The sequence below is a fragment of the Eptesicus fuscus genome, chromosome 8, assembly GCF_027574615.1.
Source record: "Eptesicus fuscus isolate TK198812 chromosome 8, DD_ASM_mEF_20220401, whole genome shotgun sequence".
Taxonomy (NCBI): Eukaryota; Metazoa; Chordata; class Mammalia; order Chiroptera; family Vespertilionidae; genus Eptesicus; species Eptesicus fuscus.
In genome coordinates, this window is record NC_072480.1 from 86,861,185 (window position 1) to 87,437,900 (window position 576,716).

The window sequence follows — 576,716 nt, forward strand, 5'->3', positions numbered from 1 at the left end:
AATGGTTCACGGATGGGTCAACTCATTAGAGTGAGCCTCAGATGAAATGGGCTGCACGACAGCCCCATGCAGGAGTGTTCTTGAAAAACAGTGGTGAGGGGAAAATCCTCTTAGTGGGCTGAAGTTTCAGAGGGAGCACCTGGTCATCCATTTGTGTAAAGAGAGAAATAATCTGGAGTAAGGATATCATGGACTGTTGGGCCCATACTGTTGGGAGATACCAAGTTGAGGATAGAGGTAGTGGGAGCAGTCCACCCCAGCATGAATAGTTTAATACCAACATTGTTTAGAATTACCACTGAATAGGGATAAGAAAAAAAAAGAACTGACTTGTAGGCATTTTTATTGTTCTTTGTAAATTCTCTTCAGACAACACACACCACACCACTTTGCCTATACACAAGTGGACCACTTCTCTCACTGTGCCCCTAATTCACCATTGCTTATGGTACTTTCCCCCAAGGGGGCCAATTAGCTCCACAGTGGCAAGTTGATTACATGGAATCTCACCCTGTAAGGGACAGTGATGGATCTGGACTAGGATCAACATATTTTCTGAGTCTGAGTTCTTGCCCACAATATCCTGGGATCCTGCATAGCAAAGCCTCACTTTGCATAAAAAATGAACCAATTAAGAGCAAAGGAGTCACAGCTTGGGCCCCTCGCCACAAGATCTTGTGGATATATTACAGTTGACCTCACCCAGCTTGCCTGACAGAGTGTTCGAGTCATCTCAAAAACGCTCTTAAAGATGCAGCTATGGCACCAGCTTAGAGATGAATCCCTGCAAGTTCAGGCCATTGACCTTCAGGATGTTTTACCTTCAATTGGCAACCTTTATGGGGTGCTGTACCCTCCATAAGTAGAGCACAGAGGCCCAGAAAACAAGGAGTAGAAATAGAAGTGGCACTGCTCACTGTCACTAATAGTGACTCACTTGGAGAATTTATCCTTCTTGTCCCCAGAAGTATAGGTTCTGTTGAGTCTACATATCCTGGTTGCCAGAGGGGAAATGCTTCAAACATGAGACATTATAAGAATCTTTACAAACTTACAGCTAGGGCGGCCACATGGTCATTTAGACCAAAAAAAAAGTCAATACTGGTAAGGGCAATTGACCCTATTCATCAAAAGAAGATAGACAGGATGGGATAGGAGGAATGTCCTTGGAGTTCAGAGGATCCACCGGATCAAGTCCTGGTGCTCCTATGCCCAGTTTTAACTCTAAATGGACAACCACAACAAAAATGGGGTGTGGTAAGGGCATGGTAACCAGGGCTCAGCATGAATAGTTTAATGCCAACATTGTTTAGCATTACCACTAGGATGAGAGTCTGGGTCACCTCATGAGGTAAGCAATCTGGACCAGAAGAAACACTTGCTTAGGATGAGATAAACTGAATGAATAGAGGAGGGAGATGGTAAGTATCAGTTATGACCTCAAGATTAACCCAGCAATGGGAACTTCAGCTATCTCACCAATGTTCCTTTCGTAAATGTCCCCCGAGAAATGTGACCAACACCATTTTGAAGGAAACTGGCAGAATGGAGTAAGACTTGGGCAAATCTGAGTGTTAGAATGTGTTAAGTGGTAGTGACTATACTAGAATCCCTTATAATTCCTTAATTCTGTATGCCCGCCCTCATTTTCCATGCTCTTTTGTTTTTAATGGCTTGCACATGCAACTTTATTCATACAACTCTACTGGAGGCTCTGCCCATAGTTGCTGAGAGACCAAAATACCTGGGAGTTTACATCCCCTGGAGAGGCCCTTAACCAGGGACCAACTGGTAAGAGAATATAAAAGTTAAGCTTCCACAAACTCTGATGTATTACACTTCAGAGCTCCCCACGGGATCATGCCTGAGGCTAGTAATATACCCACAGTAGGCAGAATTCTAAGATGGCTGCCAATGGCCCACACCTACATATAATTACCTGTCCTTGAGTATATGCAGGACTGTGAATATGTTGGAATATTCCTCCTGTGATTATGTTACATTATATGACAAGCAAGCAGGGATTCTGCAATTGTAATCAAGTTGTAATTCTAATCAGTTGACTTTGAATTAATAAAAAAAGATTACCCGAGGTGGGCCTGACCTAATCAGGTGAGCCTTTCAAAGAGAGCTTAGACCTTTCTGAGAATTGGATCCCATTGAGGAAGTGACTTCAGGAGTCTGGGAAGGAAATGATTGTGACTAGATCCTGGAAAAGGGGCTGGGGGAAGTGATCAGATTGCAGATAGACTTTGGAGGCAGAGCTGACCTGGCTTGCTGATGGCTTAGAGAATTCCCTCAATAGTATCCCTCATAGATCTTCAGATAACCCAGTTTGGCAATTAAGTGATAGGAAATTCATTTTTGGACAGCTTGAATTGACAGGATCTTCTTTGCTGTGGTGAGCTAGGTCTACCTCATATGACTCTGCCATTTGGTCCCAGCCCCAGTGTAGCCTAGGCCCTGATAGTTGGCCTTTTACTCATAAAGTAAGCTCCTGACATTAAGTTTCTGATTACTGAGGCAACTACTTCAAAGCATCTCCTTCAAAACTGCTGTTTCAAATAAACGCATCACCAGCTACCTGACTAGATAAAGAGTCAGGCCACCCCATCCCGAAGATTTTGCTGGTTGACTTAGATAACTGAGCACTTATTTTTCCCTTATCACTGTTATGTTTTAAGAGTGAACCCAGGAAACCTTAGGCACCCTACCCTCAACTCCAATAAAAGAAACCCAGGCCCATGTTCTCTCTGTCTACCAAGACCTCACTGTGGGGCAGTAGGGGTGTATGCCATGTACTCTCCAAGATCTTTGAGTAATAAACCTCCCAAAGTTCCTTGATTGTTGTTGCTGAGGTCCATCTTTCAATCATAATAACCACAAAGGCTGGTCCAGCTACAACATTGGCTTCAAAGGGGAAATGTCGCCCTACCCAGTTTGGCTCAGTGGATAGAGTGTTGGCCTGCGGACCAAAGGGTCCCAGGTTTGATTCAATTGTAGTCTCCTCCCCGGCCCGGGCCCTGGTCAGGGCTTGTGCAGAAGGCAACTAATTGATGTGTTTCTCTCACATCAATGTTTCTCTCTGTCTTCCCCTCTCTTTTCTACTCTCCCTAAAAATCAATGGAAAAAATATCCTGGGGTGAGGATTAACAACAACAACAACAACAAACACAAGACAAAGGGGAAATGTCTGTGGAGGCTCACCTTGACCCAGGAGAGTGCCCTGGGCATTTCTAGCCAATAGCATCACTATCAATAGGCTGAGACTGGCACAGAACATTCAGTCTCTGAAATGGCTCCCTCTTCCACCTGCCAAATGTCAGCCGCTGCTTGCTCATGTCCTATTCTTTGCAGGCTCAGCCCTATCCATTTCTCAAACCCATGAAAACCTAATCTGGCAAGAAATAAACTCTCCCCAACAGTGAATGGAAGGTCCCAACTAACAATGGTGGGGAAGCAATATGCGTTCAGTAGAAACTATACTACGAATTTTGAATTTTGATCTTTTCCTGGGCTAGCAATGTGCAGTAGATACTCTCTCATGATGCTGGACAGTGGCAGTGAGCCTCAGCCCCCCGAGTCATCCACTTGATCTCGAGGGAAACTGCGGATACTCTACAGTGTAATGTCAAATGCATTTTTGACTTAACAATATTTTCCATTTACAATGGGTTTTTTGGGTCATAACCCCATCATAAGTTGGGTAGTATCTGTAATTGATATATCAAAGGTGAAGAGAGTCCTGGATATGTGTGTGAGCACTGAGCAGCAGCCTGCCTGTGATCTTCACGCCAGTAAACAAACAGATACACTCATACATATTCACCACTTCCAGGTGCAGCCAGTCTGTCTGATTTGTCTACTTCGGTTCTCTGTCCCCACGCAGCCTCCCCACTGGAAACAAAACTTAGCCCTGAATCCCAGTTTGGTAAACTATAACCCAAATGCCCTTCACCAAGTTTGTTTCACCCACCTCCTCTGAGACTGTTGGTATTCCTTGCAATAACTACTCTGAGTCCTCCCTGGCTTATGATCCTGGAAACCCACCTGATACTGAGAATCACTGCTGTCCAGAAATCCTGCACGTGGTACTGTGCCCATTTCCCTCAGAATCAAGATTCTCTTCCTGGAGAGTACTGCTGACCTAAAATCACCTGAGGATTGCCACATGCCCATGGACTTGTTATGATTGCACAATGTGTTTCCAGGGGGAGTTAATGCCTCTGCTGGTTTCTCCTCAACACTGCCACTTTCAGGCCCTGGCTCCCTGGTCCTGCTGGTTAGAATGTCCCAGCATGCCATGCGGCTCAGATTGTGAATTATGACAGATGACTGAAAGAATGTTAGAACTCAAAGGAATCCACAAACCACACCTCTGAGGGAAAAACACATAACAGTGGATACCTTCTTTAACAGACAAGAAAACAAGCTCAGAGTCTTAAGTGTCTTATTTATTACTAAAGGCCTGGTGCACAAAATTTGTGCATGAGCAGGGTCCCTAGGCCTGGCCAGCAATCAGGGCCAATCTGTGGAGTGACCGGTGGGGTGATGGGGGGGGGGGGGAGGGTGCCGCTGGCACCCACCTTGACTGGCCTGGTGCTGCCCACTCACTGGCCCTGCTCCCTGCCCCCTGCCACAGCCACTGGTTGCTTCCCTCCATGGGGCAACTGGCAGGGCAATCGGGGGGGCCCCCACTGGCACCTGCCTTGGCTGGCCTGGCATGCTTGCTTGCTGGCCCCAACCCCCGCCACCACTGCCAGTTGGGGCCTGCGGGCTGGGGACAGCTCCTGCATTGAGCATCTGCCCCCTGGTGGTCAGTGTGCATCATAGTGACCAGTTGTTTCTCCGGTCGTTCTGTCATTCAGTCAATTTGCATATTAGGCTTTTATTATATAGGATGATTAAGAAATGATTACCTGACAGCCCTGGCCAGTGTGGCTCAGTTGGTTGGACATCCAAAAGGTTGCTAGTTTGTCAAGTCAGGGCACATGCCCAGGTTGTGGGCTCAATCCCTGGTAGGGGGCATGCAGGAGGCAGCTGATCAATGTTTGGCTCTCACATCAATGTTTCTCTCTCTCCCTCTCCTTTCCTCTCTCTCTAAAAATCAACTTTAGAAAAGCTTTTAAAAAAGAAGTAATTACCTGACATATATTGCATTTTATATATAACATTAGACTCCCATTCATTTGGATCTTTTGTTCTGTAAACTTGGATTTATTGCCAACCTATGATAATTTTGGGGATTAGTGTGTACACAAATAAAATTAATTTTAAAAACATCTATTAATCTATACCTATCAGGGATCATTCTAGGTTTTAAAACAATGATATTTAAGACAATTTAAAAATGTTTTCAGCTTTACTGAGCATTGTGTAAGTTTAAGGTATACAATATGATGACTTGATACACATATATTCTATGAGATGTTTACCACAATAAGGGTAACACATTTTTTACCTCCTATAATTACCATTCTGCTGTTGTTATGGTGATAAAAAGAATTCTTATGAGGTTTACAAAAAATAAGTTAACAACTCTGCTTGAATAGAAATGGTAACCTTGATAGGCTGATAAGGAGAGTCACTGTTTCTCAAATGGATTCAGATGAATAAAGTTGATATAGAGAGTATAAAGAAGATAATAAAAATGTGTATGGAAACTAAAATAGTTTGACAATTTGGTTCTAAGCCAGGGTGTATTTTTTTAAACTGGTCTTTTCAAAAAAACAAAATCATGTTGTACTATATTTTTCTCAGTTTCTTATCTAAAGAGTAGAATACTATATTTTAATAAAGATTAGTAATACAAAAATGATAATAAATGGCTGAGAGAGAACAGATTGAGAAGAAAAGATAGAGATGAGACTGGAAGGTTGAATAGCATTTCTTTAAAAAAAAGACAACAGGAGATCTGATTAAATATAAATAATCTTAAAGAAAGATGCTAGGACATTGTATTAGGCTGTCTGGCTGTTGTAACAGAATACCACAGACTGGATAGCTTAAACAACAGAAATTTATCTTTTCACAGTTCTGAAGATTAAAAGTCTAAGATCAAGGTGCTGGCAAGATGGTTTTGTTTTTTTAAGGTCTCTCTTCCTGGCTTGTACATTTACACAATGGAATATTACTCAGCTGTACAAAAGAAGGAAATCTTACCTTTTGTGACAGCATGGGTGACCCTGGAGAGCATTATGCTAAGTGAAATAAGCCAGTCAGATAAAGAATCTAATGAACAAAATAAACTAACAAGCAAAATAGAAACACTCAGACATAGAGACCAGACTGACAACTGTCAGAGAGGAGGAGGGTTGGGGGGTTGGATGAAAAAGGTGAAGGTATTAAGGGAAAAAAAAAAACAAAATTCATAGACACAGACATTAGTATGGTGATTACCAGAGGGAAAAGGGGGTTTAAGAAGTAGAAGAGGGTATAAGGGGGATAGATGGTGATAGAAGGAAACTTGACTTGGGATGATGAATACACACACAAAATAGAAGAAAGGAAATGAAATGAGAACTGAAGAATGTTTATAATTATTGAATCTGGATAATGGATACATGCAAGTTTATTATTCTCTTTATTTGTGGTAAAAAAAATGTTACAAACATCCTTCAGTATGCGTATAAAAAGATCTGATTATTTTTTCCCTCATGATCATATGGTATTATACAATATGAATCTATAATAATAAAAGCATAATATGCTAATTAGACTGGACAGTCAAACGACCTTCCAGACGTCCTTCCGGATGACCTTTCAGATGAAGCCGCAGCAGTGGGGGCCAAGGCAGAGGCAGTTAGGAGCAATCAGGCAGGCAGGTGAGTGGTTAGGGGTGATCAGGCAGGCAGGAGAGCAGTTAGGGGAGATCAGGCAGGCAGGCAGGAGAGCAATTAGGAGCCAGCAGTCCCGGATTGCGAGAGGGATGTCCGACTGACATCCCTGCGGGATCAGGCCTAAATTGTCAGTTGGAATACCCCGAGGGGTTCCGGATTGTGGAAGGGTGCAGGCCAGGCTGAGGAGCCCCCCCACCCCCCCCGTGCACAAATTTCATGCACTGGGCCTCTAGTGTAGTATATTTTTCTATATCTTTACTAATGATGTTTAGTTTTTATCCCCTTTTTCTCTTACAAATTACACTGTGATTTATTTATTCATTTATTAATTGATTAATTCAAAAATATTTATTGAGGTTTACAATGTGAGGCTCTGGAATTTTCATGTATTTTTTCCATGTGGCAAGAGAGAAAGAAAGAGAGAGAGAGAGAGAGAGAGAGAGAGAGAGAGAGAGAGAGAGAGAGAGAAACACCAATGTGATAGAGACACATCCAACCTAACTGAGGCTGGGGATGAACCTGCAACCCAGGTGCATGACCCTGACCAGGAATCAAACCCATGACCCTTCGGTTCACATCAGCTCTCTAACCACTTAGCACCACCGGCCTGGGCCAGGGGCACCTTTAAAATAACTTAGAGTTACCCTCTGCCTCAACCACCTCATAAGTAATGCTTGCTTGCTACCCTGCTATCTCCTGTTCTGATCCTGAGCTGAAACAGAGGGCTGCCCTTCCTTCATTGTGCAACCTCCTGTCCCCTCCCCCTGTTGGGAATCTTGGAATAAGTCTTATGTAGTGTGGGTATACTGAAACTGCGCCTTCAATCAAAGCCACTCCGTGAGCTTCACTTCCCCAAAGTGGATCTGAGAGAGGCAGGAGCTATTGCTGCCCCATGTGGGTGGCTTGTGGCCCCTCATTCTCTGGCTTCTCAACACACAGGTCTGATTTGAACCCTGCATGCCCTATGACTTGAGGTAAGTTGATAAACTCTCTAAACTTCCATTTTACTTCTCTATTATTATGATAACAATTTCTATTTCCAGAATCATTATTTCCTGGATTTGAGGTCCTGAATCTTGTACTGTTTTGAGAGCCCATGTTTAAGGAAAAGAAAAAAAATTAATTCAAAAGTAGATATGAATAAGAAAAGGTATAACAAAGTACAGATTAAACAAATGCAACGACATCACAATATCCAAGAAAATAGCATTTTATCAACTATCTTACACACTTCTAATATATCTTTTCCTCTGTGTTTAGGCTTCATTCCCTCTGAATGTCTCTTTGTATGATGTAAATGTTGTACTACCATTTTCTGTAGTAAGAATAGGAAAATAATTTAGTCTTCTAGCTTGGCTGGCTAATTTTTTATATTATTACTGATAGTTGGGATATAAAAACATGTGAATTCATACATATATATTTGCTGTTTGAAGCTTTGTTACAGGTCTTGGCCTACAAACATAGGATTTTTGATAAACATTGGTGCTGGGCACGATAGGACACACTTAAATCACAACATAACTTTTTGCTATATACGTATATTATACACAGAAAGGACCACAAAAATATATCACATAAACTCAAACTGAAGTATCCTCAGTTCAAGATCCTCACAATCGCATCCTTAAATTGCCCACAGCCCTTTCAACACCAACCTGAAGGTAAAGGTACGAGAAATTAAATTGAATCAGTCTTTTAAACCACTTGCCATTAAAATATCTTGCTTTTGCAAATTAAAAAACACACACACATACAACCATACAATGACACACTGCAGCCCCTTTCAGGATTGTGGTGGGGAGCCCCCAAGTGAAGATCCTGAAACTTAAGTTTCACTGGCATCCTGGTAAATCTGCCCCTGCCTATTTTTATAGAATAGATGTGGGGATTAATAAGATAACAGGTTAACCATTCACTTTTGTTTTGTGCAGTACTTTGTAGCGTTCCAATCACCCCAAAATACTCCCTTTTTATTGCCATAGGAATTTTTGCATCTCAGTGGGTATGTCTTGTTCCTCAAGGAAAAACAAGAGTAATCATACTTCTGTTCCTGCATACCATGTAAAACTATAATAGAAATACAACACCATTTTTTAGCACAATTACTTCTATTTTTTTCTCTGATAGGCAGCTTGGTATGTTATATGATCCAAAAAGCCAAATGAAAATAATTTTTTAAATGATTACATTAAATGTAATACGTTAAAGGGTGATGGCAACATCTAGGATATTTAGAATTCTGTATAAATGTATCAAACTACTCATGTTTTTAAAAAGGAGATTGCCTTTTTTAAAAAATAGATTTTTTTTTCAAATGTTTTCAAGTAAGGGAGTTCTGCATTTCTAAAGACAAGAGCACAGCTTGTGAGTATAATTGAGCTTGTCAATAGAACAATAAGAATTGTGCAGTATACATGAGCCTTTCCCACAGGCTGACTGACCTTGATTCTACATGCAATGGCACAGGCCTGGGGCAGGTTGGGAGTGGCCCGCACTACTGCAATTAGAGAGCTGGAGGTATAGAATTTTTCAAGTTCAGAAGGCTGGCTTGCTCCACCCTGTCGAACGGATTGCTCTGTTTAGTACTGTGTGCACAGCTTCCCTCTGCTGGATAGAATGACAATTTGCCCAAGTTCATTGAAACTGGAATTAATTTACTGAAGTATTCACTTAGCATTTTACAAATACGACTATAGGGTATTGTGTTGAGCTTCAGGAATACGGACTTGGGGAAAACACAGTGCCCTCCCTCAAATAACTCACAGAAAATTGGGGGGGACATAAGAAAATTAGTGATTGCAATACAGTGTTAAGTGCTACAATAGTGGTAGGCACAGATACCATTAGATTACAGAGAAAATACTATTTATAGTCTACCGTGGCTTATTAACAGGTATGGCCCCTGTTTGAGACTTCATCTGATAAAATTACCCAGAAATTCCGTCATCTTTACCTTGGAGATAGAGTTGACAGATAAAAATATATAAAAATATAATGTACCCAGTTAAATTTGAATCTCAGATAAATATTACATAGAACATACTTACACTAAAAAACTATTTGTTATTTATCTGAAATTCAAATTTAACGGGGCATCCTGTATCTTTTCATTTGTTTTTTGCTAAATCTGACCACCTCCCCAATTGTGATTTGTCCAAGAATTCCAGGGATTTAGTAAGTGCAAAGGGGCCACTTTTGCTTTGAAAAGGCTATGTGGTGAAAGAACCGAGTGATCAGTCCACTATTGGACTGTTCTTTTCTGTAGCCCATGTATCCGCCATTGCCATTGCTACTCCTCCCACTCCATTTTACCTCTGAAACAGCATTACCTCTGCACCCTTGCTTATGTCTGTGACAGACATAATCTGGCTTCTTACAGAGGCCTTACATTCTTCAAGAGAAAAGAGTCTTTGTCTCCGGTTTTGTGTTTTAAGCTTGTGCTCCTAAGATTACACGGCACCATGGATTACCCATACTGTAGTGCTGATGTTGGCCGTTGTCAGCACACTTTCCCTTCCTCTATAAGTGCTGATCCTTGTGGGTCCTTCAGGGAGCTCTCCTGCCAGCATATCCCAGTGGGGACCATCTCCCTTGGCAGAGAAGTTTTATATCAGTCCAGAGTTGGTTAAGGCCTCCCTAGTTCTACAGTAAATGTGCACATTTTCTCCCCACTGTCAAAATGTTCACACCAAGAGGGTATTGGGAGATGCAGCCATTGTTAAGTCATAGAAACGCCACCACTCTATTCTTTCCCTGGGGATTTGGGTGCATATTTGCCTTTCAATTACATAACTACTCAAGAGATTTTTTTCTAGGTCATTTACTATATGAAGAAAATGCTAGAAACTTTTTATTTTTGTTTTATTTTATTGAGGTAAAATTATTATATATAATGCATATGACAAATACAATGTCTATGACATTATATTAGTTTCAGCTGTAAAACATAATAATTTAACCTTTGTATACACTGCAAAGTGATCACCACAATTAAGTCTAGTTACCATCTGTCACCATACAATTGACCCCCTTCACCCATTTTTCTCATTCCTAACCCCCTTCCCCTCTGATAACCACCAATCTGTTATCTGTATTTATGAGTTTTGTTTGCTTGTTTTGCTTCCTAGATTCCACATATAAATGAAATCATACAGTATTTGCCTTTCTCTGTCTGATTTATTTCACTTGACATACTACCCACTAAAAGTTGTATAGTTTCAGGCCTTTTAAGTCTTTAATCCATTTTGAATTAATCTTTGTGTATAATGTAAGATAGTGATCTAGTTTCATGTTTCTTTGCATGTAGCTATCCAGTTTTCCCAATCACAATTTATTGAATAGACTATCCCTTCCCCATTGTATTGTCTTGGCTCCTTTGTCTGAAATTAATTGACCATATATGGGTGGTGATGCTGGAAACTTTCTTGCCAGTAAATTAATAATTAACTAATCATTCCATAGAAGTCGTCATTTATTGGATTTGTGTCAAAAGCGTTTGTTCAGCAGCCATTCCATGTGCCCAGCACTGTCTTGGAGCTACAGTAATTAGCTCAAAATATGTCAAAGATTAGAATTTATGAAGGTTAGAATATCATTAGGAGCTTAAAACTTTGACAAAACTATCTCTACTTTTGGAATTTGGCAAGAAAATTATTTGTTCTTTTCAAATTTTCAGTTAGTGTAGTACAATAAAAAGGAAGTGGGTTTTAGAGCCAACGCTCTTAGATTTGAATTCTCCCTCTAACGCTTATTAGCTGTATGTGCTTAGGAAATGACTTTATCTGAGCCTCAGATTCTCCAGCTGTAAAATAAAAGTATGCTGCTTTTCAGGATTGTTGTGAGGATTAAGTGAGAATATATGTAAAGGGCAGAGTGTCTGGTAACATATACAAGATGGTAGTGTCCCTCCAAAAAAAAAATCTAAGATTTAAAGGGCTAGAAAATATTCAACTGAATATCAACTTGATTCAACCTTTTCTAAAGTATCATTAGTTTTATCTTGTCTTTATGGTGGATAGAGATAGAGGTAGACATAGAAATAGGGAAAGAGAGAGACAGAGAGAAGAGAGGACAGACCAGTATGTCTTGATGCAAGGATGTTCTGTATTAAAACACTTAGACAAACTAACCATGAAATATATCCAGAAAGTGACAGTGTCTTTCTGTATAGAAAGATGTTAGTTTTGTTCTAACCCATTCCTCTTCAATCTCATTTCAATGGAGTAAGTGTGTGGGGAGTAAGGGATTTCTTAATAGAAAGAAGGGAATATGATTTATTTATAAATATTTCATCAACTTTGGGCAAGTTACTTCACATCTGTGGATCTCAGTGTTCAAAATCTCTAAAGTTCTTACCAACTCTAAAACATGAGACTTTGAATGCTTAGGTTGTAGATTACACTTGAAGTTCACCATTACCTTAGTAAAACCCTGTTATTGTTAACCCTACAACCTTTTGCTAAAAAATGCATTCACATTGGTGACACCTACGGGCTAGTCACATCTAGGAAAAGAAATCATAGTTAACTTAAGAAATTATTTTTAAAGGGCTTTGTATAAAATTACAATAGAATTTCAGTATAGACAAGATTTCTACCTTTAATATTAAAGACTAGGGGCCTGGTGCACGAAATTCGTGCACTGGGGGGGGGGATCCCCTCAGCCCAGCCTGCCCCCTCTCACATACTGGGAGCCCTCAGGGGATGTCCTACTGACGGCTTAGGCCTGCTCCCCATGGGAGCAGTATGGCCTCCCTTTGTGGGAGACGACCGGGCTGATCAGGGAAAGGCACCAGCCCCATCACCCCGCTGCTGCAGCCACTGCCAGTCACCGCAGCCACCAAGGTGTTTTCATCAACATGGACTCCAGTCCCTTCACCAAGAAAAAATGACAACTTTCTTTAGGCATTTTCAAGATGTGTCTTTCATAGGATATGACATTTCTTTCTTTCTTTCTTTCTTTCTTTTTTATCCTCACTTGAGGATATGTTTCCATTGGTTTTTAGAGAATGTGGAAGAGAAAGGGAAAGACAGAGAGAAACATCAAAGTGAGAGGAACACTTTGATGGGTTGCCTCCTGCATGAGCCCTGACCTGGTCCCCAGCCAGGGAGGAGCCTGCAACTGAGGTACATGCCCTTGATCAGAATCTAACCCGTACCCTGTGGTTGGCAAGCCTAGGCATTATCCACTGAGCCAAATCGTCTAGGGCAGGATATGACATTTCTTAGCCCTCCAGCAGCGGACCTTCGTTTTTTTCTCCAGGAGTGTGGTGGAAAAGCCCTAGATCACCTTTCTGGATTCTTATTACCCAAGTTACTAAGAATATTACCAGTGGCATACAGGGAGCTTAGCCAATGAGCAGTCAGAAAAGGTGTTTCCTCTGTAGTTCACACCTATCTCCTCGATATCCGGCTCTGCCCCTGCCAAGGCCTAAAGCCTAGGGGACTGGGCAGGGCCCCTCCCCTCCCTCCAGTTCCCTACAATCGCCAGGTCTTCCCCTGTCAAGGTATAAAGCCTCTGGCCGAGGCTCGGGCCCTGGGCAGGGGACGCCCAGCTGGCTCTGATCACCCGGCTCCACCCCTGGCCAAGGCCAGCAAGGGCAGGCGGAAAGCTTGGCTTCCTCCATTGCCGGGGAAACCCAAGCCTCCTTCTTGCTCTCCGTGGCTGCAGCCATCTTGGTTGGGTTTATTTGCATATTCGCTCCTGATTGGCTTGTGGGCGTGGCTTGTGGGTGTAGCAGAGGTACGGTTGATTTGCATATTACTCTTTTATTAGATAGGACTAGAGGCCTGGTGCACGAAATTCATGCATGGGGGGGTGTCCCTCAGCTCAGCCTGCACCCTCTCCAATCTGGGATCCCTCTCACAATCCAGGACTGCTGGCTCCCAACCGCTTGCCTGCCTGCCTTTCTGATTGTCCCTAACCGCTTTTGCCTGCCAGCCTGATCACCCCCTAACCACTCCCCTGCCAGCCTGATTGACGCCTAACTGCTCTCCTGCCAGCCTGTTTGCCCCTAGCTGCCCTCCCCTACAGGCCTGGTCACCCCTAACTGCCCTCCCCTGCAGGCTTGGTCGCCCCCAACTGCCCTCCCTTGCAGGCCTGGTCCCTCCCAACTGCCTTCCCCTGCTGGCCTGATTGCCCACAACTTCCCTCCCTTGCAGGCCTGGTCCCTACCAACTGCCAACTGCCCTCCCCTGCTGGCCATCTTGTGGTGGCCATCTTGTGTCCACATGGGGGTAGCCATCTTTGACCACATGGGGGCAGCCATCTTGTGTGTTGGAGTGATGGTCAATTTGTATATTACTCTTTTATTAGATAGGATATTAAATAAAGGAAAATTGGCATTACAATAAAATGGGAGGAAAAATGAGTTGACAACATTTGAAAAACTCTGAGCCAGAGCAAATGTCAAATCAGCATACCAACTCAGGAAATAAGAAGGCTGTAATTCCAGAGAGGACAAGTCAGACTAGGAGAAAACATGAAATGGAACAACAAATCGATCTCTCTCTCTCTCTCTCAAATCCATGAATAAGAAGAAATTAAAGGAAATCACAAAATATAAATTAGTGAAAAACATCAAATATCCATGGAAAACAAAAACTCCACAAGCATCTAACATGTAACATAAGATGTATTGACTTTATATTAGTGTGCAGTATTAAAGTATTGGTAATCTTACATTATAGTATTTAAGTTATGGGCTATCAAAGAGAAGAGTAAACATTCAAGGACTTTACCTCCTTTTCTTTGGAAGGGTTTAGTGCATTTTTAAAATGTGCACATGACAGTTGTAACATGTTAAGTAGAATTATGCTATAATTACTGTTATTTTCTTTATTTAGAAACTAGAGGCCTGGTGCACGAAATTGCGTGCGGATACAGTCCCTAGGCCTAACCTGTGATCAGGGCCATCTTCCCCCACCCGCCACCGCCACCCACTCCAGTTCCCCGTTCGCCATCTAGCTTGCCGGCACCAAACCCCCCGCCCCCCGCCGGTCACCTCTGTGTGTGGGGCGACCGGCAGGGTGGGGGCCTTGGCCTGGTGCCACCTGCATTCCCCACCACCCACCCCAGGTCCCCGTTCGCCATCGGCAATCAGAGCCTGCCTGCTAGGGAAAGGAACTGAGAGGTGGTCAGTGCACCTCATAGTGACTAGTCAAGCGGTCGTTCCAGTCGTTCTGCCATCACAGTCGCTGGGCTTTTATTACATAGGATTTAATATGGTTTAAGGCATGGGTAGGGAACTTTTTTCTGCCAAGGGCCATTTGGATATTTATAACATCATTTGCTTACTATAATTCACTTAATATAAATGTATTTGCTATGAAGAAAGCTCCTAGATTTATTGAATTTCACGTCTTGCCTGTGGTTGCCTTGTCAGGGTCAAACCAAATGATTTCAAGGGCCTTATATGGCCTGCAGGCTGGACATTCCCCACCTCTGGTTTAAGGAGATGTGTATGGATGCTAAGTTGACAAAGAGTGGAGTTAAGATTATTAAAATAAAATCAACTTGACTGGGCCTTGGATGCCCAGACATCTGGTCAAACATTATTCAGGGTATGTCTGTGGAGATGTTTCCAGATGAGATTAACATTTGAATGAGTGGACTAAGAAAAGCAAGTTGGCCTCCCTAACATGGGTGGGCCTCATCCACATAAATGTAGACCTAAACAGAACAAAAAAGCTGAATAAGAGGGAATATCTTCTATCTGACTACCTTGAGCTAGAACATTAGTCTTCCTGTCTTTGGACTTGAACTGAAACATTGGTTCTTCTTGGTTCTTGAGCCTGCCAGCTTTGGAACTACACCTACGTCATTGGCTCTCCTGGGTGTCCCACTTACTGACTGCGGTTCTGGAGACTTTTCAGCCTCTATTAATCTGTGAGCCAATTCCTTATAATAAATCAATCTCTCTCATACACACACACACACACACACACACACACACACACTGAGTGGCCAGATTATTATGATCTCTAATATATATATATTAGAGGCCCGGTGCATGAATTCGTGCATGGGTGGGGTCCGGCCAGCCTGGCCAGGGGGAGGGGACATGGGCGGTTGGCTGGCCTGCCTGGTGGTCGAACTCCTGGTCGAGGGGACAATTTGCATATTAGCCTTTTATTAAATAGGATATACACTGAGTGGCCAGATTATTATGCGTTCAGAGATCATAATAACCTGGCCACTCAGTATATATTTCTCTGGATAATTCTCACTAATATGACACCATTTACTTCTTTTGAGTAAAAGAATAAAATACAGAGATGTAGAAAAATGAAAAGAAGTAGGATTTATTAATAACATCTTATTTTATTCTGGCCAAAATATTCTACTTTAATGTAGGAATTCTCTTCTTTTAAGAAAATTGTTTAAGTCCAAGCCTATCTTAGAATTGTATATTCAGAACATTATAGTATGTTTGCCAAGATTCAGATCCAATTAATTCTACCCAGCTCTATCAATATTCTTAGAAAGTAGTGATAACAGCAATAGCAATGTGAAAAGCATTTCCAACGACTTGAATATCTTGGATGTGACATGCAAGAATCTGGGAGGACAAGAAATAGATGTCTCTTCATCCCCTTGAAGATAATGATTTTAGAAAGGAAAGGAGGCTAAAAGAAGTGAGTACCTACATACATCAGTGATGTTGAAAAATATTTTTGCATTTCTGGACCAGTTCTTTTGAAGGGGTCATTCTGGTACATTTTTTCAATGATTTTTATAATTTAATTCAAAGAGTTTTGCAAGGACTTTATATGTTCCACGGCTAATGGCCAAATTCCTTAGCTAAGGCTTGAGCTTAGAGGTAGCAAACTCCAAGAAGTAGCAAATTCCAAAAATCAAGATTTTTAAGACTTCTTGCATTCAGAAAATTAATTATTTATAGCATGCTCTGTTACAGTCTGATTCAAGGACTATATAGATCACAGAATCCAGGTATTAGTGACCAGTTCTTTAGATTTAATTTCACAATTGCAGGCCTGAAACAATTTGCCTTATAATAAGTGATTATCGGTAAATGGAATGAGGCATCACTTGAGTTCCCTATCCCAACATCTTTACCCATAAAAATAGGTAAAGTGAAGGATGTTTCAGAATGTACCAGAATGTACCAGAATGGCCACTTTAGAAGAACTACGGATGCCTGGAGGCTTAAGCAAGACCCACTCTTCAATTTAGGGAAGAGAGCCCAGGCCTCTGTCTGCGTGGAAAGGATGCCGGTAGCAGGTATAGTCCATTCACTTGGTCATTCATCAAATGCTTGTCGGGGACCTACTATGTGCAAATAGTTTGCACCGAATACACATCTCACGTTAGCACACTGAACCGTAATACGGAGTCCATTTTTACCCAGACCTCACCCCCCACTTTCAGGGCTCCCCCTGCAGGGCCTCCAGGTCTTCCCATTGCGCAGGCGCAGATGCAACCCACTCATACAGAAGCCTCCGCTGTGCAAAGCGCACGTGCCTGAGAAGCTCCGCTCTGTTCCTGAAGTTTCCTCCCCGTCCCCCTACCCCCACCCCATCCCCGTGAAGATTTAGATGCTGAGAAACTTGGGCAAAGAAGGCAGCTCAAGGTTTGTGGGGACTAGGGGGGATGAGTCGCAGCGGTTTAGAAGCTAGCAAGGTTTTCGGTGAATTTGAGAGGGAAAGAATGTTAATATCACGAAGTCCAGGGATTCCTGTCACGAGCCCAAAGGTGGGCGTCCGAGGGGCCTGGGACCTCCAGCACTGAATGTGCAATACTAGCTTTTCCCAGGTTCCCACGCTCGCGCCCGCCCTGCGTCCCCTTTCTCCCCACCCCACCCCCCTCGTGTTAGGAGCCACGAGCTAGCACGACGCCTGTTAGCAGCTGGGGGCGCTGAGGCACCGGGAGGGGGAAGCCCTACGTGTTCGAGTGGCTTCGCCTCGACCCCCCAGTTCTCAGTTGCCCCGAAGGCAGGAAAAGGAGCGCCCCGAATTCTCCGTGCGCGGTGCACGGTGAGCACGGAACGTTCGACTTGGGTTGGTTCGGGGCGGGCGCCGGGGTGCTGTTTCCCTAGGGGGCGGGGGGCGCGAGAAGGGGGCGAGGCCGCGCCCCGCCTGCAGGGGGCGAAGACGGGGCGTGGCTTCGTGGGGCCGCACCTGGGCTCACGCACGCACCGCCGGAGACTCCGGAGCGCGGAGGCGGGAACGCCGCCCCGGTGACGGCCGCTCTCGCCTCGCTGCGGAGCCCCCCGGGCCGTGCGCGCGCCGTGTCGCCCCCTGGCAGAACCCGCGCTCGGACGATGCCCGCCGGCGCCGGCCGCCCGCGGTCTCGCTGCAGAAGCCGGTGGACGTGGGGGCGCTCGGGTAGGCGAGGGCGGCTCGGGAGGGGGGCCCCGAGGTGAGCATCCCCGGGCGGCGGGGCGGGCGGGCGGGCGGACTTGTGCGCCCGGGGATGCGGGGATGCGGCTGCCGCGTGTCCGTGGCGCTTCGGCCGTTGTAAAGGCAGCGTGGAAAGTGTGCGGGGCTGCTTCGCCTTGGTAGCTCTTGGCGTACTCGGAACACAGCGCCGCTCTTCGGGTCCCGCGGTGCTGTGGGTGCAGAGAGAGCCTGGCCGACAGGTAGTTGAATGGGAGCCACTGCTTAAGCCCATCCACACTCCCGCTGTGGGGCAGCTTCCGTCCTGGCCGCGCTTGGGGTGGGGTTCATTCTATTGGGTCGGAATGCTCGGTTGGAGGTGCGCGGTGGCTGTGCGGGAAACCTGTTCAGAAAGCGGGAAGGCGGAGGGTTATTGGTGTGAGTTCCCCTAAGTTTTAAAACTTGTGGGCTCCGAGTGCCATGTAACGCGCTCCGACACCGCAAGTGCACTGCTTGCTTTTGGGGATTGGAGGTGGAGGTGGAACTATGTCCAGTTAGGAAGTCAAAGTAACACGCAATCATAATTTAGTTATTTACGTTTTGAATGTCCCTTTTCACGGTTATGTGTTAGGTATAGAGGGAATAGAAGTGATGCAAGTTTTAAGGGAAGTGGGATTGAGTTCACATCTAGAAATCGGTTATTTTTATTGATTAGGCATTCTTGAAAGATTTTAGGCTTCTCTCAAAATATATCATTGCTGATTGGAAAGGAGGGTATTTGAGACCAAGGGCCTGAAGGAGTAAAATCAGTGTTGAGGGGTATTTTCAATGCTCTGCCGTGACTCACTTTCTTCAAAGCTTCTAATTTTTCAAGAATGTCTTTACCTTATTGCCCTGATATTTAAAGTTTCTAAACTTCCATATTCAGAAAGATGTCAACATTTTTGAGAGAATGCCTAAACATTTTGAATACCCATGCACATTTTTCTTTTAAAAATTTTATTTAAAAATTCATATGACTTAATAATTTGTAGAGCTTATTTGTAGAGTTTAGTTGTGAACTAATAGGGAAAATAGCATAACTCTTAGTTACATTCTCTGAAATTATAACTCTGGTGGCTAGTGATAATTTCAATTTTAGTATATATATGTCAGCCATATTTTATTTTTATAGTTTTAACACCTTAAAATTTCATCATTTAACAGTATTACATATAGAATCATTATGTTGTACATCTAAAACGAATATGTTATGTTAAACATATCTACATTAAAAGTGTTTGTTACAACCAGTAAAATATAATTATAGTACTTTTATTAATAAGATCTATAATAATAAAAGCATAATATGCTAATTAGACAAGACAGCCTAACGCCCTTCCAACCTTCCAGATCAGGTGTCCTCAAACTATGGCCCACGGGCCACATTCGGGTGTTTTTGCCGTTTTGTTTTTTTACTTCAAAATAAGATATGTGCAGGGTGCATAGGAATTTGTTCATAGTTTTTTTTTTAAACTATAGTCCAGCCCTCCAACGGTCTGAGGGACAGTGAACTGGCCCCCTGTTTAAAAAGTTTGAGGACCCCTGTTCCAGATGAAGCTGGGGCTGCGAGGGCTGAGTCCCTTGCATGAATTTCATGCATTGGGCCTCTAGTATCATTATAGTATTTAACTTAATCACAGATGACCTGAGATCACTTTTTCTGTCAGTACATTAACTAGTGTACTTGGACACTTTTAAGTTATAAATACGTTTTACTATTCTAAGGGTGGCATACAATATCTGGATTGCAAACTTTTTAAATTAGGGAAAACAATCACTGTTTTTACAATACCTGAAGATTAATTTTAGAAAAATGGGCAGTTTTGATTTTTGGTAAGTATATTACTTTGGTCTGCTTTTCCTGTATTCCAATTCCTCTCTCATTTCAAAATATCTTTGCTTTCATGAAGGATGATTTAGGGGATTTGAAGCACCTACATGTTATCCCATTAGATGTTATGGAATCTGATTAACACTGCCAATCCTAAATGTTCTGCACAGTGGGATTAGTTTTCATCTAAGTCTTCCTTTTTATTCACACTTTTTTACTTATCTTTATGTTCAAAAAGGGAGATTTTTTTCAGTTCAATTTAACAAACATTTCAAGATCACCAGTATTTTATTGATTTGATGTGTTTATCACACTAGAGTGATTTGTTAGTACTTTGTAATAATTTCAGTTTTGTGAAGTTAGTCCAGTAGTAGGGTTAGATTGACAGAAGATAACTTTTTAGAAATAGCTGTATTTTACTAGGTGAGGTGCAGTTGTGTAATAAGGTGAGCACAGTTCAGAAAATTGTAAACTCAGAGTAAATTTGATGATTGCTTTAATGAGCAACTTTGCCTATTAGGATAGTCCCTAAAGTCTTGTAGGAATTCTATATCCTTCAAATGTATAATCCACATAATACAAAGCCTTTGTAATTACTGCTCTTTAAAAGCTGCTCCTGAGTCTGTCTTTAATTACAACAGCTGAGACTCTGGCAAAACTGCATCTACTGCTTGCACCAGTGTGGCTGTGAATATGTGGACAATCAAATCCTAATCAGAACCTAATTTTGGTTTTGGATAGCTTTGGTAGTGCTTATTGGATCCTAGATATACAGAAAAAAAGTATTTTGATTTTAGGTTTCTAAAAGGTTTAATCCACTGTAACGCAATTTGAGGGTTTTAAGGACAATAATGCAATAAGAGAACATCACTGATTTTATCTAAAACCTGTGTGAGCACACATGCATCAAGGGTGGGAAATACTTTCCTTTTGCCAGTGAAGGTAAAACTTCATTTTTTCACACTTTTTAAAAAATAAATATAAAAGTTAGTACTGGTATAGTTACAGATTGAACAGCAAGACTGTAAAGTAAGAGAGAGAGAGAGAAAGAGAGAGAGAGAGAGAGAGAGAGAGAAAGAGAGAGAGAGAAAGCTTGAGAGAGGGGGAATAAGGAATAATGAGTAAATAACATTATTTGTATTAAATCAGGATGAACCACTGTGATACTTTTTTCTAGAGGTTCTTGGGATACATGGACTTTAATGATTACTTGAAGCCGCTAATTGTTTGCAAAAAGAAAAGAAAATGTGGATTTTGATGAGGAAAAGATATATGGCTTCATCTCTAAATGGTGTGAGACACCCCTTCCCCAGAAGCAAATTTAGCATTAAGGAACTTTAGAGGTTGCTTTTAGAGGAGCACATTTCAATTTTATAAACAGAAATAGCTAGATAGGGGCAGAGTTACGACTCAAACCTAGGTTTTGACTGCCAGTCCTTTATGTCTTCCCTTAGTCCACATTTATTGCACCTTGTTGTGACCCCTCCCCCTTTCTTGGCATTTAAAAAAATCAATTTAATGCTATCAAAAGGTAACGGTGACTCTAATCCTGTTTGCCTTCACCCACTGTCCTGAGCCTTCATTCCAAGCCACATAGACAAGAGGACCAGCACCATGTGGATGGCAACCACTACAACAGCAGCATAAAAATAGCTGTCCTGCCCTAGCCAGTTTAGCTCGGTGGATAGAGCGTTGGCCTTCAGACCAAAGGGTCCTGGGTTCTATTCCTGTCAAGGGCACATACCTCGGTTGCAGGCTTCTCCCCTGTCAAGGCCCTGGTCGGGCTTGTGCAGGAGGCAACCAATCGATGTGTTTCTCTCACATCGAAATTTCTGTCTGTCTTTCCCTCTCTCTTCCACTCTCTCTAAAAATCAATGGAAAAATATCCTCAGGTGAGGATTAAAAAAAAAAAATAGCTGTTCCTATTGGACATCCCAAAGATGCCTTCAAAAATTTAAGATTTAGTAGTGAAATATAACTCAATAGAGGTACAGTGATCATTAAAGCTGTGAAGAAAAGGCGAGTCTTCAGGGTAGATGTCAATGAACTTTTAATTTCTGAAGTCTGGTGGCTGCAATGAGTTCGTCCAGGTTTTACCAAATCACCCCACAGCAGATCCTCCTAGACTGGGCTCAGTGGCCACACTCAATTGGCTTAGGGAGCTACTAGTTGAGGTAAGCCACCATGACCTCTTTTTTTGCTAAGTAAGTGTTCTGTGTTGTGACTTACAAGTAAAGCCTTATTTTAAGCTCACATAAGCTTTTTTATTTTTTTTTTAATTGCTGACAATATTACAGATCGCCCCTCATTTCCTCCCCCACTTTGCCTCCCTCCACTCAACGCCTGCCCCACCCTAGGCCTTGGATCTTAGCAGAGACTATGAGCATAAAACCAATTATCATCTGTAAAGGGAGATATAAATAAATGAATAAATGAAAATATTGCCATAAATGTGCCATTAATATAATAGAACAAATAAAAACATGACAAAACTTGTATAAAATCAACAATTATTTGCTAGTAGAATTGCTTATTGTAGTGGTGGTCAGGGAAGTCTATAAGCCCTTTGAACTTGGAATGATAGTCTTAAGTTTTATACATCCTTGACATTCTGTGTGGTGTGTTTTGTGAAATCATATTTAGCCAAGTAATAGGAAGCAGCTTCAGTGAAAAAAGAAATTTTAAAGAAAAGTTCCACAGCCTGGCCAGTGTGGCTTAGTTGGTTGATCGTCATCCCATGCACCAAGAGGGCTCAGGTTCCATTCTCAGTCAGAGCACTTGCCTAGGTTGTGGGCTCAATCCTCAGTGGGGGATGTGCAGGAGGCAGCTGATTAATGTTTCTCTCTCATCGATATTTCTATCTCTCTCTCCCTGTCCCTTCCTCTCCCTAAAATCAACTAAAAAACCATATCTAAAAAAAAGAAAGAAAATTTCCACAAGTCCATCTTTCTCTCTAGAAAACCCAAAATTTTTATGTGTTTGCCTTTGTCTGTCAAGCGCATTTTAATCAGTTAAACCTAGGATTTTAGTTTTTGCAAACTTATACCTTCCTATCTGGGGTACTTTGCCCATACAAATACAAACACTTTTATGTATGTTTGTTTTCTCTGAAAGCTAAAAAGAAAATAGGCCTTCACAGGTTTGTTTTTAAAGAATGGAGGAATGTTAAATTATTAATAACATTAAACTATGAGATTTAAAAAGTTATACCTCCTCATTTGATTAAACATGCACTAATAATAGCCAACACTTACATAGCACTTTACTGTAAGTCAATCATTGTTCTATGTGTTGAGTATATTAATTCAGTTAATCAGTACAGCAGGAGAGTGTCGATTAACTGAATTGAATAAGTAGATATTTATTTTCCCACTTTTACATATGAAGAAAATGAAGCACAGAGAGATAAGATAACTGGTCCAAAGTTGCACAGTTAGTAAGGGACAGAACAAGATTTGGAACCAGGTGATCTAACTTTACCAAACTCTCTAAAATTATTTATCTTTAACCTATGACATCAATAAGTCAACTAATTTCTTATAAAAACAATCTATTTGAACTACTTATGCTAAATTTTTTAAGGAAAATTACTTGCTACAAATTTGTTACCTGAAAAAATCTAATGGCAAAGTATTCTGTTTTGGTCACCTTATATTTAATGTGACTGTCCAAAAGAAAGGGCTAAAATTTTAGTCTAACAGAAGAATAGTCTCACAAAAGAAAAATGATGCAAGTTTATTTCTCTGCTTAGAGTGATATGACAAGTATTGTAGCTATTTTTATCTTTTGGGACTCTATATTCAAATTTTGCCTGCATGTTTCTTTGAAGTCCTTTAAGTATCCAGTCCATCTATGAGGTGTAATCCCCACCAGGTTTGTTTCAGTATTTTAGACATTGCATGATTAAACTGCTTCTACAGAATTTTTGAGAGAACGGTTTGTTATTTAAGTCAAGTAGAATCTTAAAATAAATTTGATGTTAGATATAGACAAATTATATTAAAATCAATCCTTTATAGGAACATTAGTAAGGATGCACATTATTAACTTGTTGCTGATATGAAAGAAAATTGGATAATTGCCAGTTGTTAACCTCAAATTTAAATATGCAAAACTTCAATTTTTAAATGAATATTTTTCCTCTTTCATGAAAAGGATGTATAGATAAATTTATTTAGGAATTATAATTGTGTATTCGTGTTTTTTGGACATGACTCCACTACCAATATAAATGATCCAGTATTAACTAGTTATCTTAAAAAAAATTTTTTTTATCTTTCTGGCCTCAGCCATACATTTTCTACTTTTAGGTTTAGCAGGCCATAATAGGTGAAGTGTTTGGTAGCTATATTTTCCATACCAAGATGTGTAGAAAATGAAACTACTGTTGAATTCTTTGGACCAACACAAAAAGATAGCTTAATATTTTTAAATGAGAGGAATATCTTTAAAAGCAAGAATGAATCACAATTTAGATTAGAGGGAAATCGGAGGACTACTGTTGGTTTTTTTTAATTAATTTATTTTTTTAATTTTTTTATTGATTAAGGTATTACATATGTGTCCTTACTGTTGGTTTTTAACTGGAAAACAATCCAATGTAGGAGGAAAGGTTGATTCAGTATTGGTTCAGTCCCAGTTAGAAAGTTACCAAGCAATGCCTCATGTATTACCTGTATAGTTATTTGTCCTACATTGATAAAAATTAGTTGTATGGATTTTTAGATGTTACCAGTTTTAGAGATTATTTTGTTTGTTGGGGAAGCTAATTGATAAGTTTTCTACAAGGATTAAAGAAGGTGCTCTTATTATTTTTACGATTCCAAGAGTTTTATGTTTTTAAGTCCCTTGAAAATTGTATGTCATTATCTTTAATCATCTGATTATTTCTTTGTATTTCCCTAATGTCTTTTAAAAACGTCTCATAGCTGTAATAGTTTAGCTACTAATCTTATCCCTGTGCTTTCATAACAATTCCCTAACTCCTTTTACATATAATTTCCATCTGCTGAGCTGAGAATGCACTCAGTTTGGGATTATATTGATTGACTGACCTATTCTTCATCTTCATAGCCCCTAGCACAATTAACTTCCATGTATCACACCCTTCTAATAACAGATCTAATTTCTAGGACTTTCTCTAGGCAATCATCTCTCTTTATATCACTGTAGGGAGGACAAGAAATGGCTTTAAACTGGCAAAGGGTTTACTTTCTTGCTGTTTTCATTGGCTTTTCCCCTCTGCTTTCAATGCAGTTACTTAGAGGAAGGTATTTTTTATATTTAATAGTTGGGCTCACTGGTAGTAGCAATTACCCTCTTATTGTGTTAATCTGTAAGTATTATAAAACAAGATTTATATGTAGAGGATTTAGGTTTATGTGTAACCCAAGTTATTTTCCTTGTTGTGAAATAGGTTGCAAGTTATCCTTTGATTGTTTCTCCTTTGTGGTTCTATTTTGGTCAAGCCCGTCAGAACTTGAGCATTTAAGGCTGAAGGAAGGACTAGGACTAGAGGATTGAGTTAGTGAAGAGTTGAGCTATATTATTTCTCCTTCCTCTGTAGCCAGGATGACCTTGGCCTCTTTGTGGAACCTGATCTATTTTTACCAAAGCTCCTAGACTCCAAAGGTAAGCCATGGGATTCCTAACCTTTGGGGGGACCTTCACTTTAATTATTCCCCTGATGAAAAGCAGTTGGACTGGAAATACCCTTTCCCATAGCTTAGGCTCTTGGGATAGTCTTTAAAGCATGTAAATTACTTTTAACTTGACTCTCATTTGACTGTGTATATTATTAGATACAAGATCCTCCTTGGGCCTCAAAGGAGACTGCCCAAAAGTTTTAGAGAAATTCACCCATACAAAACAGGACATTAAACACAAAATTAGGACTTCAGAGTCACCACAAAATCATGGAAATCTTTGAATACTAGTTTTTGCTTCTAGTTTATGAAACTCCTCATATTGGAAGTTGGTTGATCCAACACAGACAACTGAACATTGGTTACTGTGATAAAATAGTTAAACCATGTTGTTTAAAGGATAATCCCTCTCTTGCCTATTTTCTTTGCCCTAAGAGCAGCAGACTAAATCTCAGCAATAAATCGGAGTGAATAAGCCTTAAGAAATGTGCTGGTAGCCCTGCCTGGGTAGCTTGGCTGGTTAAAGCATCATCCCAATACACCAAGGTTGCAGGTTCGATCCCTGGTCAGAGCACATACAAGAATCAACCAATGAATGCATAAATAAGTGGAACAACAAATCAGTGCCATTCCCCCCACTCCCCCACCCCCTTATTCCTTGCCTCTCTCTCTCTCTAAAACAAATAAATACTTTTTTAAAATGTGCTGGTAATCCTTAGACTTTTTCCTTTCTGAAGTGCCCAAATTTTATTCTGCCTGATGATCTAGATTGATGGTTCTCAAAATGTGGTCCCTGGACCATCAGTGTCACCTGGGAATTTATAGAAATAAAAATTTTGGCCTCAGTTCAGTCATACTGAATTGGAAACTAGAAGTGGAACCCAGTAATCTGTGTTTTAATAAGCCCTCTCAGTGATTTTGACATATGTTAAAGTTTGTGAAACACTAACCCTAGATCACCAGGGATGAACCGTGGTTTTTTACTTTGCTAGTCCATTGCTTTAATATAAATATCTTATCACTCAACTGGATATTGCTGCCTATATGAATACTAGGAATAGGCAACCTGTGTTATTAGTATTACATTAAATACTGTTATTAGTATTACATTAAATACTAATAACAGTATAAAAATTGGTACCCAGTATAAAAATTATTGGTATCCTCACAGTACTTTTCTACTTCCTTGTCTTTCCTTCTTGCTGAGTGCCTGGAACAAGGTAGCTGCTTGGTAAATACTTGTTAAATGAATTCAATGCCTGCCTCCATTCCTCCCCAAAAGGCAAAAACTACATGTTGTTGTTTTTTTAATTCTTTCTCAGCAGGAGTGTTAAGCCAGAAAGTAAAGTTCCCAGTGAAGACTATTTCTTTCTCCTAATAGTGACACTAGTTGAAAGAGATCACTGGTATTAAAAATAAAAAAGAAGAGGTGGAAAAAATAAATGGTTCTTATGTAGCTGATTGGATGCTTTCCTCAGAATTATCTACCTGTAGATCTCAAACTTAGCTTACATCAGAATCACCTGGAGAACTTGTCAGGTCATGGATTGTTGGGCCCTATTTCTAGAGTTTCTGCTTCAATAGGTCTAGGATGAGGCCAGAAGATTTGCATGCCACGCATACTGGTGCTTCTGGTCTAGAGACCACAGTTTGAGAATCACTGCCCTCAGTTCACTAAGACCAGAAATATAGGTAATTTCATGAATGTGAATGTTAGTTCCTGATGCTTGCATAGCCAGTGTTCCATAACTGGAAAGTATAGTATATACTTGGATGACAAACTTACTGAATACTTTTTTTTTCTAGAGGTGTTGGTTAAGATCTTTTTCAATACAAGACCTTTTTTTTTTTAAGGCTTCTTTAAAAACTGACTAAAAGCTCGCTATCTAAATAACTGAATTTAATTTAGTGGTATAGAGTCTTTACCCAGATCTTGCCACTCTGATCACTTCATTTCTGTTTCTCTGCTTTTTTTGAACCTCAAGTTTTGTTGAGAGTTTAGCTAAGCTACTCCATTGTATTGCTACATCAGCATTCACTTTGTTTGGCCAAGCAGCCTGCAGTGACAAACTGACACTGATCCTCTTCTTTAAGTGCATGCCCTCAGTAGTAGCCCTCAGAGTCACAAGCAAATGGAAGTTTCTGGTGTGACTTCTCCAACACCCCTTGTGATCAACAGTCTCCTTTGTCTCCCATTGCCTTCCCCTTATTCTCCACTTAGAAAAGGCCCCACGTAACTTACCAAAACCCTGCTCTTTTGATTTGAGTTAACCAATTCAGCCTTAGCCCAGGAATCCAAAGCACTCCACCCATTAACCCTCATAAAGGCAATGCTCTGGGTCCTGCCTCTCTGTCTGCACTCTGCCTTGAGCTCCCACGTGGTCCCTTGAGGCATGTTAGGAACCCATGAGTAACTACTCTATTTCAATTCCTCTTGGTGGTCTGTTGTTGAACCTTGACTCACCATCTGGCACCCTGTGCTCCACTTAATGGGTGTTAATTGGACAAATTCATAACAAGCTTAATTTTCTAAAATAATTTTATACCCTAACATATATTACTTGTGTATCTTATAAGTTGATATTTGCCTCTCTATTTTCTGTCCTTAAATACAACAGGTTCCTAAAGAATGGAAAGATGACATTTTTGTTTTGGATTTTTTTTCTCACAACTAAACACAAGATTGTCACTTCTTTTTTTTAAATATATTTCATTGATTTTTTTTACAGAGAAGAAGGGAAAGGGATAGAGAGTTAGAAACATCGATCAGCTGCCACCTGCACACATCATACGGGGGATGTGCCCACAACCAAGGTATATACCCTTAACTGGAATTGAACCTGAGACCCTTCAGTCTGCAGGCCGATGCTCTATCTACTGAGCCAAACCAGCTAGGGCAAGATTGTCACTTCTGTTCTTGTATAACACATTCTAAGCATCTCCTGAAACAGGTTAAAATGAGGTGAAACTGAGGCTTCCCCCAACCCAACTCTTTTATAAGCCTTTTTTTCTTGCTAAATGGATAGTTTTTAAAGAAGAAAATCTGAAATATATCAATGAAAGAATTCTTATATTTAATTGTAACATTAGTTGAATTTTTCAACCATGCCTAGACAAATACATACATCCCTCTGCAGATTAAATTTAGAGTTACTATCCTGGATAGTTCTAGAAAAGAAAAAAAGGCATTGACAGTTTAGTTTTTCTTTTTATGGAATATCTCCCACAAATTTGTGGAAAGGCTTACCAAATCAGTACCTTTTCTGTTAAAACCTCTGGTTGGTGTTGCTCTGTAATTTAATTATCCCCATACTCATATAATTTTCTCCCATTCCAGGGGTTTTGTTTGCCACAGTTTTCCTATTCCAGAAAGCCTGGAACACCCTGTGAAAGTGTCTTTGTGTTAACATCCTCCTGTGAATAATTTTAATTATCAAATTAAAAGATAGTTTGTCACTTTTATGTCCTCATACATGTTTTTCTTATACATGCCATTTTTATTAATTTACAAGTTTGCTTCAGGTCCTCATTTTAATGTACTCACTTAACAATTATCCTTTAACTTACTATAATTATAAAAGACATGCAAATGCCACTAATCAATTTCCAGATGTACATGTTACCCATATAATTATTACTAAATATTTTACACCAGTTTTGATTTCCTTAGTGAATGGGCAGCTCACATAATGGGAATTTGTGAGAGATATAGACCATCACTGTCAAATTGCTCAGAATTTCTAGTTCCCAAATTATTTGACATTTTATTATATGCCAGTCTTTCATCCTTATTATCCTTAAATTTCATGAGTATAATTACCCTGATTTTTAAAAATATTCTCTTACTTTTATTTCTTTGGGTCTCTTGGGCAATGACAACTCATTAAAGCACTTCAGTAAAAATAGGCAAATAATATATTAGTAAAGCATGAGATGTTCTTTTGTTTATATAGTGAGTTTTAAAATGTGTAGTAATTTTCTTTTTTTAAATGGATCTATAATGTCTATTTTAAATTACTTTTTTTTTAAATGCTTAACTTAGAGAAAATAATTTAGAATTTGGAGGCAGTCTCAAATTTTGCTGAATTTTCACTAGTAAAAAGTACCTTTTCTTAAAGAATGTGTAGCATTTAAAGGATGGATTAGTACCATATAGCTGTTACCATGAAATCAGTATTATTGTGATGTTTCCGTATTATCTGAAATCAAGGAACAAGTAGTATTACCCTGAAATCAAGACATAAACATGAAGCTCGTTACAGCCAGTCATTAAGATTTGGACTAATTATATATTGTTATTGTTTCCATGGTACATACAAACAGAGTTAGGATTTAAATGCCTCTAAAAAGAAACTTAAGGACTGGTTGAGATGGTATAGTGGTTTAGAATCCAGACATCAAGTTTGGATGGGTAAACAAGTTAGCAGTTGGGTAACCTTAGGCGAGTTTCTTAAGCTTTCTGAGTCTCAATGTTTTCTCATCTGAAAAATAGGAATAATACTACCAGTCAGTGAAGATTAAATGAGATACTGTATGTAAATTACCTACACAGTACATAGCATGTATCATAAATGTATACAGTACAGTGACTATTAATTAAAATTCTGGTATAAAACTAATAGTTACTAAGTGTTTAGTGTGTTGGGGTTTTTTGTTTTTTGGTTTTTTACAACATATAAAAATCCAAGAGTAAGTTCATCTGTGTCACAATGTCATTTTCTCTATTAGATGGCTGCATAAAATGGTGAGATGATTTGAATATCAGATGAGAATGTGCTAAAGAGAGGAGAAAGAGAAGGACTTAATGACAAAGGAGTGAGAGAGCCCGGCCAACCTATGAACCAGGAGGTCATGGTTCGATTCCTGGTCAAGGCACATGACCATGTTGTGGACTCGATCCCCAGTAGGGGGCGTGCAGGAGGCAGCCAATCAATGATTGTCTCTCATCATTGATGTTTCTATATCTCCCTCTCTCTTCCTCTTTGAAATCAATAAAATGTGTTTTAAAAAGAGTGAGAGAGTAGAATAGAATGTAAGGGTACGAGAGAGAAGACAGTGGGACATGCAGAAAACAGACCCCTCGCTCCTAAAAATGAAAAAGGAGTAAAAGGGAAGCAGAAATCAGGAGAAAAGATGAACAGAGAGGACAGTAAAGAGATTTTTCTGAGCTCTGGCTGGTGTGGCTCAGTTGGTTGGAGCGTCATTCAGTGCGCTGGAAGGTCATGGGTTTGATTTCTAGTCAGGGCACATGCCTGGGTTGGGGATTCGATCACCAGTCAGGGTGTATTTGGAAGCAACTAATTGGTGTATCTCTCTCACATTGGTGTTTTTCTCTCACCCCATTTCTCCCTCCCTAAAATCAGTTTTAAACATTTTAAGAGATTTTTCTGACCATAATTCTCTACAAATCCTTGCCTTTTTCTTTTTCTTTTCTTTTTTTCTTTTTTTTGATAGATATTCTTTTGTCACTTTCCATGTATGGACTGAGTCCTGATCGTAATCATATGATGGTAGATTTCATTGAAGAGTGGTAAGTATTTCAAATAATGGCTTTGTTTCTATTATTTACGTTACTGTGTTGATTTATTTCAACCCACTTTAGGTGAACACTTCTATTTTACAATTGATGTATAAATAATGGCATTTTAAAAAGATGCATAAAGAATGTATATATATTTTTTATACATTGGAATACTTTTCAAGTATGTACATATTCTTAGCAGTAAATATTTATTGGGTTCTTATAAGGAGCTATGGTTGGTATAGAAGATAGAAAAATTGGCCGAAACTGGTTTGGCTCAGTGGATAGAGTGTCGACCTGCGAACTCAAGGGTCCCAGGTTCGATTCCAGTCAAGGGCATGTACCTTGGTTGCGGGCACATCCCCAGTAGGGGGTGTGCAAGAGGCAGCTGATCGATGTTTCTCTCTCATCGATGTTTCTAACTCTCTATCCCTCTCTCTTCCTCTCTGTAAAAAATCAATAAAATATATATTTTTAAAAAAAGAAGATAGAAAAATTGTGTAAATTATAGTCCAGTGGAGAACATTGGCCCATATAAATTCACCTTAATTTAGCATAAGTATTGAATCTTTGAATACCCTATTTGGAAAGTCAGGCCAATATGTAAATATTGCTTGAAACATTGGTAGTATTCAAAATTTAGAATTACTTTTTGAACCAGTATATAAGCAGGAAAAGAAACAGCATGGGGATGTAAAGTACGGCATAGGGAATATAATAAAATATATTGTAATAACTATGTATTGTGTCAAGGGGGTACTAGACTTATCAGGGGGATCTCTTTGTAAGTTATGTAAATGTCTAACCACATTTTTGTACATCTGAAAATAATACAATATTGAACTTCAACTGTAATTGAAAATTTTTTAATTAAAAAATGCAGAGTGGGGGGAAAGATGGCAGCTGGCAGGACAGAGGTGAGGGAGAGGATGTGAGTGAGTGAGGGGGTGAAAGGAAAGTGTGTAGATGTGTGTGAGTGGGTGAGGGACAGTTAGATCCAGCAGGAGCAGCAGGGGCTGGCAGACCAGGCTCTCGTGGACAGGGAGAGACTACCACTACTGCAGGCACTCCCAGGACTATGGGACTCAGGCGCAGAGCCCACACCATCTTGAAGGGGAGAGCGACCTCTTCTAGGAACTCATCAGCACCACCACCCAGACAGGCCTTGGACACTGCCTGCCACCCGGCAGCCACTCCAGCCAAAATCCTGCTGCCCCACCTGCGACCTGCAGTCCCTGGGACCTCTACCTCCAAAGGTGTACCGCGCCCGCAGCAGTAAGTGTGACTCCCCCCTCCCCAGCAGCAGACCTCCGGACACCACAGTCACACGCACGTTTCCAGCGTGCAGGCTTCCGGGGCACTCCACAGGCCACTCTTGGGAGCCACTGTGAGCCCCCGCTGAGTATGATTTTGTACAGACAAGGGCACGCTGCCCCGCAGTAGAAATTCTGAATTCCCTCTTCCTAAATAACTGCCCACAGACACCCGAGCTGAGCAACTTCAGTGCCAGGGCCCCTCAGAGTGCGTCAGAGCTCTGTGCCAGCAAACGCACTGCCACAGTCGCACATTTCCAGCAAGCAGGCCTGCTGAGCCCATTGATCCACAGGGTGCTCTTAGGAACCGCTGTGAGCCCCCACTGGGTGCGATCTTGAATAAACAGGGACACACTCCCCTGAAAGTATAAATTCTGAATTCACTCATCCTGGATAACTACCCATAGACACCTCGATTGCGTGGCTTCAGTGCCAGGGCCCTTCAGAGTGCTTCAGTGCGCCGCGCTGGCAAACGCACCACGGTTGCCCCTGTGAATCACCACTGGGAGTGCATGCGTATCCAACCACAGGCGCAGCAGCAAAAACTGAGTCTTCCCACCCCATAGCTGCAGAACTCTGGACATTGCAGTTGCACGCTTTTCCAGCGTGCAGGCCTCCCAAGCCCACCGCTCCACAAGCAGCCCTTGGGCGCCACTGTGAGCCCCCACTGGGCACGCACTTATACAAACAGGGGTGCACTGCTGGGCTGTAGAAACTCTGAATTCCCTCTTCTGGGATACCTGCCCACAGACACCGCGATCGTGTGGCGTCAGTGCCAGGGCCCTTCAGAGTGTTTCAGTACACCCTGCTGGCAAATGCACCATGGGTGCCCCTGTGAGCCACCACTGGAGGCTCATGTATCCAACCATGGGAGCAGCAGCAAAAGCTGAGTCTGCCCACCCCACAACTACAGAACTCTGGACACCACAGTAATGCCTTTCCAGAGCACAGGCCTCCTGAGCCCGACCACCCCAACAGACAGCTCCTGGGTGCCACTGTGAGTCCCCACTGGGCACGCACGATTTCAACCAAGGGCGCAAGACAGCAAAAATTGGAACACCTTCCTCCACGGCTGCTGACTTCTAGACACCATAGTTTCGCCTTTCCAGCTCACAGGCCTACATCAAGAGAACCCAAATAGCTCCAGTAGGGAGCTACACTAGATTACCAAGTCCAGGAGACCTGAGAGATCGCACCAGTAGCACCATCCCCAAAAGAACCTGTGTACCAAAGCAATCAGATCTACAATTAAAACGTTATAGCAAAACATGGGAAGACAAAAAAGTAATCCCCAAAGGAAAGAAAAAGGAATCACCAGAAAGGGAGTTAAATGAAATTGAGGCAAATAACTCATCAGAGAAGTCAGAGTAATGGTTATAAGGATGCTCAAATGGCTGGATGACAAAATACACATAACTCAATGACAAATACAACTCAATGAGAATTATAAGGAGCTGAATGAGAATGTCACCAACATGAAAAGGAACCAACAGAAATGAAGAACAACGTAGCTGCAATAAAGAACACAGTGGGAGGCTAGAAGAGGCTGAGGACCTCATCAGCGAATTAGAAGACAACGTAGAAAATAAACACACAAACACAGCAGCAACTGGAAAGAAAATTTAAAAAGCAAGAGGAGAGCCTGAGGGAGCTTTGGGACAACACAAAACGAAACAACATTCGCATAATAGGGGTACCAGAAGGAGAGGAAGAGAAGCAAGGAATAGAAAACCTGTTTGAAGAAATAATGAGAGAAAACTTCCCTGATATTGCCAAGAAAAAAAAAAAAAACTACACAAGCCCAAGAAGTACCGTATTTTCTGGCGTATAAGACAACTGGGCGTATAAGACGACCCCCAACTTTTCCAGTTAAAATATAGAGTTTGGGATATACTCGCTGTATAAGACTACCCCTCTTCCCACGCACACCAAATAAAAATTTAAAAAACATCAGATTTGATTTCAATATGGTAATTTTAATTCAAATGCTTATGACATGTAGGTACTTAGCAGGAAAACTGTGACTTATAAACATAAGGCTGTTTGTCATCAAACATGTAAACATAAAACAGTGCAAGTGGATTAAACTTTTCCTAATTCACTCTAAAGCTGAAAGGAAGGATAAGACAATAAACCCATGGGAGCTGCCATGCTTTGTTTTCTAAGCTGTCAACCAAACTGGAACTGATGATGATAGGAGGAAGATAACAATAGAGAGAGAGCAAGTGCCGGGCAAGTCCCTGGTAAGTTAGCAACGCCCATCATAACTGCAAGCTACGGTATTTTTACAGGTTTTTCTGGCGTGACAGTTTCCCTTTAAAAGCCTTCAAAATCCTCCTTTTCGTCATCTGATATCATAAGTACATCAATGACATCTTGTGATACATTTGCAAGGCAGTCATCGTATGGATCGAATTCTGTATCAGATGGTGTGGTCTCAGCTTCAGCTTCCTCTTCATCTTGCCACAAGTAGTCGTCCCCCATACCATCTAATGAATTTGATATGCCACACTTCTTGAAAGACTTGATTACTGTTTCTGTATCAATATCATTCCAGGCTTTTATGACAAACTTGCACAAAACATCCAACTGTGGAGCACACATGTTTCCCCCTTTTGTGAATGACTTTTCGCCACTAACCATCCATTCATTCCACTGTTCTCGAATGCGATCTTTAAATGTGTTTTTCTGGGCACAGCACCACTCTATCTCTTTTTTCCATACCCCGGGCGTCCCAGACGCCTGCAGCTTGCTCCATCCTTCACTTACACCTTCCTGGTGAGGCGCTCCCTCACCTTGTCATCGGGACCGCGTTAAGTCACTTCTTTCCACGAATCCTGGTGAGTGGATTTTCTTCTACCGTACTTGTACAGCGCTGCCCTTGCTGCTTTCATATGGTCGGGGGGAGCTCAAAAACGGCTGCGGTCGCATCCCCGCCATATGCGGCGAGCACCCAGCCGCACTCCATTCATTTCAGTGGAGCCGGACGGAGACTGTATGTGGCACAAAAAGGAGCCGACTGGAGACACTTGCGGTCTCCGTCCAGCTCCATTGAAATGAATGGAGTACGGCCGTTTTTGAGCTCCCCCCACCGTATGCAGCAACCGCAGATTCTCCAGTCCGGCTCAGAAGTTTCAGCACCTGCCCTATAAGACGACACCGGCATATAAGACGACACCCGACTTTTGAGAAGATTTTCCTGGGTTAAAAAGTCGTCTTATATGCTGGAAAATACGGTACATAGAGTCCCAAACAAGATGAACCCCAAAAGACCGACACCAAGGCACATCATAATTAAACTGGCAAACACCAACGACAAAGTGAGAATATTAAAAGCTGCCATAGAGAGACAGAAAGTTACCTACAAGGGATCCCCTATTAGAATATCAACTTATTTCTTAACAGAAACACACCAGAACAGAAGGGAATGGAATGAAATATACAAAGTGATGCAAAGCAAGGGACTGAATCCAAGAATACTATACCCAGCAAGACTATCATTCAAAATTAAAAGTGGAATCAGGAACTTCACAGACAAAAAAGGGCTAAGAGAGTTTATTAACACCACGCCAGCAATGCAAGAAATGCTAAAGGGACTGCTGTAAAAAGACAAAACAGAAAGGCAAGAAGAAACACAAACATTAAAAATAAAAATGATGACAAACAAGTACTTATTAATAATAACATTAAATGTAAGTGGATTCAATGCTCCAATCAAAAGACATAGGGTAGCTGAATGGATAAGAAAACATAACCCATATATTTGCTGTCTGCAAGAGATCCACCTCAGAACAAAGGATTCACACAGACTGAGAGTGAAGGAATGGAAAAATATTTTTCAGGCAAATGGAATGAGAAAAAAGCTGGGGTTGCGATACTTATATCTGACAAAATAGACCTCAAAGTAAAGGTCATAATAAGAGATAAGGAAGGCCACTACATAATACTAAAGGGAGAAATTCAACAAGAAGATTTAACTCTGGTAAACATATATGCACTCAATATAGGAGCACCCAAATACATAAAACAACTTCTGGAAGATATAAAGGGAGAGATTGATAGCAATACAGTCATAGTAGGGGACTTTAATACCCCATTGAAACCACTGGATAAATCCTCTAAACAAAAAATCAGCAAAGAAACAGCAATCCTAAATGACTCACTAGATCAGATGGACTTAATTGACATCTGCAGAATATTTCACCCCAGAGCTACAGAATATACATTCTTCTCCAGTGCACATGGGACATTTTCAAAGATAGACCACGTATTAGGACACAGGCAAAGTCTCTTCAAGTCTTTCTGTCAAGAGGACAGAAATCATAACAAGCATCTTCTCAGATCACATTGGCATAAAACTAGAAATGAACTACAATAAAAACAATGAAAAAAATCAAATACTTGGAGGCTAAATAGCATGCTATTAAACAATAATTGAGTTACCAAAGAAATCAAAGAAGAAATAGCATCCTGGAAACAAATGACAATGAAAACACAACAATCCAAAATCTATGGGACACAATGAAAGCAGTCCTGAGAGGGAAGTTCAGAGCTCCACAGGCCTACCTCAAACAACAAGAAAAACTGTAATAAATTATCTAACCTTGCAACTTAAAGAATTAGAAAGAGAGCAACAAGAAAAGCCCACAGTATCCAGAAGGAAGGAAATAATAAAGATCAGAGCAGAAATAAACGACATAAGAGACCAAAAAAAAAAAAAAAACAGTACAAAAGATCAATAAAACCAAGAGCTGGTTCTTTGAAAGGATAAAAAGATTGATGAACTTCTAGCCAGGCTCACCAAGAAACAGAGAAGACCCAAATAAACAAAATCAGAAATGAAAGAGGTGAAGTAACAACCGACCCCACAGAAATACAAACAATTATGAAAAAATACTATGAACAACTCCAACAAACTGGACAACCTCTATGAAATGGACACATTCCTAGAAAAATACAAGCTTCCAAAACTCAATCAGGAAGAATAAAAAAAACTGAATAGGCCGATAACTACTGATGAAATTGAAACAGTAATCAAAAAGCTTCCAGCAAACAAAAGCCCTGGACCAGATGGCTTCACAGGGGAGTTTTACTGAACATTTAAAGAAGAACTAAAACAATCCTTCTCAGACTATTCCAAAAAATTCAAGAGGAAGGCACACTTCCAAGCTCTTTCTATGAAGCCAGTATTACCCTAATCCCAAAACCAGATAAAGACACACAAAGAGAATTACAGGTCAATATCCCTCGTGAACATAGATGCTAAAATCCTCAACAAAATTCTAGCAAACTAGATACAGCATTACATTAGAAAGATCATACACCACAACCACGTGGGATTTATTCCAGGGATGCAAGGCCGGTTCAATATCTGCAAATCAATAAATGTGATACATCTCATAAACAAATTGAGAGACAAAAATCACATAATTATATCAATTGATGCAGAAAAAGCATTTGACAAAGTCTCAACACTCTTTTCTGATAAAAACGCTCAGCAAAGTGGGAATAGAAGGATCATACCTCAACATAATAAAAGCCTTATATGACAAACCTACAACCAACATCATACTCAATGGGCAAAAACTAAAACCATTTCCCTTAAGAACAAGAAAAAGACAGGGATGCCCTCTTTCACCACTCCTGTTCGATATAATGCTGGAAGTGCTAGCCAAAGTGAGCAGACAAGAAGAAGAAATAAAAGGTATCCAAATTGGAAAACAAGTAAAACTGTCCTTATTCACAGATGGCATGATACTGTACATAGAAAACCCTAAAGACTCCATCAAAAAATTATTAGACTTAATAAATGAATTTGGCAATGTAGCAGGATAGAAAATTAATGCCAAGAAATCTATGGCATTTTTATACACCAATAGTGAACTTACAAAGAGATTTTAAAAAACAGTCCCATTTACCATTGCACACAAAAAAATAAGATACCTAGGAATAAACTTCACTTAGGAGGTAAAAGACCTCTACTCAGAAAACTACAGGACATTGAAAAAAAGAGAGGAAGACATAAACAGATGGAAGAACATACCGTGTTCATGGATTGGTAGAATCAACATCATTAAAATGTCCATACTACCCAAAGCAATCTATAGATTAAATGCACTCCCCATTAAAATACCAACAGCATATTTCACAGATCTAGAAAGAACTCTCAAAAATTCATCTGGAATTTAAAAAAACAAACAAATAGCTGCAGCGATCCTGAGAAAGAAGAACAAAGTAGGAGGGATCTCAATACTAGATTTCAAGCTATATTACAAAGCCACTGTTCTCAAAATTGCCTGGTACTGGCACAAGAACAGACATATAGACCAATGGAACAGAACAGAGAACCCAGAAATCGACCCAAACCACTATGCTCAATTAAAATTTGACAAAGGAGGCAAGAACATACAATGGAGTCAAGACAGTCTCTTCAATAAATGGTGCTGGGAAATTTGGTCAGACATATGCAAAAAAATGAAACTAGACCACCAACTTACACCATACACAAAAATAAACTCAAAATGGATAAAGGACTTAAACGTAAGATGGGAAACCATAAAAATATTAGAGGAATCCACAGGCAGCAAAATCTCAGATACATACTGAAGCAATATCTTCACCCACACAGCTCCTAGGGCAATCGAAACTAAAGAGAAAATAAACAAATGGGACTACATCAAAATAAAAAGCTTCTGCACAGCAAAAGAAACCATCAACAAAACAACAAGAAAACCCACTGCATGGGAGAACATATTTGCCAACAATATCTTCGATAAGGGTTTATCTCCAACATTTACAGGGAACTTAATAAAAGGAAGACAACCCAATCAAAAAATGGGCAATGGTCCTAAATAGATACTTTTCGAAAGAAGACATAAGGAAGCCAAGAGACATATGAAAACATGCTCAAAGTCACTAATCATCCAAGAGATGCAAATCAAAATGACAATGAGGTACCATCTCATACCTGTCAGAATGGCTATCATCAACAAATGACAAATGCTGGCGAGGATGCGGAGAAAATTGAATCAATTTTGGAAACTTTTTTTTTTTCAATTTTGGAAACTAAATGTCAGAAGGTTTTACAGTCATAATAATAAGTACTTCTCAAAAATAAATTATGCGTATTCTGTTTTTAGACAAATATTCTATGATCCTGAAGAGTTTTTCAGATGTCTACCTACCAACCCTAGCTATTTCTTAAGTTTATTCTTAGGTATTTTATATTTTCTGTTTCTATAGTAAATGGAGTCTTTTCATTTTTTAAGAGGTTTTAAATTTACAAAGCCAAAAAATGGAAAGGTAATAAAGATATAAACTAATAAATTGCTCTCCTTCTCATTCCTAAATCACCAAGTGTTCCTTTCTCTATAGGCAACTAAAGCTATTGATTTCTTTCCAAGATAATTTATACACATTTAATAAAAATCTCTTATACTTATATTTTTATAATTCATACATAATAAAAAATTCAAGCACATATGAAAATAGAATGTTATAATGAGCCCTGATCAAGCTTCATTTATAAACTGGATAATTTTTAAGCAAAACCAGATGCCACATTAGCCCCCTCCCCATGCACAGGTGTGTGTTCGGTGTGTGTGTATAAAATAAACTGTATTGATTTTAAATCAACTTCATTGAGAATGAAGCCTAGGGAAGAAATGAAAGATATGAATTAGGGGTTAACATATTTGAAGAATAAAGGTAGAAGTTCTAACATACATAACTAAAAGTTTTATTCTAAGGAAATAGAACCATATTCAAAGGTAAAGTTGCTGAGAATTGCATATAACTGTCCAAGATAATCAAACCTTAGATATAAGAAATCCATCAGATAATTAGAATACAACATCATGATGAAAATGCAAAACATCAGAGACAAAAATATTTTAAAAGCTGCTAGAGAAAAAGATTGCCTATAAATTAATGCCAATATGTAGGTGATTTTTTAGTAGGAGAAGTGGATGGCAGTAAATAGTGGGATAATATCTTCAAAGTGCTGAGAGAGAAAACAGCCAGTATAGGATTTATTCCCAGGAAAATTTAACCTGATACATTATGTTCACACACAAAATAATAGAATTTATCATTCAATTGTAAAAGAATTAAAATATTCTCTTTAAAATTAAGGAAAAGACCAAGATGACTGTCATTATCACTTATAAAGGCAGCCCTCCATATCTGTGAGTTCCACATTCCCATATTTAATCATCAGTGCATCAAAAGTATTAGAAAAAGCCCAGCCAGTGTGGCTCATGGATTGAGCATCAACCCAAAAAACAAGAGGTCATTGGTTCCATTTCCCCATCAGGACACATACCTGGGTTGTAGGCGTCGATCAGGCTGGCAGGGGAGTGGTTAGGGGGTGATCAGGCTGGTAGGCAGAAGCAGTTAGGGGCAATCAGGAAGGCAGGCAGGCAAACAGTTGGGAGCCAGCAGTCCTGGATTGTGAGAGGGATATCCCACTGCCCGTTTAGTCCTGATCCCACCAGAATTGGCCCAGATTGGAGAGGGTGCAGGCTGGGCTGAGGGACCCTCCCCCCACCTCTGTGCCTGAATTTTGTGCACCGGACCTCTAGTTTAAAATAAGGGTGTCTCATAGGGATATTATGAGCATTAAATTGATCAATATATATCTAATTCACTTAGATAAAGGGTACCTAGTAAGTGTTAGCGATAAATGTTAGCCCTTATTATTATCATTATCCTAACACCATTTTAAACATAATAGCAGTGAATAAAAATGTAACTTTTAAAGATATCATGTAATTGAAAAATTATAAAGTACCTTAGAATAAATACTTTAAAATGTGTAGGAAGGCCGCGGGGAGGTCAGTGGGGAAGAAAAAAAAGAGACCTATGTACTACTATTTGTAATACCTTAAACAATAATTTTTTTAAAAGGCTTCAGGAAAAAAAAAATGTGTAAAACCCTCATGGGGAAAAATTATAAACCTTTACTGAAAGATACTAATGACATGAATAACTGTAGAGATATACTATATTCACAGGTGGAAGACTAATATAGCAATGTCATTTCTTCCAAAATTGATCAGTAGAGTCAATGATATTCCAATTAAAACCTAAATAAGATTTCTTATTAGGCAAGCTTATTTTAAAACTAGAGGCCCAGTGCACTAAATTTGTGCACTGATGGGGTCCCTAGCGACTGCCGGCTGGGTACTCCCTCCCTTCCCCTGGCCGCCTGCTGCCACAGGGGCCTCCCTTCCTTCCCCCGGCTGGCCCCTGCCCCCTGGCCAAACTCCTTGGACCAACTCTCAGTCGAAGAGACAATTTGCATACTACACTTTTATTATATAGGATGTGTGTGTAACAGCAAAGATGCTTTGGAAGAACAAGATTTGTCTTTTCTTTTGATTATGCCCAGACATATATCAAGATTTATTTATAGTATGATAATAATACAGGGTTGCAGAAAAACACCACAACCAATAAAACAGAGCAGAGAGCCTAGAATTCATGCCTCTATGGAAAATTGATTTATGTCATAGATGGTACTCTAGATAAACGGGGCAAGGAAAGCTTGATATGCACGTGGAAAAATTGAATCCTTACTTACCTTAGACAAAAATGAATTTCAGGCAGACTAAAGACTTAAAGGTGAATGGCTATACTATAAAACTTTTAGAAAATAATATGGGGATTGTCTTTATGACCTTTGGGAAAATTATTTCTTGAAGTTGAACAAAAGCAAAAAAGAAAGCACAAAATGTAAAGGAAAACTTCATAATTCTGACTAAATTAAAATTAAATATTTCTGTTCAAAAAAGTGAAAAGACAAGTTTAAAACGTGGGGGGAATTATTTGCATCATGTGTAATAGGTGAAGAGTTAGTATCTCAAAAAGCTTTCTTGCAAATACATAGAATAAACAGCCTCATAGAAAAGTGAGTAAATACTTAAACAGGCATTTCACAGATGTGAAAACACAAATGGCCAAAATATACTCAGTAGATGACCAATGGCATTAAAATCAGAAAAATGCAGAATAACCACAATATTATTTGCACCTAACAGATTGGCAAAAATTAAAGTCTGCCAATATCAAGTGTCAATCAGGATGTGGAGCAAATGGAACTCTCATACACTATTGATGATAGTATAAAGATTCATTATAATACGTAAAAGATTGAGAAATTAGACTACACAAAAAGTAAAGTTCTGCTATGAAAGGAAAATGCCATAAAACTAAAAGATTAAACTATTGGAACACTTACGACAAATTAAAAACTACTTTCTATATAGAGTCTTTACAAATCATTAACTAAAAAACCATCTTGTAAGCAAAAAATGGGAGAAAAAGAAACAATAGATTCACAGAAAAAAGTAAATGAGATGACTCAGTCTCGACTACGTGATAGTAAAAGAAATGCAAATTAAAAGCACCAGGTTCTATTTTTATTGCTTGCAGAGACAAAATAATAAATTTTAATTATTATTTTCTTATATAAGTGAAAAAAGTAATTATAATAATAAAGGCAAGTTAAAGAAAGATGAGTTATAAAAAGACTTAAAGTACTACTTGAGAAGTGGCTGTAAAGTCAGGATTATGAAGTCACAAAACTCAGGAAGAGCTGATTGGTCGAGTATCAAATGTAGAGAGGCCAAGTAAGTTCCGAACCAGAAGTGTGCTAATGTGAGTGAGAGAGAGACTGTTGTGGACATGGATGTCTGAAGATTGCTGTTTAGGTAGAGTAATGATGGTGGAAATTAAATATGACCCTGGCAGGTTTTGTTTACTTTGTTTTTTTAAATGATCAGGTTTGAGCCTATTTAAAATATGCTGTTGAGCAGGATAGAGAGAAGCAAAGTGGGTAGGGATGAAATTCATAATATAGTGTAGAGATCATTGCAGCAGTGAGAGTGTAGGAGGAGAAATCCCTGAAATGGATATCATGAGACCTATATTTATTGTTTCAACTCTGACACTTAGTTGCTTCATCTATAGCAGGAGTTAGCAAACTTTCGGTAAAAGGCTAGATAGAAAATATTTTAGTCCTTGTGGGCTATACTGTCTGTGTCACATTTATTCAGTTTTACTCTTTATAATAGGAAAGCATCCATAGACAGTAGATGACTAGGTCTGTCTGTGTTTCATTAACTATGGACCCTTGAATATTAGATCATTTTAAGTGACATTAAATATTATTACTGATTTTTTCCAATCACTTAATCTTGTGGCCCCTACAAAAATAGGTAGTGGGTTGGATTTGGTCCACAAGCTATACTTTGCCAACCCCTGATGTGTCCAATAAAAATTTGGACTAAATATATATATACATAAAATAAATATACACTTAGTGGGCTTAATCTCACTAAGTGTATATTTAGTTTATCATATGTATGATCTGATTTACCCTTTTGTTTATTAGAAGTAATCTTAGTCTCAAGTATTTAGAACTCTCAAGAACTCAGAATTTATGTGATTGTGACTAAAATTCCAAGGACATTATTTATTCATCATTTATTCTTCAGGAACTCTTTCCTGAGATTACTAGAAGGGGAATGATTTTTTGTCATATCTGCATACCATAATTACAAAAATACTTTAGTAATTTAACAATAGATTTATTTTTTACTTAAGTATATTTGGGGATGGAAAATAAGTGGAAAGTCAGTATTATATGGCACAAATAAAAGGTATTAGTAAATACAAATTAAAACATAACAGTATTATTTGCCAAAAAATCCTGAAACTGAGGCATTGTTTCTTTTTGTTAAAGAGAGAGCACATTTTTAGAGATGTTAAAGGTAAGTTAAAAAGCTGATTAATGTAAAAGTTTGAAAGAGGACTGAAAAAAACTTTCTCAATAATGCTTCATGTATCTAAAGTCATCCTACGTTGCCTTATATTAGAAAACCTTTTCATAACTGATAGTTAATTCTTATTATTAGGACTCTCTTAAGTTCAGTTGAAATACCAAGTACTGTTTTGTTTTTATTTCTATTTACAGTGTACTCTTATTAAAGATTCTTATAGTAACTAGGTAAAAGATTTTGCAGATTAATTTAGTAATCTCTAATCTATTACCAGAAGTCTCAAGCATTCAGGTCTTTAATTTTTAACGATAGACTTAGGAATCTCAGTACAAATATTCTTTTAAAATGGACTTTGAGAGTATAAAGTTTTTTGACTTGGCTATTGACATAAAAGGTATTTATTCCTTTGCCACTAATTAGTCTCTCAATAATGCACACAGAGTAATGCACTGTACAGGAAGTTAGTGGCTTCTCCAAGTTTAATTTGGTTTGCAGAGCTAGAATTAGAACCAACATCACTTGCCTTCTCACCTAGTTAACTTTACAATACTGTGCTTCTTGACAAACTATAACTTGATTCCATAGTATAGGCTTCAGAGTTACACTAATGGTTAATTGTGTGTAGTTAACTGTGACCAGGATCTGTATCCATGTGAGACACTTGATACTATTATTAGCCTTAAAGAAGTTCGGTATTTCACCTAATATTATAACCTGATTTTTCTTGCCTTTCTAAATAAAATTTATTCTTAATCTCTCTATAGTATTTAGGTCTAAAATTTCTTTTATAAGCTGAAACTCATCTCACTCCTAGAAAAGCCATTTTCCTTTTCCCGTTAGCTTTTTAGTTCCTTTATACTTTTTATTCTACCATTGTGAGCACCTCTCACATATTGTTAAAAGCAGTGATAATGTGTGTCCTTGTTTTATTCTTAATTTGAGGTAGTATTTCTGAACAAATTAAGTGAATTCCTCAGGTCTTTATTACTATTGGAGAAACATTTTAGAAAAAAAACATACATCTGAAATATTCACCTTTAGTGAAAATATAATTTAACTGTATTTAAAAGCAATATTAAGTATTGTTACAGCATGTAGCTCTTCAAGTAAAGTATTTTCAACTGATGATCATATACCTTTGTGGGGGGTAGGCATAGATCATGATTAATTGAAGAGTTTTTTTGTCATATAAGTCATTTTAATAAATTATTCTCCCTTTTCCCCCTTATAAAACTACCAGGTGACTATGACAGTCTTGGTAGCTCTCTCTGGAGCTGGTAGATTTTTAAGTATATTCTTCTTAAAGGTCAACACCACTAGTGTCTATCAGTGTGGCTTGATGAAAGACTGAGTTCCTTCTCTTCCTGGAGATGTCTGTTTCTATTCTAATCCACAATTGATTGGGATAGTGCAAGCTGACCTTTCATAAATGGAGGAGAAGGGTGGATTAGGGGGAAAATCCTTCATGAACCTTCAGTAGAATCTTATCCTTTGTGATCCTTCTGTGGAATTTTGACAGCTCTTAATTTGAATTGTGATGTAATGTTTGAGCTAAGCAGTTGATAGATATCAGGAGGCCCATGAACTAACTAGATTATGAAATGGTATGAAAAATACATGTTCACACATATGTGGTGGGCTCCATAGCTTTCTTTTGATATCCAATATGAATTCTACTTGAAAGGTTAAGAATCAAATTATGTGAATTCCTTAAGTGAATTCATTGTGGGGAAGGGGAAAGAGGGTTTGGGAAAAGAAGCGAGGAGGAAAGCAAAGGAATTTGTTACTACTAGAATGACAATATATGATGTCTTAAACCATTTGTAGAGTGATATTTAGGAACAACAGTCAATGAATAACTGTTTTAGGCCATCACTTGTTGGGTTAGCCATGCAATAATTGGTTTACAACTTTCATAAGTTCTTCCAAAGCCAGAGATTCTGATTTATAAAGTATTGTCTATTCACAGAGGTAAAAAAAATGAAAATGAAAATGTAAGAAGTAGAGGATTTGGCAAGAATTTTACCAAATGTTAGTAAAAAAAAAAAGTGTTTTGTAGTTATTAAGCTTTTCAGTAACACAGAGGCTTTTTTATTACCCAATTACATGAGTTAAAAAAGTCTATTAGAAACTACAAAATAAATATTTAACCTGGCAAATTGAGATTGAAACCTATTGTCATTGTGGCCAAGAATATAGCATTATTTAATTCCATGTAAGAACTTTTAAATGATTTTACTGCCATTGCCTCATATCTTTATTGACTTTTTGCTTAATAACTTTGGGTTGATTTTAGGCCACCAAAAAAATGGAAATGAAAGAGATTGCTAAACACAAGCCACTGTGGAAAATGAACTCAGCCAGTGAATCTTTATCGATTTCTGGTGTAGAAGACAATCCTTTGAAGAAATTTACCATTCCCAAGATTAGGAGGGCAGCTGGGAAAGGTAATAATATTTCTATGAAAGACGGGGTTATTTCATAACTATTACTTCATTTCTATGCTTCTTAGTCTATGTTTACCTTCTATTTTGACTATAAAATTAGCTTAAGTCGGGCCTTTAATGCCTTAAACACACATGTACACAAAATGGAATAGACATTCCTCCTGTCCCTCCTAAGTACACCTAAAAAACACTGGACATCATAAATAAAACAAACATAAGAAGACTTCCAAAGGTGGAGCGAAGATGACAGACTGGCTAGGGACCCAGAGACTCAAGGAATGACATAGTAGTAAGTTCTCTGGATTTTCTTTTTATTTCCTCCATATCTCAGATGGTATGCGCACAACTCAGGAATGCCAATTGTCACAGACCCAAAAAGTCCCAAGAAAATCTGTTCTCTGTTGCCAAGTACTGGGAAAGGGACATCCTAGGAAGGTAGAAGCATATTTGATAATAAACACCCTACTCCTTCAAAATAATAGGTTGGTGGGGGCAGCTTAGCTCCTATACCTTTGTCAGCAAAGGTAAGTAGAGGCATAAACTTCCACCTATGTCTGTCCCCTTCGTGGCAGTAACAAGTTCTCCTCCCTGCCATCCTCTGCCCTTGCAGTGTCAGTGGATTTCTACCCCTGCCCTGTGGTGATGAATCGCTCCTCATTGGGACTAGATAGAGTCAGTGAAGACCAAGTAGGGAACATAGAAATTTATTACACCCACCAGTAACAAGGCACCTGTCTGCCTCCCACAGTGTCAGTGGAGGCTGAGTAAGAAAGTGGACTTCCACCACTTTGTAATGGTTAACAGGGCATCCCCCCAGGGCATCAGTGGAGACCCTTTGGAAAGCCAGGACTTCAACACTGCCTGATCGTGAAGATTCAGTACCCCCCACTTTCCCTATTGGCACACTTTATTCTACCAGTTCAGTTTTAGTAGAGGCTTGTTAAAACAAGATTAAATGTAATCCAGAGTCTCTTGACAATACTAAAATGACCAAAATGTAATTTTTTTAATCCTCATCCCGGGATATGTTTATTGATTATTTAGAGAGAAGAAGGGAGAGAGAAATTGATTTGAGAAACATCATTGGTTGCCCCTTGTATGTGCCCCAACTGGGAACCAAACCCGCAACCTAGGTATGTGTCCTAATCAGGAATCGAACCCGTGACCTTTTGGTGTATGGGATGATGCTCCAACTGAGCCACACTGGCCAGGGCCAAAATGTAACATAAAAATTACTTATCTTACCACCACCCAGGAAAATCTCAACTTGAATGAGAAAAGATCATCAACAGAAGCCACCAATGATAAAACAAATATTTAAATTATCTGACACAACTTTTAAAGCAGCCATCATAATGATGTTTCAACAAGCAAGTATAAACACTCTTGAAACAAATTTAAAAAATAAAAAATAAGCGAATAAATGGAAAATGTAATATGGAACCAAGTATAAGTTTTGGAACTGAAAAATACAATAATTTATATAAAAACTTATTTGGAATGGGGTCCAGAGAAGAACTGCAAAGACATTGGAAAGAATCAGCAAATTTGAAGATATATCAATAGGAATTATCCATCCTGAACAATATAGAGAAAACAGAAAAATTTAACAGAGCAATAGGGAGCTGTGGAATAATAATAAAAGATACAATATCTTTATCCTGGAGTCCCAGAAGTAGAAGAGAAAAAGTGTGGAGCTGAAAAAATATTTGAAGAAATATTGGCTGAAAATATCTCAAATTTGGCAAAAGGCATAAAACTATACATTCAGAAAGATGTATAAACCCTAAACAGGATAAACCCAAAGAAGTCCATGTCACGGTGCATCATAATCAAACTTCTGAAAACTAAGTACAGAAAAAATTTTTGAAACTTGAATCTACATGTTATCTATAGGAGAAAAATTATTTAACTGACAGTAGATTTCTCATTAGAAATCATGGAGCCCAGAGGAAATGGCCAACATTTTTCAAGTGCAGGAATAAAAGAACTGTCAATCCAGCATTTTATACCCAGCAAAAAATATCCTTCAGGAGAAGTGAAATAGACATTCGCCAAAAAAGTAAAACTGAGAATTTTTCATCAGCAGATACATCCTAAAAGAATGGCTAAACAAAGTTATCCAAACAGAAAATGACAAAAGAAAGAAACTGTGAATATTAAGAACAAAAGAGAGAATAAAAATACAGAGAAATATAGTAGACTAGAGGCCTGATGCACGAAATTTGTGCAGGGGGCTTGGCCTTCGCAGCTGTGGTGGCTGCCTTGACCCTCGCAGCCCTGGCTTCATCTAGAAGGACATCTGGAAGGTCGTTTGGCTGTCCGGTCTAATTAGCCTATTACTCTTTTATTATTATAGATCATTCTCCTCTGGAGATTTTTTAATATATTTTTATTGATTTCAGAGAGTAAGGGAGAAGGAGAGAGAGATAGAAACATTAATGATGAGAGAGAATCATTGATCAGCTGCCTCCTGCACACCCCACAATGGAGATTGAGCCCAAAACCCAGGCTTATGCCTTGACCAGGAATCGAACCATGACCTCCTGGTTCATAAGTCTATGCTCAACCACTGAGCCATGCCAGCTGGACTCCTCTTGAGTTTTTTTTATTATGTTTGACAGTTGGATCAAAAATTATAACATTTTCAGACATTCTCAGTGAATATAGAGGAAGTATTTAAGACAATTATGAAGCAAGATGTTACCATTGAAGGAAACTGGGTAAATGGGCTAATAGGATCTTTCTGCACTATATATTGCAACTTCATGTGAATCAGAATTAAAACTTCCTAATAAAAATGGAATTTTAAAAATGTTCAAGTAACCCACAGGAATGCAGGAAAATGAAATAGAGAATTAAGTAGCTAAGAGAAAAATAAACAGTTAAATGGCAGGTTTAAGCTTTAACATATTAATTATATTAAATGTAAATTATCTAAATACACTAAAGACAGAGGTTGACACTGGATTAAAAAAAATGTGAACCAACTATATACTATCAAATCCATTTCACATTCAGTGCTACAGTTTGGTTGAAAATAAATACATGGAGAAATACAGGCTATGCAACCAATCAAAATAAAGCAGGAGTGGCTATTTAATATCAGATAAAATAAACTTCAGAGGGACAAAAATGATCAGGGAAAGAAGGCGGATATTGCATAATAATGAAAGGGTCACAGCACTAATAATAACAATCCTAAATGTGTATTCACCAAACAACAGAGCTTCAAAATACATGAAGCAAAATTGATAGAACTGAAAGGAGAAAGGGACAAACCCAGAATTATAAAGACTTTAGCTTTCCTCTCCCAACCATTGATAGAACTACTTACACAGAAAATCAACAAAGACATAGAAGAACTAAATAGTGTCAGCCAACAGGATCTAATTGATGTTTTTACATTACCCAACAACAGCAGAGTGGACATTTTTTTTAAGCTGCCATTTGATACTCAAGATAGTACGTTGGGCCATGAAACATATTTTAAGACATTTAAAGGAATTGAAGTCATACAAATATGTTCTCTGACCACATGAAAACTAGAAATTAATGTTTCCAAGCACATGGAAAGTAAACAGCATATTTCTAAATAGTCATGAGATTTCAAGAGAAAATAACATTTAAACTGAATAAAAATGAAAATGCAACATATTAAAATTTGAGGGACAGAGCATTGCTCACAAATTTACAGCACTAAATACTTACATTAGAGAATGGGAAGGTAATCTAAGCTTCTACCTGAAGAAATTAGAAAAAGAATCTATAATAATAAAAACGTAATATGTAAATCAGCCGAACAGCAGAATGACCATCTGGACGACCACGTTATGACACGTACTGGCAATAGGCCAGCCAATGTGGGTGCGATGTGATTGGTCAGGGGGGCCCGCCATTGCCCCATGATCACCCCACAGAGGGAGGCCCAAGCCACCGGCCGGCGGGGTGATCAGTCGAGGGGGAAGGGAGAAGTGGCAGCAGATGCGGGCAACGCCAGGCCAAGGTGGGTGCAGGTGGGGGGTGGGGTCGGCTGCCGGCAGCTGGAGGGAAGCCCAGGTCCCAAGTGCTGACAGCTGGAGGGAAGCCTGGTGCTGGCGGCCAGAGGGGAGCCGGTAATGGCAGTCAGGGGAAGGAAGACCTACCCTTGCACGAATTTCGTGCATCAGGCCTCTAGTAACATGATAAACCCAAAACAAGCAGAAGAAAGGAAAAAGCTCTAGTATTTGATTATTTTGTGTCATATATCAGATATACAATTGTCGTTGTACAAGGATGTAATTTTAAATGCAAACCACTTGCCCTTTTCTTTATCTTTAGTTTACTTGTCATCTTGTTTCACCAATACTAGAGAGTATAGTTTCATACATGACACTCTTAATCAGTGCCGACTTGATGTAAGGTGTGATCTACAGTCATCATGGCAATTTGGGGATACAAAACTAGTTCACAATAAGGATCTGGAAAACAGTTTTACTTCTAAGAGGTAAGTTACTATGACCTAAAGAAGTTTGAGGTTTCGTTTTGTTTGTTTTTACTATAAAGTCTTCTATAAATTTGTTATTTCTACCATTTGAGGTTTTATAAATATTACTAAGAAAATAAGTACAGATTTTGTTTATTCATTATTTTTTGTTGCCTTCTTATAGACTTTTGTGATAGTCAAAAGCTAAATGTGAGATTTGATTAGTGAGTTTTATACATTAACTAGAGACCTGGTGCACGACATTCATGCACTTGGGGTGGGGGTGTCCCTCAGCCTGGCCTGCGCCCTCTCGCAATCTGGGACCCCTCGGGGAATGTCCGCCTGTCAGCTTAGCAGGAGCGGTTCTAAGCCGGCAGACAGACATCCCCTGAGGGGTCCTTAGCGCTGCCACTGCACTCGCCAGCCATAAGCCTGGCTTCTGGCTGAGCGGCGCTTCCCTGTGGGAGCGCTTCCCTGGTGGGAGCGCACTGACCACCAAGGGTCAGCTTCTGTGTTGAGCATCTGCCCCCTGGTGGTCAGTGTATGTCATAGCAACCGATCTTTCTGCCATTCAGTCTATTTGCATATTAGTCTTTTATTATATAAGATTAGCTAGATTTCAGACATTCCTAACTTTTTAATCTTGGTAAAATTTTCTTTGTACCTCCTGCTATATAAAACAGCAGTTAAAATATTTAAAACGTAACTCTTTTCTTGACTTAACACTTCAAAGACTGAGTTGATGTTTTTATTAGGCAAGATAATACCTGGCTATTTCCAGCTATTCCACTAGAAGCACTATTTTTTACACTTAATTTTTTAAAAGTACACCTTTTCCTTTTTGGGAAGGCACATTCCATTATGTTATTTTGATAAGAACCAGAGCATATTCAAAGTTCTCATGGTAAACATTTTATATGTATAGGTATAGATCTTATGTGAACAAAATTCAGTTTAGTTTTTTCATTATCTGAACTTACCTCCTTCACCAATTTGCATTTATCTTAAAAGTTAATGGACCCATCCTTAGAACTCATTTTGAAATGTTTGGGGTTTCTTTTTTTGTTTTAGAATCAATTCTTCTTGACTCACACATATTGTCCCACTCAGTGGTTTTTGGGGAGATCTTATGGGAATGATAGAATTAGTTGATGGTATATTCTTGTTATCTAAAAATCCCAGTTTTGAGCAAAAGTAAAATGGAGTGGATATATCCTACCCCTTGTAGACAGAAATAACAGTTTCATCAAAAATGAATTTGGGGCATTATTCCTTGATTTCGGTTCTTTTAGGCATTTAATAATTTTGTTCTTTTTCATAATGTCCCCACCACCACCATATAACATTTTATTTTCAACCTGTTATTTCTCCATGTGAATGTTACAGAAAAGTTAGAACAACTACCCAACAATGCAAGACATGTTAATCATTTTAAATGACCAATAGGTATAGAATATATTGATTTCTAGTCCAATTAGATAAACTCACTTGTTTCCTGTAGAACTTTATACTGATTTTATAGAAATAACCACAATGCATTGGTTTTGTCTAATTTCCCTACTACATTGTGAGTTTCCTTTTATATGTTTTTGTGTTCATAATAAGAAACTGAGTCTGGCAAAACAGGGGGTACTTAATTATTAAATTAGGTTGAATTTTTATTTAACCTAGCCTAATTTTATATGTGAAAAAGTGAATGATAGGAAGTTCCCTTAAGTAAGTGGTAAGGCACAGGTAGAAAAGAAAAACAAAAGGGTAAGTAAATAAGAATGGTTAGCAGAATAATAGAATGAAAAAATAAAGTATTAATAACATTGATTGCCTCTGGCTTTTCTTTTTATCACTTCCCTTAGAGGAGTTTATAAATCTGTGGTCTCAGCAAAAGAAAGTTGCTACAAAAAGATACCAATCTCCATTTCTTATCTACATGCCATCTACCACTTACTAATTGTGAAAGCAGCAAGAACACATTAATCTAAATATCTATGTAGTCGATCATTCATTAAACAATTGAGTGCCTACCATTTCAGATATTATAGTTTACCCTTGAACAGTATTGGGATTGGGGCACTGACCACCTCTACAGTTGACTCTTCTCATATACAGATCCCCAACTGCAGGTGGAAAAGACTGTCTTTGATATCCTTAGAGAAAAATGTTTTCTCCTCAGCCTTAAAGAATTTACATTCTAATGGAGAAAATGTCCAGCTAAATATAATGTTATAATAAAGATATAGGTGTACAGATGAGGGATTGATTATTCGTCCTAAAAATCTTGAGAGATGTTGTGAAGAATAAGGAAACTTGATCCCATCTTATGGGTAAAAGAGAAACTGAATTCTTAAGTCCATTACCTTATTTATATCAGTTTGATCCTTTTTTTTTTTTTACAATAACTTACCTTAAAACATCATCCTATCTAATAAAAGAGTGATATGCAAATTGACCATCACTCCAACACAAGATGGCTGCCCCCATGTGGACACAAGATGGCTGCCACAAGATGGCCCGCAGGGGAGGGCAGTTTGGGGGGACCAGGCTTGCAGGGGAGGGCAGTTGGAGGGGACCAGGCCTGCAGGGGAAGGCAGTTGAGGGGAATCAGGCCAGCAGGGGAGGGAAGTTGGGGGTAACCAGACCAGCAGGGGAGGGCAGTTGGGGGGAACCAGGCCTGCAGGGGAGAGCAGTTAGGGGCGACCAGGCTGGCAGGTGAGGGCAGTTGGGGGTGACCAGGCCTACAGGGGAGGACAGTTAGGGGAAATCAGGCCTGCGGGGGAGGGTAGTAGGGGGCAACCAGGGAAGCAGTGGAGGACAGTTAGGAATGACCAGGCTGGCAAGGGAGGGCAGTTTGGGGTTACCGGGCCAGCAGGGGAGGGCAGTTGGGATGACCAGGCCTGCAGGGGAGGACAGTTAGGGGCGATCGGGCCGGCAGGGGAGCAGTTAGGCGTCGATCAGGCTGGCAGGGGAGTGGTTAGGGGGTGATCAGGCTGGAAGGCAGAAGCGGTTAGGGACAATCAGGCAGGCAGGCAGGCGAGTGGTTGGGAGCCAGCAGTCCTGGATTGTGAGAGGGAGCCCAGATTGGAGAGGGTGCAGGCTGGACTGAGGGACACACACACCCATGCATGAATTGAGTGCACCAGGCCTCTAGTAAATATATAAAAGGATATCGTTTTAAAGAAAATCAGTACCCAGCTTGATGCTGTGGTTGAATTTCTACTTGACGTCTCAATTCACATTCCATTCCTGGTGAGTAGGCTGAGCATGGTTAGTTTTATTCACTTTATTTATGATTTCCAGAGTGGGCAGAGCCAAATCATTTTGAGCCAGTGACACTCTGAGAACATATTGGCTTGGAGTGTGGGTGGGGAAGAGTCTCTGGAAAGAAAAGCCAGTTTGATGTGAACAAGGAAGCTTGTTGCTCCAGCCACTGATAGCACTCTTAGAATAAGGAGAGACTAATGATGTTTGCATACCCTAAAGCTGAGAATAGCAGAACAAAAAGGTAGGGAAAAAAAACCTTAATTCTTAACATCTGAGCTATGAAATCATCAGCCCTGACAAAGGCTGCCTGATGTCTGAATTTCTTGTTATAAGAAGTTAACTTACGTTTAAGCCAGTTTGAGTGGGTTTCTTCTATACTTGAAGTTGCTACAGGCACCTCTCATAGACACCAGAGAGGTGTTTTCAGCCAGCTCCCTAAGTCAGAGGGAGAGAGCTGTCCCCATCTGGGTTCTTCTCCTATGAATGAATTCAAGGCAAGTGACTCCAGACAACTGTATTGTGTTAAAGCAAATTAATTAAAGAAGTAATTTATTAAGGAAATAAAACATGCAAGTTTATTAAAGGAGCAAAGCAAGCAAATCTATTATCTGACATAAAGTGCCAGTGGGCTCTCTCCGCTAATCTGAGGAGTGAATGGGGTGGGGATTTCTGCCTTATATACTTTTCTGTCTATAGATTTAATTCCTCTACCGAATATCTTGGTACAGATTAATTTTCAAGGTCCCCCTTTTACTTGGTTGTGGCTTTCCCAGAATTCCCAGAGAAGCCCCTGGCAATTTTATCTTGCTAAGCCCTGAGACTGGTGGCTTTTCTTTTTAGGGATGGGGTGAGATAAGACTGCACTCTTTCTTCCCCTTCCTCCCTCCTCTCTCTGATGTCTTTTAATACTTTCAGGGTAATTTAAGCTTTGCATTCTTTAATTGTATTAAGATTCCTCCTTCTCTCTCCCTTCTCTTCCCCCTCCTTTCCTGCATTCGTTGGGGACACATTAACCATTTACTCTCAAGTGTCCTTGCTATTATTTCAAGCTGGCTGCAGGCTGCCAAACTGTTTGGCCTTGTTTAACCTTTTGCACTCAGATGTCGAGTGTGACTCGACACGGTTAGCATCGGTAGCAGCTCTTTTTATACTCTTTGAATGTATCAATAATTTGAAATATAAAAAAATCCAAATAATAAGTTTGTATGAAAAGAAACTCCAGTTTTTTATTCTACTGCCGTGCTTTGTAAAATCTGGGGTATTTAAAAAACTAAATCCCGAATAGAAGAAAGGAATCGAGAAAAAAGCGAGTGCAAAGGGTTAATTTTCTTGTCTCAGTCTTTCTATTCCTCCTGCCTTGGAATTTTTCTAGCTTCTTACTATCCTGTAACAAAGTCAACAGCATTCCAACTGATATTGAAGGGAAAAGCATCTATATATACACTAGAGGCCCGGTGCACGAGATTCGTGCACTTGGGAGGGGTCCCTCAGCCAGGCCTGAGCCCCCTCACAGTCTGGGAGCCCTCGGGGGACATCCTTAGCACTGCAGCAAAGGTGGGAGAGGCTCCCGCCACCACTGCTGCACTCACCAGCTGTGAGCCCGGCTTCTGGCTGAGTGGCGCTCCCCCTGTGGGAGTGCATTGACCACCTGGGGCAGCTCCTGCATTAAGTGTCTGCCCCCTGATAGTCAGTGCACCTCATAGTGATTCTGCCATTCGGTCAATTTGCATATTAGCCTTTTATTATATATACTAGCGTTCCCATTGCAGGAAAAATCCTGCAATAGGATTTCCTGCTGCACTCTACCCCGCCTCCATTCCTCCCTTGTCGCCCGCCCCGCCTTCTCCTCCAGCCCGCCTGCTTTTCCCTTCGCCCCCGGCCCTGCCTCCGCTCCTCCCTTGTCGCCCGCCCTGCCTTCTCCTCCAGCCCGCCTGCTTTTCCCTTCACCCCCGGCCCTGCCTCCGCTCCTCCCTTGTCGCCCGCCCCGCCTTCTCCTCCAGCCCGCCTGCTTTTCCCTTCGCCCCCGGCCCTGCCTCCGCTCCTCCCTTGTCGCCCGCCCTGCCTTCTCCTCCAGCCTGCCTGCTTTTCCCTTCGCCCCCGGCCCTGACTTCGCTCCTCCCTTCTCCTCCCCCCCGGCTTGCTTGCTTCTTCGAAGCTTTACTCCCTTCTGCAGCTCTTGGCTTCTTTCGACGCTGTCTTGATATGCAAATTAGCCGCCATCTTTGTTGGGGTAATTTGCATACTTGTCCTGATTGGTTGGTGGGCGTGGCTTAGGTGTAGCGAAGGTGCGGTCAATTTGCATATTTGTCTATTATTAGATTAGATATATATAAAAAGAGATAATATGCAAATGAGCCAGGACACTGTAGCATCACGACCGCTCAGGAGGAGGCTGCGCACACAGGTGGGTGGGAGGGGACTGCGTGCGCGGTGAGGCAAGCCACGGATGGCACAGGCCCGCAGACAACAGGGCCTGCAAGCCACACACGCCGGCAGTCCCACTCTGCGTGTGAGCTGCAGAGGAAACACCTTTTCTGACAGCTCATTGGCTAAGCTCCCCCTACGCCACTCTCAGTGTTCATGGTAACTTGAATATTAAGAATCCAAGAAGGTGATCTAGGGTTTTTCCATCTCACTCCTGGAGGAAAAAACAAAGGTCTGCTGCTGGAGAGGCTAAGAAATGTCATACCTGCCCTAGCTGGTTTGGCTCAGTGGATAGAGCCTCGGCCTGCCGACCGCAGGGTCCAGGTTTGATTCTGGTCAAGGGCATGTACCTAGATTGCAGGCTCCTCCCTGGCTGGGGCCCAGGTCAGAGCTCATGCAGGAGGCAACCAATCGAAGTGTCCCTCTCACATTGATATTTCTCTCTGTCTTTCCCTCTCTCTTCCACGCTCTCTAAAAATCAATGGAAAAATATCCTCAGGTGAGGATTAAAAAAAAAGAAAGAAAGAAATGTCATATCCTATAAAAGAGACATCTTGAAAATGCTTAAAGAAAGTTGTCATTTTTTCGTGGTGAAGAGACTGAAGTCCATGTTGATGAAAACACCTTGATGGCTGTGGTGGCCGATAGTGGCAGCAGCAGCGGGGTGATGGGGGTGGCTTTTTCCCCTGATCAGCCTGGTCGCCTTCTGCAGAGGACATCCCGTCAGTAGGACATCCCCTGAGGGCTCCCAGATTGGAGAGGGTGCAGGTCAGGCTGAGGGCACCCCCCCCCCAGTGCATGAATTTCATGCACCGGGCCTCTAGTACTAGTATAAGAGATTCTAAAATATGGATTTAATCTGGAAAGAGGTCAAAAAGGAAACCCACACCCTAACCGGTTTGGATCAGTGGGTAGAGCGCCGGCCTGCAGACTCAAAGGTCCCAGGTTCGATTCCAGTCAAGAGCATGTACCTTGGTTGCGGGCACATACCCAGTGGGGAGTGTGCAGGAGTTCAGCTGATCGATGTTTCTCTTTCATCGATGTTTCTAACTCTCTATCCCTCTCTGTAAAAAAATCAATAAAATATATATATTTTTAAAAAGGAAACCCACTGTTCCCAGATGGGAAGTTCGTGATATTCCCTTATACTTTAGGACACAGACCTATATGGCTGTGGTTTGGGGGAAAATTGTACAAAAAAATTCAGGGTATTGAAGTGCTTTGTCCATTTTCTGCTTAGATCCAAGAAGCCTTAAAATTTCACATCTGGTCAGAAAGAGTCTTTCTGCCTATGGCCTAGTTTTGTTACAGAATTTACCAGGCGACCGAAAAATATGCAGGAGTACCCAGGGATATAGGAAAAACCCATTTATTTTCAGATGTTTCGCATGTACTAGTACAGTGACTCAGGGGTCAGTTCTCCAAATCCTGAGCAAACCAATATGGAGGAAGCTCTCCTTTTATACCCTTTGGTTTCTTTGTCCCCCAAATATGGATGGGACTTCCGGACCTTTTGCGGGCTTTGCAAAAAGCCCCGTGTGTTGGGATTGGGGGCTGTGACACACCTAAAGGCTTGGCCTGGGACAAGCTCTGATAATCCCCTCTGGGGGTTGTATATTGTTCATGGTTTGTGGCCTCTATAAAGTGGGAGTTCATAGGTAAACAGGTCTTGCAAGACCAGATTGTGGAGAAAGGGGCAGTGATTGTACATTAGCTTACTGGCACAGATTCAGATTGCTAGCCCCCTCAAAAATGTCTTATTTTCCCCATCAGTTTCACAGATCAGCTTTGCAAAATTAACTTGAGGAAAGGAATTATTTTTTTTCCAGAGTTAATGTCAATGGGAGTTTGAAAGGAAAGATTTAATGGGAGATAAGTATGCCACAAAGCACAAATATATTGCCTTCTACCTTTCCCATATACCTCCTTTTGAGCACTTTCTATCTGGTAAGTGAAATTATTCAAGTTTTTATAGTAAAGATATATTTTAAATGCAATTTGGGAGAAGAAGCTGATTGTATCAAATTGGAAGAGGTAAGGGTCACTCCAAATGCAGGGTCCTGGGGGATGGAAAGGTTTGAAAGGCTTGTTGCCAGGAGACAAATTGCTAATCACAGCCATTGTCTAAAGGGGTTACTAGCCTTTGGAATTTTGAGGGCAAAGAATTCTAGCTACTTCTTTTTAAAAGGATATACTTAGTGCTAAGGGCCAGTTAACCCTGACCATTTTTGTGTTGTTCTTCACTTTTCTGAATTTAAATACAGTTATCCTAATTTTTCCTCCATCAATGTATTTTGGGTGTAGATAATTTTGTAGCCATTTATTGCCTAACGTTGACTAGATGGATCTATATCCACACCTGTTGGAAATGAAAGCATATTACTCCCATTGTGGATCTGAAGTTAACTGCAGTAACTGGATGAGACTTTGGCTTACTCCCTTTTGTGAAGTGGATGAAGGTGTTTGGTGTGAGCATGAGCATTTTGAAGGTAGATGTGTTAGAAGAGTGTGTATGAAGAGTAATCAAATGTGTAGACTGTGATCTCCCTAATAATTCTAAATGATCTTACATACTTAGACTATTCTTTGTTCCATTCCCCTTGTCTTTATTGGTTTACTGATATCCAAATCTATTCACTATTGATATGTTAAAAACTTTAACTATTAAAGTTTTCTTAAAAAGAAAGGTTTTATTGAGCCAGTGCTCTCTAGAAAAGGACCAGATCCTGGGGCCTAAAGTCTAAACCTCCAGGCAGCAGGGCTAGATGGAGAAAACAGCAGTGTCTGCCGTCCTGGAGTTCATGGGCTTTTAAATACATCAGGTAGGCTGAAGAAAAATGATGTAAGTTGTTTTGGAAGTTGTATGAGGGGGATTCAGCCTGCTTTTGGCTGGCTTGAAAGATGGAGGGAAGGTGTTCTGAGCCAGGGAAAGCAGGTAACTTCTAGAATTTGGGAACAGCCTTCAGCTAACAGTCAGCAAGGAAACGGATGTCAGTCCTCCAACTCTAAATAACTGACTGTGCCAGCGTGAGATAGATCCTTTGAGCTTGAGAAAGGAACGCAAACCCAGATGACACCTTGATTTTAGCCTAATGAGACCCATACTGGGCTCATGACCTACATAACTGTAAGATAATGAATTTGGTTTGTTTTAAATCCACTACACTTCTGGTAGGTTGTTGTTTTTTTTTTGGAGGGGGGATTGTTTGTGTTGTTTTTTTTTTACTTCTGGTAGTTTTTTACAGCAACAATGGAAAACTAATACACTACCTTTGTGTGAATTAGAAAATTTCTTTTACAGATTTATTAAAATACTAGAGGACTGCCCTAACCGGTTTGGCTCAGTGGATAGAGCGTCGGCCTGCGGACTGAAGAGTCCCAGGTTCGATTCCAGTCAAGGGCATGTACCTTGGTTTCGGGCACATCCCCAATAGGGAGATGTGCAGGAGGCAGCTGAACAATGTTTCTCTGTCATCGATGTTTCTAACTCTCTATCCCTCTCCCTTCCTCTCTGTTAAAAATCAATAAAATATATTTTAAAAAATACTAGAGGACCAATGCACAAAATTCGTGCAAGAGTAGGCCTTCCTTCCCCTGGCTGCCAGCACCAGCTTGCCTCTGGCACCCGGGACCTGGGCTTCCCTCGCAGCCCCAGCTTTGTCCGGAAGGACGTCTCGTCTAATTAGCATATTATGCTTTTATTATTATAGATAATTGACATAACATTATATAAGTTTATGGTGTACAGTGATGATTTGATGCACTTACATATATACACGAGAGGCCCAGCGCACAAATTGGGGGCTGGTCAGGGAGAGGGTCCACAGGTGGTTGGCTGGCAGGCCCCACCCCCTGGTCGGACTCCTGGTCGAGGGGACAATTTGCATATTAGCCTTTTATTATATAGGGTTGCAAAATGTTTACCACAGTGAGATCAGGTAACACATTCTTTATCTCACCTAATTACCATTTTGTTGATATAATGAATAGTTTCATTATACCAACAAAATGGTAATTAGGTGAGAGAAAGAGGATATGTCTTTATTGATTTTATTGTTTTAGAGAGAGGAAGGGAGGGGGGTGAGAGAAAAACATTGATGTGAGAGGGAAACATTGATTGGTTTCCTCCCGTACGTACCCTGACTGCCAGGGATCAAACCCGAAACTTAGGTATGTGCTCTGACTGGGAATGAAACCCTCGACCTTTCAGTGTATGGGATGATGCTCCAATCAACTGAGCCACACCAGCAAGGACTAAAGCTCTATTCTTACAGCAACTTTCAAGTTTACAATTCAGTATTGTTAACGATAGTTGCCATGATGTAACTTAGATCCTCAGAACTTATAACTGAAAGTCTGTACCTTCATCAACATGTTCCCATTGCCCCCGCTCTTCAGGTTCTGACAACCACCATTCTACTCTGTTTCTGTGAGTTGGATGTTTGTAGATTCCACATATGAGATCATAATGGTATTTGTCTTTCTCTTTCTGACTTATTTCGCTTGAAAGAATGCCCTCAAGATCAATATGTGTTGTCAAAAATGGAAGGATTTCCTTTTTTATGGCTGGATAATATATCATTGTATGTGCAGTATACTACATTTTCTTTATCAGTTCATCTGTGGATGGACATGTGGATTATTTCCATGTGGTGGCTATTGTTAATAATGCCAAAATGAACATGGTAATGCAGATATTTCTTTGAGATAGTGATTTCATCTTTAGATACGTACTCAGAAGTGGGATTGCTGTATCATATGGTGGTTCTACTTTACTTTTTTTTTTTTCTTTTTCTTTTTTTTTTTCAGAATTTCCATGTTGCCCTAGCTTAGTGGTCAGCAAACCGCGGCTCGCGAGCCACATGCGGCTCTTTGGCCCCTTGAGTGTGGCTCTTCCACAAAATAACACAGCCTGGGCGAGTCTATTTTGAAGAAGTGGCGTTAGAAGAAGTTTAAGTTTTAAAAATTTGGCTCTCAAAAGAAATTTCAATCGTACTGTTGATATTTGGCTCTGTTGACTAATGAGTTTGCCGACAACTGCCCTAGCTGGTTTGGCTCAGTGTACAGAGCATCAGCCTGCGGACTGAAGGGTTCCGGGTTTGATTCCAGTCAAGGGCAAATGCCTGGGTTGGGGGCTCAATCCCCAGTAGGGACTGGCAGGAGGCAGCCAATCAATGATTCATCATTGATGTTTCTATCTCTCTCCCCTCTCAGCACCTCTCTGAAATCAATAAAAATATATATTTTTTTAAAAAAGAATTTCCATGTTGTTTTCCATAGTGACTATACCAATTTATATTACCACCAACAATGTGTGATGGTTCCCTTTTCTCTATATCCTCACCAACACTTGTTCTCTTGTCTTTTTGAGAATAGCCATTCTAACAGGTGTGAGATAATATCTGGTGGTTTTGATATGTAATTTACTGATGATTGGTGATATTTATACATTTTCTTGGTAAAAATGTTTTTATTTAAATTCTCTGCCTACCCTGCTGGCGTGGCTCAGTGGTTGAGTGTCGACCTATGAAGCAGGAGGTCACCAGTCAGGGCACATACCTGGGTTGCAGCCTTGATCCCCAGTGGGGGGTGTGCAGGAGGCAGCCAGTCAATGATTCTCATCATTGATGTTTCTCTCTCTCCCTCTCCCTCTCCCTTCCTCTCTGAAATCAATAAAAATCTATTTTAAAAAAATTCTCTGCCTGTTTTTTAATCAGATTGTCTGTGTTTTTGCCATTGAATTGTATGTATCCCTTAGGTATTTTTGATATTAACCTCTTAATCAGATATGGTTTGCAAATATTTTCCCCATTCCAGTTTGTCTTTTCCTTTTATCAGTTGTTTCTATTTGCTGTGCAAAGCATTTTAGTTTGAGGTATTCCCACTTGTGCTTTTGATGTCATATCCAAAAACATTTTTGCCAAGGCCATTGTCAAGGAGCTTTTCTCCTGTTTTCTTCTAGGAGTTTTATGGCTTTGGGTCTTACCTTTAGGTCTTTAATCCATTTAGAGTTAATCTTTGTGAGTGGTATAAGATAGGGATCCAGTCTTATTCTTTTGCATATGGATATCCATTCATTGAAGAGACTACCCTTCTTCATTGAGTGTTTGCGGCTCCCTTATCAAATATTAGTTGACAGTGTTTGCACGGATTTATTTCTAGGCTCTTGATTCTGTTCCATTGGTTTATGTGTGTTTTTTGCCACTCCATACTGTTTTAATTACTGTATCTTTGTAATATAATTTGAAATTAGGAAGTGTGATGCCTTCAGCTTTGTTCCTTCTCAAGATTCTTTGGTTACTCAAAGTCTTTCATAGTTCCATACAAATTTTAAGATTTTCTCTTCTATTTCTATGAAAAATGCCATTGGAAATTTGATAAAGATTGCATTTAATCTTTAAATGGTTTTGGGTAATATTGACATTTTATCAATTGACATTTTAACCCTTCCAACCTATGAATATGGGATATCTTGCCATTTTTTGTGGGGGTTTTTCTATTTCTTTCATAGGTGTCTAATAGTTTTTGGTTTATAGATCTTTCACCTCCTTGGTTAAATTTATTCTGAAGGCTGGTTTGGTTCAGAGGGTAGAGCATTGGCCTGTGGATTGAAGGGTCCCAGGTTTGATTCCGGTCAAGGGCCCATGCCTGGGTTGCAGGCTCGATCCCCACTGGGGAGCATGCAGAAGGCAGCCAATCAATGATTCTCTCCCATCGTTGATGTTTCTGTCTCTCCCTCTCCCTTCCTCTCTCTCTCAAAAAAATCAATAAAACATATTTTTAAAACATTTATTTCTAGCCCTAACTGGTTTGGCTCAGTGGTTAGAGCGTCGGCCTGCGGACTGAAGGGTCCCGGGTTCGATTCCCGTCAAGGGCATGTACCTTGGTTGTGGGCACATCCCCAGTAGGGACTGTGTAGGAGGCAGCTGATCGATGTTTCTAACTCTCTATCCCTCTCCTTTCCTCTCTAAAAAAATCAATAAAATATATTAAATTAAAAGAAAACATTTATTTCTAAGTATTTTATTGGTTTTGGTGTTATTGTAAATGCAATTTGTTTTTCAGATACTTCGTTAGTGTATAAAATTGTTAGTGCAGTGATTTTTTTTATGTTGATTTTGTAACTTGAAACTGAAACATGGGGTTTGGAGTGCAGACTTCTCATGGGTTCTTGTCCAACAAAGTTGAAGAATAAATTTATGGGCTAACAGATTTCTTTAATAAAAATGTAGAAGTTTATTGGAAGCATATACAAACTCCATCTGGGTAGGGGTCTCCCAAATGGGAAAAGCCTGCTCACTTGCTCTCTCTCTCTCTCTCTCTCTAGTGGGAAAAAATCCAAAATCTGTAATCTGAAAATCTGCTGAGTCTCTTTGTCTCCAGGTTTATAAAGTCTTCAGTTCTTTGTCTCTTCATGACCCTTTCTATTTGGACCCTTTCCTTAATTTAGGACCACCATGCTTTCTTCATTGGTCACTGTACTACATAGAATCAGTTTCAAAGTCTAAGCCATGTGATGCCCCCTACTTCTTCTCCCCCTTATTTTGCAACATTATCCAACTTATCTGTTCGGGTTGGAGTTGCTTTTGATCTCCCTATGGCTCTCTCTCAGATGTCCTGGTGGAATATGTTTTATTACCTCTTATGGCTCTCCAGCTGCTCAGGTCAGGGCTGCTTTTTTTGTTAGTTTTGTTTGTTTAAAGTATTACATATGTCTCCTTTTACCCCCATTGCCCCCCCCCCGCCACGCCCACCCCTGAGGGAGGGCTGCTTTTAATTGCTCAGGCCAAAAATGGCTCCATCCTCTCCAGACCTCCCCCCCTCCCCCACCCACCCCACCTTTCCTGTCTGCCTTATTAAGTTAGCTAGCTAACACTTATCAAAACTTTACCGAATTTATTTATTGGGTATAACATTTTTTGGAAGAGTCTTTAGGTCTTCTTTCTATATAGGTCATTTGCAAAAGAAAAAGAAAAAAAGACAGTTTTATTTCTTCCTTTTGGATTTGGACGCATTTCATTTATTTTTCTTGCCTAATTGCTCTGGCTAGGACTTTTAGTACTCTGTTGGACAAAAGTAGTGAGAGTGGGCATCCTTGTCTTTTTCCTGACCTTAGAAGAAAAGCTTTCAGCTTTTCATCATTGAGTAGGATGATAACTGCTGACTTTGTGTTTAGTTCTTCTTTTACTAGTTTCTTGAAGTGAACAGTTAGATTTATTTGAGACTTTTTTTCCTAATGTAGGCATTTATCACTATAAAATTCCCTCTTAACGCTGCTTTTGCTGCATCTAATAAAGTTTGGTATTTCATGTTTCCATTATCCTTTCAATATGTTTTTTAATTTCCCTATTGATTTCATCTTTGAATCATTGTTTGTTCAGGAGTGTATTGTTTAATCTCCTCATATTTATGAATTTCTAAGTCTTCCTCCTGTTACTGATTTCTACTTTCATACCCCTGTGGTCTCTGATTGGAGTACCAAAGGAGGTCCTTCATGTAGTACTCCAGAAGGCTGGGGAAGCTGGTCACTCACCCTGCTCTCACTTTCCCAGCAAGGGGAAATTACCTCGGGAACTCTTTCTCAGCACTGGACAATGCCGACTTGGGGGAATGGGATGATGCAGGCATACCATGAAGCTGTTCATCCTACCCTTTTTGTGTAGTTATTCTCTAGTGTTTTGTGCCACTGTGTTGCTGAAGTGTCTTAAGTGGACTCCAGAGCTCTACTAGAGCTGCTTTTATTCGTGGATAGCTGTCTAATTATTGATCTTTGTTGGGGCCAGAGGCTGGGGTCTTCTACTTCACCATCTTTGTGACATCACTACTCTTTTTATTTTTTTATTCCTCACCCAAGGATACTGACTTGACTTGAGAGAGAGAAATATTTACTGACTTGAGAGAGAGAAATATCAATCTGAGAGAAACATCAATCAGTTGCCTCCCATATGTGCCCCAACTGGGGATTGAACCTACAACCTTTTTGGTGTGATGCTCCAACCAACTGAGGCAGCTGGCAGGGCCACCTCACTAGTCTTGAATCAAACTTTTCTTTCTTATTTAAATTTTGTTAAATCCCAATTTCTCTTAACTGTCTATGCTTCATTTCATATATTACACTTTCTTCCAGTTGCACAATGACCACTCATCATCAGCAATTGATGGATTTGAAAACAAGTGTCCTTTTGAGCTTTCCAAAGCCAAGTGCATTTTCTTTAATTATTTCCTAAAAAAATAATTCTTAATTTGAATTGAATGCTTTCATTCTCTCCTCTCGGCACCACCAGTAGCTGCATAACCAGTAGCTATAGCGAAATAGCATTCTTTTGTTTCCAATTAAACTTGGAGATAATGATACTTCTGGTATTTCATTTACTCATACAAATTATCCATTACCTACTATACAAGTTATCTTTGGAACCTATTATGTAATGTAATTAACTGTGACATAGGCATTCTATTTGAGGAACTTATACCTTGTACTCTGTTGTAGTTGGTTTCAATATATAGACATCATGGTAGCACAGTTATAAGTTCACGGTCTTCCAAAAGACATCCAAGATTCTAATCCTGTCTCTATCACTCATTTGTTGTGTTATGTTAACTTATATGTAACTTCTTTATCAATGTAAGCGCTCTTATATAAATCTTACATACTTATTTACTTAATATTTAATAAAATAGTGGTTTAAAAATAATGACCAAGGGGGGCAGGGACAGGGTGGAAGAGAGCCTGATCAGTGGGAGGTAAAATGGGACATCTGTAATACTTCCAACAATAAAGATAAAATTTTAAAAATTAACACAAGTCATACCCAGAAAAACAGAATCAATAAAAATAAAGTTAAATTCAACATTTAAAAAATAATAAAAATAGCCCTAGCTGATTTTTCTCAGTGGCTAGAGCGTCAGCCTGCAGACTGAGGGGTCCTGGGTTCGATTCTGGTCAAGGGCACATGCATAGGTTGCGGGCTCGATCCCCAGTAGGGGGCGTGCAGGAGGCAGCCGATCAGTGATACTCTCTCGTCATTGATGTTTCTATCTCTCCCTCTCCCTTCTTCTCTGAAATCAATAAAAATATTTTTAAAAATAAACAAAAATAAAAATAATGACCAACCCACAATCAAGAGTATATCTACCTACAAAGTTAACACTTGAGTGCTAGATTGATATGGAAAGTTCAACTCCAGAGCTTAAAGTATGTGTAAGGTTCAGGGGCTGACAAATTGTGACATTTATTTCTCATTAGCATTGATGCATAAAAACATGAGAAAACATTTTTGGAAAATTATTCTTAACTCTTATCTAGTTTTTATACTTAAGATAATATAAATACCCTATTAGCATAGACTCTGATGGGTATTAATGTCTCTTAGTAATAGAGCACTTTGTATGTAGTAGTCACTCATATTCTTATCTGATTACATGTTACTATAAACACAAAAGACTATTTAGATTCATTTTACCTATCATCTCTGAAATGGAGGTCTTGAAACTAGAGCTTCTGTCACTTGACAAACTGACATCGATTGTAGTTTTGAGTCACTGCAAAAAGTCAACCTTTTACAAAACTTTTTTGACCTATAATTCTAAAGGCTAATTCTTTATTGGTCATTTTTATTATCTAAGTCATATTTAGTCCTAATTTTTCCCCAATGTAATTCTGAAAACTACAAAGAACTTCTTATTAGTATTATTACCAATACAAAACTCCAGAGAACATTTTTCTACTTTAGTTATACAGGTTTTTGGACCCCTGAGTCAGATCTTTGTTGATTTTTTTTTTCTTCATTCTATTCAATCCCTTAAAGAGGACATAATGTTTAACCAGTAAGATGACTAGGTAACACAAAGAATTATTCAGCCCAAAATATCAGCGGTACCACTGTTGAGAAACCCTGCTGTGTAAGTAAAAGCCTTACCCATTATATTTCAGTTTCCTCTCTCCCTCCCATCCTTTGTGCTAGTTGTTAGTGTTTCCATGTGGGAAAACATTAATTCTCTGAGCAAATACTGGAACCTTCTAGGCAGTCCTTCCAGGAATTAACTTCTGAAAAAAGTTAATGTTTTTCCAGATCCTAAGAAAAATCAGTTGAGAAATTGGTATTACAAAAATTATTATAATACTTCTGTGAGAATTAAACTTTAACAATTAACATAGAAATATTAGTGTTTCACAGAATCTACTGATGTCATTTTGAAAGCAAGATCAGGAAGTGATGACTGGTGGAATTAAAAGTTAAGGTTGACATTCCCAGGAACTGAGAGAAAAGTGGTCATGATCTAATCAGTTTGTCTTGATTGTAACTGTTGCCATGTGTTTTGTAGCCCTGTTTACTATTAATGATGAGTCATTCTTGCAAATAAAATAAATATTAATATGCTAATGTGCATAGTATACTTTACATAAATTCTGTGAGTGGTATTCGAGGAAATAAATATTGGTAGCATGTGGTTTTCAAGATCAATTTTTCTTTTGTGGTATACACATTATTTTCTAGGTCCTGTAGGTTCTCCATTGTTGATAATCATTTGGCATCACATTTCTGTCCGAGTGATTGAACCGCTGCCACATAAGCAAGCCATCTAGAACTCCCTATCTAATCTGCCAATTGAAGGGGGATGGTATTTTTTTAAGTGATTCTTTATTGTAGTCAGAATTTCAAGAGTACCTGTAGTTTAGATTGTAATCTTTTCTGAGGATGATTTGTCTTACTACTAAGTTAGGGGTGTGTAATCAAATTCTCGCTTTTTTCTGCCAGCTGTTATCTTAGATCCCTGGAGAATTCCCTAATAATTGACCATATATATGTGTATGTGTGTACGTGTCTCTCTCAATATATGTGTTTAAGAAATGCATATTCTTTCCTCCATAACACAAATAAGTAAGAATTTGAGCTCTGGAACTTAATGGACAAAGTTGGCATATGCAATTCCAACTCTGTCAGTTTGCTACTTTGGCAAGTTTCAACTCTTTGAACATCATATTCCTCTTTTTAAAAATGTGTATAACAGCTCTGGCTGGTATTGCTAAGTAGTTAGAGGATCAGCCCGAGCACTAAACAGTTGCAGGTTCAATCCCCAGCCTGATCGGGGCTACTGAGGGAGGCAACCAATCAATGTCTCTCTCACATGGATGTTTTTCTCTCTCCCTCTCCCCCTCCCTCCCTCTTTCCACTCTCTCTGAAAAGCAATGGAGAAAATATCCTCAGGTGACGATTTTTTTAGAAAGGTGTATAACAATAATCCTATCTAATAAAAGAGTAATATGCAAATTGACCATCACTCCAACACACAAGATGGCCACCCCCATGTGGTCAAAAATGACTGCCCCCATGTGGACACAAGATGGCCACCACAAGATGATCAGCAGGGGAGGGCAGTTGTGGGCGATAAGGCCTGCAGGGGAGGGCATTTAGGGGTGACCGAGCTGGCAGAGGAGGGCAGTTAGGGGAAATCGGGCCAGCAGGGGAGGGCAGTTAGTGGCAATCAGGCTGGAAGGGGAGCAGTTAGGGGGTGATCAGGCTGGCAGGCAGAAGCGGTTAGGGGCAATCAGGCAGGCAGGCGAGCAGTTAGGAGCCAGCAGTCCTGGATTGTGAGAGGTATGTCCAGCTGCCCTCGAGGGGTCCCAGATTGGAGAGGGTGCAGGATGGGCTGACGGACACACACACACACACACACACACACACACACCCGGTGCACGAATTTCATGCACCGGGCCTCTAGTAGTATAATAATAATAGTAATTCAGTGTTGGAGGAATTGAGAACAAATGATAAAATGCATGTAAAGTGTAAGTCTTAACAGTGTTGGGCGTATTAGCAGCATTCAGGAAATGTTAGCCCTTATTAACACTGGCCTAAACAAAATATAGTTTATAACTACTACTTGAATTTCTAACTACTTTTTTAATTTCTTCCTTATATAATTTTCAGCCTAACTTGTTTCCATAGGACACAGTCACCTCTGAATGTTATCAATAATTGTCTTGTTTTCTAACTGTAGTAAGCTGGAATGTTTATTTTCTACTTAAAAATTCTATTGTTATTCTCATTTAACTACATGTTGTTTGTTTTGCTTTAGGACAGAGATGCGTGAGAATGGAAGACATGGCAGAGAACTAGAAGAACAGTTCTGCTTTTTAGCACTTCCTCAGAGGGATGTGGCTGAGATCTATAAGAATGGGATAAGTACCAAAGCGTCGACATTGAAGATACTAGGAAATCCTCTTCTTGGAGTTTATATGTTTAGACATGTTGATGTTGCCTTGAATTATGCTCATAGTAGAAGCATTAATGTAGAAAGTATTATAATTTTTAAGGTAGGTAGCCTATAACAAATATTAAATATTATATTCAGTTTCTTTTAAATTGACTGAACATATGAATTATTATTAGTGTTTTTAAGTTACATTATGTAAAACAAATAATAATTATTACTGTCATCATCAGCATCATTCAAAATTTCCACCTATCTGACTCTGGTAGGGTGTGCAGCATAAGCTAAAACTCCAAGTAAGCAAAGGCAGACTTTATCATCTTTGTCTTCCCAGTGTATATTTTTTTCTGTCCTAATTGATCATCGTTCTTTCTTTTGTTCAGACCATAATTAATGTCAGAATATTTTAAATGTCCTTCCTCAAAACATTGATTAGAATTATTCTGGCTTACACTAAAGTTCTAAACTCTTATTGCTTATTTTAGTTAATAGTATTGCAAAATGCTAATTTTTTAGTTTGGATAATTTTGCCATGCTTATGTAAGATGTTGACATTAGGAAAAGCTGGATACAGGTATACAGGAACTCTGAACTGTTTTTCAACTTTTCTGAAAGTCTAAAATTACTCAAAATTGAAAACAGTAAATCTTACAGTCAAATCTTAAGCATCAACAAATTAGTTAATATATACTTTTTGGTTAATTGCAGCATTGCCAAGATTACTAAAATCACAGAAGCTAAGCAGGATGCTCAGTTGTATAACTTAGGATGTGTGTATATTCATGTAAAATCATTGATTCATTTGGTATACTTTCTTACAGTTTTAGACCTCAAATACTATCAAATTCATAAGGCCTAATTTATTTTTATGTTAAAAAGTAATACATGCTAATTTTAGAAAATTTGGAACATACTAAAGAGCTCTTTCATACTTCTTTCTTTAAAACAGAGCTTGCTTCACAACTCTCTGTGTATGAAAGTTTAAAGTGTTTTGGTGTATTTTTACAGACTTTCTTTTTGCCTTTTTTTTTTTAAGGTTCTCTTTGGAAAAGTGAAGAAAATTCAGCCTTCAGTGGATAAAAACAAAGTTTCTTTGGATCCTTGTCCTAACTTTGATTGCCATATGTCAAAAAATACACCTTCTCTGAAAGATACCATTGAGCTACAAGCCTACAATTCAGCAGTATGTTAATGTTTTAGTTCATTTGACTACTTGAAAGTCACATGCTTCACGTTGTATGATACAAGACTTAAAATAACTTCCCAAAATACTAAAGGAAAATCCCTTAATTCATTTAATATAATATGATCTTAAATAAATAAATAATGAAAGATGTTTTAATACTTACCTGAGAATTTTAGTAGAAAGGCTTTCAGATTTATATTTAACTTTGTTCAAAGTATAGTGTCTGCCTTTTTTTTAAATCCTCACCTGAGAATATGCTTCATTGATTTTAGAGAGAAGGGAAGGGGGAAAGAGAGAGAAACATTGATTGCTTGCCTCCTATATGCAACCTGACCTGGTGATTGAACCCGCAGCCTTTCAGTAAAAAGGACGATGCTCCAACCAACTGAGCCATGCAACCAGGGCAAAGTACAGTGTCTGCTTTTATTTAGATGTTCCATAGGTTAATTTCTGTCTTGCAAAGAATGCAAACAAGGCTATTTTGAAATAATGTTACTGATTCTTTGTACTTTACAAAAGGAGAAGTGACTTTTATATTGGTCAGTACATGTGAAATTATTATTTTCTGTCCTGTATTGCTGAGACAGTAGACCTTTAATCTTCTACAGAAGATTAAATTATATAATACATACTATTTATAAACATACTAGAAGCCCGATGCATGAAGATTCATGCTAGAATGGGCTTTCCTTTCTTGGCAGCTGGCACCGCCTTTCCACTCTGGCCCAGCCCCTTTCCACTCAGGCCCCAGAGCCACCTCTTTCTGCTCCAGTAGCCGCCTCTTTCTGCTCCACCCCCGCCTTCCCACACTGCCCAGAAGCCCTGAGAGACTGGGAGTGGGGCAGAACGCCTGCCCCGTCACTCAGTGTATGCAAATTAGCCACCATATTTGTTGGGTTGATTTGCATATCACTCCTGATTGGCTGGTGGTGTAGCGGAGCTACAGTCAATTTACATGTTTGTCTATTATTAGGTAAGATATGATTAAATGAAGTTAAATCTTCTAGAAATCCTATATAATAAAAGTCTAATATGCAAATTGTCCCCTCGGGCAGTCGTTCAACTGGAAGTTTGACCACTTGCTATGACGTGCACTGACCACCACGGGGTGGCGCAGAACATGGCAGGTGTTGGCGATGTGGGATCCAGTGCCCGGGCGGGGGACTGTGACCTCTCGCCGGCTACCTGGGGGTGGGGATGACGGGGACGGAAGTGTGGAGAGAATGAGGGGTGTCTGCCAAGCACGCTGTCACTCCCCTAGGGACACCAGGGCTCATGCACCAGGTAAGCCCCCTGTGCTCAGGTAATGGGCATCCTCAAGGAGCCCACCCCATACCCACATGGCCTCTTCCAGGTGATACAGGAGCCAGTCTGTGAGGCCAACCAGAAGAGAACACACTGCCTGCCTGGCTTCCATGCGGCACAACTGGGAGGCCCAGAGGCCCATGCTGCATCCCGGCCTGCTGTGTCCTGCAGCACTCACCGCATCTGCACATGGGGACTCGGGTGCCATGACTCGGGCGGAGGGGAGTGTATAGGGGCTTGGGGCCCCAGGTGCTGCCCAGGGCCCAGAGGTCATCTGGGACCTGCCCTTCCACACCAGATACTCGTGCTTCAATCATCAGCCAGGCCTAGGGACCACACCCGTGCATGAATTTTATATATTGGGCCTCTAGTACAGCGGTCACCAAACTTTCAGACTTCATAGACCACCAGTGGTCCACGGACCACCTATTGGCAACCGCTGCTCTAGTATATATATATATGCTCCCATATGTAAAATGCATTAAGCTATGCTTATTTTTCTAATTAGCTTTTAATATCCTATCTAATAAAAGAGTAATATGCAAATTGACCATCACCCCAACACACAAGATGGCCGCCCCCATGTGGACACAAGAGGGCCACCACAAGATGGCCAGCAGGGGACCAGGCCTACAGAGAGGGCAGTTGTGGGCAATCAGGCCAGCAGCGGAGGGCAGTTGGGAAGGACCAGGTCTGCAGGGGAGGGCAGTTGGCGGCACCAGACCCAAAAGGGAGGGCAGTTAGGGGCGACCAGGCCTGCAGGGGATGGCAGTTGGGGGCGACCAGGCCTGCAGAGGAGGGCAGTTGGGGGTGACCAGGCCTGCAGAGGAGGGCAGTTGGGAGCGACCAGGCCTGCAGGGGAGGGCAGTTGGGGCGACCAGGCCTGCAGGGGAGGGCAGTTGGGGGCGATCAGGCCCGCAAGTGAAGGCAGTTGGGGGTGTACCAGGCAGTTGGGGGTGTACCAGGCCTGCAGGGAGGGCAGTTGAGAGTGACCAGGTCTGTAGGGGAGGACATTTGGGGGGGACCAGGCCTGCAGGGGAGTGCAATTGGGTGGTACCAAGCCTGCAGGGGTGGGCAGTTGGGAGCAACCAGGTCTGCAGGGGAGGGCAGTTGGGGGCGACCAGGCGGGCAGGGGAGCAGTTATGCGTCAATCAGGCTGGCAGGTGAGTGATTAGGGGGTGATCAGGCTGGCAGGCAGAAGCAGTTAGGGACAATCAAGCAGGCAGGCAGGCAGGCGAGCAGTTGGGAGCCAGCAGTCCTGGATTGTGAGAGGGATGTCTGACCTTCGAGGGGTCCCAGATTGGAGAGGGTGCCAGATTGGAGAGGGTGCAGACTAGGCTGAGGGACATTCCCCCCCCCCCGTGCATGAATTTTGTGCACCGGGCCTCTAGTATATAGACCCCTGCAGGGTCCCTAGTGGCTGCTGGCTGCTGGCTGCCGGCTGCTAGCTGGGGCCTGCCTTCATTCCGTTCTATCCTCTGGTGGTCAGTGCAGGTCATAGCAAGCGATCAAACGCCCAAGGGGACACTTTGCATATTAGGCTTTAATATATGTGTGTGTGTGTGTGTGTGTGTGTGTGTGTGTGTGTGTGTATTTCAGAGAGGAAGGTAAAGGGAGAGAGAAATAGATAGAAAAAACATCAATGATGAGAGAGAATCATTGATTGGCTGCCTCCTGCACACCCCCTACTGGGAATCGTGCCCCTAACCCTGGCATGCACCTTTGACCAGAATTGAACCTGGGACCCTTCAGTCTACAGGCCAACGCTCTATCCACTGAGCCAAACCACCTAGGGCCCTAGTTAACTTTTCCAACCAAATAAAATACGGTATAGTATTCACAGCATATGCAAAAAAACTTTGAGTGGAAAAATACTTTTTAAATCTCAAAACATATTTTGTCTGCTTCTGGTACCATTGGTAGTTTAACAAGGAAAAAAATACGTTGTGGGGGGGAAAATTCATACATCTTCACACAAAAAAAAGGTTGAAGAAAGCATGAAGAGGGAGTAGTATATGGAAACATGAATAAATAATATCATGCAGTTACATAATTTTTTTTTAAATATGAGCTTATTCAAGTCTTAAAATTAATCGGCATAAAAATGTTCTTTATTTTTCAGGTATACTTCTATGAATACAATGAATTTTCAGAACCAGTAGATAAACCTAGGCAGTGTCTTCCATATGCAATAGCGACAGTAAAATTTATTGGTCAAAAAGTAGGTAATGGACACCTTATGACATCTTTGAGATTCCTTTCAACAGGATTTCCTAAGAGGGCTGGTAAGATACATATATTATTCTGCTTCGGTAGTTAGTATTTGTGCTGGTCTTAGATTTTTTGGATATTATTTTTAATACATTATGAATCTCTAAGCAAAATAGTTGTTGTGCTTTATTTTTAATTTCTGTATTGCAGATATTTTTGTGGCTTCTTTTGCTCAATATATTTGTGTGATTCTTCCATATTGATGTATATCTGTAGTATTTTCATTCAGATGTGTACATACACACATTATTCCATTTTCTGACTATACACTATTCCTCTGGGGATATTTAGACACTTTCTAGTTTTATTCATATTCCAGACATTGCTATTTTAAACATTCATGTTAAGTGTCTCAGTGCATATATGTGCAAGAGATTTTCTGTAGAGTATATAACCACAACAGGAATTTGCAAGGTAATTCAAAGACGATGTCAGTTTTCAAAAGTGGTTGCATCAGGTTACACATTTACATCCTTGCCAATACATATACCTAAAAAAAGTTTGTTTCTGCTAGCCTAGTGAGTGTGATATATTATTCCGATTACCTCTAAAAGAAATACTGTACCCTTTAAAAGCTATCATATCCCTTTCCCCTCATTCCCCCTACCCATAAGCAATCACTAATTTGCTTCTGTCTATATATATATTTGTCTTTCTGGCATTTTATGTAAGTGAAGTCAAATATGTAGCCTTTTGTGACTGGAGACTTTCACTTACTAGTGTTTTCAAAGTTCTTGCATATTGTAGTATGTATCAGTACTTCATTCCTTTTTATGCAATAATGTCCCATATACACACACACACACACACACACACACACACACACACACATAGGTATGTGTGTGTGTATGTGTGTGTGTGTGTGTGTGTGTGTGTATCCTACCTAATAATAGACAAATATGCAAATTGACCGTACCTTCGCTATGCCTGCGATTGGCCAGGAGGCGCGGGGGGGTGGGACTCGGGGTGGCCGGGGTGGCCGATTGGGCCGGCGGGATGCTGAGCTCGCGTTGCCAGCGGCGGCTCGAGCTCAGCGTCTGCGCCATGGCTGTGCTGTGGCACAGAAGGGGCCTCTGGGGCAGCGAGCTCACGTCCCACCGTGGACCATCAAAAGCGGGGGAGCAGGGTGCCTGTCCACTCAGGCACCAGCGGACAGGCACCCAGCTCCCCCTCGATCAAAAGCAAAAGCGTGGGAGCTGGGTGCCTGTCCACTCAGGCACCAGGCCTTTCAGAAGCCTTCGCCGCGCTGGAGGCTTCTGAAAGGCCGTGCACCAGCCATCAAAAGCAAAAGCGGGGGAGCTGGGTGCCTATCCACTCAGGCACCAGACCTTTCAGAAGCCTTCGCCGCGCCGGAGGCTTCTGAAAGGCCTGGTGCACCAGCGGACAGGCACCCAGCTCCCCCGTGATCGAAAGTGAAAGCGTGTAGGGGACTCTACACGTGCATGATTCAATCATGCACTGGGCCTCTAGTATATATATAACATTACATTTATCCATTCATCAGCTGATAGACTTGGGTTGTTTCCATTTTTTTGACAATTATGAATAATTCTGCTATGAACGTTCTTGTACAAGTTTTGGTGTAGATGAATGTTTTCATTTATTTTGGGTATATAGCTAAGGAGTGGAATTGCTGGATCATATGGTACTCTGTATTAACCACTTGAGAAATTGCTATACTCTTTTCCAAATTGGCTGCACCATTTATATTCACACCAGCAGTGTATAAGGGTTTAGGTTTTTCTACTTCCTTATTAAAACATGCTATTATCTGACTTTTTAAAAATATATTTTTATTGATTTCAGAGAGGACTGGAAAAGGAGAGATAGATAGAAACATCAATGATGAGAGAGAATCATTGATTGGCTGCCTCTGGCACACCCCCCATTGGGGATTTGAGCCCACAACCAGGCATGTGCCCTTGACCAGAATCAAACCTGGGACCCTCCAGTCTGCAGACAGACACTCTATCCACTGAGCCAAACTGACTAGGGCCATTATCTGATTTTTTTTTAATTACAGCCATTCTAGTGGGTCTGAAGTGAAGTTTTTAGGCTTAAATTTTACACTCTTACTGAATTTATTCTTAAGTATTGTATTATTTTTTTTATCCTGTTGTAAATAGAATTATTTTCTTAGTTACATTTGTGTATTGTTCATTATAGGTATATAGAAATACTGTTGATTTTTGTGTGTCCTTCAACCTTGTTTATTTCAATATTAGTTCTAGGAGTTTTTAGTGCTTTATTTATACAAGGTCAGGCTATCAGCAAATAGAGATAGTTTTACTTCTTTCTTTCCAATTGGATGACTTTTATTTCTTTTTCTTGCCTCATGGATCGCCAGTGTTATGTTTAATAGAAGTTCCTGTCTTGTTCCAGAATTTGGAGGTAAAGCTTCCATCTTCCACTGGTATGATGTTAGCTATGAGGCTTTTTTGATGCCCTTTATCATATTGAGCAAGTTCCCTTCTTATTCCTAGTTGTCAGGTGTCTTTATCATAAAAGGGTGTTGGATTTTTTCAGATGCTTTTGCTGGGTCTTATTGAGATGATCATGTTTTTATTCTTCACCCTGTTGCTATACTGTATCACAGTAACTGATTTTCAGATGTTAAACAGACCTTGCATTCCTGGGATAAATCCATTTACTCTGGGTATAGTCTTCATTTTATATGTTGCTGGAATCAGTTTGCTATTCATTAGTTGACCTTTGTGTCTGTATTCATAAGAAATATTGATCTATAGTTTTCTTGTGATGTCTTTGGTTTTGGTATGAGAGTAATATTTGTCTCATAGAATGATTTAGAAAGTGTTCCTTCCTCTTCCATTTTTGGGGGAAGAGTTTGTGAAGAATTGGCTTTACCCCTTGTTAAAACATTTGTTAGACTTTACTAGTGAGGCCATCTGGGCATGGGCTTTTCCTTATGGATAGTTTTTTTATTATTATTACTAATTCAGTGTCTTCACTTACTGTAGGCCTATTCAGATTTTATGTTTCTTCTTTTATCAGTTTTGGTGGTTTTGTCTTTGTAGGAATTTGTCTGTTTAATCTAATATGTCTTTTTTGTCTAATTTATTGGCATACTGTTGTTCATAGTATTTCTTATAGTACTTTTTATTTCTGTAAGGTCAGTAGTAATAGCCTCTCATTTGTATTCTAATTTGGATCTGTTGTCTGTTTTCTCTTGGTCACTGAAGGTTTGTCAATTTTTTATCTTTTCAAAGAACCAACTTTTGCTTTCATTGATTTTTTTTTTCTTTTTTCTTTTGCTGATTTCCTCTCTAACCTGTATTTCCTTTCTTCCATTTGCTTTAGTTTAGTTTGCTCTTCTTTTTCTGGTGTCTTAAGTAGAAGATTAGAGTATTGATTTGAAATCTTCTTTGACAATGTATCTATTTATAGCTATAAATTTTACTCTTAAGTACTGTTTTAGCTGCATTCCATATGTTTTGGTATGTTGTGTCTTTATTTTCATTCATCTGAAAGTATTTTCTAACATCCCTTTTGATTTCTTATTTAACCCAAATGCTTTTTAGAAGTATGTGGTTTAACTTCAGTGAATACATAAATTTCCCAATTGTTTTTCTGTTGATTTCTAATTTCATTCCATTGTGGTTAGAGAATACAATTTGTATTATTGTATAGTTTTACATTTTTCTGAGGTTTGTTTTGTACCCTAGCAGATGGTCTGTCCTGGAGAATGTTCACTTAAGAAGAATGGATATTTTGCTGTTGTTGGATAGTGTTCTATAGATGTCTGTTAGGTCTGTTTGGTTTATAGTTTGCTCAGTTTTCTAGGTGATGTTCTGCCTAGTCATTTGGTTCACATTGTCCCTCACTTATAAGACTTAAAATTGAGACAATAGATAATTATCTTTCCCCTACGTCTGCTCCAGCTCATCCATAGTCTTACAGCTTATCCTATATAATTAAGAGCTAATATGCTAATTAGACCGAACAGCAGAACGACCATCCAGACAACCTGCTGGATGAAGCCGGGGCTACAAGGGCCAGCCAAGGCTGCGAGGTGTTGCGAGGGCCGAGCCCCTTGCACAAATTTCATGCATTGGGCCTCTAAGTTACTTTAATAAAGAAGATACCTGTCAAGATGATAGACTTTGAGGAATACCTGTACTAAGCCAAAAGTCAAGGCTATGTGTGTTGGTCATCACCAAATTCCTCTCCCTCTAGAGCAGTGGTTGCCAACCTTTCGGACCTCACGGACCACCAGTGGTCCGCGGACCACCGGTTGGCGACTGCTGCTCTAGAGTACTCTAGACCTTTGCCATCCTGTACAGTAGCCATTAGTTACATGTGGCTATTAAAATTAAAGTTAGTTAAAATTAATGAAATTAAGATTTTTGATTTCTCAGTTACACCAGGCATAACTGAGGCATATTTCAAGTGTTCAGTAACCACATGTGTTTATTGGCTAAAATAATCGATAGCACTGATAAAGAACATTTCCATCATCACAGAATATATGGTACTAATAACTATTTGGTAGTTTACTTCATTGATTGTAATTTCATTTTGTTACAGTTTCTTATATTATTGAAGATGTTGAGTTTGTTCATTTTTCATGTGTTAGTGAGAATTCCAAAAATAATACATTTTAAATGACTTTATTAAGTTTAAACAACTAGTAATTAAAGTTCTGCATATGAACTGTGATCTTGGGCAAATCACTTTAAATTTCACTTCCTTACCATTAACATAGAAATGCTGTGAAGATTAAATGAATGAATGTGCATAAAGACTTAGAAAAACCATACTTGGCATTAATCACTTTGTAAGTTACTAACATAATATACATTTAACATACATTAAGAAATTGAGATCATTGTTGAGAAATTGAACCTTGCAATTAGGTTTCTTTTCCCATGTTGGTTTGTATTAATCAATCTTATATTTTTTATTTTACTTTTCTGTTACACTTTACATTCCGTATTATTTTAACACTAGAGGCCCGGTGCACAGATTCGTGCACTGGTGGGGGCATGGCCTGTGGGGATCGGCCTGCTGTGGGAGCGCCACTCATCCTGGTCAGCCAAGTGGCTATGGACCCGCCCTCTGAGCAGCTGCTGAATGAGGAAATTAGTCTGAGCTGCTATTTCAGGGTAATGTCTTGGGTAAAGGTGTGTTCTGTGTCCAGGAAGAACCTGGCAGAGAGCTTTGCACCCCAAAGCCACTCGGTGAATGTCCTTGATGTGTGATGCCAGGTCGGGGATGTTCAGGGCATCCGTGCTCCAGTATCCTCAACCATCAGGACAGCCCCCCCGGGGGGTCCACAGTCATGTTCTCTCTTGCCATCCACTCATGCCAGCTCCCCCCACTCTTTCTAGAACACACCTTAGAGTACCTGTATCAGCTGGTGGGGTCAGGCCAGAGTCTGGATTATCTCAGGTATTTGATAGGTGCAGAGACTTGGCCTCACCCTAGGCAGTGGGAGCAGCCGCTCATCCCGGTCAGCCAAGCAGCGCTCCCACTGTGTGAGCGCACTGACCACCAGGGGGCAGCTCCTGCGTTGAGCATCTGCTCCCTGGTGGTTCGTGCACATCATAGCAACTGGCCGACTGGTCATTCTGGTCATTCTGGTCATTCTGCCATTCAGTCACTAGGCTTTTATATATATAGACTAGAGGCCTGAAATTCGTGCACAGGTAGGGTCCCTAGGCCTGGCTGGCAATCAGGGTCAATCTGTGGGGTGACCGGCAGAGCAATCGGGGGGCCCCCGCTGGCACCTACCTTGGCTGGCCTGGGGCCTGTGGGCTGGGGGCAGCTCCTGCGTTGAGTGTCTGCCCCCTTGTGGTCAGTGCATGTCATAGTGACCAGTTATTCCACCAGTCATTCCGCCGTTCGGTCGATTTGCATATTAGGCTTTTATTATATAGGATAGGATAGTTTCAGGTGTACAGCATAGTGGTTAGACAGTCATATGCTTTGCAAAGTGATCCCCCCGATATTTCCAGTACCCACCTGGCACCATGCATAGTAACTACAATATTATTGACTATATTCCCTATGCCATACTTTGTATCCCCGTGACAATTTTATAAATACCAATACATACTTCTTAATCCCTTCACCTTTTTCGCTCAGTCCCTCTACCCCCTTCCCCTCTGGCAAACATCTGTCTAATCTCTCTGAGTCTCAGTTCTGTTTGTTCATTTATTTGGTCTGTAGATTCCACATTTACTAGTAAGTGAAATCATATGGTACTTGTCTTTCTCTGACTCATTCACTAAGCATAATACCAACTAAGTCCATCCATGCTATTGCAAATGGTAAAATTTCATTCTTTTTTTTATGTCTGAATAATATTTCATTTTATATACGTACCACAGCTTTTTTATCCACTTATCTATTGATGGGCACTTTGGTTGCTTCCATATCCTGGCTATTGTAAATAACACTGCAATAAACATAGGGGTGCATATATTCTTTTGAATTAGTGTTTTATGTTTCTTCGGATAAATGCCCAGCAGTGGAATCACTGGGTCATAAGGCAGATTCATTTTTAATTTTTTGAGTACCCTTCATAATGTTTTCCATAGTGGCTGCAAAAATCTGTATTCCCACCAACAGTACATGAGAGTTCCATTTTCTCCATATTCTCACTAATACTTATTTATGGATTTATTGGTGATAGCCTTTCCGATAGGTATGAGGTGATACCTTATTGTGCTTTTAATTTGCATTTCTCTGATGATTAGTGACATTGAATATCTTTTCATACGTCTATTGGCCATCTGTATGTCCTCTTTGGAGAAGTGTCTATTCAGGTTCTCTGCTCATTTTCAATTGGATTATTTATTTTATTGGTATTGAGTTGTATGAGTTCTTGATAAATTTTGGATATTAGCCCCTTATCAGATGTATTATTGGTAAATATGTTCTCCTATTCAGTTGGTTTTCTTTTTGTAGTAATCTATCTTAATTTTTGTAATAGCTGCATAACGATACTTTTTCTAGGGCATTTGTTATAGCATATGCACATGGTACTTTTACTGCTATAATTATTGATGTGCCATATGATTTAATTACTCTGATAGGTTTCAGCCATCTTGGATTATTATACTAAACAATTTTTTCCTACTGGGTTCATTCTTTCTTTTTACTTTTTAATTTTTATTGAATTTATTGTAGTGACATTGGTTAATAAAATTGTATAGGTTTCAGGTATATAATTCTATAATATATCATCTGTATATTGTGTTCACCACCCAAATTCAAGTCTCTTTCCATCATCATCTATCCCCCTTTTGCCATCTTCTACCCCTCTCTCCCCCACTTCCCCTCTGATAACCATATTGTTGTCTGTGTCTATGAGTTTGTATTTTGTTTCATTTTTGCTTAATCCCTTCATCTTTTCCACCCAGCAATCTATGTTCATCCCTTTGTTGAAATGTTTCATTGTGCATCCTTATAACAATTTTTTTGAACTCTATACCTCGTTAATTGCTTGCCTCCATTTCATTTAGCTCTTTTTCTGGAGATGTCTCCCGTTCTTTTATTTAGGGCCTGTTTCTTTGTCTCCCCATTTGGCTGCCTCTCTTGTTTCTTCGTATGTATTAAGTAGATCTGCTATGCCTCCCAGTTTTGGTAGGGTGGCCTTATGTAGTACGTGTTATGTGGGACACAGTGGCACAGTCTCCTTGATCCCTTGCTCTGGGTGCTCCAGGAATATCCCTTGTTTGGGTTATGTGGACTTCTGTTGTAATTGAGTCTTGATTGCTATTGGCTCGTTCATGCATAGAGTAGACCCTCAGGCTGACTATGAGGATCGACCCCAACTACAGTGTATGAGCTGCTTTGCAGGTGCTAACCCCAAGAAGCAGAATTTGCTTCAGCAGGGTCTGGTGTCTGCCAACAGCTTCCTTTGGATATGCCCCTGGTGAAGGTAATTGGATCTGTTCTGATATTGTCTGGCCACTTGGGTGTGTTGGTTCTGGGGCCTCTTGGGAGTGACTCTAATGTAGGCCAATGTCAGATGCTTCCTGTGACTGGACCTGGGCAACCTGTTTGGAGTTACAAAGCAATCCACAGTTTGTGGCTACCTCTGCTGCGCCTGTTGCATACATGGGAAGGACCAAACTGTGCACCAAGGTAAGCTTTTACCAACACCAGGGCCCAGGGACAGGTCAGCAAATGTCCCAAGACACTCGAAGATCCGCCTCTGTTTGCCAACTCAGTCACTGAAATAGCCTCTGGTGGTATTCAAGTTGCATGAGGTAGATTCTCAGTGAGTCACCAGGTAGGAGCAAGTGGTGTTCACCAGACTGATACATGTTCAAATTCAGTGCCCGTGTTGGGGTTGAGGCCACTCAGAAAATGTCCCAGGGTGTACTATTTCTAACTGCCACCCTTCCAGGGGAGACGCTGCAAGCCTTTGTGGTGGGGCGGGGTCTCAGAGTTGTCAGGATGAGGCCAGCAGAGTTTATTAGGCCCAAACAGACCAAAATTTGGCCAGTACTAAAAATTCTTGTATTTATATCTTGAGTATTAGAACAAGTATTTCAGAAGAATAAATTGTAAAAATGTATTTGCTGGGTATAGATGATTATACATTACATTTTGATAAATACTGTAGATTTACTTTTCCAGAAATTAGTACCAGTTTTTAAACAGTATAAAAGAGTGCTTACATATGCAGAGTATTTATTATCATTCAGAATCTTTACCAATCTAAAAAGCTTTTAAATAGGAGTCTTGTTTGCTTAGTGGGGTTGGACATCTTTTCATGTCTGTTGAAACTTTAATCCATGATTTTTTTGAAGGGGTTTATGTATTTTACCCACTTTTCTATTGTCTTCTTTTTGTTAATCTTTTGAAGATTTCCATATACTTCATGTATTCTAACATATTTACAATTATGTATTAAGTTTTATCATTCAGAATACATGTTTTACCAGTTTATTCTTCTGAATTTTGTTTATTGTGCATTTTGGCCTTTTAAAATACTTTATTTGTATGTAATTAACTTCATTTTTTAAATTTTTGTTCTTCTGACAAACTTTCTATCCCAAGGCTATAAAACTACCCCTCCAGGTTTTATTGTAATACTTTTATGGTCTTTATTAATTTACACTGAATTTGATTTTATTTTGATATAAGAAGGTATATAGGGAATTTACCCTTTTTTTTCCCCCCTTCCTATAGTTCCATCTTAAGAAGTACATTTTTATTTGTGGTCATATTTCTACTATAGCTTACTAAACTTAAAAAATATAATCACAAATGACTATAGAATTTAGAAATTTTCAACAAACCAATCTTTAATATATTGTGAAAAACAACCTCATGGTACTTCCCAGTGATATGATTATAATTTTATATATGTCATAAATCTAGAAGCAATTTCTCATCATGAACTTTTCTTAATCAAGATATTTTATGGTATTACTTAGCTTTGAATGCTCTCTGAACATTTTACTTGCTAAATATGCACTTTTTAAGTGCCTTTGTTATTATAAAATTGCATGAAGTTCTTTATGAAATTTTAGGAATATATTTTTATAAATTATAAAGAAAATTTGGTTTTATTTTCTAGGTTTTGTTTACATATATTGTTTGCAGGAATACTTATTTCACTATGCAACAGTGGGTAGCAGTTTGCTTTTGGCTCCTGGGAAAGATTTTGTGGAACTTTTTTTTTTTAATCTTCATCTGAGGATTTGTTCCGAGAGAGAGAGAGAGAGAGAGAGAGAGAGAAGAGAGAGAGAGAGAGAATATCAGAGGGAGAATCAGAGGGTGAATGAATGAATATCATCGATTGGTCGCCTCCTGTATGCACTTTGACCAGGGATCGAACCTGAAACCTAGGTATGTACCTGACCGGGAATTGAACCCAGAATCTTTTGGTGTACTGGACAACGCTCCAACCAACTGAGCAACCCAACTAGGGCTGTGGAACCTTTTTGATCTCTTATTCCTTATTTCTCCACCTCATTTCCCTTCCCTTTCTGTTTTTTGTTCTCCAGTGGTAGAGGAAAATAAAACAGGGTAACAGTAGATAGAGGGAGACAATGTTGTCTATTAATAATTAGATACTATTACATCTCTGAATATAGGAAATTAATATGAGAATACCTAGTCAATGAGCAACATGTTTTTATTCCTACTTAATTTCTCTATTTCTTAGTATTTGACAGAATCCAAATTTTTTATGGCAGCTACTTTCTTTAGTAAGGTCTTAAGGACAGTTACATGCTCCATCATTTTACTTTATTGATTTGTTACTCATCCTCTTCTCGCCCTGCTTTTTCTTCTGAGAACATAGTTTAACCATCAGTAGGTTATTTGAAGAACTTTCAATTAAAGTTGTTTATTTTATGTCTTTTTACTATGTATATCGTTATTTCAATACTTATTCTAACATTCCCAGCCCTTTAACAGAAAACCCAGGTGTATTATCTTTTATATTTTGCTGACTTTCAGTTAAATCAAAACCATAGTTTTCCAAGTTCTCTTTTATTTTAGTGTTATTTATTTATTTATTTATTTATATTTATCTTTATTGTTGAAAGTATTACATATGTCCCCTTTTTCCCCCCATTGACCTCTCCCAACCTGCCCCCATCCCCCAACCCAGGCCATCACTACCCTATTATCTGTGTCCATGGGTTATGCATATATGCATACAAGTTAATTGGTTGATTTCTTCCACCCACCCACCCTCCCCTGCCTTCCCTCTGAGGTTTGACAGTCTGTTTGATGCTTTTATGTCTCTGGATATATTTTTGTTCATCAGTTTATGATGCTCATTAGATTCCACATATGAGTGAGATCATGTGATACTTAGCTTTCTCTGACTGGCTTATTTCACTTAGCATAATGCTCTCCAAGTCCATCCATGCTGTTGCAAATAGTAAGAGTTCTTTCTTTTTTACAGCTGCATAATATTCCATTGCATAGATGCACCACAGTTTTTTAATCCATTCATCTGATGGGCACTTAGGCTGTTTCCAAATCTTAGCTATTATAAATTGTGCTGCTATGCACATAGGGGTGCATATAGTCTTTCTTTATTTTAATAAATCTTTATTGTTTAAAGTATTACATATGTCCCTTTTTCCCCTATTGCCCCCTCCACCTCCTTGCCCCCAAAGGCCTTCACCACCCTATTTGTGACTATAGGTTAAGCATATATGCATATGAATTCATTGGTTAATCTCCTCTCCCCCTTCACCCTCCCCTGCCTTCCCTCTTGAAGTTTGATAGTCTGTTCGATGTTTGTATGTCTCTGGATCTGTTTTTGTTCATCAGTTTATGTTGTTCATTAGAATTCCACACATGAGTAAGATCATGTGATACTTATATTTCTCTGGTAGGCTTATTTTGCTTAGCATAATGCTCTCTAGGTCCAACCATGCTATTGCAAATGGTAAGAGGTCTTTCTTTTTTCCAGCTGCATAGTATTCCATTGTACAGATGTACCACAGCTTTTTAATCCATTCATCTGCTGATGAGCACTTAGGCTGTTTCCAAATCTTAACTGTTGTAAATTGTGCTGCTATGAACATAGGGGTGCATATATTCTTTCTGATGGGTGTTTCTGAATTCTTGGGACATATTCTTAGAAGTGGAATCACTGGGTCAAATGGTAGTTCCATTTTTAATTTTTTGAGGAAACTCCATACTGTTTTCCACATGGAGAGGCTGTGCCCATCTGCATTCCCACCAGCAGTGTATGAGGGTTCCCTTTTCTCCATATCCTCACTAACACTACTTGACAGCCATTCTGACAGGTGTGAGGTGGTAACTCATTGTCGTTTTGATTTGCATCTGTCGGATGGTTAGTGACTTTGAGCATTTTTCATATGCCTTTTGGCCTTCTGTGTGTCCACTTTGGAGAAGGGTCTATTTATGTCCTTTGCCCATTTTTTAATTTTGGAGATTAACCCCTTATCGGATGTATCATTGGCAAATATATTCTCCTATACAATGGGCTCTCTTGTTATTTTGTTGATCTCTTTTGCTGTGCAGAAGCTTTTTTTTCTTATGTAGTCCCATTTGTTTATTTTCTCATTAGTTTCCATCGTCCTAGGTCAGTGGTCGGCAAACTGCAGCTCGCAAGCCACATGCGGTTCGCCAGCCGCGGTTTGCCACTCTGTTGACTAGTGAGTTTGCCGACCACTGACCTAGACTCTAGATTCCAATAATTACAGGCTGTTGTTGTTCCTTGTGATTAAGCCCCTGTCCCAGTGGTCGGCAAATTCATTAGTCAACAGAGCGGCAAACCGCGGCTCGTGAGCCGCAGTTTGCCGACCACTGTCCTAGGAGATGTATCGGTAAACATATTGCTACGAGAGATGTCTGAGATTTTGCTGCCTATGGTTTCTTCTAAGATTTTTATGGTTTCACATCTTACATTTAAATCTTTTATCCATTTTGAGTTTCTTTTTGTGTATGGTGTAAGTTGATGGTCTAGTTTCACTTTTTTGCACATATCTGTCCAATTTTCTCAATACCATTTATTGAAGAGACTATCTTAACTCCATTGTATGCTCTTGCCTCCTTTGTCAAATATTAATTGGGTCCATTTCTGGGTTCTCTGTTCTGTTTCATTGCTCTATATGCCTATTTATGTGCTAGTACCAGGCTATTTTGAGTACAGTGGCTTTGTAGTATAACTTGATATCTGATATTGTGTTCCCTCCAACTTTGTTCTTCTTAAGATTGCTACGGCTATTTGGGATCTTTTTTTATTTTATATAAATTTACTTCTATTTAATAGAGTTTACTGTAGAAATACTTTTTCTTCCTATGTTTGCTTGTTTTCTTTTTATTTTCACAGAAAGAACATGCTCTCTGAATAACTGTACTGTGGCCAAAAGAATTGGAAAAGGAAAAGATGCTACAATCATCTATGAGCATTTCAGGAAACCTGTGAATACATTTGCTCAGGAAAACTGTCCGTGCGATGCACTAAATTCAGATATAAACTCTCCCAACTCAAATAATTCTAGTTCCTATGAAAATGTACAAGATGGAAACATTTCTGTACTTGAAACATACAATGGACAGATGAAGCACAAGTTAATAGAATGTAAAGATACCTCTGAAGTACAGGCATATGATTCAGGTCTTTCATTTATTCCCAGTGATACCAGAGAAAGTGTTAATGGTGACCTCTTGTTAAATTTGACATATCTTAAAAATATTTTAAGTGGTCTTCCTCCTGCTTTTCCCCATAACAATATTGGCTCAAGCACAGTTATTACTTCAAAACTCATCAAAGACCCAAGACTTACGAGGAGAGAAGAAAGCATGGAAAAACATAATAGTACAGGTTTAAATGAGAGATTGCCATTGAAGAAGAGTTTAGATTTTGTTAATTCCGAAATAAACCTATCTATGCCAACTAATTCTGCCTCCTCATCTGAAGTCATGCCTGGTGATGATGCTATTCTTACTAATTGTTTGGGTGCTCCTTGCTCCAAACTTCCTTTTGATGATTCACAATCTCAAGCTCATAACATGAGCTCTAAGAATTGTGATTATACAACTCCCAATAAAATTACCATGGCAGGACAATTTCAGGACCAAGGCAATTTTTCCTTCCCAATGTGTTTGTCAGATGTAGTTTCAGAAGTTGAGAACCAAAAACACAGTGAGGAAAATGCCCAGAGATCCCAACAGAGAAGTAACTTCCCACTTTTAATTGAACAAAATAGTGAGGCACATAACTCTTATGAATCAATGAATACTTGTACGAAAGGGTATAACAGAAACCTTTCTCAGGAATCACAGTCTTCTAACTTAAAAACTATATGTCAGACTGGTCACACAACGTCTGCAGATGTTCCATTCCAAAGGAAAGAAAGCATACATGAGTATATACAAAACATCGGAAAGGTGAGAAATTTCACTGGCCATGAAGACAATTCCAAACATGTAGAAAATCAAAATTTGTGGAAAGAGATTGATAATTATTGTACTAATGGGACAAAAATCGGTCCAGTAGATAATTGCATTTTTTTGCACGAAGAATGCAAAGAGGATGGAAATCTTGATTTTTGGGGGGAAAAATGTGATCAAATGTTAATCACTCAAGAGTTAGAAATATCAAAGTCTTCTATACCCAGCACAAAGAACAACTATGAGCTAGGCTGTCTAGCATTGGAATTACAAAATGCTCTTACTCCAAGAGTGGAAAGCCTTTCACAAAAGCATTCTCAACACTGTTTGCAGAATGAAGATAACATTCATACCGGTTTAGCCACTTCTCAAAAACTAATGGAACTGAAATTGAAAAAGACAAATCAAAACTCTATTAGCATTATAACTGATGCTTTCCAGGAAGCAAAAGACATTCCTCAGGCCAAAGAACTGCCAATAGATACAGTTATTTCATCTCATGACATTAAAATAGCTCATGACAATTCACATTACAGCATAACTAAAGAACATACATATGTTCATAGGAAAAATGGAAGTGATCCAGTGTCATTGGAAAACATTCAAAGAGACTGTAAAGAAACTTCTCAATTAGGCTATAAAGGTCAAGATTATACTCTGTTCTATAATGCACAGTTGAATAATGATATACACCTGAATGACTTCAAAGAACAAAGAGATCATGATAAAGAAAGCCAAACTGAGGCTAACGAGGACCACACTGCTTCATCTACAGAAAACAACACAGAATATATATGTGGAGATGAGAAGCTGGGTTTTCATACAAATAAAAATTTTATTAATACAGATGAAAAGTGGAAGAATAAAAATTACAATAATGTAGAAATTCTGAATTCTGAAGAATTTTCTACATTGTATTTGACTTGGGGGGGGAAATATGGACCAACAGAAACTACATTATTGGAAACCGAAGATACTATCACTGCCATAAAACAAAAAGATATGCAAAATACCATAAGGAGTGTGGAACATTTCACTTCCATATACCCCAAAATCTCAGATTCTTCAATGCAAAAAACCTCAAATACTGCAATACAGACAGATAATGCAATGGTGCCCACATTAGACACAAATCATGAAGACCACCAAAGACACAAGTTTAAAGAAATTTGTTCTGAGAGTCCAGATTTGGGATTATTAGTAAAGCATAGGGTTTCTGATTGTGAAATGGGTCTGGATAAAGACAAATTACACAACGCATCTCATCAATCAATAAGTGACAACTTAGTTCTTCAAAATTTCGAATTGGAAAGTGAAATTGAAGTAGAATCAGAACAGTGTGATGATGCTTTTCTATCTCAACAAGATATTCATAGCCATGGAAGTATACTGTATGATGAATTTGGGATCTCATATGAGACTCTGAAGTCTCGTATCGATTGGGAAGGTCTATTAGGAAGCAATAATGGGGAGAATGAAGTTTTGAAAAGCACCACAAGAAGGGAGCATAGTGATCAGCCTCACGCTGATTCTTCCTCTACACAAGAAAATGAAGCAGAGCTCTTCCCAATTTTACTTCCAGATCTACAAGTTACATTTGCTAATATAATTATGACAAGATTTAGTCCCACTGTTGAGTCCCTTGCATTGAAAGATACGTTTTGCAAATATATAACTGAAGCCACGAAATCAGAAATAAGTGAGGAGGAAAAGAAAGTTCCAGGATTAGAAATTTATTCCCAGTGTTCTGGTGAAAATTCAGATTACCCATGTGAAGATGAATTTGGTAATAAAAGGCAAGAATCAGGACTTGTGAGTAAACCTGAAATCTCACTTTCTTTTGACTTGAGTCATAATAAACTCATGAATCACACATCTGAAGAACAAAACAGTGGACCTTTGCTTACTGAACTTTCAAATGTCACAACAATAAATAAAGAAAGCAGATGTTTCTTTACAAAGTCAAAAAATGATTGTAATGATAATAGAAGTAAAAAAGACACAGAATCAAGAATTAGCAAACGAAAGCCACATACAACTTTTAGGGACCAGAATGTACACTATGATGAAATTTGTGAGAAGAAGAGGAAGCTAACTAATCAAAACTCATCTGAATGTTTTTCTTCCTTATCCAGAGGACGAATCAAAACCTTTTCACAGTCAGAAAAACACATTAGGAGTGTCCTGGATATTCTAAATAGTGAAGTATCTTTATGCAAAAGCAAATGCCTTTCCAAAAAACTTGACAGAGCTCTTCTTTACTTAAAAAAAGCTCATAGAAGAGTTAACACGTCTTTGGAGCTTATAGCTAAAGTGGGAGAAACTTCAAGAAAGGGCCCATTACCGAAATCATATTCAATAATATGCAATAATTTTTGGGAAATTTGTGACCTTCAAGGTTATAGTTCTTTTGCTGAAAGAAGGTATTATTCCACTAAGCATTTTTTCTCAAAAAGAAAATATGACAAACCAGGAGAGAAAAGAGCTTTGGGATTTGAAGTTGATAAATCATTAACTCATGTATCAAAATACCAGTCTTATGGAACAAGTGGAAAGAGAATCACAAAGTGTTTTTCTAAGAAAAATGTGGCCAACAGTGTCTCCAGAAGCCACACCACTATTCACGTGCGAGAATTTTGTGATCGAGAATATCCTGAATCACAATTAACTCTGTGCTCCACATCCCAAAGTACAAGTCAGTCAGCTTACGACAATGCCTGTATGAGAAATCCAGGATCATCAGAACTTCAATCCTTTTCTGGGAAAACGGGGTGTCTGTTAACCTCAGACTGCCCAGATGAAAAACTCACTAAAAAAGAAAACCAGATTGGCATAAAGTCTTTATCTAACATTAATAAATATGGAAAGCCTGAGAAGCACTTAGCACATAATACTAAAGATGCAATCAAAGAAAGTGCTGAGGCTAATGAAATAATAAATAAAACTAATTCAGTATCTTTAAGTTGCATAAAAGAAAACAATGTACGTTTTAGCTCAGACAAAAATTATGACGCCACTTGTATAGCTCACACAAAGGTGAAAACTGACATAGTTATTTCGGTCTTAGAATCAAATGTGAAGCACTTTTTGAATGTTGATAACTACAAACCAGATAACCTTATTTTATCTGGTTATAAAAGAAACCGGGCAGTAAATTTTCTAGAAAAATGGGCATCTCCTACTGAAAGCTCCAAACCAAATACTATTACAGGAAATGTCCTTATGGACCCATTAAATCAAAGTCTGACAATAAGCAAAAAGTGTAATAGCATTTCTCAGTTGTTATCAAGTGTTCCAGTGGCACATAATGAGGAAGAATCTTCAAAACCTTATTTGGATAAACAAAGGACTTTTGCTATTGATTCTTTTGCAAGATCCACCAATGTACCACACTGTCAGCAAGAATGTGGTGGAAAGGAGCTTCTAAAGACAGAACAATGCTTTCCAAGTAATTGTATCCCTATAGATGTGAATGAAACAAATGTTACTGAGAATTCTGAGTTGGATCTCATACCAGTAACTGAAGAAAGTAAAAGTTATGGGGCAAATATAATGAAGAGATCTTTTTCCCGTGATAGTTCTCTGCTTTTAAAAGATGATATAAAGGGTTCTTCCAAAATAGGTATTTTAAAGAAAGACATTCCGGACAAACAAACAGAAAAAGCACAAGATTCAGTTCACACAAAAAGTATGACTAAAGGATCAACTGTTAGGAATGAGTATAAGACTAAGATTTTAGAAGAATCCCCCTATTTAAGTGAGAAAACAATTAAAAATAACTTGATTGATCCTCATCTAAGCATTAAAAATACAAGTGAGGCAATTTCTTTGAATAATACAGTTTCTAATCAGCTTAACAAAAGAGAAAAAGAGGTGGTTAAAGTTAATGACTCTCAGTTTGATTATACCACACAACCTGACATTTTAGGAATAAATCACATGCCTGTTTTACATGCTCACTCTGAGACCTCCAAAGTCACCACTCTACAGAAGAAGCCTACATCATACATGAATCAATTAGAAGAAAAACATTGCTCAGTTAATCATTCAGATCTTCCAGCTAGGCTAGCTCAAATTTTAAGGAGGGCAGATGAAGCATCATCTTTGCAGAGTCTACAGGAAGAAACTAAGATTTGTCAAAGTATTCTCCCTTTATTTGTTGAAGCTTTTGAAAAAAAGCAAGAATGTTCATTTGAGCAAATCTTTATTTCAAGAGAATTGTTGGTAGAAAAAAACCTGTGGAATAATTTCAAACAGAAGTTAAAACCATGTGCTGTTGACTCGTTGGTAGAACTCCAAATGATGATGGAAACTATTCAATTCATTGAAAACAAAAAAAGGCTCTTAGGAGGTGAACCAACATTCCGAAGCTTGCTTTGGTATGATGAGACATTGTACAGTGAGCTGCTTGGCAGGCCACGAGGATTTCAACAACAATCCAATTTCTACCCTGCTTTTCAAGGAAGGCTAAAATATAATGCGTTCTGTGAGTTGCAAAACTATCACGATCAATTAATTGACTTATTAGAAGACACCAAAAAGGAAAATTCATACTATGCATTCTTAAAATGCAAACGACAGGTTAATGAGTGTGAAGCAATCTTGAGGCATTGTTCTGATTGCTTTGACTTTTCTCTTTCTGTTCCATTTACCTGTGGCGTTAACTTCGGAGATAGTTTAGGAGACCTAGAAACCTTAAGAAAAAGTACTTTAGAGCTGGTCAGTATGTATGGAGACTCTCCTAAAGTTGATTCTCATCTAGGAAAACGAGACCATTTGTGGATTATCATTGAAATGATCTCCTCAAAAGTTAATTTTATCAAGAGCAATGAGGCAGTAGGTATTAACATATCTCTTTATGGTCTGGAACATATCTTTTTTGATGCTGCGAAAAGCCTTGTTTGGAAAGAGAAGAGACAATCTATCAGCAAAAAATGCTCAGGACAGAAAAATAAAGAAACACTACTCAAGATGAATCAATCTTCTTTTGCTAAATTGCAAAAGATATATGAAACATTGTCTAAAGAATTAAGCAGTGAACAAATTTCCAATATTGGGCTTGAGGAGAATACTATGGTGGCTTCCAGAAAGTCAGATGACCTAATAAACAAAGCAACAGTTAGCATAGAAAACTGTAAGTTTAACAGTACTTTGCTTCCACATCCAGATATCTGTTGTATTAATGAAATATTGGATCAAACTGAATTTGCAGACTTTAAAAAATTACAGGAACTCACTTTGAGATGTACCAATCACTTAGAAACTTTAAAAAAGTATTTTCAGATGCTGCAAGACGATAACAGAGAGAATATTTTTATCACAGAAGAAAACGTTTTGGATGTGGTCGAAAACCACAACAATGAGGCTATAATTTTAAAACCTGCAGCCGCTGAAACCTATATTGAAATAGCCATGCTCTCAGAAACAGTTCACTTTCTTAAAAACTCAATGGCAAAGAAACTAGATAAACAACAGTTTCGAGGTATGCTTTGGTTTGATTTGTCACTTCTTCCTGAGCTGGTTCACTGCCAAGAAAAAATGGCTTGTTTTTCATTTCTTAAAGATAACTCAGCAGATTGCCTTTGGAAAGTTATAGAGACTGCTATTTCTGAACTTAAGGAAGATCTGGATGTTATCGACAAACATGATGAAGCTGTTAATCGCTCATACGCTCTTCGTTTGTTCTCAAGAGAACTTAAAGAACTTTCAGAAGTTAAAAAACTTCTAAAGAAGTCTGAGTATTCTGTTTCCACGTATATTGACTTTGTGCCATGTGTAGCATCCATAAATTATGGAAGCACTGTGACAGAGTTAGAACACAATTACAATCAGTTTTCTACACTGCTCAAAAATATATTGGCTGCCCCACAGAAAGATTTAGGGAAAATGGCCCATATCGTGAAAGTCATGAAAACTATTGAACATATGAAGATGATATGTGCTAAGAATGCTGAATTAACCATTTCCTTTATCCTGTGCCAAATGCTGCATAATAGAGAGAAGACTTCCCAACTGAAGAGAGGAGAAAAAATGAATGTTCATGTAAAACCTAGGAAGAATATCTATAAATCCAGTACTTGTACAAAGGTACCCTCAATTTCAGAGTGCCTAATGAAAAATGGCTCAAATTCTTCTAAAAAACGACCTATCACTGTAGACAAATGTCAAGATTCTCAGGAACAAGAGAAAAATACTACTGTTTCCAGTTGTAAAAAACAAAAGGTAACATGTTTTAAAACAAAACCTATGTAGTAGTATTTTTTTTAGAACAAATCTAATCTTTAAGCAAATAAGTAGTTAGCAGAATTGTAAAAATTGAGAATGATTTAAATATTGCCTTGCAAAATGAATTTATTAAAGCATTGGATTCAACAATTTATATTACCTATAAAATACAAATGATTGTGCATATGAGACATACTTGCAAATGTCTTTTATTTGCAAGTATGTCTAAATATGTTTTTATTTACTTCAGAGAGAGGAAAAGAGAGAGAGAAACATCAGTGTGAAAGAGAAACATTGATTGGTTGACTCCTGCATGCCCCCTACTGGGGATTAAGCACGGGGCATGTGCCATGAAGAGAAATCCAACTAGTGACCTTTTGGTGCATGGGATGACGCTCAACCAACCGAGTCACACTGGCCAGGGCAGGAAAGATATTTTTAAAAAGATGACTATGAAGATATAGAAGTCCTACATAAACATATTTTATTTAACAAATTTTACACAGCACTTTTTGTGTGCTTGGCACTGTTATAATATTGTACAAATATTAACTTTTTATTATTCACAAAAGCCTTATGTAGGCAGTATAACTTTATTATTTAAAGGTAAGGAAACTGAGGCATAGAAAAGTTAAATAACTTTCCCAATGTCACAGTTATTATTAAATGGGAGAGCACAGATGTAAAACCAGGCAGTCTGTACTAACAAGTGGCCCTATTTTGCTCTCAGAAGCTTCTCAATAATTTTCAAGAATTTCTCAATTGAAAAGCAAAGAAAAGCCTATATGTAAAATGAAAAGTAGGATTCTTTCTCAGTTTACTCTAATTGTATTCATTATGACATTAGGCCTAGGGACTAGGCAACTAATCATTATATAGTAGCTGTGTTTATAGGAAAATGAATAATAAGAAACCAGTTTATAAATATACTTCCAAAACACAAGTTGTATATTCCACATGGAGTAAAAAGAGGGGGATACTAAAAAGGTGTGATAAGTAATGAGAAGAAAAGAAAAAAAGAGAGAGAAAAGGTTTATTTGCTGATTTCATAGAATAGTACAGACCAAAGCCTTACTTTAAAGGAAAAAAATGTTATCGCCTGAGTGTAAAAATGAAGAGGGCACATAAGTTATGGAAAATAACATGAGCAAAGACACAATGCTTATTGACCTATCTTGAGAAATGAGATTAAAATTAAGTCTGGAACAAAAAAAAAATTAGTGGGCAGGCTAAGGATGGACATGATTGTTTCCAATTATAAAATGTCTTAAATATAGGCCTACATAGTTTGAACTTAATTCTGTACATATTGAAGGATAGTGTCCCATGGAACTGTTTTGTAAGTCATTTAAAGGTAGAGATTCTCAGTATAGTTAGAAGTAAGTCATCCAGGGCTTAGAAAAGGGTGCTGTTTTGCAGAATAAGAAAGGAAAATCCATGTTTGACGGACATTACTTACAATGGGACTTAGTGACTTGGTTTACTAAAAGGAATAAAAAAGGAAGCAGTGGTAAATGGACTCCCAGGTTTGTTATCAAGTGTGAGGATATAAAGAATTTTGCAAATTTCTTTTTTTAAATGTATCTCCAAACATTAACAAAATATGGGAAGTCCAGCAGATTCACTGCTTTTCAAAGGGAAGGTTCATTAATGAATGTAGTGTTAGTGCATTTTAGATGATGACAGAACAAGCAATTGCAAATATCTGATATTAAAATGATAAATATTTATACCACAAATGCGGCTTTATTTTGTATGTTTTAAACATAGGTTGACAGGAAAGATGTCGCAGAAATCAACAAAGAGAAGGCAACGTTCAAGCATCCAAGGTAGGGATTGCCGTCAACCCTATCTGAAGAAAAATTAAAATTGAGCACATACTAAGGAACAAGACTAAAACATTTATTTACATACCTGTGTTGGATCATACATGTAATTTAGGGAACAGGAGTAAGCTAAGAAGGGAGAGGTGGTGGTTTCAGATTATGCAGTTTATTAAGTAAGGCCTAAAGAGTTTAAACTTGACTCTGTAAGCATTGAAGGATAGTGTTCTGTAAAATGTTTTTTCAGTGATGTAAAGGGTAAGGAGATTCTGAGTACAGTTAGAAGCCATAAGTCAGCCAGGGCTTAGAAGAGTGATGGTTTTACATAATAAAAAAAAGTAAAATTCATATTTGACAAGACATTACTTAAAGAATTGATGGGACTTAGTGACTGGTTTTACTAAAAACAGCATAAAAGAATAGGATATGTGATTACATTGAGTTTTTTAAACGTGTGGACTTTACAGACCAGTCACATTTCAAAATTGGTTAAAAAGATATAAATTGCCAACTTATATTACTAAGTGGGAGCTTAGTCATAGACAAACACATATTATAAATATACCAGTGTTTCATAAAAGGATGTTTTAATACTATACTATTCAAAGAATATGATTTCAAAATAAAGCCTAGCTCTATGAACTGAATTGTATTTATAAAAATCTCACTATATTATTTATATTTTTCTTATTTTGACATGAAGTGGCACCATTGGACTTGTTGACCATCTCTTGTTTGATTCAACGCTGTAAGATTTTCAGTTTATGATAAGCTTCATTTTCTTCCATTTTTTTATTTTATGAAGGAGAATGAATAATATAAAATAAAAAAGATATGCATCCTCAGTTCTGTCTCACTTGGTTTTGCTTTTTTTAAAAAACATTTTGTATAAGGTAGGCCGCTCTTTTATTAAATATATATATTTTTATTGATTTCAGAGAGAGAAAAATAGAAACATCAATGATGAGAGAGAATCATTGATTGGCTGCCTCCTGCACACCTCCTCCTGGGGATCAAGCCCACAACCCAAGCCTGAAACCCAAGCATGTGACCTCCTGGTTCATAGTAGGTGCTCAACCAAAGAGCCACACTAGCCGGGCTAAACATAGTTTTTATTGATCTTTAGAGGGAGAGGGAGAGAGACATCTATCGGCTGCCTCTGTCAAGGATTGAGCCTGAATACCCAGTTTGAGCCCGCAAACCTGGGCATGTGCCTTGACCAGAAATTGAACTGGCAATCTTTCATTGCCTGGGAAGATGCCCAGCCAACTGAGCCACACCGGCCAGGTCAGTTTTGCTTCTTTAAATACAGCATTTTAGCCTGGCTAGAGTGGCTCGGTTGAGCATTGTCCTATGCAAAGAATGGTTGTCAGTTCATTCCTGGTCATCACGCATGCCTGAGTTGCGGGTTCTGTCTGTAGTTGGGGCACATGCAGAAGGCAGCCAATTGATATCTCTCTCTCTCTCTCTCTCTCTCTCTCTCTCTCTCTCTCTCTCTTTCTCTCTCCCCCCCCTCTCTTCCTCTCTCTCTCTCTCTCCCTCTCTCTCTCTCTCTCTTTCCCCCCCTCTCTCTTCCTCTCTCTCTCTCTCTCTCTCTCTCTCTCTCTCTCTTCTCCCTCTCTCTCTTCCCCTCTCTCTCTCTCTCTCTCTCTCTCCCTTCCTCGCTCCCTTCATCTCTCTAAGCATGTACTCGGATGATAATTTTTTTAAAAAGATAAATATGGCATTTTATTTCCTGGCACATATGACTCTGAATAGTTATGTAGTGGTATAAAGATGAAAAGAAATGTTAGAAGGATAACATAAACCAGTTCTATAATTATCTTGCTCTTGATAACTACTTATAGGTGGTATTTGCCACTCAAAGAATCAAACTTTGTTTCATTTAGCAGGAAACTGAATTATAACATAAGGTTAACAAAGGGTGCTATCTTTATGGAAGAATATTCTCTTAAGAGAATACATAAAAGGATAGATGATGCAAGCAACTGTCAGTCTATAAGGTCAAGGCATCTCTGAAACATCATTGGAAATGTGATAAAGTCAAAATTGTACTTTTTGGAAACTGTGTCAAAGTATTGAATGGGGTTGGATAACGATCTAGGTTGTCATTAAAGTGCCTGTAGTAAGTAAAATGTGGAGCTTTTAGTTTCATAAATGGAATAATAAATTCAAGGCCAAAGATTAATTTCTCTTGATTCTGGAGGAATAGTTACTTTTTTTCTTTTCAACATGTTCTTTTCCAGATATGATTTAAAAAAACTTGATGAGCCCTAACCCGTTTGGCTCAGTGGATAGAGCGTCGGCCTGTGGACTCAAGGGTCCCGGGTTCGATTCTGGTCAAGGGCATGTGCCTTGGTTGCGGGCACATCCCCAGTAGGAGGTGTGCAGGAGGCAGCTGGTCGATGTTTCTCATCGATGTTTCTAACTCTTTAAAAAAAAAAAAAACTTGATGAGACACCAAATAATTATATCTATAATAACCTGTGGAACTGTATTAACTGTTTGGCTCTATACATTCCCATAATAGATTCTTCCTTCAGCCTACTTGAAACTATGTAAATGTATGTAGGAATGCAAAGGATATTAAATTGGCAAGGAATTTTGGAGGTCTGCTTTTCCTGTTCTCAATCTTGAACAAACTGTCTTAGCAGCTAATGATAACAGAAGATCTTGGGGGCCAGGGCACATCTGGTAGTTCTCCAGTTATAAATAGCCACATGTAAGTAAAGAGGATTATCAATAGGTTGGAGGTATATGAATTAGAAACTACACTAAAATAAAAGGAATAGTGATGCTTTTCTGCTTCTGAAAGCCTCACTCAGGAAATGTCCAAAGCATAAAATAATTCTTTACAATATTGGAAGCACAGTATATTTTCAAAATATATATTTGAAATGTGGAATATCTAGATTCAAACCAAGGTAGTAAACTGGGGAAATGTGTTACTTGTATACAACCAATAGAAAGAGAAAGTGTTCATCTTAAGAATCTCTTCTCCTGAATAAAAATTTCAAATATATTTACATTAAAATTTTGCAACTGTATATTTAAAATTGTTTTTATGTATATGTTACCCTTAATAGGACCACGAGATCTCATCCCGAAAGTGAAAGTGAAATAGGACCAAGTTCATCTAACAACCAGAGAAAAAACCGTGGATCTCCAAAAAAGGTTGAAATACAAAGATCACTTCCTGTCTCACCTTTATCTTTAAAGAACTTAAAAGACACTGGCATGTTGAAGTCAGAGGGAACAATAGATTTAACTAATATTTCATCTGCTACTTCAGAAGATTTCACTGGACAACAGGGAAATGTAAATAGCATGAAGAAAAGAGATGTGACTTTTAGGGCTGCTGAAACAAAAAGTGATAAGAAAGAATGTTCTTTTGTAATATGTGACCAAAAAAGTGTAGATGGCACCTTTTCAAAAGACCATGAAACACCTTCACAGAAATTACTTAACAATTCCCCAGGTCCCTCAGACATAAAACCAGGGACTGATGCCCTTCTGCCTAATGCGTCAGTACCCTCAAAGCCTGTTTTCTGTTTTACGAGGGATATCCTTGCCAATTTAGAAATGAATGACACTGTTTCTGAACTTCAAGATAACGAAATATTAAAGTCATCTGTTACAAATTCTACAGGCACTAATTCTCCAGAACCTATATTTATCCAGAACAAAATACCTGTCCCACAAATAAATGAAACACAACCTGCAAAAACTGAGTCAAAAGAAAAATATATGAAAGATATATTGAATCCCAGCACTGCACCTGTTGAAACATCTGAGAGCATAAGCCTTAATGTCAATCAAACAGCAGAATACTCTTTTTCTGAACAACAGAATAATGAAAATTCCAAAGTCCTAACTCAGAATGCTGCTAGATACCAGAATGAGCTGCCACAGTCTGCGCGTACCCCAATATATAATTCTTCTGAACACTCATTTGGAACTTTAAATCCTTCCTATGCTTGGTGTGTTTATCATTACAGCAGCAGCAACGGCAGTTCCATTACCCAGACATACCAGGGCATAACATCATTTGAAGTACAGCCACTTCCTCCTGAGATGTTGACTACAGTTCCAAGTACTATCCAAAATACACATTCTAATCTTTTGTATTCTCAATATTTTGGCTACTTTGCTGGGGGGCCACAAGCATGTAGCTTTATGCCAGCAAATACGTATTTCCCATCTCAAATGCCTATTTCTTACACTGTTCAGCAGCCAGCTTTTTCACAGTATGCTTCCTATCAACCATTACCACAAGCTGCATACCCTTACCCTCCTAATTCAGGTGTACTTCCACAAGTTCCTTGGACTTATGGTGAGTTTCACAAGTGTTAATGCTTGCTTCATTGAGTTTTCACTTTTATCTTTGTATATTTACAAAATGGAATTTACAGCAAGTAGTGATACATAGCAGTCATTTTTCTGTGCAGATGTGTAGAATTGTTCAAATACCAGACAGAGTTGAATTATGTTGTCAGTTGAAAATCTAGTTGCCAAAAGATGGAAGAAAGAGAATTGTTAATCTCATCAATATATTCTTCAACAAAACCCAATTTATAGGGTATCATTAAGAAAAATATAGTTGCCGAAACCGGTTTGGCTCAGTGGATAGAGCATTGGTCTGCGGATTGAAGGGTCCCGGGTTCGATTCCGGTCAAGGGCATGTACATTGGTTGCGGGCACATCCCCGGTGGGGGTGTGTGCAGGAGGCAGCTGGTAGATGTTTCTCTCTCATCAATGTTTCTAGCTCTCTATCCCTCTCCCTTCCTCTCTGTAAAAAAATCAATAAAATATATTTTTTTAAAAAAAGAAAAAGAAAAGTATAGTTAACTCATACTATGAAATGTGTTGTAACCATTAAAGGGCTTATTAAAGTTTTTAATGATAGTTTTTAGAACTGTATCATAAATTTACCTATATAACCAAGGTAATGCATATAAAAGAAGTACACCAACATTTCAACTTGTCTGCCACTGAGTGATAAAATTTGAGGTGTGTGGAAAGTGTTTTTCTGTATTTTTCCACTGGGAACATACATTATTTTAATAAGTGGCGAAAAACAGACTAAAAAAACCAAGGTGGAAAAAGAAACTTCAATCAGATAAAGCAGTCTTTCTCTTTCTGTCTGTATTCTAATATACCATCTTGGCAAAAGTGAAAATGGAGTTAATTGAGATGTGTTGACAGAACAGCTTGGTAGTTTGCCACTAGAGCTTGAAAAATGTTTTCTTAAATTCAATTCTATTTGTAAAATATCATGATTATAAGATAGGTTTTTTTTAATTAAATTGAGTTAAAGCAAAAGTTTAAGACAATAATTCTGCAAAAACTAGTTATCCACTAACACCCAAATATTCTACCATTAGAGATAAAATGTATTTTTATTTTTTTAATAAATCTTTATTGTTCAGATTATTACAATTGTTCCTCTTATTTCCCCTCATAGCTCCCCTCCACCCAGTTCCCACCCCACCCTCTGCCCTTACCCCCCCACACACTGTCCTCATCCATAGGTGTACGATTTTTGTCCAGTCTCTTCCCGCACCCCCCACACCCCTTTTACTCCAAGGATTGTCAGTCCACTCCCTTTCTATGCCCCTAATTCTATTATATTCATCAGTTTATTCTGTTCATCAGATTTTTTATTCACTTGATTTTTAGATTCACTTGTTGATAGATATGTATTTGTTGTTCATAATTTTTATCTTTACCTTTTTCTTCTTCTTTCTCTTCTTAAATAATACCTTTCAGCATTTCATAGAATACTGGTTTGGCGGTGATGAACTCCTTTAGCTTTTTCTTGCCTGTGAAGTTCTTTATCTGACCTTCAATTCTGAATGATAGCTTTGCTGGGTAGACTAATCTTGGTTGTAGGTTCTTGCTATTCATCACTTTGAATATTTCTTGCCACTCCCGTCTGGTCTGCATAGTTTCTGTTGAGAAATCAGCTGACAATTGTATGGGTGCTCCCTTGTAGGTAACTGTTTTTCTCTTGCTGCTTTTAATATTCTCTCTTTGTCTTTTGCTCTTGGCATTTTAATTATGATGTGTCTTGATGTGGTCCTCTTTGGATTCCTTTTGTTTGGGGTTCTCTGTGCTTCCTGGACTTGTAAGTCTATTTCTTTAACCAGGTGGAGGAAGTTTTCAGTCATTATTTCTTCAAATAGGTTTTCAGTATCTTGCTCTCTCTTCTTCTGGCACCCTCATAATTCGGATGTTGGTACGTTTGAAGTTGTCCCAGAGGCTCCTTACACTCTCTTCATATTTTTGGATTCTTTTTTCTTTTTGCTTTTCTGGTTGGGTGTTTTTTGCTTCTTTGTATTTCAAATCTTTGACTTGATTCTTGTGATCCTCTAGTCTGCTGTTGGATCTCTGTATATTATTTTTTATTTCAGTCAGTGTATGCTTAATTTCTAGTTGATCCTTTTTCATATTTTCGAGGGTCTTGCTAAATTTATCAGCCTTTTCTAGAAAATTCTTGAAAAACCTTATAACCGTGGTTTTGAACTCTATATCCAGTTGTTTGCTTTCCTCCATTTCTTTCATTTTTGACCTGTTTCTTTGTCTCCTCATTTTGGCTGCTTCCCTGTGTTGATAGAGTGGTTTTGTGTGCTAGGTGTCCTATAGGGCCCAGTGGCTCAGCCTCCCTAGTTACCTGAGGTGGACACTCTTGGTGCACCCCTTTGTGCACTGTGTGCACAGTCTTGTTGTAGTTAAGCCTTGATTGTTGTTGGTATCACTGGGAGAAATTGACCTCCAGTTGGCTGAGAGGATCAGCTGTGTCTACGCTAGGAGAACTTCTGTGCTGGAGACACCCTTATGAGACAAGATTGCAAAAGCCTCTGTGTTCTGCTTGGATGGGGAGATTATCAGGGCGGAGCAGACAGCAATGGCTTCCTGTCAGCCCTGCCCTAAGAGGCCCCCCAGGTCTCAGTGTCCCGTGGTAATCGCTGCAATCAACCCTGAGAGAAAGCCGCCCTTGAGTTCTGCCTGATGCCAGACAGTCCAGTTTCTCCCCTGAATGAGTCTGGGTCCCCAGAGTCTCGCCCAGAACTGGAGTTCAGAGCAGTTGGGAGCTTTTGTCTCCCTCCCGACTGAGAAAGCCAGCCGCGTACTCAGTTGCCAGCCCTCTCCGCGCGCGCCTCCATATCTGCCTTCTGCCGCTCCTCTGAGTCTCAATATGCTTTTCTCTTTCCTTCTAGTTGTAGAATTTCCACTCAGCCAGCCTTCCTGTGGTTCTAGTTGTAGAATTTCCACTCAGCCAGCCTTCCTGTGGTTCTGGATGATGTCCATTTTGTCTTTTAGTTGTAGTTTTGAAATTGTCATGTGAGGCAGCAGTTTAGGTGTTTACCTATGCTGCCATCTTGGTTTCTTTGGTAAAATGTATTTTTAATAAAATTAATCTCTTAGTGTGTTAAACAGAGAAATGTAAGAGAATGCCTTCTAAATTCAAAAGTTGTTTCTCTGTCCTACATTTTCTTATAAGCTAAGTGGGAAAAAACTAATTGAATTAATTCATTTCATTTGTCTGATTTAGACAAGTAGTAGCCTATTAATTCTATTTCTAATTAAGAAATCTGATCAGGACAGCATAGGGGAAATTGTCAATATTGTAATAACTATGTATGGTAACAGATGATTACTAGACTTACCCAGATCACTTCATAAGGTATATAAATGTCTTAGCACTATATTGTAAAGCTGAAATTAATATAATATTGTATGTCAACTATAATTTAAAAGTGAATTTAAAAATAAAGAAAAAAGAAACAACCTCTGACCTAAGGGAGTTTCACAAACAAACAAAAAAAGAAATTTGATCACTGGAGCACCTCTGCATTGGAGTTGGCACTGGCACCCAACAGCTATAGGATAAAATTCAAATTAGCTTGGAGTGCAGGACCCTTCACAGTCCTGGCTCTACAGTATAGCCTCATCTCCTACCACTTCTACCTCTGAATGCAAGCTAGTATTGAACTCCTAACTGTTCTCCCCTGTGACATTTCCTCTTGTCCTCCCATAGTACTTTTTGTGTACACGTCTCACATGATAAGACATGTGAGTGTTGTGTGGTCTTGTAATTATATATGTATCTTTACCTTCCCTCTCTACCCCACCAAATGAATTGAAAAAGTACTGGAAATTTTTGTTTAAATATATTTTATTGATTTTTTACAGAGAGGAAAGGAGAGGGACAGAGAGCTAGAAACGTCGATGAGATAGAAACATCGACCAGCTGCCTCTTGCACACCCCCTACCGGGGATGAGCCCGCAACCAATGTCCATGCCCTTGACCGGAATCGAACCTGGGACCTTTCAGTCCGCAGACCGACCCTCTATTCACTGAGCCAAACCGGTTTCGGCAGTACTGGCAATTTTTCACCAAAAAACAGAACCTGAATAGAACTCTGAAGGAAGGGAGAAAGAAACAGGAGTGGGGCTGGAAGAGTATATATCCCTTTTTGGCTAATTTGACACATTGCATAAAATTGAATTTGATTGTTGCTGCTGTAATGATAAACACACCAACCAGGGATATGGCAAACCTATGAATTAAAGTAGACATCTTGAATGTAATTGTTTCATAAAGTTTCTCATAGTTTGAGCTTTCTTGTGTTCTTCGTTAATTAAGGTCTGTGATGCTAAAAAAGATATCTCTGGAATCAAGTCCAGCTTTTAGTCTCAAAATGTTTAATTGTTACCTCTTTGGTTATATTAGTCAAGTAAAAATAAATGATTATCTACTTATTATAGTATCCAAGAGTAACTCTAAAAGTATTGGGAGGCAATATAAACACATCACTTAGTTTTCTGAGTGCAGATAATCCCACACTGATAGAAACTACATATTTCTAAAGGTATGAAAATCCCTGTGACCCACTTGCTGTTTTGTTTTGTACGTAATACTTGAGTTCAACACCATAAATGGAACTAAAGGGAGGGACTAAGTGAGCCCTGTGTGCCAGACACATTACATCCTTTATTCCATTTAATTCTAAACAAGATACCTGAGACAGATGTAGATGCTGTTCTTTTGCAGACGAAGAAACTTCTCCTTGGGGAGCCTTAAATCATGTTGTCAGATCCCATCCCTAGTAAAGGGCAAATGTGCAGTTTGAACTTCGGCTCTAACCTAACTCATGTCTTTCCACTATACTGTTATGTGCTATTTAGTCTGCATCATTAACTTATCTCAAATCTTTATGGGTTTTTATCTTCCAGTTCCATGGCAACAACAAGAACCCTTTCAGCAAGGACTTTGAAACAGTCTTCTGTCTACTGAAATAAAGGAGATTTACAAGTTTTTCCAAGTGTATTTTACTTATATACTTTTATGTTAACATTTTAAATATATGTAAGGGTGGTAGGAAATATAAATCACGTAGCCTTTATAAAATAGTTAAATGCAACATATGCAGTGGGAAAAAATTTTCTCATATCCAAAATACCAGAATTATTCCTATGCTATTATTTTAGTTAACACCGTACTAGGCTATTTTCACTACCCACCTAGCTATCAAAAACATTAACAGTATTTTTTGAAATTTATTTTTTGAAATGTTGCTATACAGCTGTTACAGTTATATAAATATTTTCTTTGAGATTTTGCTAATGGAATAAGGAGAGTTAAATATAATATTTACTATGATTAAGGTTAAGCAAAAGTAGTAAAATCTTTAAGAATTTTGTTTCTGATATTTTTGGTACATTAAGGTAGTGTTATGCCATTTAACTTAGATTAAAATAGGATTTTTTTTTTACTTGAGTTGGTTGGTTTTCAAAACAATAATTTTATAATTCTTGACATTTTGTGTAATTTATAATTTTACTGTCTAACATAAAAATTCCTTTAATTTCAATATTTTCTCATTTTTACTTATAAAATATAATAGTTTTGCATATTTTCAGTGTTTGTCTTTGAGAAGAGATTTCTAAAATTTGTTTGAAGCAGGTTTATTTTATTATATTGAAACTCAGCACATTTTATACCTTTTTCCATAAGAGCCCTTTCCACAATATTATATATTTTGTATTTGTATTTCATAATTTAAACAGTTTTTAATTTTGTAGCAAATAATAGGAAACATTGTCTTTCTTTAGCTTATGCCATTAGTTTAGTGGTATTTTAATAATTTAAATAATGAAGCACAAGTACAAGTTCTTTTTTTTTTTCTTCAACATTCCACAAAAGTAAAAAATGCCTTAGTAATGATTGTAGAACAACTGGGGTGTAGTGTATAACTATGGTCTTTAGCAATCTTTCTATAAGATCCCAGTCAGAAAGTCAGAAAGATTCCTCACAGCTTGACAGACTTTTCTCAAATGCTAGTGAGCCCTAAAATATGATAATAGATTTGCATTAGCTAAATCTAAACAGGTAGCTAACCTTCCGTTTTCTGTCAAACTTTTTAAGTTAGCAAATTATGTTACCTATATAACAGGTCTCCAAAGAAAGTGTAATTCGGCCATATTTGTTGTAATTTTTCACTTAGAAGAAAACTAAGAACCCCCAGGATAAGCCTTAGTCACATTAACCAAAGAGCATTGAATGTAGAATACTTAGGGTTCTTCTCTAACAAACAGATCTTTAAAAGGGGAAAGCCAAGCAAAGAACTACAATCTAGGGAAAGGAATTTGAAAAAAGACTATAGAATTAAAGCACTGATTATCAAGGTAACATATATTTTGTCCATCTAGTTGTTTTATTTGAAAATAGTTTGTAAAAATCAGAACTCCTGAACAGGTGTTAAAGCAATAATATTAACTGTTATTCAAAAAATGACTTTGCCTCAGCCATTTGATTTATGCTTAGTTATAAAAATATGTTACACATTTATTATTAAAAATATTTCTTTTAGTTAAATATTCTAAATAAGGATGCTTTAAACAACCTTCAGATTCTGTTGATACTGTATTTGTGATATTTTTATTTCATAAGTTTGAATTTCTTCAAAAAAAGAAAATGGAAACAATCTTATCTGACTATTCAGTTATATTTAGAAATCTGTACTTTGAAACAGAACATGAAAACAATGTGTTTTTCTCTCAAGTATGTGTTTTGGCTCTAAATGTAAAAATAGAACAAATTAAAATTTGAGCTAGTATTATAAACGAAAAAACCTCTGGCTGTTTGTAAATATTATTGTTTTAGAACTTAAAAATTATCTGAATAAATTGAATTCAGGAGGGTTTTTTGTTTCAGAGGGTTTTTTTTTTCTTTTTGTGTTTCTTGAAGAATAAGCAAATATGTGGTCCTTGTATACATACCCATTCCATGAACAACAACCCGCAAGAACTGACTTAGAGGCTAAATAAACTACAGGAGCTCTCCTTCCACTCCAGCTGCCTTTGCCTTCATCTCCTCCTTCCTCCCCCCTCCTGTTTACAAACGTCATTCCTGCCTGGAGTTTCATAGGACAAGCCCAAGTCCCTGACTTCAGTGCAGTTCTCATTTCAGCCAAGAGACGGGAGTAAGAAACTAATGTAAGTAATTTATTTCACATCATGAGAAGCGATATATAGCCAACAAAACAAAGTAGTGGGACAAACAACGACTAGATGATACAGAAGCTGAGATGTTCAGGGAAGGCCTTTTTGGAGGAGGCAATCAATCTTAACTTTCATATTTGTACACTTTAATTATATTACTCAGCCTTCTGTTAATATGCATAATATAAAATGCCTCTAGAACTTGAGTTTTGAATCTAGCAAAAACATAAGGCTATGCCCTCATTTTCCTAATAAGATTCCCCAAAGAAAAGTGTTTTGGTAAAAAATATATAAGCTTTTAGGAACACAGATAAATGTTTAAATACCAAGTGTATGTTATATTAAATATCTTTTAAGCTTTAATTCATTTTGTAGAACAATTTCAGTGTCCTCTCATACACCTTTGAGATCAACGTCTGTATATGACAGTGTACCAAAGCATATCATCCTCGCTTCTGAGTCATTTGAAATATATGCTTTTAAGATCTGTATATACATTCAAAATTATTTTTGATTCAGGGCATTTCAGGCTAATTTCTTCCCCAAAGACATTCCCTAAAGTAATGACAAGTTTTCCAAATAGAGTAAGGTTATATACTCTTTTCAATGTGGTTAAGTTTGGGGAGGGGGGGGTATAACTTACATTCAGGCATATTAAATCTTTTTCTACAGGCATAGTTTGATTTTAATTCATATAATAATATTTCTTGAGTCAAATTCATATAATATTAATATTTCAGCCAGTTTAAAGGATAAATCCCCAATGCTACATGCAGCTTGAAAAACAGGATTGTGGAGGAAGAAAGTACTTTTATAAAACATATTTTTTAATTAGTTCTAATGAATACAGTTCTGAGAGCAATGACTGCAGATGCAGTTGCTAATGAAAAGGAACTGAGAAGTTAAGGGGTTGTTGATTAGTAATGCAATGTGGGGGGAAAATAGATTAATACAGGAAAATTTTGTAAGGATATAAATCCTTTTTATTTCTTGGGGTATAAATTCTGCTGTCTGCTTTATTATCTTATTTCTGAATTTCATAACCATTGAAGAATCCCTCTGGGATTTGTTAGAAGTCTCCTTTGAACCATCCTGTAGAACAGTTTGTCTCAAAATACACTGCATTACAATTTGTTGTCACAGGAAACTGCATTTATCATCGGATTTGTAACTCCTCTTATTTTAAAATCTATTTTCCTTTATTGGGTAAGAATAATTTAGGTCTATGACAGAGTCGTTTCTTTTTTTTAATGTTAGAAACTGTTTTGAGAAAGCTGGTCTAGTCAACTTATTGTTTGGTTAAAGATTGTATTTACATTTAGTCAGCAATTGAACATCTGACTTGTTCTGAAAGTATGCTATTTGTGTGTGCATCAACTAATCTTGATATTATCCTCATAAAGGGGAGTATTATTTGCTTATTTTATAAATTCACTCATTCAGAAGGGTCTTTAAGATATTTTTGTACCTCAAATCATCTTTGTGAACTTCATTTAATAGTTTCCCATATTATTTGTTTGGAAAGACTATAAGACCTGTCTTCAATCTCTTTATACATATTACTTGCATTTATTTGTTTTTGTTTTTAATCCTCACCAGAGGATATTTTTTTCCACTGATTTTTAGAAAGAGTGGAAAGGACAGGGAGAGAGAGAGAAACATCAATGTGAGAGTTATTGATTGGTTGCCTCCCACACGCACCCCGACCAGTCCGGGATCAAGTCTGAAATCTGCGACCCTTCAGTCCCCAGGCCAACTAACCACTGAGCAATTGGCTAGGGCCGTGGTCGGCAAACTGCGGCTCGCGAGCCACATGCGGCTCTTTGGCCCCTTGAGTGTGGCTCTTCCACAAAATACCACGGCCTGAGCGAGTCTATTTTGAAGAAGTGGCGTTAAAAGAAGTTTAAGTTTAAAAATTTTGGCTCTCAAAAGAAATTTCAATCGTTGTACTGTTGATATTTGGCTCTGTTGACTAATGAGTTTGCCGACCACTGGGCTAGGGCTTACTTGCACTTTTTTTTTTTTTTTTTTTAATTTCTTTATTGATTAAGGTGTCACATATTTGTCCTCATCCCCCCATTCCCATCCCACCCCTCTCCCCACGCATGCCCCAATCCCCTGTTGAATTTAACCGTTGGATAGGCTTATATGCATGCATACAGGTTCTTTGGTTGAACTCTCCCCCTCCCCCCACCCTCCCCCTACCCTCCCCTATCCTCCCTCTGAGGCCCGATAGTCCGATCGATGCCTCCTTGCTTCTGGTTCTGTTCTTGTTCCTCAGTCTATGTTGTTCATCATTTCCTCTAGATGAACGAGATCAAATGTCACTAGATATATACTAATAAGAACTGAATGTGAGACGAGCAATAATATTTATGCTGACAGGCAAATGAATCAATCTGTAGCGAGCTTCCCCCTGGACCAACAGTTCTTTTGAGACCCAATTTCGATGTCCAGTAGTTCCTTATGTGTACATGTCAGCACTGACCCCTCAGCTCTGGATGGTGGACAAATGGTGGTAATGGAGGTCCGACTCCCTCTGGTTTGGTCTCGGCCGAACCCAGGGGCACAGCGTCACCTGGACTAAGGGGCACGTGGCCTCACCCATACCCAAGGGGCGCGTGGTCTCACCCGGGCCTGGGACCCAGCCTCACCCGGATGGATCCAGGGGCGCACGGCCTCACCCGGACCCAGGATCTGGCTTCACCCGTACCCAGGGACGCTTGGCCTCTCCCAGACCCAGGGGCACGTGGCCTCACCCGGGCTTAGTTGCACAAGGCCTCACCTGGATCCAGGGACACATGGTCTCACCCGGACCCAGGGACTCTTGGCCTCTCCCCGACCCAGGGCCACTTGGGCTCACCCGGGCCTAGGTGCACGAGGCCTCACCCGGATCCAGGGACGCATGGTCTCACCCGGACCCAGGGACGCTTGGCCTCTCCCAGACCCAGGGGCACGTGGCCTCACCCGGGCCTAGGTTCACGAGGCCTCACTCGGATCCAGGGACACATGGTCTCACCCAGACCCAGGAACGTTTGGCCACTCCCAGACCCAGGGCCACTTGGGCTCACCCGGGCCTAGGTGCACGAGGCCTCATCCGGATCCAGGGACTCATGGTCTCACCCGGACCCAGGGATGCTTGGCCTCTCCCAGACCCAGGGCCACTTGGGCTCACCCGGGCCTAGGTGCACGAGGCCTCACCCAGATCCAGGGACGCATGGTCTCACCCGGACCCAGGGACGCTTGGCCTCTCCCAGACCCAGGGCCACTTGGGCTCACCCGGGCCTAGGTGCACGAGGCCTCATCCGGATCCAGGGACGCATGGTCTCACCCGGACCCAGGGACGCTTGGCCACTCCCAGACCCAGGGCCACTTGGGCTCACCCGGGCCTAGGTGCACGAGGCCTCATCCAGATCCAGGGACGCATGGTCTCACCCGGACCCAGGGACGCTTGGCCACTCCCAGACCCAGGGCCACTTGGGCTCACCCGGGCCTAGGTGCACGAGGCCTCACCCGGATCCAGGGACACATGGTCTCACCCGGACCCAGGGACGCTTGGCCTCTCCCCGACCCAGGGCCACTTGGGCTCACCCCGGCCTAGGTGCACGAGGCCTCACCCGGATCCAGGGACACATGGTCTCACCCAGACCCAGGAACGTTTGGCCACTCCCAGACCCAGGGCCACTTGGGCTCACCCGGGCCTAGGTGCACGAGGCCTCACCCGGATCCTGGGACACATGGTCTCACCCGGACCCAGGGATGCTTGGCCTCTCCCAGACCCAGGGCCACTTGGGCTCACCCGGGCCTAGGTGCACGAGGCCTCACCCGGATCCTGGGACACATGGTCTCACCCGGACCCAGGGATGCTTGGCCTCTCCCAGACCCAGGGCCACTTGGGCTCACCCGGGCCTAGGTGCACGCGGCCTCACCCGGATCCAGGGACACATGGTCTCGCCTGGACCCAGGGGTGTGTGGGCTCTCCCAGACCCAGGGGCACTTGGCTTCACCCGGAGCCGGAGTCCGGCCTCACCTGGACCCAGGGGCATGTGGCCTCACCTAGACCCAGGGACGTGAGGCCTCACTTATACCCAGAGGCGTGTGACCACACCCGAGCCCAGAGGCGCGCAACCCCGCCCGCACCCGGGTCTCAGCAGGGCCCCGTCTTCCCGATCCCAATTCCTGCCGGTCAATCCCCTCTCAGCAATTCCCCTGGCCATCCTTCCAGAGCTCCAGTATGGCTGCTGCAGAACTCATCGGGCGGCGGCTCGGCGAAGCTCCGGTGCACCCGGTGCATGGCGGTGGGCCAGTCTGGCGTCGCTGTGTCGGCCCTTGGGTCGGCATCGGTGGCCGGTCGCCGAGCATGCGCACCTGGCCGCTTCTGGGGCATTGAGATTCTTGACGGACTCAGAGGTCAGCAAGCGCGGAGTCTCCCACCCCATGTCTCATAGGGGCTCGTCTATCCGTACTTGGCTGCCAGTGGAGCCGTCCCCTCAGCCGGAGACCGCCGGGGGAACTGCGCCGAGCACGTTCCAGGCCGCTGTTGTATCGCCTGAGCCATAGTTCTTTTGTGTCGCCTGAGCTGTAGTTCTTAAAGTGTGGTCTTTGGGTCACCGGCATCAGCATCATCCCACATACCCCTCTTTTATTCTAGTTGTAGAGCATCTACTCAGCCAGCCCTATGGTGGTCTTGGATGGTGTCTGCTCTGCTCTCTTGTCGTAGTCTCAAAGTTGTTGTGGTAGGCAACAATCAGGCTTCCGCCCTATGCCTCCATCTTGGTCCTCCTTTGTATAGTTAAGTCTTGATTGTTGTTGGTGTCACTGGGGGGGCGCTCTTTGTCTATAAAGGAAGAGTTGCTGTGCAGGAGACACGTTTATGGGCCGGGTCTTGGTGCAGCAAAGCTTTGGCGCTCACTGAATATTCCCGTTGAATGTGTCCCTTATGCACGTGGTTGAAATCTGGTGTCATCACCCACAGACCACTAGATGCCCTCGTTTCTGGGTCTCCAATGGGGTGTAGATCAGCTACTGCCTTAGGCACTCAGCAAGGATTACAGTAAAAACTGTAGTTTCTTCCTCCTGTCTGAGTGGCCCTGGAGCAGTCCGACTAGAACAGCAGATCATCTGGTCCACTGCCAGAGGGCAGGCCACCCACATGCTTAAGCCGTTGCTTGGGGCGCAGGTGTGCCTGCAAGACTTGCGGGGCAGGTCTTCAAAACATGCGGGGCGGGTCCCAGGGCGGGGCGGGGTCTCAGGGCGCCAACAGGCCATGGTGCTGCGAGCCTCGATGGCTGTGAGTCTGGTCCTTCTGCCTTCCATGTATCTAAGTCCCCTCGTTCCGCACTCCAGCGCAGCAAACACTGATTGCTGGGCGCACCTCTGCAAGAGTCCCGCCTCTCCCCGCAGGCATCTGGGTCTCCCGGGGTTCGCCAGAAGATGGGTTTCAGGGTGATGGAGAGCTAATCTCCCTTAGGTTTGGAACAAAAGCCCCTTTCCCCCGCCACCAGCCAGACCCACGCACCTCCACACCTCATCCCCTCCGATTTCGCTGGGTGCGAGGCAACAGAACAGCCTTTAACCTCCGCCGCCATCTTTTTCAAACTTCTCAATTTGTACTTCTTAATCCCTTCATTTCAGTCAACTCTACTGAAGTCTAGCGCTGCCGGGAGGTGCACGGAGAGGGCGCCCGGGCCTCCGTCCGGTGCGCGGTGCGCACGTCCCGCGGCACCAGGCGCGCGGGGGCTGCGTGGCGGGGACGGGTGCTGGGAGGCCGCCGGGCTCCGGGCGCCGCCGCTGTGGCGGCGTCCCCAGCGTCCTGGGCCGGGCGGCCTGCGGGGGGCGGCGGAGTTGCGAAAGTGAGTGAGTTTCCCAGGGTTTCGCCCGGAATGGGGTTCAGTGCAATCGGAGCCGGTGCTCAGCGCACTCCGGAGCCTTTATCTCTTTCCTGCCAGTGAACTCCGGCCAGGTCATCAGCCGCCCCCTCCTCTCTGGTTCCATCCTCCCCGCAGGCGCGTGTGCTCGTGTCTCCGCCCGTTTCTCCATACCTCAGGCTTTTACGGCTTCCCCGACTGTCCCCGTGGCCTTCTCCTTCCCTCCAGCTGTGGGCATTTCAGTCCACCAACTTTCCTGTGGTTCTGGACGATGTCCGTTCTGACCTCTAGTTGTATTTTTGAAATTGTTGTGCCCGGCTGCAGGTTAGGTGTTTAACCTATGCCGCCATCTTGGTTTCTCCCCTTACTTGCACTTTTAATTCCAAACATCAGTTTGTGTACCTGATAACATAATTCCTTCTTCTGAAATGTGAATGTGCAAAGAGCAATGCAGTAATTTGAGATGTTTGCATGTTTGAGTAAGAAACAATTGCTCTATGTGCATACAAATCATTCTAGTTCTTCAGCTAAGATTATTTTAGTTACATTAAGAAGTGCATGCATTCTATTGGGAGTTATGCTAAATCAAGTAACTAATGACTCCTAATCCACTGATTCCCAGCCAAGGCGTTTTGAAACCGTGCCTGAATGTTAATGAATACATCACTTTGCTCAAAATGGACTCTGTCTTCACTTTTTCTCTTCAAATGCTATACTGCTTATTGTGCTCTCTAGTATGAGTCGGGCTCTCTACCTTGCTTCTGTCCTTATTATTTTGAAAATTACCCCAAGACCACTTCTGTGACCATTTCCTAGAGCTACCCCCACCCTCTTAATCTTTTCTCACCCCTTAACCTTGTTCTCAGCTCAGCAATACAAAAGAAAACAATGTTTCAAATATGCCACATTGAAAACGCCCACATAGAACTTGCTGAGTCACCTGTGTTACTTTTGGCTCTTCCAACGATTTTTCAAGGTAAAATATTAGGACAGACTAAAAACTAATTTTCTTACTCTGCTTTCTGGGTTCTTGATCCAGAAACGTACAATAATAAAAAGTTTCTCCATTGTAACCTGATAATACCCATCAAAGGGCAAAATAAAAATAATCTGTGAGTGAATGATATCTCATCAGGAGTGTTTCTTTTGGATGTAACCCTCAGACCCCATATAATTTTCACCATCTGCCCTAACCCCATATAATTTTCACCATCTGCCCTAACCCCATATAATTTTCACCATCTGCCCTAATCATGGGCCTTACAGCCAAAAGGATACAGGTTAAAATCATATGTCACAGTCCACTGCAAGGTCTTTAGTCTGGAATGTTCTCAGTCCTTTCTTTTTATACAGTTAATTTATACAGTGTTCCTTAGGGTTTGTGTGATGTTTTCTCATGATTGTATCTTTGGCTGGACCCCTTTTCACAGTGAACAAATTTATACTAAGAGCTAATAAAACTAAAATGTAGAACCAGAAGTAGGAAATCATTTAAGACGCAAAAACACAGGAAGGAAAATAAAATGGATTTGACCATAAAAGTTTCTATTCAAAAGAACTCCGCAGAGAGATGACAGACTGAGAGAAGTTATTTACCACAAATAAAACTGATGGGGGATTAACACATAGAACATATGCCCTGAAATCAACAACGAAGAGAATAGTAAGCATTCTATGATTTGAGTAGGCAAATCACAGAAAAGGAAGCCCAAATGGTCAACAAATGTATAAGGAGATGTTCAAAATAACTAGTAAAGTGGAAATGCAAATTATAATAAAACTAGAGGTCCAATGCACGAATTCGTGCCGAGGTGGGATCCGGCCGGCCTGACCCCAATCAGCGCAGGTTGGGACTGGGCCTGTGGGGACAGTGGGGGGTTGGCCGGCCGGCCCCACCCCCTGATCGGCCGGTTCGCTAGCCACAGTGGGTGTCATAGCGACTGGTCGTTATGGCATTACAGTTGCTGGCTTTTTATATATATAGATACCACTTTACATGCATCAGAACAACAACAAAAATCAAGTAATATTAGGGAAATGGATGAAATACAGTGTATTCATATAGTGTAATGCAGTATATTAGAGTGTTAAAAAACCTCAGGCCCCCAAATGGCATTACCACTCGTGCTGGAAGCACGTGATACCAAACCTATATTTGCAGTTTCAATTTTGATCTAATTGCAGTTTCAATATCTCCTAGAAATGGAATGTTAACCAGTCTGGAATTATCTGGTCAAACACCAGTAAGGTGATCTGTCACTGTGGGCCTTCTCCATCTCTTGTACAAAGAAGAGGTAATCTCCATTATAAAAACCCTTCCTGTTCTCCTCCCCCAAAGAAAAGGTGTCCTGGCCCCAAAATAATCATTTTTTTTGTTAATGGCTCCTTTACCCCACCCTTCTTCCTATAAAAATCTTCCATTCTGTACAGCCCCTTGCAGTGCCCTTCTAGTTTCTACATGGGATCTGCCCGATTCATGAATTGCTTAATAAAGCCAATTAGATCTTTACATTTATACTTGGTTGAATTTTTGTTTTTATCAGAAGTTAGTTAGAAACTACTTAGAAATTTAGTTAGAAGCCAAATACTAAATACAGTACTGATCACCATTTGGTGAAATAAATTAGAAACAATGAAATATACGTAATAGCACAATACAAATACATTTACATATGTGTACATGAAACATACCGTAAGTTTTACATGGATAATTTAAGGAAACATGCCAAATGCATTAGAGCAGTGGTCGGCAAACTGCAGCTCGCGAGCCACATGCGGCTCTTTGGCCCCTTGAGTGTGGCTCTTCTACAAAATACCACGTGCGGGTGCACACGTACAGTGCGATTGAAACTTCGTGGCCCATGCGCAGAAGTCGGTTTTCGGCTCTCAAAAGAAATTTCAGTCGTTGTACTGTTGATACTTGGCTCTGTTGACTAATGAGTTTGCCGGCGACTGCATTAGAGGATGCTTTTCAAGAGAGCAAAATGAGATTATACATTAAGGAGGAAAGGGGAAACAGGATTTTTGGACAGACGTTGATATTGTGCCTTTAAATAAGAGGACTAATTACATCTGTGCATTTAGATCCAAAAGAAAGTGGGGAGTTAACTGCCATAGCAAACTATGAAAGTTTATCCTATATAATAAAAGCCAAATATGCTATGTGTCCGGTCATCCGTTCAACCAATCAAAGCATAATATGCTAATGGTATGTTAAGGCCGCTCAGGGGTCGGGGAGGCAATTGAGGGCAGGGCTGGCCAGGGGGAGGGTCTGCTCAACTGCTCACTATGATGTGCACTGACCACCAGGGGGCAGACACTCTGACTGATAGGTTAGCTTGCTGCTGGGTTTAGCTGATCAGGACTGAGTGAGACAGGCCGGACATGCCCTGGAGCCCTCCCACAGTCCCTCCCCGGCTGGCCAACCTCCTGAGTTCCTCCCCGGCCCTGATCGTGCACTGGTGGGGTCCCTTGGCCTGGCCTGTGCCCTCACGGAATCCAGGACCCCTCAGGGGATGTCGGAGAGCCCGTTTCGGCCCGATCCCACAGGCCAGGCTGAGGGACCCCACTGGTGCACGAAGCACCAGGCCTCTAGTAAAATACATCCATTCATTAAAACAATTATGTAACTATGGCAACTTAAAATTTAACTTTTTTAAAAACTAGATGCAGTTCTAACCAAGACTGTAAATGTCACAAGTTCAACTGTTAAAAGATACATCCCATGCCCTGGCTAGTGTGGCTCAGTTAGTTGGGTGTCATTCCAGGCACCAAAAGGTTGTTGGTTCGAGTTCCAGTCAGGGCACATGCCCGGGTTTCAAATTCAATCCCTGGTACAGTGTGTATAGGAGGCAGCCAATGGATGTTTCACTCTTCCATCAGTGTTTCTCTCTCCCTCTCCCTTCCCCTCTCTCTAAAAATCAATTTAAAAATCTTTTTAAAAAGATACATCTCTGCTACAGACTTAGGGGATTATTCACAATTAAGCTAGTCATAGAAATCTAATTTTGAGGAAAAATGAAAAAAGCAGAAATGCAAATTTAAAATACACTGAGATATCATTTCTCACCTATCATATTGGCATAATTTTACATTTGGCCATGTACTCTGTTGGAGAAGTTGTGGGGAAACAGACATGCACATACGTTGCTTGTGGGAATGTTAAATTCTGCAATGTCAATAGAGCAGAAGTTGTCAATATCTACTGAAACTACATATATCTTTACTCTCTGACCCAATACCCCTACTTCCAGGAATTTATCCTGATGATAAATCTACAATATAAAAATATAAATATATTATTTATAATTGCAAAATTTTGGAAATTACCTAAGGGCCCAAACATTTAGCTATAAGTGAGTAAATTATATTAGTAGAGAACTATGCAGTTGTAAACAGAATGAGGACAATCTATGAATCAATAAGGAGTGTTTTCTGTGAAATATTTAACTGAAAAAGAGAGTACATATGTTACTTTTTACATATGATAGAAAAGGAAATGTGCATATTTTTGCATAAAAGAACAGGAAAAAAAATGGAAGCTGGTTACAAAGAGTAGAGGATAAGGGGAAGAATAACATTTTTCTGAATTCACATTTTTTGATAAATTTTACTTTTGGAAGCCTGGGTAATGTTCCACATATCAAGAAGAAAATTAAATTCATAAGGATGGGAGTAACTTAAGCTACATGCAAGCAGAAACATAATTAACTATTAAGTTAATACCATCATTAAGTGAATACTATGAACTGAAGGGTGGGGAGAGACCAAACTAAAATAACCTGAACACAGTATTTTGACTATAAACTCTCATTTTAAGGGGACTTGATTGAATCTAAAATGTCATTAATTGTAAGAGGGAACTCAATTTCAGAGATGTCAAGGTATGAAAAAAAATGCTATCTTAGAATTAATGGAATATGATATGGGAAAATGCAAATTAGAATTAAGTCAATAATCCAGATAATTCAAGAGTATTAGAGTATGTACCAAATGCTTCTTTGGGGAGTCAGGCTAAGGTGTATGTCAGGCTGAGGTTTATGATAAACTAGAGGCCTGGTGCATGAAAATTCATGCACTGGAGGGGGGGGTCCCTCAGCCCGGCCTGCCCCCTCACAGTCCAGGAGCCCTCAGGGACAGGAGGCAACCCAGAGATTAGGGGAAGGAGACGCCTCATCACACCTCTGCTGCTGCCACTGCTGGCAGCGCAAGCCTTGGCCGGCCTTGGTCACCTGAGCCTCGGGCAGCCCTGGGCAGCTGGGCAACCACCATCCGAGGCTTGCTTCTGCCTTGGGCATCAGCTGGGCAATCGCCATCCAAGGCTTGCCTGTGCTTTGGGCCGGCCCTGGGCGGCTGGGGGGCTGAGGGGATTGGGGGGCTCCAGTGGCAGGCGTGCGGCAAGGCCGGGCCTGCCTAGGGGCAGACCCAGCCTTGCCACGTGCCTGCCACCCCAGCGGGGTTGAGGGGACTGGGCGCCACCATATTATGGCTGTGGGCACCGCCATCTTTGCGACAGCATGAGGGTCAATTAGCATATTCCCTCTTTATTAGATAGGATAATATATAAAGGCATATGTACATTAGGGGAAATGGCAATTATTGTACATATGCCTTTATATATTACTAGAGGCCCGGAGCACGAAATTCGTGCATGGGGGGGGGGGTGGTGTCCATCAGCCCAGCCTGCACCCTCTCCAATCTGGGACCCCTTGAGGGATGTCCAACTGCCCATTTAGGCCCGACCGGGATCAGGCCTAAACGGGCAATCGGACATCTCTCTCACAATCCAGGACTGCTGGCTCCCAACTGCTCGCCCGCCTGCCTTCCTGATTGCCCCTAACTGCTTCTGCCTGCTAGCCTGATAACCCCCTAACCACTTCGCTGCTAGCCTGATTGATGCCTAACTGCTCCCCTGCCAGCCTGTTTGCCCCTAACTGCCCTCCCCTGCCAGCCTGGTCACCCCTAACTGCCCTCCCCTGCAGGCCTGGTCACACCCAACTGCCCTCCCTTGCAGGCCTGTGTCCCCCCCAACTGCCCTTCCCTGCAGGCCCGGTCGCCCCCAACTTCCCTCCTCTGCAGGCCTGGTCACCCCTAACTGCCCTCCCCTGCAGGCTTGATTGCCCCCAACTGCCCTCCCTTGCAGGCCTGGTCCCTCCCAACTGCCCTCCCCTGCTGGCCATCTTGTGGCAGCCATCTTGTGTCCACATGGGGGCAGCCATCTTGTGTGTTGGAGTGATGGTCAATTTGCATATTACTCTTTTATTATTATTACTCTTTCACGACCCCTCACTCCTTACCGCCCGCCTGCTCGCTGCTTCTCACTGCTCGGCTCACTGCTCCTTAGCACTGCTGCAGAGGTAGGAGAGGCTCCTGCTACCGCAGCTGTGCTTACTAGCCATGAGCCCAGCTTCTGGCTGAGTGGCGCTCCCCCTGTGGGAGCACACTGACCACCAGGGGGAAGCTCCTGGGTTGAGTGTCTGCCCTGTCGTGGTCAGTGTGCATCATAGCGACTGGTTGTTCTGCCGTTCGGTCGATTTGCATATTAAGGTTTTATTATATAGGCTTTATCAGTAACAGCCTTAAAATTATTGACAGGATTGGTGTCAGTAGAACATACAGATTAGAGAGCTACCAGGTTTCATTTCCCAGCTTCAACTGAGTGACCTTCGGCCAGTCACTTATCCTCTCTACCTCAGTATCATATGATTCATTGGAACAATAATAATAGCACCTACTTCCTAAGGTTGTAATGAAGGGAATAAATGAGGTACTCGGAAAATACCATTCTCATTTTCATTCTGAGCTTTCCAGGTTTAGCTGAAATTCAGCCTCCTTTATAGATAGCCTCTTCAGCGACTGCAATATCTATCGCAATTATACAGGCCCCCTTCTCTTCCCTATTGCTTCATCACCTTCTCATGTTTTGTTCTTCAGTTGGTTTGCTACCATTTACAAGTCACTTGAGAGCAGGAGCTCTTCCAGTCTTACGTCCCACCCTATGACCTATTTCTGTTGATAGGAGTATTTATAGCTTTATTTATAGCTTTCCACACAGACCATGGGCTTTCACATATTTGTCCTCTGCCACAAAACAAAACAAATTCCTTGGAACTTTTTTCCTCTACTCCAGGCAATTTCAAGTTTCTGCCTAGGGAGAATGGTCAAAATTCAGTTCAAACCCACCTTTATAAAGCTCTCTATTAGCTGTTGCCTAGGAGGGATAAGGCAGCTAACATCTTGCTCCCAAACCGTACTCTTGCAGCCCCTTGTAAAATTTAATCTTCACAACCTGAAAAAAGTAGGCCTTACTGAGCCCCTTTAGCAGGTAAGAAACCCAAGACTCAGATTTGGTGGTTGCCCAAGGACTCGGCTAGGAAGTTGGCAAAGCCAAGATTGGTACCCTTGCCTCCCCATACAGGATGTTGGTTGCCTCTTGGGTCCAGCGCCATAATACGTACCTCCAATAGAGGCAGCTTGGTTGTTTGGCATCTGTTCTTCAAGGAATCTGACAGTTGGCACTGCCAGATTGATGAATATTTGAATGAACAGCTTATTAGAACACTGCGTAAACACTGCGGTGAACGCAGTGGAGAATGCTGGAGCTGGAAGAGACACGGGTTGATATCATGCCGAGCAATCATCAGGGGGATCTGAGATGTTAGGGCCCCACACAGCTAGTTCGTGGCAGAGGTAAGGCTAGAAAGAATTCATGTATCCACTCAATAAATGTTGAATGCTTGCTCAGAGTGCTAGCCTGAGGAGGCCATGTCTTGGAGGAAAGGCACCAGCTTCCCCAGTCCCTCTCCAGACCGCTGAGGAAGCCTGCAGGAGAGTAAGGTGGGGACAAGGTTCCCAGAAAAAGGGGTGTGAAGAAAGAACCAGGAGAGCTGGGGAAGGATAGAGAAGGGAAGAGGGAGGAAGCGGCGGGCTCCTCGGCCCTTTCGGCCCGTTTGTTTCTCCGCCGAGCCACACGGGGGCGCTGCAGCCCTCCTCGCGCCCTTTGCCCCGGCGGCGCCGCCCGCGCGCCTTTTTCCGGGCGGAAATGCCCGGGCGATGACGGAAAGCCGGTGGGCGGGGAGAGAAAGGGCCAGAGAGAAGGGGGAGGAACCCGGGAGAGGCCCCGGGCGGGAGAAGGCGGGTGGCCAGGTCCGGCGGGAGGTGCGCTGAAGCCCCGCGCCCTTCACCGACTCCGGAGCGCGCGGCCGGCGGGCGAGGACGACTGAGGGTCCCTTGGAGGCCGCGCGCCCGGAGGCGTCCGCTGGGCTTGGCCGGGGCGCGGGGCCCTTGGCTGCGCTCCCCGGCTCCTTCCTCTCCCGCTGGGAGCTGGCGGCGGCGGCGGCCGGGGCGGGGAGCGGCGCCGGGGACGGGGGCGGGCGGGGGTGGGGAGGGGGGCGGGCGGCGGCGGCGGGGCCGGGGCAGCGGATCGGGCCGCCATGGACGACAAGGCGGCCACCAAGGAGCTGGACCAGTGGGTCGAGCAGCTGAATGAGTGTAAACAGCTGAACGAGAATCAAGTGCGGACGCTGTGCGAAAAGGTCAGAGAAAAGCGGGGGCGCTGGGGGGTGGAGGTGGAGGTGGGCCATTCCGGGGCGGGGAGCTGGTCCCCCTACCCCCCGGGCTCTGGTGCCTTCCCGGCCGGACACTCCCCACGGCCCCGGCCGGACGGCTCGCGTCACTGGCCGGAGGGGTCCGTGAAGGCGCGCGGGGCGAGCGTGTCCCCCGGATCCACGCCCCGTGATGGATTAGGGTCGCTGACCCCTCTCCCGGGGGGTCATTGGGGGGGTCATTGCCACTCCAGCGTTTCCGGGGCGGCCTGGCAGTCTCCGCTCCGGAATGCCAGCCGGGCCGTCCCAGGCGGAGGCAGCCTCGTATCAGGAAATGCGCCGACCGTGAACCTGGACGTCGTTCCTGTCCGCGAACTTGACCCTGGACGGCGCGGGTTTTCGCCGGTGAACCGGGCCCTTGGGAAAGTCACCGACTGGGCGCCTGGCGCGCGCGTGTGTGTGTGTGTGTCCAGAGGTGGGCGTGAGGGGAGACCCATTTCCAAACCGAGGCTGCCTTTTCGTTGGAACGGATGGCGACCGGTCTGAATTCACGTCGGGAGGCTCCGGGAAGCCAAATGCTGCTGCTTTTCAGAAAGAAGGCAGAGAAAGTCTTTTAAATTTGGCAACAGTGCGTGCTCGAGATGATCCACGGGGTATGCCTTTTTTCCTGCAGGGTAGCACAGTTCAGAAAGTTCTTCCCGTTTCTGTTACATGTAATTTTTGTTCTTGTCCCAAAGTAGTAAAACGTGCAGGTGGTTAACTGTTTGCAAGCTGGTTGTGATCTTTAGACAACTTTCTTAATTCTGTATCCATTGGTGTGTGTGTGTGGGGGGGGTTAGCAGCTGGAATTATTTTGGACTCTTGATCTTGTTTACAATCTTAGAGTTTTTCCTCATTCATCTTTTATAATCTTGGATTGATTTGTATACATTTTTATGTAAAAATGTCCTATATGAAGGAGTAATGAGGTTTATTCTTTAATACTGTTGGGTGGGTGGGTGTTTTTAAGACATCATTTACAAGATTTGGTCATTCTGTGTCGAAATCAGGATGCCTCATAAATGCACGGGAGAATGAAAGCCTTTGTCAGTTTTATTAATAGGGTACTCTTAAAACTAAGCAAGGGATGGAGGGGTAATGGCTAATGTTAAGTTAGAGTAGCGTTTTTAACCAGTGCCTTTATATTACAAACACAACGTTATTTAAATTGGAGAATTTATTTCTGTAAATAGAACTGCCAAGCAAATGGTATTTTTCACCACACGGACTGTTTACTTTCAGCTTCAAGTACACATTCAGCTTTCTTGTGTGATAACCTGTAATTTCATGAATCTTAAAGCTTACATTTTAAATCTCTCAAGCTGTAGTATCAAGTGGAATACCCAGTTTTGAAATTAGCTGAGTCAGTTAACCTCAGTGTGAATATTACATATAAATTTGAAGTTGGGGACAAAGGTGGGAGTTGAACCTGTTTTCCCTTTGACTCTAATAATTGTAAGGTGTAGTCCTAGAGAAGAATATTGTGCCACTAAATCACACTTGATTCTTACTCATTTAAGGAAGCTTGCTGTATTTGTCAAGAGAGATTGATTATTTTTACTTCAGTTCTTAAATAAATTGGACTACCAATGCCTGCAGCCTTATAGGTATATTTAAGCTTATATACTATCCTTTTTTTTTCTTTGCATATTTGGACTTTTGCACTAAATATGACTTTTTAAGTGAAAATCCCCAGTCATTTATTTTTGTCCTCCATCCCTTTGATGGGCTTGCCAATGGGATGGAGAAATATGATAGGATTCCTTTTCCTCTACCCTTCTGAGCAGTGCTTACTTTTGCAGCCCTTTTCTAGCAACTGTGGCATCCGTTGTGGTACTGTACGTATATTCTGTCTTCTAACCATAGTCTAGTTCTATTTTATATATCTACCCCGTCCTCCTTTTTCCTGACAAGTGTAGTATTTATGGATAACAAACTCTAGTAGTCAGCCCAAGTTCAATCCCTGGCTCCAAGCCTGATAGCGGTCTTGTGTCATCTCTTTGCACTTCTGATTCCTCATCTGTAAGACCAGGGTAATAATATTTGCCAATCTCCTGAAATGGTTGTGAATATTAAGATACTACCCGGGTAAAGTCCTGACAAGAAATAAGCACTCAATGAGTATTCAGTTATGAAAAACTAAAAATAAAAAGCTACTTCATCTTGTTTTAAATTTGTCACCCCATTTTCTTTTAGAAAAAGATGCAAAATAAATAGGTGGTTTAGTATGACTTCTCTGGTGAATGGTACTTCAAAAGAGGTTCTCTATACAGTGGCTAGAGAACCCTGAAAAATACGGTTTCAGTATTTCTTGTCATCACTGCTATCTGAAGCATAAAGTACTGAAATTAGTAGCAATTTTATGAAAGTAACTTTACTCACCACTTGGTCTACTTAATACTTGCTCTACCCTTCCAGGGCAAGAATGGCAGACATATAGAAAGGATATAAGAGAAAAAATTAAAAGTTAAACCAAATTATATGAATCATCTTTTTGATTAATTCTTTGTGACTAGATTTTAGTTTAATTATTTTTTTACTAACTTTTTTTTGGGGGGTCTATTGGAAATATTACTCTGTAAAAAGTTTCTTTATATAATAGTGGGGGTTTTTGTTTTGTGTGTGTGTTTTTTTTTTTCCTAAAAATTAAATATTCTAATTCAAATTATATAAAAACTTAAGGAGTCATCTGAAATTAAGACCAAAGTGTACTGGTAAAAGCCCTATTTTGAGGTACTGGCAAAAATAAAGTCCATCCTAATGCCAATTGGAGAATAACTACAAAAAATATGGGTATGAATAGTTATGGTATGTCTGGTCTTCAAGGTTAATGTCTTGTCTATAGAAAATTGTTTGCATAAAATAGTAAAGCATATCTTCTGAGAAGACTAGCTTTTAAATATTAACTTAAATTAGCAGTCCAGCTTTTGAAGCTAATTGTGAATTTGATTTCCCATATGTGTTTAGAGAACTTGCTTCTGTGATTCATTCCTGCAACAGCACAGTATTGTAAAAGATGGTGTGCCTACAGAGCCAGCCTGGCGCTGTGCAGGACATTCTGTGACTAGAACTATATTTAACTCTTGGTAGAGGCTCTTTGACCCGATAAACTTTCTTTTATTTTGAAGAACTTTGGTGAGGATACTTTACATAAGTAGGGAAACTTAGCCTATTTGTGTGTTAGCAGGTCATTATTCTGATTATAAAGTACCTACTTAGAAAAAATTTGAGGCTTGTATAGGAATATAAATATGAACATTTTATATAGGACTACTGCATCTGTTTCTGGATTCTGGCCTCAGCCTTGTAATAAGCAGAAATATCTTTAGGATATTACTGACTTCATTAATGTGAAATAGCAGGCCTAAATTTCTGAATACCTAAAACCATCTTAATGAAGATTAGATCTTGAAACAAATGAATGATTTTTGTGAGTTAAGAAAAATATCTCCGATTACTTTTCTTTGGTAGATTGTAGATAATTTTTTTTAAAAAATTTAAATGGTGGTTTTAACAGCCAAAAAGTCTAACTGGTACCATTTTAACTTCTCTTGAGCAAAAAGTAGTGTCAGTTTAGTGGTCCATCAGTAAGTCTAAAATAGTGATGTAGGAAGTAGCTCCTTTCTTTCTCACTATAACAGAGAATGACATGATTACAGTACCATCTCTGAGGTAAAAGTCCAAATCTACTGACTGAACAAATTATCATTTTCCATACTTATATAATCCAACTTCAAAGCAGACAGGTAAAGAAGCTAAACCAAACTAGACTGGCATGAGCTGCTAATAAAGAGAAAGCAGACTTTAAAATCAATCATTTCTCGGCTGCATATATGTGTTAAATTATATCCATTGATAGATAAAATGAAGGTATTTACATTATAAACTTCCTTTTCACAAGGAGTAGTTTTATTGAGTAGTTTTATGCCTTTTCTAATGTGAAAATCTTGCAGAAATTTTTTCTCTTTTCTGCAGGATATAAACGCTATAAAGGAATTGATAAAAGAGGTCTCTTGTTGAAAGGAAACCAAAATGTCAGAAATTGAAGATAAACAATCACTGCATTTTAAACTATATAAACTATTTTCTGAACTTAGTTTTTCTAAGAATGACATGAAAATCAGACATAATCTATGTGTATGAGAAATTTGAGCCTACTTGAGATGAAATAGGGCTTTTGTATTGTTTTGAACTGATTTCCTTATAACTTCTCCTTCTTGTAAGTGTAGTGAAATGGTCCTTTAATTTGCATAAGGAAAACTTTTGTTACATACCATCCCTTTATTCATGATCAAATGTTTCCTGTATGTTGCTTTTCAAGTCTAAATTTCCCTAATAATTATTTTAACCAGGGGAATGAGGTCTGTGCATTACAGATACAAATTCCTTTCTAGGGAATGGGGAAGCTCAAGCTGATACTGGTTTGCTGTCTCTTGTAGTCTGGGCCAGGTATTGTCCTTTGCAATCTGGTCTTTGACTGAAATGCATTTGTGATAGAAATAATTAAATTATAATCTTGAGGTACATTTTGATGTTACCAACTTGTACTACAATAGCACTGTGATACAGTCTGATAGAAATTGCAAAATTCCATTAAATAATATTTTATACAAAGACAGTCATTTGTTTTGAGAATGGGATGGCAGTTGAAATTAAGTGTCTTTCACCTATTTGGCCTTAGATGAAAGTTTATTTGAACTGACAGCATAGAATTGGGTGGGTGTTGTTGTTTTTAACGTGCAAGATATACAGTGTGTGTACGTTTAGTTTAATTTTGCTCTTCTTGTTTAATAAAGGAAAATAATTAGAAAGTTGCTTCTACCTTTGAAAGATTTCCATATGATATTTATGTGCTGGTTAAGGAGCACTCAAAACTGGTTCAGTGTAGTCTTGCCCTTCCTTTAGTAGCAAAAGAGACACTTGTTTTGTAGGAAATGAGAAAGGAAAGAGAGGAGTAGGAGTAGTTGAATAAATGTTACCACTGTGAATTTACACCATACATTTAACAAATTTCAGTTGTGTTCTTATGTGCTAAAACCCTATTCAAAATGCTGGAGATTGAGCTGTGAACAGGAGAGGAGACATGATAGATAGATTTAATAGAATGTTGGGCAATTTCCTGCTAGGAAGAAAAAGCAAAGGGTAGGAGAAAGTGATGGGCTTGAGCTTAGGAGGTTCTTTAAATAGAATGGTCAGGGAAAAACTTGCTAATTCTTCATAATAGGATTTAGTTTTGTGGGCTAAAAGAATTAGAGGACACAGTTCCCAAGACTGCCCTTACTTCGGACACCAATTGCAAGTTTAGTGTGTCCCAAAACCACTCTTGGGTTCAGTAATTCACGGGAAGGATTCACAGAACTCACTGAAAGCTGTTAAACTCACGATTAACAGTTTATTACAAAGAAAGAATACAGATTAAAATCAGCCCAGGGAAGAGATGCATGGTACAGAGTTCAGGAGGGGCTGGTGTCATTAATCTGCCCTTTCTCCAGAGGTGGGACTGATACCCGGTCACCCAAATCCCCCATTGTAAGTCATGCTGTTAGACTGTCCAGTGGTCAAGGCCTGCAGGCAAAGACTCATCAAGCAGGACATTCTGGGCCCTAGTGATTACCTCCCAGTAGCCAGGGGTAAAGGCCAGAACTCTTTGGGGTAAGGTTAATTTGTCACTATACAGGTTTTTACCGCATAACAAATTTTAGGTGAAAAGAACTTTAATAATAAATAAATAAATAATAATGCCAAAATACATGAAGAAAACATGGGTAGATTTATCAGAGTATATGATGTATTCCAAGCTTGATGTTGCTTGGCATACATACACTTGACTGTTGTTGAAATAAAAAGAAAGGTTTGTTTCTTTGTATTTAAAAAAAAAAGGTCACCTGTCATTTATAGAAGAACCTTTTAACTAAAGGAGAACAAGCACCCTGCTTACGTTAACCTGGTTCTGTAGAGTTTTTAACTTTAGTCTTGTTTCCAGTCTGTTCTGTGGCTTATTTTAGATTAATTTGCCTAGAGAGTAGGGGATAACCTATAATGTTTTATAGCAGATAGATAGATATGTGCTAAGTAGAGGTGGAAAAGAAAAGAATTTGTATACTGACTCTGCCAAAACCAAATACAGTAGCTTTCTGTTAAAACGACTCTGGCAGTGGGCACCAATGCAAAAATAGAAATAGAATGCTACCTGTTGGGAGGAAGGGGAGTCTTGAGTATATTTACCTGTATATTCTGCATTCCTAAAACATGGATAGAAGGGGAAATTCTTTGTTCATCCTATTATATGTGAATATCATTCCCAAATCTTCATTTTCTCAATTCTCTTCCTAAGAGAGATTTGATTTATAGCAGCAAGAATATGTCTTAAATGAGTGAGAAAGGAAACAAGTTTGAATGAATTGGGTATACAGCAATGCTTGCAGCAATAACAGCTATTTGCCTCAATGTGTCCATGCCAAGTGGCACTTACCATCACCGCAGTTCTTCACCTTACAGGTTTCAACTTGGTCTTATCCATGTCTTAGAGATACCTAAACTTTGGGTGCTAAGTCACATTTGAAAACACTCATGAGAATTACATAGAGAATCACAAGGTGTACAGAAATGATTTAACATAGCAGTCCTGACACCACTATCTGTAGAAAGGCCTCATTTCGAGGTTGCCCTTGGCTGGTGTCTGGAAATTTGGATTTGTGGAGGGAGGGTTTCCACCATTCCCTGTTAAGACTGGTTCACTGTGCCTAAACTGTTTATGCAAGCAATGTGCTTTATACTGAACACATGCTTTCTTTTTTACTGTGAATTTTGTTGGTACATGCTAGGCCGAGGGTACCTGTGTGACCAGCTCCAAATCTTGGGCACTCAGCCTCTAATGAGCTTTCCTGGTAGACAGCATTTCAAGTGTGTTGCTGCACGCATTAAGTGCACTTTGTGACTCCATGGGAGACGACTCATGGAAGTGTGTGCTTAATTTACTCAGGACTTTGACCCATATGCCTTTTCCCTTTGCTGATTTTGCTTTGCATCCTTTTACTGTAGCAAATCACAGCCTTGAGTATGACAATATGCTAAGTTGTGTGGGTCTTTGAGAAATGCCACCAAACCTGGGGATGGCCTTGGGAACCCCAGACACACAAAGGTGTTTACATTGTGAATTCTAAGTATCAGGTGAACTGTACACTTCTACCAGTCCAACACATTCTTTCCGTGCAGGCAAGCAAAAGTGATCTCAATATAAGATCACTTGGTGAGCAAGGACTCAGAAGAAAGGGTATGAGTTATACCTTAAGTGTTTAAAAACAGCAGGGGATTTATAGAGAGGGAATGAAAAATTGGGCTGGCTCACACTGGCCTGACCAAATATTTTCTTCACTACTATGTAGATAAAAGCTCAGGAAGTATTGTAAAACACAGACACACACACACACACTATATATCATATACAGTAGGCTCCCTAAGACCCCCGTCAAACCTGGGATAGTACCAAACCCTATATACACTATGTTTTTCCTATACATACATATGTATGATGAAGTTTTAATTTATAAATTAGGCAGTTCGAGATGAACAGAAATAACTAATAGTAAAATAGAACAGTTATAGTAATATGTACTATAACAAAAGCTATGTGAATGGCTTTGGGGCCATTGGTGAGTAAAATAAGGGTTATTTGAACACCGGCACTGTGATACTGGGATAGTTGATCTGATCACCAAGATGGCTACGTGACTAATGGGAGGGTAGTCTATACATGGTGGGTACACCTGACAAAGGCATGAGTCAGGCTCTGGGGCGAAGTGCACGAGACTTCATCATGCTACTAAGAATGACTCAGAACTTAAAACTTAGGAATTGTTTATTTCTGGAATTTTCCATTTAATATTTTCTGAGCTTGGTTGAGCTCGGGTAACTTAAATTACAGATAAGGGGGGCTACTGTATCTTAACCAGTAGTTTTGTACAGCCTGTGCTGGGTTAAGATAATACATCCTTAAAAGAACAATTGAATTGGGCATTTACATTTTGGCGCTTCTTATTTCTATATTTAAAGTAAGGCAATAATAAGTTATCATGGTTGTATATAAAACGGATTTCCTTTTCAAAGTTGGAACCATCAGCTGAGTTGTGTGTTTTTTATCATAATAAATAGAAGGCGTCAGCTCCACCTGAACTTTCTAATTTGTACTATTCATTTTGATTATTTTCCTAAACAAAATTGAGACGCTGTCTTATGGAATAAATTTGGTTTCATTTCTGATCTTAGACATTTCTGGGCCATTTTTCAGATCCTTTAGGAGATGCTTAATCTTCTGTAAAATTCCCTTCAGTTCTAGTAGGAATTACACCTTTAGTGACTCCACCCTCTTTCCAGTCACATTTGTGATTGATTGTGACAGCAGGGAACATGTGCCTCAGCTGGCCAGTGAGGTGTGGCAAAGTGGCCCAGTGAGACTTCTGGGAAAGCTTTGTAAGATTGGTAGGCAATGTACCCTCTGGTCTTTTGACCATTCTGCTTGCTTTTCTTATCTTTTCTCTCTTTTTTTTCCTCTTCCCCTTCCCCTTCCCCTTCCCTTTTTTCTTTCTTTCCTCAATACTCACTCGAGGATATGCTTTTTATTACTTGATTCTAGAGCAGTGATGGCAAACCTATGACACGCGTGTCAGCACTGACACGCATAGCCATTTCTGATGACACGCGGCCGCATGCCGAGGATGAAACATTTGCTGCTCCTGAGGATGAAACATTTGCGACTAGAGTCTTGGAGTTAGTTTTTGCCTCAAAGTGACACACTACCCGAGTTATGCTCAGTTTTTTGGCGAAGTTTGACACAAAGGTTGCCCATCACTGTTCTAGAGAGAGAGGAAGGGAGAGAGGAGAGAGGAGGAAAAAAAATCGATGTGAGAGACCAACACCAATAGGCTTCTTCCTGAATGTGCCCCAACCAGGAATCAAACCCTTGACCCTTCCATGCACGGGATGATGCTCCAACCAACTGAGCCACTCCATCCAGGGTCTGTTCTGCTTTCTTACGGATAGGAGACCGGATACAGTGCCCAGAGATGCACCACCATTTTGTGTTCATGAGATGGCAATTCTGTTTATTAAGAGTGGCAGAGAAAGTGGATGGAAAGAGTCTGCTGCCCTGATGGCTCTTGCTTGAGCAGCTGTGCCAGTCCTGGGCTGCCTACCTCCAGTCTTCTTATGTGAGAAAAATTAACCCACAGTTTAAGGCTTTTCCCTTCAAAATTTTTTTTCAGTGACATGATGATCTATACTAATAATAGAGGGATATGCAAATTGTCCATGACGCCATCACAGTAACAACCAAACAGCAGGCTGCATGGGGCAACCAGGCCGGCAGGGGGTTAGTGAGGGATGACCAAACAACTGGACAGCAGGCTACGTAGGGCAACCAGGCCAACAGGTGAGGCAGTTGGGGGCGACCACGCCAGCGGACGGGGGCAGTTAGGGGCGACCAGGCTGGCGGCGGGGGGGGGGGGGGCCAGTTAGGGGTAATCAGACAGGCAGACAGGTAAGCAGTTAGTAGCCAGCGTTCCCAGATTGTGAGGGGGATGTCTGACTGCCGGTTTAGGCCCGATCCTTGGGATCAGGCCTAAACCGGCAGTCGGACATCTACCGAGGGATCCTGGATTGGAGAGGGGGCAGGCTGGGCTGAGTGGACACCCTCCCCACCCCCCCCCCCCGCGTGCATGAATTTTGTGCACCGGGCCTCTAGTAATAAAATAATGCATTTTGCCACACAGCTAAGAATCATTTCTTTAAAAATTAGTTTGTAAAAAAATAGCTGTTTCCAGATTATACATGTGAAAGGTAAGACTTCATATTTCAGGGATACATATACATAGATATCTAGTCTAAATGAATATACTAGTATAGGTCTTAAGGTTACACAGTTAGATTTGAACTGGGAGGCAAACCCATATTTTGTGGAAGACTTCTGTACATATTGTCTCATTCTAAATAACTATAGGCAAAGAAAACAATGGCTGCATGGTTCATAATTCTTGGGAAGTCTACCAGGCTGACTTAAGCAGCAACAGCATTTGTTGGAAGAATATTTGGCAGCCTAGAATCAAAGGGAAAGCTAGAGAACCAAGCTTGGGAATTTTGTAGAAATTAAGAGATTTGAACCAATCAAAAGCATATCTTAGAAATGTTTTAGAACACTGGTGAGAACACCTCTTTGGAATATAATTTGCCATTGTCCTGCTTAGGGTCACTTCAAATTAAAAGTATGGGCTCAGTGCATCCAATTGGCATAGATGAATCTGGAAATAGACTTTCTTTGTGAATCCTACAGCTCCTATACAAACTTTGATTGTGATTGTGTTTTACTTATTCTAATATTGGTATTCCAATTAGTTATTGTGATTTCCCAGTTATTATGATTTTTTATAGTGATTAAATCAGTCTGTTATTGACACAGGGGTAGGGGACTAATGAGAATGGAACCCAAGACAAGGATTAAACTGCTGACACTTTATTTGGGGAGTATTTGGGGAGTCTAAGCCCAAGGATGTAAGGTGAAGGAAAAAAATAAGGTGGGAAAAGCTGTGAATGCAATATGGTATACTAGAGGCCGGTGCACAAAATTCGTGCACAGGGCGGGGAGGTGTCCTTCAGCCCAGCCTGCATCCTCTCCAATCTGGGACCCATTAAGGGATGTCCGACTGCCGGGCAGTCGGACATCCCTCTCACAATTCAGGACTGCTGGCTCCCAACTGCCCTTCCCTGCAGGCCTGGTCCCCCCAATTGCCCTCCCCGGCTGGCCCCCCAACTGCCCTCCCCTGCAGGCCTGGTCCCCACCAACTGCCTTCCCCTGCAGGCCTGGTCCCCCCAACTGCCTTCCCCTGCTGGCCTGGTCCCCCACAACTGCCCTCCCCCGCAGGCCTGGTCCCCCCCAACTGCCCTTCCCTGCTGGCCTGGTCCCCCACAACTGCCCTCCCCTACAGGCCTGGTCCCTCCCAACTGCCCTCCCCTGCCGGCCTGGTCCCCCCAAACTGCCCTCCTCTGCCGGCCCGGTCACCCCTAACTGCCCTCCCCTGCAGGCCTAGTCCCCCCAAACTGTCTTCCCCTGCAGGCCTGGTCCGCCCCCCCCCCAACTGCCCTCTCCTGTAGGCCTGGGTCCCCCCAAAACTGCTCTCCCTTGCTGGCCTGGTCTCCCCCAACTGCCCTCCTCTGCCAGCCTGGTCCCCCCCAACTGCCCTACTCTGCTGGCCTGGTCACCCCTAACTTCCCACAACTGCCCTCCCCTGCAGGCCATCTTGTGGTGGTCATCTTGTGTCCACATGGGGGCAGCCATCTTGTGTCTTGGTGTGACAGTCAATTTGCATATTACAATTTTATTAGATAGGATTACCTTGGAAGGCAATTTATTTCCCTGGCTCCCTCTTTTCTTCCTCTTCCCACTAGTTGAGGTTCACTCCATGGAGAGGTGACTAACACATATTTCCAGATTGTGCTATCACTTAGCTCCTTCTCAAGAAGCCAGACCCCACATCCCACCATGTGGCATTCCATCCATGTCTTGAAGTGGAGGAGCAGCTCAACATAGTTAGAACCAAGCCCAGGCAGGTCCATAACTTCAACTTAGACTCCAGCTGGGTGGCTGGGCAAGGATACCATCAATGATGAGAGCAGAGCAGTTCACGAGACAGGCAGCTCCTTCAGAGATAGATAGATAGATAGATAGATAGATAGATAGATAGATAGATAGATAGATAGATAGATAGATAGAAAGGAAGGAAGGAAGGAAGGAAGGAAGGAAGGAAGGAAGGAAGGAAGGAAGGAAGGAAGGAAGGAAGGAAGGAAGCTGAAAGGATATACAAGGTTGTTTCCAGGTCTTGGAAATCAGGAAACAGACATAGGTCTTGACTAAAGAGTGGCAGAGGTGACATTACAAATTAGTGAGGAAAGGATGGCGCTGCATCATAAATAATGCCAGACCAGTTGGCTAACCCTGAGGAGTGATAAAATTAAAATGAATCCCTACATTATACCATACAACAAATTACTGCTCTGGATCGAAGACTTGTTAAATGTGAAAGCAAAAACTTGTGGAATAAAAAGAAATACAGGAGTGCCTTTTTGACTTCTGTGTAGGAGACAGTTTCTAAAACAAGACCCAAATAGCACAGACCATGAAGGGAGAAGAGTGATAAATTTGGCTATCTTAAAGTTTAGAAACAACAACAAAAAAACTTTAGTAACCCTAAGCAAAATGAAAACACCAGCCCCAGACTGTGAGAAGATATTTAAAATGCATAAAACCAGTAAAAGGTAAATATTTATAATGCTAAAAATAAAACTGGTACAAATCAATAGGGAAAATATAAACAACCAAGTTGAAAAATTAATCTAATTTTGTGAATAGATATCTCACACAAAAATAAACGTGAAAAGCTGCATTTTAAATAGTGTTAGAAGTGCAAGTTAAAAGATACTATTGCACACCCACTAATTGACAAGAATGATAAAGTCTGCTGATAAAGATGCAGAAAAATATAGAGAGAAACTCAAAATTCATGTTTTTAAATGCCCCTTAGATTATTAAATCCCTAGAGAGGCAGAGAAATATCTGTCCCTAAAATTTCACTCTCCCACCAATCTTAGCTCTCCTCTACTGGGTTCTACTTTAAGCTTCATCCTGAGCATTTGGCCTTTGTTGCCCAGTGTCACTTTCGCTACCATCACTGTAGATTGTTTCTTACACTTAGTTTGTCCTTCATGTTTTCTGTTAGTAATCTCTCATAGACCTAAAACTGCAGTAAATAGTTTATTGGAATTTATACCTGACTAGAGGCCCGGTGTACGAAATTCGTGCGGGGAGGGGGGGAGAGTCCCCTCAGCCCAGCCTGCACCCTCTCCAATCCAGGACCCCTCGGGGACCCCTAAACCGGCAGTTGGAAATTCCTCTCACAATCCTGGACCGCTGGCTCCTATTCGCTCACCTGCCTGCCTGATCACCCCTAATTGCCCCTGCTGCCAGCCTGATCACCCCTAACTGCCTCTGCCTGCCGGCCTGGTTGCCCCCAACTGCCCCCCCCCCTCCCCCCCTGGTCGCCCCACGCCGCCTGCTGCTTGGTCTTTTGGTCGCCCCTCACTGCCCCACCCACCCCCGCTGGCCTGGTCACCCCACACAGCCTGCTGCTTGGTCGTTTGGTCGCCCCTCACTAACCCCCCTGCCGGCCTGGTCACCCCACACAGCCTGCTGCTCAGTCATTTGGTCTTTCTGCCTTTGTAGATTTGTTTATTATGGACATTTAAATGTAAAATGAGCCATGTAATATATGACAATTAGCGACTGCTTTCTTTCACTTAATACAGTAGTATCCACTGTTTCACTTTCTGCAGTTTCAGTTACCTGAGGTCAACCACAGTCCAAAAATATTAAATGAAAAATTCCAGACGTAAACAATTCATAAGTTTTAAATTGTACGACATTCTGCCCTGGCTGGTTTGGCTCAGTGGATAGAGCGTTGGACTGCGGACTGGAAGGTCCCAGGTTTGATTCTGGTCAAGGGCACATGCTCGGGTTGCAGGCTCGATCCCCAGTAGGGAGCGTGCGGGAGGCAGCCAATCAATGATTCCCTCTCATCATTGATGTTTTTATCTCTTCCTCTTCCTTCCTCTCTGAAATCAATAAAAATATTTTTTAAATAAAAATAAAATGGGAATAATCTTCAAAAAAGAAAATGTGTTCTGAATGATGGCAATGCATTGTGCCAGAAAGCATTGAGCCTATGAGAAGACTCCAGCAAGGAGTCCCCGAAATTCACATAACATGTTATTACAGTATATTGTTATAATTGTTTTATTTTATTTTTAGTTATTGTTAATCTCTTACTGTGTCTATAAATTAAACTTAATCATAGGTATGTAGATATAGGGAAAAAACATAGTATAGGTTTGGTACTCTCGGTTTCCAGCATCCACTGGGGTCTTGGAACTTAATCCCTGTGGATAGTGGGAGATTACTGTGTAATGTTTTTCACATCAGCAGCATGTATCAGTACTTCACTTCTTTTTATTGCTGAATAATACTCCATTGAACAGAAAATACCACATTTTATTTATATATCCACAAATTAATGGATATTTGAGTGTTTTCCACATTTTGGTTATTGTGAATAATGTCGCTGAGAACATGTGTAAACATAAGTTTTCATTTTTCTTAAGTATATATATAAGGGTAGAGTTGCTGGGTCATAGAGTAAGTCTGTTTTAACTTATTGAAGATCTGCCAGACTGTTTTCCACAGCAGCTGCACCATTTTACATTCCCACCAACAGTGTGTGAGAGTTCCAGTTTCTCCGCATTCTCCCTCACAAACACTTGCTAGTATCCATCTTGTTAATTTAGCCATCCTAGTAGGTATAAAGTGGTATCTCATTGTGATTTTAGTTTTATGATTTTATGAGGCACATTTCACGCCCCCCACCCCCAGATTTTCTCTTAATACATAAGAAATGATGCTTTTACGTTTGTGATAGAATGTTTTTTAATTGTTGATTTCCTTTTCCTAACAGGCTAAGGAAATTTTAACAAAGGAGTCAAATGTGCAAGAGGTCCGTTGTCCTGTCACTGTCTGTGGAGATGTGCATGGTCAGTTCCATGATCTTATGGAACTCTTTAGAATTGGAGGGAAATCACCAGATACAAACTATCTGTTCATGGGCGACTATGTAGACAGAGGTTATTATTCAGTGGAGACTGTGACTCTTCTTGTGGCATTAAAGGTATGATTAATGAAGTTTAATTTTTTTTCAAGCTTTAAGCCAGCAAAAGGCAAAAATGTCAATATTGCATATCATCTGTTCTGTTTAATAATTTATTCAGTTTATAACCCCTTAAATAATAGTTGATTTTACATCTTTTAAAAGAGATGAGAATACTTCATTAGACCTTTCCTGCCTCCTTCTGGTGTATCATTCTCTTGGGGAATCCATAGCTGAAGTTTTAGAATCATTTTTTACTTAGTCACTTATCCCTCATGTTTAGTCAATTAACAAGTCTTTTTCTGTTATCTCTGTGTCTTTCTGTTTTTACTGTCTCCATCCAATTTGTATCTTTATCACTTCACTGTAATTATTGCAATAGTAATAATATTAGTAACTAATATTCCTGCCTCCCAAGATCTGACCCCTCCAAATTTTCCTTGCCCTTGCATATGCTGCCAGATTAAGTCTCTTGTATTTAACAGTTTCGTCTTGTCACTTGCAAATTCTTTAGTGATTCCACATTGCCTGTACACTCAAGCTCTAACTCCTTGCCTGGACCTCTATAGTATATCTTGAATTTTCCTGCCAGTTGTTGGTAGCATAAACATTTTGTGTCAAATCAAAGAATTTCAGTGTTCAGTCTGTCTCCATTTATTTCCTTATCCTGTTTCTTCACAAGATTATTCTGATTTCTTACCCCTTCTGTCAAGACTCAAGTTCTTCTTCCATGAAATCTTCAACCATTTTAGCCTTATTCCTTTACTCTAAATTACCATAAAACATATTGTCCCACCCTTTTTATGTTACATAGCAGTTTATTGCCTTGTGTTATTAGTTCACATACCTCTTTAGTGAGATTTTGAGGAGCAGAAGTCATGTATTATACTTGAGGCAACCTCACCTAACTTTAGCGCTGAGTTTAATGCTGGACATATATGATGGATGCTTAGAAAATATGTATGAATGGAAGTATGTATTTGCAGCTTTTGGTTAATTGGTTTACAGAATCCGATGCTTTTCATAACTTATCAGACATATTCCTAACTAGTATGCTATAAGGGATGTCTATATTTTGTTATGGAAAAGACTATTAATACATTTGAAATCTTGCCTAGATTTGGTAAAGGCCTGTTTTTGTTGGCAAATACAATCTTCTCGTGGGAAATGGAAGTTGAAAAGGGGGAGAGAAGTTAGTCTATAGAAGAGTTTGTCTTGGGTCCAAATCTATGCCCTTTATTATCCATTTAGCAGTAAGAAGTCACATTGGTCTGGGAAGATTTAGAAAACTAGTGATAGTTTGAAGATGAAGGTATTTAAGACAGAATCAGATACAAGTTTATAGTAATACTAGAGGCCCAGCACACGATTAACTCATGCGGGTAGGGTCCCTAGGCCTAGCCGCCTGCGATCAGGGCCATCTTCTGCCTGTTCGCCAGTCCCCAGGCCCAATGCTGCCTCCACCGCCGCCACTCAGCTGCCAGGCTGTTGGGATCACGAGCTTATCCCCAGCCACTGCCGCTGCTGCTGGGGCTTGAGGCGCTAACGAAGGGGAGCACGGCAAGGGATCCGGGTGCTTTTGGCCTGGAGCCGGCCCGGACAATTGGCTCCCCGCCTCCGATGGCAGTGGAGCCGGGTGTCCGGGGTGTCCGAGGCAGCCCCTCTCAGCAGCCGCCAATCCAGCTGTTGAGAGGCGTGGGGCACAGGAGTCCCACCCCCCGTGCCTCTCAATGACCGGATATGCCACCCCGAGTCCCGCCCCCCAGCCTCCCACCGTCCAATCGTGGGCGTAGCAGAGTGATGGTTATTTGCATATTACCTTTTTATTAGGTAGGATAGGTATCAGTTAATAAGGATTCCAATGAGGATGGTATAAATAGTAATGAAGAAGAACAGCTATCTGAAATATTTCACCATAATTTAATCAATAGGACCTGGTTATGAATGAGAACATTTTTTACTCTGAAAAGGATTTAACATTTAATTTACTAGCAGACAAAAGAGCCATTTAAAGAAGTAGGTCGATATATTTAACATTACACTAATAAAAATATGATTTGTACCATGGGTTTTTTGTTTTGTTTTGTTTGCTTTTTCTCCAGATGCGGTATCCAGAACGCATTACAATATTGAGAGGAAACCACGAAAGCCGACAAATTACCCAAGTGTATGGCTTTTATGATGAGTGCCTGCGAAAGTATGGAAATGCCAATGTTTGGAAATATTTTACAGATCTGTTTGATTATCTTCCACTTACAGCTTTAGTAGATGGACAGGTGTGTATGTGTGTGTTTACATGGGGGTGGGGGGTGAGGTGTTGGGATGGGATAAAAGTAGGGAAAGATTTTCTCCTAGTTACTTAGAGTCTAGATTTATATGGTGTGTTTTTTCATCTCCTTGGCTCTTTCTGCCTCTTTCTCTTATACTCAAGATTTCAGAACAGGGATTTGGATAAGTTACATGCACATGTTCATGTTGTCAGATATGTGTTTAAATCTTTTGACCAGATAATGTTCATTATTTAAAACTCAGCCCACCCGGCATGGCTAAGTGGTTGAGCATCGACCTATGAGCCAAGAGGTCACAGTTCGATTCCTGGTTAGGGCACATGCCCAGATTGCGGACTCAATCCCCAGTAGGAGGTGTGCGGGAGGTGGCCGATCAGTGATTCTCTCATTGCTGTTTCTCTTTCTCCCTTTCCTTTCCTCTCTGAAATAAAATTACTTAAAAAAAACACACAACTCATTTAGTAAGGAGTAAAATAAAGTAGCATTAATTAGATAAAGAAACTTATGCTGACTATACTTATCAAAACATCAGGAAGCATCTCATCGAAATCAGGAGAAAAATGCCCTCTAACACTTGTATTATTATTATTATCTCTGATTTCAAATCTCTAGAGGATGGACATGGGAATAGGTGTTTTACCCCTCAAAAAAACAAAACAAACAAAAAATTTCCACTAACTTGTATTATTCTATTTGTTTTGGAAATTTTAGCCAATTCACTGAGCAATAAAAGAATTAAAAGGTATAAACATTAAGTAGAAAAGAAAAGCAAATATTTTTGCAAACATGATTATGCACTCAGGAAAATCAAAGAAAACTGAAAACTATTGAAACCAATAACAGGAATTTATAGGGTCTTTATTATAAGAGAAGAAAATTTTATACATTAGCAACCAATAGAAAATGCAGTGATGGGTCATGTAGTGTTGGGATTATAAAGAAAAAAGATAAAAAAATATATTTAAATGTTAACAGCCCTCTCATGTTTTTGTTTCATTTTTCATTATATCTTATAAATTCTCCACAGTGAATATTTTAAAATATTATTTTGGAAAGAGCTATTAGGATTGACATTTGTAATTATTTACTTTCCATTAAATTTTAGCAATTAATAAGTTCATTTTCTTTATAAATTCATAAACAGATTTTCTGCCTCCATGGTGGCCTCTCTCCATCCATTGATACACTGGATCATATAAGGGCCCTGGATCGTTTGCAAGAAGTTCCACATGAGGTAAACTTACTTTAAATTAAAAGGAAAAGAAACATAACCACATTGTAGTTAAGCTTAATTAGTTAAGTATGAGTGCTAATAATTTATAATATGTACCTAATTTTTTTGGCCAGGGCCCGATGTGTGATCTGTTATGGTCAGATCCAGATGATCGTGGTGGATGGGGTATTTCACCACGTGGTGCTGGCTATACGTTTGGACAAGACATTTCTGAAACATTCAATCACGCCAATGGTCTCACACTGGTTTCTCGCGCTCACCAACTTGTAATGGAGGTATGTCCTTTTCCTACAGGATGGCAATCTTTGTTTCTGACAAATACCTATGTCTATAATAAAGCCTTCATGACTTAGAATGGTAGAAGCATTCCTCACCATTATCTAAGTGAGAGGAGGGAAAACTTGGCCTGCTTTATCAAGTAAGGAAAGTACTAGCTTGCTAGAGCAAAATGGTAACTCATTTTGAAGTCAGAGTCCTCAAATATGAGTATTTTAATATTTGCTTTATTATTCAGTTTCTTCTTCCCCCCTTCCCTGCACACGTTACATTCTTTTGACTGTTCTAATGTCAGTTGCAGACATGATGCTCATTTGCCCCCAAATTTCCATGTGTATTTGTAAAAATAAGGACTTTGTCTTATATAACCACAGTATACTTGTCACAGTCAATAAATTTGCATTAACCTAATACTTTTATCTAACCTAAACACTTTATTTAAATTTTAATTATCTCACTAATGGTCTTTAGTTGAGTATGTATATCTAAAATCTAATTCAGGATGATGCTGAATTCAGATTTTCTTTGTTTTATATAATCTTGACATTTTTTAAAAGTACAAGCAATTTTATTTTGTGTAAGTAGTTTTCATTTGTGATTTAACTGATGCTTCCTTATGGTTATAGATTCAGGATATGCATTTTGGTGGGTATGCCACATACTGATGTGTCCTTTTCAGTGTATCATACAGGGGTCATGAAATTTACCCCAGTGCTGGTGGTTTTAACTTGGATCATTTAGTTAAGGTGATGCCTGCCAGATTTCTCTACTATGATGTTACTAATTTGTAAATACTAAAGGAATATAAATAGAATATAATACTTCCAAACCAGTAGGAGTGACTTCAAAATGTAAGAGAAAACTTCACAAACCCAATAAAGCAAGAGGAGAAGTGTGAGCATAATAAAGAACCTCATGCTGAGGATAAAGACTTGTGCTGAGGATAAGTCAAATTATATCAGTAATCATAAACAATGTTAAATGAATGAAAATTTTTATTAGAAGAGGAGACTCAAATTGGATAATCAAAATTCATCTATGCCTTGGGATTTATGTAAAATATAATGATTAGAAGTAGAGGGATGGAAAATGGTATATTGGTATATCAATTAGATAATTGTCCAGTGTACAGCTAATCAGAATAGGCTCTAAGACAAAAAGTATAACTAGAAATGAAAATAGGTTATTAGAGAAAACTGACCCAGTTCTCTAGGAAGAAATAATTCTAAATTTGTAATTACCTAATAATAGAGTCAAAATATATAAAGCAAAAATTGACACAATTTACAAGGAAAATTTTAAGAAATCTTCCATTTGGTGGGAGAAATTGAGTACACATTATAGCCAAGATCACAAGCATAAATTAAGCCAGAACAATGCATTTACTAAGCTCCATGTAATAATAAAACCTTGTACCCAACAGTTGCGTATTCGTGCAGGTGCACAATATTAATGAAGCATACTATATAAAGTAACTTAGAAGACTGCATTTCCATAGAAAATACTTGTAATTTCTAAGTTTAACCTTCTCTGTGTTGAGATTATAATTTTATAGTGAAATACTGATTTTTTTTTTTCTTTAATGCAGGGATACAATTGGTGTCATGATCGGAATGTGGTTACCATTTTCAGTGCACCCAATTACTGTTATCGTTGTGGGAACCAGGCTGCTATCATGGAATTAGATGACACTTTAAAATATTCCTTGTAAGTTACTTTAAATTTTAATTGTATATGATCACTTTCAGGAGGAAAATTTTAAATGTGATACAGGATTTCTGCTTCTGGAATAATGTAGATAGCGAACTATCTCCCCAATAAAAACAGCTAGTTAGCTAGAGAACATTATTTTAAACAAGTATTTCAAATTTTTGGAAACTGTTCTAAGTATATACAGCAGATAGAGAAATACTTATTCTAGAAAATCTAAATCTGGATAATAACAGCCAGAGTTTGTGGAATTTGAGCCACGATTCTTTCCCTAGTCCTGGATCACGTGTATGGAAACTGCGCTCGGCACTCTGCTCTTCGTGGGTATGGACAAAAAAATGGGTCCCAGTTTTAGGGATATGGTTTCACCCCTAGGGGGGCATATGCCAGTATATCACACCTACCCCAGGCCCAGGTTTTAGACACTCTGTTCCAGAAGGGTGCAGTCAAGCAGGCTGAGATTCCCTTCCCCTCTCTAGCTCTTAGCGTGGAAATTCATTACCGGCGTGCATGGCAGGCAGTGTTCTTTCCCAGCTCCTGCTCATAGAATAGGCGTGTCACTAGAAAGTAGGTGAAGGGTGATCACCAGGTACAAACTTCTAGTTATAAAGTAAATAAGTTATGAGGATGTGTAGTGTACATCACAGTGACTAGTTAATACTGTACTATATATTTAAAAGTTGCTAGGAAAATAGATCTTCAAAGTTCTCATCCCAAGGAAAAAACCTTGTAACTGTGTGATGATGGATTTTAACTAGACATATTGTGGTGATCATTTTGTAGTATGTACATTATCGAATCATTATGTGTATAATAATATATGCCAGTTATATTTCAATTTAAAAAATAGGTAAGATGTTGGTATGCACACTAGCTTCAGCAAAAAAAATATATATATATATACACACACACACACACACACACACACACACACACACACACACTAATGGGGGGAGGGGAAAAACAGCTCTAAAGCAGCTGCATAGAAGTTCTGTTCAGGGTGAGAGGCGGCTCAAAAAGTTCCTCAGCTCTGCCCGAGGGAACTCATCTCTCTCATAATACTAGTAGCATCAAGCAAAACGGCAGAGCAAGGAGAAAAATAATAGAAGAAAAATGAATAGAGGCTCAGAAATGTAGGAGACATTTAAGCACACCCATATAAGTGTATGGGAGCTCTAGAAGGAGAGGAGAGAGAAAAGGGGACAGAAAGAATATTTGAAGAAATCATGGCTGAAAGCTTCTCATATTTGATGATAAGCATTAATTTGCATACCCAAGAAGCTCAACCACTAATAAAATAATTTAAGAAAAATAATTGTAGTCCAGCCAGTGTGGTTCAGTTGAGCATCATCCATGCACCAAGAGGTCACTGGTTCGATTCCCAGTCTGGGCACGTGCCCAGGTGGTGAACTCGATCCCAAGTACAGGGCATGCAGGAGACAAGCCAATCAGTGATTCTCTCTTATCGATATTTCTATCTCTCCTCCATTCCTCTCTCTATAAAATCAGTTAAAACAAAAAATGAAAAATAATTGTAAAGTTATTAAAGAAATTTAAGTGTTATACTAAAAAATATTATTTTAATAAAACAGGAACAAAGAACACACATTTTTTTTTTTTTTTTTTTTTTTAGTCTCATTTTAGTCTCATTCATTAATTCATTCATTTATTCAACAGATATTTAATAGATGTAACAAGCATTGTTCTAGGCACCAGAATACAGCAATGGGTGAGCAGGACAAGTTCTTTTTTTTTTTTTTTTTTTTTTTTTTAATATTTTTATTGAGGTATTATATGTGACATTTTTTAAATAGGTATAAATTCAGTCATATCAATAATATTAAATGTGAACAGTTTCAGCAATGCAGTCAAAAGGCAGAGATTATCAGGTCATTGTTGTTTTTTAAGATAGTTTTATGATGTCTACAGGAAACATAATTTACATTCAGAAATACAGTACAATTTACTTCTACAAGTAGGTTAGAAGTAAAATGGTAGGAAAAAAATGTACCATACAAATAGCAACCACAAGAACACTATACTGGATACACTAATGTCAGACAAAATAGATTTCAAAACAAAAATTGTTATTAGACACAAAGAAGGACATTTTATAATGATAAAAGAGTCACACCACCAGGAAGATATATCAACTATAAACATGCACTCAACAGCAGAGCCCTAGAATATATTGAGCAAAACTAACAGAATCGATGGAAGACCTAGACAATTCAACAATCGTTGGAGACTCTGTTATACCACTTTCAATAATAAAACTAGGCAGAAGATAGACAAGGAAATAGAAGACTTGAGAAACACTATAAACTAACCATATCTAACATCTACAGAACACTCCATCAACAGCAGAATACAGTCTCCTCAAATGTACATGGAACATTCTCCAAGATGTACTGTATACTAGTTTATAAATCAAGCCTCAATGTAAGAAGATTAGAATCATACAAAGTACCTTCTCCAAATACAATGGAATGAAATTTGAAATCAATAACAGAAGGAAAACTGGAAAATTTATAAATATGTGAAAATTAACACCTAAATAACCTAGCAGGTCAAAGAAGAAATCACAAGAGAAATTAGAAAAATTTGAGTTCAATGAAAGTGAAAACCTAAACTTGGGGGTTACGGTGAAAACAGTGTTTATAAGAAAATGTATAGCCGTAAATGCCTATATTAAAAATCAAGAAAGATCTCAAATCAAAAACCTAACTTTACACATTAAGGATCTGGAAAAAGAAAAGCAAATTAAGCTCAGTGCAAGGAAAGTTTAGTGTGAAAATAAAATGAAATACTATGAAAACAGAAAATCAACTAAACCAAAAGTTGATTATTTTCAACAAAAATGTTGATTATTTTTAACGAAAAAAAATGGACTGGCTAAGAAAAGAAGAATGAAGATGCATTACCAAAGTTGCCTTACTGAAATAAAAGGCATTATACAGAAATACAGTGAGTAACTGTATAACAATACCATTAGGTAACTTGAATGAAATGTAAAAATTTCTAGAAACTACCAAAACTGACTCAATTAGAAATAGAGTATTTGAATAAACCTGTAACAAGTAAAGAAATTTAAATTCATAATTTTAATACTTCCTACAAATAAAAGCCCAGGCCCCATTGGCTTCTTTGGGGAACTGACCAAACATTTAAAAAGGAATTAACACCAGACCACAAAACCTGCAAAAAACAGAAGAGGCATTACTTCCCAACTCATTCTTTGAGGCGTGTGTAACCCTAATACCAAAGCCAAAGACATTTTAAGGAAACTACAGATGAATACTGTTAATGCATTTAGATATAAATGTATGCAACCAAATATCAGCAAGCTGAATCCAGCAATGTATAAAAAGGATTACACATCATGGCCAAGTGGAATTTATCCCAGGAATGCAAACTTGGTCCAAAATGTGAAAATTAATGTGATAAACTATATGAATAGAATAAAGGGCAAAAAACACATGATCATCTCAGTAAAGCCAAAACCCAGCACCCATCTGTATATATAAAAGCCTAAGCGACCCACCGGTAGCTATGACACGCAATGACCACCACGGGGCAGACGCTCAACGCAGGTGCTGCTGAGCGACAGCAACTTTGTACCCCTCGGGGGGTGTCGGACTGCCAGTTTTGGCCCCATCCCCGCAGGCTAGACCAAGGGACCCCACCGGTGCACATGCACCAGGCCTCTAGTTGATAATAAAAATAATTAATTAGATAAAGGAACTTTCTCATCCTGATAAAGGGCAACTACAAAAAACACGTAATATTTTTTTAAATATGTTTTTTAATTGTTTTCAGAGAGGAAGGGAAAGGGAGAGATAGAAACATCAATGATGAGAGAGAATCATTGATTAGCTGCCTCCTGCACGCCCCCTACTGTGAATTGAGCCTGCAATGCAAGCATGTGCCCTGACCTAAAATTGAACCGTGGCCTTTTGGTTCATGGAGAACACCGGCAGTGACTTGTCCATTCCAGTCATAATATTGATTTGTTTGTTTACAAATTCAAATCCTTTAACTATTGGGTTTTTGTTTTTGCCATTTATAGCCTTCAGTTTGACCCAGCACCTCGTCGTGGAGAGCCTCACGTCACCCGGCGCACCCCAGACTACTTCCTATAAATCCCTCCTGGGAAAACCTGCCTTTGTATGTGGAAGAATCCTGGCTTTTTAAATATATATATATATTTAGAAAAAAACACAAGCAACAGTAATCTAAGTGTATCTGTAACAAATTGGGATCTATCTTGGCATTAAACTATATCATGGACCAAAATGTGCCATACTAATGACGAGCATTTAGCACAATGACGAGCATTGACTGAAATTTAGTACAGTTCTAGATCAGTCGGTCTTAACAGTTTGCCTGCTGTATTTGTAGTAACCATTTTCCTCTGGACTGTTCAAGCAAAAAACGTAACTAACCCCTTTATCTCCTTTTGCACTTATTTGGAAATTTTAGTTATAGTGTTTAACTGGCATGGATTAATAGAGTCGAGGTCTTATTTCTAAGAAAATTCACAAGCTAACTTCCACTTAATCCATTACCCTTTATTTTATTGAAATGTATAATTAACTGAAAAGATTCTTTTGGGAGTATGTTGTCATAACATTGAAAGAGATTTCCCCTTCATTTAAACTGAATTACTGTTTTATGTTGGTCTGCATATTTCTGTATATTTGTCATGACATTGCTTGCATCCTATTTGGTGTACTGAGCAAATAAACTTTTCATTTTAAACAAAATCATGGATTTATTGTGATATACTTGAAAGTTTTATTTTGAAATTTGATATAAAAGTTCATAGTGAACAATTGTGTTGAGGCAATTTAAATTAATGTTCTTTGTATAGGGCTTATTTTCATAAGAAAAAAAATCAAATAGTACTGGATAGCTTTTAGACCATAAAAAACCTTTTTTCTAAACATTTCATTAGGTAATTTGTGTTAATGTCTTCATACGGATTGTATGCTAAAACTGTAGAATATTATATAGCTAGGAAGAATCTACTTATTTTTCTCTTCTTCTTCCATCCTCACCTGAGGATATGCCTCTCCCTGATTTAAGAGAAAGGGGAAGAGAGAGAAACTTCAATGTGTAAGAGACGTCGATTGGTTGCCTCCTGCACACACCCCCATGGGACCGAACCTGCAACTCAGGCACATGCCTCAACTGGGAATTCCCTGAAAGTGGATCATAGACTTAAACATAAAACCTATTACAAGCTTTTACAAGAAAACACAGACCCCTTTGAGACCTTGGGTTAAGCAAAGATTTCTTAAATAACCCACGTAGTGCTCTTTATGTCTTTGTATAGATTCATATTTCCTCCTGGTTTAATTTTCTTCTGCCTTAAAGACTTGTTTAACTAGTTTAAATAGGCCTGTGTAACCCTAATACAAGTCTGCTGGTGATGACTTTCTTCAACTTTTGTATGTTTTAAAAGCGTCTCGTTCATTTTTGAAAGATATTTTTGCAATAGAAGTCTATTGTTACTCAGAGACTCGGAGCCCATAGACCTCAGGCTGTACTAATGATGAACTGGCTGCTGCTACTTTGTGTTCAGGAAAGGGGTGGAGATGCGAGGCTTTCCTGTGTGCCTGCTCTGCCCTCAGCTTTCCGTTGGCCCTGCTTACCTGTATCAGAGAGGGGGCCTTCTTCCTGCTCTCACACTTCCCCTGTTGTCGACGGCCATTGTTACTCCCCAGTAATAGCAGACATCTGTTTGTTATCTGAACCTGCTCCTCCACCAAGACAGAGAATAGTTGCTTCTACCCTTCCCCCAGCAGCACCAAGTGTTTGCCTACGTCCTGGGGGAGGAGGATGGATTTTGCTTTTACTGCTTCTCTAGAAACGTATTTGCCAATGTCCTGTGACCATAGTATTTGGTGTACTGCCCCCTGCGGGTTAAGGTTTTGTAGAGAAGGATCCACCAAGGTAGTGGGGCTTTGAGCTCGTCCCTCCATAGCCACCAATCACCTCCTTGTTTGCATCTCGGTGGTTTTGTCTTCTCCAGTCATCTGCACTGCGCTCACTCCTCCGGAACGCCAGCTGAAGGCCGGTGGAGAAGAGCGTTCAGGTGAGTGGGAACTCTGTTTGTGTCTGAGGCCCGCAGCCAGGACTGGCCTCATGGTATGACCTGTGCAGTCACACACAGCCCCACACTTAGAACGCTGTGCTGTCACTGTCTTGAATTCATTTATTTTTTAAATATATTTTTGTTGATTTCAGAGAGGAAGGGAGAGAGCTAGAAACATCAATATTGAGAGAATCATTGATTGGCTGCCACCTGCATGCCCTCCACTGGGGATCAAGCCCCCAATTTGGGCATGTGTCCTGACCGGGAATTGAACCCTGACCTGGTTCATAGGTCAGTGCTCAACCACTGAGCCACGCATGAATTCTTCTTTTTTGAGTAAGGTGTCCTGCCTGCTTTTTCATTTTGCACTAAGACCCACATATTAAATAGCCAGTCTTGATGCAAAGTGATGCAGTAGCCCGTGCTTGGCCATTAAAAATGTTAAAATCTAATTTCCTCATCTGCGTATAGAGCAGCCACCTTTTCTCCCATTCCCTGCCAAGGCGAGACTTCTGTCTCTCCCTGGAGTGCTTTGTCCTCTGAGTTTCCCTGATTGCTTTGCAGCCTCCACCACCTAAGGGCTCAAAAGTATTATGATTTTGTATATCATTCAGCTGTTTCTTGTTACGGTGGGAGGAACATTCTTTGCAGCTTTCTACCTGGTACATCCTAAGTAAAAGTCCGAAACTGCTGCACATTTAGAACTTGTTATTTTTAGGACCTCAGTTTCAGTGAACTGAACAATTAACTGATTAAGGCTAAGGCTAGGCCCTCCCCCTTTTAAAGGGGAATGTCTTTTTTTTTTTACAGTTTCCTTCAGAAAAAGGTGGCTTTATGCTTTTTATTTTCTCCTCAAAATACCCCTTTTAGTACTGCTGTCATTATATAAGAACTACCTAAAATGACATGTTTTGACAACAGGCAGCTATTGTATTATTAAACTCACTCCCACATCACTCCATGGACAGGGAGTTTACAAAGAGAAGCATGAACAGAGATGAAGAGTAATAAAAGTAAGGGAAATTCTCTAAGGATATGTGGCTTGTGTGTTAGAGGTATATAGGTTATACAGTGCACTCCTGAGCATTTTGACTGTGATTTTAAATACTCAGAATATTCTTTAGTATACTGGAGATGGAGGTCTTTAACATTTTTCAGTTTTGCTTTTCCACTGAAGTATATTATTTTAAAAACAATAAACAAGCTAAGTGGAAATAGGATTCAAGTTTGTTTTCCCTAGGGCTTTTTAAAAAAATCTGAAACTAGTGCTCACTTCGGCAGCACTTATACTAAAACTGGAACGACACAGAGATTAGCATAGCCCCTGTGCAAGGATGACACGCATATTCGTGAAGTGCTCCATATTTTTAAAAAAGAATCTAAAGCTATTTTAAATCAGAATGTTATCACTTGACAGATTTACAAATCCTTTTTTAAAAAACATCTTATTGATTTTTTACAGAGAGGAAGGGAGAGGGATAGAGTTAGAAACATCTATCAAGCTGCCTTCTGCACACCCCCTACTGGGGATGGGCCCGCAACGAAGGTACATGCCCTTGACCGTAATCGAACCCGGGACCCTTCAGTCTGAAGGCCAACACTCTATCCACGTAGCCAAACCAGTTAGGGCTACAAATCTCTTTTATCTTAAGCCTGTTAGCTTTAAACATTTTATCATGAAAAATTATTTTAAAATAGAAGAGTATAAGGTACCCCAATGTACCTTTTACTTGGTTTAATGTTTATTCATCTACTAGAGGCCCGATGCATGAAATTCATGCAAGAGTAGGCCTTCCCCCAGCTGCCAGCACCAGTCCTGGCTTTGTCCGGAAGGATGTCTGGTCTAATTAGCATATTATACTTTTATTATTATAGATTAGCTCCAACTACTGTTCCCCTTCCAATTATTTTGAAGCATTCTAGTAGGTATCTTTTGAGAGGATCCTCTCTCCCCTTCTCCCCACTTCTTCCCTCCCTCTTTCCTAGCCATAATACCATCATCACACTTAGAAAAGATTTTTGATTAGTCTCTAATTTTTCCAACTAATTGCAAGAGGACCACAGTATAAAAGAATAGTATTATTAACCAAGAAGCTAAAGATTTAAAGCACGTGTAGTTACTTTGCCTAAATTCAGAGGAAGAATTAGGTTTTGTAATCAAGGAAACAATTGACCATCTATTTTTAGCCTTTTAGTTGTACTTGCAACTGATAACGTTTTTTCTATGTGGTAATAAAAAACGTATTGCCACACAAAGAAGTAGCCTTAATTACTTTTGTGTGCAAAATTGGAAGGAGGAGAGGGGGAGAACCTTCATTCCACAGATTTTAGGAACTATTTGTTAGCTACTGAAATTTTGGCTTTTTAAAAAGATAATTTGTTAATGATAATTACTTTCTGTAGTCAGTATCCTTACAAGTGGATGTGGATGGACAAATGAAAATAGACCCTGTGAAAGTCTGTGATCAGAACAGATAAGTATGAAAATGTTTCTCCTTTTTCTTTGGCATTTCTATTTGCATGTGAGTCTTTTTATATATATAATGAAGGTTCTTTTTTAAAATATATATATATTTTATTGATTTTTTAGGGAGAGGGATAGTTAGAAACATCGATGAGAGAGAAACATTGATCAGCTGCCTTCTGCATGCCCCCTACTGGGGATGTGCCTGCAACCAAGGTACATGCTCTTGACTGGAATCGAACCTGGGACCCTTCAGTCCGAAGGCCGACGCTTGGCCACTGAGCCAAACCGGTTAGGGCTGCATGTGAGTCTTATTTCAAAGAATAATGGAAGCTTACAGAATCTTTTAAAGGAATCCTGACTAAGCTATTAACAGCCACAGAAAACAAAGAACCTACCCAGAAAAGTAAGTCATTTCTAAGGACATCTTTACATTGTTGGGAAGGAAAATGCCCTATTTCTTGTAATAGTTATTTATTGCCACATAACAAATTTCCCCAAACATTTTAGCTTAAAACAACAGTTATTACTTCCCCGTTTCTGTGGGTCAGGAATCCAGGAACAGCTTAGCTGGTTGTGTGGCTCAAGGTCTCTTATTAAGTTGCAATCAAAGTGTTGGCCAGGCCCGTAGTCTCTGGATATGATTGGGGCAGCTAACAGCATGGTCTCCGTCAGAGTAATTGATGAGACACAGGAGCAATACAAGTGGTAGCCCTTTATAATCTAAGAAAGATGTATCATTCCAGCAGGTTCTTTAATAACATCCTCTCATTCAGAGTTGTTTCATTACAACTTTTTTTTTCAAGATGAGGGGAAAAAAATCTGCTTCCCAGCCAGGGCCACTGTTTTGTGGAGTTGGCATGTTCTCATGTCTGAGTGAGTGTGGATGTCCTGTCCGGGATTGGGTCCACTTGCTCCCTGAGCTGCTGGGATAGCCAGCCAGCCATGACCTTGAGTTGAAATAAGCAGATTGGAAACTAATTCTTATTTGTTTTTACTTATCTTTCTTGATCATATCTATATCTCACATTTATTTCGTTCCTATATAATAAAAGGGTAATATTCAAATCGATTGAACAGCAGAACGACCAATTGCTATGACCCACACTGACCACCAGGGGGCAGACGCTCAACAAAGGAGATGCCCCCTAGTGGTCAGTGTGCTCCTACAGGGGGTGCACCGCTCAGCCAGAAGCCCAGAAGCCTAGATGGTATATGGCCTACTACATATCTAGGCTATAGTATATAGCCTATTGCCTCCAGGCTACAAACCCACACAGCCTGTTACTGTACTGAATACTGTAGGCCATACATAGAGAAGGTACAGTAAAAATGTAGCATAAAGGATAAAAAATGGTACAATCTGGTATATAAAGCACTTAACAATGAATGGAGCTTACAGAACTGGAAGCTGCTCTGGTGAGTCCGAGAGTGAGTGGTGAGAGAATGTGAAGGCTTAGGACATCACTGTATACTGTAGACCAGTGATGACGAACCTATGACACGCGTGTCAGCACTGACACGCGTAGCCATTTCTGATGACATGTGGCCGCTGAGGCGGCCGCATGCCGAGGATGAAACATTTGCGAAATAATGTTTTTTCCTCAAAGTGACACACTACCCGAGTTATGCTCAGTTTTTTGGCGAAGTTTGACACACCACGCTCAAAAGGTTGCCCATCACTGTTGTAGACTTTATAAACACTGTACACTTAGGGCCTAAGTTTTAGGCTATAATAAATTTAAAAACATTCCTTCAATAATAAATATTAGTTTACTATAACATTTTTACTTTATAAGCTTTTTAGTTTTTTAACAACTCTTTTGTAGTAACACTTAGCTTAAAAACAAATACATTGTACAGCTGTACAAAAATATTTTCTTTATATGCTTATACATCTGGTTGCACAGGTTGTTTGTTTATACCAGCATCACCACAAATATATGGGTAACATACTGAGCGAGGACGTTATGATGGCTATTATGTCACTAGGTGATGGGAATTTTTCAGCTCTATTATAATCTTGTAGGACCATGTATATGCAGTTCATACATGCAGTCCATTGTTGACTGAAACATTGTTATGCTACCCATGATTGTACTCCATTTCTCTTAAAGTCCCAGTTCCCAAGAACCTGTTGATTATGTTAAGTGAGGACTTCTGTACTTCTGGGTAATTCTGTTGGTTATACTGATCAGCACTGGTATGTTGTGGGAGGGAACAACACAGAAGTGTGACTACCAGGACATAGGGATGGTTGGGGGCCATCTTGGAGGCCCCCTATGTCCCAACACTCTAGCACCTAGTGACTCCCTCCCTTCCAAAGCACACAGAAGACTACACCCATTAGCTCCAAGTCCAGAATTTTGTCATCTAAATCAGGTCCAGAGGCAGATGAGACTGGGCGTGTGTAGTTCTTAGTACAGCTCTCACGAACATTTCCTCCTGATCTGTAGGCCTATGAACCAGACACGTATTGCCCCTCTGCAAACCCAATACACAGTGGTGGGATAGACAGGATGACTCCGGTTAGAAAGACTGAAAATGAATGGCACACAGAAGTTACTGCCCATGAGCAGTTCTGAAGCCCATGTAGGCAAGTATTAGAAATTCCTTAACTAGAATGCAGTCCTGCTCCCTGCCAGGAAATTACACCCCAGTAGTTCCTTACTCAGCCCTCAAAGGCCTCGGTTTCACTTCTTTTACATGACAGGTAGCACGGGTTTCCAGCATAGCCATTTTCCTCAGCTGGCTTCCTGCCAGTTGAATTTGGGGGGTTCAAAGGCCTCTTTAATTTTTACATCTCTGTCTCTGTTCAAGTTATTGCTGATAGGTGACTGGATAAATAAGATGTGGAACATATATACAGTGGAATTTTACTCAGCTATAAAAAAGAATGAAAACTTACCATTTGTGACAACATGGATGGACCTAGAGGGTATTATGCTAAGTGAAATAAGTCAGACAGAGAAAGACAAATACCATGTGATTTTACTTGTATGTGGAATCTAAAAAAATACACAAACAAACAGAAACAAATTCATGGATAAAAAGAATAAACTGAGGGTTGCCAGATGGGAGAAGGGTTGGGGGTGAGAAAAAGGTGAAGGGATTAAGAAGTACAAATTGGCAATTACAAAAAGTCATGAGGATGTAAAGTTCAGCTTAAGGAATATAGTCAGTAATATTGTAATAACTACATATGGGGTCAGGAGTATTAGACTTACTAGGGAGATTGCTTCTTGAGTTATATGTCTAATCACATGCCTACTCACTATGCTGTACACCTGAAATTAATATAATATTGAATAACTGTAGTTGAAAAAAATTTTTAAATTTAAAAAAAGATCTGCAAATGATCAAAGGTGATACCTAAGAATAAGATTCACTATATGTAGAAAGCACTCCTTTCCTAACCCTTTATGTTCATATATTCCCACTAGAGGCCCGTTACATGAAAATTCATGCACTGGAGTGGGGGGTCCCTCAGCCTGGCCTGCCCCCTCTCACAGTCCGGGAGCCCTCAGGGATGGGAGGCGACCCAGCAATCAGGGGAAGGCAATGCCCCATCAACCTCTGCTGCTGCCACTGCTGGCATTGCAAGCCTCGGCTGGCCCTGGTTACCTGAGCCTCAGACAGCCCTGGGCGGCTGGGCAGCTGACATCTGAGGCTTGCCTGCACCTTGGGCGTCAGCTGGGCAGCCACCATTCAAGGCTTGCCTGTGCTTCAGGCCGGCCCTGGGCGGCTGGGAGGCTGAGGGGACTAGGGGACTCCGGAGGCAGGCCCAGCCTTGCCGCATACCTGCCATCCTGGCGGGGTTGAGGGGACTGGGTGCTGCCATCTTGTGGCTGTGGGCGCTGCCATCTTTGAGGGCGTGGCAGTCAATTAGCATATTTCCTCCTTATTGGCTGTGAACACCACCATCTTTGAGGGCGGGGCAGTCAATTAGCATATTCCCTCCTTATTTGGCTGTAGGTGCCGCCATCTTTGAGGGCAGGGCAGTTAATTATCATATTCCCTCCTTATTGGCTGTGGGCACTGCCATCTTTGCAATGGCGTGAGGGTCAATTAGCATATTCCCTCTTTATTAGATAGGATGGATATTAACACTAAAGTGTTTACTGCCTTGAGCTCAATCAAGGTATGGCATGATTTTAATGTGAATCCTTTGTTGTCCTGTAAGGTCACAACATAACTGGTTTTATGTAGAACAGGTATTCTTCATTTCTAGTTGCATGGCTCTTTTTCCTCCACATTGAGTATAGTATCCACAGTTATTCCTATGTCCTGCAGTGAACAGCCTCCCTCAACTTCCAGAGGTATTCTGGGAAAGGAAGTAGAAAGGCCATATAGGGATGTGTGGTACCCAATTTTCATCATCCAGTCAAGTAAAACCTAAAAGATAAGAAAAGTAGTTGTCAATACTGTACACTCTGGTGTCCCTCAGGGTCGTCATGATATTTTACAATTCGTTCATTGTTAAAACATGCCCCTAGGCATAATGAAACGTTTACACTTTTCAAAGGGACTTTCTGGAGTGTAAAGAAAAATAGCATATCATAAATTCTGAGATATAAATAACCTTTAATACATTTTGTTTAAGGCCCAAGGACTACTGGCACCCACAGTAGGCAGAGGCATTTAACAAATAGCAAGGCCCCAATCATAGTGAAGGGAAAGAGCTTACCTAATAATAGACAAACATGTAAATTGACCGTACCTCCACTACGCCCACCAACCAATCAGGAGTGGTATGCAAATTAACCCAACAAATATGGCGATTAATTTGCACACACAGGCGCTGAGCGACTGGGGGCGGGCGACACAGGTGTTCCACCCCACCCCCGGTCTCTCAGGGTCTCTGGGCAGCGTGGGAAGGCGGGGCTGGAGTGGAAAGAGGCAGCTTCGGGGCTAGGCTGGAGTGGAAAGAGGTGGCTTCGGGGCTGGGCTGGAGTGGAAAGGCGGTGCCGGTAGCCAGGTTAAAGAAGGCCCATTCTAGCACGAATCTTTGTGCATCGGGCTTCTAGTTATTCAGTAAAAAGATTAAGAAAAAGCAAGGGTAAAAAAGAATGAAAAAATAAAAAGATTGAGAACAAAAGTTTAGCATTTGGGGGAAAAAATGATTTGAATCATAATCTTAGCCACATCAAAATCAAGCAGGAACTAATGGATAATGGGAACAAAGTTAGTACCGGTTGCTTTGAAAGCATCTTACCCACCAAGCTGTGAGAATGTAAGTGTAACAACAACAAAAAGACAAAAAATAAACAGGAAAATGGAAAACTGAAAAAAATTTGCAGCAATCACAGTTCAAAAGCAGGCCTAATTACCTAAGTTTCTGCAACGTAGTATACATAGAAATGCCCTTTATCCTCAACATGGACTACATGTAAGTGATGAGAGCACCAGGTAACAGGTAAAACCTCTCCCACTGCATGAGAATAAACTATTGTCAGATTCAATAAAAATATTTCTCAAAATACGAATTTCCTCACCTGTGAACTGCAAGACTTAAGAAACCTTCTCCTCAGGACACTCCCACTTGGACACCGGAGAGCTACAGTAACCACCTGAGGGATAAAAATGTTCAGATAAGAATTCCAATCCACTGCTCTATGCAATTCCAAAATGATAATATCTGTGATTATAAAAACTCACGAGGGATTTTGCAGGAATTAGCTCTGAGAGAGTAGACCAACATAAAGATCCATATAAAATTCACTAAACAGAAATAATTCTGAAACTGAAAAACATCTTCCTATTGACTGAGGAGAGCCTTCCAGAGAGGACACCCGAGACTAAACAATCTGCCTGCCCAGATCACATCCAGTCTGCAATTGGGCTTCAAAAGTGACCTACCCAACCAGGAAGGTCCAGTGCCAAACACTCGATTGAAGGGAACAAAAAGTTCCCCTGTCCACTCTACTGCTGTGGGCTGTGCACCATGCTAGGCCAGCTAAGCAAAGGAGACAAGCTGAGAACGGGTCCTGGTTGCTGAGAGCTTGGAGAACTATCATGGGAGCAGTCCTGCTTTATCTGCATAATGTACTGAATTTTCCTGTAACCTTCCCTTTGATAAAACTGTCAGTAAAACAGCTATAAGGAGCTTACAAACTGCCAGTATACTAAAGGACATTCTAAAAAGAAAAGATGATTAATTAGTCATTTCTTCTGATGTTCATTATTTAACTGTCAGGAAACCCTTTCTTACAGTCTGAAGTTATGTTAGTATCACAGTATATAGAAATGGTGGTGTTTTATATATAAACATATTTTTAATTCATTTTAGAAATGAAGGGAGAGGGAGAGATATAGAAACATCAATGATGAAAGAGAATCAGATTGGCTTCCTCCTGCACACCCTCCACTGGGGGGTCGAACCCACAACCCGGGCATATGCCCTTGACCGGAATCAAACCCAGTCCAAAGGCTGATGCTCTATCCACTGAGCCAAACCAGCTAGGGTGAAATGATGGTTTTATAATAGTACCTACCCCCTTGAGGAAAGCCATATTAGAAAATATTTCCATTCAAGTAGATAAGGTATTTGACTCACATCCAAATCAGTTTAGCTGTTATTATTTCTACATAAAAGTTTTATAATAAAACAAAGAAATACAGAATAACTGAATCACAGACTAAAAGGTCAATTTTGCTTATTTTTAGAAATAAGATTTAACTTTTTAGTGATGGTTTGTTCTGTGATCTGGTCCAGAATTTAAGCCAAATGCTTTTTGAGAAACTGGGGTTAAAATATAGTGAATTAATGTTTTTTCCATTATGATTAAATGAAACTTGAGAGAAATGAACTATTATTGTTTGAAATCGAGCAACTGTTCTGTATCGTGAAAGTTGGTTGTGCATTTTCTCTTAATATTACCAACAGTGTACTGGACTGACTTATGAATGGATAAAATGCCTGGGATACAATTCAAAATTAGAAAGTACATCACTGTCACAAATGCAGATTTTTAAATTACATATAAATTAGAAGTAGCAGCAATCATTAAAATTTGGTTCCCAGGTAATTCTTAAAATGAAGTAATTCTTAAAATGATAGCATACAATAATGAAAGTGGTTACTGTGGTAATATGGTAACAGGTATTACAAAAATCAGAGTGTACTACTTCAGAAAGAACTGCACTAATTATATTTCACATCCCTCCCTCCCTTATCATAAATCAGGACCCCATGAACCCAGGTCACCGTTCGATTCCAGGTCAGGGCACACGCCTGGGTTGTGGGCTCAATTCCCAGTAGGGGGCGTGCAGGAGGCAGCTGATCAATGATTCTCTCATCATTGATTTTTCTATCCCTCTCTCTCTCCCTTCCTGTCTCTGAAATCAATAAAAGTGTATTTATTTAATGTCACCCGGGGAAATAAGACTAACAGCTTATGACTGGTTGGTAGGGAATTAAGAATTTTTGCACTGACTTCTTAGAAGTCTATAAGCAGTAAATGTACAGATGGAAAATGCCTTTCCCAATGATGATTCTGGTAGAATCAAAATATTCCAATATTTAGCTTTTCTTGATCAATGTGGAATAAAATACACCGTAAAAGTATCAAGCAGTATCAACTAACTATACATTAGTGGCATTCTTAATATTCTTAATAAAACTTTATTATAAAAGTTGCTTATACCAATTAAAACAATATATAGTGCATATATTTTACATGTGATTCTCAGGTAACAATTATTTACTATAATTCTGTTGACTTTATTAACCAAAAACAGAACAAAGAGGACCAAACATCAGAGAAGGGAGCAGGAAAGAGGGACAGTATTGCTTATAGAGTGAATAAGCGGGGAGTACTGGCTACAGCCAGAGGCCTCGGTTCTCCCAGCAGGTTCCTCAGAAACTCCTCCTGTCTGTGGCTTCAGCCTCAAGTAGGGAGATGGGATGAGTTATTTAGGTTCATTCCAGCTTGAAAATTCCATTACTCTGACATAAACTTCAAATGAGTGTAACACAAAATAGCCCCTAACAAGTACTGGAAAAGGGTAGAGAAGAAAACAAAATGGAATGACTATAAATAACTCTCTACAAGAGGAAAGCAACATCAACTGCCTCTGTAGTGGAGGTTCCTCAACCTCTTTAGGGACAGAAGATCTGAGATTGGGGGAAAAGCACCGTCCTTTTACATATAACCACAAAAAGGTATAATTTAAAAGGATTCGCTGACAACCTGAGGTCTATAATCCATGCACCTGCTGTTGTGTAAAACAATTTCATGTGTTTTAAAGCCAGAGTAAATTCATCAAAGGAGTTCCCTGTCAAACATGAGCTATATTTAAATACTCCTGTATTATACATTGTTGTCATGGATACCAACCCAGAGCTTGACAAGAAGTGAGAATGTTTGTCAGGACAGACAAATCATAGGCATGAATTTATCACGTATAACGGGGAGGAATTATGTGTGTGTGTTTTAAAAAAACAACATTGTGTTTCTCCTGCATTACACACTTCATTATCTCTATTTCTGTAGGACTTTTGGATTTTCCTCTGACATCCAAAGTTCTAAACTTAAATGTTACAAAATGTGTTGACAAAAATGAGACACTCCCAATGGCTTTCTTGACTGTTGCAAAAATGATTTTTAAGGCGTCTAACAGTCACTGAGCTCTAGTAATGGAAAACCACTAGGGCTCTCCTTTGCCTAAATGACTTAATGGCTTTAAAGATATGTGCTCGAGGGCATTGGAGATGTGTCTAAAACTAAGCTGGGCAATGGCCGAACGGCAGCTTAGATAATAACAAAGCACCTGGGCAGAAAGCAGCTCAATACAGAGTGGGATTCAGTCCGACCCTGCCTCCCAAACAGCAAACCATCCTTCCATTCAAACATCTAAAAAGTAGCTGCATTCTTTGCTTTCTCTTTTTTAAGGGGAAAATTGCAATTTGAAGTCATCTGCCTATTTTCATCTTTTAATTAAGGAACTCATTTGCTGACTTGAAGTTCTGGAAAAGCCCGTAATATATATATGTATATATATATATTTTTCCCCCAACTGAATTTATTGGGGTGACATTGGTTATAAAATTATATAGGTTTCAGGTGTACAATTCTATAGAAAAGCCATGTATTCTAACTCTGCCTAAGCTCTAAAAACACACTCAGTAGACATCAGGGCTGCCAAAACAGGACATGAGGGGCGGGCGGGGGTGTTTGATATTACCATATTCAAAACAAGACTAGTTACAGTGCAATCACAGAAACACGTATGCTATCTTCACTTTCAAAACCCAAATTTAGACAAGATATACTCGATGTTAAAGGAAATAGAAAATATATTTAATTTTTAAAGAAAGAAAATCTTACTTCTTCAGCTGTTTCAGAGGGTTCTTCAGGTAAATCTGGAACCTAAGGAAAAGTAAGTATTAGTAATCCTATATAATAAAAGGCTAATATGCAAATCAGCCAAACAGTGGAACGACCAGTCGCTATGATGTGCACTGACCACCAGAGGGCAGATGCTCAATGCTGGAGCAGCCTCCTGGTGGTCAGTGCGCTCCCACAGGGGGACCACCACTCAGCCAGAATCCGGGCTCATGGCTGGCAAGCACTAAGGATGTCCGACTGATGGCTTAGGCCTGCTCCCTATGGGCTCCTGGACTGCAAGAGGGTGCAGGCCAGGCTGAGGGACTGCCCCCCCCCCACCCCGAGTGCACGAATTTTATGCATCAGGCCTCTAGTAGGAATATAAACATTTTGAAGAAAAAAATTATCGATAAAAAGAGTTACTTTTCAATATAGAGTTTAAATACATCGAAGCTTAATGAAATATTTTCATATTCACTTGTAAGCTTACAATGCGAATGAGAGCTCAATTAAACATTTTTGGGTAAGCAAACTTGTGCTAACAAAAGATCATAAAAATAGGATTTTAAGATGACAGCTACCAATCTGTACATATTTCATTAAGACCCCAAAAATAATTTAGGTTCATACATATATACATTTTAAGATGAGTGCATATTTTTCTTCACTGGCAATTCTACAGGACTGGTTAACAACCATTCACTTTGGTTGCTTTCATGATTTACTTAATGCTTCCCTGTTTTGGTTAATCTCTTTAAAAACCAGGTGTTCAGACCATTTTCTCTCATTAAAATACTTATTACCAACAATTTCACCTCTAGGTACACGTTTTGTTGTTTAATACCATAGAATTCCACGTTTTATAACTTTTCATCTAACTAATATTAATTGCATTTATTAAATAAACCATTTGTTTTCCTTTGATATCAAAAGCATGTGACAGTCAAAGCAAAGAATCTTGAATTTTTAACTAGTCCATCCAGTTCATTAGATCTTTTGAAATATAAGAAATAGTTCCATGAACTGATTCTCACCCTCAAGCTCCATTAAGGCATCAGGAAACCTCAGATTGAAAAGAAATACATTAGAAACCACTTTCAAGGATGGCATAGATAACCTATCAGCTTTCCTTAAGAGGCGGTAAAAACAGACTTCTTATTTCCAATCTTTGCTAGCTTCAAATTTACTTAAGGATGAAAAGTTTGAAAGGAAAGATGGAATAATAAACCTGTGCACTGTTCCAAAGTGAATGGTCACTGACCCATTCCCTAGAAGTGCCACTGAGGAAAATGACACACTCATGTTAATTGCAGCCACCCACTAAATATGGCTTAACCATGTCTTAGCTACCCATAGGGATGTTTCCTTAGTAAACATTATATTTTTTATTTCTACATAACCAAATTACTTCCTCAAAAAGAACTGAGTATTTTCTAAATCTATTATCATTTCTCGTCATAGCTTCCTTCTAAGTTTGGTTCAGAACACTAACATTAAGCAGGGAAAGTGACCCTTAGCCCTAACTGATTTGGCTCAGTGGATAGAGCATCGGCCTTTGGACTCAAGGGTCCCAGGTTCAATTCCGGTCAAGGGCATGTACCTTGGTTGAGGGCACATCCCCCCTGGGGGGTACGCAGGAGGCAGCTGATTGATGTTTCTCTCTCATCGATGTTTCTAACTCTCTATCCCTCTTCCTTCCTCTCTGTAAAAATCAATAAAATATATTTTAAAAAAAGAAAAAAAGAAAGTGACCCTTAATGAAGGCGAACACTTTGTAAATTAGTGGGAAAACATCTGGATTAAAAAGCCAGTCCTTCTTCCCTCAGTGTACCACCTCACCCAAGAACAAGGTTCCTGCCATACCATGAGACAGTGCAATGAGCAGGCATTAAGTAACCAACCTCCTTCTGCGTGGGCTGTTCAGCAGGTGGTGAAACCTTGGTTGAAGGCTTAGGCAAGTTCCGTCTCTTTGCTGCTTTTCTGTTTGCTGTTTCAACAGATGTCTGACTGTCATTTTCAACCGTCAAATCTTCATCACCCTAGTCAAAAACAACGGACAATTTCTAAAGAGTTGCTTCCTATCAACTGTATTCACAATGGTTATTTCTCTTACCCTGATGGCATGCCAGTAGAAAATATAATTAAGTCCCTATAAGATCCAGAAAATTAAAGCATTATCTCCGTAGACAGGAAAACATGGAGCTTAACATCTTGTAGACACTACCCTTATCCAGCGCTGGTGTTCGGTCTGATAGATACAAGGCTGAGACAGGCCTTTCCATTTTAATTGACTCCCAAGGTTTTCAGTAGGATGGAAGAAAGAAGAAAACCTGGAGATATCCTTTCCTCCTTTCAGTAAAGGAAGCAAGGCAGAGCAAGGAATGCTGCCTTAAACGGCTGTGAACATAGTACATATATGTAAAAACATGTCTCTCAAGCATGTCAAACTCACATGCGGCCCGCTGGCCGTGAGTTTGACATGCTTGCGTGATGCAAAACTTCCATAGCTAAATGCAGCCCTAATATCTTGTCATATGTACATATGCTTTAGTTCTCAAACTAAAACTTTGAGCTTCCATTTGAATTAATCACTTTAGGAGGCAAAGGATTTTATTCCAGAATCATAAAGATTATTTTTATTAATATTATGTATTAAAATTTCTTCCTTGGCAAGATAATTCACTTAAGTGTCAAATTCTCGAATGTATACTTATTAGCTCACTAATGTCTTTCTTCCATATCCACTGACCTTCTAAAAGTTCTCTTTATCAGACTAAAATGGCCACCATTTTGATGGGCGGCTTTCCCCATTCCTCTATCCTAAGAGAAGTTGTGGAAGGAGCATAGGGAAAGGAAGTCGAGAAATCCTGATGCTGAACAATTAACTGACCAAACGTAAGCCACTTCACTGCAAATTCTGGGGCTGGATCAGCTGAGAGAGACTTTCTTTCAGCTCTACATTCCAATGCTCATGTTCTTTGATAGTCCTGAGAGCCTTACCTTATAAATAACACTGAAGGTCCACCCAGTCCAACTTCTTGTTGTCCCCACTAGCCATGGTACTACTAGTGCCATGAAGATACAGTGTAAAAGCAAGGGACAGAATGACTAATTCACACTGTGACCATTTCAGAAAGAGACATGGCAGGCTAAAATAAGGCTAACAAAACTGAACAAAAGGCAAATTCAACTCAGAAGTGAAATCCCCATATGGAGCAGGTGCATTTGCATTAATTTTATTACCCACCCTTGATTATTTAATGATATATTTACCATTATGCAATGAATAAAAACTGATTCTGCTTCACTATCGAAATCCTGTTCACCTTTACTAAGTCATTTTCTGTACAACATGGTGACAGGTGCAGTATAAACAAAAAGCAAATAAGTTTTGGGGACAGAAATAAGGTTACACATAAAGTCTACAGCCAGTTATTCTAAAACCTAATTCATTTATAAATATCCTTTTTCCTCTGTAAGAAAACGAAATTATAAACTTCCAGTAGCAAATGACAAAATTCGTATTTGAGGCCAAAGGAAAAAAAGAGTCAAAGGTTAATTTGGCTTTACAAAGGAAGAGCCAAACAAAGTGAATATAATGTGAGCTTATAATACCTTGGAGATCTCCCTTGAGGAAAAATATGAATTCCCTCATATGAAACACAGTGACAGAGTCCATAGTTTTCATAAAGATTACCTTATGTCAGAGCCTTTCAAGGCTCTAAGTTACATGTTCTTAGGCACTTAACTGCTCAACACACAAATATGCTGAATAAAAATTGATATATAACCACTAATAAAAAATCCTAAAAATGGCTGCATTAACAGGTTAGCATCATTTGCAATTTAAAAAATCAATATATGTAAAACAAAACATAAGTAATAGAATTCAAAATATAAAATGGAATATTTCCTAACCCCAAGTTTATGACCATGGCTTAACTTCCAGGTTTCACCCGTCATTCGATAAAAGCGCTCTTCCAGTTTTTTCAATTTCATTTCCTGATGAGGTTTTAGAACATTCTCTACGTATCTGCTGGCCTGTTCAAAAAAGTAAATTAGGTGTTGTTACTATACATTAACATTCCTAAGATTTTACAGTCTATAAAGTTGTCAGTAAGAACCAACTTAGAAGTTGTTTTCACATTAACTCAATTTTGCCAAAAAAGCAACATCTACCACCTTTGCATCACTCTCTAAACATTTGCATTTGTACATAATGCAAATAAAAACAAATGTTCTATACGTTTGTTTGTATGGCAGTTGCCTCTATATCCTTTAATGTACTTTCAATGCAACAAAAACTGAGGGCTGGAGATGCAAAGATTCCTTCTAGGAGCTTAAAGTCAGGACAATCTGTCCAAGACATGAACTCATTTGGGAGAACATTAATTGATAGCTCGATCATGTTAAAGTAGAAACTATTTTTGGACTCCAAATTTCATTACTGATGAAATAAATATTACAATCCCCAAACCACTATATGTGAGGGCAGTTGGAGGAGTGGTAACTGATATAACATCTAATTAAAGAAGAAAGACCTCAAATCAGTAAACTTTACATTTAAAAAAACTAGAAATAAAAAACCTAAACCCAGCCCTAACCGGTTTGGCTCAGTGGATAGAGCGTCGGTCTGCGGACTGAAAGGTCCCAGGTTCGATTCCCTTCAGGGGCATGTGCCTTGGTTGCGGGCACATCCCCAGTGGCAGGTGTGCAGGAGGCAGCTGATCGATGTTTCTCATCGATGTTTCTAACTCTCTTTCCCTCTCCCTTCCTCTCTGTAAAAAGTCAATCAAATATATTTTTTTAAAAAACAAAAAACTAAACCCAAAGCTAGAATAAATAAGGAAGCAAACAATGAAGATTACAAGAGATAAAAACATACAGAATTCTAGAAAACAATATAACCAACAAAACCAAAAATGGATTAGTTGAGAAGATGAGTAAAATTGACAAACCTATAACTTGACTAAGAAAAAATAACATCAGAAATGAATATGGGGATATTACTACCAACCTTATAGAAATAAAAAAGAATATAACAGAATACTTAGATAACCAAAATGAAATGGACAAATTCCTAGAAATATACAAATTATCAAAACTGACTCAAGAAGAAACAGGACAGACCTAAGGAGAGATTGAATCAGTAATTACAAACCACCAAAGAAAAACTCAGGACCAAATGGATTCACTGGTTAATTCTATCATAGTTAACACTGGCAGCACTATTCACAATAGCCAAATGGAGGAGACAACCTAAATGTGCCGAGAACCAATTCCAGCATGTAGTAATGACAAGAGTTCCATCAAAAGGTTGATGGGACTTGGGCGGCTCAACAAGGGTGAGCCACATATGTAACTTACCTGTTGGAAACAGCTAAATGGCACTTCCCCCAAACTTGAATAGGATTGTTAACTGCCAGACAGCTCAGGGCATTTTATTGCCTCCTGTTGGCCAAACACCTGAACAGCTGTAGGCTATTCCCCAAACTGATAATGCTTCTGCATTCTACCCTTTGATACCGTACCCTTTGAAGTGTATATTTCCACCTTGCCTTAGGATAAATCGTGTTGAATAAAAGCATGGGTCCTTGGTCAAGGGAGAGTCTTCAGTTCCTTTTAGCTGAAGCTCCTCTGACCCCCAATGCCTTTCAAAAATATCTTTCCTCCTTGGACTCCTTCTTAATCATCTATGCACAGCCCCTTTCTCCAGAATGCTGAACCCTTTGTAAGGCTGGGAAAAGAACCCCAGCATAAATGTCCATCAGAGAATAAATGAATAATTAAATTTTGATAGTTCCAGGCAATAGAAAATCACTCAGCCATAAAAATTAATGAAGTTCTGATACATGCTTTATGGATGAACACTGGAAAATATGCTAAGTGAAAAAAGCCAGACACAAAAGGCCATGTTGTATGATTTCATTGTATGCAATATCCAGAACAGATAAATACATCCAAACAGAAAGCAGATTGGTGGCTGCCAGAGGATGAAAGGAGGGGAAATGAGGAAGTAACTGCTTAATGGGTATGCGTTTTCTTTTCTTCCTTTCTTTTTTTGTTACATTTATCATGCCATGAATTCATAGGGAATGGGTTCCAGCAGCACAGGCCCCTTCCCATTGGTTCTCACAAAGTGTGCTTCTCTTGAGTGGAGCAGGCTCACACTTCAGATGAACCCAGGTACCTTCCTCTTTGGCTTCCTTCTTTTCTAGTCACTTTCCTTCCCACTTTTCAGGAAGCTATCTCGGCTCTTCGAGTGCTTACCATGCTCAACAGGTACAGACATTCTCTTGGCAAGAACCTTGCCCTTGTTTGTTTACGACAGGGCCCACCACATGGGGGTGACGTTGTACTCTTCCAGTTTGCCAGAGAAACATTTGTGGGGCATTCTGAACAGTGCCCAACCCCTTGATGTCTACAATATCACCTTACTTGTAGATTCACAATGTATTCTGCCAAAGGAGCCACTCCAGGTTTTCTAATAGGCCTTGAGTCTTGAGAACATACAGCGGATGCCTTTCTTCTTTCCTTTGTGTTAGTCATTTTGGTGAATTAAATGGAAGATGGCAGTTCTGGCTGAAAGGTGGGGTTTTCTTTGGAGGTGAAGAAAATGTTTTGGAACTAGATAGAGGTTGTGGTTGCACAACATTGTTACTGTTAATGCCACTGAATTGTACCCTTTAGAATGATTAATTTTAAATCACTGAATTTGACCTCAATAATTTAAAAAATCTGAGCACAGACAGCAATACACCTAAATTTTAAATGCCCCAGATATTTTTGTATTCTTTCTAGGTATATTCGCTAAAAATTATGCTTTACCTTTTCACCCTGTGCCTCTTGTTGTTTTTTTCTCGCCAGTTTTTGCCTTTGCCCATTCTTCTCTTCTTCATCTAAGACATCAAAACATAGAAGTGTTTTTTTAATTCCCAAGTATCAATAAGTTGAATGCTATTTTCTCTGAAAATAGTCTGTAGATCTTAAAATTTTTTTAGACAAGCCTTCAAAAAACAGATATTCTGAAATAATGAGAACAGTTGAAACTAAGAAATCTGTAAGTAAATTCAGTAAGAAGAGGTCTTCTCTGAAACAAGAATTATAATATGTGTTAGTATTATATGTTATAGTTCTGGTGAGGAGGCTTCAAGAAAGCTTATGATGGGCATATGACAGTAGGAAAGATAAAAAGTGTGTGGGTAGACTTATTTTTTTATTCATTTTAAGAAAATTTGACAATAACTAGGCCCTCTACACAGTTTCAGCCTTCAGTGATGATTATGTCTCAAAACTGTCCACTAAAAATGTACCAAAATGACTTACACTCCCGGCAACAAAAAGGTACAACTTAAGGTAAGACACTGTCTTATTTATAAAACGTAGAATAGTTGACCTGATAGTTTAATATATGCAGCAAATATCCTCCTCATATCAAAATGTGTTTCATATAGAGTTGCTTAGAGAATCTACAGGGAGTTATTTCCATTTTCCAATATAGTAATTTGAAATATAAGAGATCAAATCATTTACCAAAACAAGAAAAATTTCCAAAATCTATGTTTAGGAAACATCCACATTGTCTCTTATGTGAGGGTTGAATAGTGTAAACTTTTAGGATTATGGTTTTATTCATAGTTAATCTGAAAGGGCTATACATTAAACACTGATCATTTTCCTTTTGTATTTATTTACATTTACATTTACATAAACAAGAAAGCATAATGCCCCAAATTCATTATTGGCAAACTTCTAATAGGCTATAACAATGTAGGCATAAGTTTTAGGATTAATCTGTTCTGAGGCAAACTACAATATTGTTTTAAAAGGCTTCTAATACTACCCCAGAAGGATTTTGTATCGCCCAGAAGGAACACCTTGAGAAAGACAGACTTGCTGGTGGCACTTGTGTGTTCCACGCTGCAAGCGTGACAGACCCTGCTCATCTTTGACGAACTCTCTCATGCCTTGTGCAGGGTGGCCAACTTAGCAGATTTTGTGAAAATTGCTCACCCTGAGCCAGCATTCAGAGAGGCAGCTAAAGAAGCTTGTAGAAGAATTGGGACAATGGTAGACATGTTTAACATAAATGTGGAATTATATAAAAACTAGAGGCCTGGTGCATGAAAATTCATGCACTGGAGGGGGGTCCCTCAGCCCAGCCTGCCCTCTCATAGTCCAGGAGCCCTCAGAGGCAGGAGGCAACCCAGCGACCAGGGGAAGGCGACGCCCCATCACACCTCTGCTGCTGCCACTGCCAGCAGCTCAAGCCTTGGCCAGCCCTGGTAACCTGAGCCTCGGGCGGCCCTGGGCGGCTGGGCAGCTGCCATCCGAGGCTTGCCTGCACCTCAGGCCGGCCCTGGGCAGCTGGGGGGCTGAGGGGACTGGGGGACTCTGGAGGCAGGCGCAGAACAGCCGGGCCCGTGCTACACACCTGCCACCCCGCAGGGAGCTGCCATCTTGTGGCTGTGGGCGGCGCCATCTTTGTGAGGGCATGATGGTCAATTAGCACATTCCCTCTTTGTTAGACAGGATTTTATTCTGGCATTTTATTTATTCACTTATGTATAGTTAGGTGCTCTTAATTTTAGGAAACTATGCTTGTTCTTAGTTTAGTTTTTTTTTAATAAGTGAGAATTTGTATTAGAAGCCTTTGATAAGCTAGTAATTTTTGGAAATCCTATCTAAGGTGCAGGCAAGCCTCGGATGGCGGCTGCCCAGCCGCTCAGGACCAGCCCGAGGCTCCAGTAACCAGGGCCGGCCGAGGCCTGTGCTGCCAGCAGTGGCAGCAGCAGAGGTGTGATGGGGGCATCACCTTCCCCTGATCGCCGGGCCGCCTCCCACCTCTGAGGGATCCTGTACTGTGAGAGGGGGCAGGCCGGGCTGAGGGGACCCCCCCCCCCCAGTCCCCGCCATGCATGAATTTTCATGCACCAGGCCTCTAGTGAAAAATAACTTAGGATAAAAAGTCTTTAGAGATGAATGATATGTATATTTAACATTTGTATAATAGTTTATAAGGTGTACCTATCAAACAGCAGTTAAGCTGCACAATTTAAAATGAGAATTTTCAATGTACAAACCTAAAAGTTATATAGTTTTGAATATATAAGGAAAATATATGATTTCTCAAAAAATGTTGGGATTTATGGTCCATTAAAAATCACGCCTCAAGTTGTAATGATTACTCTACTTTGAAATTACACTGCAAATTAATGGTAAAATGGTTCTTATTGTGCCAAGTTCTAGAATATATAAAGGAAACATTTCATTAGAAAAGTATATATCCCAAGAAGCCAGAAACACCAATCAGAAAGGATATATGCACCCCTATGTTCATAGCAGCACAATTTACAATAGTTAAGATTTGGAAACAGTCTAAGGGCCCATCAGCAGATGAGTGGATTAAAAAACTATGGTACATCTACACAATGGAATACTACACTGCTGTAAAAAGGAAGGAACTTTTACCATTTGCAACAGCATGGATGGAACTGGAGAGCATTATGCTAAGCGAAATAAGCCAGTTAGAGTAAGATAAATATCACATGATCTCACTCATATGTGGGACATATGAACAATATAAACTGATGAACAAAAACAGATCCAGAGACAAGGTAACACTGAACAGATTGTCCAACCTCAGAGAGAAGGCAGGGGAGAGGAGTTAGAGATCAGCCAAAGGACTTGGTATGCATGCATATCGGTATAACCAATGGACACTGACACTGGGGCAGTGGGGACTTGTTCTGAGAGGTGGGAGTGGCGGGGGGGTGAGGGGGAATCAATCATGGGAAAAAGGAGACATATGTAATACTTTAAACAATAAAAAAAATTTTAAAAGAATAGTATAAAAAGGTAGATAAACAATAAACTTACCTTTCAGATGAACTTGGGAAGGTTTAAATGAGTTAAGCCATGAGGTAGTCACAGAAATAATTAAAGTAAGAAGAGCAAGCAGTAAGAAAATCCGGCCACACAGCAAAATTATATCTTTAATTCCTTATAAAGGAAAAAAATTAAAATTAAAAACACTTTTCTTGATACTACTAATAAGTAATAACAAATTAGAAAATTATTTGTCCTAGAAAAATACAGTAAAATTTAAATTATGCAACTGTCTTATGATTTTTCATATCCTTTAGGCACCAAAATTCATCATGTTCGTCAATACCAAAAAGTTTTCAGAAAACAATTCTAGAGCCTCTTTTGTCTCAGTAATATAAGTTTAATGCAAGTGACTATCTACATTATAAATATTAGTACTATCATTAATGCATAAATTCTGGTTTCCCTTCTGCCCAGAGGAGATAAAATTATCCATATATTTAAAAAGTAAATGATGGTGATGTTATCATCTTTTCAAATTCTAATTCTATTTAAAAAGTCATTCACACACACACACACACACACACACACACACACACACAGTCATTTCCACTGAAACACTAATGTCTTATTTCTCACCGTTATATTTTGAAACTGTACTTTATTTCTCTTTTGCATGTGTGTGTACACTTTATGTCTCAATTTGGTCATTTGTAAATAAAATTACTATATATGTGTTTGCCTAGAAAAAAATCAGGATTTTGGTTGTACATATTGTTTTAAGAACCAAGATTAAAATTAAGTCAGCAAAAAAGTGCCCACTTTATGTAATATAATTTGCTAAATGGTGAAGGAATGGAGCTATAAAGTTGGATTACAAATGGTTTCTACCTGCCAGGAATTTTTAGTTTAATTTTGTAAGTCTCAAAAATTACCAGGCAGAGGTACAGAGGAAACATTTTACCAATGTGATGTGGCTAGTAGTTAGTGAATTAACTAAAAATTAAAGAAGGAATTATATAAGCAGACAGATATATATTTACAATTATATTTTTTGCATTAGAGTCCCTCCAACTTTTGACAGCATTAACTACTGATTCAGGTATTGCTCAATACAACAAGTAAATCTGGGGTAACTGGCCATTACAAAAGTAATTTCATACTAGAGTACTGGTATTTAAAGAAACCACTCAGTTATGGGATTTATGTTCCATAATATTGCTTTCTGTTCTAACAAGCAAGCAATTTGCAAATGTTATATGGGAATAGAAAATAATTAGTTTGTGTGTACACTTTTTAGGTAAAAAAAATTTTTTAAAAATTTTGTAACTACTCTCAAGAGCCCATATGCAGGTCATTTAAAGGATAACAAGTGTGAGGAACCAGCATTAAAATTTACTTGTACTTAGCTTGAGTACAAGTAAAAATGCATTGGCAATGAAGGCTTTTATACAGTAGAAAAAAACAGGGATCATTTTTCAATGTATGTCCAAAAATACAGCCCAGTGGAATGAATGGGTCTCGGAATTCTACTCCCCACCACCCCCTGGAAATTCAATTAACAGCTCCAGCTAAGAATATCAATATCTTTAAGTACAGTTTCACACATAACTAACCCTGTAGCTGCTGCATTGGGATGTATGATTGGTAAAACAGACTTAAATACTGTCAATGGATAATCACAGAACCAATATCAAGGCAGCCGATCAACGTTGATGTTACTCTCCCATCGATGTTTCTCTCTCTCTCCCTCCCTTTCTCTCTAAAAATCACTAAAAATATACTAATTTTTTTTAAAAAGTAAATGACCATAATTTCACAACTTGAGAGAGGATTCTAGGAAAAAGGAGTTAAGTGAAAATTAACGGAACTAGGTGGAGATGTTGTCAGGGACCCAGCTGCATTTTCTATAACTTTTGGCCTACCTTTATTAATTTAGAGATTATGATTAAGTGCTGGGACTACAAAAACAAATTAGATTGGTCTCTGCCCTCAACAGGTGTACAGAAGTGTGGTCAGAGCTGATTGTGTGAACAGATATCCTTCTGCAACCTCAACAACCACCTTCTTATTGACCTGTGACTCAAATATTAGTGCAAAGTAGAAGATTCCAAATGGGCAGAGTAGAGGTGGACGCTGTAGCGGTAAAGGAGCAAAGTGAATTCTGTAATAGGTAAGTGTGAATTTAACATTTCTATAGGGCATTCCCAAAAATGTATACACACACTACGAATAATTATAAAGACAGTGTTTATTAAAATACATTTCATTTTCAAAATTGAGCTATCAGCTGTTAAAGTGTGTATACATGTTTTGGGTACATCTGTATATCTCATTTCGATAAAGGTCTTGTTAGATTTCAATACATCTTGAGTTGAATCAGGCTTCTGGAGGGTCTTTGTAAAATTTTTTTTTAATATATTTTATTGATTTTTTACAGAGAGTAAGAGAGAGGGATAGAGAGTTGGAAACATTGATCAGCTGCCTCCTGCACACCCCCCCACTGGGGATGTGCCCGCAACCAAGGTACATGCCCTTGACTGGAATCGAACCTGGGACCTTTCAGTCCATAGGCCGACGCTCTATCCATTGAGCCAAACCGGTTTCGGCAAATTTTTAAAAAGCATTTTATTTTAATTTCTTTTCTCAACTTTTTAAAATTGATTTTGAAGTGGGAGAGGAAGAGAAAGAGAGAGAAATGTGGATTTGTTGTTCCAGTTATTCATGCATTTCTTGGTTGCTTCTTGTATGTGGTCTGACCAGGAACTGACCTCACAACCTTAGTGTATTATTTTATTTCAAGGAACATTCATGGGTACCTGACTTCTTAGGAGTGGCTGAGGGAGAATGGAAAGACAGGAAATAGTAAAGCTGAGTTTCATCATGGTCTCTAACTTTAGAACCAGGTTTAATGAGGAGATACCCAAACTGACCCCTTATAAGTCCAAAAATGGACTGATGTTCCACAGGGCCACCATTTTCCTTTATTGATGGCACTACCAACTACTTGGCTTTGTTCCACTCACATGTAAGACATCCTTGAATGCCTCCTTTCCCTTTTCCCAGACTACTCATCAATAAACCCAGTTGGTTGTACTTTGTAAATATCCCAAATCTGTGCACATTTCATCAGTTATCATCCTCGTCTGGGCTATCATCACTACTTGCCTACTTCCAAACCTAAGCTGCCCCGCTGCTTCCACTCCAGCTTCCTTCCTGAAAATTCTCCACACTGACTGGAGTGACCTGTTTAAAACCTTAGGGCACCTTACTCCCTACATCTCAGTTTCCTCAACTGTTACTAGGGTTGTAAGAGTACCCAGATTAGCCCTAACTGGTTTGGCTCAGTGGATAGACCATAAGCCTACAGACTGAAGGGTCCCAGGTTTGATTCCGGTCAAGGGCATATACCTTGGTTGCGGGCACATCCCCAATGGGGGATGTGCAGGAGGCAGCTGATCAATGTTTCTATGTCATCGATCCCTCTCCCTTCCTCTATGTAAAAAAAATATATTTTTAAAAAAATATAATAATTTTTTTTTTTTAAAGAGTACCCAGATTGGAGAATGAATGAAAGAGCACTTAGTGTTAGGCTCATAACAGGTGATCTAACAGGTGCTCAATGAATGCATCCTCAGCCACTCTCCTCCCCCATATTCTCCCCGACCAGCCAATGGTCTTCATCCTTTTCCTCCAACACGTCACAATTCTTTGTGTCTGGAGTGTCTTTGCCCCAGGTTTTCAAAGCGGTGGCTCCGGATCATTCAAATCTCTCTAGATTCCTCAGGAGGCCTACGTCACATTGCCCTGGTGATTTCCTTTGGAGCATCCAACACAACTGAAAGTGGTGTCTACGTTTGTCCCTTTGCTTTCTGCGTCTGTCCCCTCCTTCCACGCGAAAATACGCCAGATCTGCAGGGACATTTTTCTCGCCGAGTGTCCCCCGCGAGAGTGGGGAGGGACCCGGCGCCGGAAGCGGGACGTGGGCGCGATGCAGCCTGGGAGTCGTAGTCAACGCGGGTACTTGTACGTCACACTCGTGGGAAAGATACCTGGTGTGGGCGCTCAGCGGGAAACACCAACACTTACCCAGGTCGGGGATCCCACGCCGCAGCTCCAGACACAAGAGGGGAAGCGCAGAGAGGAGGAAAATGCCCACGACCCCGCGGGCTGCCATGGCGGCGAAAGGCCCTCCCCTTCCGGTTCCGCCCCCGGGGAAGGCGGAGTGGAGCCCTCGCCTAAGAGGGCGGGGTCTGGGGCAGCGTGTTAGAGCCTAGGGCCCTGTCGGTGCGCAGACTGAGTGTAGCCCCTGTTTTTGAGCTCATCATCTGTCGCTTTACCTCAGGAGAAACACGAGTCACCTCCCCACGTCACGTGGTGTCCGGGGAGACGGCCCCGCTGGCCGCCGCCCAGCCGCGTGCTGTGGAAGTCACGCGAGAGCTGCAACGTGGCGGCTCCCCTCGCCGTGGGGCTGTGGAGGCCGAGCGAGAGAGAGAGGGAGCCCTCAGAGTAAAATCATCTGGAATGAAAGTGGACATGCAGTGGACGCTGTGGGGAGACCCTAACGGGTGATGGTGGGCTTTTGGGTCGGAGCTACTAAGCACCACTTTGTTCCGAAGCACCTGCCTTTTCTCTCCCGGGGTGGGGAACCTTTTTTCTGCCAAGGGCCATTGGGATATTTATAACATAATTGGCGGGGGGAGCAAGGGGCATACAAAATTATCAACTTTAAAATTAGCCTGCTATCGTTGGTCAAATATTTAATTAACTCGCCCCTAATGCCTTGGCAGGGCCAGACCGGATGATGTCGTAGGCCGGAGGTTCCCCACCCCCTGCCAGGTTCCTGGCGCATCCTGCGGGCTTTGGGGAGCCTGGGAAGAGGCTTCAGAAGTGGAGGCTGGTGTGGTGATGGCGGGGAGGGCGCTGGCGGTGGAAGAGGGCAGAGAGAGGACACACGGTGGTTGAAAAAGCGTAAAATTAAACTCACAAGGGGAGACTAGCACCTGATTCCAGCTCCCGGAGGCTCGCTACCCCCTGCTCTGCCCGCTTGTCCTTTTTGCCCACCGGTGTTACCGTTAATGACCTGACCTCCCGGTGGTATGACCCCATGGCCATCGCCTGGCGCACCTCTGGCCTTTCTGCCGACCTGCAACTCAGTTAAGCTCTGGAGGTCCTCAAAACTTAAGATTTCATGCTTTGAATTTTCGTTTTCTGACCCCATCAATCCTCCCACCTCACCCTTCAATGCAATTCAGCCAACATTTATTGAGCCCCACAATATGCCTGGTACTGTAGAACTAGTAGATATTCAAATATGTAGGTTACTGAATTTGTCCTCACAAACTCAGTTTGGTGGGAGAGATAGACCTGTAAACAGACAAATGCAATACAGTGCGTAAGTGCTGTGATGGGGATAGTCCCAAGGCCTGGGCGAAAGCTCTCCTGAAAGAAATTGTGACAAAATTGTGTTGTAAATGTTAGGAATGAGGACGAGGGGGGGGGGGGGGGGTACTGGAAGAGTGGGAATTCAGGTTTAGAAAACAATGCAAAGGAACTACCAGCAGTTAAAATACTGCAGTTTAAAATTTGAATGGAGGTGTATAGAGGTGAAACCTGACGATGAATGGGTCCGGGCTGCCTGTCACTACTTGAGCCAATCAGGCAGAGACAGGGTTCAATCGGAAATGAGTATTTTTATCTTCCAGTATTGCCGGCAGCATGGGAGAGCAGCAGGTCATCCACAAAAATCTGCTCTACTACCCCTTCACCCTATAAGCCAGGTGCTTATATTGGGTGGAAGGACAATGATTACATGGGGAAGCATGCAAAAGGAATAAGAATGGGCATAATGGTTACAGGCAATTAGGGCTGGGGGTTGCAAAGGGCAGGTGCCTCCTGGACTCCGTTATTTCAGCAACAAGGCTGTTAATCTTTCCATGATGATAGGAGTTCTTGAATAAGGAGAATGGACCGAATTTCTTTTTTTTTTTTTTTCAATATGTTTTTATTGATTTTTAGCGAGATGGGAAGGGGGAGAGAGAGATAGAAACATCAGTCACTGAGAAACATTGATTCGCTGCCCCCACTGGGAATCGAACCAACAACCTTTTTGGTCTATGGAACGATGCTCCAACCAACTGAGCAACCTGGCCAAGGCTCCACAGGTAAGTTTTAGAAGCCGTATTTAGATATCATTGAGGAGAGGAAGGGTGAATTTAGACAAGGAATGGTATTGTTATATGAGGAACCATGATTCAATATTATAGACTTGATTCATTCCATCAACCACAAATAGGAAGCAACTACTGTGCCCCAGGTGTTGTTACAGATGCTGGGAACATAGTCACAAGCATGGCAGACAACAGTTCTCTTGAAGTTCGTACTCTAGTGTGTGATGGTTAATTTTATACATCAACTTGGAGGGTGTTTTGTTCTGTAAATAGTTACAGGGATAATACCACACATTTAGATTCAGAATAGGAATATTAGTGTTATTTCTAAAGCTTTTTATGATCTTCCCCATTTTATATTTTCAAATACATTTGTAAAACAATGAATTTGAGATCAAAGAATGAAAAGCTATTCACCACATGTATCATTTCCTCCTAGAAGTGTCTTCTGAGGTAGTATCCAGTTTCCCAACAAAGCAAACTTCCTATTCTCAGAAAGATTCCTTCTCATCATAAAATTTTCTTTTTGTTAATTTCATAATCAGTTATAGTTCTATCTCTTCAGTGTTTATCCTTTGCCTTAATAAACACTGAAATTGTGCTATTGAGTAATGTTTGTTTTATTTCTTTCCTCATATTATTTTTATCTTCATAAATGACTGCAATTATTTTCATATATGCTTCATGAGAAACATATTTCATTGAGCAACCTGTATGAGCAAGGTTCTTTATAATACCACTATTTCTCATACAGACGTCTCAGATTGTTTACAGAAGTTCAGTAGGCCCTCCCTCTTATCCATGTTTTCACTTTCTGCAGTTTGTTATCCGCAGTCAACTGTGGTTTGAAAGTCTTAATGAAAAAATACAGAAATAAACAATGAGTTTTAAATTGTGCTCCATTCTGAGTCCTGTGGTGCAATCTCATGCTACTCCGTCCGGCCCAGGACATGAATCATCCCTAAGTCCAGTATCTCATGTCTCCATGCTGTAGATGCTCCTGCTCTTTAGTCACCTCAGCTATCAGATCGACTATTGTGGTCTCAAAGTGCTTGTGTCCAAAAATTACCCCTGTAATAGCCTAATGCTACATCAGCACTGCCTACATCATTCACCTCACTTCGTCTCATCACATAAAGCATTGTATCACCTCACATCTTATTCACACAACTTTTTTAAAGGTACATTATTATAATGGTTCTATTTTATTATTTAGTTGTTACTCTCTTTGTGCCTAATTCATAAATTACACTTTATCACAAGTATGTGTGTATAGGAAAAACAGCCTATATAGGGTTTGGTACTCTCTGCAATTCCAGCCATCCGCTGGCTTGTCTTGGAACATATTCCCTGCAGATAAGGGGGGGCTACTGTACTGTCACCACCTTCCAACGTAATAGCTTTGCACCTGTCACCTCAAATAGCACAAAGTTGTAATATAGATTAGTATTGGTCATGAATGTATTTCATACAAATTATAGAAAAATGTAGAGGAAGAGAGAGGCTACATTAAAGAAAATCTGATAGTCAACATTGTCTCCTACAAAAAAATATCATTTAAAAAGAATCTTGGAACATACAAGAATCAACCAATGAATGCATAAATAAATGGAACAACAAATTGATGTTTCTTTCTCCCCTTTCCTCTCTAAAATCAATTAATCAATCAATAAGAAGAATCTCAGATTTTCTTTTTTCTCCATAGAACACCGTCTATCATGGTTTCTCTCCAGTAATGGTTAAGAGAATAGGCTTCAGAGTTAGGCCTCCAGGATTTGAACCCCTGCTCTGCCATTCACCAGCTGGGTAATCTTATACAAGTTACTTACCTTCTTTGAGCCTCAGTCTCCTCATCAATAGAGATGATAGTATTTATTTCTTCGGTTGAGGAGCAGACAACATGTAAAGTTCTTAGAGCCAGGCTTAGCTCAATGCATATTATTTGTTTATTTTTTTAAATATATTTTTATTGATTTCAGAGAGAAAGGGAGAGGAAGAGAGAGATGGAAACCTCAATGACGAGAGAGAATCATTGATCGGCTGCCTCCTGTATGCCCCACACTGGGGATCGAGCCCAAAACCCGGACATATGCCCTGACCGGGAATCCAACTGTGACCTTCTGGTTCGTAGGTCGATGCTCAACCACTGAGCTACGCTGACTAGGCTTATTTCTGAAAAATATTTCACAGTGTTTTTGTGGAAATCACCTAAATTTGTCTAGTATTAAAAATATTTTTAACGATGAAATTATTAAAAGGTGAAATAATTGGGACTCTGCTGTTTCTCACAAATCATGCTAATTTATCATGATGTCTTAAGACTGCTACATTTGAACAGTAACTCAGTTGATTTTTATTCTTAGCATTTACTATCATCTCCAAACTACCTCTCATTAATTGTATTAACTAAAATTTTACTTTAGCTGACATTTCTTTTTTAAAAAAATGATATCTTAGTGTAGTTTTTAAAAATATATATTTATTGATTTCAGAGAGGAAGGGAGAGAGAGAGAGAGAGAGAAACATCAATGATGAAAGAGAATCATTGACTGGCTGCCTCCTTCACAGCCCACCCTGGGGATATGCCCCGACTGGGAATCGAACCTGCCACCTCTTGGTTCCTGGTCAACACTCGCCCACTGAGCCACACCAGCTGGGCTAGCTGACATTTCTTAGAGAAAATTTAGATAAGGTCAGAAGTCTTCAAGTGCTTGGGATATGGCTACCTATTCCTCTTCCCACCTAAATCAGAAGCAAAAAGGAAAAATGCTTACATGAAAATAAAATAATTTAGCCCTAAATAATACCTTATGAACCTTTGGTTTCAACATATTGCATGGATTATGTAAGTAGGTGATTAAAAGTTCCTTTCTCCTTTGAAACTATCGGAATCATAGACATTTACTTCCTTTCATCTTCTTTATGTTTGCTTAATGGAGTCATTCTCCCCACCCACCCCCATATTTCCTGGTTCAAGACTTGTCATCTTGGACTCTTGAACCCTTCCTCAACTTGTCAATTTTACTTCATGTCTGTCCAGTCTGTTCCTTCCCTGTTAGCAATACTGCTACCTATTACTTTTGCCTCCTATACTGCCAGTTTCACCATCTCCAGTTCATTTCATATATTTTCAGGGGAAATACACCTCCGGAAAATCTCCAGTGACTATTGCCGATGGAGTAATGTTTAAACACCTGTGCCAGGTTACAACCAAGGTCTTCCAGGACTTCACCCATCTCCCATTACCCCCTTCAAGCTGCCTATCTGCACTGCTCTGCTTACTATTTCCAGCTCCTGCTGGCTCATTTCCTCCACTCTACATTATTCTCTTTCATGTGCTTATTTCCTTTTTGGTCAGCCTCCCAGTTTCACACATGAAGAAACTGACACCCAGAGAGGTTAAGTTAACTATGACAGTGCCTGTGGTATGATATGAATCCAAGTGCCTCTGACTCAGACTCTTAACTGCCAAATACTTCAATGTGTATCTCTTAAGAACAATGATATTTTCTTATAATCACAGTACAGTGATCAAACTCAGGAAATTTTATACTGATGTAGTACCATTATATATTATACAGGCTATATTCCAGTTTTGTCAATTGTCCCAATTCAAAAGCTCATCCAGGATCAAGCCTTACTTTTTAAAAAATATATTTTTTATTGGTTTCAGAGAGGAAGGGAGAGGGAGAGATAGATAGAAACATCAATGATGAGAGAGAATCATTGATCGTCCGCCTCCTGCATGCCCCCTAATGGGGATCGAGCTGCAACCCGGGCATGTGCCCTTGACTGGAATCGAACCCAGGACCCTTCAGTCCGCAGGCTGATGCTCTATCCACTGGGCCAAACCGGCTAGGGCCTTACTTTTAATTCTCATATTTCTTCAATCTTTTTTTAAAATGTATTTTTATTGATTTTAGAGAGAGAAAGAGAGAGAAACATGAATTGGCAGCTGCCTCCTACACGCCCCACCCTGGTGATCAAACCTGAAACCCAGGCATGTGCCCTGACCTGGAATTGAACCAGCAACCTCTAGACCTCTCAATGCATGGGACAATGCTCAGCCAACTGAGCCACATTGGCCAGGGTTCTTCAGTCTTTAACCTGGAAAATTTCCTCAGCCTTGCATTGTTTTGAAGACATTGACAGTTTTTAAACTACCAGGCTAACTGTAAAATTTCCCTCAATGTGGGTTTTTCAGGTTATGGATTTTTAGCAAGAGTATTACATAAGTGAAGTTGTGCACTACTTTTTTAAAAATTGATTTCAGAGAGGAAAGGAGGAGAGAGAAACACCAATGATGAGAAAATCATTGATTGGCTGCCTCCTGCACGCCCCCCTGGGGATGGAGCCTACAACCCAAGATTGTGCCCTGACACGGAATCGAACTATGACTTCCTGGTTTACAGGTCGATGCTCAACCACTGAGGCACACCAGCCGGGCTAGTTGTGCACTTGTTACTGCATCATCTCATGAGGTACACAATGACAAATGTCTCATCACTGGCGATGTCTAACTTTGAAGTTACCGTTTTTCCCTTTGTGATTAATAAGCAATCTAAACAGTCCAGAGATGGAAGACGCTGACGATGCCTTGCCATACTAGCAGTCAGCAGATATGCGTCACTGCAGATTGCCCAGGACCAAACCAGAGAGGGTCGGACCTGCAATACCACCATTTGTCCACCATCCAGAACTGAAATATCATTGCTGTTATGAACACATTAACAACTGCTGGACATAGAAACCGGGACTCAAAAGAACTGTTGGCCCAGAAGGAAACTCACTACAGACTGATTCATTTGCCTCTCAGCATAACCATTATTGCTTGTCTCATTTTCAGTCCCTATAAGTGTATTCCTAGTATCACATGAGCTCACTCATCTAGGGGAAATGATGAACAACATAGACTGAAGAACAAGAACAGCAATGATCAGACTGTCAGACCTCAGAGGGAAAGTAGGGGAGGGTGGGGACAAGGGAGATAGATCAACCAAAGGACTTGTGTGCTTGCATATGAGCCTAACCAATGTTCACGGACAACAGGGGGTGGGGGGCTTGCGTGTGGGGGGGATTGGGAAGGGAACGGGGGGACGGGGTTGATGACAAATATGTGATACCTTAATAAAGTAATTTAAAAAAAATAAAATATCTTTAAGCAAAAAAAAAAAATAAGCAATCTATGGGGACCTATTCAGAGATTGTGTAGTAACCCTTTTGCCATCATACTTTCACCCAGTGTGATTTTAATATTCACTGATTGTTAATGACACTATTACTATGATAGTTGCAAAATGGTGACCTTTTTAACTCTGTTGTTCCTTTTACATGTATTATGCGGCATTTTACTGGAAGAAAGAACTTTCCCATTTTCCCCTATACAACTTTTTGATCAGGAACAAAACCTCCACAAAGGAACTGGGCACTATTCCAGTTGGAGTGTGGTGGATTCCCAGTCCCCTTCAGTGTGCTGGGCCCAGTGCCTGTGACCTGGACCTTCACTCCTCTGCTTGTAGAGCTCTCAGTCTGTAGATGGGCATGGGCTGTGGCCTATCGTCACACCCACGCAAAGCCCACTTGCTACTTTGTTGCCCAGTTGGTAGTTCCAGATATTGTACAACAATACCCCAGTCTGGACAGGATGGGAGGAAAACGCTTTTGTGTCTCCATCTCTACCCTGTCTTTTGTTAGTTGGTTTAATCCTCACCCAAAGATATTTTCTTGATTGCTTTTCAGAGAGAGTGGAAAGGAGGGAGGGAGAGGGAGAGAGAGACACATGGATTGGTTGCCTCCCACATGTGCCCAACTGGGTTCGGGATTGAACCTGCCACCCAGGTACATGCCCTTGACCTGCAATCAAACCCAAGACCCTTTGGTATGCAGGCTGATGGGCTAACCACTGAGCACGCCGACCAGGACTCTACCCCATATGCTTCATCTGTAGATCAGGTTGGGAGTGGGAGAATTCCCTCACTCTACCGTTCTTTAGTTCTTCTGGTTGGACTACTTATAAAATAATAAAATTGACACAACACTAGCTCAACAGGGAAAAAAAACCAATACGCGTGCACAGGAGAATGACAATATGATGCTCAGAACATAAAATAAGGTTCAAAGACATGATTGAACTGGGCACCCTTTTATACGTTTTCAGTTTTCAACAAATTTATGAGAAATTGACAGGACAAAAAGTGTTCATTAGAAAGGAATCTAAAGCCAAGTGTGGTATTTGCTGGTGAGGAATCTAAACAAAAGTTTGGGCTTTGGCAGTAAATTAGTAAAGGCTTTACAAGGTTTGTTTACACACCCTTTTTAAAATATATGTATTTTAATTGGTCGGGGAGAGAGAGAGAGAGAGAGAGAGAGAGAGAGAGAGAGAGAGAGAGAGAGAGAGAAGAGAGAGAGAGAGAGAGAGAGAGGAAGAAACATCCACAGGGATGGACCTGGGCATGTGCCCTGACTGGGAATCAAACTGGCGAACTTCCCCTACATGGAGGGATGCTCAACCACCTGAGCCACACTGGCCAGGGCTATCCACGCTTTTCAATTCTGGGTTTTATAACGTGTGCCACGGCTGTCTCTCCACCGTTCTGGAGCTGGGAGGGCACCTACCCTGGAGATTTATTTCCTACTTTTACGGGGACAGAGATTCAGACAGCTCTTCCTGCTTCTCAGGTGGTTTTAGTTAGAAATAATCAATTGTGGATTAAATCAGGGCAGTCTACCCTGGTTTCGACAATCACGAAACTCGTTCTTCCGATGTTTCCAAAACTAACATCAGCCTCCACAATAATGGAGGGAACTCTCCAGAGGCTGATGAAAATCAAAGAGGGCGTTCACCCTTTCTCGCCCCACTGGCCTCCAGAAACCTACCTGCGGTTGACGCCACTGGGGTGCGGGGCCTCAGGTGCCGGGGTGAATAAGGAAGCAGAGAGCTCGCTCCCCCGCCCCCAAGCTCCCCGCTTTGGGTAGGGCTGGAGGTTCGCACGCAGGTGAACGGGCTGGGGTGGGGATGGGCGTGGGGCCGGCCCTGCCCGCCCGCCTATCCCGGTCTCACGGAAGCGCGGCCGGGAGACTCAAGCCCCGCCCTGCACCCCCTCCCTCCCCCGCGCACCCCGGTCAGGTGCTTAGTCACCCCGAGGCCACCCTTGCCCGGGGCCCGCGCCCCCCTCCTTCCCGGGGGCCCGCCCCAGGGCCGCCCCTCCGCGCACTTCCGCGCGCATGGCCCTGCTGCCCCGGGCCCTGCACGCCAGCGTGCGGCCGAGCTGGCAGCGGGCGGCGCGCGCCCTCGCCGGCTTCCCGCGTGCCCGCGCCGTTTCCCGCTGCGTGGCCCGCGCCATGGCGTGCAGGCAGGAGCCGCAGCCGCAGGGCCCGCCGCCCGGCACCACGGCCTACGACTACCTGGTGATCGGCGGCGGCTCGGGCGGGCTGGCCAGCGCGCGCCGGGCGGCCGAGCTGGGCGCCAGGGTCGCCGTGGTGGAGAGCCACAAGCTGGGCGGCACTTGCGTGAGTACCGGGTCCCGCACCCCCGTCTCTGCTGCAGCCCCGCTTCCTCTTCGCTTCCCCGGGAACGGTCTGCGCTCTTTCCGACTGCGGTCCGTTCCTCCGGGCCCCACGCCTGGGCTCCCTGCGGCTGTGCTTGCCGCTTGCCCACCCACTGCTGAGGCCAGGATCCCAACAGGTTTACATGGAGAAAAAACAAAAGTGTAAATACAGGGGCATCCTTGCGACCCCCCCAAAACTAAACCTGCGTCTGCCCCGGCCCAGGTGCAAAATCAGCGGTAGCCGAAGTGGTTAAACGTAACCTTCCTACATCCTCATTCCTCAGGGTGGAAGAGTGTCGTGTTCCACGCCTGAGCTCCTCGCCGGATCCATGACACATAAACCTGCATCAGGAAAACCTGCAGCTGGCCTGTGTGTATGGGAGGAGGGGGAGAAGGGGTGTCTGTCCTTGAGCGATGAAGTTCCTGGTCCTGCCCCATTTCAAGGGCAGAGTGATATTTACAGCAGTGGTTCCCACCCGTGGCTGCACATTGGAATCCCCTGAGGAGCGGAAAAAACTTCTTCCTGGGTTCCGCTCCCGCGGCCTCTGGTTTCATTGGTCTGGGGTGCAGCCTGGCCGGTAGGGTCTTTGGAAGCTCCATCCGCAGGTGATTCTGAATTTCAGCCCAGGCAGAGAACCACTGATTACAGGTTACCGGGATGTAGGATTTACTATTAAACGAATCCTCAGACTTTGAGCTTGTTTTCTCTTTTGGGAGGCGTGGGGGTTTTTAAAACTAACCCCCAAAAGAGGGTTGTAAATCCTGCAATTAAGAAACTGTTCATCATTTTTAAAAAGTTTTGTTCCCAAGTTATTGGCGTGGCTCTTTCTATCACAAGACTTGATTGGGTGAGGTACTTGCTGTTAATATTAAAATGTCTCCCAAGATTAACCTGGGGTTGGGGGTGGGTTCTCTAAAGCTCCTTCGGATACTGCCGTTTAAGTTGTACTAAATTGGGAACTCCGTAAGGGCAGGGGGATGGGTTCCTGTGTTTGTGCACCTCCTATCATCTTAACAAAATACCTTAATAACTGTATGTGAAATGAATGAGACTCAGTATTGACAGCTATGAAAGGGCCAACTCCTTTGTCCAGTCCTCATTTTTCAAGTTCAAAATGAAAGGGGGAACGAGAAAAGAAAAAAAAAAAAAGTCCCTGTTAATTATCCACTTGCACCTTGACACTTTAGTCCTGAGAAACGGAATGAGCAGAAGTCTGTCTCTGCAGAAAGCAGATTGAAGGGTGCCAGCACTAAGAGGCCCCTGGACAGCTTGATAAACTGCTCATCGTTGTAGGTCATTACTTTTCTCCTTCCTCATTTAGGGCACAGCCAGCTTGTGGTGTTCCTCGTCATTGTCTGGTTCTATTGGTATTAATCAAAAGGTTCCTGTTAGTAACGTGAACACACTGAGGGATAGACTGCCTCTGAGAGCGAACCCAGGACAGCTCAGGGCAGTCGGCACTGCTGCCTTCACATAGAGCGCCTGGCCTCTTCTCTCCTTCTGCCGCAGCAACTTCTATTTTCCTGTAAGCGCTGATGTTTGGAGGAAATCCCCAATTTAACATTTTCAAACTGGCTTTTGTACAAGGAAGGGTGTTGGTATGTGTTGAATATGAGAGAAGATATAACCGATTGATAAGACAGGAGTTCAGATTCCAGATACCTGGGCTATCCTCAGTTGCAAAAATACGCTTCTTATGTGCAGGCATTTCCAAGCAGGTGTAGGGAAACTTCAGGCTTTCTGAAGCACATTATTTCATTTGTTCATGTCTGCATTGTTTTGAATTCTAAGTGCTAAGTATTTGGAGGGGGCTGGCTGAGAGAAAAGGGTAGGTAGATACAAATATTTGTAGACAAAGGTCCCTGCCATGAAGGAATTTACAATATAGCTGGGGAGCCAAGGGTAGACAGTCAACCCCAAAGTGAGGTGGACGATATTCATGGCTACAGTAATAACAAATTACAGTGGTTGAGAGAAGAGTTACAATTAATCATTTCTGCCTGGGCAACATGGGGTGGTTTTGTGAGGAGATGGTATCTTTCTGAACTTGAACGGATGAATATTTTTTGTGAGGGTAGAGTAAGGGCAACGGCCTAGAGTCAGTGTACGTTGTATAATCGAATTTAACTGGAGCAGAGGGTGTCTCCAGTCGAAAAGATGGGAAGCTAACGGGTAATGGCTGTGGTAAAAAATGTGGGTTTTTGGTGTGCTCTGGCTGGGTAGCTCAGTTGGTTAGAGCATCGTCTGATACCCCCAGGCTCTGGGTTCAATTCCCGGGTCAGGACACATATAAGAATCAACCATACATAAGTGGAACAACGTATCGATGTTTCCTTTCTTCTCTCTCTCTCAAATCAATATATATATATACTAGAGTCCCGGTGCACAAAATTCGTGCACGGGTAGGGTCCCTAGGCCTGGCCAGCAATCAGGGCCAATCGGGGCCCTCTGGTTGCCGGCCAGGGCCTCCCTTCCCCGGCTGCTGGCTGCCAGCCGGGGTCTTCCTTCATTCCACGCCGCTCCCTGGTGGTCAGTGCACGTCATAGCGAGCAATTGAACTCCCTGCCTCCCAGTTGAACTCCCAAGGTAACACTTTGCGTATTAGCCTTTTATATATATAGATTTGGTTTTTTTTTAAGTGAAGTTTCTGGAAGTGTAACTGGAAAAGGACTGGGCCTGGAGCCGGTCTGCCTCGTGCAGGGGCTGGTAGTGTGTGGGCTCTTGACTTCATGCAGGAAAGATTTCACAGAACAAGTCTAGGTGATTTTGAGAGCACATTTGTTCTATTTCATTTTGAGAGTACGTTTATTGAAGCCGGGGACAGTGAAACAAGGAAGGGCTGAGGGAAGAAGAAGCAACAGGAGAGCGCCTAGGCGGTGTTCTGCTGTGGCTCTCCAGAAACCTTACAGGGAAGAAGTGAAGCACAGCAGGGCTGCTGTTAGCTCAGGGAAAGGCCAGAGAAAACGGGGCCTTAGGCGCAGGTTCAGGAGGTAAGCCTGGGACAAGCTGCTCATTGTTCCCCCAGTGGCAAGTATGGTGGGGACTCTTAAGAGTTTAGGAGAGAAGCCTGGCCGGCGTGGCTCAGTGGTTGAGCATTGACCCGTGAACCAGGAGGTCACGTCCTGGTCAGGGCACATGCCGGGGTTGCCTGCTCCATCCCCAGTGTGGGGCATGCAGGAGGCAGCTGATCATTGGTTCTCTCTCCTCTTTGATGTTTCCATCTCTCTCTTCCTCTCCCTTTCTCTCTGAAATTTAACGCATTAAGCACCCAACCTGTTTTGTCTTCTGGACGGGAAGTAGTATAGTGTCAGTCACTGGTGACTGACTGGGCGCTTAGCGTGTTAAAAAAAAAAAAAAAGTTTAGGAGAGGAAAGTAAAGATGTTTGCCTGAGAGGGAAGAAAGGCATGGGCATGCTCCAGAGAGAGCCAGCTCTGGATCTTTGTCTCCTGGGTTCTCATCTGTTCTCTAAAGGGAGGTATTTTAGGGGAGGATTTCAACAGAATATTCACCAGCTTTATGCTGATGCGCCAAGATGAGATTTATTCTCCTGACTTCATCCATCCTAGGTGTTGTTGGTACAGATGGCACTAATTGTATTTCTGTTATCTCCCTGAATAGGGTGATTTAAGCCATTTATGCCCCTGGTTGGGGAGGAGAAGTGTAAACCATTTACTCTCCCCCACCCCACACACACTCTTTTAATTTAGAAACCATTCCCGCTAATCAGGAAATCAAAGGGAAAATGTTAAGCAGTTCCATATTGCACCTACATATAAATGATACTATAAGGCCCTCGCTGGTTTGGCTCAGTGGATAGAGCGTCAGCCTGCGGACTGAAGGGTCCTGGGTTCGATTCCAGTTAAGGGCATATGCCCCGGTTGCAGGCTTGATCCCCAGTAGGGGGCATGCAGGAGGCAGCCGATCAATGATTCTTTCTCATCATTGATGTTTCTATCTCTCTCTTCCTCTCTGAAATCAATAAAAATATATTTAAAGAAAGAAAGAAAAGACCATTTTAAAAAAATGATACTGTAAGTGTGCATGTTGGGGTGCTCCTGAGGTCACTGCCTTTCCTCCTTCTCAAGGTCCCAGTGTGATGAGATGCTGTGATGAGTCAGTCACTTTGCCCAGAACAGGTGGGTGAGGCTTTGAGGATGGTGTGACTTCGTTCCGGAAGTCAGAAGTCCAAATGGCTCTTGCCCAGATAAAATCAAAGGCTTGTTCTTCCTGGTGGTTCTAGGGAAGAGGCCATTCCCCAGCCTTTTCCAGCTTCTAGAGGCTTCCCACATTCCTTGGTTTCTGACCTTGTATTGCTCCTACCTCTGCTGCCATCTTCACATCATCTTCCTTAAACCATTTGCTCCTAAGGGTTCTTGGTTAGGGAAGGAAGGGTTTTGCAATTTACTTGATGCTAAACCACTGGCCGTTGAACTGTCTCTGTTTCCTTACTCCACTTGTCCTGGCTTACTAACCTGTCTCAGAAGCACTGTGAACTGTGGACGGGTGTGAGTAGGAATGTGTCATAGAAGTGGTTTTGTGGTAGGCAAATAGAATTTTTGTTAATATTAACTCCCCAACCAGTTTTTTTTTACTAAATAAAACACACTTTTTACTAAGCATTGTAGTTGTCTGTAGTTTCTAAATTTTCCATGCAGTAGTTTTATAACAAGTTTTTTTAAAATGCAAGGTTTTGTTTTTAGGGGTTTGTTTCATGCTCCCTCCATAAAAACTTAGATTCCTGGAGTGATAGAGCTGGAAGGGACTTTAGAGATTCCCTGATCCAGTCTGACTATAGTTGTTTTAAAAATGGAAGTACTCACATAAGCTTGCTGACTTAAAATGTTTTTTTTTTTACTTACATTTTTTTAGAGTAGTTACTGTTAAAAATTATATCACTGTCATTTTTGTTTTGTTTTTTGTCTTATAAACATAGTTCTGCAGACTTGGAAGTCCAAGATCGAGGTGCCAGCAGAGCCCTGGCCAGGGTGGGTCAGTTAGGTGGGCCTTCGGCCTGTGCACCACAGGATCACGGGTTCGATCCCAGTCAGGGCACCTATGGGAAGCAATCAATTGATGTTTCTCTATCTCTCTCTCTCTCCCTCTCCCTATCCATAAAAACATTAAAAAACAAAACAAAACAAAACAAAAAACAGGCAGTAAAGATTAAAAAAAAAAAGGTGTCAGCTTCCTGACTCATTGATGGCCCTCTCTCCTGTGTTCTCACATGGTGGGAGGGCCTTATCACTATCATTTTTATCAAGAAAGTTTTAAAAAAATAAATAAATACATTTATTTATTTATTTATTTATTTATTTTAGAGAGAGAGAAACATCAATCTTGTTGCCTCCTGCACATCTCCCACCGGGGATCAAGCTTATAATTTCAAGGAAAGGATAGCCCTTTAAATTGAATACTTTTTTAGCTTTATGAAACATTACATGGGCCCTGTTGTTTTCATGTCGTTAAGGATTGGACTCACACAGATTCTTATAGGCATTTAGTTCCGGACCCTCACTTGACCGGCAAGCAAACTGAGCGTCAGTTAAAGTATTGTTGGAAACAAGCCACACAGAGTATCAGCACCTGTGCAGTTGGCAGCCCAGCCACTGGAAACCATGGCTTCGGTGTAATGTGTTGGTGTCATTATGAGTTGATGAACATTTTCAAGCATTGTTCTCAGTTACAGAGGAGGAACCTTCTTACTCTTACTGCTTAGGAACCAGACATCATTTACTCTGAGAACCGCAGAGTTCCTGGTTTAGAAGGTCTGGAGGGAAGCCGCTGGGTGTGCAGGAGGCCGCTGGTCAATATTTCTCCCTCTCATTGATGCTTCTCTCTCTCTCTCTCCCCATCACCCTTTCTTTCTCTCTAAAATAGTAAAAACTTTTTTTTTTTTTTAAGAATGAATCTGGTGAATCCTTTATAATTATGGGAGTCAGATGATAATGAATTTGGTCCTAGAGTCATTCATTGCATAGTTTCCTAATTTCATGCTTCCAGAGTAACCAGCTTAGAATGCTTTCCAGGGTGTCTATGTGATGAGATTTTCTGGCTACTCCTCAGTCTTCCTTTGCCAGGAGGCCTTTTTTTTTTTTTTCTTTCTGTGATATGATGGAGTAGATCCTTTCAGGAAGGAGACCTGTATTTTCTTTTTTTTTTTTTTTTTTTTACCATAAGCTCAACTTTTAAATTTTATTTTATTTTTTGTTTTATGAATTTTAAAAATTTTTTTAATTACAATTCACATTTAATATTATTTTGTGTTAGTTTCAGGTGTGCATCATAGTTGTTAGACAGTCATATACTTTATAAAGTGTCCATCCTCCTTCCCTCCATATATCCAGTAAGACACTTGTATTTTTTTTTTTTTTTTTTTTTTAATATATATATTTCTTTATTGATTTCAGAGAGGAAGGGAGAATGAGAGAGATAGAAACATCCATGATGGGAGACAATCACTGACCGGCTGCCTCCTGCACACCCCCGCACTGGGGGCGGGGGGTGGATCAAGCCCGCAACCCAGGCCATGTGCCCTTGGCCGGAATCGAACCTGGGACCTTTCAGTCCGCAGGCTGACGCTCTATCCACTGAGGCAAACCAGCTAGGGCTATTTTCTTTTTTTTAAATATTTTTATTGATTTTTTACAGAGAGGAAGGGAGAGGGATAGAGAGTGAGAAACATCGATTAGCTGCCTCCTGCACACCCCCAACTGGGGATGTGCCCGTAACCAAGGTACATGCCCTTGACCAGAATTGAACCCGGGACCCTTCAGTCCGCAAGCCAACGCTCTGTCCACTGAGCCAAACCAGTCAGGGCGACACCTGTATTTTCAAGATGAGTGGTGTGTTGGTGTAAGGGAAGAGTTCACTGTTCTTGGATAGAAGTTATTACTTTAAGCTGTTAAGAAGCTCAGATATGAAATGACTGTCCCATATTGCGTTCTGTAGAGGAGGAAAAGTATTTCCTCTACCCTCTAAGGTTCAGTAACTGGGACCTACAAATTAATCTGATAATAGGTGAACAGGAGAAAAGGTTTATTTCACATTGAGCATTATAGAAAAGAAGGGGGGGAAAAAACAAGTAAGTATTTAGGCCTCTGAGCTTAATACCAGTTTAACAAAGGGTAATAAGTTGTGGAGAAGAGACTAGACAAAGGAAAGGGGGATTGGGGCTTCTGAGGGGGGTAAATTATGGGAAGACAAGTATATAGGGGAAACTGATGGAAGGTAAGGCTTCCTTTATTAATGTTTTTTAGTGCAGATTCATCTCAGTGCTATCCTTTCATCCCCACTGCTAAGGTTGTCCTTCTGGTTCAGGAGAGGAGGGGGGCACCACCACACGGGAAATTTATGCCCTGATTTTAAGCAGAAAGGGGGAGGGCAAAGGGTTCCTCCTTCGTTGACTGTTTCTTGTCTTCAGCTCAAAAATAATCCTCATTACAAAGTGGCATATTTTGGGGTGGTGTATTCTGATTCCCTTTAGTTCACACGGGGCCAGAACTGCTGCTAAGCTTCTACTGGATACACTAGGTCCGTGGTCGGCAAACTCATTAGTCAACAGAGCCAAATACCAACAGGACAACGATTGAAATTTCTTTTGAGAGCCGAATTTTTTAAACTTAAACTTCTTCTAACGCCACTTCTTCAAAATAGGCTCACCCAGGCCGTGGTATTTTGTGGAAGAGCCACACTCAAGGGGCCAAAGAGCCGCATGTGGCTCGTGAGCCGCAGTTTGCCGACCACAGCACTAGGTCATCAAGACGTGGGTATTTCTAATAACATGATTTCGCTCTTACATTAGTCTTTATTTTCCTGGATCGGGCAAAAAATAATTGTAGTAGAGTATTAGGTTTCCTACTGAAAGAAATCATCTATTTTTTCCTAGAATTCAATTACAGATAAGTAATCTCTTGTTGCCCACTGTGATTAATTAAATCATTTCTGAAGGCAGAAAAAATATTTGAGATGATATTTGAATTCCGTTTTTGGAGCCTCCAAAAAGCTAAATGTAATGCTTTTCTCATGATCAAATGTGTGCCGTGGAGAAGTGCAAGGCGTGCCCGAAATCAGGGTGAATTAGAGCCTCCGGGAGCTTTGTCTTTGCGGTCAGCTCTCCGCCTGCGCCGACGCGGGAAGAGGCAGCTTGAGGAAGAGCTCTGTGTGATGTGCTGCTCACCCTGTGCCCCAGGGCCTGTGGGAACACGTCCAGGTATTCGTGCTGCGTGTACTGAGTCTGCACTGAAGAGTACCCGGGTTCACAGCGTATAGGTGTGCAGTGCTCCCCAAATAGGGTTAGGTGGTAAGAGTTGATCACCAGGACAAAAACCACTTTAAAAAATATCTTTGGTTTTATTTATTTTTTAACTTTTGAAAATTTATTTATCGATTTTAGAGAAAGGATGAGAGAGAGAGAAACATCGATTTGTTGCTCCACTTATGTATGCATTCACTGGTTGATTCTCCCCCCTCCCCACTCCCCCGACTCCCCATTTGTTGATTCTTGTATGTGTCCTGACCAGGGATCGAACCCTGCAACCTTGGCATATTGGGACAATGCTCTAACCAGCTGTGCTACCCGGTCAGGGCTTTTTTTTTTTTTTTTTTTTTTAATTGAGCTATAATTGTCACATAGCCTTGTATTAGTTTCAGGTGTACAACATAATGATTCGATATACTGAAAAATAATCACAAGTCTAGTTAACATCCATCACCATATGCAGTTACAAAATCTTTTTTTCTTGTGATGAGAACTTCACTGTCTATACTCTTAGCAACTTCCCAATATACAATACTGTGTTGTTTAGTAGGGTCACCATGCTGTACTCTACATCCCCAGGACTGACTGATCCCAGAACTGGAAGCTTATACCTAACCAAGGCCTTCTTGATCGTAATGTCACTGTGAAGTGTGGCTGGCAGGAGTGGTGGGGTTTTGAAGAAGCCTGAGAAACAGGTTTTTTTTGCACCGGAGATTGTTTGTATTCATGTAGGCTGATTTGTTGGGACTTTGCATCAAGTACCCTTGCAAACAACCCTGAAAAACAAAATGGCTTTCAGGGCAGTTTTAATCAATCTTGTTCTTAACCCAGGTTAAAAAAAAAAAAAGTTACTACTTTTAGGATGTGATCAAAAGGAAGTAAACAGACATAAACAAAAGTTGGTGTGTTTGTTTACAAGGACCCTTGGGAGTAATTTCCTTGGGAGTAATTTCTCTCTCGTCTAATGGGCATGAATAGCTATTTTCTTAAACAATTAGTTTTTTGTTTTTGTTTTTTACAAGAAATCTTACAAGTATTTGTGCTTTTCCTTGTGTGTTGGCTGCTAGAATTCTGAGAATCAAATTTTTGATCTGTTTCTAGTAAGTATGTAAGACTTAATAGCATAGATGAACCTTATGGCTTGATTATCATCCTTTGGTCCTGAAAAATAATGTGGATTTCCACTAGAGGTTTTCTCAAAGGAGACATTCTGGGTTTTACCCATGATGCTCCAGGGGCCCAGAAATCCTCTAGGACAGCTGCTGAGATGGTTCAGTTGCTATTATTCAGCTGGTAGATCCCCTCACTTGCGACCTATTTCTCTTCTGCTTCCCTCTGGGTTCTGCCGTCTCCTGACCTGTACTGTCGCCGAGTGCGTGGCGCCTGCAAAATGGAATTGTTCCCCCCGCCTCCCCTCTGCTTTTCTTGAGAAAATGCTGATGAGTAAAATTTTCTCCCTCGTGACATAAGAAAAGTAATGTTCATATGTTTTCCAGCTCTATACTAGAAAAAATGAAATAATTGTAGATTATGACTTAGAACTCAAGTAAGGCTCCTGGGCTGATGCTTGGGGTTCATTTCTTGCAGGTTTGTTTTGTATTGATTTTAATATGATTAAAATATGTCCTTTTAATTTTTTTTTTCCCTAGGTGAATGTCGGATGTGTACCCAAAAAGGTAGAATTTTTTAAAAATTCTTTATTGTTGAAAATATTACATATGTCTCCTTTTCCCCCATTGACCTCTCCCGCCTCCCTCAGCCCCCTCCTGTCTGTGTCCATTGGTTATGCTTATCTGCATGCATACAAGTCCTTTGGTTGATCTCTTACCCCTTCTCCCCACCCTCCCCAAAAAGGTAGAATTTTTATTTCTCATTCCTTCCACACTCCTTTTTACATGTTTGGTAAATCATGATCAGGATAAGGTTATTTCCAAATGTTTCAGTGAAAATCTTTCTGCAAAAAATAACTGAGAAACCAACTTAAAGTGGCTTACACAACAGGCTAATGTTTGTTTGTTTTGTTTTTTAATATCACTTATTAAGAAAGCTGGAGGGAAAAACAAGAAGCCCGGAGACACGTTCTGGCTTCCTACTTAAGGACATCTGAAAGCACCCTGGCTTCTTTCCATCTTTCCATTCTGATATCCTGGGTGTACAATCAACGGTAACCCCCCTGCCTCATGGCCACAGGATGGCTCTCGGAGTATGTCCCCACCCAGCACTGTCTCTGCAGACTGCTTTAGGTCAGTGATGGCGAACCTATGACACGCGTGTCAGCACTGACACGCGTAGCCATTTCTGATGACACGCGGCCGCATGCCGAGGATGAAACATTTGCTGCTCCTGAGGATGAAACATTTGCGAAATAATGTTTTTTCCTCAAAGTGACACACTACCCGAGTTATGCTCAGTTTCTTGGCGAAGTTTGACACACCAAGCTCAAAAGGTTGCCCATCACTGCTTTGGGTTGTCTCGGCCAGGATTGAGCTATCCCTGCAGGGGATCCTGCGGGAGGGAGGTGCTCCTGGGCAGATAGCCACAGAAATAATGAGCTCCTGGACACTAATTGCATCTTGCATGCAAAAGAAATTCATCCTGGACCTTGCCATGTGGTGAGTTTTCACCACGGGGTGACAAAGTAAAAAAAATTCCTGTGGGGGCACAGTGGGGAGGTAACCAGGAATGGAACACAGTGTCCAGTATCAAACTTTATAAGGAGCAGTGACTAACAAAACATCTATAATCATGGCGTAAAAGAAAAGCAGTATTCATCTACACAAGATAACTTTTTCTTCGGGAGATCCCGCCAGGAAATAAAAAGTTTATACCCAACTCTCAGCCCAAGTGCTGATCTGACCAAGACCAAGGGGCTCTAGGTAACTACCTGGAATCGTGGGGTGACGGTGCAGCGGTGGGGTGTTTGCCTCAAGTCATCTGATCTTTCACCTACCCTCGTGCATCTCTGAATTAGTTTTTCCCAGGGAGAATAGAAGTTTTTCTCCTGGAAAGACATGTCAAGATTGTCATGGGTATTTTTGTTTGTTTCATTTTGTTGGTGGGAATTTTTGTTTTTAAGCACCGAAATCGATATCTCTTTACATTGCCTGTATTAAAATCATGAATCACATGACTTTGGGTATCTTATGTCAACGCTGAGATTAATTTCTCAAGTTACTTGAGTGGCACTTCTTTTTATTTTTATTTGTTTTTAATTTTTGTTAATCCTCTCCTGAGGATATTTTTCCCACTGCTTTTCTGAAAGAGAGTGGAAAGGAGGGAGGGAGGGGGAGAGAGAGAGTGAGAGACAAACATCAATGTGCGAGAGACACATCAATTGGTTACCTCCCACATATGCCCCAACCAGGGCCAGTGATCAGACCCGAAACCCTTCTGGAATGTGGGCCAAAGCTCTAACCACTGAGCACACCAGCCAGGGCAGTGGCATTTCTTGAGTATAGTATTTGGATACCTTTATGGTAAGTAGTCTGTTGATGGAGTTACTGTGAACTTGGGTCCTAGCCCCATCTTTGCTATTCCAGAAATTCAAGTATATTGATTTACTCAGGAGTGAATTGGTTATCTGACATCACAAGAAATTGTTTTTATAAAATGATAATATTGATTTAACAGTTTAGTGTGAGTGAGATTCTATCTGGGTTTAGTAATTAGGACAGGTTAGCTTTTTCTCAATATGGAGACCCAAGCTGGCAAACCAAATTCTTGAGTGAAGATTTCTTAAGTTTTCCATTCTGTAGCCTCATGGATTCTCTTTACCACTGTAGTGATTGTTGGTGCTAGTAGCTGTGATGCAGGTTACCTTGAATGTGACAAAGGATGTGACTCATCCTTACCTGTGACAAAGGAAAAAACGACAGTTCTGATTTCCAAAGCTGACTCTTGCTTATTACTTTATTCCACATTTGAATGCAATTTTAAAGCATGTTATAATCCTAAGCTTACAACATTTTGTTACTGAGATTACATTTTATTTATTATTGTTATTTAAAAAATTTTTTTGTTGTTGATTTTTAGGAAGAGAGGAAGGGAGAAGGAGAGAAAAAGAAAAACATACATCAATGGATTGGCTGCCTCCTGCACACCCCCTACTGGGGATCCAGCCCACAACCCGGGCATGTAACCTGATCAGGAATCCAACCTGCGATCTCTTGGTGCATGGGATGATGCCCAACCAATTGAGCCATATCGACCAGGGCTGAGATTACATTTTAAATTGGCAGCTTTTCGGTATACAAGCAAATATCCTAATCTAATCTGTGACACAGGCCTGAGTTTACTTCCAGAGGGTTTTCAGTAATACGTTTTCTAGTTTAGGTAGGGGTTTCTTTCTGTCTTAGGAAAATTTCTTGTTTTCTGTGGGACATTTTTCCTCAAAAATATTCTTTCCTTTTTCCCTAAGATTTTGGAATCTGTTCTACTTGGAATCATGCAATTATGGCTATATGGATTATGTAAATTAGTTATATGTAGTTTAAACCAATTATGGTAGTAAATCTGCTATTGATTGGTGCTACCTCATTATTTTAAAATACTGTCTGGACTGATACTGCATAGTGGACTGAATTTGTAATATTTTATTCCCGTATATTTCACTTACCCTTCTAATATTTTATTCCCGTATATTTCACTTACCCTTCTAGTCTGATCACATGTACCAGACATTGACCTTGTATTTTTGTAGGGGTCTACTGATTACAAAAGGCTTTTGCGTTCTTGAAGATCAGTGGGTACTTACCTCTTGTTCTGTAGAGCAAGCAGACTGGGACCTAGAGTAACTGCCCTTTGCACAGGGCAGAGCGAAGCAGCAGCAGAGAAGGAACTGGATGGACGGGCCTGCTGCTGCCCCGATCAGGTCTCAGCCTAAAAGCAAATGCAGTTCAGACAGAGGCACCCTCTCCAGAGGGTTAGATGCTATAGCACCGTACAGACTATGAACTGGAAGTAAATAAATGTGGTACCTCAGGATAACATGAGGTTTAGTGATGTTTCTTAAAAAAAACATTAATTTATTTGTGGTATTGATAAATTTTTCATATGCATTGTTTAAGATAAAGATTCTAGCAGATAGCCCTGGCCAGTGTGGCTCAGTTGGTTGAGCGTCACCGAAAGGTCTCTGGTTCAATTCCCGGTCAGGGCACATACCTAGGTTATGGATTCGATCCCCGGTTGGGTTGCATATGGGAGGCAACTAATTGATGTTTCTCTCTCTACTCCCTCCGTTTCCTCTCTCTCTAAAAAAAAACAATACAAACATTAAAAAAAGAATCTAGCAGATAAAATGGTTCATTCTATATTACATGAATTTCACCTTAGTAAAGGAAACAGAATCCAGTGGTCATCAATTCATTCATCATTAGGCATAAAGGGAGAAAGGTGCAAACAGGGAATCTTAAGGCTTATCAAAAGTGGAATTAAGACTTGTCTGGCCAAGAAAAATGGTAGTTTGGCTGTCAGCAAGAGTTCCGGATGCCAATTTGAATTCAGTTATCACGAGGATCAGTTGGCATTTAAAAGGCTTTTACAGTTTGTAGGCTACATTCCGCAAGAGATGCATTGAACCTTTGAGTTCCAGGTGTTTGATCACATACGCTCTTACAAGGTCATGTTTATAGTTACTGAATACATAACAGGAATTCATTCTCTTAAAGTTTTCAGTTCTCATCTTTACCTAATAGTTTCCTTCCAGATCACTGTATTGTAAAGTTACAGATGCAATTCCATTTCCTGGAATTAATCACAAAAGGCAGGGCTTAAAGAAATCTGAAGCTTAAAAAGAGATGGTAAGCCTGGCCGGTGTGACTCAATGATTGAGTGTCAACCTATGAACCAGGAGGTCACAGTTCAATTCACAGTCAGGGTACATGCCTGGGTTGCGGGCTTGATCCCCAGTGTGGGGTGTGCAGGAGGCAGCCAAGCAATGATTCTCTGTCACCATTGATGTTTCTGTCTCTCCCTCTCCCTTCCTCTCTGAAATCAGTTAAGAAAAAAAAAAAAGTGATAAATACAAAAAAGTATATATGCAAAAGAGAGAAGTATATATGCAAAAGAGAATGTAAGCAATAATAAATGTTAATGGAAGGACCCTGAGCCTTATAATATCCTGCTTCTCAGAGTTTATAAACTAGGGAATTTAACTCCAGAAGTAATTTCCCCCAATATTTCAGAATAAAATCTATTTGGTCATATTCCTGAACTTTCTCTTTTAAAATATGTAGTTTCATTTTTAATTTAAAGGCCAGTATTATTATCATCGGCTGTTACAAAGTTACCTTTCATTCGCGATTTCTGTCTTCCCTCAGGACTCATGTACTGTTGTTTTGGGTACTTTTCTTGCAGGTAATGTGGAACACGGCTGTGCACTCTGAATTCATGCATGATCATGTTGATTACGGATTTCAGAGCTGCAATGGTAAATTCAATTGGCGGTAAGTGTTCATTCTCAGAGGGTTCTTTTTACAAATATAAATATTTTTCTTTCAGAATTAAATGTTCCACAAACTTTTTCTGGGGGCTATATTGTGGTAAAATATATATTACTAGCTTTTGGAGGTAATGGAGATATTTATGGCTTTAATTGTGGCGAGGGTTTCAAGGGTGTATACTTATCTCTAAACTCATCAAGCTGTACACATTAAATATGTGCATATACAGACACACAACATCAAATGTCTGTTTTAGCCATTTTTAACCAATTAATTGCTACATGTCCAAAATGGAAACCATCCCCACACACCACGATATTTTGAATTTAATGTAAATAATCTATTTGCAATGAATATTGTAAAAATAAATATATTCCTCACAATTCGGGTGTTCTTGAATATTTTCAGCTGAAAATTCTCACCAAAAATGATTTTAAAGTTGGTCAGGGCTGCCACTTAGGAAAAACTTTTTTTTTTTTTTTAATAGACGCTGGTGGCATGTGGGGAAGGTCTGCTGCTTGCGTCTACAGACGCTTATAGCATACAATGGGTTAAGTTGTCAATTCAGTAGCATTAAGCATATTCATAGTGTTGTGCAACCATTATCACTATCCATTCCCAGAACTATTCCACCATCCCAAACAGAAACAGTGTTGTTCAGTGGACCCATTAAACAATACCTCATTTCCCTCCTCCCAGCCCCTGGTGTCTCTATTCTACTTTCTTATTTGCATATCCTATGTACTTTGTAAAATATTTGTCCTTTTATGCTTGGCTTATTTTACTTAGCATAATGTTTTCAAAGTTCATCCTTGTGCCTGTGTCAGAATTTCAATCCTTTTAAAGGCTGAATGATATTAGTTTATATTTATATACCATATTTTGTTTCTCCATTCATTTTTCAATGGGCTTTTGCATTTTCTACCTTTTGTCTATTGTGAATAATCACTCTATGAACATTGGTCTACAAGTTCGTGCCTTCAGTTATTTTGGGTTGATACCTAGAAGTGGAATTGCTGGGTCATGTGGCAATTTTGTGTTTAAAATTTTCTAAGGAGCTGCCATAAACTTTTTGAAGCCATCAAATTTTTTTTTAAATTTTAGCAAATTCATTCATTTAACAGATATTGAGTGTCAAGTGTGATTTGAAGATTATTTATTCCCTTAGATGCAGTCGACCATTTAGTTCCAATAAGCTCTTATTACCACCATGCTAGGTACTGTGCCAAAGTAGCTTTGTCTTCTGTACACAGAAAAATGTTTATCTGCCGGGGGTCTTTATCCAGCATCTAGAAGGGTTCAGGGATCTGGAGAAGGGCTGCGGCATAAATTAATCAAGAGTCCAGAGATGAAACATAATTTTGGAAGGCATTTTGGGGAGCCAGAGAAGACTTAGCTAAAGGAACCAAGTTCTCAGTCTCTCTGGACCCCTTGCCTTTTATTAACACAAATTGTCCTAAAGCAAGGTAGATATACACATCAAAGGCCAAGGTTTAGTATACAGAATCCATTGTCAGATTTGGGGAACTGCCTTCTGCTGTTCAGGTGTTTGGCCAGTAGGAAGCAGTAACATGTAGATTGAAATGCCCTTAGCTGTCTGGTAGCAAGCAATCATTTATGCATCCTTCTCAGGTTTGGGGAAATGCCCTCAGCCATTCCAGATGATTCAGCCCTGCTGACATGCTGGAATTAGCTTCCAGCAGTTATCTACATACCATGGATGCCAACTGAACATTCTCCACGGAGCAGAATAGGGGTTCTCCACATAGGGGAAAGCAGATGGACACAGGGAGGGGTGGCTGTCTTTAGAGACATTGACTCATGGGGTTCGTGCTGACGGTCTGTGATTCTCTGTTCAGGGACAGATGCCCTAGTTACTAACTGAACGAGGAGAATCCTCTTTCTCAGCACTGACTCAGGTTTCACTGCAGGGTTATAAAGGAGAAACGGGATGCCTATGTGAGCCGCCTGAACACTGTCTATCAAAATAATCTAACCAAGGTGAGTGTGCTGGGCTTCGAACCTTGAGAAATTGCTGTTGGTTGCTTGCGTATGCTAACAAGTCTGGCCAGACTGAAGCATAGCCATTGCCCATTTCTCTCATTGTTTCTGTTACTTCTTTTATGATTAATGAGTCTGAAGTTGACCTGTCAGAGAAAGCCTCTCACTTGGTGGGCCAGTCTCTTTTCCACAGAGAGGTGTGTCAAAGTTGGGAGACCAGGTCTCACGTGATGGCTGTATCTTGAGTAGACCTGGCTCTCCTATTTGTTCCAGAAGCCAAGCCCATAAGAGACTGAATATGCCAGTTTATTAATTAAAATCAGGAGCATTGCCCTAACCAGTTTGGCTCAGTGGATAGAGCGTCGGTCTGCGGACTGAAGGGTCCCAGGTTCGATTCCAGGCAAGGGCATGTACATTGGTTGCGGGCACGTCCCCGGTGGGGGGATGTGCAGGAGGCAGCTGGTCGATGTTTCTCTCTCATCGATATTTCTGGCTCTCTGTCCCTCTCCCTTCCTCTCTGTAAAAAATCAATAAAATATATTTTTTAAAAATCAATAAATATGTTTTTTAAAAAAGTTTAAAAAAAATCAGGAGCATTATCTGGATGGAAACCTGCCATTGTTATTTGCTCAGAGCATCCTCATCCTTGGTGGCTAAATCTACTCAGTAATCCAAGTTATGGTTCAGAAGGTTTTTTTTCTGTGAATGAAATCTCATCAAGAAAATTGGGCAAAGATGGGTTTGCCTTTAGCAAATACCTGTTGTCCTTGGCTATCCTGAGGCTTTTTCCGTCTTAGTGCTTAGATATCTTACCTCTCCCACTGGGACTATGCCAGGGACATTGACAAATTTTGCACCATCGACTCTTTCTTGACAGCATATATCTCATCACCCTTCATTTGCCTTTTTGCTCTCACTTTGCAGTTTCTAGGATTTGAATGTAACCGAGGTTATATTTAGATCAGAAGATTATTTTTTAAAAATATGTTTCTTTAATTGGTTTTTAGAGCGAGAGGAAGGGAGAAGGATAGAGAGATAGAAACATCAAAGAGAGGAACATCATTAATCGGCTGCCTCCTGCATGCCCCCTGTTGATGGATCGAGCCCACAACAAGGGCATGTACCCTGACCGGCAACCTGTTGGTTCTTGGGTCAACGCTCAACTGCTGAGCCACACGGGCCAGGCTAGATCAGAAGATTCTTGATGATATTCGGGCTACTATAATCTCATTAGCAGATTGTTGATAAACCAATTTTTAGTTTTGAGTTACTTCTACAGATGGCTAACCTCAGACATTTTTATATTGAGTCTTACCATTCGTTGGGTTTCTTTTTGGATGTTGATGTTTTCTGACCTTAATCCCCAATTCAAGGGGGAAATATTTGGGGCCTTCAGTCCCCTAGGCACTGAGGACAAGACATTTGAAGTCTATTAGACACGAGTATAGAGATAACAGTTGCTATACTAAAACACCCACGTCAGATTTTATTAAAAAGTGGAGCTAGCTAAAGTGCAAAAATGATAGGAAAATCACTCAAGAAACAGAATTTTTTAACACTCACAAATCTTTTGAGTGCTGTATAACTTACCTTGACGTTATGGGGAAGGAATTGTGAATAGGAAAGAAAACTTTCTTTCAAATATCCTAGGAAATGAAATTAGAAATTGCATCAGTTCTTCCTCCAAACTATTATCTATATTAGTGCCCCTTGATGCATACCCCTTGTTGGCTAGTCCCCCCTAAGAAATCATTACCTCCTGTAGGAAGGATTTTGTGGAGGCTTGTGGCTTTTGGCATTGGTCTTGATTCATCCTGATTAAGCAGGGCACGTGCAGAGCAGGCCTGGAGGGGTGATTGCAAAAGAGGCAATAACTTAATTCAGAACCAAGCATGTTCTAAAATGTTCCGACATTCTGTTCTGTGATCCTGTTTGCATGGATGCCATTATCCTTGTAAGCTGCCCACATTTGCATGCCAATACATGCATCATAGCTGGCAGAAGCTTACTGGCAATCTCCAATCCTCAAATGGAGGCTCCCCAAATGGAGGCCCTGGCACAGTAAGAGCAAGTGGGAGTTTGAGTTCTCAGCATCTCTAGCCGGGACCTTCATTGTCATGTCAATTGGTGGTTTTCTTCCCATTTGGTTTAAGAAACCCTGAAGCATCGCCTTTTCCTGCCTTGGCCTGAGTATTTCTCTTTTGCCTCTGCTCCCTTTGCCTTTATCCTTTTTTCTTTCTCAGCCCTCTGTTCCTCCTCCAGACAACATCATTCTTCATGGTGTTACCATTACAAGTGAGACTTTCCCCCTCAAGTCTTGGGGACAAACATATCTTTTTCCTTGTGGGGGTTACTTGCATATTCTTTTTTTTTTTTAATATATTTTATTGATTTTTTACAGAGAGGAAGAGAGAGGGATAGAGAGTTAGAAACATCGCTGAGAGAGAAACATCGATCAGCTGCCTCTTGCACACCCCCTACTGGGGATGTGCCCGCAACCAATGTACATGCCCTTGACCAGAATCGAACCTGGGACCCTTGAGTCCGCAGGCCGAGGCTCTATCCACTGAGCCAAACCGGTTTCGGCTTGCATATTCTTTTTGGTCTCTGGGTTTTGGCCCAAAATAGCACCTTTATTTCTTCTTACTTGTACATTTCCAGCATCAAATGGCAATCCCCTTACGTAAGAATCAGTTAACAGAAGTTCTGAGGAAACTGGAACATTGAGAGTTGTCTTGGCCTCAGCAAACCCAAATTGAAAATCCTCAGTAGAAAGAGGGAAAGCTCTGATAAGTGCAGCAGATGCTTTTGTTATAGCTTACGAACATTTTCATGTCACGGTTCCTTCTCCAGGCCAATATAGAAATCATCCTTGGCTACGCCGCGTTCACAGGGGACCCCAGGCCCACCGTAGAGGTCAATGGGGAAAAGTACACTGCTCCTCACATCCTGATTGCAACAGGCGGCGTGCCCTCGCATCCACAGGAGAGCCAGATCCCTGGTGAGTCTCCCAGAGGCTAATGCTTGTGAATAACAGCCAGGGGGAGTTTATTGGAGGGTGGGAGAGTGAAGCAGAGCCAGCAGCATCTACTCTTAAGAGCTGAGCAAATGTTTGTTTCACAGAGAAAGTTGATAGTTATTTGATCATCACTGCTCTTATTTCTAGAGGGAAAAAAATGTCTACCAGGGGAAGACTTGGTTGGCAGCTTCCCAAGTGAGGACTTGTCAAAACAGAGAGCACGATGGCTAAGAAAGTATCGGTTCTTGTGTAAGATGTTGTGATTATTTTCCCAGAGAAAGCTCAGTCTATGTGATCCATATTGCACTTTTCCTAGGTGCCAGCCTAGGAATCACCAGTGATGGATTTTTTCAGCTGGAAGAATTGCCTGGGTAAGCTGGGTCCTTCCTGACCTCGGTGTTCATGTCTCCTCTGACATTCTCCCCCTCCACCCCCAGCCTGGAACGCAGGCTTTCCTGGTTCTGTTCTCCTATCTTCTCTTTTTATGACATTGGGTATCTCATTCACTCGTACCCCTCTTTAAGTAACTCAGGTCTTTCATGCCTTTGGTCAGAGTCCATTGCAGAATTTTTAGAACCAGAGTCAAACACAGCATGGCTCTGAAGAATAGTAAAGCCCTAACACTATCTTCTGTCTTCAGCTTGGTATAGCATCAACCGATGAGGTGTCCCACACACCTGCTTCTGGTGTTCAGAGCAGCAAGTGCACAAATGAAGGCTCTGTCAGTCTCACGAAAATAGATTTACCGAACTCGTGCTTCCTATGTGTTTGTCCAGATAACCTCAGAAAATGTCTGTCGTGGGTTTAGATACACAGAGAGGAAAACTATAATGAGGAAGGTATTTTCTCTGATTTTCAGAAGCCCCCAATGGCAGACTTTCTAAGTTAGAGGGATCCTCCCTTCACTCATGGGAAGAGGCAACACTCAGGCACCGGAGCAGGGACCCTTTAGCGCAGGGACTTTATCTCCTTCCAGGTAACACTCACTCCGGAGTCAGCGGCTCAGCTCTGCTGCTCCCAGAGCGGGAGCTGCCAATCCAGTTGGAGGTCTTAGCCCCGTGTTTTTACAAAGGCCTTCACGGGAGGGCGGCCAACAAGTCATGCCCACACCTTTACCTTCATTCACCTGGAGCCACAGTTAATGTGGGACCGGAGGGTTCCTTTGCAGTTCCAGGCTGCAGTGAAATTGTCCTGTTGAGATACGCAGACCAGGCAGTCTTTTGACTTTGAGACAAGCCAACAGCCTTTTCAGACTTGCTGTCTGTGGAGCATGGAAACGTGTTACAAAACAGCCTTTTTTCCCTCGTGATCCACCCTGTACTGTTTGGTTTTAGGGTTGAATGATGTGACACGTATGGTCATGACTCGTCTTGTTTATTGGATGATATAATTCAACCTAGACTCGCTCTCAGAGACATTTTATTATATAAATGTACATTAAACATTTTACTTTATTTTTTGTTTTGCATTAAACATTTTAAAAATCATTTCTTAACCTTGCATTGCTAGCAATAAATGAATTTAGATGAATTCATTCAAATTGTACCAATGTCAATTTCTTAGTTTCGACAACTGTACCATGGTTATGTAAGATGTCAGTTTTGAGAAAAACTGGGCAGAAGTGTACAGGCCATCTCTGTACTAGCTTTTCAACTTTTCTGTAAATCTAAAATTACTCAAAAATAAATTTATTTTAAAATCTCAACCCTGTGCTTTCACTTCAGCCGCAGCGTCATTGTCGGTGCAGGATACATCGCCGTGGAGATAGCGGGGATCCTCTCTGCCCTGGGTTCCAAGACATCACTCATGATACGACACGATAAGGTAAATTCCATCCCTTTACCTTCTCCTTCCTTGATGTTCATCTTTTAAAAAACCTACAGTGAGAATTTTCTCTTATGTTGTCATTAAAAACTAGGGTGCAAAGCCTGTGGAGGTTGGCTGCTTTGTTCCATGTGGGGCTGCATAGAAGCCATTTGAATTAGGCCTATGTCCTTCCCAGCTACCAGCTGCTGATTGATAATAATGATTTCGATTTTATCAAACTGGCTGATCTTTTTATTATGAAGTACTAGATAGTATCAGAAGCCTTCAGAAGGAAACACACAGGATCAGTTTAATTTCTTATTCTGGAAACCAATTTTATTCGATCAGGTACTATTGGATTTTTAACAGTCAACTAAGTTCTTTGCATTAAAAGAAAAAATGTCAAAAATATTTACACGCAGATATTCATGGAAGCATTGTTTGCAATAGCCATGAGGTGGAAGCAACCCAAGTGTCCATTGGTGGATGAATGTTTATCCATTCATCCACCAATGAATGTTTATGGAATATTATTCAGCCTTAAAAAGGAATGGCATTCTGACATGTTACAATGTGGATGAGCCTTGGGGGCATGCTAAATGAAATAAACCAAACACAAAAAGACAAATACTATATTGTTTCACTTCCATGAGGGTATCTAGAGTAATCAGACTCACAGAAACAGAAAGTAGAATGGGGATGGTTGCCAGAGCTGCAGGGAGGAGGAAATGGGGAGTATTGTTTAATAGCTACAGAGTTTCAGTTTTTCAAGAGAAGAAAAGCTCTGGAGATCAGCACAGCAATCCTATCTAATAAAAGAGTAATATGCAAATTGACCATCACTCCAACACACAAGATGGCTGCCCCCATGTGGTAAAAAATGGCTGCCCCCATGTGGACACAAGATGGCCAGCCAGCAGGGGAGGGCAGTTGGGAGGGACCAGGTCTGCAAGGGAGGGCAGTTGTGGGCGATCAGGCCAGCAGGGGAGGGCAGTTAGAGGTGACCAGGCTGGCAGAGGAGGGAAGTTGGGGGCGACTGAGCCTGCAGGGAAGGGCAGTTGGGGGGGACCCAGGCCTGCAGGGGAGAGCAGTTGGGGGGACCAGGCCTGCAGGGGAGGGCAGTTAGGGGTGACCAGGCCTTCAGGGAAGGGCAGTTAGGGGTGACTAGGCCTGCAGGGGAGGACAGTTAGGGGCAGTCAGGCTGGCAGGGGAGCAGTTAGGCATCAATCAGGCTGGCAGGGGAATGGTTAGGGGGTGATCAGGCTGGCAGGCAGAAGTGGTTAGGGGCAATCAGGAAGGCAAGCAGGCAAGCAGTTGGGAGCCAGCAGTCCTGGATTGTGAGAGGGTGTCTGACTGCCCGTTTAGGCCCGATCCAGGTAGTCTGACAGTCGACTAAATGGGAAGTCGGACATCCCTTGAGGGGTCCCAGATTGGAGAGGGTGCAGGCTGGGCTGAGGGACACCCCCCCCCCCCCCCCGAATTTCGTGCACCGGGCCCCTAGTAGGAATATACTTAACACTCTGGAATTGTGTGCTTACAAATGGTTATGTTGGTAAATTTAATGTTATGCATTGTTTTACCACACACGACAAATAATAATAAAGGAAGCTCATAGGTCATTTGCTTGAACCTCATTTTAAGGCTAAGAGAGGTTTTGTGAGCACTAATTAATATCAGAACTGACAGTCAACTGAGGTCTCAGAAGCCCAGGCCAGTATTTTTTCTGCTAAAACGCTGCCTCCTGTTTGTCTCTGATGATAAAGGGCTGCTTTGTCTGTTTTTGATTACTTGTGATTTAGCACCATTGGGTTGTGGAGTAGTATTGGAATTTCCAGAGGCATGGTGTGGGGCAGTCATAGGAGGGTTGGCCCAAGAATCTGGCTGCCCCTAACAAGTGTGTGACTTGGGCAAGTCATTTATTGCCTTTGGAATGGGATTTATCAGATTCTTGACCACTTAAATGCTATGATTCAAATTCTTGGTTATTTGAGCAAATGGAGGGAGATGAGGGAAACTGACCATGCTGGTCATTGTGTACTCAAAGGAACTTCCTCAGTGGCTTTGATACTTGTCATACAATTAATCCCCGGGAGATTGACGTCCTGAATGTTTTTCATAGGTCATGTTATATTTTGCATTGCTGGAATATAGCCAGCAAATTGGAAGGACGGAGGAAGGCAGAGGGATGGCTAGCCTGAATTTAACATGTAAATAAGCAAATGAACTGCTGCAGTCTATCCGTGGTTCATTTCCTGCATTTGGAAAAGTGGCTTGTTTGCCAAGAGCCATGTCTACTCCGGCTTCCTGCCCCCTCCCATCTCCACTGCCTCAGGCTCTTTTTCCCTTTCCTCCCTGTCCCAGCGTAACTCTATGCTAGAAGTAGCCTCTAATAACTCATGATCCCCCACCTTTACCCTGCCTAGGGTATGTTGCATATGTGTTATCACAAAGACGTGTCTAGGGAAAGAAAGAGGATCCTATGAGAAAAGAAAGTTGCTAGACAGTAACAACTATTATTTAAAAGAACAGCCTCCCTAGGGCAGTAATGGAAGCCCTCATAAGAACATTGAAATGCAACTGGAAATAATATTGAGAATTTTGAAAAAAGAGCAAAAATCCTGGTAGCAAAAATGTAGATTAATTTTTTTTATTGTTTAAAGTATTACATATAGTAGTACATATGTCTCCTTTTTTTCCCCCATTGACTTTACCCCAGCCTCCCCTACCCCCTGTCGCATGCCCTCATCCCACCCCCCTAGTGTCTTGTGTCCATTGGTGTGCTTATATGCATGCATACAAGTCCTTCAGTTGATCTCTTTCCTCCCCTCCCCAACACTCCCCAGCCTTCCCGCTGTAATTTGACTGTCTGTTTGGTGCTTCTCTGCCTCTGTATCTATCTTTTTGTTCATCAGGTTATAATGTTCTTTATTTTCCATAAATGAGTGAGATCATGTGGTATTTTTCTTTCATTGCCTAGCTTATTTCACTTAACATAATGCTCTCCAGGTCCATCCATGCTGCTGCAAATGGTAAAAGTTCCTTCTTTTTTATAGCAGCGTAGTATTCCATTGTGTAGATGTACCATAGTTTTCTAATCCACTCATCTGCTGATGGGCACTTAGGCTGTTTCCAAATCTTAGCTATGGTGAATTGTGCTGCTATGAACATAGGGGTGCATATGTCCTTTCTGATTGGTGTTTCTAGTTTCTTGGGATATATTCCTAGAAGTGGGATCACTGGGTCAAATGGGAGTTCTATTTTTAGTTTTTTGAGGAGACTCCATACTGTTCTCCACAGTGGCTGCACCAGTCTGCATTCCCACCAGCAGTGCATGAGGGTTCCTTTTTCTCCGCATCCTCGCCAACACTTGTCGTTTGTTGATTTGTTGATGATTGCCATTCTGACAGGTGTGAGATGGTACCTCATTGTCGTTTTGATTTGCGTCTCTCGGATAATTAGTGACTTTGAGCACGTTTTCATATGTCTCTTGGCCTTCCTTCTGTCTTCTTTTGAAAAGATTCTATTTAGGTCTGTTGCCCATTTTTTTATTGGATCATTTGTAGATTAATTATTATGTCAATTCTATTTCTTACTTCAGTGGTGTTATACTATAGAGTTCACGTGGCTCCTAATTAGCTCAAGGCTGTGTGATTCTCATAGTCATGGAACTTCATAAGGGCAAGCAAAGAATAGCTATTTCAGCATCTTAAGTGAAAATTAACAAATGATAATAATGCTTAATTCTGGGGATGTTAGATACTAAAGCTTATTAGTGTAAGTGATAAATGCTTTTAAAATCTTACAGTTCTGCTTTAATTAATACTATCCGTTAATTTATCCAGTGTCACTGGGTTCTACAGGTTAATTACATACCTTAGGTTGTTTCCTTGTTACCAGTCTTACTTGTCTTTCGTTGTGTCTTCTTTTGTTTGAAAGAGGCTTGGTCACATCTCATTAGATTCATTGCCTCCTTTAATTAGTTTAGCTGACTATTAAATCTACTGCATTATCAATTCCATGATCTCCCTTGTGACGAATACCATCTTTGAGGCTGCATACCTTAAGAAGAATTAGGATAGACTTTAACCAATAATGTGTAAGAAAATGTGGGTTTTCCATTTTTTCCCAAAATAATCTGCCTTTCTCACTGAGTATCCTTTTCCTCTTCCATCACTCCTATCATCCTGTCACCAAGGTCATCATCCTCTCTGTCATTATCACCATCACCACCAAGTCCTCCATAAATGTATTTCCTGGCATATTGACCTACTGTTGTGATTAGTCAGATTTGAGCATCTCTCAGTATAGACTGAGCCCTCATAAAAGCAGTCTCATTAGACATACCCCCTGTTTTCCAGAAGGAGTTGAACCCTCTCTAGTCTATTCCCCATTTTGTTCTTCAGATTTTTTTGTTCTTCAGATTCCTGTGTGCTATTCTCCAGCTGTAACCTAGTCCCATCTCCTTATCTTTATACTAGAGGCCTGGTGCATGACATTTGTGCACTGAGGGGGTGGACCCTGCACCCTCTCCCAGTCTGGGACCCCTCGGCAGACATCCTCCGAGGGGTCCTTAGTGCTGCTGTGGTGTCGTGCGCCCGGCTTAGCACTTAGGGGTCCTTAGCGCTTGCCAGCTGTGAGCCTGGCTTCTGGCTGAGCGTTGCTCCCCTTGTGGGAGTGCACTGACCACCAGAGGACAGCTCCCGCATTGAGCGTCTGCTCCCTGGTGGTCAGTGTGTGTCATAGCAACCAGTCGTTGCGCTGTTCAGTCAATTTGCATATTAGCCTTTTATTATATAGGATGGACTCTTCTCCTTAAAGGTCTTTCCCTACCCAAGTCATTGAGACCCGATGCAAATGCCACGTTCTCCATGAAACCTTCCCTGTTTTCTTCTGTATAATTTCTATCTCTTATAAACCACCTTATCTGTACATCCTTTACATTAATTCTTAGTCTGTCTTTTATTCTGATATTTTATGTTTTCCACATAGTAGAGCTTAATAAACATGTGTTGATAGAATGAATGATTTACAGTGTTGACCTCAGGTTAGCTTGCAAGAGTTGCATGTCTTTCTCCTCCACTGGAAAGGGAAGAGGGTGTCCATAGCCATATTTATATCCTCCTAGCACCTTTTAGAGTAAATCCCAAAAATAGACACTTGCTGCATGTTTACTAATTTAAACGAATGATGGCATTTGACAAAGACTAGGTGAATGATTGCTGTGAGAATATTGTTATAATAGCAATGATCAAGAATATGTAAATGCCTCCAAAGATATAACTTACCAGTTGCCCTGGTCTTCCCACCTCAACTTGATATTCTGAATGCAATTAAGGAAAAATAAAGTGCTTCCATAGATATGGGAGGGAGATTAATGAGCTTTGGTTCTGAGAATATAAAGAGGCAAGTAATCGATGTGTCTATCTCACATCGATGTTTCTCTCTCCGCACCCTCCCTCCTTCCTTTCCACTCTCTAAAAATCACTGGAAAAAATATATATCCTTGGGTGAGTATCAACAAAACAAAACAAAACAAACAAACAAACAAGGAGATAAGAGGGGGGGATGATATTGAAATTTCCCTCCAAAATTTGTAGCATAAACTTTAATCAAGTTTTTTTTTCTTTTCCTACCACCATCCCTCTGCTGCCTCTATTTGTATACAGGTACTTAGAAGTTTTGATTCAATAATCAGTTCCAACTGCACGGAAGAGCTGGAGAATGCTGGCATAGAGGTCCTGAAGTACTCGCAGGTATGACCCAGCCAGGGCACGCTTTCAGCCGTTAGTCGTCTGTCATGAATCACACTCTGTGCTTTTGGCTTCACCCCATTCGTTTTATAAATAGAAACTCTTGTGTACTCCAGTCAGTTGATTCCTTCTAGTCAATTTCTAGAGTACTACCAATTCTTTGCTTTATTCTAAGATGCTATATTTCTCATTAATGTATTAATGAAGCCAAGGTATAAAATATTAGAAATCTGGTTGTTGAATTTAGTTCAGTTAGAACTAAAACTAATTATGCTTAGATGCCTTACTGAACATCCTTATTTTTCAGGTTTATATTTATTTTTCAGGAAATGTTATTGTGGAATCTATTTTTAAAGCACACCCTTTTGGATTTTGCAGATGGAAAGAATTACAAAGTGCTTTACTTCTTAGGGGAATCACCTAAATTTCTGAATTTTCCTGGAGTATTAGGCTTGTAAAGTGATTATTTTCCCCGTAGTTTCACCCTTTCACTGTAGGCCACATCAAGTAAAATAATAAATGGGAATATGCTTTGTGAATGTGGAAGTGCTAGATTTGTGGTGGGATCAACATCAGAATCATCTGAAACCTTCACTAAACTGTGCAAGGCCTCTGCTCTCCTGACCTAATTCTTACCCCCTCCGCACTAACCCCTCTCCCCCAATTCTGCTTCTGAATGTCCAGGAAGGAGCAATGATTGTAGAGTGTGAAGTTTCTTAGTGATGCTGCTGTAGTCCATTTCCTCTTCCCCATACTCCAGTTGAAAGTCACTGTGCTTAGATTTGAGTTCGAATCTTGTCACGGTTTTTAAAGGTACAGTTTAGGATACTTTGTTTTTAAGCTGAAGCATTAGGAGGGTGACATGAGCTGACATTTTTGGCTGTTGGCTGGATGATTCGGGGCAACTGAGAAACAATCGTGGGTCCTGGGAGTTCTAGCGTTGGTGGCCTTGGAGCAGAAATAACTGTGTCAGCACGTGACATCCACGTGTAGGATTCAGTGGGGATTTTTTTAATGTTAAGAATTTTCATTTCCTCGTTGCTTTCCTTCCTCCCTCCCTTACAAGTAACACATTTATTTGCCAATAGGTCAAGGAAGTTAAAAAGACTTCCTCGGGCTTGGAAGTCTCCTTGGTTACTTCAGTTCCTGGTAGGAAACCCACCATGACCACGATTCCCGATGTGGACTGCCTCCTCTGGGCCATTGGGCGGGACCCAAATTCCAGGGGCCTGAATTTAAACAAAGTGGTAAGCCGATTTAATCTGCCCCAAACATTCTTGAATCTCTAAGGAGCCCTGTGTTCTCCCAGAACCCCCAAATTTTGGTGGGTTCTATTGGATTTTTTTCTCTTTATTCCTTGCATTCAGTTTGTCCCCAAACCCCATTGCTGCTTCTCTAAAGATTATCCTTTTTAGTGTCATCACCCTAGGTCAGGTCCCGGCCACCTCTCATCTGGATTGTCGAGCAGCTTCCTGACTGGCCTCTTTCTTACAGATTTCCTTTTTACTGTGATACTTGTCCCTTTAAAGCCCTGTAATTATTCCTTATGGTCTGCAACGCTAATCCTGATGGCTGGGTGTATAAATCGTCTGGACGTTGTGGCACTTGGGGATGGAAACAGATGTGAAGCTGATCTACCGGTGTTATAATGAGCATTCTTATTTGCTCTTTTAAATTTTGAAGGAAAGTCTAGTGGAGTAGCGTGGGGCGTGGGTCCCAGAGTTTGACCCAATTTTGAATCTTAGTTCTGTTACTTGCCAGTTGCATGGCCTTATTAAACAAACAACATAATCACTATTAAAAAAATATATATTTTATTGATTTTTTACAGAGAGGAAGGGAGAGGGATAGAGAGTTAGAAACATCGATGAGAGAGAAACATCGATCAGCTGCCTCCTGCACACCCCCCGCTGGGTATGTGCCCCCCAACCAAGGTACATGCCCTTGACCGGAATCGAACCTGGGACCTTTCAGTCCACAGGCCGACGCTCTATCCACTGAGCCAAACCGGTTTTGGCAACATAATTACTCTTAAGTTTGAATTGCTTCATGTAAACATGGGAATAATAACAGTGCTTGCCTCATTGAGTTGAAGAGAAGAGTAAATGAGAAAGTGCCTGCCAAGTAATTAGCTGAGATTCCAGCTTATAGTATAAACTCAATAAATGTTAATCAGCTGCTGTTGATGGTGGTGATGATTTTTTTGAGATACTATACTACTCTTCTAGTAATAATATATATTTTACACGTTTGAGGTTTATGCGTTTGATGGAGCCTCTGGAGAAATATATAATATTTATATTTTATCTTTTAATATTAATATCTAGTATAAGGTAGATTCCTTTTTCATTTCTATAAAAGGTATAAAGTCATTCAGCCTTTTACCCTTCTGGTGATGTTTGCCTTTGTACAGAGATAGGCATTGGCAGGTCCAGTTTTCAACTATATTTGCTGAGTTGAAAAAAAAAAAAGGCAAAGTCTTTAATCCCATTCAGTGTTAAGATCTATATTTGTAATGCAGATGGGATGATTCCTATGTGTAGGTCTTGTCCACATGTTACTAACCTACTTTAATATTGCCACCAGCCCTTTGAGGTGTAAGGATGAGGAAACCAGGATCACAGAGTTAATAAAATAATTCATGGCTGTAGCTCCGTGGAGCCAGGAGAATGTCTGTGTTACCACTGGTTTCACAGTGACTGGGTTAATGCCTCATTTGTACTAGAAGTTCAAATATTTGTTCATAAGTAGATGGTTATACAAGGTCTCATAGCTAGTAAATGGCAGAGCTGAGATTTGAACTCAGCTCTATGTGGCTTCAAAGGCAATACACTCTTCACCACTGAGCTACCTACTCCTACTTCTGTTCTGTTTTTCACACGGGAGTATGTACACCTGGGGTCTAGAAAGCCATAAGACAAGCATGACACATCTTGGAGCAAAACTTTAACTCAATATATGGGGTAGGGGATTGGTTAAAAGGAAGAGCAGTATGTTTTGGAATAGAACACAAAATTTGCTTGGATTTTTAAAGATAAAATGGTAAGCTTCAAACATCAGCTTTTGATGATGTTTCGGGCTGAGCCCCTCTAAGGTGCGAGCTGGTACACCTCAGGGGGAGTGCTGCAGTGGAGAAAGTTGGAAAGCACTGTCCTAAGTGGACTCCCCAGGGATAGCAAGTAGCACGTCTACTAGTTGAATGAGTCCTTTTCATTTTACCTAGCCAGTTGAGTTATTCATTGCTAAGTCAAATCCTGTTAAACTACCTCAAAATTGGATGAAATACTTCCTTTTTAAGTTAAGCAAAAGATACGAAGCACTCTAGTTTGCAAAGATGTTTTTCATCTTGTGGTTGAGCCTTGTGGTTCTCAGAGATTCAGGCTAAAGAGGTGCCTAAAATGAGGTGGATCCAAGATTTGAGCTGCCATTTTTTTGTAAAAAACAAAAAAATGGCAGCTCAAATATTTACATGATGTGCATTCACAATTGTAGGGAATTTGTAAAAAACAAAAAAAAATGGCAGACCACATATTTACATGATGTGCATTCACAATTGTAGGGAATTCAGACTGACGACAAAGGTCACATCATCGTGGATGAATTCCAGAACACGAATGTAAAAGGCATCTACGCAGTTGGGGATGTGTGTGGAAAGGCTCTTCTTACTCCAGGTAACGTTTCTTCTTTTCTTGGGTAAGGGAGGCTCTGTGTCTTGTATAAAACAGTTTAGCAGTTCACGGTCAAATCAGCTTAAGCAAAGCCCAAAGGATGACATGTTATATCATCAAAATGATAAAATATATATATATATAAATATATTATATATATATATATATATATTGAAATAGATGTTGGTTGGGTGCCTGACATTTTATGAATAATACTCATTTTTGGTTTAAAAATGCTTAGTGAAGCCCAGCCAGCATGGCTCAGTGGTTGAGCATCGACCTATGAACCAGGAAGTCATGGTTCGATTCCCGGTCAGAGCATATGCCTGGGTTGCTTGCTTGATCCCCAGTGTGGGGTGTGCAGGAGGCAGCCAATCAATGTCATCATTGACGTTTCTATTTCTATCTCCCTTTCCCTTCCTCTCTAAAATCAATCAAAATATATTTAAAATAAACAAAAATGCGTAGTGAAGACTGACATTTTTATATTGATGATAACAGTCATCCTCTGAAGAACGCTGAAAGTTAGAATCTGGGTTGTGTGTGGTTGACAGTGGAAAGAAGTGGATGTGGGAAGAAGTAATTTAGGGTGGCATTCTCATGTGACTATTTAGTCTTGATACAACCAAGACTGACCCCATCCTTGGAATCTGTACCGAAACCTACTTCCTGAGCTAACTGGCACCTTTTCAAGCTCTTTGTCCCACTTCAATCTGTTAGCACCACTCCATCTGCTTTCACACCATCCCCCTCTGGGACCTCACCAGCCATTCCAAAATGGCCCTGGGTCTTACCTCAGAATGGAAATGACCCCAGGTACACACCCAAAGCCTTTTGGTGTCTTTAGGAAGTTCTCTCAAAAGCAAAATAACAGGCAGAGCTTCAAAAACTTTAAAACATAATCTAACCGTTGAAAATTATGTCAAAGTGAAGAAATTTCTCATCTATCCTACTGATACCTTATTTTGGGGGAGGGAGGGAACTCGTCAATTTGAAGTCAATAAAATTAATAACTGATGCTTTTACTGAACTCTGGCATTTATTCTAAAAGACTATTATGAATAAAAATAGGCTAAGGATGCCGAAACCGGTTTGGCTCAGTGGATAGAGCGTCGGCCTGTGGACTCAAGGGTCCCGGGTTCGATTCCGGTCAAGGGCATATGCCTTGGTTGCGTGCACATCCCCAGTGGGGGGTGTGCAGGAGGCGGCTGATCGATGTTTCTCTCTCGTCGATGTTTCTAGCTCTCTATCCCTCTCTCTTCCTCTCTGTAAAAAATCAATAAAATATATTTTTTAAAAAAATAGGCTAAGGAGAATAAAACTTTTAAATAAATAAATAATACCTTGGCCAGTGTGCTCAGTGGGTTGGTTGGACATTGCCCTGTGCACTGAAAGGTTGTCGGTTCCATGCCCAGGTTGCCGGCTCGATCCCCAGTAGAGCACATATAGGAGGCAGTCGATTGATGTCCCACTCTCTATCCCTCTCCCTTCCTCTCTCTCTAAAGATCAATGAAGAAATAAATAGATTGGTAGATAGAGAAATAATTTTAAAAATCGATGTTAAAATACTAGTGTGAACTGAATATGGTTATAAAGTAGAACTGAAGATGCTCAAAACCAATATAGATTGCTTCATAAATATTGTATCACAAAACTAATAGCCTCATTAAGTAGGTGACTACCAAATGACTGAGAACCTGTAAATGTGTTCTTTTTTTTTTTGTGTCATAATAAGCTGCTAGTTTTGAATTGTTAACTAAAGCATTGATATGTCTTCATTATATTGAACTAGGTAGTATAATGAGCATTGGTATAAAGCTTTGTCAGAACTAGCATGTTAAGCCAGATAAGCAAATAGTTAGAACAGCTCTGCTGTGTTAAAATGAGCAATAAACTAACCACTGATTTTAAAATATCTTTGCAGTTGCCATCGCTGCTGGCCGAAAACTTGCCCATAGACTTTTTGAATGCAAAGAAGATTCCAAATTAGACTATGACAACATCCCCACGGTGGTCTTCAGCCACCCCCCTATTGGCACAGTGGGACTCACGGAAGGTAGATATTTACTGTTTTCTTCCTTCCACCCTTAACTTTAAAAAAGGTGTCTGTCAGCTGACTAAGTCTCTCTCAGCCCCCCAAATTACAGTCCTTTTTGGTTAGCCTCTTGTCACAGTTCCAGTTTCCTCCCTGACTACTGCCACTTTGAGAGTATAATTCCTTTTCCCCACTCCACCCTGTCTACCTCTTTGATTTTTTTTTATTTGAACTAATTACAAATATAAAGAAAAATGATAAAATAATATAGAGGATTCTTTAATACCCTTAACATTTTTACTTTAACAATTTCTTTACACACACACACACACACACACACACACACACACCTTACTTCAGTATCTCTTTCCCAAGACCAGGTTGTCGCCTTACAGAAGTACAGTGCAATTTTCAACAAGAACATTTAAATTGATACAATATTATCTCAATTTTAGACCTTATTCCGATTTAGCCAGTTATCTCAAATCATGTCATTTTTAACATTTTTTTCTCTCAAGTCCAGCGTTCAGTCGAGGATAACGCTCTGCATTTAGTTCTTATAACCTCTTTGGTCTCCTTTAATCGAGAGACAAAATTCCTGTCTTTCATCTTTCACGATATCAAGATTTATTTTGTAGACTACCACTCATTGTGGTTTTGTTTGGCATTTCTTCATGATTGGATGGAGGTTATGTATTTCTTGCTGTCTTTGATAGGTCAGTGGAATTGTTTAGTTTTTGATAATGCTTTTTTCCCTGTACATTATAGATGAGGCCATTTCTAAATATGGAAAAGAAAATGTGAAGACCTATTCAACCACCTTTACCCCAATGTATCATGCGGTTACCAAAAGGAAAACAAAATGTGTGATGAAAATGGTTTGTGCTAACAAAGAGGAGAAGGTATGGGAAACACCCAGTAAGCTAAAGAGTGACTTTAAGGTTGGCAAGGATGGGGGCATTTTGGTGGGATGGGGGCATTTTGATTCAACTGGTGTGGACCCACTTTAACTGTCTGTATACTGAGGTTCTTCATAATGTTTTATTTAGAAAGAAGGTTCTACCACCACCATTAGGGGAAAGTTGAAAACTACAAAAGGCTTGTTGTCGTGGGCCAATAGGCCAGAATAGATAGGAAACTCAGATATATTATTAAGTGTAAGAATTTAATGCAAGGTAAACTTAATATAGCCAATCAGTGAAGAAGAGGAAGTTTAGTAAAATTATCTATTTTTGGTTTAACTTTTTGAGGAACTACCGAACTATTTTCCAAAGTGGCTGCCATTTTACATTGCCCTCAGCCATGTATGAGGGTTCCAATTCCTCCACACCCTGGACAACACTGGTTATTATCATTCTTATTATAGCCATCCTAGTGGATATGAAGTGGTATCTTATTGTGGTTTTGGTCTGAATTCGAACAGGTTGTTTTTATTGATTTCAGAGTTGAAGGGGAGGGGAGGGGAGAAAGAGAGAGAGAGAGAGAGAGAGAGAGAGAGAGACATGAATGATGAAAGAATCATTGATCAGCTGCCTCCTGCGCACTCCCTACTGGGGATGTGCCCGCAACCAAGGTACATGCCCTTGACTGGAATTGAACCTGGGACCCTTCAGTCCGCAGCCAACGCTCTATCCACTGAGCCAAACCGGTTAGGGCTAAATTAAATATTGAAATGCAACTTAGCAATATGCTTTGGGAACATGGCTCCACAAGGGACAGTGGCCACAAAACATGGTCCCTGGCTTACAGAAGTCAAGGTCACTGAGGACTGGCAGATGCAGAGAATCAGACCAAAGAGAAGAAAGGAAGTGGGTGACAGCAAAATGAAGGTCACTGTTTCTTGACCTTGAATGTGCCTCAGTAGCCTAAGCTTTCCAGATGTTGAATCAACAGGGTTCCTCACTTATCTCTTCATATCTGTTATTTCTTCATACTATTTATTATTCATTCATTTGATAAACATTACCAGACAGTCTAATTAAGACTAAGAACTGGGCCCTAGCTAGTTTAGCTCAGTGGATAGAGCATTGGCCTGCAGACTGAAAGGTCCCAGGTTCGATTCCGGTCAAGGGCACATGCTTGCTTGGGTTGCGGGCTCGATCCCTAGTAGGGGGTGTGCAGGAGGCAGCCAATCAGTGATTCTCTCTCATTGACGTAGCTATCTCTCTCCCTCTCCCTTCCACTCTGAACTCAATAAAAATATATTTTTTAAAAAAGACTAAGGCCAAAACCGGTTTGGCTCAGTGGATAGAGCATCGGCCTGCGGACTGAAAGGTCCCGGGTTCGATTCCGGTCGAGGGCATGTGCCTTGGTTGCAGGTACATCCCCAGTGGGGGGTGTGCAGGAGGCAGCTGGTCGGTGATTCTCTCTCATCGATGTTTCTAGCTCTCTATCCCTCTCTCTTCCTCTCTGTAAAAAATCAATAAAATATATTTAAAAAAAAAAAAAAAAGACTAAGAACTGAGATACAGAGAGGAACAATGTGAAGTTCCTGTCATCATTAGAAATTCTGGTGTTATAAATTCAATTTAGATTACAATATTTAAAAATCTAGCTCTATAGTGCATATATAATACATGATTTTGGATTTTTAAGTAAGATATACTTTTTATTAATTGTAAAAAGCACATAACATAAAATTTACCATCTTAACCATTTTTAATTGTACCATTCAGTAATATTAAGTATATTCTTGATTTCTTTTTAAACAAAATATTTTTGTGGCTAACTGTTAGGTTCTCTAACTTTGTTTTTCCATGGACTGGTTACCCTAAAAGTATTTGCTGAAAGTGAACATTAACTCATAGTTTGAAAATACAGTGAGAAACCTCACTGGAAATGGTGAGTTAAACAAATGGCCCTTTACCAGGTGTACCAGTTAATAATGCGGATTTTGTAATAAAAAAAAAACATAATTTCAAGAGAAACATAAAAAGTGCTTTATTCAAAGTAATGTCCATCGCTAGCTACACGTTTCCCCATCTTTCAGATAATTTGTGGATACAAATTGAACCCAATAGAACTTTTCTTGTTTTGAGGCCAACCATTCAGAGACCCAGTTTTCCACTTCTTCATATGTTTTGAAGTGCTGCTCAGAAAGTGTGTGTGCCATCAATTGGAACAGTGGTAATCTGAAGGAGCAAGGTCTGGTGAATATGGTGGGTGGGTTAATACTTCCCAGGCAAGATCTTTTAACGTGTCTTTAACTGGTTTTGAAGTGTGATGGTGCATCATCATGAAGCAAAATTATTTTGCTGTGTCTTCTGGAACATTCTGGTTGTTTCATGATCAAAGCATGGTTCAAATTGATTATTTGTTGTCAGTATCGATCAGTATTAACGGTTTCACCTGGTTTTAGAAGCTCATAATAAACCACACCTTCCTGATCCCACCAAACACAGAGCATTGTCTTCTTTCTGAAGCGATTTTGCCTTGCAGTCAATGTTGATTGTTGACCTGGATCAACCCATGATTTTGTGCCTTTGGGATTCTCAAAATAAATCCACTTTTCATCGCCAATCACAACTCGATGCAAAAAAGACTTTATTTCATGCCATTGAAGCAACATTTTACTGATGACTTTTCGGTTTTCCATTTGTCTTTCGTTCAGTAGATGTGGCACCCATTTTCCTTCCTTTAAAATCTTTCCCATTGCTTGTAAATGATCGGAAATTGTTTGCCGAGCAACATTTAATCTCCTGCAAGTTGTTTTTGAGTTTGACACGCATCTTCATCCAATAATGCTTGTAATTGTTGGTCTTCAAACTTTTTCGGTTGACCTGGATGTTCTTTGTCTTTCACATCGAAATCATCACTTTTAAAGAGTTTAAACCAGAGTTCACAAGTATCTTGAGATGGAGCATGTTCACCATAAGCTTCCCAAAGTATCCAGCAGCACTTTTCTTCAAAATAAAGTAATGAATTATAACTTCCCGCAAATGCTCTTTTTTTTTTTGGCACGAAAATCGACATTTTTAAGTGTAAAAATATCTATGATGTTAACACCTTCAGCAAAGTTGACATATGAAGTTTTGAAGCTTCTTGTCAATACGACAAAATAGCATATCAAATCGCATATATATCAACATATGTGTAACTCCATCTTTTGAAAAACATCCGCATTATTAACTGGTACATCTAGTATACTCCTTTGTTCAGTCATCCAACATATGGACTGGGTGCCTCCTAAGGGCCATGTTTGTGCTTGGCCATAGGGATAGAGCGGGGAGCGCGAGCAGATAGGGGCTCCTTCACCTGGATAAGATGGACTGCAACGTCCGGTCCCCAAATGAAAATAGAACATTGCAGTTGTGATAGAACCATGGTGGAGAATTATTGGTCCTGAGAGATCATGTAATCGTTTAACTTGGTAGGGAAAGAAGTATAGCTGTTTAAAGAATAAATGGGCTTTAACCCTTAAAAGAGGAGAGGGAAGATTGTCCCGATAGTGAACAATTTGTGCAAAGGCGAGAGCATAGTGTTAGTGCTCAGGAGAGAGGGAGGCCGAGAGCCCGAGGGAGGGCTGTGTGAGGTGGGCTGTGGAGGGATGTTGAGGCCTGTGGGCTGTGTAATTAGAGATTTAAGTTACTTAGAGGTTTTTAAATAGTAGGTATCTTTCTCCTTTGTTTCCCAGGTGGTTGGGATCCATATGCAAGGAATTGGGTGTGATGAAATGCTGCAGGGGTTTGCTGTTGCAGTCAAGATGGGAGCCACAAAAGCCGACTTTGACAACACGGTTGCCATTCACCCTACCTCTTCGGAAGAACTGGTCACACTCCGTTGAGAACTCAAGAGACTTGTGTGGCTGGCAGTTGGACCAGTAGACCTTCTGAAATGAACCAAATAATCACATTTACTTAAACTGTTTCTATTCTATGTATTTCTTTATTATATCCAGGATCTCCCCATAGTGGAAAATTTCAGTAAAAAATAAAATGTATTTATGTGATTGGAAATTTTTTGTTATGTAACATTGATTTTCATTTGATTGCTTCTCACAATAATGAATAAGTTTTTTTATTAACAGCTCCGTTAGCTGGTTTTGTTTTTGTTTCTGTTTCAGCCTCTTCCCAAGTGTAAATCTATGTGAACCACAATTAAAAATGTACTTGAATGCATATAGCTTGCCACTTTGTTAAAAATATGTTTTTATTGATGTTAGCGAGAATAAGGCGGGGAGGGTGGGAGGGAAAGATAGAGAAAGAAACATCAGTGTGAAAGAGAAACATTGATTGGTTGCCTTTCATTCGCACCCCAATTGGGACCCAACCTGTGCCCTGACCAGGAATCAAATCGGCAACCTTTTGGTGCACAGGAAGGTGCCCAACCTACTGAGCCACACTGGCCAGGGCTGGCTTGCCACTTTTTATAGAGGAAGATAACAGCTGTTCACATTTAAATAATGCAAGTGCACAGAATGTTGTTTCTGAAGCCAGGCCTGTGCTCTGCACGTTACAAAGCTCCTTCAAGGATGTGACTTTTCTCTAAAAACATAACACAAGAGGCCTGTCTCCCTCATTTTGCTCTTTCTTTTGTTTTAAATGATTAAAAGTTATTTGTCGCTTTTATGAGATTAAGTACATCAAACTTAGGAAAGATTTGAGGAGGCTAGTCACATAATGGAGGAACATTTTAGACGTGATTCCAGGAGGAGATGGACTCAACCATTTCAAAAGTCCCTTTCTCTGCTGAGAGTTCATAGTTCCGTGAAAGATTTCAGTTTTTGTATGTGTTCTTGTCATTTTGGTGTTTTTTTTCTAAAAAAAATTTCCAAAAATTTGAAAATAAAATCAGCCTTATAAAATTTATCGTAATGAATGTGTGGGTCACAGTTCATTTTCTAAGGACATTTCACATTTGGAGGATCAGATGCCTAAACAGCCTACCTTACGAAGGCCTAATGCCTTATGGGGGTGAAAAGAGATTTCACTTTTATAAAGACCAGAGATACAAAAGCATTTAGCAAATGTAATGGTTGAGTTGGAAGAACAGAATAGAAATCACAGGTTTTGAGCATTTTATTGCCATTAGCCTTTTACCAGCTAGGTAAGCTACATTTTCCCACGGCTTTCATTAGTAACAGTGGGACTGACTGCTTTCATTAAGCTTTTACTGAGTGCTCTAGTTGGTGGTGGCCAGGTTGCTGCACTGACTTCAGGTAGGTCCAATGTCAATGAAAGGAGGTTGCCTCCTTAGTAACTAGGTAATGTGATGATTGCAGCAAGAAAATAGGGTCTAAAATCCTGGACACGGACCAGACTGACACAACCACTCCCCCCTCTTATCCACCAGCCTGGATAGTGGGCCAGGGCTCTGGGCTTCGCTGACCTGGTGGGTTTCTCGCAATGCCCAGGCCCCAAACTTTGGATGTGACTCGGTAAAGAAAAGAGGAGGGCCCAGTAGTCACCTCTACTCTAATAATTATTTATTTTGTCTCAGGTATCCTCTGTGCTGTCTGTTTCTACAGTAAACCAACATGAAAGGAACCTTTTCCAAGTCCTAGACTTTTTTCCCATCACTCCTCAAACTATGTCAGCTGTGAGGTGATCTGGCCTAACAGCCTCATGGCACAAAGCGCAGGGGAAAGTCAGGACATTCAGAACAACACACTGTGCAACATCTGCCATGCTGTAGATGCTTCGTAGATAATTACTGAAGGTGATAGCTGGTATTTGCTTGCAAGTAACCATATAGCCTAGGTAGAATAAGAGATAAAATTCTACACAAATAACTGTAATTCAAAGTAAGCACAGGGTGACCATATGATTTGTGGACTAAAATGGGACACTTGGAAGTGAAAGGGGGCATATTAATTAATTAGGACAAAAGGCACAAATTTGTACTGCTGCAGAAAAATGGGTCAGTGCCTCCCTAGTTATTAGAGAGGTGAACGTATACACGTTCAGAAGAGGCAGCAAGCGCTATTTTGCTGGGAAAACAAGAAGGCTGCGAGAAAGGTTATTTAGGAATTTGAGGATGGTGGACGAGGTTAGGGCAGGTGGAAGGTACAGTGAGACAGGGTTGGGAAAAGTGTACGTGGGAAACAATAGAGTTTATCCGGTGTGATTGGAGCATAGCTTGTGTGTTTGTTTTATGTGGAATGTTCTTCCCCACTTGTTTACCTGATGATGCAGTGATGTGTTGCTGCATAGCCAACTATCTGAAAACATGGAGGGCTTTAAACAGAAACCACTTTATTATGCTGTATCTTATGATTTTGTGGATCAGGAATGGAAGCAAAACTCAGCCAGCAAGGATGACTCTTCTGTTGGTGTTGACCACTTGGGAATGTTCAACTGGTCTAGAAAGTCTAAAACAGAGTCATTGATATGACACACTTAGGCGAGGATGACTGGAAGGCTGGCCTCAGCTGAGACTGCCCACCGGAGTTCCTACATGTGGCCTTTCAAGCACTGTGGTCTTGGGTAATGGACATACGAGTAGATGGAAGCTCAGGGCTCCCAGAGATGGTTCCAGGGTTCCCAGGCAGATGCTGCGAGCCTTATGACCTAACCTCAGAAGTTCTAGAATGTGCCGTGCCAGCACAGCCAAGGGTTCGGTGAGCCTTAGGAGGGGCGGTGAAGGATTAAAGAAAAGACAGACAAAGAGAATAAGCTGGGTCTAGGTGGATCTCCTGTGCCTGGCTGAAGACACAGAGAGAGATCCAGATGGCAAGTTGAGCCTTTATTTTATAGCCAGAGGTAAACAAGGTAGTAATCACCATAGTTACAATGTTCTTGTGAGTTTCACTTGTTCTGGCAGCACTTGCTGCACCTCCCACAGCCCATTAGCTGCCCAGATAGGATCTAGGGGGAGTCATAAGGTCAAGCTTAATTATGCTAAGACGGTTGTGCCCTCTAAGCTGGGACTTGTTTGTGGCTTTGCCAACAGGTCAGTCCGAGGCATAACCCTATAGCCGCTCCCTACACTAGAACATCACTTCCGCCACATGTTATTGGTTAAGCAAGTCACGAAGGCCAGCCTAGATTTAAGCAGAAGTTAATGGGAATTTGTCTCTCAGTAGGAGGCTTGGTAAAGAATTTGGGGCTATCTTTAATCACACACACCTGGAAATCTATTTACTTTACAAGACTTGACTAAAACCACCTTTGTGAAGACTTGTTTTATAATTTTAATGTTATGTGTTCCATAACACCTTTATTCACCTTGCATATGTCATTTTATACTTCATGACAATTCCTATGTTCTCTGTTTGTTGAGTTTACTAGTGTCATTCTTGTACACCATGCAGCAACTTTGTCTGCAAGAGAGCAAAGGTGTGTGAATGGTTTTTCACACTAATATCTATAATTCAAAAGAGCCAACATTTTAATCCTTTACGTGTTTGAAAAATGCGTAGGCATGATTTTCAGGTCTTCAAACTTCTCTTTCCATGAATCTGACTTGGATGTAGATGAAAAGCTGTCGGAGGTAAGAAAAGCCCCAAGGGAGGAGAAATCCAGGACAGATGATGAGCAAAGTACATCCTTTAGCTCTTGATTGTGGATGTAGGTTAACTTGCTTTGTCGGCTATTTTGAGAATTTAAGTGTCTAGTTGAGATAGATTGCCAGGTGAGGGGAGTTGAAAGGCAGTAGTTATTTGATGGCAGAATGAAGTAAATTTATTTACTTTACTTCAATTTTCCTCTTCCAAACAATCATATAATGTAAGAAATTAAAACACAAAATTAAGCCACTACATAAAAAATGAAGTTCTGATACATGCAACAGCATGGATGAATCTGGAAAACATTACCTCAAGTGAAATAAGCCAGACAAAAAAGACAAATTTTTAAATGTTTATTCCACTCATATAAAATATCTAGAACAAGGGCAAATTCATAGAGCTAGAAAGTAGATTTAAAGTTATCTGGGGAGGAGGGAATGAAGATTTATTGCTTAATGGATACAGAAATCTATTTGGGGTGATGAAAAATCTTGGAAGTAGTGATGATGGTTGCATAATGTGAATGTAATTAATGCCACCAAGTTGTACACTTTAAAATGGTAAATTTTAGGTTATTTTGTTATATTTTATCACAATAAAATAAAATAGTAAAAAGAAAGCCACTATATTAGAATTAATCCTGTGATTATATTGAGTTGTGCTCTTTGGGTTGGATGTTTTGGATTGATCAGGACAGAAGAATGTTTTATAAAATATACAAATTGTATTTCCCTAAAGAAGCCACCACACTTCCTACCAAAAAGTATGCGGATGTTATAAGCATTCATGAGATAAGACATAATTGCTGTTGCATTAGTAGCTTGAATCATTCTTCATATAAATTGACACTAGCCACACCTTCTGACCTGAAATACCGAGGATGCCAATATGTAGGTGGTTTTAATTATAATAAAGGTTTATGTAAGCATCAGTGGTTGAGACTTTGTGTATATTACACAAATAGCCATGTCCCTATAAAATTTATAGTCATGTCCCACACCTCAGAGTGGGATATTTTTCCTATGACTTCCCTAATCCCTGGTTAGAGGTTGCCTCAGAAGAAACACAGATGGTGTCTCTATTGTGTAACAAGGATGTGAAGGCAGAATGAAAATATGTATTTAACCCCAAATATTGAATTTTCTGAAATCAAGCTAATTAGGGCTGATTAAGGGAGGGTTTCAAGTTGGGCAATGATAATAATAGTTAATATTTGGGTAAATGATGGGCAACTGAGATTTGGGAGTTTGCATTATAAATAACACTCTAATATTGGCATTAGAAGGCTTAACTATCCAAAATCTGTTTCAACTAGCTGAGATGAGACAAGACATTGAAATAAAGGAGTAATTGCCCTGGCCAATGTGGCTCAGTTGGTTGAGAGCCGCCCTGTGAGATTAAAGGTTGCTGGTTCGGTTCCTGATCAGGGCATATGCCAGGGTTTCTGGCTCAATCCCTAATGGGTGGCGTGCAGGAGGCAGCCCATCAATGTTTCTCTCTCTCTCTCCCTCTTCCTCTCTCTCAAATCAATATAAACATTAAAAAAAAGAAAAGAAAAGAAATAAAGGAGCTCAGCCCATGTGGCTCAATGGTTGAGTATTGACCCATGAACCAGAAGGTCTCTGTTCAATTCCTGGTTAGGGCACATGCCTGGGTTACAGGCTCAATCCCCAGTGGGGGGTCGGGAGGTGCAGGAGGCAGTTGATCGATGATTCTCTCTAATCATTGATTTTTTTTTCCCTCTCTTTCTCTGAAATAAGAAGAGAGTATGTTTAAAAAAAGAAGGAATAATTATGAGCATTTGGTTAAAGTACTTAAACAAGGAGGCCATTAGACTGTGGTGGCTCTAATGCCTGGTAGCTTACCTGGTAGCTTACATAAGCAAACTGAAACCTAAGCCAGAGTCAATACACTTGAATTTGAGAAAATGAAATTTAAGAACTACTAATCACAACTACCAAGTAGGCTTCCCTAATAAGGCAATGGCTTGAGCTATAGCCAATCAAATACTTTCTTTGATTTGCTACAGAGTCTTAGCTATAAACACCTTTCCCTGAGCTCCTGTTGGTGGAGTGTTCCTAACCTTTTTTAGTTTGGGCCTGCCTGATTTTAATACAAATAAACTTCAAAATTTTGATGTATCTCAGTCTATTTTTTAATAGTTCATTGAGTGCTTTCCATGTGTAGATCTAGTTAAAAGCATTATTCTCTAATTGCTAGGCTCCATTTTCACATGACTAGACAATGAGCATGTATCAAAGTTTTATTTCACACAAGTGGGCATAAAATGAAGAACACTTAAATGAGAACAGAGACTACAGAGCTTGCTATGTCAGCCACCATCACTTTGGCAGAGACTCAAAGGCAATCAGAAGGAGGGGAAGCTTTACAAGTACTAGTATACCTTTGGAGACATTGTGGGTCCCGTTTCAGACCACTGGCGTAAAGTGAGTTTGGCAATAAAGTGAGTTGTAATCTTTTTGCCTGGTGGTGGGTCTTGGCTTCAATATGTAAAATATGCAACACCTGTGAAGTGCAAAAACACGAAGCGTACTAAGAAAGGGGATGCTCCAGGTATGCTGTGATTAAAGGTTGTTGGCAAGGGGAGCTGGAGGTGAAGTAACTAGAAGTGGAGCATCTCTGTGATTGATTTGGGGAGCATATTTGGTTTTCTCTTATGAGTCTGGTGCGTGTGTTGGAGTGGGTATATGTGTGCCTAAAATAAGGAAGTTGGCAGCCTTTGAGCAAATCCTGACTATTCTGAGCTTATGGCTGCAAAGGTTGTGGCTTGGTTTCTTAGGTGGGTCAGTTTTATGATCATTTATGGTCTACCCATTGTTAATTTGTATATTAAGTCTCTCACTCTTGGTAAGGTAGCCAGCAGAATGATAGAACTGATTCCACAAGGGTATGAGGAACTGGAATTTATATAGTCACTGGAGAATGATCATCTGAAAATTGATACAATGCTGGCTCATGTTTCTTGATTTTAACCTTTGGGACTATTTTCTGTACTTGATGTAGACTCCTTCTCCCCATTACACCTCATCAGGTTTTTACCAGTTAATATCTGGAGTTACTGAGTTGTAAAACCTCGGCCCTACTAAATTGTTATTCAAAGTTAAATTTCCTGAGAGTGTCAGATGAACATCAACTGGGTTTATTACAAAAATCCTCTAGAATGAAACCAATTTTAAAAAGCCTCACAAATCTTTTGGTTTTGTTTCCAAAATTTGAATAAAAAATTATGTATTATCTCATTTAATCTCCACAACAGTCTAATGCAATTGTGGTAGTACAGTTATTCCCTGTGGTAGTACAATTATTCCTGATGAGAAAACCAACACAGGTTGAGGAGTAACCAGTACTAAGTAATTAAACGACAGGTATAGAGTAGTTGAGCACAGGCTCTCTGCGGCTTTGGGTTATAAGTGAGGAAAGGACAGCCACAGAGCTCGTACACACTCTAATACTGTGCATTGCAGGCTGTGGCCAAGGCCAATCTTTCTCGTCCCTTTATTTCTACCCATTTATGTTGCATCTGAATTCGAAATCCTTTTCTGAGAGAGTTCACAGGTGTGGTGGTTGAGAATTCAGAAAGGGCTTCACTCCAGGATTTGCCTTTCTAGTTGGGCTGTCTTGAGCAAGCCATTTAGCTTCCCTAGTCCTCTTGTTTCCTCACTTGCAACAGAAAGAGCTGGAGCAATGTCCTTTGAAGTTTAGATGCTGGTAACAGGCATTTGACGTCAAGTCACAAAAACCTGGTAGACAATAACTAGAAAAATCACGTTGCCACTTGCGTTAAGCAGATTCCAAAGCAGATCTGGTAGCTCGACATTTCTGCAAAGGAAAGATTTCCATCTTGGCGGCGGCCACTTGCCTCGCACCGGAGCCTTTTCTCCTCCCCACCCCAGCCACCCTCCCATTGTCATGGAGACCCGGAACGCTCCGGCTGGCTGATTATCCTCCCGCGGGACCCTTCGCGGAGCCCGTGAGGACGCACGCGCGTTGTAGGCGGCGGAGGCGCCGCGGTGGCTGCCGGGATTGAGGTTTGAGCAACCTGATCCGGAAGTGGTGGGCGGGGCTCCGGGCCGAGTCCCTCCTCCTCCGCCGCCAGTCCGCAGACCCCGGCCTGGCGGGGCAACGCTGGATGAGCGTTCGGGCCGGCGGGGGCGCTGACTGGGAGCTGGACGCGGCAGCCACGCGGGCGCGAGTGGCTGGCCGAGGCGAAGGCGCAGGGAGGCGGCGTAGGTCGCGTGGGGGCGGCCCTCCTCGCTCAGGTAGGGGCTGCCGCCGCCGGGCGGGGGGCGCGGGTTCCGGCCTGTTGTTCCTCCGGACGCCTCCTCCGGCGGGGCGAGCGCGGTTTCCACCCCCCAGGGAGCCTGGGGCTGCCGGGCTGAGCGCGGAACACCTCCACACCCCAACAACTTCTTGGGAGCATTGTCTCTCGGGCCGGCGGTTTACGGAGCAAACTTTTGGGTTGGAAGGGGGGGAATTCGCAGTTGGGTGGCCTCGTCCTCGCCCCCAAGTTTACCTTAGCAGTAGCTGAGCGAACCAAGTGTGTGAAGTTTGGGGAACCACCGTGTCCAACCAGCTAAAGGCGGTGATGTAGATGCTCGTCCACGGACTGTTGTTTTTTTTTTGTGGTTGTTGTTGTACGCTGCCTTTTGGAGACCTAGTTTGTCATGGTTGTCTTCTGCAAAGCCTAAAGATATTTTTCGAAACGAAACGCTGCGGTACGTTTCTCTCCCACCTCGGGGGTGTAAGCAGCCCCTTCTCAGCTTGCCACCCCTTCTTAAACAGGGCTCTTAGGGGCCGGTGGCACCTCTGAGGCGTGGGCAGCGACGGAAGCAAGAGAGGCAGGTGGAGAGGTTGAAGGAAGTCGAACGATGTATTGGAAAGAACGTGGAGTCAGGAGATTGTGACTTAATTTTGGCTTCTCGGTGTCCCTGACACGTGGACACGTGGACACGTGAACTCCCGGAGTTGTGGTGTTTTGTGTTTTTTTTTTTTTTTTTTCGGTGTAATACGGGCAGGGTGATGTATCCTGTCGACCACACCTGTAACACTCGACAGATTTTGAGTGGTCTCCTAAGAGGAGGAGGCAAAGGTAGGTAGGCGGAGCTTTCGTTGGTGATAGCCATGAAGCTTTCCGTTCTGGGCCTTTGAATGGGACCAGCATCACACCTTTTACAGACAGGACTTGACCAGCATTTCAGGGGTGGAGTAAGGAGTAAGAAAAGGCCCCTGGATCCGGATCGGAACCTCCTGACTCCCAAATCCAGTGCCCCTGACTCCACAATGCTGGGACAGGCCTCGAAGCGCCGAGACGTAAATCCTTGCCTTCAAGAAGCGTGCATTTGAGAACAGGAAAGCACTGAGCACCTCGCTTAAAAGCAGTAAATGAATAAAATGTGACCTGGAGTGTCTTAGAGGCTTCACCGGTGTCTCAGGTGTGGGTCGTGGAGCACTGATTTAGGAGTTAGGATATTTGGGTTCTGACCCAAGTACTTCCAGCTGTTGTGACCTTAACCCCAACTCTTCACTTCGGGTTTTACATATTAAAAGAGTAATAAAATGGATACCTTTTATCTCAGAGGGCTCTGAGGATCAAATGCTATAAGCACTTAGGTCTCCTTAAACTGTAAGGCTTATTTACGTTTGTGATAAAATCATGCTTGAAAGCCTGGGTTAATCACCTGTCTTCACAAGGTGAAATAAACAAAAGTTTCTTGTTTTAGGCTTGTCTCCCCTACTTTTATCACTTGTGAATTCTCCTTTCTGTTCTGACACTTTCCCTCCCCCAAGATGGTCTCTTCTTCGCCACAGCATAAGTTAATCAGTTATTTTCAGATCCAACTCAAAATAGTCATACCCAAATAACATATTTGTATATCTTGACTATTTTTAAAACATTGCTTTCTCCGATTTTTCCTTACAACTTGTGGATGTAGACAGCATTCTTGATGTTGTTTCTAGAGCAGTGTTGTTCAGTGGAATTGCAGTGTAAGCTTCAAGTGTGAGTCAGACATGTAATTTACAATTTTCTGGTAGCCATGGCTTCTAAAAAATTTAGGGTAAATTAATTTTAATACTTAATCCAGTACATCTAAAATATCACATCAATGTAGAATCAGTCTAAAATATGTCATTAGCAATATTAAAGTTCTGTTCTTTGTACTAAGTCTTTTCCATCTGGAGTGTATTTTACGTTTAGAGTACGTCTCAACTCTAGCCCCACTCAGGTGCTCAGTAGGCACACGTGGCCAGTGTCTACCAAATTGGAGAGTGCAGTTCTAGAGTTGGAGAGAGCAAGTCTATTTCTCTTTACTAACGCTTAACACAGTGCTTGCCACGTAATAGGCATTAATTAAAGGTTTTTTGAATGAATGAGTAAGTGAGTACGAATGCTAGACAACTAGTAACAAGATAATTTTGTTTGGGAAGTAACTCTTGGTGAGACTTACAAATTTAGCATATAGGTTTGAGTGAGTGGAATCTGTATTAAAGGTGCTTGTTTTTATCTTTGCAGCATTATGGATCCAAGCCTTTTGAGAGAAAGGGAGCTGTTCAGAAAACGAGCTCTTACCACTCCTGTAGTAGAAAAACGTTCAGTATCTTCTGAGTCATCAACATCATCATCGAAGAAGAAGAAAGCAAAACTAGAACATGGAGGGTCATCAGGCTCTAAACAAAATTCAGGTTAGTAAAGTTGACTAGAACTATTTAGTTTTTATTTTTCAGAAAACCATTTAGTAATGGCAAGTTCATTTTTCAGTTCAACATTCATATTGATTGTTGGGCACTTTAAGTAGAAAGGATGTAATGATGAGAGAATTTTTTGTTTTTAAGATGTGAAGTCTTGTGTTGTAGTTAGAATTTAGGTTATTTTTATTTTTATTTTTTTAAAATACATTTTTATTGATTTCAGAGAGAAAGGGAGAGGGAGAGGGAGATAGAAACATCAATGATAAGAGAGAATCATTGATCAGCTGCCTCCTGCACGCCCCACACTGGGGATCATGCCTGCAACCTGGGCATGTGTCTGGACCAGGACTTGAACCATGACCTCCTGATTCATAGGTTCAACCTCCTGATTCAACCACTGAGCCATGCCAGCCAGGCAGCAAAATCCAATTTTAGAACATTTCCATCACCACCAAAAGATCCCTTGTGCCAATTTGCAGTTGTTCCTTATTTCCACCCCAGCCCCAGATAACCAATAATCTACTTTCTGTCTCTATGTATTTGCCTTTTCTGAATATTTCATATATGTGAAATTGGACAATATGTGGTCCTTAGTGTGGGGCTTCTTTTTTACTTAGCATCTCTTAGACTAAAGGACACTAACTTGATTATTTGATAACAATAGTATATTACATTAATTGATTTTTATATGTTAAAACAACCTTGAATTCTTGGAAAAAAATCCTTCTTGGTCATAGTATACGTATAATCCTTTTTATTTGTTGTGGAATTCAGTTTGCTGTATTTTGTCCAGAATTCTATCCATGTTGTAGCATGGAATAGGACTTCATTCCATTTTATTGCTGAAGAGTATTCCATTATAGGGATATACCACAATTTGTTTATCCATGTACCAGTTAATAGACATTTTTGTAAACTTTTTTTTTTTTTAAATATATTTTTACTAGGGGCCCGGTGCACGAAATTCATGCACTGGGGGAGGGGGTGTCCCTTAGCCCAACCTGCCCCCTCTCACATACTGGGAGCCCTCAGGGGATGTCCTACTGATGGCTTAGGCCCGATCCCCACGGGAAGCGGGCCTAAGCCACAGTCTGGCCTCCCTTTGTGGGAGGCAACCGGGCTGGTCAGGGGAAGGCACCAGCCCCATCACCCCACTGCTGCAGCCACTGTCAGTCACCACAGCCACCAAGGTGTTTTCATCCACACAACTCCAGTCCCTTCACCAAGAAAAAAAATGACAACTTTCTTTAGGCATTTTCAAGATGTGTCTTTCATAGGATATGCATTTCTTTCTTTCTTTCTTTTTTATCCTCGTCTAAGGATATGTTTCTATTGACTTTTAGAGAATGTGGAAGAGAGAGGGAAAGACAGAGAGAAACATCAAAGTGAGAGGAACACTTTGATTGGTTGCCTCTTGCATGAGCCCTGACCTGGGCCCCAGCCAGGAAGGAGCCTGCAACCTAGGTACATGCCCTTGATCAGAATCAACCCAGACCCTGCAGTGGGCAGGCCGAGGCTCTATCCACTGAGTCAAACCGGCTAGGGCAGGATATGACATTTATTAGCCCTCCAGCAGCGGACCTTTGTTTTTTTTCTCCAGAAGTGTGGTGGAAAAACCCTAGATCACCTTTTTGGATTCTTATTACCCAAGTTCTGAGAATATTACCAGTGGCATACAGGAAGCTTAGCCAATGTGCAGTCAGAAAAGGTGTTTCCTCTATAGTTCACACCAATCACTGGCTGGGCCCTGCCCAGGCCTAAAGCCTCTGGCCAAAGCTTTAGGCCTGGGAAGGGGATGTCCAGCTCCCTGTGATTGCAAACACCGCCCATTGGGCAGGGGACCCCAGCTCCCTGCAATCCACCACAGGAGCAGATGCCCTCGCAGGAGCGGACCCCCAGTTGCCTGCGATCCATCGCAGGCTCCCCGCTGGTGCCCAAGGCCGTACCTCAGCATCCTGGCGACGGATCACAGGAGCCAACTGCCAGTTGCCTGCCATCCGTCACAGGCTCCCCGCTGGTGCCCAAGGCTGGAAAAGCCTCCGGCAGGATGGTTTCCTGGTGGGCGTGGCTGGTGGGTGTAGCGAAGGTATGGTCAATTTGCATATTACTCTATTATTAGGTAGGATTGGTTTCAGAGAGGAAGGGAGAGGGAGAGAGAGATAGAAACATCAATGATGAGAGAGAATCATTGATCAGCTGCCTCCTGCATGCCCCCTACTGGGGATCGAGCTCACAACCTAGGCATATGCCCTTGACTGGAATCGAACCTGGGACCTTTTTTTTTTTTTTTTTTTTTTTCTAAATATATTCTACCGATTTCTACAGAGAGGAAGGGAAAGGGATAGAGAGCTAGAAACATCAATGAGAGAGAAACATTAATCAGTCGCCTCCTGCACACCCCCCACCAGGGATGTGCCCACAACCAAGGCACGTCCCCTTGACCGGAATCGAACCTGGGACTCCTCAGTCTGCAGGACGACGCTCTATCCACTGAGCCAAACTGGCCAGGGCGAACCTGGGACCTTTCAATCTGCAGGCCGACGCTCTATCCACTGAGCCAAGCCGGCTAGTTAATAGACATTTTATATTCCTTCCACTTTTTGACTACTATGAATAGTGCTGCTATGAACATTTATGGATAAGTCTTTGTATGGACATCTTTTTATTTTATTTTTTCCTTGTAAAGAGACCTAAGAGTAGAATTTCTGGGTCATGTGGTAACTTTATATTTAACTTTTTAAGAAACTACCAAAATGGTCATACCGTTATACATTCTCACCATTAATGTATGAAGGTTCCATTCTTTTCTAATTCTTGCCAAGACTTATTATTCCTGTCTTTCTGATCATATTCTAGTGGATATAAAATGGTATTTTGGTTTTAATATGCAGTTCTCTAATGATTAATGATGTTGGATGTCATCTCATGTGCTTAGTTGACCATTCATGTGTCTTTTTTGGTGAAATGTCTGTTCACATTTTTTGCCCACTAGAAAAATATTGGGTTGTTTTCTTACTATGGATTTGTAAGAGTTCTTTATATATTCTGGGCACAGTTTCTCGATCCAATTTCTTATCACTTGTGCTCTTGGTGTCATATCTAAGAAATCTACCTAATGCAAGGTCATGAAAATTTACTGTTTTCTTCTAAGAGTTTTATAATTGTTTTTTTTTTTTTAAATATATTTTTTATTGATTTCAGAGAGGAAGGGAGTGGGAGAGAGAAATAGAAACATCAGCAATAAGAGAGAATCATTGATTGGCTATCTCCTGCATACCCCCTACTGGGGATCAAGCTTGTAACCCAGGCATATGCCCTGACCCAGAATTGAGCCATGACCTCTTGTTTCATAGGTTGATTTTCAACCACTGAGCCACACTGGCTGGATGAATTGATTACTTGTTTGCTATTGTAATCTAGTCCCTCAGACATAGAAGCATTCAATACTTATTTGTGGAATGACTAAATTACAGGGTAAGGTAGGGAAAAGTTGATAGTGTACATCTATACTTACAAAAGGGTAATAGGCAAATTGGTCAAGACGCCCTCACAGTAACAACCGAACAGCAGGCTGCATGGGGCAACAAGGCTGGCAGGGGGGTTAGTGAGGGACGACCAAACGACTGAACAGCAGGCTGTGTGGGGCAACCAGGCCGGCCGAGGGGGCAGTTGGGGGCGACCAGGCTGGCAGGGGGGCAGTTGGGGGTGATCAGGCCGGCAGGCAGAGGCGGTTAGGAGTGATCAGGCTGGCAGGGGCGGGGGCAGTTAGGGGCAATCAGGCAGGCAGGCAGGCAGGCAGGTGAGCAGTTAGGAGCCAGTGGTCCTGGATTGTGAGAGGGATGTCCAACTGCCGGTTTAGGCACGATCCCCGGGATCGGGCCTAAACCGACAGTCGGACATCCCCTGAGGGGTCCTGGATTGGAGAGGGTGCAGGCTGGGCTGAGGGGACTCCCCACCCCCGTGACGAATTTTGTGCACTGGGCCTCTAGTTATCAAATAATCTAGTTAAAGAACCTATATGCTTTCCATCTATGGCAAGGACCCAAAATGTACTGTTTATGGAAATGTGGTTTTAACAGTGCTCAGAATAGTTCCTGACTACCAAAGTATTTTGAATACCTAGATTTCACGAGTCCTTTGAAAACTGGCTATGTTACTAATGTTAGAAAATAGATAAAAAATATTTTGTGGAAAAGCTATTTCAGATTGGCAGTTAGGCTTCTCTAAATTGAAAATGACAGAGATTTATTTTTCACTTTATAAAGCAAATATTTTCTCTTTTGTCATAATTTTCAGTAACTTCTTAATAATCTGTTAAGTTAATGTGCCACACATTTAAGCTGTTATTTCCAATTTTTTGTTATTTTTAGTAATGCTATTATAAACATCTTTGTATCTTGAGCTTTTTTTTTTCTTTTGAACTAATTTCTCAATAAATTTTCAGGAGTGGCATTTTTGCCCTAAAGGCATGGGCAGTAGCAAAATAGTATTAGGGTTATCCTATATAATAAAAGCCTAATATGTTAAGTGTTTGTTCGACCAGTTGCTATGATGTGCGCTGACCACCAGGGGGCAGACACTCCTACTGGTACGTTAGCTTGCTGCTGGGGTCCGGCTGATGGGGACTGGGTAAGATGGGCTGGACATGCCCTGGAGCCCTCCTGTGGTCCCTCCTAGGCCCTGATTGTGCACCAGTGGGGTCCCTCGGCCTGGCCTGCGAGGATTGGTCTGAAACCGCAGTCCGACATCCCCTGAGGGGTCCTGGATTGCGAGAGGGTGCAGGCCAGGCCGAGGGACCGTGCACCAGGCCTCTAGTAAAATATAATATCTGTATAGTCATTGAAATTCCAAGAAATAAAACTGCCTTATTTCTTAATAGGTGTTGAGTGATCCTATCTTTTGACTTTTATTTTACAATCTTTTCTACATTGGGTATCTTAGCCCTTGAGAGTGGGAATATGAGAAGCAAACTGAAAGCACAAGCTCAAGAAATGCAGTTTAGGGGGTGTAGTAGTAATTCTTAGCTTGAAGATAACGTGACCCTTCTTAGACCTTGCATTTCAACAGTTAGTCCATGTTAAAAAAAAAAAGTTTTTATTTTTAGAAAGAGGAAGGGAGAAGGATAGAAAGATAGAAACATCAATAAGAGAGGAACATCATTGATCGGCTGCCTCCTGCACACCTCCTACTGGGGATTGACCTGCAACCTGGGCATGTGTCCTCACTGGGAATTGAACCAGCAACCTCTTGGTTCCTGGGTTGATGCTCAACCACTAAGCCACACTGGCTGGGCAACAGTTATTCCACTTAATAAATTTTTAAAAAAATATATTTTATTGATCTTTTACAGAGAGGAAGGGAGAGGGATAGAGAGTTGGAAACATTGATGGGAGAGAAACATCAATCAGCTGCCTCCTGCACACCTCCTACTGGGGATGTGCCCGCAACCAAGGTACATGCCCTTGACCGGAATCGAACCTGGGACCTTTCAGTCTGCAGGCCGATGCTCTATCCACTGAGCAAAACAGTTAGGGCCATTTAATAAAATTTTTATGCAAGTATACTTGGGACCTTTCTGAATATTTTGAGATTTTTGTTATAGTAATCCTACATAAAAAATAAAGTCTTTCAAAATGTGTAAGTTGTCTTCAATAAACTAGAAAATACTGCTTTTTAATAAGTAGGGACTTTCAAGTGGAAGTATTTTTATTACCAAAATACATGTAGATGTAGTACTCTTTAAAAAAAAAAAAACTTTATTGTTGAGATTATTACAGACTAGAGGCCCAATGCATGAAATTCTTGCAAGAGTAGGCCTTCCTTTCCCTGGCTGCCAGCACTGGTTTCCCTCTGGCACCTGGGACCTGGGTTTTCCTTTGGCTGCCGACACCCGGGACCCACACCCAGGACCTGGGCTTCCCTCGCAGAGGGAGGCCCTGCCCACCTGCCGCAGCTCGCCAGTCAGTGGCCTGGGCCTCCCTCTGTGGGGTGATCATGGGGCAATGGCCGGGCCCCCAACCAGTTGTATCGCACCACCTTGGCTGGCCTGGTGCCAGTGAGTGTCATAGCGTGGTCCTGGATGGTCGTCCTGATGGTCGTCCTGCTGTTTGACCGTTTGGTTGATTTCCATATTATGCTTTTATTATATAGGATATGATGTCCCCCTTTTTTCCCCATTGCTCCCCTCTATTTTTTTAATTGATTTTTAGAGAGGAGGGAAGGAGAGAGAGAGGGAGGGAGGGACGGAGGGGAGGGAGAGAGAGAGAGAGAGAGAGAGAGAGAGAAAGAAACAGAAACATTGTTCAGTTGCCTCTTGTATGCACCCCCATCTGGGATCAAACCCACAACCTGCTTATGTGCCCTGACCAGGAGTCAAACCCATGTGACCCTTTGGTGCACAGGAAGACACTCCAACCAACTGAGCCACACTGGTCAGGGCATAGTACTCTCTTTGTTAGTCCACATAATTTGTTTAGGGATGAGTTGCTTTGGCATCATTAGCCTTGCTTATATTTTCCAGTTTCCCTTTTGCTGCTTAATATTGAATTCTAGGAATCTTTTATCTAGTTTTCAAAGTGTCATTTTAAAGAGATTGGTAAATTGTTCACATTTATGAAGTTTTACTGTATGTTTAATCAAAGGGATACACACACACAGTACATATTTAACTTGTCTTTCCCTTCTCAAGTCAGTCAATTTTATAATAACAGTTGGTCTCAAAGTTTTTTTCTCTGAAGTTGAAGGCTGTTTTCAGAGATTTTGCTCATCTTATGTAGAGTGAGTGCTAGACCACTTCAGTTTCACGTTTTCTGATGTTGTCCATCATGCTTCTAAGAGGGTTAGGTTCACTTTTCAAGTCTTTCACCGTTTTGTTTTTTACACAGCAGCAGCAGTCAAGCACTTCATAAAGGAAAGCCAGCACAACTAAAGATACCACTGTAAATATAAATAAAAGCAGAATGACAAAGCAGGCAGTGTTCCAGTTATCATGGAAAGGGTAAATTTTTTGAACTTGAAAACCAAGGTACTGATAAACAGATGTAGTGGTTTCATTCCATAGGCTGGAGCTCAGGGAGGCCATTCTTAGGATTCCACTTGTATTCTTTTGAATCTATAAAAAGATAGAAAATGAATATATGTAACCAGACTCTACAGATTTATCAATCCAAATCTCAGTGCTAAGATTTGTTAATAAATGTATATAGGCAATTTGTTCCTTTTCTGCCAGAATTAATGCCTGAATGGTATTAATTTAATAAATAAATTTAAAAACACATTTAATGGTATTAATTTTTTTAAAATGTGCTTTTATTGATTTTAGAGAGGAAGGAAGAAGGAGAGAGGGATAGATACATTAATGATGAGAGAGAATCATTGATAGGTTGCCTCCTGCACATCCCCTAATGGGGATCGAGCCTGAAACCCGGGAATGTGTCTTGATTGGCAATCGAACTGTGACTTCCTGGTTCAACACTCAACCACTGAGCCACAATGGCTGGGCTAATTTTTTCTATATCAATGCCATTGTAGTCTGTAAACCATACTATACAGTATATTTCTGTGTATATTATTTGTTAAACAAGTATGTACGTTTAACCTTTTGCACTCGGATGTCGAGTGTTACTCGACACGGTTAGCATTAGAATAAAGGAATCGAGGAAAAAGCAAGCAAGTGCAAAGGGTTAATATTCACACACAGAAATTAACTGGTAATGGAAGGGAAAAAAGGCAACTGAATTGGTTTAAAGTTTGACTAAAAAAGTGGTCAGGAATTCTTTGCATTTTAAGGTTATGTTCTTCAAAATGCCCTTGTGGATCCTCTCACCTTCTTAGTTCTGTGTATTTTTGGCTCCTATTTCCACTCTTAAACTTCGAGGACAGGGACCTGAATCAGGGAATAGTGGCTGAGTGAAAAATAGTAGAGAAAGAAAAGTCAAATTAAGTTGCCTATGAAGAAATTAAAATCTTCGGGTTTTTTTGTGTCTAAATGTTTCATGTGCCTAAATGACCTATAGATATATTTTTAAAAAACAGGCAAATTAAATGCCCCAAAGTTACCATTTATTGAATTATTCCATTTCATAAAATTAGCTAGTGAGTTCAAGTTTCAGTATTCTTGCATTAACTTTTGCTCTTGTTGACCTGAGACTTGTTGCCCCGATTTGAGAGTGTTTAAGATTAAAAAGTGACTTAAGCCGAAACCGGTTAGGCTCAGTGGATAGAGCGTCGGTCTGTGGACTGAAGGGTCCCAGGTTCGATTCTGGTCAGGGGCATGTACCTTGGTTGCGGGCAGATCCCTGGTGGGGGGTGTGCAGGAGGCAGCTGGTCGATGTTTCTAGCTCTCTATCCCTCTCCCTTCCTCTCTGTAAAAAATCAATGAAATATATTTAAAAAAAATAAAAAGTGACTTAAAACCTAAAACCATCCTATATAATAAAAGGCTAATATGCAAGTTGACCGTAATGACAGAATGACCAGAATGATAGCTCGACCAGTCACTATGAGGCGCACTGACCTCCTCTGGGTCCCTTTCTTTGGCTGGCAGGCTCCTATTGCCTGATGGCGAATGGGGAAATGGGAGTAGGTGGTGGGGAGTGGCGGGGCCAGCTGCCAGCAGTCGGGGAAGATGGCCCTGATCGCAGGCCAGGCCTAGGGACTGTATCCGTGCACGAATTTCGTGCACCAGGCCTCTAGTCTATATATATATAAAAGGCTAAGTGACTGTCCGACCGGTAGCTATGATGTGCAATGACCACCAGGGGCCAGATGTTCAATGCAGGAGGTGCCGAGCTGCAGTTACTTGGCAGCGGCGGTTCTCGGGTGACGCACCCCGGAACCAGAGAGGAGGGAGTCCGATTCTGGGGTGTGTCACCCGAGAACCGCCCTCTAGCAACCCGGGACCCTTCGGGGGATGTTGGAGAGGCGGTTTCGGCCTGATCCCCGCAGGCCAGGCCGAGGGCCCCACCCTCCAGAGGGACCCTGCTCACTCCACAGACGCCCTTCGAGATGCGGTGCCACCTCAGGTGCGGCTAGCTGAGAAGGGGCTGGCCGTGAAGGGACCACAGGAGGTTGGCTCCAGGTGTGTCCGGCCCATCTCACCCAGTCCTGCTCCGCTGGCCACATTCTAATTACTTTCCTTTCAATGTGCATGAATCCGTGCACTGGGGCACTAGTAACAATATAATTCCTTTAGTTTTCTTTGTTTTCTTTATAGATACACTTTTAAAACTTTGGGCTTGATAAATTGCTATCTTCTAAGCTGCTTGTTTTCTTAAGTCAGATTTGCTTGGCAAATCCCTTCACCTCTCTGGATGGACTTGGTTCCTTCCATTCTTCTTTTGTGTGTTTTGAAGGTTAAGTTGATGATCTGAGGCCAAAAGTAAAGGCTTCAATTTATTTTTCTTTTTGGATTTAAGAGTTCTTCAGTATTTTTTTGCTTTTTGTAAAATATATTTGATTGACTTCAGAGAGGAAGGGAGAGTGAGAGTGAGAGAGAAACATCAATGATGAGAGAGAACTTTTGATCCGGCTGCCTCCTGTATGCCCCACACCGGGGGATCAAACCCTCAATCCGGACATGTGCTCTGACCGGGAATCGAACTGTGACCTCCTGGTTCATAGGTTGACTTTCAACCACTGAGCCGCGCTGTCTGGGCAAGAATTCTTCAGTTTTATGATGCTTGGGACCCTTCATCTTGAATTGAAGGATAACAGACTAATGTACAAATTTGAATCAATTGCTTCGATTAGTTCTGGGACATACAAAAATACGTTGTCTATAACCCAGTATGTATTACATTACATTATTTTCAAACTATATCTGGAGATCTAGCCTTTCAAAGTTACCCTCTTCTAGCCTTTGAATTTTTTTTCTTCTGAGCATGTTGTGTTTTTTTTTAAATATGTTTATTGATTTGAGAGAGAAAAAAACATCAAAGTGAGAGAGAAACATCGATTGGTTGCCTTCCACATGCATCCCAACTGAGGATCAAACCCGAAACCTGGGGATGTGCCCTGACCAGGAATCGAACCAGTGACCTTTTGGTGCATGGAAAAACGCTCACCCAACTGAGCCACACCAGCCAGAGCATGTTCTTAGAGAAAGCAGGGTTGCAATGTTGACAGCTCCAAGGAGCACCATTCATATTGTATTGTGGGGTGCCATTCACATAGAGTTATATAATGTAGATTTCCTACCTCTCTAACCTTTGCATTATTGCTGCCTCTGATTCTAATCATCATGCACACAAATAGTCAAGTAACCACAGAAACAGACTCAAATGGAAACAAAAGTTAAGTCCTTTCTGACCCAGTCTTTCATGACACACACACACCCCTAAAAAAAGTTCAGCTTTCTTTAAGATTTTTAGCACTACTAAAATGCAGATATTCCTGGGAGGGGTAACACACATTGTTAGTTATTTTTACTTCAGTATGAATGAGTTTCAGGCCCTTTTTGAAAAGCAGAGCAAATAGAGGAGAGGGAAAGGAAGAATAGTAGGTCCTTGTGCCACTTATATGGGTAGATAGAATAGGAAAAATTACATAAGCGTCTATCTAATAATTTTACTTGTGCTAACCAACCTGGGACCTTTCCAGTATTGATGAAAGTATTTCTTAGATTTTTGGTTAAGGCCTTTCAGGGTGATTCCTTTTTAATCTCTGGGGAAAATAATTTTTTTTGAGGGGTTTCTAAACAATGATAAGGAGGGAGGAGAAAGTAGAGTGAAGCAATTTCCACATTATGCACCTCAAATTAGTTTAATCTACCTTATTAATTGACTTTATGTTAATTTAAAGTGTTAGTATGCTATTGATTTCAGAAATATCATAGCAATTAAAAAAAAATCAAAGTTTTACCCAGAATCCTATCTCCCGAATATATCAAACTTTTAATTTTTTCCTTTTCTCCTAGAAATTGGCTATATAAATCTATAACTCATACCTGGTTGAAATTATTACTTTGTATTTTAATTTATTATGAATAGGCCTTTTTAAAATTTGTTTTGACTTTAAAACTGGGGAGAATTTGTAAAGACTAATATAAGTTACTATTTCAAAATGAGATTTAAAAATGATTAGAAAGTTGGTTTAAGGAGCTTTATACTCTGTTTATTTTTGAGGTATAAATTAATTGCTTAAATTTTTTTCAGGCCCTTTCTCCCGTAAATAAATAGAGGGAGGGAGAGTGGGAAAAGGGGAGGAGAGAAAGTAGGGGCAGGCAGGCAGACAGATACACAACTAAATTTAATTATTTGAAATTAACTTGTACCCATTAATGAACTATTCTTATAGTTAAAATTAATATAGAATATATCCACCCAATTGAATATTATTCATGAATGAGGTAATTGTGTGGAGATAAGGAAAGATTTTTAGGATATGTTGTTAAGTGAAAAGAGCAAGGTACAGTACAGCATGTATAGGAAAGGGGGAAATATATTTTTATTTGCTTGTATCTGCACAAAAATCTTGAATATACAAAGTGATTACTTGTGGGCTTAGATGGACAGTAGTTTTGGGGGACAGGGGTGTGTGTGAGATTTCTCAAGATATAGCTTGTTACATTCTTCTGGTTTTTTAAAAATATATTTTGATTGATTTCAGAGAGGGAGAGAGAGATAGAAACATCAGTGATGAGAGAGAATCATTGATTGACAGCCTCCTGCATGCCCCACACTGGGGATCAATTCTGCAACCTGGGCATGTGCCTTGACTGGGAGTTGAACCGTGCTCTTGGTTCATACTGCTCAACCACTGAGCCACACCAACTGGACACTCTTTTAGTTTTTGAACCATTTGACTATATTACTGATTCAAAACCCAAATAAATATATTTTAAAAGTATTCCTTGCCTTTGACTTTTAAAAATCTACTGTGTTCTATATCTATTTAGTATATTTATTGAGATTTCTGGATTTTAAGAAATTAGGATTATCAAACACTGTCATTTTTTTTTTTTTAATCCTTACCCAAGGATATTTTTCCATTGATTTTAGAGAGAGTGGAAGAAAGATGGAAAGACAGAGAGAAACATCGATGTGAGAGAAACACATCGATTGATTGCCTCCTGCTCGAGTCCTGACCAAGGCCCAGGCTGGGGAGGAGCCCGCAACCGAGGTACGTGCCCTTGACTGGAATCAAATCCAGGACCCTTCGGTCCACAGGCTGACGATCTATCCATTGAGCCAAACCAGCTAGGGCAAACACTGTCATTTTGATTAGACTGCATACCTTATTCATACAGTTATGCTTATCATAATGCTTGTAATAAAACAGTGGAGAGCAGTGTATGCCATCTCCCAGGGCATTGTAAGCTTTGCTAGAAGCATCTAAGCAGTTTTAAGAAATAGTATGTACATGTCAGGATTATGTTACAAATGATGACAGTGAGCCTCCTGTAAGTGCATTGGTAACTGATGAGCAGCTTAAAACACTCACTTTCTAGTTAGCTTCTGGGCATAGCTGAAAATAGTAAACCCTTATAACCCATATAATACGGAATCATTTTTCGCCTTATATTTCATGTGATTTATTCCCCCCCCCCCCCCCCCAAAGTACAGTAGAGCTCTAGTAATTTTTTGTGTTAAATTTAGGGTAAAATGAATTTACTTTGGATTGGACAAAACTAGACATGCAAAAAGATATTGGCCATTAGGATTTTTTTTATATCCTGAGACTATATTTTTGAAACTAAAATGTAAATTTATATCAAGCAAATGCTGTAAACATGCCTTTTGAAAAGTAAGAGAAAATGGCAAAAAAACAAGACAAAGAAAAGTCTACTTTTTTGCATCCCCTCTAGCCCCTTTAAAATTTTATTACAGCCCTAGCTAGTTTGGCTCAGTGGATAGAACATTGGCCTGTGGACTGAAGGGTCCCAGGTTTGATTCTGGTCAAGGGTACCTGCCTGGTTGTGGGCTCAATCCCCAGTACGGGGGCGTGCAGGAGGCAGCCGATCAGTGATTCTCTTTCATCATTGATGTTTGTCTCTCTCTCCCTCTCTCTTCCTCTCAGAAATCAGTAAAAATATATTAAAACAATAAAGTAAAATTTCATTACAGGAATGGGGGGAAGTGTTAAGGTAAATACCATATACTTATTTAGTTTGTTATTTTTGAAACAATTACCTTCACCTATTTTTCCTCTAATTTCAAATGGTTCTAGTGAAATAATTTATGGGGCTAAGACTAGGAACTGTTTTGAAATCTTGAATTGCCAAATCAGAATAAATTTATGCTTTTGCTGTATTTATGGTAAAAGCCCTTGAATTGAATTTTCTAGTGCCTTTTAAGCATGTCACTTTGAAATATGATCAATTAATAATAATGGCCTTTACAAATAGAGCAATGCACTTACCCCTGGAACTCTCTGAGACTGGCCATGTGCCTCCATCTGTGCTAACTAGAAATGTGTTATGTGTTACCAGGGAAATGTAGGCTGATTATGGTTTTAAAACAATGTAGGTGGTAAGGGTTTTGGTTTACAATTTACCTGACATTTGAGTTACAAGTTAACTCTTTTTTTTTTCTTTTTCAAAGTAGTTTTTATTTTATCTGAGACTCTTTTTGGGTACCTATACTTTGTATGGTAAACAGGAATGTTTTCTAGGTAACGAACCCCATTGTGCTAAACCTGGAGAGATCTAATATCTTCTTATAGCAACCTTTGGTCTTTGTAAGGGACACTTATATTAGCTATATGCAGCTAAGAAACAAAACAAATAAAAACTATGAAAAAAAAGTTCTTTAAATAGATTTACCAGCAAAGAAAAGGGCAGAAGTTGGATCTTTAGGTCATCATTTATAGGTAATATCTTTGAACTGTAGCATCTACTAAATAATGATGTTTTCATGCTTGAATATTATAAAATTAGAAATTTGGTCAGCAGTTGCTACTGATTTTTAGTAGACATGAATGGTTAATCTGAGCCATGAAAGTAATTTTAGTACCTTGAAAGGTATTATACTATCCTACCTTAACCAGTTCTTAGGACATATTTTTATTTCTAAATGCAGTGAATTAATAAGACTTACCCCTTATTTATTGTGAGGGTCAATTTGAGAATAACTTTAACATTGAAGTTACTGTGTTATCTTTTTGTGGCATATGCAAAAATGAAAGGCTATTTCAAAAAGGTTTTCATTTAAAAATAGCATGACTTGAACATTGCAGTAATATGGACTTTAAGATTTTACTTATGTAAGGAAATTAAAATGTTAGAAAAGTCTGAAGCTCTAGAAATTATTTCTTTGCTTATAGTATAACGCAGCCTACATAATGGTACCTTTATGGTCTTTTTATTTTTATATAAAGATCACAGTTGTGATATTTTGTAGATTCACAAAATCAAATAAAAAACAAATTTGAACTATTTTCTCATATTTGTTAAAATATATCAAACTTTCTTGTAAGCAACTGCTTTTTACTAGCCAATATGATTTTCACATATATAATCAGAAAGCTTTAGTCCAAGATTCGCTTTTAGTCTAGATTTTTCTTTAAGAAAAATCCTTTGTTTAAGGCAGACCAAACTGCTGAAATGAAATAGTTCAGAGAAAATAAAATTAGCAAATAACCATTTAAAATCAAATGCTTATGGTTTACTCTGAGGTCTGGATATAGATCCGGTTAAAGACAATGTCATGAATTTTCCATTAAGGCACAGATGGTAAGGGTGCTCTCAAATAGCACAGGCAGTCTTTATGTTTCCATAATAAAATCCTGCCAAGCAATGAAATGAATACATTGCTTATTTTGGTTTTTAGTAGGAACAAAGCTTTCTGCTTGATTTTTATGGTAAAATATTTTTATACTGCATCATAAGGACATGTATTACTGAATGAAAAAAATCATATAAACCTACCTCTTGTCTGAAGGGCTGCTGTTGAAGCGATGGTATCGATGGTACGGTCTGTTTGTAATGCAGTCTAGTGCACAGCCAAGATGGAGCTGTGCTTCTATTGGTTGAACCACAGGGCAGCTGACAGTTTCCTCTACATTCATTTGCATTAAGTCCTGCCACCCTTATGAGTAAATCATTCATAAATGTGAATAAAGCTGTCTGGGATATCAGCTGTCACCCCTTTTCTTGCCTTATTTTTTGTCCTTCAGCTAAATTCCTGCGTAGGAATTTGTGAGTTAGCAATAAATTGATGTTTCCTCATTGTTTAACTGTAATATTTCAGATCCTTCAGTGAATATTTCGGTGCTGGGGCTAGAAGATAATGTCGAGAGAGGTAGCAACCTAGGACACAAACAGCCCAGGGTTATAGGCTTTATGTTTTCTCCAGGAAGTGTGCATACAATTTTATAAATTATATACATTTTTTCTTTTGTTACTGTGTTTTATTACTCGCATGTGGTGGTTTGATAGAGGAAAATTCTGAGAAAAAGAGAAATAAGGTTTTTGGCTTTACTAGTTGGGAGAGGATAGGTATACCACCCACATTAAAAAAGCAGTCTGAAATTTATTCAATTTTTTTAATCCTCACCCAACGATATGTCTTTTTAAAAAAATTGATTTTTAGAGGGGGAGGGGGAGAGAAAGAGAGAAACATCGATCTGAGAGAGACACATCAATGGGTTGCCTCCCATATGTGCCCTAATCAGGGATCAAACCTGAAACCTGAGTATGTGCCCTGACCAGGAATTGAACCTGGCACCTTCTGGTGTATGGGACCATGCTCCAAACAACCAAGCCACGGCCAGGGCAGCCTGTGAATTTAAATGGCAAAAGAACTCTCATTTGGATGTTTGAAATAGAATGTTTTTATTTATGGTGTATTATTTAAAGTTGTGGTCTAAGCATAACAGAATCAAGGTTTTTAATTACGGGGGTGGCTATTATAACAATAGTAGGCTGTAAATGGTTGCTATATAGACTTATTTTAATTATAGGTAAATCACTTTCTGAGGCCATAAAATACTAAAAAAAACAACATTTCAGAAGTACAAATTTTGTTTGTTTTACACCTGAGGATGTTTTTCCATTGATTTTTAGAGAGAGTCGGAGAGGGAAAGATGAGAGAAATATCGATGTGAGAGAAACACATCGATTGGTTGTCTCTTGCATGGGCCCCAACCAGGTCCTAGGCCAGGAAGGAGCCTGCAGCTGAGGTACGGGCCCTAGACCAGAATAGAACCTGGAACCCTTTAGTCCGAAGGCCAAGGCTCTGTCCACTGAGCCAAACTGGCTAGGGCAACATTTATTGTTTACTATATGGCTAATAATGAGTTAAATGCTGGAGACCCCTCTGGTAAACAAAACTGTGTGATTCATGATTGACCATTTAGTGCTTAATCTTAACATATCCATCATTTTTTTTGTCCTCTCAGTTAGTTGTTTATACAGATAAACTTTATATTACTTTACTAAAGTTAAGAAAACATTAGATGTACATTTATGAATTTCCATATTCTGACAAAATAGCCAATTTCTGATGGCATAATCTGTATAAAAGGCTAGTTAATGATTAAATCACAGGGTTTATCCCTGGATTTGAATATATATCCTGCCACTTACTATTCTGTTGTTTTTTTTGTTGTTGTTGTTGTTGTTTAAAAGTGGACAATAGTATCTCCTAAATATGACTTTGGGGAGGGATTAAATGAAAAAATCATTTAGCAGGGCTCTTGGCAAATAGTAAATGTTCAATAAAGCTTAGTTACTATATTGTTATAAGGGTCCTGGACATCTGAAAAATGAACCATGTAGGTAGGTAGTATTTCATAATTGGAAAAATGAGTGGGAAAGTACACTTATATGGCATTCTCATTCTTACTGTTGATATTTTGGGAAACATTAGTAAAGTAGTCTTTAATGTGTCAAGTAAACTACCAAAATGTAACAGTTATTTTTAGATGAAAATTGCATATGAAGTCTCATTTTAGAGTCATGAAAGCATATTCAATAAAGCCTTTTCACTAATCTCAAAGGAGTATTGCCATCTAGAAGCTGTTCTTTTGGATCTCTGACAATTGCTACATTTGACTTGTGGTTGTTCTAATGCATTCTTTTGCTTAAATTATTATCAAGCTGGTACCAGACATTGACTCTCTCCCATTTTATTTAACCTCTGCTCTTATGTATCAGCCACATGGGAACTTCATAATTTCTGACCTGATGCCATGCTAATAGAAAGTGTACTTCTGAAATGTGTGTGTGTGTTTTGTGTATGTTTTTTTTAGTATTTATGATGAATTTTTTTACTGTTTCTTGCTTGTGACTAAAGGAATGCATTTGTGCTGCAGGGTGGCATTAGATTTGTGCCTGTAAGAATGCAACAAAATGATAGATGTTCTGAAACGAATAATCCTCTGTACAGATTGCCCCTCGTTTCATGCTATCATTCTTTCTAAGCATCCATGTTTATGAAGTGGCAGTACTTACAGTTCTTATTCCTAACTTATCTCTCAAGTTTACTTTAAAATAATTATGGTATCATTCTTTTTATTCTATTAATGCCCATTTGTTTTAACTTGATAAGCAGAAATTGATGTCATAAGTGATATATTGAACTCTTTATCCCCAGAAGTAACCACTTACTTCTCATGGTTTTAAGTTTGTTAGAAAAGCACTATGGCCAGTGTGGTTAGCGTGTTGGGCCCGCACACTGAAGGGTCTTGGTTATATTCCAGATCGAAGACAACTAACTGGCTGTGGCTGGTTGCTCAGTGGTTAGAATGTCATCCTGAGAACCGAAGGGTCTTGGGTTTGATTTCTGTTCAAGGGCTCATACCTTGGTTTCAGGTTCAATCCCTAGTCCTGGTTGGGGCAGGTTTGGGAGGCAACCAGTTGTCTCTCTCTCACATCACTGTTTTTCTCTCTCTCCCGCCTCCTCCCTCCTTTCTACACTCTCTAAAAGATCAATGAAAAAAATATCCTTGGGTGAAGATTAAAAAAAAGAAGGCGGCGGCACGTACCTGAGTTGCAGGTTCAGATCCCCACCCTGGTTGGGGTGCATGAGGGAGACAACCAATCTATGTGTGTCTCTCACATCGATGTTTCTCTCTCTTCCCTCCCTTCCACTCTCTCTAAAAACTATTGAAAAAAAAAAATCCTCTGCTGGGGATTAAAAAAAATTTAAAAAGAAAAGCACTAGGGATCAGATTGAGATCTGTATTGTGTTTTGTTTAAAAAGTCTATTTATGGGGGAAATCTAATCAGAATTAAGGAAAGAGTGAGATAAAGTTACTTACAAAAGAAATGTATTTTAATGCTTTTGAATTATGTATACTTTGTTCCCATCCTTAGTTGAGACAATGGGTAGTTAATTATACACTCAAGGATTTTAACTTTTCACCAGGTTTTATAGTATAGAATTCACTGATAGAAAATCTCAAGAAAAATCTATATCTGAATTAAAGTGTTCTTAGCTGCTTACAAGTCATAATCATATCTAATATGAAAATCTTATGTTTTTTGAACTTTGTTTTCAGATCATAGCAATGGATCATTTAACTTGAAAGCTCTTTCAGGAAGCTCTGGATATAAGTTTGGTGTTCTTGCTAAGATAGTGAATTATATGAAAGTAAGTACTTCTTTCAGATAACAAAAATCCTATTTAACCTTTGGGCAGAAGGGGATTGGGATTTTTATAAGTAAATATGTGTGTGTGTGTGTGTGTGTGTGTGTGTATCACATTTTAAAAAATTGTATATTTTAATATATGTAGTTTATGCCTATTACATCTCTAAAACTGTAAAAATAATGTTTTAAGCCTTTTATATTTAATTAGAGGCTTGGTGCATGAAATTTGTGCACAGGAGGGGGGATGTCCCTCAGCCTGGCCTGCACCCGCTCACAATCCGGGAGCCCTTGGGGTATGTCCAACTGCCGGTTTAGGCCCGATCCAGTAGGACATCCCTCTCACAATCCAGGACTGCTGGCTCCTAACCGCTCGTCTGCCTGCCTGCCTGATCACCCCTAACCACTCTGCCTGCCTGCCTGATTGCCCCTAACCACTCACCTGCCTACCTCATTGCTCCTAACCACTCTGCCTGCCTCCCTCACCGCTCCTCACCCATCTGCCTCCCTGCCTCATCGCCCCTAACCTCTTGCCTACCTGTCTGATCGCTCCTAACCACTTACCTGCCTGCCTGATTGCCCCAACCACCTGTGCCTCAGCCCCCACCACCGTGGCTTTGTCCGGAAAGACGTCTGGAAGGTCATTTGGCTGTCCGGTCTAATTAGCATATTACACCTTTATTATTATAGAAGATTGACATTGCAGTGAGTCACCTAAGTATATTTAAGTTACATTAATTCAAGGATAAGTCAATACCTGTTTGCAAAACCCCTAAGAAGAGAATATTACTTCCATTGATGTGAGAAGTAGAAACTACATAGTTCATGCAGGTGGTGGTGATGGCTTTTCTACATCTTGGAGGAGAAAATTAGAGAATTACTGAGGGTCTTAGAAAAACATTAATTCATCAAATAATTTGAATTTAATGTTTGATGGAAGATTTAGTATTTTTTTGAAATAAGTTTTAATGATTATAACATTTTGGCTTACTAAAGACTTTGAATCCTAACTTATTAAAGCAAAATTTCATTTATAACTAGGATGGTTACTTGATTTCAAATTTGCACCATTCATTTGGCAAACTCTTATTCCCATTTAGTTAGTAGTTGTGTTTCTTGAAAAGAGTCAAAGTTCTGTATTTATAATTATTTCAAATTTCAGCTATCATTTAAAACATAAAAATCAAGATTTTATGCTGAGACTTTCATAATTTAAGAGTCTTAGTGTCTGCCTATGTCCATTTAATTTCTAGTAGAAATCTGGTTTATAATTTCCCATTATCAAATACTATACTTTGACACTTATGTATTCACCATTAATTTCATCCATCCATTACCCCACCTGATAAACAATTCTTAAAACCCACTATATACTGTTTGCAGCACTAAAGTTGGGAATACCCAGGAAAAAAATGTTTGTCCTTGTGGCTGTCCGTCTTTTGAGGGAGACTGACATTTACATGTCATGTTTTTGCTCTTTTGCTAATAGTCTTCACTTACATAGATGACCCTTACTGTAATTTTGTTTATCTAGGACAGTGTTCAAATTTTTACTCCTGTTCCCTGAAACAGTTTTGAAAAGTTGTGTATCCCTTTGCACATATTTAAATTGATAACTACAGTTTTTCAGCAAAAATGGCAAAGGATAGAATTTCTGGCATATTGTAATATTTTAATGAAATAAAGCACTCTTTTTTATATTTAACAAAATCTAAATGTCATCGTTAATTTAAAAATAAAAAACGAAGCCCTGATGAGTGTGGCTCAGTTGGTTGAGCATTGTCCCAGGCACCAGAGCTCACCAGCTCAATTCCCAGTCAGGGTACATGCCCAGTTTGGGGCTCAATTGCCATTAGGGGGCGTGCAGGAGGCAGCTGGTTGATGCTTCTCTCTCTCTCTCTCTCTCTCTCTCTCTCTCTCAAATCAATAAAAACATTAAAAAAAATTAAAACAAAACTCAGTGGTTGGAAATTTATTTTCCCCTTGAACTTATTTGTCCATCCTGTTACTCCCTTTATACTATATGCTAATGTTATGTATTTTTATGCTTGAAAATCTTCTATTGAATATCTGTCAAACTTCTTTGTCACAATTATTTACATATATGTATACATTTTATATATATATATATATATATATATATATATATATATACACACACACACACACACACACACACACCATATTTTTCGGCATATAAGACGACTGGGCATAAAGATTTTCCTGGGTTAAAAAGTTGTCTTATACACCGGAAAATACGGTGTGTGTGTGTGTGTGTGTGTGTGTGTGTGTGTGTGTATATGTATGTGTATGTGTGTATATGTATGTGTATCTGTATCTATATATCTATATCTATATCTATATCTATATCTATATCTATATATGAACTAGGGGCACAGTGCACGAATTTGTGCACCTTGAACTGTGGGCTGTGTGGCTGTGGTGGGCACAGGGGCAGGTCTTGGCCTATCCTCTGCGCCCCCTCCTGCTGTGGCCCCTGGTCCCCTGTCTGCCAGCAGCCCCACTCCTGCTGCTCCCATGTGCTGACGGCACCGGCCCCGCTCGTACCTGCTGATCATGTTGGAGTGATTGGGGCTGGCGCCAGCAGTGGTGCAAGCGGGGCCAGCGCCATCAGCAGGTGTGAGTGGCAGCTGCTTCCCAGATTGCCCCTCAGGAGCAGGGGGAGGTGGAGAAGCCCTCAGGGGTGATCGGGGCTGGCAGCTGCCACTCACACCTGCTGATGGCGCCGAGCGATCAGAGCCAGCGCCAGGCACCAGCAGCGGGTGCGAGTGGCGGCTCTGGCGCTGGCAGCGGGTGCGAGTGGGGCCGGCACCAGCAGCAGGTGCAAGTGCTGGGCAGGACCGTGGTGTGAGGGAGCAAAGAATTTTCAGTAACCACCAGAGGCTCGCCCCAATGACAGCAACCAGTGCCCCGCCTTGGTCTGGTGCCCCTGCTTACCTGCTCCACCGTCCCATTGTGGCCGATGCTTGCCATGTTCTGTGCTCTGCCGCCTGCTACCAACGCCTGCCATGTTCCATGCACACCCCCTAGTGGTCAGTGCACATCATAGCGACTGGGTGTTCGATTGTTCCGCCATTCGGTCTATTTGCATGTTAGGGTTTTATATATATATATATATAGACTAGTGACCCAGTGCACGAAATTTGTGCACATTAGAAGGGGATTAATTAGAGGAAACATTTTAATATTGCTGTTTGCCCTTTCTCTATAATTAGAAGTGTCAGTGATGAAAGAAAATTAGTAAAATGTATATGAAAATTTTCTTCCTGACAGAGTCTGAGGTGCACCATGGGAACTAGAGTCAAGTCCCCACCCACCCACGTGTGCCTCGAAATCGTGTGAGACCCAGACCTGGCCGGCCCCACCCCCATTGGGCTAGATCCAGACCCAGCCGGCCCCACCCCTGTCAAGCCCTGCCGGGTGGGGGGCGCAGCCTCAGATCCCTCGGCCCGGTGCCGGTGTACACTGCTTGAGGCCCCCATCAAGCCCTGCTGGGCCGGGGGCACTGCCTGAGGTCCCCTGTCAAGCCCCACCAGGCATGGGGCGCAGCCTCAGGTCCCCTGCCCTGGTCCAGCGCCACGCAGCCTCAGGTCTCTGCTGATTGCTCATTAAGGCTCTTTATGGGAACTCGGTCTCCACTGTGTGCGCAGCCATGTTTTGTTACGGGATCCCCACCGCTGCTGTGGGCGCAGCCATCTTGTTACGGTGTGATGGTCAGTTTGCATATTCCCTCCTTATTAAGATAGGATTAGAAATGTTTTCCTTGCGACTGTAATGCTCTAGGTATTAAAAATACCTTGGTTTGAGATATCATCATAATTATTAGCACACAGTTGATTAGAATGCCTTATATGAAAATTTTGATTAAAATTTACTTTGTAATAATTATTCAATAGAAATTCATTTTTTTAAAAAATGAAATGAGCCCTGGTCAGTGTTCTCAGTGGTTAGCGTGTCGCCCCACACACCGAAGGGTTGTGTGTTTGATTCCTGGTCAAGGGCACTTAACCTGGGTTGCAGGTTTGATCCCCAGCCCCAGTCAGGGTGCTTATGGGAGGTAATCAATCACTGTCTATGTCTCTTACTCCATTCCTCCATCCCTCCCTTTCAGTCTCTCTGAAAAGCAATGGAAAAAATATCCTCATGTGAGGATTAACAACAAAAATTTTTGTTTTAATCAAATGCATGGTGCTGTCTTTTTTCTTCCACCAGTGATTCTTGTATCTGGAGAGAGAGAGGGAGAGAGAGATAGATATTAATTATTGATAGAATGAAACAGGATTTGGCAGCAATTTCTGCTCTTATTTTTAGATTTTGTAGGTTTAAGTGCTGAGAAATAAATGGTTATATAAATATATATTCTAATGGGAGTTTTATGATAGCAAAATCTTGCAAGTTATATGCCAAAAATCACTTAGTGATTTATCATCAAGCATCCATCAGTTGACAGTTCTATTAGGCCTCCTTCAGTTTTGTTGAAAGCAAAATGATGTGAACTGCCTAACTTGCCAAGGGATTTGTTACCTGGTCCTTAACCATTGACTTTTTTAGTTTCTAGAAGTATATCAGAAAGACTTTACCAGGACTTAGCAAGTGTCTCTTTATATCATTTCCCCCTGTTCTCCTGTAGACACTCTTTAATCTGTTACAATCAGAAGTGGTTGAGAAAATAAAAATATTAATTTCAGTACACCTTTACCAATGTATTTTTTCATAAAATGCTTTTATGTATATAAATACATTTTTGTCAAAACCCTCAGGCTGAAGGCTTAGCTTATTTGATTTATGGAAAGTATCTCTCGATTAACGAAGCTAGTCTCCATTATCAAACCAACCAGCTATATCATAAAATATCTTCTACTTTTAAGTTCAAATAAATAGGTTAATACACATTTTAAATATGTTTTAATTGATTTCAGAGTGGAAGGGAGAGGGGGAGAGAGAGATAGAAACATCAATGATGAGATAGAATCATTGATCGGCTGCCTCCTGCCTGCTCCCTCCTGGGGACCGAGCCTACAATGCAGGTATGTGCCCAGCCTGGGAATCGAACCATGACCTTCTGGTTCATAGGTTGATGCTCAACCACTGAGACACACTGGCTGGGCAATACACATTTTAAATAATATAAAAGAGAAATAAATTATACAATGCATACTAAAAGATACTACTAAGGTAATTGAGATGAAAATTATATAGATCAAATAGAATTATTATATCAATTTTTATAATTTAAAGAATAGGCTGCTTATCATGTTACATTGAATCATTATCCTATGTAATAAAGAGGGTAATATGCAAATTGACCATCATTCCAACACACAAGATGGCTGCCCCCATGTGGACACAAGATGGCCGCCACAAGATGGCCAGCTGGGGAAGGCAGTTGTGGGCTATCAGGTCAGCAGGGTAGGGCAGTTGGGAGGGACCAGGCCTGCAAGGGAGGGCAGTTAGGGGTGACCATGCCGGCAGGGGAGGGCAGTTAGGGGCAATCGGGCCGGCAGGGGAGGAGTTAGGCGTTGATCAGGTGGCAGGGAGTGGTTAGGGGGTGATCAGGCTGGCAGGCAGAAGTGGTTAGGGGCAATCAGGCAGGCAGGTGAGCAGTTGGGAGCCAGCAGTCCTGGATTGTGAGAAGGGATGTCTGACTGCCCATTTAGGCCCGATCCTGCCGGGCAGACATCCCTCGAGGGGTCCCAGGTTGGAGAGGGTGCAGGCTGGGCTGAAGGACACACCCCCACCCCTGTGCATGGATTTCGTGCACCGGGCCTCTAGCAAATTACATAATAAAATACTTATGAAGTAAGGGATATGGAAAAAGGTGTGTTATTGCTTTTCTAAATGTGTGTGCCTTTATCTTCTGATCTCTGATATTCAGCTTTTAGATATAAATAAAAGGGAATAACTTTTATTCAGAAATAACTCCATTAATAACTTTATTTTGGGATATTTAATGGAAAAGGATACCTATTGTTAAAAATTAATTGGGCCCTGACTGTTGTGTCTTAGTTGATTGGGCATCATCCCATGCACCAGGAGGTCACTGTTTTGATTCCAGTCAGGACACATGCCTGGCTTGTGGGCTCGATCCCCAGTAAGGGGCAGCCAATCCATGTTTCTCTCTCATCAATGTTTCTCTCCCTTTCCTCTCTAAAAAAAAATAAAAAATCAATGAAAATGTTAGAAAAAAAGAATTGGTCTTAGAGCTAGCTATGACTTTTGTAATAGGAGGTAGGAATATTAAACTGGTTAAAAGATGTAATGAGAATTACATCTAATTAGAATAAAAATTTCATGATAGAATTTGACAAAATAGGTTTTAAACTTTCACAATGAATAATTCACACTTAATCTAAAATAATTTGTATGCAGTTTTTGTCTGTGGGTTTTATGGAGATAATTTCAACAGTTTGGTAGTCCTGGAAAATACTTCTGTTATATGTAAAAAAAAATCAGCCTCCTTACTTGATACTGTTTTAGCTCTTTAAATGTGCTTTTTCTTCAAGCTAATAAATATTCAAGGAGTGAATTTTGTGAATTGCTGAGGAAAATGACTTCTGTTTAAGTACCTGAAACAATCGAGTTTTATTAGATGTTTCTTACCAGTGGTCCCTTTGCTCTTATTAGATTCTCCCAAAGAGTGATGCGTTCTTGGATAGTACAGCATGGAGGTGGAATGTGTGGAAATAGAAGAGACAGAGTTCTTTAAATGAAACTGCTCTCAATTGCCCATGAACTATAATGTATCAGAATTTAGATAGCCCTGTTAGGGGCCAGAATATCCCATTTTGAACTGTTGGAAAAATACATAACACTGAAAAGGACAAGAAGCTATATAGTGAGTAGTCTGTGACACCTCAGCTATCTTTATAAAAGCTTCCCCCAAATATTTTTTTGACTTGTGCTTTTCTTGAGGCCCTAGAGTTTATTACACCTCCAGGCAATGCATTATAAATTTGGGTGGAAGTGAAAGTTTTACCCCTTTTTTTGAATGAGGGTAGGACCTCTTTTGAGAGAGGAAAAAATACATGTGAAAGGTGATCTGTTAATTGATTCTTGGAAAGTTTTCAACTGTCTCTTGTGTAGTCTTTTTGAAGATCTTATAAAACCAAGAACTTAAAGATAGCAACAAAAAAGCTCCTTATATGCCATAACCAGTTTGGCGCAGTGGATAGAGCTTCGGCCTGCGGACTGAAGGGTCCCAGGTTTGATTCCGGTCAAGGGCATGTATCTTGGTTGCAGGCACATTCCCAGTGGGAGGTGTGCAGAAGGCAGCTGATCAATGTTTCTAACTCTGTCCCTCTTCCTTCCTCTCTGTAAAAAAATCAATAAAATATATATTTTTAAAAAGCTCCTTATAGTTGATTAATTTACTTATTAACTTACTCTTCAGTTGTCAATGAGAATTACTTTGAAGTTATATGGAGAAAGGTCAAGGGATGCTTTTAGGCAACTATGAGATACAATTTGCCCACCTTTAAATGTTACTAATGTGTGGATCTTTCAGGTGTGTCATAGTGTGTTGAGCAGAGGAAGCTTTGTTGGGTTATGATGTTCAACTAGTTGCAGATTTTTAAAATATATTTTTATTGCTTAGAGAGAGGGAGGGGAAGGAGAGAGCGATAGAAACATTAATGATGAGAGAGAATCATCGATCGGTTGCCTCCTGCACGTCCCCTACTAGAGATCGAGCCCACAACCCCTGGCCTGTGCCCTGACCAGGAATCAAATCACGCCCTTCTGATTCATAGGTCGATGCTCAACCTGTGATTTTATTTTTATTTTTTTAAAATTTCTTTATTGATTAAGGTATTATATATGTGTCCTTATTCCCCCATTAGTGATTTTATTTTTTTAGAGCAGTTTTAGGTTTATAATAACTGGGCAGAAAGCAGAGTTCTCGTGTGTTCACTGCTGCCACCCCAACCTCCCATGCTCTCGACATCCTGCACCATATTCTTCAAAATCTATGAATATACATTGATACATCATTATCATTTTAAGTCCCTAATTTACATTAGGATTCACTCTTGGTGATGTACATTGTATGGGTTTTGACAAATGTATAATGAATGTGTTCATCATGATAGTATCATGCAGAATAGTTTCACTGACCTAAAAATCCTGTGTGCTCTGCTTGTTCATCCCTCCTGCTCTCCCTTTTATTTTTTTAATATATTTTATTGATTTTTTACAGAGAGGAAGAGAGAGGGATAGAGAGTTAGAAACATCAATGAGAGAGAAACATCGATCAGCTGCCTCCTGCACACCCCCCACTGGGGATGTGCCCGCAACCAAGGTACATGCCCTTGACCGGAATCAAACCTGGGACCTCTCAGTCCGCAGGCTGACGCTCTATCCACTGAGCCAAACCGGTTTCGGCCCTCCTGCTCTCTTAACCCTTAGCAGCCTCTGAATTGTTTACTGCCCCCATAGTTATGCCTTTTCCAGAATGTCATATAGTTGGTATGTAGCCTTATCAGATTGGCTTCTTTCACTTATTAATAGGCATTTAAGGTTCCTCCATGTCTTTTCGTGACTTGATAGTTCATTTCTTTTTGTGCTGAATAATATTTCACTGTCTGGATGTACCCAATTTATCAATTCACCTACTGAAGGACATTTTGATTGCTCCCAAGTTTTGACAATTATGAATAAAACTGCTACAAACATTTGTGTGCAGGTCTTTGTGTAAACATAAGTTTTCATCATCTTTGAGTAAATACTAAGGAACATAATTGCTAGATCATATGATAATGAAGAGTACCATATTTTCCGGCGTATAAGACAACATTTTAACACGGGAAAATCTTCTCAAAAGTCAGGTGTTGTCTTATACGTCGGGTGTCATCTTATATAAGTGTCGTCTTATAGGGCGGGTGCTGAAACTTCCGAGCCGGACTGGAGAATCTGCGATTGCTGCATACGGTGGGGGGAGCTCAAAAAACGGCTGCACTCCATTCATTTCAATGGAGCTGGACGGAGAGGACGGAGACCGCAAGTGTCTCCGGTCGGCTCCTTTTTGTGCCGCATACGGTCTCCGTCTGGCTCCACTGAAATGAATGGAGTGCGGCTGGGTGCTCGCTGCATATGGCGGGGATGCGGCCGCGGCCGTTTTTGAGCTCCCCCCCACCGTATGCAGCGACCTATGAAAGCAGCAAGGGCGGCGCTGTACAAGTACGGTAGAAGAAAATCCACTCACCAGGATTCGTGAAAAGAAGTGACTTAACGTGGTCCCGATGACAAGGTGAGGGGGTGCCTCACTGGGAAGGTGTAAGTGAAGGACGGAGCAAGCTGCAGGCGTCCGGGTTGCCCGGGGTATGGAAAAAAGAGATAGAGTGGCACTGTGCCCAGAAAAACACGCCTCTTTCACCCATCTGGCCTGCCCTTGTATCCTATTACTGTACGTTTGTTTGCACTTCAGTGGGCCAGATCTAACCCAGATCACAGCAACAGATTTAAGGCCACTGTATCCTGGTGTACTAGATCATGGGAAGGCATAATATGGTACTGAGGCAAAAGACGAAAATTGCCCAAAAATTACCTGCAGATCTTGATAGCAAAGTAAATAGTTTCCATCGATACGTAATACAACAGCGCACTGAACATGGCTATGCGTTAAGTAGTATTGGAACTATGGATGAAACTTCAATGAATTTTGATATGGTTGGAAATAAAACTGTCCATCAAAAAGGTGAAGAAACAATTTTAATTAAAACAACAGGACATGAGAAGTCCAGTTTTACAGTGGTACTAGGATGCACAGCTGATGGCGCCAAACTGAGACCAATGATTACTTTTAAAAGAAAAACAATGCCGAAACTCAAGTTCCCTGTTGGTTGTTTTGTACATGTGAATGAAAAAGGCTGGATGGATAAAGAAGGGGTAAAGCTATGGCTTGATAATGTATGGAGCAGGCGACCAGGTGGACTTACTAAAAAACGTAGTCTACTGGTGTGGGATATGTTCAGGGCTCATTTAACTCCCAGCACCAAGCAAAGGCTTGCAAGACCAAACACAGATGCGGCAGTTATTCCTGCAGGATTGACATCGTTGGTACAGCCACTGGATGTGTGCCTAAACAAGCCATTTAAAGATCGCATTCGAGAACAGTGGAGTGAATGGATGGTTAGCGGCGAAAAGTCATTCACAAAAGGAGGAAACATGCGTGCTCCACAGTTGGATGTTTTGTGCAAGTTTGTCATAAAAGCCTGGAATGATATTGATTCAGAAACAGTAATCAAGTCTTTCAAGAAGTGTGGCATATCAAATCATTAGATGGTATGGAGGACGACTACTTGTGGCAAGATGAAGAGGAAGCTGAAGCTGAGATCACACCACCTGATAGGAATTCGATCCATACGATGACTGCCTTACAAATGTATCACAAGATGTCAGTGATGTAGTACTTTTGATATCAGATGACGAACAGGAGGATTTTGAAGGCTTTTAAAGGGAAACTGTCATGCCAGCAAAACCTGTAAAAATACCGTAGCTTGCCGTTATGATGGGCGTTGCTAGCTCGCCAGGGACTTGCCCGGCACTTGCTCTCTCTCTATTGTTTGTTATCTTCCTCCTATCATCATCAGTTCCAGTTTGGTTGACAGCTTAGAAAACAAAGCATGGCAGCTCCCATGGGTTTATTGTCTTATCCTTCCTTTCAGCTTTAGAGTGAATTAGGAAAAGTTTAATCCACTTGCACTGTTTTATGTTTACATGTTTGATGACAAACAGCCTTATGTTTATAAGTCACAGTTTTCCTGCTGAGTACCTGCATGTCATAAGCATTTGAATTAAAATTACCATATTGAAATCAAATCTGATGTTTTTTTAATTTTTATTTGGTGTGCGTTGGAAGGGGGTAGTCTTATACGGCGAGTATATCCCAAACTCTATATTTTAACTGGAAAAGTTGGGGGTTGTCTTATACACCCAGTCGTCTTATATGCTGGAAAATACGGTATGTTTAATTTCAAAAGAAACTGCCAAACTGTCTTCCAGAGCAGCTGTACCATTTTGCATTTCCACCAGCAGTGAATAAAAGTCACATTCTCACTGACATTTGGTGTCAGCTTATGTTTTTTAATTTAATAATTTGTCCTGGATGACTTTTGAAATTTGTACATAGAAGACATCTGCATTTTGTTTAACATCTGTATAGTAGCATAGATGTGCTAGTTTATTTAATTGGCCACGTGGGTTGTTTCTAATATTTTCCTTATACAAATGCTGCTGCTGCGTGCGACTTTGTCACTTTTTTATGTAGGGCAAATTCCTAGAAATGGGATTGCTGGGTCATAGGGTTTAAATATATTTATGTTATAAAATTGCCCTCCCTAGGAGTTGTATCAATTAGTATTTTTTGCCCTGGCCAGGTAGCTCAGTTGGTTAGAGCTGCATCCCGATGATACCCAAAGTTGCAGGTTCAATCCCCAGGCAGGGCACATATTAGAATCAACCAAAAATGCATAAATAAGTGAAACAACAAATTGATGTTTTTCTCTCTCTCTAAAAAAACAGAACAGTATTAAAAATGTTTTATGAGTTTATTTGAGTCAAACTGCAGACATATGCTGGGGAGCAAGATTTCAAATGCTCTTCAATTAGTATTCATAATGTAGTGTGTGAGGAGTGTATTTTCTTACAGCCTTTATCATCAGGCATGGATTTTTGCCAACGTAATAGGTAAAAAAATCTCTTGGTATAGGTTGAGTATCGTTTTGTATTTAAGGTCATTGCATTTCTTTTTCTGTGATTTATGTGTTCCTCTCTTTGGGTCATTTTCCAGTTAGATTTTTGGAACCCTTAAAATGTTAGGAAGATTAGTTCCTGGTGATGTTGTTGCAAATATTTTCTCTCAGTTTAACATTTGATTTTATAGAACTCTGAGTTTGAACCTGGTTCTGTCTGATTTTATAGTCCATTCTTTTCATCACTATAATTGTCCTGCTTCAAATAATCCATGCTCTACATCACTGAAACGATTTATTTACTTGTAACTATTATTTAATGCATCTAGCATTGAAGAATTCCAATATTATCTCCCCCCAAATAGACGCGTCATCAGCGAGGAGATACACATCCTCTAACTTTAGAAGAAATTTTGGATGAAACACAACATTTAGATATTGGACTCAAGCAGAAACAATGGCTAATGTCTGAGGTAAGAATAGGCTTAAAATATTATAAAAAAAATAGTTGATTACCATGAAATATATGCTGTAACTAGGGTTTTTAACCCTTTGCACTCGCTTGCCTTTTTCGATTCCTTTCTTCTGCTAACCGTGTCGAGTCACACTCGACATCCAAGTGCAAAGAAACTGATCATTGTTTTTCCTTTTTCATAAAAGAATTGGTATAGAGTCTTTATTTTGTAAACATTTTAAGATTATTTTATTTTCATATAATCTACACTAATAAAAGAAATATGCAAATTGACCATCACTTCATGATACCCACCAGCCAACCAGGAGTGAGCATGCAAACCAACCTGTCAAAGATGGTGGAGGCCCTGCCCCCCAGCCCCTCCGGGCCTCTGGGCTGCATGCATGCAGGCGTGGGATGGCCGGGTGGGGTGGGACGCCTGCTATGAGGAGGAGGATGGGGGTTGGAGGGAGCTACAGGAGCAGTGCTCCTGCCGGAGTAAAGACAGAAGGCGGCGGCCAGAGTGAAGACAGAAGGCGGCGGCCAGAGTGAAGGCCTGGGTCCCGGGTGCCTGAGGAAAACCGGTGCCAGCAGCCAGGGGAAAGAAGGCCTATTGCATGAATCTTCGTGCAACGGGCCTCTAGTCTTATATATCTGTTTAAAAGTGTCAAAGACTTTAGCATAAAAGTTATAAAAATTCAGCCATTGTATTCCATTTATTTTTGTTTTTTAATTAAAAAATATTTTTATTGATTTCAGAGAGAAAGGGAGAGGGAGAGAGATAGAAATATCAATGATGAGAGAGAATCATTGATCAGCTGCCTTCTTCATGCTCCCTACTGGGGACTGATTGTGCAACCTGGGCATGTGCCCTGACTGAGTATCAAAACGTGATCTCCTGTTTCACAGGTTGACAATCACTGAGCCATTCTGGCCCAGCAAGTTTTTTGTGTTGTTTTTTTTTTTTAAAAAATACGTTTTTATTGATATTTTTAGAGAGAGGAAGGGAGAAGAAGAGGGATAGAAACATCCAAGATTAGAGAGAATCATTGATCTTATGCCTACTGAACAACCTTACTAGGGATTGAGCCCGCAACCTGGGCGTGTGCCCTGACTGACCGGGAATGGAACCAGGGAGCTCTTGTTTTATGGACTGATGCCTAACCATTTGGCAACACTGGCCAGGCTCCATTTAGTTTTTACAAAATTATTGTTGCTTATTTTGAATTGCTGAATTTATAATGTATGTGTTGGGAAATTGTATTGTTTTTACAAATGTTTTGGGACATTGAAAGCATGAGGTATTGTAGGGATAGCAAGATATTTTGTTCAGTGAGATATTTGTTATAGTATTACTATTAGTATGATTTGATAGTTTTATGTTACTGCCTGTACTAGGTAACTTGGAAGAATAATTATGAACATTGTGTATGTAAACACAGCATTGAAAGAAAAGGAACCCCAAACCAATCGGTGACCATGCTAATTTGGAAATGTATAGCAGTTTAAAAATTCAGATATTTGTTTCTTTTCTGTTTAAATATGAAGTGACAATTTAGAAGGCTGTTTTCTAGGACCAGTGCTATATTTTAAAGACCAAATGTAAAATTCTTAAAATATAATTCAGTTAATTTATTTTACCAAGTGAAATATTTTTCTTGATTTTCATAATATAAATGAACCAGTTAATCACTATCATTGTAGCTCATTGTATTAATGATATACAAATAGTGGTAATCCACATTTAAATTTTGTTGCTATACCTAATCTTGGAATTGCACAGACTACAGATATTAAAGATTACATTTATTACTATTTTATTCTCCCTCCTTCTTTGTTTCTTTTTGTTCTCCTTTCAGGGTCAGGCTGGCAGCTGCAAAAGAAAACAGGGTTGCTCTTTCTTGAAGAGTTTTCTTCTGATATTTGCTATACAACAGAACTGACTAGGAACATAATCGTATTCAGTAATTCCTATGTTGCTACTCAGTTTCATTCTTATATGCACTAGTTTGATCCTTTTCATTTCCTTCCACAGCTGCTAGTGCCATTTAATACCAAGTGGGGCAGACTGGCTGTTGATATCTTCATCCCAGTGTAGTGTTTATTCCATAATGACAATATGCAATAAACTATATACTTTTGAGAGTGGGATAGGCAATACCCAGTTCACTTTGTCTATTAATGTTAATAGCTATTTTATTGATTCTTACCTCTTTGGTTTTCCAAAAGAATATGGGTATAGCTTTCTTCAAAGTAGTTGTGATAAAATAGTTAATTTCTCATCCAAATAATTTATGTAATTAATTTTCTTTTATAAAATGTGAGCACCATGCTGATCTCTATAGTCTATTATTTTGGATCATGGATGTCCAGTATTTTAGATCTACTAGTTGATATACATAAGATATTTTTAATTTGCCATTAATTGGGTATTGTATTTTTAAAATAATTAGTAGAGTTTAAGAAAGTATATGTGAGCTTTTCTTTTGTTAATATATTCAAATTGTGTCACTGTTACAGGCATTAGTCAATAATCCCAAAATTGAAGTAATAGATGGGAAGTATGCCTTCAAGCCCAAGTACAACTTAAAAGATAAGAAGGCTCTGCTTAGGCTCTTAGATAAGCATGACCAGCGAGGCTTAGGAGGAATTCTTCTAGAAGACATAGAGGAAGGACTGCCCAATTCCCAGAAAGCTGTCAAGGTAACTTTTCTTTCTATGCTTTAATATAATTTGAATTAATAATGTCATTTTGCTTTTTTAAAAAAGCAAGAATTTTTAAATTTTTATGTTTATCTTCACCTGAGGATATTAGAGAGAAGCATTGATGTGAGAAACATTGATCTGTTGCCTCCCATATGAATCCTGACCGGGCATTGGACCACAATCATTTGGTGTATGGGACAACACTCCAACCAACCAAGCCACCTGGCTGGGGCTAAATTTTTATTTTTAAAGCCTCCATCATATATACTTGGGGTTGTGGTGGGGCAGTTGAAAATTTGAAATTTGTGTTTGTGCTACAGAGCACAGCCATTTTTGTGTACCTGTGACAGCTCCCTTTTGTGGTGATGATATGTGTGATTTTTTGACTCTTCAGAATGTTTCTGGAAAGTTTTGCCCTGGCCGGGTGGTTCAGTTGGTTACAACATTGTCCCATACACCAAAAGGTGGTAGGTTCCATTCTAGGTCAGGCGCAATATGGGAGGCAACTGATGTATGTTTCTCTTGCATTGATGTCTCTCTGTCTCTCTTAAAAATCAATAAAAACATATGCTTGAGTGAGAATTTAAAAGAAAGTCATACAGATTACATTTCCCGTTTAAATTTGGAACTCACAGGGAAAGGCTGCTAGTCTCTGTTCTTCAGTTACTGATGATCGATGCTAATCTGTAAGCAGGTTCATTATTTTTGTTACCTGTTGTAAAAAATTACTCCTTTCTCTCCTCTACCTCTTGGTAATTCAGTTACATATATTAGACCTTTTGGTGTTATCCCACAAATTTCTGAGGCTCTGTTTATATATATTTTTCCAACCTGTTTTTTGTTTGTTCTATTGATCTATTGTTAAGTCCACTAACTTTTCTTTACTTCCAATTTGTTAAGCCCAATTGGTGAATTTTTTATTTTAGATAATATATTTTTCATTTCTAGACTCTTTATTCTTTATGGTTTCTTTTTTGAAATTTCATTTCATTCTTTACAAGCAAATTTCCCATTGCCCCCTTGAGTTTAATTTCTTATATAGTTGCTTTAAAATCCTCCTCTTCTAATTTCATCTTGGAGCTGGTCTGCACTGACTCTTTGTCTGTTGAATTTCCTGTTTCTTCATATATCTAATAAATTTCTGTTAGATAATGTTCTGTTTACTGAACATTGTGAGCTATCAGTATGAAGACCCAGGATTCTGTTTTACTCCTCCAAAGAATGTTTTAGTTTGTTGGTTTTGTTTTTAAGTGATCAGGTATCTTGGCTAGAATGCACTCCAGACTTTCTTTTCTACAGTGGGTGGCATATGATCTGTTTTGTTCTTTTAGCTCTTTTACTTTTTTGAAAAATGTCCAGAATTTATAGTAATTTTCTGTGGGAGAGTTGGTCCCTTAGGAGCTACTTGACCATTGCTAGAAGCCTGACCCTTTTAAGATTTTTAACTTAAAAAGTATCTACTGGTAAGCTTAACCTGCAGAAATGCTGCAAATAAAATGTGACCAAAGTATATAAATTATGTACTCTGTAGATGTTAAAAACGTAGAACTACTGAATCCTAGCTTAACGGGTGAGAGTGCTATGTTTCCTAGCTATGTTTCCTTCTGTTTTTTTGTTTTTTTCCTCCCATTTTTTTCTTAGGGACCAGCATTATTACTATGCAGTAGGCTTTTCATTACATTCTTAAGTAGAACAGTGGCATAAACTGGTAATTGTTTATTCTATTTTAGACAATTTTGTGATGTAAAGTTACTCTGACACCTTATCTTTAGTGGCTGTGTTCCCTAAGGATTAGAGCTTAAGGGGTCATGAAAAGCGTAGTCTATTTCATTTTTAGGAGGGATTATTTCTAAATTGTTTGAACCCAGAATGTTTATTCTGTTCTTACTACCTGGGTGCAATGGAGTCTATTTTATTATTTACAAAAATATTTTAAGCCATGTTATGAATAATTTACATAAAAATAAAGGGATGGTGAAAACAGATTTAGTTTACATTTTAATAAGGATTTAGCATAGCAAGCCTTTGTACCAAGTATATATTGGCAAACATCAGAAAGATGAAAGAATATTATTATATGTCCTTTTAGCAAAGTGAGATGGCAAAGATTCTTATCACACAATATTGTATGATGAAGTCCTTCCTGTTGAATAACTAACTGAGTAAAAAATAAGTAACTTTATTTCCTTTATGTCTTTTGAAATAGGTTGTTCACATTGATTTGTAAGCTTGAGATTATTCATCTGTGGTGTTGTCATCTAAGCACTTCTATTTTGAGACCATTTCTGTGATGCATTTTACTGTTAGTAGAGTCTAAAGCAGCGGTCGCCAACCTTTCAGACCTCATGGACCACCCGTTGGCGACCGCTGGTCTAAAGTGCTGCTCTCAGGCTTTTTCATTCTTGTTCTCACTCATTAATAATAGTGAAACATCTTTCAGTTTTCTTGTCATTGCTCTGAGTAGTAGAAAATAAATTCTGAATTGTCAGCTGTGCTCAAGAAAGGTGAAAGACAATAACGTCTCCCTAGTCTTTTATATTTTCTTGGTGGATGATGCAGTTATTTGGGCAATAAGAAAACTGAAATGTGGCTATTTCACTATAGCATTACAATTCTAGGTGATTTGATCATTCTTCCATTTTCTTATTTTAGCTTTTAAAACATATTTGGAAATAATTGAGGTGTAATGATTAGTAAGTAGCAAAATATTTCAAGGTAGAGGGAAAAGTAAAAACACTAAAATCCTACCATTTTTCTTAGATTAATAAAAAAGTCCTGTGGTCCCAAATTGTAATTATCACACATACTGAATTTTATTCTGTTTTAAAATAGGTATTTTTTTCTTACTTTGGAAGACCTCTAAGAATAAACGTCTTGAAATATCAACTCTTAATTATAGTCAGACTGCTCAAGAAACTCAAGAGCTGAAATTGATATACTGAGGGTTAAAAGAAATGGGAGTCCTTTGTTGTAAAAAAAAAAAAAACAGAAATAAAGAAAAATAATTGGGTGTTGATGGTGTTGGTAAAGTAATTTGGAGTTAACTGAAAAATTTTTCTTTATCTTGAAGGCTTTAGGGGACCAGATATTATTTGTAAATCGTCCTGATAAGAAGAAAATTCTTTTCTTCAATGATAAAAGCTGTCAATTTTCTGTGGACGAAGGTAAGACTTTCTGTAATAATAGTTTCTTTAGTTTGCAAGTATGTTACAAATTTAAGGTGACAAAATTTATAATATAATACAATTATAACTCAAATTTTATAATACTGCTTTTCTTTTCTTTTTTTTTTTGCATTGTCATCTCAGAGCTAATAACTCCTAACATTGATTCTCAGAACACAATTTGTAATTTGAAAGAGTTTAGGTTAATTGTAGCACTTGCAGTCATGGTATAGCAGTTTGCCTATACATTAGGTCTTCCGTTTATGTGGGAGATCTGTTCCTACCGCGTGATGTAATGCGATTTTCGCCATAAGTCGGAACCCACGTACAAAAGCACCTACATCACTCACATGGAACACATACACAGCAGTAATGAAGTGAAACAGTAAAAAAAAAATTTAAAAGAAAGATAACAATTCCTGACCTTTACTTGTGGTAAATAAATAATAAAAAACATAAAGCACATATGTACATACGTCTAAATGATAGAACTCTTTTTTTTTTTTTTTTAATAAAGACTGTAAATGGGAGATGGTGATGTAACCACGAAACGATGTATGTCGAGTCCGACGTAACCCGAGGACTGCCTGTATAGCATGATGCCTATATTTTATGATTTCTTAAGCTTGTAGTTCAGTTGTACCAAAAAAAGAGTTTATTTATTTATTTAATATATTTTATTGATTTTTACAGAGAGGAAGGGAGAGGGATAGAGAGCTAGAAACATCGATGAGAGAGAATCATCGACCAGCTGCCTCCTGCACACCCCCTACCAGGGATGTGCCCGTAGCCAATGTACATGCCCTTGACCGGAATCGAACCTGGGACCTTTCAGTCCGCAGACCGACGTTCTATCCATTGAGCCAAACCAGTTTCAGCAAGAGTTTATTTCTTGATTATTTTTAAAAATACTACATCGTATCTTGATATGAAAACTTTATGCAGGTTGGGAACAAGTTGTTGGTGACTGATACTCTCTTAAGTAACTTGCTCTTTTGATTATCATATTGGATAAGGAGGGAGATTACTTTTTTCTTTTCTTTTTGATGGGAACTAGAGGTGTGTCTTTGGGATGAACAAAATAATACAGATAATTCTGTCCATGCTATAGTGCTAAATCACCACACTTAGGATGGGATCAGATCAATGGGATTTTTGCCTTCACTGACAAATACATCAGCACTATTTTTAAAAACCTTGTAAAATCTTAAGCAACTTTTAGAAAACATTTTATTTTATATAAAACTAGAGGCCCGGTGCATGAAATTCATGTACTGGTGGGGGGAGGGTCCCCCAGCCTGGCCTGTGCTCTGTCACAGTGCGAGAGCCCCACAATGGATTGCCCCAAAGAGTTAGGCCCCGCCCACCCATCCAGGGCTCCTCTATGGATTGCCCCAAAGAGGTAGGCCGGAGCCGAGGGTCCTGCCTCCATGCCAGGAGGAGGCGGGACTCCCAGGCAGGCTCTGTGCCACGCACGCAGCCTTAAGCCCAGCCCTGCCTACCTGCACGCGCCTGCTGTTACACAGCCATTTTGTGACGGCGTGAGGGCATCACGGCGTGACAACCACTTAGGCTTTTATTAGTAAGGATTATAGCTTTGTGAAAGTATCACAATATTCAGGACTCTGAAAATTTTTAAGTTTCTTCATTTTATAGCATGTAATTTTTCTTTGTTAAATTATTTAGAATAAATGATAATTTTAACATAAATAAAAAAAGATAAAACAAAAGTTACATGAAATATCACTACCTAGTGTATCATTATTAAGATTTTGCACACTCACTAAGGGGGACTGATCCCGCAACCCGGGCATGTGCCCTTGACCGGAATTGAACCTGGGACCCTTCAGTCCTCAGGCTGTGGCTCTATCCCCTGAGCCAAACCGGCCAGGGCTTAATTTATTCTTAATGATATATACATGTGGTAAAGATAACAAATAAAAACAAGTGATTGAATGAGAAGGTATTCTAGTTTTCCATTGCTGTGTAACAATTCATCCCAAATGTAGGGTGTTAAAACAACAACTTATTAATTAATAATTATCTTCATTCCATGTTTGGGCTCAACTGAGAGCAATTCTTACTTGGCATCTCTAAATATTTGTGTTTGCAGTCAAATGGCAGCTGGTGGTGAAGGCTCAGCTGTACATGATGTCTGATGGCTGGCAGTTGACTGCTGGCTGAGAGCTCGGTTGGGCTTTTCCATTTGACTCAGGCTTCTCACAGAAGGTTAAATCACCACACTTAGGATGGGATCAGATCAGTGGGATTTTTGCCTTCACTGACAAATACATCAGTACTATTTTAAAAAACCTTGTAAAATCTTAAGCAACTTTTAGAAAGAGAGGGAGTGTCCCTAAAGTGAGCATACTTAGAGACTAGATTACTGTTTATTATATAAGGACTAGAGGCCCAGTGCACGAAATTCGTGCACTGGCGGGTGGGGGGTCCTTCAGCCAAGCCTGCCCCCTCTGACAGACTGGGAGCCCTCAGGAGATGTCCTACTGATGGGGAGCGGGCCTAAGCCGCAGTCTGGCCTTCCCCTGCGGGAGGTGACTGGGCTGATCAGGGAAAGGCACCAGCCCCATCACCCCGCTGCTGCTGCCACTGTCACAGCCACCAAGGTGTTTTCACCAACACAGACTCCAGTCCCTTCACCATGAAAAAATGACAGCTTTCTTTAGGCACTTTCAAGATGTGTCTTTCATAGGATATGACATTTCTTTTCTTCCTTTCTTTTTTATCCTCACCTGAGGATATGTTTCCATTGATTTTTACAGAGCTTGGAAGAGAGAGGGAAAGACGAGAGAAACATCAATGTGAGAGGGACATTTCGATTGGTTGCCTCCTGCATGAGCCCTGACCTGGGCCTTGGCTAGGGAGGAGCCTGCAACCTAGGTACATGCCCTTGATCAGAATCGAACCTGGACCCTGCGGTGGGCAGGCCGAGGCTCTATCCACTGAGCCAAACTGGCTAGGGCAGGATATGACATTTCTTAGCCCTCCAGCAGCGGACCTTCGTTTTTCCTCCAGGAGTGTGGTGGAAAAACCTTAGAACACCTTCTTAGGTTCTTATTACTCAAGTTACTAAGAACACTGTGAGAGGCAGCTTACAGGGAGCTTAGCCAGTGAGCCTTCAGAAAAGGTGTTTCTTCTGCAGTTCATGCACAGAGGACCCCCTTCATTGTTTCTGCAGGGCTTTCGTCCACTGGGCTGGGGGCATGCCCCAAGCCGCACTGTGGGGGGCTGCCAGGGGCATGCCCCCAGCCCAGCGGCCCCCCTTTCTGTCAGCTGAACTTCTGTCTACTGGGCCGGAGGCGTGTCCCAAGCTGCGCAGCATCGCTCCCTGGCCCAGTGTCTGTCCGCTTGGCGTGTCCCACGGCTCAGAGCTCACCCCCAGCCCACCGCCTGCTTTCTGTCAGCTGGGCTTCTATCTGCTGGGCCGGGGACGTGTCCCGCTGCGCAGCGGTGGCTCTGAGCAGCCCCGGCTCTGAGCAGCCCCAGCTCTGAGCAGCCCCGGCTCTGAGCAGCCCCCGGCCCAGCATCTGTCCGCTTGGCGTGTCCCAAGTCGCACTGCGGCGGCTCAGAGCTCAACCCCGGCCCACCGCCCACTTTCTGTCAGCTGGGCCAGAGGCGTGTCCCAAGCTGCGCAGTGGCGGCTCTGAGCAGCCCTGACTCTGAGCAGCCCCTGGCCCAGCGTCTGTCTGTTTGGCGTGTCCCAAGTCGTGCTGCTGCGGCTCAGAGCTCACCCCCGGCCCACTGCCCGCTTTCTGTCAGCTGGGCTTCTGTCTGCTGGGCTGGGGGCGTGTCCCAAACTGCGCAGTGGCAGCTCTGAGCAGCCCCCGGCCCAGCAGCCCAGCGTTCTGTCTGCAGCTCTTCCTCCCTCTGCGGCCTGTGAGTGGGACGCTAGTGTCCCACCCTGGTGCTATGTGGGCCACCAAACAGCCCTGGCTCTGAGCAGCCCCTGGCCCAGTGGCCCAGTTCTGTCAGCTGGGCTTCCATCTACTGGGCCGGGGGTGTGTCCCAAGCCGCGCAGTGCCGACTCTGAGCAGCCCCCCGGCCCTGGTTCTGTCAGCTGGGCTTCTGTCTGCTGTGCCGGGGGGGGGGGGGGGGGTGTTCCAAGCCGTGCAGCGCCGGCTCTGAGCAGCCCCCGGCCCAGCATCTGTCCGTTTGGCGTGTCCCAAATCACACTGCGGCGGCTCAGAGCTCACCCCCGGCCCACCGCCCACTTTCTGTCAGCTGGGCTTCTGTCTGCTGGGTCGGGGTTGTGTCCCAAGCTGCGCAGTGGCGGCTCTGAGCAGCCCTGGCTCTGAGCAGCCCCTGGCCCAGCGTCTGTCTGTTTGGCCTGTCCCAAGTCGCGTGGTGGTGGCTCAGAGCTCACCCCCAGCCCACTGCCTGCTTTCTGTCAGCTGGGCTTCTGTCTGCTGGGCCGGGGGCATGTTCCAAGCTGCGCGGGTGGCGGCTCTGAGCGTGCCCCCGGCCCAGCAGCCCAGCGTTCTGTCTGCAGCTCTTCCTCCCTCTGCGGCCTGTGAGTGGGACGCTAGCGTCCCACCCTGGTGCTATGTGGGCCGCCATCTTTGTAGCGGAGGTATGGTCAATTTGCATATTACTCCTTTATTAGATAGGATAAAACTCAGGAACAGCCAGATGGGAGGGATGCATTGGGAATAGTATGTGGGAAGGGGGAAGGATCTTTCATGTTCTCTGGGAGCAGCGGTCGCCAACCTTTCGGACCTCACGGACCACCAGTGGTCCACGGACCACCGGTTGGCGACTGCTGTCTTGGAGCACGCCATTTTCCCCTCATCTTCATTTGTTCACCAGCAGCTCCAATAAGTAGTTAATGATCTCCTGTTATATTCCTCATTTATCTTGCTAAATGTAAAGCTTTTTGGATGTAAGACACATCCAGACCTGTAGAGACTTTTTATAAGAATTTATTTGAGCCAAATAGAAGATAACACCTGGAAGTAAGATCTCAGTAGACTGAGAGAAAGTTCTTCTAAGAAATGACAGTTTGTAGCAGCTTTTATCGTTGGAACTAAGGAAGGTTACATGAAGCGGGGAGAAAGCAAGGCAGGGGGTGGATTATAGGATAGTTAACAAGATGATGTGTTTTCATCATGGTGGTCACACTTTAGAAGGAAGGGTCTGATAAGAGGCCTTTCAAATATAGGTATGTCAGCCTGGATGCACAGAAACATGGACAGGGCTTGCTTAAGACAAAAGATAAAACTTTTACTGAAGAAATTATATGATTGCCCACCATGACCTGCCCAGTTAGGAACTTATGATCAGATTACCCTGTGAAGTTACTTTCCATAAAACTGTTTTTGTGTTTTTTTTTTGTCTACAACGTGGTGGCTACAAATAGACTAATACAATTGTGATGCATTGGCAACTTACATGTCATAATTGGTATTTTCCTTTAAGTGATAAAGAATTCTTTGTAAAGATCTGAGAAATACAAAGTGCAGTTTTGATTTACAAAGGTTAATCATACTATATTCTATATACATTATATACTGTATGTTTCTAGAAAAAGCCTGTGTGTATTAAACCAATATAAAAATAAGTTTCTGATGTAAAACAATTGGGTTCTAGGCTCGGTTTATCATTGTAAACTGGTATTTTTTATTAATCTGTATACTTTCTAGGAAAAATGGTTAGGAGGAAGCAGGCTATTCAACCTTGTCAGTATTGATATTTATAGCTGAGTGTTTTTTGGTGTTGGGGTTGTCACTGTACACTGTAGGATGTTTAGCAGCATCCCTGCCTTTAGATGCCAGTAGCATACTTTCCCTCAAACTGTGACAGTCAGAAAGGTCCCAGACCTTACTAAATGTTCCCTGGGAGCAAATTGCCAGGGTTGAGAATTCTATTAAAGGTACAGCATATATTGCCCTGACCGGTTTGGCTCAGCGGATAGAGCGTCGGCCTGTGGACTCAAGGGTCCCAGGTTCGATTCCGGTCAAGGGCATGTACCTTGGTTGTGGGCACATCCCCAGTGGGGGGTGTGCAGGAGGCAGCTGATTGATGTTTCTCTCTCATCGATGTTTCTAACTCTCCCTCTCCCTTCCTCTCTGTAAAAAATCAATAAAGTATATTAAAAAAATAAAGGTACAGCATATGGCCCTGGCCCGGTTGCTCAATTGGTTGGAGCATCGTCCCGTACATCAAAAGGTTGTGGGTTCGATTCCTGGTCAGGGCATATGCCTAGGTTACGGGTTCAATTCTTGTTTGGGGTATGTAGGGGAGTCAACAGATTGATGTTTCTCACATCGATGTTTCTGTTTCTCTCTTCCCCTTTTTCCACTATCCTTACCTCTCTCTAAAAACCAATAGTAATAAAAAACTATCCTCTGGTGAGGATTTTTAAAAAGGTACAGCTTATGTTTATAAAATAGGCAAAAATTAAGATAGATTGTCTTCTGACTTCTCTTTAAAAAATCCTCAGTTGATATTTTTCCATTGTTTTTAGATAGAGTGTAGGGGAAGGTGGGGGAGGGGGAGAGAGACAGACAGACAGACATAGATGTGAGGGAAACATATAGATTGGTTGCCTCTTGCAGGCTCCCCGACCAGGGCTGCAGAACAAACCTGCACCCAGTTGCATGCCCTTTACTGGGAATCGAACTCGAGACCCTTTGGTCCTGGGCTGATGCTCTAACCACTGACACACCAGCCAGGGCTCTTCAAACTTTTTTCATGCACTTTTGCATTCAAGCCATTTATCGATACAAGGGACATTAAAGTGAATAAGGTTTCTGTCCTTGAACTTATAGGCTGAGGAAGGAATGACACGGGAACACATATAGTACAACATGCTGCATATTGTCATTGTGGTCTTCATACAGTGCTGTAAGGCCCTAGGGAGAACAGTTACCCACAGGAACCTCAGGGGTGAGGCACTGTTCTTTTATTTGAAAGCATCAGTATTTCATAAATCACTAATTAAAAAAAATTGTTAATTATGGAAAATGTGAGTTTCCAGAAAAGTCTCATTGAAAGTTGATACATTCCTATATAATAAAAGCGTAATATGCTAAGTGTCTGACTGCTCGACCAATCACTGTGATGCGCAATGACTACCAGGGGGCAGGCTCTCTGACCGGTAGGTTAGTTTGCTGCTGGGGTCCGGCCGATCGGGACTGGGCGAGAGGGCTGGACACGCTCTGGAGCCCTCCTGCCGTCCCTCCCCGGCCAGCTGGCCCCCATCGGGACTGGGCAAGATGGCCCCCATCGCTGGCTAGGCCGAGGGACCCCACCCGTGCATGAATTCGTGCATCAGGCCTCTAGTATCTTAATATTTGTCTTCCTATGTTTTTGTGTGTTTTGTATTTTATACCTCAAAGTTCTTTGTCTTGATTTTATTGATAAAGATTTTTGCTGTGGCCCACTAGGTGGCAGTCTTAGCTATAAAGTGGAAATCTTATGTGAGCAAGTATTCAGTCTCTGAAGAACCATCTTTTATTCCTTCTGTAATAGAAGCAAATATCCTACAATGAGAGATAGCTTAAGTAAGAAGAGAATTTATTGTATAGTAATTTTAAAAATCAAATTTTATTTTATTTTTAACAAATCAAATAGAATTTGATTGAACACAGAATAGTTGGACCTAGGTATGTATCTAATTTTACAAAGGCATTTTTAGTATTTCCTTAAATCAGGATCTTATTAATTTAGAGGCAGTATAAATGCAGTGGTCAAGAGGATAGTCTGAATAGTCAAACTGTAGGTTTAAATCTTAGCTCTTCCCTTTACTAACTTAGGCAAGTTATTTAACCCCTGTCTGTCTGAGATTCCTTATCTATAAAATAGGAATAATGGTACCTGTATCCTATGGCCCTTAAGGGGATTACATGAGTTAATATAAATAAAAGTGCTTAGAACTTAGAATGGAACCTGGCACATAGTAAGAATAAGAGTAACAGTGGGAGGTGGTTGGTAGAGATCAACCAATGACCTTGTATGCATATATGTATAACGTGTGGACACAGACAATTGTGGGGTGGTGAGGGTCTGGGGGCGGGACAGGAGTGGGCTGGAAGAGGTTAATGTGTGTGGGGGAGGACCTATGTAATATTTTCAAAAATAAAGATTTTAAAAATAAATAAATCCTGAAAAAAAAAAAAAGAATAATAGTGACAGTAACGTTAGCTGTTGTTAGTAGCATTGAAAAGATGAAAAAAAGCACCAAAATACTCGGTGTTTAATCTTATCTGGTTACTTATTTACCTTTACTTAGCTATCTGGTGATTGACTCAGTGGATCTGTAGTTTTGCATTTGATTAGACAGATAGCAAAGAAACAAAGCCAATTTAGCAGTCTGAGGCCTAATTTGCCTCAGATCTAGATTTGCACTGGTCTTTTACAGTTATTTAATGTTTATTGGTATTTCACCAAAGCCGATGACAATCTGACTTTACCCCATGCTGGTATCTTGTTCTTTTCTGTCTAGAAGCTTAAACAGTTTCAATTTGATCCTTAAAATTTAGGACCCCTCCCAATAGCTTCTTCCCTAGAGTCTCTGATGCTGTTTTATTATTTTTAATGGCTATATGCTATTCAGTTTTTATGGATGTACTTGAAACCATTTTTCTGATGTTCCACAGATAGAAATTTAGGTTGTTTTTTTGTTTTGTTTTATTTTTTTCTATATGCTATTATAAATAATGCTCAATCCTTGCACATAAGTATATATGTACACTTGCCTAATCATCTCCTTATTGTAGTTTTTTTTTTTTTCTTAGTAGAATTGCTGGGTCAAAACATAGGCATATTTTAAAAATTTTCAACAGCTTGCCTGATACCCATCATAAAATTTGAACCAATTTATCCCTTCACAGCAGTGTATGAGAAGGTATCTATTTCTTCACCCTCCCTAGTCCTGGATGTTTTTAGTTGACTTTGCCTGCCTTGTAGAAAACAAAGATTGTCCTGATTTTAATTTGTATTTTTGGTGGCATGTTATTATACAGATCAACTCTCCAGACCATTGCTGTCATGGTTCTAGTAGGTATTATTGCCTTTGTGATTGTGTCATAAGAGGCCCAGAGAATAGAAGCTCTGTACATGTCAAGTAGAGAGTCAAAGTAATTTCCATTTTCAAGGAACTGAAATTTTGCAATGCTGGTAACATAGAAGCTTGGTAAAAAGTCTATTGAATTAAATTTAGCATTTAGTAAACGGTGTTTTTATCATATGCACTTTTATTCTCCTTACCTTTTTTGATATACAGAGAGAAGTACACAGTTTAATTGTTATACAGTGACATCATGTAACACTTCTTAATTATTGAATACAGATTTTACATGTTGATAAAATTTAACAAAGTCATGGTTAAAACTCAAGAACTATTTTGTATGTGACGTATTTCCTTCAATAGCTATGGTAAACTTGACATAAAATTCTGGTTATGGTGTACATTTTAAAACAATTTTGTGTGCCTTCTTGGAATTAGAAAAATATGTAAAGTGTGGCTAAAAGGTAGGTAGTTGGGAGTTCTAGTTTTCACTTAGAATGGAGAAAGTATTGTTCCCACCCTTATAACAACGACAGCAACAAACCCTAGATAGCTGCAAATGTACCATTTTCTTGAATCTAGCAGAGAGCTGAGGTTGCAGGGCCACCACCTGACCCCAAATCTAAGTAAAGAAAGGCAAGCATTAAGGAAAGATGGAATAGAAGCTCTTGTTTACCTGGGACAGACAAAATGAACAGTGCCCACAAGAATTCAGTTGAAAAAACATATTTTTTTTGAGAAAGAAGTACAATTTTAACACAAAATATACATGTTAAAATAACAACAGCAGAGCTGCCTGACTTAATCCTGAATTTTTTCATGTTTTTATTTTATTTTGTTAATCCTCACCTGAGGATATTTTTCCATTGATTTTTAGAAAGAGTGGAAAGGAGGGGGAGACACAGAGAGAAATATCTATGTGAGAAAGACACATCAGTTGGTTGCCTCCCACATGCGCCCCAACCAGGTCAGTTGAATTTTTTAATGAACTGCTAAAGGCTTTGTATGGACTAGCAAGACAGTATAGAACCCCTGGGGTCTGCAGACACGTAGGAATTTGCACCCGACTCCACAGACTTTATTTGATGTTTACAAAAAAAGATAGGGGTAGGGTGGGCATACTGCCTTCATTGGGCAGGTCTGGAGGAGGGAACAGTAAGTAGATGCTTCAGGAAAGATAGGAATTCTACCTAAGTTCTTTCCCCTGTCTCTCCTATGAGAAGACAAAGTCTTAAACTGCTGTGGGAGGGGAACAGAAAAAGGGGTAAAAGGGCAAAGCTGTGCTGGGTCCAGAACTTCAGCAGAGGGGGCAGGGCAGGGCAGGACACTGAGGAGGCCACTCCCCAGTCACCAGGGAATACAGTGCTTGCCCAAGACCAGGCTTAATGACAGTAACAGAGAACTCCCATACCAGGCTAACCAAAATGGCTAGCAGTTAACAGTGCAGGGAAGTGCAAAGAGACTGGGGCTAACAGATCTTCTTAGGTGCAGCATAAAGGGAAGACCACAGGTTGAGCAGACACAGAAAAACCCTCTAGCAAACGAGCTTCTATGTCTAGAGGAATTTGAAGCTTGTGGTGCATTATGGGTAACAATGGTAGCAACAAATTCCAAACTCAGCTCAGGTCCTGACAATGGAATGACCTCACCTTCACACACTAAAGGTCTACCAGAAAGGAAGGCGTGCATCTTTCCAGGCACAAAATATGTTTACCTCAGTCTCAGCTGTCTTACAGAGGATATCCTGTTTTCAAAAAAATTGAGGCATAAAGAGAAACAAGAAAAGCAATGCACTTTTGAGGCCAGGAAATTAACTGATCCATATTCTTAGGACACAGATATGGAACTATCAGACATGGAATTTAAAATAACTGATTAATATGTTAAGCTCTCTAATAGAAGAGGCAGACAACATGTATGACCAGGTAGGATATTTCAGCAGAGAGATAAACATAATCAAATGAAAATTCTATAAATGAAAAGCACAATAATGAGATAATGTCTTCAATAAGCTCATCAGTAAACTTGGCATGACCAAGGAAAGAATTTTAACTTTCAGATAGGCCAATACAAATGATCTAAACTGAAATGGCAAAGAGAAAAACATGAAAAATTACAAACAGCATCCATTAGTTTTGAGATAATATAAAGTGGTCTGAATGTGTAATTAAAATCTCAGAAGAAGAGAAAGAGAATGGGATAGAAAAAGTAATGGCCAAGAATTTTCCAAAATTAACAATAGACAACAAAACAAAGATGTGGAAGCTCAGAGAACATAAGAGGCAAGATTACCACCCCCCAAACAAATGCTAGAAAAGCTTATATTCAAACTGCTGAAAAAATGAAGATGAAAAGAAAATATTGAAGGTAGTCAGAGGAAAAAGCTCATTATAGAGGAAAAAAGGATTATAGCAGACTTCTCATTTGAACCCGTGCAAACCAAAAGACATTGCAGTGATATCTTTTAAGGGCCAAAAGGGAAAAACTTTTCAACTCAGAATTCTGTACCCAGCAAAAATAGTCTTTCAAAATGAAAGAGAACTACTTTCAAAGTAATACTCTCTTGACATGACAGAAACTGGGAGAATTCATTATCATCAGACCTGCATTACTAAAAGTACTGAGGATGTTCTTCAGGCAGAAGGGATACTAGACAGTAAGTTGGACCTGTACAAATAAGTGAGAGTGCTCTAAATGGAATAAATGAAGGTAAATATAAAATTCATGTCTTTCTAATTTAAAAATGTTAATTTTTAATTAAAAACCTTTTCTCATGTTTAACTGCTCTGAAAGATAGCTGCTTAAAACAAAAATATTAAGTGTATTTTATTTTTAAAGTATATGTAATGGTAAAATTCATGACAACAATAGCTCAAAGGTCATGACGGAGTTTACTATTTACTATTATAACATCTTTATATGCGAGCTTGTAGAATTTGCTTGGAATTAGAAAAGCTAGAAGTCCCAACTACCCACCTTTTAGCCACACTTTACACATTTTTCTAATTCCAAGCAGGAACTAGAAGCTCCAACCCTCCTCACAGTTGAAAGCCGAGTGTAACCCCTCCCTTTTTCATTTTTTTAATATTTATTTTTGTTGCAAGTATTACAGATGTCCCCCTCTTTCCCCCCCCCCCACTGATCTCCCTTTACACTGCTCCCTCCACCCCCACCCCCCTTTCATCTCACTATTGTTTGTGTCCGTGGGTTATGCATATAAGTTCTTTGGTTAATCTCTTCCCCCACCCCACCCCCAACCCCGCATTGTAACTTTTGACTCCTCAAAAATATAGCTACTAATACCCTACTATTGACTGGGAGCCTTACTGATAAAATAAGCAGTCAGTTAACATATATTTATATGTTATATACTGTATTCTCACAATAAAGTAAGGTAGAGAAAAGAAAATGTTATGAAAAATTTAAGGGGACCCTTTCTAATGCAGGGGGTCTTAATCCAGCATCTAGAAGGGTTCAGGAATCTGGAGAAGGCGCTGCATGTAAATTAATCAAGAATCTAGAAATACAATATAAATTTATAATCCATGGGGGAGCCAGAGGAAGCTTAGCTGTAGTAGCTAAGATCTCCCTATCTCCGGACCCAGGGCTCTTTTTATTTCCACATTTTGCCCTATAGCAAAGGATATATACATATCAAAGGTAAGGTTTAGTATACAGTAGGCATTGTCAGTTTTGGGGGAATTGCCTTCAGCTGTTCAGGTGTTTGGCCAGCAGGAGGCAATAACATGTAGATTGAAATGCCCTCAGCTGTCTGGCAACAAGCAATCATTTATATAAATTCAGCTTTGGGGGAAATGCTTTCAGCCACTCCAGTAGGCTATAATATATATCTTTCAGCCCTTGCTGAAGGCTCAAGGTCCACCAACCTTTTGATGAACTTCTTGCATTTATGACCTGCTGGAATTAGCTTCCAGCACCTTTCCCTCTTCCCCACGTGGGAGTCTGGACTTGTTCTTCAATAAACCTCTACCTTTGCTATACCAAAAAAAAAAAAAAAAGATATTTTTAATAAGGTTTGTCTGTAAGTTTTTTCAAATTGTCACTGATCTCCAAAAAATTTTTCAATGCATTTATTGAAAGAAGTCTGTGTATAGCCCTGGATGGCTTAGCTTAATGGTTAGAGCATCAGCCCATGGACTGAAGGGTCTGAGGTTTGATTGCTGGTCAAGGCTCAATACCCAGTCATACCTTGGTTGCAGGCTCAATCCTTGGCCTCTGTCTGTGTGCATGTGGGAGGCAACCAATCGATGTGTCTCTTGCATCGATGTCTCTCTTTCTCTTTCTATCTTTCCTTTCTCCCACTCCCCCCTCCTGCCCTTCCACTCTCTCTAAAGAAAATCAATGTGAAAAAAATATCCTCGGGTGAGGATTTTTTAAAAAAATCTGCATATAAATGGACCTGTGCAGTTCAAACCCGTGTTGTTCAAGGGTCAGCTGTGATCTGTATAGCTCCTCACTCCATGTAAAACGTTCCCATTGTCCCTATGTGTTTCTTTTTACCAATAGGAGAGGAAATGGAGTACTGAGCTCAGGGGAGATGAGCAGGAATTTGAACTATTTCAGTGCGGAGAACTGATTTGTGTAATAAAAGGAGACTGTGGTCGCCTTTCCTCCCCAGGAAAGCAGGGAGGCCTTTCGCACATGGCCCTTCATTTATAGACTAAAAATAGAACATTACTGATCTGTTCTGTAAGGATGCAGTTCTGTTCTCAGGCCCTTCTGCTGCTCAGTGTCCAGCATTTGAATGTTGTCTCACTTCCTTTGTGTTTATAATGAAATCGCAGATGTGCTAATATAGATCAGGGGAGATAACATTGAAGCTTGGATTTCCATCACTGCGATGTTGTAGCTTGTAAACATCTATTGTAAAATATCTACTGTCTTGTTGGCACAGAGTTTCAGAAACTGTGGAGGAGTGTCACTGTGGATTCAATGGATGAGGAGAAAATTGAAGAATATCTGAAACGACAGGGTATTTCTTCCATGCAGGAATCCGGACCAAAGAAAGTGGTATGTAACCGCTGGAAAAAAATGTAGTCCTCTGTTCTTTGAACTATTAGCCTGCTTTCTCTTCTCTGAAGAGCAGGTAGTCAGTTCTCCCTTTCAGTTTTTTTCTGTGTCCTGATCCATTGATCTTGGTCAGTTGCAAACCAGATCACATGTGGTTTATTGAGGGCCAGCAGATCTCTGCCCTCAAGTGCTGCTCCCCAGGCATGTGCGAGTTTTCCCCATCCGACCGCCCTGTCCTCGTAGTGTCTGCTCTTAAGCTCCAGCCATACCAAACTTTTCTTAGTGCTCACATGTCCTGATCGTGGCCTTTTAAGACTCTAGCCATCTACCCTACCCCCAGGCTCCTGCTCCAGGGAGCCCCGTCGTGTTGGTGCCTGGCTCTCCCTTAGTCCTGATCACGTTGAATTGTCCTTGTTACCTTCCAGATCCCTCTGAACCAGGTAATACTGTCTTTGTAGCCTAAATCCTGCTCTGAGGAAGGATTTGTAATGGGATGAAGACTTGTGAAATGGTCTGTACTGGCTAATAAATAACTGTGCTAGTCTAAGAACAAAGCTTAAATGAGAACTAGTTCACACTTTAGACTCCAGCTGCAGCACCTCTCTCCCTCTTTTTTGTCCACCACCAGGCTGTGTAACTTGCCTTCTTTCTGACTTTCATGTGTGTGTGTTTCAGTGAATTTTTAGGGCTCCTTAAAAAGGAAGATTTATTGCCAGTGATCTATGTGAATTAGTGTACTTCCAGTGCTTTTGGTTTCAGGTATACTGAAAAGAATAGAGAATAATAATAACAAATCTTCATGTGCTCAAAAAAAAAAAAATCTTCATGTGCTCATCTACTTCCTAATTTTGCCAAATGTCTTTTTTGCCCTATTTACGTTGGATCTTTTTTATTTATATGTATATATATATATAATATATATATATATGTGTGTGTGTGTGTGTGTGTGTACACACACACACACACACACACACACACACACGTGACCCGGTGCACAAAATTTGTACACATTAAAAGGGGATTAATTAGAGGAAATAATTTAATATTGCTATTTGCCCTTTTTCTATAATAGAAGTGTCAGAGATGAAAGAAAATTACCGTATTTTCTGGCCTATAAGACGACTGGGCACATAGAAGATTTTCCTGGGTTAAAAAGTCGTCTTAAACCCCAGAAAACACGGTAGTAAAATGTATATGAAAACCTTTCTCCTGTCAGAGTCTGGGGCTCACCACAGGACCCAGAGTCAAGTCCCCGCCCACCCACGTGCACCTCAAAATGTCATGAGACCCAGACCCGGCCAGGCCTCTCCCCCCGTTGGGCTAGATCCAGACTCGGCCAGTCCCACCCTTGTCAAGCCCTGCCGGGCAGGGGGCATAGCCTCAGGTCCCCTGGCCCGGCGCCAGGTCAGGGGGCATGGCCTGACCGGGGCGGGGGCGTGCCTTGAGGTCCTCTGTCAAGCCCTGCCAGGTGGGGGGCATGGCCTGAGGTCCCCCGTCAAGCCCCACCAAGTGTGGGGGTGCAGCCTCAGGTCCCCCGTCATGCCCTGCTGGGCAGGGGTGCGGCCTGAATTCCCCTGACCCAGCACGGGGGGTGCACTGTGAGGTCCCCCCGTCAAGCCCCACTGGGTGGGGGCATCGCCTGAGGTCTCCTGTCAAGCCCAGCCATGCAGGGTGGTGCAGCCTCAGGTCCCCTGGCCCAGTGCTGAGGAGGGGGCGCGGCCTGAGGTCCCCTGTCAAGCCCCACCTGGTGGGGGACGCAGCCTGAGGTCCCCCGGCCTGGCGCTGGGGTGGGGGGAGCAGCCTGAGGTCCCCTAGCCCAGGACCAGGACGGGAAGCGCACCTTGAGGTCCCCTGTCAAGCCCCGTCTGGTGGAGGACACGGTCTGAGGTTTCCTGTCAAGCCCCATGGGGGCTGGGCAGGGCGTAGCCTCAGGTCCCTGCTGATTGCTCGTTAAGGCTCCTTGTGGGAACTTGGCCTCAGCTGTGGGTGCAGCCATTTTGTGATGGAGTGATGGTCAATTAGCATATTCCCTCTTTATTAGATAGGTGTTTTTTTTTTGAGAGAGGAAGTAGGGAGTGAGAGACATCGATGTGAGAGTGCAACATCGATTGGTTTCCTCCTGCTTGCCCCCTAGTGGGGATCAAGCCTGCAATCCAGGCACATGCCCTTGACCAGAAATCGAACCAGCAGCCTCCTGGTTCAATGCCCAGCCTACTGAGCAATACTGGCCAGGGCTGAAGTATATATTTTTCACCAGGTAATAGTGATGAAAAACAAAGCTTTACTGCCTCTCTTTTTATTTACTTAGTGCCTAGAATAGTTCTGAGAAGTTGTGCCAACCCATTTATTCCAGGTAGAGGTATATGCATCATAATAGAAAGCATGTGGTTGGGAGTGTGCTGTGGATTGATATGCATGAAGTTTGGTTACAAAGCAGCAAAACAGGCCAGATACCTCGAATCTCTTGCTGCTGGTTTCTGGGCATCCTGAGTAAATCCTTATGCTTTACCCCTCTGAGAGCTGTTGTTTCTGTTTTTACCTTTTCCTGTAGGCCCCTATCCAGAGAAGGAAAAAGCCTGCTTCACAGAAAAAGCGACGATTTAAGACTCATAACGAACACATGGCTGGAGTGCTGAAGGACTACTCTGACATTGCTCCTGGCAAATAGTGAACAGTTTTGTAGGTGAGCAAAGAGTTACAAATACAAAGTCAAGATCTTTCTTGATGATACTGGGATCTGAAGACTGTCTTCCCATTCATTCTACTTCTTAGGACTGAGGAGAGGAGCAGTTCCGTTTACAGAACAAGTGCAAATTACCAGACTCAAAGCTTATTCTAACTGAAAAGGCTGATGAGAAATGTGATGTTCCCTGTTAACTTCTCTTACTTCTTGGGGGAGAGGCATGCAGGTGTCTCTGCTGTTTTATCTCTTCTTCTAAGTGGTTCCTGGTTCCATTTTCCCTTTTATTCCTTTAGTACAAGTTTGCAGATAGTCTTGAATGCAATATTTGTTTATTCCAAAGTAACATATTTATAATAAAATCATTGCAGAAGGAATTGCAGAAGTTAGTGAATTAAGTTTCTTTTCATTCTTGGCAATGGCAGTTGGCAGCTCCGGTCTTTAACTCCCACAGGGGGCGTGTTGGGGACGTTGTTGGAGACTGGGACCTGTGCTGCGTTGCTGAACATACGGAGTTCATAGTTGGAACTCAAAGTGTGCCTTTTGTTAGCCAGTGAAGCAGTAAAGGTATACTGCATGTGTTTGTAATGTTTTCTTTTAAAAGGATAATCAGAATTTAGCCTCTTGGATTTTGTCTCACGCCATCAAGGATGGATAGAGTCGTCTTGCCAACCTGAATGTCGGCTTTACAGCCCAACTCTCGGGGCTTGACGGTGAGGTTCCTCTGGTCGAGAGTTTGTCTCCTCATCACTGGGCAAGCTCTTGAGAGCTATTATCAAATACATGGGCTCTTAAGAGTCATGATGCCTTATGGGAAATCTCTATAATCATTCTAGCGACCTACCCGTTTTACTTTACTGTACTTGTGATACGGTCTGCCGTTGACCATTACAGTACTCATATCACAAATTAGAATTGTAGTGGATTATAAAAATAAGGTTTGGTGTTCTCAAAAAAGGTGCCATGGTATCCTAAAGCAGTAAGTACTTTGTGCAGATGACAAGGAGTCCTTTTGCGGCTTCAGTTCTTTTTATCCCTTCTGTTTACTTCTTACCTGCATCTACAGAGTCCTTGTTTACCTCTTTTTTTTTTAAAATATATTTTTTATTGATTTCAGAGAGGAAGGGAGAGAGATAGAAACATCAATGATGAGAGAGAATCATCGATCGGATGCCTCCTGCACGCCCCCCACTGGGGGGGGATCGAGCCCACAACCTGGGCATGTGCCCCCAGCCAGAAATGAACCTGGGACCCTTTAGTCCGCAGGCCGACGCTTATCCACTGAGCCAAACCGGCCAGGGCTGTTTACCTCTTTCTTACATCCAAGCCCCAAAACATGGCATGAGAATATGTAAAACTGAGGCTCCCCAGAAAATGGGAAACTTGCTGGTCTAGCTTTATATCAGAGGTGTTTTGGCAAGTAAGGTGGGGCTTTAATGTCTTAAGGTATAAAACTAGTAAAAATTTTTCTGTAAAAATCTGGAGCTAGCTTATCTCCAAGTATGCCTACTTTTCGTGGTCTCTACACACCATCCTTTTGTTTTGTTTTTCCAGTCTTACTGAGATATAATTGACCTACAGCTCTGTACAAGTTTAAGGTGTAAAGCATAATGGTTTTACATATATCATGAAATTGTTACTACAGTAAGTCTAGTTAACATCCATCATCCCATTATAGATACCAAAAATGTTTTTTTTTTGTGATGAGAAATCTTAGGATTTACTCTTTTTTTAAAAAAAATATATTTTTATTGATTTCAGAGAGGAAAGGAGAGGGAGAGATAGAAACATCAATGATGAGAGAGAATCATTGATCAGGTGCCTACTGCACGCCCCCCACTGGGGACCGAGCCCGCAACCGAGATAAGCACCCTTGACTGGAATCAAACCCGGGACCCTCCAGTCCACAGGCCAACAGTCTCCACTGAGCCAAACCAGCCAGGGCAGGATTTACTCTCTGAAAGTTCATATACCAAACAGCAGTGTTAACTGTAGTCATTATGTTGTACATTATTATATCCCTTGTACTTAAAACTGAAAATTTGTACCTTTTAACTATTCCTCTCTAGTTTTCCCTCCCTGATCTCTCACCTCTGGTAACCACATCTGATCTCTTTTTGATGAGTTTGGATTTTATTTTAGATTTCACATGTAAGTGAGATCATACGGTACTTGTCTTTTTCTGCCTGATTTATTTCACTTAGTGTACTGCCTTCAAGGTCCATCCATGTTGTTGCAAATAGCAGGATTTCCTACTTTTTTATGGCTGAATAATATTCCACTGTGTATATATACACATCATCTTTATACATTCATCTGTCGATGGACACTTACGTGTTTTCATATCTTGGCTGTTGTAAATAATGCTGCTCTGTACATGGGGATGCAGATATCTATTTGATATAATGTTTTTATTTCCTTCAGAAATATTCCCAGAAGTGGAATTGTTGGATCATATGAATTTTTTTTTTTCTTTTTGTGTGTGGGTGTTTTTGTTTGTTTTTTATTCTAGAGAGACAGGAAGGGAGAGAGAGAAACATCAATTGGCCACCTCCCACACGTGCCCCAACCCGAAGATAAAACCTGCAACCCTGGTATGTGCCAAGAATTGGGAATCTAACCTGAGACCTTTCTGGTGCATGAGACGACCCTCCAACTGACTGAGCCACTCAGCCAAGGAGTAGGGTGGTTCTACTTTTAATTTTTTGAGGAAACTCATTAGGTTTCCATAGTGGCTGTACCAGTTGACAGTTTCACCAACTGTACGCAGGGGTTCCCTCCTCTCCACATCCTTGCCACCTTTTGTTTTCTCTTGATTTTTTTTATGCCAATCATTCCAACAGGCTTGAGGAGATATCTCATTGTAGTTTTGATTTGCATTTCCCTAATGATTTAGTGATGTTTGAGCATCTTTTCATATACCTGTTGGCCATATTTATATCTTTGGAGATATGTTTATTCAGGTCCTTTGTCCATACAGCAGTGTTATTTTTTTTGCTATTGATTTGTATGAGTTACTTATATATTTTTGGATATAAACCCCTTATCAGATACATGGCTTGAAATATTTCTTCTTGTTCCATAGGTTGTCTTTTCATTTTGTTAATTTTTTTTGCTGGGCAGAAACTTTTTGTTTGATGTAGTTCCACTTGTCTAATTTTTATTTTGTTGCTTGTGCTTTCTTTGGGTGTCATCTAAAATGTGATTGTCAAGACTCATGTCAAGTACCTTTTAAAAAAATGTTTTTTATTGAATTCAGAAATGGGAAGGGAGAGGGAGAGAGAGAAACATCAATGAGAGAGAAACATCGATTGGCTCCTGTGTTTTATTCTAGGAGCTTTAAGATTTCTGTTCTTACATGACTATGGCTTTATAATTTAGCTTGAAATCAGGAAGTGTGATGCCTTCTGCTTTATTCTTCTTAGGATTGCTTTGGCTACTTGGGCACATTTGTGTTTTATATAAATTTTAGGATTGTTTTTATACTTCTGTAGAAAATGCCACTGGAATTTTGATAGGAATTGCATTAAATCTATAAATGGCTTTGGGTAGTCTGGACATTTTAATGTTATTCTTTCAATCCATGAACATGGGATATCTTTCCATTTATTTGTGTCTTCAATTTCTTTTATCAATGTTATGTAATTTTCAGTGTGGAGATCTTTAAACTCCTTGGTTAAATTTATTTCTAAGTATTTCATATTGTTTTCCATGCTATTGTAAATGGGGTTATTTTCTTTATTTCTTTTTAGATAAGTTATTGTTAGTGTATAGGAATGTTATTGATTTTGTATGTTAATTTGGTATGCTGCAACTTTATTGATTTTTTTTTATTAGATTGAATAGTTTTTTTTGGTGGGTTCTTTAGAATTTTCTCTATATAAAATCATATCATCTTCAAGTAGAAACAATTTTACTTCTTCCTTTTATTTGTTCTGGTGCTTTTTATTTCTTTTTTTCTCACCTGATTGTTTTGGCTAGGAATTTCTGTTCTGTGTTGAGTAAGGGGTGAGAGTGGGCACTCTTAGAATAAAAGCTTTCATTGTTTCTTCATTGAGTGTGATGTTAGCACTAGGCTTGTCATGTATGGCCTTTATTATGTTGAGGTATGTTCCTGTTTTATTAAGAGTTTTTGTCATGAAAAGATACTGAGTTCTGTCAAATGCTTTTTCTGTGTCTTTTGAAATAATCATTGGATGTTTTTCTGCCATTGTATTAATGTGATTTATCACATTGATTTGCATACATTAAACCATTCTTGCATCCAGATATAAATTCCACTTGGTCATAATAAATGATCTTCTTAATATGCTGCTGAATTTAGTTTCCTAATACTTTATTGAGAATTTTTGAATCTGTATTCATGAGGGATAGTGATGTGTAATTTTCTTTTCTAAAAATGTTCTTTGTCTTTGGTATTAGAGTAATGCTGGCCTTGTAAAATGAGTTTGGGTGTGTTCCCTTCTCTTTGATTTTTTTGAAGAATATGAGAAAATTGGCATTAATTCTTTAAATGTTTGGTAAAATTCACCTGGGGAGCTACCTGGTCTTGAGCTATACTTTATTGGGAGATTTTTGATTACTGAGTCAATCTCCTTACTAGTGATGGGTCTGTTCAGATTTTCTGTTTCTTCCTGATGTCATTCTTGGTAGTATGTTTCTAAGAATTTTTCCATTTTTTTTCTAGTTTGTTAGAGTATGATTATAGTATAGTAGCCACTCATGATTCTTTGTATTTTTGTGGTATAAGTTGTAATGTCTCCTTTTTCATATATAATTTTGTTGATTTGGGTCCTCTCTTTTTTTCAAAGAAAACCAACTCTTAGTTTTGTTAATCTTTCCTGGTGTTTTCCTATTCCCTATTTCATTAATTCTTTCCTTCTGTTAAGTTTGGGATCTGTTTGTTTTTTTTCTAGTTCCTTAAGGCATAGAGTTAAGTTGTTCATTTGACTCTTAGAACTACTTTCGCTGCCTCCCATAAGCTTTGATATATTGTGTTTCCATTTTCATTTATCTCAAGATACTTCTTTGTTTCTCCTTTAATTTCTTCTTTGATCCATTGGTTATTCAAGCGAGTGTTGTTTAATTTCCACTTATTTGTGAATTTTCCATTTTTCTTCTATTATTGATTTCCATTTTTATACCATTGTGGTCACAGAAGATACTTTGTATGATTTCAGTCTTCTTCTTGATTTTGCTAAGGCTTGTTTTGTGGCCTAACATATGGCTTATTCTAGAAAATGTTCCATGCGTACTTGATAAGGATGTGTATTCTGCTGTTATCTGCTAGAATGTTCTATATATATGCCTGTTAGTCAATTTGCTCTATAGTGTTGTTGATATCCACTGTTTCCTTATTGATTCTCTGTCTGGATGATCTAGCCATTATTGAGAGTGGGGTATTAAAGTTCTCAACTATTATTGTACTGCTTTTTTTAAAAATCTTTTTAGTTCTGTTAATTTTTTATTTACGGTATATATTTGGGTGCTCTGATGTTAGATGCATAAATGTTTATAACTTTCATAATTTCTTGATGGATTGATTGATCCCTTTATCATTATATAATGTTCTTCTTTGTCTCTTTTTACCATTTTTAGTTTAAAGTTTATTTTGTCCGATGTAAGTGTAGCTGTGCCTGCTTTCTTTTGATACCATTTGCTTAAAGTATCTGTTTCCATTCCTTCACTCTCAGTCTGTATGTATTGTTAAGGCTTAATGAGTCTCTTGTAGGCATTTTGGATCTTGTTTGCTTATTTCAGCCATCTTTGTATTTTGGTTGGATAATTTAATCCATTTACATTTATTGATAGGTAAGGACTTACTGGCTTTCGTGGTTTTCTGGCTGTTTGTAGATCCATTGTTCCTGTTTAATATCCTGTGGTCCTTTTTGTGTTTTGATTCCTTTTGGTATCAGTATGCTTTGACTTTATGTTCTTTTGTGTAATTACTACGGGTTTTCCCTAATGTTACCATGAGGCTTACATAAAATATCTTAAATGGGTAATGCTTCCAATTAGTTTCCCTTCCTGGTGCAGTGGGAGAACCAACTCCAAAGCTGATAAGACTCTTTATGATCTTGACTCAAGCTGATGTGCCTCAAGTTCTCTGGCCAAATAGGGACACTAGATTTTCTCTGAAGACTTAACAGCTTTGCCTACCAGACTCTCTAAGCATTGTGGGCTATGCAACTTTATAGGTGTTCTGGCCAGGTTTTCTAGTTACGTGGGGCTGGGAGCTTCACTCAGCGATGATGGCATGGGAAGTTTCCAGGTTGCCTTGATCGGGACTTCTTGTTGGGAGGGGGCAGGAGCAACACTCAGCAGTGGGTGGGTCCATGACTTAACTCCCCGGCCTGCGCAGAGCCGGGAACCCTACATATGTGGCACTAGCTTGGCAGGTGATCAGCTCTGCTTGCCTCTGATCTGCTCCAGCGTTGCTGGACTACGCAGCTTCTAAGTGTTGTTGCCAGTCTTCCTGTTGACTCAGCCCCCCTGCCTGGGCAAGGGCAGAGCAGGCTCAGGGCTAGCAAACCTGTTAGTCTGAGGACCAAATGAGGCAGACCTGCACCTGCTCATTTCCCTGGTTGGACTGTGACATCTACTTGTTCTACAGATGAACAAATATGCTGGTTGGGATTATTACAGTCATGAGCTGCTTAACAACAGGGATACTTTCTGAGAAGTGTATTGTTAGATAGTTTCATTGTTGTGGAAACATAACACAAAGGTAGGTGCCATAGCCTACTACTGTAATTGTCTGTGCTAAACACTAGCCCCACTGGTAATGCATTAGACTTGTTTACACCAGCATTGCCACAAACACGAGTCATGCATTGCACTGCATTATGATGGCTATAATGTCACTAGGCAATAGAAATTTTTCAGCTCCATTATCTTATGAGACCACTATCTATATGTGGTCTGTTGTTGACCAAAATGTCATTATGCTATGCATGATTACTTGGGCACTGCAGGTAGGAATTCAGTCTGCCAAGAACTCAGTGCTGGTTGTTGCAACCCTTCTCCCCTTCTCTGCCACAATCAGATTCCCAGTGGTTAAATTTCCCTGCAGTCCTGAGGGGTGAGGTCGAAGGGGGGCTCCTAAGAAGTGACTCAACGCTGGGGCAGGTGGATGTCCATCCTGGCGCTCTTTCCTCTGGAGGAACTGGAGGCTTAGGGGAGACCTCGGCGTGGTGCTGCTGTGGCCTGGACGATGAGGTCAGTGTGTACCTGCTCCTCGTACCTTCTGATGTAGTCTGCCTTGGTCTCTGTGGTGCAGGGGAGTGCTTCAGCATCACCCTGTGTTCTAAAACTCTCAGTGGTGTCTCCTCCATAAGTAAGTTGTTAGTTATTCTTATGAGGGGGAACAAAGTCAGGAACAACCTGTGTTGTCATATTGGGGGCATCACCTGTCACCATCTGTTTTGTTGATTATGTTTGGAAATGCATTTTGGATATCTCAGACACTTTGTCTTGTTTTGCAAGGAGACAGACATCAAGGCCTCTGTCACAGGTTTTAAGATAAGATGCTTTCCTGCCAGTTGTGTGTTACCAGTGGTTTCTAGCTAGGCCTGTGCTCATCAGTATTTTGTGTGCTTGCCTTAGAGTTAATTTCAGTTATTTGTCCAAAATCATTTCAGAAATGAGGAAATTGAGATTTAGAGAAATAAGACTTCTTACTAAATTGTCACACTTATAAATTCTGTAGCTTTACCTCCTTCACTTGCACTTTCTTGTGGTAAGCTTTGATGTCCTTTGTCTCCTACATGGAGTGGAAATGCCTCCATATGCCCCATGTTGAGGTACTGGGTCATCTGGTGACGTGGGGAGTATAGTCTTTGTAGGAAATTGTGATAGCCCAGATGTGTTTGAAGGTTGTAGTAATAAGAAAGAAGAGTCTTTTACCAGTTCTTGTCTAAAAACATATCCACCAGAAATTTGAGCTAAAGTTGCAGTCATATTCTTGTCTCTGCCCCTTTCTGCTGGATCTGCTGGCCATTTAGAAATAAGTGGAAGCAGGCATGGCTGGTGCATTAACAGGTTAGTCTGTGTGTATTTTGATCTATAATTCATCACAGTCATTTGAGGCTTTTAAAAAGGGATAGCTCTAGTTGAGCCTAGACCAAGTGTAAAAGATGAACCTTTGGCTACTGCTGTTACATCCTGTAAGTGTGGCCACATGATGGTGGGACTTAGGGGACAGGAGCACCCGATACCTGTGGAGTAGAGGATTAGCAAGGAAGCAGTGCAGGGCCACCCGCTGCTTGCATTCCAGGTTCATAGGGAGGCCCTGCTGCTGTGCAGCCCTGGGTTGCTTCTGTGAGCTGTTGAGCACCACTGGCAGAAGAATGCTCTGAGTGTGGCACTGGGGCATTTGGATTTATAAATTCCCCAATTGTTATTAGCTGACTGTTTTCTGAGTCAGAGAAGATGAGACTCCAAGTCCCCTCTTTCCTCTAGCCATTGTTTTTACTTGCAAACAATTCACTTGTGGGAGAGATTTGGGGTTGTCTAAGGTTTCACTGACTGTTCTTAACAAGCCAGGCCCAGCATTGGTGCCCTGTGGCAAGGCTGGAATACTGTGCTGGAGACAGCAGGAGTGACTGCATCAGTGGATTGTGGTCCTCGGGGCTTCGTGTAGGACAGTCATCTTTTTCCCAGTGTGTTTTGTTGGCTTCTCCTGAGAAAGCAGAAATTCCATGGGAGGTGGAGTGATGTAGGAGGACCAAGAACCTCAGGAAACCAGTTCGCAGACAAATTAGACCTTAGAACCCCTGACCCAGCGTGTGTGTGTGTGTGTGTGTGTGTGTGTGTGTGTGTGTGTGTGTGTGTGTGTGTGTAGAGGGAACATACTTTGGAAACAGGTAGACTAGACCCTGGCATTGTGCTTTTGACCTTCCTTCTGGCCATAGTTAAATAAGAAAAGCACATTTCCCTTTATAAAAGGATTTCCATTAGAAATAAATCTGCTGGTGCCCTCCAGCAGAGTGGCAAGGCCGCCGTCATAGGCCCCTTTGGACAGTTAGGCCCGTAGAACTGGTCCAGCTCCCCTGGTTTGGAGGCAAGCCAGCACATTCTTGTGACTTAAACCATGTGGTTTCAAGACCCTGTGAGAACCCAGTGGATTTCAGCCACCCAGAATTTTGCAGGGGTCATGCTTCAAAGGACATTCAATCCAAACTTATCTTAAAATCTTAAAATAAGTGAAAACACAGAAAGGTACTAACAGGAGAGAACTGAGTAACTGTAGCCTGAATTAGGCAGGACCTGCTCCACAAACACCCAGGAGCAGGTTTATCTTGCACTTGACTATTCTAACAATTCGAACTTTCTTGCTGAGCCCCTCCCTCTCACCCAAGCCCTGCTGCATTCTAGTTTTAGGGGGAAAGTGCTCTTTTGAACTGGTAAATTTTATCTTGAGCATCATTTCTCATTCAATTTAGGGAGGTCTTTTTGCTCTGAAGACAAGTTTGGGTTGAATTTAAGCCTCTGGCCTAAGTTTCTGACTTAATTGTGTTAATTGGCATGGTCAGGGTTTCACTTGAATTTTAAGCGAGAGATGTGTGTGAGCAGTGGTGTGTGGAAGGCTTCACTGTTGTCCTACTCATGGGCATAGTGTGTTATGGTTTGTAGGAAAGGGCTTTTCCCCTCACTTATAAAGCAGGAATCAGTGTGGTGGGTACCCTGGAAGTACTGGTGAAATAGAACTTGCTGGTTTACTGGAGAGCTGTGAAGAGGGGGTAAAACGAGAAAGAATGTTCATGACATATTGGCACCTTTGGGTTGTGGGATTGTAGGAGAGCCAGGCCAGTTTAGGAAAGGATTAATACTATTTAGTTCCATCTAGGAGGGCCTGTAACAGGCAGACAAGAGCTTCACTGTGGCAGTTTAAAAATTTCCCAGTTTGGGGCCTTATTCAATTAGCTGATTTCATATGGTTTTCAGTATTCAGTCCTTAGTTTTAGTGTAGGTGTTTTGAATACCAGTATTTCAGGTAATACCTCACTAGTGACAGCTATTCTCTTGCCTTCCAAGAATCCTATCTAATAAAGAGGGAATATACTAATTGACCCTCACGCCATTGCAAAGATGGTGGCACCCACAGCCAATAATGAGGGAATATGTTAATTGACTGCCACGCCCTCAAAGATGGCGGCGCCCAGTCCCCTCAGCCCCCCAGGGCCAGCCCAAGGCACAGGCGAGCCTCGGCTGTCAGCTGCCCAGGGCCAGCCCAAGGCACAGGCGAGCCTCGGCTGTCAGCTGCCCAGGGCCGGCCCGAGGCGCAGGCAAGCCTTGGATGGCGGCTGCCCAGCCGCTCAGGGCCACTCGAGGCTCAGGTAACCAGGGCCGGCTGAGGCTTGCGCTGCTGGCAGTGGCAGCAGCAGAGGTGTGATGGGGCGTCGCCTTCCCCTGATCACCGGGTCGCCTCCCGCCCCTGAGGGCTCCCGTACTGTGAGAGGGGGCAGGCTGGGCTGAAGGACCCCCCCTTCAGTGCATGAATTTCCATGCACTGGGCCTCTAGTGCTATATAATTTGTCATGGGATAGAGTGGATTAAGAGTTGAAGAGTAAGACCAGTCATGTACCAACACTCTTAAAACTGGGTGAGGATGCTCCGTTCACTAACAGCTGGACGTCTTAGTGATGTGGCAGGCCGTAGGGAATGTGCACATATTCCTAGTACTAAGCACGCTTGCTCAAAGCTCCTAGAAATGCTGGGTTGATTCCTCTGTCACCCTGACAGACACCAAGAATCCTTGTGTATTGAGATAAAGAACTCGAGGATATTAGCCAGCCTGCTTCATCCTCAGGAATGTTCCTAATGCCACACAATTCAGGACCCAAAGATACCGTGGGGTGCTGGGGTTCGGGGAACCTCAGAGATGAGAGCAGTGAGACTTACACATTGGTCCCATAGACGGTCCAGCATATGTATAAACATTGGGTCTAGTGAGTTTGAAGCTTAGATATGATTAACTGGAGTTGACTTTCATTTTCTAAGTTCTTTTAATTTGTAATTTTGTTAGAGGCAGAAGACATAGCATAGCATTTAATGTTAGAAGTCACTTTAGTCTTATGTTCACAAGGGCAGGTCTTCACCTCCCAATAGAGGGTTTGCTTGGTAATGAAAGAAAAAAGACTGGCTTAGTTCCCATTTTTGAGGCGCCTATAAACTGGGACAGTGTAATGTAAGCAAGAGGGAACAGACAGACCTGATTTTTCATATCCCAAGTTCCCAATTCTACGCACTCTTCATTCCTGCCTGTAGAGTGACAGAAAAGGCAGTTTTCAGACTGTAATGAAGCTGGTGCCCAGCTGAGTGGTCAGTGGGAACATACCAAGTTCATAAGCACCAGGTAGGCTTGCCCCTTGCACATCACTGATGACCATCAGTGTGGTGATGCCTGGAGCACCCATTCATCCGTCCCAAGTGCCTTGTTCAGGCAGTGGCTGGATGAGGGTGGCCCAAGGTAGACAGGAGAGGCAGTAAATCTTCAGGGGGTGAAGCCCTTAATTCCTAGGCTGACCTGCTAACCTCTGGTGCCTCTGAGTAGGAAGTCACAGATGGGCTGAAGCCAGAGCCGCATGATCAAGTCTGTCCTGGAGCCATTGGCATGGCCTCTGCAGCCTGGGGTGAGCTGAGTTGGTTTTCTGCTGCTACGCCTGGGCTCCAGGGTATTGGAAGGCTGCGATGGGGACCTGCTTTTGGTGATGGTCTCCTCTGCAAAAGGAATGTGAGATCCAGACCACCAGACCAATAACGTCAGTGCCCAACAAGACTTGCAGTTACTAGTTGGAACTGAGCACTGTGGTTTCCCCCTTCTGGGGGAAGAGGCGTTGGTGAGAGTGTATAGAAGAAATGCTTTTATCATCTTGGCTATCAATGCTTGGTTATCAATTGTATTTTAAGTTAGCAGGCACCATAAATGACTACAGATTTCAGATAATCTGAGGCTGTTTCGTAGGCTGAGGTGGATGTGGAGTCAGTAAAAGGCATCAATAAAGAGGTTGTGCACTTACCAGGAGCGCCTCCAGCAGGTCAGGAAGGGCCATGGCCTAGGGCAGTGGTCGGCAAACTCAGTCAACAGAGCCAAATATCAACAGTACAACGATGGAAATTTCTTTTGAGAGCCAAATTTTTTAAACAATTTCTAATGCCACTTCTTCAAAATAGACTCGCCCAGGCCGTGGTATTTTGTGGAAGAGCCACACTCTCAAGGGGCCAAAGAGCCACATGTGGCTCGCGAGCCGCAGTTTGCCGACCACGGGCCTACAGCATCAGTGTCGCTCACCACGTGGCCACAACAGGGCCTCTGTGGTGGTTATTGTCTGGCTCTCCCAGCTGTTTTCTCTCTAGTCTCTGCCCTGGCTCTGTCGAGATCTTAGAAGGCGGTAAAGAAATCTGCCTGCCGGTCCTTGGCTACAGTGTGGTTTGCTCTTGGTTAATCTTGTAAAAAGAAATTTGCCAAACAATGGTGTGACAGCTAGGATAAGCACTTTATTTTTTAAAATGACAATAGAAAAGTACCTTTAAACAGTGTATAAAAGCATAGTAGACTGTGTGAAAGTTGCTGCTTTCCTTAGAAACGAGTGTAGAAGTCTCACCGAGAGCCAGGCGTGCTGAAGGCATCCAGGGTTTGAACACAGCCGCCCATGCTGCTGTCAGTGCCCTTGGCCTCATTTGTGAAGGTAAGAGGCCTCTTTCCTGGCCCTTCTTGTTTTTTGTGTGATGACCTTTAAAAGCTTCTTGACATGTTTATTTCTAATGGAAAACAATGAAACAAACCCTTACCCAACCATAGAATCATTAAAACATCGAAGTCTGTAGCACAACATGAGCAGGTCAGTTAAGATTAAGATCATGTTTTGGCAGATCAGCAGTTGAAATTCTTAGGTCGATATATATTTTTACACCTGGCTCTTCAATAAAAAGACGGGAAACTGAGCTGTCAAGACTCTGGAAATGTGTCAGCTTACGATGCAAGACTGACTTGAAGAAGTCTTAAAGCAGTATTCATCCCAAACGCCCGCTGACTGTGCCATCTCCATGGGCTGGTGTGGTACAAGCACCCCAGTGAGTGCATAGGGTTAAAAATCACGTTGTGAATGGCTCATGGGCATGGTGCTGCCAGCACCAGCTCAGCCAGTATTTTGCAATATCACTTAGGAGACATGAGCTGCCCACTGCAGCTATGCAGGATGGGCAAAGCCAGCTTCCTGAGGCAGCTCTGGCCGCCTAGAGTCAAGGTTTCCCTTCTCAGTGAGACAGACTGTGTTACCTCTGGAGCTGCCAGGGCTCTCTAAGGGACCCCTCTCTTCAGGGAAAGGCTTCTTTGCCCAGCTGTGAGCGTGTCACTGTGGTAGCAGCTCCTGGAGGCTTGCAATGGTCTTGCAGGGTGTCCTAGACCTGCCAGCGCACACCTTGTACTGCAGACAGCACAGCTCTCTCTCATCTAACTCCACGTTTCTCCTTCACCCGGACTCAGGCCCGGCACAGATTTCTATACATTAACAATATGGTTCTGGAAGTTTTCATATTTAAAAGCATGCCTCAAACATGCAGCTTACATTAGAAAAAATAGGTATTTTTAGTTACAGGCATTCAAAACTCAAGCACAAAAATTGTGATCCAACCCAGTGTAAGATCATCCTATCATATTTCAGTGTTTGGTATAAAAATACTCACTCTGGGTTTATGTTAACATCTTTTATGTTTCATTTGAAAATATCTCCAAACTGTACAGAAATGGACGTCAGACCATGCATTCACAAATAACACACTATTTCTTACAATTATACAGTGTAAAAGAGTAAAACATTTTTATTATATTTTTTTCTTCAAGAAAAACAGATGTGTGATAGAGGCTGTGGCAAAGTCTTGAAGGGATCAAAACTGGGCAAGGTTTTTTCAAGCCTGAAAGAGAAAGGAATGTGTGAGGAAAGCAGGTCTCACAAGTGTGTGCAGTAATTCCTCCTGCCTGCTGCGGGGTTGTGCTTGGAGACACCTGTTGATAGACTTGATGAAACTTTCACCTGGGGAAATTCTTGGTGATTCTCTCCAAAAAGGTTTGTCAGCGTGCAATATATTTACTGACTCGCCAAGTAAAGACACGAGAGTATCGATGGTCTAACCTTAGAAACGTAGGGAGTATATTTAATTTCCATTTATCTCTTACTAGAAATTCCCAATACCTCCTTCCCCTACAAGGAAATGCTCATACTTGTCTTGCTTTGTGGGGCCTTGGGACAAGCATTGAGTCCTTGGCTGCCGCTGGCAGAGCCTCCCCTGGTCCAGGATGTTATGAAGTGTATCTCAGCTCCTCGGCGTCTAGATTTAGTTAACTATGTTAAAGGCTGCACTGTGAAACCTCTATGATTATTCTGTCATTTTAATTTTCTTTCTCCAAGTACCTTGTTTTCTTGCCATCATCTTACCAGCATGTCAGACTCATAAATTTGTGGTTGTAGAAAAGATATATGTAGGCGTAAATCAGTATAACTGGAATTTTATACAGGAAATGCTTATTTGTGAGTGGGAGTAGGCTATAACGAAAATAGCATCATTATTGAAAACCCATATAACTGTCCTAAGTTAGACTTATTTGGGAAAATATATATGTAGCAGTAAATCCTGAAATTAGAAACATATTTTGGTCAACACTCAAACATAGCTAATGGCATGATTTTGGTACATACTCTTTCCCAAACCAGGTCTGTCCAGTGCCGGTCAGTCCTGTCACAGCCAGGTTTGTAGATTACAGCACAAATGGGTCAAACTAATACTGAGCCATGAGTCAGAAAACCCAGTATCATTACCTCAGCGGCCCCTAGCTAGCTCCTGCCTGCCCCCTTTACTTTCTCAGCAGAATTCTCTGAAACAGAAGCATGTGTCCAGCAGTTAGAAGCGCACACCTTCAGGAAATCTCCCTTTCTGACTCGTGCTTCCCCTGGTGAAACACAATAGCGGGAGCAGCCCTGCTCACCAGATGGTGGCCAGGCCTGTTCACGCCCCGTCTTCGGTGTAGGTAAACATGTGCTGTGAGCAGGGCCAGCAGAAGGAACCCCTCTTGAAAGCTACATTTCTTCTGCTCTCCTCTGTTTCCCACCATCTGGGTGGGTGGCAGCAGAGGGAGTGCCTGGGCTGGGGCATCTTTCCGTGGGGCAGTGCAGCAGGGGCTTTTCCCTCAAGTGTGAAGAGGCCCCACCCCATCCCCACACACCAACAGAGGAGGCAAACCAGCTTGAGGAACTGGATTCAAGGTCAGCTTCCTCCCCCCACATTCTTGGCTTTTCGGGCCTGGAATGACACCTTTACACGTCATCCCAGAGTGACCATGCGCCAGGAGCCCACGCTGTGTGTGCTGATTCCAGGAAACCATTTCTGAGGAACAACAGTCACTCCACGGCCGTTCGTACTTTGGAACAATTCACAGGGGAAGGCACTTGGCTGCCCTTAGACGCTTGGAACCGAAGGGGCCTGCACGCTGCCAACGGCCGCTTAAAGAGCATGGCTTGGAGAGGGCCATCTTGGGAAAGCAGCCAAAACTGGATGTGGTGACAGAGCACCGAGACCAAGGGTCTGAAGCCAAAGCTGCCACACGGCTTTCAGGGACTGAATGAACAGGCAAAGGAACATCGGGATACGTGTTGTCCCTGCCTCTGCTCCAGCCCTTGGCTGTGTATAGTAAGGGCCTGGCTGGCCTACTTCTGCTTTCTTCTCTGGGGAGCTCACAACCATGTTTGGGCAAATGGATGTTTCTAGTCCTGGATAATTCTCCCACTCCTGACATTTCAGCCATGACCTCAAAAGCAACATGTCTAAACTCAGACTTACCAAACCTTACCTAAACACAGCTCCTGACCCCTCTCCCTGTGTGTCTTTGTCCCTGACACAGCCCTGCTCTCTCGGGTCATTCTTTCACTTCTGACATCACCATCATGAGCTCACCTTTCCTGGTGTGTGTTTCTAACATGATTCTTCATCCACTTTGCTGTGGGCAGCAACAAGATGACAATGATTCCTAAAACACACCCCCTCCTCCCCCAGATCTCGCCAATACCTACCTCCCCCAAGACCCTCAAGGTCCTTAAAAGCTCGTTCCTATTCCTACTTCCTCTCTTCTGTCCAAGTCCCCCTCCAACTCTACTCTTTTTCCAGACTCAGAATAAGCCCCAGGTCCTCCAGCCTCTCTCCTCTGAGCTCCCACGATCCAGGCCACTTGGTTTTCAGAAGGATCAGCCTGGATAGTTTCCTCCCTGAAATTATTTCCTCTTTCCCTCACCCCAGATGTAGTCACTTGCATATAGCCATAATTCAGACACTCGGACTACATGAAAAATGAGACAGGAACGATGGGCCGTGGCCCCCTAGTCTTGATAAATGCCTAGGGACCATGTTGGGCTCTGAGCACCCCTGAGCAGGAAGAAAGAGGGGTTCCTACTTAATTCTGGTTGATCTTTTGAAGTGCAAAATCTAGGAGAGGGATGAGAGTCTATTAATTTCCTTAGCTTTTCTTTCCATAACTATGTTGTGTAAATGTAATGCTCACATGGGAAAAGAATGTGTCCCCGTGGCCATAGATGTTCCCAGACTGAACAGAAGGTCAAAATGTGGCTATTTCAGTCCCTGTAAACAAGGAAGGGGTTTCGCTAGGAATGGAGTTCAAACCTTGGAATGTATTAACAAGGACATTTTAAACAGAATGCAAAGACATCTGAGAACACAGAGCACCATGGGGGAGAGGGTCAGGCTCCTCCTGAAAGGGGAACATCTCCAGCATACGTGTGATGGGATAAACAAGGAAGAAAGCACATGTTTAAAATCCTGAGGTTTGAAGACAATGGAGAACGTCTCCTGGTACCTTAAGCACCAAAACATTTCATTTCTATTGTCCTTGATCAATGTGTGTCAGTCCTTGGAGGCAGCTGACTCAACTTTCTCTTTGGTAAGTTGGAATCTGTTTGTCCAAGTGCCTTGTGAGCCTTTTCTCCCAGCAATAAGAAAATTTTCTCTATTTTCCCCCCAATCCACCTACATATACAGACACTCCTGGACTTATGATAGGGATACGTGCCAATAAACCCATTGAAAACACATTTAATGCCTAACATCATAGCTTTGCCTACCTTAAATGTACTCAAAGCATTACATTAGACTTTAGTTGGACAAAATCATCTAATATAAAGCCTATTTTATAATAAAGTAGATGTAAGACTTCAAACCAAAAAGGCCCAGAAGAAAAAAGGCAGTAAACTATGACATCTCTCAGCAATATTTTTTTTGGTAGATCTTCTTGGACAAGGGAAAAGTAAAGAATGAACAGACGGGACTACTACATCAAACACAAATTTCTGTACCCAGCTAACCATCAACAAAATGAAAACAACCTACTGAATGGGAGAAGACATTCACCAATGAGACATCTGATAAGGTGTTAATACCCAAAATATAAGGAACTCGTACATCTTAGCAATCTTATTAAAAAATAGGCAGAGGACCTGAAGATGGCCAATAGAAATATGAAAAGATGCTCAATGTCAGTAATCATCAGAGAGATGCAAATTAAAACCACAATGAGATATCACCTCACACCTGTCAGAATGGCTACCATTAATAAACCAGCAAGCAACAAGTATTGGCCAGAATGTGGAGAAAAGGGAACTCTTGTGCACTATTGGTGCAGCCATTGTGGAAAACAGTATGGGGGGTCCTCAAAAAATACAAAAACTACCCTACAACCCAGCAATTGCACTTATGGGTATTTATGTTAAATCTAAAAACACCAATTTGAAAATATATGCATCCCTATGTTCATTACAGCGTTAGTTACAACTTATGTGTCCATCAATAGATAAATGGATAAAGAAGATGCATATATACAATGGAATAGTACTCAGCCACACAAAAAGAATGAAATCTTACCATTTGTGACAACATGGATGGACCTAGAGGATATTCTGCTAAGTGAAAAAAGGCAGAGAAAGACAAATGCCGTATGATTTCACTTACATGTGGAATTTAAAGAATAGAATAAATGGACAAACATACTCAAGATACATAGGGATTAAGTACAAATTAGTAGTTATAAAATAGTCGTGGGGATGTAAACTACAGCATAGATAATATAGTCAATATTGTAATTACTATGGTGTCAGATGGGTATTAGAGTTATTGGCGTGATTATTTCATAATGTAGTTTATATCTTAATTACTGCACACCTGAAACTAATAACTTTAGTTGAAAAAAATAATGACGTGTTCAATATCTCATGTAATTTACATCCAAAGAATGCTGGCAGCACACTGCAGAGTATCGGTTTTCCCTCACAATTGTGTAGATCACTGCCAGCATACCGAGAGTCATTGTGCCACATATCGCTAGCGCAGGAAAAGATCATTTAGAGTCTGAAGTAAGATTTCTACTTACCGAGTGCATATCGCTTTCAAACCATGGTAAGGCAGGGACCATCTGTACTTGACTTACTAATGATGCCTCCCCCCCCCCCCCGCCACCACAGAGTTTCTCTAAATTTAGTACTCATTTTTACAAAAAGATAATATTTCCCTCCTTCCAACTCTCAATAAATATGGGATATCATATGACAAAAGTTTTAAATGAGTGCTTTAGTTTTCATTTTATACTTGTCAGGTTGATTTATACAAAATCAAATGCTGCCCTAGCTGGTTTGGCTCAGTGGATAGCGTCGGCCTGCGGACTGAAGGGTCCCGGGTCCGATTCCCGTCAAGGGCACGTGCCTGGGTTTTGGGTTCGGTCCCCAGTTGGGGGCGTGCAGGAGACAGCCAATCAATGATTTTCCCTCATCTTTGATGTTTCTCTCTATCCCTCTCCCTTCCTTTCTGAAATCAATAAAAATATATTTTAAAAAAATCAAATGCTAACATTAATTTGTAATAAAAAGACTAGTTAACATTTAAAAAGGTGCATGCACACTCTATAATCTCCAGGGGAACAGTCCCTGTAGTTAGAGACTCTTCCTTATTCTAAAGACACTCCCCTGCCACAGTAACCAGCAAGCTGCCCAGCCCAGGCCTACCTGCTCTCTAAGGACGGGTCTTACACACTGTCCTCCGACTTTAGATTCGGGAAGAGGAAAGCCTCTGCCAGGCTTGTTCTTGTAACACCTGGATGGAACGGGTGAGCCCAGAGCCCACCCTGAATGTGGCTATTGCCGAAGGTATCCCCCGCTCCACTGTATCAGGCATATTTGCAACTTGACTCCAACCAACCAGGACTTAGCCCCAGTTCTCCCCCACATCCTGTCTTCCTCTCGTCACCAGGCCCTCCCGGTATCTGCATGAAGTCACCACACACTTCAGCTGCTGCTGCCTCCTGACTGGGCTCATCTGCATGGCCCCCAAGTTACTGGTGTTTGGGTTCATTTACCGCACTCATTCACCTGCTTCCAAAAAAGGGTATATGTGGCTTTTAACTGGCCTTTCAGCTTCCCCAGAGGAGGGGGAAAAACAAAATCTTGTCTTTCAAAGAAGCTTTGCTAAGTGATAATATCAAGAATATTGTAGGCATGTTACTCTGACAATCGGAAAACCTAATAAATTGGCTGTGGAATTAGTGGGAGTGATAACACTACTGCCCTGTCACGTGGAAAAACATTGGTAAGTTTGGTTAGTGTAAGAAACAAACGTCAATGGAAAGAGACCCCAAGTGCAGGCTGCTGGACAGGCACTGAATGGTACTATTCTGAACACAGTTACTTAAGCACCAGAAATGTGGTAATGACCTCCGTGGCCAGAACTGCCTGGTTCTCTGTCCTTTGCAGGAATCTTGCCCCTTTTCTGACTCATCTTTAGAGGCCCCTTGCAGGGATGAAATTGCCACCTTATTTGGGCTGAGACATAACCGCTGTCAGCCTGTCCCTGGCATTCCTGCTGTTCTAGGCCAAGCTTGCCAGAGACTGGTGGGCAAGTTGCCTCTTGGGAATGATACGTCATTGTTTTAAGACCACGTACTGCCAGAAATAGATGAACTGAGGAGTGACAACTGGTATTGACTAAAATCACGGGCAAATCCCCAAAATGATCACCCACTAGAAAAGTCTGGAGGATTCAGTGAGAATCCTGGATCATTCAGTTATGCCCAAGGGCATTCACCCTATTTCTGAAGAGGCTCATAAAAATGTCCCTCAGTCATAAAGAAAGGGCTGCATTATATTCCATATAACTGGATTAGTAAGTCAGGAGGAGCAGACATACTACATCTGAAAAAAATTTCCACCACAATGGTTAATTTCCACCCTATCTGGTTTGACTCTGGATAGAGTGTCGGCCTTCAGACTGAAGGGTCCCAGGTTTGATCTGAAGGAGGCAGCCGATCAATGCTTCTCTCATCACTGATGTTTCTTCCTCTCCCTCTCTCTTCCTCTATGAAATCAATTAAAAAAAAAAAGACAAAATGGTTAATTTCCCAAAAAGAGTTAAAGGCTTTAGGGAACGCTTCATCTAGCTGTGATTCACTTCGGTGGAATATCTCATTCAGTGCTGCTGCTGGATGAGCAGGTGCTGAAGTGTCAGCCCCACCCAGGATGGCTGTGGTGAGAACCAAGTACTGGGTGACTCGCTGAGAGTCTGCAAAGCTCTGTTGCTATGCTGGGACAGCCGTCCCTGCGCAGGCCATGGAGGAGATAATGAAGAGCCAACAGCTGACCCTGAGCACTCCACACCAGCACGTCCCAACTTCGAGCTCCCACTGGGACAGGTGTAGCACCCAGATGGCTGAGCCTCACGCCCTGGGACCTGGGCCTCCCAGGTGATGCTGGGTGATGGTCCTGGCCACACGGGTCTACACCATCGGGTGCCCTGCCCCAGGAACATGCTGCTTCTCTCGAGGGCCTGTTCAGCTTTGGCACTCACCAGCATGCTCCAGTTTTGTAGAACAGCTCGAGAACAGTAGCCACCACTGAAGATGCATTAATACCCACAAGACAGATTGCAGCCACCATCACACACCTGGAACCTGGTTTGGAGAAAGAGATCACGTATTAATTAAACCAGTAACAGTGCGGTAGTTTCCACCCACAGTCTGGCCTGCTGCTAGGGTTCCCTGGGCCTTTAAGACCAGCCTATTCTGAGGGTAATGAGCTGAGAGTCTAAGGCAGTGGTCGGCAAACTTATTAGTCAACAGAGCCAAATATCAACAGGACAACGATGGAAATTTCTTTTGAGAGCCAAATTTTTTAAACTTAAACTTCTTCTAACACCACTTCTTCAAAATAGACTCGCCCAGGCCGTGGTATTTTGTGGAAGAGCCACACTCAAGGGGCCAAAGAGCTGCAGTTTGCCGACCACAGGTCTAACGCAAAGAGACTTGCCACTGAGCTGACCACAAGCGCCACTTGAGAATGAACTTGTATCTGTGCATGAAAAGCTCACAGCCAGGACTGCCAGTTTAGGATGTGGAATGAGGGAGGGAAGACCTTCAGGGAGAGAGAGCATCTGGGAAAAGTGCTTTGGGCGATGTTCTCCGTGTTCACTCAAGAACCAGGGTGTAAATCACCTGGGGCAGAGGGACACCAGGGATTGCCTCTCCCATGGCTGGGTCCCCAGGACTGTCCGAAGCCCTGCTAAGGAAAGGCACAGGACCTGAGTTCCCCCAAAAGGAGGCCCGAAACCTCACCAGCGCCAGGGCCTTCAGACCAGTTACAATCTTGGTCAGCCCAAGGCCACACAATCATTTCTCCTGGAGAACCCTCTGGTGATAAACTTTACTCCAAGCGCCTACCGGAAAACAAAACCCAGGAAGCATTTGTGGACACATCCTTCTGTTCCCTAGGGTCTGAGAATTTTGAAATAAGAAGGTGCAGAGAAGCAGCAAACAATAAATTGTTGATCCTCTTCCTGCAGGCATGGCTCTGAGCCAGCTGGTTTCCGGGAGATCCCGGGGCCGAGGAAGGAAGCCCAGGGGCCCCTTCCCCACTAGTTCTATCAGCCGGTGAGCCCTGCGCCCTTCGCAGACAGGCCGTTAGTGGGTGGGCTCTGTGCACAGGAATGCACAGTGTGTGCGCAAACCCTCTGAGTCCCCGACAGGTCTCAGGGCCTCCTGCACAGGAAACTGGCCTTTCAGGAGACCCCGTGGCACTCGAGGTCCAACTGAAACCCCCCTCTGGGATTCTGGGTCAGGTTGAAGAATGTGTCAGAATTAAGAAAAATGTTTCCCCCAGAAATTCACTATAAAAATAAACAATGAGTTGATGTGATTCTAGTTTCCTAGTAAAAGTAGGGTTATTTCAGGACAGGAAAAAGTCATCCCTGCAAACAAAACTTATCAGCTTACCTATCTTTGCTCACCCTTTCCAAACTTGCCAAGAGCACTGGAGGGAGGGGGGCAAGGAGGGAGCACCCCCAAGCAGCAGCGGACCTGGGGGTCCTCCACGGCCGCCTGACGGAGGCTGCATTGGTAGGATGCCTGCCTTTAAGAAAGGCTGAAGGTTCCTCTCAGTATGACTGAGGACTGTTAAGTCACCTAGCTGCTCTGTCCAGTTATCACATCAACACGTGTCCACCCACCTGTGCTCAGCTGGTGGGCAGAGAGAATGCACAGGCAGAGTCTGCTCCACAGAGATCCTGGGAGGTGACCCGGAGGGAAGCCTGAGTGTGTTCATGTATAACTTCAGTGAGCACAGGGGCCTGTGGAGTGTCCACTGCCAGCCCCTGGGACAGACGAAGGAAGTGCGTGTCGGGGCGGAGGCTCCCGTGGGTGGCCCTGACCGTGACTGTTCTCCGGCAGCTGCTCTGGGACTCAATGCCAGGACGTGACACATGGCTGCTCCCTTTGAACTCTCTCCAGGGACCAGGCCGGCAACTCTCTTGGTGCATATCACACATGCTCAGGGGTCTCCCAGATCTCCCAGCCAGACTCACAGGAAATAGATAACGGGCAGAAGTGGGATCCAGCTCTGACTGCATTAGGCTGTCGTAACAGTCTTGGTGTGAGATGAGCTCAATAAGTGCTCATGTGCTTAGCAGGCGTCGTGGAGGACTGGGCAGTGGCTGGGAGGGGCACCCACCACAGGTACTAATGAGGGCAGGTTCTCAGGCCTGCTCGTACTTGATAGCTCACAGACCCCAAGGCTCGGGGATCAGAACCGGGGCTCCTCACCGGGACAACGGAGAAACCTCAGGGAGGGGCTGAGCAGGCAGGGGTGAGCCGCACAGGCCGCCTGGGCGTTCCCAGTTCTCTGCCAGCACTCCCCTCACCTAAGCCTGCTCTATCTCAAGCCGTTTACTCTGATTTAGCTAAGGGGAGGTCAGAAGAAGAGGACTAGTGAAATGAAATCATTCTCTAAACTCGAATAACCTGAGGTCTGTTCTGAACACGGAGCCCGTGTACATCTGGGGAAACTGGGTCTCCGTGCGAAGGGTGTCAGGCTGACCCTGACTCCTCTGCCCCCCGTGAAATGAAGTGCCTGCCAGCCATAACCTCTACCCTCTTACTTGCTGTGCTTTTCCCCTTGGCACCTCTCACCTCCTACCTGTGTTTAGTATGTTACTACCCATCTCCGCCATGAAGGAAAGGGTTTTGTCTGTGTCTCTTCACTATCCCTAGCACCCAGAACAGTCCCTTACACGCTACAGGTGTTCACTGAATATTTACTGTGTTCATGAACTGAAGTGTGCTGTGGAGACCTTGGTTAACAGAAAGGGGAATGGCCAATCAGTGATTAAGTGCCACTTCGGTTTCTGGGCACACTGCATCGTGAGAGCATGGTGCCCGGGTCCCTTCTAGGGAGGAGGCAGGGTGACTGTGGTGCTGCAGCAGCTGTCTGGGTCGCGTGAAGACCTAGGACTGTTCCTGCTCGGCTCAGCTCCAAGCTCTGCCTTGACTTCCAGCACCTGGGACTCCCCTGATGTCGGCTCCATCCCTGGGCATTCACGCTCACAGCCAGAGATTAGGCCATCCTGCCCCAGACTAAAATAAGGAATAAACAGTTTCAAATTCTGGCTTTACTCTTGCCATGTCCCTCTAATTTGATGAGGCTATAGCTACATATGCTTATAATTTCTATGCTGTGGTCTTGGTTCATGTCCAGGGAATTTTCATGAGTTCTTAAAAAACCCCTCCAGAACCACCCCTACTCCTAACACCCCTTTCTCCTCCCCCCTCCCCCCAATTACATTTGGATAACCAACAAGGAAAGCTGTGTAACTCTCATTCCTTGTAAGGAGTGATTAACAACTGCAGCATATCTGGGAAATGGATCATTTTCAATCATTGTGTGTTCTGGATTCTCCGCCCCAAGGCTGGATCATTAGCAAACCTCTAGTGCTGGGCAGACATAGCTTGTACCTGACTAACACCATCCATCAAGGAAGACACTGAACAAATAAAACTACCAGTGACAGCTGCCCTCTGACAGTCTTACGTATGCCACGCGAACACCCACCCCGGACTGTGGAGCACCCTGAACAATGTCTCTCCTTTCTCGCTAAAACGAGTGTCCATGACTCCTGCCTGTTAGAATTTAAGCTCCTTTGGAGGACGGGCCTGGTTTTGCACATTTTAATATCTAGCATGTAGTAGACATGTAATACATGTTTTTTTAAAGAATAAAGAGCTTATTTACTTTTTTAGTCACTGGTTTTCCTTTAGAAATAAAAGTCAAAGAGGGTCAATGAAAAATCCTCGAAGACCTCTGGGCAGAGCAGGCCCAGGACTGCTGAGGTTTGGAAGGACGGCATCCTGACGCGCCGCACGTCAGAAGGGACAGCCAGCCTGCATAGAGGGTCTCATACAGTTGTCACTCCTGCTTGTCATCTGTTCTGGTGCCACCATTCCATGGGGGAGGATAGCCCCTCCGGTGAACAGAAGGCCATGTGGTTTGCACCCACCCTTCATTTGTCTTTTCTGAGACACTTGTTGGCTCTAAAAGGTTTCTATGATTTCATCAGCACCACTGTTTTCAATTCTGATGTACATTTCCCTAGGATTGCATAGCCTGAATAATTAGCTCTCTTAGAAGGAACCTGATCCAAGAGTCTAGAAGGAGCCTGAGTGAAGGATCCACACTGAACTGATCTAACCTCAGGTGGGATGAGAGACTAGTCCATACCCAACTGCGGTGAGAGTGAGTACCATTATCCACCCTCCTTCCTAAGCAGCCCCCCTCCTCCGCTCTCCAGCCCCCCGAACAATCAATTCCCCCCCCCCAGGAGATGCTGCATCTTTACACAGACCCTGCAGTGCTTCATCAGCTGTGCTTCCTAAGGGGGGCAACCGCCAGCCCCTGGTAGCCACTGCCACCTCTAGATTTCTGGCACTGGCAGATCGTCAGTGGGGAAGGACAATTTGGAAAAATGTAGGTGAGCCTGATACAAATGAACAGCAGGATCTCTGAGGCTGGAACCCATGCCACTGCTTAATAATCATGTTTTCCCTTTGGCTACATACATGTTTCCAAAAAAAATCCTTCCTCAGGCCCTTCCCACCGACCTTAGCCAGCCCTAATTCAAAGGTACTCTGTCCTCTTACTCACTGTCCTACTCAGCACTGCCTTGCCGGCTCCATGCCTCATCTGCTCCTCTGGCCACTCTTCCCTCGCTGTTCATCATCTCCTGACCCCGACATCTAGGTGAAACTCCAGGTTTTGTCCCGCAAACCTCTCCTCTAATGTCATTACTTTCTCAGCCATCAGCTTATCCTGAGGGCCAGATCTACATTTCAGCATACATGTATGAACTCTCTGTGAGCTTCAGAAGGTCACATTATCTCATCCTAGACAGCTCCACAAATACTGACCAGCCTCTGAACATTGAGAGAAACACACAGTCACAAAAGAGGGGTGCACGTGAACAGTGCCTTCTGGAACTACACGATGCTACAGTGCTAGACCTATGTCACCTGGCAACGGAGGGACCCACAGGCCAAATGATTAAGGCTTTTCTGAATGAAGAAACAAGGGCTAAGGATCATAACTTAAGTTTAAAAATGATGGGTATATGGCCCTATCCGGCTTGGCTCAGTGAACAGAGCGTCAGCCTGCGGACTGAAGAGTCCCAGGTTCAATTCTGGCCAAGGGCACATGCCTAGGTTGCAGGCTCGATCCCCAGCGGGGGGCGTTCAGGAGGCAGCCCATCAACGATTCTCCCTCATCAGCGATGTTTCTCTCTCTCTCTTGTTCTCCCTTCCTCTCTGAAATCAATAAAGAAATATATATATATATTTTTTTTAAAAAAATGATGGGTGTATGGCTATGGAGCATGAACTTAGAAAATCCTAGACCTAACAGATTTTATATATTAAATTTTATATATTAAATATACCTCAAAACTTAAAAGTGGTACTTTCAGGAGGAAAACATTTCCCCTAAACAGTGAACTTTTAGATTTCACAAAATAGTACAATATTATAAAGAATATTTGGGTATCTACCAGGGACTGCTAACTTTTCTTTCTGAGAAAGGACAGTTAAAATGCAATTGCCATTCACTAACACTGCCATTTTACTTAAAACAGGTACTTGAACATATACCCATAAGAAGCTAATTTCAGAATTAGGAACAAATAACATCAACTTTGTCTCGATTTCCTCTATCGTAATAGAGAAGTGAAAAGTAGGACCACTGGCCCAAGACACACACACACACACACACACACACACGGGTGGGGAAAAGTAGGTTTATGGTTGTGAATCCATGAAACACAGTTTACTCTTATATTATTAATTATTGTTTTTTTTCCATACAAACACCTGTAAACCTACTTTTGCCCACCTGGTATACGGGGGCCCTGGTGTAGGTTCTGGTTAAGAGGTTAGCGCAGTTTCCCAAAGTGTGATCTATGTAAAACATTAGTTTCCTAAGATTCAGTGTAAAAAAAGGGTTCCCTGGTCTCAATTAGTTTTAGAAAGACTGCATCCTAGAGTTCCCTAATCTTTTGGTAAAAATGTCTGTTTAACTTGGTTGGACACTGGGTAAACGTATGTACTCCCCCTACAATGATCCCTAAGGACCAGTTCTTTGGCCACACTGAGAAATATGTTGGGACAGGTACAATTCTAACTTACTGAAGTTGATGTCTTAAGCAGAAATGTCACCCTCCAACTGACTTATTTTCACCACCAGAGAACGAATCCTGACTGCCGGGTAAGGGTCTACTGACTGGCCACTCTGGTCAATCTTTGTGGATTTCTGATGCTCTCATCCCCATCACCAATCCCCTTCCTGGTTGGCGAGGCCCTTCCTTGAGAACAAAGAAGCCTTCTTTCTGACCTAAACGAGCTCTCAGGAAGTGCCCCGGCTTAACATGAAGGTGACATGACCCATCCACCGAGACTTCAGGTCAACAGGGCACCTTTCCTATGGAAAATAAATCCCAGAGCTCTCCCTCCTCCTCACTAAGAGGGCACTGACCCGATAAGGCCAGCTCCAGCATCTACCACTTCTCCAGTATTTTCCCTGTGAGTGAATCCAAGGCAACTAGAGGCCAGTTTCCCCCCATGAACCTCCTAACAGTCCCAGTGGCCTCACGTGATCTAACAAAAACACACCCAGTATTAACGGTGGGAGAAGAGCACCAGTTTAATTGGGAAGTATGTTTGCCTTAGAAGAGAAGCTTTCCAAGAAAAGGACCATGCCTCTAGTGTCAGCCTCAGGGACACAAGGACTGGCATTCCCAAGTCCATCCCTAGTCTCACTGTTCTTCCTGTTTTGTGAAGGAATAATCCAGACCAAGGGAAGGTTGGCCGTAGAACCCTACCATTTAAAAGACTCTACTTTAGGGCAGACTCCCCAAATTCACACACCAAATTAGGGTTCAAAGTAATGGTGCTTTGTACTTAACAAAAATGCAGTCAAGATACTGAATTTAAACAGGCATTTAAAATGTTTATAGAAATTCGACATTTATAGAAAAAAAATCACTTGGCAGTTCTCTGAAGCAAGGTTAGGCCCAAGATAAAACAGCACTAAGATGACAATTGGTACTGTTTCCGTCAGGATCAGAAGCTCTCAGGAAAGCCCGGCGCCTGCCTTCAGTACAAACATCAGGCATTTCGGAGACTAGAGGCTGTTCCAGAACCCAGCCTCTGCTGCCCACCCACACGCTAGATCCAGGCCAGCACAGAGACCACCTCCTGGCACATCCCCTCCCCTCAGACTGTCCAACCGACCCTCCGACCCTCCCTAGGGCCCCACAGACGCTCCTGGGGCAGGCTCCTTTATCTGGGGGTGGTCGCACCAGTCCCCCCAGGATATCCACAGTCTTGCCATCATCCAAGACGTGCCTCATATGTAAGTTCTCTTAATAAATTAGACACGCCCTAGCTGGTTTGGCTCAGTGGATAGCGTCTGCCTATAGACTGAAGGGTATTGGGTTCGATTCCAGTCAAGGGCACATGCCTGGGTTGTGGGTTCGATCCCCAGTGTGGGGTGTACAAGAGGTAGCCGATCAATGATTCTCCCTCTCTGAAATCAATAAAAACACAGTAGAAAAAAATTAGACACAATGCTGAAGTTGTCAGCTTCTTTCTTGGGTCTCAGCCTGGGGAGATTTTACACACATTATCTGAAGCTGTACTATCCATAGGTTCACGAAGAGAAGTTAGTGCTGATAAAGTCTAAGACTCCCATGATGAATCACTGTAAAAAGTATTTTTTTAATCCTACCATTTCCATTTATATTTTTAAAAAGAGAGAGTGGAAGGGGGAGAAAGAAACATTGATTGGTTGTCTCCAGGGCTTGGTATCGAGCCTGCAACTGACTGGAATCAACCCTGGACCCTTCAGTCTGCAGGTCGATGCTCTAACCACTGAGCAACCGGCTAGGGTTCACTGTGAATTTTAGATGACTTACGCCTGTAATGTGAGGAGGGTTTGTTTGGGGCTGGCAACAGGCGAACTACAATGACAGTGAAATCCCCTGACACCTGTCCTTCCGAACCGGCATTGATGGAGCGGGAGGCCAGGCTCAGAGTTTGAGGTCAGACTCAGAGGAGCATCCCTACTTCTCCCTCGATCCCAGGGGGCAGTCTCGTGGAAGGAGCGCTGCCACGGAGTTCTTCCAGTGCGGGAGGTGTGGGAGCCCCAGGAGGGCGAGAGCTGCCCTTTCCGTCTATGAACCGGCACATGTCCCAGTTGTCACGGAAAGCAAGTACTCACGTAGTATTCAGCAGAACTGACGGGACTTCCAGCCCTGAGAAGTAGCCTCGGAGGGAGGGAGCCAGCGCATCTGGAGAGAGATGTGGGAGAAGGCCGTAAACCAGGGCTCCCAGCTGCCGTCACTGCTCAGAGTCAGTGTGTCCTGCTGGGCTCCACCCCTCCTCTGCTCCATGGAGGTGCCCACTCACACCTGCTCACGGCACTTCTCCCCAAAACACTTTCTACATGCCTCTGTGAGTGCAGAGGCCGAGCTTGCAGGAGAACACCCACCTCAAGGAGCCCGATCCTCCTTTCAGAAATAAGAGGGTGCTGAGCTGAAGTCTGGCCCAGTGAGCCCCTCCCCGCACTCAGCAGCGCCGGGGCTGCAGGACAGGCTGCTAATGGTTCCCTCAGAGCACGTGGATCTGCTCTGACGAGGAAGGGACAGGTCAGGACACCATGGAGCCCGTGGTCTGGCCAGGACTGCAGGTTCCGTTCCTGTTCTAGAAAAGGGGTCTGGCTTCTTGGCACTGTGGGGTGTCTGGCACCCTGTGCCCGCTGCTCAGAGGGACCCGTAGTCCCAATTCCGTTAAGTTTCCAAAGAGGAAGGCCAGCCCCAAACAGATGGATCGAGTGAGGCTTTGTCCACGTGGCAGGATGTTCCTGGTCCTGTGCTGAGGAAAGTGTTAAAAAACACACAAAAGGGCAAGTGTGCTCGGGCTGGAACAAACGCCCACCCGTTGGCCATGTCCGCTTTGTTCCTAAGCCTTTGGACAGGGAGAGGGTCTGTTTGCACTGAGGGGGGTGCCTTCCTTTCCCCCATGAGCAATGGCAAGCACTGCTGGGAGCAGTGGTGGCAGGGCCAAGTATAACGTGGGGGGAGGGGAGCAAAGAAGAGGGCTGGGTGCCCCTTGGAGGTGACACCCTCCAATGTTACCTGGGTCAGGCCCACACCGTTTCACCTGAAAACGTTTCCGGAGTATAATGTGATGCCGGGAAGAACGTAACCCTGACAAATCTACTCCAGTGGGTTAATAACACGCATTTTGCACCAGAAGCCCTTCTTCACATGGCATCTGATCGCCACACCATGGGCAGGTGCAGCAGCACTCTGGCTGACACGGGTGCTGGGGGTTGAGGCCTGGGGGGCAACGGCAGAAGCCAGGGGCTCCGCGGGATTGCTGAGACCTCCCGCCTCGTCCTCCCCGCTTCTACAGGCAGGAAAACCAGCTGGCTCCTGGGTATTCTCCACGATGCCCCATGGTCACGGGCCCAGTGGGCTCAGGCTGAAGCTGGCTGGCTAAGAATGGGTCCTAGCAAAGCCCACAGCAGTACCCCCACCTTTTGCCCTGGTCCCCACAAAGTCCTTGGCGTTTCCTCCCACACTCCCCCACGGGCCTCCCCCCAGAGTGGTGATTTCCTGCCTGGCTGTCAGTGCTGCACTTGGGGACACTCTCCCAACCTGGGGCAGAGGCATCTGGTCTCACTCGGGAAGTGGACGGGAAGTGGACTTAAAAGCACTGTGGATGCCTTTTCAGCTCTGCCTACACCTTGGGGAACCCCTCAGGCCAGCTGTGCTTAGAGATCCTCTGAGGGACCACAGCACATGGACTAGAAATCAGATCAGCAGTTCGACTGGGACCCCCGGGGCCCCATATTGTGAGAGGGCAGAGATCCATTCCTCAGGAGCCACCAGCAGGCACTGAAGCTCATGTAAGGCAGGGCCAGAGTCATTTCAACCCACAGAGCAGTTAAGGGAATGAGGGACCAGAAACTTTGCATGTAGGTAGGCCAAAAATCATGTCATTTTGGGAATTTAGGGGTGTATACAGAGCAAAGGAGGAAAACGAAGAGGGGCAATGTGAGGCAGAAGGACCAGAAGGGAGGGGAAGGGTAGACTACAAGGGAAGGGAGAGAGGGCAGAGGGGAGGAGAGGAAGACAGAGACACAAAGAAAAAACGCGTACCTACCCATGGCTTATGGCTTTGTGCATCTGAATCCACTTGCTCACTAAGCAAAGGGCAGAGCTGGAGCTGCCTTCCTGAGACAGGTGGTAAAGGGTGGGACGGGACACAGCCCTGAGGCAGGTGAAGGGCTGGGAACCTAAACACAGTGGAAGGGGGAGGGGTCTGTGTGCACCTGGGTTGGGGGAGCACATGTGATGACTGGTGCTGCCTGGGTGTGGGTGCCGACCCGAGGCCAAGACACGCTGGTGCTTCCGAGGAGCCAGGAGCCGCAGAGTGGATGGCATGACCGGTTCTGTGCGGGTGGCTGCGGGAAGGGAGCCCTCACCTCCACGCACCCACTGCAGCCTCTCTGACAGCCTCGCACTCTGGTCCCTTCCACGCACACAGCACCGCATTCGTTCTCAGACACGGGCCTGCAGTTGTGGGACCAGCGCTGCCAGCCTGGTCTGGAAGCCCCGAGCCTCCAGGGCGACAAGCAGGCTGCTCCGAGCTGTGGGGTCCAGGGAAAGCTGTGCTCAGCAGACTGAGGTGAAGCTGGCCTGCTGGCCGGTTCTCAGGGGCACGTGGAGGCGAAGGAGTCAAGACAGGCCTTGAAATGCATCCCTCTTGTGCCGCAGGCTCTTCTCACCACCCAAGCCTGCCTCCTCTTCCGCCTTCCAGCAGAGGGCAGTGTTCCCAGGGCCGACATCAATGTCAGAGGCAGCAGGGCTCATGGGGAGAAATTGGGTGAACAAGCTGTTCTGTGCTACTCCCTGCTGTCCTCTGGGGGAAGAAAAGGTGTAACCCTTACACCCACTTGGGCTGCTTGTTCTGCTGTGGTTTCGGCCTCAGGATGCTCGTGGCCACTGCTGCCCACTGTCTAGGGGCTGCTTTAGGTGCACCACAAACACTGGGGAGCCCCACACGTCCCTGACTCCTGCTCCGCGGACCGTTCAGCAGGGACTGAGTCTACACGGTTGACCTACCATGCACAGCAATGGTCCGTCTGCAGAAACACTCCCACTCACAATCCTGCATACGCTTCCAGGGGCTTCAGAAGTCCTTGTAAGAACCTCTAACGTAGTATCTACAGCCCAGACTAGCGCTGATTATTCCCTCTGTGCCAGAGACTAAGCGCATCGCAAGGCTGTGACATCCCTAAGTGAATAAGCGGCATGAAGGCCCTGGGACACTTCTCCACCAGAACTCAATGCAGCAGCAGTCATTGCCAGTACAACCCAGGAGCCACGCTGCTTGGGTTCTACCATCACATTCCTCAGAAACGCTCCTCTAGAACGGGCACACTGGGGTCTCCCACGCCTCGGCGTGTACCAGCTCCTGTGACTGGTAAAAGGAGAGCACCCAGCAAAAAAATAAATAACTAGGCAAAAATAAAGTGGAATGCTAGAAAAAGTAGCAAGTACCCATAAAAATAATTTCCATCCTCTTCCATTTATAGATAAGGACACCAAGGCCCAGAGGGCTAAATACATACAGATGTCACTTTCCCAATAGTGCTGCCAAGGACAGGAAGACCCTGGCTGGCCTCCAGGGGGAGCCCCTGCCAGTCCCCCCACCCCCACCCCGCCACAGGGGTCACTGTTTGCACTCTACTGTCCCCTCTCCAGTGACTGACTCCCATTGCCACACTTGCCTTTAGAGGTAATATCAGAAGTGCTTCCCAGGTACTGGGCACAATTACGGTAGCCATCATTAATAAGTACCCCTGGCTTTGCCGTCTTCTCCTCTGTAGCTCTCACAGTGTGGTACGCAGACCATCAGCATCACCCGAGAACATGTCAGAAATGCAGAAACTAGGGATGTGGCCCAAGCCCCCAGGACAACGGTGCCTGTGCTCCAGACTGAGAGACTGTTCTTGAAAGAGGTTGACAAACGTGTGGCCGGAAGCCGACCAGAAGAGATGCTGTGCAGTCCAACAGGTTTGGGAGAAACAGTCTCCCCTCGGCAGGTCCGACACCCACTGCACAGCAAAGGCTGGCAGTTGCACAATAAGGAAACCGGTCTGACGTGCGCGGACCCCGGGTTCTCCCCGTTTATCTGACCACAGCATCTTTTTACTGTGTGACAGCCAGCAGTACCGTGGGCGCCGAGACATGTTGGCCTGGAAGGCCCCTTCTGCTGGTGGCATTTGGCGGGTCCTAACGACACTAATTAGAGCTGGAAGGTCCCCAGCCGGCCGGCCGGCGCCCTGGATGTCTATCTGTAAGGCGCTTCCCTTCCCTTGTGCAGATGCTGTGCCTGCACGCTCACCTCCCCAGCTCCCCCTTCAGAACCAAGCTCGCGGCCCCGAGACTGCTAAGGGTTGGAGCTCACTGCCGCAGCCACTCACACTCAGCCAACTCTGCCCTCCCTCCGCTTAGGGACTGTCGCCGTTGAGCACCACGAATGAAGCCCGTCAGCCCCGTAGCGAACTCTGCTCAAGGTTGTCGGGCTGAGGGAAAGGCCACCAAGCCAGGTATCTACATACTCTGATCCAAGAAGCTCCGCTCACCAAACAGACTGATGATTTGTAATACAATAAAGATGAAATCTTTGTGGGACTAATTATAGGGTTTGTTTCAATAGCAACCCTCCCCATTTTTAATACAGCATTCATCCAACTGGAAGAACACTTTGGGAATTTGTTTCAAGAAATGAGGCCCACGGACGATCACTCTGTGAGGGAACTTCCAACCCAACCCCATTTCCCTCTGCCCCTTTCCTAACAGACACGGAGGGCATGCAATGCAATCGGCATTCTTCACTCCTTGTCTGGCATGTAATAGTCCTTGCCTCGGGCAATTAAACGGTTGCCACTGTCTAGGCATATTGTCACGTCTTACAGGATGAACTGGTTCAAAAGTTATCTGTCATCTTATCCCTGGCTGACTACACACAAGGCCACGCTATAGCCCAGCCCTGTGCTCCTGCCAACCTCCCAGTCTAAATGGTGGGACACTGCTGAGGTCTGGGCCTGGGCAGGAGCGAGATCTAGACCCCAAATGCGAGGCCTAGGCCTGTGAGCACCTGCTGAGACCAGTGAGGCTTGGCTTAATTAAACATAAGCCCTCAGGGATAACTTTCTCTTCTGGGCTTTTAGACTCTAACCCTGTCTTCCTGAGCACAAGCCAGGCTCTTATTTCCAAACAGGCATGTGAAATGTGCTCAGACATCCCAGAAGTTCATGCAAGACGCCGCTTGGGTCGAGGCACCCAAGCATGTAACACCCTGTGTCAGATAAAGTCCATCGTGGCTGCCTGTCATCCATATTTAATTGTGTCGGCCTGTTAATTTTTAACTATGTTTGCGATTGAGGGCCATTAGAGGTCTCCAGGAGCCGAGCTCGGTGAAGCGAGAAGAACTTCGAGCAGAGGGACTGAGGCTTGAAGCCGGGTGCCCCACTTTCCCACCCTTCACCGAGCCTGGGCCTCCCCCCCAGCAGCACCGAGCCTGAATAAAACATGATCCCATTTGGAGCTGATTTTCCTTTTGCCCCTGTCACAACTGGTTATCTTCAAGGAAAAGTTCACTTTCTTTTTATGAAGGATATGTTTTATCATTGCAAAGTTTCTTTGCAGCTTTGGTTTTGTTGCCAAAGCAGTTAGCATGCTATCTGGGTGCCTATTCCTATGAAACGAGGCCTAAAACCCTGGGTGGACGGCCTCCTGCCTGAGCCAGCGCCTCCCCTCCACACACACCGCAGCCACAGGCACCATCAAGTTCTGACAAAAAGAAGAGCGATTTTAATCATTACTAGACTACGCCAAGCACTGTACTCTTTCCCACAAAATAACCCCGAAGTAGGTGTTCATTCTTCCTTACAGATGAGGAAACCGCTCAGAGAAATGTAAAAAAGCCTGCTACAACCCCAAAGTTAGCAGAATGAGTGGAAAACCTCACTAAAACGGGGCTTTTTGAAGTAAAGGGCTGCGACCCTATGAGCTTTGCACTGGGCCTGCTGAGCCATCCTGTGACGGTCAGACCTGCCTCAGTTAATAATCCCCATCTGTCAGGCAGGCTCACCAATGTACTTGCAGGCGTGACTCACTGAGACTCAGAGATGGGCTTTTATGGCCAGTGAGGTCAGGGAACAGACCAAGGATCTAAGGAGCTTAGCCTAACAACGGACAAAGTGGAACCTGCTCAAGAAACCTGGAACACAGTGCACCGATGGAGGCCACCCTGCTGCCCTGTCAGGGGAGGTCCACTTTGAGCTATTCTCGCACCTTGGGATCAGCGACTCTGGACAGGGCATGCCCCAGGGGACTGACTCGTTTTAGAACAGGAACTGCCAAAGGCTGCCCAGCGTGGGCAGTCTGGCCTCAGTAGCTGCAGCTCTGCCAAAGGCACGACTCCAACAACACTGGATGGAGGCAAGGCCAGCGAGGCAGGGCCCATGCCGATGTCTCTCACTTCCTTAGTTCTCCAAATACCAAGCAGAGGGGACGGGACGGACAGGACGAGAAGGTATTTGCTGGGCTAGGAGTGAGATCCTCTGGGGTTCAGCCACAGGACCGTGAGGAGACTTACAAGGCACAAGATGTAACTCTACCCACCTGGAAATGAGGCTGGTGGAGTCCTAGCAAGGGGGGGAGGGGGCGGGAGGAGGAGTAACTGCAGGAAGAACAAGCCAGAAAGCCCAGGGAGGAAGGTGGTGACCTGCGGGCTTTCTCGAATCCGGCCTCTGATAGAAAAGCAAGATAAGGCAGCAGCTGGAAAGTTCAGGGCCAGCGGGTGTGAGTAAAGCAAAATACACCAACTGCTTGGTCTCTGGGATGTCAGCTGTTTCCTGTTCTTGATCCATTTCCTGCCGGAGCATTTTCTTCGGGCAGGCGCATGGGGCCTGGCTGTGGGGAGACTCCCCCGTGGGACAAGTCCTCCTGTAAGTGCCACACAGCAGCAAGCGCGCTGCTGGCTCGGGGGCAGACACCTCCTCGTCTTGCTCCGTCCTGTCCTTCTTCCCACCTCTGGTCTTCCTCTGGGCGAGGCCTCTGGAGCCCTGCTGGTGCTGTCGGGGTGTGCGGAGTGTCCTCAGTGTTGAACCAGCACAGCCTCGTGGTGCTGGTCCTAGGTTCCCTCATCGTTGAAAATCCGTACGCTCCCTAAAGGCTAATGTGACTAAGCCCTTAGATGAGCCAGGCGCTCTGTCAAGAGTCTCGCACGAGGACTCCTCATTCCCCCTGATGGAACTCTGAGGCTAAGGCACCTGCTCGGTCAGGTCACAGAGCTGACCAACTGCAGGGCCTGGGGCCCACAGGCAGCTCCGCAGCCCGCAGCAGGGCGCCGGGAAAGGCCAGGGGCTCTGGGCTCCCACTGACGGGGAGGCGCCCCGCCCTGAGCGCACACTGCCTGGCCGACCTGCCCCGCCTCCTGGGGAGTTAAGGCAGATGCTCCTGGATGACCAGACACTGGACAATATCGGACACTAGACAAAGCTGGCACCTTCAGGAACACCAAAGGGTGCTTTCTCCTCGCAGTCTGACCTTCAGAGCTGCACGTTTAGACAGGCAGTAATGTCAGAGGATTCCTAGCTTCATGTATGTCTGACCCACGGAAAGCCTCGAGTAGAACAGCCCCCAGGCTCCTTCAGAGCTGTGGTCGCCAGACAGTGCCAAGCCCCGGGTGGCAAGAGGACCACACCCCTTTGGGAAAGCCGGGCCTTAAGGACCAGGACACAGGGATTCAGGGCTGATGCCATCTACGATGCTCCTAAGTAAGGCCCAGACCTCAGGACTCCTCCCTCACCTTTGGGAGGCTGTTGGCTGGTAGTGCTCAACTCTCCTGGCTCCCAGGGACGGCTTTATTGACGGGTCCCCCTGCAGGACCAGCCACCCTTACAGCATTGGATACTGCCTCTGAACAGGAGGGGGAGCTGGAAAACCAGAGTCCTTCTGTGAGTCCCAACAAGTGTGGGGCTGCGGTGCATACCAGCAGCTGCCAGGCCGCCGGGCTGTGCTCACCTGAGGCCACTCACACCTGCCCCGCTCCCTGCCGCTCTCAAGACACTCCTTGCTCGTGGTCTCTGTGCTTAACGTACATCCCATCCCAAACCAGACACTCTTGTATCTTCTTTACCTCTGTATTCTCTACAGGGCACAGTTAGTGACAGAGAAGATGCTTAATAACATTTGTTTTTCAAAAACAGTTTTAAAGGGCAGTGCTCAGAAGTCTGCAGTGCTGCCGAGTAAACGCCGGGACACGGTGGCGGCGGCGGGGCACCCCGCGCCAGGCCACCGCATGCCATGCCCGGGCCCTCTCCCCCCACGATCTCACCTCCCTATTTGCTGTGTCTCTTTCCCATGGTCCATTTTTGTCTTTATTTTGGATTTAACCTTTAAATTTTTCCAGTGTGTCACAAGGGAGCTCCCAAGGGGCATGTCTTGCCCCTGGGAAGTCTGTGTTGTGATTTGAAAACCTTTGTTTACGTGCAGGTGACGTGTCGGAGTCAGAGCCATGGAACAGCCTGTGAAATCTGCTGCTGCTCAGGCAGGGGGGCCCCTGGAGCACAAACAGGCTCCAGCGCTGCTTTCTCAGCCCCTCACCCGCCCAAGGTCTGGCCCAAGAGCATGCCCCTGGTCTAGGGTACGTGGCATTGTTTCTGGAATGTGGTGAGGACTGTGCTTTATTGACTTTCTTGCTGCCCCATCAGCAACAAGACTAAGAGTGAAATTGAACCCAGACGACACACCGAGATGTGTGACCACGAGGTGACAGGAGCAGCTGGACGTCCTCTGCAGAGTATCGTGTTCCTGAAAGCCATGGATGAAGCCTCCCTCGCCTGTTCAATGACTCACAAAATGTAGCAAATAAATTTCAAATACCAATGACCTTGAAAGTAAACAGGATGATCACGTCTAAAAATATTAATGATCTTCTCAGAAGTCAAATGTTTGCTGCACTAAGTAATTTTTCATCTCAATAAAAATGAAGCAATACTGAGGCCTACAATCCTACCACCATATCCAATGATTCTTTAGGAACAGGATTTGATGTCAATTTAAGAGATGGAGACACCAGACCATGAACTGAAGGTGCACAGAACTAGATGTGTGATGCGACTCCTTTTCCTTGACAACTCCCGTCTCCTGGGTCCTCCTCCTCCTGGACCAGGTGGATAACTGGAAAACACATTGCTTGCTTCAAATAGGCTTCCGCCAGCTACACGTACCATCCTGCTGAAGCCAGGTCTCCCGGTAGATGCGACCCCTGATGCTCGAATGGGAATCTTCCAATACACAGCTCTTGAGGGTTCGGAGCCCGAGAAGATGGAAGCGGCGGCAGTGAGGCCCCAGCTCTGGCTGCCTCACCCCCAGAGGCTCCGAGTCCTCCTCCCGCAGAATGTACACTTAAAAGAGTCACTGGGCCCACTTCTCCCACAATCTCAGCCGGAGGTAACATCTTAGCTCCAAAATCCCATCATCATGAAAACAAAACGCTGCAGTCTACTTGATATTGTTTTTGCTCTGATTAAAATTTTTATTGAATTTTCTCAAATGTTACCAAGAAATAGTTTGGGGTGGGGTGGTGGGGGGGACTGCTAACAAGCGAATTCAGCCTGGGAGCTCCCTCTGCTGGTCTGCAGTAGGCTGATACGTTACAAACACATTCCCAGAGACAAATCTAATTTGCTGGAGAAGTGGACAAAAGACAGGTGTGCTGGGCTTTGCCTCAGGACAGAAACACTAGAAGAAAAAAAAAAAAATCCATGTCTCAAAACAGAGCACAACATTGCTGAGAAAAGCAAAGTAATTTAAAAGCTTCTCCAAAGACATATCATAAATCTCCAAAACAAAACAGAATTATCAACTAAGGGGATGCTCCGTGTTGGTCTCCCACTGCTCTACCTCCAGGTAATAACAACTCTCTTAGGCCCTTTGGTGAAGCTTAAGTTCTGATTCCCTTGTCTTTGCCTTCGAGTCTCTTCTTATAGGCTTCTTATCTACTTAGAGGAGAAAGATCCAAGGAGTCACCGGAGCGAGGCTTTTTAAAAATTCCATCAGAGAGTAAGTCTGGTGAGCCAGCACTGTGGCATGGAAAGAGCCAGGCCGTGAGGCAGGTGACCTGGCAGAGCCACTCGAGATTTTGGGTAACTCTCCATCTTCTCCGGTCTGTTTCCTCCTCTATAAAATGGTCAGACCAGGTGAGCTGTAAAGCCTCTGCCAGTTTGTTCTATGATGCTCGTATCGGACAAAGACATTTAAATGACCGTATCTGTTCATGAGTCTTTAGGATACAGAGCCCACGCTCGCACTGGGAATGATTCGGAACAAGAAGTGGGACTGAGCGCAGGACCTCTCTGGTACCGGATGAGAGTTCCACCACCCCTAGGGCCGATGTGGCAGAGCCAAAGGGATTCCAGGTTGGGCAGGTCTCCAGACCAAGGAAGAACTCACAGGGAAGATGCCGCCTGGGCAATATATCCTATGAAGTCAAAGGGTTGAGTCCATCTAATTTTGGTGCTTCCTCTCCCATCCTTTCTCACAATGGCCTGGGCTTTCTAATCTCTTATGGCTCTTGAGCGCCTTTTCTCACCATATCTCCAGGTACTATTTTTCATTTCATCTGTTACATGAATGAAGGAAGGGCAAATTACCCAGATGCCATGGCCAAAAGGCACTATTCCCAGTCCTTTCTGGCCACTGTCAATCCCTGCTTGTCCAGAGCAATGGTGAAAAGCTTTGGTGCTGATTAACCAAAGCCATAGATATTCAGACGACCATGCGAACTTGGCACTATTTCATGGTATTTATTAACACTTGCCTTAGTTGTCAACTGATCCATATTCTAGGCAATCTAGCAAGAGGAAGAGGAGAGGAGACACATCCGCAGATGGTAGGGGTGGGGTGCATGGGCACAAACAGAGGGGGCACTTTTCCCGTCATTTACAAGTGATCTCCAAGCCCACTCCGAGCAGGATGATGACTCTGCAGAAGATACCCACAGGTTTATGTTCTACCCCTCCTTCCTCTACCTGCCATCTCCAGGTGACCAAGCACAGACATGGACAAAAGGTGGAAAAAGCAGCAGAAAGCACAGCTAATTTAGAAAAGGGGAATTAGTCTCAGAATAATCCTGTTACTTTATTTTCTGGACCAAGTGCCATCTGCATTTTTCTTCACTACTTTCTGCCTCCTCCTGCCAGCACAGAGGGTAAGGTAACCAATGCCTAGACTCCCAGGCTGTCTCTCAGCTCGCCTGCACGAGGCCCGGGAAGCTGGGCTGTCAGCGCATGCAGGAAGCACTTAGAGCTTAGCTGAAAGAATGGAAGTCAGCCGACAGCACGCCTGGCCCCCCGGCCTGTGGGAACCTTCGCTGGGACTGCTTTAGGGTCTTACACAATACGGTGAGTTCTGTACAACACAGAAGGTTTCAGTCCGAAGGAAGAGTATTGTGGGAAGCTGTTTATTTCATCCAGCCTTAGAAATACACACTAAGCAAAACAGAAAAACAAAAACCCCACCTGTCCAAGCCAACATGTCTTAAAAAGCAGGCCTTCCTGCTTTTAGAGGAGTTACACATGCAGTAGACAAGTGAAACCTTGACTCTCCCATCTTTCTTGCTATTGACCATCACCATGAATCGTAATACTGATTATTACTACTTGCACTAAAAGCTTTTCTTTCCAAGGGGAGAGAAAGGGTTGGTAGGTAGATAGTAATCTTTGTAAAGAAACAAGGCAGTTTATAAATCTCAGGCTATTCTTAACTTGAAAAAAAAAAAAAAAAAGCTGGTCAGAACAAAGGCCTCTACTTTGACCTGCAATTACATTCTAGACACTATTTTGTACTTTCTTTTCTTCAGGATTTCCTGAAAATGGGAGAAAGAAACCCTTAATTTCTTCTGTAACACATTCCTGGAAGCTCCCAACTTCCCCTTTGGTCACTAGCTCTCAGAGAACAGGAGAGAAAAATCTCCCAGAACGCAGAAACACACGCAGACACGTAGCTCCTATGACAAGCGCGCACCTCCCCTGCAGCTCTTCCACACGACAAGGCACACACACATCTATGCTCTGGTGACACCTCTAGCTGGCTGGGAGCTGGGGAGGTCACCTGGGCCAGTCCCTTGTGGGTGACATGAGGGTGAGATCATTAAGGAAGAGAGAGGTGTTGTTTGGGCAAACATCAGGCAGTGGGTGATATCATTGCTGTCAGATGGTCCTCGTAAGTCCTGGAGGAGTGTCAGCTCGATTTAGAGGGGATCAGTAGTCTCTCAAAGGTGGATCTGTTAGCTGGTAGGTGTTAGTTGTATGGTGCGCTCTGGGAACCAGGTTTGAAAGGACTGGTGGAGGAGTGAGTGAAGTCGTGGCCGATGGGTATAAATTACCTGGGCATGCAGTGAAGCGGGATAGGTGAAAGCAGGAGGAGGTAGAGCAGGCGCTAACTCCGCTGGGTACAGAGGGTACGGGGCCCACACTTCAGGGCTACTGGGGTAAAGTGCAGGCACTGTGAGCTCATCTGCAAGAAAAGAATAAGGGGAGAGTTAGTGGTTACCAAACAGCTGGTTTCAAATCAGAACAAAACACCCAATAACCCAGAGCCCCAATCCATGTCCGAAGTCAGATTACTCTCATTCTTTTAATAACCTGCTGGCTTTGGCCTGCGCACTCTAAGCCAGGGAATGGGAAACACACAACGAGAGAAAGCAACACGCATCGGCTGCGGGCGCCTGCTGAGAGGCCGGGCAGGCTCTGCCTGGGGCACTCTGATGTCTTTCCAACCGGAGCTGGGGACCCAGAGCAGTGGGGATTTCCTGCATAAACAGTGAATGTGGTCCTCTCAGGGAAGGAGGAAGAAAAAGAACCGGTAGGAGATATCTCTTGAAAACCGCTGAGAGCCTTTGGGAGAACAACGGCTTCCTGGCACGACCCCAAAAGACTGGAAGAACTGAAGGACTTGTCTGCTTATCAGTATAATTAATAGACAAATAAATTATGTTCATCAAGCATTTCACATTTGGCGCTTAGAAGCGCAGGACCAGATGTTGTACCTACACAGCGTTTAAGTTGTTAAAAATTCAGAGAATGGCAGTGGAAAGCCTCGAGTATCCTGATTAAAAGTTAAGCTCCACAAAGATGCAAATGTGAACATTCACAAATGCCGTTTACACCGACTGTATTTATTTTCTAGGGAAAAAAGTGAATCAAGCTGCAACTGACTGGTCTAAACCATCCTCATGCAGCTCCCATTCCACTCGGGTCAAGCTGCAGTTTCCAGACTGAAGGGAAGTGCCTGGGCCTCAGAGTGCACCAGGCAGCAACCCATTAAAGTAACAGCAAACACCTGAGGGAGCACCGGGCAAAGGCAGAAGGAACATCAGTCAATAGTTATGGATCTGGACCCTGTGAAGCAGCAACCTCAACATGTGCTTTTACCACCTGTCAAAGCTGAACTGAAGTAGGTCAAGGATGCTGCCCAGACCTGCTCAGGGAAAGGTGGCTGATAAAGCCATCAGTGACCCCACCAGTCAGCACTTTCCAGGTCTACAGTGCGTGTGATCCAAGGAGAAGAGTCACTGCCCTCCCTCCCCCCATCTCAGAGGCCACCCAGCCTGCTCATCAGGCCACCCAGCCTGCTCATCCCAGGTCTCCCTCATCCTCGCCGCCCCCAAACTCTGGCTCTGAGCAGGGTTTTCAGTATGGGAAGGGGCTAGAAACAAAACTGCTTGCTGAGTGTGAGCTGGTGACTGCTCTACGGAGCCACCAGAAAGCAGCTGAGCCTGTGGGGGCATGTGCACCTGGTGGGTGGGGGGTGGGCAAGGCTTTCCACAGCCAGCCACATGGCAAGGGCTTCTGCCAGGATGATGGAGCCCAGAGCTGACTGATGACTGTCCATTCAGAGGGCAGCTCGGGGATCCCAACACTCTGTGCTCTATAGGGGGGCTGGCCGGCTGGCTTCCCCACTTCCTCTACCTGACGCCCTCCTCAGGCTTGGTGATGGGAACATGACTGCCCGTGTCCAGGCTGGAGAGCCTAGGCCCAGAGAGTGGAGTGACTGTTGCTACTGAGGGAGGCAAAGAGTAGCGTCACAGCCCCTTTAAAAAGATCAGGTGGACACCACCAGTTCCAGGGCGTAGGTGTGTCTAGTTTCTGTAGGAAATTCCTCAAAGGGGGCGGTGTGAGGGAATGCTACCAGACCTTGTTTCCTGTCTCGAGGGGACCATATGATTCCCATTGGAGCCGCTCCTGTGGGAGCCCCGCTCGTGGAAGCTCAGTGCTGCTAGAACTAATGCCCGAACTGAAACGACCATTCTCAGGAACAACGTGCTGTTATTGTTGGTGCTTTAGCTACCATGCTATTTTAAGACACTTGGAGTCTTTCTGAAAAGTCAAGAGCGTCTCAAGCCCGGCACACTCAGTTTCTCAGCCATGCTCTCAGCCCCGCTGGGACAGCAGGAGTGACCACCACCAGAGGGGCTGTGCTGGGCCGGGAACGGCCGAGCGCGGGCTTTTACCTGATCAATGGTGCTTCCTTCAGAGGGTTTTAAAACAAAGGTCTTTCAACATATCTGATCCTAAAGAGAGAACTAATGAAGATGAGGGGAGTCAGCGTTTCAGGCTCAGCCTGCCTGATGGAGGTAATGATTGCCGGACACTGCCATTTTCATCCTCAAGCATCACCACCCACTGGGTCTCTACTGATGCTCAGAGACGATTCACTGAATAACATTTGCACAAAACCTAGCCCAGCAGAATGGGGATTTGGAGGCAAACTCAAAGCTGCTGAGTAACGGGATAGTCAGGTAGTGAAGCAGAGGCCTAAGAGATTAGGGTGAACTCACATATGGTAAATCTCTTGAAACATCCCATCATGTCTCCCTTCTCTTGTGAAGGAAGCACAAGGAGTTACTGTAAATGTCCAGAGACAAGTAGCACACAGGGGGGTGGTCAGGAGGAGGATGTGCTCAAAATGAGTCAATGGAGATGTGTGAGCTGAGCTGGTGACCACTGGGAGAGGAGAGGAGTGAGGATAATTCCTAACACGTTTTCAAGGATCTGGGTCTTACTCAAGTCTGCACCCCTGGACCAGCTGAGACTGGCATGGAGTGTGTAATGCTGCTTGTTTATTGAATAGTATCCAATGGAAAATCATATAAAGTTTAAAGATATACCACTGCTTTCTTTGTTAAAGGAACTTCAAAAATATCCATAGAAACTAGATCACTATATCTAAAACTTCTCAATCCTTGCAGTATTTCTCTCTCTCTCTCTCTCTCTCTCTCTCTCTCTCTCTCGAACAGAAGAGCAAAAGGAGGCTCAACTCAGAGCAAATGTTAAGAGCAGTAATTTTCAAAGTTAAAAATAAAAGCCATGGAACCCTTTTCTCGAACTAATTTTCCCAGAACCCCTTTTAGATGAAAGTACAGCTATTGTGGTTCACTTGGTGGTGGAGGGAGACTGAAGGACCCCAACCCCTGTGACAGTCCCTGAGGTACCAGGTTCCAGAGAACCCCGTCTGAAAGCTTTCTGACTGCAGCTCTCACCCAGGGACGAGTCTTTAAAGTCAGCTCCTCTTCAAAAACCTTTGAGGTCTGCGCTCATTCCTGCCGCCCCTGGGACTCTGTCTGGGAGGGAGGGCCATGAGCAGCCAGCGCAGGGGAAAGACACAAAGGAGGATGCAACAACTGGGATCGGAACAAACAGGTCTCCTGCCTGACATGGACTCAGAGCCCGAAGTCCCTTGCAGCCCATGGAGACCTCGAGTGAGCTTTTATGGCCTCACGAAGGTCAGAAAAATCTGACCCAGGAAATAAATATAACAGGTAAAATAACATAAAAAGGTAAATAAACCAGCTGGAGCTATTTCCTTCCTCCTCCACACTCCCAAGCCCTAACCATACCTTCCTGTCTGCACTCTGGCACCACAATGCACTTCACAGTGGTTGGGGGACCAGCAGCGGCCCCGGGAACCTGGTAGCAATGACACTCCTGGTTCCACCCAGACCCACTGAATCACAAAGTCTGCTCTCCAAGGGATTCTGAATAACACTTTAGTTTGGGAAGCAGCACTGTAAGTTATTTATCTTACTTTTCTTACTGTATTATTAGCTGGCTCAAACTGTTATACATTTGCTTTCAAAAAGCTTAGTTTAGTACCTGTTGAATGAATGAAGGAGAGAAAATGCAAAGGAAAGCAATAATCCTGGACTTTTTTGTGAGAGAAGCTAGCTGGAGGGTTAGAACAGACCCAGCCGTACACTCCTTGCGTGGCTCAGAGCCACTGTGACAGAGCAACAGAGGACACTGGGGCAGCCCGACAAGGTCTGGACTGCACCTCCAGGAAAGCAGTCCTCATGGACAGCTACATTTCAGTATGAGGCTGAGGACTCTGAAAACCCATTCCTCCTCTTTGATGAAAGAGGGTAGTAAGATGAATGAGCTTTTTGCACTTGTACATTCTTTTTACTAATGTGGTCTTGAGAAAATTCTAATGTTTGGAGACAGGTTTTCCACAGCAGGAGCCCGTCATGTGGGTACCCAACTGAAGGAGTAGCAGCAGCAGGGAGCAACCTGGCTCAGGGGGGCGTTCAACCTTCCTTACTCACTGTCCATCCTGTTCAAACTTAACAAAATGGGGAGGCTGCTCTGGCTGCTGTGGCTCAATTTGGTTGAAGTGTTGTCCCATACACCAAAAGACTGCAGGTTCGATTCCCGGTCCAGGGCGCATACAAGAGGCAATGATGTTTCTCTGTCACATCAATGTCCTGTCCCTCCCCTCCGTTTCCTCCTTCTTAAAAAAAAAAAAAAAAAGAATGGGAAGGCTAAAAAAGAAGAGAAGGTTTGCTTCCCTGGCCCCACTGTGATGAAATGGGGTTCAGGGAGGGGATAAGATTCCTCCTGAGAGGAATGTTGACTACCCTACTACAAGGTGAGCTAGGGCCCAGGGAGCCAAAAGAGGTCAGCAGGCCAGGGCTTTCCCCTTGCACCAGATCCAGCTATAGCCTTTCTCCTTGTGCACCTGAGGATAATGTTACTAAGGGCTCACAACATACAACTGAATAGGCTTTTCTCTTAGCATAAACATATGCAACCAAAAGAGCTCACACTGGATTCGGACAAACAAGAACTAAAACTTCTCCACCCCCCATCCCTTTGAAAGAAAGAGGTGCAGTCTTGAGGAAGGTTTAAACCCAGGAATTCATGAAGGTCATCTAGTCTGCCTTTTACTTTAGATGAGGAAACAAAAGTGCAAAAGGTAAAGCACCAGTTGAAGATCACACTGAAACATAAAGATGAAGGACTCTTAGAAACAGCGGGAAAAGTCCACTCTTAGTGGACTTCATCTGAGTGTAGTCGAACACAAGGTCCAAGAACTTCAAATCAATCCTGTATTTCTTCTGCTCATTGGAAATACTGCACAGCAATCTCATGGTCAACATGTCTGAAACTAAACACACTCCCTCCAGTGTCTGTCCTCCTTGGTTCCCGATTTCACCCAAAGATGCCACTCAGTTACCCACGCCAGAGACCTGGTGGTCACCCGATTCTCCCTCAAATTCAATCCTTCACCAAGGTCCTAGTTAATCTATCTCCTCATCCACTTGATCGTCTCCCCGACTGGACTACTGAAAAGGCCTCCTGATACTACACTGCAGCCAGGACAACTTTTAAAATACACAAGTCAGTAATGTCACTCGCCCACTTAAAACCTTTCTGGGATCTCTTTGCTTGTTGGACAGTGCCTGAACTCCACATATCACAGCCTAGAAAACCCCACAGGACCTGGCCTGCCTGTCTTTCCAGCCCCGCTCTCACCCAGTTCTCTCTCAAGGTCTAGATCATTTCCACTGCTTGACTACACCTGGTCCTCTCCCACTTTTAGGCCTTGAACACACATTTGTTCCCTCTGCCTGGGGTGTTCTTCTCCCCTCCTTTCACCTGGCTTGACTCTTACTCATTCTTCAAAGGACACCCCCGCCCCCACTTGGGTGGTGGAGGGGAAGCACCTTCTCTGTTCTGCTGTACCTTGCACCTCCCACACACAGCAGCAACCTCCAGGATTTAACTTCTTATTCTTTGCTCACCCCAGTGCCTAGCACCGTGTATAGCACAGAAAATAGCAAGAAATCACCCATTTGCTCTTATTGAAAAAATGAATGAGGAAAAAAAATATGCTTCCATATTGCCCTTCAGAGGAGGAAATGATAAAACTGTACGTTAATTCAATTCTGTGCGGGAGAGAAATATGCACAGAAAGAGAAGGAACATGAGAGATGTAGATGCTATTCTTAAATAAGATTACATTCCTACCCTGGTTTAATAACGCCTTATATTTGCATACATTTTTATACACAGCCAAGAACTCACACATCCATTATCATTCGGGAACCTCATTAAAAGCGGGGACTTGGCAGCAATGGGTTCTCATGCTAACAATGAGAAAACAATCTCTCCAAGGTCTCATAGCTAACTTGCAGTGTCTGAACTGGAATCATAACCCAAGCCTCAGGTTCCCCCCTACGCACCATCCCGCCCTCCCTGCAGTGGGGATGGATGCCCCGTCACTGGAGGTGGTCTGCGTCTCTAGCTTTTGTCTACTCAATGTACTAGAATAAACCCAGGGACAGAGTCCTACAGGGCAGCTCGCCTGACAGATGCAGAATATGGCCAGAAAAAACAGCAATCAACATGGAAAGCTCATATAGGATGACAAATTCCAGTTTTTATGGGGAAAAATAAATTTTGAAATAAGAAAAATAAATCAAGGATTCTGTTAAGCAATCAGCTCCCACTCACATACCTTAGCAAGTAGTTGATCCATGTCTGTTAGGAGCCATTCGAGGCCTATTTTGGGATCGTCGTTAGGGCATGCTCTTCTGGTGTTACAACTAAGAATGTACATGGGCCATGCCCAGCTTTGGGGCCCAGCACAGTGCGCTGGCTTCTGCAGTGGGTTAAACAGCATCCTCCCAAAATTCACATTTACCTAGAACCTCAGAATGTAACCTTTTTTGAAAACAGGAATTTTGCAGGTGTAATTATTTAAGTATCTCGAGATGAAATCATTCTGGATTTAGGATAGGCCTAGAGAGAGGCATGGGATAGTTTCTCCCTCTGAGCCTCCAAAAATAAATACTATTTGACAACTTGATTTCAGACTTCTGGCTTCCTAAACTGCGAGAAAATAGATGTATGTTGTTTTCAGTCACCGAGTTGGTGGTAATTTGTTGGAAAACTACAGTTCCCATAGAAGGTCACACATTTCCGCTGGTTCCCCAAGAAGATAAGTATAGAGGAAGATGCAAAAAGCTCAAAGAACATGCTCAGCACCAACTAGCACAAATTGCAACTGGAATTTTTGTGTTCTGCACAGAAAACCAACAGTGCTAAGTGCTGGAGACACCGGCAGAAATTAACCCTCCTCTACTTCTACATGCTCATTATCACATTGTTGGCCACTTCTTATTTTTCAATTATTCTATTTAGGATAACTCATAAATCTACAGCTTTGATTTCTCCTCCAATGTAGACATCCTAAATTCATCAAACTCAACTCACCTAAAAGTAATTCCTGTTACTCATAAACTAATTCCTCTTCTTACCTCCCCAAATTTCCCATACCCAAACAACTGCCAACTCCTAATAACATTAAAGATGGCAAAGATACGGAAACAATGATACTCATAGCAGTAATATGGTAGCTAACGTTTACTGAGCACACTTTATGTGTGTACCATACACTGTGCTAGAGCTCCCTGTGGGAGGTGCTAACATTAGCCCCTTACATTATGATGAAGCAGAGGCACAGAGATTCAGTCATTAACCCAATGACTCACAGCAAGTGATGGAACCAGGTCAGTCAGATTAGTCCAGAACCCGCACACTTCACTTCGCTTCTCTTGATTACGTTTCCTCTGTGCCTTTCTCACTATCTTTTCCTTTCAACCCCTACTTCTACCACCCTAATGCAGGTTCTGACCTGGACTGCTTTAACAGTCTCTTGACTTTTAAACTGGCTTCCTAATAACTTCTATTCTCTTCCCTCCAATTTTTCTCTCATAACACATATTCCTGGAGCAACTCCTTAAGCTTACTGCAGGAAGGCAAGCTCAGACACACAAAACAAGTATGCCAAGGAAATTCCAAAACCACTTTGGTATTGATTCAACTGGCCAGAGTCCCCTCCCCTCCAGTAAATGATTCTCTGCCTTGCCGCTGAGCAGTCACCACAGCTGTTTCATGTTCATCGTTTTAGAAGGACTTGATCTGAGAGCTGAAGGGAACCCAGAGCATAAGCAGGAAGAAAACGGTTCTTTAAGTGACTACTGTTATCTACTCTTATTTGTCACAACAGGACATTTTCATTCCTCTTCCTTCCCGAGACCGGCAACTGCAGGGTTGAGGGTTCACCACAGCTTTCCCAAGCAATTTCCTTCCCTGACACGAGCAACTGAGCTCTGAGGTATTTGCCAGCCTCTCTGAGAGCTTGGAGTTCCTAATGATTGCAGACAATGGTGGATGTTTAACACGAGCTGAAGTTCCAGAAAGCAATGGTTTTGTATCACACACACAACATAAAAACATTTGCCCAGCTCCCCTCTGCTAGAGACCCTGGTAAGCTTCGTGAAGGTAGGACACTGTTCAGTGGCATTCACTAATGTGCCCTTTCACAGTGTCTGGTACAAAATAGGCACTCAATAAATACGTCCTGAGTGAAAATACTGTCCCTTTTGCATAACACACCCTCACCTCCTTTTTTTAGTCCAGAACTGTAGTGCCCATTAAAGTGTTTCTTCTGCCTGTTTTGTGCCTAAACAGCCTTTTCCATCTGTGGTAGATAACTGAAACTATAAAGGGATTTCAGTATTGTACATCAGAGTGGCTGTGTGGCTCGTCTATAGGACTGCTGTCCTGTCAAATGGTAATATAAGGATACTTATACAGTGCATACTCTATGCAAACTACTTCACAACTGTAACCCATTTATTCTCCAAAACACCCTTATGAGGCAGGTACTGTTATTACCTCCTCATCACAAATGGAAGATGCTAAGGTTTGGAGAGAGTAAGTGGCAGGTCCAAGGCCATGCAGCTAGGAGGAGTGAAGCCATGACTTGAATATAAGCAGTGTGGCCCCAGAGTTCATGCTTTCTCTCTCTCTTGATTTGAGAGACAGAGAGAGAGAGAGACTCAGAGAGGGAAACACTGACTTGTTGTTCCACTTATTTATGCATTCACTAGTTGATTCTTGTATGGGCCATGACTGGGAATCTAACCCACAAACTTGGCATATTGTGAAGACTAACCACTAAGCTACCCAGCCAGGGCTTGGAGTTCATGCTCTTAAACCATGGTGTTAAGATGGTACTTTTGTCTAGTCAAAGCTTAACTTCCAAACCAAGTTAGAAAAGATGGGACACTGCCTTCAAATAGGAAAACAAATACTGTTTTAGGGTGGATGAATAACACAAGCTGAAAACATGACAATTCTGATCCGCTTTTCCAGGCCATGATGATATATAATTATTTCTTAAATTTACTTTTAAAATTTGTAATAAAAAGAAGAGCATATCCATAAGGTAAATTTTGACACAAGTTTTACAGAAACTAGTTGGGAGACATACTATCTGCATATGAGCACCGAGTAAGGGAGAGAGAAGCATGAGAAACTGCAGGGTTGGACAAGAGATGAAAGGTGAGAAAGGTCAACAACTTGTGCTTTACTGGAACACTGGACGGAGTAGAAAGGAAGACACAAAATAATGAGGACATCTATCCCTCACGGCACTGTGGTGGCCATCGCTTGAAATAGTATTTTGAAAGTGACCAAGTGCCTGATGACAATCATCATTACCGTAGAAAAGAAATTCGTACGCAGCATCAGCTGTGTTAGTACCATAATGCTGATGGATATAGCGAAGGCTGCCAGACATTTCTCTGAGCTAGCGTGTTTTAATGCCTCTTTTAGGGAGACTAGAAACCAATCCCTTAAATATAAAAAGTCGCATGCTGCCCAATTACTGTGAGCTCTGAGAAACCTGTAAGAACAAAGCCATCAGTAGACCCGGAACTTTCAGTCCACAAGCATATAGAAACTCAGAAACATGCCCTTCTTTCCCATCTCCTCCAAACTCTCCTTCCTTGATTGGGTCAGTTTTATAATCCGGGGCTTCTGATGAAATCTTGAGTACAAAGCAAACTCCACTTCCAGGTACATGTGTTGCTGTCTAGGGCTTTTTCCTTCACCCCCAAGTCACCACTGAAGGACAATCCCACCTGCACACTCTGTGATGGAACTGAATAAAGTGTTTTCTGAGAGTGCTGAACCATGAGGCCACAAGATGGGTGAAGTAACTGGGCAGTCTCCAGGCAAAACTAACAAAAAGAGACTAAGCTAGTTCTTAAAGTTAAATGCAGCTCAGGGCCAGCATGCACGAATAGATCCCACAGTATCAAAAAATGTCAATTTAGTCAGAATTATTTTCTCTCAAATTTATCACAACCCTGTTAAAGTCTAAGTGCCTACTATGGAGCAGATGCTGGATGAATACCATCACTTTTATTTCTCCAGCCCAAACTGGGGGCAGTGAGGCTGAGCCACAGAAGGGCCTCACCATCTACAAACTTGAAAGGTAAATCCTCTTTAATTAAATGTATCTTGATGATCCGGGGTGGGGTAGGAGGGAGAATTTGAAAATGAAAGTCCTTATTCATGTCCTGAAAGTGGGCTATCAGGAAGATGTGATTTGTCATCTGGAAAGGGAGTCAGCAAATGATCACTGAAAAGGAAATGGACAAGAGGAGAACAAATGACCTTGTGTGAGTATTACATATGAGGTAAGTCCAGAAATGTGGTGAAAAGTGACTCAGGAAGTGTCACCTGAAAGTCAAGCCAGTGTTTCTCCTTTTTAAGTCTTTTAGTTGTAAATGTGCTAGCTGTGCAAACTTGGACAATTTACCTAATTTCTCTGAGCCTCAGTTTCCTCAGATACAAATACAGACCATTACATACGTTAATTATAAAAAGTAAATGAGAATTTGAGATGCACATAGTAAGTGCATAGTATCATGGTGTTAGCTAACAGCAATGAACACTGACATAGGAAAGACGCTGAGGACACGATCTGGGGGTGAAAATGATGTTGCCTGTACTATAGAAGATCTCTCTTATTACAAGAAAATTCCTCGGTTCATTAAACTGTCTGGGCTGTACCTGCTTGGAGGCAGCGGCAGGGAGTGGTGCTCTGGAATGTGTGCTGCTTCTCATGCTTAACGGTTTCTTCCTCATTCTTTTGTGCCCCATTCTGCTTGTTCAGCTCTTTTTACTGGGAACAAACTGATGATCGCTCTAAGATAAAGCTTTGGTGACTACATGGTGTGCACTTTTTTATTTTTAAAACAACAACATGCTCTTTTGAGAGAAGGCTTCCTTTAAAAGAAGTCTCACTATCCTTCGGCTTCTCAAAGGGAATCTGATCTGCTCAGAGGTCCATTTAACCTCATGAATAAAACTGGCCCAGGACCTTTGGAGACTCCAATCTCCACTTTCCTGACCACCATTCCACCAGCTACAGACTCCCAAGTTTCAATAGCAGCTCCAGGTGTCGCTGCGTCAAAGCCTCCCGACTGGCCATACTTTATTTCCTTTCTTCCATCTCTGTGCCTCATAAAATCAGAAAGATTTAACCACAGAATTTGATAACAACCATAACAAAGAGCCTAGATGTTCACTGTGCAGGAGGTTAACAGTCATGTTGTTGACTTTCCAGTAAGATAAACAGTGAAAACTTGGCAAGTACTAATGTATACACCACCACCACATCTCATTCCTGATGATGATACACTCACTCTTGGGATGTGAGTGACAGGAAGAGGTCACTTGAGAGAACAGGGCATCCTAACCTGGTCAGAAGCACTGAAATATCAAAAGAAAACCGGACTGGGTTAGGCTGCTTCTTCATTTGGGGAAATAATAAGCAATTCTTGTAACTCATGAGGCTCTGGGGTCTGTACTGAACAGATTACCTGCAAACTCTAAAACGCTGCCTGTTGGTGTAAGTCTTTTTCCAGTTGTAGTCTGACATGCATCACTAGGGAATCTGGGTGAGAGGGTCAGCAGGAAGCTGGCTGGCTCTGGCATGACTTCTGAGCCTTGCTGGGCCATCTATACAGGAACCCAGTACACAGGAACCCAGGAGTTTGTGGGGTTGCTTCACCTCCCAGAGCCAGTTACCAGAACGTTTTAGAGGAGAAAGGGCATGCCCTTGCCATCCCAATGCCATAAGATCCCTCACAAATCTGGAACTGGCATTATGAAGACGGTTATATGAGGCTGCCTTTTTTTTTTTTTTAAACACACGCACGCGCGCGCGCGCGCACACACACACACACAACAGTTGAGGAGGATCTTAATGTTCTTACCTAGAGGCTAGGTAACGATAAGAGGGCATATCGCAGCTACTGAAAATGACTAGGTGTGAGAGCTATATTTACAAATATGGAAAAATGTTAACACTCAATGAAAAAGAAAAGTTTGCAGAACAACATGTATAATCCCACAAATACACACACATGTACATGCTTTGCACGAGGAATCGGCACAATGCTTTGATAGGGAGCCGTGAGTTTGAGCCACTCATGACTTATGTACCTGGGGTAAGTAACTTCACAATTTTAATTTTATCAAATTAAAAAGACCAAATTGCCCTGGCTGGTTTGGCTCAGTGGATAGAGTGTTGGCTTGTGGACTGAAGGGTCCTGAGTTCGATTCCGGTCAAGGGCACATGCCCAGGTTGCAGGCTTGATCCCCAGTATGGGGCATGCAGGAGGCAGCTGATCAATGATGCTCTGTCATCACTGATGTTTCTATCTCTATCTCCCTCTCCCTTCCTCTCTGAAATTAAGAAAAATATATATTTTTTAAAAAGGCCACATTTTCTAATCTGAAAATTATTGAAGAGGAAGAAGGGAAAGAGGAGGAAGAGAGCACCTGTTCTCATAGGGGGTCATGAGAATTAAATGAGATATGTCAAGGATTTAGAAAACTCCCTGTGACATAACATATATTTTAAAATATTATCGTGATTATCTCTGGATAGAGGATTTCACATACTCTTTTTATGCTCTTTATGCTTTATGAATTTCTACCATGGCCATGTATTATTCCTACAGTGTTTTTTTAAGGGGTAAAAACACAAAGGAACATAAGGGCCCTTTGGGGGATAAAAAAGAAAACATTTATTCTTCCAATGTTACAAAAACAAACATAGAACTGAAAATTTTCTTCATTTCATACTTGTGAAATTCCATGTCAGTAAAAATATATAGAAGAAAATATCTAAACCCCAGCAAATGAGCCATTAAAAAAATAACTATTGTGTATTTTTTGTCTTAAAATAACCCTGAAGGGTAGATATTATTCCACCTTAAATACTGAGAAAACCCAGAGTGAGAGAGGCTGAGTAACGTGTCCCACAACTACATGAGAAACACATGTATTTCAAAACCCAGGTATGTCTGATTCCTGCCAATACTACGAAGTGCCAGTATCACGTGGACTCCCCTGCAACATGGTGAGATGCCCAGGACTGAGGTCAGGAGATCCCATCCCAGGGTGGTCCTCAGCTACGTTGTAATGTACTTCTTGGTTAAAACATGGGCTCTGCACAACAGCAAAAGGGTGGAAATGATGCAAGTATCCATCAACAGATGAATGGCTAAACAAAATGTGGCATATCAAAACAATGGAATATTATTTAGCCATAAAAGGAATGAAATTCTAACATGTTACAACACTGATGAACCCTGAAAACAGTATGCTAAGAGAAAGAAGCCAGACATTAAAGAACACAGATGATTCCACTTTTGTTAAATATCTAGAGACAGAATGTAGATTAGAGACTATTGGAAGCTTTTGGGAGGAGGGAATAGGGAATTACTGCACAATGGTTAGCTTCTGTTTGAGGCAATGAAAACGTTTTGGAAATAGTGGTAATTGTTGCAAAACACTGAATATAATTAATGTCAGTGAATTGTACACTTAAAATGGTTACAATGGCAAATTTTATGTCATATATTTTATCACAATTTAAAAAAATAATGTAATGTACAAAAATTTAATTGTATGGTATATGAATTATATCTCAATAAAGTTGTTTAAGAAAAATAAAACCACATTAAATTCCATGGCCAGACAAGTGGCTTTAAACCCAGATAGGCAGCTTACCAATTATGACCCTAGACACACTTTTTAAACAATCTGGGCTTGAGATCTCATTGGAAAATTAGGATAATAATAGTACTTTTGTAATAGGTGGTTGTTAAGAATAAATGAGATAATGAATATAAAGAGCTCAATGGATTATCCTAATGGATAACAGCTGCTATTATCATCATCATTATTTTCAAATGTCTCATACCTGAAGATTCCCACAGGTCAAACATACTCTACCTCCTGACTCCAGGTTTTACCAGCTCTCAGACCTAATGACCCACATGATAGGAGGAAAGATTCAGCAAATGTTCTGGCCCCCCCATCTGGAGTCCATCAGGCAAACATACCTGCAGGAGCTCCACTCTCCCACATCCTACATGTCCATGAATATCAGCTCACCTCTCTCACCATCAGATCTCACAGCAAATCAGAGGAGAGATAGAAAATAGGGCACAAAGTCCTCCAGAAGAGACTGAACACCTCAGCCCATCCGTCCTAGCACTGTAACATCCTACACAAACAGTCCATCCTTAAACAGGGAGAACATTTTTAAATATCTTCATGGATGTTATAACTATGATTAAAATGAAACAAGCAAAGGGACTTCTGATTGTTCTCTCTACCTATATCATGTCTTACCTCTTCTCAGAACTAAACCCACCCAGGTCCTTCACCCTTTTCTTATAGCAGCTCCTCTTTCTGATCTTTCAATCATTTTCTTCATGTTGGATTTCCTCCAAGTTTTTCTTTTCTCACAGTGCTGGGGCCCAGCGCGAGATGCAGGGGCTGGGAACAGTCTGGTAAACAGATCAGAAAGCCCCCTGCACATATACTGTGGGGCTCGGATGGTAAATTATGAAAAGATTAGGCTGAGATATGTATGTAACCAATGGCTGCAGGCCAACTAGTGGGTGACGTGATCTGAGTTCACAAATGTCTCACAAAAGGAAGAAAAACTCTTTGGAGAGCTGTCCTGAGACCTTTCACAAAAATTTAGGAAAAGACGTGAGAATGGGTAGTTCAGGGACCTAGAGAATTGGTGGCTGGGGGCAAGAGAACAAGCATCATCCAGAGCGAGGCTGGGAGCCCCAGAAAAGGCCTCTCGGGGCAGCTGTGAGATCCTGGCTAGGGCCAGGCCTCCACGGTGTGGAGACTCCACACTAGCTCCCAGGGCTGTTCCAGCTGTTAATTCCTGTCCCTGCTGCAAATATAGAATGAGGGTTTACAGTAATTTATCTCAAGGTTTCGTTGGAAAAGTTATTTTTGCCACTCTCGAATATCTTTAGATGAGAATCAGGTCCAAGGGGCAAATGGTGCTGGAAATAAATGGAGGTAGGGATAGTAGTACTGGGAAAGTTTCTTAAGAGTATGTGTCAGAAAAACTGGCTAACATGCCCTTTTTAGGATGGAGCCACATAGGACTATCTGAATCATCACCCTGACAGTTTTGGTGATGCATTCCCAACAATTCGTTTAATTATTATTATTATTATTTTTTTGGTATGACAAAAGGCCTAAAACAAAGTCACATCTCCTTCAAAACTCATTATCAGATCTTCCTGATAATGTAATTCCCTTCTTACAATCTCCAATAGCTCTCAATTTCTTCTGAATCAAAGACAACTCCTAACTGTAATAAGAATTTCCATTTATTCCTTCTTCCCATATCTGGCCCCCCATCTGCAGTCCATACCTCACACTATCAACTCACCTCTTGCTGCATAAAATTAGTTATGATTTCTTAAAGTTATTCTTGTCAGTGAACTTCAAAACCTTGCCTGTAATGTAATTCATCTAAATCAAGGGGCAGCCATCTAGCTTAGAAAGGCTTTCCTGAGGCTGTGTGTTTCCAGAGCTAACTTCAGGGCTTCCCAGCCTTCAAAGTTGTTAACATAAAATCAAGCTAAAAAATTTGATCTCAGTAGTGTCACTTTTAAGAACTTCTTATAACGGTTGTTCTACTTGAATGTTGTCAGTATCTATGCTTTATTTCTTCCTGCTTTTTCTCACACAGTGCTGGGGCCCAGCACAGGATGCAGGGGCTGGGAACAAAAACCATAAGATCTTTGCCTACCATTCTCTAGGAGGAAAGCTAGCCTTTATTCCTCTATCCCTGACAACTGTTCTGTTAGCAAGTAAGGATGCTCTGCTCAGGTATAAGAAATCCTCCCGGCCCTAGCTGGTTTGGCTTAGTAGATAGAGCATTGGCCTATGGACGGAAGGGTCCCAGATTAGATTCTGGTCAAGGGCATGTACTGCAGTTGCAGGCTCCTCCCCGGTCCAGGCCCTGATCAGAGTTCAATCAAGAGGCAACCAGTCAATGTGCTTCTCTCACACTGATGTTTTTCTTTGTCTTCCCTCCCTTTTCTACTTTCTCTAAAAAATCAATGGAAAATTATCCTTGGAGAGGAAGGAAGGAAGGAAGGAAGGAAGGAAGGAAGGAAGGAAGGAAGGAAGGAAGGAAGGAAGGAAGGAAGGAAAAAACATCACTCCTTCTGGAATATCTCATACTTTCTGGGTAGCCATTCCGCAGAAATCCAGATTCTGGGGCTATCATGTAAACGTGGGATTAGATTTATTCTTGAGGCCTGGGAAGTAACAGTAGGTCAGTGAGTGGGAGTTTCAGGGCATACAATTTTTGGTCAGTTAATAGCAGAACTGGAGCAAGAATTAATTTAGCAAGTATTTATTAAACATCTACTATGCATCTAACACTATGCATAGCCCAGTCTTATTACTCAAGAAATTTAGAGATTACAGAGGGATATGGAGAAGTTACTGGCAATTTCAATACAGTATGACATATTCTCTCTAAAGGAATCAACACAGTTCTATAGCAGCAACCAGCCCAGTATGGCAATTAATCCACCTCTGGAGAGTCAGACAAGCTTTCCAGAGGAGACAGTTAAGGTGACTTCTAAAGGACAAGCAGCTAATTTGCAAAAGGATTGAATTTACGGCAAAAAGCTTAGGGGCAAAGAAGGCACGTGATTCGTCAGCAGAGTCTCCAGGGAGCTCAGTATCTACGAAACTGGAGGCTGAGGATGAGGAGAGAGGTGCAGATCATGAGGGGCCTGAATCCGTGCAAGGAGGTGAGATTCTCTCCTGAGGGCAATGGGGCTCTTGGATCCGCATCTATTCGTGCAAGGGGCTCGGCCCTCCCCGCCACAGCAGCTTGCCTCAGCTCTCGTAGCCCCAGCTTAGTCTGGAAGGTCTGGAAGGTCGTCCGGCTGTCTGGTCTAATTAGCATATTATGCTTTTATTATTACTGATACTTTTTCATCAGAAGGAGGTCTGTTATAAACAGCTGTTAATCTGGGATTTAAATGCATCAATATTTCACAATAATTCAGTACATTTCACTGGTGATAAGGAACTCTCACACACTGCCTATGGTATTCAGAGGAGAATTCCAATAGGGAAGTGGCCCGAGGCTGGGAAGCCTGAGTGACTGGGCATGGTTCAGAAGGCCAGCTGGAGGGGATGTCACAAGTGGCAGAGATGGGGGCTCTATGTGGGTTGGTCCTGAGACCAGCAACCTCCCTGGCCTTAGAGTCTGTGGCCCATCAAACACCTTTTTCTATACCAGCATCTACTCACCCACAGTCCCCTCAAAGAGTTTCCATTCTCCTGAACTAAAATCTCATTCTGATTCAGTTAAAGGAATGACACAATTCCTTCTAGAAACTGGGGGGGAAAATGCTTTTGTGGTTCCATTTAATCATTTAAGGCACTTTATATTTCTCAAATATAAAGTATCACTCTTTTATCTGATGGTTTGTATTATGGCTCCAGAATTTTAGATTACTTCAGAGAGGAAGTCAGTGAACTTTGAAAGGACATCATTTACATTTGTTTGCTGTATCAGGTAGCACTTAAAACATATAAATAGGGAGATGGGGGAAGAAAAATAAAGACTTCTAAAATTTCCACAGGATTATTGTAGATTCTTTTGATTTTGGTGGGTGAGGGCCAAGTGGAAAAATGACTATATGATTTAAAAATTTTTTTAAAGGATCACATAGTTTCCTGTTTGCACATCTCTTTTGGCATTTGTTAATATCAGAGTGTGGGTCTTGGGAGAGGCCAATATATTTTAGACTTTTAAAAGTCCACTTGGATTTAAACTAGAAGTGGGATACTGCTAATTGCTAAATTTAGCTTCTAAGTAACATTACTACATTCAAAATTCAGCTCAACCTTTGAGAAGTAACTATTTGCCAGAGTGAAATTAAATTGCTATTTTAGGAAGATAACTTAAATAAAAAAAATTAGAGAAATGTTTGTTATATAATAAAATGGCTTTTGAAATACCTTTTAATGACATGGTTTATCAAACACGTCTAGATTAAATTTCTTCATAAATATACCCACTAATAAATTAAGATAGAAGTGCTAGGAAAAATGGCTTAATGTTTAGGTGAAATGATGGACTAAACTTGGAATGTTCTCACAGGATTCGAGCTCTGGTACTGTTTATAGTATTAATAAATGGTCCTTAAAGGGCGTGGGAGAAGGTGCTACAAAAAAAGTAGTCTTTCTGGCGAAGTTTGAAATTAAGATTCTAAAGCCACTGGTGTTTGGTCGAATATATACATATATTGAAAAATACAGAGGACCAGGCAATGAATTAGTAGACTTAAGTAATGATAATCAGTGGCTGTATCATAAGCACGAGAGCATCGAAATGACAGGAGAAACGGGAATGTTGTGGAAACATTTTGTGTCTAACTTTCCTGCTCACTGCTCAGTTCCTTTCTTTTAATCTCTCACTTTGCCTTCTTTATTTCTTACTTTCTCCTAAATGAAGATGAGCAATGACCTGGGGCTGTGGTAAAAGAAGAGAAGGAAGCTAGTGTGATGTACAAAATTAAGGCAACACTCATATTAAACTCTGGGTATTGTAGTGTATGATTCTGGATAACTCTGATTCTTCTTTAGCCTCAGATACCTCATCTATGAAATACAAAAATTAAAATTTGAGTTCTCGGGTGCATGGCTGTTGGCTATGTAAATTGGTATAATCTATAATAATAAAAGTGTAATATGCTAATTAGACCAGACAGCCGAACGACCTTCTGGACGTCCTTCCGGACAAAGCCGGGGCTGCCAAAGCTGAGAGCTGAGCCCCTTTGCACAAATTTCGTGCATTGGGCCTCTAATCTTTATATAAGGCTATTTGGCAAATACGTAAAATGACTTTTAAATTTAATTAACTACATTAAAATAGCTAAGACAAGTAAACAACTAAATATAAAAAGGAACAGGCAATTAACTAGCAGATCTAGGTAAAGAGAATTGATGGCTGTTGAAATTACCAAAGAAGAGACAACTACGAATCATTACGTGCCTCCAGTACATGCTGCCCCACCCCCAATTCTAACCCAAATTTGAACAAGCTTTTAAACAGGAACACGCTAAACAACGCCACAGAGATGCAATAAAAAACATCTACACTACAGGAAGTTAGAGGACAAACAATCTGGGTCCCTCAACAAATACAATACAAGGGAAAAAAGAGAACAAAAAGGAACACAGATTAATTATTATAAGAGACTCATGAGACCAACCAAATGTAGAGATGGAATAGATGTGAATCTTGATTCAAACAATTAAAAACATTATGCTAGAAACCTCTCTACTTTTGTATATGTTTGAAATTTTCTATAATAAAAAGTTAAAAATAAGAAATTATAAAATCACCATTGGAAATGATAACACTAAAAACAAGGTAACAACCTACTTGTAAATATAAACTCTCTTTTCTTGTCCATCCTCTTGGTTACTGATCATTCTCCTATTTACGAGAAAGCAACGTGCCAAAAGACAGTTACATCACAATTTCTGTCTGTATTAAGTGTAATGCAATTTATGGACTCTGTAAGAGCCCAGGAATCAAGAAAAGCAAATGGTACTTGAGGAACTGCATTCTGAATGACACTCCAAATGAAGCTGTTTTTAAGCCTTGGGCTTCAAGTCCTCCTGGTGTAGCAATACCATTTGCAATGTGCCATTATGTAGTGCTTAATATATTTCAAAACACATCTCATTCCCACTGCAGCTCAGTGAGGTCAATCAGAACAGGGAGTTCATTATCATATTAAAGAGAAACCAGCAGTTGTGAGGAATGCTCATATTATCCATTTTATAGGAGAGGAAAAAAGAAACCTACGGGCTTCTCCTTTAACCAAATGATGAAGAAATCATCCACTGAAAATTACCACTTCAGCCCTAGCTCAGTGGACAGTGTCAACCTGAGGACCAAAGGGTCCCGGGCTCGATTCCGGTCAAGGGCATGTACAGTATTTTCCGGCGTATAAGACGACTGGGCATGTAAGATTTTCCTGGGTTAAAACGTCGTCTTATATGCCAGAAAATACGGTAGTCCAATATATCTAATCCATTATATCTAATCCCATCAATATAGTCCAATATACCATATTTTCCGGTGTATAAAACGACTTTTTAACCCAGGAAAATCTTATACGCCCAGTCATCTTATACGCCGCAAAGTACGGTACTTTGGTTGCAGGCTCCTCCCCGGTCTGGGCCCTGGTAGGGGCTCGTGCAGGAGGCAACCAATTAATGTTTTTCTCTCACAAGGATATTTCTGTCTTTTCCTCTCTCTTCCACTCTCTAAAAATCAATGGAATAATATCCTCAGAGAAAATTAACCACACCAGTCAAGAAAGCACTGTTCTTACATAGATATATCTATAAGGAAGGAAAATAAGAAATAGACAACAGGAAAAATACCACTGTCAAATTAAGTGGCCAATGAGAATATGAAAAGAAATGAGCTTTATTAGAAAACCATTAACGCCATGCCATTTCTGCCTCCCAGACAGAATGATCAGTTCACACAGGATGATATATCTGGTAGAGGGAGAGAGACAGAAACAGACATGCTCATTCCAAAGTGCCTACTAAGTTTCCATCTTTGTGCCGGGCACAGAGTGTTGATGGAATCAATCTCCTCACTACAAACACAAGATGAAAAAGACAAGTTCGGCCTCAGACTCAAGTGTCTAGTCTTTCTGGGGCGAAAAGTTAGTGAGCCCAAACAGTTCATAATGAAATGACAGATCCATACAGTCTTGATTCTAGAAAGCCACCAAATTTTCAATTGTATTAAAGAGAGTGCAAAGAAACAACTAAATGGCTTATACAACAAAGAGAAAATGTCAAACAAACGCACCCATATCGCTGAGTGTCTTCCCGTCTACACATTCCATTCCAGGGACCAAGGTCAGATGTTAAAACAAGCAGAGGAGACGTGTTCCAGGAATACTCCATCAATGGCACACTGCTACAAAGCTAACATTCCACACTAATCTAAATATTTAACTTTCTGCCCCCTGAGCTTATTTTAAAGCATCTAGTCAATATCATTGCACAGTCTGTTTTATGTTTATTTTACGTGCATAATTCAAAGACACTCTTTATGAGATAAATTTAATTTCCTTTTGATGACCATCCTGGTTGTTACATGTCCCACCTTTCCATTTTTAGTTTACTTTCATTGAGGGAAATTACTGGACCCAAACTATTTTTCATTACTCTTCTGCTTAAATATTCTTAAAATTAAGAAGAAAATAACCAATTTTATGTAACCACTAATACTACTGCAGCTCCTAATTAAGGAATCTGAATAATTTTTAAAAAAAACAACTTTTTCTTTCTAAAATCCTTATCCTCAGCAAGGTTGCAGAAGTGGTCATTTCTGTGGATAAAAAAGAAGCTATGACCAGATAAACAGCCGAAGAAATGCATTATACTCCAATGATGACAGGTCCCACTGAGCACTCGGGGACACTACACCAGCCTGCACCTCCAGGCCACAAAACCCCATCATTCCCCCAAGTGAGGGATATTCTAAAGCTTTGCCTACTGAGGCAGCTCAGGAATTTCCTTCCATAAAAAATAAAAAAAATCCACCCCTTCCCTGTCTCTAGGATTCTGAAAGAGCAGTGGCTGCAATACACTGAAATACCTTGAAAATATATATATTTTAAAAAAATCATAGGGAAAGCTAATGGGGTGAGGTGGGGGGGGGGGGGAATAAATAAAAAATCCCACAAAACAGTGGTAACTAATGCAGATAACCAAGTGCCAATCCTTTATGCTCAAAATTGGCAATGAAAAGGAAAGAACTGCACATTAATTTTTTGGGGGTGAACTAACTATACTATCTTAGGTAAACAAACAGAATTAGGAAAATGGCCATTTTTCAACCCCTAAACAAGTAATGAGGTACAGATCAATAGATGAAACCATGAAAATGAAGGTCTATGTCTTAAAATGGAGGCACGTGCCATTACTTCCTGAATCCACTGGTCCATCTTAGCATCGCCTAACTTAAAATAACCCAACCTTGAGTTACTTCATGAAGCACACAGCACCACCTAATATATATTCTTTACAAAAAAGGTGAACCTGACTTTAACCAACCTTTCAAATCAAATCATGCCTTTCACTCTGCAGTAAGTAGAGGGGACATGGGAACAGCAAAAGCATGCCCTAAAGGAAGCAAACAGAAAAACCCAGGAGGGTCTGTTCTCAGGAAGGCTGACACTTTTTCCAACAAATCAATGGTATAAAAAAGGGAGAACTGGGGAAAGGGAGCTACTCTACATTAAAAGACTCTTAAGAGACATAACTAAATATATCGACCTCATAGGGACAATTCAACTGTAAAAAGACTAAAGAGGAGGGAGAGAAAGAAAGAGGGGATTTAACAAACTAGTTGTGCTGAAATCTTGAATATATTCATAACTTAAATATGAATGATGGTTTCTGGGGTTGATTACACTCTTCTCTTTATATTTTGGTATGTTTGAAAACAATAGACAGAGGGAGACACACTCAACCCTAAGCAGAAAAAAAAGCAAAACTTCGAGACACCAATATCTTCTGTATTATGGTCAAAACATGTTTCTTCTGTAAAGTTGCCAAGCAGACACCAGCTTCACAAGGAGATGGGGTCCTAAGCTGTAGGTGATTTAAGTTGTCCAGGGAATGTTTTCATCAGCGTTTTGTTATGCAAACATGCCCCCCTCCTGTCATGGAGGAATGATAATGAGACTTTTAAATGAAGGCTTTCCTCTCCATCTAAATTCAGGCTTCTGGGGGTGTGACAGTAAGCAAGCAAGACCACCAGAGAATCTTTCTCTGCTCATCTCATCAGGAAGAGAAAAAACAAAACAGTATTCCGTGTACTCTCTGTGCCCTTTTCTCCATCTGTCAAAAGAGGACAATATTGCTTTGCACAGCTGTTATTAGGGGTCAACTGATAATGTATGTAAGTTTGTGTCTGTATTTGGCACATGGCAGTGGCTCAATTAAGACAGTTTTAAAAAATCATATTCCTTACCCTACTGCCAACAACCTCAAGATCCTGAAATCTACCACAACCACGTGGGCCGGGGAGATGAGATGCAATTGCAGTCCAGCCAACACACTTATTTCAGCCTGTGAGATCACACGCAGAGGATCCAGTTAACCTGTGCCTGGAATTCTGTCTGACCTGTACAATCTGTGAAATAACAAATGTATGTCATCTTAATACACCCTCTCCAAACCCATGCTCCTTCACCAGTTTGCTTTTTTCATAAGTGTTTATCTGAGATGACTAAGTATGCTGGTGAGAGGTAGTCTGTGATGGGAGTGAAAAATCTGAACCAGTTTCCTCCTATTCACAGAACAAAACCCGTCACCTGGTATCTTTGGGTTTCCTCTCTTTGGCACATTATCCCCGTCAGTGTTGTTGCCTTCTGTTCCTTCTGTGTACTTCTTTGGCCTCACCAGATCATGGGCTCCTTCACAGTTTTGAAATTCATGTTGGCCAGCCCCCTAGGGATTACTGAAATCCTTCTCCAGCTGGTAGGTCAACAGACCTCCAGGAGGTCTTTTCCCATTCTCTCCATAATTACCAGCTTCATCATTATCTATACCTTCAATTTAGCACTTTCTCTGCCTTCTATTGTAGTCATTTACAGGCCAGTTTCCCCTACTAAATACTCAAGAGCAGAACTGTACCCTTATTCAGCTTTTTATCACTCCCCTCCCCTCAAATGTTTGCTAAACTCAAGAGAGACAGGAACAGGAAGTCACCATAATATCCTGACCTGTTAATGTTCGACAAGGTTCATCTCCCTGACCTCTTGAGAGAGATTTAATTAAAAGACACACACACACACACACACACACACACACACACACACACACACTTGACACTCCTCAAGCCTCAGCCACTAATTAGATTACTTTGTTCTTTTGAAATGATGGCATTTCTCTAAAATCCTAGGGGCTGCACAAACTAGGGAATGAAAAGGAGGATGACAGAGGACCTGCATTTGCACTGACTACCTTACACCTCAAGTCTGAGGTTTTTCACTTTTAACTCTCCAATCAACCTCCACTTCTAGTCTTTTCCCCAAGAAAAAGAGCCTTGATTACAGGGTAATCTATCATTGTACATCAGGTATGCATTTACTGACCTGCAAAAGTGAGGCCTAGAGCTGAGAACGAATGCAGGTATCCATCAGAGCAGCATGCAACAGAAAACCCCATTCATACAAACATCAGTGTGTGTGCATATTTGCATGGCTGTTCATCACAAATGTTAAAATGCTTATCTCTGGGTGGGTGAGAATTTTCTAAATATATAGATAATATGTTAAATAAAAATAGTCATATTAGGAAAGCAATGAAAGATGAAAACTACACATGCATAATTTTAAAACTATGTTAAATTACCTTAAACCTTTGTATCTAAAAGTGTTTTATTTGTAAAACTGTATGTTAAAAAATACAAAGAAAATACAATAAAATTTAGTAATGCATGCCTTTAGGTTTAGGAAGGTATAAGCATTAATTTCCCCCTTTTCTATCTTTTCCACGTTTCTTTTTTTAAACTATATTTTATTGATTTTTTACAGAGAGGAAGAGAGAAACATCGATGAGAAAGAAACATCGATCAGCTGCCTCCTGCACACCCCCTACTGGGGATGTGCCCGCAACCAAGGTACATGCCCTTGACCGGAATCGAACCTGGGACCCTTCAGTCTGCAGGCTGACGCCCTATCCACTGAGCCAAACCGGTTTTGGCTCCAAGTTTCCTAAAATGAGCTTGTTACATCTGGTACTGGGGGATAACGGGGGTGTGGTGGAGTGGTAGGGGAGGATTAGGCATTCTTGAAAGGTACTCATCCAAGTACATTCCCCCAAACCACCATATATGCAATCATTCTTGGGCTGGTCTCTAGGAAGTACAAGGGGCATAAGTAGATGCCCCTCATCAAAGGTGAGGTTAGCACAGGAGCCTGCAGGGCCCCGGACACTGTTTTCCTGCAGTCTAGCTCTGAATGGCTTTAGCTGCAGTAGCCAAACTAAATCACTGCCCCAAATCTATGGTAACCCCGATAACTGCAGATCTCTATGCCTACCCTATTCAACCAGGAACAAAATAACTTTAAGAATGTTTAAAAGACCAGTGGATTTTAAACTTTAGTTTCATTACGCCTTTACATTAGTAAAACCTATTGAACACACCAAAGAAATTTTGGTTATGTAGGTTACATCAGTTGGTAATAATTTACCATATTAAAAATTAAAACAAAAAATTAAAAATATATTTAATTCATTAAAAGAAACAAACATACTACATATTAAAATAGCGTATGTTTTTATGAAAAACAACTACATATTCCAAAATAAACAAGGAAAAACTTTAGTTGTACATTTTGGCAAACATCAGTAGTCCCCTCTTATCTGAATTTTCCCTTTCTGCAGTTTCAGCTACCCACGGTCAACTGTGGTCCAGAAATATTAAATGGAAAATTCCAGAAATAAACATTTCTTAAGTTTTAAATTGCATGCCATTCTGAGTACCTCACTTTGTCTCATCATGTAGGCATTGTATCATCTATCTCATATCATCTCTTATTACAATATATTGTTATAATTATTCTATTTTATTATTAGTTGTTAATCTTACAGTGACTAATTTATAGATTAAACTTTATCATAGGTATATGTATAGTACATAAAGGGTTCAGTACTATCTGTGGTTTCAAATATCCACTGGAGGCCTTGAAACATATCCCTGGTGGGTAAGGTAAGGGGGAACACTACTGTACATGGTTTAACAAAAGGCAATTGGATTCTCATATTCACTTCTAATTCAATCTATTGCAATGTATTGTATCGGTTGCAGTATATGGGAAAAAAAAAGGCCTCACAGAGTTATGTAGCTCATGAAGGAAGGAGTATTTTAATATCTTTTATAAGTAATTGTGGCTATTCTTTTATGTTACACCAAAAGATTTGTTGCAGTGTGGAATCTGAAACCTTACCGATGAACTTTTCATATGGTCACATTAAATTCCATTTTATACTTTAGATGGATCTTTTACCCATGCATGATTTTACAACATGATGCACTGATCATTTGGAAAATATGAATTATTCACTGAATCATGCTGATCTTACAAATGTTGACTTTTTTTATTCAATCAAAATTTTTTAATATCAATAGCAATCTTAACAGAAAAGTCCTTGTGTTGGAAAGTTGTGAGATTCATGGTTTTTAAAAAAATCTAATTTTTGCTTTAAAGCTCAAATTTTATTATTGCAACAGTATTCTTGTTTTTCTTTTTTTAAAATATATTTTTATTGATTTCAGAGAGGAAAGGAGAGGGAGAGAGAGACGGAAACATCAGTGATGAGAGAGAATCACTGATCGGCTGCCTGCTGCACACCCACAACCCAGGCATGTGCCCTTGACTGGAATTGAACCTAGGACCCTTCAGTCCGCAGGTCGACGCTCTATCCACTGAGCCAAACCAGCTAGGGCAACATTCTTTTTTTCTTGAAATGCCATGCTCATTTAATCAATTTTCAAGAAAATGTCTTCCAAATATACAAGTGTGAATAACCAGTCTGCCTATCAGTTTTTCTTTAACTAAAATGGCATTCATGAAGAAAGCAGCTAGTTCAACTCACAACTGCAGAGTGCTTTATGTGTACTCCCCATTTTATAAAAAAAGAATAACAACATGACTTGTATTCAAGAATTGAGATGAAATAAAATTAATAATTTTTACTTTTTTTTTGTTAATCCTCACTGGAGTATATTTTTTTTCCATTGATTTTTAAAGACAGTGGAAAGGAGGGAGGGAGAGGAAAAGGGAGTCGGGAAAAACATCAATGTGAGAGAGACACATCAATTGGCTGCCTCCTGCACCCACCTGGACAGGGGTTGGGGGGTGTAACATACAACTCAGGTGTGTGCTCTTGACTAGGAATGGAACCTGAGACAACTTTGGTCTTCAGGCAGATGCTCTAATCACTGAGCCATGCTGGCCAGGGCAATAATTTTCACTTTTTTTTTCTTTTCAATTTTCACTTCTTCATCAACAAAACTCTTAGGTGAATCTGGATTTTGTGAAAACAAGAGTATGAGAATACAGTGATTACTAACATGGTTTGGTGCCACTGTCCTGACATGTATATGGTGCCAGTAGTTGTGCCCACTGTTACACACTGAGAAAAACAAGCTGTTCTCATGAAAATAGGTTAGACCTTGTAGACTCCCTGAAAGGGCCTTGGAGACAAACCAGGGGTTGGCAGACAAATACTCTGAGAACTGCTGTACAGGAAAAAGCACCTCTTTATTTGAGGAAGTAAGAAATGCCTTTCTTTTAATGAGCAGGTGAGGAGAGAACATGGCCTTAAAGAATTAGGTCTATGGTTTCTTCTGAATTTAAAATTTACTGTCCCAGTAAATTAACTCCCTTTATTCTTTCATTTCTCTGCAGAGGTAATGAATAATTGCAGTTTACAAAACACTACAGTTGGGACAGTTATTTGCATTACAAAAGAATTCTGTGCTTTAACTTCCTGAGTTCTTAAGGGATTTATTTATAGCTGGTCAATTATTAGATAAACAAGAAATAAAATCAAAGCAAAATGTTAATAGCCATTGCTAATCAAAGATAGACTAATCAGGAAATCAAAATGTAAATAAAGTGGATCAGATTAGCAGATCTATATGATGCTGCAATAACTTACTTCCCACCTGAAACAAGATGTCTATATAAAAATTATTCTTACCGCACTAACCGATTAGGCTCAGTGGATAGAGCATCGGCCTTCGGACTGAAGGGTCCTGGGTTTGATTCTAGTCAAAGGCATGTACCTTGGTTGCAGGCACATCCCCAGTAGTAGGTGTGCAGGAGGCAGCTTATCGATGTTTCTCTCCCATTGATGTTTCTAACTCTCTATCCCTCTCCCTTCCTCTCTGTAAAAAATCAATAAACTATATTTAAAAAAACCCTATTCTTAACAAATCCATTGTCTAAAATTACTTTAATATTAAATTTAATTATTAAAGATTATCAAAATTATACACATCAAGCAAAAACTAGGAATGTGTGCAGGTTTGAGGATAGAGTGGATGAAGATAGGCCCCTGTAAATATTGGTTGGCTTAGTAAATGCTTAACCCTTCTTTTTAAAAGGAAAACAATATTTTTGCTTTGTCAGAGTGGGACATATACGGAAATAAACATTAGTTTAGGCCTCTGGTTTTTTAAGAGTATTTTGCTGTCTTTATTGACTGCAGTTTTGTTTCATGTTTTTATGTATTTCTCAGAATGTCTGGGGCCAAAGCACATGACAGATATGTTTATACATATCCTGAATGGCAAATGCGGATGTGTCCTAACTCTTGACTGTGGGCTTTTCTTTGTGATGTGACAATGGGGCCCACAAATGCTTAGTTGTGCTGGGTGAGAGGAGGTCAGAGACCGCTCACTGGGTTACTCAATCATCACGAAGTCTGGATACGCAGAATGAAAATCATTGGCATGTTTCTGTGAACATCACTTCTGGTAGCTGCACATTAGTCCACAAGCACAGAATCCCTAGACAGTCCCCACTGTGGAGGTGCCTCAGAGGGAATGCGCATGAGTCAAATGCGTACAATCCTGCAAGCTCAGCCTCCATACTTTGATGTACTCATCTCCTTCACTCTCAGCAGCTGGCTGCCTCTGGCCTCCCCACTGTGTCCATCTCCTGACATCTTTCCTTTACTACTTACTGCCCAAGGTCTATGACTGCCCAGAGTCCCTATAACCATCTTTCTCCAGAACTTCCTTTTCACTTTGGGCTCCCCACCCATCCAGGGTCAGTATTGGATAAATGGGAAATTCCAGTGATGTCGCAGGAAAACTAGGAAGTGGTCTGATGAGTCATAAATGGCTATGTGCTTGTAAGGTTTCAAAGAGTCTCCACTTACACTACAGAACATGACTTTTCTGTACAATCAAATGGATAATCTAGAAGAATTTTATATAATGTAACATTTCTACATCTCTTTTTTTTTAAATATATTTTATTGATTTTCCACAGAGAGGAAGAGAGAGGGATAGAGAGTTAGAAATATCGATGAGAGAGAAACATCGATCAGCTGCCTCTTGCACACCCCCTACTGGAGATGTGCCCGCAACCAAGGTACATGCCCCTGACCGGAATCGAACCCGGAACCCTTGAGTCCACAGGCCAACGCTCTAGCCACTGAGCCAAACCGGTTTCGGCCGTTTCTACATCTCTTACTTTCTGCTTTCTTCTAGTATTTTCCTTACTTTATTACATACATGAGAGTACGAGAAGGGGAAGCTCAAATTAATAAACATTTAGTTAGGGAAATGTTCTACTTTCCTGAGACTGTATGTGAATTTTATTAATCCTTTCTCCTAATTTGCAAAGACAATTGGCTACAGTCACACAGCGATGATATCTCATAAGATCAATACCAACTTTTAACTATTAGGAAAGAAAAACTACTCAGTGCTTTTTTAAAAAATTAAGATTGCCCTGGTTGAGCAGTTCAGTTGGTTGAAGCATTGTCCTACATACCAAAAGGTTGTTGGTTTGATTCCTGGTCAGTGCACATACCTAGATTGCAGGTTCGATTCCCATTTGGGGATCAAACTGATTGATGTTTCTCTCTCATGCTGGTATTTCTCTCTCCCTCTCCTTTCCTTTCTCTCTAAAACCAATATTTTTTTAAAAAGGATTGTACTTTACATTTGCCTAGTACTCTACATACATTACAACCATTTAATCCGCAACATAATCAAATGGCTTTTTATTTAGCTCTATAATCATGAGACGGTATTATTCCCTTTTTATAGCTGAAGGAATAGGAACACAACAAGGTTAATTTTCTTAAGGTCACAAAGCTTGACGATTAACTGGCAAAGCCAGAACTCTCACTGACATCTTCAAGTCTAAGGCCAAGGTTCTCCACTGAGGCCACCATCTCTGCCTTGGCAAGCTGCAATACCTAGTTTTCTTGATCTTCATACTTACCACAGAGTCGGTGCTCAGAAAATATGATGGTTTGATTTGGAACAATCTAGACTAAGTTGCAAGGAATCTTCTACAGCCTTTGTAAAGGCCGAGTTTCCTGACAACTATCACCAACCCCTTGGGCTGACAGCTTTTAAAATATATACTTTTTATTGATTTCAGAGAAGAAGGGAGAGGGAGAGAGAGAGATAGAAACATCAATGATGAGAGATAATCATTGATCGGCTGCCTCTTGTACACACCCTACTGGGGATTGAGGCTGAGACCCGGGCATGGGCCCTGACTGTGAATCACACTGTAATCTGGTTCATAGGTTGACATTCAATCACTGGGCCACAATGGCTGGGCCTGACAGCTCTTTTAAGGCAGCAACCACAGACTCCTCCTTCCCCAGTGTCTAGCATACTGGGTGCTCATTTAAGTTCAACAGATACTTGAGAAATGAATGTTCAAGTAAATTTTGCTATATAATCAAATCATAGAAAATTCTTCCATTAGTGATAGCAATGGGTACTTTACAGCCACCACCATATAAAAACATCAACAAAAAGCATTTATAAAAAACCTCTCCCTAATGGCCTAGAACAGAGACACCTATATGGTTTTTCCAACTCCCAAAGTCTATGATTCCATGGCAAGTCTATTCCTGACAGGCAATTAAACCGTTCACCTAGAGCACCAATTATGTGCAAATATAACTGGACTCACAGTTCAGAACCACCACAGTGTTCTTAGTTTGCAGTATGCTTCTGGAAAAGCGACACTTCTGTGTATATGACAGGGAAGTTACCAATCCCAGAGGGAATGGTAACAGATGATAAGGTCGATCTGAGTCACAGTGGAACTCTGTTTGTCAAGGTCTCTATGTCGTAAAAAGGAGCTATATTAAGAAAAATCATGCTAACTTTTATTTTCTCAAGAATATATGGCTGTTTGGATTTCTTTTTTTAGCTTCAAGTTCATTGTGCCATGAGCAGACAGGCAAGGTTTTTATTTTGTTTTGTTTTTAAGTGTTTTTTATTGATTTTAGAGAAGGGAAGGGAGAGGGATAAGGAGATAGAAACATTGATCAGCCTCCTCCAGCACGCTCCCTACTGGGGATCAAGCCCACAACCTGGGCATGTGCACGAACCAGGAACTGAACCAGTGACTTCCTGCTTCATGAGTCAATGCTCAACCACTGAGCCACCCCAGCTGGGCTGACAGGCAAGTTTTGACCCCACCATAAAAATTATCTGAGCACTTCTGAGTTGTCCTGTACACAGGGAAGGGAGGTAGGCAGAGCAGGCCAAAGCAGTGTCTAAACTCAGCTAAGCTCTTCTGTGACTTCAGGGATTTGTGGATGTTCGCTTTGTTCATCTCCATTGCTTCTGTGTACCCTGCTGTGAACTGGCTATCACCTTGCTGGCTACCTGTTTCAGAGTTAGAAAACATTTTGACCTCTCAGAGAAAGCACTGCATAAAGAACTGAAAGGGTCAAGTTTGACCAGCATTCCACTTCCTGTCTGAGGCAGGCAATTTCTCCAAAAAGTAGAGTTACTCTAGGTTATCTTTTCTAAATTAAAGTATCCTACAAATACTCTTTTCTGATGCCTTAATTAAGAGAAAAAGTTTTTCAGAAAAAAAGTCATACATATGGAATAATTCTGCAAATAGCTAAATTAAAATTTTTTATTTAATATTTATAAATTTATGCAATATACAAGGTACTGAGCTCGATGCTGTAGGGATATAGAATTATGTAAGAAATGTCCATACATACTCCCTCAGCACCCCTGCACCTTAAAATGCAACTTTCATTTAGATTTCCTTCCCAAATAAACAAAGATTTTGTTTCCCTAGGACATGGAAGAACAATTTTTTTTCTCTGTTATTACTTTGTGGCTTCACAAAAAATTCTAGAACACACTGGGGGAGAAACTCTTTTATCTGTTAGTTTCCACCGACACGCAGCAGCTTTCTCAAGAGTGACTGAGCTACAGAATGACTACAACTTCCAAAGTAACCTAATTAAATCTGACAGGCACATGACAGGGGAAGAAAGGAACCCATGTGACCTTCAATTTCAATAAGAAAAGTTGAAACATATTGTCAGAGAGCGCAGGAAGGAGATGAAGATCATGTGGTTTGGGAAGATGAAGAACGATAGTATAGGAATATTCCAAATAACAGCAAGTCATTTGGGATTCCTGAATGCCCTGCCATAGTCAATCACATACAGCAACGCAAAGAAAGGAAAAGTTAAGGCCATCTCACTTCTCACTTCTGCTAGTGATTGAGCTTGAGAAAGAAAATTAAGACAATCTTTTCAGTCAAACACAGAAATTGTAGCCTGGACATTTAAGGAAATAAGCTCATGAGGTGGGGTAAAATACTTGTTCAGCAATTAGTCAAGTGTTCATACCCAATTAACTTAAAACAGAAAGCCCCAGATTTCCTTAAATCTTTACTGGTATTTGTTTGCTGGAACTGATTGTTCCAATATATAAATGCTTTGAATGTGTTTACTTTCCCCCCAAGATTTATGGCCAAACTGTTCTCAAAAATAGAATAAACTTAATATCCGCTTCTTTCATTTTTAACATTGTATTTTCCCAAAACCACAGAACTGACGTTCTTCAACGAAGTGATTGCTGAGAACTAACTCTCATGTCCAAGAATGGAGAAATAAAAAAGGGTTTACACTCCAAGGCAAATCGGGCATACTCACAATAAAGTCAAGACCATTAAGAAAATCTACAACACATCTTTTGAGACAGCCAATCACAAACAAGACAGCCGTATCTGGAGTTCAGACAGCAAGAGTAGGCAGTCTCTCCACGGAACTGGACATGACCCTCAGCCAGCTCCGTCCCGTGGTGTGCTCTCACATGCAGCACATAAGCTAGTCTTAGTGATCCATTTGTTTGTTTTTTTCCCCCTTAAAAATGAAAAGTAGATCCACTTACATGGCTCTCTGGCAATGAACTGAGGTACAGTGTTGGGCAGAGGAGTACTGGGGTTTGGAGTCCCTACTAGTTTGTTCTTGGCCATCTTCGTGTTTGCCTTAGCAAACTCTAGTCGTAGTGTTTGCGGAATTTCAGGATCGAAGCGGATGCCCTTTGGAAATAAAAGAACAAATGGAAGATGTTTTCATTTCCTTAGAGTCAAACCGGAATGGTGACAAAATAAACACACCAGTAAATCCTGGCCTATCTGAAAAAGAAAAGAAGTCAGCAAGAGCTCTCATTCTCGCTACTTGCACAGAATGCATGAAAACTCATAACCCAACAAGTCCAGAAAGCCAGGGAGATTTCGTTTACTTCTTTTTTAGTTACATGGGTTTTCAACTTTTCTTCATGGCTTTTCCTCTCGGACAAAAAACGTTCAAATTCAAGTTTTAAACTTAGACCAGCAAATTATGAGCACAGATAAACACTTCAATTAATGGTTACCAATAAGAGTAAAAAGATTAGTGTAAAGCCCTGTGCAATACTAGAAAGTCTAACTCCTGAAATAATAAAAGGCCCAGGCTTGACCCTCGTTCTGACACTGACACTGACTTAATGCAATTCTTCAAGGCCTCAGTTTATAGAGGGGAATTCCCATCCCTATCTAACTGGAGAGCTTTTATAACAGTGACACATGTACACAGAGTTACTAAGAGAGGAATTAAACTCTTTTAAGATTTCAATATAACAAGTATCATTTAATTCTAGTTGTCTTATAAATTTACATAAAATCCAAATGTCTTGATGTGGTTAAGTCCTGATCTTGATTATAGCTGGCTTATTAGCTACACAGAGAAACAACAGATTATATGGGCCAGAGAGAGGATATTCATTTCAATTACCCTGACCCCATTATTTCAGTTTACCTATAACAAAAACATTCAATGAAATCAATCATAAACACTATAAAATACAAGATTTGGGGCAAGATAAGTATATTTTGAACCTCCCCACCCCCATTCAAGAATGCCTCCATTGCTAAGCATAACAAATCATTTCATGACACCTATGTGCAATAACGGGGATTCTGAACCCAAACCACAGCATCAAAAAGATACCCCAGTATAGTATATAAACGTGCACCCAGATCAGATTTAGGTCCCAGGTTTGTCTGTATATGTTTTGGGAAAGAAGTTCTGAAAATGACTATCCTAAAGAACACAGGTAGGCCTGTGGGCTCCAAAGCCCCCTCTCTTCTCCTTGATTAGCTTGAAGAAAAACAAGAGCAATTTCCACAGGAAATTAGTAAGAATCTCTGAATCTGCTGATCAGGATGAACAACTGAACTTCACAGGCTTAGTTCCAAAGATGGGAGGAAGAGCTTGTGAGTGGATGGAAACAGTAGTAAGAGAAGTAAGGTGGGGGAGAGAGAGGGAAGACAGGTCCTCTGGGAGGTACAACAAGGGCCACAGAGCCTGACCCAGATGTCCTGGTGGGTGGAATTTCTCTATGGGCTTGCTTTAAGATTCTCTTAGAAGAATCCAACTGAAGGAGGCAAACAGGTGTGTGTGGGGGGCGGGAGGGGGGGGGGGAAGAGGGGAGGAAGAAAGGGACTCCAGTTGTGCAGCCCTAACCAACAACAAAAAGTGAAAAGGGGTGCGTTAGATGAGACAGAAACAGAAATTCTTTTAACTGGTCTCAGTTTTTGTTTTAATCTGGGAAACCTTAGTGTTATATTGCTAAAAATGTATACAGTATAAGGAAAAAGAACAAAGCAAAATTCTGAAGCAGTGTTTGCTCCCATCTACTCTACTCAAGAGCATCTTACTCTATGAGCACTAATATCACAACAGAATAAACATTTCTGAACGTGGACCCGAAGGCTGTGGTCTTTCTGGGAGGCAAGTGCAGTCCCTGTGTGTCATTTAAAGGTATGCTGTGATAGGACTGGCATGTTCACATCACACACCCTCAGGCACACATGTGACAGCCTGCCATCAGCTTCAGTATGTCCTCACCAGCATAAACTCCACGAACCTTTTTATGAAGAAGCAACTTTCCTAAACCTGAGCCACTTCCACCTGAGCACTGTGGCCTGGGCCACTGTGCTGCGAGGAGAACATCCTGGGACCTGTCAGTCCTCCGGAGCTTCCAGCCTCAGGTAATGAGGCTGCCTATCTGAATTTGATGCCTCAGCTTTTTCACTGGTGTTTCAGAGTCAACTGAGGCTCCACACATGTGCTTGCCTCCTACATAACCTAAGCTGGTGGCTCAGGTCCTAAAACACACCAAAAAGAGTCTCCCCCACCTCCCACCCCCCCTCTTTACACCCCCACTCCACTGAGAGAAAATAGCACCACCACCATGTTCCAAATCAAAGTTCCAGCTCCTTATTAAAAAAGCTAAGAAGTTAAAATGACCTAATTTGTTTGGCAGCTTTTTCATAGGCTGGAGGCTTAGAATACAAGCCACATTCCTCTGATATCTTTAGCAGCAATACCATATTTGGTAATCAATATCCTGCTCAGCTCAGTTTCTATCCATAGGGATTAGCCAAGCCCAAAACATTTTAAATGTTCAAAGATGATGAAGAGGAGGCAGAGGGGGTGGGGTAGGGAGAATATGTAAGTAAAGAGGAAGAGATTTAAAAGAGGGAGATAGATAAGGAGGAGACGTGAAAAAATACCTTGTGCTTTTAATTAAAGCCTAACAAGATTATTTTCTGGCCACAGTGACTTCACATTAAATGCTGTCAGGATAAGATGACTGCCAAGTCAAATCTGTGCCTCTCAAAATCAACTTTTTTACGCTCTTGCCTTTACTTCACCAAAACCCATCTTATAATGAACTGAAACTTTTCCATGTGTAAATGTTGTCTTTACAAGGTGAGGAAAAAGGACAGTTTCTGGACAGCAGTTATGATACCAATTTGAGAACAGTTACTTAGAAACCACCCAACCTGACAGGCTACAGGGACAACCAACAATCTTCAAGATGGGCCTAAGCATTGTGACCAAAGCAACAGAGGTTCACTATGATCCTCAAGGGCTGAACTCCCTCCCAGGGCCAACTCTGGGAGGTACAGACACTGTTGACAAATACGGTATCTTAGTAGTCTAGTATATTTAAGAGTACACAAGAGCAGTTTCAAATCCATATGCTTATGTATTATGGACTGAATGTTATGTCTTCCCAAAATTCATATGTTAACCCCAATGTGATAGTAATTGAAGGTGGGGCCTTTGGGAAGTAATTAGGTTCAGATGAGGTCATGAGGGTGGGGCCCCCTTGATGGGATCAGTACCCTTAGAAGAAGAAATACCAAGGATCTTTTACCAAAAATACACACTGAGGAAAGGCAATGTGAACACATAGTGAGAAGCCGATGGTCTGTAAGGAAGGGGGCCCTTGCCAGATACTGAATCTGTTGACAGCTTGATCTTGGACTTTCTAGCCACCAGAACTAAGAAAATTAAATCTCTGTTGTTTGAGTCATCCAACATATGGTATTTTGTTACAGCAGCTGGAACTGACAGAGACATCACGTTAACACAGTTTCCTTTCTTGGGGCATAGTTCCTAAAATACCTCATAGTATTCTCCCTGAAACTTCTGTGTTTCCACATAAGCAAACCTCCCCCCTTCTCTACCAATCACATACCCAACCCCACCTTTCACCTTACTGTGGGTGACTCAACCAACAGGAAGAGTTTTATTTAACAACTTTTATAATGCCTGGTACATGTGATCACTAGAAGGCCTCATGATTCAATCTCAAAAGCTACAGAGAACAAATAGAGACATGAAATAAAATTGAAATTCTGCATTTACACACTAAAATGCTCTAAACTCAAAGAAAGTCAGTTATTGCAGCATTCAAGACTATTGAGGGAATTTTTTAAAAATCCCTTTTCACTTACATGTAAATAAAGCTCAAGAACTATTTGTGAATAGAAAGGTTAAAAAGAGAATTGTCTGGACTTAGGAGACTGGAACAGACCAGACATAAAGCAACCAGAGCCTCCCTGGAAAAGAGACGTTGGTTGGGATGGTTATTCTGCTGGTCCTGGGAAGGGCACCAGAGGCCAATGTCTAGCTAGGTTCTGTGCCCTTACTCCCATGACAATAGCTGACTATTTAAGGGGCAGATGCTACCCAAAGTGACCAAAAATGTTTTTCTTTTCTGAAGATTTCAACCGTGAATGCAGAGATATAGAAAATGAAGGTGGTTGGAGCTAAGTCACATTAATAGTCTTCCACTAGAGAAACATCTATAAACTCCTACCACTGACGTCTTCAGAGCTGTCCTGATGTCTGATGGAATCTTGTTGATTTGGTACATCCTTCAATTCTGTGAACTACCAGGTATCCCAGTGTCCTTATGAATGGTTCTACTGTTAAAGTTGGTTTATTAATACTGGACAATTATTTTAGGGACAATGGAAGCATTCATTAGAGAGAGAGGAAAAAAACAAAAACAGTAAAGAATAAAACAAGGCTATATGTATTTACTAAGAAATATGTCCATGGCGATATTATGCTTAAAAAAAGGTACTTAACAATGTTTAGTAGTCTTGGGGGACCCTGTATATGTGTGAACACATTCGTCTATCTGTGTAAGCCCAGGAATGTTTATAATATAATGTGACAACCATCCGTTAACAGTGGAAACTTTGGTGGTGGTGGTGGTGGTGGTGGGAATAGGAGAAAGAGGGAACAAGACCATGACTTATATTCTGTTTAATTTTGTATTGCTTGAACTTACAAGTGTGTATAATTTATAAATTTATGATTTTTTAAAAAGTGTGAGAGAGACAGAATAAGTAATTTCCTATGGAGTACTAGTAGAGCCAGAGCAGATCTAGGAGTAGTAGACATGTAGACAACCAGGCACAGAGTATTCAACCAGCTAGGCTGGTGGTTTTTTTTGTTAAGTTCTTAAAATACTTTATCCTATCTAATAAAAGAATAATATGCAAATTGACCATACTTCCGCTCTAACCACAAGCCACGCCCACCAGCCAATCAGGAGTATGCAAGTTAACCCAACCAAGATGACTGCGGCCACGGAGCCAGCAGGAGGCTTGCGTTTCCCTGGCAATGGAGGAAGCCAAGCTTCCCGAACACCCTGGCCTGCCCTAGCCTCCGCTCAAGGCTACAAAGTTTCAATTATAGAAGATAAATAAATCCCAACAAAAATGGCGGCAGCCATGGAGATAGAGAGAGCAGGAGGCTTGGGTTTCCCCGGCAATGGAGGAAGCCAAGCTTCCTGGCCTGCCTTGGCCTCTGCTCAAGGCTACAAAGTTTCAATTAGAGAAGATAAACAAATCCCAACAAAAATGGCTGCAGCCACTGAGCAAGCAGGAGGCTTGGGTTTCCCCTGGAGATGGAGGAAGCCAAGCTTTCCACCTGCCCTAGCCTCTGATCAAGGCTACAAAGTTTCAATTATAGAAGATAAATAAATCCCAGATACCAGGGCCTCCGCTTGGGTCGCCAGGGAGCTTGGCTGGCCTGCAAACCACCACAGGCTCCTCGCCCAGGCCACCCCACACCCCAAGGGAACCCCCACCCTGATCTGGGACACCCTTTAGGGCAAACCAGCCGGCCCCCACCCGTGCAGCAGGCCTCTAGCCTATCTAATAAAAGAGTAATATGCAAATTGACCATCACCCCAACACACAAGATGGCTGTCCCCATGAGGACACAAGATGGCCACCACAAGATGGCCAGCAGGGGAGGGACCAGGTCTGTAAGGGAGGGCAGTTGTGGGCAATCAGGCCAGCAGGGGAGGGCAGTTGGGAGGGACCAGGCCTGCAAGGGAGGGCGGTTGGGGGCGATCAAGCCTGCAGGGGAGGGCAGTTAGGGGTGACCAGGCCGGCAGAGGAGGGAAGTTGGGGGCGACCGGGCATGCAGGGAAGGGCAGTTGGGGGGGGACCCAGGCCTGCAGGGGAGGGCAGTTGGGGGTGACCAGGCCTGCAAGGGAGGGCAGTTGAGGGGGACCAGGCCTGCAGGGGAGGGCAGTTAGGGGTGATCAGGCCTGCAGGGGAGGGCAGTTAGGGGCAATCGGGCTGGCAGGGGAGCAGTTAGGCATCAATCAGGCTGGCAGGGGAGTGGTTAGGGGGATCAGGGTGGCAGACAGAAGCAGTTAGGGGCAATCAGGAAGGCAGGCAGGTGAGCAGTTGGGAGCCAGCAGTCCTGGATTGTGAGAAGGATCCCAGATTGAAGAGGGCGCAGGCTGGGCTGAGGGACAAACCCCCACCCCCCGTGCACGAATTTTGTGCACCAGGCCTCTAATTTTGGAATAATTTCAGACTTTTAAAAAAGTCACAGATGTAGAGTTCCTATATACCCTTTGCCAAGATTTGCCACACAAACTTTTATTTTCTCCTCCCTGAATAGGTTTAAGAATAAGTTGAAAGTATGATGCCCCTTTACCCTTTATAGTTTGATTTCCTAAAAACATCTTTGTTTTCCTGATCCAAAATATAATCCAGATTTATATATAGCATTCAGTGGTCATCTCTTCAGTCTCCTGAAGTATTTTCCTCAGTCCTTGTCTTTTATGACCTTGACATTTTTGAAGAGTACAGTTGGCTATTTATTTTATACAATGAGCCTCAATTTGGGTTTATCTGACTTCTTAATTAGATTCAGGTTATGCATTTTTGGCAGGAATAAGAGATTTGTATCATTCTCTGCATACCATGATATCATTTTTGTCTCATTCACTAGCAATAATAACTTTGATCACTTGTCAAGTTTCTCACTGTAAGGTCACTAATTTCCCTTTTTAATTAATAAGTATATCATACAGGGAGATATTTTGAGACTATATAAATATCTTATTTCTCAATAAACTTTCACCCAGAAATTTTATCATCTGTTGATGATTCTTACCTAAAGCAATCACTACTACTGGAGTTGCCAAATGATTTGCTAATCATTCCTTCTGTATTTATCAGTTTTCTCCTTTGTTTACTATCTATTCATTAATTTGTTCATTAATTCACTCACACCATCAGTGGTGATTCATAGCTTATTTTATTCTAGGATTTATAATTTATTATTATCACTTGTTTTGGTGCTAAAATTTTCTAAGATTTATATGTACACACACACACACATGCTTTCCCATCTACATCTATTTCAATATATTAAAAACACAAGTGTGTACTGATAGCTCCAATTCAAATCCAACACGATTGGGTTAATTTACTCTTCTCTTTCTGCATTTGTAACTCCTTCTCTGAATGTTTGCTCACATTATCAACTATACATTTATTTATTTATTTGCTCCGTACCTGAATGTATACAAAGTAGTTTCAGAATTGCTAAACAATATCAACAAAAAAAAACCCCAAACTAATAAAACTAATTTTCATTATTCGTTTACAGTTCTTTTTGTCTTTAGCTTAAAAGTAGCAGTCAATATGTATATTTAAGAATTATTTGGGTTAGTTCTCCTGGGCCCTCCTCCTCCCGTTCAGTGTGGCTATATTATTCATTTGAAATAGATTCATCTTTTTCTGTTTGTACTCAGTTTAGGGTCCCTCTCAATTCTTGTCTTCACGTTATTTTCTCTCTACCTATGCATTTACAGCAGGTGAAATTGTTTTACCATTTAAAAAGTTAAAGTTAATTCATCAATTCATTTTGTCTTTGTTTGCTCCCCCTTATGACTAATTTTATGTATTTGACTAAAAAGCGAGGACCCAGAATTCTAACAGCAACCCCGCTCACTTGCTGCGACTTACTGAGATTGAACCTTTTGAAAGAAGATTCTAAATAACCAAAGGTTTTTAATGTCATTTATTCTAGTTAATTTTTAAATTTCTGACTGAAATATATTAAAATGTGTTTTCTTTAAAAAAAAAAAAAGGGGGGGGGGATTTATAGATAATCACTGCTGTAAACGAACAACTCAGTGTGTGGCCTGAACCTGGGAAGAATGGGGCATTCTCAAGGCTGAGCTGTGCTCTATGCATGGCTTCTGGTGAGTCCTGGACCAAAAACCTTTACAAAGTGACAATATGGACAAATGCAAATGTTTAAGAATACTACTCCACCATTTGGATGAACCACATGAAACTACTGGAAAGTATCAGACTACCCTTACCATTCATTCCACTGTCAGCGGACTCTGCTCTCCTTTGATGGATAGTCAAAAGTCTCCCACCTCTTTTAGAACGAAGGGAATTTCCTATCAAAATCTCCTGGCATTGCATACAGACTCTGTCCTGATACCCTAATCCAGGGGCTCTGAGGCATACCTATTGAACCAGATGAAACTTTTTTTTTTTTTGTAGAATAAAGATATAAAGTAGTAGCAATTTCATAAGGTTCAACTTAATATGCTGAAAGAGATTCTTATAAGCTTCTTACTGCTCCCTTCTCCAGGCCCAATTACAAATGAAAACCTACTTCTGCTTTAAGGAATGCGGCACATCCAGAAAACCCTGCCACCTAGGCAGGTGGCTATTCTGACTATAGTAACAAAATTATGCAACCATCACCACTATATAGCTTTAGAACACTTGTATACAAGTTTTTACATGGACTTGTGTTTTCAATTCTCTAGGAGTGGAATTGCTGGATCACCTGGTGACTATGTTAACTTTCTTAATGAACTGTGGAACTGTTTTCTGAGTGTCTATACCATTTCAATCCCATCATCAGTGTGTGAGGATTCCATTTTTTTTTTTTTACATCTTGCCAACACTTACTATTGCCTTTTTTATTTTAGCTATCTTAGGTGTAAAGTGGTATATCTCCTTGTGGTTTTGATTTGCATTTCTCAACGCTGTTTCATTTTAAAACATTTTGTTAAAGAGGGCTAAGAATAAAAGCCTTCTATTTTCAAATAGCATTTGATCACAAAGAAATAACCTGGGAACCACAAATTTTTCAACATAAAGAAATGAAGTTGAAAGAACTTTTACTTTTTAGAAGTTAAAAACATAAATTAGAAATATAAACTGCTTCCTGAAAATTGATAGATATGTCCTATCAGGAACTATGTAGGTAAATATATACTTTAGAGATAGTCTGAAGTCTCAGGGGACCAAATTATATTTACAGTTTTCTGAATACTGTGAGCCTTCTCTCTTCTACAGGCAGCATAAAATATCCAATCAAATTAGAAACAGACTCTAGGCAAGGTACATGCAGAAGTTTCCCTAGGAGTCTGAAAACAATTGTCACATTCAGTTGGAAACTTAAAATGACTCAGTGGCATGCCAAATAGAAACCTGAATCTGGGTAATCTAACTGTTGCAATGAGGTGGATGGGGCTTATTCAGACACCAGTGTGGAGGGAAGTGAAAGGAAGAGCTGCATGTTACACATATAAACAGATAAGGTGACAGAGGAAAAGAAATGAGGGATGGTCAACGCTGTAATTTCAAAAATTCCTCCCAACTCAATATTATTCCTAAAAATGAACAAGTAGAAACCTTCTATCATTTATAAACATATCATTGAATCACATGAAAAAACGTGTGATGCCCAAACATTTTTAAAAAACACACACAAAAAACTATCTGTGAGTGAAGATGACAGAAGCAGGAGGCTGGCAGAGAACTAGATTCTTTGCTGCTAAGTAGTAGAGGATTATCTACATAAAGCATGAAATTCACAGCATTTATTACTGAATTTTTGGGACCTCCTAACCTAGTAGTTTTCATCCATGGGTTACTGTCCTCACTCTCCCCTCCCACCACTCCCACACTTCTTAGGGACATCTGAAAATGTGTGAGGGTGTTTGGGGCTGTTATAAGACTAAGGGCCATACCAGCATTCAGTGGACCGGCTAGGATGTTAAAGTCTTACAACAAGCAAGACATTCCTATACAACATAAGAATGATCTCATTCAAAATGCCAACAGACTCCCCGAAACTGAGGAAGACATTAAGATCCAGAAAAGTCAAGTAACCCAGCTAAATTCAGTTAATTGGGGAAAATCCAGAATTCAATTTTCTGATTCCTGTGATTGTGCGGGTGTGTGTGTACTTGACACTTGTGTGAAGTTCATTATTTTACAAAGACTATATTATTTTCAGATAATAATAGAGGTCGTTGTTCAGTTTCCACTGTGCTGAAATTTAGGTAGACATGGGTTCCAACAAGGAATGAACAAGTGAGGAGAAGAATCCGTCAGATGTAAACCGTATTTCATACTTTTCCTAAATAAGGGCATTGCTTGCAGAAACATCAGGACTGTTAATACAACAGCTCATGCTGCTGGGTCACTGCCCATTGAGAAACTATCAGACCAATTATGCCTTGTTCTTTTTCTTAATTCAACTACCTCCAAGTGCTTGCCCTGGATTTATCTTAGAATAATCTACTTATTCACTGTCCTCCTTGCCTAAGCAGTCTTTTAAAAAGAATGTGTCCTTCCCCATTGGTAATGTATCTAGATTATACTTCAAGAAAGAGACCCCTTGTCTAAGAGCTCTCTGTGGGTCTATGTGGCCGTATAGGCTGAAGCTGGGCTGTAAGTACAGGTACAGTTCCTTGCTCCATTGCCCAATTTAACAGCCTTCCAGGAACCATTAGGTTTCTCGGTGTCTTGTAGCCCCTTGTTTTTAGCCCCTAGAATTAAAGAAGTATGTTTGTTTCTAAACCAGATGTTCTATAAAACAATGAAATCTTATCCTGCTCTGAAAGTTTTACTGACAGAAACGCATGACCACGTCTAGCCTAGAATGTCTCCCGAGGTTTATCCTTGACTTCAAGCCTATGTATTTTCTCCTCTGATAATATTTTATAACAAGCTCACGTCTCTGAGTGTTGCAACAGAATCAGCTTGGCCATAATCGCAAAACGCATTATCATCTCTCACTAGCCATCTTGGGTCTGGAATAAAAGGATTTTAATAATATTTCCTAGTGACTAGGCCACTTCCTAAAATAGTTTAGCCTTGGCTTCACTTTTGTGTGAACAAATGTTAGCACTCAAATTGACACCCTCTCACCACCAAGCCAGACTCCTATGGTAAAGCCTACGAAGTGGTTAAAATATCTGCCCTAACAATGAAATGAGGAAAACCTTGTTTCTTTTCCCCCCTCCTCGCCCCCTAATCTAGAAGGCTTAGAAAAACACCTAGGAGATGGTAGATCCCTTTTACTTATTGGTGAAGGCAGCAAGGAAATGGGTTCCCCAGAAGTACATCCACTATAGTTAATACAGTGACTATTACAAAGGAGACACCCCAACTCAAGTTCACAACAATTTTAAGTGGAAGCGCCCCTGCCCCGCCAAATAAGAGGCTTAAGTTGTGGCAATTACAAGTGTGGGCTTGGGAGTCTGCCTGCCTGCAATCAAACCTACCTCCAGGGTAAATCTTGGACATGTTTTTAACCTTTCTGTGCCTCAGTAGCCTCAGCTGTAAACTAGAAATGATAACAGTCTATACCTCACAAGGTTAATTGTAAGAAAAAAATGAGCTAGCTCTTCTTGCCAGTAGTTAGGTTAAGGTCTACCGTGACAAATACTCCTGTGGTCCAGTGCTCATCAGCTAAGGAGCTGCTTATTAAACATGAACTGAGATGGGGGTTTTCTCCTTTGGACTTTCTGGAAAGGTGCTTCTACCACTTATGAAAGAGATGAGATTTATACTCAGCTCTGAGAATCCCCCAGATCAGTGGTCGGCAAACCGCGGCTCACGAGTCACATGCGGCTCTTTGGCCCCGTGAGTGTGGCTCTTCCACAGAATACCACGTGTGGGCGCGCACGTTCAGTGCGATTGAAACTTTGTGGCCCATGCCCAGAAGTCGTTTTTCGGCCTGGGCGAGTCTATTTTGAAGTGGTGTTAGAACACTCAAGGGGCCAAAGAGCAGCATGTGGCTCACGAGCTGCAGTTTGCCGACCACGGCCCCAGATGGAGTGCTGAAGCAGTAGGCCTCTGGAGCTGCTGTCTGAGCTGGTGCCAGGGAATCCTTTTATTCCACCTGGTTTCATCTCCCCCACAGGGACCTGAAGCATGCCCCGCTTCTCCCACCCACTTCTGTTGATTCGCAGAGCCTGAGTAGCTCTTAGGGGGACTGGCTGGTAACTGCAGAGACTGGATCCACTTTGTAGGAGAATTAGGGAGAAGTAATTCAGAGGTATCTGGGTCTTCATTTGACTTGACCATCCCAGCTAAATTTATTTCTTTTTCACTAAAGTATACTTTTTGCTAGCCAGCCCCCCCCCTGTGTACACAGCCCTGCTGCCCTAGGAGAATCTGCTTTGTATAGGATGACTATAAATTCCTGACAGGGGCTTTGAAGCAGCTATAAACTCAGTCTTTAACATGTCAACAGAATAGGAGTCAAACAGAGTTTATTTTCCAAAAGGTTGCGAGGGCATGGTTATTTAAACTTCTGCCACCATTTTCTCAAAATGTCCTAAGAGAATGACTGAAAGACTGGGTCCTGACAATGTTAGGAAGGGTATGGGATGTCTCCACTTGAAGGATGGTCAGTTACCCATCAAAGCAATATTTCATAGTGATGCTCTGAAATAGATATTATGTGGAAAGAAACAGGTCAGAGTGCAGATGGTATTCTTTCATTCAGGAATCCTGATGTTAACCTTTTTACTCCGAGGACTTGGAAGGTAAACAGGACTCAACAGTTCTGGGAGGGACAAAGGAATCTCTTAGAATCCTTAACACACAAAAACCAAATGTGGCTGGTGCAGCCAGCAGTCCCTTCATTATATAGTCCTCACGCCTCCTCTCATGTCTCATCTTTGGACAATGAATGTACCCATAAGCAGCCCCCTTCTCAGGGATAAAAGGTAGCAGCTGCATGACTGCCTTATACTCCTGCTACCTGCCAAATAAAGGTACTCAAACAAATGACTCTCACAATGAAAGCTTAAAAGGAAGTGGTTCCTAAGCAATAGTTTTTGACCCTGAAAAGATCTTTGGGTAATATGGGATGAACCTACAAAACAACTTTTGATGGTCCTCATCTGCTTAATATTGACTCATGACATTCTAGTATGCTGTCTGTCATTCCAATGGGCACCAGAGAAACGCCAGAATTTAATGGTTAATTTCACTTACTTGGGAAATCAACAAAGAAAGAAGATCTGCCACAACCAAGTACTTCCCTGTACTTGTCCAAAGCCTTATGGCTTCACAGCAGAACTTTCAGACATTAAACTGACAGTCTAAAGAAATGCCAAGTATAAAACACGTTCTGGCCCTTAGTCAGTTTGGCTCTGTGGATAGAGCGTTGGCCTGCAGACCAAAGGTTCCCGGTTTTGATTCCAGTCAAGGGCACATACCTTGGTTGCAGGCCTCTCCCCAGACCGGGCCATGGTTGGGGCACATGCAGGAGGCAACCAATCGATGTGCTTCTCTTACATCAATGATTTTCTCTGTCTTTCCCTCTCTCTAAAAAGATCAATGGAAGAATATCCTCAAGTGAGGATTAACAAAATAAATAAAATTAAATAAAACATGTTCTGTCAATGTGAACATGTGAATAATTTCTAGGGTATGTGGTTTAGCTCTTTTGTAAAGTCCAGATTATGTGTTTAAATCAGCTAGATTGGCACCAAGGAAAACTAACAACATAAGAAATCACAATCCTATTCTTAGCTATAGTCTATATTATTAAATCGAGCCAGTGTAGAAAATATACATCTTTAATCACAGAGTGTATCTGATGAAAAGGCAAGGTTGTTTATTATCAATCACAACAACAAAAATCACTTAAATCTCTTTTCCTAGGGATGGCAAAATTGAGAACATCACTTTGATTCATAAAGGTCACCCATGTGCTCATATAGCTTTGTGTAATGTCCAAAACTCAAGATTAAACTGGGAAGAAATGAGTTTTTAGATACTTACTAATCACATATCCAATAGCTCGTCTGTAGATGACAATACAAGTCCTTTAAAAATAAAAAGCTTACTGATGTTGAAACTTAAAAGTTTCAAGGATGGTGTTGGCACTTTGAGGAAAAGACTTATCCTATCTAATAAAAGAGCAATGTGCAAATTGACCATACCTCCGCTATACCCACAAGCCATGCCCAACAGCCAATCAGGAGCGAGTATACAAATTAACCCAACCAAGATGGCTGCAGCCACTGAGTGAGCAGGAGGCTTGGGTTTCCCCGACAATGGAGGAAGCCAAGCTTCCTACATACCCTGGCTGGCCCAGGCCTCCGCTCAAGGCTACAAAGTTTCAATTATAGAAGATAAATAAATCCCAACAAAAATGGCTGTGGCCACGGAGCAAACAGGAGGCTTGGGTTTCCCCGGCAATGGAGGAAGCCAAGCTTCCTGCACACCCTGGCCAGCCCAGGTCTCCGGCTCAAGGCTACAAAGTTTCAATTATAGAAGATAAATAAATCCCAGATACCAGGGCCTCCGCTTGGGTCGCCGGGGGTGTGGCTGGCCTGCAAACCACCACAGGCCCCTCGCTCAGGCCGCCCCATGCCCCAAGGGAACCCCCACCCTGATCCAGGACACCCTTCAGGGCAAACCAGCTGGCCCCTACCTGTGCAGCAGGCCTCTATCCTACCTAATAAAAGAGTAATATGCAAATTGACCATCACTCCAACACACAAGATGGCTGCCCCCATGTGGTCAAAGATGGCTGCCCCCATTTGGACACAAGATGGCAGCCACAAGATGGCCCACAGGGGAGGGCAGTTGGGAGGGATCAGGCCAGCAGGGGAGGGCAGTTGTGGGTGATCAGGCCAGCAGGGGAGGGCAAGCAGAAAATGGTTTTGGAAAATGGCCTGCAAGGTAGGGCAGTTTGGGGTGATCAAGCCTGCAGGGGAGGGCAGTTAGGGGTGATCAGGCCGGCAGAGGAGGGAAGTTGGGGGTGACTGGGCCTGCAGGGAAGGGCAGTTGGGGGAGGGGGGAACCCAGGCCTGCAGGGGAGAGCAGTGGGGGGGGGGGGGGACCCAGGCCTGCAGGGGAGAACAGTTGAGGGGGACCAGGCCTGCAGGGGAAGGCAGTTAGGGGTGACCAAGCCTGCAGGGAAGGGCAGTTAGGGGCAATCGGGCTGGCAGGGGAGCAGTTAGGCATCAATCAGGCTGGCAGGGGAGTGATTAGGGCAGTGATGGGCAACCTTTTGAGCTTGGTGTGTCAAAACTTCGCCAAAAAACTGAGCATAACTTGGGTAGTGTGTCACTTTGAGGAAAAAACTAGTCGCAAATGTTTCATCCTCAGGAGCAGCAAATGTTTCATCCTTGGCATGCGGCCACCTCAGCGGCCGCGTGTCAGAAATGGCTACGCGTGTCAGTGCTGACACGCGTCATAGGTTCGCCATCACTGGGTTAGGGGGTGATCAGGCTGGCAGGCAGAAGCGGTTAGGGGCAATCAGGAAGGTAGGCAGGCGAGCAGTTGGGAGCCAGCAGTCCTGGATTGTGAAAGGGATGTCCGACTGCCCATTTAGGCCCGATCCTGGTAAATGGGCAGTCGGATATCCCTTGAGGGGTCCCAGATTGGAGAGGGTGCAGGCTGGGCTGAGGGACACACACCCCTGTGCACGAATTTGGTGCACCAGGCCTCTAGTTATACATAATTACACACTAATCTTCTAATTATTAAAAATAAGGCGACTGACCTACTTCTTTATTCAACACATATTAGGTGCATGCCAGGCAAAGTAAGACAATGTATGTATGTATGTATGTATGTATGTATGTGTGAAAATACGAAATGAACTGAGATATGTTGAATGATTAACACTGTGAAATATAAAGTCTCAATTATAAAACCAAGTATTTCTTGTGTCTATGTAGAAAAGCATACAAAGAATAAGTCCTACTTGTGATGTAGACGGGCTAAGAAAGTGCATTTAGCGCACTCTTCTTTTAGCATTCAGTTTTTGTTAGATCATGAGGACCCATCTTAACTTTCTGTATATGCTTTAAGGATCATTTTGCAAAGTTTACTTGGAGTCTTTATTAGTGACTGGTGTAAAAGAGGAAAAAGATATGGGGGGTAGAGAGGAGAGGAAAAACAGTGCTGATATAAACAGACACTGCAAGTGAAAAAAGACAGTTGCCTAAACTTTCCAAAACCATTTTACAAGATTTTCATTTATAGATTAGACACAGGCCACAATAAGCCTCCTAGTATATTTTAACAGCCCTGTTTCTGCTTGCCAGCTCTTCAGTGTTGAACGCCCCACTTCCCAACAGAATCTAGTGGAATCTCCCACATTTGTGCATGCATAATCAAGTTCAGGTCATCTTAATGTCAAATCTTAATATTAAAGTTAGTCTTAAGTTAAATGCCAAGAGGAAATAAAAAGAATGTGTATTCTAATTATTGATTTTTAATCTGCATAACAGGATAATGGCAATTCTTAAAAAAAGTGCTAAATTTAAAATATTTTAGATGTCAACTGCTTTATATCCTCAACTTTACTCAGTATAAAAACAAGTGCCAAATACACCAAGAAATTATTTATTTGGTCCTCAAAGTCAATAATTAACATCACTACAGAGAAATCAACACACAGGCAGGAAATCTGTTCTCTGGTGAATGCATTAAATATATAGAAATAAGGAAAAGGGGTAGCATTTGTTCCTTAAACCTACTTTAAAAGAACTCTAGGACAGACCATCACATGGCTTGCAAGCTCTTTCCAAACAAAAATTTGGGGCTCAGATACAAGTTATTTGAAAAGAATGTAAACAGTGATGTCTAAACTTTGGAAGTTCACTACAAAGTACTTCCTGTGCTTCACAAGGAGCCAAAACTAAGTGAGTCAAAATGGATCTCACCTCTGAGCAATTTCAATCAGCACTCTTCCTCCACTCCAATACATCACCTCTAAGCCACTTACAAAACTGAGGCTGAATTTCTCCCTCTACAAAAAAGCTTGTTTAGACGATAAATTCTAAGGAAACTCACTGGCTGATAAAATAACTTAAACAGAAGGGATGTAGGAATCTTTGGTTTTAAGTCAATTCAAGTGGAACCCGAAAGAGAGAAAGACAGGTGCATGATTAACTGGATAGAATAAATGAGAGATGCAGGTGTGTTTGCTGGGATTTCTATATTTAGAAGGCTTGAGAATATTAAGGATATTTATAACTTTGTTTCCCTGAAAAGCTCCAAGAAAGAACTACTTAGTCAGTTTAGCATTAATTACATTATAATACAAATCAATGTTTAGAAGTACTCAGAACCCAGTGGAATTTGGTATTCTCTATATTTTTACATATAATCAGTCTGTAGGAAAGGGGATTTAGGAATAAAAATCAGCCCTTTGTGAAAGTTATCATCACCATCAATTATCAGATTTTTTACCATTTACTGAGTACTAATCGCTTTAAAAATACTTATCTAATTAATTTGATCCTCTTAACCATTGAAATATTATCAATAGGAGGAAAACTGAGGCTCAGAGAAGAGCCTAAAATCAGTGACACTTACCATCTGCAACAACATGGATGGACCTAGAGAGTATTATGCTAAGTGAAGTAAGTCAGTCAGAGAAAGACAAATACCATATGATTTCACTTACACGTGGAATCTAAAGAACAAAGTAAAAGAACAATAAATTGAAACAGACTCATCAACACAGAGAACAGACTGATGGTTGCCAGAGGGGTTTGGGGATGGGATGAAAGAATGAAAAGATTAATAAGTACAAATTGGTAGTCACAAAATAGTCATGAGAATATAAAGTTCTCATGACTTTAATATAGTCAACAATACTGGAATAATGATGTATGTGGTGTCAGATGGGTACAAGATTTATCGGGATGATCACTTAGTAAATTATATAATGTCTAATCACTGGGTTGTACACCTGAAACTAATACAATATTGTATGTTAACTATAATTGAAAAATAAATAATTATTTTTTTAAAAGTTCAAATTGGTAGTTACAAAAAAGTCACCGAGATATAAAGTATAGCATAGGGGATATAGTCATTAACATTGTAAAAACTATGTATGATGCCAAGTGAGTACTAGAAATACTGGAGGGAATAATCTGTAAGATATATGATTGTCTAACCACTATTCTGTACACTTGAAGCTAATATAAAATAATATTTAATGTAAACTGTAATTGAAAAATAATTTTTTAAAAATCTTCACACAAGGATATGTGTATTGATTTTAGAGAGAGAGGAAAGGAGAGAGGAAGAGAGGGAAGGGAGGGGGAGAGAAAGAGGGAGGTGGGGAGAGATGTGAGAAAGAAACACTGACGAGTTGCTTTCTAGGTTGCTGGTTCAGAGCCCTAATCAGGGACTAAACCAGCAACCTAGATATGCGCCCTGACCAGGAATCAAACCCGCAAACTTTCTGGTGTATAGGATGATGCTCCAATCAACTGAGCCACACAGCTGGAGCAAAAATAAAAGTTTTTTAAAAATTAAAAAGAAGAAAATCTGGAAAAGTCATTAATATTTACAATGCTAATCCTATCTAATAAAAGGCTAATATGCAAATAGATGGAACAGCGGGGACAATTGGAACAATCGAACAACTGATTGCTATGATGTGCGCTGACCACCAGGGGGCATGCACGGACCATGGCAGGCGTCAGCTGCAGCGGGATGGTGGAGGTGAGGGGTGGGGGGGACAGACCAACGCAGGGTGCCAGTCGCTATCATCGGGGTGAGCCTCTGGTGGTTACTGAAAATTCTTTGCTCCCACTCACCACAGTTCCACCCAGTGCTTGCTGCTGCTCGCACCCCCTGATGGCGCTGGCCCCGCTTGCACCTGCTGCTGGTGCCAGCCCCAATTGCTCTGTGCCTTCAGAGGGTGCAGGCAGGGCTGGCACCATCAGTGTGTGGGAGCACCAAGAGGCAGGAGCGGGGCTGCAGGCAGACAGGGGACCAGGGGCTGTGGCAGGAGGGGCCGGGTGGGGGCACAGAAGATTGGCCAAGACCCAACCCTGTGCCTACCACAGCCTCATGGCCCACAGTTCCTTTCAAGGTGCACGAATTCGTGCACTGGGCCCCTGGTGAGAAGATCATTCACAAGAAAGAAAATAAAAATAGTTAATAAACATAAAATGTTCATAATAAAATAAGTGTAAATTAAATAAATGAAAAAAATCAGTAAGTGGCAGAACCTAGATCTGAACTTGAGCAGCTTGACTCTTAACACCATTAATACCTTGCCTTTGACCAGAAAGTCCCCTAGACATAATTTGTTATCAAGAAGACATTTTCCTTGCTCTCCTCTTAGCCTCAACTTAGAGATTTAATACCTTTTCACAGGTACAAACACACTAACACTTAAGTTGTGCACAAATACATAAAACTACCCTAATACATAAAATATACAGTGCATTTTTAGCATCAGTGATCTTTAGGATTGTATTAAGGTGTATTTTCAGTTTGGTGAACACTGCTACAGACAAAACCAACAAGACGCAGTAGTGTTGGAAAAGTCAACATCTTTCTACTATAGTTACCTAGGATGCCCCTAAGCCTAAAAGCCTTCCCTCCATTAGTTTTGTCACTCATTTATTTAGAATTCTAAGATGTGTAAACAGCCTGGTTGTTTTTTTCATTGAGGTGTACCCATGACCTGTAACCTTGAATAGTCACTTCTGCCTTCTACTCAGTGGTCCTTTATTTGTACATTACATTGGCCTTCTAAATGCAAACCAAAATTCTATGAAAAATTATGCTGTAATATTGTGAGAATTCTAAATTTTATTCTGATTTTTGAAAGTATAGAAATGGCTTTATACTTTGTTTTTGCTCATCTGTTATAAAATTTCTGCTTGAGAATGTGATGTAAATGCCTTTCTTTTTAAACTTATTTTCATTTCCCATAATACATTTCCAGATTTACTCTAAAGGACAAAATTAATTAAAATGATTACGAGAGAACCATTAGTTATGAGTTTTCAACAGAAATTTTTGACCCAACTACATTTTCTGGGGACATTATGTTGACCTTTTAATTTTAAAACATTAATCTTTAAAACAATAATACAAAACAAACAAACAAATATTAATAGATAGAGCATCAGCCTGCAAGTTTGATTCCTGTCAAGGGCATGTACCTCAGTTGCAGGCTCGATCCCTGGCCCTGGTCAGGGTGCATGTGGGAGGCAACCAATCGATGTTTCTCTCTCTCTGCCTCTCCCCCTCCCTTCCACTCTCTCTAAAAATCAATGGAAAAATATCCTTGGGTGAGGACTAATAAAAAAAATATTAAATTAACTTGCTCCACAACAGCTAGAAAATAAAACTTACACTCTTTTATGCACTGTCCAGGTTACTCAAGTTACCACTCAATTTTTCAAAATGTTCTCTATTGAAACTTATCACTACATTTTTAGAAGATGAACTTTGTCTTAAAATATATTTCATGGTTTATATTCTATAAGTATTAGCCTTTTATAGCAAATATTATTTTTAAAATCCTAATCAAATTATGTTCACTAGAATTATTTTATTTTTTAACTAGAGGCCCAGTGCACGAAATTCGTGCATGGGAGTGTGTGTCCCTCAGCCCAGCCTGCACCCTCTCCAATCTGGGACCCCTCGAGGGATGTCCGACTACCCATCCCTCTCACAATCCAGGACTGCTGGCTCCCAACTGCTCACCTGCCTTCCTGATTGCCCCTAACCGCTTCTGCCTGCCAGCCTGACCACCCCCTATCCACTCCCCTGCCAGCCTGATTGATGCCTAACTGTTCCCCTGCCAGCCTGATTGCCCCTAACTGCCCACCCCTGCAGGCTTGGTCACCCCTAACTGCCCTCCCCTACCAGCCTCATCGCCCCTAACTGCTCTCCCCTGCTGGTCTGGTCCCCCTCCTCCCCCCCGCCCAATTGCCCTCCTCTGCAGGCCTGGGTCCCCCACAACTGCCCTCCCTTGCAGGCCTGGTCCCTCCTAACTGCCCTCCCCTCCTGGCCTGATTGCCCACAACTGCCCTCCCTTGCAGGCCTGGTCCCTCCCAACTGCCCTCCCCTGCTGACCATCTTGTGGCGGCCATCTTGTGTCCACATGGGGGCAGGTATCTTTGACCACATGGGGGCGGCTATCTTGTGTGTTGGAGTGACGGTCAATTTGCATATTACTCTTTTATTAGATAGGATTCCTCCTTTCCCCATATGTACAATGCATTAGATATATATTTTTTCTATTATAGAAGCATTTATTCTTCCTTTTTTACATATTAAAAAATCCTTAACTATTTGGGATTCATTTTTAAAAATTTTTTATATTTCCATGTAATATTTATTTATTTTAAATATATTTTTATTGATTTCAGAGAGGAAAGGAGAGGGAGAGAGAAATAAGAACATCAATGATGAGAGAGAATCATTGATTGGCTGCCTCCTGCACGCCCCACACTGGGGATTTGAGCCCGCAACCCAGGCATGTGTCCTTGACCCGAATTGAACCAGAGACGCTTCAGTCCGAAGGCCTACGCATTATCCACTGAACCAAACTGGCTAAGGCTCCATGTAATATTTATTAAATGTCTATTAAAACAAGAAAAGTTTACATTTAAGTATAAATTAAGAAAATACCTCATACTGTATATACTTGTAAGGAAATAAGAGTACAATAATTAATGTATGTTCTCTCAATATACCCTATTCCACTTTAAGGGGGATAAGTCCCACTCCCACTCCTCAAGACTTGTTCTAAGACTTGAAAATGTTCTAATTCATTCCAATTTCAGAGTAAGACAAAGAGTTTCAGCTTTGTGGACCACAAGTTCAAATCCAAGTAGATAATCAGAAACATTAGGCCAATGTGGGAGGGAGCTCTCTAGGCCCTAGTCATAATGATGGTTATGATCATTCAGTAATAAGTAAAAGACTGATTTTACAACAAAGATAGTGAGTTTAAGGAGCCACAATGTGCTGCACTGCAGAGCAATCAGTAATGTGGATGACCTAGAGAGTGGAGGTCTTTGGTTTTAAGAACTGGCTTGGCTTCTTAGCAAAAGGAATTCTAGCAAATAAGTCACTTCTTTGCACTTCATGTTCCACAAACACTAACTACACTTTCAACTTTCACTTATAATAGGGACAAACAGATTCTCAGCATTTCTGAAATACCTGAAGAAAAATGGAAAAAGGGCAGGGTCAATATGAGATTCCCTTCAAAAAGGGAATCTAGTTAAGTTTAAACAAGTAGATCCTTCAAAAAAGGCAAAATTGCAAATTCTGAGGGCAGTTTCACATAGCCATGTAATATTTGATGAACTACTTTACCTACAGAAGAGCTGGGCGAACTTGAGATTTCCACATATACTTGCCACTGGAATACACACTGGTTTATGTGTGAGAACCTGTGGTTCTTTCTGTCCATTTCCTGGGGGAAAGGATGATGCTAACATTTCTGGCTACTATTCTTTCTCCAAACTTCCTTAGGATTTCTTTTACCAGCATTGTATCTTATAGTTTCCTATGTGGATACTTAACAGATTTAAATAACCTACTTTCATTAAGGCAAAGACACTAATTAGGAATTTAGCAAATACCTCACATTCACCTTCATTTGTTTCTTCAGAAAAACTTAAAAATTATGAGTTGTACCATTCCTAGGGAGGCTTTATAACAATCCAAAAATGCAAGACCATCACAAAGAGAGCAGAGCACGGGGGGTGGGGAGAGCCTGTTTCAAGCTGGACTGAACTGTTTGTCAAGCCCCAAAAGGCATGCAATCGCTGAGAAAAAGAGGAGTCCAACAACCCTGCATCATGGCGCCACTATGCTAGCACAGGCACAGCCCCCAGCCCGGTGACGTCAAATGGCTGCCTTAAAACTCTGCAAGTCAAGAGTAAGCAGTTATAAACAGATTTAACAGATAAACACTAGATCAGACTCATGATCTCATCTGGCAGCCCTGCATATTTCCCATCCAGAAGTCCCAGCTGGGATCACACTAATTAGGCCTCTTCAACCATTCTGAGCAACAGGCTAAGAGAAATTTAGGGAGAAAATTTTAAAACTGGTAAGAAACATACTGACATGATGCCTGGTGAGGGGAAAGTTGAGGTAAGCCATCTGATGCTTATGTTTGTGAAAAGGTTTTGTTTAGTGGAAATACTTCACCTAACTCACAAGCTGTACAAATATTAAGATCAAAAGTCCTAACTTGCACAACCTGCCAGGAAAACCTGTGATACAGGAAACAGAGACTAGACTGTTGTCCAGACCTCTGTCAAACCAAAGCCAAACGTCTTTGTGTGGCCAGTACCTGTCTCAACTGCCCTGTTGTCCCTCTGTACTGAAGAGTTTGTACCAGCACTTTACGGCTGTATCTTGGGACTAAGAAAGTGTATTCACGGTATATGTTCATATTTACAGCACTTCCAAGTGTTTCTGCTTGGTAGTTTCCCTTTAACCTTTTGCACTCGGATGTCAAGTGTGACTCGACACGGTTAGCATCGGTAGCAGCTCGTATGTCGAGCCACACTCAACACGTAGTTTCACCGCGGGGGGGGGAAGGGGGATTTTTGTCTATTTTTCCAGTATCTTTTCTTGTTTTCATTAGCATGAAAGGACAAGTAAAATGTAAATGCCGTCTCAACTGATGCCACCACCTAAGCTTATCTTTTACATAGGCAGCAATCTTGAGTAGGAGGGTCCAAGGCATGAGTCGGTGCATCATGCCTTTTTGAGCTTGCATCATCTTCCCTTGGTAAAGAACCTTCCTTATCTTTCCGTCTCCTAGGTTTCTTTAGGTTTCTATTAGCATATCACAGATGTTGTCATGACACAGGGTTTAGTTGGATGATTGGTTTGCCCCCTAGCAGTCGCACGATCTGAGTGAATTTCCCCTCCTCAGGATGGATAAGTTTTCCAAAGACATAGAAAGCAGCGATGATGAATTTTACTTCGAAAACGAGGAAAAAAGTGAAAAATGTAAGTGACGAAAGTGAGTTCTCCGAGGATGCGAGTGGAGATGATGAACAAATCGCTGGTCCTAGTGGAACTACAGAAAGGAAAAAGTCCCTTGCTTTGCCCAAAGATCTGGCTGAAAGTACTGACAGTGACAGTGACATTGAATTCATAAAGGCAAAATGAAGACGCACAATTGTTTATTCGAGTGAGAGTGATGGAGATATAGGTGATATCATTGAGAAATCGGGTATAAGACCCAGTGAAAGTTACCTTTCTAGGGGAAAACAGGAAAAAGAAAAGTGGACATCTACATCTGTGAATGACAAAGAGCCTAGCAGAATCCCTTTCTAAACTGGTCAGTTACATGTTGGACCTCAAGATCCTTCTGGATGTGCCACACCAATAGACTTTTTTCAGTTGTTTTTTACTGAGACATTGATAAAAAATATAACGGATGAGACAAATGAGTATGCTAGGCACAAAATTAGCCAGAAAGAACTACCCCAGTGATCCACTTGGAATAATTGGAAAGATGTGACAATAGAGGAAATGAAGGCTTTTCTTGGTGTAATACTAAATATGGGTGTATTTAGTAATCATCCCAACTTGCAGAGTTATTGGTCCATGGATTTTGAGTCTCATATACCATTTTTTTCTATCTGTTTTCAAAAGAGAAAGGTTCTTGCAAATATTTTGGATGTTACACTTGAAAAACGACCAAAAGTCAAGTAAAGATTTGAGAACAAGAACCGAGAAGGTAAACTGCTTCTTGTCATACCTTGAAATGAAATTTAGGGAGAGATTCTGTCCTGGAAGAGAGATTGCTGTTGATGAGGCTGTTGTTGGTTTCAAGGGAAAGATACACTTCATCACATATAATCCTAAAAAGCCAACAAAATGGGGTATTCGTTTATATGTCCTCTCAGATTCAAAATGTGGTTACGTACATTCATTTGTCCCTTATTATGGAGGAATAACATCTGAAACGTTGGTGAGACCTGATCTCCCTTTTACTAGCAGAATAGTTTTAGAGCTTCATGAAAGATTGAAGAACTCAGTACCTGGTTCTCAAGGTTATAATTTCTTCACTGACAGGTATTACACTAGTGTCACTCTTGCAATGGAATTGTTCAAGGAAAAAACACACTTGACAGGAACAATAATGCCCAATAGGAAAGATAATCCACCTGTTATCAAACATCCAAAGCTAATGAAAGAGAGATAGTGGCTTTCAGGGATGAAAATGTAATGCTTCTTGCGTGGAAAGACAAGAGGATAGTCACAATGCTTAGTACATGGGACACTTCAGAGACTGAGTCTGTGGAAAGGAGAGTGCGTGGTGGTGGGAAGGAAATTGTTCTCAAACCCAAGGTCGTGACCAACTATACAAAGTTTATGGGGGGTGTTGATATAGCTGATCACTACACAGGCACATACTGTTTTATGAGGAAGACTCTAAAATGGTGGCGTAAATTGTTTTTCTGGGGGCTTGAGGTCAGTGTTGTAAATTCCTATATGTTGTACAAAGAATGCCAAAAAAGAAAAAATGAAAAACCGATAACGCATGTGAAATTTATTAGGAAACTAGTACATGATCTTGTTGGAGAATTCAGAGATGGTACACTAACTTCCAGGGGTAGATTATTATCCACTAACTTAGAGCAACGTTTAGATGGAAAGCTCCATATAATCACACCTCACCCTAACAAAAAACACAAAGATTGTGTTGTTTGCTCTAACAGAAAAATCAAAGGAGGAAGATATGAGACGATTTATATTTGCGAAACATGTGAATGTAAACCAGGTCTTCATGTGGGTGAATGTTTCAAAAAATATCACACCATGAAAAATTATAGAGATTAAAATTACTCTTTGAATGCATCAATAATTTGAAATATAAAAAAATCCAAATAAATAAGTTTGTATGAAAAGAAACTCCAGTTTTTATTCTACTGCCGTGCTTTGTAAAATCTGGGGTATTTAAAAAATTAAATCCCGAGTAGAATAAAGGAATCGAGAAAAAAGCAAGCGAGTGCAAAGGGTTAACACCTTTGGAAGTGAACAATACCCCTATTTCACAGATGAGGAACCTGGTATAGGAATAATGAGTTAATTATGCCCAACTGTTTAGAAACTTGGTAGTTGGAGAACTCAAACTATTCAACAAAACTAAAATTATATGAAAAGTTGGAATCAGTGAGATGTAAATAACTATAGTGTTTACCTCAATGCCAGGAACTTATGGAAATGAAAAAAGTGAAGTTTTCCTGATTATATAAGTTGTTTTTCAACACGTGACACTATCCAGTACCTTTTCAATGTGCTTTCTTACAAATTATTAAATATTTTTCTAAAAATTTTTTATTATGCACACAGTTGAATCAATAAATTTCTCCAATAATCTACACTAGTAAAAGAGAAAAATGCAAATTGACCGTACCTTCACGACACCCACCAGCCAATCAGGAGTGGGTATGCAAATGAATCCAACAAAGATGGCGGGTCATTTGCATACATGGGCACCAAGAGGCCGGGGGCGGGACACTTGTGTTGTCGCCATGGAGAGGACGCAGGCGTTCCACATTGCCCCAGCGCTCAGGGCCTCTGGGCATCATGGGAAGGCGGAAAGGCGGCTCCGGCTGGAGCAAAGGTGGTGCCAGCAGCCAGGGCAAGGAAGGCCCATTCTTGCATGAATCTTCATGCATCAGGCTTCTAGTCAAGGAATAATTTAATATTATATATCCTCAATTCCTCTTCATTTTCCACTTACTATTAAGGCTGTGTTGCTTTTTCCTCTTCAATTGCTTTCATCTCTTTATTCCAAAGTCTATATAGACCTTGAGAAAATACCTTTCCCTGATGTCTTAAGTTTTGCATTCTTTTACATACAGCATGCAAGTCTTATCTTATTAAAAGAATCATCCAATGGTTGGGTTTTTCCCTCTCTTCTTTTATTAACAGGTAAATATTTAAGGTCAACAGTTACATTAATTAGAACTGCCATCATAGTTCTAAATGCTTCTCTTTGTTAGTAACATTTTAAGTTACATGAGTTACCAGAAGAACTCAAATCCACTACTGAAATCAGTCAGGAGTACTTATCAAGAACCCAATGATCGCTTCACACCTACTAGGTTCATTATAATGAAAACAAAAACAGAAAATAACAAGTATTGGTGAGGATATGGAAAAATTGAAACATTCATAACTTAGCTGGTGAGAATATAAAATGGTGCAGACAATATGGAAAGGTTTGAAGGTTATTAAAAAGCTAAAAATACAATTACCATATGACTCATATTCCCCTAAGTATATAGCCAAAGAAATTGTCCCTAGTCAAACAGCTACTTGTACACTAATGTTCACCAACGCACTACTCACAATGATCAAGAACAGGTGGAAATAACCCCTAATTTCATCAACAGGTGAATGGGTAAACCAAATGTGGTATATGCATACAGTGAAATATTACTGAGCCAAAAAAGAAAATGTCGTTTTCATACATTCTACTGAATCCTGAAAACATCATGCTAAGTGAAAGAAGCCAGATACAGAAGGGCAAATATTTTAATATCTAGAAAAGGCAAATTAAGAGAGACAGAAAACGATGAGAAGTTACCAGGGGCTAGATGGAAGGAAAAATGGGGATGTATTGCTTAATGGTTAGAGTTTCTGTTTGGGGTGATGAAAAAGTATTAGAAATAGATAGTGGCAATGGTTGTACAACATGGCAAATGTAATTAATGCCACTGAATTGTACACTTAAAAATCATTAAAATGGCAAATTTTGTTATATTTTATCACAACTAAAAATAATGTAACATACCAAAAAATTTTAATTATACACTTTAAATAGGCAAACTATATATTGTAATAACTGTGCATTGTGTCAGGTGGGTATTAGACTTACCGGGGGATCACTTCATAAATTATATAAATGTCTAACCACTGTGCTGTACACTTAAATCTAATATAATACTGAATGTCAACTCGAAGTGAAAAAAGAAAAAAAATTTTAAAGGGCAAATTATATAGTATGTGAGTCAATGGACTCAATGGATTTGGGGTGCAATGATAACTAGAGATGACTTAGATCAACGATTTTCCATTGATGTCCTGTAAGAATTTTTAAAACATGTAATACCTGACTATTAAGACAGGGGCACTGACCTCTTTTCCCTTAGATCCTTAGATTGTCAAATATAAAAATGACAACAGCCAATGTGAACGAATTAAAATTATACCTATTTTTTGTCAGATCAGCAAAAAAATATATTTTTTTGGTGTGCTGCAGAATTTTAGTAATTAGTTTAAGTGTGCTATGAGTTGAAAAAGGTTGAAAAATTGCTGACTTAGATCAATGAGTCTAGTTTGAGAGTAAAGCAAAGTACTGCTAGCCTAAGCAATGTTTAGTTAAGACAATTTGCAGTACATAGTTTGATAACATCAGACTTCTCTAGTCCTAATATAATACCTACCCCCCATAACAACTATTTAGAAATAGGGGAGGAGAGATATAAAACAATTGGCACATATACACAAGAATCTACACACAAACTTTTCAAGTACTTCAGATGAGCAATTCCCAAGTACCGGTGTAAGATGATGCTCATTAAGGAACTGTACACAAGCAAGGAGTACGTTGAGCCTGCTGATCGGAAGTGCTAACTACTAATAATTTTTATTTATATTCAGACATGATTTCACCTAGGCAACAATAGCAATACTGGGGTCTTTACAATTGGTAGGAATAGCCAGAGAAGACTTAATCTCACCTCTGCTCAGAGTCTTTATTCTTAGACCTACCCTGCTTCCTGTGTTTCGTCTTAAAATTTTCAAAAATCAAATTTTTACTCACCAGGTTAACTCTGTATTTAATCTACCTTACCAAATTATAAACAAATCATAAAAATAGTTAGATACTTTAGGTTTTCATTTCCCCCTTCTATTAGTATGGAAAATGGAAAACTGCTGGTACAGAAATTACTAACGTGTGTGGAGGATGAAGAATAGGTTAGATATGTTGCTGCCAGTTTAAAAAACGAACAGGGTTTCTAATCATGAGGATTAATGGGAACACTGATAACCTGAGGGGAAGCCTGGGTTTGGGTTATTTTTAGCTTAATTTGGGAATTTTTGCTATAAAAACAAAATATACTGTACTTAATTTAGAAGATAGGAGTTATCCCCTGATACAAGTTCAATGTTGCCACGCAATTCAATCGGAGCTTTTCCATAAAATTATCAAATTGACTGGAGCACAATACAAAAATGGAAGAAAATAAATAGATTCAAAAATCAGTCATTATGGGAAAAAACTAATTACTAATACTAATAATTGAATCAGAGAGTAACCAAGACAGAAATCATAACAAGAAAATAATCTCTCCAACATGGAGAAGTGGTTCATAACACTATGAACTATTCCATATAGAAGGATTTACTGAATTTAGGTTTAAGTTTCTTAATTGGACAAAGAAAACATTACAAAATGAATTTTCCCCAAAGAAATTTGAGGAAAAGCATTTAAGAGAACTGCCTGGACAAAAGACACGAGGAGAAAATATAATAGCTATTAGCATCATGTTTTTAATTCACTAAATAGAAAAGATAACCCTGAAAACAAGCATGATATATTGGGCCATAGAGATGTGTCAGCTTCATGATACAGTATATTATCCTAAACTAGAGGCCCAGTGCACGGATTTGTGCACCTGTGGGGTCCCTCTGCCTGCCCTGTGCCCTCTCGCAATCCAGGACCCCTCGGGGGATGTCAGACTGCCGGTTTCGGCCCAATCCCTGCAGGCCAGGCTGAGGGACCCCACTGGTGCATGTGCACAGGCCTGGTTTTGGCCTGATCCCTGCAGGCCAGGCCGAGGGTCCCCACTAGAGCATTCGTGCAACAGGCCTCTAGTATGCATATAAGATCTTTGGTTAATCTCTTCCCATCCTCCCCCCTCCCCTCTTCCCTCTGAGATTCATCAGTCTGTTCCATGTTTCCATGCCTGTGCATTGAGCGTCTGCCCCCTGGTGGTCAATGCATGTCATAGCTACCGGTCAAACAGTCACTTAGGCTTTTATATATATAGATGGACCCATTCTCTCTCCAAAGAGAAGAAGTCACCTTGCTCCATAGTCACACACCAAACATGATCACGGCCATTTGTCCTAGATAGCGTGAATTAAACAGTCTGTCAATGCCACCAGGACTAAGATACAAGAGGCCTACTTCTATTGGTAGCAGCCATTCTCTCTAGGTCTCAGTTCCCCCAACTATAACAATAAGGTGATTTCTAAGGTACAAAGATCTCTAATACTCTATGCTTAAAAGTTTAAAACACTGAGAAAGAGGTCAACTAGGAGATCAATATACGCCCTATACTCACAAGACAGCCTCTGAGCAGAAGAAAGCTAAGGTTCAATACTCCTCAGGTAAATATTAACAGTTACCCTTAAGTCCACAGAACAGGACAGAATTAGACCTGCTTTGCTTGGAGTTCTTTCCAAGTTATTAATATATGAGCAACAAACAAAATTAATGATTAGCGAGAGGATGCTGCTAAAGGAAGGCTTATTGCCAGTGAAAAAGAAGAAGAGCTGAGCACACGAAGAACCTAAAACTAGACCTCAGGACAAGAAAGCCAATGAGCTGGGGCCATTTGGCATAGGGGTAGGCTTAAATATCTCTATCATTATGTTACAGCATAGCTCAATACCTGATATTTTAAATTATATAACCCTCAGGCACCAAGAAAAATTGAATTTATATTGCTATACTTTGCTTAGAAGGCAAGAAATCACAGCTTATGACTATGACCATTTAATAACCTAGCTCATAAGAGACTGTTGCCTTAAGTCAGACGAGAGAGGTAACTAACTATAAAAGCCTGCTGTTCTTCGACAGAGGGTCAGTGACACCTTCATATACCTAGCAAAGATAAAGGAAGGCAATGTAGATTCCACATTCTGTGAGCAAGTTTCAACGGCTGTTACTTCCTTTTTAAGAACAATGAAAAGAACCTGGTAAAAATGTCATCTAACATAACTTTGAAGAACCTAAAGTATTTCTGACTTTAGAAAGATGTCACTTGGTTAGAATGAAAGAAAACACTGCTTAAATAGAAACTGTGGTTTAATTTTTGAGTTTAAAATTTCTTTTTATGAGAAAATTCTGGTTGCATCTATGTAATAGAAAAATCATGAAATAATTTTTAAGTAAAAATATTCAGCTATACACTTTGCTTTAGTGTGTACCACTGGTACTCAATAAATAATTGGTTTACATTTTGTTCTGTGGGAGAGGACAGGGTAAGTGAGCCGTTGTTTTAACCAGAAGGTCATTTATCCAAATCCAGAAAAATTCTAAGCTCTTTGGAACTCTTGGATTCCGAAGACATTCCTGTATGTTTTCATGAAAATCCAACAACAACAAGCAAATTATTTCTTCTGGGAATGTATTAATTTTTTCCCAAAGCCCAAAACCTCTCAAGATTGTGTCACAATGACACTGTTATGTTGACCCCCACTTTCTCTTGGGCCACCAAGTCAATGAATGGGACATCGGGTCTTTTCTACAGCTCCTCCTCAGCATGGTTTGTCTTAGCGTGCAGGAGCTCAGAAGAGCAACTGGCAGGGTTTTGGTAGGCTCTAAAGCAACACAAAGGCCAGTGATAAGCTCACAGAAGCTTTCACCATGACACCCAGAGTACAACTAGTTAAGTTACCACTTTTCTTTCAAGAAGCACCCTAGACACTTTTGGCCACATTAATCAACCCTCATCCACAGCTGCTTAGGCCAACTGCCTGGAGCAGGATGGAGCCAAGCTTTTCACTGAGACTCCTCACCTGAGGGTCTGCTCTCAGCATCTGGACCAAATTAAATTGGCTTCTTTCCACATTCTCTCAGCTTGGTTCCCTTAAGTTGTTTTGTTTTTCAACATACCAAAGGGGGAAAGTATTTACTAAGGTAAAACTGGTAAATGCTTCATAACATATGGCAGAGAAGATACCTAACAAACCAAATACAGCTATGTCTATTCAATTACAGTTTATTTTCACTTAAATCCCAATGCAGCATGCCTTTCAGGAAAGCCATATATACAAGTTTTTAATCAGTCAGGATAATGACAATGACCTGTTTAAAAACAAAAAGCCACATACCTAAAATAAAACCTCATGAAATAAGAAAAGCCAAGTTTTTTTAAGGTTTTCTTGGCTTAGGCTTACCTTTGAGAGCACAGTGATGGCCAAACTAAGCTGTACACCCCCATGGGATATGACTGGGCTGAACTAAAATAAGACATTATCAGGTATTCTGAGCCTTATAGCAAAAGCTAGAGTAGAGCAAAGTTACTGAATAGTTTGTACATCTGACCACAATTCTAGGGAAAAAAAAATCTCTTTAGAGGGCTCATTAAATTGATGAATCCTTTCCTGTTGGATTGTGAAGTCATATTCCTTCCATTTGAGATTCCGCTATTTCCCACCACCTCATAAGGAAACCCCCCAATGATTACACAAGTACTCACATTCAAAGCATTCTTCGCAGCTTCTGCTTCTGAGCGACTGTCAAAACTCACAAATCCTACAGGCTGAGGAAAGAAAAAGAAATATGAAGGGGAAAAAATCAGGGGATATCTATTTTTCTGGGTCAAAGGTGATGTCAAAGTGAAGAGCTAAGATAAAGAAATGACCACAGGCATTTGTGTAGAAATAAGAAAGCCAGTCCAGAAGAATCATGACTCAGTGGTTTAGCTAAATTTCTAACACGAATCAAAGGGATTGTGAGTGTGGTTCTTCAAGGGCATATAGCTGGGGTGTTAGAGAATCATAAAATAATCTAGAAGGGGTTGGAAGGTGAGCAGCAGTGAACAAGGGAATAGAGGAAAACTTGGGTCAAGAGACTCTACTTTTCTAAATTAATTCAATGCCCCTCAGTTTCTTCATCTTTTTAAGTAGAAAGAGAACCAAATCACCTTCTGGTACACAGTCAGTGCAAGGACTACAATGACACAATGATAAAAGCCTGTACTCTCACTGCATGATCAAAATTACAGATGAACATTTCCATGGCAAATCCCATAATGGTCCAACTGAAGAGAAAGGGGTCATAATCCCTTTGGACTCACTATCTTTTAGTCCAGAAGGATACTTGCAACATAGCTTATTCCTGATGAACCAGAGAAAACCCCACTGAGTGTCAAAAAGTGATTGGGAGGTGAGCATGCTGAGTGCTCAGCATTAGAGGGGAAAAGCATACAGCTGAAAATTTTAAGAAGTTTGCAGAACTACCAGGGTTACTGATTACCACCTCCATTCGGGGTTTGAGAGAGAACATGATTCTTCATCACCAGACACTCATACCGATTGTGAAAGGCTGCCTGTTTAACCTTATTAAAAAAAACACACACAAACAGGAAAGAATTGGGAATAAAAGTGAATTTGGATAATAATTACTTTTGAATATACAAATAAGCCCCAATATAACTATGCTGGATGCATTACATTTGTCTTCCTTGGGGTTAGTCCCAGACATCCTAGCTGGAGACTATGGAATTACAAACCATCTTCCTGTGCTAATTCCTAACCAATCTCACCCTATCTTTTAAAGCTACAACAAAATAAAATCCTAATGGGAATAAAGAATGTTGAGCACTAGTAACATTCCTAAAGAAAGTCAATTCAAACTTATTGTAGAAGTGACCATGAATATCCAAGTTTAAAATTCTTACCTGCTTAGATGTGAGCTTTATAAGAGAACCCTCATAGCCCTGAAAATAAAAAAGAACCACATTTAGACAAAAAAAAAAAAAGGAGGGGGGATTATAATAGCATCTTCTCAAGTAAAAATAAGTTCTTTATCCTTTATGACTATCGACTACCTCTTTCACAAATGCCTTTTAAATTAATCAGGAAAGCAAACTGTACACACAGGCACACATGCACACACCCATGTGTACATATGTCTGTTTGCAGACTTGGGGCCTAAAAGAAACCAAACCCTGAAATTCATGCATTTTTATGTTTCTTTCCCTTTTTTCCCCATGAAATTATGCAATGACAGGGAATTGGTGTCTGTGTACTGCAGAACTCTTTGTTTTATAGAACTAGGAGAGGGAAGGAGGTAAATTTAATAAGATAGGAAGGTAAGAGTATGTGATAACTTGGTCATGTATTTGCTATAAAATAACAATAATTAAACATTAAGAATGCACTATATTTTGGTGATCACTTTGTAAGTTATATAAATGTCTAATCAACATGGTTGTACACTTGAAACTAACATAATATTGTACATGAACTCTAATTGAAAAAATAAAAAATTATTATTTTTTTTAAAAGAATGCATTAGGTAGAACCTACTCATCAAAATTTCAAAACTGCCAGGAAAGGTGAAGCAGGTAGTGATGCTAAATTTTGTTGAGGTTTTTAAAATTTCTTTTTCAGTTCTTTTGCTTATTTATTGAACCAGCCAATTTTCATACTGGTATTCTGTTGGGACATACAAAAATGCCCTACTGGGTTTTTGCTTGAGCTCATCTTCAAGGAAGATAGAAACACTCCCTTTCAAAACCCCCTTTCACCCCTCCCTGGCTTCTCAGGATAAGGACAACAAAGTGTGTTTATTTCTGAAAATAATCAATAGCGGGTGGCTTGCACTGATGGATGACACAGAGGGGGAAAAACACCACTTGACATGATTGACCACCACACATATCAGTATAGAGACAGATTTGCAGACCAGGGTCAACCTTCAGGGACTTTAATTAAAAGAGGGCTGTTAGGAATGTAGCAGGGTCCTGACTTTAGGGAAGCGTTTCTGGGCAGAATGTTGGGATTGATTCATCCTCATATCTTCCCAGCATAGAACTATGTGACCAATTAGCTACTGTAAACATTTTACCTCAAAGGCCTTGAGCTCTTCTGGACAAAGAGGTCATGATTCACAGCCCTGCCTCTTCCTTTTTCAAGGTGCTTTCTCTGAAAAACCCAGAGGTTTAAACACCCTGAAGGCCTCAGCGGCAAAGGACAAATGAATATTTCACTCAAGTACAAACCACTGGCAGGACTATATTGTGCTCTCAAGTCACAAGAAGAGAATTAGTATTACACAGTAGTTCAGAGCAGGGATGGCTGTCAGACTGCTTGGGTTCGAATCTTGGCCCTGTCTTTTACTGTGTGTGTAAACTTGAGCAAAATTTATAAAACTGTTCAAAGTTTCATTTTCCTCATTTGAATAAATGAGGCCAACCCACTTTAAAGGATTATGATGAGAATTAAATGAGATAATTCATATAGGGGGCTTGCTAGTTGAATATCTCTCTCCATATACATAAACACAATAGTATTTTGTCCACTAAGAAGATCAATTAGCTTAAAATGTCCTCATCCTAACAAAAGGGATAGTAAAAATTGTAACCCTGCAGAAGAAAGTCAGGAAATTCTATCAAGTTGGCACTCTCTTCCCATAACATCTTCTCTTTCTTTCCCACTTCCTCTCAGCTAACCTCATGTTTAAGCTTTCTGTTTCTTCTGACCTGTCAACATTATTACTGCATTAAGACAGTGATTTTTAACTGTAAGAATTTTTAAAACATGTAATACCTGCCTATTTAGTCAGGAGCACTAACCTCTTTCCCCTTAGATTGTTAAAAAAAAAAAAAAAAGACAACAGCCAAAACAACAATAGCTTCCCGGTGTTAATAAATCAAAATTATACACTTCTTTGTCAGATCAGCAAAAAACATATTTTGGTGTGCCGCAGAATTTTAGTAATTAGTTTACGTGTACCATGAGATGAAAAAGGTGGAAAAATCGCTGCATTAAGGGAATGTCTGTCAGAATGGAATTATGTCACTGTATGATGCCTTCTTGGCATATAAGCTAGACTATTTTATCTCTGTTGGTTTTAACTGGCTGCCCTCTCGATCTTCTCTCTTCCTTTCCTAACACTGCTGTTTTCAGCTATTACATCCTGTTCCCTCTCCCTAAAAAGCTAGATACTTTTCCTCAACCTGCCTTGGCTGGGCTCCTGCTTCAAGTGGGATGGACTTTGACAAAAAATCAAGATGGCCCATTGCCTAATCCTAAGTATGGCCCCAGCTGGCATCACCGGCTGACATGTCCTCAATAACCAGCTCAGACACAGGCCCTGAGTTTATCATGACTTCCAGGTTCACTCCTTGAGGGCCAAGGCCTCTAGCCCACAATTTGCCCAGTCCAGCCTTTTCCGATCCTCCACAGGCTAACCTTCAAGGTTTTGCCTAGGCAGCATGCATGGTTATTTCAGCTTTAGTCTGACTTCCTGTTAAGTTTTCAATTCCAGATTCATTCAGTATCTCCAAAGTAGTTATATCTCAATAGTCACACTGCATTAAATATTTCGTGAAGCACCAGGAAAGCTTCCCCTTATGCCAAGCAACACTTTACAATATTGTTTTTACTTTATTTGAAATTTACATTATTTTTCTCATGAAACAAATATGGTATTAGGTTCCTAGTCTAATTCATAAAAGCCTAGTGCTGCCTCCAAAGACTAGTACCAATAGAACTATTTCAACTAATAATCTCCTAGGGAAAGGACTTGATTTATATTATTGCATTTGAAATATAAATACATAATGAGCATTGGTAATATTTTTGGTGATCTATACTAGAAAAACACCCCCAATTGCCAGAGGACACTAAGGTTTTTCTACGTGGAAGAGACAGATACATGTCCACATCAGTAAGAGAAGACACTTGTCTAGATTAGCTACTGGAAGGACAAAAGGCCACTTCCATCTTTCGTAAGTGACACTGTAAAGTAGGGCTGAGCTGTTAAATTCCCATTGCTCATTAACCTTTTAAAAATATCACCTTTATAGGGTACTTTCTCAAGCATTTCATTTATTCCTCCAAAGAGACCCCATGAAGCTTTCTTTCTCCTTTTATAAATTCTGAAAGATAGAAAAGGTACCTTAAATGGTCTGAAAAGCAGATAGAGCTCCCGAGGTTTGATGTCCAGGGGCAGTCCACTGACAAATAGGGTCCGGACCTGGAAAAGAAATATGAGAAGTGATCAATGGAGTGGAATCCAGATAATAGGTCTCACTTGAAACTTCAAAAACACATTTTTTCAAATATTCCATGAATCCTACATAATTCTTGTTCTTTCAATGACACAAGAGTATTCTAATGTTAAGTTGCCATTAAGTCAACTCTTCTATGTTGATTATTCAAAGTGAACCACCTATAGCTGATTTAAATTCATAAACTGACTTCCTCCCCAACTAGCAATTGCCTGGTCCTAAAAATGTGAGGGGAAGAGAGGGTCCATATAATTAAAGTGTTAGCTTAAAAAAAAATGTCATAAAGACAGAAAATCTACCACTCCTCTGCTCTAACCAAACGAACATAGAATGTGGCTCAAAAATAAAATCAACACAACTTTTGTTTCCCTCATCTGCATTGATAATTACAGTAATTTTAATAAGTGGGAAAGTTTATCAAACACATCCAAACAGTAGCCAGAATGCCTAACTCTGCATCTTCCCAGTTCCAAGACAGAAGGGCAGACCTCACTGATCTACACCTATAAGGCCTAGGGTACAAACTCTGTACTTAATGTCAGCTAAAATACAGCTCAAAGATGACATACTTCCAGCTGGGAGGATCAGAGAAAACACGTTCGCATCTGAGTGGGAACTTAATGGATCGGTAGGATCTTACCACATAGATATAAAAGGTGAGATGGAATGGTGCAGAGAAAAACACTAACTAAGGCAATAAAGAAGGGATAGCACAGTGCATTCTGGAAGATAGGTGGGAAAAATTGAACAGATAGGATCAAACCACAGAGGACATTAAAAGTCACTGCCTCAGAAATTTGGTCTTCAATCAGTTGGCAATGAGTAACCACTGAATTATCACCACCATACATTTTGTTTCTACTTATTTACTTTCGTGTGTTTTGTGTGCCTTTAGTCCCTCTATCCCAGCTCTACTGAAAGGTAACTGACATATAACATTGCATAAGCCTAAGATGTACATGTCAATTTGCTATACTTATATACTGCAAAATGATTACTATCACAGCATTAACTAAAGCCTCCGTTTACATCATATAATTACTATTTATCTTTTGTGGCAAAAACATTTAATATCTTACTCTCAGCAACTTTTAAGTATATAATACAGCACTGTTAATTATAATCGCAATGCTATGCATTAGATTCCCAAAACTTACTCAACTTCTAACTGAAAGTTTGTGCCCTTTACTGAACATCTCTCCATTTCCCTCATCGCCCCCTCCCCCAGCCCCTGATAACCACCATTCTACTCTCTGTTTCTATGGGTTTGGCTTCACCCCATATTTTCTATTCCTCTTCTCTACTCAGGCTGATACCATATGATTGAGCTCCTCATTAGAAATCATATTGTTACTTAAAAATTCAATGCTCAATTGTTAACATATATAAACTAGAAGCCCGGTGCACGAAATTCGTGCACGGTGGGGGGTTGTCCCCCAGCCCAGCCTGTACCCTCTCCAATCTGGGACCCCTCAAGGGATGTCCGACTGCTCGTTTAGGCCCGATCCCACCAGGCAGCCAGACATCCCTCTCACAATCCAGGACTGCTGGCTCCCAACTGCTTGCCTGCCTGCCTTCCTGATTGCCCCTAACCGCTTCTGCCTGCCAGCCTGATCACCCCCTAACCACTCCACTGCCAGCCTGGTTGATGCTTAACTGCTCCCCTGCCAGCCTGTTTGCCCCCAACTTCCCTCCTCTGCCAGCCTGGTCACCCCTAACTGCCCTCCCCTGCAGGCTTGATCGCTTCCAACTGCCCTCCCTTGCAGGCCGGGTGCCTCCCAACTGCCCTCTCCTGCTGGCCATCTTGTGGTGGCCATCTTGTGTCCACATGGGGACAGGATCTTTGACCACATGGGGGCAGCTATATTGTGTGTTGCAGTGATGATCAATCTGTATATTACTCTTTTATTAGATAGGATGTGAGTCACTCTCCCCTCGTCCCCCTGCCCCCAGTGAGAAATGGGGAGAATATTTTTTAGAATATTAACACTTTCCATTAGCTCTGGTTGTAAAGTGCAAATCAACAAGCAAGAAGATCGTCTCACTGATCCAGCACAGTACATGGTAAAATGGTATGCCACCCCTTATACACGGCTGGTGGGAATGCAGACTGGTGCAGCCACTGTGGAAAACAGTATGGAGTTTCCTCAAAAAATTAAAAATGCCTTTTGACCCCGTAATTCCACTTCTAGGAATATATCCCAAGAAATCAGAAACACCAATCAGAAATCATATACGTACCCCTATGATCATAGCAACACAATTTACAATAGCTAAGATTTGGAAACAGTCTAAGTGCCCATCAGCAGATGAGTGGATTAAAAAACTGTGGTACATCTACATAATGGAATACTACGCTGCTGTAAAAAGGAAGGAACTCATACCATTTGCAACAGCATGGATGGACCCGGAGAGCATTATGCTAAGCGAAATAAGCCAGTCAGAGAAAGATAAATATCACATGATCTCACTCATTTGTGGAAGATAATAAATAACATAAACTGATGAATAAAAATAGATCCAGAGACATAGAAGCATTGAACAGACCATCAAACCTCATAGGGAAGGCAGGGGAGGGTGGGAAGGGGAATTAGAGATCAACCAAAGGACTTGTATGCATGCATATAAGCATAACCAATGGACACAGACATGAGGGGGTGAGGGCCTGTGCTGAGGGATAGGAGCGGTGGGGAGAGGTCAATGGGGGGAAAAAAGGAGGCATATGTAATACTTTCAACAACAAAGAATTAAAAAATATATATTAAGCCGCTTGCATGTAAGGGTTTAAGAACCACTGTGGTGATATAAACAGCCCCACTATCATGAATCCTTTACTTTACTACTAGTGGCCTGGTGCACAAATTTGTGCATGGGTGGGGTCCGGTCAGACTACCCTGATAGGGCTGATCAGGTGGGCCGGCCAGGGGGAGGGGTTACGGATGGTTGACCGGCCCCGCCCCCTGGTTGAACTCCTGGTCGAGGGGACAATTTGCACATTAGCCTTTTATTATATAGAATTTCCTTATTCATTCATATTTTAGACAGCTTTGAGATACAATTGATACATAATAAACTGTACATTTTGTTTAAAATTTGATAAAATTTGATATATGTATAACCTGTAAGACCATCAGACCAAGATAATGAACATATCTATCATCTCCAAAAGTTTCCTCATGCCCTTTAATCTTCCACCTGTCTTACCATCTGCCTTCACAACAGTATGTATGTTCTCAAGTTTTACACAAATTGAGGCATAAAGTATGTATACTTTTTGTCTGACTTCTTTCCCTGTAGCATAATTACTTTGAGATTCATTCACATTGTTACATCATTATCAATACTTTACTTCTTTATATTACTGAGTAGTATTCTGTTGTGTGGATATATCACAGTTCGTTTATCCATTCACTTGTAGATGAGACACTGGTTTGGGGCTTTTACAAATAAAATGCTATGAACATTCAGCTCGGCCGGTGTGGCTCAGTGCATGAGTGTCATGAACCAGGAGGTCATGGTTCCATTCCCAATCAGAGCACATGCCCAGGTTGCAGGCTTGATACCCGGTAGGGAGTGTGAACGGAAGGAGCCACATGCTAACCTGACAAGCTCAGGGGAGGCCTATGTGGCAGTCTTGCAAACTCAGAGACCTGAAATAACCACAAAGGATGGTTTGAAAATTAAATATTTAACTACAAACAGGTTATAGTGGGCAGTCATGTCCTAGGCCGATATCTTCCCTGACAAAGGTCAACTTAGATCTTTACTGAGCCCATTTGCCTTTTTGCCTCTAAGATAACATATCTGTGAGATATCTGTGAGATGTCTGTGAGATGTCTGGGTAACTTGTAACTTCCTTTTTACCCCGGACCCCTCAGGGCACAACAAATGGCACCGGGACATTCCTTCATTGTTATTGTTATCAAGTTAATTGTCAACTGTTAATTACGTTAAAGTATCCTGTATCTATCTCTGTAAGAGAAGCACATGTCCATCATTTCACTTTTCACCCAATCCCAGAGGTTTCCCCGCTTTGCTTTGTCCCACCTCCCTAATCTGTCACCAATGGATTTCATGTAACTCACCTACGTCCCTTTTCTTTGATTTCAAGGTATAAATATAGATGTAACCCTGCATTCTCCGGAGCATTACCTCAATTCATTGAGGTTCTGCTTCCCGGCATATGTCGACATTTTGGCTCAAATAAACTCACTAAAATTCTTTACAGGTTTCAATGGTTTTTTCGTTAACATTTTTGGCGTAGTCATGGCAGGATTCCAAAGAAAACTCACCCGGGATCATCCTTTGGACTTGGACTTGGAGCTAGGATCCAGCAAAGGGCCCGTTGAGCCCACCGGTTCTCCGCCCATTGGGTGAACGTGGGTGAGTGATCTCTCGGATCCAGGACCGTCCCTTGTTGGTAGAGGGTCTCTGACTTTATTTGAGCTGTGTTTTAAAATCCTCGAGGTAGAACCAGGGTTGACAAAACCCCAGGTTAAGGGTTGGCAGAACCCAGGCTTAGGCTTTCTCTGGAGGAAAAATGGGTGGCTGGTTTTGATTTTGGCTTTTCAATTGGAATTGCTGAGAGTCTGAGCAAAAATAACCTTCGCCGTATAAATGAGCTGAACTCATTCAGCTCTGAAGATAAAGGGGCAACACTTTTTATTTTTAAAGAATAGTCTGATTCTGAGGTGTTCTTAGGTGACTAAGAATTTTGTGGAAGTGTCAGAAATGCAGGAGCCCCGTCTGGAAGTTCCGACTGTAATTAACTAAATGGCTTTTCTAGGGGGCCACCATAAAGGCTTGGTCTGCCCGGGCCCCAAAAAACTCTTTTTTTGTGGTTTTAGACAGCCGGGAGAGAAACTGAGGCCACATTTGACCTACTACATAACATATCTAAAGTTTGCTCAGACTACAGATATCCAAAAATAAAAAAAATTTAACATGGGAAATTGTGCCTCCAAGGCTAGAAGCTCCCAAGACCCCAGCCCTCATTTAATACTCCTGATAAGAAGCCTTTACTTGCAAGTACTTACCAGAAATGAGAAAATTTAACTAGAACATATTAACTGAGGAATGGCCAGAAAGAAAAATGCAGTTTGTTTGGGGTACCTTTGTTAATATTTTGCATGCAGAAAAAAAATGCCGGCTCTGAAATTAAAGTGAATGAGTATATGGGAAGCGTATCTTGATTTGGAAACTAGAAGCTTCTAAGAAAAAAAATTTTTTTTTCTTCCTATCGATGGAAATTAATAAAAAAGATTTTCAGGGACTGTCTCAGAACTATTCTGAAGTTAACAAATGTCTACAGCCATTTTTGAATAGTCCTTTGGGAGTGGACTGAAATTCTAGAGAGGGGCAGTTCCCGAACCGGGGACAAAGACACTGCTTTGGTAATTTTAATGCTAGACATTCTCTGGTGTAAATTCTTAGTGTGTTTTCTGCGCGCCTAATAACAGTGTTGATGTTTTTGTGTCGCTTTGTTGTTGTTTAATTTGTTGAAAGAAAAGGCAAGTCCCACTTCGGGGAAGCCTAGTTGTGTGTGGTGGGGTTGAAAGTGTGAGAGAGATTGCAAGAACGTCCCAGCAGCTGCCAAGAATTCTTAATCTTGGGGGCTCTTCTTGCTCTCCCTCTCAGGGTTCAGCTTCCAGAAACAGCTAGTGAGATTTCTGTCTGTTTGTCTGAAATATAATTGTGGCTGTCTATCTCTTAGGGATTTCGGTTTGCTCTTTCCTTTGTTGTGAGAATAAACAAATCATCTTTTCTGTCTAAGAATAGTTTAGACAGCCTCCATTTTGGACTGTGACCTGGCAGCCGCCATGTTGGCCGCATGGCTTGCTGCTCCCCTTGAAAGAGTAAGGGCCAACCCCTCCCTTTGAATTAGCCAATCAGGAAAGACTGTGTGCCTGAGCTCCAATCAAGAGCAAGGACAGGTCACGTGCGTTGTTAAGGCACTCTGCTTCAGAAAGAAACTTGCAGAGATTCTCAGAGCCAAGTTCAAACAGGAAACTTTAGGAGGGTAGCATGTGTCCAGTCAGGGACACCGGCAAGCCAAGAGTCATGATTCCCTGTGGGGGCGTCTGCCAGTGATACTCTGGGAATTTGCGTTTCACATATTGGGAGTTTATGTGTTATTTTCAATGCTCAATACACTGCTTGCAATAAGCCTTGTGCCTCATTTTAAAATCTTGCATATTATTCTTTATATGTTAAAGTTATAATTGAATCTAAAGGTATACAAATTTTATATTATTCTCTATGTCATTTTACAGGGATTATTACTTACCAAGAAGTTGTTGTCTTGGAATGTTATATTTTATAGAAAAGCAAGGTTTTTATCAAATCTATAACCATGCTACTTTTAAATTTTTGTCATTTGTGGACTGCTTTATTCTGATGCATTTGTAGGTATATATGTCTAGAAAAATCCATGAAAAGGACTCGGATTTACTCTTAACTTGCAGGCTTCTAAGCAGGTCATATTTTGAACTGGATGAAGATTTATAGAACTTCAAGGAATAAATAAACAAAAACAACTATGGGACTAAATGAATTGAGGATAATTATTCTTATGATTCTATTTAAAATATTGTTGACACTTAAATCTTTTGTTTCCTGAATATAGGGAAAAGTAAAGAGCAGACATTCTGCATTGTAGGAACTAACAAATTGGTAACAGATTCATTTCACAGTGCGCTCCCGGGAGACGAAGGGTTCAAAGATCATGGCTTACAACCAGGAGATTTGCTGTCTTGGAAAAGACACCAAATAAAAGACTCTCCAACCTCATTGGAGGGGACCTTACCAGGTATTACTAACTAACCCATGTGCAACTAAACTTAAAGGAGGTAGCTCATGGATTCACATTTCTCATTTAAAAAAGGCATTTGACTATGAATGGACGTCTACTCCCATCTCTGACCCCATCTCCGTCTGCAGCGGAGATCAAAGACTTTTCAAGGATAAGGAACAGCTGGGACCTTTCGAGGACGAGAAGTCGCCGACCACGGAGGCAGACAGCTATCCCAAGATGACATCAACAAGGCCTGTATGATCACAAACTGATACTGCTTGAACCTTGTTTTATATCAACTGATGGTTATTGATTGAATGTATATAAAATGATTTTCATATTATTATTATCCTTATGGTTCCCTAGTGGAAACAATATCTGCCTCCCCAGACCTCTTCCTTTATTAGATATAAAAATTTAACCTAAATGCCTGCTAATCTTTCCCACCTAGTATACAATGATGTTCTGATTATCAGGTATGATCGTGAAATTAATGCTTGTTAGCCACACATTGGTCTTCTCCTACTATCAATATAAGCTTTGGTGGTTGTTGTTGTTTTCTGGCTCTATCCATTATAAAGGACCCACCTTAGGCAAATACCTCCAAGAACACCTCCCTGATAATTCCACTGGTAGAATTGTATATGGATGTAATCTGGATGAATATTGTATGGCTATAGAGATGGGTGATGAATAACTAAGAAAAACACCCTGATATAATGGCCAAAAGCTTGCAGCAGCCTGTGCTATCTGTCATAGCATATCATGTCCTCAGACTCACCAGCCATGCTCTTATGGCTGGATGTCTGTGAAATAAGAAAGAAATCAATGGGTCCCCATTTCAGAAATTATTGACATCATTTGGTGGGTAGATATGTTTATAATTACCCCACCGTCCTTGTGTCCTGGATGTTTGAGGAGCCCTATAAATACTCAAACTCTAGCCCATTTGGGAGTCTCCTTCACTCATTTAACTATGGCATGGGAAACTCAACATTTTTGGCTCCACTCAGTATACCCTAACTGCTCCCAAGTCATAGCTACCCAATGGCAACAATATTTCTGGTAGATCCAACAACATTGGTCTCCCTAAAAGAAGCAAAAGGGGAATACTTGGAGGAGTAGGGGCTGGCCTTGGTATCCTGGGACAAGCTGAACTTGCAGCTAATGAAGAACATCATTCATTAGAAAAGGATTTTTATCTCAAATAGGTCATCTAGAGGGAATGCTGTTTCAGGAAGAAGGAAAAACAGTGGGAAGCAGCATGGAAAGACAATAAAGCCTTAGTTTCATGGATAGAACAGACTCTAAAAACTTATGCACAAACCCAATAATGGGAACGTGCCTGTGCCCTAACTCAACAGGGCCTATTGTCTATGTTAATGCAAGGAATCTGAAGTGGCTCTGCAACAATGGCCAACTATAATGGTTGCAGAAGCCCAGGCCAGACACTTATGGGACTCATATGGTTCCCCAGGAATTTGGAAAATTTTAAATGGGAAATGTTATCTACGATATTGTGTTTTTAAAAGCCCAGGTGTGAGTTAAATCCTAAGCTTAAAATTCCCAGTAGTTCAACTGGCTGGCGTAAGGACTATCCTCTATAATACTAGAATACTTCCAATGGGAAGTTTATGGGCCATATTTAAAAATAATAAACAATGTGAACCCATCTCACTGTCAGTGAAAATTGGAAAGGTGAATGGTTATGCCCTCAATCCATAGGGAATACTGAATTCACCCAGTCCTGGCCTATTGTATCTACCCCCATGAATAACAACATATGGTATATGGGAAAGGGGCGTTTTGCTGGGAAGGGTTAAAAAACTCTTCTGTTATAATAACTGATTTTTACTGTAATAACACCACGTTTACTTTAAATAATACTGGAATATGGTGTAATACTGAAATTATAGGCAAAATAACTTTGCCTGAGGTTCATAAAACCTATGATAATATTGATACTGAAAAACCAATGTATTGGGAAATTGAACTCCTCCCCATGAGGCCATTTTTATGGGAACTAATTGGCCAGAAGAAAATTAGAGCTTCTAGATAATGAAATAGTGGAGTCTTAATTCATTTGGCCAAACATATCATAAGGTACGAATGACAGTGGATGAAGGAGGAAAACATATAATTAGCTTAATAAAAATTATGATAATACATGTAAAGGGTTTTTCAGTTGGCTGTGATGCTTGTTCCCCTTAGACTTTTCCTTGTCTAGTATTAGACATTTTCTGTTCCTAATCAGTGTTATTGGTTTACTATTGTTACTTTTGTTCATGATATGTAAATGTTATATTAGATGCAGAAAAGCAGAATGTAAGACAAACAGCAAAAAGACTCGGATCATGGTGGCTCAAAATTAGAAATGATCCAGAATACTTTTTAACAAGGACATATAGGATCTGACTGCCTCCCATTTACCTGCCTTTTTAAAATATATATGTAATTCGACCTTAAATGCCATCTAAGGTTATGGTCTTGCCCCATCCCCAGTGGTCCACCTGTTCAGCGAGACATGCTGACACTGAGACATCCTAGGAATGAGCCTTCCTAGCACCGTGGGATTCCATTATCCAACCAAAAGGTTGGTCATCAATGCATCCTTTGGATTGATTTATGACCAAAAGGGGAATGTGTGAACGGAAGGAGCCACATGCTAACCTGACAAGCTCAGGGGAGGCCTATGTGGCAGTCTTGCAAACTCAGAGACCTGAAATAACCACAAAGGATGGTTTGAAAATTAAATATTTAACTACAAACAGGTTATAGTGGGCAGTCATGTCCTAGGCCGATATCTTCCCTGACAAAGGTCAACTTAGATCTTTACTGAGCCCATTTGCCTTTTTGCCTCTAAGATAACATATCTGTGAGATATCTGTGAGATGTCTGTGAGATGTCTGGGTAACTTGTAACTTCCTTTTTACCCCGGACCCCTCAGGGCACAACAAATGGCACCGGGACATTCCTTCATTGTTATTGTTATCAAGTTAATTGTCAACTGTTAATTACGTTAAAGTATCCTGTATCTATCTCTGTAAGAGAAGCACATGTCCATCATTTCACTTTTCACCCAATCCCGGAGGTTTCCCCGCTTTGCTTTGTCCCACCTCCCTAATCTGTCACCAATGGATTTCATGTAACTCACCTACGTCCCTTTTCTTTGATTTCAAGGTATAAATATAGATGTAACCCTGCATTCTCCGGAGCATTACCTCAATTCATTGAGGTTCTGCTTCCCGGCATATGTCGACATTTTGGCTCAAATAAACTCACTAAAATTCTTTACAGGTTTCAATGGTTTTTTCGTTAACAGGAGCATGCAGGAGGCAGCTGATTTGATGATTCTCTCTAATCATTCTGTTTCTATATATCTCTCCCTCTCTGAAATCAATAAAAACAAACATATTTTTAAAAAATACTATGAACATTCACACATCAACCTGTACAAATCTTGTATGGACATATATTTTTCTTTTTTCTTGGGTAAATACCTGGGAGTGGAATAGCTGGATGATGTGGTAGATATATGCTTAACTTCTTAGAAAATCGCCTTCAATTCCTTGATCAGAACATGATAAATGTTCTGTGTACCTCAAACAAATGTGTTTTCTGTTGCTATTAGGTGGAGTGTTTTATAAATGTCAATTAGGTCAAGTTTGTTTTTCAAAATATCTTTTGCTTCCCTTCTTCTCCCCCAAATTGGCCAGTGATTTACAAAGCACATAATTTTTTTGTAATCATTATTTATGCATTTTTAGAGAAAGGGTTGGGGGAGGGGGGAGAGAGAGAACGATACATTAAGATTAATCTACATCTATAAAATGTAATATGCAAACATTGTTTGGTTTTATTCTATAAATAAAGAGCCAACACATGTATTTGGAGAGGGGGAAAATGCCTTGTAGGATATATATACCAACATGTTTATATTTACAGCTATATGGTTTAGCACTGATAAAGTGATCTTAATGGTTTTATTATTATTGTTTTTTCTATCTTTCTATAGTAAGCATATATTAGATACTTTTTGTTGTTGTTGTTAATACTCACCCAAGGATATTTTTCCATTTATTTTTTTTTAGAGAGAGTGCAAGGGGACGGAGGGTGGGGGGAGAAACATAGATGTGAGAGAGACACATCAATTGGTTGCCTCTCGCACATGCCCCAACCAGGGCTGGGGATCGAGCCTGCAACTAAGGTACGTGCCCTTGACCAGAATGGAACCTGGGACCCTTCAGTCTGTGGGCCAACACTCTATCTTCTGAGCTAAACCAGCCAGGGCGAGAATTGTCTAATTTTAATAAATACGTTGCTTTCTTGAGGAAATTATACTAGTAAATGATGCCAACATTTATAATAAAAGTTGTCAGGTTATGAAAAAACTTTTCTTATGTAAATATTTCAGAAATAGAAGAGATTCTTATTTTAGTGTCTCAACAGGAAACTGTTATGCAGGGGTGGGGGGACTGTTAGGCCTACGTTTGCCACTTACCTATAGATGACAAGAGGCTCAAAGCAAATCTGTTTTGTTCATCAAATTAGAGGCAACTAAGATGTCTGACACTTTATTTACACATGGAAATTCTAAATTTCTTAGAATCTAGTGAAGCCCAACATTTTCTCAGGAACCTGCCAGAGTATGTCACTTCTCACTGAAGGGATATTCTCTCCTTTGATAGAACAGATATACTGACTAGGAGAAATAATTCTTAAACATTTACATTATGAGATATGAGTACAACTAAAGGTCACTTAAATCCAAGTGCTAGGAATCCATGTGCTTTGAATCCTTTCTGGACTTCCTTAGATTTGTAAAGTTCATTAAGCAAGTTTTTTTAAGAAAGTCATGCATAATGTATTGGAAAATAACTCTTTTTGAGCATGTAATTCATGCTTTTCTATAAGTTCTAGGTAATTGGGACCTAGAATCATGGGTATATTTGAAAACATTTCAGTTTCCTTTTCTTTTCACCACCACACTTTTTATCTGAGCCATTAAATAACAAAGCACTCTTTTGTTGTGCTGTGTCTATTGAATCACAAAAGACTCGGTTCCTGACCACAGGGAGCTTACAGTCAGGGAAGGAAGCAGAATATGCAAATGACCTCTGTAATAACAGAAGGCTTAACTCATTCACAAAGTAACCCATTAGAACCCACCAAACAGTGAGGTAAAAACTTAAACATGTATATCCATGATTAAATACTCAGAAAAAAATCCCCCCTCCCCAAAATAGCAAATGAAAGACGGCAAATGAACTTTGTGGCAAGTCAATCATCCTCCAGGGCAGATTTTAATTTACCAGCAGTGTCTAAGGACGTAGATGTGCCTGGCACTATGCCTTTAGCATCACAGATGTTTACTTTAACAGACACATGGGGAAACACATTTCTTAGTCAAGGACACAACATGCCTCAGAGAAGTTCAAGACATGAAGCTGCTGACAGCTCTATCCCAAAGGGACTCTAATGAATTCAGTGGATGTACCTCCAACTTCATTTTTACCCCAACAGGCCTGAAGAACAAATGCTAGAAGTGGTCCTATGCAGAACAGGAAGAGCAAGAGCCTTCTTGGCTCAGCTCTATGTATCATTCCTACAGAGGCCACGGTTACATTTTGTGTTCTTAAATGGCACTGCCAGCTCCCAGTGGGAAAGACAAGCCACATTCCAGTGACTGACTTCTAATTTAATAAACTCTAATTCAGTAAGTAAAGTCATTGTGTGTCAGCCTTAAGCTTTCCTGGATAGAAAGGCCAAAACAGGCCTTGAAATGGAAAGACCTTATCTTTAATAAATAACAGGCATTATCTTGTAAGTAATCTAAACATTAAAGTTAAAACCAACAGACAATGCTTATTAATTTCAGTACATTACAGAGAATAATCATGCACTTTTCAGTAGCAGCCACATCTGGTAAAAACCAGTGTGCAAAGACAACAGGTATTTTCTGTATATGTTTTACTTGTTTAGAAAAAGGTCTTAGGGATCATCCTCTATCTGCTCTGAACTTACCTCTTGAGGTTCCTCTTAAATTCATAGGATGGAAAAAGGCAATGTCTCAGTTTCTAATGACTTGTGAATAACTGCGTACAGCTACTCATTTGAAACATTCTAATGATTAAAACCCATGGGGTGTGCTCCTATGACCTTCTATCCTCTGCAAACTTTCCATCTACCCAACTTTTTAAACATATAATAACTACAGACTCCAAGAGAAGTTTTCAAATGTGCTGTGTGTTTAAAGCATTCTTTTCAAGTAATCATTCTTTATAACACACAAGTGGACTCACAGATAAGAACTTTCAAAGCACATTTTAGAACTTGAAGGCTTTTTTGCAGTGGGTAGCAAAGTCCCAGTCACAGAGTGTATGCTGTATAATCTCTTGCATTTATTTAGAAACCTACAGAACAACGTTGTGTATTCATGGACACAGTAAGTACTTACTTATCGACACCTCTGATGACTGACTATATGGCAAACAAAATGAGGTGATCACATTTCCTATCACAATCATATCAGTGCAGCGTCTACAATATCAAATGATAAGCACTCATATATGACATAAAGGCAAAAGAAATTAACATTATAAGAGATGGACATTTAGGAGATAAAAACAACCAGAATCAAGGGAAAAAATGAAAAAGAAAAATTGACTGAAACCATAAAAGGTCACAAAAAAATTCAGGACTACACCTATTAGCAAGGACAGGGTGATCAGTATCTGGTACTAGTAAAATCGCTCAGAGTTCAACTGATGTTTGAAACATACTTTATACTTATGTATAAATAAGTCCAATTTCAACAAATGTATGTGAATGTATGTAATTCACAAAAAGTTTTAAAAAGGACTCCCAAATTCACTAACATGCAGAGTAAAATGCAAACCCCAGAAATTTTTCATAATCCCAGTTTAATTTTTTCAATGTTTTTAAAACTTAATACATGCTTAGGTAAAAAAAAAAAAAAAAAGGACTGAAAGAATGTATACCTAATTCCTTATATGTTAATAGCGGGGAGGGAGTTCTTTATGTTTATAGTGGAGATGGTAGGTATGATTTACAGAATTCACATTTTACATATTTACACACTTTGGCATTGAAATATTTATAAGCATAAGTTATTTACTTTTTAAAAAGAGAGAACAAGCCCAAGCCCGAATGTATTTCCTTTCTTTGAAGATATAAACCTTGGGTCCTCTCTACTTTTATCCTTAGAAATTCTAATTTTCCTGCCTATCCTTGCTCCATAGAGACAAGCTTGATCTAGTAGAAATATACATTCATGTACTTGAGTCACATTTCAATTCTGACCTCAAATCAGTGTTTCTTCATACTTAATCTAAAAAATAAAATCTAACCTAAAAGGGGCACTAATGCCTCGAAGATAAGGCCATAAGAGTAGGATAGTCCTAGTTGCAGTCAAAGGGTATTTCCAGCTTTGTGACCATCCTACTTTCCACTAAGGCAAGAACAGAGGGATCACTCACTCTCCAACACCTCTTTTCTGAGAGACCCTGTAACGTGAACTTGGTTTCAGAAACTTGGTTTCAAGGAGAAGTTCAAAAAAACCTTCACGTATCTGTGCAGCATAAATCTCATAGGGTTGGGGTGTTTTAACCCAAAAGGCGGGAAGGGGAGGAAAGGGGTGTTTCAGAGCCCTGTGTGTAAGTTTTACACACTGGTTAAATTACTTTACTCTTTTAAATAAAGTATACATTGATTTAATTCTTTGCTTAATTTGTAAGCTCCAGTTGAAACACCATATTGCAAAATTGAGGTCTGTAGGTCATCTTGCTTCCAAAGATGGCTTTGTTGCCCTGCTATGATTTCCCATTCATGTCTTGCCACCATGGAAACAGATTACCACAATCATTAAAATGGACTGTCAAGCATTTAATTCTGGTTGCAACGCAGTAGAATCTGATCAGCCTTTGGTCAAGCTCCAGTTTTTGTTGGCACTGGCTTCAAGTTGGAGCAGGTGGTCAAGTTTCTTCTTCCTGACAATGGCCACATACTGGTCTTGAAGATTCACTCCTTTTCTAGCCCTAGGAAGGTATGTTTTGGTTCAAGAGTCCAGGTTGCTACAGACACCAAGGACTAACTAGATGGTGTCTGTCAGGTTTGGTTTAGTTTTAAAGTGATAATTGCTCTTTTCTTTCTAAAGGAAAAAAAGCCACATAATTACCTGCAATGCACACCTCTCCAGTTTTAGGGTGCTAATTAGGGTTTGTCCTGGGTGCTATTCAGTTGGTTGACCCTATGCTTAGAATAAGCAAATTTATACCTTGATTTAGGGCCCATGGAAACCAGGTCCCTTTGCCAAGTTGATCAGAAAGTTTCCAGTAGTACCAGGAAAAGAAGGGAGACTCGTGGGAGCACATGTGGAAGGAGGAGGAGTGTGGCATCCATAAACTCATATACACAGGGCTCAGAACATGCACAGAGAATTGAGACAGCAAGTGAGTTCTAGGTATATCGTGCCTAATGAACTAGGTCCATTCTTTGAGGAGCAGATCCTAGCCTAACCCAATGTCGATTTATAACCAGATGGTCTCAATCTCTCACTTTGATAGGATTTCTTAAGACTAAAGTCAAATCTAGGCCATCCCTTATCTGTTATATATTAGTCTAAAAGGAAAGAGACAAAGAGAAAAATTCTAAAGTTTGAAAACTGCCCAGGAGATGTGTCTGTAACATGTAGGCACTTAACTTCATTATTAAGAAATGTCTTAAGTGTTGTCAAACACAAAGAGAGGTGGGCACCAGAGGCAAACCAGGATTTAGGGCTTGAATTTGCCTAGATAAGCAACTAGATATATAAGTGTGTGCATCTGAGAACTTAACCTTGTTATTAGTGAATTCACTAAGTGTTGTCAAACACAATATATTGTTGTCAGGTTCTCAGAGTTCAAAAAGAAGTTCCTTATAAAGACAGGAAGCTTTACCCCTTAACCATGGCCCCACTCTTACTCCACCCTGGCTTCCCTTAGTTCCTATATAGTCAACTTTCTGATGACTTACTCCATTTCCCTAGTTAAGCCGTGGAATCCTCCTCTTCATTCAATTACACTGCTTACATTGCTAAAACATTAAGATTTAAAGATGTATGCATTAATCCAGTGTATTATAAACAGAATTTTGCATTCTATCGCTTTAAAGTACACTTGGCCTTAGAATTTTAATCCTGTAGAGTAGCCTGAAGTTGAATGTCTAAAAAACTCACCTGGGCTACCCACAATATAGACTTTTCCATGGCCTAACAAAATGAAATATAAGCAGAATATATGAAAAAGACCTTCTCAAAAGTCCAAGACCTCACTTTCCTTCTCTTTCTACATTGAGTGTTTGTTAGTTAACAAAGCAAATCTGTTCAAACAAAAATGTCATTCCAAACTATGTAGAGAAAACTATGCCAGATAGCACACAGAGTTCTTTATAATCAAAGTACCTGAAAAAAAAAAATTTAGACAGTGGCAGATAATGAACCCACCACTCCTGAGGGCTCTAAAGCAGCGATTTTCAACATGCAATACCTATTCAGTCCCTTAGAATGAATAAAAATAAAAAGACAACAGCCCAACACAATAGCTATCTGGTGTGAACACCCTGTCTTGAACCATAAATATGTAGGTCATATAATAGGAGTTGCATCTTATTGGCCACATTGCATAATAGCGTTGTGTCTGATTGGTTAATTCTTGCTACCAGAAATCCTTATATACAAGTATAGGCACCTGATTTTTAAAAAGTCACTTTGGAGCAACAAGGGTAGGTTGTTGTTATTATTTTTGTAAATCAATCAAAATTGTATCTATTTTTTGTCAGATCAGCAAAAATATATTTTTTGGTGTGCTACAGAATTTTAGTAGTTTATGTGTGCCATGAAATGAAAAAGGTTGAAAATCGCTGACCTAAAGCATTGAAAGGTTTTGATAGTAGCAATGGACAAACTCCATCTGAGGAGCTTGATCCCACTCTCAACTTCAATTTACAATGCATTCTTAATCATCACAATGCACCATAGGTTCTAACAACTAGAGAAGGTGTGAGAATTGCAAAACTAGAAAGATGTGGAGAAAAGGTTTGCTCCCTGATATTTAGTCACGGAAAACAACCCAATATACACCTTAAAATTTTTGGTGCCAGGTCAGTTCACCTTCATAATGAAAGCTCTTCCCCATGTGACAGTGGTGAGCATCCCAGTACTTGGCAGTAGATGATGACTAAGTATCTGTTGAATAAACTATATGGGTGAATGTAAAAATTAAGTCACAGTACTAGGATCAAGGCATAAAAGAGCCATCCTATGTAATCAAACCCTAATATGCAAATCAACCGACCAGCAGAACAACTGGCGGAACAACCAGTGGCTATGATGTGCACTAACCACCAGGGGGCAGACATTCAATGTTCAAACCCCCCTCAACCCCCGCCAAGGAGGTGAACAATGGTGGCGATCAGGGGGCAGGGCCGGCCAGCAGGCAGCGTCCAGGTCAACAGCCAAGGTGTGTGCCAGTGGGGGCTCCCCCGATCGCCCCGTCCACTGGTCGCTCCACAGATTGGCCCTGATCTCCAGCCAAGCCTAGGGACCCTAGCCTATATATTGGGAACAGTCTCTTAGATTTAAAAATTAAAACCTGGCAAGCCTACTCTAACACTGAAAAAACAGGATAATGCATGGACTCTGGCTTGCACATTTTGTAGTCAGCCCTGATTCTGACACTTATAACTGTGTGACAAAGCCAATTACTTAACTTCTCTCTGCTTCAGTTTTTCCACCCATAAGATGGGGAAAATGGTACTACTGCCTCAGAAGGATCATGTTATGTACTACTTTTTATAATCAGGGCAAAAAAAAAAAAAAAAATAAAATAATGTAGCTGCCCATACAATAGCAAGATGCCTTTCACCTGTATGAAAAGTATGGTCACTGGAGCATGCAGTGTCCTGGATTGCGAGAGGGATGTCTGACTGCAGGTTTAGGCCTGACATCCCCTGAGGGGTCCTGGATTGTGAGAGGATGCAGGCTGGGCTGAGGGGCGCGACCTCCCCACATGAATTTCGTGCACCAAGCCTCTACTATGATACATAAATATCTAGATACGGATAAGTGTGAAGAAGAATAGTCATTGTAACATTTTAATATGCATTTAAGAGGTTAAGTACTCAAGGCAGTAAAGCATATATAGGTTTTTTTATTTATAATTTTTAAAAGATTCATGTGGAGTCAAGCTACTGGGATTTAAATCCTGGTTCTGCAACTCACTAGGTATGCACCTTGGACAGATAACTTAACCTCTCCCAAGTGTTCTGCCTGGAAAGTAGAGACAATAATGGTTGTTCTCCCCTGGCAAATAGAGACAATAATGGTACCCACTTTGGGCAGTTTTAAAACATGTCCATGCATATATGTATATAAATAAGTTCTTTGATTAATCTCACATGATAAGGGACTGAGAAGTCTGGGGCCAAAAGCCATGTGAATCATTTTAGAGGCAGATCTTTCAGTCCCAGTCAAGATGACTGCAGCCCCAGCTCAAAACGTCCTGACTGTATGTTCATAAGAGACCCTGAGCTACTAGATCCACTGAGCTAAGCCAACTCCTAAATTCTTGACCATTAGAAACTGTGAAATTATAACTGCTTGTTGTTTAAGTTGTTAAATTTGGGAGTAATTTCTTACACAGAGTTGTCACAGGATTAAATGAATTAATAGATATAAAGTGCCTAGAGTTCATGTAAGAGCTCAGAAACGAGAGGCTGCAACCGATAATATTCATGTAACTGTTGTACACAGGCTTAAAGTGGGCAAGAGAGGAAATAAAAATAAGATTGCATAGTAAAAAGAACTAACATGCATAAGTTAAACTAGAAGTATTTTCCAAATTATGAACCCAATAGTGTGACTCAAAGTCCCTTCAGTAACATCTCTTTCTACCTCTTTACAAGGCCATGAGCCAGTCCCATTATGACCAGCACTCTACCCTCTTGCACCTCCAACGCATTCTCTTAACTCCTTTCTCTCTTTTTCAACTTTTGTCACATCGGGGAAATCTGTTTCTCTTTTCATCCTAGTTCTGAGATTTAAAATAAATCTATCAAGCTAATAGGTTTAAGCATTCCTATAAAGAAAAAGAAAAAGGAAAGGAAAAGAAAGCAATAAATTTTAAAGTGGGGTCAGGCAAATAATCACTCTAAAACATTTAATTAAACTTGGACATAATAATAACATCTGCCCTCTTCCTGCTTACATTAAAGAGAAAATTAAAAGTACGAATTAACTTCCCAATTAACTATTAGCATTCATGGTACATTAAAAGTGTATCTTATGCAATCTTATAATATTCCATATATTTTTATCACTACCTTTTTATTGTATGTTTTAACTATATTATACATCAGTAATACCCATAACTAATTAAAGCATTCATTTGATTAATATCCATACCAGATTGTATCATCTCATATGAAACAAAAATAATGACAATATCAATGCTGGCAAAGATGCAGAAAAACTCAATCTCTCATATACATTACTGGTAAGAATGTAAAAATGTACAAGCCCTTTAGAAAACAGTTGGCAGTTTCTTATCAAACAAAAAATGCAATTACTATATGAAAGCCTGTACACAAATGTTTGTAGATGCTTTATTCAGAATAGCCAAGAACTGGGAATAAGCCAGATGTCCTTCAATGGGTGAATGGTTAAACTGTGGCACACCCACACCATGGAATACCACTCAGCAAAAAAACCGAATAAACCAAACCTGTGATTACAAACAACTTGGATAAATCTCAAGGGAATTTTGCTGAGTAAAAAACCCGAATTCCTAAGGGTCACATACGACAGGATTCCATTTATTAAATAATGAAATTACAGAGATGGAAAGCAGATGCGGAGTGTGTAGCGTCGGGGCCAAAGGAGGAGTGAGGGGTGAGAGAAGGGTGCATGTGACACAAAGGCAATGGCAGGGATCCTTGTAGTGATGGGACTGTTCTGCATGCACAGAACAAAACACACGTGAAACTGGGGAAGTCTAAATAAAATGAGTGAATTCTATCAATATCCATTTCTTAGTTGTGACAGTGCTATCATTTTACAAGATTTAGAAAAATCAAGGCAAAGGGCACAAAGGATCTCTCTATATTACTTAGGATGGTATGTGAATCTATAATTACCTCAAAATAAAAAAGTTTAGTTAAGTAAACTTAAGTGTACATTTAGAAAAATGTTTGACTCAGTTACATACACATGAATCAAGAGCATTTTATCAGTTGGTAAAGCTGGACAGTGAAGCTGCATGGCCATGAATTCACATACATCTCTATTTTAAAGCTCTATTAGAAGTTAGTCTATTCCTAATAATTTATTAATTGATTCAAGATTCAGTATTGTAAATGTATTATTTCATTAAAATTAAATAAATGTGACTTTTTAAAAACAAGCATATTTTATTCAATTTATAATTCTCCTGATTTGTTCAGTCATTACATATGGTGTATTAGGTATGGTCTATTTTAATTAACATCCATACTTCATTCCAGATATGTCTCACATGATATAAAAAAACCACCCAAATAAATATATGAACTTAAGATATTTTAAAATTTTCCAGGCTCCCCAAATTTTCCCTACTACCAGGGAAATGACTTAGGAGCATCAAGCCCAGGAAGTCCACAGAGCACAGACACACATATGAACACTAAGAACTATCTACTTTTCTAAACCTGTTTCTACATGAAAATTCATTCAGTCAATATTTGTTTGCATTTAAAATACCACATGACTGAAATACAAATTTTTGGAATTCAACCTATTTTAGGTTTGATACTTCCTTTTAATTCATAAACTAACTAGTTATTTTAGACACTTCAAAGCCCAGTGCTTATTATGTGTTATTCTAGTAAAAAAGCAAATGTCCATTTCTAACTTTAGATCACTCCCTAGCTTTTCCAGACATATGAGTTTCCAATTCCAGAAAACATCCAATACATTCAGGCTAAAACAATTAATCCCCAGCCTACTACAGGAATCAACTTTCCTCTGAGACATATTTGATTTGACTCCCACCTGTAATTATGTCTATTTACCATTTATGCAGTCATAAATGAAGTGAACATTAAGTTCACATATTACTTAAATGTATATGTATGTGTAATTATGCAAAGAAATACAGATCTCTGAAGACTTGGCATGACTTACAAGTAGGACTGTATGTGTCAGCTGAGAGCAATGAAAGACATAACAAATGTTAGGAAAAAAAATGGTGAGGTTTGAGGTTGAGAAATAACATAGATTAACAAAAGTAAAATATGCTTTGCAAATAGATCTAAAATGTTATATATGTGTGTGTGTGTGTGTGTGTGTATATATACACACACACACACACACACACACACATACTAGTGACCCGGTGCACATTAAAATTCGTGCACATTAAAAGGGGATTAATTAGAGGAAATAATTTAATATTGCTATTTGCCCTTTTTCTATAGTATAAGTGTCACAGATGAAAGAAAATTAGTAAAATGTATATATAAACCTTCCTCCTGTCAGAGTCTGGGGCCCACCACGGGACCCAGAGTCAAGTCCCCGCCCACCAACATGCACCTCAAAATCGCGTGAGACCCAGACCCGCGCGCCCCCCCTCCCCCATTGGGCTAGATCCAGACCCGGCCACTCCCACCCTTGTCAAGCCCTGCCGGGCAGGGGGCATAGCCTCAGGTCCCCTGGCCCGGTGCCAGGGCATGGGTGTGGCCTAAGGTCCCCCGTCAAGCCCTGCCGGGTGGCGGAGGGTGTAGCCTCAGGTCCCTGCTGATTGCTCGTTAAGGCTCCTTATGGGAACTTGGCCTCAGCTGTGGGTGCAGCCATCTTTGTGATGGAGTGATGGTCAATTAGCATATTCCCTCTTTATTAGATAGGATATATATTATTTCAGAGAGATAGGAAGGGAGAGGGAGAAAGAGAGAAACATAGATGTGAGAGAGAAACATGGATCAACTGCCTCCTGCACAATCCCCAATAGGGATTGAGCCAGCAACCCACTAGGGATTGAGCCAGCAACCCAGGCCATGTGCCCTGACTGGGAATTGAACTGGTGACATTCTGGTGCAAAGGATGATGCCCAACCAACTGGCCAGGGCTAGATCTAAAATTTTTTAAAGTTTGTTCAATATTTAATATGGGTTCCCATAGCACTGCAACTTTTCAGTTACTATAATGGAAGGCAAAGACCACTAAATTGAGCCTGATGGTTTCAATTACTCCAACAAACACAAGTTCACAGGACCTGAGTGTTGCTATTTTTATTTGGTTAGGCTCCCCAAATTTTCCAGGCTCTCTACAAAATCATTATAGTTGTGGTCTCCACATCTCTGATATGCATGAAACCTCTTGACCTCAAAGTTTCTTGTTTTAATAGCACTGTGTTTAAACTTATGAAGTGCAAGGGCATTTCTGGGGAGCAGCATTTACAGCCCGCTCAGGACCCTGATACAGTTAAACTTCATTGCAGCTAACATACAAGGGCATACTGAAAACTGAACTAGATAATGGATTGATTCTCATTTTATAACCTATGATTTTTTAGGATAAAACTGAAGCTATTCAATAAAAACTTGAAACTCACAATCTTGGAGTTCAAAACATGTTTTGTGTCTTGTCTGAAAGACAAGATTTGGGATTTAAGAGCTCCATTGGATTAGAGCGCCCAATGTATAAGGATATTGCCTAAAATAAATGTACACTGATACTTATCTAGAGATCCTTTGCCATGCTGCAATAGTACACACAACCATTAAAAGAAAAAAAGAGAAAGAAAGATGATGTCTTTAGCCACAAATGTGAAGAATTCAGCAAACTTGTCAGTGCAAAACAAGGTAAATGTGTTCCAGTTACCAATGTAAAATCAGTTCATCACAGACACTCTGACCTAGTGATCATAATTCAGTCTATTTGCTTGGTTTTTTTCCTTGTGAGAAAGAAAAGCATAGAGCATAAGCACACAGGCTCTAGAACCAGACTGCCTGGATTTGAAAACCAGCTCCAGCACGTGCTAGCTGAGTGATCTTGGACAACCTATTAACTAATTAGAGTCGTACTTCCTTACCTGAAATGAAATATATAGAATCTACCTCTTAGGGTTGCTAAATGGATTAAACAAGTGAATATTTGTAAAGCATTTAGAAAAGTGCCTAGCACATAGCAAGCATTATATAAGGTTTTGTTAAATAAGTTAAATAAATATGACTCCTCAATTGTATCTAGTAACACTTTTTGCTGGCAGGGGGAGAATGAACATTAAATAATAAAATTATTATTCAAATCCTAAAACTTAGAGGACTTCATTTACCCAGTTAAAGATACTTTAAAAAGTTATCCATAATAAAGCAATGTTCCAAAATTAGCTACTAAGAAAAAACCAACCACCACTGGATAGTAAGACTAAAGACAAATATTTCATTACTAGAAGCCTGATGTACAGATTCATGCAAGAATGGGCCTTCCCTCACCTGGCTGCCAGCAGCACCTTTGCTCTGGCTGGAGCCACCTTTCAGCTCCGGCCTGGAGCCACCTTTCTGTCTTCCCACGTTGCCCAGAGGCCCCAAGTGGCTGGGGTGGTGTGGAACGCCTGCGTTGTCACCATGGCGACGACGCAAGCGCCCCGCCCCCAGCAGCTCAGTGCCTGTGTATGCAAATTAACCTGCCATCTTTGTTGGATTAATTTGTTTGCCATCTTTGTTGGGTTAATTTGCATACTCACTCCTGATTGGCTGGTGGGTGTCACAAAGGTATGGTCAATTAGCATGTTACTCTTTTATTAGGTAGATGAATGCTGAATTTCCAGAGTGAAATGCTATTATTCACACTATCTCTGCTCCCTTTTAGGAATTTGGAATTGCTTATCAAGGTTTAACATATAAATGAGAACACGCATTAGTAATGTAACATTTGTAAAGAACACAAACAAAACAATACATTTAAAGAAATCAGCTCAATGCTTTCCATTTGTGAATTCCAAACAGCTCAGGCAGTTTCCAAAACTGTTCTTCAGATGAGGAAGAATTCTCAAAATTGTCAGAACCTGAGGGCATGTGAGGGATCTTTCATAGTGGACATGACTTGGCCTGTCAGTGGTCTCCCTGAGCCTGGTGTGCCAGCCTAGCTCTGGCCAGAACACAAGCTATGACATGCACAGCCAAAAACAATCTCACAGGGCCAGAGTATGTGTTCTAATATGACCAAATAAAGATACAGCCAACATCCCAGATATGCCGTTCTGCTGTGCCAAAACCTCTCAATCACTCTTCCAAACAGCCAAATCTAAGCTGTTTATTAAAGTGTCTTTTACCTGGAGTCTAGTGGGAGAATTTCCAAATGCTCTAAGTACAATGGAATATAAAACCTCATTAGAAATAGAAAAGGGGGGGGGGGGGGGACAATGGTAAGATATGTACACATATAATACCTTAATAATAATTAAAAAAATAGAAAAGAGAGTATATGCATATATTGAACTTATACTAAACCCAAGACTTTAACAAAATCTTTTTAGTATGGTTAGCAGCACATATCCTATATAATAAACATTTTTGCTAACTAAAATTGTGTCACAGATGCTATGAATCCAGGGAAGATGAAAATGGACCCTTAACCTTGCACCTCATCCCTTTAACACCACTGAAGGGTAAGCAGGGCTAGGACAATTTGCTTATAACCCTCAGATGACCCTCTATGGCTAGCACAAGCATCATTTTTTCCTCTCCAAGTGCCTTAATCTAAACTGAAGAGTATACATTCATCAACAATTAAATATTTTATTTGTAATGTCATGTTATGGCTCAAAGATGTTAATAAAAACAGGATACACATACACATATCTACATACAAACAGTCTTAACCCCATGCCTTGCTTATTCCTGGCTAAAAGCCTTTTTTTTGTGGTTACTCTTTTTGCGTAAAAGGCTCACTTCTTGACTTAAAAGTCTAAACCAAATCTCCTCCTCCAAGGAAGCAGCTTCCCATGACTGCTCCAATTCTTTCCTTCCTTCATTGCTAAACTCCTACTACACTGTTTGTACCACAGTCATACATCTTACTTACTCTGTTCTCTAATTGTTTCATAGGCTTTAGTTAAGCCCTTTCCAATTAAATTATAAATTCCTTGAGAGCAGGCACCATATCTTATTCACCTAACACTATATTCTTGAATTAGAGATCTAAAGTTTCTTAGATTAGGGATCTAAGTTTCCTTCTGCATCTGACACTTGAGAATGACACATTTGCTTGAAGAAAGCCAAGGCTGGATAGTATTTAAGTTATTTCACAGAAATGGTCAGGTTTTAATTGTAAGAGGAGAGGCTCCCTTTCTATCTATCCATCAAAAATAATCAAGAAATTAACCCATGAAAAGATTTATAAAGTGCAAGAACTTGAAATCTCATATTAGGTAATACTACCCTAATTTAACCACAGATTTATAGAAACAAATAATAAATTTAGGGCTTTCTAAGACAGTATCCTTAGTTTTTGATAACTTCTCTTTTTGTCTAAAGGTTTAAGATACAAGGATCACTCTAATCATAAACCAGAGATCAACAGAATGTTTCTTCCCCAAACTAGCTTTCTTCTGCAAAGTTTAGAAAGGATGGCACATGAACTATTTAATTACAAGGAAAAGGAAGAATAATTCATTTCTCTAAATAATATCAGTAAAATAAAAGATTATCTCTAAGGTTAAAGCACATTCAAAAGTTAAATGTGAATAAATAGGTCCAGAGACATAGAAGCATGGAACAGACTGTCAATTCTCAGAGGGAAAGATGGGGCGGCGGGGAGAGGGAGGAGGTAAGGGGAGGCGGGAGGGAGATCAACCACCGCACTTGAATGCATGTATGTATAACCCAGACCCGTGGTCGGCAAACTGTGGCTCGTGAGCCACATGTGGCTCTTTGGCCCCTTGAGTGTGGCTCTTCCACAAAATACCACGGCCTGGGCGAGTCTATTTTGAAGAAGTGGCGTTAGAAGAAGTTTAAGTTTAAAAAATTTGGCTCTCAAAAGAAATTTCAATCGTTGTACTGTTTTTTAATTTAATCTTCCCTCAAGCAGATTGAATTTGCCGACCACTGACCCAGACAATAGTGTGGTGAAGACCTGGGGCGGGGGGAGGGGGCCAGGTTAGAAGGAGGACATATGTAATACTTTCAACCATGAAGATTTTTTTAAAAACTTAAATGTGAACAAAGGAGTTCATATATTTAACCCTTATCCCCACCCCCACATACATATGCATGCATACACACACATGCTCGCACACACCCTCAAGTATTTCTTGATGCATCAGTATTTCAGCATCTTAGATCTTGTTTCCTCCACACTTGTCACCTTTGTGACATTTTCAAGGAAATATAAAAAAGAAATAACTTATTTCTTTTTTATCAAGTATTTTCAAGTCCCTGACAAGCAATATTACGCAGTGTTTGTTATCCACATTTCCAATTTTCAATACTAAAATGGCAATCTTGAGCTATCTCTCTACTGTGCTTGGGGCACTATATGTTTAAGAAAACAAAAGGATGATTCTACGAGTTCCAAAAAATATAATAGGAAAAGTAATCTGCTTGAGGGAAGATTAAATAATTCAGGATTTCTCAAATATGCCTGGTGGAAGTCTGGGGTATCTGTTAAAAACTAGATTGCTGGGATTCTCCTCAGAAATTCTAATTCTGTTGATCTGGGGATGAGGCTTAGGAGGCTGAATTTTTTAATAAGCAACACAGACGATTTTCCTGATCAGTCATATTTGGGAAACACTGAAATAACACATTATCAAATACACAGCAAGGCGTTCTAGTTTTAAAAGAACATACAAACAACATTCAATTATACTCACTCCCACAGAGATGAGGTTATGGGCCGCCCTGCAAGCTCCTCACTGCCAAGTGCCATGGGGGCTATTGGGAAGATTTCCTTGACCTTGGAGTAGAGGCTTCTGAGCTAGGCCCAGAGTGGATCTCACACAGGCAGAGAATTAGATCCTTTCATATGAGAAACAGATTTGCAATTTTGTTTTATGAGGTGCTTCTGCGTTTATTTAGGAAGAAATCACTTAAACCTGTGCTTAAACTAGTGACCCAATGAACTTACACTAAGATTCTTTATTGAAAATAATGTAATAAGAGAACAATTCTCCTGAGGCACTCCTTAAATTTCTGAGAAGTTAAAAGTTTGTGGGTGTTTTGTTACTTTAGAAAAGTAGAGTATCTGAGAAGCAGATCAACAAACCAATAGCTATGATTAACTAACAAGAGCTTACTACTTGTAAGAAGTTGCAAAGCAGTGTGCTTGAACTTCAGTGTGCATATCATCACATAGGAATTTATTTAAATGTACATTCTCATTCAGTAGAGAGTGTGGGGCCCGAGATTCTACATTTCTAACTAACTGCTAGGTCTACAGACTATACTAGAACTAGTCTACAGTAATGATAGCCCAAATTTTTTAAAAATATATTTTATTGATTTTTTACAAAGAGGAAGGGAGAGGGATAGAGTTAGAAACATGGATGAGAGAGAAACATCAATCAGCTGCCTCCTGCACACCCACTACTGGGGATGTGCCCGAAACCAAGGTACATGCCCTTGACCGGAATCGAACATGGGACCCTTCAGTCCGCAGGCTGACGCTCTATCCACTGAGCCAAACCAGTTAGTGCGATAGCCCAAATTTTAATGGGCATAAAGATCACAGGGTTATTCAGAATGAAAATTACTATTATCTTCCTCCCATTCATAATATTCTGATTAAGGCAGGGTCCCTGGAATCTGCATTTTTAACAAGGACCCTAAATGATATTGGTTTAGGCAACCCATAGAACATATACCAACTGTTGAGTACTACACTTTGCTGTGAAGTTAGGAGATATTGACATTTTAGGAGGAAAAGGATTTTAAGGTTTTGATTAGCAGACACTAACTATTAAGTTTGAAAAGGACAGTTTTTAGACAACAAATGCTAGGAATCAGTTTCCCACACTCCCTGCTACAATGAGTAGTTTGATGCTAAAGCCAGCTGTCCTGCTATATGTCCCATAGTAAATACGACAAACAGCCCACTTGACTGGCAGGAATTTGAGGCATAAGAACCGTTTGGCACTCTCCCCCGACACAGGCATCATCACAGAGGTCAGAAGTGACAGGACAGGCGCTACACTGAAGGAAATGAGAGAAGGATTATTCTAATGCTCTAATAGAAAAAAAAAATTCCTGGGCAGTGAAGGTGAGTAGAATTAATAAACCTAGCTGCAACAACCATGTTTATCTAGTATCTAGTGTCTAGACAAAATGCCAGTGATGAATACCTAACTCCAAGCACGTGATTCTCCACCTCTCACTCCCCTGGCATCGAGCATGTTGTTTATTATGATTTGGATGCCTTTACTGTAAATGGTAATAATACCCGGTACAATCATCTCTGCACATCAAACATTAATTACTCATTTTTTTATTTTTTGCTTTCCAATAGGCCAGACTTAAAAGAACCTCAGTTTCTTGGCCACTTCTGAATAGAGATAACATGCTATAAAATGTCCGTATGTTTCAGAATAAATATTAGTAAGAGGAAGGCAATGATCAGAATGTATTTTTTACAGTCACCAGTGCAGAGTTAAGTTGAACTTAGTACTTTCTTTTTTTTTAAAGGCAAATGCTGTATGATTCCATTTATTTATTTATTTATTTATTTATTTATATTATTATTATTATTTTAATCATCACCCGAGAATAATTTTCCATTGATTTTTAGAGAGTGGAAGAGAGAGAGACACATCAATTGGTTGCCTAACATATGCCCCCAACCAGGACCAGGAACCTGCAACTGAGGTACATACCCTTGACTGGAATCAAACCCAGGACCCTTCAGTCCACAGGCCAACGCTCTATCCACTGAGCCAAACCAGCTAGGGCAGTACTTTCTTTCTTTTTTTAAAAAAATATATTTTATTGATTTTTCACAGAGAAGAAGGGAGAGGGAGAGAGAGTCAGAAACATCGATCAGCTGCCTCCTGCACACCCCCCCCCACTGGGGATGTGCCCACAATCAAGGCACATGCCCCCGACTGGAATCGAACCCGGGACCCCTGAGTCCGCAGGCCAACGCTCTATCCACTGAGCCAAACCAGTCAGGGCAGGGCAGTACTTTCTTGATAATCTCTTAGAAATAGGAATGCAGCCTTGCTGAGGGGGCTCACAAAGGAAGACAGTGATATGGAGGGAAAAAGCAGTTGACAGGGAATTATGAGTTCTGCATTATAGTACTAATGACCTTTGATCACTGCTTCATTCCTAAAAAAGGTCCATGGATGTGACATCTTTCTGAGAGTGCTTGAAATAATACTGTAACTAGAATAATGATGAGAAAGAAACTTAGAATCAACTACTACATATAGTGGTTCCAAGCTAATGACAATTCCTAAATCAAGACTGCATCTAGCTGCTGACTATTCTTCATTCCCTACAATGGTGATTTCCAACCGGTGTGCTGCAAGAATTTTTAAAACATGCAATACCTGACTATATAGTCAGGGGCACTGACCTCTTTTTCCCTTAGATTGTCAAATTTTAAAATGACAAAAACAACGACGACAACAGCTAACAACAACAGCCATCCAATGTGAATGAATCAAAAATATACCATATTTTTTGTCAGATCAGCAAAAAATATATTTTTTTGGTGTGTTGCAGAATTTTAGTAATTAGTTTATGAGATGAAAATGGTTGAAAATCACTGCCCTAGAAGATGGGAAAGATTTATACAATTAACAATTTGATTTTTAAAAACATATGCGCTAAATGTTTCATAAGTAAAATTTGGCCTCAAAATCTGTGCAAAAATTTCCACTTTCTCACTTGTTCTTCATTTTTATCAGTATACTCATCACCAACAGACTGTTTCCTACTGGGAAACATTAGTAAAATGGCAGTTTTCCCTGAAGAGACACTAGCCCCATTCACATTTCTAGAGAGCCTAAAATAATTAGAGCTATTTCCAAAGAGAAAACTATTTGGGGAAGGGGAGATAATAATCCATATATATATCAAAATCTAGACTTCATTCCTGTGCAAAGCATTGTTCCTTTGCTTGACATACAACCTTCAGATGACCCAATTCAAAACACCCAATAAATAATGAAAGAAATCTCGGTCTTGCCTAATCAACAAAGCCAAATGAGCACAGACCCTACGTCAATGACTGAGGTAACACTTGACAGACATCATTTTACAGAAGTGTATTAAATATTAGGGAGGTATGAAAAGAAATCTTCTGAGGCTTAGGGCCCTGGGATGGCAGGTGTGAATCCAAAGACCTCATGAGCCCAGGCCAGTGAAATGTGTTGTGGTCTGTCTACTTGTGCTTCCGAGCACCTGGTGAAAAAAGAAAAACCTGCTACCCTGTAGCACCAAGGCCTGTTCAAGACCCCAGAACTGGAACGTGTCTTTTGGCATGCACGTGATTAAACAGTCTACCTCCAGGGCTTTTATGCAGTCTACTTTTAAACAAACTCTAAAATGCTGACTAGTCACTGTGAGTATTGATGTTTCTAATCATTTTTATATATGTAGTAGGATTTTACTAAAGAAATACACCTGCCTTTTATCGTCACAAAAGACTAAGAAAAAGTAATTTTACTTCCAAGTTTCCCTATTTTTAAACGAAAGATTTTCCTTCAGTTTAACATAGTTTTATTGCTTTCAGGCAGAGGGTAAGCAAATAAGACCAAAAGTGACAGATAAATTAATAGCTACATTTACCCATGTTGTTATAGAAGACTTAGAGACGACTAGGTCAAAGAACAGTTTATCAAACCCAAACAGGATGTCCTAGTTGACTTGGAGTTTTAAAGCAGTCTTTTAAAGCAGTCTACTTTTAGATCTCCAGTTATTTTTTCATAGTTATCATGTCTATTGCCCATTCAAGAGTCATGAACGCCAAGGCAGGAATTGAAAGCCTGAGCTATTCACTCACCACTTGGAGTTCCCAGCCAATATCACATAGGGACATGGTGTTATGCTCATACCCTCCAGCCCCTACCTAAACCTCCCATGATATCTATCCTACCCTCCTCCTCAAAGTCAAGTTCTGGGTATCCTATCTAATAAAGAATGAATATGCTAATTGACCATCACTCCGTCACAAAGATGGCTGCACCCACAGCTGAGGCCAAGTTCCCATAAGAAGCCTTAACGAGCAATCAGCAGGGACCTGAGGCCCTCCCCCCACCCCTGTGGGGCTTGACAGTGGACCTTGGGCAGTGCCCCCCTGCCGTGGCGTCAGGCTGGGGGACCTCAGGCTGCACCCCAGCCCCAGTGCCAGGCCAGGGGACCTGAGGCTGCGCCCTCCTGCCTGGCTGGGCTAGACAGGGGACCTCAGGCCGTGCCCCCCACCCAGCGGGGTTTGACAGGGGACCTCAAGGTGCACCCCCATGCTGGGTTGGGGGAACTCAGGCCGCGCCCCCGCCCAGCCAGATTTGATGGGGGACCTGAGGCTGCTCCCCCCTCCCAGTGCTGGGCTGGAGGACCTGAGGCTGCGTCCCCCCACCTGGTGGGGCTTGACAGGGGACCTCAGGCCATGCCCCCCACCTGGCAGGGCTTGATGGAGGACCTCAAGTCATGCCCCCTGCCCCGGTCTGGGCTGGAGGACCTCAGGCCACGCCCCCCGTCTTGGCGTTGGGCCAGGGGACCTGAGGCTACGCCCCCTGCCCAGCAAGGCTTGACAAGGGTGGGACTGGCCGGGTCTGGATCTAGCCTAATAGGGGGGACCGGCTGGGTCTGACGTGATTTTGAGGTGCATGTGGATGGGCGGGGACTTGACTCTGGATCCCGTGGTGTGCCTCAGACTCTGACAGGAGGAAGGTTTTCATACACATTTTACTAATTTTCTCTGAAACTTCTATTATAGAGAAAGGGCAAATAGCAATATTCAATTATTTCCTCTAATTAATCCGCTTTTAATGTGCACAGATTTCGTGCACCGGGTCACTAGTAAGGAATAAAAGCAAACATCAAGTTGTAACAATCCAGAGTTCCTACCACACTGAAACTAAGTCTAATTGGTAGAGAATATCAACCCCAAATTAGCCGATTTTTATAGATTCTCAATTCATTTCATGCTGAACTGCTTAATTATTAATTCTTAGGGACTAGCATGCAAGTGATTAAATATTCTACCCTCAGGAATTTTAAAGCAGTCTACTTTTAAACATATTAAAATGCTGGCTAGTTATGGTGCTTCTTGATTGTAAAAGCGACTAGCTATAGCAATCTAAAATTGTGAAATTTTAACCCATTTTCCCACCCTTCATTTTAAGAGGAAAGTTATTTAGAAGAAAACTATGTATTAATTTATTTTATGTGCAATCTACCTTCCATCTGTGTCCCTTGTAATACCTCCATTTGTTTAAAAGAAAGATAAACTGTTCTTTAAAAAGGCCTGGAGTCCTGCTTCTAAACAGGATATCCTAGTTGACCTGGAGTGTAACTAAATGTAAATTGTAATTTTTCATGATTTTCTGTTGAAACCAAATTCTGCCCATAAAACTATAGACTCTGTTTCTGAAGGAGTTCTTTCCAAAACAATGTAAAAGTACTCTGAAAGTCCCAAGAACGCCTAAGAGACTATTAGAGAAGCAGAAACCCCCTGGAATCTGGCCTTCAGTCTTGATGAGAGTTGATGTTCCTTCTTTGGCTCTCCCTAGGGCCCAGTTTCTCCCTGTGTGAGACAGAGGTGACAGCCCTTATCTCTGTCTCCTCCTGAGAGGAGGTGCTATGTGAGGAGGACAGACTTCAAGGCCTACAAAGAACTAAGACTGAGGCCCGGGGGACGGTAATCAAGTTGGTTCAATGTATGAGAATATGGGGCTAAGTCAGAAAAGGAAGATCATGTTAGAGATTTAGTATTTTAACTAAAATACTACGACATTTGTTGTCTTCCACATTTTCCTTTCTCTTACTTTATTCATTTTTTATTTTCAATCTTAACTAAACATTTAAGGAATACATGCCAGAATGGTAAACTGTTCAAAAGCCCAAGAATGTGGAATTAGCATTGCTCTAATCACTGTTTTCTTTTACAAATGTTACCTACCATTGCTCTGCCCTGTGTGGCTCAGTTGGTTGGAACGTTGTCACATACACCAGAAGGTGCTGGGTTCGATCCCCAGTCAAGGCATGTGCAAGAGGCAATGGATTTCTGTCTGTCTATCTATCTGTCTGTCTCTCTCATAGTATACATATTCTTACAGTGACAATTTAGAACTCTGAAAGACCAGACTATAGCTTTCGGAAGCAAGAGGACAAAATGAATTAAGAGGCTTTAGAAATCTCCCGTTTATATGGTGGAGCTATTTAGAATTCATCACCTAGCAAAAGATGTAATCACAAATAAAGCATGTGACATATTAACAGCACTGTTTAAAAATTCCCCAAATAAATACTATATAATATTTTAAAAGATTAGGTAGATCTGTATTGCTGATATAAAAAGATGTCTAAGACACACTGCTAAGTAAAACAGAATGTAACACAATACATTTTATATACTGACATAATAAAGTTCTGCAAGTATTTAACTCCATGAAGTACTGATTTTTAACCTTATGTTTCACTTTGTCAATAACAGTTTCTCCTTACAAAGGCTCTCCTAAATTAAGAATGAGGAGCCCAGCTGGTGTGGCTCAATGGTTGAGCATCAGACCCATGAACCAGGAGGTCACAGTTCGATTCCCAGTCAGGGCATATGCCCAGGTTGTGGGCTCAACCCCCAGTGTGGGGCGTGCAGGAGGCAGCCAATCAATGATTCTCTCTCACCATTGATGGTTCTATCTCTCGCTCTCCCTTCCTCTCTGAAATCAATTTAAAAAAGAAGAAGAAGAATTAGGAGCTCTCGCTCTACAAGTGAAGCATTAGAAAATATTTTTCAAGGCTATCCAAGACTGGCGACTTAGATTCCCAATAGCTATATAACAGAGGCAGGTCTTTTTTTTTGGAAGGGGGTAAATATTGATGATGAGTATCTAGTTAATGAAACACTGCACTTAAAGGGAGTATATCTTTCCTCTTTCCTGTCGACATGGAAACCAAAGCAGTCATCTCAGACCATAAGATGACAGAGCAGCAAAATGAAGAATCCCTGATGAATATGGACCTACCATACCCACCATGGACCACTTTTCAGGCTTTCAGTCAAAGAGAATAAATGTCTACTATGTTTAAGCCACATTTTGTTTTATGTTGCTGCAGTTGATATCATGCATTTGTGTGTGTGTGTGTGCGCACACACACACACACACACACACCCTAGAAGTTATTCTAATGCTATAACTAAATAACTCATTTTAAAGCTAAGTTTATTAAACTGATGACTGAAAAATTAATCTCTCTGTATTAAATCTTAGTATAGAAAGCAGAGAAGCAGACGAACCTAAGATATCCTAGTTTCTTCCTTAACCTCCTTGGTTTTGTGTAGTTTGAAACAGAACAGCCTCACACTTACTGATTGCTGGCTTTGATTCTTACTTGTTAAAGGAGTAAAATATAAGATTTTAAATACTGTGAGACAGCTAAAAATAATGTACTAAATGACCTACTCTACATACAGATTAACTACAATAAAGGGAAAAGTAATTAGAAGGAATCACTATACACAATAAACTATAAAACCATCTTTTAAATTATTAGCCAACATCACTATAATGTGAAACAGGAATAGAGATAACTTTATAAAAAAAAACACAAAAAAACAAGACTAACTTCAAGAAGGTGATCTTTGGCAATTTTGATCTAACTTTCCAAGTTATTTTTAGTGTATCACAACATTGGTATGTCTTAACCGATCCACCGCCTCTTTCTTTAACAAAGTTCCCACACAAATATAACTTTATAGACAGACTAAAGATAAAGGATAAAAAATGATAGGGAGGAAGAAAAAGTATAAAAACTCCAATATCAATTTTCCACTACAGAGAATCAATTATTTTTAGGAACTAATGGACTACTGCTTTATGGGTAGAAGTGGAATTTATAGTACTTCAGAGATTAGCTATAAACCAACAAAGTAATCTAAAAGATATGTTTTTCTCCTGAAGGGTCTGAATAACTATGTATTTAGTTACTTTTGTCAATACATCTATATCTTGCAGACATAAGGATAGTAACATTTCTCTTAAATTTTTAAATTTCCCCCTCATGGAGTATATAGTTTCTGCTTTGCAGTATCTGGTTTATCTTTTCAAAAGCATACATTCTTCTTCCAAACATTCCCACATCCTTCTTTTGGTCAGGCTCCAACTGGGTGTATTAGGTGGAAAGAGGATGAAAATCTAGAGCTCTAATTATTTTCAACTATACGAGCTACAATATATTTTTAATGAATTTTATTAGAATAAACTGTACCGGACTGCCAGACTTTCATACCAGGAATTCATACAAAATATCTAATCCCACAGTCCTAAATTCAGGAGTTTAAACTCTCTTTGGAAAGGAGAACTAAAGTGTTAGGAGCACTTAAGTTACATAAAACTTAAGATTTTTTTTATACTATCATGTCCCAGAAATGACCCACTGGCAGCAAAGCAGATCAAAAGATTAAGTTCACAGGATGGCCTTTCTGTTCTTAATGTGCGCTTACGAGTAAAGGCAAGTCAAGGCAGAAGTCACAACAATAGAAAACATTGCAGAAATTATTTGAAACCTTGGAATAAATGTGCTTCTAATAAAAAAAAATTGTTCTATGAGGAGTCAATTGGTAGATGAGGCAAGATGGGAATTAGGAGAAATAAGGGATGTTTCTACTCCACCTGGTTTTCCATCTTTCTTCTTGCTACACAACTGGATAAATAATACGTGAAAAATATAGATAGTTATGTGTGGCCCTCACCATATCCACTTTAAACCAAATGATTTAACTAATTCTTGTAAATAACAACAAGCCAAAAGTCATAAAATATGGAAAGAATTCATATAAACTAACATTTATATGGTGTTTACAAATGCTTTATATATTCGATCCACAAACCATAATCCAAATTCCAAAATCTAAACACTCCGACGGCCTAAAGTTGTGTGATGGGAGAAGGGAGGTAATATGTGCCAACGCACTGGGTGGCAAAACATAACCTGAAGTGATGTGTAACTATTTGCAGTTTTAATGTATTCCACTTAGTGTTACTATTTATGTTTAGTTGTAGAAGTATTAATGTGCTTAATATTAGGTACTACCTTGGATTTCATGAGGTTATTATTACCTATGGGTTATGTGCTGTGTTACCTTATAAAATCTGAAATGTTTTGAAGCACATCTGGTCCCAAGGATTTCAGCTAAGAAGTGTGGACCTGTATCAATTCATTTACCCTTACCACAACCTTATGAGATAGGAGATATTTTGCAAGGAGGAAACAGGGTTAAGGAACCTGCCCACAGTGAAACTGGTAAAAGTCTTAAAACTGGGATTTGAACTCAAACAGTTCAGAGCCTGGACTCTTAACCTTATGCTAGGAAGCCTTTTCTTTTTACGTAACACAGATGAATTAGGTTTATTATTTTCTACCCATAATTTCTGAATTAATGCAGAAATTAAAAATATATGTATCTTTTCAAAATCATAGTTAGGCTTCAGAGAAAGTATGACAAGTATTGCATTTTAAGGAAAAACAAGCTTTGGGCAAACTCATTCCAATATTTTGCTTATAAATAAGCAATCTCCATGAAGCACATTGCTCCAGATTAGGGTTGTAGATAAACAGCAGAGACTGAAGCAGCTCTGTTACATTTGTTCTTGGTATAGAGGAGCCATAGCCAGTGGGGTGGACGCATGCCTTTTTCATTGCTCTTATCAGAAATAGATGTTTCACGGGACATCTTTATACCACAGTTTAAAAAAAAAAAAAAAAAGAGTGATCGTGAAAAAAGAAGTAATGATTAAGAATCACTGCATCAAATTAAAACCACAGTGAGATACCACCTCACACCTTTCAGATGGCTATCTCTCTATATAATCTATATATATAAAAGGCTAATATGCAAAGTGTCCCCTTGAGAGTTTGACCGGGAGACCAGGAGTTCGATCACTCTCTATGACATGTGCTGACCACCAGGGGCCGGGGCGGAATATGGCAAGCGACTAGTGGCGGCAGGGCACTGAGGGAAGGAGGAGGCGGGGAGGCAGGGAACCTAATCGGCCCTGATCGCTGGCCAGGCTTAGGGACCCATGCATAAATTTAATGCACCGGGCCTCTAGTTATCAATAAGTCAGCAAACAACAAGTGCTGGTGAGGATGTGAAGAAAAGGAAACTCTTGTGCACTGTTAGTGGGAATGCAGACTGGTGCACCACTATGGAAAACAGTATGGAGGTTCCTAAAAAAAATTAAAAATGAAGCTGCCATGTGACCCAGTAAATCGTTTCTGGGTATTTATCCGAAGAAACCCAAAACACTAATTGGAAAGAATACACACATCCCTATGTTCACTGCAGCGTTATTTACAATAGCCAAGATATAGAAACAACCCAGGTGCCCATCAATAAAGGAGTGGATAAAAAAAGCCGTGGTACATACATACAATGGAATATTACTCGGTCATAAAAAAAGAATGAAATCTTACCATTTGTGACAGCATGGACAGGACCTAGAGAGTATTATGCTAATTGAAATAAGTCAGTCAGAGAAAGACAAATACCATATGACGGCACTTATGTGAGGGGATCAAAATAACAGAATGAACAAAATTGAAACAGACTCATGTACACAAAGAACAGAGTGATGGTTGCCAGAGAGGAGGGGTGTTGGGGAACTGGGAGTGTAAGGTGACAGGATTAAGAAGTACAAATTAATAGTCACAAAATAGTCACGGGGAATGTAAAGTACAACATAGAGAATACTGTATAGTCAATAATATTGCAATAACTATATATGGTGTCCGGTGGGTCCTGGAAATATTGGGGGGAGCACTTTGTGACACGTATGACTGACCACTGTACTGTCCACCTGAAACTAATACAAAATAGTATCCAAGGTAAACTGTCATAAAAATAGTAGTATTTTTTAAAAGTCACTGCACCAATAGGGGAGCTAATGGTCAAATCTTTCTATTATAGCCTTTACCTGAAAGCCCCAGTTCAGTCACTAATATCACCAAAATGCCACCCTCTGACCACCTTTCCCTCCTCCCATCAGACCCCATACCTGAGGTGAGGCTCTCTGGCGCCCTCCCGTGATGCTCCACCCCTCCGCCAAGATGGCGGCCAGCGCTGCCATGTGACCGGAAGTACAGCGCTGCACCCGACCCAACTTCCGCCCAAGCAGCAGTGGGCATCAGTCAGCGGAAGAGGAAAGCAGTCAACCGAAATGAAGGCCTAGGAAGGACAGGCCCCCCTGTGAGCCGGGCAGGGAGCACTGGGGTAATGTCAGCAAAAGAGTGAAGGATGTAACTGGCTGCTAAGTTTGCAGAAACAAGATAACAGCGCCACCAAAGCCGTGTTCGGGAGCCGGGAGTGTGTGTGTTGGGGGGGGGGCGGGGGGGGGGGGGGCGCGTGAGCGGAGAAAGCCTTCAAGGGACCTGAGTGCTGCAAAACCAAGAGCAAAGGCGAAAAAAGGCACCGATATCCGGAGAGGCGGGGAATGAGAAAATGGAGTAAAAAGCATCTAAAATGTTTTATTTTACATTAATTTTGTCTACACCACCAGAGGGAACACTTTGCACACAAAAGGTCCAAAAAAGTACTGTTTAAAATTGACACTCAAGTCACTACATGCTCTTAGGTCAGAAACTTCCCATGTTCTTTTATACAAGTTTACTTGACTCTCTAATATATATAAGTATGTAGAGGCAGATTATAAAGTTCCTAATATTAAGAGAATACAAGAATAAATTAAAAAATACTATCGATGACTGATAAATCAGACTTCCAAAACATTATGTCTTTTTTTTCTCTTTAATATTTTTGGAGGGTTCATTTTTCAGACTTAACAGCAAGGAAACATTGTGGTACTACCTAGCCTCTGTAACAGCGGAAGGACGGAAATGAGGCTTTATGAGGAAAATGTGAAAGAGATCCACCACCTTATCCATCTTCCTTGACTGCACAGTCTCTCGAGCATTTCCATTAATGGGCAAGAAACATCCCAGTGCACTGACTGTGTACACCTGTTATTTGTAAACTCTATGACATGAATAATGGTTTCCCCACAATCTGTTCTGCTGAACTTTACTCTTTTTTTCTGTCAGCGTTAGAGTTGTGCCAAGTTGAAATCTGCCATTTTAGCTACCAAAATGTCCCACTATATTTTCTACATAGGTTAAAAATTCCCATACAGGCTTTGCTGAAAATCAAGAAGAAACAGTGATACTCTGCACTGCACCAGACATATTCAAAACAAGTGAAAGAGAACAATTTTAAAACTCAGCTTTTTAGACTGCACATATTTGTGCACCTTCCAGGCACAAAAAAACTGACAATTACTTATCAAATGAGGGAAGGAGGGAGAGAGAGAGGCTGAGGATGTAGAGAAATTAGAACCCTTCTGCACTTTTAGTGGGAATACAAAATGGTGCATCCACTATGGAAAGTAGTATCAAAGTTCCTCAAAAAGTAAACAAAATTACCATATAATCTAGCAATTCCACTTCTGGGTATATATTCAAAAGAACTGAAAGTAGGATCTCAAGAGAGATATTTTCACACCCAAGTTCACAGCAGCATAATTTACAATAGCAGGACATCAAAGCAACCAAAATGACTATCAATAAATTAATGGATAACAAAATATAGTTTATATATATACAATGGATACTAGGAAAGAAAAAAGGTAAGACAAGCAGTTGGCTCAGAAATTTTACAGATTATTATTTAGAGAACCCTGTTGATCAATTTATTTTACTAAAAGCCAACAGACGTTTGATCAGCAGGGGAAGATGGAAATAAATAATAATAAATATCTTAAAATTATGCTCCAATATAAACTTGAATAGGTAAATAATTTCCTAAATAAAAACAAGGTATGTTGTTTTTTAAAGCATTCAAACAAAGAGTTAAATACAAAATGCTTCTGAAGTGAACTTGTTTATCCAAATGGCAGGCTTTGATAAGATCAATTTTAATGTTAGTCCTATAATCCTGACAAGTCTAGGTCAAATTGCAATACATGACAAGGAGTATAAATATTTAAATTTCATTACTTATTCAGTTATATTCAGGAAACATCTATTAAGTGAGCAAGCATCCTATGATTTAAGCACAATGAACACAGTATCTTTTTTAAACTAAACACAAGCAAACTACAACTGCATGAAAGAATACGAGGGCACCAGCAAGCTGTGGCAAACCACGTGCTCCAGCCGTGGAGAAGCAGGAAAACAGGGTGACATGTGCTGAGAAAACTAATGTCCTAAGTGACAGTCACATTAGATAAAGGAAAGTGATAGCGCCAACCTGTTCTGCATAGAAGGGCTGTACTCTGAGCACAAAATCCCATCTGAAGACTGGCAGGAACAAGCTGGAGACCCAGACAAGAGCAATCGGATCAGTGAAAGAACTGGAAACTAGAGCACATAAGAATAGTTGAAGAAAGTAGAGATGCTTAGCCTGAAGGAGAAAAAGCAAGGCTCAGGTTAATTATGTAGTCATCCAACTAGGCAGAAAGAGTACTACGCATGGAAGTCACAGGAAGTCCTAAGAGTATAACCACCGGAACTGTCCACAGTAAAACGGGCTAGCCTGTAGAACAGAAAGCTCCTACACCAGGAAGTATTTAGAGGTTTGGAAAAGGGAAAAGAAGGCCTGGCTTGAGAGGGAGGCAGTTACTGTAAGAGAGGACAATTATTTTCTTCAAAAGGAAAAGGGGATAGTTATTGGAAATAATTAAATTGCAAATAAGGACTGAAGGAAATGTCAGAAAAATTGTTGTTCCCTCTCTCTATTTACCTATATATTTCAATTTTTTTTTATATATCTTGGATCAATGTATTGCTGACTTAAATAATCTAACCAAAAGTTGTTTGTTTTCCCAGTCACCGACATATTTTTGAAGCCTAGCTTCTTCAAGATTATTCCTGATATGGAGTCTTCCCTAATTCATCACCACCACCACCCCCCTCACACACACACACACACACACACACACACACACACACACACACACACATCCCCATTGGTTGCTGGCTCTCTCCGTTAAGCCCCCAAATTATCTGTGCACATCACCAATACAGTACTCATTGCCCCACAAGTATTATTGATATGAATGGAATTCTACATTATAGCAAAAGACTTCAAATTTATCAAGTCAGATAATAAAATACGAGTACCACTGGATTACAAAGGTCTAAGAATTTACTAAAGAGAATTAACCAACTCTAAGAGCAGTGCACCTCAGAGGTCTTCAGAGAGCATGTGTACTAGCTTAGCACAAGGAGTTAGCAACCATTTTGACCAGATAAATTTGCGTCTTCTTTGGATGTTTATCCCTTAGAAACATGTTTCATGACCTTGTTCATTTATAGCCTTTAGATGAGCTTAGGCTATACATTCCTTGAGGGTGGCGATGCCTTCCTTTCCTTGCCACACAAGATCCCTTAGTAGCTGGTTAAACAGTGTTCTATACGCTAGTCCCCAACAGAAAACAATTTTACCTGGAGACGTAAATTGTGTGTGGGCAATGTGTGTGAGGAGGGAGTAATTGTTAAGATCATCTAATGTAGCTCCCTCATTTTACTGCTTTAGAAAGGTAAAGTGACTTGTTGGTCCAGGACTATAAACGGTTTTTCCCCTTTTTCTTTTTAAACTGCAAACAAAATATAGGCTGAATCACTCAGAGAAGTCACTGCCTTGGTTTAGCACCACCTAAGATTAATGATTGCACAGTCATTTTAGTCTTGAAATAACTCATACTTGAAAGTCATCATTTAGATAGTATGTATACAATAGCAAAAATCAGGACATGGGAGATCAAGTCAATAATTATAGTAATGAGTCACAATGATAAGAACAGCTATCATTTCATGAACTCCTACTATTACTAGACAGTTGACCCAACCCCATGCATACACTATCCTATCTAATAAAAGGGCAATATGCAAATTAACCATCACTCTGTCACAAAGATGGCGGCGCCCATAGCCACAACATAGCAGCGCCCAGTCCTCTCAGCCCTGCCGGAGTCCCCCAGTACTGGGGGGGGGGGGGGGGGGCAGCTGCTGAGAGCAGGCAGCATGAGCAGCCTGGCGGAATGCTTTCTTCATCTCCATGGTGAGGCAAGCGTTCTGCCCCCAGCCGCGGATGGGCCTCTGGGTCACAGAGAGCCTCTGGGCAGCGGGCGCAGAGTGGCTAGGCCCTGCTGAGAGCTACTGGTGCACGGATTCGTGTGCATGGCTACTAGTCTCATATAATCATCCCAATGATCCTACCATGGCAGGTATAACTATTCCTGGTTCACAAATGAGGCTCATTTTGCCCAAACACAAAGCCTCAAAGTACAAGTCTGGATTTAAACCCAGGCCTGTCTGACTTCAAAGTCTGTGCACTCTGCTGTGACACTTAAAGTATGTCCTCTGGTTCCTCAAAGCTGTTCCAGTTCTCTAGGACCACATTTCTGGGCGTTGGGAAAGGCATTCACAGTAAGAGGTGACACAGTTCATTCAACAAGCAAGGGCTTAGAAAACCAGGCCCACCAGGGTTAGAGTGGTGGCCCCATCACTCACTGGTTCGGAATCATTAAGGCACACAGAAGAGAGTATTAGGAGAAGCTTAACAGGGTAAATTTTAAGAAATTAAGTCTTATTGAATAAGAGTTATTCATAAATCATCGCCCTTAAAATTCAGAGCAGAGTATAATCTTTGGATGGAACCTGATAAATTATTCCAAACCATGTATGACAACCCTAGAAAGAGAAAACTCACCTCCAGAAAAAAAGAAAAAAAGTTATTTTAAAATGCAAACATAGAGAACTCTATAGTTTACCTCCCTTCTGGGTGTTTATTTTGTATCAAAATTAAGTGGCCATTGGAAGAATAAGTTTTTTCAAAGTTCTGGAAAGTCATCTTAAATTAGTCCCCGGAAAGAAATGGAATCTCTTTTAGTAATGACTCTTGTTTTCTTTGGAAGTTCATGTTTGGGTCAGCCAAGTTTTAAATGGTAAAATTATATTGCTGTGTTGTTAGTCAAGTTTGGGGGTGAGGGGGGGGGGAGGTGAGGCCACTAGCTCTTTGAATCACTGCAGGACAGCTTATCTGGTTTCTATACAGAAAAGAAGGGTCTATTCTTAGGCAAAAAACAATCATTTTAGAGAAGCAGAAGCTTGTGCTGGATTTCTATGAAATGTTCCACATGGGAAGACTCAAGAAAAGTCTAGCTCTCCAAATAAAAGCTGTTCTCAAAGCTTATGTGATTTTTCTTGGGTCAATGGAATGTCTACGCTAAAGGGTTTTTTCTTTTGTTGTTTTCCTATGTTGCAATTTAACCAGATAGAAAACAATTGTGTAATGATATTTTTCCATTTATTTATGTGTTTGTTTATTTATTCTTTGGCTTGTTCTAACAAGAATGAAGTGGTGAATAATAAACTCAAATTACTGCCAAGTTACAAATGAGCCAGAAGCTGTACTTGGTTTTATCATTACAACAGTTATTACCCTGATCTTAAATTACTAGTCGTATAAACCCACACACCACATTCTCACACTCTACTGAAGCTCACCTGACTTTCACATTACCAACTTCTATACTGTAACTACCTTCCTGGAGGTAGTCACTGCACAGTTATAGGAACAAAAAAAGTGGTTTGGTTGATAGAAAGGCAAGACAGATAAATGACACAGGTTAAGGCAATAATTCCCGAGGGTTAACAACATTTCACTCCAGGAAGGATTTTAAGTAGTCTTGGCTCCAACATCCTCAAGGGACACTGAAGCCATGAGCACCTCTGTGATCAATACTGTGTCACTACCAGGTCACCAGAGGACCTGGTGAAGATTTCCTGTTTAAGAGTAAAAAAAAACACAAAAACCAATGCAAATGAGATGCTGGGCTAACTTGCCTGCAGTTTTCTATCTAACCAAAGACTCTAGTGGGACAATGGGATGAAAAATAATTACTTTTTGACTGTAATAGTAGTCACTTTATTTAAATTTAGGATTATTTCAAATTATGTTACAAATAAGAGATTGGTTCAAAGAAAAGTCGTCAAAAGTACAATTTAAAAAATATAAACTCTTACTGGATAGAACAGAGCTGTATAATTAGTAATAAGTATACTGATATGCACGAGTAAGAGTAGGCCTTGGTTCATTTTCACATTAATTTAAATGTTAAAACTAAATTATACCTACAAATAAGGTAATTACTCTTCTGCGCTGTAATCACCTGCTTCATTTTTCATTACTCGTGCCAGGTAAGAAAAGAGCCTTTTGTTTTAAGAGAAGGGCCTTGTTTTGTCTTTACATTTCAGCAGCTTTCACAGTGCCTTGCACATAATAGGCACTTAGTTTATCTTGGAAAAGAATGGACTATAAGAGGCATTTTTAAAATTCATAGAACTTTCATCTGTATCGAAAAAAGTCAGTGAAGACGAGGCAGAGGCTATCATTTTGGCCTTTAGGAGAAACCACTAAATATGGTGTTAGCACGTGTCCCTCAAAGGATATCCACTCAGACATGTATGAAAGCATTGCTGCATGCTTACTCCATATGATCCAATTAATAACTGAGCTCCCACGAACTCAAAGACTACTCTCTTCACTCACAGCATTAAAAAACCAGTAATTTCTAAAATGTCATTACTGCATTCCTGTTCTTTGATAGGATATACTTTGCAATGTATTTTGGGGAAATGAATCAGAAGTTATTAAATAACTCACTATAAGATTGGTTTTCTGGAAAAATGTGTCCAAAAAGTACATTTCAGGCAAACACACAACAAAGCCACCTTCTTTGCTTTCAGCTCTCAACTACACCTTGTTTCACATGACAATACAGAATCAATCAAAACACTCAACTTGTTTCTTCTCTGTATTACATAGTAGCTACAGGTATATAGTGTGCTAGGTATAATTCTCTCCTCCGCTGCCAACAGTGGCAAGCCAAGGGGCTTTTGTGATTTCACACTTTTTTAAATTGCATAGATTCTATAACCACACAGTTATAACCTAAAGTGCTGTTCTATAAATCCAAAGTTAGGGCTTGGGCATTTAACTTACGTTACTATTATTTAATTTCTTCTAAAGCTCTCTCCCCTCTTTCACTTTAAAAATAATTTAAAATCACAAACTGACCTATATTTTGAAAAAGGAGGCAACAGCAAATGTATACCGATTTTTAAAACATGGAAATCTGGAGATAACAGTACCATTTATTGGACTGCTGAACTGAGAAACTATGTAGACACCAAGCAGCCAACACTGAAAGGAAATCGCTGCACCAAGTTGATGAAAGGGATCTTGCTGGGTGACTTGCCGACCCAATTGCTAAGAACACATTTGAGAGCTACTATAATTGGCTAAACTTTGATTACAAAATAAGATTATAGACTGTTTTTATATTTCACTACCAAAATTTGGGGACATGTATAGCAATCACTGGATGCGGTGGTTAAGGCTTCCAACACTGTCATTAGCTTAATTGTTTTGCCTTTTTTTTTTTTTTTAAGGGAAAACTAAATACCCTTCCGGGAGGCCTGGATTTCACTACTTTTAATTTAGGCGAAATTTAGTTATGAAAGAACAAAGGAGATACTGCTTGGGGAGTCTAAGAAGGCTTTCTAGAAGCAAGCTGCGTGCCTGAAGACAGGCGCTTCTGCAGACAGCAGACTGCATGGGCGCTCGGGCCCCACCCCTGCCCCCACCAGCCACAGGGCCGTCCATGCGAAGTTCATGCGAGGACGAATGGCACAGACCTAGTGTTACAGGGCAAATCACCCCACCTTTTTTGACCTCAGTTTCCTCATTGTCTAGGGAGAAAAAGCTAGACTAGTAAGCCTTCCAGTTCTAACGTAGTAGCACTATATATATGTATTTTTTACTTTTGCAGGATGTCTCTAGCCTGCCTACACATAAAATACTCTAAGGAAAGAACTCCTTCCATGAAATTTCTTCTCACCACGTTTGACTTGTCTTAGAAGCAGACGCAAATGCTTTGGTGATTAAGTGTACTATGGATTCTCCCAAGGCTGGCAGTTCTCCTGGGGCCACCCAGGACTGGGACCTCACCCTTTCCAAAGCTCGCAGAGGCTGCCTCTGAAAGCAATTTGAAAAACACAAGGTTTTGAACACATTTAAACTGTAACATCGTTAATAGTGTGCACTGCATTTCTTTTTTAAGAAGTCATATTCTACAGCACCTACTTCGAAGTGACTTGAAGCCCTCAACGTAGATGATTGTTAACATTAATACAAAGAGATGGATAGTAGACTACAGGGAGTGTGTCCTACCAAGACTCTTGGTGCCCTGCAAATGTTAGATTGATTTATGTGATCTATGGGGGGAGTAAAGCTTGGAGAATACAGAATTGACTAAATTTCTGTAACTATAAGTGATGTTATCTCCAATTATGGCTGGATTATTTTTAAGAATTTTTCACTCACTCAATAATAGCCCCGCTTCAACATTATGATTAAACTAGAGGCCCAGTGCATGAAATCTGTGCACTGGTAGGGTCCCTAGCGGCTGCCAGCTGCTGGCCATGTACTCCTTCCCTTACCCCCAGCTGCCTGCCACTGCCGCCACCGCCCAGGGCCTCCCTCCCTTCCCCCAGCCGGCCCCACTGCCTGGTCAAATTCCCGGGTGAACTCCCGGTGGAGGGGACAATTTGCATACTACGCTTTTATTATATAGGATGGCATGATGATAAGCACTGGCTGAATATTTTACCATGTCCCAGGCACAACATGCACTGATCCCCTTGGTTCCCCACAAGGCTACAGATGAGGAAACAGAGGCACAGAAATGTAGTAATTTCATCACAAGGTCACAAGGTCAGAATATGAATCTTGGCATTCGAACCCACCACAGCTTGCTTGTTTAAACTCTGGATGGCAAACATGTCTAGCACCTGACACTGTACAGAGTGATCAAAGATGATTAAGATAAGCACTGGGTTTACAGGCAGTGGAGTCTGCCAAACATATAAAAAATAATTACAACATGATATGTATGCTGTAACTTGGGCCTTTAAAAAGTGCTGTAGCAACAAGGGAGAGGCTGCCAGGGGAATTGAGCAAGGCTTCTATACTCAAGCGGGGTACTGAAAGATGAGCAGGCATTCCTGGGGTGCAGGAAGAATGGAAGGGCAATCCAGGTAGAGAACAGCATGTGCCTAGGTAGACAGAGGTAAGTGAGCTCGGGGAATCCAGTGTGGCTGTCCGCAGGAAGAGTGGAAGGCAGGGCAGAACGGGGAGATTTTAGAGGTGAGCTAACAGGATCCTTCTCTGCCTCCACTCCTCGCTGGCTAATGGTGGCTGGAAAGCAGAACCCACAGGACTGCTGTTGTCTCCTATAGTGATAACATCTGGTGAAGTTTGAGGGAATGTGTTCTCTTCCCTTCCGAGATCCAACCTCCCCAGCTTGGAAGACTTTAAAATGCAAACAGTCCTGGGGTACAAACAAGAATCTCCTATATATATATAAAACCCTAATATGCAAATAGACCGAACGCACAACATCCGAACAACCAGTCGCTATGACGTGTGCTGACCACCAGGGGGCGCGTGAGGAACATGGCGGGTATCAGCAGCAGGTGGCAAAGCATGGAACATGGCAGGTGTCGGCCGTGGTGGGATGGTGGAGGTGAGCGGGGGCACCAGACCAAGGCGGAGCACCAGTTGCTGTCATCAGGGCGAGCCTCTGCTGGTTACTGAAAATTCTTTGTTCCCACACGCCGCGGTCCTGCCTGGCACTTGCACCCGCTGCCAGAGCCGCCACTCACACCTGCTGCTGGCGCCCGGTGCCGGCCGGCCCTGATTGCTTGGCACCATCAGTGGGTGCGAGCAGCAGCTGCCAACCCCCATCACCCCTCAGGGCTTCTCCACCTTCCCCTGCTCCTGAGGGGTGATCAGGGCAGCAGCCCCCGTTACACCCGCTGACAGCGCCAGCCCCAATTGCTCCGCACTCTCAGTGGTTGCGAGCGGCAGTGGCAGGAGTGGGGCTGCCAGCAGAGAGGGGACTGGGGGCCATGGCAGGAGGGGCTGTGTGGGGGTGCAAAGGATGGGCTGAGACCCGCCCTTGTGCCCACCACAGCCTCATGGTCCACAGTTCCTTTCAAGGTGCACGAATTCATGCACTGGGCCCTTAGTGTAAATATAATAAACCAGTTAGCTGAATGTTGAAGCAGGCTATCCAGGCAGAGAGAGGATGGTGGCAAACTGGCTCCCACGATGAACTGCCATATACTCTAAGCCTAGGTTTGTGGCCCTTAAGGTGTTATGAACAAAACTGTGTGTGTGTGTGTGTGTGTGTGTGTGTGTGTGTGTGTGTGTGTGTGTTTTGGGAAGAGTGCCCATAGGTTTCAGCAGATTTTAGGGATCAATAACACCCCCCAAAATAACCAACACTGTTACCGAACATGTTAAGAGCCAGACTGCACTGTCTCTTATAATACCTGGGCCAACCCTAAGACAAAAAATCACTATAAGTGAAATGAGAAAGCCATATGCCTCCCACTCTCCCCCACCTCCCTCATGGGCCTTACTTGAAACTCTGACAAATACTTTAGCTTCAGACTGTGCAAAGGGCCTTTAAGATCTGAGGATAATTATGTTTGCCTAACTTGACTCAGGTCATAATATGCAAGCCTGCCACCTATTTCATGACCCCAAATGGTCAAGGTTTTCCAGTAAGTTATAAGCCCTCCATTTGTAATTAATTCTCCTAAGAGACCTTCCCTCCAAATGGTGAAAACAGTGAGAAAATGCAAGAAGCTGGATCCATAGAGCAGGTACTTAATCTAACTTTTCTGAACTAATATTTAAAAGAAAACTTAAAAATAAACCACACTTCAGTGAAACTCACATTAATTTTCTACCACAAGATTAAAAGGATGACTGCCCCTGAAGAAGAATCGCTGAGGAGTCGGAACACAAGAGACCTTACTCACTGATTGACAATTTGGCCCCCTGGTGGACCATGAATATCGACCCAACATCTGTCTGTGATCATCACATCTGACGTCATCAGCATTTCAACAGATCATAATTCCTCTGATGTCAAATCGGCAAAACTCTACCACTGTTCAAACCCATGGTGCCATCTTAAAAGCAGTGCACAGGTCAAGGGACACAGGCAACTTTTCATGAAAGAGAGAGAGAAAAGCCTTTAGGCCCCAAGAACAGAGTGGTGGTTAGGAATGCTTGCTGGAGTCAGCAGCTGCAGGGGCTCAAATGCCAGCCCGATGCCCTGGAGCTGGGTGAGCTCAGACCAGCTACCCTCTCTGGTTACTCCACCTATAAAATAAGGATCATAGTGGTACCTCCTCATAGGATTGTGATGAGAACTCATTAAGCTGATGTTTATAAAATGTTTAGTACAGTGTCTGGATTGTAGTGTTTGACAGATTCACTAAATCTTACCAAAAGTTCTTGGTTAAGGACATTAGCTATTTCAACGAAACCGAAAAGAAGAAAAGGCATATTCTATAACATGCCAATATCCAGGATTAATCTGTCCAATGTTCAATGTGAAATAAAACACTAAAATAACCGCTACAATACAAATATTTTAACTGTTAATGGAACAAAAAAAATATTTACAAAGCAGGGAATCAAATTAAGTTAAAGAGACATTGATTGAGCCACACTACCATATGTTAATCACTGTGCTAGATGTTGGGGCTAAAGAAATTAAAATTATTCTACATATGCAATGCACCTTTAAATCACAGGTACAGAGAATACTGCCAAAGTAGGACTCATGCTTATATACATTGCAATTCTATACTGAGAAACCTAGTCTTTTTTTTTTTTTAATAGTTTTTATTGATTTCAGAGAGGAAGGGAGATGCCCTGGAGCTGGGTGAGCTCAGACCAGAGAGATAGAAACATCAATGATGAGATAGAATCATTGATCTGCTGCCTCCTGCACACCCCCTACTGGGTATTGAGCCTGCAACCTGGGCATGTGCCCTTGACCGGAATCGAACCCGGGACCCTTCATTCTGCAGTCCGATGCTCTATCCACTGAGCCAAACCAGCTAGGGCGAGAAACCTAGTCTCAACTTACTTGTAATTGAAGATAGAAATTTCAACATAAGTAATAATGGAGTAGAGAGTTACTAATGCTATTGGGTGTGTGTGTGTGTGTGTGTGTGTGTGTGTGTGTGTGTGTTCTCCGGGAAAATAAAATAATGCAAGGAGTGTCAAGTTTTGGAAACACAGCCAAGGACAGAGAGCACAATGATGTTACTGTAGCATTAACTGCTCTCACTGTGCCTTAAAATTTACTATGAAGTAAAAATAAGAGCTTCCTTTCTCAAATTCTGTGCCAGATACGACATCCCATGTTTTATGTATAATAGCACCTTATGATTCCATGAAGTAGGAGTCATCAACATTCTCTTCTTTAAAATAGATGAAGAAACTAAACTAAGGTTTAAGGGGTTAAAGTTCACCCCGCCAGCAAGGAGACAGATGGTGAGCCTAATTATGAATCCAACCCAACCATGTACCTTGGGTAACTGATTTATAAGTAAATTTCCAATGTCACGAATGCTGGGCTTACTGATTGCAACCAAGGTATGTACCCTCGACGGGAATCAAACCTGGGACCCTTCAGTCCACGGGCTAATGCTCTATCCACTGAGCCAAATTGGCTGGGGCTGTAGATGTTGTTATTCCCAATTTACACCAGAAGAACTAGCCTCAGAGAAATCAAGGAACCTGCCCAAGATAACACAGCTAACAAGTGACAGAGCCAGGACAGAAAACCAGGATTCCAAACCTACCCTTCAGACTCCAAAGCTGAAGGCACCTTCCTATTCACCATCATGCCTTTCTTAGCTCACCCATGTGACTTGTCTCTGAAAATCTAAACGGAGATATTCTCTTTCCAGAAGTCCCCTACCACTAACAAATTAACTCTGCAAATGCTTTGGTCCTGATGGGCACCAGTGGGCCTGAGACAAAAGCAGAGATGAAGAACTAAGAGAAAGGAAAGGTAAAGGGGGAAAGAGTGCAAGGAGAAACGGAAGGGAAGTGGCTGGTTCTCCCAGGACAGATTTCCCCTCAGCCCCCTGAAGCCCCACCCACGCTGGAGAATCCTAACTCAGACCTGTCCCAGGCCTCCCCCTTCCAGAAGGGTCTTCACTTGCCCCCCTCAGAGGCAGCTAGGCAACCAGATCTCACATGCGCAAAGGGGAGAGAGGTGCCAAGCCCTGCCACACAGGTCTTCAAACGCAAGCAGAACTGATGACCTATAAATATCAGCAAGGTGACCGGGACACAGGAACAAAGAGATAAGGGACAAATATTGCAGAGCCGGGATCCCCAGGCTGAGAAAGAATAAAACGGCCCCGGTGGGCAGAGGACACCGAAAGGCTGGGCTGGGAAACCAGACAGCAAAGCCTCTGGTGACTCAGTTCCAGCGAAGAACGGCTGTCCTTTTAACACAGCCCAGAGGGCTAAGGCACAGGCTTTTGTATTTCAGTTGCTCCCAGGTCCCCGAGCCAGGTTCTGCCTCCCAACTCTACTTTGGATCGTTGAAATCAACAGGGAAATGACCTCTACAAAAGTAACCGTGAAATTACAGAGGTGCTTACTGCAGTAAATAGGATTTCCTGTTTACTGACTTCCTCCAGCACCAATAGTAGACATAAACAAGTATTTCTTAAAAATGCAACTTTGTTTCAGTAAAACACATCCTCTCAATGCCATTCATTAAAAAAACTGTGATACTTGCATTTTTAAAAGAAGGTGTATTTGTTAAGTACTTATCCTGTGACTTCTTGGGTGACTGAGTTTACGTAAAAAAAAAAAAAAAAAAAATGAGGACAATGAACCCAAAGTGGAAGGATTTCCAAAATCTACCCTCAGATATGTCCACATTTGTTCAGAAGCATATACTTGGGTTTCTCTTGTACATTAACTTCCTTCAAAAGAGGGGCTGCGGCACATTCTCCTGCCTAAACAAAGCCCAGGTTTGTGTATAAAATAACAGGAATTAATCCTACACTTCCCAGCCCAAATGCTACTGCTTCTAAGAACCCATCCTCACTCTCCTACCCAGAGATTGCTTTATTCTTATCTCTGTTATGGCTAGGAGTCTTTTCTGACCTGTTTTAATACTTTCTACCTGTTGCATGAGTCATCCAAGGGTGTTACAATGCCTGGCACATAGTCAGTATCCAGAAAATTTCTAAAAATTAATCTATGTGATGTTGTGCTTTCAAATTTAAGAACACTAAATATAGTATTTAGATATGACATATGTACTTTAAGAAAGTTTTAATGGGAAGGACATATGCACAAACAAAGACTGTACAGGACTCCTGAAAACATCACCAGAAAGAGGAAGCGCAATAATGCCTACATTCTCTTTAAGAAATGTACTTTAAAAATTATGGCTGCAGATGTGCCTGTCCAGAACTAAAGTTAAATGGGCCTGGTAGCTGCTGTCTGTTGATAATTTTCTTAGTGCCAGGAAGTTGGTGAGTGTGTGATTAAACATGTTTCCGCCTTTAGCCCCACCCCAGATGCTATCAGTTTGCTAAACAGAAGGTTCTGCAGCTGACCAGCTCCTGCGACACTCAAAAAACTTAAGAGAAAAAAACAAAACAAACTGCCAAATTTTCATACAAGTAATCACAAATTCTGAATCCCCCTCCCATCCACGCACTTTTTATTCATCTTCTTCATAACACAGCACAAATTTAAAGCATAGGCAGGAAGTAAATTGGCTATTTCGTGACTTCAAAAAAAAATTTAGTATTTAAATATTAATTTGTTATTACATTTAATAAATATATAATTTACACACACATCCCAATACTATCTTTTCAGTTGACAAAATGAGAAATCCCCACGTGGAGTTCTACTAAAAGTTAGAATTATACCCACCTCATCGGTTCAGAAAGGGAGAAATACTTTTATACCTTATGAAAACTGTCCTAGCTAGCTCTATGACCTTAAGCAGTCATTTCCCCTTTCTGGCCTTCAGTCTCCTCAATTAGTGACTTGTCTCTTTTAACTACAACATTATACTATTTTAAAACATCTTTTTAAACATTTTGAAATGGGTTTGGATATCTGGTGAGGAAAGTCCCCCTTTATAGTTCCTCTTTTTAAAAATTTTCTTGGAATTATATATATTTATAAATCCAGTTGAAGTTTAGTACTAGTTTGTTCTTTTAAAATTACTTGGAAATTTTTATTGAAACTATATTTAATTTATAAATTAATTTGAAGGAAATTGATGACTATATAATACCAATCCAAGAAAATAGTATTTATTTATTCAGGTCTTTTATGTCCTTTAGAATATAGTATTATTCAAGTAGTGCTCACAAATTTGTTTTTACTGCTGCCAAGGGTGTTATCTTTTTCATTTTTGGTAGTCTATTCATCATTTCTAATCGATTAGTACTGCTTTCCTATGCTGGTATGTTTTTTAAAAAAGCCTTGTGATTTTGTGTTTATCTTGTTTGTCTACCTTTCTGAAGATTGTTATTAGTTCTAATTTTTTTCCAATTGATAATTTTTTCCCAATGGATAATCCTGGATTTTCTAGGCAGATAGTTACACTAACAGGAAATAATGACAACTTGGTCCTATCCCTTAAAAGATAAGCAACGACTAAGGTAAATATTTCCCAAATACCTATTAGAAAGTATATCCATTAGACAACGTTTACTATGTAAAGCAGAGGTGGGAAAATGCCCGGCCCTTGGGCCATATAAGGCCCAAAAAATCATTTGGTCTGGCCCAGCCAAAGTATTAGGGGTGAGTTAATTAAATGTTTGACCAAATGTAGTAGCCTAATTAAGTTGATAATTTTGTATGGCTGAGAATGATGTTATAAATATCCCAAAGGCCCTTGGCAGAAAAAAGGTTCCCCACCTCTGATGTAAAAAGGGTGCCTAGATATCAATAAAGACAAACAACCTAATAGAAAATAAAGAATATTAAAAAAAAGTTGTTAAAAACTAAAACCAGTGAACACATGAAAATGTTAGACTTCATTAAGAATACAAATTAAAATAATGAAATGCTTTCTTTCAGCCAATGAATACAAAGTAAGCAAGATAGTATCTAATGTTAGAAAGGGTATGATGAAATGAACTCTCTAAATGAGATTATAAATTGATTAGTCTCTTTAGAGGGCAATTCAGCCTTATCTATCAAAAAATTAAATGCACATAACGCTTTCATCCACAAATTCCATTTCTAGGAATACATATATATTTGATTAATTCAAATATGTATGTAATATACATCAATGTAAGTTATATTTATCATATACATATCATAAAGAAGACAGAAAACAAAATAAAACTTTACATTTAACTAGGTAAGTGTATATATAGTTGGAAGTGTAAGTTAAATGAATAAAAATGCAACACTAATACACTATTAGAAAAACCAGCACACCTGTGTCCAAAGATAAATATGCAAAGATACTTCATGCAATAGTATTAGTAACAGCAAAAATACTAAAACTAACTGAAATGCAAGTTAGTGGGAAATGGTAAGTTATATTTCATACATCCGTACAATGGAATACTATGTAGCTATTAAAAAATGTGAGCTACATTCTGACACAGAAGACCTAATTTTTATTGCCAAGTTAAAATAAATAAAAACAGGGAGCACCATACATTATAAGTGTAAAACTAACACAAAGCCAAACTGACAAACCTCTGGCCAGGTGGCTCAGTTGGTTGGAGCATCATCCCATATAACAAAAGGTTGTGGGTTTGATTCCCAGTCAGGGCACATATCTGGGTTGCGAGTTGGATCCCTAGTCAGGGCGCATATGGAGGCAACTGATTGATGTTTCTCTCTCTCTTCCCCTCTCTCTAAAAATTAATAAAAATAAGGAGCAAAACATATTTACTGCATGTAAGAAGACATTTTATTGCATCTAAGTACATAGAAAGGTGTATATTAAACCATTAACTGTGATTATACCTCTGGAATAGGATAGGGGTAAGAGCTTAAGGGGAAATTATTTATGGTTTCTGCAACCTTCTAAAAGTTTATAGAAAAACAGTTTTTCTGAGTATCTCCATGTTGGTTTCAGTCAGGGATGATATATCAGTTACTTGAATTCTGAGTCATGAAGACTCATTGTGAGGTGCAGACAGTGAGAAAGAAAACAGACGGCATAGACAATTCCAAACATTTTGGTAAAGGCTTAAAAAACCCAGTCAATGTCATCTATTGTGTTTTGTTCCTATGTGAAAGTAAAATACCTAAACATTTTAACAAACTTTTTGGTGATCACAAACACAACCAAAAGATTTTATTGTCGTCTTGGATTAGATAAAAAGATGTGTCCCCTTTGAAGAACGAGCTTCCCCCACCAAAAGAAAAACAATAAACGAAGAACATCAGGAGGGCAGAATAAGGGTAAGAGAGTAGATCTGTAAGGCTGAAGAGCAAAGAACATTCCATTTCTAGGGATTAACATTTATGCAAACATTGACTCCACTAATGGAGGGCCTCTTCTACTCTTTATCATTTTGTTTGGTATATCTGGCCAGGATAATGCAGAACAAACCCAGAATGAAGAGGAACAAAGCTACTTTATAATGCAACTCTTCCAACTCCTAAGTCACTAGGCATGTCCAGAAACAACACTCTATATCCTGGCTCAGAGAGATTTCCCAACTCTGAAATTCCCACATTGCAATGTAACATGACTTGGAATGTTACAAAAGGGATTCATTTTATTACATTAAAATTTAGCCCCATACATTATAAGTGTAAAACTAACACAAAGCCAAACTGACAAACCTCAGAAGCACTTACTTTAGATGAAGAAATCAGATGTCCTCCCTTCTGGGCAATGTGCTTCCCACAAAATTCTTCCCAAGAGCCATCCTTCAAAGTCCAGCAGAAAAACAAGCTGAAATACTGCACAATTTCCACACGCCAAGCACCGTGCTAGCACACGCACTGCTATCGAACACACCAAGCAGTTAACTACATGGTCCCAGCCCAGGTTTTCACAAAGACAGAGCCATGACAGCCTCCAGGCCAAGCCCACTCCCAGCTCTGTCTTGACCCCTTCTCTTCTCCTTGAAGTGTGCTCCCAAAACCTAGTGTTTGGCATGGTTAATCAATAAAAATGCTTACTGAATTGATGAATGAGATAGTACATTAGAGAAGTGAATGGCAGAGAGTTTGCAGGAGAAAGTGTCACAGATGAGGCCATCTGGCAGAGGGACATAGTCCAAGGTTTTAACAAACAGGAGAGTGACAGCATATTTCCATTCTTTGAAAGGTTACCCTGGCTGGCCCGAGGAACACGGACTGTGGGGAGGCAAGGCTTGAGACAGAAAGGTGTTTCCCAGCTCCTGCAATGCAGAAAGCTTCGATGGTGGCCTGAACTAGGGCAGCAGCAGGGAAGATGGACCAAAGTCAACAGATTTGAGAGAGATGGGGGAGGATAACTTGTTGGATTTCACGGTGGAGTAAGGGAGGTAGAGGGAAGAGTTGGGTACCTGGAGGAAGGGTGACTCAGAGGTGGGGGATACCGGGGGGGGGGGGGGGGGACAGGCCTGAGGATAATAAAATCACCTGGGTGTGTTACATTTAAGGCGTGTGGGAGACAGCCAACTGAGGTGGTGTGGACACCTGGACATTTGAATCTGGAGCTCAGAACAGAAGTCTGGGACAAAGAAACATCATCCACGGGACTACAGAATAATGAGAAATGAAGGTGCAGGATGAAGGGCTAAGGATTACTATCAATTAAGGACCAAAGGACAACACATGAAAAGGAGAATGCAGGGACAAAGGGCGGGGGTGGAGTGGGGGGGAAAGTCCATGGCCTCATGGAATCCAGGGAACGGAAATGTCAGGAATGGAAAAATCCCAAATGCAAAACCTGTCAGGAGTGGGGTAGCAAAAGGTTTTTGTTTCATTACTTTTCTATATTTTCCTAGGATCCTCAATGGAAAGAAAGAAAAAAGAAAAAAATAATAAAGAAAACTATGCAGAATTTCTTGCTATGATATCCCCATAAATTAAAGAGCCACAAATAGTCTACTATCCATAGGGCATGTGTTTTGAGTTGGTTTTCTGGGTCTGGTGATCCTTCTGCTCCAGCTTGGTGACCAGTGACACACATTGCCCAGCCTCCCCGCCAAGGGCTGGAATCCCAGCAGAGCTGAGCTGGCTGGCCTGCACACAGATGGTCCAGTGACCTTGGGTTCATCTGCATAACTGTTCCAATCAAATGAGCTAACCAGTAACAGACCTGCCCACTTTGTCCCACTTCCCACCACTACTAAGGCCAAAGTTCCCCAACTCTGCACCATTTCCTATAAACAGGAGGTTTCCTATAAACATTCAAGCAGACACAGGAGGTCCAAGGCTCATCAAAAATATTTGTTCATTGCCTCTAAATAGGATTTATGTTTACTTGCAAGGTACTTGCCCTGGCAAGCAGAAATGTACCATTAATGAAAATGACAGTGGCCCACTGAGCCAGCATGGATAGTAACTAACGATTCAATACCCTTTGTTCTGATGACACTAAAAAAGGGGAAATATGACCAAGATACTTCAAGAGTTCAACAAGGATAGAAGACATAATAGTCTAACCTTCTACCCCTCTCTCGACCCAAAAAGCCACTTTGACATATTGTACACCAGCCACCCTCACAGCACCCTTCTCGGAGCAGGCCCAGGAGCTACCATTCTCTCCACTTTTTTAATTAACGAACTCAAAATGCAGGAATGATTTTATTTGACATTCAGGGATCCAGAAAGAGATGACGGCTCTTCTTCCAGACAGACATGGGGTCAATTAGAACCATGCAGCCTACTCTAGACAGGGAACGGCAGACCCCACCCTGGCCTTTAGCTGCCTCACTGCTAAGCGGGAGAGGGGGGAGGTGGTACAAAAGCACTTTGTAGATCACTTCCAGCTCAAGTGAAACCTATGACAGCATAAATCTTTAGGTCATTACCCGGACAACCAGAGCAGTAGAGAAAGTCTTTAAAACTGGTCTTCAAATATGTACGTTTCCATATTTACATACTATGTATTGAAAAGTAGTGCCTATTTTTTTAATGTATTTTTATTGATTTCAGAGAGGAAGGGAGAGGGAGAGAGAGATAGAAACATCAATGATGAGAGAGAATCATTAATTGGCTGCCTCTTGCACGCCCCCTACTGGGGATCGAGCCCACAACCTAGGCATGGTGCCCTTGACCGGAATCGAACCCGGGGCCCTTCAGTCTACAGGCCGACGCTCTAGTCACTGAGCCAAAACAGCTAGGGCAGCAGTTTTGTTGAAGGAAAGTGAGCAAACTTTTGCAGTAATCTATATTAAATATTTGGGCATTTTCATTCATTGATTTAAAAATATGGAGCATGAGCCCTGGTCGGTGTGGCGCAGTGGTTAGAGTGACAGCCCACAGACCAAAGGGTCTCAGGATCAATTCCCGGTCAAGGGCACGTACCTATTTGCAGGTTTGATCCCAGGAAACGGTAGGAGCACATGCAGGAGGCAACCAATAGATGTGAGAGAGACACGTCAATGTTTCTCTCTCTTTCTCTCTCCCTCCCTCCGTCCCTTCCACTCTCTAAAAATCAATGGAAAAAAATATCTCGGGTGAGAACTGACCAAATAATAATAATAATAATAATAATAATAAATAAAAATATGAAGCACCACTGAAACGCTGTTTCTTGTTTTAACACAGCATTTTAAGAAGAATGGATGTACTTCAAAATAATTTTGGGATAAGTAGCCTACCTTTCCAAGAAAAGAAAAGTTAAGAACTTAACCTTGGCTGGAATATTTCGTGCAAATGGATTTTTACCATACTTGGTTTTCAGAGAAAAAGAATCACAGAAATGGGTGCTAAATATAGACGTAATAAAGCTGAGGGCAAAGTACTTGTGAGATGACACTAACAATTAGCAAAAAAAAAGTGGCATCACCAGCATTAAAATAGGAAATCTGAGCCCATTCTGGGAACACTGTCATGGCCTGCCACAGCCATCAGCCTCCCGGCTGGCCCAGCTCCCCAGCAGAAGGCCCTGGACCCCAGTGGACAGCCTTATAAGGCAACTCTGCTCAGAGGGAAGATAAGAGCAACACGAAGCACTTAACATTTCCAGAGGCCTCTACAAACATTAACTCCTTAATCCTCAGAGAGAGGGAGGAAGAAAGGTACCTGACTAATTACAGCTAATTATGGCAAGGTGCTGGCAGCTTCCCTGGGGGGCCGGGTTCAGCGCCAGGCTCACTTAGGTTTTGTCAGGAACTGAGGAAACGCTTTCCTACTAACAAACAGGGAGGAGGAGGAGAATTTCTCAGCTTTGACAGCAAGTGAAGAACAGACCCCACCCAAGATTCCAATCCTTAGAATTATTAGGACGCCAACTTGAACCGCCTAGGAAAGGGGAAGATGCAGGTGAGGGGCTGGGGTAAAGAGCCGGCACTCAGCAGGAGGTGAGACTTGCTCTCCTCAAGTTGGTTTCCATTTCCAAGGAGGCTCTTAGTACCCATCCTTTTACCTTCACGAATTAATTCAGCAAGTGTGATTATAGTGTAAGAAATAAGACAGCAACCCATTCAGTTTGTAGAGGATTAAGTAGCCCCATTAAACTTTCTTAAAAATTAAGAAAATTTCAATGTAATAGTTATCAAATAATGTTTGCTGAGACTCTACACTGCATGACATATGGCCAGATGCTGGAAATATTAAGAGTAGCAGACTCACACTCACACACACACACACACACACACACACACACACACACACTTTAAGTCACTCAGAATGTAAGATCTGCTAGAATCTGAAGTCCCCACAAAGGCAAGGTGCTTATAGTTTGTTCAATGATTTGCCCTAAACTGCCTACTATGTGCCTAGCACATTGTAATATTATAGGTGGTATATGTATATCATGAGCACAGGTGTTGCTGTTTTTTTGGGGGGGCTAACAAAAATGTTCTAATATTTGAGTAATGAAGTGTACACTTTAGAAGTGTGGATTTTAAGATACCTTATAGAAGGGTGAATTATACCTCAATAAAATAAAATTGTTATTAACAAAAGAACAGGGTATCCTCACAGACTAGCTGTTGGGTTGGGGTTGGGGTTGAGGAGAGAGAGTGCCAGGGGCAGACAGTAGACACGAAGCTTGGAAATGCAGGGAAGGGCTGGATCATGTGGAGCTTTACATTCAGCGAATGAAATCTGGATCTTACCCCTAATTGCTCCACAAAAATGTGGTGGACAGTGCTCTGGACTCTTCAGAGCACTTTCTTACACATCAGATCCTTTGATCAAGGAGCCTCCAGGCAACACCTTTGGAAGAGGAATTTGCCATTAGAATTGAATGGACTAAGGGTGAGTGAAAGTCAGTTGAGGCTCTGAAGGTCTAGAGTCCAGACAGGTGAGATGGGAAAGGCTAGACTGTGGCAAGAAGTCAAAGGCCGCCCAGATTTTCTGAAAGTAGACACACTATATATAACTAGGTGACTCACCTCCTTGAAAAGAAATTGCCACATTACTGATCACTGAGGGCTTAGGCAGGTCCCATATCTCAAATTCCTCTCTCTATGAAGGCAGCATCCTAAGAGCTACTAAGCTCAAGAGACCTCTTGATCTCCTTGGAATAAACTTCTCTGTAGAAAGAGCACTCCAGACTGGCAGTAAGGTTTAGCATAAGATGACAGATTTTGAACTAACTGCGCAGGTTCAAATTCAGGGTTTGCCGTTTATTAGCTGTGACCTAGAGCAAGTTATCCAACTCTCTGAGCCTGAGTTCCTCACCTGTACATTAGGAATAATGGCGGTCAGCACTTAAGTGTGATAGTGTAATGAGGACTAAAACTGTTAACATACACCCACTCATGGGAACAGTGCCTGGAACCAAGTAAACAAAGTCCCCTTTGAAACCCATCAATTATAGTCCCACACGACTATGCCCTTCCTTCAGAGCACTTATCAGTTTGTACGTCTATATTTACTTGTGCTTTTATTTATTATACACTTCCTTACTGCACTGTACGTTCCAGGAAGGTCAAGGACAATGTCTATTTGCTGCCCATTGTATCGCCAGAGCCTAAATACAGTAGGAGCTTAATATCCGTGGGATGACTATATCGCCTAGGAATTATATATTTCGTTTCTAAGGCTAAGCGTCACCATGACTGATAACAGCCGTGCTATTCTGAATAGGCAGAATGAAGACACAAAGAAACAAATGCAGTCATGGCTTCGTCAAGGAAGTGAAGGGGAAATCGTCAAAGAGGGAAATGCTTTCTTGACTCCAGCATGCTAATCCAAACAGCTTGTGTGGCCTTGCAAGCCTCGCTTTAAAAAAACAAAACAGGCAAAAGGCTTAACATGTTGACATTGGGTTCTGCAGGTTGTACAACTGTCACCAATGACAACTGACAAATAAAATTCTTTAAAATATCCTCAAACCTTTACCACTGTCATGCATTAAAAGTCAACAGCCAAATAAGGCTCTCCCTGCCACATAAATATGCCACAACCATTCCTACCTCTAAACCTTTATGACGGTGACACTCTCCTACCACAGTGCCCATTCTTTCAACCTATTTAAACCTTAACAGTTAAGGCCCATCTCTTTCTTCCAAAGAGCCTGTTTTACTCTCATCCACAATGATCTCCCTCTTTGGATGTCTAAGCCCTGTCTAGATTACACAACGCCGTCCATTTACATACGAACTCGGATTGTTTCCCCACTGTTTTCTGTGTTGACTGGGTCCTTCCAAGTAGGCAGGAAAACCGCTTCTCTGTACACACTTCCACATCCCCGCTGAATGGCCAAGACAACAGCGGGCTCACAGCTCACCTTCAGTAAGGACCAATGACTGTACCCCAGGGGCATCTACCTCTTCCCCACTAATCAATGTTCTCTTCACCCACTCCTTGGCCATCTCTCAACTGGAATCTAAGACTCAAGAAAAGAAGGCATGTTTTTATTTTATTTGCAAAAGAGCCTCCAGTTCCTTTGAGAAAGGAGCTATCTATATATGTAAAAGGCTAATATGTTAAGTGTCCCACCGTCCGACGAGTAGCTATGATGCGCACTGACCACCAGGGGGCAGACGCTTAATGCAGGAGCTGCCGTGATGTGCACTGGCCATTTACAGAGAAACGGCACCGCAGACCTGGAGCCCACAAAGCAACACACTCGGCTTCCCCCAAGTGGGACACAGGCCCCCACCACCACCCCGGAGCAACACCCCACCAAATCGCAGCCAATGCTGCTGAGACCCCATGGCACAAAATGCGGCCCACAGCCCAGCCCGGCCCAGAAACAGTCGCTGTGGGTGCCGGGTAATGACGGCACGTAGCAATGCCTGGCTTCCTCTCCCTAGCGACTAGCCTCCTTACAGTTTCTTCAGCCCAGGGAAAGGACTTGCTTCATAGCCAGATGGAAACATTTCACACTTTAACCAAATGTCTGTGAAGCGTTTTCCCGCGCCTCATCTCATTTGATCCTCACAGAAGTGGGATAGGAGACTCAGTGGAATCCTATTTTCTTTTCATTAGCCAGAAAATGGAGATTTAGAAAGCTTAGAAACTTGACCCGACTGAAAAGAAGTAAGAAATGGTAGACCTTGAAAATGACTTCAGGTTTTCTCATTGCGCAGAATATAATCAAACACTGCTCCAGTTAAATATTTCACCTTTGTTCTCCCTGCGTGATCTACAATAATAAGGTGCTTTGTGTTGCTGACAATTACCTGAAAGAGAAGTTGGGGTTCTTCACCGGGCTGGAAAAAGTTTAGCTAAATCAGAAAGCAGGTCTAATTAAGCAAGTATGTTCTATATCTATAAAAGGCTAAGTTGACTCAGGCATGTGCGATACATATAAAGCTCTCGCTGATACCAATCGCACACGTATGTTTCGATCGGTCATTGTCGACTGTGAATTTGGTTGACACTTCTATTATAGAGAAAGGGCGAATAGCAATATTAAAATATTTCTTCTAATCAATTTCCTTTCAATGTGCACGGATTTGTGCACCGGGCCACTAGTGTGCCCATAAATTCGATATTATTTCATGACTTCAATGGAAATTTACCTTGTTAAACACTAAATGAGATGCAAATTCCACTCATATGCAACAGTCAGGATGAGTCAAGACTGAGGTTTCTATTACATCTGCTCACTTCCTAGAGTCACACTCTCAGAACATGTGTGTAGGCTTTGTGGAGGGTGTGTGCTCTGCAGGAATGTTCTGTTAACAATTAAGGAGGCCTTGAGGGCTGGGGTTAATGGTGATTGCCCTGCCCACATGGGGAGACCTTAGCTCCACTCCTCAGACAGTCTTTGGCTCTTGGTATGTTGTGGGCATTCACAGTGAAAAGCCCCTTGGGGGAGGATGAGAACGCCCCAATAGTCGGCTGTTCAGACACAAGAACACTTTTGGCAGCTCCTACACTGGAGCTCCAGCCCTCCTCCTCCATTCACTGGGGAGGAGAAGAAACATTTTCACTGGTATTGCACTGCAGGGTCCACACCTTTGTTTTAACTGTATCCATAAAAGTTCCTTCCAGGGACGTAACTGGCTAGCTGTCCACCAAAACTTATGTCCAACTGACCCACGTTTCTAAGAGTGTCTCTACCCTCATCTCAAGAGCAAACCAATCAGTGACCAGAGAAGTGGAGAGGTAAGGATAGATCCAGCAGTTCTGACACGTTCCCACAATGTAACATCTCTGAAATGGGACTGAATCTGACAATACAGATAGTGTTGGTAGCTCCCCTGACAAATGCTGGAACTGCCTCGATGAAATGCTGTACATGCACACAGAACACCCAAGGTACTGGTCATCGCCAGTCGTGACGTTTATAGCCAGCAATGTCTATCAAGGACTTAATGTACAAGATCACAAAATCAACACTCTCATGTTCAATGAACTCAGGAATGACATCTCCAGAAATTACCCACTAAACATCTGGCACCTACAGCAGTACCTGAATCAACTGGACAATGTCTTCAAATGGGATTTTTAAAAAGTCAACATGTAAGATCCAGATGTTGTACAGATCAGAATCAGACTGGGATATTAATTCCGAATCACAGATAGCATACAAAGGGGAACAACTCCACAGTGAAGAGCTACCCTTGAAATGTTTTTTAAACTGCAGTGTCAGGGGATCTAGGAAAATGGGCCTGCTGAAGCTGTTGGTGGGAGTTAAGTTAGTACAGTGCCTCTACAGAAGATTTGGCAATAAACAGCTTCTGCCTTAAGAAAGAATGTATGCCCTTTGACCTAGAAATTCCACTTCTAAAAGTTTAAGCAGAGGAAATCACTATGGTGCACACACGGATTTAGCTAGAAGGACGTACAGACACTGTTTATATCACAAAGCTGGAAACAAGCTACACAATCAATAATATCCACTGTCACGCAAAGATGTTCATAACATTGTCAACCGAAAAAAAAGTCAAATGTAAACATTATCATAGCACGAGCTCATCTTTGTTAAAATAGAGGGGTGGGTGTTTGTGTGTGTATGTACACAGAGAAAAGGGCTTTAAAAAGATACACACCAGTGTTAACACTGGTTGTGAAGAAAGGCATTGTAGAACCGTGTATTTATTTTTTGTTTACCTCTTTTTTCTGGGGGGAGAGGGGAGGAGAGGGAGGAGAATTAATGTAGGTGGATTTATTTGCCAAAAAGGAAAAAAAAAATTTTTTGTTTTGAAAAACAAAACAACACACAAAAAAGTGAAAAACTTGGGCACAATGTGATCCAATTAGGTAAACAAATGGCTTGGGAATTTTTGTAGTCTCAATCCTAAAAAACAAATAAATTAAGAATCCAATGGATTTATTATTTTCTTTTAATCTCTAAAATAGAACACATTACTACCCTTCCTTTGAGAAACTCTGGGAGAAAGGACCCACAGACTTGAGTGCAAAACAGGATGTAAAATATGCAAACATCTCCCAAGAGATCATCTCTGCTGCACAAGGAGTCTGTGCTGCAGCCCCCTGCTATAGGAGTGGGCAATGCCCAGTGACAGCAGCTACCAAAAACTGTGTTAATCTCCCAGAGCTTCCCTTACAATATTTCCCTATCCCATCTCTCTAAGAGAAATTTCCTAATTCATATGACCGCAAACTCATCCATTAGGGGTAGGGAGGAAGGTGAGGTATTTATGGCAGGCTTCCCAAGCAACATGATTGCAAATTCAATTTGAAAAATATAATGCTTATTAGGTTTGTGGAGAGATTTCGGAGAGCACTGGAGTGAGTGGGGGGACCCAGATCAAACAGCTGGACCTCTATGCCTGGGTCTCCCGCACCGAGCGGCACCCAAGTTACGCCTGGACTGACCTCCTCAGTGAATAAGGAAAAACAACCCTTTGTAGGTAACTTTAGGATGAGCTCACACCAGTAGGATTTCTCTGTATAATCATGACCCATGATTTACAACAATAGAAGTAAGAGTCATTTTTAGGTTGAAGAAAGGCCTTAAGGGTGTTTTGAAAGGGAGAGGAAGAGGCAGTTAATAGTTAAAACTTCTCCAAGTATATTTGCCAAAACCAGAAACTCATAATATTCCAAGCCCCACAAGCACTTCTGAGGCTTTGCTCCCTCCCCACTGACTTGTTTTTTGTTTTGAAGATGGAGGAGTCAGTAGGTTGGGTGCACTATGACCAAATGGCAACAGATGCGGGTCTTGCAAAGGGCAAGATGCTTCCCTTTGATCTAAGAACACGAAGAGAATGGACAAACATTTCCGACCAGGACATTTTCCCTGGGATTCAAGGTTTACCCGTAGCTGCACGAATGTGAAGAGCTATAGGCAAAAGCTGCTCTTCCACCCAGTAAAACCAGACACACGCCATTCCTAAACCCATCAAAACTACAAACGAACCTACAGACAACATGACAATTGGGAATGCTTGGAAGGCTGAGGCAGAAACGATCATCAATGCAAAGCATTTTAGTGCCATATATTGCACAGTTCTAAGCAGCTTAATGTGGTGCTTATCACTCGTGTTTTATTTTCTCTATAAAAATTCAAGTGGTGTGTTACATAGATAATAACTGGGAAACAACTGATACCTTAAATAAAAAAAAAGTATGCCAAATGTACACTGTATATACTAGTAAGCCTCCAAACAAATCTTAATCAATGTCTATTTCAACATCTGTAAATTAATAACACGACAACAGTAACCTTTCTCAAAAGTTTATGTGGCATGAAAATGAGAAAATCTACCAACACGTCGGACACTGGAATTTTCAATGAGAATAATTTTTCCCTGGACACCTTGCAATTATCAATGATCACATCTCTTTTAAACAATAAGGCATATTTCAAGTACAGTCTTCCACGATATTTAATGCACATGCTGGGATCTGAGCATCAGCTTTAATCTTCCTCTGTTCAGTAGCTGGTGCTGTGAAGTAAGTAAACCAACTTCTTTACCCCCAACACACAGTATCCAACAGATACATCAGCAGGCCTTTCTAAAACTGTAGTTACAATGTAAAGCCTAAAAATAGTGGTGTAATCATGTGTTTTCTTTGAGAAGATGTTTGTCTTTTCAAGTGTTCTGAAAATGTAGGTAAACCACAAAACCGTTTTCAACAAAATGTGTATTTCTAATTATTAGTGGGAAGATTTATATTCCTGGAGTGGGGGCAAAGTCATTTTGATAAGACAACTACTTCCCTAGCAATATACGTAAATTCAGGATCCTGCTGTACAAAGACGGATACAGAGACCAGTCACTTCCCAGTGAAGACAGGAAGCTATCCCTAAGTTGGGGCGAGGCCTGGCAGTTCCTAGTTCATCTGGGCCAACTATCCCACATGATTATGAACACTTCCTCCCCCTGCCCCCGCCCCCGCCCCCATAGTTAGGAGAGAAGGAGGAGGCAGAAGTCACTCCTACTATCCAGGTTGTCTGTTGAGATTTAGAAAAATAAAGACAGTAGTTAACAGTTTTTCAAATCTTTGATTTATTTATAGGGTATTTATTAGCAAATCACAACGCCCCATTTTTTACTTATGGAGAAACAGATCATACAAAATCTCCTCCTCCCTCCATTCCATATTTCTGCATTTTGCTGGTGATGGGTTTTTTCAAGCGAAGCCTGAAAGCCAAGGTTAAAGCTAAATGTCACAGTGGGTATAATTCTGCCCAACCTGGCTCCTTCTTGCCTTTTTGGGGTTTAACACCCTCCTGAAGAACTTCCCTGGTGCTCACGGCTGGTACCGCCTGGCACCTGGGCCCTTGGGAGAAAAGGCAGGGAAGGAATCTTCTCCTCCGTCTCCTCCCCCACCAGAATGGCTAAAGCAGAGATTAATCTCCTAGCTCTGGTTCTCTGCATAATCCTCCTCAAAACACAAAGATGCAGGATGGGACTTAAAGAATCCCTTTGTTTAGCGACGGCCATTTCCGGCCCTTAGTGCACACCCAGAAACTCCTACCCATTTCTCAAGGAGAGGCACTGACTTAGTAAAAAACAAAACAAAGTTCAGGCTTCACACCATTCTCCTCCAAACAGCCTATCCCTCCGCCCAGGTGGATGCTGGCCGGTGTGCTCAGAATCACCTCGGGGAATGGGAAGTGGAATAAGTGGGCAATGGGAGTGAAGTTACAGTTCTTTTCACGCACAGCAGGCCTTGTCTGTCCAATCCCTACATTTTAGTTTAGGAAACAGAGGCTTCACTGACTTGTCAAAGGTAAAACAGCTGAAATGACTTGTCCTGAGTCTCTGAGAAAAGGAGAGAGAATTGTAAGAAAACAATTTAAAAAACGAATGAAGAGTACTGATGATTTGGTCAAGAACTAACTAGTGTAAGGACTTATGTGCCATTGGTTCTAACCCTCTCAGACAATGGATGACTGTGAGGTTTAAAAAGTTTGCTCAAGGTCATGTACTGTGACATGAATGCCACAAATGAGGCTTATCCAATGGCCTGCGTTTCCATGAGTGCATCAGTGTGCTCAACAGGCAGTCCGATGACCAAAGGAATAGAGACCTACATTTCTTTCATCCTGAAATGTCATCGGTTCTGCTTTACAATGAATACCAAGGGCTCCTGAGTCTGTGGGCCTGCCCAGTGAGTGTGAACTGTGCCGGTGAGGTGCCTCCATAAAGGCTCACAAAACCCAGATTAGACGCTCCCTCCAGGCTACCCATACAGGTGCTTGAGGGCTGGATTTGTCCAGCTAAAGCCTACATTATCCCGGGCTACGTGCCTTTCTACTTTGTAGGCAAACGGAGGGAGAGAAAACACTGTTGAGCTTGAGGCTAGACTAAATCATAGGACACAGTGTGTTAAGTCTATCTCCAAATCAATTCCACCTGGGTTACTAACATTAACCCTTTGCAACCCAGCAGTCACATCTGCAAAACAGGAATCAAAGTCACCCTGCCTACTTTTACTCATCACCCCGTCCCAGGCCCACATTTCACTCCTGGCTCCGTGAAATTATGCGCTAGGTCTCCATTCTAACTGGGCAAAGGGCAGGAAGATTCCTTGATGTGTGAAAAACTGTGCATAACCCCTAAGCAACCCTCTTCCTCCACAAGGGATCTATTACTTACCCTCCCAAATTTCTGGTCTAAAAGCTGCGATAATTATACTTTCCGATGTAATTAAGTGGAGATGGGGATCCAGAAATGATCCCCTTGAAGGCAGTATTAATTAAAATTTAATCTAAAAACTGCTGGAAAAAGGTTTATGATGCTGTGGTGTATTGTACAGGCTTGAGTTTGACAGGTTGGTTTGTATTCTAGTTATTTTAAAAAAAAAAAGATTACCGAGCAGTTTCAGGTATTGGGGGTTAAAGGGCCTTAAGACAGAGGTCCCTTCGGCCATGGAGTCACATTCCAGGAGTGTAAGACAAATGAGTACACAGGTAATGTCAGTGACTAAGAAGCACTATCCGGAAAAAAAGTGGAGGGATGTAATAGTGGTTTGGAAAGTGGGGTTACTTTAAATTTGGAGGTCAAAGGTCTCTCTGGGTGACATCTGAACTGAGATCCGAATGAATGACAAGGAAGAGGCTGCCCTGTAAACATCTGGGTGTAGGGTGGAAGAGCGAGCACAAAGGCCCTGAGGCAGAAACAAGTTTGGCAAGTTGGAGGGACCTAAACAAGGCCCAAGCAGCCGAGGCATAATGAAGGCGTCTGTGATTCCTGGAAGATGAGGTCAGAGACCAGCAGGGCCCGGTCACATGCACCACTGGAGAAATTTTAAGCTTCTACCCACCAGCTGTAAAACCTTATACAAATGACTTAATATCTCAGAGCCTCAGTTTTCTTACCCCTAAACATGGGATGGTAACACTTCATGTGGTTAAAGTACAATGTTTAAAACAGAGTAGACACTCCTCAGTAAATGCTTAATGAATGAATGTGCAAAAAATAAAAAATAAATCCACAAACGCTTTTACAAATCTGATTGTATTTGGATATGTACCTGATCTTCAACTCTCCCTTCAATTCATTTTCTTACACATTAAGTGGGACTGAAAAGGAGATCTGAGCAACAAAAATGGTCTCGGCATCAGTTAGCTCTAACAAGTCTTTTGCTCATTAATGGGAAAATGTTTCAAGATCCTGGAAAAGGAGGAAGTGGGTTTCGGAAAGTAGAGAGGGGAGAAGGCAGAATAGGAACACAAGGATTTGGCCTAGCGGTGGCTGACTGCACTCAGGCCGCTCCGGGTTCTTTCTACTGATTAGCAAGGCCCTGGGGAGAAGCAATTAACCATGTTTTCAGTCCTCTGTCACCCAGCATCCCAGGGCAGGCACAGGACGGAAGAGAGTATGAGAGAGAGAGAGAGAGAGAGAGTATGAGAGAGAGAGAGAGTATGAGAGAGAGAGAGAGAGAGAGAGAGAGAGAGAGAATGAGAGAGAGAGAGAGAGAGAGAGAGAGAGAGAGAGAGAGAGAGAATGAGAGAGAGAGAGAGAGAGAGAGAGAGAGAGAGAGAGAGAGTGTGTGTGTGTGTGTGTGTGTGTGTGTGTGTGTGTGTGTCCCGGTCCGACCGTCCCTCCCCTCAACCCCAAAACACTTCCTGCTGGCTTAGAGGGATACTGTATTGAAAAACAGATGCCTCTTTGGAAACTCACACATTTTAAGTCCTGTAAATCACACATGCTGGGGAAAGTAATTACACTGTTGCAGCACTTCCCCTGCTAGCACAAAGGAAATTCTGGTACTTCTGTAATAAGATAGCACTTTCTATGCAGTACCTTCTCTCTTGAGGCCCCAACTCTCCATCCTCTAGGTGAGCATAGGAGAGATTTTCACAAAACTGGATCCTGGGGGTTCCAGGAAAAAGATTATTTTTTAATCTTTGAGATTTCGCTTAGAATAATGTTGGCCACCTGCCAGCATACCTACCTGGTGACATAATTCAGGAAGAGCAAAAGGAATGTCATTTAAAAATCAACTCATGAGAAATAAAGGTTAATTCAAAGTAGAAACTGGCCTCCCACTTGTTTTCAAGGGTTGGTGAGATACACCCCAATTTTGAGACACCCAGATTTCTCGCACCTTTGTCAAATCCAAGGGGCTGGGAGGATTGAGCAAGGCGGCTACGGTTATGGCCCTTAGCATTTACATTTGTATAACAATGCTGTATTACAGCCCGGAATTTTGAGCTCATCTTCCTGGTGTGATTGGCATTTATTACTGCTATTTCCTTTTTCTCCACTATTCTACATAATATATGCATCATAATGGTTACAGTGGAGTTAAAACCTATGAGAAACACAAATGCAGGCAGGTTGTTGTCTTCCATTCCCAGGCTCTCTTTTTTTCTTTCTCCACCAGCAGACCCTTAGAGAGCAGAAAAGGCAGCATACTGAAAATGGGGCCCACAGAAGAGGCGACTTAGGTCTCTGGCCAAAGGCTCATTTTGCTATTTCACCTTCTCCTCCCCCAAATGAAGTCAAAAAAGAACAAAGCAACTCGGGGAAATTTTTTTCTTAGAAAAACACTCAAGACTCTCCAAGCTGTCCGTCTACCTGTACTTTGTAAGCCCACCCACAAATGTTTAGGTAGCTTGACCTTTCCCTTCTAGGCACAGGGTGTGCTGCGGCGGGTGGGGGGGTGCGGGGGCGGGATAGGGAGGGAGTGTGAAAGCCTGGGAGTTAACTGAAAATTTTAGAGGAGAACAATTTCCAGTGACTATGGATGAAAGCAAAAAAAAAAAAAAAAGTGCATGAGAAATACTATAGAAACCTAGATTTTTCTAAGCTCCTCCCTATCCAAGCTTTCAAATGGATTCAGTATACCAAACACTACTAGGTGATAATTAAGCAGACTATACATAATACATTTTTGTATTTCTACATTACAGAATGCTTTTAACATTTTTGCTTTAATTTTCCCCAAGTCCTCCCCCTCTCCCCAAACACTTTTTTGCATAGATAAAAACTTAAGTAAAATTTATTTCTCTTTTGTTGCCTACCCACACGGGCTTCCTAGAAAACAGAGTCCTGGCATCTCTCTCCAATTTTCTGGGCACTCGCACTCACACTGCCCGCCGGTTCTTGAACCGTTCTGAAAATCGCTTTTCAAAATCAAATCTCTGCATCTCCAAACCAACATCTTCATCGCCTACTTGCCTCCTTTTCTGCCCCTTTCAGCCTCCCTATTTTCTCTTTCTACAAATACAGCCACTATTTTAGCTAGTCGTCCACTGGGGAAACCCGAGAGGCTTCCCAGATGCAGCTCGTCTCTTCCGTGAATCTGACAGTTGTTGAGGCCCCTGAACACCTCTGTGTCTCTGCTTCAGTGGCCACTCCAAAACGTGCTGCCTCCCCTTTCCCACTGGAACGTTCCAGAATGCCAGGTCTCTCCTACATAGCAGCCCAGATCCCATCACAAGATAAAGTCTGACTCCCGGAATGAAAGGCCAGCTCCTCCATCATCTCCCCTCTGAAGCCTCCCAGACTCTCCCTTCCTCTCCTGCTGGGCCTTGCTTGCTGTCTCCAAAAAGGATCCTTTTTAAAAAGCCCCTGTATTTTGATATAGGCCAATCTTTCTCCCACTGTCTCAACCCTTTCCTCATCTGACTAAATCTTTAACTGAGACATAGCTCAACTGTCACCTCTTGTCAAAGCTTTCCTTGACACAGCTCCATCACCCTCTCCTCCTTGTAGTGTGCGCTGTGTCCTGCTTTAACATGGTGCTTTATTACACCTGTCTGTTTACAAGGGCAATCACCCCTAAACTGGGAGGATTACCTCTCAGAGGCCTTGGCACCCCCAGAATCTGCACATCACCCCCGTTACTCAGTCTCTCAGTGGCTCCCTATAAAATGAGGTTCATCATCATGGCAGTACCCACATCAACTTGTTGTGAGGATGAAACAATGTTAATACACATCAATTGCTTGGCCATTACTTGACACAAAGCAAATATTCAAAAGTTAACAACCATTTCGTGGGTGAATGGATTAAAAGAGTTCGGAAAATTTCATAGGATCAAATATTCCAGTATTTTCTTGTTTCTGCTACCAGTAAACATGACAAACTGGGCAACTGTATTCTGATAAACTCAAAGATGTGTACTGGTTTTATATGCAGTCAGGCACTCCCCACCCCAAACACACACAATACACTGAAGGTGTTTAACATAGTCTTCCAATACACATTAAAGAGTCATACCCAAGTTATCCCCAGACATCACATAAACTCATCCCCTTCAGGGATGGTATTCTGATACTGACATGGCATCAATTTAAATATCCGGTCCCGGTCTGTCCTGCATGGCCTCAAGCCCACTGAGCCATGCAGATAACTTTTGCTACAGCTATTATTAAGGTTCATTCCCCTCATTCCTTCCGAAGTTTTTTCTTTGACCAAAGCAAGCACTGTTCAAGAGGAACATTTGCATTCCCTTACCCCTATCCCCAGGCAGACACTAAGGTGCCAAGTGAAACTGAACACAAACATTCCGAAGTGGCTGTCACACAGGGCAGGCTTGTTTGGGAACTCAGGGAGCTCTGTGCTCTTCCAGCAAGGCTTCGGGAAGCCCATGTCCGAAGATCAAAGGGAGTTCCGCAGCAGACACCAAATTCTAATGGTGAAAACCCAAATGCACCTCGGACTGAGCGGGCCCACACTGGCGGTGGCTGTTGGAGGGACCAGGCATGCTCACCTGTGAACTCAAATGGAGGCTATTCATGGCAGGTGGAGGAAGTTAATTTCCCAGCTGATCCATCCATGATTGTGGGCAAGGGGTCTCAATCATCAACAGTGGCTGCTTTTTAACAGCTTTCCTATGCAAGGTCATCATCACCAATCCTACCAATAAGGCTATTTTATAAATTATGCATGTATAAAGAAGGGTGTGTGTGCAACTGTGTGCGGTACTTCACTGGTGCTAGGGTACTATCCATGGGTAGGTAGGTGTTGAGTGTTGGGAATACTGTGATAAGATGTCATTGATCTTTAAAAAAAAAAAAACTACAGGAAAGAAGGTAATGCTTCAGGAGTTAAATGAAGATAACAGAAAGCTAAACAGATAACTGGAATTCTGAGGAAAATCATCTCTTTGGGATTGAGTGATGGGATCCTGCAAAAATGAAGGCTGAAACTTGAAAGCAGTTCAGGCAAAATCAAGAGGGAAACAGTGGGAGAAACCAGTGGTTTGCAGAGTGTGTTCAGGCAGTTTTGTCAAGTTTGGGTCTTACTGTGTGGAGAACAGAGCAGCGCTAAAGGAGTTGAGGCTGAGGGAGTCAGAGGACACTGCAATAGGGTGTAGGGATGGATTGAGAAAACAGATGAGAACAAAGAGAGCTGCTCAAGACCACGAAAATGAGCCAGGATAAAGGAGTGAGAAACATTGTGAAGAAAGGCTAGGAGAACAGAAGAGGTCCGATTCCTGCAGCCACACTTGTGAACAAAACTGAACGTAACCAGCCCAATGGTTTCGTGACACCTACAGATAGTGCCAAGAAATGTAATGACATCAACAAAGCACAAGATGTTTTTTGTTCATGTGTTCATTTTAGAAAACCCAGAAAGCACAGAAAAACATCGGAAAGGAAATAAATAAAAATGATCTATAACCCACCAATCTGATCATTATTAGTATTTGACATATGTATTTTTTAAAGAACTGGCATCATATGGTATAGACATTAAAAATCTTTTCTCTTCATTTAATGTTGTAACATTGAGGATTATCCCCTCATTTAAAATGTAGCCAGAAGCAGGAAGAGACAAAATCAGATTCTCCCAGGTAGCCTTCAGAAGGGAGTGTGGCAATGTGGACACATCGCTTCTAAAATTTCTGACCTCCAGAACTGGGAGGAAATACATTTCTGTTGGTTTAAGTCCCCAAAATATTTTTTTCTTCCCCATCCCAACACTGATCACTTTTGTCCTAGCCAAACTATCTATCCCATAAACAAATGCCATTGGAAACAAAGAAGCCTGCACATGAACATGAGGGTTTATCAGGGAAAAACCACCACTGGGAAAATAACAAAAGTGCATGCCATGTTGGCAGTGGTCTTGCAGCATCATTTTACTATGAAGTCACCACATTTCCATCCAACACACTTGTCACCAAATCTATCCTATGACTGAAGTATACGTTTATTGTATTGGATTTGATTTGGAGTAACAGAAACTCCAGATTGGTTAAATTGTATAAAACCATTCTGTACTTTTCCCAAGTCATAATATAGATGAATCTTAACACTCAATGAAAACCTGAGGTTGCCACACCAAATTGACATGGTACCCTTTCTCTGTGCCAATTATAAGAAACAATTTTCTTTGTGGCCCCGATATTTTGGCAAAATTACTAACCACTTTAAAAGAAGGAATGTGAGGTAAAGATTTGTATTAACTTCTGAAAAACTGACTTGACTACGTTGATTTCTGCCCAACATCTGCCAAACATCTTTTTGATCAACATTCCAACACTGCCAAGTTCTTTGCTTTTTTAGATTTAAGTACAAGAAAACTCAGTCAACGCAATTTAGGGAGAAATTACTCTAACACCAGCACCTCAACATAATAAAACACTTTAAAAAATAATCTGTAATCAGCCTAAAAAGTACCCAATGACACAAATAAAACTAAAACCAAATTATATATTTAAGCTTATTTCCCAAAAAGAAATTCCTATTTTGAAAATTCAGTGACCAAAAAGACATTATTTCTACCTATTACTAGATAAAAGAGCTCATATTTAAAACAACTGATAAATAAGTTTACATCATTATTTATATATTAATAAAGTCTGATCAAGTGTAAATTACCAAAGGTGTTTCAGAAAATACTGCCTAGTCCAAAATTAGAGGCAAATTCTAGAAATTACTTTGTTAATTGCATAATGATGTAAGAAATAATCTAATACCCTATATACATAAGCCTTATAACTCTAAGATCCCAGAAAGATTTTGACAACTGGTTTTCCTTGATAGGAACAACTTGCATAGCAATGCACATGTATAGTATAGCCAGATGTGTTATCTCTTACACAGTTGGCTAGCCAAATCTTAAGATTATTTTTTCTCTCTAAGTTTTAAATATTATCCAAAGCAGAAGTCTATGTCCTGCCCAAGTTCTAAAAAAAAACTTCCAAACTTAAAAAGCTGCAAAAAATTCTCCTAAATCCTAGACTGCTCAATCTATACAGTTGTAACCCAATAAGTGTTTTTGCATCAGTTATTTCAGTGTAAGCTCTAGAAGCTGGGATAAAATGTCCAGGAAGAGAAAAGGAACTTATTTTTAAAATAGGGAAAAAATTACTTGGATTCTATAATGTGGCTCAGAGAGGGTAAATTACCCTGATGATCTATGAAATAAACTATTTTCTCTTGATGATTGGACTCTTTTCCCCATCAATTCAACCACCACCAGAAACTACAACAAGACACATTTTTTCCTCTCTTGCCATTATGTGTATATAACATTTTGTTTGTGTGCTGTTTACTGGCGTCCTCAGCTAAGACTTTTAAATGGGTTTGAGGACAAATTGCTGATCGCTGGGTGGGCGGGAAAAGGATCCAGTGTGGTGGTTTTGTATAATGCTGAGCACATTAATGGGACTCACTAAAAACCCTATTTATTTTACTTGTGGCTTTCAGGGTTAGACAAAAGAGGTTAGGAGTTTTTCCAAATCAAAACATAACCCAAACCAGGGAATTAGGGCAAAATTACCTGGATCATTCAGGCCAACTTAACTCACTTTTCCTGAAATTTTAACATTATAAACCCTCTCCCTTCACCTCTTGTACAACTTGAGTTCTGAAATCTTCCTAACTGTCCTCTTTTAAAAAAAATAACAAATACCTTACTAAGACTACGGACACTTCCTTGAGCCACATGCCATTCCCACCTGAAAAGGAACAGTCAGGGCAACAGGACAGATAAAAGGCAGTGACTGTACTGTGATCGCCTGTGATTCTAATTGGACACAACCTCACAGGTACAACACCAAGTACTGTCAGCGGTTAGATTGAGAAAGGTCAAGCAGAAAAATGTGACTTTTCTCTAATTTTATCAAGTTAAGTAGGTTATGATTGGGAATATGCAAACCTCTTTTGCTATCTACACCAAAAGCAAAAAAAAAAAAAAAAAAATTGGTTTGCCCGATTTAACTATTTCTCATTTACAAGTTTTCTCAATTGGATGAACACACAGAAAGATGGTTTCATACAATATAGCTCCACCCTTATAAATAAACAGACTGCCAACCTAATTGAAATAGAAAGGTTTCTGAAGCAAGTATTACAGTGATGTGTTAGGTGAATTAGAAACATGTAGCAATTCTAAAAAAAAGGCAAACTTGTCACTGTTTCTTAAATTTTACTTCAAAGGTAGGGAAAATAAATAGCAAAGCACCCCAGTAAGGTTCAAGAAAAAGTGGAACTTGAAAATGTGAATCTTCATCTCTTTGAAAATGTCTATACTATTGCTTCCTTCACTTGTAGTTAAAAACAAGAATGGAAACAACACTTTTCAAATTAACAGTCTATAGTCAAATAGGCAATTTCCCTCCAGTGAGAAGGCAAGTTTTGGCTTGCAGCAATTCACTTAGGTCACACTACCATATAAGTTTGCATACGCTTAGGTCTCTCCTCTATCTTCCCCATTTAAATAGGTCCCATTTTACAAGTGGACAATGTGCTGATGGCTTACATGTATTTGCTAAATCCTCCACAAAGTCTGACTTCACTATCAGAATTTTAGATTACACACAACACGGTATCTCAGTAATCTTAACACCCTAAAAACTTGAGAAGTTTAGAATCTGTTTCTGTTAACCTTATCTATTCGGATGAATACCTGCAAGAATGCTTTACAGGTCATATCTAGATACATACTCGCTTGCATCTACACGCACTCTCAAGTTCTTTTTAGAATGTTTTAGAACTCAAGTAGGTGGGCTCTTAAAAAGTAGGCGAAACAGATCGCTTCTTGGACCCCAGATACTGTACCTGCATCAACTAGAATACCACCAATATATGGACACAATTCTGAAAGCTGTGTTCAGGAGTTCCCTCCTACCCTCGCTGAATTTTGTTTCTATCAAAGGAGCGCTGCGCAGCCGCAACCTTTTAGTTGTTAGGAGGGACCCCCCACAAGAAATTTAGGCTCAGAAGGCAAAGTCCTATTAAAATAGCTTCGATGATCACTTGGTGAATTGTAAAGTTTTGAGCTCCCCCCCCCCCTACTCCTCAGCACCGCGTCGCCCTAAATTTACAAAACCTAATCTTAACCCAGGTTCGGGGTCTTTGACTCATCAGAGAAGAATGTGGCTCAGGAGTTATCTATTAATCCAAAATGCCTCCGCTGGAAAGATATTTCACCGAGAACTTTCAACGCTGAAAGGGAGGGGGGCAGGGCACAGAAGGTATCTTTTAGGACGAACTTTCCCCGAGTTCTTCCTTAAACCGCACACACAAACACACCCCACAACTGACACCCCCCCACACACACACAACTTCCCGCGCCAGGCGCAGGGCTTGGTCCTGACCCTCCGGGTCCCAGTGACCTGAGGTCACTCTGGAGTCAGTTTTCGATTCCGCTTTTTAAAACCTCGGGGAAACAAAGCTGAGCATTATGCTTACAAAAAGTCTCCGAAAAGTCCTCAAAGTTACGCAATTTTAGGCACGCACCCACAAAAACACACGCTTCGAGGATACACCCTCGCGGGGCCACAGTCCGGGGCCCTTCCCGGCCCCCGCGCCCCGCCGGCCTCTCCCGCACTTCGGAGAGAGCCCGCGCGCGGCCGGCGTCCCAGGTCGTCCCGCCAGCGCACCGAGCCCCCCCCCCCCCCCCCGTACCTCTTCCTCCTGAAGGCTGGCCTCGCTCGGGGTGTTCTCCTCGGCTTTGACGCCGTTGTTCATCTTCCCGGTCCTCCCTCGCCGGGCAGGGCTGGGCGCGGGGCTGGGCGCGGGCGAGCTCGCCCACTCTTCCCTTCCCCGGGCGCGGCGGGCTGTGCCGGGGCAGCGGCGGCTCGGGCTCCCGGGAGCGGCGCGGCGGCGGCGGCGGCGGCGGGCGACTCAGGAAGTGCGAGGGAGACTCCGGGCAGGGCGAGGCGCCGGCGGACCGAGGAGGGACCGAGACAATCAGGACCCGGGCGGGAGACCTGGAGAGCGAGGGCGGGCGCGAGGGAAGGAAGGAAGAAAGGATGGGGCGAGGACGCGCGTTCCAGGAGTGACCCCAGAGAGTTGGGGAGGTGGCCGAGTAGGGGGGCTGGGGGCGGCCGCAGCCCGAGCCTAGCAGCTACTGAGAGGCGGGGGCGAGGGGCGCCCGGAGAGGAGGAGAGGGAGGAGGAGGAGGGGGAGGAGGAGGAGGAGGAGGCGGTGGAGGTGCGGGCCGCGGCTGGGACGCTAGGACGCTGGGACCCGAGAGCCGCGGAGTGCGCGCTCCAGGCAGGCTCTGGGCAGTCCGGGATCCAAGCAGCTCCCTTTCTCTCGCCTTCCTCCCTCCCCGCCCTCCTCCCCTCCCTCTCCTCCTCCTGCCTCCGCCCTCCCAGGCTGGGCAGTTGGCTGTCGCCGGGAGGGACGGGACGGGACGCGGCCGGCGAAGCCCCCCGCGAGAGGAGGGGCTGCCCCGCGGCCCAAACAAGTGAGCTGGGGAGGGGCTGCGGGCTGCGGGGGACGCGGCCGGTCCCCAGTCCCCGGCTCCGCGGTAGGTCGGAGGGTTCGGGCCGCTGAAGGGGAGGGATGGTCAGGTCCGCAGGGTAACCTCAGGGTTAGCCTGCTTCTGGGCGTCCCGACGGCCGCGCGGGGCCCCGAGTTGGTGAACGGGCGGGGCAGTGCGCGCGAGTTTGGTGCGGGGCTTCGGAGAGCCAGGCCCTGTCCGTGCGAACCCCCTCGAAGGGTGATGCGCTACTCCTGTGTGCTGGCTTCTCACGAGGGATCTGTACCCCTCTCCCAAAGCCTACCCCTCCTTTTCAGGACCGGATTAGACCCATTTATTCCCTTCCTCGTCGGCAGCTGGAAATGACAGGATGCGAGGACGCGAGTGGCATCCGGGGGCGGCCCGCGTGGGCGTTTGGAGGCGCAGCTTCAAGCTGCCTCCCACGCCGGGTCCCGCGCAACCGCTGCCGCCTCCCCGCACCGCCGCCGTGGCCCTCCGCCGGGCTCCCCGGGCCCCTGGGCAGATCCCCCTCGCAGCCCGTACCAGACGGTTCTGGAATTATCTGTTTACCTGGCTGTCTTTCTCACTCTTTGGAGAGCTCCTCCCTGGACAACGAGACCAGAACCTGTTTATCTTTTAGTCTCACCGCCTTTAAAATACGCTACCAGGTATATAGCAGACACTGGGCAAATGTTTGTTGGCTCTGGGAACATGCCTCCCCGCAAGCCGAACTGGAGGCCAGGACAGACCTTCGGAGGGTTCCGGGAGGTGGGAGCACGAGGCTTGTTTACGCACCCACCTCGGGAGGACCGCTTAGTTTCCTCCCTCACCTGCGAGGTGGGTGTAGTTCTGTTTACCTCCCGGCAGTTGGCCGTTCAGAGTAGATTATAGGCTGATTGATAGAGCGATAGCACCTAGCACGCATTCTTACCCAGTTTAAGTTCACAATACATGGAAGTTAGCGTTGTTATTAACATTGTTCCATTTATTCCGGGGCCGTAGAGAGCTTTTCCAATACTGTATCATTTAAGCTTTTCAAACGTGACTGCTGCAAACACACAGTTAAAACTCCATACAGCAAGCAGTAGGTTCTGTTTCACTTCCCACCCCCAGGAATTCTCCCTCCCAGCATGCTGTTCCTTTAGCACAGCAGCAATCACCATTGCTAATTGTTTGCTTACTTCGCTGTTTATCTCCCCACCCCGCCCCCACCCCACCGGACAGTCTTCAGGAACTGGGTTGAGTGCTGCTGGGGAGGGGAGAGGGCGGCGGTGGGAATGGAAGATAGGGCTTCCGAGTTGGGGAGATGAAAGCGGTGTTGTGGCGACAAGATACCCCACACAACTCCACGGCAACGTAATCGCACATCCTGGTGTAAATTGCGGAAAGCAAAGAAAATATCTGCTTTAAGAGCATAATGGAAGAGAAAACCAGTAGTGATACTTGGATTTTTCTTGGTGGTGAGGGGAGTCTGAAGATTTTGATAGGGAGACTTAATGGCTGTCAGGATGTCATTTCTCTCTCTGGCAAAAGAAAGGTGTGTCCTGGATAAAAAGGAACCCAGGGTCTTCAAATTGCAATGGAAGTCCAGAGGAGGCAGTTAATCTGGAAACTTGGACAGCCGTTCCCACTTCCAGTTCCTCGCTCCGGTATGTGAGGAGCCACGAGGGGGCACTGTGTTCCCGAGCAATGGCTGAGTGGTGGTCTTGGGCTCCTGTGCTGACCAGTAATGCCAGGACTTCACCCGCCTTGCCCTCTCTTGCCTTTTACTGAATACCCTTCACAGAAAGGCACTGTGTTGCTGCAGCCTGGCAAAGGCCCAAGAAAAATGACAGTTGATCTAGTCATTGATGGTTCCAGTCAGACTCTTGATGAGTGTGTGGAAGGTGTGTGATTCCAGGATGCTGGGAGCACCCCCCCCCCTACCCCCACTCAGGGAAACGTGGCTTCATTCCAAACAGAGAACCTGATTCTTTTGTCTTTAAGCCAAGCCAGCACTTTGTCCATTGTTAAAAGTCAAAAATCTCTGGGATAAAAAAAATAATAATAAGTTTCATGAGAGGATCCTTGTTTGGCTTGCTCATTGTTGTGTTCCCAAGACCTATACAGCGCCTGACACATAATAGGCTCTCAATATTTTTTAATGCATGAACACATTGTCTTCTCAGTTTTGACTTTCAGGCTTGAATGACATTAGATTCTTCCCTGACGGGGCAGGAGGGTCTGAATTCGTGGAAGCGTCTGAGCATGGAGAGCTACCTTGAGGGCTCTAGGAAAACTCATGGTAGTGATCTTTATTCGTTATTTTGCAGAGGGGAGACCCCAGATAGAGAGCTTGTGCAGAATGAGACAACGGATGAGATTTCAAGAAAGGAAAAAATAAAATCGCACCACTCAGCCAGTCAGCTGACGCTTCAGGCAGTTCACAACAAAGCAGGGAGACCTAGAGTATTTAGTCAACGGTGAGAGTGTTTTCAGAAAAGCGTATGGGGTGGGGGTACTATGCCAGTAAAAGGAGGGCTCCTATATTGTCCTTTCCATTAAGAATGGTTTAGGCTTATCGAAAGAACAATAGAATCGTGTTGCCAACAAAACTCAATAAAAAATCTGTAAATTTGGCTATTTATAAAACCCCGTGAGTGTGGGGAAAGAGTTTGACTGTGTGGGAGGTGGTGGGGTTGGGGGGAGAAGGGGGATGTACATTCCTTCGGGATATAAATGATCTTTATTACCTGTTTACTACTTCAAAGAAAGAGAATTCCAAAAGTGAGATCTCCGCAGTAGCAATAGTTTCCAGACGCACGAAGTCATAAGACAACAAAGGGACTTTATATCCTAGGAAACATAGGGCTAATGACCAAGAAACATCTGCTTTCTGTCCTGCCCACCACCCTACCGCATTGCTTCTGGCCTACCAGGTTCCATGCTGGATTGGTAGGGAAAGATTGTATGCACCTGTAGTTCTTATTACTCATCTCTGCTTCTCTGGCATTGTTCATTTTGAGGCATGCTTTAAGAAATCTAAACCTGTAATTATGTCTTAAATGCTTCTCTCTGGGAATCGCAGGCTTTAAGGTCTATTTTGAGACACGGGCTTTGTATCTTTGTTAGCGCTACAGCAGAAAGCTACAGTATCTACCACATGTATTGTGATGAACTCTTCTGCATCCTCTGCTGGACAAAAATAAAAAAGTTTTTGAGGCCAGAGTCTGTGTTTTAATGGGTTTTGTCACCCTTGATGTTGTTTCTTTCTCCCTCACCACATTCTCACCCACCTCCAGGCTGTCACCATCGTACCCTGATTTATTACTTTTTAATTGTGGCAAAAACACACAACGTAGCATTACCATCTTAACCATTTTTAAGTGTACAGTAGGATGAAGTATATTCACATTGTTGTGCAACATCCTCCTGATCTTTTTACCTCCTAAATAGTTCTGAGATTCAATCACTTCCCTCCAATTATTTGTGGAAGCCCACGCAGCCATGTGGAGAGGCCCATGTGGAAGAGAGTTACAGCCCCAGCTGAGCTCTCGGCGGACAGCCGGTACCAATTGCCAGCTTGTCAGTGAGTTATCTTGGAAGTGGATAATCCAGCCCTAGTTTAGCTGCCCAGCTGACGCCACATGAAGGCGGATGAGCTGTCTTCACCGAGTCTGGCCCAAGTTGTAAAATAGTTAGCAAAAAAGTGAGTGCTGTTGTGTAAAAACACTAAGCTTGAGGGTGTTTTTGTTATACAGCAAGAGATGACTGACACATAATTGCATACCTAAAGTGAGGTCCTGCTGTCACAGAAACCTAACGACAAAGGTCAAATCCAAGGTGATATCAAGGAAATATGGCCTTAAGGAAGTTCAAAGCAAGGGTATAGCTACAAGACCTTGTGGTAGGCAGCCTTTATAATGATCCTTACCTGCTGGTATTCAGGCCGTTGTGTAGTCCCCTCCCCTGAGTATGAGCTGGACCTAATGATTTGCTTTTAATAAATAGAGAATGGCTAAAGTGATGGATATCATGTCCAGGTTAGATCACAAAGAGAACATGGTCCCTATCCTACACACCCTCTCTTGCTCGCTCATTTGCTGCCTATTATGGAAGACAGCTGCTATGAGCTACCCCCTGGAAAGGCCCATGTGGCAAGGAATACTGGAGGCTTCCTTCCAAGAGCAGAAAGGAACTAGGGTTTTCAGTCCAACAACCCACAGGAACTTCATCCTGCGAACAACCTTGTGAGCAAGCTTGGAAGTGGATCTTGGCTAAATGCAGCCTTAGATGAGACCTGTTATTGACTTAATGTTTGAATACCACCAAAAGTCATATTATGAAGCCCTAACTCACAATGTGATGGCATTAGGGTCTTTGAGAAATAATAAGGTTTAGATGAGATCATGAGGGTAGAGCCCCCATGATGATATTAGTGCCCTTATAAGAAGAGAGACACTAAAGCTTGCACTCTCTATGCCATATGAGGCTACTACTATGAGAAGTTGAGCATATGCAAACCAGGAAGACAGCCCTCACCAAGAACTAAATTGGTTGACACCTTGATCTTAGACTTTCCAACGTCCAGAACTGTGATAAATATCTGTTGTTTAAGTTACTTATTATATGATATTTGATTATGGTAGCCTGAGCTGACTAAAATAAGACCATAGACCAACTGACACCTTTGTTTTGGACTTTGAGAGACCTTGAGGCAGAGGGATCCAGCTAAGCAGAGACTTGGATTCCTAACCAACAGAAACAATGAAATAATAACGGATTGTAGTTTTAAACCATTAAGTTTTGGGATAATTTATTATACACCAATAGGTAAGTTGATATCTCAGAAAAATTTAAGACAGTACTTAATAGATCATTTCAACTAGACAGCAGGGCTTCTAAGAATCTAAATGGTGGTGTCCACAACAGTTTCATACTGGTAGAGAAGGGACTGTCTTGGAAAAAAAACATGAGTATGGCTTTTGCCTAAGGGAGATGATTATAACTTGAGGTATAAGAAACCTATGGCTCTTTAAGGATCTCAACTAGCTTGTACTAAAAATGAATAGAGGCATCTGGACCATCAGCTTTACAGGCAGGAAGCAGGCTGAGGAAGCGACTCATCTGCAATTATGGGCTGTTTCCAAAAGGGAAGATGACTTAAGATGGAGCAAAAAGCCACTGAGAATCATTTCCAAAGAGCAGGAATAGGTCAAGTTAAGGAACTAATTTGACTGAATTTCAGAATTGCTATGGATCACGTTCCATGTCCCTTCCATTTTCTCCTCTTTTTGAATGGGAATATGTATCTATTATAGGTTTTCTATTGTAGGTTTATCATTAGATAGTGGGTGTGTGAGAAACAGACACTTTGTCTCTTTATTTCACTGGTCTTCATATCAAAGGGAAACATCTGAGGAGCCACAGTCAAGGAACTACATCCAAGGAACCACATCTGCACTTGGATCTGACTTAAATAGCCTAGACCAGGGGTTGGCAAAATTGTGCAGTGTAGAGTCAGATAGTAAATATTTTAAGCTTTGTAGTCACATGTGTGATCTCTGTTACATCTTCTGGGTGTTTTTTTACTAACCCTGTGAAAATATAGAAACCATTCTTATCTCAGGGGCTGTACAAAAATAGTCCACAGTATATTCACATTGCTGTGCTACATCTTCCTGATCTTTTTACCTCCTAAATAGTTCTGAGATTCAATCACTTCCCTCCAATTATTTGTGGATGCCCACGCAGCCATATGGAGAGGCCCATGTAGAAGAGAATTACAGCCCCAGCTGATTTGGATTTGGCCCTCATGCTATGGTTTGCTCCTCCCTTTTCTAGACTATGAAAAGATATGTAATGGGATGAACTATTTTGATATCCTTAAGGAAGGAAATCGTGTATTTTTCACATGGGAGGGAAATGTATTGTTGTGGCCATATGGTGGGTGGTGGGAGCTAGTTTTCAAACATGGCCTCAAATAACTTCACCTTTTTGTATATGCATACCATTGCTGCCATCGAGAGTTGGAGCTTATCTGCCCTCCCCTTGAGTCTGGACTGGGCCTGTTTCTGCTTTGACCAAAGAGTATGGAGGAAATGACATTCTGGGACTTCTGAGCCCAGGCATTAAAATATTCTGGCAATTTCTGTTTCCTCTCTCTTGGAAGCCAGTTTCCATGTAATGACAAAGCCCGAACAGTCACCTGGAGAGGCCTGCATGGAAGAAATTCAAGCCCCCAGCCCTCCCATCCCCACTCCCCCAGTTTGATGGCCCTGCACAACCAGCCTTGTCAGTGAGCCATCTTGAGGCAGAGCCTCCACATTGAGCCGCCCCAGCTGGCACCACATGGAGCAGAGACAAGCGGTCTTCTCAGAACACTGCCCGAATTGTAAATACACTTGTGAGCAAATAAATGTTTATTGTTGTAAGCCACTAGAATTTGGGGTGATTACTTATGTATATAATAAAAACACTGGGGGAGGGAACAATGTACTGGACATTTTCAAGGGTTCAAAAAGCAATGGACATTTTCAAGGTTTCCCAAGTATAGTCATCTTTGATACAATAGTTATATCTATAAAATAACAAAATCACAAGTGCCGCCCCACCTGGCATGGCTCAGTGGTTGAGTGTCGACCTATATAGGACAGTTGTTGGCAAACTCATGAGTCAACAGAGCCAAATATCAACAGTACAATGATTGAAATTTCTTTTGAGAGACAAATTTTTTAAACTTAAACTTCTAACGCCACTTCTTCAAAGTAGACTCGCCCAGGCCGTGGTATTTTGTGGAAGAGCCACACTCAAGGGGCCAAAGAGCCACATGTGGCTCACAAGCCACAGTTTGCCGACCACGGAACTAGGAGGTCACGGTTCCATTCCCAATCAGGGCACATGCCCACGTTGCAGGCTCGATGCACAGTATGGGGCGTGCAGGAAGCAGCCGATCAATGATTCTCTCTTATCATTGAGGTTTCTATATCTCTCCACTCCCTCTCTGAAATAAATAAAAATGTTAAAAACAACAAGTGCCATTTCTAGCTTATATTTTTCCTTCTAAAAGGCAGTAAAGTAGAATTGAAAAACGTATGTGGTCCCTTCATAACCTTAATAAAATTTGCTGAATGCCTGATGATAAGTAGAAAGCAACAAAGCCAGATTCAGGTGTGGCTGTGTGGTGCAGTTGGCAAGGCATGCTTATGATGAAGTGACTTTTCCTATCTCCAGTTTTACAGTATATGTGATTTGAATTTGTGCTTCAGGAAAAAAATAAATTAGCAAATGCCTCTGGCCTTTTAGAGAGTCACTTATAAACAAAGGTCAAATGCTAAATTTAAGAAGTTTAAATGTCTATTGTACTCTAACTTGTCTAGAATGTAGTGAACTTATAAGTGAGTGTTGGGAGGTAAGGCTAAAGGTTTAGTTCATCTAGTCATTATGAAGAACCGCACTTTAGAAAGAAATCTTCAGTGGCTAGTAAGATAGATTCAAGTGAGGCAAGACGGTAGATGGGAAGCAATGACATTGAATGGCCCAGGGATAGGAAGTGAAAAATGGATGACAAATGATTGAGTGTAGGGGCTAAGGGAAAATAAGGCATTTGACATAACAGCCAGGTTTCAAGGCTTCAAGAATTTGGTGATATGAACTCCAGAAAGAAAAGAAAAAAGAGAGACAGACATATGTTCAGAGAAGACCTGGTTATATGGAGAGATGAGTTCAATATAAGACATGTGAAATTTGCTAGTGTCAGGATCATGCTGATTGTTGGAAAATGAGTCTAGTCCAGAGAGAGGAGATAATACATATATTTGTGTGCCATCTGAATTGAAATCATCGGCAAGCTTAAGCAATAACAAAGTGGGAGAATAGAATCATAAGAAATATCTATGTTTAGACAGGACAAGGAGAAAGACTAGTCAGAAAAGACAGACTAAGCAGTCAGATGTAAGAGGAGAGAGACACTAATAAAAATAATAGCAGCTAACAGCACTGAACAGGGGACCATGCCACAAACTACATGGATTGTCACATTTTATTGTTTGAAGATGGCAGGTTAAATATAAACCATTCTATCCATTCTTTTCCAAAATCCCTAATAAAGACACAGAAAAGATTTGTTGCTTTTGTCATTATTTTAAGACATAAACTAATAAGGATAAAGAGAATGAAAGAAAACAATGGCAATAAAATTTGGGAAGCTGCCAAGCATATAGATAAATACTGAGAAAAATAAATCGTAAGCCTGATGGGAGAAAATTGAGAAACAACCTTACACTGAAGAATCCCCCGAAGACTCAAGCCTTGATAGCAGCTGGCACCTTGGAAGTGAGAGTGAAAATGGGGCTGTAACCTGGAGGATTGATCGAAAGGAAAGTGATGTGTGTGTTTTTCTTCACAATTTATTGTTAAATTAACATTTAAAAATTCTCCCCTCTTTTTAGGAATATCCAACAGGAAAAATAAAAACAGGCACCCCCCCCCCCACCCCGTAACTACTGAATTTACTCATAGGGATTTGAGTAAACTTGCAATGAGTGAAAAAAGAGGAATAAAAAAATTTACAGCTTTCTATTTATGACTATTATATCTAGACATACTAGTATAATAAAAATTAATGTACATTTTATATGTCTGTAATTTTATAAATGCTAGAGGGATCATCTCTATCAGGGAAAGTTACAAAGAAAAAATGTTAATGCACACAACTCCCTTATTTTTTTTGTGTGTTTTTTTACCTTTTGACCCTGCTCACCCATTTCTCCTACCCTCCACCCCCTGCTCACTAAAGGCAACCACCAATCTATTCTCTATTTTACTTTTAAATTCCATATATAAGAGATCATATGGTATTCATCTTTCTCTGACTTATTTCACTCAGTATAATGCCCTCAAGGTCCATGCATGTTTTCACAAGTGTCAAGATTTCATTCTTTTTCGTGGCTGAATAACATTGATATATATATATAGAGAGAGAGTTTCTTTTATCTATTCACTCACTGATGAACACAGGTTATTTCCATGTCTTGGTTATTGTAAATAAAGCTGCAATGAAAAGGGAGGTGCAATATCTTTTCAAGTTAGTGTTTTTATTCCAAATTCACATAAATTGCTGAATCATAGATTCTATTTTTAAGCAGCTTTTAAAAAAATATATTTTTATTGATTTCAGAGAGGAAGGGAGAGATATCAATGATGAAAGGGAATCATTGATCAGCTTCCTCCTGCACGCCCCCGACTGGGGATTGAGCCTCAACCCAGGCATATGCCCTGACTGGGAATCAAACAGTGACCTCCTGGTTCCTAGGTCAATGCTCAGCCACGGAGCCACGCTGTTTTTCATAGCGGCTGCACCAATTTACATTCCCACCAATAGTTCATGAGGGTTCCCTTTTCTCCACATCCTCACCAACATTTGTTATTTCTTATCCTATATAATGAAGAGGTAATATGCAAATTGACCATCACTCCAACACACAAAATGGCCGCCCCCATGTAGTCAAAGATGGCCGCCCCCCTGTGGACACAAGATGGCCGGCAGTGGAGAGCAGTTGGGGGGGACCAGGCCTGCAGGGGAGGGCAGTTAGGGGTGACCAGGCCTGCAAGGGAGGGCAGTTAGGGGTGACCAGGCCTGCAGGAGAGGGTAGTTAGGGGCAATCAGGCTGGCAGGGGAGTGGTTAGGGGGTGATCAGGCTGGCAGGCAGAAGCAGTTAGGGGCAATCAGGAAGGCAGGGAGGCAAGCAGTTGGGAGCCAGCAGTCCTGGATTGTGAGAGGGATGTCCGACTGCCCATTTAGGCCCGATCCTACCTGGGTTAGGCCTAAATGGGCAGTCGGACATCCCTCGAGGGGTCCCAGATTGGAGAGGGTGCAGGCTGGGCTGAGGGACACATTCCCCTGTGCACGAATTTCGTGCACTGGGCCTCTAGTAATAAATAAAAATGTAAGAATAAATTCTATTTTATGTACTCACAACAGTAAACCTACTTTGTCTACCCCTGTATTTGTAGAATAAATAGCTTTTAAGTGAATAATAGTCTTTAATCCATGTCTTTACTTCACTACTTTTAAAAAAATGAGAGCAAGCATATGAATTTTGCTACAATATTCATTGACTTTTAAAGACTCAGTAGTGACATAGCCTCATCTGACACTCCTATTATATCTATTTACGCCATATTTAAAATGTGAAAATCATTACAGGCAGGCTTGGCTAGATGATTCATATTTCAACCATGATGTTAATCTACTGAATTGTCTTTCACGTTTGATACCACATCAGTTAAGCATTCTAGAAAATGTTTGGGTTTTGAAAACCATTATTTGGTATGACACTATCTAGAATTTATTCCACTAGTGCTGATCTTGATTTCTGCTGACCAGACATGATCAAACTTGTTATCAGATTACAGACTATAACCTGGTCTAACTCAACAAATTTTTTCTGCCTCCTGAATGTCAGTTTGAACTGATCGGCAACCAATCAAGAAATACTGAAGAACATATGTGTGGAGGTTATGGAAGAAGGTGTATGCTTCAGCTTCTGTAACATAATCACTAACAAACACTTTAAGCACCTATTACACTTTCATTAGATTAAGGTTATGGATTTTTGTCAGGGATATCACAGAAGTGAAGCTGTGCTTTTCTTACTGCGTTCCCACCTTGTAGCACGTGTCACTTTGTTCCAAAATAATGTTAATAATGTCTGATGGCAAAATTCATCTTTTTCTGCTTATAGCTAATCACTATAGTTGTGGGGAGCAACTTTGAATCTGTGTAAATATCCTGTTCTCACCCAACTTTCATCTTCCAGTTTTAGCATCAATTGATGTTTCTTGCCTGAATTAATTTTGACAAGTGGCAGTCTTCTAACTCCATCACTCCTTTAAAACGTATTAGTTGGCCTTCTACTCTAAGGAAGAACTTTTTCTTCTCCCCTGTATTTATTCATTTACCTATTTATGTCAGCATGGACTTATGGGTCCCTATTCTATTCAGTGGGATATAAGGTTACTATTATTGTTTATTTTAATGCTCAAATTGGCCAAGATTTGGCACAGATTTGGACTCCCATTCAAGCTGACTGCTGTGCCCTTTTGATGTGTCCCATCAGTCTATGAGCACTTTATTACCTTCTGATACAAGAAGATGTTGCAGACCCATCTTGTACTTTCCATGTCCCAGACCTAGAACCAGCCATTTCTACAAGGAGCCCTTTTCTTGGAAAATTGTATTAAATACCAAGGTATGGACATTAGGTAGCTCATTGCTACAGGTCCTCTTAGTGGACAGAGCTAGGGAATCTATAAATGTGTACACACACATTTTTGCATATCTATATCTGTGTGTATACACACACACACACACTATTTGTTTCTATATTCCTATATTCACATCAATCCCTGTAATTTCAATCCAGCACACAAAGCTCATTCTGGTTCTTTTCCTTTTCCACATCTGTAATTCCCTTCTCCAAAAGTGAGAAACCTGGCTCTCATTATCCTCAATATATTTACTTATTGCTCAATTCCCTTGTATGTACCTTCTAATGCCTGCCAGGCTGTCATCCTGCCTGGCTATCTTCCTTGTGTAAACTCCAACTATCTTCCATGCTCAGACCAGCATAATGATTTTTAAATTAAATTATGAAAAAGGAAAGAGAGGGGGAAAAGAATGTTACTCGTAATTATTAAAAATGTTAATTAAATATATTTAACATCACCAGTATTTAAGGTGCCTTTCAATAACCCAACAGAAAAGTAGTCAAAGGCCTGGCCAGTGTGGCTCAGTGGTTGAGCATTGAACTGGGAACCAGGAAGTCACGGTTTGATTCCCGGTCAGGGCACATGCCCGGGTTGCAATCCCCATTGTGAGTCCTGCAGGAGGCAGCCAATCAATGATTCTCTCTCATCATTGATTTTTCTCTCTCTCCCCTTCCTCTCTGACATCAATAAAGATATTTTAAAAATAAATAAAGAAAAGTGGTCAAGGACACAGAAAGGCTATTTATTTTAGAAATGTAATATCCAGATGTTGCATACAAGCTAAATGTTCATAAATAGGGGATTGAATAAATAAATTATATTACACAGTGTATACTGGGCAACCATTAAATATGATTAATATAGATCCTTATTTATGGATTTGAAAAGACTTCCATGATATAATACATGAAAAATTTGTTGAAAATATTACCTATATTACATCCTATTTTGTGTATGTATATGTGTGCATAGAAAAAAACATGGGAGGTTATAAAGGAAAATACCAATACCATTCCTGAGTCTTACAAAAATAGATATTATGAGAGACTCTTAGGAGATACTCTGAAACCACCACTTAATGATTCTTTCCCCTCCTTTTGCCAAGCACGTGGGTTTAGTAACTTGGACTACTTAGCTAGGTCTGTGTTTCCTTTTCAAGAAAATAAAATTATTCACATAAAGTCAAGTGAAGAGAATGTATGACATTTGTAGAATTCTGTAAGAAGTCCTCTGTAAAGGAAGTGCTTGCCCGGTGTTAGTTTTACTAAAGAACAGAGACAGACCCTTACTTGGGTGAGTTAACAAATTTGTAATTGGATCTCACCATTTTACAGCCTTACACAAGGAAAGAAAATTGTCTTTGTCATAGTTTCTACCTGAGAGAAGGTATTAAAAGTGAGTACACCATATCTCACCTTGGGGCAGGAGCTTGGTCATGCTGGTGGGGCTTGGAAATGGGTCTGCATCCACCCCTTTGATCAAATGATCCATGCCTGCTTGGAGGTCATAGCTGTAGGAAAAATCCACCTACAGCAGAGAGCGGGAAGCAGTGTGGGTGACCTGCGAGTGTTGCTTAGCATCATCAGTAAAATGACCTGCCTTTGATGAGTTTCTGCTTTTGGTGTCTTGAACGTTTTTTTTGTGTGTGTTTTTTAATCTTGTTGTGATTAAAAGAATCATGGTAAATTTCTCTAGTTTTTACTCTACACAAAAAACTTGTGCTTCCTGATATTTTTTAACTAAGTATATACTACAATTTCAACCAGAAAAAAAATTCATCTTAAAATTAAGGAAAAGAATATCTTAAGAATGCTCAAAACTCAAGAAGAGATCAACCCAATTTTAAAATCTGCTGGCCCTAGCTGGTTTGGCTCAGTGGATAGAGCGTCAGCCTGCGGACTGAAGTGTCCTGGGTTTGATTCTGATCAAGGGCGCATGCCCGGGTTGTGGGCTCAATCCCCAGTAGGGGGCGTGCAGGAGGCAGCCGATCAATGATGAGAATTACTGATGTCTCTATCTCTCTCTCCCTCTCCCTTCCTCGCTGATCAATAAAAGTATATATATTTTTAAATGTGTTAAAGATTTGAATATATACTTCAGGAAAGAAGATATATAAATAGCGATTAAATACATGAAAAAAATGCTCAACATAATTAGTCATTGGGGAAATGTAAATTAAAATCATCCTACACACCTATCACAATGGCTAAAATTTTTAACCCTTTGCACTCGCTTGCTTTTTTCTCGAGCTGCTACCGATGCTAACCGTGTCGAGTCACACTCGACATCCAAGTGCAAAAGGTGGGGTGGAGTCTCAGGACGGAGCAAAGGTGAGGATGTGGAACAACTGGAAATTTCATGCATTGCTGTCTGGAAAACAATTTAATAGTTTCTTATAAATGTATCATACAATTCACCAACCCCACTTCTAGGTATTTACCAAGTGAAATAAAAACTTACATTCATGGGAAAACCTATAAGTAAATGTTTGTAATGTCTTTATGTATAACCTCCAAAGACTGGAAACAACCCAAATGCTCTCCATCTGGTGAATGGGTAAACACACTGTGATATATTCATACAATAAAATACTATTAAGCAATAAAAAGGAACAAACTACTGACATGTTCAACAACATAAATGAATCTCAAAAGCAATTTGCTAAGTGAAAGGAGCCAAACTAAAAAAAGCTCCATAGTGTGTGATTCCATTGATAGGACCTCCCGGAAAGGGACAGAAAACTGATCAGTGGCTACCAGGGGCTGGAGGTGGAGGAAGGGGTCGACTCCCAAGGGATGCCAGGAATTTCGGGTAAGGGGAGAGTGATAGAAATGTGGTAGTATTTACATAACTGTGTCTTTTTTTCTTCTGCCAGAGAAAGTACTCAGGAAAACGCAGATGCTGCAGGTGATCTCAGGAGAGGATTAACAGGGTATTGGTGGGCATCAAGAGCATCTGCTACAATATTTTAATTAGTTAAAACATTTTAAAGAAAACTCTCTTTTCTGATGAAGCAAGACTTGACAACTATATATCCCTTGCTGTCCTATTGATTAGCCCAGAAGACAGTTTCATTAAGGTCATTAAGCCTACATAATCAGCCTGCTGTTATGTTTCCTCCTGCATGGTTAGGTTTGTGCCTTCAGGGTCCCAAGTCATTTCATTTTCCAGTCAAGTCTCCATGGTTCTGGGGAGCCAAACTCCTCGTGTCTCTTTTTGACATAAAGGTAAAAGGTGTCTGACAATAACATACCTGGTTGTGCTGATAAGGAACATTACCACTTGGGGGCAACCTTAGAGGCAACATTTCTCCAAATTCCTGTTATGCTGATTTGATATTTCTTTAGGAAAAAGAGTAGATAGATGTCAGTTGGATTCACTTGGTTGCAGGTGGGTGACAGTCCAGGGTACCTTACTCAAGTTGGGATTTGTCTTTTGGAATCCAAGAAAGGTTTGATACATCAAGATGAGTGAGCATTAAAAAACATATGAAACTTAGATTTCAGGAACAACTGGAAACAGGGTCTAAAATGTCTCTGCTTCAGAGAAACCAAGATGGCAGCATAGGTAAACACCTGAACTTGCTGCCTCGCAAAAACCACTTCAAAACTACAACTAAAAGACAAAACGGACATCATCCAGAACCACAGGAAGGCTGGCTGAGTGGAAAGTCTACAATTAGAAGGAAAGAGAAAAGCACACTGAGAATCAGAGGAGCTGCGGAAGTAAAGTGCAGAGGTACAGAGGCACGCGTGTGCATGGAGAGGGCTGGCAACTGAGTATGTGGCTGGCTTTTTCAAGTGGGAGGGAGACACAAGCTCCTGACTGCTCTGAACTCCAGTTCCTGGCGAGACTCTGGGGACCCAGACTCATACGGGGAGAAACTGGACTGTCTGGCATCAGGCAGAACTCGAAGGTGGCTTTCTCTCAGAGGTGCTTGCAGCGATTACCACGGGACACTGAGACCCAGGGGCCTCTTAGGGCAGGGCTGACGGGAAGCCATTGCTGTTTGCTCCGCCCTGAGACTCCACCCCACCCAAGCTGTGCGCAGAGGCTTTTGCATATGAATGGCCTGGTCCTTTGAAATCTAAACTTACCTAACAAACTGCAGCTAAGTCAGAGAGACCCAGAACATCCAAATGAAGGGCCAAGGCCCCACAGCAGCTTGCATTGCTCCACAGCTGGGCCTCATCTGGGCACCTCCAAAACCCAAACAAAGAAGAGGAATCTGCAGATCTCTCTGTACCTCCTGCTGGGTGACCTCAGGCAGAGGATAAATTAGCACCTCCTTGGAGATCCAAGAGCCAGTGTACCCAGTGGTCAGAGTGGGACCATCCAGATTACAACTCCTCAGATCCATAAGGGACACACTCAGGGGGCAGACTCAGTGAGCACCAAAGCCCCACTGAAGCAAGTCTTGCCTCATAATGGTGTCTCAGCACAGAAGTACTCCCATCGTAGACACAGCTGCTGATCCTCACAGCCAATTGGCCTGGAGATCAATTCCTCCCAGTGATACCAACAATCAAGGCTTAACTACAACAAGACTGTGCACACAGCCCACAAAGGGGTGCACCAAGAGTGTCCACCTCAGGTAACTGGGGAGGCTGAGCCACAGGGCCCTATAGGACACCTAGCACACGAAGCCACTCTTTCAACACAGGGAAGCAGCCAAACTGCGGAGACAAAGAAACAGGTCACAAATGAAAGAAATGGAGGAAAGCAAACTACTGGATATAGAGTTCAAAACCACGGTTATAAGGTTTTTCAAGAAGTTTCTAGAAACCGCCGATAAATTTAGTGAGACTCTCGAGGATATGAAAAAGGACCAACTAGAAATTAAGCATACACTGACTGAAATAAAGAATAATATACAGAGATCCACCAGCAGACTAGAGGATCGCAAGAATCAAGTCAAAAATTTGAAATACAAAGAAGCAAAAAACACCAAACTGGAAAAGCAAAAGAAGAAAGAATCCAAAAATATGAAGATAGTGTAAGGAGCCTCTGGGACAACTTCAAGCATACCAACATCTGAATTATTGGGGTGCCAGAAGAAGAGAGAGAGCAAGACACTGAAAACCTATTTGAAGAAATAATGACAGAAAACTTCCCCCACCTGGTGAAAGAAATAGACTTACAAGTCCAGGAAGCTCAGAGAACCCCAAACAAAAGGAATCCAAAGAGGACCACACCAAGACACATCATAATTAAAATGCCAAGAGCAAAAGACAAAGAGAGAATATTAAAAGCAGCAGGAGAAAAACAGTTAGTTACCTACAAGGGAGCACCTATACGATTGTCAGCTGATTTCTCAACAGAAACTATGCAGGCCAGACGGGAATGGCAAGAAATATTCAAAGTGATGAATAGGAAGAACCTACAACCAAGATTACTCTACCCAGCAAAGCTATCATTCAGAATTGAAGGTCAGATAAAGAGCTTCACAGACAAGAAAAAGCTAAAGGAGTTCATCACCGCCAAACCAGTATTCTATGAAATGCTGAAAGGTATTCTTTAAGAATAGGAAGAAGAAGAAAAAGGTAAAGATAAAAATTATGAACAACAAATACATATCTATCAACAAGTGAATCTAAAAATCAAGTGAATAAAAAATCTGATGAACAGAATAAACTAGTGAATATAATAGAAACAGTGGCATAGAAAGGAAGTGGACTGACAATCCTTGGGGAGAAAGGGGTGTGGGGTGGGGGGGTGGGAAGAGACTGGACAAAAATCATACACCTATGGATGAGGACAGTGGGTGGTGGTAAGGACATGGGGTGGGGTGGGAACCAGGTGGAGGGGAGCTCTGGGGGGGGGGGGAGAGAGGAACAACTGTAATAATCTGAACAATAAAGATTTATTTAAAAAATAATAAAAAATACACTACATAGGAAGCACAAAAAATAAATAAAATAAAATAAAATAAAATAAAATAAAATGTCTCTGCTTCTCTGTGTCAACTCATTCTTCTTGTTATTGGTAGAAGTAGAGTTCTTGGGGTACCATGAATAAAAGAATTTCCTGAGGCCCCCACAGGAGGATGGGATTTCATGGAAAGCTTTAATTATGATGTAAATTAAGGGGGTTCCCCTCCAAGGTTTCATCTCTGTCTACCCAATCTTTTCTTCAGCTGAGCCAGAATGAAGGAAGAAGTTCAATCTTTTCTTCAGCAGAGCCAGAAGTAAAGCCACTTCCCAGAATTTCTGCTCCATATTAAAGTTCAGTCCAGTCCAGCATCTGGCTAGCTTAGCTTAAGTCCCCAGCTGCAGTCCATTGCATGTGGCTTCTGCATGGCCAAGGGCCATGAGGCTGCTTAAGGCCACATGGCTATGGAGAGAATAGGCAAGTGCTCGGGTGAGTGCAGGTCATGGAGTAAGAGAGAGTAAGAGTGAACAAGAGAAGACAGGAGAGCAAACAAGAGAGAAGGAACTCTTTGGGGATTTTAGCTTTCCAAGATATCGCATGTTTCTGATGGGGTTCACCCCCTAGCCAATCCATTGTTCTCCAGGCTAGACTGACAGGCAAGCACCTTCCCTATACCACCCCAACTTCATGTGCCCAGACCATCTCCCTCTTTGCTCCATCCCTTCCTCCTGATACGCAGGGAGTGAACCGGTGGTTCCCTGGGGAGTGTGAAGTTGTAGCTTCCTGGTGAAGCTGCCCAAATGAGCAATGCTTATAATGTGTGGCCTCCCCTTTGCTATTTTCCTATTATTAATATTAACTAGCTAATTACAATGATAACACTCTTATAGACCAGCATTGTTCACATGTCAGGACATGGCTGCTGACAGTTCCCAGTTTTATTTTATTATTTATTTATTTTAAAATATGTTTTTATTAATTTCTTTTTTTTTAGAGAGAGAGAGAGAGAGAGAGAGAGAGGAAGGTGAGAGAAAGATAAAAACACTGATTGGCTGCTTCCTGCATGCAACCTACTGGGGACTGAGCCTGAAACTCGGGCATGTGCCCTGACTGTGAATTGAACTAGTGACCTCTTGGTGCATAGGAGGACACTCAACCAACTGAGTCACACATATTCCGGGGCTTATTCTGAAATTTTTACAGATGAAGTGATATTGTATCTGGGATTAGCTTTAAAATACTCCAAGATGGCTCATGGAAGATTGGCCATGAGTTGGTAAGTGTTGAAGATAAAGGATGGCTTATTTCTTTTATATATTTGAAATTTTCAATAATATAAGGTTTGGTGTTTTTATTAAGTGCCTGGCAAGATAATGTTACCAAGAATGTGAAACAATGGGAACCCTCATACACTGCTGGTGAGAATGTAAATTATAAATTGAACAACTATTTCATATTGTCTAGTAATATAATAAATAAAACTGAGATGAGTATGTCTTATAACTCAGCACTTTCTCTCCGAGGTTATACCCTAGAGAAACACTAGCCCACATGCTCACACATGTGTATACATGTAAGACCATTCATACAACATTGCTTATGATAAACCAACATGAGAAGGGAAGCAACCCAATTGATGGGAGAATGAATAAAGAAGTTATAATATATTCACACAATGGAATTCTGTACAACAATGACTGAGTTATAGGTACACTAATCATGGATGAATCTCACAACATGAACAAGCAAAACTTTGTAAATTGCAGGAGAATACTATAGTATTACCATTAATTAAAGGTTTAAAATTGGCAAAATATAATTATATATATAAATATATATATATATATATATATATATATATATAATAAAGCAAAACAAGTAAGTGATAAACATGGGGTGATATAATTGAGTAGAGGCCTATAGGGGTTTCAAAGGTTTTGATAATATTCTACTCCTTAAGCTGGGTGATGGGTGTCTATTTTAATATCCTTCTTTTATCCCACATATGTGTTATAAAAACTTACATGTGTAGAAATATTTTCAAAAACAATTTCCTGTTGTTTTTCAGCAGCCTGAGGGCCTGACTCATAGTCAGTGGTGTGGAAAGATTCACAGAACACTGGGTCATCAGTAATTTGGGAAACATGGTTTTATTTATTTTTATTTTTTAAATATACTTTTAGTGATTTCAGAAAGGAAGGGAAAGGGAGAAAGAGATAGAAACATCAATGAGAGAGAATCAATGATTGGCTGCCTCCTGCATGTCCCACACTGGGGATCAAGCCCTCAACCAAGGCATGCACACTGACCGGGAATCGAACCGTGACCTCCTGGTTCATAGGTCGATGCTCAACCACTGAGCCATGCCGGCCTTACTGGGAAATGTGGTTTTTAGACCCAGCTGTACGACTAACTAGTCCTGTGACCTTGCTTACATCTTCACTCCTCTTAACCCAAATCCTCTCATCTAGAAAATGGGCTAATCAGCATTTTTTGTTCTTCAGGATGCTAGTTCTAAGATATGTTATAGATATTTTGTGGCAACAACAAAAAAGTTGTGTCGTCAGATAAGTTTGGGGACCCTAGATTAAACAACAGTAAGAGGGTCTCCCTATAGCAAGACTTCTCAGAGCCTTGAATATACAGTGTGAGCTGTAAATCTGCAAGAGAGGAATACAGAATTTTTAAAAGTTGTTTACTACGGAATCATGCATATCTATATCAGCTCTTAAAAGGAGCATGGTTTGGGAAATCCTGAAATAACTGCTGCTTAAGATCTCCTTCAACCTAACTTTCAATAAATCTATAATTTTCAGATAAACCTTACTGAGGGATGTATGATGAATTGTCGGGAAAGCAATGAGGCCGGGAGACCCAAGAGATTGCGACAGGCCAGGCACGGCAGCTTGGTGACCTTAATAACAGTGTGGTAACTGGGATGGAAAGGGAGCGGCATAGTCAGGAAATGTAGCCACGGAACTGTGAAGCAGGACAGAGCACAAGACCACCCCTACCTGGTTAAACTCTACCTACCAATACTGGCCAAGCACAACTGCCCTGTTTGCCACTGCAGTGATCAGCTAGCTGTGGCTTTGCAACACGTGGAATATTTTTAGAATAGGAAGGACTCTTAGAGCTCATCAGATCCAAGTGTTGCATTTACATGTGAGCACATTGTATTCCAAAGTTTTGGTGACTTCCCCAAAGGTCACATAGTTCATTAGAGTCAAGAGCAGAATAGCTCAGGTGTCCTGATTCCCAGATAAGCCCGATATCCTGACATTTGAATATGTGTGTGGAGTGTGAGCACTCACCATGGACTCAACCTAGTTTTTATTCACTTCCATTTCAATAATGATCTTGAGCCCATACAGCCTCTATAAAGTGAGTGGGTGTTATGAATCCAAGTGTTTCAGAACCAAGAGAGGATAATGGCTGCTTTCGCCCTAGAAAGCCATCTCATTCCTGCCATTAGTAACATTTGAGAATGTGGATGCATTAGGGGAAATCTGCCGCAACTACAGCTCCTACTAAAGAATAAACTTGATGTCACACCTATGACTAATATTTTGTGTTTTCCAAAATGCTTTCATATATTTTAGTTCACTTTATTTTTCTCAACCCTGTGAGGAAATTATTGTTTTCATTTTAAATAAGAACTGTATTTCTCTAAGGGTGAATAATGAATTAGTGACAGAACAAAACCTGAATCCAGGTTTCTTTATTTTATTTTATTATTATTTTTTTAATGAATCTTTATTGTTCAGATTACAATTGTTTCTCCTTTTTCCCCACATATCTCCCCACCACCCAGTTCCTACCCCCCCTCTTCCCTTACCTCCCCCCCCCGCTGTCCTTATCCATAGGTGTATGATTTTTGTCCAGTCTCTTCCCATACTCCCCACACAGACACCCCTTTCCCCCTGAGAATTATCAATCCACTCCCATTCTATGCCTGATTCTATTAAGTTCACCAGTTTATTCTGTTCCTCAGATTTTTAATTCACTTGACTTTTAGATTCACTTGTTGATAGATATGTATTTGTTGTTCATAATTTTTATCTTTCTTCTTCTTTTTCCTCTTTTTAAAGAATACCTTTCAGCATTTCATATAATGCTGGTTTGGTGGTGATGAACTCCTTTAGCTTTTTCTTATCTGTGAAGCTCTTTATCTGCCCTTCAATTCTGAATGATAACTTTGCTGGGTAGAGTAGTCTTGGTTGTAGGTTCCTGCTATTCATCACTTTGAATATTTCTTGCCACTCCCGTCTGGCCTGCATGGTTTCTGTTGAGAAATTAGCTGATAATCGTATGGGAGCTCCCTTGTAGGTAACTAACTGTTTTTCTCTTGCTGCTTGTAAGATTCTCTCTTTGTCTTTTGCTCTTGGCATTTTAATTATGATGTGTCTTGGTGTGGTCCTCTTTGGATTCCTTTTGTTTGGGGTTCTGTGCGCTTCCTGGACTTGTAAGTCTATTTCTTTCATTAGGTGGGGGAAGTTTTCTGTCATTATTTCTTCAAATAGGTTTTCAGCATCTTGCTCTCTCTCTTCTTCTGGTACCCCCATAATTCTGATGTTGGTACGCTTGAAGTTGTCCCAGAGGCTTCTTACATTATCTTCAACTTTCTGAATTCTCTTCTCTTCATGCTTCTCTGGAGGAGTGTCCTTGGCCTCTTTGTATTCCAAATCTTTGAGTTGATTCTTGCAATCCTCTAGTCTGCTTTTGGGTCTCTGTATAATATTTTTTATCTCAGTCAGTGTATGTTTAATTTCTAGTTGGTCCTCATGGAATTTATCGGCCTTTTCCATGAAATTCTTGAAAAACCTTATAACCGTGGTTTTGAACTCTATGTCCAGTCGCTTGTTCTCCTCCATTTCTTTGGTTTGTGATCTGTTTCCTTGCCTTCTCATATTCTCTGCTTCCCTAAGTTGGTAGGGTAGTTTTGTGTACTAGGTGTCCTATTGGTTCAACGGGTCAGCCTCCCAGTTACTTGAGGTGGACACTCTTGGTGTACCCTTGTGTACTGTGTGTCCCCCAGCAGGAGCTACAGCAAGGGCTAGTTTTCTCCTCCTTTGCTTGGGCGGTTTTGGAGCAGTCTGACTGGAGCTGCAGTTGGTTAAGCTGCTCCAGAACAGGCCGTTTATATGCAAAAGCCGCTGTGTGGAGCCGGGGCGGGTTTGTAGAATGTGTGGGGCGGGGCCTCAGGGCGGGGCCTCAGGGCTGGGCGGGGTCTCAGGACGTCACTAGGCTGGGGCGTGGCCAACGGCGATGGCTGCTGTCAGCCGTCTCTGCCTTTCCACGTTTCCAAGTCCCTGCGCCCCGCGCTCCAGCGCAGTAAACAATGATTGCTGGGCGCACCACTGCAAAAAAGTCACTCTCACTTTCCGACCCGATGGCCGAGAGTCCAGCTTCTCCCCGTAGGTGCCTGGGTCCCCCGAGTGTCCCCAGAAACTGGATTTCAGAGTGATCGGGAGCTTGTCTCCCTGCGGGTTGAAGAAAAGCCGCGCACCCAGCCGCCCGCCGCCGGCCCGATTCGAGTGCCTCCGTACCTCAGCTTTTCAGCGATTGTGCTTCTTTCTCTTCTTAGTTGTAAATCTTCCACTCAGCCAGCTTTCCCTTGGTTCTGGGTGGTAGACGTTTTTGTCTTTTAGTTGTATTTTTGAAATTGTTGTGTGAGGCAGCAGATTAGTTGTTTAACTATGCCGCCATCTTGGTTCCTCTCCAGGTTTCTTTATTTTTTATTCCAAGACTGTTTCCATTAAATCACACTTGAATGTCAATGTATTGGTTAGTCTACCATCTTGAATCAAAATAATGACTAAAGAAAAGAATACAAATAGGCATATGTTCTATAAATAGTAATAGGTTTCAAATAGCTGAGACCCATTGGTTTTAGAACCTGATCATCATCAATGGTATCTGGATAAAATTGTGGGGTTTGGAAATACAGAGACATTCAAGAAGGTGCCATCTGGGATACTTATCATGTAGCTGCGTTATTGGGCAATCCTTGAGTTTCATTTTAGTTAACCAGATTAACTGAAGTGCTTAGTATAATTTACCAAGCTGCAATCTTCCTATCTTAGCCCTTTCATCAATAATAGTACCAAGATAACACTAATTTTTTAAAATAAATTTTCTTTTTCTTTTTTTAATTTGTTATTTATTGATTAGAGAGAGAGGAAAGGAGAGAGAAAGAAATATTGACCCGCCATTCCACCTATTCATGTATTCATTCGTTGATTCCTGCATATGCCCTGATGGTGGATCGAACCCACAACTTTGACGCGTCAGGACCACGCTCCAACCAACTGGGCCATAACACTAATTTTTTAAAAGTGCCGTAGATTTTCTCTCTGGACAAGAGAGTATAGATCATTTTTCCCTGCTCCTCCCCATGAAGCATAACTATAAGCCCTGAAAATAGCACAAGAGACAACCAAAAGAGATCTCTAAAAGGTGGTAAGAAGAAAGTGAACTAGTCTGGGACCCTGGAGCTTGAGGAACAGGACAGCAGCAGGGCATCCTGCATCCGTCCACCCTACAGAAGAAGGCAGCCCAGACCAGGCATTCTCTGAGCCCTGGGCTAGGAACAGAAGCAGCCCAGGTAGGCTCCTTCCTCCCCCCGATAGAACTGGAATCCCTCTGACATCAGGTGATCCTGACACCACAGCAAGGGGGCTTGATTTGAAACCTCATCAAAAATAAGTGGCCAGTGAAAGCACCCTTATTCCCAAATGGGCCTGAGACTCTCCTTTCTGCCAAGAGATACCAAGGTGGGCAGATGGGACAGCAAGAAAGATCCAGCTACAGCAGGCAGACTGGTCCGGGAAGCCTTTGTCCCCATGGGCCCCAGACCCACCTCCCGAACCCAGGGTCACCAGTGTTTATGGACTCAATGTTTGTGTTCCCCCCAAATTCACATATGAAGCTCTTACTCCCTGTGTGGCTGTTTTTGGAGATGGGGCCTCTGAGAAAGTAACTAAGGTTAAATGATGTCACAAGGGTGAGGCTTGGATCCAACAGGATTAGTATCCTTATAAGAGACCCCAGAGAGTTCATGCTTATCTCCTCTCCTCTCTCCCTCTCCCCCACCATACACCTTGGTCAGAGGAAAGACCATGCGAAGACATGAGGAGAAGGCAGCTGGTTTCAGGCCAAGAAGAGAGGCCTCACTAGGAATGGAATTTGCCAATATCTTGATCAAGGACTCCTAGCCTCCTGTCTATAATGAAATACCATAGGCTGCTATAATGAAATACCACAGACTGGGTAACTCATAAACAACAGATATTTATTTCTCACAGTTCTGGAGGCTGGAAGTTCAAGATTAATATGCCACATAGTTGCATTCTGGTGAGGACTCTCTTTCTGGTTCATCCCTGGTGCCTTCTTGCTGTGTCCTCAGATGGCAGAAGGGAAAAGGGTCTCTGTGGAGCCTCCTTTATAAGAAAACCAATCCCGTTCACAATGGCTTTACAGTCATAACCTAAGCACCTCCCAAAGGCTCCCCTTCTAATACCATCATTTTGGGGGGTAGGATTTCAACAGGAATTTGGGGGGGGGGATGGACACAAACATTCAGATCATAGCACCTCCAGAACTGAGAAAATAAATTTCTCAGTTTGAGCCACCCAATCTGTGGTATTTTGTTTGGCAGCCCAACTAGACTAACAGACAGAGTCAGGACAGAATGGACAAAAGAACCCAGCTTCAGCAAGTGGTCTGGTCTGGGAAGCCTCCTTTCCCCACAGGCCAAGACTCTCTGCCTCTGTCCAGAGTCTGGGGAAGCTGGGGGGACAAAGTAGTAGGAATCATTCTACTCCATGTTAAGGCTTACTTACTATATGGCTATAGTAATCAAGATGGTGTGGCATTGGCAGAGAGATAGACACATACAGCAATGGAATAGAGTCAAGATTCCAGAAATACACTCAGTTGGCTTTTGGCAAAGATGCAAGAACAATTCAATGGAGGAAAGTTAGCTTTTTCAACAAATGATACTGAAGCAATTGGCCATCCATAGGCAAAAAAGAAACCTTGACCTAAACCTTACACCTATACAAAAATTAACTCAAGATGGGTCACTGATTTAATGTAAAATGGAAAACTATAACATTTTAAAAAATAAAGCATGGGAGAAAATATCCATGATCTACGGCTAGACAATGCATTCTTAGACTTGCCACAAAATACGAGCCATAAAAGGAAATGTTGATAAATTGAGCTTCATCAAAATTGAAAACACTTCCTCCACAAAAGACCCTGTTAGGAGAATGAAAAGATAAGCTGCAAACTGGGAATGAATAGGAATATTAGCAAACCATAGAAAGGATAAAGGACTAGTATCTAGAATACATAAAGAACTAAAATATAATAATAATAATAATAAAAGATCTTGCAAAGTTCAGCAGTAAAGAACCAAACTAGTTAATTAAGAAATAGGCAAAAGACATGAATAGCTATTTCAATGGTGAGGATATACAGATGGCAAATAAATACATGAAAAGAAATTTACTATCATTAAACCTCAGGGAAACGCAAATTGAAACCACAATGAAATATCACTATACATTTATCAGGATAACTAAAATTAAAAAGTCTCCACACAAAATGCTGGTGAGGATACAGAGAAACTGGATCACTCAGATATTGCTAATGGGAATATAAAAGTCGACAGCCCGTCTGGAAAAGAGTTTAGCAGTTTCTTAGAAAACTAAATGTGCAACTATCAAATGACCCATCAATTACACACTTGGGCATTTATCCCCAAAACTTATATTCACAGAAAAAATTATTCCTGAATGCTAAGAGAGACCTTATTTGTAATAGGCAAAAACTGGAATCAGTCTAGATGTCCTCCAACAGGTTAATGGTCAGAAAAATTGTGGACATCCATACTCAGTAATAGAAATAATGAACTACTGATAATAGGATAACTTGGATGAAACTTCAGGGAATTATACTGAGTGAAAAAAGCCACTCCTAAAAGGTTGCGTACTATATGATTCCATTGATGTAACATTTTTTTAAATGACAAAATTTTAGAAATGGACAAAAGATGGATGTCCAGGCCAGGAACTTGGGGCTGGGGTGGGGTGGGCAAGAAGGAGGTAGTTGTGGCTTAATGGGGCAACAGGAGGGGGATCCTTATGGTGTTGGAATATTCAGTCTCTTAACTCTGGTAGTGGACACATAAGTCTACACAAGTGATCAAATTGTAAGAACTCACACATACATGTACACAAATGAGTATTAGTAAAACCAGGGAAATTTGGATGAGATTGGTGGATTGTAGCCATACCAATAACCTGTTTATGATATTATACTATAACTAGAGGCCCGGTGTACGAATTCGTGCACTGGTGGGGTACCTCGGCCTGGCTGGCGATTGGGGCCAATTGGGGCTATCTCCCCGAGTCCTGATTGGGGCCACTGGGGGCTGGCTGGCCAAGGAGGGACTGTGGGAGGGCTCTAGGGTGTGTGCGGCCTCTCTCACCCAGTCCCAACAGGCCGGACCCCAGCAGCAAGCTAATCTACCAGTCGGAGCATCTGCCCCCTGGTGGTCAGTGTGCACCATAATAACTGGTGGAATGGTTGAACGAACAGTTGAATGGTCAGATACTTAGCATATTACACTTTTATTATATAGGATTTTACAAAATGTTACCATAGGGGAACCTGGAGTCTCTGTTATTATTTCTTACAACTATGTAAATCTACAATTATCAATAAAAACTTCCATATAAAATGTGTAAATAGAGATGATTTTACAATTCCTTAGAAGAGTAAATGACAGTATATAATAGAAAGAGAGAGGAATTTTAGGGCAATTAAGAAAAACAAGGAAGACAGAAGCTGTAAGAAATGCCCGGGGGCACCTCTGAATTTTGCAAGTATGAGTAACATACTAAGTTGTTAAAAGAACTGGAATTCCCTCTTCGTGTGTCACCTACATTCAGTTTCTGACTCTTAGAGCTGCTGGTCTATTTGTAGTACACAAGTATAGAGTTCTAAATGCATATGGACCTAATTTGATGCAATTCTCTTCATTTTAAGATGGGTATATCTTATTCCCCTGACTTTCAGTGTACAACTCAAGCAGTTTTAAACATTTCTGGTAATAATCAATTTACTTTTGATTTGTCATGTGCAATCCTGTAGTTTTAACTTCTCCTGCCAATCTTTTGACTTTGTGCTTCTTGACGTAAATGGTTTACCTTGAAAGCTGTCCAGTGTTTCATTAATGTAACCATATAAGGCATGATCAAAAAGCAATGCCTCCTAATTTTCATCTTCCTTGTTCAGTCATTTGCCAAAAATTATTCTTCATGTCCCCGAATCTTCTGTTTCTACTTCTAAAATTGCATTAAAGGACAATGGTTGGAAGCTAATTAGAAATAGCTTTGTAGCAAAGTGATTCCCCAGTCCAGCTGCCTTTTTAAAAAATATATATATATTTTTTACTTCAGAGAGGAAGGAAGAGAGGGAGAGAGAGATAGAAACATCAAAGATGAGAGAGAATCATTGACTGGCTGTCTCCTGCAGGCCCCACACTGGAGATCGAGCCCGAAACCTGAGCATGTGCCCTGACTGGGAATCGAACGTGACCTGCTGGTTCATAGGTCGTCGCTCAACCACTGAGCCACGTGGGATGAGCCTCTTTTAAAAGATCAGATTCTAGGCTCTACCTCATGCTTATTAATAATAACCACTCCATTAATGACTTTGTGAGGTATGGTGCTGTTATTCTAATTTTATAGATGAAGAGGTGGAGGTACAGGGTGGGTAAGTAACATGCCCACAGACACACCTAGTAAGCCCGGGAGCTGGAATTTGAACCTAGGTAAACTGACTCCAGAATCTGTGCTTTTGACCTCTAAGCCTCTTATACTTCCTGAATCAGAGCCTCTGTGGGACTGGTGTCTAGGTATCGCTTATTTTATAAAACAAACAAATCCCCACAGTGCCAGGCTTTGGGACATCTAGGTTAGAATTTCCGCTGGAGATGCACATGGGCTGCGGAAGGTGCTTATGCTCAGTCAGGAGCTGACAGCTCCCTGCTGACCGACCTGGTTGTCCTGAAATAGGTACCGTCTGTCATGATTAAGTGTCTTACATATATTTTCTCCTTACAGCTGCCCTTCAAGGTAAATACTATCATCCTTATTTTATAGATGAAGAAACTGAGGCTCAGAAAAAATAACCTGCCCCTGCCCGCCCCCGCCCGGCCGTCACTCTCAGCCAGTCTCCGGCAGAGACAGGATTTAAACTCTGGCCTGGCTGCAATGGTCAGTGGTTGGATATTGACCTATGAACCAGGAGGTCATGGTTCAATTCCCAGTCAGGGCACATGCCCGGGTTGTGGGCTTGATCCCCGACTGCAGGAGCAGCCAATTAATGATTCTCTCTCATCATTGATGTTTCTCTCTCTCCTTCCCTCCCTCCCTCCCGCCCACTCCCTTCCTCTCTGAAATCAATAAAAATATATTTAAAAACAAAAACAAAAACAAAAAACTCCGAAAACTAAGCTCTAACATGAATGCTGCCTCTTCCACTGAAGGTCCCCCAGTCAATCTCCATCCACTGGTCAGAGCACCTGCTCTGAGGTATTAGCAAATAAGTGTTCCCAGAGGTGCTCTGTAATCTTCAAAGCAGAACCATAAACGTGATTAACTTTCAAGACTCCAGGGGAAGATTGTAATGGGAGAACCTCAGGCACTGATAAATCTACAGGAAAGATAGGTGGGGGCCAGGAGATATGATCTGCTCAGCACCTCCTCAGATTACAGTGCTTTTGTGGAAGAGGTACCCACCCCCGCCCACCCCACTCCACAGCACAAGACTACCTTCTTGTGAAGCAGTAACCATGAGTTAGCCCCATCTTAGTCTCTCTGACTTCCCCAAAGTCAATCCTCATTCCCTCTTTTCCTTCTTCAGAGCTACCATGAAACTTTGTCATGTGCCACAGAGCATGGAGAAGGTTTAAAAGAAAAGTTCTGGGTATGATTGTTAATGCTTGCCCAATTTAAATAAAACACTGTTCATTGTATTATATATAAAGATAAAATTCATTAACTGCATAATGGTTTCGTGCTCCCTGGTCTAAAATATAGAATATGCTCAATATTAAATATTAAAATCAATCCATCAAAATCTAATGGCTAAATAGGGATATTAAAAAGTAAGAGGCATTATTTGGATCCCTGTAAAATTGTCATGGGATTCATACAAATAATTGGCGAATTTTGACGCAGGACAGAGCCCGAGGTAGAACTAAAAAATCTCATGTAGACCAGATCGAAAATTCATGATCTCCATTTACGATAAGGATTTGTCTAATTACACCGGAGTCTCAGCTTGACTGAGTCATCAGCTTTCCCCCACCTCTCAGCCAGCTCTCTCCCAGGGTCCCCTTGGACACATCACCAATCTGCAGAGGGAGTGATTCAGACTCAAATCAGCCTTGAACTTCCTGCACTGACTCTGTCTTCAGCTCACCGTAACATTTTAACCATTTCAAAACCTTTCTGGTTGGGTCATTGCCTAAGTTAGTGAAGCCTCTTGCTGTTTATTATTAAAAATTTTGTCAATTTCACTGCATCAGAGAACTGAGTGTGTCTTTACATAACTAAACAATGAAGCTTTGGTAGATATGCATGACTAATTTAAAAAAGTTTTTTATTGATTTCAGAGAGGAAGGGAGAGGGAGAGAAAGAATTATGATGAGAGAGAATTATTGCTGGGCCATCTCCCTCATGACCTCCCACTGGGAACCTAGCCTAAACTAGGCATGTATCCCTACAGGATATCAAACCATGACCTTGTAGTTCATAGGTCGATGCTCAACTATTGAGCCACACCAGCCGGCCATGACTAATTTTTTATATTAGTTAAAAACTAACTTCAAGGCTTACAATTTTCTCATTCTTCAGGGAATTATATTTGATGACTATGGGGGGTGGGTGGGAGGAACATCTGTAATAATCTGAACAATAAAGATAAAAAAAAGAATACATGATCACTTATCAGTGTTTTAAATCACACTAGTACTTCCAAGACATAATAAAAAGAACATACTATTGTTGAAAGTGGAAAAATAAAGTATTTTATTTTACTCACTAATAAAAAAAGGAATATGGATTTAGTTTTTTAAACTATACTTTTTCTTTTTAAAAAGTTTTAAAAATTTTACAATTATAAAGTTAATATATTCATTTTAGAATATTTTTTGAAATAGGTAAAAGAGGAAAGAATTACCACATAGAATTCTATTGCCTGGTGATAATCTCATTTGAAATTTTTGGTTCATTTATTTAGTGATTTTTTTTCCCCTTCTGCATACTATTACTGAACTATACTCATAATAGACATTGTAAAAAAGTATTTTCACATATTATATAGTATTTTTTTTAGTCTGAGCCTGAGGCTATGCTTATTAATGAGAGAGAGAGAGAGAGAGAGAGAGAGAGAGAGAGAAGAAACATCATTTGGTTGCCTTCCACACACACCCCGACTAGGGATCAAACCTGCAACCTGGGTATGTGCCCTGACCAGAAACCTTTCAGTATATGATATGATGCTCTAACCAACTGAGCCATACTGAGCCAGGGCTATCTATATAAGTAATATTTTAAAGAAATATGATATTTTGTTGGATAACTATACAATAATTCAAAAGTTAAGACAATTAATTTAGACTGCAAATCCTGGAGCCGTCTTGAATTCTTATCTATCACCCATCATATCTGCTCTTCCAGGGAAGACCTGTTAATTTTTCCTTCTCATCTCTCTATTTTTTTTTTTTATCATTCCCACACTAGTTCAGGGCCTTGTAACAACCTCCTAACTGATTTCCATGTTCCATTTACCCTACATACCACAAGTTGTTTAGCTCATGCCACCTACTTGAAAACCTTACAGTCACTTTCCTTTGCTTGTAGGTTAAAATCTAAAATCTTTAGTATGTCCCTTTGGACTTTCCATAATCTTAATGGAACCCATCTTTTGAGCCTGATGTTGGCAACTTTATCATACAGACCTTTAGCTCTAGCCAGACTGGTTCCTTCAGTTTCCCACACTAAGGCTTTGAATAGTTTTCTTCCATTTTGCTTCTTTCTTTCCTTTCCCTCCCTCCCTCCCTCCCTCCCTCCCTCCCTCCCTCCCTCCCTCCCTCCCTTCCTTCCTTCCTTTTTTATTTATACATTTTCATTGATTTCAGAGAGGAAGGGAGAAGGAAAAAGAGATAGAAACATCAATGATGAGAATCATTGATTGGCTGCCTCCTACTTGGAATCAAGCCCGAAACCCGGGCATGTGCCCTTGACCAGAATTGAACCTGGGACCCTTCAGTCCACAAGCCAACACTCTATCCACTGAGCCAAACCAGCTAGGGCTGCTCCTTTCTTTTTGCTGTCCTCACACCTGTCGTGCATTTCCTTCCATTTCTATCAAAAATCTTATTCATCCATCAAGGAATCCCCACATCCAGTGTGTTAGGAGTCTCAAAGGATTCCCTCATAAACAGCATTTCTCTTCTTTGCCCAGATTATAAAAATTTGAGGAATAAAATGAAGAATAAATGTGGAGGCCAAGGTACTGGAAACTTCACGGTGGCATTTCTGATAAAGAAGGGTTAAGGACCTAATTCAGTGTGAGGGCCACATGGGCCTGACATCCAAACCACAGTGGAAAGCAGACCCATTGGCCCACCCAGTCCTGAGCAGTGTTTCTGCCCTGTCACTGCCAGAAGGAGCTGAAGAGACCTCTTGCTCTCTGTGGCAGCTCATTCCCAAGAGGAATAAGAGCTTAGACAAACTCTTTTCATAGGAAGGAAACATTGAATTGAGGAGAAAGGCTTCCACAGTGTCACCCTCTATGGTTAAGAATGGATACCAGTTTTCACTCCCCAGTGTCTCCCAAATCCACCTGCTTCTCTTCTCCAATGTCATCATCATGTATTGCCTGGATTAGTGTAATTGTCTATATTTGCTCTCCTGCACCTGCTCGGGAGCCCTATAAGCATCATTACCCACAATGTGACCAGAATAGTGTTTTGTTTTTTTAAAATGTATTTTATTGATTTTTTACAGAGAGGAAGGGAGAGGGACAGAGAGCTAGAAACATCGATGAGAGAGAAACATCGACCAGCTGCCTCCTGCACACCCCCTACTGGGAATGTGCCCGCAACCAATGTACATGCCCTTGACCAGAATCGAACCTGGGACCTTTCAGTCCGCAGACCAACGCTCTATCCACTGAGCCAAACCGGTTTCGGCCAGAATAGTGTTTTTAATAGATAAATATGGCTGTCTTATCTTTCTAAGTTCTCTCTCTGTAGATTCTCATTGTTTGGGGGATTAAGACCAAAGTCCTTACCTAGCCAGGCCCTGTGTGGTCTGGCTCTGGGGTCTTGTTTTGTTCTTCCTTCTTCCCTATCAATTTTGCTCCATCTATGTGGGGCATTTAAATTTTTTTAAGTTGCCACGCTTACTCCTGCCTCAAGAGCTTTGCATATGCAGTTTTCCTTTGACTGTCATGCCCACTCCCTTCTCCTTTCTTTTTACTTTTTCCCCCGTAATTAATAGCTACTCATGTATAGACCTCAGCTGCCACATCCCTTCCACAGACCCTCTTTTGTGCCCTCCTAGCTCCCTCTATTTCCTTCATTCAACTCACCATGAGTTATCATTACATAAATGTGTGATCATTTGATTAATGTCTGTTTCCCTTTTAGGTTCTCATAGAACCATGGACCATCTATGTTTTGCCCACGCTTGTGTTCCCTAACAATTAGCACAGTACCCAGTCCTCAAAGATACCCAATAAATATATACTGAATAAGCCAAAGCCTAGCTCAACTTGACCTTCTTCTGTAAAGCCAGAAATGTTCTCTCCTTCCTCTGAAATCCTATGGCTCTTGAGATCACCACCACTCACACAAATGCCATTAAGGGTACACTGCATAGTAGCGTGGCTAACTGTACTTGTCTTATCTCCCCAGATAGGTTATGAGTCCCTATGGGCCAGGGATCACAGCTTCCATGCAACTGTAACTCTCATAGTGCCTCGCCAGATTTCCAGCACTTAACATGTGCACAGTAACAATTTACTCAAAGAATTAATAAAGATGTTGGCTCTTCTCTTTCTGTCTGTAGCAGCGTTGGTGGTGATGGGAGGAAGTTATAATTCCCTGATGTTTGGAAATGCAACAGAGGCTGCATTTTATAGGTTAGAGCTAGGGAAAGATATTAGGATGTTGTCCTTTTATTGCAAGAACATCCTCTCTGCCAATTTGCTTGGCAAAGCAAAGCTTTTTCTGTAAACAAAGCAACTGGTTCTAATTTTATGCAAAAAAAGGGAAATATAACCCAAAAGCTGCATATTCACACAAAGATGTGTTTTTATTGATTCATTTGAGTTACAGTTTATTATATTTTTTGCTAATGATCAGAGATATTCCAGTCATAACTGTGAGGGTTTCACTCATCTCCATAGTAGAAGATGTGGCGGCAGGCCTGTTGGAAATGTGGAATTCACAGGCCAGAACCAAGGGTGTGGACAAACACCAGACTGTCCAGCTCTGTTTCTGGGACACGCTGGGCAGGGCCTACTTGCAGGAAGTGCAGAGGTTTCTGGGCCAGGTCAAGCATTTCCCCCGAGGCATGGTTTTCTGAGAAAGTGCTGTGTCAAAGAAGAAAGATGCAAACACAGTCTGAGGATACCAAGGCAGAAGATACTGGGCTGCGAGGAAAGCAAGAAACTATAGACGGGAGTGAGGTCTGGCCTGGTGGAATGAAGAGAGAATGGTGTGAGGAACAAGGTACAGCCAGGGGGAGGCCCTTGGATTGCGGACACCCAGTGGACACCGCTTTCATACAGAGCCACGTTGCGGGAGGGCTGGGGTATTCCTGCAAGGGTTCCATGACAGACCAAGAAGGGGGACTTCTGACACATCCCTGCTTGTGAGGTGGGGTTATATAATTTGAAGTTCTTCAAAGATAGTCAAAACCAACGATGACTGTAAGAAAGGATGAAGTTTCACATGGGAAGGTATGTGTCCGGCTGCATACTCCAAAGCCTGCAATTCTGGGTAACTATGAAGAAACTGTGTCAGAGCGTCTGCAAGAACAGGAATGTGCAATGGGAAAGGGAGGTAGGGGAAACGGTCATGTTAGACATTTCCCTCTTCCTCATTAAACCTCTGCCCTTCCCTTCTGTCTTGCTCTGTTTGCCCTCTGGTGGTCTTCTACCTGCATTCCACCTCCTCCTGGGACCTTCACAATGGTGCTGGCTTTTGACTTGGCTTCTACGCCCCGGTCTCTTCACTCACTCTAAGCTCCACGCTCCGTGTCCTGGAGCTGGACCCTCCCCTCCCTCAAGCTCAGACCAAACCAACTCATATCTAGATAAGGAGTGTGTACATTAAGAGCCCATTTGCTAGTGATATTGAACTGGATGCTACTCAAAGTGAGTCAGACAGACACATTCACACCCTTGGGGAGTGCGTAAGTTAAAACAAAAAAGACAGACATAGAAAAGACATAACTGGCTACGTACCAGAGGAAAAGGCAATGAAAATATATACATTGCGAAAATCATAGGGTTATCGTCATTGAGGACACTCTACACACACTGCCTTATCCACGCGAAGCCTCAAGCAGTGCCTCTAGGTGGATGACTCCTAAATCTCTGTTTCCAGGTTGCTCAGTATTCAATTAGAAAGCTGTAATTATTTTTGGTACATCTCTGCTTAAATATCTCACTCTGTAAGATGGGAATTTTCCAAACTGAACTCATCACTCTTTCTCCTACATCTCCCACATTTCCCAGTTTTTCCTACTCAGCTGGTTTCTCTGCACTGGTACCCACCATGGACATTAGTTTATGCTTTATAGATTATAACATCTGTCCTCACATGTGAGCTCATGAATTCTCCCAGTTGCCTAGGTTTGGAGTGTGTAGCATCACTGTCAACTCCTGTTTCTCTTTCATCCCTTCCATCAAATTTTCTATCTGTGACCTTGATTTGATCTACATATACTGTGGTTGTCATTACTTTTTTTTTTTCACTTGAAAAAATAGAATGATGTAATTTATTTACATAGAAAGCCCATGAATTTTAGAAACGAAAATATCTGCCATGAAGCTTAGGCAGTGCTGCAAATCTGAAACTGGCCCCAGTGAAATGCAAGGATTACTAACGTAACTGAGACATAAATGGGTTAATGCCGTCCCATTTATTGATTTGATGTATATACAACATCCACATAATAAAATATCATTTGATTTTTTAAATAAAAAATATTGTTTTAGTAGACCCTTGTAGAAGTCAAATTGCACCTCTTATAGCTTTACCCCCATAACATTAGGTATATCCACACTAGATTTACTCCCTGAACTACTTCCCCACCCCACCGACTCCACCCCACCCTTTGCTGTTGTTGTAGGAGGATATTTTGCTCATAGAGCCCTTCTAAACAGCACTGAAATGTCATGTTACATTCAATATTTACATTTTAACTCAGAGAGCTAACTAGAAGCGGAGAAGGAATAAAGGCAGTAGATCTCAGAATAAAGGAAGGAAGAACCTCAGGCAACCAGAATTTTGAGAAAAAGGCAACCCAGGGGACTAGAGAGAGATTAGTTCACAAGCAATTTCCCATTGAGGGAGATGGCTTGAGCTGAAAAGGGGCCAGAGTAGTGAAGTGTCGTGAAGACAGTGGCTGCTCCACAGACATGTCAGCTATTTTGGGAGGATATCTGGGTATCTTTCTACCTCCCCAGACCCCGGGGTCAGCACTGCCAGCCAGTGGACACTTGAGTGTCGGCTGCACTAAGCAGGTTAATTCATTCAAGGAGTCCCATGCTAAAGGCGGCTAAAAGAATGTTTCAAATATTTACTTAACCTGGAAGCTCTGCTTAGTGTAAAGCCTGCCTGACAAGAGAAGAGCTGAGGTTCAAAATTACTGATAACAACTTCTAACAATAGACATTTATAATACGCTTGCTTGAAAAGCTTGTATTCTTAGTGTGTCCTAACATGATTATTGCGTTTATAACCATATAAATTGTATAACAAATGATACACTTATCCATATATTTTAGTAGCAAGTCTGAGCCCACGAGGCATGCTGGGACTTTTGTTTTTTGCTAATCTAACCTTTTTATATATTTGGACGGAATTCATTCAGGTACCAGGTTTTCTCCTATTTAACATAAGTTCACTTCCTCCTTTCTTTTAATTTTGGAAAACTCCCTAAAAGTCCATTTGGTTGTTCTTGATCACTTTAAAATTGGTGAAAATGTTTCCCTTTATTTTATTTTTTTTTGGTCAGGAAAAAAAGCAGATTCATTTTTACACTCATAACTAAAAAATGGTTTTGTTTTTTAATAACTAACTTTGACATGTACTAAATTTGGTTGTAGATGAGGGATAAGACCTTATTTAAGAAAACAGACTTGAGTATCTATATTTGTGAATGTTTAAAAAATTTCTTTCTGCACAGAACCAACTCGGTCTGCTGCTTTTATTTAAACATGTTACTGTCCTTTTGCCTGTGTTCATTGTAAACATGACTCAGGCAGCTATAACTTGCTTTTGTAAACAACAAACTTTGAAAAGTATGTGATCTGCGTCAATATGCCTTTTTAAAATAATTAGATTCTAGGAAGGACTCTAGTGTCCTTTCTGATATGAATTTATGAGACTAGGTTATGCAGCTTCACAATACTTTTAGCTGGTGGAGAAGAAAGAAAAGGATCACCTAAATAAAACGTTTAAATGATTGAATGCGTCATTCTTAAGAGATAATCAGTTTTATCACTTAGTAAATCTACAGAAGCTCGAACTGGTGACCACCACAGTGTTGTCAAATATAGGATAGTGGATGAGCTCTGATGGCATTAACTGAGTACTTGATTTCACCCCAGCATGGGTTGAAGGTGAGTGGAGGTTGAGGGACACATGCCTTCCCAGAGGGGACTTGCTCTCTGCCTGTTTCCTGCTGCCTGACCTTGGTAGGTAACTTACTGTTACCTGGCGAACAGATCAGGTTTCCAGGGGGAGGAGCTTCCTTCTGCAAATCCAGGCTGCTAGGCAGCACTCAAGGCACAGCCCAGGCTCTGGGGAAGACCAGAGCCCATGGAAGAGAAGCCCAGGAGTTAGGGCTCCCAGGTGTCCAGAAGAGACCGTGAGAGACCTTGGACACAAGAGTACCACCTCTCCTTGGAGAGCTGATGGAGGTGCCACAACCTCACTAGGAAACTAATTTCATTCGCAAACATTTTATGGAGCAAATTCTGCCTGGTTGCAAATGTAACCATTAGCTCTACTCCACACCAGACCACTAGTCCTATATCTTCAGATTGTGTCTAAATTTTTAAAACCAAACTCTTCACAGTGAACTTGTAGCCTATTATAAAATTCCCATAGTTTAAAAAAAATTTGTTTTTAATCACAGTGCACCTTAGGTTAATTCTCCCATGGCCTGCCTTAGTTTACTTTAAGATAAGGTATGTATTGGTGCTATTATATTTTATGTTTTGGATTTTTAAGCTGTCAATCTCAGCTATCAAGATAAAACTAGAAGGAAATCCACATGTATTAAAACTCTCTCCTGGATCTTTCACTTATGTTGTGCAGTTTAATCTTCACAAAGCCTCTCTCAGGTATTCTCATTTTACTGAGACTCAGAGAAGGAAATGGAAGCTCACAACAGCTCCTGCAGATGGTGAGTGGACGCCTGTGTGGCACCCTCCAACATGCCAGCAGTCCCTTATGACATGGGGTCAACTGTAAACCTGATAAACTGGTCTTCCATGTTTCCATTTGGAGGCTGACAAAACTATTCAGGACTAAGCACACTTCACAGGCTGTGCACCCTCCTCCCCAACCAGGGGCATCGCTCTACAGGCTCATGCAGGGCCAACCCACTCAGGTGGTTTTATTAACCGTGGAGCCTGCTTCCTGCCCATGGAGCCCATGTATTGCCTTTTGGCCAAGAGGAGACCATGAGAGGTTTTGTTAAATGTGTGGCAAACCATGATACAACAGTACACAGCCTTCCCCTATTATTTTTTTTAATATATTTTTGTTGATTTCAAAGAGGAAGGGAGAGGGAGAGAGAAAGAGAGAGAAACATCAATGATGAGAGAGAATCATTGATCCACTGCCTCCTGCACGCCCCCTCCCGCCTCCACTGGGGATTGAGCTGAAACCCAGGCATGTGCCCTGACTGAGAATCAAACCGTGATCTCCTGGTTCATAGGTCAATGCTCAACTACTGAGCCACGCCTGGGCAGGCTCCCCTATTTTTTTTTTTTAAACCGATGCTTAAAAAAAATATTTAAAGGTAACAAATTAGTTGAATGTATCTGTCACTGGTTCCTTGCCTCAGTTCCTTGTCTCTGTCATTTGTCTATTTTTGCTGAGGATCAAAATTCATCTACATTGTCTGGACGACATTCCTCTTCCCTTGTTGCATTTCGGCACATTTGGCTGCTGCCTGTTTTAGGTTTGTAAATGATGGCTGGAAATGGCTCCGATTACATTCTTATGGTACCGTGTACTGTTTTTCATGTTGCTTTGAAGTTAAGGTGACAAAGTTTTTATATTAAAAGTATCTCTGCTATTCCTGGTTCCAACACAAAGACATCTTTCTCTTGTAAGGCTATTTTAATGCCCAATTTTTACTGGCTTCATTGTTATCTATAAACAGAATCAAGGTACTTTCCTCCTAACTGTTTGTCATTGGAGTGATTCAGAACTGAAACAAGTGTTAATTGTACCTCCGAGAGCTATGGTTTCGCCTGGTCTTCCACAAGACCCTAGAAGTTGAGACAAGTTTGAGTTCAAGGGCAGACTTACAGTTCTAATATTTAATCTAAAGTGCGTCTGGGTGATTTTTCTTCAAGCTTTCTTGTCATGTGAGTGCATATAAAAAGCAAGTGAAATGAAACAGCAAAGGGCTGGTGTTTTGAATTTCGGATTTCTGAGGGTTAAGTGAGTCTGCAGACCGCTGGGCCAGGCTGCCCAGTGTGGGGTTGCCACTGAGGGACCTACCGGCCCAGCTGGATTCACTTACGGCACCGTCACCACTTATCTGCTTCCTCACTTCAGCACCACTCTTCCCCACATTCCTGCCGGTACTTAGCTCAACCTAATGGACAGATGGGATTCCCAGATGATACTGCATCATAAATCCAACCTACCTACCATACATTAGCGTCTGCCGTGGGCATGGCCCTACAATGTGCTCATTCCAGCATCTTCCATTTTGAGACAAAGCAGGTGCCCTTGCTGGGAATTTTAACAACTCCAGAACAAATCCCCATAGTTGTTTTTGTTATGTCCAGGTATGGATTGTAGTAACCCTGCTGAGCTAACAGGGCTCATCCTTGGCAGGACAAGTGAGTGACTTGTCTATAGATGTGAAGTTTTCTTCCCTTGTGTCATCTGTCACAGTTGCCAAGAAGCCTTGACTGGGATAGGAGAGCAGATGTGCTGCACTGAATGGGATATCAATCACCCAATCATAGGAAAGCTCTTCTTAGAGTCAGATGTCTGTTCACTCAGTGTAGTGAGCCCCCAAAATGAGCAAAGCTCTGCTCTAGGCTCTGTAGAGAACATTCTAAATATACATGATGGGTGCCCTGGCTGGTGTGGCTTGGTTGGGTGTTGTCCTGTGCACTGAGAGGTTGTAGGCTCAATTCCTGGTCAGGGTACATGCCCAGGTTGGGGGATCGACCCCCGTGGGGGCGGGGTGCAGGAGGCAGCCAATAGATGTTGTGCTCTCACATTGATGTTTCTCTCTCTCCCTCTCCCTTCCTCTTTCTCTAAAAATCAATAAAAAATCTTTAAATATACATGATGGGCTCCAAGGGCATCTGATGGTATAGGGAGTTGGGTGTCATGCTTTATGCTGAGCAGAGCAGTGTGCTGTTTATGTCTTCCTCCTCTTCCTATGGCACTGTCTCTCCTCAGTCTTCAGCTCTTGGGCTAGGTATCATTTCCCTGAGATGCCCGCCCGGAGCACCTTATCTGAAGTCATCACCTCCCTCTATCACAGCACCTTGTTTATTTACTTCGTGGCACAGATCACAATTTGTAGTTAGATGTTTGTTTGCCTGCATTTGTATTTTCTGTCTCATACACTTGTGTTTAATCTCACAAGCTCAGGGCTCCTCTGGCTTTTTTCTTTCTACTACATTCCCAATGCATAGCATACAGTGCCTAATTGGTACTTAGTTGGTTATTGGTAAATACTGAATTAATAAATGAATCAATCATTAAGTGCTAGCACTACTTAAATTCAATGGTGAGAGCCCTTATTTTTTTTTTCAATGTGTTTGTCATAAAGTGGCATATATTTTACTAGGGGCCCAGTGCACAAATTTGTGCACCTTGAAAGGAACTGTGGGCTGTGAGGCTGCAGTGGGCACAGGGGCAGGTCTCAGCCCATCCTCCACACCTCCACCCAGCCCCTCCTGCCACGGCCCCTGTCCCCTGTCCACCAGCAGCCCTGCTCCCACCACCACCACTCCCACATGCTGATGGCACCGGCCCTGCTGATGGCGCCGGCCCTGCTGATGGCACCGGCCCTGCTCACACCCGCTGATGGCGTGGAGTGATTGGGGCCGGTGCCAGCAGTGGGTGCAAGCGGTGGCTACTGCCCCAATCACCCCTCAGGAGCAGGGGGAGGTGGAGAAGCCCTCAGGGGTGATCGGGGCTGGCAGCAGCTGCTCACACCCACTGATGGTGCCGAGCAATCGGTACTGGCGCTGGAGGTGTGAGTGGGGCTGGCGCCAGCAGTGGGTGCAAGCGGCGGCTCAGGTGCGGGCAGCGGGTGCGAGCGGGGCCGTCACTGGCAGCAGGTGTGAGAGGCAGCTGCTGGCCCCAATCGCCCCTCAGGAGCAGGGGGAGGTGGAGAAGCCCTGAGGGGCGATTGGGGCCAGCAGCCATGACTCGCACCCGCTGACAGCGCAGAGCGATTGGGTCCAATGCCGGGCGCTGGCAGCAGGTACAAGCAGCGGCTCTGGCACTGGCAGCAGGTGCAAGTGCCCAGCAGGACCACGGCGCACAGGAGCAAAGTATTTTCAGTAACCACCAGAGGCTTGCCCCGATGACAGCAACCAGTGCCCCACCTTGGTCTGGCAGCCCCACCCACCTGCTCTACCATCCCGCTGCGGCCAATGCCCACCATGTTCCACGCTCTGCTGCCTGCTGCCGAATGTTCCGCGTGCCACCAGGTGGTCAACGCACTGGTCATAGCGACCAGTTATTCAGTTGTTTGGTTGTTCTGTTGTTTGGTCTATTTGCATATTAGGGTTTTATATATAGAGATTATAAAAATTTTGTTGGTCACACTTTTAAACTGGTTTCTGAAAAGTTGCTCAAACCTCAACTCTGTTGGTATTTATTGGATATTTCCATTCCCTTAAATCCCAATGTGTTTGGCCCTATTGCAGCTTGTCTGATATTATCAGACTTACCTCTCAGTTGGCAAGATCTTTGGTCTCCAGAGTAAGTACTCACACTGAGGGTTTGGAGGGGGGGGCAGGCAAAATGATCCAAGAGTTTGGGAAGAAAATATGAGAATTTCTGCTTTTATCTAAGAAAAGAAAAAAAAAGCTTTATAAATATTTAACTATGTTTTGACACTAGTTCATGTATAAATTTATACGTTAACATACATACATTGGGGGTACACATTCAAATTTTTTTTACCAACAGCAGTTTTCAATTTAAAAAGTATGGAAGCCACTAGTCTAGAATATCATGTTAGTGTAAGTTTTTGGAAGGCAGAGATTATGGCTAATACTTTTTTGCATACCTTAGTGGGCCTCGTATAGTGATCAAAAGACATAAATCGGTGATTGATAATTATTTGTTTGATTAATGAGGTCAAAGATCACAGGTGCTGTTCAATTCAGGACCATTAACTTTTCACTGAAAACCGTGAATTCAACTGGTTGTATGTCTCGGCTGTCTGTAGTACATCACAATATCACTTTACAAACACTCATGAGGAAAACAACTCAAAATGGAAGATCCACCGATAGTGGGCCAGTAGGATTATCTTAATATATATGCCATATTTACTAGAAGCTTTCCCCTCGGAGCTTTATGGATCAGAGAAACTTTGTCCCCTAGTTGAAGCATAAACCCACTTAAGTTGGCAAAAGTAAAATTGGACGGTCATGGAAACACAGACTATTAGTTATGTGATGGAACCTGACACACTTGGCTCACATACATCTGGTTGTGTGGAACTCATGCCTCTTCTGAATGACTCTACTCTTCCTAATTTGAACTCTGCTCTTCCATAATTTCTGTCCACGGCTCTTGGTGATTCCCAAACCCCAAACAAGCCCACAAGAATGCTTCCCAGGGGCTAAAGGAGACTTCTTGGTTCTCTGATAGGTTTTCCTGCTGCTGGTGAGACATCCTTAGGATTTCCAAGCTCTTTTTTATATGCCCTGGTCTTTAGTCACATCACATCCTAGTTAAGCAACTTGAAATAAAGTCCAGTTTGTCAATATCCTCTGGAATGCAGTGCCTAGAACTATAATTATTGAGACTTGGCCCCCTCCTTGCTCGGAACACGGAGTCTCCATTAGGTGGATGAGCATGGACCTGGCTCTCCTTACAGACATGCTATATTGCAGATGCACACTGAGCCTTCGGATTAGGAAATCCCCTCTCCTCACCATAAATAAAAAGGAATGATGAATCTTTTTTTTTTCACTTTCTTTCCCCATACCAAAAGTACTGTGGACTTTAGGGTGGGGGGAACGCTATAAATATAGAGCACCAGCTATTTGTAGCACTGTTCTCTTCTGATTCCTATCATTGAGCATGCACACTGATTAGTTTGTAGCCAGTGTGTACATTTTCTTTTGGATTCTTCTCTTTTAACATTATCTTGCATGTGCATTTTGAGGTATAAAAGGAATCTGTAAACTTAATTCCTTTTAATAGCAACATAACATTCCATTGTCTTAATGTACCACAGTTTACATAACCTTTTCCCAATTTGGGTATTGGGTCATGTCCCATTTTTCCACTGTTATGAATGATGTTACCATAAACATCTTTGTGCTATTTGCTTTTTTTTTTTCTTTCTCTTTGCATGTTTCCTTGGGGTCTATTCCAAAAGTGGGAAGATTGGGTCAAAGTGTATGAGCAGATTTTTTTGCTCTTTTTATATATTGCCAGACTGATGTCCAGAGGGGATGAATACTTGTTGAAAGTGCCAAATAAGACAATGGGGTCTGGAGAAATGGTGGCTTAACTGGAAAGAATGGGCCTGCATGTTGCATCAGATTCCCTTCCAGCCCTCTACTCTTCGCTCCAGTGATCTAAGTGTGGGGGAAGGGTGTTAAGAAGAACCAGCACCCTCAGTAAACCTTTATGCTTTACCAGAAGTGCATCTTGCTTCTTTCCTATGAGAAGATTTTTACTTTTTGAGAAAAGGTTTCACAGCTTGACCTGAGTTGTAATCCCAGTTTTGCCACCTTTCGCTGTGTATCCCTAAAGAAATCACCTAACCTCTCTGAGCCTGATTCCTTCCTCAACTCTACATGAGGTAAAATGACAGCCCCTACTAAAGGGTTTTGAGAAGATATTTGTAAAGTGCTGGGCTACTGCTATTACCTATGACCCAGTAAGTGTAGGCCGGGGGACCATGTGTTTCTTCCTTCTCCCTGGTACTACCAGGGTCCAGCTCTGTGTTTAACCATGGTTGAGGGCAATACATGCCTATTGTGGAATGCATAGGCTATTTTTACCCACGATCTTGCTTTACAGTGTTTAGTAAGTGGAGAAATATAATAGAAAATTTTATGAAAGAACTAGAGGCCCGGTTCACGAAATTTGTGCACGAAATTTGTGCACGAAATTTGTGCACGAAGGGGGGGTGTCCCTCAGCCCAGCCTGCACCCTCTCCAATCTGGGACCCCTCGAGGGATGTCTGACTGCCTCTCACAGTGATGGTCAGATGGCAGAGGTCTCCTCTGGGCAGTCGGACATCTCTCTCACAATCCAGGACTGCTGGCTCCCAACTGCTCGCCTGCCTGCCTTCCTGATTGCCCCTAAATCGCTTCTGCCTGCCAACCTGATCACCCCCTAACCACTCCCATGCCAGCCATATTGATGTCTAACTGCTCCCCTGCCAGCCTGTTTGCCCCCAACTTCTCTCCTCTGCCGGCCTGGTCACCCCTAACTGCCATCCCCTGCAGGGTTGATTGTCTCCAACTGCCCTCCCTTGCAGGCCTGGTGCCTTCCAACTGCCCTCCCCTGCTGGCCATCTTGTGTCCACATGGGGGCAGGATCTTTGACCACATGGGGGCAGCCATATTGTGTGTTGGATTGATGGTCAATCTGCATACTACTCTTTTATTAGATAGGAGGATAGAGGCCTGGTGCACCGGTGGGGGCCAGCTGGTTTGCCCTGAAGGGTGTCCTGGATCAGGGTGGGGTTCCCTTGGGGCGTGGAGAGGCCTGAGCAAGGGGCCTGTGATGGTTTGCAGGCCAGCCAAGCCCCTGGGAACCCAAGCAGAGGCCCTGGTATCTGGAATTTATTTACCTTCTACAATTGAAACTTTGTAGCTGGGAGCGGTGCCAAGCCTCCTGCTGGATCCGTGGCTGCCGCTTGGATTTGTTTACCTTCTATAATTGAAACTTTGTATCCTTGAGTGGAGGCCTGGGCCCGCCAGAGTGTGTGGAAAGCTTGGCTTCTTCTGTTGCCAGGGAAACCCTATGGTAGCCATCTTGGCTGGGGTTAATTTGCATACTCGCCCTGATTGGCTGGTGGGCGTGGTTTGGCTGGTGGGCATGGCTTGTATAGTGGAGTGATGGTTAATTTGCATATTACCCTTTTATAGAGAGGATTGGTCTTTAACATGTGAACAAAGGCCTTCACTTGACTGTTTGTGGGATGTGGCAAGTTTGAGGCCTGTGCTTTGGTTTACTCACCAAGTCTAATTGTAGCTGTAGGAAGAGCATCTCCAATTTTTCAAGACCCGCAGTTTTCGAGCCGCAGTTTGCCAACCACTGTTCTAGGTCAATGCTGGCTACAAATTCTTGCTATTTCTCCCATTGCTGGCCTTAGGGACTTGCTCAACCAGTGACATTCCAGAACTTTTGAGGTGGGGACATAAGAAGCTTTGCAGCTGCTACCTGAGTCTCTTAGTACACTTTCTATTTTCTTTGAGCCACCATGTAAGAAATAGACTACCCTGAGACTACCAAGCCATAGAAGCCACATGAACATGCTCTGGTCAGCAGTTCCAGACAAGCCCTCCAAGGCTCTACACATGTGAGTGGAATCATATTGGATCCTCCAGAGGAGACCTCTGCCATCTGACCATCACTGACCGACCTCAGCTGATGCTACATGGAGCAGAAAAACTGTCCTGCTGAACTCTCCTGAATTCCTGACCCATAAAGTCATGAGATAGAATGTTGTCTTAACCTGCTCAGTTCTGGAACCATTTAATACACAACAATAGATAAGTGAACATGAGAGCTACCCAGGCTGTGCTGAGCCTCGTTCTGCCTCATTCCCTCCACTCGGCAGAACCAAATCTGGGATTTGTGATCTCACTTCTCACTCTTTGGACTAAATATCAGAGGCTGTGCAGAAGTCATTGATGTCAGACATTCTATTTGACAGGATTCCCCAAATATATTTTTGGACTGCAATCTATTATTTATGATCTCTTGTTGAATTTTACAGGCAGATAGGGCAGGAAGAGTTGGCAGTATTCCACAATCCCAGCTAAATGGACTTTTTCGTTGTTTTTAAAGAGGAAATGACAAGACAAAAATCTTAGAGTCCTCCTGTTAATCTAGTCCTCCCAGTTTTGTGTAGAGTAACTGTTTATGGCCACCCCATTCTGAGAGTCTCAAATCCTAAATGAGGACCTATTTAGGGCAGTCAGTATGCCTTCTTGACTACTCTCATCCCTTTTCAGCTAACCCAGGAGATTTTGTTTAAATTTCTTTTATTTGAATTTGTTTAAATACAATACTTCAGAAGGTTAAAAATGTATCATCCTTGTTGATGCTCCCATGTGTCCCATGATGACTATGGGCCAGACACATAGGAAAATCCAAAATAATGAAACAATTGACATTTCCATTTTCAGGCTCACCATGGCATGTCAAATATTAACTAAGAAATTAATCATTAAGGGCATTAAAGAAACTGGACAAATGTCTTGTCGGGCAACATTGCTCCTTACACAATGGAGCTGGTTGACTTCTGGCCTTCCATCACTTACCTAGCAACCTTGTCTCTCTGTACTGAGTATTTCTAAGTCAACTCTGATCCATTTACTGCCATGGATTTGTTGGTAACTGCTAGAGACATCCAAACTAATGGGTTACCTTGACCTTCAACTCTTCCAAGCAGATTCTCAAAGGTCAGTATTTCTATATTGATTCATTTCTTTGTCCTCATTCATTTTTTTCCCACCCACGCAATTATTTACCTTTTCAATAAGCATTAAATGTGCCAGATATTGTGCTAGGCATCTGGAATGAAAGATGAAGAAAAGGGGGCTCAGAGTTATAGGAGCTCTCTGTATGTGGTAGATCTTCAATAAACAGTTGCTAAATAAGTGACCTTTCTCTGAGAGAATAGGCTGGGAATTCTTGTTGTGGAAACTGAAGCTCAGGATAAATAAGCACAAAGTTGGACAAAAACAAAGCAAGAAGGAACCAAGGAGTGTCTGACTCTGCATCCTGACCACGTCTCTGTAACTCCTTTTTTCTCCTGTTCTGTTCTTATTGGTTCTTCTACTGCCTTAGTTATACATTGATTCAAAGTCTGCGGCTTCAGAGGTTTTTACTAAAAAAGTCCTCTCGTGGATTCTACCACACTTTGTCTCCTTACTTCAAGGCAATGCTTATTGGAGAATCCTATTGCCAATTATAGAGCATTCTCTATTTTTCTGCTATAGAAAAGTAACAACTGTGTTCCAATGAAAACAAAAGATAGCTCAGGATAAATGTTAGTCCACAAAAGATGCCAAAACCCCTCTCAGAGGGCAAGAGAAGGCCAATCCTTATCTTTGTAGCTAGTGAGTTGGTTGGCACTGAAAGCTTGCTCATGGGAACTGTCATGTAAGGAGCCTGCAAGTCCTAAAGCCCAGGACATGAGGGCACTTTGAGAAGACCTTGGAGACCCTGGAACTGAAGAATAGTCTGAAACCAGCTGATTCAGTAAGGGCATTGCCATCAACTCTACCCCTCACCCAACCTCCTATTTTAACATTGCCTAATCTTTTCTTTAAAGCCCTTTTTTCTATTTTGAGCATAGACATGACCAATCAAGGCCAGGGTTCCAGAAGACAGGGGAATTCCTGGCCAACAACCAGGCAAACAGAATGGGGTAATAATTGAAGCAATTCCCAGAGGCAGTTATTTAAAGGGTTTATATGTCAAATATTTATCCTGACTCACTTTTTTTCCCCATTTTTTTATTAAGGTATTATATGTGCACATATCTTACCATTTCCCCCCCCCCACCCCACTCCCATATATGCCCTCACCCCCCAGAGTTTTGTGTCCATTGATTATGCTTATATGCATGCATACAAGTCCTTCAGTTGATCTCTTGTCTCCCCCAGCTCTCCCTAACCTTCCCGCTGTAATTTGACCTTCTGTTTGATGCTTTACTGTCTCTGTATCTATCTTTTTGTTCAACAGCTTATAATTTTCTTTATTATCCATAGATGAGTGAGATCATGTGGTATTTTTCTTTCATGGACTGGCTTATTTCACTTAGCATGACGTTCTCCAATTCTATCCAGGTTGCTGCAAATGGTAGGAATTCCTTCTTTTTTATGGCAGCATAGTATTCCATTGTGTAGATGTACCATAGTTTTCTGATACAGTCATCTGCTGACGGGCACCTAGGCTGTTTCCAAATCTTTGCTATTGTAAATTGTGCTGCTAGGAACACAGGGGTACATATATCCTTTCTTATTGGTGTTTCCAGTTTCTTAGGATATTTTCCTAGGAGTGGGATTACTGGGTCAAATGGGAGTTCCATTTTCAGTTTTTTGAGGAAACTCCATACTGTTCTCCACAGTAGCTGCACCAGTCTGCATTCCCACCAGCAGTGCACTAGTGTTCCTTTTTCTCCGCATCCTCGCCAACACTTGTCATTTGTTGATTTGTTGATGATAGCCATTCTGACAGGTGTGAGATGGTACCACATTGTCGTTTTGATTTGAATCTCTCGGATAATTAGTGACTGTGAGCATGTTTTCATGTGTCTCTTGGCCTTTCTTCTGTCTTCTTTGGAAAAGATTCTATTTAGGTCTGTTGCCCATTTTTTTATTGGATCATTTATCTTCCTTTTATTAAGTTGTATAAGCTGCCTGTAGATGTTGGAGATTAAACCTTTATCAGTGATAACATTTATCCTGACTCACTTTCAAACTATGGTTCAGCTACTGAAGAAGCAGGAAGTTGTACACAACTCAAAGGTGGCAGATGAGAAAGTTGCCTTTGTTTCAGAAGAGGGGCTGGAGACCCTATCTAGCAGACCTGCTGGACGTTCAGCCTGAGTGAGTGGGGTTGATCCTGGTGTCCAGTTTATATAGACTCTGAAACTTGGGTTACCCTTTGCCTATATCCCTGGCTCCTCTCACAATAAGCACTCAAACTTCCTTCCACCTTGGATTCCTGGTCCTACCTCTGTACAGAGAATCGAGTGTTAGGATAGAAGGTAATACTTTTAAACTCATTCTATGATTTCGGCATTACCCTAATACCAAAACCAGACAAAGACATTACAAGAAAAAAAAACTACATACTAATATCTCTTATGAACATAGATGTAAAGTACCTCAACCAAATATTAGCAAATCAAATCCAACAACGTATAGAAAGAATTATACACTATAACCAAGGGGGATTTGTCCCAGGTATGCAAGGCTCATTAAATTAATGTAATCCATCACATCAATAGGTTAAAAGGGGGATGGGCAGGAAATCACATTGATAGATACAGAAAAAGCATTCGACAAAATCCAACACCCATTCATCATAAAAATTTTCACAACTAGGAATTTTATCAACTTGATAAAAATGACTACAGAAAAATCTATAGTTAACCTAATTAATGGTGAGAAACTACATGCTTTTTCACTAAGACCAGAAACAAGGCATGATATTTGCTCTCACCATGCCTTTTCAACATCATATTGCAAGTCACAGCTAATGCAATAAGACAAGAAAGAATATAAAAGATATAGATTGGGGAAAAATAAATAAAATTGTCTGTTTGCAGATGACATAACTGTCTTTGTAGAAAATCCTAAGATATTGACCCAAAACCTCCTGGAAATAATAGATGATTATAGCAAATTTGAAGGCTACAAGTTAAATATACAAAAGTCAATTGTTTTCCTACATATCAGTAATGAACAAGTCAAATCTGAAATCAAAAGCAAAAAACTATTTAATTTAGCACTCCCTATTAATAAAATACTTAGGTATAAATCTAACAAAATATGAATAAAATCTCTGTGAGGAAAGCTACAAAAAGTTGGTGAAAGAAAACAAAGAACTGAATAAATGGAGAAATATTCCATATTTATGGATAGGAAGACTTAATATTATCAAGATGTCAGTTCTTCCCAACTTGATTTATAGATTCAATGCAATCCAAGTCAAAACCCTGGCAAGTTATTCTGTGAATATAAACTGATTCTAAAGTTTATATGGGGAGGCAAAAGATCGAGAATAGCCAAAACAATATTGAAGAATAACAATATCGAAGAACTGACATTACCTGATTTCACAACAGTAATCAAAACCGTGTGGTATTGGTGAGCCAGGACAGCATGGCTCAGTGGTTGAGTGTCGACCTACGAACCAGGAGGTCACGGTTCAATTCCCAGTCAGGGCACATGCCCTGGTTGCAGGCTCAGTCCCCAGCGTGCAGGAGGCAGCCGGTCAATGATTCTCTCTCATCATTGATATTTCTACCTCTCTCTTTCCCTCTCCCTTCCTCTCTGAAATCAATAAAAATATGTATATTTTTAAAAAGACAGTGTGGTATTGATGAAAGGATAGACAATTAGATTAACAGAACAGAATAGAGAACCTAGACATAACCCATAGAAATATAGCCAACTGATCTTTGACAAAGAGCAAATGCAATATAGTAGAGAAAAGATAGTCTTTTCAACAAATGGTGCTACAACTGGACATTAACATGAAAAAAAAATGTATCTAGACACAGACTTTATACAAAAAAATTAATTCAAAATGAAATATAAACCTAAATGTAAATGTAAAACTATAAAAATCCTAGGAGATGACAGAGGAGAAAATCTAGATGATCTTGGCTATGGCAATGACTTTTGAAATATAACACCAAAGGCATGATCCATGAAAGAAATAACTGACAAGCTGGATGGACTTCATTAAAATTAAAAACTTCTGCTCTGCAAAAGACTCCATCAAGAGAATGAGAAGACAAGCCACAGAATTGTATAAAATAGTTGAAAAAGACATCTGATAAAAGGATTATTATCCAGAATATACAAAGAACTCTTAAAACTCCACAGGAAGGAAAGAAACAACCTAATTAAAATATGGGCAAAATATCTGAACAGACACCTCATCAAAGTATATATAAAGATGGAAATTGAAGAGAAACCAAGATGGCGGCATAAGTAAACACCTGAACTTGCTGCCTCATACAACCACTTCAAAACTACAATTAAAAGACAAAATGGACATCATCCAGAACCACAGGAAGGCTGGCTAAGTGGAAATTCTACAACTAGAAGGGGAGAGAAAAGCACACTGAGACTCAGAGGAGCTGCGGAAGTAAAGGCAGAGGTACGGAGGCATGCTTGCACGTGCACACGCGTAGAAAGGGCTGGCAACTGAGTACATGGCTGGCTTTTTCAATCTGCAGGGAGACACAAGCTCCCGACTGCTCTGAACTCCAGTTCCTGGCGAGACTCTGGGGACCCAGACTCATACGGGGAGAAACTGGACTGTCTGGCATCGGGCGGAACTCGAAGGTGGCTTTCTCTCAGAGGTGCTTGCAGCGTCTACCAAATGACACTGAGAGCCAGGGGCCTCTTAGGGCAGGGCTGACGGGAAGCCATTGCTGTTTGCTCTGCCCTGAGACTCCGCCCCATCCAAGCTGTGTGCAGAGGCTTTTGCATATGAATGGCTTGGTCCTTTGAAGTCCAAACTTACCTAACAACCTGCAGCTGAGTCAGAGAGACCCAGAACATCCAAATGAAGGGCCAAGGCCCCACAGCAGCTTGCATTGCTCCACAGCTGGGCCTCATCTGGGCACCTCCAAAACCTAAACAAAGAAGAGGAATCTGCAGATCTCTCCATACCTCCTGTTGGGTGGCCTCAGGCAGAAGCTAAATTAGCACCTCCTTGGAGTTCCAAGAGCCAGTGTTCCCAGGGGTGAGAGTAGGACCATCCAGATTACAACTCCTCAGATCCATAAGGGACACACTCAGGGGGCAGACTCTGTGAGCACCAAAGCCCCACTGAAGCAAGTCTTGCCTCATAAGGGTGTCTCCAGCACAGAAGTTTTCCCATCGTAGACACAGTTGATCCTCACAGCCAATTGGCCTGGAGGTCAATTCCTCCCAGTGATACCAACAACAATCAAGGCTTAACTACAACAAGACTGTGCACACAGCCCACAAAGGGGTGCACCAAGAGTGTCCACCTCAGGTAACTGGGGAGGCTGAGCCACTGGGTCCTACAGGACACCTAGCACACAAAGCCACTCTATCAACACAGGGAAGCAGCCAAAATGCGGAGACAAAGAAACAGGTCACAAATGAAAGAAATGGAGGAAAGCAAACTACTGGATATAGAGTTCAAAACCACGGTTATAAGGTTTTTCAAGAATTTTCTAGAAAAGGCCAATAAATTTAGTGAGACCCTCAAGGATATGAAAAAGGACCAACTAGAAATTAAGCATACACTGACTGAAATAAAGAATAATATACAGAGATCCACCAGCAGACTAGAGGATCGCAAGAATCAAGTCAAAGATTTGAAATACAAAGAAGCAAAAACCACCCACCGGAAAAGCAAAAAGAATACAAAAATATGAAGATAGTGTAAAGAGCCTCTGGGACAACTTCAAGCATATCAACATCCGAATTATGGGGGTGACAGAAGAAGAGAGCAAGATATTGAAAACCTATTTGAAGAAACAATGACAGAAAACTTCCCCCACCTTGTGAAAAAAATAGACTTACAAGTCCAGGAAGCACAGAGAACCCCAAACAAAAGGAATCCAAAGAGGACCACACCAAGACACATCATAATTAAAATGCCAAGAGCAAAAGACAGAGAGAGAATATTAAAAGCAGTAGGAAAAAAACAGTTAGTTACCTACAAGGGAGCACCCATACGATTGTCAGCTGATTTCTCAACAGAAACTATGCAGGCCAGACGGGAGTGGCAAGAAATATTCAAAGTGATGAATAGCAAGAACCTACAACCAAGATTATTCTACCCAGCAAAGCTATCATTCAGAATTGAAGGTCAGATAAAGAGCTTCACAGACAAGAAAAAGCTAAAGGAGTTCATCACCGCCAAACCAGTATTATATAAAATGCTGAAAGGTATTCTTTAAGAAGAGGAAGAAGAAAAAGGTAAAGATAAAAATTATGAACAACAAATACATATCTATCAACAGGTGAATCTAAAAATCAAGTGAATAAAAAATCTGATGAACAGAATAATCTGGTGAATATAATAGAATCAGGGGTATAGAAAGGGAGTGGACTGACAATCCTCAAGGGGAAAAGGGTGTGGGAGATGCAGGAAGAGACTGGACAAAAATCATACACCTATGGATGAGTACAGTGAGGGGGTAAGGGCATAGGGTGGGGGGGAACGGGGTGGAGGGGAGCTATGGGGGGAAAAAAGAGGAACAACTGTAATAATCTGAACAATAAAGATTTAAAAATAAATAAATAAAACAATAAATTCTCTCAACCTCCAGTATTCCTAAAATTGCTTCTATTATATTGTTACTTAAATATGTATAAACATAAAACTGTGTATAAACTTATTCTTATAGCTGTTATAAACTAAAAACAAATTGACCTAAAAAAATAAAATAAACATGGAAATTGAGCATATAATAAGATGATAACCATCATATGTCATTAGGGAATTTCAAACTTAATAAATAATGAGATGTTACTACACACTTACTATACTAGCAAAAATCCAAAACTCTGACAGCACCAAATGCTGGTGAGCAACAGAAACTCTCATTCATTGCTGGTGAGAAGGCAAAATGGTACAGCTACCTTGGAAGACAGATTGGCATTTTCTTACAAAACTAAATATACTCTTACTATATAATCCAGCAATTGTCTCCTTGATATTTAACCAAATGAGTTGAAAACTTCTGTCCACACAAAAACCTGAACATGGATGTTTATAGCAGCCTGACTCATCATTGCCAAAACTAGAAGCAACCCAGATGCCCTTCGGTAAATGAATGGATAAGCTGATCCAGCCAGACAATGGAATATTATTCAGCACTAAAAAGAAATGTGCTACCAAGCCATGAAAAGATGTGGATGAATCTTAAATACATGTTACTAAAGAAACTAATCTGAAAAGACTACACATGTACGATTCCAACTATATGACATTCTAGAAAAGGCAAAACTATGGAGATAGTAAGAAGCTCGGAAGTTGTGGAGAGAAGGATGAATAGGGGGAGCACAGAGGATTTTTTTTTTTTAATATATTTTTATTGATTTCAGAGAAGAAGGGAGTGGGAGGGAGAGAGAGAAACATCAATGATGAGAGAGAACCATTGATCGGCTGCTTCCTGCACTCCTCCTACTGGGGATCGAGCCCACAACCCAGGCATGTGCCCTTGACCAGAATCAAACCCGGGATCCTTCAGTCCACAGACGGAAACTCTATCCACTGAGCCAAACCGGCTAGGATGCACAGAGGATTTTGAGAGTGGTAAAACTATTCTGTATGATACATAATAGTGGATACATGTCATTATACAATTGTCAAAACCTATAGAATGTATAATACCAAGAGTGAACCCTAATGTGAACTGTGAACTTCAGGTGGTAACAATGTCACAGTGGAGGTTCTGTGAGTCAAGATGTCAGCCGTGGGGGAAGCTGTGTCATGTGGGGGGAGGGGAGATATGGGAATTGTCTGTATCTTGTCAATTTTGCTGTGAACCTAAAACTGCTCTAAAAAGTAAAAGTCTATTTAACAACAAACAAACAAACAAAAGAAAAACCCCCCAAACATCAAAAGGAGCAGGACATAAAATAGTATAGCAAAACATAAACGTAGACTGGAGAAAAGGACACTAAAATGTTATTAGTGATTATCTCTGGATGGAGGAATTATTGATTGTTTTTATTTTATATTTTGTTTTGTCTTTCCAAAATTTCTATAAAGAATACATATTACTGAGGTAATCAGAAAAACAACAATATTTATTTTTAAATAAGAGGAAATGAAAGAGCATGAAATTCAGTCTCGGCTCCACTTCTTACGAGCTACTAATATATGACTCCGCAAGGTACTTAGCACTGCAAACCTTAGTTCCTGCATCTGTAAATGAGGACAATAAAATCCACCCACAATGGTGTGTGTGTGTGTGTGTGTGTGTGTGTGTGTGTGTGTGTGTATAAAACTGTATACAAAATATGAATGAGCAAGGCACCTAGAGGATGCTCAATATGGATTAATTTCTAAACCCTAGGAGATGTTGCTCGGCATACACAAGGCCTTTTGTTCATCCTTCTTTTTCATCTGAACATTCCTGCTGAAGAGAACAACCAGGCCTAGGGCAGCCCACCCCCACATCCAGCAAGCCCCTCCATTTTAGAGGAGAGAAGGGGCCCCTAAAAAGGAAGCCATAGTAACCATTTCTACTTTGAAAATTCCAGGAAGTGCAAGGCTCTGGACCTGGCTGATTTTTGTTCTCTGCCATCCCATAAACATATCTCTGTGTTTTCTGTTCCAGCTTGAGGGAGAAGCTAAGGGTATATGTCACCATATATAGCTGCAGGGCCAGAATCTTATGTTAGGATTTTTACAGACAAGGAGGAGACTGTTGCAGGCATGGGGCAGGGGGAAGGGTGCTCAGAGCCACAAGGACAGGAACAAAGAACTTAATCTCCCAACAAGCCTGGACTGAATCAGGCATTATCCGGGGAGTCATGAACAGAAATCTGGTCCCCTCCAGCTAAGAGTGAGGTATGGAATGTGAAAGGAAGGTGAGCTGAGTGTAATGAGGGGACACTGGTTCTTATTCACATTCGGTTTTACTCTGCAGCATTCAAACATGGCGGGAGCAAAGCCAGTTTGGAAAGGATTGTTGTTATCTGAGGCCAGGGCAGGATGGAAGAAGGCATGGGGGATGTGCCCAGGGTGGGTGCGATGGCTGAGGGTATCAGAGAGCATTCCAGCTTGGAGATAAGTAAAGGCAGAAGGTCAGAGATGATTTCATGGAAATCTGAAGAACTGCTTGTTTCATTCCTGTGAAGATGTGAGATGAAATAAAAATGAGAACTCTCAATGCTATATCAGTTCTAATGCTGGGATCAGTTGTCAGATTTCCAGTAAAGACAGGCCTTCTGACTCTAAATTTTAATTTAGGAAAATTTGCCTATTCTTTTTTACTTGTATAATTTTCATTGGCAGGATAGGATTTTAAAAGCTAAGAAAATTTTAATTAAAACTGCCAGTGATGGTCATCTTACTGGGGCTGATCTTGACAGGAGTGTAGCAATAGACGACAACAAAATTCTATAGGTACCTTTGAGTGATTAACTTGACTCCCTTGTCTCTGTCACCTTACCTGCCTCCAGCCAAAGTTCCTATTGTCCCATGGGCTCTTCCTGTGCTTTGGGGTACAAGCCATTTCTTAGGGTGGAGATGAAGGAGGGTAGTGCAAATGCACCCTCAGCATCATCCACAAACATTCACTGACCACCTGAGAGTAAAAAGATGTAGGAGACACTTTCCTGCATTCAGTGACCTTATACTGTGCTCTTGGGAAATATAAGAGTCTCCAATGTTTGAAATGGATAAACCATGAGGTTATGGAGGACCCCACTGAGAGGCGGATGGGCCATGTCTGAGCCTAGTCCAGTGGTCGGCAAACTCATTAGTCAACAGAGCCAAATATCAACAGTACAACGATTGAAATTTCTTTTGAGAGCCAAATGTTTTAAACTTAAATTTCTTCTAACGCCACTTCTTCAAAATAGACTCGCCCAGGCCGTGGTATTTTGTGGAAGAGCCACACTCAAGGGGCCAAAGAGCCGCACGTGGCTCGTGAGCCACAGTTTGCCGACCACGGGCCTAGTGTATTATTACACTGCATTCTCTCTCCTTGACCATCCAGGCTCACTACATTAATTGTTTGGGGGGAGCAAGCAGGCCATTTGCATTTGCTGTTTCTTCTGCTGTATTGCTCTTCCCCAGATCTCAACATGACTCACCCCCTAGCCCTTCACCTTCAGGCTTTTGCTCAAATGTCACCTTCACAATAAAACCTGTTAGAAGTTGAATTGTGTCCCCACAAAAGATGTTGAAGCCCTAACCCCCAGTACTTGTAAATAAGGTTTTATTTGGAAATAAAGTGCTTGCAAATGATCAAGTTAAAGTCAGTCGTTATAGTGGGCCCTAGTGCAGTAGGATTGGTGGTCTTTTAGAAAGGGGAAATTTAGACACAGAGACAGACACGTGCAAAGGGAAGATGATGTGAAGACACAGGGAGAGGACAGCCATCTACCAGGCAAGGAAAGCCTGAGGTTACCAGGCACCCAAGAGACAGACAAGGAACCAAGTCTCCTTCATAGCCAGTCGTCGGAAGGAACAAACCCTGCCGACACCCTGATTTCAGACTTTTGTGAGACAATATATTTCTGTTATTTATGCCACCTAGTTTGTTGTACTTGATTACAGCAGCCCGATCCTTGACCCACACTATTTTAAATTGCACTCTCTATACCCCTTCTTTTCTCCAGAGCACTTATTATTGGAAATAACTATTTACTTATGTATTTGTTTATAGTCTGCTTCTCTCCACTGGAATGGGAGCACCATAAAGGTGGAGATTCTTTATTTCAGAGAGGAAGGGAGAGGGAGAGATAGAAACATCAAATGATGAGAGAGTCATTGATTTGCTGCCTCCTGCATACTCCCTACTGGAGATCAAGCCCGCATCCTGAGCATATGCCTTGACCTGGAATCAAACTGTTACCTCCTGGTTCACAGATTGATAATCAACCATGGAGCCTCACTGGCTGGGTGCATTGATTACTTGTTTGCTATTGTAACTAATCCCTCACATATAGAAGCACTCGATACTTATTTGTTGAATTACTAAATAACTTACAGGGTAAGGTAGAGAAAAGTTGATACTGTACATTATCAAATAACCTAGTTAAAGAACCTGTATGCTTTCCATCTATAGCAAGGACCCCAAAGTTTACTGTGTATAAAAATGTGATTTTAACAGTGCTCAGAATAGTTACTGATTACCAAAGTATTTTGAATACCTAGGTTTCACAAGTCCTTTGAAAGCTGAATGTGTTACTAATGTTAGAAAATATATATAAAAAATATTTTGTGGGAAAGCTATTAGGGTTCTCTAAACTGAAATTAGGCAATTAGGGTTCTCTAAATTGAAAATGACAGATATTTTATTTTCCACTTCACATATTAAATATTTCCTATTTTTGTCATAATTTTCAGTAACTTCTCAATAATCTCTTAAATTAATGTGCCATATTTTTTGTTATTTTTAATAATACTATTATAAGCATCTTTGTATCTGGAGCTTCTTTTTTTCTTTTGAACTAATTTCTCAATAAATTTTCAGGAGTGGCATTTCTGGCCTAAAGGCATGGATGACAACAAAACAGGATTAAGGTTATAAAATATAATATTTGTACAGCCCTTGGAATTCCAAGAAATAAAACTTCCATATTTCTTAACAGGTGCTGAGTGGTCCTATTATGTGCCCTGTTAATATGGAACTGTGACCATCTGGTTCATAGATCAACGCTCAACCACTCACACCAGTCAGGCTAGGTGGAGATTCTTGTTCATATTCTTCATGTGTTCCCAGCACCTAAAATCAGTACTGACTTTACACTCATGCTTCAGGAGGTCCTCTCTGGCCTTCCTCTGCAAATGTGTGTCTAGCGGCTACTCTGTTCCAAGCACTTCGCTACATTCTGAGCACTGCAATGGTGAGCAAAATTGGACCCAGTCCCAGACTCAGAGCGAATAGGCTAGTGAGGAGACAAATGATCAAATAGCCACACATATAAAAATAAAACTGCACATGTGACAAATGCTATAAAGGAAGAATTTGCTCTCTCTGACTGCTTTTGAGCTGGGACATAGGTTTCCTCCTGTACATCGACTGGAACTTAAACCATCCACTCTCCTGGTTCTCCAGCTTGTGGAGAGCAGATTGTGGGGCTTCTCAGCCTCCATAATCACATGAGCCCATGATCTGTCTGTCTGTCCGTCTATCTATCTATCTATTCAGTTTCTCTGGAAAACCCTGACTAATACAACCCTGGAGCCAACAGTAGGGTTAGATTTTCCCAAAGGGCATTGACTGCATGAGCAAGGAATGGATGACTGATAAAAATGTGAAAGTTGCAATTCTGTTATGTTAGGTACCCAAGAGAATAAGCATAATGGTAACTTCCATATAAGTAGCTCAGGGGAATACAGCCTTTAGCCAGGGAGACTTTGAAATCAGGTGTTGCTTAAGCAGAATATCTTAAAGAGAAGACAGACATGATCATCATATGTAGCTGTAGACTCAGGTTCAACGACTATTTATCAAGGGCATATTATGCACTAGGCTGTAGGCTAGGCATTTTAAAAAACATAATCTATTAAACTCTGCTACACTTGAGTTTATCCTGTCTTTAGGGGCAGAGCCAGGCCTAGTACTTATATCTCTACACTCCATACTACCTCTTACTATTTATTGCCTGTAATGAACAACTCACTGTGCCAGGTGCTGAGGTAAAATAATCCCCTGAATGTCCAAGAAACCAGAGGTTTAATATGTGATAGAAGGCATCCACAGATAGGTAGAGTAGAGGGTAGTATATAACATGCCATCAAAAAGAAATGTCGGTTATTTTCCCTGTAGAAAAGCTCCCCATATAGACACATGGTGCCCTTCCTTAGCATGGTTGGACACCACTTGTTGCACTGTGTCTGAGAATCCTTACCTCAGGGACAGAGGGTTCACGGAAATAGCACATTGCACAACCATTCCTTGAAGTTCACTTGGAAGATGAACTAATATGGAAAACTAATATGGAGAAAATCTCATGTCCAAGACTCTTACCACATTCTTTAGAGAAACTAAAGGCTTAACTGAAAGGTGTATTATTCAGACTTAAGCTTTAAAATGTGCCCTTCAGCCTCCAGAAAATAATCCTGAAATATTTTTCCCTACATGGAATAATGTCTAGTGAGAACCGTCCTCCCTTAATCTTAAAATAGCTTTCTTTTTTCACATCTCCTGACTCAACACCAAAGAAGGGGCTTCTTTTGTTCTGAATTTAATAGATTATGTTTTTTTAAAATGCCTAGCCTTCAGCCTAGTGCATAATATGCCCTTGATAAGTAGTCGTTGAACCTGAGTCTACAGCTACATATGATGATCATGTCTGTCTTCTCTTTAAGATATTCTGCTTAAGCAACACCTGATTTCAAAGTCTCCCTGGCTAAAGGCTGTATTCCCCTGAGCTACTTATATGGAAGTTACCATTATGCTTATTCTCTTGGGTACCTAACATTATCCTCATCAAGAGCTGCAAGCTCAAATAGCTACAGGGGCCAAGCAGGTGCACAAAGTAGTAAAGCAGGTAGGGTTGGTTTTCCATGGTTAGTTTAACACCAATCTTGACATCATAGACATTGATTTGTTTTTGTACCACCCTCCCCCAAACAGACAATTCAGCAACAATAATGAGAAATTGTCAATTTATACAAAATTTTATGGAAAAACAGGTCAGAACATATGAATACCAAGAGCAGAAACAATCAAATTCTCCATTTCCTCCCAGGAGTTCTTCCTTGTCAGCTACCTTACTTCTCTGCCTTCTCTTTCCCGTACAGCCTCTCTCTGAGCACACCAGATTCTCAGAACTTGATTCTGGGAGGGCAAGTGCCCATCTCTCTTCAGGCAGATTCCGCCCTTAGGAATAAAGTGTGGTGAACAGCCTGTACAGCTACCATGATGGAAGCCGGAGACCATGGGGGGAAGAGCTATAACAGACCATGGGATGTTTCCTCTTTCCAACGTGGAGTTTAGAGATGGAAGGAGCACGTTGGGTGCAGGATAGAAGAAGTATTTCAAAGACCCCAGAATGGAAATTTTTCTCACCTTCAAGTCTCTTTAGAATCACTTGCTTCGAGACAGTTAGAAACCTTTAGTCCTCCAAAGATTATTAAGCACTTGACTGACACAGAGCAGGGACCCTTGCCTGACAGGAGAGGATGCACTGTTAATTAACTTTCATGGGAGAGTAAACTCCCTGAAGGCCTGAAGAGCATTCACTCTATGTGGCCAGACATTGTTACTGATGGTAAGTCAGGTTATTCAGCAATACCCTTTGGGTAAGAGCATCTAAAATGATAAATAAATAAATAATGTTTCATTAAATCTTCAAATTAGTGATCAAATAGAAAAAAAAAAAATCAGGTCAAAAGCTAAGAGAAAGCAAAACTCCAGAGATAAGCAGCACCTTTGAAGTACTTTTGTCTTGACAGTGTTTGCTACCTGGGTCTGAGAAAGTGAGCTGTGGTTTTCACAGACTCTCCCTGTGAAAGCGACAGAGACTGAAGTCCAGGACTCTAAAGGTAAAGGTTTAATGGAAGCTTCCACATTAAGTGGGCTCTCAAAGGTGAAGTCCCCCAGGGAGTTTGAAGAGATTTAACTGGGTCAGAAGGAGCGAGGGAAAGAAACAAAATCCATGAAAATACAGGTAGTTACTCTCACGGATTCAAAAGACTTGGGTGGTCTAAGAAACCCTATACCCTGAACTAAGTTTAAAGTGGTACCAGATAGAGGGTACCTACGTGCCTAAAAGAAGCAAACACACATTCAAATTCTCCTTGAAGAAGGGCACCTTCATCTTAGGCCATAGGGCCTCTTCCCAAATAATTTTCTTCTTTTTTTTTAATTCTTTACATGTTTGAATGTTTTTTGGTTTTTTATTTTATTTATTTATTTTTATTGATTTCAGAGAGGAAGGGAGAGGAAGAGAGAGATAGAAACATCAATGATGAGAGGGAATCATTGATTGGCTGCTTCCTGCAGGTTGTACCGATACTGCAACCCAGGCATGTGCCCTTGACTGGAATCGAACCTGGGACCCTTTGGTCCACAGGCTGACACTCTATCCACTGAGCCAAACCAGCTAGGACCACAAATAATTTTCTAAGGGTAGTGAGCAGAATATAATTTACAATATCCCAAGCATACAAGGAAACCAAGAAGAAAAACAAAGAATCATAAAAAGACCAATGTAGATTTTTAAAAAATAAATCTTTATTGTTCAGATTATTACAGTTGTTCCTCTTTTTTCCCCCCAGAGCTCCCCTCCACCCGGTTCCCACCCCACCCCATGCCCTTACCCCCCACAACTGTCCTCGTCCATAGGTGTACAATTTTTGTCCAGTTTCTTCCTGCATCCCCCACACCCCCTACCCCCCGAGAATTGTCAGTCCACTCCCTTTCTATGCCCCTGATTCTATTATATTCACCAGATTATTCTGTTCATCAGATTTTTTATTCACTCGATTTTTAGATTCATTTGTTGATAGATATGTATTTGTTGTTCATAATTTTTATCTTTACCTTTTTCTTCTTCTTCCTCTTCTTAAAGAATACCTTTCAGCATTTCATAGAATACTGGTTTGGCGGTGATGAACTCCTTTAGCTTTTTCTTGTCTGTGAAGCTCTTTATCTGACCTTCAATTCTGAATGATAGCTTTGCTGGGTAGAGTAATCTTGGTTGTAGGTTCTTGCTATTCATCACTTTGAATATTTCTTGCCACTCCCGTCTGGCCTGCATAGTTTCTGTTGAGAAATCAGCTGACAATCGTATAGATGCTCCCTTGTAGGTAACTAACTGTTTTTCTCCTACTGCTTTTAATATTCTCTCTCTGTCTTTTGCTCTTGGCATTTTAATTATGATGTGTCTTGGTGTGGTCCTCTTTGGATTCCTTTTGTTTGGGGTTCTCTGCACTTCCGACTTGTAAGTCTATTTCTTTCACAAGGTGGGGGAAGTTTTCTGTCATTATTTCTTCAAATAGGTTTTCAATATCTTGCTCTCTCTCTTCTTCTGGCACCCCAATAATTTGGATGTTGGTACGCTTGGAGTTGTCCCAGAGGCCCCTTACACTATCTTCATATTTTTGGATTCTTTTTTCTTTTTGCTTTTCTGGTTGGGTGTTTTTTGCTTCTTTGTATTTCAAATCTTTGACTTGATTCTTGCGATCCTCTAGTCTGTTGGTGGATCTCTGTATATTATTCTTTATTTCAGTCAGTATATGCTTAATTTCTAGTTGGTCCTTTTTCATATCCTCAAGGGTCTCACTAAATTTATCAGCGGTTTCTAGAAAATTCTTGAAAAACCTTATAACTGTGGTTTTGAACTCTGTATCCTCCTTTTCTTTCATTTGTGACATGTTTCTTTGTCTCCGCATTTTGGCTGCTTCCCTGAGTTGATAGAGTGGCTTTGTGTGCTAGGTGTCCTATAGGGCCCAGTGGCTCAGCCTCCCCAGTTACCTGAGGTGGACACTCTTGGTGCACCCCTTTGTGGGCTGTGTGCACAGTCTTGTTGTAGTTAAGCCTTGATTGTTGTTGGTATCACTGGGAGGAATTGACCTCCAGGCCAATTGGCTGTGAGGATCAGCTGTGTCTACAATGGGAAAACTTCTGTGCTGAGACACCCTTATGAGGCAAGACTTGCTTCAGTGGGGCTTTGGTGCTCACTGAGTCTGCCCCCTGAGTGTGTCCCTTATGGATCTGAGGAGTTGTAATCTGGATGGTCCTACTCTGACCCCTGGGTACACTGGCTTTGGAACTCCAAGGAGGTGGTAATTTAGCTTCTGCCTGAGGCCACCCAGCAGGAGCTATGGAGAGATCTGCAGATTCCTTTTCTTTGTTTGGGGTTTGGAGGTGCCCAGATGAGGCCCAGCTGTGGAGCAATGCAAGCTGCTGTGGGGCCTTGGGCCTTCTTTTGGATGTTCTGGGTCTGTCTGACCCACCTGCAGTTTGTTAGGTAATTTTAGATTTCAAAGGACCAGGCCATTCATATGCAAAAGCCTCTGCACACACTTGGGTGGGGCAGGGTCTCAGGGCGGAGCAAACAGCAATGGCTTCCCATCAGCCCTAAGAGGCCCCGGGTCTCAGTGTCCCTTGGTAATCGCTACTGGCACCTCTGAGAGAAAGCCGCCCTCGAGTTCCTCCTGATGCCAGACAGTCCAGTTTCTCCCCATATGAGTCTGGGTCCCCAGAGTCTCACTCAGAACTGGAGTTCAGAGCAGTCAGGAGCTTGTGTCTCCCTCCCAATTGAGAAAGACAACTGAGTACTCAGTTGCCAGCCCTCTCCGCATGCACGCACGTGCGCGCCTCGGTATCTCTGCACTTTACTTCCCCAGTTCCTCTGAGTCTCAGTGTGCTTTTCTTTTTCCTTCTAGTTGTAGAATTTCCACTCAGCCAGCCTTCCTGTGGTTCTGGATGATGTCCATTTTGTCTTTTAGTTGTAGTTTTGAAGTGGTTGTGCGAGGCAGCAAGTTCAGGTGTTTACCTATGCCACCATCTTGGTTTCTCCCCAATGTAGATTTTTTATTATTTTTATAAAGGAGCCTTTATTTTTTTAAAAAATATATTTTTATTTATTTCAGAGAAGAAGGGAGGGGGATAGACAGTTGGAAACATCAATGATGAGAGAGAATCATTGATTGGCTGCCTTCTGCATTCTACACACTGGGGATTGAGCCCGGGTTCAGGACCTCCTGGTTCCAACACTCAACCTCTGAGCCACGCCGACTGGGCTAGACTTTTGATTATTGAATGAGTATTTGTAAGTTATAAAACATCCATGCTTAGTGTTAGAAACATCTGTAGCGAGTGATAAATTATTAAAAGTATCATTGGATTTTAAAAATTACAAAGTTTAAGTTTTAACTGAAATTAAAAACTCAGGGGACAGATCAGACACAACTGAAGAAACAATCAGTGAAAGAACAAAATAAATTTTTCTGAATGCAAACAGAATTAAAAGATGGAAAATATGAAATAGGGTTAAGAGACATGCAAGATAATGTTAAAGAGGAATTCCAGAAGAAAGGACAAAACAATTGGGCAAAGGCATCATTCAAAGACATAAAAACCAAGTATTTTCAGAACTGCTTCAAATACTTATCTGGAGATTCAGGAAACCCATCAAATTCCAAGCAAGGTAAGTAAAACATGCTTAGTCACATCATAGTGAAACAGCAGAAAACTAAAGATAAAGAGAAAAATCTTAAATGCAGCCAGAAAAAAAGAGAGAAAAGATTGTCTTCAAAGAAGCACAGCTAGACCCACAGCAGATTTTCGACAGCAAACAAAGGAAGCTAGAACAATGGTGATATATCTTCTGTGTGCCGAAAAAAAATCACTTGCCAACCCAGAAGTGTATATACAGTGAAAAAAATGTTTAAAGAATAAAGACAAAATAAATAAATATTCCATAGAAATAGAAATTGTTAGTTCATCACTAACAAAAACTCTGAAAGAAAATACTAAAGGACATACTTGAGGCAGAAAAACAATGATCCTATATAGAATGTTTGAGATATAAAAAGAGTGAAGAGCAAAGTGGCCAAGGCAAATGAACATTGACAATACAGAGCTGTCATGAATAATTTTTGGTGGTGTTTGACAATTGAATTAAAATATATGAAAAAATCAACTTATAAGAAGGTAAGGGGGAATGGAATTTAGGTATTCTAAGGTCGTTGTATTGCCTGGGAGGAAGAGTAAAGATATTGATTAACAAAGACTTTAGTAGGTTAAGTAAACAAGTTGGAAATTCTGGAGTAACCACCAAAAGAATAGTTGGTATAATCTCCAATTAGTGTGTGTAGGGAGTTGGGGGGCTGGGGCCTCGGGTTGGACTAATTTAAAACTATCAGTTAAAACAAAAGGATACCACAGTATGAGATCCAAGGCTACACCATTTCCATCTAGTTTTGAGTATGTTGGAACATGAAAAGAGCAGACTGCCCAACTCAAATGATTCTGCCATGGGCCACACCTGCACTATCTGGCTGTCCACAAAGGGTAGAGATCCCTGACTCCAGCTGTACTAATCAGATTCTCTCACAGGAACTTGAGAACATGAACAGAGATGAGCTGAAACTCATGACAGTAGCAGCCAGAAAAAATATTCATGGCTCTGAGTCCCCCCCAAGGTTCCTGGCAGAGCCCTGGCCCCTGGCGCACTGTCCTTCCCAAGGCCAAGCTGGTCTGTGAGCTCTGCCACGTGCTTCCAATACATTATAGCATCAATCCCTTCCCCTGAATCCTCCTTTTTTATTTTTTTCTTGCTTAATCAGCCTTGATTTCCTTGAAACAGAAGAATTTAACTGATGCCAAGAATCATTGCGGCTTTATGCCAGATGTAGCTTCATTCTCTTACACAAAAATCCAAATGTTTGGCACGAATGGTGAAGTTGTCTTCTTAGCAACAACTTAACCTGAAATGCAGCTGGATTTTTTAACTACTATCAAATATGCAAGATAAGGATCACCAAGATGTAACCCATATGGGGAGCCTCCCATGGCAAGCGTTGGCTCTTACTTTATACTCTCTTTGAGGCCATACTCACCACTTTGTCATATCCTCCAAAACACATCCAAAACCACAACACATTAATGAGAAAACTGATGTTTTATTGAAGATTCTTTGGAGTCTGTGAAAGAAGGTTCACATCCCATATATATCACTAAGAGAAACTTAATCCATTACCCTATCAGACAACTTTTCTCTTTCCTCCAAAAAGCCCACCTCTGACAGTTGCCTCTTATCTCTTCTTCCTTTCCACCCACCCAACTGTAAAACTTCTCTTTGTTATCTTAAGAAACTAGCCTAGCTGGTGTTGCTCAGTGGTCGAACATTGACCCATGAACTAGGAGGTCTCGTTCCATTTCCAGTCAGGGCACATACCCAGGTTGCGGGCTCGATCCCCAGTAGGGGGCATGCAGGGGACAGCTGATCAATGATTCTGTCTCATCATTGATGTTTCTATTTCTCTCTCCAACTCCCTTCCTCTCTCTGAAATCAATAAAAACATATTAAAAAAAAAAGAAATTCAGCCTTTGCCCTTGGTTTGTATACTCTATTCAGCAAAACAAAAACCCTGTTTGCAGAATAGCATGTCCCTGGGGTTAGGGATCTTGGTTCCTTTACCACTCTAGCTGATGTGTTGTTCTTCATCAATAAACTGAGTATTGCTCAAGAGTGGGAACTCAATACACTCTTAGCACTTTGAATAGTGCCTGGCACAACAGGCTGTTCATAAAGACTAATTGAATGAATTTTGTACAGTTCATAGAGCCTAGAAATGTGTATCACATAAAATATGTGCTTGACAGCTGGTCCTTGAATAGATGGCTTCATCATCACTATTTAGGAGCCTATAACAGGACTAAAGGTTGTGACACTGGACTAGAAATGCAATGTATCCAAAGTTAGAGGCTATCAAATTAACAAAGGGCATACTAACAAAATAGACGATCATTAACTGTGATGTTTTAGTGCTCCATGCTAAGGATATGGGCCACATGGAAGAAAGTTAAGAGTAGAGAAGAGCAGTTTACATTTAAATTTCAAAGATAGTGAAAAAATAAATAAACCATGGGAAGGTGTATATATAATCACTATTGATTTAAAATTCAGACAGTGTCTATACAAGGTGAATTTATCTAATTTAAGTAGAATTACCAGATAAAATACAGAATATGTGGTGAAATTTGAATTTCAGATAAACTACAAATAATTTATTTAGTATATCCTGAGTATTAAATTAAAAGTATTTCATTGTTTATCTCAGATTCAAATTTTACTGAGATCTTATATTTTTATTTGCTAAATTTGGCAATTCCAAATCTATGGAACTAAATATTCAGTTTATTATCTAGATATTTGACTTTGTATCATCTGAATAAATTAATTTCCTTTTCATATAGATGTTTGGCTATTGTGTAAAGCAGTGATTTTCAATCAGTGTGCCGCAGCACACTGGTGTGTCACAAGAATTTTTAAAACATGCAATACCTGATTACTTATTTAGTCAGAGGCACTGACCTCTTTTCCCTTAGATTGTCAAATTAAAAAAATGACAACAGCCAACATAATAATAGCCATTTGGTGTACATGAATCAAAATTATACCTACTTTTTGTCTGATTGGCAAAAATTATAAAATATTTTTGGTGTGCTGCAGAATTTTAGTAGTTTATGTGTACCATGAGATGAAAAGGGTTAAAATTGCTGGTGTAAAGTGTTAAAAGCCCACTTTCTCCTATTCTTATGTCTCTTTGCTCCTTTCCTCCCTTAATCATAAGTGTTCAGTTGAAACAAAATATTTTTTGCTATCCCCCCAACTCTCAAGGACTCAATGACCAGAGTTTCTGGGTAATTCAGTTATTATTGACTTTCAGTGGAGGTGACATTGATAAAAGGGGTCAGAATGACTACTCTGGATATTAAAGATCTCAAAGTGTGAAAAAGTTCAAAGTGACAAAACCAACTCATCCTTGACATACTTTCCAATCTGAGTCACACAGCCCTGGTCATAAGGGACCATGCCAGAGAAGCCAATCTTAAGGAACATGTTCATAATTTTTCATAATAAATAATGACCAATGTGGGCAAAAGAAACAAAGGTGCTCTCTATATTCACAAATGCTGGGATCCAAGGTATAGAATGTTAGAAGTAGAGAAGAGGAAATTGGTCAAAATACACAGGTATTTGTAAAACAAAAAGCTGTAATTAGGCTTAATGCCATTTTTGTTGTTGTTGGGGATCAGATATGTATACATAGAAACTTCATCAGTCAATTTTCCCATTGATTTTTATAAAGAGTGCAAGGGAGGGGGAGAAACAGAGAGAAACATTGATGTGAGAGAGACACATCAACTGTTTGCCTCCTGCACGTGCCCTGACCAGGGCCAGGGATCAAGCTTGCAATCTAGATGTGTGCCCTTGACCAGAATTAGAACCCGGGACCTTTCAATCCACAGTCCAATGCTCTATCCACTGCGCCAAACCGGCTAGGGCCATCAATCCATTTTAGTTGGAAGCAAGGCCCATCTAAATTAGGGGAAAGTTTGATTTTAAAGGTCCTTTAGAACAGAATCAGTTTTATTCCCTTCAAGTATATATTCTAATTGAAATCATATTAAGCAATCAAACTATTAAAAGTCCTACTTTAATAAATAGGTCAGAATAAGGTATATGGTTAAAATGACAAAGAACCACCTTAAGCAGTGATTAACTTCATATGGCACTGCTGTATAATTCCTATCAATTTCTATAAATACTAAAAACACATATTTTTTATAAATGTATTGGATACAAATATGCTATCATTCTTGGGGTGCCTACCTGGCTCAGAAAGATTCTTTTCTCAAAATGGTTTCAAAACTCAGAAGTGAGTTCCTAATAGACTGAGTCATTCAATCCCCTGGCCTTAGCTGATTGTTCAGGAGCTGACACCTGACCCAGGCTGGACCATTCAGAATATCCTTCTAAGATAGTATTTTTCGAACTGAAACTTAAGTCCAGGTTCTCCTCGGAGGTGAAAGTCTGTATGTAAGTCTTAGGAGTTCTCCATGCCGTGTGGAGGGATCTTGGCTACTGCAGGAAAATGAATTCAACATGTAGAGAGAAGCAAAGACGTAGAGCAAGTGTCCTGTTGAATTCCAGTCCCCAGTTCCAGTTGTCCCTGAGGCTCAGCAGCCCCTTATGCTTCCCACTGCTGTGTGAACTGTGTATGTTTATCTGACAAATTCTCTCTCCCTCTCTTGTTTTTTGTTTTTGAGTATGATAGCCATGTTTCTGTAATTTGTAATAAAAATATCCTGAATATTCCAGCATTGTGTGTTATGTACTGCTCTGCTGCTAGAGGGCATATAGAAATGGACGGAATAGGGCTGCTAGAGGGCATATAGAAATGGACGGAATAGGGCTTTTACCCTTAAGGACCTTACAGTTTTGTGAACCAACTGTAATAGAGGGTGGAAAGTAATAAATGCTGGAAGGGGATTCAAGAGGTATAAAGAAAGTTAAGTTGGAAGAAATGACCTCTAATAAAAGGGTTTGGGGACAATTTCTTGCCTGAGAGAGCTTTTGAGCTTGCCTCTCAGGTAAGATAAGATTTAATCACGTGGGAATGAGGGAAAGACCCTGGAGAGAGAGAAGATAACATGAGCAAAGATTTAGCAGGAGAAAAAATGGTGAATGTGTGGAAAACAGCCATGCCTGGCAGGTCAAGTTCATTTAGCAGCAATGAGGAGACCCGAAGATTTTTAAGCAAGAAAGGAATATGGTCTTTGGAAAAATAAGTCCAACAGTGGATTGAAATGGAGGAAAGAATAGGCTTGTGCAGTTAGGAGGTTACTACAGCGTTCTGAGATGAAAATAATAAATGTTCTAAGTAGGAGACGGGCAACAGGGAGTGGGAAGAAAATGAGAAAACTACTTCAGATAGTATTTTTAGGGGGAAAAATGATATCTGAAAAGCAGGAGACAGTGATAGAATGAAAACTTGAGGAGTGAGGTAAAGGCTTTGATAGGCTGTGAGGGAGCGGGTGGGGTGCCTATGAGAAGTCACAGGTAAGGAAGGACCATTGAAGTCTTTCTTGAGGTTAAACAATAAGAACTAGAAGTAAAACCAGCAACCAGGCTCCTCAGTTTGGTGGCCTCACAGCAGAGAAGAGAAAGTGGAAGGTGCAGATTACCCAGAATGGGACCTCATGAAATATGTGAAGGAGAAAGAACAGGAATGCTGGAGGGAGAACCTTATAGAAATGGTTGAGTCCAGGAATGGCTCACCCAGGGGGTTGCATGGCTAAAAGCGGGGAAGTCTGTAGCCTGGGTAAGGATACAAGCAAAGCCAGGAGGACACTCAGAAAACAGTGAGAAGGGAAGTGATGGGATCATCAGTTCAGTAGGGTTAGGTTATGTGAGATCCAGCAGAGCCGAAAGGAGAATCTCAGGGCTCCAGAGTGCAGGCCTGGAGTGGTTCTGTATGGTCTTCTTGTGTCTTGATGACAGAAGATCAGTGGAGATAAAGGTCTCCAGGCCTGAGGCAGTGAGGAACTGTAAGAAAAGGTTACATGTAGATGTTTCTAGAATGGGGAGGAATAAGAGACTAGAACATCTGAAGAATATCCTCAAAAGAGGTGGGCAGGAAGAAGGGTTGGAAAACAGGATGGTGGAGACTTCATAGAGGTTGTTGAAAGCTGATGATGGAAAAAATAGTAAGGAAAAGGAAATTAGGAACAAGGACTAAGGAGAGGCCCTTAATGGTATGACAATTTGGAATGAGAAGAGTGGGGGATGGGAGGTATGTGTGTGGAATGCTGTGTAAAAAGAGGAGGAAAGTGTCCTGCAGATAAAGACGGATTTTGATTGAAGGGGGATGATGAAAGGAGAATTTGAAGTAAAGATTAATGATGTGGGATGGTTTATTTCCAAAAGATGATTGTTTTCCCCGGGTACCCTGAAGAGAGCTGCAGAGAAACAAGAACACAGAAGAAGAAAAAGTCTATGATATTAGATGGAAAAAAAATAATAATAATACAGAAGAGGAGCACTACTGATGATTTTCCATAGTAAGTTTAATGAGGTGAGAGGTAGCTCAAGACTCATAGTAATGATAAGGAAGCATATATAAGAAGATGGGTTCTCCCCAAAATTCTTTTTAAAAGACTGTTTTCACAAGTGAGTATATGTCCCCCTCCCACCCTTGAGCCTTTTATTTGCTTGGTAAATCATGCCTGTGTATACATACGCATGTGTTTGTGCATGCAATATGACAAGGGCTCACTGAACCTTGCTATGTTTGGAGATAAGGGACCTGTGCTCCCTTTTTTGATCACTGCAGTAGTCAGCTGAGTGCAAAAGATCCCAGAGCAAATAGGAGCTTCCTTGGCGCTCTTATTCAATTTTTGTGGGTATAAAAAAAAAGAAAAAGAAAAAGAGAAATGTCAAGTCTAACAGCAGAAAGTGGAAGCACAGGTTGTCTGAGGGGCACCTTATGAAATAAAGTCCATTTTCCCTTTGTGGTTCTTTCCCAAAGCCTCATGATCTGAAGAGGCTTTGGCTTCTCCCCACAGCATGGATGTAAGATAACCCTCTCCTACTCATTTTCAAACCCACCTGGCAGTGCTTTGGGGTGGCCCCAGGTCCACTGCCCCAGATGCAAAGAGTCCTGTTTGGTGAAAATAGAGTTATATAAACAGGGCATGGGTCCCAGAGCTGTGCCCAGAGCCCATGAAGATGACTGGGCATTTGTCATCCATGTCACTAATGGAGCAGCAGCTCAGTGCAATGATTAGGATTTCTACCCATTGGCTGTTTGGCCTTTGGCAAGTTGAGTTTTTGTTGGCTCCTACCCGAATCATCAGTATGATGATCATATACCTGATTTGTGATGATTCATGGAGGATGCAATTAGCACAGCACCTGCTGCAGAGTTGAGCAGGCTGCTCATGCAAGCACACACACAGTGCTTATTATCGTAGATTCAATAAACTGTCCGTGGGATGCAGGAGGAAGGCAGTGTTTGTGGTATCATCTAGTCCTTGAGGACAGATTGTAGACTAGGATCACCAAGATGCTGGGGAAGCCCAAGTCCTTGGAGAGGAAGAGGAACTTTACAAACCAGGGGCTGGAGGACAGTCCTTAGGTGTCCCTAGGTTTGTTCTGTGTGTCCATAACAAGGCCCCCTCCACCCCTCAGCTGCACTACTCGAAGTGTTATCTGAACCAGAGTGCTGGCATTCCCCAGTTAGCAATGCTGACTCTCAGTCCCCACGTGAATGGAGCCGCTGGAATCAGAATCTGCATTTTAATGAGACAGGTGATGTACATGTTGGAGCTTGAGAAGCCCTGCTGACGAGAGCTGAGGCACTCTGCAATCAGCACAGCCTTCCAACAAAGGCAGGAGTGCTCACAACCCTCCTGTTGCTTCTGGTGAGTGAATTAGAGGAGGTGATGGTCAAAGAAGAAACCTTAGGCTGGCTGCCCCCCTAATCAACTACATTTCACTGGCCCCTCTCAGGGAAGGTCATTCATATAGAAAAGAGTGGGAAAGAAAACGAAGGACTTGTATGCATGCATATAAGCATAAACAATGGACGCAAAACTCTGGGGGTTGAGGGCATGTATGGGTGTGGGGTGGGGTGGGGGTAATGGTAAGATATGTACACATATAATACCTCAATAAGAAAAGAGTGGGAAAGACCTTACCAAACACTCAGCAATGCCTGGTGGTTTGAGGCCTCAGAAAATCAGATTAAACACTTTAGGGAAGCAAATTAATGAAGTACCAAGAGCAAAGGAACCAAAGCCTAGGTCAGCCTGTACAGGTTGTTTGCAAAGTGCCCAAGGCTGTACTTGCAAGTGTGCATGTGCGTGCGCGTAAACAATCCTCCCACAGCATGCATGGTCAGGAAAAACGTCTGCTTTCTTTCATAAACAGAACCAATGTGACTTCATAAAAGGAAGTACTGTTTTAAGACCTCTTCTGAGGGTACAAAAACCTGTCTCCAAAGACATGGAAAGGATTTTGCTTTCCTGGGAATGTGACTGGTCTCTGGATCCAGCTCCCCCTTTCTCTTTGCCTTGTCCCCAACAGATTTTCTTTCAGTTGTTATTTTTTAACAGAGAACATAAGTTTCCACTTGACAGAGTCCATGCCCCGCTCCTCCACTGAGCATTGCACAAGTCACACGGGCCTCTGGCCGCCCCAGTAAACAAACAAGTCAGGAGACACCAGAGTGTTCCAGCTCGGGTCCTCTGGAATCAGGGAATCAGGTCCTGGGAAGGAAGTGAGTTGTGGTGGGGCTGCCCCGCCCCACCCCATGCGGTCAGCAGATCCCCTGTCCATCAGCACTCCCCTGAGATTTGCCCTGGTTTAGACAGGAATGTTCCTCAGATAAAGAACTGAGAGGAATGCAGGCCCTCCATCAAAGTTACCCAATGACAGCGGATCTTTATCGGGTGGCAGGCAAGGGCAGGCGTGCTATTCAAACAACTCGGGTGAAACCTGAAAACAATGACAATGAACTCATGGAACTGAACTGCAGGAAAAAATGTGCTGGTAGTGCTTGCTCCAGGGTACCTTTGACCTGGAACTGCAAACAACCACTTCTTTCCCTGCCTAGTTTCTCCTATTAGAATGACCCCGTGACTGGGGGTTACTTAACAGTTATATTTAGCAAGTCAGGGAAGGGACTAGCCAGTTCCAGCCAACCAGCCTTCCTTCAAGCCTGGATTCCTTTGCCTCCCCTCCTGTTCCTTCCTGCTGGCTGACTCTTAACCCTTTCATGCTCCTACCAGCCCCAAACATCCGCAGAACAAATAGAATTGGAGACAGGCCACCTGAGTGCCCAGGTCCAAAACTTGGCAGCCTGAAATTCTGCTCTACAAACTTCTGTCTTGGAGACTGAGTGTGTGTGTGTGTGTGTGTGTGTGTGTGTGTGTGTGTGTGTGTGTGTGTGTGTGTGTGTGTGTTTTATTTCAGAGAGGAAGGGAGGAGAAAGAAACATCAATGATGAGAGAGAATCATTGATTGGCTGCCTCTGCATGCCCCCAACTGGGGATTGAGCCCATAACCCAGGCATGTGCCCTTAACTGGAATTGAACTCAGGACCCTTCTGTCCACAGGCCAACACTCTACCCACTGAGCCAAACCAGCTAGGGCGAGCCTGAATATTTTTGATCATCCAGTGTTTCCTAATAAAATTATGCAAGCACCCTTTGGACAGGAAATGACAAGTTTTTCTTTGATTAGCTCACAGACTCTGAAGAATGGGCACCCATCACGGCTTTGGAGGAGAGAGGACTGACTGGTGAAAATGGAAGACAGATCACTCGCCCTCATCCACCAAAATGGAGCAAAGGAATGAAAAGGGCATAAAGTGAATGGAAGAGAACACAGAGGAGAGAGTGCATGCCTTTGCCCAGCTGTGGATGAAATTAAAGAACAACAATAATGAAAGCCCTAAACACTGATTTAATCAGCATGTGTGAGTGGGAGGAGGGGAAGGGTGTGTAGCAGGAGGTGCAGATGAAGAGCTCTAGACCTTCACCTTCCATTGGAGAAAGGCAGTAGCCAATACCTAAATATGAACACTGAGACAGGGCTGAGAAGATGGCTTGTGTTTGAGAAATACGAAGTAAACACCAGAAAAAGCTACTTAACAGAGAGGAGATTAGAAGTAGAGGAATGAAGCCCAGCAGGCGTGGCTCAGTGGTTGAGGGTTGACCTATGAACCAGGAGGTCACAGTTTTATTCCCTGGGCCCGATTCCCAGTGTGGGGCTTGCTGGAGGCAGCTGATCAATGATTCTCTCTCTCCTGCTTCCTCTCTGAAATCATTAAAAAAAATTTTTTTAAGTAGAGGAATGCAGTAAGGACTGTTGTTTTCCCTTCAAATTATTTTTAAACTATGTAATTTTTCCCATTAAAAATTAAAATATAATAATGTGAAAGAAATGAGAAGGAATAAATGAGAAATGCCTTGGATCTCAGGGTTCTATCCAGGGCTGGCTCAACTGGGTTGTTCTAAAGCCTGAGCCATTCAGAGACTGACTCCATTGAACTATTTCCACCACACCCTTGAGAGGAAAGCAGAAAGCCCTGCCAGTGTTTTTCCCAAGAAGTATGCTTGCGAAGACAGAATTCCCCTTTGTTCCTGTTTGGCTTCAAAGGGGACACACCTGAGGTAAATCTATCCGACTCTAAACTGCAGATCTTGGGGGGGGCAAAAGGGGGAGGCAGGGGAAGGGCCTATAAAAGGCCAGTTCCAGTGGGAGAATTTGCATCTCCTTTGCTTCGCAGGGATTTCTATGTTCCATGTTTGCAGATTCCACACACAAAGTAGACCTGGCCTTCCTGTGATCTCTCCTCCCTTTCCCCCCCGCCCCAGATGGCTACACTTGGGGCTCAGCCTGCACCTGTGGTGGGCCCTGTGTGGTGGATGTGCTGGCACCTGGCTGGCTTCAGTGGGCAGGGCCAACTTGGCTCTGAGCCTCAGTGACGACCCTGCATGCCCCTTTCCTCCGGTGTCTGGGGATCCTGGCTTGGCAGTGGGGGTGGGTGGTGACCCACAAAGTCCTTCTCTTTAATGTGCAGAAGTGCATTAAAACCTGGGACCCAGCTGCTAGGATCCCCAGACTATAACTCAAAAGACACCATCCTACAGGGGCAGACATACTACCTAAGAGAAAAACAAAATGCAACATCATGTATGGGCAGGCCTTGCAAAAATGCATCAAATGAGAAGAAAATGAGATGGTATAGAGCACTTAGTAAAGCCTCTGGCATATCGTCAGAACTCACCAAAATATTAGTTACTACCATGACGATGATCATTATCACTACTTTGAACAGGAAATGGGCTAGAAACCATGATAAACTTACGTTGTTTTCTCTTACCACAATACATGCCTTTCATCTTTTAATTAACTAAAAATAGTTTAATAAATCCATTGTTTTGTTATAAACAAATCCCTGGATTCCAGAGATTTCAGCTTTGTGATGTATGAAAAACAGAACAGCCAATGCTGCCCAAACAAACTGTAAGGGGAGTTGCTAACCTTCTCCAACCCTGGCTCTCTGTCCCAAAGTCAACTAGATGTGCTGGCTGCCACTTTAAGACAATATAATGTTCTACTGCGTGAAGCTGCCACAATTTTATAATCATTCCCCAAGTGCTGGATATTTAGATTGTTTCTTACTTTTCCCATTATTTATGATGCTGGATGAGCATTTTTGTTCAAAAGCCTTTTTTCCGTATTTAAGATTATTTCCTTATGCTAGAGTCACTAGAGGGAAATATTAAAGGGGAATGAAGATTTTTTTTTTATTTAAAAGGCTCTTGGAGTTTATTCTCTAAGAGTTGTACTAATTTATAGTCTCACTGAGAGTATTCCCATTTTATCTTGCTAGCATCAAATAATTTAATTTACTAAATATTTTTAATGCTTTGAAAAATAAATATGACATTTTCTTTTAACTTGTATTTCTCAGACTAGTGAGACTGAACATTTCCACGCCGGATAATTAGCTATATTTAGTTAGTTAAACATATACCAATTGTATGTGAATTTTCTGTTCATATCCCTAAGGAAATTGTGACTATTTAGGACCAAATATAATAAGTGTAAACACTGATTATCGAGATCCTAAAACACCACACCTGGAGTTTTTGCAATTTTTTGACTCTTGGGAGAAAGTGGTGGATTGTAGAGTACATGAATGAAAGAATAATGTTGAGTTAAAGAACTCAGAGACAGAAGAGCACATGGTGTATGGTTCCACTCATATAAACTTCAGCAGCCGGCAGAGCTAATCTCTGGAGATAGAGCTCCTAGTAGTAACTCCTTGACAAGAAGGGCAAGATGAAGCAGTGGGGAGGTTGAAAAAAAATAGATACAGTATATATATTAAAAATATTTCTAAAACACCCTACAGAGTATACAAATACTGGAGAACATACAAATACTAAGATAAAATATATAAAATATATATTAAAATTGCCCTAAGATTAACACATTTTACTGTGTCTATTGTCTTCCCCTTTCTCTCTCTCCCTCTTCCTCTCCCCCATCTAGATACACAGACATACATATATGCATACTTATTTCCCCCATGAACTTACTCTTACAATTTCCATGAAGCATCCTAGGATGAGAGCTCTGAGGACCCCACTGTAGCACAGGGAGTTGGCAGTGCCACTGTGGAGTTTGAGGAAAAGGCAACAGACAGCCACTTGGGTTTTCCCCCTGTGTGATAAATAAAGAGCAACAAAAGTTCACTGTGGACACAGAAAGGAAAATAACTAGATTTTCATGAGGCTGTGAACTAGGAAATTTTATGAAGTCTACAAGATATCAGTGCTTGCAGACCACAGACACTATGGAGTGAGGTATAGAGCAAGAACAGACTAGAAACATCTGGGAAGAGAGCTGTGAAGCTGGCTGTGCTGACATTTTGCCAGAGACCAGGGTGTCTATGGAAGATCTCAGGTTGATCTTCTAGGATCCTCTTGAAAGGAAGCAGGCAAGATGCAGACACTCCTCCAGGACATGTGAATGAATGTTTAGAGTAATGACCCGTTGACATCTATAAATCTTCATAACACTGAATTAGAAGTGATTTCTTGGATACAACATCAAAAGAACAGGCAACAACAAAAAATAGATAAACTGGAGTTCATCAAAATTAAAAACTTTTGTGCATTCAAGGACACTATCAAGAGACTGAAAAGACAGCCAACAGAATGGGAAAAAATACTTGCAAGTCATATATCATAAGAGATTCATACCCAGAATACATAAAATTAAAAAAAAATCCTGCAGCTCAATAACAAAAAGCCAAACATATCATTCAAAACTATAAAAAGGTTTGAACAGATATTTCTCCAAAGAAGATATACAAATGGTCATTTAGCACATGAAAAGATACTAGCATCATTAGTCATTAGGGAAATCAAAACCACAACAAGATACCACCTCACGCCCATGAGGATGTCTGTAATCCAAAACCTGGAAAATAGCAAATGTTGGTGAGGATGTGGAGAAATTGGAAACCTTACTTATGGCTTGTGGGAATGTAAAATAGTATAGCCACTGTGGGAGACAGTGTGATGGTTCCTCAAAAAATTAAAAATAGAATTACCATATGATTCATCAATTAGGTATATACCCAAAATAATTGAAAGCAAGGACTCAAATAGCTGTGAACCAGCATTGTTCACAATATTCAAAAAGTTGAAGAAACCCAAGTGTCTATCAATGGATGAATAAATTAACAAAATTTGATTGATTTATACAACGGAGAATAGCATTCAGCCTTAAAAGGAATTAAATTCTGACACATGCTAACTACATGGTTGAACCTTGAAAACATTAAAAGTGAAATAAACCACACTCCAATCAACTAAACCACTAGCCAAGGCAAAACTAGTTCTTTTTTAAATGGTAAAAGTAGCTACATGTTCACTGTAAAAAGTTTGGTCAATACAATAAAGCAAGAGGATAGCATCCATAACCCTTCCTAACATTTATTCTTCCTGCATTAATCAAGCATCCTATTCTTGAATGTGTAGCTCAAATTAAGTTTAAGTCAGAAAGTACAATTATTACATTATCCAGTGAACTGATTCCAGAATGTGTGTGTTTGTAAGACAGCAGTCAAGAGCGGGCTTACCATCCACTTCCTTCATCTGGCACCTTCTCACTTTCAGAGTTTCTCTATTCATCTCCAACAGTTTTGAGGATTTGAGGTCTTTCTCCTCAAACTTTGCCATTTCCAACTCATTCTCACAGGACACGGCTGCCGGCTCCTTGAAGACACTGATCTGTGGCTTCCCTTGTCCCCTGCCTTGGCTATCCTTGGCCCTCAGCACCTTCGGCTTCAGTCTATTCTGCAACTTTCCAGTGTAGAATCCTTCTCAGTGCTACTGGATTCAAGTTCATCAGCAGCACCAGCAGCTCAAGCTGCTCTGTGAGCCTCCTGTTATTCATGCCTCCTTCAATTCCAATGGCCTTAAAGCTGTGTCTGCTTGCACCCAAGCAACGTTTAGGATGCCTTAGAAAATTGTAGGCAAATTTTCAAAATTGGAATAAAGCTTTGCCAATAATAACATAGAAATAGAGACCGTAGACCTAGAGAATCTCACAATAACAAAAACAGTATGAGGTTGAAAGAAAAAAGCCCACTGGAGCTGCCCATTGCCACGGGCTCTTGCTTATAAATAGTTGTCCAAGCCTGGAAAGCTTTGCCTGGAAAGCTTTGTGCCCCCAAACATAATGCAAAATTTTCTGTCTCTAAACGTATTGTGCACCAGACTACCATTGACCCAATTTAACTTTCTTCTAGAATGGCTTTTTTTTTTAATGGGGTTGGGGGCAGAAGGATCACAGGTCTGAAATAAGTACATTCCAGAATGTTTTCTGTTCAATTACATGCTATTCTTTTTAAACTGAAACTTTTAAATTGCTTTTAACAACTCAGAGGTTATTTTTAAGATAAAAGGCATGCAAAGTCTTTATAAAGCAGATAGGGGGATCAGGCAGGCAGGCATGTTACTTAAACAAAGGTAGTATTAAAAATTAACAGTGAGCCCAGCCCGTGTGGCTCAGTTGGTTAAGCGTCATCCATGCACAAAGAGGTCACTAGTTCAATTCTCAGTCAAGGCACCTTCCTGGGTGGCAGGCTCGATCCCCGGTAGGGGGAGTGCAAGAGGCAGTGGATCAGTGTTTCTATATCATTGATGTTTCTATCTCTCTTTCCCTCTCCCTTTCTCTCTCTCTCTAAAAATAAATAAAAAACATGTATTTTTTTAAAAGTTAGCAGTGAGGTTTGCCAGTGTTTTATTGTATTATGGCCAGAAGCCTATAGGACTTTTTAAATCCAGTAGCCCATGTTTCCAAATGGTTTATATGCAGGGAAGAAGAGTCAAATGGGGGTTAGGGGTAAAGTATGACTTAGTAACAGGTGGCCAAGATCTCTATATTCCCAAATGTGGGTTATTTTGGTGGAAATGGATTGGAGAATGTGGCCAAGAAGACAGAGTGGGACTTTCTGCATTCTGCCTTCTTGAATCCAAGATGGTTATCTGCAGAGCAGACTCAAGCTAATTGACCTGTCCCTCCAAGGCAGAGAAGAAGAACAGAGAGGCTTGGCCAGGCTTGACTGCCAGGGAAACTGACCTTGACTCCTTCTGCAGGCCCGATCACCCCCAACTGCCCTCCCTGCAGGCCTGGTCGCCCCCAACTTCCCTCCCCTGCCGGCCATCTTGTGACAATGTGGGGGTGGCTATCTTGTGATGACGGGGGCACGGCCATCTTGTGACTACGTGGGGGTGGCCATCTTGTGATGACATGGGGGCAGCCATCTTGTGACATGAGGTTGTAAGGGTCAATTTGCATATTACCTATTTATTATATAGGATGGAGTTACCAAGTTGTACCTTTACGTAATACTTCACTGAGTGTTTGTGATATTTAAACATCTAGTTCCTCCCTTTAAAGAGCTTGTAATCTAATTGAGACAATACATAAACACAACAAATTGTATTCATAAAAATTTACATAGATATTGAAGATTATCTAATAAAGAGGGAATATGCTAATTGACCCTCATGCCATCACAAAGGTGGTGGCACCCACAGCCAATAAGGAAGGAATATGCTAATTGACTGCCACGCCCTCAAAGATGGTGGCACCACAGCCAATAAGGAGGGAATATGCTAATTGACTGCCACACCCTCAAAGATGGTGGTGCCCACAGCCATAAGATGGCGACACCCAGTCCCCTCAGCCCCGCCAGGGCGGCAGGTGCCCGGCCTTGCCGTGCGCCTGCCTCCAGAGTCCCCCAGTCCCCTCAGTACTCCAGCCGCCCAGGGACGGCCCAAGGCGCAGGCAAGCCTTGGATGGCAGCTGCCCAGCTGCCCAGGGTTGCCCAAGGCTCAGGTAAACCAGGGCCGGCCAAGGCTTGCACTGCCAGCAGTGGCAGCAGCAGAGGTGTGATGGGGACATCACCTTCCCCTGATTGCCAGGTCGTCTCCCGCCCTGAGGGCTCCCGGACTGTGAGAGGGGGCATGCTGGGCTGAGGGACCCCCCCTCCAGTGCATGAATTTTCATGCACCGTGCCTCTAGTAAAAGATATAAAGCAGCCAATTGTTAAGTGTCCAGTAAATTATAAGGACAATACTTACTAAAGTCTTCCCAAAAAAGGATGGACTACTTTGAGCTAGGCTGGCCAGGGAAAGGCCAGAGGAAACAAGATTTCAGGAAACTGGCCCTTACAATACAGTTATAAGTTAAAAAGGAGAAGAGAAGACAGGAATATTCCAAGAAGATGTTGGCAAATATAGGAAAGATCAAGTTAGATATCAGACAGTGAATAAAATGGTTTGACCAGAGCATAGAGCTCATTAGGGGAACTGTAGAAAGTAAGATTGACAGGTTATGCAGGCATCAGAATTTGAAAGAATTTGAATGGCGAGCTACGGAATCTGAACTTTAGTTACAGGCAATGGGGAGCCACTCAAGGCTTCTGAGCAGAGTAATGACAAGGTCAAAGTGGGGTTAAAAGCAAGTCTTTGGAAATAATGTTATGGCAGCATTAAAATGATGGATATTGTTTTTCTTCCCCATTTTGCAAACATTTAATTTTTATAATCAAAATTATAATGAGGTCACTTCTTGCTAAAAGTATAAGTGATTGCCTTATAGTCACTCTATACTATGTTTTCTCTCTAGAACCTTCTTAGATTTAGGCATTTGGTTTTGATTTGCAATAAGTTGAGATGTCCAACTAGCTTACTGTCCTATTTGAGATTCCTAGAGTGTGGCCCTCCCCTTACCATAGGCATATCTCCACAGCATTTGGCTAGTGACTACCTTGCCATGAAAGCTAATGAGTTGCTCCTATAAACATCTAGTTAGAAAAAAAATCTTGATGGTTTCTAGACTTATCCTGGCTGCATTCCTGCTCCTTAGTTCCTTGAGACAACCTGTGATTTTATTTATTCCTCCATTCCATTTATGATAGCCCCGGTTCACCTTTATTCCTGTCCCCAAGGAACTTTAACTGATAAGCCAATAGGAAGATCTATTTTCTTGGTAAAAACTAATTAAAAACTGATTGCTTGTTGATTCTTTATTATTGTGCTTCTTCATCCAAAACAGAAATTTTGGTTTTGAAAAATTGTCTAGACCTGTTAGAAAATGAGCATTTTTAAACTGCTAATCTATACTAATAAACGGGTAATATGCTAATTAGACAAGACATCTTCCAGATGACCTTCTGGACGTTCTTCTGAACAAAGCCACGGTGGCAGGGCCGAGGCAGAGGCAGTTAGGGGCGATCAGGCCAGCAGGGGAGGTAAGTTAGGGGGATCAGGCCAGGAGGGGAGAGCAGTTAGGGGGATCAGGCCAGCAGGGGAGAGCAGTTAGGGGGATCAGGCCGGCAGGGGAGAGCAGATAGAGGGATCAGGCAGGCAGGCAGAGAGGTTAGGGGTGATCAGGCAGGCAGGGGAACAGTTAGGAGCATCAGGGAGGCAGGCATAGTGGTTAGGGGTGATCAGGAAGGCAGGCAGGTGAGTAGTTAGAAGCTGGCGGTCCTGGATTGCAAGGGATGTCCAATTGCTAGTTTAGGTCCGATCCTGCAAGCATCGGGCCTAAACCGGCAGTCAGACATCCCCCAAGGGTTCCCTGATTGGAGAGGGTGCAGGCTGGGCTGAGGGACACCACCCCCACCCCCAATGCATGAATTTTGTTCACCGGGCCTCTAGTCCTATGTAATAAAAGCCTAATATGCTAAGTGTCTGGTCATCTGGTGACCGGTCGACTGCTCAACCAATCAAAGTGTAATATGCTAATGATATGCTAACGCCGCTCAACTGCTCACTATGACATGTACTGACCACCAGGGGGCAGACCAGTTTCTATGATGTGCACTGACCACCAGGGGGCAGACGCTCCGACCAGTAGGTTAGCTTGCTGCTGCTGGGGTCCAGCTGATTGGGACTGGGTGAGAAGGGGCTGGACATGCCCTGGAGCCCTCCTATGGTCCCTCCCCGGCCCCAATCGTGCACCAGTGGGGTCCCTTGGCCTGGCCTGCACCCTCTCGCAATCCGGGACCCCTTGGGGGATGTTGGAGAGCTGCATTCAGCCCAATCCTGCAGGCCACTCCCCTCAGGATGGCGCCAGATGCAGGGCTCATGGCTGGCGAGTGCTGCTGCAGCGGCGTGAGCCTCTTCCAATCGGGACTGATTGGGCACCGGGATGAGCGGGAGCAGCAGGTAGGAGCTGCAGGTGGCATTGGACTGCGGGTTTTGGCTCAATCCCCACAGGCCACCCCGAGAGACCCTACCCATGCATGAATTCGCGCACCAGGCCTCTAGTAATAAACATATTTGTCTGATAGCAATAGTGAAAGCCACTTCCATTGAATGTTAGCATCAGTCTCTCTTTCTATGGCAGTCATCCTTCTGAGTGAACATTCTTATACTAAAACACAATGTGTCACCAATGGTTTTATGTTGGAGTGCTGTGCTTGGCACATAAAAGTAGGGTTCAAGTCCTAGCACTGCCATTTACTACTGTGTACCCTTCGATAAATGTGTAAACTCTCTGACCCTCAAATACTCCATCTAATAAATAAAAACAATTCCTTCCACACAAAGTTGTGACATGAGATGTTGTGACATATCACACAAACTGCTACATGCTAAAGCCTTTGGTAAATCATAAAGCTCTTTACAAATGTGAATTCTGAATGCTATTTGAATGTCTGTGTTGAAATATAGTAGAAAACACAAGCAAAGGAAGGAAGACAAAGGGAATACTGTCAGACAATGACCTTCCAAGTGGAGGGCCAAAACCTCAATGGAAAATTCCCCTTACTCCCCAATTAATCTAAAATAAGAATGACTGTAATAACATAGAAATGAGCTCCTTCTTTGTGTTTACACTAAAGTAGAGAAGTAATGTTTTTCCCACAATCCAATCATATAAACATGGGCATGAACAGGAACTCTAGCATATAGATTCAAAACAACACTCCTATAGTTTTAGCTCAGTTATATAGAAGTGGCAAGTCATCTACATGTACAAACACTCCTGTAGATGTACGAAACACCCTATATTGGCATGTACATATTTATACAGAAAGTGAGAATTGCAGAGAGAGAGCCTAACTGGGGTATCCACTGGGAATTCAGACATGTTCAGGCCTGTCTGAAGGGCTTGGGTGTGAGACCACCCAGATCTATTTACATGAGGGCCTGAGATGGTGCACACATGGGAAAATGGTGGGGCATGCTGACAGAGGCTACACCCACCAAGAGGAAGATTACCTGGCTTTGGGAAAGAAGAAATCCCTCTGCCTAAGAGGGGAGGGGTTATATGGATAAACCCCTTGGTCCTGAACCTGTAGTTTAGGGTTCAAGGGAGAGTTGAGTCTCTATAGCACCAGGATGCTGCGTTGGTGTCACCAGATATATTCAGTATCCCTAGTTCCTGTGACCAAGAAGATGACTATATTCCCAAGAGTCGTTGTGGGCCAAGTAAGGGTGTAAGAAATATTGGTGGAGCACCTGATCGATGATTTTCTCTCATAATTGATGTTTCTATCTCTCTCTTCCTCTCCCTTCTTCTCTGAAATCAATAAAAATATATATATTTAAAAAAATAAACTTCTTTGGTTTTGAAAAAGAAAAAGAAATATTGGCAGAGGTCATTTCCTCCCCATTTCAATATGGTGCCCATTTGTTAAAACCAATAATGCCCATGGAAACAAGAGATGACTAGGAGTAGCACCTAACCATTGTGATCTGGCGCTGGTGGCCTCTCCAGCTCACTTCTCCCTATTTCCCCTCACCCTGTTTATCTGGCCTATGCCCATGGCAAATTCCTCCTCACCCAAGGGTGAAGGTGCTGGCACCCTCTAAAATCCCCCCACCCCATGCCTCAACTCAAATGCAGAGGTTTGCATTTGCTTTGACACAGCATCCTGGTGTACCATGACCCGCTCTTAAGGTCATGAGAGCCTTTAGGTGATGGAGAGCCTTTAATGCATGTCATGTCAGTTTTCTGCTCAAAACACTCTAATGGCTTCCCACTTACACCGTCAGAGGTATTTTATCACAGAAGTCCTAGCAGACTAATACACAGGAGTGCTCAGAAAATTTGTTGAGTAAGTAAATGGAAAGATGAGTAAGTCCCCTGCTCTCAAGTATTGTACCACCTAGTAGAACAGCGATTTTCCACTTTTTTCATCTCATGGCACACATAGACTCATTAACTAGGTAACTTAGGGTCAAGTATGCCTGATTTCCTTGCTCAGTTGTGATGAAGCCAATAAAGGCTCTGCTAAACTAAGTGTTGTGTGTCAGTTATCAATATGGAAGGTATCTACCCTTGTCCCACAGGCCTTCTGACTGTTGCCAGAAATTGTACCATAGGGGCATTCCTTAAGACACAGTTTGGAACTAATCTGAAATCCATGGGAGCTCTGTCCCAGCCTCGTAGAATTTTCTAGCATTCAGCCCTGGCTTTACCAGCTGGCTGGTCTACCTGCCCACCAGTTTCCATGTGACAAAGTCCACATGAGCTGCACACCCTTCTGAAAGAAGGCCAGGAAAATCTGGAACAAGGAGTAGCTCCAGGAGCCTCCTGCTAGTCACAGCCTGCCCAGATGAACAGAAGACCACAGCAGCCCTTACTGGCTGTGCTTTGAACGGTGAGGGAAACTAAGGAAATAGCACTGTCCATTAGTGAGTGAGCGTGTGAACTTCATAGCATTGCCTGTGATTTCTGTAGTGTTAAATTAACGAGAAATGGTTCTAAAAGACACTTCTCACCTCTCTATATTTCACATGGCTGTAAAATTATCACTTTAAATCTTAGTGTTCTTTTCAGAAGTAGTAAAAGATCTGCCTTCCCTCTCTTACTTTTAAAAAAAATAATTTTATTGCTTTTGAGAGAGAGAAAGGGAGAGGGAGAGAGAAAGAAGCATCGATCCTAGGCATGTGCCCTGACTGGGAATCAAACCAGCAACCTTTTGGTGTACAGGATGACGCCCGACCAACTGAGCCACACCAGGATCCCTTCTCCTTCTTTATTTATTTAGAACACTCCATCAACATTGTTAAAATGCGGTGTTCAAAAATAGCAGATAGTACATTTAGTGTGTGGACTTAATTTTTTTAAAAATACAATTTTATTTATTTCAGAGAGGAAGGGAGAAGGAGAGAGAGGTAGAAACATCAATGATTGGCTGCCCCCTAAATGCCCCCACTGGGGATCGAGCCCACAGTCTGGGCATGTGTCCTTGACAAGAATTGAACCTGGGACCCTTCAGTCCACAGGCCGATGCTCTATCCACTGAGCCAAAACAGCTAGGGCATCTACTTAATTTTTTAAGTTAATATTTTAAGTTTTGCTTAATCCCTGTCTCCACTGTGCCTACTATCACCAGAATCCCAATCCTTTACAGTTCAATATCTCTAGAAATAAAACCTCCCAATTCCTGCAGTTTTTAATTTTTTTTTCCTTTGGGACAATTTACTTATAATTGGAGAAGAAAATATAAATTCTCGAAATCAATGCAAAAAGGTGTAGAACAAGCAAGGGAAGAAGACTATGCTGTGGGTGGGACTCCTCCCTGTGGATTCACAGAATTATTCATTTAAAAAGCTATGGGGAAAAGATCAACAAAACAAAATAAAATGAACAAACAAATAAACAAAAAACAGACCAAGCTGAAATGAATGAGAAATTTTCTAAGTGAAAAATTTGACAAAAATACTTATAAACACAAATCAATTTTAAGATTAGTTTTTTACCTATTTGTTTAAACAAAACATCTGCTTCTGTAAATTCCTTCTTGTTCTTCAAATAATATACAATTTATTGTTCATCACACTTAATGCTTCACTTCCTGTTATTCATCCATTCTCCTTAGGGTCCCCAGCAAATTGTGGAGTTCATCATTGGCCTCCCTGACCTCTACTCATTCATTCATTCATTCATTCATTCACTCAGAGCCTGCTGTGCTTCAGACAATATACAAGGCAGTGTGGGCCCAGACCAGGAAGAACTCATAATAAATGGTGAACAACAAATAGTACACAGGTAAGAGCTATGGTAGAGAATTATGTATGAAATATTATGTGACTACAGCTGAGAAACCATAAAACTTTCATTGGGAATGTGGGATGGCTTAGACATCAAGGTAATAATTAAAATTGCCTCCACCCATATTATCTGACTCATTCATCTTCACTACATGCAAACAAAAAATAAGGCCTTTTGTGCTTCCCATTAGAATAAAAAGATGGGTCGGCGTTCTCTTGTGAATTGCATCTTTTTTCTACCCCAGGTTTTCCCAGGAGGAGCCTGTGATATAGTGGCAGGTCACAGACTTTGAAATCAAAAATTACAATTTCCCACCACTTAATTGCAATGGACCTCGGGCAAGTATTAAGTTACTTGACCTTTCTGAAACTTAGTTTCTTCATCTGCAAAAAGGGATGACAATAACAATTACGTGGCGGGAGTTGTCAGTGTTATCAATAATGTGTTTAAAATTACAGACCGTTACTCTGGAGGCGCCCAGTGAGTCAGGCCCACTGATATTCATGGTATTTAGGGACACTGACTCTGGCCTTGGGCTTACAACTGTCTTGGGTAATGAGACATAAATGTGATACAGCAGAAGCTGGATAAGCATTTACACATTGGGGTTTACTCTTTGAAACCAGATGCCATGTAAAGAAATTTACCCTGTGTAAAAAGAGAGGTCTCAGTCTTCAAGCTATGCCTGCCAAGTGAGACCACCTTAAACATTCCCGTTCCAGCCAGCACACCAGCTCAATGCAGATTCTTGAGTGAGCCCAAGCAAGACCAACAAAAGAACCACCCAGCCAAACCACAAAATCGTGAGAAATAATAAATGGGGTTGTCTTAAGCCACTAGTTTTGGGATAGCTTGTTAAGCAGTAATACATAGTGACTACATTAATTACTGCTAGATCCTCAGAGCAAGGACAATGGGCCAGGTACAGCAACTCACCAGGGCAGAAAGTCTCAGATGCCTAGCAAGGGGCAAAACTTGGATAACAAGAACCTCGCCCCCCAGGGTAACCTATCCTCCCCTAGCATGTCACTAGTCATGTGGTTTGGACCCTGGATCTTTCATATAGCTAGTCATGTGGTTTAGACCCCCTGATCTTTTTCCTCCCTAAAGATAACATCTAGGCCTCAGTTGTATTTCAGCTCCAGGCCCAGAAAAGCAGCAAAACCAGACAAGTGACTCCTTGGCTGCTTTAAGACCAGCTACACTAATGACCCCAGTGGAGACCACAACCCTGAAAGAGCACACCTGGAAAGCTGATAAATATTCTATTGAGACCCTCCTCTGAAACCTCGCTAAGACTGCCACCTGCAAGAAAGAGATAAATATGCTCAGGACAAAGGACCCAGCACACACTCTCTCTCCAAGGAGCACACCTGTGCCATTCACTCTTTCCTCTCCTTCCCCCACAGGCAAGTATCCCCCCAACTTCTAAGGGATCCCATGAGACTTGCAACCAGAGGAGCAATGGGCAGCAGCAGCTAGTCCGGCTTACCCCTGAACCTATCTCCAAATGCCCCCTTTTCTCTGTCTAGCCCTTCCCTCTGGATATCCCTATCTTCCATCCCCGTTCCCTTAAATAAATTCAATTTTCTTTAATTACCCTCTGAGATGGCTATTTAGCCTGCCTGCACTGTGCACCACTGACTTTAACCTTTCAATTACTATGATCTGTTTTTATTTAGAATACTTCTGATACCAATGTGTGGGTTTTATTCCCTGCACCAACTGGTGTATGAAGAGGTGGAGAACAACCTGGTAATACTAACTACCTAGAATTGCTGCAGACCCCACAGGTCAAGGGCTCAGTCCCACAGGACTACCCCCACTTCAGAGACCAATTATAAGTCTGGGCCTCTCATACTTTTTAAAAAAAATAAATCTTTATTATTCAGATTATTACAGGTGTTCCTCTTTTTTTCCCCCATAGCTCCCCTCCACCTGATTCCCTACCCCACCCCATGAGCTTACCCTCCCCCTGACTCTCCTTGTCCATAGGTGTACGATTTTTGTCCAGTCTCCTCCTGCATCTCCCACACCCCTTCCCCCTGAGAATTGTCAGTCCACTCCCTTTCTATGTCCCTGATTCTATTACATTCATCAGTCCATTCTGTTCATCAGATTTTTTATTCACTTGATTTTTAGATTCACTTGTTGGTAGGTATGTATTTGTTGTCATTTTGTTGTTCATAATTTTTATCTTTACCTTTTTCTTCTTCTTCCTCTTCTTAAAGAATACCCTTCAGCATTTCATGTAATCCTGGTTTGTTGGTGATGAACTCCTTTAGCTTTTTCTTGTCTGTGAAGCTCTTTATCTGACCTTCAATTCTGAATGATAGCTTTGCTGGGTAGAGTAATCTTGGTTGCAGGCTCTTGATCTTCTTCACTTTGAATATTTCTTGCCACTCCCGTCTGGCCTGCATAGTTTCTGTTGAGAAATCAGCTGACAGTCGTATGGGTGCTCCCTTGTAGGTAACTAACTGTTTTTCTCTTGCTGCTTTCAAGATTCTCTCTTTGTCTTTTGCCTTTGGCATTTTAATTATGATGTGTCTTGGTGTGGTCCTCTTTGGATTCCTTTTGTTTGGGGTTCTCTGCGCTCCCTGGACTTGTAAGCCTATTTCTTTCACCAGGTAGGTAAAGTTTTCTGTCATTATTTCTTCTAATAGGTTTTTAATATTTTTCTCTCTCTCTTCTTCTGGCACCCCAATAATTCGAATGTTGGGGTACGCTTAAAGTTGTCCCAGAGGCTCCTTACACTATCTTCATATTTTTGGACTCTTTTTTCTTTTTGTTTTTCTGGTTGGGTGTTTTTTGTTTCCTCATATTTCAGATCTTTGGTTTGATTATTGCGGTCCTTTGATCTACAGTTGAATTTCTGTATATTCTTTTTTTTTTTTTTTAAATATATTTTATTGATTTTTTTACAGAGAGGAAGAGAGAGGGATAGAGAGCTAGAAACATTGATGAGAGAGAAACATCGATCAGCTGCCTCCTGCACACCCCCCACCAGGGATGTGCCCACAACCAATGTACATGCCCTTGACCGGAATCGAACCTGGGACCCTTCAGTCCGCAGACCGACGCTCTATCCACTGAGCCAAACCGGTCTCGGCAAATTTCTGTATATTCTTTATTTCAGACAGTGTATGTTTAATTTCTGACTAGTCATGAAAGCCTCATGCCATCATTTCCACAATATTCTATTGGCCACATAGGAACAATTCTGAATCACTGTGGGACTAAGCCACAGAAGAGCATGAATCCCAGAAGGCTAAGATTACTGGAATATGGCTACCACATTGCTCCCTGGATGAACTGAATTCCTGATTCCACAGATGTGCCTTTGTCATATAACCTCCTAACCACCTGAGTCTTGAGTGTTGCATTGGTATTTTTCAACAGTCACTCCTGGCTCCTCAGGGCTGTGCTTTCCTTAGTGTTTTCAAGAGTTCTGAGAATCCACCCTAACCAGTTTGGCTCAGTGGATAGAGTGTTGGCCTGCGGACTCAAGGGTCCCAGGTTCTATTCCGGTCAAGGGCATGTACCTTGGTTGCAGGCACATCCCCAGTAGGGGGTGTGCAGGAGGCAGCTGACCGATGTTTCTCTCTCATTGATGTTTCTAACTCTCTTTCCCTCTCCCTTCCTCTCTGTAAAAAAATCAATAAAGTATGTTTTTAAAAAAAGAGTTCTGAGAATCCTATCTAATAAAAGGGTAATATGCAAATTAACCATCACTCTGTCACAAAGATGGCGGCACCCATAGCCACAAGATGGCGGCGCCCAGTCCTCTCAGCCCCGCTGGAGTCCCCCAGTCCCAAGGGGGGCCGCTGCTGAGAGCGGGCAGCGTGAGCGGCCTGGTGGAATGCTTGCTTCATCGCAGCAGCAATGAGGCAAGCATTCCACCCTGGGCAGCGGGCACGGACCGGCCGGGGGGGCGGGGAGGGAGAGGAGGAACGCTTGCTTTGTTGCCCCGGCAACGAGGCAAGCGTTTTACGCCCAGCCGTGGATGGGCCTCTGGGCAGCATGTGCGGAGCGGCCAGGCCCCGCAGAGAGCTACTGGTGCAGGGATTCATGCGCAGGGCTACTAGTACTGTTTATAATTAGGCAAGCAGTAACTCCCATCCATGAGCTAACTCCAAGGCTCATCTGCTTGCTTCTCTGGAGGTTTTTAAATAAGAGAGGGATGTCTTAAAGGCATAGTACATTATTTATCTGTTAAAGTTTTGGGACAATTTCTTGCTAATGGTATGTGTGTGCCTGTTGGGCACTGCACAATGCTTCAAGCCATGAAATCAAATCAGACATATCCATTCACATTTCCTGCTCGATGTTAACATTTGCACAATACTTGATTTTTATTTTTAAATTTAAAAAAAAAATGATGAGCCCTAGCTGGTTTGGCTCAGTGGATAGAGCATTGGCCTGCGGACTGAAGGGTCCCGGGTTCGATTCCAGTCAAGGGCAAATGCCCAGGTTGCGGGCTTGAGGCAGCCAATCAATGATTCCCTGTCATCATTGATGTTTCTCTCTCTCTCTCTCTCTCTCTCGCTCTCTCTCTCTCTCTCTCTCCCCCTTCCTCTCTGAAATCAATAAAAATGTATTAAAAATTAAAAAAAAATTGATGAGCTCTTTGTTTTCAATTTTGTACCATTACTAACAATATTCCAAAGAATGTCTCATATATATATTCTTGTTTACATGTGGAAATGTTTCTTGGTAGTAATTATAACTGGAATTGTTATCTCATAGGACATTTATATTTTCACTCTTACTGGGAATTACTGAATTGTTCTTCAGAGTCATTGTACGAATTTATGCTCCAACCAAAGTTTAAGAATTTCTCTTTTCATCACATCCTTGCCAAATTGAATATTATAAAATTTCTCAATTTTTGCCAATCTGATGGGCATAAGCCCCATCTCATTTTTTTTAATTGTGATAAAATACACACAAAATAAAATTTACCTGGATCCCATTTTTAATTGAAATTTTTATGGAGATAATCATAGATTCACATAAAGTTATAAAAGATAATACAGAAAGATCCATTGTTCAATGAATTTTTATATATGAACATAGCCATGTAACCACCACCCACATCAATATACAGAACATTTTCAACACACCAGAAGGCTCCCTTGTGTCTCCTCCCAGTCAATACCCCATCAAAGGCAAATTATATTGATCTAAAATTTTATTTCATGATAATAATAAATAGTGTTTATTATAAAAACAGATGGGGGGATAGTTTGGATCTGGTGAGGTTGAGAGCTGCTGTGTCTAGTAAGACTTTTATGGCTGATAGGTTAGAGGAATCAGAAGACACTTTTCCTCCCTTTGCTTATTCCCACTGTCTGTTCCAGACGACTGTAGTCTCCGGCACTGTGCCTAGATAGGCACCACATTAAAATGATTAAGTATTTTTGATAATAACTAATGATGGTCTTAGAAACCTCCCTGCACCCCCTCCTCCCAAATTCCCCCTGCTAATACTTATTTATGTCGTTTTTTGTGTTTTTACTGTGAAAGGAGCAAAACAAGGAGCATGGATGGCTAGAGGATGTTATCTTTGAGCATCAAGCAGGTGCACAGGCCAACTCTCGCCCAGGACCAGGCCATGTTCTCTGTATTCTGGTTTATCAGGGGTTGGTCACTCTTGGCTGCGGGGACTAAGAGTATTGTGCATAGGGAGCTCTCCTGGGCATCATGTGTAGATTTTCTCATTGAGTTCTCACAACCACCCCTCGAGGCAGGTGTTGCTGCTATTCCCTTTCTCTGGGTAAAAACTAGACCAGTTATTTTGAAATAAGGCAGACAGGGATTTCCATCCTAGCTCTGCCAGTTAACCAACCGTGCATGTGACCTCAGCAGAATTACCCACCTCACTGAGTTGTTTCCTGTCTCAAATTGTATAACGTATGTGAGGTGTTCTACTCAATAAAATGAATATATGTAATATTATCAATCATTTTTAAAGATCTAAAACACATTTTGCTAGAGGCCTAGCAAGGGGTTGTGGCTTCTGGGCTCAATATGTGAGTGGAATCTCTGGCTCCAGAAATGAAAGCCTCCACAAATTGAAGCAATGTGGGGCAAACCTCAGCCCTATCTCCTTTTTCTCTCTCCTCTTCACCAATACAACCTAGACCTCTGCTGCACAGAACTGCCTCTCCCAGCAACCCTGCCTTGGTGGCCCATTGCAATTGGGTTTTGGGAAAGACTGGGATGAGGCGATTATGAATTAGCATATCACTGCTACACCTGGGGGCCTGGATGCTCCATGCCTGTGTGGTTTCAGTTCTGATTAGGTGTCTCCATAGAGAGCATGTGTGCAATATAAATATTTTCAGAGTCAAACCAGAGCAAAATGGCTCCAGGGCCTCCTTTCCTCTGTTAATGACTCCCCCTTCCTCCTCCTCTCTACCCACTCTCCCTGTATGCTCCCTGGTGGCTGGTACCTCTTCTGGGACAGATCAACTAAGTCAGAGAATATCCATGCTTACCTTGCGCCAGAGGGATTCAGTCTGGTAATTCATTCCTTCGAGGGCCTGTCAGGCTCTCCATTGGTTTGAGTTGCCCTTTCCTCTGTGCCCTTGGAGCCTTCTCTTAATTCCAGCACTTACTTCATAGTGCATTCTTCTTCTCTCCCACAATGTTAAGCACCTAGCCCTTAACCAGGGCCTCACATTGCCCCTTTGAGTTCACTGATAAAGGCACTCCCTCTGGGCACAGGAAGGCCTTTTGCTTCGGGGCTTGCCTATAAATATGAACTGGATTTTGGCTTATGCTCCTTTCCTCACTGGCTACTTCGTGCAGTGCACATGTTGTAGTACTATACAGGGAAGCCCTGTCATCAGCTACTGTGCTTTACGCATCTCTGCATCCCCCATTGCCTACCATTCTGCCTGATGTCAATGAACATTTTTTGATGAAGTACCTGTATAGAGCATAAATGGATGGATGAATTGCCTCTTCTCTGACTTACAGGCTAATAGGTGGCTGTCTGAACTACCTAGGTATAGGGTGAGCTAGGAGCATTGCAATCATACACACAAGGAGTGTTATTCATATGTAAACCCATACTTTTGTGAAAAGGGGCTTAGAACCTACTAGCAATGCCAATCACAACTAGACACCAGCAACAGGGTAGGCCGTTTGAAGGAGATTAACCCTTTGCACTTGGATGTCGAGTGTGACTCGACACGGTTAGCAGTAGAATAAAGGAATCGAAAAAAGAGCGTAAGATATGCCCCTGCCTCCAGGACACTGGTGGTCAGTCTAGTTTGAGAAGAAAAGAATCACAAAGGGGATGTAACTGTGAATATGACATCAGTCAACTCATCACACAAACTAATGAAAGGTTATACCTGTGACAAATGGGACATGAAGGAGAGTTACATACATGAGTAATAATGGGCACAGACTCAGCCAGAGAGTTCATGGCAGGCTTCCCTGAGGAAGTGACATGTGAACAACCAAGTCAAGGGTTTACCAGGAGAAGCAGGGAGGGAAGCACTTTCCAGGCAGGGCATGACTCATGCCAATGTCCTGTCCTGGAAGGAATCATGGCAAGTATGAAGTAATGAGAAAGGTTGGAGTGTAGGAGAAGAGTGTGGCATGCAAGGATGCTGGAGAAGAAGGGAGGAACAGAATGTGAAGATCCCTGTGGGCCACTTAGAGAGTTGCCTTTTCGTAACCCTGAGAGCAATGGGAAGCTATTGAAGTGTTTTAAGCATATACATGCATATAGGGTGCTATGCTCTGATTTGTGTTTTGAAATTCTCACTTTCACTGTTGTGCAGTGTTAAAACAAGACAACAGGCCCAAAATGGAGTCACTTATGTTAAATCCCATGTCAGCAAACCAAGACTTAATTATAGTTTCAGCTCTCCCAGAAATGGAATCTTAAACTAGTCAATCAGGATCACCTAATCAGTACTAGTTAGGTAATCTGCCTGATAAGCCTCTGACATCCCCTAATGGAGAGTAATTTTGCAATAACCAACATACTTTTTTTTTTGCCTAGTATGACTTCCTTGTTCCTGCTCCCTTCTAGTTATAAAAGATTTTCATTTTATACAGCTCCTCTGAACTCTTTTCTATCTGCTAGATTTGATGCTGCCCAATACAAAATTATTTTTGCTCAAATAAACTTTTAAAATTTTAATATGCTTCAGTTTATCTTTTTAACAGTTCGAACAGATGGGGGTGGGGAGGTGAAAGTGGGTATAAGTAGACACAGTTAAGATGTTATTACAAGAGCCCAGAAGAGAAAAGATGAGAGCTTGAATTTGGGTGATAGTGAGAGAAATGTAGAAAAGTAAACAGATTCAAGAGATATTTTAGAGATAAAATCAATAATATTTAGGAATAGATTGGATGTGCGAATGAGAGAAGTGTTAAGAATGCCATCTAGATTTCTGGCTTGTGCAACTTGATGGATAGTGGTATCAGGTTTTGGAGGGAAGGTCTAGAGCAGTGGTCGGCAAACTGCGGCTCGTGAGCCACATGCGGCTCGCGAGTCGCGGTTTGCCGCTCTGTTGACTAATGAGTTTGCCGACCACTGGACTAGACTAAATGTTACCGTGTAGTTGGAAGCTGTGAGGATTAGGCAATTGTGGCATATTGTGTGCAAAGAGGTAAAGGGCAGTATATGACAGTGATCGGCAAACTCATTAGTCAACAGAGCGGCAAACAGCGGCTCGCGAGCCGCATGTGGCTCGTGAGCAGCAGTTTGCCAACCACTGGTCTAGAGTTTGGTATTTCAAAGTGTTCAGCTTGTGATGGCTTATAGATTGCAAAGGAAGATATGTCAGATTGGCAATTGGCTATAGCATCTGGCCTGGAGAGATAAATGTGTCAGTTGTCTACCTGCAGAGCATGCCAGAGGCTTTGGTAATGAAGGAAGTCACATGAGAGAGAGGACAGAGTAAGAAAGAGTGCAATCATTATTTTAATAGATGAGCAGAGAGGAAGGGTCCACAGAGGGATGGACGAGGCTAGGTGACAGGTGGTATGCATGGCAGCCAAGAAAGTAGACATCTCCAGGGTGAATGGTCAACGTGGTTCAGCACTGCTGAGAGGTTGAGAAGAGGATGGAAGCTCATCTACGGGCTTTAGCAACAGGGGCATCTTCAGTGATGCTGCTGAGGGGGTTGAAGTGATACCATGGAGGCAGGGAGTGTAGAGCACTCTTTGGAGAAGTTTGGTTGCAAAGGAGATATGAGTGGAGAAGATATGTCAAGAGTGTTGTTTTGTTCTTTTCATAAATTATTTGTGTATGTTATGGAATTAATAGAAAGGATCCAGGAGCCAGAGATTGAGAACAGGAGGCGGGGAAAGCAAATAGTGGGCAGTTTTATGGTCATATGAAGGACTCTTGGTCAAGATTCAAGGCAGGAATGGAGAGCCTAGCTTTTGGTAGGAGGGACAGCACCCTTCCCATAACAAGACAAAATGGTTGGCTTTTCATTGGGTATTGGGAAAAAGAGGCAATGGCTGTCTCAACCACTTCTATTTCACTGTACAGTAAGAGAATGAGACGATCTGAGGAGAGTAGAGTTTGTTTCAAATCATGCTTGTGAGAGTACAAGAATAGCTGGACTGGCCAAGCGTAAGATTGTTGGTCAGTAGGCCTAAGGAACCATATGTAGAATGGAACAAATCTGGTTAGGCTCCAAGTGAAATCTACCTCACTTACATGAATATAGTCTAAAGAAAGAGCACTAGAAATGTAAAGATGATTAAATACCAGTCTTTGGTCTCCAGGGCTCACAGTCTACTGGAAAGTTTCAAGGACACGAGTTTTATAGTAAGGATTAGGTTTGGCTGGGAGTAACAGAGAAGCCCAAAACAACACTGACTTAAAGCAGAAGTTTACATTTCTCTCAAAAATGATACACATAGTAACTCAGAGCTAGTGTGGCACACTACAGTACTGTGAGCCAAGACTTTTCTCCTGTTACTCTGTTGTGCATGGCTTCCATTCCCAAGGTCATCTCATGATCTCAGATGGCTGCCATAGCTCCAGTCATTACATTGCTATTCCAACCAGCAGGAATGGGGAAGAGAAGAGGCAAAGGGTTTCTTGAAAGCTGTCACACAAAATTTCTGCTTGCATCTCACTGGCCAGAACTGAATCACATGTCCACAACTAGCAGTAAGAGAACTTGACAAATATCCACCTTATTCCATTCAGCCATGTGCCAACCACAAAGCTTGGAGAAGGAAAGTTTAAGGAAGAGGGAAAGAACAAAAATTGGTAATAACTAGCAGTCTCTTCCACATAAGTAAATAAATGGGTAAATGCCGTGCAGTGACGTAGCTTAAGAATCAAGTTCAGCCCTACCTGGTTTGGCTCAGTGGATAGGGCATCAGCCTGAGGACTGAAGGGTCCCAGGTTCAATTCCAGTCAAGGGAACATGCCCGGGTTGTGGGTTCACCAATAGGGGGTGTGCTGGAGGCAGCCAATCAATGATTCTCTCTCATCATTTATGTTTCCATCTCTCTCCCTCTCGCTTCCTCTCTGAAACCAATTTTTTTCTAAGTTTTTTTTTTTTTTTTAAAGAATCAAGTTCAGAAAAGGGAGAAGTCAACTCAGCCTGACGAGGTCAAGAAAAGCTTTGTGGAGGAGTTCAAGTTGGAGCTTTTGGGTGCAACCTACAGAAATCACCTAGGGGCAGACAGGTAGTTATTCCTCCATATCCATTCTCTCCTTTTATAGAATAGAGAAGCCAATTCAAATATCACTTTCTCATGAGTAGAAAATAGACTTGATTCTAAGTTTCATTTCACTGGAATTTTAGCAACTCACTTGTCATTGTGATAATACTTGTCACTGCTGAGGGGCAATAGTATGTCTCAGGAATATGAAATGTGCACAGTAAAACTGCTATAGGACATTCTATTCACCACAAATTTCTATGAATTTTTAAACCCTGACAGTGCAAATAAAATTGATAGAAAAATCTATAAGATATAAAATTGTTTCATGAATTAATTAAAAGGTAAAGTTAGATTGTGTAAAAAAGAGATACTTTCTGACCAGACTGCTAGTGGGCATGCTGTTGCCTAGTTAAAGACTACATTTCCCAGCCTTCTTGCAGCTAGATGAAGCCACATGACTAGGTTCATGCCCTGGAATGTAAATAAAAGGGTAGGTGCACCTTCTGTGTTTCTTGCTTCAAAGGAAATTGCTTGCCTTCCACATTTTCTGTTCCCCTATCCAGGCTGAAGCATGGAAATGATTATGACCCAGCTTTGACCATACAACCAAGGACAACAACTATGGATGATGACACAAGGACAGTATCTTATGGGTGACGACAGGCTACAAGATGGGAAGAAGCCAGATGCCCACCTGACTGATGGAGAAGTAAATAAATTGAATCTTTAAGCCTGTGTGTGTGTGTGTGTGTGTGTGTGTGTAAATGTCTCTTTAACAGCAGCTTAGCCCTTTCCTAGGTGGAGTAGGCAGTGAGTTTCTCCAGAGCAGAGAAGAAATTTCTGTTATCTTTTTATCTCCAGCACCCAGCATAGCACCTTATAAAAAATAAATGTTCAATAAACCTCTGCTGATTGAATGGGTGCCTGAATTGGTAAGATCTAAAGCCATAAAAAATGAGTTAGATCAAATCTGAAGCAATGTTTTACTTAAGAATTTGTACTTTGCCCACATTTAGGTTCCATGGAAAGTTTTAAAATAGGGACAAAGAACTTGGCATTTTCAGGCTTCTCTGAATCATGTTAGCTGGCGGCACCTGCTGGCAAATTGAAACACTGCAGCCTTAACAAGCTGTAATTCTTTGGTCAAGCGAAGAAGAGATAAGGAAGCAGCTGTTAAACACACATTGTAAGTTACACATAGGAGGACTAATGCCCACGTGATAAATAACAATTTGGAACTACTCTGGGCCAATCACTGTGATGGGTGCTGTAGTGAGGATGCACTAGACTGGGAGTTTAGGTTTTGTTTTTTGGGTGTTTTTGTTGTTATTGTTTTTACAGATGCATTTCTGTCCTCTGATCTTGATAAGCTGTAAAATGCCTCTCCCACCTTTTCCCTCTTCCTGTGATTCTTTCTTATCCATTTGCACTGACTTATGTTTTTCTCATTTCTACCAAAGGAATTAGTTACCATAGCAATGCTATTTGAGTCAACTTGTGACTTTGATTTTTTAAAAAGAAAGAACCACAACCAAAACAAAACAAAACCAACACCCCACTGTCATAAAAAAATGAGCAGTGTTCTCAGATGAGATGGTGCAGCAGGGCTCTCTGGCTGGGCCCACCGGGGAGATTTTTCTCAGTTCTCAGTTTTGAGAGAAGATGTTCTGATCCTAAAAACCAGCCCGATCACACCTAATGGACCTGGGAGGCCCCTGCATGGATGGTTTGCCCTTTATCTTCGGCCTCCAGGAGACTGAGAGAAAATTTCTGGCCCCTTTAGCAACTGTATAAGACTGCTTTTCTCTGAGACAATATTATACCTGAGTTTTTAATCTTTATTTTATGTTTTTATAAACCACCTCAGATCTCTAATACAACATATAAGTAAACATAGAATGAATGACCCAGATTAAAAAGTGCCCAGGGCGTTGTACAAAGGGGAGCTCCAAATGAGCGATGGCCTTAGGAAAGGGTGAGGAACAGGGAGGTGGGGGCTTGATTGAGCCTTGAAGGTACAAGGTGGGCTCCTTCCCTTCCCCGTCAATTCTGTCACCCTTTCCTTACAACTTCTGGCCTCTGCAAATGACAAAAGGACTATTTGTTGTTGTTGTTGTTAATCCTCACCCAAGGATATTTTCTCATTGATTTTTTTTTATAGAGAGCAGAAGTGGGGGTGGGGGGGGGAGAAAGAGGCAGGTATTGATATGAGAGAGACACATCTATTGGTTGCCTTTTACGTGCACCCCAACCAAGCTGAGGATCAAACCTGCAAGCCAGGTAGGTGCCCTTGACAGGAAATGGAACCTGCCACCCTTTGGTGCACAGGCAAATGCTCTAACTACTGAGCAACACCAGCCAGAGTCAAAAGGACTACTATTTGAATTGGCTTTCAAAATACCTGGTGAACCTTCCTGGTACATAGTGACCCACCCCCAGACTGGTCTAACCACATGACTCCATCCTGGAAGCCTAACTTTGTGAATGTCACTCAGCACTGCTAGAGGCAGGAGGGCGGCTTTCCCTGCGCGGACAGCGCAGAGCAGGTGCAACAGGTGGGGGCCAGAG

General features: G+C 41.5%; 7 protein-coding genes, 1 non-coding gene and 1 pseudogene across 21 annotated transcripts; 5 read left to right on the forward strand and 4 right to left on the reverse strand.

Moving 5' to 3' along the window:
- The first annotated feature begins 18,411 nt into the window (after positions 1-18,411).
- On the forward strand, positions 18,412-106,121 carry TEX15 (testis expressed 15, meiosis and synapsis associated). Of its 3 annotated transcripts, none has more exons than XM_054720065.1 (10): positions 18,412-18,441; positions 46,610-46,760; positions 51,081-51,246; positions 69,988-70,225; positions 71,159-71,305; positions 74,736-74,898; positions 87,687-94,972; positions 96,746-96,804; positions 99,885-101,131; positions 106,039-106,121. In XM_054720065.1, exons 2-10 carry the CDS (start codon positions 46,622-46,624, stop codon positions 106,077-106,079), a joined length of 9,486 nt encoding a protein of 3,161 aa, XP_054576040.1. In that variant the 5' UTR covers positions 18,412-18,441; positions 46,610-46,621; the 3' UTR covers positions 106,080-106,121. The 3 variants fall into 3 exon arrangements, with proteins under 3 accessions (XP_054576040.1, XP_054576039.1, XP_054576041.1); XM_054720064.1 differs by lacking the exon at positions 18,412-18,441 and adding an exon at positions 43,206-43,242; XM_054720066.1 differs by lacking the exons at positions 18,412-18,441; positions 99,885-101,131; positions 106,039-106,121 and adding exons at positions 43,206-43,242; positions 97,502-97,643.
- Positions 106,122-122,261: 16,140 nt separating this feature from the next.
- On the forward strand, positions 122,262-147,770 carry PPP2CB (protein phosphatase 2 catalytic subunit beta). 2 transcript variants are annotated; one of them, XM_054720067.1, is made up of 7 exons: positions 122,262-122,707; positions 137,308-137,517; positions 139,599-139,772; positions 140,929-141,018; positions 141,132-141,293; positions 142,883-143,001; positions 147,074-147,770. In XM_054720067.1, the coding sequence occupies exons 1-7, from the start codon at positions 122,606-122,608 to the stop codon at positions 147,144-147,146; spliced, it is 930 nt and encodes a 309-aa protein (XP_054576042.1). In that variant the 5' UTR covers positions 122,262-122,605; the 3' UTR covers positions 147,147-147,770. The 2 variants fall into 2 exon arrangements, with proteins under 2 accessions (XP_054576042.1, XP_054576043.1); XM_054720068.1 differs by lacking the exon at positions 122,262-122,707 and adding an exon at positions 123,343-123,369.
- Positions 147,771-150,369: 2,599 nt separating this feature from the next.
- On the forward strand, positions 150,370-150,473 carry LOC114233286 (U6 spliceosomal RNA). The gene has a single exon (XR_003619436.2). It is a non-coding gene; the product is annotated as a U6 spliceosomal RNA (small nuclear RNA).
- A 4,068-nt stretch (positions 150,474-154,541) lies between these two features.
- Positions 154,542-175,039, reverse strand: UBXN8 (UBX domain protein 8). 2 transcript variants are annotated; one of them, XM_008146202.3, is made up of 8 exons: positions 174,815-175,039; positions 170,777-170,899; positions 167,726-167,796; positions 164,816-164,938; positions 162,799-162,936; positions 160,898-160,939; positions 157,064-157,138; positions 154,542-155,963 (listed from the first exon to the last, which is right to left on the reverse strand). In XM_008146202.3, the coding sequence occupies exons 1-8, from the start codon at positions 174,900-174,902 to the stop codon at positions 155,796-155,798; spliced, it is 828 nt and encodes a 275-aa protein (XP_008144424.2). In that variant the 5' UTR covers positions 174,903-175,039; the 3' UTR covers positions 154,542-155,795. The 2 variants fall into 2 exon arrangements, with proteins under 2 accessions (XP_008144424.2, XP_054576044.1); XM_054720069.1 differs by lacking the exon at positions 170,777-170,899.
- LOC129150001 (60S ribosomal protein L21-like) lies at positions 166,647-167,520 on the reverse strand (annotated as a pseudogene).
- An 8,975-nt stretch (positions 175,040-184,014) lies between the features above and the next one.
- On the forward strand, positions 184,015-222,537 carry GSR (glutathione-disulfide reductase). The gene is made up of 13 exons (XM_008146251.3): positions 184,015-184,404; positions 194,351-194,377; positions 199,056-199,144; positions 201,073-201,142; positions 203,996-204,143; positions 204,478-204,532; positions 205,886-205,985; positions 211,634-211,720; positions 212,806-212,964; positions 215,277-215,388; positions 217,310-217,441; positions 218,189-218,322; positions 222,054-222,537. Exons 1-13 carry the CDS (start codon positions 184,120-184,122, stop codon positions 222,201-222,203), a joined length of 1,548 nt encoding a protein of 515 aa, XP_008144473.3. The 5' UTR covers positions 184,015-184,119; the 3' UTR covers positions 222,204-222,537.
- Positions 222,538-225,073: 2,536 nt separating this feature from the next.
- On the forward strand, positions 225,074-324,419 carry GTF2E2 (general transcription factor IIE subunit 2). 7 transcript variants are annotated; one of them, XM_028152574.2, is made up of 9 exons: positions 229,959-230,146; positions 232,399-232,568; positions 251,016-251,107; positions 263,177-263,284; positions 265,786-265,968; positions 269,042-269,135; positions 283,076-283,191; positions 285,743-285,874; positions 323,357-324,419. In XM_028152574.2, the coding sequence occupies exons 2-8, from the start codon at positions 232,403-232,405 to the stop codon at positions 285,857-285,859; spliced, it is 876 nt and encodes a 291-aa protein (XP_028008375.1). In that variant the 5' UTR covers positions 229,959-230,146; positions 232,399-232,402; the 3' UTR covers positions 285,860-285,874; positions 323,357-324,419. The 7 variants fall into 7 exon arrangements, with proteins under 7 accessions (XP_054576047.1, XP_054576048.1, XP_028008375.1 ...); XM_028152572.2 differs by lacking the exon at positions 323,357-324,419 and adding an exon at positions 286,326-286,535; XM_028152570.2 differs by lacking the exon at positions 323,357-324,419 and adding an exon at positions 285,964-286,265.
- Positions 239,359-239,704, reverse strand: SMIM18 (small integral membrane protein 18). Its single transcript, XM_008146204.3, has one exon. It carries the CDS (start codon positions 239,653-239,655, stop codon positions 239,359-239,361), a length of 297 nt encoding a protein of 98 aa, XP_008144426.3. The 5' UTR covers positions 239,656-239,704.
- Positions 298,350-476,039, reverse strand: RBPMS (RNA binding protein, mRNA processing factor). 4 transcript variants are annotated; one of them, XR_008556779.1, is made up of 9 exons: positions 475,553-476,039; positions 397,147-397,224; positions 393,920-393,958; positions 392,717-392,779; positions 360,401-360,551; positions 327,252-327,382; positions 315,001-315,070; positions 306,761-306,863; positions 298,350-299,785 (listed from the first exon to the last, which is right to left on the reverse strand). XR_008556779.1 is itself a non-coding variant. In XM_054720075.1 (7 exons), exons 1-7 carry the CDS (start codon positions 475,613-475,615, stop codon positions 324,476-324,478), a joined length of 657 nt encoding a protein of 218 aa, XP_054576050.1. In that variant the 5' UTR covers positions 475,616-476,039; the 3' UTR covers positions 324,382-324,475. The 4 variants fall into 4 exon arrangements, 2 of the variants coding, with proteins under 2 accessions (XP_054576050.1, XP_054576049.1); XR_008556778.1 differs by lacking the exon at positions 475,553-476,039 and adding an exon at positions 435,299-435,374; XM_054720075.1 differs by lacking the exons at positions 298,350-299,785; positions 306,761-306,863; positions 315,001-315,070 and adding an exon at positions 324,382-324,607.
- Positions 476,040-576,716: the final 100,677 nt, after the last annotated feature.

Coding starts and splice junctions, on each gene's coding strand:
- SMIM18 (XM_008146204.3), bottom strand. CDS start 239,655: ATGGCCTCCCTGAGCTCCAGCCTATGGAATGAAACCACTACATCTGTT.
- GTF2E2 (XM_054720072.1), top strand. CDS start 232,403: ATGGATCCAAGCCTTTTGAGAGAAAGGGAGCTGTTCAGAAAACGAGCT. Junction 263,285..265,785: donor AACAATGGCTAATGTCTGAG/GTAAGAATAGGC, acceptor TCACTGTTACAG/GCATTAGTCAATAATCCCAA. Junction 265,969..269,041: donor ATTCCCAGAAAGCTGTCAAG/GTAACTTTTCTT, acceptor TTTATCTTGAAG/GCTTTAGGGGACCAGATATT.
- TEX15 (XM_054720065.1), top strand. CDS start 46,622: ATGGAAATGAAAGAGATTGCTAAACACAAGCCACTGTGGAAAATGAAC. Junction 70,226..71,158: donor AAAGTATTATAATTTTTAAG/GTAGGTAGCCTA, acceptor TTTTTTTTTAAG/GTTCTCTTTGGAAAAGTGAA. Junction 71,306..74,735: donor TACAAGCCTACAATTCAGCA/GTATGTTAATGT, acceptor TTTATTTTTCAG/GTATACTTCTATGAATACAA.
- GSR (XM_008146251.3), top strand. CDS start 184,120: ATGGCCCTGCTGCCCCGGGCCCTGCACGCCAGCGTGCGGCCGAGCTGG. Junction 184,405..194,350: donor ACAAGCTGGGCGGCACTTGC/GTGAGTACCGGG, acceptor TTTTTTCCCTAG/GTGAATGTCGGATGTGTACC. Junction 204,533..205,885: donor CAGCTGGAAGAATTGCCTGG/GTAAGCTGGGTC, acceptor CTTTCACTTCAG/CCGCAGCGTCATTGTCGGTG.
- UBXN8 (XM_008146202.3), bottom strand. CDS start 174,902: ATGGCAGCCCGCGGGGTCGTGGGCATTTTCCTCCTCTCTGCGCTTCCC. Junction 167,797..170,776: donor TTCCCAAGTTCATCTGAAAG/GTAAGTTTATTG, acceptor TTGATGTCTTAG/ATGAAGAAGAGAAGAATGGG. Junction 164,939..167,725: donor AAGAGGCACAGGGTGAAAAG/GTAAAGCATAAT, acceptor TTTTTTGAACAG/GCCAGCAGATACGTAGAGAA.
- RBPMS (XM_054720074.1), bottom strand. CDS start 435,370: ATGGCAGCGCTGGCCGCCATCTTGGCGGAGGGGTGGAGCATCACGGGA. Junction 392,780..393,919: donor TAAAGCTCACATCTAAGCAG/GTAAGAATTTTA, acceptor TTCTTTCCTCAG/CCTGTAGGATTTGTGAGTTT. Junction 324,608..327,251: donor CCGCTTCACTGCATGCCCAG/GTAATTTATACC, acceptor TTTTTCTTCTAG/TGTTTCTGTCCTGAGGCAAA.
- PPP2CB (XM_054720067.1), top strand. CDS start 122,606: ATGGACGACAAGGCGGCCACCAAGGAGCTGGACCAGTGGGTCGAGCAG. Junction 137,518..139,598: donor CTCTTCTTGTGGCATTAAAG/GTATGATTAATG, acceptor CTTTTTCTCCAG/ATGCGGTATCCAGAACGCAT. Junction 141,019..141,131: donor TGCAAGAAGTTCCACATGAG/GTAAACTTACTT, acceptor TTTTTTGGCCAG/GGCCCGATGTGTGATCTGTT.